Here is a 576,716-nt window from a genome sequence, read left to right on the forward strand (position 1 = left end):
GCCGCATGGCGACGTGCACCTCATCAATCACCACCTGTACCATGGGTATCCTGGCCACGGCAGCAAAGCCTGCTGTTCAGGCATCCTGGTGGGCGTGGTCCACAGGGAACTGGATGTCGCGCTCCGCGATGTCATAAAGGGCGTCCGTCACTGCACGGATGCACCTGTGCACCGAGCCCTGGGAGATGTCGGACATGCTCGGCGACTGGAACAACCCCGTCGCGTAGAAGTTCAGCACCAGTGTCACCTTGACGGCCACAGGGAGAGGGTGTCCTCCCCCAGTCCTATGCGGTGCCAGGTGTGCCATCAGGTGGCAGATATGGGCGACGGTGTCCCGGCTCATCCGGAGTCTCCTCCTGCATGCCCTGTCCGGGAGGTTATCGAAGGACATGCAGCCCCGGTACACGAGGCCTCATCAGGCGCCTACGGCGCTGTGGCACCACCTCCTCCCCCCCTCCCCCTCCTCCTCATCCTCATCGGTATCCTCATCCTGTGTCTCACCCTTATCGTGGTCCTCCTCCTCCTCCTGTGCCTGTCGGACGGGCGGCCCTCCAGCCTGTACGGCTGACATTTGCCCCTCTGCAGCCCGCCCCTCTGCTGCAGCCTCCGCCGCCTCTCTGAGCCGCCTGCACTGACGCAGCCACAGGTCTGGATGCAGGACAGTGGCCCCGCCACAGCGGCCACTCGCTGGCTGGTGCCCAAACATTACGATCTGTAGGGGTGGGGGGGGGGGTTAGACAACAAGTTAAATCATGGCGCATGGCCCCCTCCACAACCAGATGCCATGGACTACATGGCCTCCCTGGTTGGCAGCTTCCACCCCAGCTACGCATACCCCCCACCCCGCCCGCCGTTTCGGTGCCCCGGCTCCTGTTGCCCGTCCCTCCTGCTAGCGCCATCGTTGAATGGCACTGCCCTCATGGGGGGCTGCCGTGGGTGTGGCCCTGGAGCTACCCGTCGGTGGTTGCTGCCGGCTGGGAGGGCCACCCGCTGGGGCGTCCGGCTCCCATCTGCACGGCAGGGAGATTTGCACTCAGCCAGCGCCCGGGGTCGGTGCCCATCAGTCTGGCCGCCGTAATGGTGTCCGTGGCTTTGGCACTGCCCTGCCATGGTAGGCTATTCCCGGCCGGCGGGGCTGTCCTCTCCACGCCCCACCCGAACATGGAGGGCCTTCCCGCCTCGCCCGCCAGCCATGACCGTGCCCGTCCCGCCAGCCCGAGGTCCCCCCCCCCCTCTACCTCCTGCTGCCGCATCGTCAGCCAGCACGACTGGCTGACGTTTTATATAACCACATTAGAACCACGCCGTCAGGATTTCAGCCCATTCTGGCCGCAGTATTGCCGAGAGCCCGGAGAATCACTCATTGGACCACCTCAGGCGATTCTCCGGGCCGCGCAACGCCTTTCACGACCACGCTGTTTTCGCTTGTGTGAAGAATAGCGAAACGGCATAGGACCACGTCGCGCGGCTTTCCGTCGTGAACGGCGATTCTCCGGCGCGGGCTCAGAGAATCCCACTCAACATTCTCCATCCTCAGAGGCTTTCAAACTGACAACATCAGTGTGGCATGTGAAACCTCGGATGTGTTTGACAGCAGATCAGAAGAGGAAGACCCACAGCATCCAAAGCAGTGATGACGTCCAGTGGTGGGATCTGCACACACACAGGAGAGAGGGACACAGGAGGAACATTGAAGGGGATGAGGGGCAAAATTGACTGGGTGTTGGTGGAGTTGCGAAATGAATCGGTGGCACTGGGAGAGGTGGCATTCATTCCTCACTGTGATACAATAAGCCTCACTTATAGAAGCTGCTCCTCAGTTTTACAGAGATATGGTAGAATCCTTGCGGTAGCATCCATGGATGAGTCACCATCAATGGGAGATCAGCAACAAACAATCAAACAGATTAAAAAACAAGGTTGCACAGTGGTTAGCACAGCTGCCTCAGAGCGCCAGGGATCCGGATTCAATTCTGATCTCAGGTGATTGCCTGTGAGGAATTTGTGCGTTCCCCCCCTGTCTGCGTGTGTTCCTTCCAGGTGCTCTGGTTTCCTCTCACAGTCCAGAAATGTACAGATTAGGTGAATTAGAAACATAGAAAATAGGTGCAGGAGTGCCATTTGGTCCTTCGAGCCTGCACCACATTCAATTCGTCTACTGAGGTAGTATGGGCTGAGGTTAGAAACAGGAAAGGAGAGGTCACCCTGTTGGGAGTTTTCTATAGGCCTCCAAAAAGTTCCAGAGATGTAGAGGAAAGGATTGCAAAGATGATTCTGGATAGGAGCGAAAGTAACAGGGTAGTTGTTATAGGGGACTTTAACTTTCCGAATATTGACTGGAAACGCTATAGTTCGAGTACTTTAGATAGGTCAGTTTTGTCCAATATGTGCAGGAGGGTTTCCTGACACAGTATGTAGATAGGCCAACCAGAGGCAAGGCCACATTGGATTTGGTACTGGGTAATGAACCAGGCCAGGTGTTAGATTTGGAGGTAAGTGAGCACTTTGGTGATAGTGACCACAATTCAGTTACGTTTACTTTAGCGATGGAAAGGGATAGGTATATACCGCAGGGCAAGAGTTATAGCTGGAGGAAAGGCAATTATGATGCGATTAGGCAAGACTTAGGATGCAAGGGATGGAAAGAAACTGCAGGGGATGGGCACAATTGGAATGAAATGAAATGAAATGAAAATCGCTTATTGTCACAAGTAGGCTTCAATGAAGTTACTGTGAAAAGCCCCTAGTCGCCACATTCCGGCGCCTGTTCGGGGAGGCTGGTACGGGAATTGAACCGTGGTGCTGGCCTGCCTTGGTCTGCTTTCAAAGCCAGCTCTTTAGCCATGTGCTAAACCAGCCCCTGCTGGTTTATGGAGTTTGTGGTTTATGGAGTAATGGTTTATGGAGTTATGGTTTATGGAATGTGGAGCTTGTTCAAGGAACAGCTACTGCGTGTCCTTGATAAGTATGTACCTGTAAGGCAGGGAGGAGGTGGTCGAGCGAGGGAACTGTGGTTTACTAAAGTAGTTGAATCACTTGTCAAGAGGAAGAAGGAGGTTTATGTAAAGATAAGACGTGAAGGTTCAGTTAGGGCACTTGAGAGTTATAAGTTAGCCAGGAAGGGCCGAAAGAGAGAGCGAAGAAGAGCCAGGAGTGTACTTGGCAGGTAGGATCAAGGAAAACCCTAAAGTTTTCTATAGGTATGTCAGGAATAAAAGAATGACTTGGGTAAGAGTAGGGCCAGTCAAGGACAGTAGTGGGAAGTTGTGCTTGGAGTGCGAAGAGATAGGAGAGGCGCTAAATGAATATTTTTCATCAGTATTCACACAGGAAAAAGACAATGTTGTCGAGGAGAATTCTGAGATACAGACTACTAGACTAGACGGGTTTGAGCTTCATAAGGAGGAGGTGTTAGCAATTCTGGAAAGTGTGAAAATAGATAAGTCCTTTAGGCCGGATGGGGTTTATCCTAGGATTCTCTGGAAGCTAGGGAGGAGATTGCAGAGCCTTTGGCTTTGACCTTTATGTCGTCATTGTCTACAGGAATAGTCCCAGAAGACTGAAGGATAGCAAATGTTGTCCCCTTGTTCAAGAAGGGGAGTAGACAACCCTGGTAACTATAGATCAGTGAGCTTCTGTTGTGGGCAAAGTCTTGGAAAGGATTATAAGAGATAGGATTTATAATCATCTAGAAAGGAATAATTTGATTAGGGATAGTCAACACGGTTTTGTGAAGGGTAGGTCATACCTCACAAACCTTATTGAGTTATTTGAGAAGGTGACCAAACAGGTGGACGAGGGTAAAGCAGTTGATGTGGTGCATATGAATTTCAGTAAAGCGTTTGATAAGGTTCCCCACGGTAGGCTATTGCAGAAAATATGGAGGCATGGGATTGAGGGTGATTTAGCAGTTTGGATCAGAAATTGGCTAGCTGTAAGAAGACAGAGGGTGGTGGTTGATGGGAAATGTTCAGCCTGGAGTTCAGTTACTAGTGGTGTACCACAAGGATCTGTTTTGGGGCCACAGCTGTTTGTTATTTTTATAAATGACCTGGAGGAGGGCGTAGAAGGATGGGTGAGTAAATTTGCGGATGACACTAAAGTCGGAGAAGTTGTTGACAGTAAGAATGTTACTAGGATGTTGCAGGTTACAGAGGGACAAAGATAAGCTGCAGAGCTGGGCTGAGAAGTGGCAAATGGAGTTTAATGCAGAAAAGTGTGAGGTGATTCATTTTGGAAGGAGTAACAGGAATACAGAGTTCTGGGCTAATGGTAAGATTCTTGGTAGTGTGGATAAGCAGAGAGATCTCGGTGACCATATACATAGATCCCTGAAAGTTGCCTCCCAGGTTGATAGGGTTGTTAAGAAGGTGTGCTAGCTTTTATTGGTAGAGGGATTGAGTTTCGGCGCCATGAGGTCATGTTGCAGCTTTACAAAACTCTGGTGCGGCCGCATTTGGAGTATTGCATGCAGTTCAGGTCGCTGCATTATAGGAAGGATGTGGAAGCATTGGAAAGGTTGCAGAGGAAATTTACCAGGATGTTGCCTGGTATGGAGGGAAGATCTTATGAGGAAAGGCTGAGGGACTTAAGGCTGTTTTTGTTAGAGGGAAGAAGGTTAAGAGGTGACTTAATAGAGGCATACAGGATGATCAGAGGATTAGATAGGGTGGACAGTGAGAGCCTTTTTCCTCGGATGGTGAACGAGGGGACATAGTTTTAAATTGAGGGGAGATAGATCTCGGACAGATGTCAGAGGTAGGTTCTTTACTCAGAGAGTAGCAGGGGCGTGGAATGCCCTGTCTGCAACAGTAGTGGACTTGCCAACATTAAGGGCATTTAAATGGTCATTGGATAATCATATGGATGATAATGGACAGCACGGTAGCACAAGTGATTAGCACTGTGGCTTCACAGCGCCAGGGTCCCAGGTTCGATTCCCCGCTGGGTCACTGTCTGTGCGGAGTTTGCACGTTCTCCCCGTGTCCGCGTGGGTTTCCTCCGGGTGCTCCGGTTTCCTCCCACAGTCCAAAGATGTGCAGGTTAGGTGGATTGGCCATGCTGAAATTGCCCTTAGTGTCCATAAGGGTTGGGAGGGGTTATTGGGTTGCGGGGATAAGGTGGAAGTGAGGGATTAATGTGGGTCGGTGCAGACTCGATGGGCCGAATGGCCTCCTTCTGCACTGTATGTTCTATGTAATCTATGTAATGGAATAGTGTAGATGGGCTTTAGATTGGTTTCACAGGTCGGCACAACATCGAGGGCCGAAGGGCCTGTACTGTGCTGTAATGTTCTAATCTAATTAATTAAATATGACCATGGCTGATCACGCAACTTCAGTATCCCACTCCCACTTTCTCTCTATATCCCTTGACCCCTTCAGATGCAAGGGCTATGTCCAGGTCCCTCTTGAATATATCCAATGAAGTGGCCCCAACAGCTTTCTGTGGGAGAGAATTTCACAAGTTCACAACTCTCTGAGTCCTGAATGCTTTCCCTCTTATTCTTAGGCTGTGACCCCTAGTTCTGGGCTTCCCCAACATTGGGAACATTTCTCCTGCATCCAGCCTGTCCAGTCCCATCAGGACTTGTATTTGTTTCTGAGATCCCCTCTCATTCTTCTAAACTCCAGTGAGTACAAGCTCAGTCGATCCAGTCTTTCTTCATATGTCAGTCCTGCCATCCCGGGAATTGGTCTGGTGAACCTTTGCTGGACACCCTCAATATCAAGAATGTCCTTCCTCAAACTGGAGACCAAAATTGCACACAATACTCAAGGTGTGGCCTCACCAAGGCACTGTATAACTGCAGCAAGACATCCCTCTACTCAAATCTTTTCGCTATGAAGGCCAGCAAGTCATTAGCTTTCCTCACTGCTTGCTGTACCTGCATGCCAACCTTCAGCGACTGATCCACCATGACACCCAAATCTTGTTACACTTCCCCTTTTCCTAAACTGCCACCATTCAGATAAATCTGCCTTCCCGTTTTTGCCACCAAAGTGAATAACCTCACATTTATCAACATTATATTGCATTTGCCAAGTGTTTGCCCACTCAGCCAGCCTGTCCAAGTCACCCTGCAGTCTAAATTGCCCCTTAGTGTCCAAAGGTGAAGTGGGGTTACAAGGATAGGGCGGGGGAGTGGGCCTAGGTTAGGATGCTCTTTCGGAGAGTTGTTGCAGAATGGCCTCCTTCTGCACTGTAGGGATTCTATGAAACCCTGTGGCCCTGATGATATTCCAGCTGAGGGTTTCAAAGCTGCCTGGCTTCTGCTCACATCAACACTCCATGAACTCATTCTATGGATTTGAGAGGAAAATGAACTCTCCTGGACTTCAGGAATGTGACAATTGTAATTATCTTCAAGAAGGGAGATAAATCATGTTGTGGGAACTATTGAAGTATTTCTCTCTTGTCCAGGGCAGGGAAAATCCTGGCACACATTCTCCTAAATCACCTACTTCCTGAGCTGAGGAAATCCTCCCAGAGAGGCAGTGACAGCCCCTTCTAATATCTCCTTTTTTTGTCTCGGTGCTAATTTTTCTGATTACGTCTCTCGGGCGTTTGACGATATTAAATCGCTCCATAAATACAAGCTGTTGTCCTCTCACATTCCCTCCAATCCTCAAGGTCTGAAGTAGACTGGACATTGATTTGCCTCCAGAATGGCCATTCAGCATGTGTAGACCCAGACAGTGAATGTTGTGAGACTATGGAGATTGTCACAGCCGAGACACATCCTGTCCTCCCCCTCACCTCCTAGCTGGTTTACTGATAAGGAATGGGATTCCTGTCTGATTCTCCCCCACACATAGACCAGAGATGCTGAGGTGAATTGACGTCCCTCCATCATAGAACATACAACGATACAGCGCAGTACAGGCCCTTCGGCCCACGATGTTGCACCGAAACAAAAGCCATCTGACCTACACTATGCCATTATCATCCATATGTTTATCCAATAAACTTTTAAATGCCCTTAATGTTGGCGAGTTCACTACTGTAGCAGGTAGGGCATTCCACGGCCTCACTACTCTTTGCGTAAAGATTACTACCCCAGGATTGGCTTCTATCCTGGGGGGTTGTGCGGGTAGATCACAAGCTAAATCGTTCTAATCACTGATTGTCTGATTGCCTTCTTGACCTGATTAAGAGCCAGTGGGGATGTGTGTTTTGTTCTCATAATGATACAAGTCTTTCAGTGTATTTGCTCTATGCGACATCAGTCACCAATCATGCACAAGAGATTTATTCAGAGTTAGCTATATGAGAGCAATCTGACATAGTTGTATAGCTTGGAGACATTAGGAGCTGTGTTGTCTGTTCTGATGCTTACAGCTAAAATGAAAAAAACTGGAACACACAACTCTTCTAGTGATTATACAAACACATGTTCATCCTCTTAAAGGCATATAATAACATCCCCTTTCTCTTTTAAGTATACTTTACCCTCCTTCCAAAGATGTTTATTTACAATACATTTTCTAGTTTAGTTGTGTAGAAGGGACTTTAGTGTGCGGATTAGTTGCTTAAGGGTATTCATTTTAACCCGCTGCTTGACCATATTTCATGGAATTAGGCACTTGGCAAAGCAGCTGGTTAAAATGAACACCCTTAAGCAGGCAACTAATCCGTACACTAAAGTCCCTTCTCCAAGTTGCAATTACTTTTTAAAAAATATTTTTATTCGCCTCCTTTTTCACATTTTCTCCCAAATTTACACCCAACAATAAACAATAATCAGTAACGAATACAATGTCAATCCCCATATCAACAACAATCCTACCCTCCCCACCAAACCCCCAAACAGCAGCCCGCATGTTAACATAAACAAATAACAAAAAGGAATCAGGAATCACCCATAGTCACCATTAACACAGACAGTCCCCCTCCCCGCAACCCTCCCAACACCATCCCCCCGCAATGTTCGATGTAATCCAATTCTTGAAAGTGCATAATGAATATCGCCCATGAATTGTAGAACCCCTCCATCCTTCTCCTCAGTAAACTTAACTTTCTCAAGAGTCAAGAATTCCACGCCAGGGCACAGAGTGGAGGGGCTGATCTCCATCCCTAACAGGATCCGCCATCGGATGATCAACGAGACATGTCTCTGCACCCGTTTCCAAGACCGGCTGGTCCGACACACCAAATATGGCCTCCCGTGGGCCCAGGTCCAGTTTCACGTGCACCACTTTAGAAATTACCCTAAAAACCTCCTTCCAGTAATCCTCCAGCTTTGGACAGGACCAAAACATATGAACGTGATTTGCAGGACCCCCCCGCATCTTCTGCCCCCTCAAAGAGCCGGCTCATCCTCGCCCTTGTGAGGTGTGCTCTGTATATCACCGTCAGCTGTGTCAGCCCCAACCTCACGCACAAGGTGGAGGCATTCACTCTCCGGATCACCTCCCACCAGAACTGCTCCTCCATACCCTCTCCCAACTCTTCCTCCCACTTTGCCTTGATGTCTTCCAGCGGTGCCTTCTCCTCTTCCAAAATAGCCCCGTAAACCGTCGACACAACCCCTTCTCTAGTCCCCCTCTCATCAGGACCTCCACCAGCAATGTGGAGGTCGGCTCCACAGGGAAGCTCTGTATCTCCTTCCTGGCAAATTCTCAAACCTGCATGTATGTAAACATTTCCCCCTGCTCCATCCCATACTTCGCTCCCAGCTCCTTCAATCCTGCAAACCGACCCCCAAGAAACAAATCTTTTAGTGTCTTAATCCCCTTCTCCTCCCATCTCCAAAAATTTCTATCCCACTTCCTTGGCTCAAATCTGTGGTTTCCCAGAATCGGCATTTCCCTTGACCCTGCCCCCAACTCGAACTGTTGACGAATTGTCTCCAAATTCTCAATGAAGCTATTCTTACCGGACTCCCTGAGTATTTCCCTGGGGCCATCGGGGACAAACTCTCCTACACAAACTCTCCTCCACTCTGACCCACTAGGAATCAACACCTTTGACACAGCTCCGCATCTTCTCCACATTTGCCGCCCAGTAATAATACATCATGTTCGGAAAACCCTAACCCCCTGCCTGCCTTTCCCTCTGTAGCAGCACCTTTCTAACTCTGGCCACCTTCCTTCCGCATATGAACGAGGTAATCATTCCTTCAATCCCTCTAAGAAATGCCTTTGGCAGGAAAATCGACAGGCATTGGAAAATAAACAGAAATCGCGGCAACACGTTCATCTTAACCGCCTGTACCCAACCCGCCAATGACAGAGAGAGACCATCCCACCTTGCCAGATCAGCTTTCACCTTTCCTATCAAACTAGAAAACTATCCCTTTCCATACCCCTGAACTTCTTAACACGATGGCCAATGGCCCAATCGCGAGTGCAAACAGCAGGGGGGACATAAGAATCCCTGCCTAGTCCCACTGCGCAGAGAAATTTATCCCGAGCTGATTCTATTTGTGCGGACACTCGCCCTCGGCTCCTTATACAGTAGCTTTATCCAGTCCACAAATCTTGGTTAATCCCAAAACTCTCCAGGCCTGTCATCAAGTACCCCCATTCTACCCTCAAATGCTTTCTCGGCATCCAATGCCACAACCACCTCTGTTTCCTTCCCCTCCGCCGGTGCCATAACCATGTTCAATACCCTCCTAACGTTCGAAAAGAGCTGCCTCCCTCTCTGTGGTGGTACGTATTAGGGCTGACTCCCGATTAGAATGGTCAAACCCTGATCTAAAATGGCGAACGGAAGAGGCTGATGGGAAAATCAGCCAACAGGACTCAAACAGACAGCTGCAGGTAAAACAGTGTATTCGCCTCTGGGGAAGTCAGTCCAGACCGATACCTGCAGCCATCAACATCACACACCCCAGCCATCTGCATAGTAATCAGCCATCCCCGGGAACAATTGCTACAAATTAGCAACTCAAAGCAGACCCATACCTTTCGGCGCCAGCAGGAGCTGACACAAAGAAAGGTAAACGACCACCCCTCGATCAAGAAATCGCTCCAGTATTGGAGCATATCGAACCAAGTGATTGGGACCAAGTCCAATCACTTGGAACCAGGTACAAGGTCCGCCCTGAGAGGCGGGAAGCCCTTGGGGACTATAAGAATAGGGGCCAAGTTCAACTCGACCCTTCTTCTCCTCTCTGCACCCTTCGAGACCGTTGCTGTAAGAAGACCGTACGTTTTACTCCAACGATCGCTACCAGATAGACACTCCTGACTATCGACCTGTACCAGCTTTTGAATCCCGCAGGCTCAGAACCCATTCGAAAGGCCATTCATTTCCCTGACCTGGTGGGCCATTTCCAAAGTTAAGTATTGGCCTGTTAGTGGTAGGTAGTAGTTTAGAAGTATAATTATTGTATAAGTATTAATTGCTGTATATAATAAATGAGCGTTGATTTAACTCTTACTAAGCAGTGTGTTGCATTATTAATCATTCCTTGGACTTGAACCACGTGGCGGTATCAGAAAGATACCTGGTGACTCATGAGCAAAGGTGACAGAATTAGAGCAAATAAACTAAGGCTAAAACGAGCAACATTTTGGCGACCCAGATGGGACCCGATCTAGAAGTGGAAAACCACTCCGGGAGAACCCAAGAAATTTGAATTAGAAACCCAATTGGAAACAGAAAACCACAAGTGTTCAAGCGGTTCTGATTAATAGTCATAATTCGGAAGTGTGTGTATGCATGCGTAACTAACAGGGCTATAAGGTAAAACTGATAGATTTTTGTTGCGCCAAAACTGTCGGAAGTCTGTATTTTCGGAAAATAGCGAAAGCCGTACCCGCATCTACGACACCGCCTTAGCCCCCTGTTCCAAATTTAAACGAAGCAAGCGGATAGGAAAGATGGCCATGCAGGCAATGCAGTGCCTCATGAACCCTGAGGAATTTGCGGTCGCAGCGACCAGCAGCAGTAGAGTGGGACAGTGTCCCATTTGGGAAGAGGAAATCCGGAAATATCTCAAGGGCAAAGGATGGCCCCTGTGGAATGATTTCTGCGATATTGACGAATCAGGTCCCGGAAGTATAGGGCATACTTGGTGGGAGAACATGAGTGAGATACATAAAAAGAGCTTAGCGAAAGCTCGCAAGCTGATGGCAATCGTGTCCTGTTTGGCACAATTGCGAGGCACAGAGGAGGTCATCAAGACGCTCCGCAAAGATGTTGAGGGCATACATCGGGTGAGTAAAGTCGATGTAAGCGGGGTTGAGAAAGAGAATTTAGAGTTAAGGAGGGAATTGGCAGCAAAGGATGAAGAGGTGGCTGACGCCAAACGGGTCTTGTCTGGCACATTTAAGCAGTTTCCAATCACAGTACGAAAAGGCCTATCAGGACACGCAGCATGCAGTCCTGGTAAGGAGAGACAGAAAAGCAGGTGGAGACGCTACAGAAACAATGTAGTGATCTCAAGGCAGCCTTGCTCAAGGCTCCACGCTGCCACCACAGAACAAAGACAGAGCACAATAGATCATGCAAAGTGCCGGAAGCAGATTGCAGAGCTGCAGTCACTGCTTTCTGTTCAGAAAGGATTTCAGGAAACCTTTGGGGAAAAGTTAGACCAGGAAGATGGCCCAGATTGGGAAGAGTTACAAGAAACAGCGCAGAGATATGTTCAGGGAACATGTGCGCAGGGAAAGCCCCAAAGGAGAAAAGCACCCCAACCCCCCACACAGAAGGTAGTTCAGGCTCCAATGAACCCTGTAACCACCCACCGCACAGCCACATCGGACGATGCGGAATACTTATATTCCACCCCCTTACCAGTGACCCAATTACGGGACGCATGTGCAAAGATCACACCGTTCCTTCCCGCCGCAGACCCCCACCATTTCTTTGCCACAGTTAAACATCAGGCGAACATGTACGGCCTGGATGAGAGAGAGCATGTAAAGCTCATGGTTCTAAGTTTAGATCCATCTGTAGCAGCAGCCCTTCCCGACCCACAGAACGTAGGAGGAGGCGCCCTTGCAGAAATGCATACCGCGATCCTGGATGCGATCGGGTATAACCGGGGTGACCCCGTAGATGGCCTAAATAAATGTAGGCAGAAGAGATCTGAGCACCCCACAGCGTTCGCTGGACGCCTGTGGATTCATTTCGCAGCCGTTTTTGGAGACGTAGACTGTGCCCATTTGTCCCCAGATAATATGGCCAAATGGACCCGCACCCTTATCTCCCATGCCACAGATGCAGGACAGAATGCCTGTACTAGTTATGATCCCTCAGAAGAGGCCCATAACGAGAAGTGGGTAGTTAAAAGATTGTCCCGCGTTTGGGAGCAGTCTGTCCAGAGTAAACCCACAGCTAAAACCACCAAAGCAAAGCAAGACATGCAGGCAGTAAAAGCAACACATCACAACCCCGCCTGGGTAAATGAGGGAAAGAACAGCCCCCCACCCAAGTCACAAGAATGTTACAACTGTGGACAGTTGGGACATTTCGCGAAAGAGTGCAATGACCCCAAAAAGCCACAGAGAGCCCAACAGACAGGCACTCTGATTAAGAAAAAGACAGAGCCCATCCATAGCGTTAGTGCCCGTTCGGATCAGACGGACTTGACCGGAATGGACTGACGGTGTACGGGCTCCCCCAGTTGGGTCTGCGACACCCTTTGGGATATGTCAGGGCAACCCGTAGTCGCAGCGAAAATTCGGGGACAGCCTATCGAATTTCTTTGGGACACAGGAGGGTCCCGCACCACCATAAATTCCACCACCTTATTTCAAAAAGACACGTGGCCCACTACAGCCACTATCACCCTCAGCGGCTTTACAGGCCACTCACAGCAGGGACACATCACAGCCCCTGTACCCATTCAAATCGGAACCATCACCACCAAACACCCCGTAGTTTTAGTAGACCTGCCCCACACAGCAGAACATATTCTGGGAATTGACTTTATGAATTCCCACCACCTTTCATCCGATCCAGTCAACCAGTGTGTCTGGAAGATGGCAAAATCCGCTAGAGCACCCGCAACGCTCAACATAGGGGAATACATGAACAAAATTAGCGCCTTAGGCGAATTTTGGTTCAACCTGACCACGCTTAGCACGGACAAGCAGGTTAGGGCAGTCCTGCAAAAGAACAGGGCAGCATTCGCGACCCACAAGCACGACTGTGGACAGATGACTGGCTCTGTACAAGTAACAGGACCTGACCCTAGACCCCAGAAACAGTACGGATTTCCCCTAGAGGCAGAGGGAGAAATCCTAAAAGTTATAGAAAGCTTATTCGAGCAGGGCGTACTTAAATCAGTAGCCTCCACTAATAATGCCCTGATTTGGCCAGTGTGAAAGCCCGATGGATCATGGCGATTGACCATTGATTATCGGGAGCTCAACAAAGTCACCTCCGCAGCAGCCCCCACCGTAGCAACAAGTCCCGAGACCATGCTCAAGCAGGGACTCAATTCCCGCTACTTCACGGTTTTGGACATCAGTAATGAATTCTGGTCCATTCCATTGGCAAAGGCGTGCCAGTACAAATTTGCCTTCACCTTTAAAGCACAGCAGTACACGTGGACATGCCTGCCACAAGGATTCCACAACTCCCCTTCCATTTTCCACCGACAGCTGGCAAATGGATTAGCAAAATCTTCTCGCCCCGAATGTCTAGTACAGTATGTAGACGACCTACTACTTCAGACAGACATCAAGGAAGAGCACATTGAGCTTCTGTCCGAACTCCTGGAACTATTACATTCAATTGGTTGTAAAGTCAACCCCAAAAAGGCCCAGATTTTGGAAGAAAAAGTGGTATATTTGGGAACAATTATCACGCATGGTAAACGCGAGATCGAGCATAAAAGAATTGACTCGATCGCTAAATTGCCCCTTCCCCAGAACGTTTCAGCCCTCCGGTCGTTTTTAGGACTGGTTGGCTACTGCCGAAACCACATTGACGGTTTCGCCAGCAAGGCAGCGCATCTCTCAGATCTCCTAAAGAAGGGAGCACCCTGGGAATGGCTTCCGCAGCATACGGATGCTGTGGACTCTTTAAAACAGGCACTACAAGTTCCAGACCCGCTTTCCCCTTACGCCATAGAGGTAGCGACCACAGACCGCACCCTTTCAGCCGTGCTCCTGCAGGAACAGCACGGCCAGTTAAGACCCGTAGCTTACGCCTCCCGACTTTTAGATGCTGTGGAGCAGGGATTTTCAGCCTGTGAGAGGCACCGGCTCGCAGTTTTCTGGGCAGTCCAGTACTTTTCATATATTACCAGACTGAACCCCATCACCATTCTGACCGAACACACCCCCACCCAATTTTTACTGGACAGACGACTCAAGGATGGTACAGTAAGCCAAATAAAAGCCGCGAGATGGACCCTTCTCTTGCAGGGACGGGACATCACAGTAAAACGGACAAAGACACACACCTACTTAGCCGACAATTTACAGTACCCTGGTACCCCCCATGAATGTGAGATCATCTCTCCACACCATAACACAGGCCCCTTTATAGCTAAAACACCCCCCAGAAAGATAGGAAATTCATCTCAGAGCCCCCCGCACACGGACACGTGTGAATCCATAAAGATTTATGTGGATGGATCTTCCACAGCCTTGGATAGGTTGCGGGATTTATGTCGAGGACACGCAGGGACGCGCCCTCGAGGAAATAACGTTAAAACTACCCGGATACGTAGGCGCGCAGGCAGCAGAGCTTGCGGCCATTGCATTCATAGTTGAGCACCCAGATTCCTTCCCCAGCCCAGCAGGCATATACTCGGACAGCCTCTATGTCTGTAACAGCTTTACAGAATTTCTGCCCCTGTGGGAAGCAAGAGGATTTGTTTCTGCAAATGGGAAACCTCTCCCCTCAGCCCCATTACTCCGCCATATTTTAGTGAAAGCCCAGAACAGGACTTTTGGGATCATAAAAGTCCACAGCCACCATCTTTCCTCCCCCTCTGGAAATGTAAAAGCCGACTCACTGGCTAAAGCAGGTTCCAGACATGGGTATTTTTGGAAACCCCCCGAAAGCGCGCCAGTGAGTGCAGTTCAGGGCACACAGACTAGAATCGAGGATCTAGTAGAAGCCCAGAAGCAGGACAGCAATCTCTCTGAGATTGTGAAAGGAAAGTATCCCGCCTCCTACGAGAGGTTCAGAAATACACTGACCACACATGACGGTGTGGTGTTAAAGGACACCCTTTATGTAGTTCCTGAACAGGACAGGAACAATTAATTTGTTTGTTCCATGACGGTCATGGACATCAGGGAATCGATCCCACTACAGCCCATCTCAAACAGCTTTGTTGGTGGCCAAATCTGAAGGAAGATGTAAGCCATTACATTGAAAATTGCCTTATCTGTGCGCAGAATAACCCCAACAGATATGCCAAAAAGGCCCAACTCAGCCACACCCGACCCGTTAATGGCCCCTGGACTAACCTCCAGATTGATTTTGTAGGTCCATTGCCCCCTTGCAGGAATGGCTATAAATATATACTTGTGGTCATAGACACATTTACAAAATGGGCATTTCCAGCCCGCACAAACACTGCGAAAACCACAGCCAAGATCTTAACCCACCACATCTTTACAAGATGGGGACTCCCCTGCAGCATTGAATCGGACCAAGGTTCTCATTTTACGGGACGCGTCATGCAGAACGTCCTCACGATATTTGGCATCACCCAAAAATTCCACATTGCGTACCACCCACAGTCGAGTGGTATCGTGGGGCGCATGAATCGGACCCTAAAAACCATCCTCAGAAAAATGGTCCAGCAGAACAACACCACTTGGGACTCAGTCCTCCCTTTTGCCCTGATGTTTTTGCGTAACACTATTTCTACATCCACAGGTTACACCCCACACACTCTCATGACCGGACGCCCCATGAAAGGGACAGAATACTTGTTAGGTTTAGACCTGACCAGCCCTGAAGTAACGGCCCTCACCCACGAGAAAGCCATGGAGCAATTAGTTGCAAATGTAAAAATGGCAGAGTTAGCAGCCACAGTAAAATTGGGCACCAAAAAGAAACAGAGCAAGGCTTGTTTTGACAAGACAGTGCATGCAAAGGAGCACGATATCGGCCAGCAAGTGATGCTGTCTGTATATAACCCCAGCACATTCCTGTCACCTAAATACTCGGGTCCGTATTCTATTGTGGACAAAGTAAGCCCATCCGTTTACAAAATAAAGTACCCCAATGGTAAGACTGCGTGGTTTCAGATAAGCCAGTTGAAGGTTTATGGAACACAGTCGAACCACACACACCACGTCATGCTTGACACAGCAGACCACACCCCGCCCCCAGCCAACGTAACCCGACCTCCCCCACCACATCCAGCCCAGCCACGGACTCGACCTCGACTCCACCCCCGAAATATACACTCCGCCCCGGAATGCCCACAGACAGCAGCAGCAGAGACAGCGACTGTGACTCTGACGATAACCACAGCACGCCTCCCTAACCGGACCCACACCCAGCGACTCCGACTTTGATCCAAGTGATCCCCCCCTGATCACTTTTCTAAATAAACCCCACCACCGACCACCGAACCACACGGACGACCCCGACTTTGTCCCCACACAACTCGACACAAATTATTGGCACCGCGACAACTCCTACAGACTCGAGAGCAACCCCAACTCACACCACGCAGCCCTTTCAGCCCTAATCCACTCCAGAGTTTGGCACCCAGGAGAAGGTGACGACCTCGGGTCTGACTCCCAAACCGCCAACCCCTCTGCGACCCTGTTCGCAACCGAGAACTGAGGTGTCCACATGACATACAAAGTAGCAAAGATCAGTGGGAGACTAGAGGACTGGGAAATCTTTAGGGGGCAACAGAAAGCTACTAAAAAAGCTATAAAGAAGAGTAAGATAGATGATGAGAGTAGACTTGCTCAGAATATAAAAACAGATAGTAAAAGTTTCTATAAATACATAAAACAAAAAAGAGTGGCTAAGGTAAATATTGGTCCTTTAGAGGATGAGAAGGGAGATTTAATAATGGGAGATGAGGAAATGGCTGAGGAACTGAACAGGTTTTTTGGGTCGGTCTTCACAGTGGAAGACACAAATAACATGCCAGTGACTGATGGAAATGAGGCCATGACAGGTGAGGACCTTGAGAGGATTGTTATCACCAAGGAGGTAGTGATGAGCAAGCTAATGGGGCTAAAGGTAGACAAGTCTCCTGGACCTGATGGAATGCATCCCAGAGTGCTAAAAGAGATGGCTAGGGAAATTACAAATGCACTAGTGATAATTTACCAAAATTCACTAGACTCTGGGGTGGTCCCGGCGGATTGGAAATTAGCAAACGTGACACCACTGTTTAAAAAAGGAGGTAGGCAGAAAGCGGGTAATTATAGGCCAGTGAGCTTAACTTCGGTAGTAGGGAAGATGCTGGAATCTATCATCAAGGAAGAAATAGCGAGGCATCTGGATGGAAATTGTCCCATTGGACAGACGCAGCATGGGTTCATAAAGGGCAGGTCGTGCCTAACTAATTTAGTGGAATTTTTTGAGGACATTAACAGCGCGGTAGATAACGGGGAGCCAATGGATGTGGTGTATCTGGATTTCCAGAAAGCCTTTGACAAGGTGCCACACAAAAGGTTGTTGCATAAGATAAAGATGCATGGCATTAAGGGGAAAGTAATAGCATGGATAGAGGATTGGTTAATTAATAGAAAGCAAAGAGTGGGGATTACTGGGTGTTTTTCTGGTTGGCAATCAGTAGCTAGTGGTGTCCCTCAGGGATCAGTGTTGGGCCCACAACTGTTCACAATTTACATAGATGATTTGGAGTTGGGGACCAAGGGCAATGTGTCCAAGTTTGCAGACGACACTAAGATAAGTGGTAAAGCAAAAAGTGCAGAGGATACTGGAAGTCTGCAGAGGGATTTGGATAGGCTAGGGTCTGGCAGATGGAATACAATGTTGACAAATGTGAGGTTATCCATTTTGGTAAGAATAACAGCAAAAGAGATTATTATTTAAATGATAAAATATTAAAACATGCTGCTGTGCAGAGAGACCTGGGTGTGCGAGTGCATGAGTCGCAAAAAGTTGGTTTTCAGGTGCAACAGGTGATTAAGAAGGCAAATGGAATGTTGTCCTTCATTGCTAGAGGGATGGAGTTTAAGACTAGGGAGGTTCTGCTGCAATTGTATAAGGTGTTAGTGAGGCCACACCTGGAGTATTGTGTTCAGTTTTGGTCTCCTTATTTGAGAAAGGACGTACTGGCACTGGAGGGTGTGCAGAGGAGGTTCACTCGGTTAATCCCAGAGCTGAAGGGGTTGGATTACGAGGAGAGGTTGAGTAGACTGGGACTATACTTGTTGGAATTTAGAAGGATGAGGGGGGATCTTATAGAAACATATAAGATTATGAAGGGAATAGATAGGATAGATGCGGGCAGGTTGTTTCCACTGGCGGGTGAAAGCAGAACTAGGGGGCAAAGCCTCAAAATAAGGGGAAGTAGATTTAAGAGTGAGTTTAGGAGGAACTTCTTCACCCAAAGGGTTGTGAATCTATGGAATTCCTTGCCCAGTGAAGCAGTAGAGGCTCCTTCATTAAATGTTTTTAAGATAAAGATAGATAGTTTTTTGAAGAATAAAGGGATTAAGGATTATGGTGTTCGGGCCGGAAAGTGGAGCTGAGTCCACAAAAGATCAGCCATGATCTCATTGAATGGTGGAGCAGGCTCGAGGGGCCAGATGGCCTACTCCTGCTCCTAGTTCTTGTGTCCTAGTTCTTATGATGTTTTAAAGGAAACGCTTGGGAACAGTGTTGTCCTTCCTGATGGAACCTGCAGAATGTTTTATGTTGTTAGTAAGTTTGTTTAATGTTGTTTGTCCGACCGGAGAATTTTTTTTCTCACTGCCACTCACCCATTCAGCAGAAACCTCTGAGGACTTGCCCTCAGAGACCCACCGTTGCCAGACGCTTGTTCAGCGGAACTAGCTTATCTGCAGATACCTGGTCAACAGACCACACGCTTGTTCAGTGGAACTAGCTTTTCAGCTGATACTTGTTCGGGTACCAGATGCCCGATCGTAACTGCCCTTCTGGTTCGAAGGATAGAACCGCTATGGCAGCCCCACCACGATGACTACATTTTTGCCCATTCTTGTCGGTTGCTCAGGCAGTGGAGGAACGGCGTGAGACCCGCCCTGCCTGAGGACCCACCCCCCCCCCCCCCCCCCCCGCTGGTCAATCACGCTCGGGTAGGGGAGATACGGCATTGGTAGCCGTCCTACCCGGGGACTCCATCTAAATCTTACCCGTCGCGGCCCATACGCACCTCATTTGACATTTTTCATTTCAAAAAGTTTTTGGTTTGTTTAGGGAGCCTTTAGGTTGCCCGCCATCTGCTATTTACATCCTGGAACATTTGGATGGTAAATCAGCACTGGTCCGTCATTGGGAAGTGTGCCGTGTCCTAAAAAAAATTTTTTTTTTAAAAATGAGGGAGTCACACATAGTGACCAATTATAAGGGAATAATTGGCACCGAAGGACAGACACACTAGCATACCGGATATTAAACAAACATAGTTACAGATACTATGCTTGTTTCCACAGAACTACAGAAACTCCAGGACCGGAGAAAATAAAGAGAACACACAGAAAGAAAAGGAAAGAGGACAGCCATGAAGACTTCCTTCATCGTGTGATCAACATTTTAAATTTGGACATTTGGTTGCGCGTGAACGCGAACCCCATGACTTCAACCCTCCCAGCCATTAATGTTTCACTGCCCCGCAGTACCCAGAGCCCAGTCACCAGCGACACTGCATCTTCCTGGTGTGCCAGGTTCATAACCTGGTACTCCCTGTCCTACGTGATCGAAGCACTGTTAGCGTTGGCGATACTCTGCTGTGTAGTGCAGACTATGCGCCTACGTAAATGGAGAAGGAGAGCGCACCGCGCTCGAACCCCGGTATATAGGATCAGATTTCCTATATTCGGTTACGACCAGACCCCCGACCCCCGTGATCTATAATAAAACAATAAAGTGCATTCACTTGCATTTATTGTTGTAAATAAAGAGATGTACAAAAACTTTATCATGGGCAGGAAAAAAATTGTATGATCCTGAGCTTGACTGCCAAGCCAGGAAAGATTATATGAAATGTTGTGATTTTTGTTGTATGATTAGGGAAGATAGAATAATGGAATGTTTAGAGAGGGTAGGATATTAAGCATAAATTTGAGGTTCCATGTTTGTTATTTTGTAATGCATGTCCCTGTCTGACACAGCGCCCTTAGAATAGTTAAATTTTTTTGTGCATAGCTATGGTCAGAGCAGAGACCCCCCCGGGGGTGTCCCCCCCCGGTCAGGGAATGCAAAGTAACAAAATTATGTGATCCTTCACGCTTCGCGTTAGGATCACAAGGAGGGCGTGTAGCCATGTAAAATGGCTGACTCCCGATTAGAATGGTCAAACCCCGATCTAAAATGGTGAACGGAAGAGGCTGATGGGAAAATCAGTCAACAGGACTCAAACAGCTGCAGGTAAAACAGTGTATTCGCCTCTGGGGAAGTCAGTCCAGACCGATACCTGCAGCCATCAACATCACAACACCCCAGCCATCTGCATAGTAATCAGCCATCCCCGGGAACAATTGCTACAAATTAGCAACTCAAAGCCGACCCATACCTTTCGGCGCCAGCAGGGGCTAACACAAAGAAAGGTAAACGACCACCCCTCGATCAAGGAATCGCTCCAGTATTGGAGCATATCGAACCAAGTGATTGGGACCAAGTCCAATCACTTGGAACCAGGTACAAGGTCTGCCCCGAGAGGCGGGAAGCCCCTGGGGACTATAAGAATAGGGGCCAAGTTCAACTCGATCCTTCTTCTCCTCTCTGCACCCTTCGAGACCGTTGCTGCAAGAAGACCGTGTGTTTTACTCCAACGATCACTACCAGATAGACACTCCTGACTATCGACCTGTACCAGCTTCTGAATCCCGCAGGCTCAGAACCCATTCGAAAGGCCGTTCATTTCCCTGACCTGGTGGGCCATTTCCAGAGTTTTTTTTAAAATTCATTTTATTCAAGATTTTTTGGCCAAACATAGCAGTACGTAGTGTCTCTTTTACACAACAATAAAGCAATATAAATAACAGTGGCCAGTTTTAAACAAATAAATAAATAAATAATATATGAACAGAAACAAAAACAAAACTAAATGGCAACTGCCTTGTCAAAAACAAATACTCTCCAAAGATACAATCCAACAGTCCAATATACAATTACCTATAACAAATGCCTATACATATACAATAACATCCCTGAGAGTCCGTCCGATTCCTCCCCCCCCCTCCCCCCTGGGTTGCTGCTGTTGTCTTCTTCTTTTCCATTCCCTCTATCTTTCTGTGAGGTAGTCGACGAACGGTTGCCACCGCCTGGTGAACCCTTGAGCCGAACCCCTTAATACAAACTTAATCCGTTCTAACTTTATAAACCCTGCCATGTCGTTTATCCAGCTCTCCACACCCGGGGGTTTGGCTTCCTTCCACATTAACAATATCCTGCGCCGGGCTACTAGGGACGCAAAGGCCAAAACATCAGCCTCTCTCGCCTCCTGCACTCCCGGCTCTACTGCAACCCCAAATATGGCCAACCCCAAGCTTGGTTCGACCTGGACCCCCACCACCTTCGAAAGCACCTTTGCCACCCCCACCCAAAACCCCTGTAGTGCCGGGCATGACCAGAACATGTGGGTGTGATTCGCTGGGCTTCTCGAGCATCTCGCACACCTATCCTCTACCACCAAAAATTTACTGAGCCGTGCTCCAGTCATATGCGCCCTGTGTAACACCTTAAATTGTATCAGGCTTAGCCTGGCACACGAGGACGATGAGTTTATCCTACGTAGGGCATCAGCCCACAGCCCCTCCTCAATCTCCTCCCCCAGCTCTTCTTCCCATTTCCTTTTCAGCTCATCTACCATGATCTCCCCCTCGTCCCTCATTTCCCTATATATGTCCGACACCTTACCATCCCCCACCCATGTCTCTGAGATTACACTATCCTGCACCTCCTGCGTCGGGAGCTGCGGGAATTCCCTCACCTGTTGCCTCACACAAGCCCTCAGTTGCATATACCGAAATGCATTCCCTTGGGGCAAGCCATATTTTTCCGTCAGCGCTCCCAGACTCGCAAACGTCCCATCTATGAACAGATCTCTCAATTGTGCTACCCCTGCTCTTTGCCATGCTCCAAATCCCCCATCCATTCTCCCCGGAACAAACCTATGGTTATTTCTTATTGGGGACTGCACTGAGGCTCCCGTCTTTCCCCTATGCCGTCTCCACTGCCCCCAAATTTTCAATGTAGCCACCACCACCGGGCTTGGGGTGTATTTCTTCGGTGAGAACGGCAACGGTGCCGTCACCATTGCTTGTAGGCTAGTCCCCCTGCAGGACGCCCTCTCCAATCTCTTCCACGCCGCTCCCTCCCCTTCTCCCATCCACTTACACACCGTTGAAATATTGGCGGCCCAGTAGTACTCACTCAGGCTCGGTAGTGCCAGCCCCCCTCTGACCCTACTACGCTGCAAAAATCCCCTCCTCACTCTCGGGGTCTTCCCGGCCCATACAAAACTCATAATACTCTTCACTATTCTTTTGAAAAAAGCCTTCGTGACCACCACCGGGAGGCACTGAAACACAAAAAGGAATCTCGGGAGGACCACCATTTTAACCGCCTGCACCCTACCTGCCAGTGACAGGGACACCATGTCCCACCTCTTAAAGTCCTCCTCCATCTGTTCCACCAACTGCGTTAAATTAAGCCTATGTAATGTACCCCAATTCTTGGCTATCTGGATCCCCAAGTACCGGAAGTCCCTTGTTACCTTCCTCAACGGTAAATCCTCTATTTCTCTGCTCTGCTCCCCTGGATGCACCACAAACAACTCACTTTTCCCCATATTCAATTTATACCCTGAAAAATCCCCAAACTCCCCAAGTAGCCGCATTATCTCTGGCATCCCTTCCGCCGGGTCCGCCACATATAGCAACAAATCATCCGCATACAGAGATACTCGGTGCTCTTCTCCTCCCCTGAGTACTCCCCTCCACTTCCTGGAACTCCTCAATGCTATGGCCAGGGGTTCAATCGCCAGTGCAAACAATAACGGGGACAGAGGACATCCCTGCCTCGTCCCTCTATGGAGCCGAAAATAATCAGACCCCCGTCCATTCGTGACCACGCTCGCCATCGGGGCCCTATACAGCAACTGTACCCATCTGATATACCCATCTCCAAAGCCAAATCTCCTCAACACCTCCCACAAATAATCCCACTCCACTCTATCAAATGCTTTCTCGGCATCCATCGCTACCACTATCTCCGCTTCCCACTCTGGTGGGGGCATCATCATTACCCCTAGCAGTCTCCGTATATTTGTATTCAGCTGTCTCCCCTTCACAAACCCAGTTTGGTCCTCATGAACCACCCCCGGGACACAATCCTCTATCCTCGTTGCCATTACCTTGGCCAGAATCTTAGCGTCCACATTCAGGAGGGAAATGGGCCTATAGGACCCGCATTGCAGTGGGTCTTTTTCCTTCTTTAGGAGGAGCGATATCGTTGCCTCTGACATAGTCGGGGGCAGCTGCCCCCTTTCCCTCGCCTCATTGAAGGTTCTCATCAGTAGCGGGGCCAGCAAGTCGATATATTTCCTATAGAATTCAACTGGGAATCCGTCTGGTCCCGGGGCCTTCCCTGCCTGCATGCTCCCAATCCCTTTCACTACTTCCTCCGTCTCGATCTGTGCTCCCAGTCCCGCCCTCTCCTGCTCCTCCACCTTAGGAAATTCCAGCTGATCCAGAAAGCACATCATTCTCTCCTTCCCATCCGGGGGTTGAGCTTCATATAATCTTTCATAGAATGCCTTGAACACTCCATTCACTCTCTCCGCTCCCTGCTCCATCTCTCCCTCCTCCTCTCTCACCCCCCCCCCTATCTCCCTCGCTGCTCCCCTTTTCCTCAGTTGGTGGGCCAGCAACCTGCTCGCCTTCTCCCCATATTCGTACTGTACACCCTGTGCCTTCCTCCATTGTGCCTCTGCATTACCCGTAGTCAACAAGTCAAATTCTACATGTAGCCTTTGCCTTTCCCTGTACAGTCCCTCCTCCGGTGCCTCCGCATATTGTCTGTCCACCCTCAGAAGTTCTTTCAACAACCGCTCCCTTTCCCTACCCTCCTGCTTTCCTTTATGTGCCCTAATAGATGTCAGCTCCCCTCTAACCACTGCCTTCAGCGCCTCCCAGACCACTCCCACCTGAACCTCCCCATTATCATTGAGTTCCAAGTACCTTTCAATACACCCCCTCACCCTTAAACACACCCCCTCATCTGCCAATAATCCCATGTCCATTCTCCAGGGTGGATGCTGTTGTTTTTCCTCCCCTATCTCCAGGTCCACCCAATGTGGAGCGTGATCCGAAATAGCTATTGCCGTGTACTCCGTCCCCGTCACCTTCGGGATCAGTGCCCTTCCCAAAACAAAAAAGTCTATTCGTGAGTAAACTTTGTGGCCATAGGAGAAAAACGAAAACTCCTTACTCCTAGGTCCACTAAATCTCCAGGGGTCTACTCCTCCCATCTGCTCCATAAAGTCCTTAAGCACCTTAGCTGCAGCCGGCCTCCTTCCGGTCCTGGACCTCGATCTGTCCAGCCCTGGGTCCAGCACCGTATTAAAATCTCCACCCATTACCAACTTCCCCACCTCTAGGTCCGGGATACGTCCTAACATACACCTCATAAAGTTGGCATCATCCCAGTTCGGTGCATAAACATTCACTAAGACCACCGCCTCCCCTTGCAATTTGCCACTCACCATTACGTATCTGCCCCCACTATCCGCCACTATGGTCTTTGCCTCAAACATTACCCGCTTCTCCACTTGTATAGCCACCCCCCTGTTTTTTGCGTCTAGCCCCGAATGAAACACCTGCCCCACCCATCCTTTGCGTAGTCTAACCTGGTCTATCAGTTTCAGATGCGTCTCCTGGAGCATAACCAAATCTGCCTTAAGTTTCTTTAGGTGTGCGAGTACCCGTGCCCTCTTAATCGGCCCTCTCACATTCCACGTGATCAGCCGGGTTGGGGGGCTCTTTACCCGCCTCCCCCTGGTCGACTAGCCATCTCCTTTTTCAATCCAGCTCCTCACCCGGTTCCCACGTAGCCGTATCTCCCCCCAACGGCGCCCTCCTGCCCCGACCACCCCACCCCATACCAGCTCCCCCTTCTCCCCAGCAGCAGCAACCCAGTTAACCACCCCCCCGCTAGATCCCTCACTAGCGTAATTGCACCCCCCATGTTGCTCCCTCCCAGAAGTCAGCAAACTCTGGCCGACCTCGGCTTCCCCCCGTGAACTCGGCTCCCACTGTGCGAGGCCCCCTTCCTGCTTCCCTGTTCCCGCCATGATTACCATAGCGCAGGAACAAAGCCCGCGCTTCCCATTTGGCCCCGCCCCCAATGGCTGGCGCCCCCAGCTCCTCCTCCTCCCTCCCCCCCTCCCCCACGACGTGAGGAAGAGAGAAAAGTTACAGGGTCGCAGGATTAACAACTTGGGAAATCATCTCTTCCCCCTTTGCCCCCCCTTCACCCCACATATTCACCCCACCACTTTGTCCCAAACGTTCTTTTTCTTGTCCGCTTATTCCAGTTTCTCCTCGACAATAAATGTCCACGCCTCTTCTGCCGTTTCAAAGTAGTGGTGTTTCCCTTGATGTGTGACCCACAGTCTTGCCGGCTGCAGCATTCCAAATGTAACCTTCCTTTCGTGCAGCACCGCCTTGGCCCGATTAAAGCTTGCCTTCCTTCTCGCCACCTCCGCACTCCAATCTTGATATACGCGGATCACCGCGTTCTCCCACCTACTGCTCCGAGTTTTCTTTGCCCATCTGAGGACCATCTCTCTGTCCTTATATCGGCGAAATCTCACCACGATGGCTCGAGGAATTTCTCCAGCCCTCGGTCTTCGCGCCATAACTCGATAGGCTCCCTCCACCTCCAACGGGCCCATCGAGGCCTCCGATCCCATTAACGAGTGCAGCATCGTGCTCACATATGCCCCGACGTCTGCCCCTTCTGCACCTTCGGGAAGACCAAGAATCCTTAAATTCTTCCTCCTCGCATTATTCTCCAGCACCTCCAGCCTTTCCACACACCTTTTGTGTTGTGCCTCGTGCATCTCTGTCTTCACCACCAAGCCCTGTATGTCATCCTCATTCTCAGCAGCCTTTGCCTTCACGACCCGAAGCTCCTGCTCCTGGGTCTTTTGCTCCTCCTTTAGCCCTTCAATCGCCTGTAATATCGGGGCCAACAGCTCCTTCTTCATCTCCTTTTTAAGTTCTTCCACGCAACGCCGCAGGAACTCTTGTTGGTCAGGGCCCCATATTAAACTGCCTCCTTCCGACGCCATCTTGCTTTGTGCCTGCCTTCCTGGCCGCTGCTCTAGAGGATCCACCGCAATCCGGCCACTTTCCTCTCCTTTTTCCATCCGTGTCCAGGGGGGATTCCCTTCTGGTTTACCGCACAGTGTTTTTAGCCGTTAAAATTGCCGTTGGGGCTCCTATCAAGAGCCCAAAAGTCCTTTCCACCGGGAGCTGCCGAAACGTGCGACTTAGCTGGTCATCGCCGCACCCGGAAGTCCCGCCATTTCCAAAGTTAAGTATTGGCCTTTAGTGGTAGGTAGTAGTTTAGAATTATTGTATAACTATTAATTGCTGTATATAATAAATGAGCGTTGATTTAACTCTTACTAAGCGGTGTGTTGCATTATTGATCATTACTTGGACTTGAACCACGTGGCGGTATCAGAAAGATACCTGGCGACTGGGAAAAAGCAGTCAGTGCAGGGATCCCCTGCGGTCGTTCCCCTGAGAAACAAGTATACCGCTTTGGATACTTGTGGGGGGGGGGTACTTACCAGGGGTACGCCATGGGGTACGGGCCTCTGGCACGGAGTCTGTCCCTGTTGCTCAGAAGGGAAGGGGGGAGAGGAGCAGAGCATTAGTAATTGGGGACACTATAGTCAGGGGCACAGATAGGAGATTTTGTGGGAGCGTGAGAGACTCACGTTTGGTATGTTGCCTCCCAGGTGCAAGGGTACGTGATGTCTCGGATCGTGTTTTCCGGGTCCTTAGGGGGGAGGGGGAGCAGCCCCAAGTCGTGGTCCACATTGGCACGAACGACATAGGTAGGAAAGGGGACAAGGATGTCAGGCAGGCTTTCAGGGAGCTAGGATGGAAGCTCAGAACTAGAACAAACAGAGTTGTTATCTCTGGGTTGTTGCCCGTGCCACGTGATAGTGAGATGAGGAATAGGGAGAGAGAGCATTTAAACACGTGGCTACAGGGATGGTGCAGGCGGGAGGGATTCAGATTTCTGGATAACTGGGGCTCTTTCTGGGGAAGGTGGGACCTCTACAGACAGGATGGTCTACATCTGAACCTGAGGGGCACAAATATCCTGGGGGGGAGATTTGTTAGTGCTCTTTGGGGGGGTTTAAACTAATGCAGCAGGGGCATGGGAACCTGGATTGTAGTTTTAGGGTAAGGGAGAATGAGAGTAGAGAGGTCAGGAGCACAGATTTGACGTCGCAGGAGGGGGCCAGTGTTCAGGTAGGTGGTTTGAAGTGTGTCTACTTCAATGCCAGGAGTATACGAAACAAGGTAGGGGAACTGGCAGCATGGGTTGGTACCTGGGACTTCGATGTTGTGGCCATTTCGGAGACATGGATAGAGCAGGGACAGGAATGGATGTTGCAGGTTCCGGGGTTTAGGTGTTTTAGCAAGCTCAGAGAAGGAGGCAAAAGAGGGGGAGGTGTGGCGCTGCTAGTCAAGAGCAGTATTACGGTGGCGGAGAGGATGCTAGATGGGGACTCTTCTTCCGAGGTAGTATGGGCTGAAGTTAGAAACAGGAAAGGAGAGGTCACCCTGTTGGGAGTTTTTTATAGGCCTCCTAATAGTTCTAGGGATGTAGAGGAAAGGATGGCGAAGATGATTCTGGATAAGAGCGAAAGTAACAGGGTAGTTATTATGGGAGACTTTAACTTTCCAAATATTGACTGGAAAAGATATAGTTCGAGTAAATTAGATGGGTCATTTTTTGTACAGTGTGTGCAGGAGGGTTTCCTGAAACAATATGTTGACAGGCCAACAAGAGGCGAGGCCACGTTGGATTTGGTTTTGGGTAATGAACCAGGCCAGGTGTTGGATTTGGAGGTAGGAGAGCACTTTGGGGACAGTGACCACAATTCGGTGACGTTTACGTTAATGATGGAAAGGGATAAGTATACACCGCAGGGCAAGAGTTATAGCTGGGGGAAGGGCAATTATGATGCCATTATGACTTGGGGGGGATAAGGTGGAGAAGTAGGCTGCAAGTGTTGGGCACACTGGATAAGTGGGGCTTGTTCAAGGATCAGCTACTGCGTGTTCTTGATAAGTATGTACCGGTCAGGCAGGGAGGAAGGCGTTGAGCGAGGGAACCGTGGTTTACCAAGGAAGTGGAATCTCTTGTTAAGAGGAAGAAGGAGGCCTATGTGAAGATGAGGTGTGACGTTTCGGTTGGGGCGATGGAGAGTTACAAGGTAGCGAGGAAGGATCTAAAGAGAGAGCTAAGACGAGCAAGGAGGGGACATGAGAAGTATTTGGCAGGAAGGATCAAGGAAAACCCAAAAGCTTTCTATAGGTATGTCAGGAATAAGCGAATGACTAGGGAAAGAGTAGGACCAGTCAAGGACAGGGATGGGAAATTGTGTGTGGAGTCTGAAGAGATAGGCGAGATACTAAATGAATATTTTTCGTCAGTATTCACTCAGGAAAAAGATAATGTTGTGGAGGAGAATGCTGAGCCCCAGGCTAATAGAATAGATGGCATTGAGGTACGTAGGGAAGAGGTGTTGGCAATTCTGGACAGGCTGAAAATAGATAAGTCCCCGGTCCCTAATGGGATTTATCCTAGGATTCTCTGGGAGGCCAGGGAAGAGATTGCTGGACCTTTGGCTTTGATTTTTATGTCATCATTGGCTACAGGAATAGTGCCAGAGGACTGGAGGACAGCAAATGTGGTCCCTTTGTTCAAAAAGGGGAGCAGAGACAACCCCGGCAACGATAGACCGGTGAGCCTCACGTCTGTAGTGGGTAAAGTCTTGGAGGGGATTATAAGAGACAAGATTTATAATCATCTAGATAGGAATAATATGATCAGGGATAGTCAGCATGGCTTTGTGAAGGGTAGGTCATGCCTCACAAACCTTATTGAGTTCTTTGAGAAGGTGACTGAACAGGTAGATGAGGGTAGAGCAGTTGATGTGGTGTATATGGATTTCAGCAAAGCGTTTGATAAGGTTCCCCACGGTAGGCTATTGCAGAAAATACGGAGGCTGGGGATTGAGGGTGATTTAGAGATGTGGATCAGAAATTGGCTAGCTGAAAGAAGACAGATGGTGGTGGTTGGTGGGAAATGTTCAGAATGGAGTACAGTCACAAGTGGAGTACCACAAGGATCTGTTCTGGGGCCGTTGCTGTTTGTCATTTTTATCAATGACCTAGAGGAAGGCGCAGGAGGGTGGGTGAGTAAATTTGCAGACGATACTAAAGTCGGTGGTGTTGTCGATAGTGTGGAAGGATGTAGCAGGTTACAGAGGGATATAGATAAGCTGCAGAGCTGGGCTGAGAGGTGGCAAATGGAGTTTAATGTAGAGAAGTGTGAGGTGATTCACTTTGGAAGGAATAACAGGAATGCGGAATATTTGGCTAATGGTAAAGTTCTTGAAAGTGTGGATGAGCAGAGGGATCTAGGTGTCCATGTACATAGATCCCTGAAAGTTGCCACCCAGGTTGATAGGGTGGTGAAGAAGGCCTATGGAGTGTTGGCCTTTATTGGTAGAGGGATTGAGTTCCGGAGTCAGGAGGTCATGTTGCAGCTGTACAGAACTCTGGTACGGCCGCATTTGGAGTATTGCGTACAGTTCTGGTCACCGCATTACAGGAGGAATGTGGAGGCTTTGGAGCGGGTGCAGAGGAGATTTACCAGGATGTTGCCTGGTATGGAGGGAAAATCTTATGAGGAAAGGCTGATGGACTTGAGGTTGTTTTCGTTGGAGAGAAGAAGGTTAAGAGGAGACTTAATAGAGGCATACAAAATGATCAGGGGGTTGGATAGGGTGGACAGTGAGAGCCTTCTCCCGCGGATGGAAATGGCTGGCACGAGGGGACATAACTTTAAACTGAGGGGTAATAGATATAGGACAGAGGTCAGAGGTAGGTTCTTTACGCAAAGAGTAGTGAGGCCGTGGAATGCCCTACCTGCTACAGTAGTGAACTCGCCAACATTGAGGGCATTTAAAAGTTTAATGGATAAACATATGGATGATAATGGCATAGTGTAGGTTAGATGGCTTTTGTTTCGGTGCAACATCGTGGGCCGAAGGGCCTGTACTGCGCTGTATTGTTCTATGTTCTATGTTCTATGACTCATGAGCAAAGGTGACAGAATTAGAGCAAATAAACTAAGGCTAAAATGAGCAACAATGCCGAGAGGCTATTGGTAGACAGACACTGGATCCAGATTGGATCTGCCGCCTGCTGGCTCCACCCGTAAGGCGGAGTATAAGAACACGGGTTCTCCCAGCAGCCGCATTCTGTAACTGAGCTGCTGGGGAACAAGTCTGCTTAATAAAGCCTTTGATTGACTTCATCTCTTCTCGTCTCGTGAGTAATTGATTGTGCTACAATTTATTAAGCAAACTTAAAAGAGTGTCTGCGAATCAGCCCCCATGCAGCAAATTCAGCGGCCGTATTTAAACACTGGCTAGCGTGCTTTGAGAGATGCCTCCGAACGGCCCCCGGCCGGACCACAGAAGACCAGAAAATGCAGGTCCTGCATTCCAGGGTGAGCCCGGAGATCTACACGCTCATCGAAGACATGGAGGATTTCCCGACGGCGCTCACCATGCTGAGAGGGATCTACATTCGGCTCGTAAACCAAGTCTACGCACGCCACCAACTCGCGATGAGACGGCAATTCCCTGGAGAATCGCTGGACGAGTTCTACAGCGCGCTGCTAATCATAGAATTGGGAAGGAGCTGCAACTGCCCATCGGTGACCGCAAACGAACATACGGAGCTCCTAATCAGGGTTGCTTTGGTGGCAGGTATGACCTCATCCCAAATTCGCCAGCGACTGCTGGAGAGAGACTCACTAGGACTCACGGAGGCACAGGCCCTTGTGGCCTCCCTCGATGTGGCCTCACAAAATGCCTGCGCTTACGCCCCCGACCGCCCAGCAGCCCCTTGGGCTCCGTGGACCCCCGCTGCGACCGACTCCCCGGCACCCCCCCCCCCACCCCCCTGCACGGCAAGAGCACCAGACCAACCGGGGGGGCCCCGCTGCTATTTTTGCGGGCAGTCGAAACACCCCCGGCAGCGCTGCCCGGCCCGCTCGGCCATCTGTAAAAGTTGCGGCAAAAAGGGGCACTATTCAGCGGTGTGCCAGTCCCGGGGGATTGCTGCAATCTCCGGGGGAGAACGAAGACAGCAGACTCAACCCCCACAACGATCCATGTGCGGCCAACGGGCGCCGCCATTTTGGTTTCCGGACTCCACGCCCCTGCGGGGATGGGTGCCGCCATCTTTTAACCCTCCGGCCATGTGCGATCCATGGACGCGGCTATTTTGTCCACCCCCGACCGCGTGCGATCTGTGGACACCGCCATATTGGCTGATAGCCAAGGACCCCAGCATGGACGGCTCCACGGGGCCTGAAGAAAACGCCCCGATGCAGCAACCATGACTGGCTTCGGTGACCCTGGACCAATCGCGGCCCCGGACGCTCCAAACGGCAACAATGACGGTGCTGGTTAACGGGTACGAAACACCATGTCTGAGCGACTCTGGGAGCACGGAAAGTTTTATCCACCCGGATACAGTATGACGCTGTTTTCTTTCAATCCATCCGAGTACCCAAAAGATTTTCCTGGGCAGCGGGATCCCATTCCGTAGAAATCAAAGGGTTCTGCATTGCAAACCTAACAGTGCAGGGGAGAGTTTAAGAATTATCGGCTTTATGTCCTCCCCCATCTCTGCGCTCCTACTCTCCTCGGGTTAGATTTTCAATGTAACCTCCAGAGCTTGACGTTCCAATTCGGCGGCCCTATACCCCCACTCACTATCTACAGCCTCGCGACCCTCAAGGTTGAACCGCCTTGTTTGCGAACCTCACCCCGGATTGCAAACCCGTCGCCACTAGGAGCAGACGGTACAGCGCCCAGGACCGAACGTTTATCTGGTCTGAAGTCCAGCGGCTGCTGAAGGAAGCCATAATCCAAGCCAGCAATAGTCCCTGGAGAGCTCAGGTGGTAGTTGTAAAGACCGGGGAGAAGCAGAGGATGGTCGTAGACTATAGTCAAACCATCAATAGGTACACGCAGCTAGATGCGTACCCTCTCCCCCACATATCCGACATGGTCAATCGGACTGCACAATACAAGGTCTTTTCCACAGTGGACCTTCGGTCCGCATACCATCAGCTCCCAATCCGCCCGAGCGACCGCAAGTACACTGCCTTTGAGGCAGATGGGCGGCTCTACCACTTTTTAAGGGTCCCATTTGGCGTCACTAACAGAGTCTCGGTCTTCCAACCGAATGGTTGACCAGCACGGTTTGCGGGCCACGTTCCCATACCTCGACAATGTAACCATCTGCGGCCATGACCAGCAGGACCACGACGCCAACCTCCGCAAATTCCTCCAGACCGCTAACGCCCTGAACCTCACCTACAACAAGGAAAAATGCGTGTTTAGCACCGACCGTCTAGCCATCCTTGGCTACGTAGTGCATAATGGAGTGATAGGCCCCGACCCTGAATGCATGCGCCCCCTTATGGAGTTCCCCCTCCCCCACTGCTCCAAAGTCCTGAAACGCTGCCTGGGCTTCTTCTCTTATTACGCCCAGTGGGTCCCCCACTACGCGGGCAAGGCCCGCCCGCTAATTCAGTCCACTACCTTCCCCCTGTCGACAGAGGCCCGCCAGGCCTTCAGCCGCATCAAAGCGGATATCGCAAAGGCCACAATGCACGCAATCGACGAGTCCCTCCCCTTCCAAGCCGAGAGCGACGCATCCGATGTAGCTCTGGCGGCCACGCTCAACCAAGCGGGCAGACCCGTGGCCTTTTTCTCCCGGACCCTCCACGCTTCAGAAATCCGCCACTCCTCAGTGGAAAAGGAAGCCCAAGCCATAGTAGAAGCTGTGCGGCATTGGAGGCATTACCTGGCCGGCAAGAGATTCACTCTCCTCACTGACCAACGGTCGGTAGCCTTTATGTTCGATAATGCACAGCGGGGCAAAATCAAGAACGACAAGATCTTGAGGTGGAGGATCGAGCTCTCCATCTATAACTATGAGAACTTGTATCGTCCCGGAAAGCTGAACGAGCCGTCCGATGCCCTATCCCGCGGCACATGTGCCAACACACAGGTAGACCATCTCCAAGCCCTCCACGAGGACCTCTGCCACCCAGGGGGTCACTCGGTTCTACCACTTTGTGAAGGCCCGCAACCTCCCCTACTCTGTTGAGGAGGTCCGAACAGCCACCTGGAACTGCCAAATCTGCGCAGAGTGCAAGCCGCACTTTTTCAGGCCAGATAGAGCGCACCTGATAAAGGCTTCCCGACCCTTTTGAGCGCCTCAGTCTGGATTTCAAAGGCCCCCTCCCCTCCACCGATAGCAACACGTACTTCCTAAACATGGTGGACGAATACTCCCGTTTCCCTTTCGTCATCCCCTGCCCCGACATGACCGCGGCCACGATCATTAAAGCCCTCTACACCATCTTTACACTGTTCAGTTTCCCCGCATACATCCATAGCGATAGGGGGTCGTCCTTCATGAGCGACGAACTGTGTCAATTCCTGCTCAGCAAGGGCATTGCCTCGAGCAGGACGACCAGTTACAACCCCCGGGGAACGGTCAGGTAGAGAGGGAGAACGGTTCGGTCTGGAAGACCGTCCTACTGGCCCTACGGTCCAGACAAGAACCTGGGTTCCCCCAGCAGCCGCATTCTGTAACTGAGCTGCTGGGGAACAAGTCTGCTTAATAAAGCCTTTGATTGACTTCATCTCTTCTCGTCTCGTGTGTAATTGATTGTGCTACACTCTCACAAACCCAGTCTCATATTCACCTATCACCTTCAGGAGGCACTCCTCCAACCTACCTGCCAGTACCTTCATCAATATCTTTGCGTCCACGTTTAAAAGTGATATGGGCCTGTACGACCCACACTCCATCGGATCCTTACCTTTTTTAAGCAACAGGGAAATCAATGCCTGCCCCAAAGTTTGTGGTAATACCCCCTTCCCTATCGCCTCTTCAAACATCCCCACCATCAGCGGTGCAGCTTATCCTTGAATTTTTTCTAATATTCCACCGGAAACCCATCCGGCCCTGCCACCTTTCCCGATTGCATCTTCCCAATTGCATCTTTTATCTCCACTATCGCCCTTTCTAATGTTCACCTCCAGCCCATCTAGAAATTCTTGCATCTCCCAGACTCCCCAGGTGGTTCTGTCCTGTACAACCTCTCATAGAATTCCTCAAAGACCTTGTTAATCTCATCCGGAGCCACCACCAACTTCCCTACCCTGTCCCGCACCTGAACAATTTCCCGTGCCGCCGCTTCTCTCCGAAGCTGACCTGCTAACATACTCCCCACCTTCTCTCCATGCTCGTAAACTGCACCCTTGCTCGCCTCAATTGGCGCGCCGCCTTCCTGTCAGATAGTCGGTCAACGCTTGCCTGTAGTTCCTTCCTCTTTTCCAACTTCGCTGGGTCCCCATCTTCCGCATAACTCCTATCTACCTCCAGCATCTCATCTCCTCTGACGCAGCAACCTCTCCTTTTTGTCCACCCTAGCCTTAAACAAGATCACCTCACCCCTCACCACCGCCTTCGAGCCTCCCAGACAACAGCCTTTAACACCTCACCCATGCAGTTGAAACCTACATATTCTTCAATTACTTTTTCAATTTTGTCATTAAACCCTCGGACCCCCAACAGTCCCACATCTAATTTCCACCCCAGCCTCTGTACTACCCCCTTCTCCAGTACCATATCCACCCAATGTGGAGAATGATCTGATATTGCAATTGCTGAGTACACCGACCCCTTAACCCCAGCCAGCAGCCCCTTCCCCACCATGAAAAAGTCGATCCGCGACTATACCTTATGGACCGCCGAGAAAAACGAGTACTCTCGCTCCCTCGGGTGCGGAAACCTCCAAGGTCTACCCTTCCTATTTCCACCCTTAGCCCAGCCAATGGCATCGCCCCCCCCCCCCCTGACGGGACCAGTGAGCGCGGCCATGACCTGTCCAACCTTGTCTCCTGCACCAAGTTCCAGTCCGCCCCCACTATCAATTCATGTGAGTCCAAGTCGGGGATGGCCCCCCACATCTTCTTTGCGAATCCCGCATCGTCCCAATAGGGACCATATACACTTACCAGCACCACTAGCCTCCCGTCCAGCGCCCCTGTCACAATCACATATCTACCCCCTGATCTGCAACCACTTTCTCCATCTGAAACCGTAGCCTTTTGCTGACCATAACTGCTACCCCTCGAACCCTTCCGTCAAATCTCGAGTGAAACACCTGGCTAACCCAGCCCTTTTTAAGTCTCACTTGGTCCTTCACCCTCAATTGAGTCTCCTGCTGCATTGCTACATCGGCCTTCAATGTTTTAAGATGTGCAAGCACCCCTGACCTCTTGACTGGGCCTCCCAACCCCTTCACGTTCTACGTGACTATCCTAACTGGGGGTCTCTCACCCCCCCTTCTTATCCACCATCATCACACCACCATGAGCCTGACCCGCCTCTACCCATTATTAACATCGAACCCCCTCCCCCCTCCCAGAATCCACTTCCTCTCGAAAAAAACCTCACCCAGTATCGATCCCTTCCCACCCCACCCTTGCTCACCTTGGAGGCCCATCAAAATCTGCTAACCAGGCTCCAATGTCCGCAGCCCTCCTCTCACCTCACCTGTTCACTAGCCAACTTTAGTTAGCTAGCACGGGTGTCCGTCCCCCCCCCCCCCCCCACACCCCAAGGCATACCGTCCCCTCCCACCCAGTCACAGAAAAGAAAAACAGTCCAACCCATACAAATTCAATAAAATAACATATAACCGTCGCAACAAAGAACGTCAATCAAACAAAACAACAACTTAAACTCTATAACAATGTGAAGTCAATAAAGTTACAATACAGGTCAATGAAAAGAAAGTGAGAACATTTATACATTTTCCAGCTCCCCAATCAAGTCCACGATCTCTCTTCCAGCTCCACTCCTCACTCTGTCCCAAGCCTTCTGCCTTCACAAACGCCTCAGCCGCCTCCACCATTTCAGAATAAAAATCTTTGGTGTTGGATGTCACCTTCAGCTTCGCAGTGTAAACCATATGAAAAAAATATGAAAATCGCTTATTGTCACAAGTAGGCTTCAAATGAAATTACTGTGAAAAGCCCCTAGTTGCCACATTCCGGCGCCTGTTCGGGGAAGCTGGTACGGGAATTGAACCCGCGCTGCTGGCCTTGGTCTGCTTTACAAACCAGCTATTTAACCCACTGTGCTAAACCATACCAAATCACACCCCGTTGTTGTACAGTGTCGCCTTTACTCGGCCGAACGCCACTCGCCTCTTCGCCAACTCCAGCTGGTATATCCGAACTCTAGCACCAGCCCACTGCACCTCCCCAGCTTAACACCCTCTCCTTCACATGGTATATATGGAAGCAGATAATTACTGCTCCTGGTGGCTCATTTACTTTGGGTTTCAGCCATAATGACCGATGAGCTTGGTCCAGTTCATACCGTAGGGGTTCTCACCCTCCCCCATCAACTCCGCCAGCATCTTATTAAAGTACTCTGTTGGCCTCAAGCCCTCTGTCCCTTCGGGCAAGCCCACAATTCTCAGATTGTGCTGCCTTGAGCAGTTCTCCAAATCTTTGAGCTTTACTCGGAGCCCTCTGTTGACCTCCAACACCCTCCGCAGCTCGTCCCCCCCATCGAGGTGAGCTGGTCGCTGTGCTTCGACACGGTCTCCTCCAGTTCCTTCACCTTTTCACCTTGTTCTCTTACTTCAGCTGATGCCTTTGCCACAGCTACCCTCACCGGGGCGATTGCCTCCTCCATCAATGATTTAAGTGCGACCACCATCTCCTTTCCCAACGCCTCCACCCGCGTTTCCTCCCTTATTCACAGCTGCTCCTCGCGGCCCTTTTTGCATCCTTTAGTGACTTATTATTTTTATTTCTGCAATGCTTAAAAGAAATTTCCCCCCCCCCCGGGATCGGACTCCAAACTCCTTAAAAAAACATTTGAAGCAGGAGCCACCCAATGTGCATCTTCCCCTCTACATGCCCTGGATTCAGGCCTGCCCCCTCTACTGCCTCATGTTCGGCTCCGTCCCTGCCGCTCCAACTGCCACGCACTCCAGACTCCACGCCTCCTCTCCGGCTGCCCGACACTCCCATGGGGTTCTTCATCGGTTTTAACCTGGCTTGATTTGGTGCCCGTCCCTTAGGCCCTAAAGGCCGAAAAAAATCGGGGGGGGGGGGGGAAACAAAAGGGGAAAAAAAACGCTGAAAATTGCGTACACCGGCGGGAGCACCTTCTTGATGTGGCTGCTGCTCTTGTGAGCGCCACCGGAATCCGTTTAGTTGCAATTACATAGAACTAATATTTCTTTGAGTCTCTAAAGAGGTTGTACACCCAGATTTTGTGATGGTGAATCATAGAATTCATACAGTGCAGGAGGCCATTCAGCCCATCGAGTCTGCACCGATCCACTCCACCCTATCCCCGTAACCTATCTTACACATCTTTGGGTTGTGGGAGTGAGACCCACGCAGACAGAGGGAGAACGTACAAACTCCAGAGAGACAGTCACCCAAGGTCGGAATTGAACCTCGGTCTCTGGCGCTGTGAGGCAGCAGTGCTAACCATCATGCCATCCCGAAACCTTGTCTGGAGGTCTCTTTAGTTTCTCACACTGATCTCTAGGACAGTCATTTTTAGATGTTCCATCGGGTGGCATGGTAGCGCAGCGGTAAGCACTGAAGTCTCACGGCGCCGAGGACCCGGGGTGAATCCTGACCCCGGGTCACCATCTGTGTGGAATTTGCACATTTTCCCTGTGTCTGTGTGGGTCTCACCCCCACAACCCAAAGATGTGCAGGGTAGGTGGATTGGCCACGCTAAATTGCCTCTTAATTGGAAATGTTTTTGTAAATTCTTGGATGTTCCTGGTTGAATTTGGAATCTTGCCCTTGATTCAATAGAACTGGTTGAGGAACATAGAACATTACAGCGCAGTACAGGCCCTTCGGCCCTCGATGTTGCGCCGACCTGTGAAACCACTTTAAAGCCAATCTACCCTATAGAACATAGATGGAATGGATTTGATTTATCCTCAGTCTCAGCTCATTGTTGCACCTTTCCATGCAATTACTTCATAGGACCTTGGTTCTGAACAAATTCCTGTCACCTCGGCTGGTTGCCATATACCTTTTATGTAATCTCAGATGAAAATTTGTTTTCCCAAGAGTAAACTTGGCAACTCATGCCTGAATTTCTATTGTGTGCGTTGATCATCTCTTCAGGTTTAAAAGTTTCTTTCCAGTTTCCCAGAAAGTAGAATGGGTAAGAGTTGGTAAATCGGTGCACACTGGCCTGCCAAATATTAACTCTGTCGGTGATGGAATCATAGCACTTAAAAAGTTGTCATTCAAAGGTGTATCAGAGCTATGTGTAGATTTTGCTCGATATGTGTACATTTGAGAATTTAGAGATTTCACCTTGTGAATCGTTCATTCAGCTGGCCTGTTCATTCTCAGGTAATGAGGATAAATAGTAATGTGAATGATATTCCATTTCTCACACATTTCCTGAAATGGATCACCAATAAATTACTGACCTTTACCCAAAATGATCTCTCAAGGTACATCAAATAAACTGAAAATAGCACTTTGAGTGTGTGTGACAGTTGTACTTAACATTGTCGACATGCTCATCGAATTTACATTGCAGAAATTCAGCCCATCGAGTCTTCATCGGCCCTTGGAAAGAGCACCTACTTAAGCCCATGCCTCCACCTTATCCCCGTAACCCAGTAACCCCATCTGACTGATTGGACACGAAGGGACATAAACTGGAGCTCCCGGAGGAAACCCATGCAGACACTGGAGAAAGTGCAAACTCCACACAGTCACCCGAGGCTGGAATTGAACCCGGGACCCTGGAGCTGTGAAGCAGTAGTGCTAACCAGTGTGCCACCGTGCTGATAAATCTGCAATTGCTGGTCCATTAGTTTCTACAATGTGGAATATCTGTGACACACAGCAGTATCAATTGTACTTGCACTCCAGCACTATGAATCCTGTATATGGAATTAGTGAACTCCCTTTCATGACCGACCTAACCCGATGCTGGTCCCCTTGACACACTTTCTCACTCATGGAACTGACAAACTGTGTGTTGCAGTCTCTCCACAGGAGATCAGTCTGCTTCCCAGCTTCTTATCTGAGCAGTTGCTCGACAATGTGTCTCCAGAGATTTTCATCGCAGCCATGTCATGTTGATTTAATGTGGACGTCCTTGAACCTGTTGCTGTAGAAGACACAAGGCACCAATCACACATAAGCGATTGGTTAACACATTGTAGGTTCATTCATTAAGTACGAGAAACATGAGAACAGTCATAGATTTCACTCATTCAGCCCATCGAATCTGCACCGACCCTCCAAAAGAGCCCTCTAGCCAGGTCCACTCCCCGCCCTATCCCGTAACTTCACTTGTACATCCTTGAACTCTAAGGGACAATTTTAACATGGTCAATTTACCTAACCTGCACATCTTTGGACTGTGGAAGGAAACCGGAGCACCCGGAAGAAACCCAATCAGACAGGGGGAGAACATGCAGACTCCATGCAGTCATCCAAAGCTGGAATTGAACGGGCACTGTGAGACAGCAGTGCTAATCACTGTGCCACCATGCTGTCCATACAAAGTTATAATATTGGAGGCACTAGGAGCTGTGTTGTTTGCAGCAAAAATTAAACTAAAACTGGAGTACACAATGAGTACATCAATTCCCTTCGAGTGATGTATACGGACACATAGAGTGCACTGTACAAACTTGTACAAAATGCAGAATCAAGAGGATGCTAGGTTGATAGAGGAGCTTCCCTGTGTATTGCTGCCATCTTTTGGTGATGTTTGGCTATCTAGTAATAGATTAAATTGACTATCTTTAAACAATTTATCACAATAATCTTTATTGTCACAAGTAGGTTTACATTAACACTGCAATGAAGTTACTGTGAAAATCACCGAGTCGCCACATTCCAGCCTGTTCAGGTACACAGAGGGAGAATTCAGAACGTCCAAATTACCAAACAGCACATCTATCTGGACTTGTGGGAGGAAACCGGAGCACCCGGAGGAAACCCACGCAGACACAGGGGGAACGTGCAGACTCCGCACAGAGAGCAGCCCAATTGGACTTATTGAAGAGACTGAAAACATACATTGCTGAGACAGATAGTGCTTTCGAAGGACAGCTCCCCTGTGTGAGCACTGGAGGGTAAACAACACAGCCAACTCTCAGTGTAAGGGAAGCAGGTGAGTCAGCTCCAAGCCCATGTGGAGGTGTTGGTGTTTGGCGAGAGAGGAGTAGGTGAAATAATCCTGATACACTGGAAGGGTTTGTCTCCCGTGTGGGTTCATTGATGTTCCAGGAGGTCTAACTGTGTGAAGTCTTTAATACAGAATTCACACTGATAGGGTTTCTCCCCTGTGTGAGATATGTTGATGGACCTGGAGATACACTGTGTGAAAGCCTTGTCACACCCCTCACAGCCAACTGATTTCGCCCCAGTATGAATTCATCAATGGTTCAGGAGATCAGAGGAGTCGGTGAAAAATTCATCACAAACACGGCAGTGAAGGGTTTCTCCATGTGTGAATCTTCATGTGTTGCGGGAGGGTAAAAAATATCAAGAAGCTTCATCAATACCTCACAATTGAAGGGTTATTCCATTATGTGAATATTATAGTGCACGCAGAGGTTTGCTGATCCTGTGAAGGTTGTCACACGCCTCACACTTGAATAGTTTCCCTCCCGTGTGGCTCCTCCGATGGACAGAGTCTCAGTAGCTGTTTAAATGTATTAGTGTCAATGGAATGTTGTTAATTGTGTTTGTCACACATCTTGCATGAATGGTTTCTCTCCTGTATGGATGTGTTGGTGTACATGCAGGTTTCACAACTTGCAGAATTATTTGTGACACATCTCGCACATGAAAAGATTTTCAGGGACTTCCGGTGAACAGTCGCACATTTAGCAGCTCCTGCTCTTGGTGTTTTTTTGACGGCTTTTAAGCTGGATTTTCGCAGACATTTTTTCTAACATAAGTGGATAAAAGCGAGAGGAGGAAAATGGATTATGGGATTACGCTCGAAAAATAATCGCAAAAGGAATCAAAAGTTGGTTGGAAGTGAGGACCTGAGCTTGGTGGCTGCAATGGCAGAGAAGCGAGACCCGGCCCCGTCGGCCCAATGGTCGACAGATCAGTTGGTTGCATACCTGGATGAGAAGTTCGCCCGGCACCGTGAGGAGTGTGCGGAGGACCTGCCTCGATTAAGGAGGCTGTCAACCGGATGGAGGTGACAGTGACGGCCCAGGGACAGTCAATCCAAAAGCTGCAGGAGCAGGCGACGGAGCAAGAGCAGTCCACAGGGATGGCACTGCAAATTGGTATTTTACAAGATCGGCAAAAGCGGCTGCTGGAAAAGGTGGAGGACCTGGAGAATCGTTTCCGCAGGCAGAATGTTCGGAGCGTCGGTCTCCCAGAGGGAAAGGATCGGATGCCAGTGCGTATGTTGTGAGGATGTTCGAGAAAATGATGGGCAGAGGCGTTCAACGGGCCTTTGGAGGTGGACCGGGCTCACCGGTGATGTGGCTTCACCGATTCCTGGACAAGGAACGCATCATGAGATGGGCTAGGGAGACGGGACGGTTTGTATGGGAAGAAGCTGAGATCCGGGTCTACCAGGACTTGGGAGCAGAGCTTGAGGGCAGGTTTCAATAACGTTAAAACAGCGCTGTATGCGAAGGGAATAAAATATGGATTCTCTACCCGGCCCGTCTTTGGGTAACCTATGAGGAAAGGGAACGGTCTTATGGCTCGCCAGAAAAAGCGGGCTATATGAAAGACAACAACCTGGGGGACCCATAAGGACTTAATAAAAAGAGAAAACTGGTCGGTAGCGATTTACATCAAAACGTTCTGTGCTGCACTGTAACTTGAGTTGCGATGACCGGGAAGAGAAGTTGTTTTTTCTTTTTGAGTTACCTAACTTTGACCTTTCAGTGTATGTACTAAGGTACAGTTTCTTCCTTTTTGTTTGTGTTTGTAAAAAAAAAGGTAAAATAATAATAAAGGGGGGAAAAAAAGAATGGAGGGGGAGAAGAAGAGCTTTCAAATTAAGATGGTCCAGGAGGGAAAGACATCTGTTTGAGTTTTTACATATATAATTTTTTCTGTCTCACCATTTACCTTGTTTGTTTACACTTCTATTGTTTGGGGCTCTGTTTGAAGGTGATGGGATTGATAAGATGTTATAAAGGGGGAGGGGTGGGCCATTGAGTTTGAGCCTTAAGTGGAGAGTGTGTTTGCTTTTTGCACTCGGTGCTATTGTTCTGAAATAGCTGACGATTTGGGGACTTCCAGGAGGCTGGAGATGGAGACTAGATGGCGGTTGCTGCCAGTGGGCGGATCTGGGGAGGTGCGGGCCATGGGCTGGCCTAGGAAAGGTCATGGCTAATCAACTGGGGAGGGGGGGGCAAGAGCCCCCCTGACCAGACTGGTTACGTGGAATGTTCGTGGACTGAATGGGCCGGTCAAGAGGGCCCGTGTGTTTGCACACTTGAGACAGTTAATGGCGGACATGGCCATGTTACAGGAGACACACTGAAAGCTGGGGGATCAATTTAGACTGAAAAAGGGATGGGTCGGGCAGGTGTTTCATTCAGGATTGGACTTCAAAACAAGGGGGGTAGTCATCCTGATAAACAAAAGGGTGGCATTCGAGGTGGGGAAAATGTGACAGGCCCGGGAGGCAGATTTATCATGGTGAATGGGAAACTGGAGGGAATGGCAGCGGTGCTGGTGAATATATATGCCCCAAACTGGGACGACGTTGCGTTTGTTAGGAAGATGCTGGGAAAAATCCCGGACCTCGTCTCGTACCGGTTGATCATGTGGGGTGATTTTAATACGGTTTTAATACGGTGGCCAACTTATCGATGGTCAGGAAGTGGGTAGTGGGCAGGGGTTGGCCTGGGAGTGAGTGGAAGTGGCATCCTGTAAGGGTCAAGTTTGGAAGCTTTACCGTTTTCGCCGCCTCGGTACTCTACAAGCCCTGTGGTGGTGGCAGTCCTAAGGGTGTGGGGGCAATGGAGGCAGCACATGGGATTAGAGTGTGTCAGTGTGGTCTCCGATCTGTAACAATCACCGGTTTATCCCGGGGAGGCTGGATGGGGGCTTCAGGAGATGGCAGCAGGCAGGGATCGAGAGATTTGGGGACTTATTTATCCAGGAGGGCTTTCTGACCTTGGAGGCACTAGAGAAGGGGTTTGAGTTACCGGCTGGTAAAGGTTTTCGATATCTTCAGGTCCGGGACTTCATCCGGAGGCAGATTCCAAGCTTCTCTCGCCTCCCCCTGAGGGGACTACAGGACAAGGTGATGTCAAAAACTGGGGTTGGAGAGGGGAGGACTTCGGAGATATACAAGGAGTTGATGGAGTGGGATCAGGGAGGTGAAGCAGAAGTGGGAAGAGGAGCTGGGAAGAGAGCTGGAAATGGAAAAGTGGGAAAAAGCCTTGAAGAGAGTTAATTCATCTTCATCCTGAGCCAGACTTAGACTGCTCCAGTTCAAGGTGGTCCACAGGGCTCCCATGATGGTAGCCCGGATGAGCAGGTTCTTTGAGGAGGTGGAGGATAGATTTGTGGGGGTAGTCCGGCTAACCATGTTCTGGGCGTGTCCGAAGTTGAAGGGATTCTGGCAGGGATTTGCAGGCGTTTTGTCAGAAGTCCTGGAAGGGAGGGTAACCCCGAGTCCAGAACTGGCAATCTTTAGGGTATTGGATAATCCGGGGGCCAAGGTGGGGGGAGGGAGGCTGATGCCCTGGCCTTCTCCTCCCTGGTGGCCCGGAGACGGATTTTGCTGGGATGGAGGGACTCAGAGCCCCCAGTCAGGTGTGTGGGTCAACGATATGGCAGGCTTTCTCAGCCTGGAAAAAAATCAAGTTCGCCTTGAGAGGATCAACGCAGGAGTTCGCCCAAAGGTGACAACTGTTCATCGACTTCTTCAAAGAAAATTAAACGTCAGCAGTAAAGGTGGGGGGGGGGGGGGAAGAAAATAGGAGGCATGGCAGTTTTAAATAAGGACAGGGAACTCAGTATACCGATAGCTAGGAAATAGGGCGCGGGCAGTTGGGGACATTGTGTTTTTTTGGAGGGGTTCTTTTTTTTAATCTATATATATATATACACACGTGTCAGCCCACGCGACTGTTTTAAGAAATGTTAATATGTTAAACAGTGAAAATTTTAAATGCTTCAATAAAATATTTTCAAAAAAAAATTTTTTTTGGATGTGTTGGTGTTGACAGAGGGATGATGAGTTTAAGAATTATTTGTTGCACACCTCACATCTGATTGGTTTCTCCCAGTGTGTTTGTGTTGGTGCATGAGGAATTGTGATGAATTTGAGAATGATTTGTTGCATAACCCACATGGGAATGGTTTATCCCCGGTGTGAATGCGTTGGTGTACACGGAGGTTTGATGACTGTGAGAATGATTTGTTGCACACGTCACACATGAATGGTTTCTCCCCAGTGTGAATGCGTCGGTGCACACGGAGAGTCGTTAACTGCGAGAATGATTTGTCGCACTCGTCACACCCGAATGGTTTGTTCCCGCTGTGAATGCGTTGATGTTTACGGAGAGTTGAGGAGTCGGTGAATGGTTTGTTGCACACCTCGCAAACAAATGGTTTCTCTCCAGTGTGAATACGCTGGTGTACCCGTAGGGCTGATGAACATGAGAAAGATTTGTCACACACCTCACACACATAGGGTTTCTCCCCTGTGTGAATCCTCTGGTGACTCAGGAGTTGGGAGTCTTGGGTGAAAGTCATCTCACAAACCTTACATCTGAAAGGTTTCACCCCCGTGTGAATCCTTTGGTGTATCAGGAGGCTCGTAGATGTCATAAAACATTTATTACAAATGTCACACTTGAATCGTTTTCCATCCATATGGTTGCAGTTGGGTTTACAATGATTGTATCGTGTGTTCAGAGGTATTATGAGCCTATGCAACCGTGCAGACACCACGCGCTTGAAGAGACTTGCATCTGTAGAAATGAGTCGATGATTGAGCTCTCATCACACTTTGAGCCCGCTCACTTCTTCCCAGCCTCAACCAAACTGATGGCCCACAGCCGAACCTTCCGAAAGGTTAGTTCTAATGGAAAGTTCCACTCCACTGACCAGTTTCAGATCTAATGAGATGCCAAAGGTCCCTATACCTGACTGATTTCCAGATATTTTCACTGACCAACCTTCTGTGTTGAGCAATGCCGAGAGGGGACTGGATGTCTTCTCGCAGATGTCCAGTTGTTCCTTGGGTAATGGTCAGGATCTTTCTGTAGTGTCTATCCTCTCTATATTCTCTGGTGTAGTATGGTGCTGTCCTTCTGTAAATCAGAAAAAGGAAACATGATTTCCTCCAACTCCTCTTCCTCCTTTGCTGAAAGGGCTGACTCCTCAGTTAGAGACTGTTCTACAGTGAGTGCTAGTCTGTATTTATCCCTATGGGGAATCAGAAACAACTCCTTTATTTTTGCCCACTTAACTGTCACACACCCTGTTTCCAGCAAGGCCACTGGATAGCGACCAGGAGACTATTTGGCTACTTTCTTTCCTCTGTGCAGACTCCCATCTTCCCAGGCAGGACAATGGAAAAGACAGTTGGGCGGAGTGTGAAATGGGCTTTCAATTAATGTAGAGTTTGCATTGTGCTGGTAAAGACCATTTTTTACAGAATTTGATTAATCTCATCAGGAGAAATGTTACTCCGATGGAGATTTTGAAATTCCTTGTTTTCCAAAATTATTGAAAAAAAACACACTTGGTAGGAAGTGCTGGAAGCTGAGGAAAATATTGCTTCAGTGTCGCTGATTGAAGGGTTCTGGTTTATCCTGGGAAATCAGATACACTCAGACTGCACATCCCAAATTCAGCTCTCACACAGCACTGGGCAAAAGTATGAAATCCAAGCCCAGGCTTTTAGGAAAGACCGAGGCCTTCAGGTAAAATCTTTAAAGAAGACAATGAAAAACATCTGAATAAATATGTCTCTGCCCCTCCCAGATAATTACACCTCACCTTCTCATATTCAGTAATGACCCATCAACAAAACTCAGCTGTAAATCAGAAGGGAAATGCTTCCAATAAACACACTCAATATCCAACACAGCCAATCAACCAGCTCAGCTCCCTGATTGACGGCTCTGCAGCCAAACAGATACAAAGGGCGGGAAGCCCCTCTCACAATGGATGGCGATTTCACAGCCAATCACTTTGGAGGGCGGAGCCGTAACTGCCTCCGTGCTCCGCCTAATTCTGCGCAACCGCATTCCAGAGAGATTCTCACCCGGTCGAAACTACATGTCCCATGCTGCATGTGGCCCATGTCCCATGTCTGCTCAGTGAGGAGCGGCAATATGAAAAAAGTGGGAGAGCTGACGCGCGGCACTGATGGGAGCCCGCGCCGAGTTTTCCCGCGCGCAGCAGCGGTTGGCGCCGAGCGTCCGCGAGCGGCTGAGTGGATTTGAAAAGCAGAGATTGAGTTTGGGGAGGATTCATCATTGCAGCAGATTCTCTGCATACAACTGAAGAGGGAAAATGGCACAAATCATGGCAGACCCACTGATTGGACAATACAGGAGAGTTGCAAGAGGAGGATAGTGTGGCCGAGTATGTCAAAGGATGCAGAGAGGTTGCTTCTCTCCACACGTTTCCTGAGTTTAGCATTTTCTCAATCTCCTTTGCACATTTCCAGCATTCACACCACTTTGCCCCATTGGATTCCAAGAGCTGCATTTTAGGGAAGTGGAGACGATGGGTTGATGTGATTTAGTTTTGAAAATAGCAACAGTTTGTCTTCGTGACTTCATGTGTACAAATTATTTTAATTGGAGAAGTGAGGGAGGATCAAAGGTCATATTTTCAAATTGTTCAAGGACAGAACTAGATTCATCAATCATTAAAAGTAACAAGGCAGATCAACAAGGACATTTTATTTTTAAAAATCAAACAATAACAATGTCCATTTTTGGAGAAATCGAATTGAAAAGCAGAGAAGTGATGTTGAACTTGTCTAGAACCTTGTTTAGACCACACTTGGAGAGCTGTGTACAGTTCAGATCAACGTATTGAAAAAGGACAGAAAGGAACTGGAGAAGGTGCAAAAAAAATTGAACAGGATGATATTGAGAATGGAGAGATTGTAACTATCAGGAAAGACTGAACAGGCTGGCACTCTTTTCCCCATCAGAATGTGGAACCTGCTCCCACAGGAATGGTTCAGGCAAATAGTTTTGTTATATTTGATGGGAAGTCAGGGAAGTAGCTGAGGGTTAAAAGAGTAGAAGGATCTGCTGATCAGGTGAGATAAAATCGGTACACAGAAAGCTTATAAGCATTGGTAGAAAGCAGATGGTCCGAATGGCCCGTATCTGCTTTATAAAGTAGAATCAAAACTAGAAATTTTCAGCAGGTCACGTAGCGTCTGCGTAGAGAAACAGTGTTAACATTTCAACTCGAGATGACCATTGTTATGGGAGAGGCTTTTTCAGAACCCCAAAATGTATCATGGAGTTCAACCCCCCTTTAATGTATTGTTGCTTTTCCGAGCTCACGGCTTGTTCTCCAGGTGTGGGATTACAATTATGGACACGTGGGTTTTTAAACACAAAACAATGTTTGTTCCATGAACTCAACTTAATCTTTTCAATAAACATTGGATCTCTTAACACCCCTTACTTCAAAGATAACCCAGAAAATAATACAACACTATCCAATCCTGCAAACTGTTCTTTTAAACCTCCAAAAGACTTCAACCCTTCAAAGATAGGAGCACAACAGGTTACATTCAATATATTTATAGTCTTTGGATTTGCAGAAATCACCAGACCAGCTCTTTTCCTTTTTACAGCTCTCAGCAAACCAGCCAGGCACTTTTCAGCTGCTCTCTCAAACTGAAGCTACAAAATGGCTGAGCTAAAAGCCCAGCTCCACCCACACTCTGACATCACTGCATTTCTTAAAGGTACATTGCTTAAACGTCCATTTCTTAAAGGCACTCTCACGTGACACCTTTCATCAGAAACTAGGTTGGACGAGCAGCTACTTGTAGGAATAATTTAAAAAGGAAATAGAGTACAGGGCCAACATGTTCCCATGATAATGAAGGGTCGGAGCAATAAGTTCAGAGAACCCTGTATGCCAAGGGATATTAGGGTTGGATAAAGAAAAAAAGCGGCTTATGGCCAATACTGAGGGCTGAAAACAGCAGAAGCCCGAGAGGAATATAGAAAGTGCAGGGGACACTTCAGATAGACACGAGGAGAGCGAAGAGGGGCATGAAAAAGCACAGGCGGGTAAAATAGGAAAATCCAAATATGTTTCATAAGTATATTAAGGGCAGGAGATTGACCAGAATAAGAGTAGGGACCAAAGTGGCAATTTGTGTGTTAACTTGTCAGAGATTTGTGGCAATCTCTGACAAAAATTGCAGCGGATCTGACAAAAAATTTCAAATCTTCTCTGGCCACAGAAGAGGTGCCAGAAGACTGGAAGACAGCTAATGTGGTGTCATTATTCAAGAAGGGAAGTAGGGACAAATCAGGTAATGTCAGGCCAGTGATAGAAATTGACTTTTCTAATCAGCTATAACCATGAGAGTAAGGGGAAATGATAGAGATTTAATTGAGAACTCATTAAGAATAATTAACTATAATCATATTAGGCATTACTTTAGTGCAACAAATAGCTGGGTTAATCCAGATAACATTCTCTAATTTCTTTCTTAAGTTTCACATTTTGCAAGCCGATTGAGACTGCAAGGCCAGTGACGTCAAATAGATAAAAGGCCCCATTGTATGGTAAAAACTGGGCGGCTGTCCAGTACGAGTCGTCCAGTTTCTATAGTAGCAGCCAGTCTGGAACTGATAATTTCTCATCGATAACTGTGTTTTTCTAATTAATAATAGATGCAAGTGTAGATAATTTGGAAAATTGGCAAGCAATGGTATGAGAAAGTCACCAAGATATTTAAATACGTATATTTCTTAAAATTGATAGATAGACAGCTTGGCCAAATTGAGTGAATTATAAATTAGTTAAAGTCAATCAGAAGTAAAAAGAAGGCCAGACCTTAAGATAATAATCTCCTTAAAAATCACTTACCGGGATGGAAAAACTCATTCCGGAATCACTATCTATATTTCTGAAACCTATGTCTTTGCTGCTTGCTTTTGCTAATCGCCATCTTTCTTTTGTTTAAATCACTTAGTTATTTTATACTGTATTATGATTTAAAGAATTACCACGATCTGTAACCGAATGAAAACTCAACCACTGTATTCACTAAAGACAATCAATTTGACAATCTTGCTGTAGGGCTAGTCGGAACTTCCTATATGTTGTATTTAAAACAAGCTTACCAGTGGCACAGCTGACAAATAAAGTACAAGTAGACTTTGCCAAAAAGCACAGACTTGAACTCTGTTACTTGGGAACTGAGAAGGGATAATGGATATCCAGGGTTCCGAATAGACACAGAGATCATTCAACTGGCGCTGCGTGACAAACGGAAGGAGGAGTGGACCGAAGACCGTGCCGCTGATGAAATTAAATGAAAATCGCTTATTGTCACAAGTAGGCTTCAATGAAGTTACTGTGAAAAGCCCCTAGTCGCCACATTCCGGCGCCTGTTTGGGGAGGCTGGTATGGGAATCGAACCGTGCTGCTGGCCTGCCTTGGTCTACTTTAAAAGCAAAAAAGCCGAATCGTTAGCGAAAAGGCCCGAACACAGAATCGCTGACCGGAAGACCGAACTTTGACTTTGATCCGAAGATTGGCGGGACACGTAAGAAATCACCCTCACCTCATTAAAGTCTTAATCTGCAACGGCTCGTGAAACTTTGTGATGAATATCATGTTTGCCGCAGAATTTGGTTTGAAATAAGGCAACAGAAATTAATACAATCAGCATTTTAATTCAAAGTGTAATAAAACCACTTCAGCTAAAGGTCATGTAGAGGTTACCACCTGCTGGGAGAACCTCCGAGCTGGTTTCAAAGGATCATTAATACAAACAAATACAGGATAAGAAAGACCTTCCTTTGACACACCATAAATTCTTTGGGATCACTCCCCTGCACCTAAGTATTCAAATCATGAGGACAGGAAATTCTTCAGATAAATAAATACACAAATCCTTCCTTAACTATATAACTCTTGACACTTGGAATAACACCCTCAAAGAAGTGTCTGTTTTGATATCAAAGAAACATGACAACACTGAAAAAAGACAGATCTCTATACGAGTCCCTCTTTGCCAATATATCTTAAGACACCTGACATTCACGCAGGACTAAGATCATGAAAACATATGTTGATGATAATACACCCAATTAGCCATTTGGCTATAGGTAATTAACCAACAATAAGTAACAAGATAACAGATGCAGCCCTTGACCGATTAGAGAATTTTATGTATATAAAGAGGAGGCATTTTGCAAAAGTTACCCCTCTTTTCTTCAGTACTACTGAAAGGAGAAAAGTTCTGTTCAAACCAGCTTGCCTCGTCAGACAAAGACCTCAGGTTTTTGTAAGTATGTTTCTGTTTAACTTCTTAGAAATGTATTAGAAATTGATAGGAGATACTTTAGGATTTTCCATGTTTCAGATATCTCATTCTCTTAAGAGAAGTTAGTGTGTTAGCAGATAACATAGGACTGTTAACGGTTTTATATTATTAACAGATAACTAAAGACTTAGTCAACTTATATTTTTTAACTCTGCAATTCTGTATGTATCTATTGGGAGTATTTTTACAATAAAAATACTTTGATTAAAATTATACTGAGTAGACTTACTCTCAAAGTTTAAAATCCTAGATACTCATTTAGGAAGTCTTAAATGGCTAGGACCCATGACGATAGAGGTAACAATTTAGTTATGAGTGACGTATCTGAACTTTTCCCATACAAAGTAACTGAGATCCTGTTTAACTGTCTGAGACCTGGAAAAGCATTCTCCCTTCATGAGATCTATTTTGAATCTTAGCAGAGAAACAGATTTCCCTCTTTTGGTGGGTTAACCTAGAGCATAGGTCATTAATAAAGTATTATCAGGTCCGGAATAACCTAAATCCGTCACAACTTCCCCCTACCAACCTGAAAAGAAAAGACTGTGCAATTGGGTGAGGGTGAAAATCTATTGTCAGACCTCTTATATTGGTGTCATGTGGTATATGGTACGGCACTACAGGTATACGCATTACGACCTACAACTCAGAGTCCTCGATTTGCGGCCCGGGTCAGAAATCTATTCGGAAGAGTAATGGGGGACGAGGAGTTTTTCAATACCTCTCCAAAATGCAACCGGAGTACTTCTCCTAAATGTATCCATGCTAAATCAGATGCTTTCAAGGGTGGACTAGAGCTTCCCACAATCTCCAAGGACAGCCGAGCTCCACCAGACGTGTCGACTGATGATATGTTCAGAGATCTTAAATTTTGTATTAATCGGCAGTTTGAATTGTCTGACGCAAAGACAGAAATTCAATTAAAATACAACATCCCCAAGGGCCAATGGACCCTTGAAGATATAAAGAGAGTTTGGGGGAAAACTACCCGAATGAAGGAAAGGGAACATGTTAAATGGTCTCTTGTGGCAATGGGACAGCTCTGCAGGCAACAAGAAACAACCGCCAAAACAAATCACGATCGCAAACTTAAAACTGCCAAAGATCAACTCCAGGCAGTCTGTGAGCGATTGCGAAAATCAAAACCTAAGCTTGAACAATTAGAAACCCTATTGGGCGAACACGAGAAAACTAAAACTTCATTAATCGACTCGGACTCCAGAGTTCAACAATTACTGTCACAAATTGATGAATTGCATTCCCAAAATGCTGGGCTACAAAAGGAAAATAACCAGTTACTTGAAGAAAATCATACTCTGGAGACTGAAATGGACGGCATAATGTGTCATAACAGATTGCTGAGAGAAAATTTGGCGGCTTTGAAGCCAGCAAATCCGTTTTTAAACCCTCAGCTATTTCTCAATTCTCCAGCCCAAACAACATCACCACAGGTGGAGTCAGGATTAATTCTGACCCCGACTATACCTACACCTAGCCTGCCCATGCCGACCAAATTAAATTCGATGGCAATGCCACCATCATCAGTTCCGGCACTGCCGCCAGCCGCTGCTGCCATGGCGTCTATGAATCCTCTGAGACAGATGCCACAGGTGTGGACCGGCCAACAAAACCCCATGTCTGTGCCGGGTTCAATGGACCTTGTCCCCACAAACGCTCAACCTCAGCTAGTCCCCACACCTGTCTACAATGCGAATGTGGCCGGCCAAAACATCCAGCTAACCCCGATTCAAGGGCCTTCCGGGACAGCTTCAGCAGGCTCCGAGATTGTTATCACTACACGAGGCACTGAACAAAGGGAACCAGTTAGTTCGGACAATGACAGTGACGCAAAAACAAACCTAGTGGCAGGACTGGAACACTATGACTCGGCCCATTACACACCAAACGGGTTAAGGTTGAAGCGATTGAAACAACCAACAACAGTGTAACAAATATGTTATTCTCTAAGTCTGAATAAAGATTGTAGACTTCCAGTTAACACAAATACTTTATTCAGAGAGTTTGTTCTGTTTCCAGAGCTCAACTAGATGTAATACAGTCAAGAGGTATCACCAGTGAAACTAAGGTAAACTGCCTATGCTGATCTGTCTCTGTGTGCTGCTGCTCACTAGCCCTGTGCCTCTAAAAGAGGCGGATCCTCCCTTGGGTCAGACACTTTATACCCATCTCTGATGCTGCCCTCTAGTGATGCTGTGGCTGTTACATCTGTGCTGCAGTCCCTGGTGTATGTGCAGATGTACAGATCACTACATCCCCCTCCTTTTATTTGACATGTTTTCTAGACTGGCCTCAAGAAAACTGTACATAACAAATGATGAAAATATGGAAATCTGCACAATGTGAAAATGATAAAAGTAATACAGAAACAATTAACTGTCTTATCAGTCCATCGTGAGAAATGTCCATATTCGCCTTGTGCGTGTGTTGAAGTGTCATAGAATTTTTTTTACAGTTCAGAAGGAGGCCATTCGGCCCATCGAGTCTGCACCGGCTCTTGGAAAGAGCACCCTACCCAAGGTCAACACCTCCACCCAACACTAAGGGAATTTTGGACACTAAGGGCAATTTATCATGGCCAATCCACCTAACCTGCACATCTTTGGACTGTGGGAGGAAACCGGAGCACCCAGAGGAAACCCACGCACACACGGGGAGGGTTGAAACTAATGAGGCAGGGGGATGGGAACCGATGTAGGAAGTCAGTGGGGACGGAAACAAAAGGCAGGAAGGGAGAGTGTGTAAAGCATGACCAGAGAAAGCAGGGCAGAGAACAAGGAAAGTCTACATTAAACTGCATTTATTTCAATGCAAGGGGCCTGACGGGCAAAGCGGATGAACTCAGGGCATGGATGGGCACATGGGACTGGGATATTATAGCTATGACTGAAACATGGCTAAGGGAGGGGCAGGACTGGCAGCTCAATGTTCCGGGGTACAGATGCTATAGAAAGGATAGAACAGGAGGTAAGCGAGGAGGGGGAGTGGCGTTTTTGATTAGGGAGAACATTACGGCAGTACTTAGAGGGGATATATCCGAGTGTTCGCCCACTGAGTCTATATGGGTGGAACTGAAAAATAAGAAGGGAGCGATCACCTTGATAGGACTGTACTACAGGCCCCCAAATAGTCAGCAGGAAATTGAGGAGCAAATATGTAAGGAGATTACAGATAGCTGCAAAAAAAATAGGGTGGTAATAGTAGGGGACTTTAACTTTCCCAACATTGACTGGGACAGCCATAGCATTAGGGGCTTGGATGGAGGGAAATTTGTTGAGTGTATTCAGGAGGAATTTCTCATTCAGTATGTGGATGGACCGACTAGAGAGGGGGCAAAACTTGACCTCGTCTTGGGAAATAAGGAAGGGCAAGTGACAGAAGTGTTAGTGAGGGATCACTTTGGGACAAGTGACCATAACTCCATTAGTTTTAAGATAGCTATGGAGAATGATAGGTCTGGCCCAAGAGTTAAAATTCTTAATTGGGGCAAGGCAAATTTTGATGGTATCAGACAGGAACTTTCAGAGGTAGATTGGGGGAGACTGTTGGCAGGCAAAGGGACGGCTGGTAAATGGGAGGCTTTTAAAAATGTGTTAACCAGGGTGCAGGGTAAGCACATTCCCTTTAGAGGGAAGGGCAAGGCTGGTAGAAGTAGGGAACCCTGGATGACTCGAGATATTGAGACTCTGGTCAAAAAGAAGAAGGAGGCATATGACGTACATAAACAACTGGGATCAAGTGGATCCCTTGAAGAGTATAGAGATTGTCGAAATAGAGTTAAGAGGGAAATCAGGAGGGCAAAAAGGGGACATGAAATTGCTTTGGCAAATAATGCAAAGGAGAATCCAAAGAGATTCTACAGCTACATAAAGGGGAAAAGAGTAACCAGGGACAGAGTAGGGCCTCTTAAGGATCAACAAGGACATCTATGTGCAGAGCCACAAGAGTTGGGTGAGATCCTGAATGAATATTTCTCATCGGTATTCACGGTGGAGAAAGGCATGGATGTTAGGAAACTAAGGGAAATAAATAGTGATGTCTTGAGAAGTGTGCATATTACAGAGGAGGAGGTGCTAGAAGTCTTAAAGTGCATCAAGGTAGATCAATCCCCGGGACCTGATGAAATGTATCCCAGGATGTTGTGGGAGGCTAGGGAGGAAATTGTGGGTCCCCTAACAGAGATATTTGAATCATCGGCAGCCACAGGTGAGGTGCCTGAAGATTGGAGAGTGGCGAATGTTGTGCCCTTGTTTAAGAAGGGCAGCAGGGAAAAGCCTGGGAACTACAGACCGGTGAGCCTAACGTCTGTAGTAGGTAAGTTGCTAGAAGGTATTCTGAGAGACAGGATCTACAAGCATTTAGAGAGACAAGGACTGATTCGGGGCAGTCAGCATGGCTTTGTGCGTGGAAAATCATGTCTCACAAATTTGATTGAGTTTATTGAGGGGGTGACCAAGAAGGTAGATGAGGGCAGTGCAGTAGACGTTGTCTACATGGACTTTAGCAAAACCTTTGACAAGGTACCGCATGGTAGGTTGTTGCAGAAGGTTAAAGCTCACGGGATCCAGGGTGAGGTTGCCAATTGGATTCAAAATTGGCTGGACGACAGAAGACAGAGGGTGGTTGTAGAGGGGTGTTTTTCAAACTGGAGGCCTGTGACCAGTGGTGTGCCTCAGGGATCGGTGCTGGGTCCACTGTTATTTGTGATTTATATTAATGATTTGGATGAGAATTTAGGAGGCAGGGTTAGTAAGTTTGCAGATGACACCAAGATTGGTGGCACAGTGGATAGTGAAGAAGGTTATCTAGGATTGCAACGGGATCTTGATCAATTAGGCCAGTGGGCCGACGAATGGCAGATGGAGTTTAATTTAGATAAATGTGAGGTGATGCATTTTGGCAGATCGAATCAGGCCAGGACCTACTCAGTTAATGGTATGGCGTTGGGGAGAGTTATAGAACAAAAAGATCTAGGAGTACAGGTTCATAGCTCCTTGAAGGCGGAGTCGCAGGTGGACAGGGTGGTGAAGAAGGCATTCGGCATGCTTGGTTTCATTGGTCAGAACATTGAATACAGGAGTTGGGACGTCTTGTTGAAGTTGTACAAGACATTGGTACGGCCACACTTGGAATACTGTGTGCAGTTCTGGTCACCCTATTATAGAAAGGATATTATTAAGCTAGAAAGAGTGCAGAAAAGATTTACTAGGATGTTGCCGGGACTTGATGGTTTGAGTTATAAGGAGAGGCTGGATAGACTGGGACTTTTTTCCCTGGAGCGTAGGAGGCTTAGGGGTGATCTTATAGAGGTCTATAAAATAATGAGGGGCATAGATAAGGTAGATAGTCAACATCTTTTCCCAAAGGTAGGGGAGTCTAAAACTAGAGGGCATAGGTTTAAGGTGAGAGGGGAGAGTTTCAGAAGGGTCCAGAGGGGCAATTTCTTCACTCAGAGGGTAGTGAGTGTCTGGAATGGGCTGCCAGAGGTAGTAGTAGATGCGGGTGCAATTGTGTCTTTTAAAAAGCATTTAGATAGTTACATGGGTAAGATGGGTATAGAGGGTTATGGGCCAAGTGCGGGCAACTGGGACTAACTTAATGGTAAAAACTGGGCGGCATGGACTGGTTGGGCCGAAGGGCCTGTTTCCATGCTGTAAACTTCTATTCTATGTGCAGACTCCGCACAGACAGTGACCCAAGCCGGAATCGAACCTGGGACCCTGGAGTAGTGAAGCAATTGTGCTATCCACAATGCTACCGTGCTGCCGCGTCGTTACAAATCTAGCCGGTCGGGTGCCTTACGGCGTCTGCTGGAGCGTCTTAATGGTGGTTATTGGGATGATGGTTTGATGTCATCAAGAATACTGTCTGGCGTTGTGTGGTGAGGAACTTCCTGTGGACAAATGGACTCGGTCAAGTCCAGTGTGGGAAACACCGGCGTTGTAGGTCGAATCACTAACAGATCCTGGTGGTTACGGCAAAAAAGTACTCCCGCTGACGATTTGACAATGTAGGACCGCGGTGCCTCCTGCCTGATCATCGTGGCTGGCTCAGACCATCCGCCTTCTGGGTCCCTGATTCTGACGATGTTGCCTATTGTCAGTGGCTTGAGTGGGATCACATGTTGATCGTAGTATTGTTTTTGTTTGGACCATAGTGCCCGCATCTTGTCGATCACCAGAGCGTTGTCGGGGTCTCGGAATTGTATCGCCGGTAGGGTTGTCCGGATGTCTCTGCCGAAGAGTATCTGCGCTGGCGACAGTCCTGAGCTCAATGGGGTTGCTCGGTAGGATAACAGCGCTAGGTTGATGTCTGAGCGTGACTCTGTTGCCTTGCTAATGAGTCGTTTAACGATGTGGACACCTTTTTCCACTTTCCCATTTGACTGTGGGTAGCGTGGACTGGATGTTACATGCCGAAAGCTGTAGCTGTCTGAGAACTCTTTCCATACCCAGCTCGCGAAGCAGGGACCATTATCTGACATCACCACGCGCGGGATTCCATGTCGCGAGAATGTCTCCTGGCCTTGATGACAGACGAAGACGTGAGATCAGGGCGTTTCAGTACCTCCGGATAGTTTGAGTAATAGTCCATGATCAAGACTATTGATCGCCCTGCGGCATGAAATAGGTCAATGCCCACTTTTATCCACGGCACCATTGTGAGTTTGTGTTGCTGCAGTGGTTCTTTGCACTGTGCGGGTTGATGTTTTTGACAGGTGTCACATGTCATGACCATGTCCATTATGTCATGATTCATGCCGGGCCAGTACACAGCCTGTCGTGCTCGCCTTTTGCATTTCTCAATTCCTAGGTGGCCTTCATGAATCTTACGTAGCATCTCGGCGCGGAGAGTGGCCGGAATCACAATCTGCGCATTGTGTAGCAGGAGGCCATCAACTTCAATCAATTCTGACTTGACATTCTGAAATTGTGCATATTGTCCCCTCGTGCTGGAGTAGGTGCAGCACTCTCCGTAAGGTTGCGTCTTTCTGCGTCTCCTGTCGGATTAGGCGAAGCTTCTCATCCGAAGCAGGCAAATTCGCCATGTATAACTGTGTTTGGGCCTCAATTTCTCTGACGGGGGCTGGTGGTGCGCTGTCAGTGCCAATTGATCGGGACAGTGCGTCGGCGATGGAAAGGTCTCTTCCCGGGGTGTATATTAGTGTGAAATCATACCTTTGCAGCTTCATCATGATGCGCTGCAGACGAGGTGTCATGTCATTCAGATCCTTGTCTATGATATGGACCAACAGTCTGTGGTCTGTTTTCACTATGAATGTGGGCAGGCCGTACACGTAGTCGTGGAATTTCAGAATCCCAGTGAGGAGTCCGAGACATTCTTTCTCGATTTGTGCATATCTGCACTCAGTTGCGGTCATGGCCCTGATCGCGTATGCCACCGGGACCCAGTCAGACTAGCCATCCTGTTGGAGGAGGACAGCGCCAATCCCGTCCTGGCTGGCGTCAGTGGAGATCTTGGTAGGTCGGATTGCATCAAAAAAAGCAAGGGTCGGTGCCCTCGTCAGTTGCTGTTTGACATCCACCCATTCATTCTGGTCACGTTGTGTCCACTCAAACTCAGTGGTCTTTCGTAGGAGATTGTGTAAAGCTGCTGTCCGTGCGGACAGGTTTGGGATGAACCTGCCGAGGAAATTGACGAAGCCCAGAAATCGTAGCACCGCCTTCTTGTCATGTGGCAACTTCATGGTCCATATCGCAGCGATTTTCGCCTCATCAGGGCTGACACCGTGAGATGATATGGTATCACTCAAAAAGGTTACAAACTCCTGCGCAAATGTGCATTTTGCCTGGTTCAGTTTCAAACCGTATTTATGAATCCTCTGAAACACCTTCTTCAGACGAGAGGTGTTCTTCTTCAGTGGTGGACCATACGATGATGTCATTCACATAGACTCTGACACCCTCAATGCCCTCGGTCATTTGTTCCATTATCCTGTGGAAGATCTCTGACGCAGAGATAATGCCGAAGGGCATGCGATTGAAGCAGGAACGTACAAATGGCGTGTTGAACATACACAGTAATCTGCTTGAGTCATCGAGCTGTATCTGCCAAAACTCCTGCGAGGCGTCGAGTTTAGTGAAGATACGAGCATTCGCCATCTCAGATGTGATCTCTTCACGCTTGGGGGTGGAGTAGTGTTCCCGGCGAATGGTCTGGTTCAGGTCCTTCGGGTCTATACATATGCGAAGATCTCCAGAAGGTTTCTTAACACAGACAGAAAGTTAAGAGGAGGAATCTCCCACGCTAAGGTTGGGTGTTGAAGTGGGCACTGAGAGGCACAGGCACTCAGGGTGCAAGGCACGGACAGTGTAAATCGGGTAACAGCACAGATTCTGTAGGGGCGAACAACGCAGAGTCGACACAGTTACTAATTATAACAGAGGCTTTGATAACAGATACACATGTGTAAGTGTTGAGGAAAAGGGGACCCGATCCACCCTGACCAAGAGACACGACGATGGACAGTCCATTAGGGGCCCGGGCGGAGTTTGATAACCTTATTCGTCTGTAGGGAACACCACAATCCATAGCAGGGTACCAGGGAGCTGAGGCTCCCTCTTTGGGGTGACGGATCAGCCTTGCTAGTGGAGGTGGTGGCCAAGCGGGAGGCGTTGTACTTAAAAGGGCTGGGGACAGGGGGCAACAAACCCACTAAAGACCAGCACACATCCCAATAAGACAACACAAAATAGACCAAGCGTGAGGTGTCAGGAATAGTTGGGGGAGCCCAGGGGCCGAGACTCACTGGGGCCCCACTACGAGACCCTACAGCAATACAGACGGTGCTGGAGCAGTATCACTGATAAGGAGATAAGAGAGAGAGAGTTGGGGCGCTTTTACTGTTAGAACCAGCACACGGGGGTTGCAGGATGTGGTAGTATGTATTAGGGGTCATGTGGGACTGTGAAGCCGTGATGCTATTGGCTGACAGATCCCGGGTCCTGGTTGGCTGTTGACTCCTGGCTCCGCCCTGAAGGCGGAGTATAAGAACCCAAGCTTCTCCCCGTCGCTCCATTCTGTTGCTGAACTGCTGGGGACAAGTCTCGCTTAATAAAGCCTCATCGACTTCATCTCTACTCGTCTCTCTCGTAAGTCATTGTGCGCTACACAGGACTGCTAGACAGAAAAATGGCAGACCACATTACTAAGGGAGAAACTGCAGTAGCTCTCATTTTTAAGTATTTGTGAGCCAGAGAAGCGATAGTTGCAAAGATGAAACGGAAATGGTGGAACGCATCACAACCTTTGGAAGATCAAAGAAAATGGGTGGACGGAGTAAAACGGGACAAAACAAAAGTAATGGGAGTAATGTTGGTGACCCAGTTAGCTGGACTAATTGAGAGGGTAAATGCCTCCATGGAGGAGAGACACAAAGAGACAGAACAAATTAAGGTGTTGCAGGAGAGAGTGAGGGAATTAGAACGTAGAAACCACACTGCGGAGATAGCGCTGAGATCAAAGGAAATGGACCCTCTGCCCTCATACGAGTCAGTGCAGAGTGATGCAACCGCTCCAGTATAAGGGTGGGACATAAAAAATTACAATCTAGCGCCAGTCACCAGAGGAGGGACGGCAGCACAACCGAAAGCAACCTATAAGCTTTTCACCCCAGGAGAAAGTCAGCAGATTATGGCCTCACTGGGGAAGTTAAAACCCAGAAGCGCAAACCTGGAATTTTGGGGCGAATTAGATACACTCTGGGTATCACCAGTTGCATTTAAGGGACATACACCAGCTGGTCAGGGCAGCCTGTCCAGCGGATACATGGAGGCTAGTGGCAGGAGGACCAGCGACCCAAGCAGCACAGGACTATAATGGAGGAAGGTGGATACATGCCGTTCCTGTAACGGCTGAGATAGACGCCCAGCAGGCACCCTTCACTTTATTTAAGACAGAAATCCAACGGGTCTTAGGGAACTCCCCCACTAATTGGCGCAGGATCACAAATACTAAACAAGGACGGGGGGAAAGTGCATCGGAGTTTGGAGAGAGATTATTCCAGGTATATAAGGAGTGTTCAGGACAGGACAATATGGATAGGGGGAGAAGGGGGTTCATTACCACAGGAGTTACCCCCATTAAACATCAGCAGCGGATATGGGCACTTCTAGCAGCTAGTGAGCAGCCTAAAGAGGCTGCAATAATTAAAATAAAAGCCCACCAGCGGGAACCAGGAGGGAACACCCCGGGGTGGATTCATTTCAAAGGGAATCAAGCCGCAGACACAGCGGCACAGCAAGCCTTAGAAAACAGCAACATTAAAAGCCTGCCCCTTGCAGCGATAGTGGTAGAACAGGAAGTAATTGATATACAGAAATTACACAGGGACATTCCCCAACAAGAACGAGATAGATGGGAGGAGTTGGGCGCAGTTAAAGGGACAGATGAGGTGTGGAGAAAAGATAACCGGGTATTGGCACCAGGATGCATCCAGACCACATTACTGGAACTACATCACGGACTCCCCCATACAGGCAGGGATGCAATGATACATAGTCTGGGGAGGGAGTGGTGGTGGAAAGGATTGGGACGGGATGTGGCTACATACTGCTGCAGATGCACTGTATGTGCACAACACAACCCCGGGAAGCCCATAAAGGTAAAGATGGGACACCAACCTAGACCGAAGGGACCCTGGGAACAGATACAAATGGATTTTATAGGACCATTGCCTCCCTCTCACGGGAAAACATACTGCCTGGTAATAGTAGATCAATTCACCAGGTGGGTGGAAGCATTCCCCACAACCAATTGCACAGCCCCAACGGTAGCCAGGATCTTGACGGCAGAAGTCTTTCCCAGATGGGGGATGCCAATTCAGATTGATTCGGACCAGGGAACACACTTCACAGGAAAAGTTATGAAAAATATTTGCCAACTATGGGGAATAAAACAGAAATTCCATATCCCCTACCACCCACAAAGTTCCGGGCTGGTGGAGAGGCTGAATCGGACTCTAAAAATAACCATAGCGAAAGCAATGCAATCCTCAGGTAGGAATTGGACAGAAGTCCTACCTGCGACCACAAATCGAACTACCGGCTTGACTCCATACGAGCTGATGACCGGGCGAGCAATGCACTTACCCGAAAGCATTATTACAGGCGGGACAGATGTGGGCCCGATAAAGGATAGGATCCGTCAATATATCCGAGACCTTAGCACCCAATTAAAGGGGATGCGCCGGTCCATAATTTTAAATCAGGCACAGGTCGACACAAAGGAGGACTCAGAAATATTACCAAAGGTCCCAAAAGCCGGGAGCCGGGTCTTAACAAAAATGCTTCCTGCAAAACCAGGATTTGCCCCGAAATGGCACGGACCTTACGAGGTCATTATTAGCAGAGATACCTGAGCCTGTATAGATATAAGGGGACAGGGGATCTGGAAACACTGGACCCAATTGAAGCTGTATGAAGCCAAATGAATTAAAGATACTATTTTTCTTTTATATTTAAATTCCACAGGGACCAGGACCAGATCTACTCTCAAGACGTTGAAACAAACAACTTTTAATTTAATTACCGGTTTATTTTCTGTATATACTATAATTATAAAAAATACTGTTGTAAAAAAAAATGATATGGGAATAGGGACACATTTGATGACAGCTATGACCATTGTAAATATACTCCAACACATGAGGGTTAGGGGAGCAGCACCACCAATCGTGGAAGAAAACCTATTCCTGAAAACACACATTCAGATCTATGGGAATAGGACCGCTTGTTACCCTTCAGCACGATCAGTAAACTCCCTATTCATCGCGACACCAGGGTGGCTCCCACAAGAGTTATTCACTATCGACACATCAGGGGCGCCCTGCAAGGAACATAGTGGGTACTTTAAACAAGGGATGCAAGGGAGGTGTGTAGAGCTCACTGAGCCGGGAATTTCAGGGGGGGGTGGGACCCCAATGGGTAGACACACATGGGGACTACCCACAATGTTTTAAGGGAAAGGGATGGGGGTGCGTGCATGCCTTTGTCCCTAAAAACGATTTGTGCGCTGAGACATATTGTGCTCTCCAGAAGTGCCGGGTCCGGGAAGGACACTTCACCTGTGACTGCAAGCAACAAAAATGCATTGCAGCCACCATGGGTAAGCAGCTCATGTGTGGCAAGTGCAACGGCACCCACGTAAGCTCAGCCTCGTGCACATACCCATTCCTTTCTCACCAAGGGGTACAATCGAGTGGGCAGTCCCGGGGGAGGGAAGGTTCCACAACATGGAACCATGGGGTCAGGCGACCCAGGGGTAATGCATGTTATCAGGTTAAAGAGTGTTTTTATTTAAAAATATATACATGACGGCCACAGACAGGCCTCCAAGGTTCTTTGCCGTAGGGACAATCAGACCCCTCACGGTTCCATGCCCAAGCGAAGGGCATGTCCAGAAACGCATAGTGACGTCAGACTATACACACAGCAAACGAGATATGCAGTAGACTATCAGTTAGCCAGACAAGGAGGGGTATGCACAATCATCAAAGAAAAATACATTACATATGTACATGACGAAACATTAAACATAACAGCAGCCATGTCCAGGATACAAAAGCAATTGGGTAGCTTTAAACAGGGATTCGCATGAGTGGTTAGGGTGGTTGTTCAACACAGTTTGGGGAGCATACATCATGAAAGGATTAATTTTAGTAGTAGCCATCCTGTTCACACTCTGCCTGGGTCTAACTTGTATTAAAATGATATGTGCAAATATTGTATCGAGAACGCTACCCACTGCCAGTATCCAGATGCAAGAAGTTCACCACACCGTAGAGGAAGAGGAACAACAGCAAGGACGACATCTGCACAGGTCTCTAGACCTCTGAAGATCGTCCATGGGGGGGGGGGGGTCAGCCATGAATGGGACCCCCTGGACGAGAGGAGGGATTGAAGTAGGCCATTTTCCAAGACCATATTTTAATCTCATCTCATCAAACATTCTTCATTTATGAAACTGTTTAATTGGACTGATTGGCATTGTTTAACATTTATTGGACTGTTTTATTGGACTGATTGGCACCGTTTATAATATAATGTGCCCACAATGCAGAAGGGGACACCCGGATGGACATTCGTTTAAATCCCCTTCTGCACTGATGGAAGACACTTGTTCTGCCCAGCAATAGCACGAAACTGCATCTTAAAACGGCCCAATGGCCAGGAGATCGGGATATCTGCGAGTCAAGACCCTGGCAGTGGGATATATGGCACAACTGTATTGCAAAGACTTATGAAAGAATGAAATAATATATTAATAAAATGACCAAGGCAGGCAAAGAAACCAGAATAGAAGGGATAAAATAAATGTATAGATTAGATTAGCGTCCCCCACACACACAGCAGGACAAAGATGACATTAACACCTCATCTCGCAAACACAGAAACAAAAGCATAGCACAGCCACAGACATCGGAGGCCGGTTTAGTTAAGGAGACACATCAGGGAGATAATGGGAAACACATTAGAGAAGGGAAGGACACCGGAGCAAGCACAGATAATCTCATCAACACGAACACACTCCATACAGATGCAAATTGACAAGGGAGGGACACTGGAGCGAGCACAGATAATCTCATCAACACGGGGGGACACCATACAGATGCAAATTGACAAAGATGCATATTCTCTGTTTAAACCTGTCTGAGAGATCTAAATCAAAACTACCCTTTAACTATTATGTATGAGCAAATGTTCCCGCTCGAGTTTGGATTCCTATAAAAATCCAGAGCAAATGTGTAATTGTTGAGATCAACGTGGACCAAGCCACTGTTTCTGAGCTGGCTGCGTGGGTCTCCCTGAAGGCTTCAGTAATTGTACAACAAAGAACAACGCTTTGAACCTTGCCTTGAGACTCGGCCTCTTGACTGCACTGGTACAAGGGATTTTTCCCGACAACAATACGTAGCCGCGTGTATTAATGCACATAGAGATAAGTCTTGTGTTTAATAATAAACTGTCCTTTGAACTAACATACTGGTTGTGTGGTCATTTGGTCAATATAAGAAACGCACTCGCTGCTTGTGGTTTGTAAATAGAGATAGCAACACCTGTCAAGAAGGCTAATGGCACATGGCGCCTGACTATTGACTATAGAAGGGCCAATCAATGCATTGTCAGAAAAGGTTCTTTGGTAGCCGATCAATCCACCATCTTTAATGCCCTAACACCAGGCCTTCAATGGTTTTTAGTTATAGACATGACCAATGGCTTTTGGTCCGTACCACTGGCAGAGGAGGTGCAACCATGGTTTGCTTTCACCATCAGACAACGACAATACACATGGACCAGACTACCACAAGGGTTTCACAACAGCCCTACTGTTTTTCACATGGCTCTACAGGACATCTTGAGGGAACTGCCTGATATGCCGTCCACCATTATCCAGTAATGACGACATAACGTAGATGACATCTTGGTGGCCTCCATTGATGAAGAAGACCATGAAAGAGACTTACGTGTCCTTTTAGACCACCTTAGCTATGATGGACACAAAGCCAGCCTTGGGGAAGCACCTAATCTTTACTTCCACCGTGCAAACCCCGTAAATCCATCATCTTTGCTCCCGCTTCCCAAGGAGCAAAAGGGGGGAGAAGCAGAAGAGCATGACTGTGTGGAAGTAACAGAGGAAATGGAAGAGGCACGCCTGATAGAAGAAGAACCACTACAAAATCCAGATTTGGTTCTATTTACAGATGGTTCCTCCTTTATTGACAAGTTCTCTAGATGGGTAGAGGCTGCTCCAGCCAGGGGGGGCTACAGCCACCCATACAGCCAAAGTCCTATGCAAAGACTATATTCCCAGATGGGGTTGTAGCCATCTGAGATGGCCACTTCCACAATACAAAATGGATGTTTGCAAAGACTGTAGGGAACTATGGACAATGCTGACAAAGCAAGCAGGCACAGAGCCTGTATGCATATTGGAACCGCAGCTCCCAGGCGGGACTGAAACTGTAGGGCAATTAACATATTGATGGCCCATCTCCGGGAACAAAGGAAAGAGCACAATTGCTTCATAGCTCCAGGGTCCCAGGTTCGATTCCGGCTTGGGTCACTGTCTGTGCGGAGTCTGCACATCCTCCCCGTGTCTGCGTGGGTTTCCTCCGGGTGCTCCGGTTTCCTCCCACAGTCCAAAGATGTGCAGGTTATGTGGATTGGCCATGATAAATTGCCCTTAGTGACCAGAATTGCCCTTAGTGTTGGGTGGAGGTGTTGACTTTGGGTAGGGTGCTCTTTCCAAGAGCCGGTGCAGACTCAATGGGTCGAATGGCCTCCTTCTGCATTGTAAATTCAATGATAATCTATGATTAAGCTAGGACAAAGGTTCGGCACAACATCGTGGCCCGAAGGGCCTGTTCTGTGCTGTATTTTTCTATATTTTCTATGTTCTATGACACTCAAGCAACCGATCTAGCTCCAGACATCGCGGCGCCAATTCCCCAAACCGAAAGCGTAAACAAAGCAAGGCCAACGGCCACATAGGACCCGCCCAGCCATCAGGGCACCCACACCTTTATTGGTCAAGATCAATACGAGTGATCAAGATACGGTCCAATTAATTGGGGCCAAGTTCAAGGCCCGTCCAAAAGCACGCAAAATCTCTTCGGGTATAAGAAGAAGGCCCCGAGAGAGAATCGCTCTCTTGGAATCGGTTCTCAAAGTGGAGACCCTTCCACCAGCTACACCAGAAGCAAGTAAGTCCAAGGTCAACGCTCGCTACCAGACGGACGACCTTAGCTGTTCTCCTGTACCACTTCGAACCCAGCAGCCTCAGATCCAAAAACGGCCATTGTTCCTCTGACTGAGTGGGCACCCGAAGCTAAGTATAGGCGTTAGCGTTAGAGATAGTTTAGTTTGTAGTACTTTGTGCATGTGTAGCTCTTACTGTGTGTGTAAATAAATAGTATTGACTTTGAACTAACTAACTGGTGTATCGGCTCTTTGATCAGTATTCGGGTTTGAACCTTGTGGCGGTATCGAAAGATACCTGGCGACTCAAAAGCAAACGTAATTAGGATTAAGGAAGGCGACCATATTGACTGCCATATTTAGAACCAGAGAAACAGAGTAACATTTACTGGCAACTTTTACTGGCCTGGGAACTACAGACCGGTGAGCCTAACGTCTGTAGTAGGTAAGTTGCTAGAAGGTATTCTGAGAGACAGGATCTACAAGCATTTAGAGAGGCAAGGACTGATTCGGGGCAGTCAGCATGGCTTTGTGCGTGGAAAATCATGTCTCACAAATTTGATTGAGTTTTTTGAGGGGGTGACCAAGAAGGTAGATGAGGGCAGTGCAGTAGACGTTGTCTACATGGACTTTAGCAAAGCCTTTGACAAGGTACCGCATGGTAGGTTGTTGCAGAAGGTTAAAGCTCACAGCATCTGTGTGCTGTGGAAGCCATTCCCAAGGTGCCTGCTTCTTGAGAAGTTCGGATAGGGGCACTGCTTTTGTGGCGAAACCGTCAATATGGTTTCTACAGTAGCCAACCAGTCCTAGGAATGACCGGAGGGCTGTGATGTTATGTGGCAGGGGTAATTTGACAATTGAGTCGATTCTTTTCTGCTTGTTCTCGCGTTTGCCATGCGTGATTACTGTACCTAAGTAAATCACTTTTTCCTGTAAAATCTGGGCCTTCTTGGGGTTTATTTTACAGCCAATTTGTTGTAGGAGTCCTAATAGTTCGTCGAGAAGCAAAATGTGCTCTCCCTTTGTGTCCGTCTGTCGTAGCAGATCGCCTACATATTGGACCAGACAATCGGGTCGGGAAAATTTTGCTAATCCATTTGCCACCTGTCGGTGGAAAATGGAGGGAGAGTTGTGGAAGCCTTGTGGAAGGCACGTCCACGTATATTGCTGTCCCTGGAATGTGATTGCAAATTTGTGTTGGCACGCTTTATCCAATGGAATGGACCAAAAGCCATTGCTAATGTCCAAACCAAAATTTTTTTTTGACTGTAGTCCCTGTTTGAGCATGGTCCAGACCAATGTCCAAACCAATGTCCAAACCGAAATTTATTTTTGACTGTAGTAGATCCAGGGTGAGGTTGCCAATTGGATTCAAAATTGGCTGGACGACAGAAGACAGAGGGTGGTTGTAGAGGGGTGTTTTTCAAACTGGAGGCCTGTGACCAGTGGTGTGCCTCAGTGATCGGTGCTGGGTCCACTGTTATTTGTGATTTATATTAATGATTTGGATGAGAATTTAGGAGGCATGGTTAGTACGTTTGCAGATGACACCAAGATTGGTGGCACAGTGGATAGTGAAGAAGGTTATCTAGGATTGCAACGGGATCTTGATCAATTAGGCCAGTGGGCCGACGAATGGCAGATGGAGTTTAATTTAGATAAATGTGAGGTGATGCATTTTGGCAGATCGAATCAGGCCAGGACCTACTCAGTTAATGGTATGGCGTTGGGGAGAGTTATAGAACAAAGAGATCTAGGAGTACAGGTTCATAGCTCCTTGAAGGTGGAGTCGCAGGTGGACAGGGTGGTGAAGAAGGCATTCGGCATGCTTGGTTTCATTGGTCAGAACATTGAATACAGGAGTTGGGACGTCTTGTTGAAGTTGTACAAGACATTGGTACGGCCACACTTGGAATACTGTGTGCAGTTCTGGTCACCCTATTATAGAAAGGATATTATTAAACTGGAAAGAGTGCAGTAAAGATTTACTAGGATGTTGCCGGGACTTGATGGTTTGAGTTATAAGGAGAGGCTGGATAGACTGGGACTTTTTTCCCTGGAGCGTAGGAGGCTTAGGGGTGATCTTATAGAGGTCTATAAAATAATGAGGGGCATAGATAAGGTAGATAGTCAACATCTTTTCCCAAAGGTAGGGGAGTCTAAAACTAGAGGGCATAGGTTTAAGGTGAGAGGGGAGAGATTCAGAAGGGCCCAGAGGGGCAATTTCTTCACTCAGAGGGTAGTGAGTGTCTGGAATGGGCTGCCAGAGGTAGTAGTAGAGGCGGGTACAATTGTGTCTTTTAAAAAACATTTAGTTACATGGGTAAGATGGGTATAGAGGGTTATGGGCCAAGTGCGGGCAACTGGGACGAGCTTACTGGTAAAAACTGGGCGGCATGGACTGGTTGGGCCGAAGGGCCTGTTTCCATGCTGTAAACTTCTATGATTCTATGACTCCGCCGGGACTCGACCTAGAAGTGGCCTAGTCACTCCGAGAGAACCCAAATTTGAATTAGAATCCAATTGGAAACAGAAAAACCACATGTGTAAGAACGATACTGATCAAACCTCCAAGATTTGGAAGTGTGTTATTGCATGCTTACTAACAGGGATATAAGGTAAACCTGAGATATTTTGTTGCGTAAAACTGTCGGGAGTTTTGTAGGCCGGAAATTAGCGTAAGCCGTACCCGTGTTTACATCACCACTTTATCAACCCCTGTTCCAAATTCGGTAGAGACCCCAGAGATAGCGAGAAAAATGGCAATGAAGGCAATGGAACGCCTTATGAACCCCCAAGAATTCGAGGTCGCAGCGACCAGTGGAATAGGACAGTGTCCCGTATGGGAAGAGGAGATCAGAAAATATCTCAAAGGGAAAGGATGGCCCCTTTGGAGTGAATTCTGCGCCAATGATGAAACAGGTCCCGGAAGTATAGGGCATACTTGGTGGGAGAACTTGACAGAGATCCATAGGAAGAGCTCAGGGAAAGCTCGCAAGCCGATGGCAATCGTGTCCTGCTTGGCACAATTGCGAGGCACAGAGGAGGTTGTGAGGACGCTACGGAGAGAGATTGAGGAGAGAGACAAGAGTAGTGAAGGAGATATGAGTGGATATGAGAGAGAGAACAAGGAACTGAGAGCAGTTAGCGGCGAGGGACAAGGAGATGGCTGATGCCAAGTGGGCACACCAATCTTGTCTCGCCCATTTGAGCAGCTTTCAGTCCCAATATGACAAGGCCTACCAAGACACGCAACGCGCGGTGTTGGTAAGACAGGAAACAGAACAACAGGTTGAGCAGTTGCAGAAACAGTGTAACGACTTAAAAGCATCCCTACGAGCACTCCACACTTCCACAACGGAACAAAGGCAGAGCTCGGTAGATCACGCAAAGTGCCGGAAGCAAATTGCAGAATTGCAATCTCTGCTTTCTGTTCAGAATGGGTTTCAGAGCACATTTGGACCCTAATTAGACCAAGAAAACGGCCCTGATCCGCAGGAGTTAAACGAGACTGCCCATAGATATGTACATGGGACATGTACACAGGAAAAATCCTAGAAACGAAAAGCACCCCAACCCCCGACTGCACAGGCAGAACACACCTCTATGAACCCTGTAACCACACATCGCAGGGCCACAACAGAAGGAGACCCAGATTTCCTATACACCACCCCAATTACGGGACGCGTGTGATAAAATAACACCGTTCCTCCCCACATCGGACCCCCACCAGTTCTTTGCAAAGGTAATCGATGGGCCGAATGGCCTCCTTCTGCACTGTAAATTCTATGACTATGATAAAAACAACAGGCGACCATGTACGGCCTGGATGAAAACGAGCAAGTGAAGCTCACAGTTTTAAGCCTCGACCCTTCAGTCGTGGCAGCCCTTCCCGACCCACAAAATGTAGGAGGAGGCACACTCCAAGAAATGCACACAGCGATCCTAGATGCGATCGGCTATTACAAAGGAGACCCTGTAGAAGGCCTAAACAAGTGTAGGCAAAAGAAAACAGGGCACCCCACAGCGTTTGCAGGACGCTTGTGGATACATTTTACTGCAGTGTTTGGAGAGTTAGCCCGCGCCCATTTGTCCTAGATAATATGGCCAAATGGACCTGCACCCTAGTCTCTCATGCAACAGAGGCAGGACAGAGAGCTTGCGAAAATTACGACCCCTCAGACGAGGCCCACAACGAAAAATGGGTTTTGAAGAGATTGTCCCGCACTTGGGAACGGTCCATCCAAGGCAAACAGCGTTTGTTAAAGCAGAGGAAGAGCAGGCAGACATGCATCTAGTTAGGACGCACCAGAACTCCGCATGGGTTAATGAGGGAAGAAACAACTCACAGCAACCCAAATCCCAAGAGTGTTATAATTGTGGCCAATTAGGACACTATGCACAAGAGTGCAATGCGCCCCTAAAACAGCAGAGAAACCAGCAGACAGGCACCCTAAATAAGAATAGGGCAAAGCCAATCCACAGCATTAGCTCCCGTGCGGACAGCACAGATATGAACGGCACTGACTGACGGTGTTCGGGCTCCCCAACTTGGGTCTGCGACACCCTTTGGGACAAGTCCGGTAGACCGGTAGTGGCAGGCACAGTCCGGGGACACCCCGTAGAATTCCTTTGGGACACAGGAGGGTCCCCCACCACGCTAAATTCCTCAACGTTGTTTCAGCGAGACACGTGGCCCACTACAGACACCATTACACTCAGCGGTTTCACAGGGCATTTACAGCAGGGAGACATCACAGCCCCTGTAGCAATCCAGATAGGGAACATCAAAACAAAACACCCCGTAGTTCTGGTCGATCTATCCCAGACAGCCGAACACATTTTAGGCATTGACTTTATGAGCTCCCACAACCTCTCATTCGATCCGGTAAATAAATGTGTGTGGAGAATGGCAAAGGCAGCACGAGCCCCCGCCACGCTCACAGTTGGAGAGTATGAAAATAGGATAGCGCAGTAGGAGACTTCTGGTTCGACCCTCGAGCCATTAGTCAGGACAAACAAGTTAGGGAATTCCTGCAGCGACACAAAGCAGCATTTGCACAGCACAAACACGACTGTGGCAAGATCGCTGGCTTGGTGAATATTACAGGTCCCGACCCCAGACCCCAAAAGCAGTACGGTTTTTCCCAAGAAGCAAAGGGAGAAATCTCAAAAGTGATAGAGTTTGCTTGATCAAGGCATACTCCGATCAGTAGCCTCCACGAGTAATGCACCAATTTGGCCCGTCAGGAAACCCGATGGATCCTGGTGACTGACCATTGATTACCGGGAACTGAACAAAGTAACCCCAGTAGCAGCCCCCACCATAGCCACGAGACCATGCTCAAACAGGGACTACAGTCAAAAATAAATTTCGGTTTGGACATTGGTTTGGACATTGGTCTGGACCATGCTCAAACAGGGACTACAGTCAAAGATTTTTTTCGGTTTGGACATTAGCAATGGCTTTTGGTCCATTCCATTGGATAAAGCGTGCCAACACAAATTTGCAATCACATTCCAGGGACAGCAATATACGTGGACGTGCCTTCCACAAGGCTTCCACAACTCTCCCTCCATTTTCCACCGACAGGTGGCAAATGGATTAGCAAAATTTTCCCGACCCGATTGTCTGGTCCAATATGTAGGCGATCTGCTACGACAGACGGACACAAAGGGAGAGCACATTTTGCTTCTCGACGAACTATTAGGACTCCTACAACAAATTGGCTGTAAAATAAACCCCAAGAAGGCCCAGATTTTACAGGAAAAAGTGATTTACTTAGGTACAGTAATCACGCATGGCAAACGCGAGAACAAGCAGAAAAGAATCGACTCAATTGTCAAATTACCCCTGCCCCATAACATCACAGCCCTCCGGTCATTCCTAGGACTGGTTGGCTACTGTAGAAACCATATTGACGGTTTCGCCACAAAAGCAGTGCCCCTATCCGAACTTCTCAAGAAGCAGGCACCTTGGGAATGGCTTCCACAGCACACGGATGCTGTGGATGCTTTAAAAAGAGCCCTCAGCATTACAGGTCCCTGATCCACATTCCCCGTACGCAATTGAGGTTGCAAATACCGACCGAACCCTTTCGGCCGTGCTCCTCCAAGAACAACATGATCGTTTAGGCCCTGTGGCATATGCCTCACGCGTATTAGATCCAGTCGAGGACTTCCGGGTGCGGCTATGCAGAGCTAGGTCGCATATTCGGTAGCTCCCGCTTGGAACGGACTTTTGGGCTCTTTTACAGGGCCCCCATGGCATTTGTTTGACATTTCCCGGTGTGGCAAGAGGACTGCAACATTCCCCTGACAGTGTCCCCCAGGAATGTTATGTCTTTTCGCTACCAGACCCAGCAGAAATAGTAAAAGATTTGGCTGCAACAGGATAAACAGGGCCTCTTCCAGCATGCAGGCGGGGGAAGGGCAAGCTTAAAGCTGCAAACTGACCTGAGGGCCTTTATCAAAAGTGAATTCTAACAGCAGAGGGAACAACTGTGAAAAGATCTCACCAAGGCTACTGAAGAAGCGGGGACGAGGCTTCCGGTGGCGGCCATGGAGGAGTAGGTCACGCATTCGGCAGCTCCCGTCTGGAACGGACTCTTAGACCTTTTTCAGGAGTTTCCCCAGACATTTTGGGGCAGATTGGTGAAGCGAGCACTGCCAAAAGGATTCCCTCTCGAGAGTTTGGGCTCTTTTCAGGGCCCCCAAGAGCACTTTTTCGACGTTTCCCGGTGTGGGAAGGAGTTAATAATAGCTCCCCGTCAGTATATGGCTTTAATTAGGAGCGGGGTGACAAAAAAGGTGGTGGTGGACCAGAAGAAGGGAGGGAAGAAGGACAAAATGGCGGCGGGCGGAGACCAGGCAGCGTGGAGGCAGTGGGCGGAGGAGCAACAGGAGGGTAGCCAGCGCTGCCTCAGAGAGATTAAAAAGGACCCGCTAGAGCCGATGAAGGCTTCTATTGATAAGCTGCTGGAGACACAGACGGCCCAGGGGGTGGCGATCCGAGAGGCTCAACAAAAGATCTCTGACAATGAGGACGAGATCTTAGTCCTGGCGGTAAAGGTGGAGGCGCACGAAGCGCTCCACAAGAAATGGCAGGAGCGGTTCGAGGAGATGGAGAATCGGTCGAGGCGGAAGAATCTGCGGATTCTGGGCCTCCCGGAGGGGCCGGACATGGGGGCCTATGTGGTCACCATGTTAAACTCGCTGATGGGAGCGGGGTCCTTCCAGGGGCTCCTGGAGCTGGAAGGGGCCCATAGAGTGTTGGCGAGGAGGCCCAAGGCTAACGAGCCTCCGCGGGCGGTGCTGGTGCGGTTCCATCGGTTCGTCGATCGAGAGTGTGTGCTCAGGTGGGCCAAGAAGGAGAGGAGCAGCAGGTGGGAGACTGCGGAGGTTCGGATATATCAGGACTGGAGTGCGGAGGTGGCGAAGAGGAGGGCCGGGTACAATCGAGCGAAGGCACAGGAAGGGGGTGAAGTTTGGCATGTTGTAGCCGGCGCGATTGTGGGTTACCTACAAGGACCGGCACCATTATTTTGAGTCTCCGGAGGAGGCGTGGGCCTTTGTTCAGGCCGAGAAGCTGGACACAGACTGAGGGTCGGGATGGGAGATTGGGGACTGCGATGGATATGTTATGCCTATTTTTGGTTCGGGGGGTGGGGGGCCTTTGCATTGTTTTGGGTTTCTTTCTCTCTGTGTTTTTCTCTTCCGGGTTGGGGAGAGTGGATGGGGCGGGTTGGGCACTGTTTTGGTTGGTGGCGCGGCCTGGTAGGTGGAGTGCGCGGGATTTTTTTCCCGCGCCGAAGACTGGGGGGGACGGGACCGGGGCGGGGAAGCGAGGATTGTTTCTCACGCTGAGAACGGAGGGGGAGAGCCTGTGAATGGGGAGCGGGAGAGGAGGGTGTGCCACACAATGGGAGGAGTCGAAGGGGAGGCGGGAGTGGCCGGGGTCAGCAGGAGTCAGCTGACTTGCGGAAGTGCAATGGGGGGAGTAAACCAGCTAGGATGGGTCCTAGCCGGGAGGGGTGGGGGGGGGGGGGGAATCGAGTTGCTGCTGCTAAGATCAAGGAGGAGCTGGAGCGAGTGGGGTGGGTCGAGACGGGGGAATGCCGCTGTGGGAAACGGGCCGGGTGTGGGGTGCGGGTGCGTGGCTGGCCGAGGAGGGGTCATGGCTAGTCGGCGGGGGAGGGGGGCGGGTAGCCCCCTGATCCGGCTGATAACCTGGAATGTAAGGGGACTGAATGGGCCGGTTAAGCGGGCCCGCGTGTTCGCGCATCTGAAGGGGCTCAAGGCAGATGTGGTTATGCTCCAGGAGACACACCTGAAGGTGGCAGACCAGGTAAGACTGAGGAAAGGGTGGGTAGGTCAGGTGTTTCACTCGGGGCCAGATGCCAAAAATCGAGGGGTGGCGATCTTGGTGGGAAAGAAGGTGTTATTCGAGGCGTCGAGCATTGTGGCAGATAATGGCGGTAGGGACATAATGGTAAGTGGTAAGTTGCAGGGAGAGAGGGTGGTACTGGTCAATGTGTATGCTCCGAACTGGGATGATGCGGGTTTTATGCGGCGTATGTTGGGTCGGATCCCAGACTTGGAAGTGGGGGGCCTGATAATGGGAGGAGACTTTAACACGGTGTTGGATCCTGCACTGGATCGCTCCAGGTCTAGGACGGGTAGGAAGCCGGCGGCGGCTAGAGTGTTGAGGGGATTTATGGACCAAATGGGGGGGGTGGGCCCTTAGAGATTTGCAAGGCCGGGGGCGAGGGAATTTTCATTCTTCTCACATGTCCATAAGGCTTATTCTCGAATCGACTTTTTCATTTTGAGTAGGGCGCTGATAGCGAGAGTAGAGGGTACCGAGTATTCGGCAATAGCCATTTCGGACCACGCCCCGCATTGGGTGGACTTGGAGATGGGGGAGGAGAGGGATCAGCGCCCGCTGTGGCGCTTGGAGGTGGGGCTGTTGGCGGACGAGGAGGTGAGCGAGCGGGTCCGAGGAAGTATAGAGAGGTACTTGGAGACCAACGACAATGGGGAGGTCCGAGTGGGGATGGTATGGGAGGCACTGAAGGCGGTGGTGAGGGGAGAGCTGATCTCCAACAGGGCCCACAAGGAACGGAGGGAGGGGGGGAGAGGGAGAGGCTGGTGGGGGAGATGGTGAGGGTAGACAGGAGGTATGCAGAAGAACCTGAGGAAGGATTGTTGAGGAAGAGGCGCAGCCTCCATGCCAAATTCGACCTGGTGACCACCAGGAAGGCGGAGGTGCAGTGGAGGAAGGCCCAGGGGGCGGTCTACGAGTATGGGGAAAAGGCAAGCCGGATGCTGGCTCATTAGCTTCGGAAGCGGGACGCAGCTAGGGAGATCAGGGGAGTTAAGGACAGGGGAGGGAGCGTGGTGCGGAGTGGGGTTGGCATCAATGGGGTCTTCAGGGACTTCTACGAGGAATTGTACCGATCCGAGCCCCCACGGGAGGAGGGAGGGATGGGCCGTTTCCTGGACCAATTGAGGTTTCCAAAGGTGGAAGAGGGACTGGTGGCGGGACTGGGGGCCCCGATTGGGCTGGAGGAGCTGATCAAAGGGATAGGAAGCATGCAGGCAGGGAAGGCACCGGGGCCGGACGGTTCCCCGGTCGAGTTCTATGAAAAATATATGGACCTGTTGGGCCCGCTGTTAGTTAGGACCTTCAATGAGGCAAGGGAGGGGGGGGGCTTTACCCCCGACGATGTCCCGGGCACTGATCTCCTTGATCCTGAAGCGGGACAAGGATCCCCTGCAATGTGTGTCTTACAGACTGATTTCCTTGCTAAATGTAGATGCCAAGGTGCTGGCGAAGGTCTTAGCCACGAGGATTGAGGATTGTGTGCCGCAGATCATCCATGAAGACCAGACGGGGTTTGTGAAGGGGAGACAGTTGAACACGAATGTGCGGAGGCTTTTGAACGTTATCATGATGCCGGCGAGGGAGGGGGAGATAGTGGTAGCGATGGACGGTGAGAAAGCCTTCGATAGGGTAGAGTGGGGGTACCTGTGGGAGGTGGTGAAGAGGTTCGGGTTTGGGGAGAGGTTTGTCAGCTGTTGTATGAGGTCCCGATGGCGAGTGTGGCCACAAATAGGAGGAGGTCCGAGTACTTACGGTTGCACCGAGGGACGAGACAGGGGTGTCCCCTGTCCCCCCTGCTCTTCACACTGGGGATTGAACCCCTGGCTATGGCACTGAGAGAGTCGAGGAACTGGAGGGGGTTGGTGCGGGGTGGGGAGGAGCATAGGGTATCGCTTTATGCGGACGACCTGCTGCTGTATGTGGCGGACCCGGTGGGAGGAATGCCAGAGGTAATGAGGATGCTTAGGGAAATCGGGGACTTTTCGGGGTATAAGCTCAATATGGGGAAGAGCGAGCTGTTCGTAGTTCAGCTAGGGGACCAGGAGAGGGGGATTGGCGAGCTCCCACTAAAAAGGGCGGAGAGGAGTTTCAGATATTTGGGGGTCCAGGTGGCCAGGAGCTGGGGGGCCCTGCATAGGCTTAACTTTACAAGGCTGGTGGAGCAAATGGAGGAGGAGTTCAAGAGGTGGGACGCGTTGCCGCTGTCCCTGGCGGGTAGGGTGCAGTCAATCAAAATGACGGTGCTCCCAAGGTTTTTGTTCCTGTTCCAGTGCCTCCCCGTGTTTATCCCGAAGGCTTTTTTCAGGCGGGTTAACAGTATAATGGAGTTTGTGTGGGCGCGAGGGACTCCGAGGGTGAGAAGGGTGTTCCTGGAGCGGAGTAGAGATAGGGGGGGGCTGGCGCTGCCCAACCTCTGTGGGTACTACTGGGCCGCCAATGCGACAATGGTGCGCAAGTGGGTGATGGAGGGGGAGGGGGCTGCATGGAAGAGGCTGGAGACAGCGTCCTGTGTGGGTACGAGTCTGGGGGCGCTGGCAACTGCGCCGCTGCCGCTCCCTCCAAGGAGGTATACCACGAGCCCGGTGGTGGTGGCGGCCCTCAAAATTTGGGAGCAGTGGAGGCGGCATAGGGGGGAAGTTAGGGCCTCGGCGTGGACCCCATTACGGGGGAACCACTGGTTCGCCCCAGGAAGAACAGGTGGAGGGTTTTCGGGGTGGCACAGGGCAGGCATATGAAAGTTAGGGGACCTGTTTGTGGACGGGAAGTTCGCGAGCTTGGGCTTGGGTGAGCTGGAGGAGAAGTACGGGCTCCCCCCGGGGAACACCTTCAGGTACTTACAGGTCAGGGCGTTTGCCAGACGGCAGGTGGTGGAATTCCCACGGCTACTGCCATACACAGTACAGGACAGGGTGCTCTCGGGGGGGGGTGGGTGGGAGTGGGGAAGATCTCGGAAACTTACCAGGTGATGCAGGAGGACGAGGAGGCCTCGGTGGTGGAGTTGAAAGGTAAGTGGGAGGAGGAGTTGGGAGAGGAGATCGAAGAGGGGATGTGGGCAGATGCCCTAGGGAGGGTGAACTCTTCCTCTTCATGCGCGAGGCTCAGCCTCATTCAGTTTAAGGTGCTGCACAGGGCACACATGACCGGGACAAGGATGAGCAGGTTCTTTGGGGGTGAGGACAGGTGTGTTAGGTGCTCAGGGAGCCCAGCAAATCACACCCATATGTTCTGGGCATGCCCAGCGCTGGAGGAATTTTGGAAGGGCGTAGCGACGACAGTGTCGAGGGTGGTAGGATCCAGGGTCAAACCGGGCTGGGGGCTCGCAATATTTGGGGTGGCAGAGGAACCAGGAGTGCAGGAGGCGAAAGAGGCCGGAATTCTGGCCTTTGCGTTCCTGGTAGCCCGGCGAAGGATTCTCCTTCAGTGGAAAGATACGAGGCCCCCAAGCGTGGAATCCTGGATCAGCGATATGGCAGGGTTCATTAAATTGGAGAGGGTGAAATTCGCGTTGAGAGGGTTGGTACAAGGGTTCTTAGACTTTCTGGCAGAATGATAGACATTGGTCAATGGCAGCAGCAGCTCAGGGGGTGGGGGGGCGGGGGGGTTTACTTTATTTTAAATTATTTTTGTTTATGTTATTTACACTGTGAGGGTCTGAGGGGGTGTATACACCTGTTGTCTTAAGTCGGGGTGTTAATGTTAATTTATTATTTAGGTACAGGGGGGGGAGGGGTTTGGGGGGTTGCTTTTTTAGATTGTGTTTTGTACTTAACCCTGTTGGGTTCTTTTTTCTTTCTCATTTTGTTATTGATATTTTATGAAAACCTTTAATAAAAATTATTTTAAAAAAAAAATATCCAGTCGAGCAAGGATTTTCTGCCTGCGAACGCCACCTGCTCGCAGTTTTTTGGGCAGCACAATACTTTGCCTACATAACAGGACTCAACCCCATCACCATTCTCACTGAACACACCCCAACACAGCTCCTACTTGACGGTAGACTTAAGGATGGCACAGTCAGCCAAATCCGCGCAGCCCGTTGGACCCTTCTTTTACAGGGAAGGGACATAACAGTTAAGAGGACAAAGACCCACACTTTCCGAGCCGATAATTTACAATATGCAGGCACCCCACATGAGTGTGAAATTATCTCCATTAAGCACAATACAGAACCCTTTATACCAAAGTCAGCTCCCTCAAAAGCAGGTACTACACCCCAGAGACCCCAGCCCACAGACATAGGCGCACCACTTAGGATTTATGTGGATGACTCCCCCAGTTTTAAATGGAAAAAGGATTACCGGTTGCGGTATTTATGTAGACACGCTGGGACGCGCCCTAGAAGAGATTTCGTTAAAATTGCCAGGACACTTAGGCTCGCAGGCAGCAGAACTGGCAGCCATCGCGTACGTTGTTGAACACCCTGACTCTTTTCCGACCCCAGCCGACATATATTCTGACAGTTTATAGAACATAGAACATAGAACAATACAGCGCAGTACAGGCCCTTCGGCCCACGATGTTGCACCGAAACAAAAGCCATCTAACCTACACTATGCCATTATCATCCATATGTTTATCCAATAAACTTTTAAATGCCCTCAATGTTGGCGAGTTCACTACTGTAGCAGGTAGGGCATTCCACGGCCTCACTACTCTTTGCGTAAAGAACCTACCTCTGACCTCTGTCCTATATCTATTACCCCTCAGTTTAAAGTTATGTCCCCTCGTGCCAGCCATATCCATCCGCGGGAGAAGGCTCTCACTGTCCACCCTATCCAACCCCCTGATCATTTTGTATGCCTCTATTAAGTCTCCTCTTAACCTTCTTCTCTCCAACGAAAACAACCTCAAGTCCATCAGCCTTTCCTCATAAGATTTTCCCTCCATACCAGGCAACATCCTGGTAAATCTCCTCTGCACCCGCTCCAAAGCCTCCACGTCCTTCCTATAATGCGGTGACCAGAACTGTACGCAATACTCCAAATGCGGCCGTACCAGAGTTCTGTACAGCTGCAACATGACCTCCCGACTCCGGAACTCAATCCCTCTACCAATAAAGGCCAACACTCCATAGGCCTTCTTCACAACCCTATCAACCTGGGTGGCAACTTTCAGGGATCTATGTACATGGACACCTAGATCCCTCTGCTCATCCACACTTTCAAGAACTTTACCATTAGCCAAATATTCCGCATTCCTGTTATTCCTTCCAAAGTGAATCACCTCACACTTCTCTACATTAAACTCCATTTGCCACCTCTCAGCCCAGCTCTGCAGCTTATCTATATCCCTCTGTAACCTGCTACATCCTTCCACACTATCGACAACACCACCGACTTTAGTATCGTCTGCAAATTTACTCACCCACCCTTCTGCGCCTTCCTCTCGGTCATTGATAAAAATGACAAACAGCAACGGCCCCAGAACAGATCCTTGTGGTACTCCACTTGTGACTGTACTCCATTCTGAACATTTCCCATCAACCACCACCCTCTGTCTTCTTTCAGCTAGCCAATTTCTGATCCACATCTCTAAATCACCCTCAATCCCCAGCCTCCGTATTTTTTGCAATAGCCTACCGTGGGGAACCTTATCAAATGCTTTGCTGAAATCCATATACACCACATCAACTGCTCTACCCTCGTCGACCTGTTCAGTCACCTTCTCAAAGAACTCAATAAGGTTTGTGAGGCATGACCTACCCTTCACAAAGCCATGCTGACTATCCCTGATCATATTATTCCTATCTAGATGATTATAAATCTTGTCCCTTATAATCCCCTCCAAGACTTTACCCACTACAGACGTGAGGCTCACCGGTCTATAGTTGCCGGGGTTGTCTCTGCTCCCCTTTTTGAACAAAGGGACCACATTTGCTGTCCTCCAGTCCTCTGGCACTATTCCTGTAGCCAATGATGACATAAAAATCAAAGCCAAAGGTCCAGCAATCTCTTCCCTGGCCTCCCATAGAATCCTAGGATAAATCCCATCAGGTCCCGGGGACTTATCTATTTTCAGCCTGTCCAGAATTGCCAACACCTCTTCCCTACGTACCTCAATGCCATCTATTCTATTAGCCTGGGGCTCAGCATTCTCCTCCACAACATTATCTTTTTCCTGAGTGAATACTGACGAAAAATATTCATTTAGTATCTCGCCTATCTCTTCAGACTCCACACACAATTTCCCATCCCTGTCCTTGACTGGTCCTACTCTTTCCCTAGTCATTCGCTTATTCCTGACATACCTATAGAAAGCTTTTGGGTTTTCCTTGATCCTTCCTGCCAAATACTTCTCATGTCCCCTCCTTGCTCGTCTTAGCTCTCTCTTTAGATCCTTCCTCGCTACCTTGTAACTATCCATCGCCCCAACCGAAACTTCACACTTCATCTTCACATAGGCCTCCTTCTTCCTCTTAACAAGAGATTCCACTTCCTTGGTAAACCACGGTTCCCTCGCTCGACGCCTTCCTCCCTGTCTGACCGGTACATACTTATCAAGAACACGCAGTAGCTGATCCTTGAACAAGCCCCACTTATCCAGTGTGCCCAACACTTGCAGCCTACTTCTCCACCTTATCCCCCCCAAGTCACGTCTAATGGCATCATAATTGCCCTTCCCCCAGCTATAACTCTTGCCCTGCGGTGTATACTTATCCCTTTCCATCATTAACGTAAACGTCACCGAATTGTGGTCACTGTCCCCAAAGTGCTCTCCTACCTCCAAATCCAACACCTGGCCTGGTTCATTACCCAAAACCAAATCCAACGTGGCCTCGCCTCTTGTTGGCCTGTCAACATATTGTTCCAGGAAACCCTCCTGCACACACTGTACAAAAAACGACCCATCTATTGTACTCAAACTATATTTTTTCCAGTCAATATTTGGAAAGTTAAAGTCTCCCATAATAACTACCCTGTTACTTTCGCTCATATCCAGAATCATCTTCGCCATCCTTTCCTCTACATCCCTAGAACTATTAGGAGGCCCATAAAAAACTCCCAACAGGGTGACCTCTCCTTTCCTGTTTCTAACTTCAGCCAATACTACCTCGGAAGAAGAGTCCCCATCTAGCATCCTCTCCGCCACCGTAATACTGCTCTTGACTAGCAGCGCCACACCTCCCCCTCTTTTGCCTCCTTCTCTGAGCTTACTAAAACACCTAAACCCCGGAACCTGCAACATCCATTCCTGTCCCTGCTCTATCCATGTCTCCGAAATGGCCACAACATCGAAGTCCCAGGTACCAACCCACGCTGCCAGTTCCCCTACCTTGTTTCGTATACTCCTGGCATTGAAGTAGACACACTTCAAACCACCTACCTGAACGCTGGCCCCCTCCTGCGACGTCAAATCTGTGCTCCTGACCTCTATACTCTCATTCTCCCTTACCCTAAAACTACAATCCAGGTTCCCATGCCCCTGCTGCATTAGTTTAAACCCCCCCAAAGAGCACTAACAAATCTCCCCCCCAGGATATTTGTGCCCCTCAGGTTCAGATGTAGACCATCCTGTCTGTAGAGGTCCCACCTTCCCCAGAAAGAGCCCCAGTTATCCAAAAATCTGAAACCCTCCCGCCTGCACCATCCCTGCAGCCACGTGTTTAAATGCTCTCTCTCCCTATTCCTCATCTCACTATCACGTGGCACGGGCAACAACCCAGAGATAACAACTCTGTTTGTTCTAGTTCTGAGCTTCCATCCTAGCTCCCTGAAAGCCTGCCTGACATCCTTGTCCCCTTTCCTACCTATGTCGTTGGTGCCAATGTGGACCACGACTTGGGGCTGCTCCCCCTCCCCCCTAAGGACCCGGAAAACACGATCCGAGACATCACGTACCCTTGCACCTGGGAGGCAACATACCAAACGTGAGTCTCTCACGCTCCCACAAAATCTCCTATCTGTGCCCCTGACTATCGAGTCCCCAATTACTAATGCTCTGCTCCTCTCCCCCCTTCCCTTCTGAGCAACAGGGACAGACTCCGTGCCAGAGGCCCGTACCCCATGGCTTACCCCTGGTAAGTCGTCCCCCCCACAAGTATCCAAAGCGGTATACTTGTTTCTCAGGGGAACGACCGCAGGGGATCCCTGCACTGACTGTTTTTTCCCAGTCCCTCTTACAGTTACCCACCTATCTCCAATCTTTGGTGTAACTAATTCCCTGAAGCTGCTATCTATGACCCCTTCTGCCTCCCGAATGATCCGAAGTTCTTCCAACTCCAGCTCCAGTTCCCTAACTCGGTCTTGGAGGAGCTGGAGATGGCAGCACTTCCTGCAGGTAAAATCAGCAGGGACACTAACTGCATCCCTCACCTCAAACATCCTGCAGGAGGAACATTGCACTCCCTTCCCTGCCATTCCTCCAACTTTCTACCAAGATCTGGCTAACAACTAAATTAAATTTTTATAAAAAATAATAATAATATAATAAAATATGGTACTTACCTCAGACCAATGGGTTTTATTATTAGGTTAGAGGAGGAGGGCGGGTGGGAGACACTACACGTGTAGTGTCTCGGGTTTCCTCTCCACCAGAATTTATTGGTGAGGGTCTTCCCAGACGTCCGCGGGTCGACTTCCTGATCCCGCCTAAAAAACTAATTTAAAAAAAAAAAGAAAAATTCTCAGCTCCTGCTGAAATTGACTAACCAGCCAGCTGTTCTCACGCCGCCGAAATCGACTGGCCTGCCCCTGCAAAGACAAGTGCTTTTAAAGGTTGACTTACCTCCCAGCAACCTCCTTCCGCAGTGCTCCCGCTGAAACTGACTCACCAGCTGTTCTCCCGCCGAAATCGACTGGCCTGCCCCTGCAAAGACAAGTGCTTTTAAAGGTTGACTTACCTCCCAGCAACCTCCTTCCGCAATGCTCCCGCTGAAACTGACTCACCAGCTGTTCTCACGCCGCCGAAATCGACTGGCCTGCCCCTGCAAAGACAAGTGCTTTTAAAGGTTGACTTACCTCCCAGCAACCTCCTTCCGCAGTGCTCCCGCTGAAACTGACTCACCAGCTGTTCTCCCGCCGAAATCGACTGGCCTGCCCCTGCAAAGACAAGTGCTTTTAAAGGTTGACTTACCTCCCAGCAACCTCCTTCCGCAATGCTCCCGCTGAAACTGACTCACCAGCTGTTCTCACGCCGCCGAAATCGACTGGCCTGCCCCTGCAAAGACAAGTGCTTTTAAAGGTTGACTTACCTCCCAGCAACCTCCTTCCGCAGTGCTCCCGCTGAAACTGACTCACCAGCTGTTCTCCCGCCGCCGAAATCGACTGGCCTGCCCCTGCAAAGACAAGTGCTTTTAAAGGTTGACTTACCTCCCAGCAACCTCCTTCCGCAGTGCTCCCGCTGAAACTGACTCACCAGCTGTTCTCCCGCCGAAATCGACTGGCCTGCCCCTGCAAAGACAAGTGCTTTTAAAGATTGACTTACCTCCCAGCAACCTCCTTCCGCAATGCTCCCGCTGAAACTGACCCACCAGCTGTTCTCACGCCGCCGAAATCGACTGCAAAGTTTATATGTCTGCAACAGTTTAACCAAATTCCGACCCCTGTGGGAAGCTGGAGGATTTATTTCCGCAGACGGTAAGCCCCTACCCTCAGCCCCATTTCTCCGGCATATCCTATAGACAGCCAAAGACTGTAAATATGGAATCATCATATTCGTAGTCATCATCGTTCTTCCCCCCCTGGTAACGTTAAAGCAGACGCCCTAGCAAAAGCAGGTTCCAGACATGGTCACTTTTGGAACCCCCCCCCCCCGAAAGCGCCCCAGTACACGCGCTTCAGGTCTCACAGACCAACCTTCAAGATTTAACAAAGGCTCAAAAAGAAGATGAGAAGCTCAGGGAAGTTTTAAAAGGCAACTTCCCTGCCCCTTATGATAAGTTTAAAAATGCGTTAACCACACATGACGTTGTGATTTTAAAAGACGGAATTTATGTAGTCCCCAGCCAGGACAGGAATCAAATTCGTTGTCAGTTCCATGACAACCATGGACACCAAGGCATAGAAGCCACCTCAGCCCACCTCAGACCTCTCTGCTGGTGGCCTGATTTAAAAGCCAATGTTACACATTACATCGAGAATTGCTTGATCTGCGCCCAGAACAATCCGGACAGATATGCAAGAAAAGCTCAGCTAAGTCACACCCGCCCCGTTAATGGCCCCTGGACGAATTTGCAAATCGACTATATGGGACCCCTACCACCTTGCAGAAATGGTTTTAAGTATGTGTTGGTGGTCCATCCAGAACAAACACTGCCAAAACAACAGCTAAAATCCTCACTCAGCACATCTTAACAAGGTGGGGACTCCCACGCAGCAGAGAGTCTGATCAAGGCTCCCATTTTTACAGGACGAATTATGAAAAAGTTCTTACAATTTTCGGCATAAAACAAAAGTTTCATATTGCATACCACCCCCAGTCAAGCGGCAGAGTAGAGAGAATGAACAGAACTTTCAAGGCGACCCTCAGAAAAATGGTGCAACAACACAACAGCACCTGGGACACAGTTCTCCCAGTTGCATTAATGTTCATTCGAAACACAGTATCCACGTCCACAGGATACACCCCCCACACCTTCATGACCGGACGCCCCATGAAAGGGACAGAATATTTATTAGGACTGGATTTGGCCAGCCCCACAGTCACCGGCCTCACACATGAGAAAGCAGTACAACAGGTTATTGAAAATGTGAAAGCAGCCCAGCTTGCAGCAGCCGTCAGGCTTGGAACCCGCAAGAAGCAAAGCAAAGTTTGCTTTGATAAAACAGTACCGCCACCGAGTTTGTAGTAGGGCAGCAAGTTATGCTGTCCCTATCCAACCCCAGTTCATTCCTTTCCCACAAATTTGCCGGACCGTACTCCATCTCTGATAAAGTCAGCTCCTCTGTATATAAAATCACTTATCCGAATGGCAAGTCTGCATGGTTCCACATAAACCAGCTTAAGGCTTATGGCTCGCAGAACAACCATTCACACCACATCTCGCTTGCAGCAGCAGATGAGCACACCCCGCCCACAAATAACATATTCCTACCCTCCCCCAACCTGTCCAGCCCGTCTTCAGACACAACTACGACTCCACCCCCAGAGGCACGACTCCGCCTCCCCCTTCCTCCAACCAACAGCGATAGCGACAGCCCCAGCACACCACGCTATGATTACACCGCTGCACCAGGCTCCACTCCCAAACGACTCCGAACATGATTCCAGCGACCCCTTCGAGATAACGTACATTAAAGCCCCTGATCCAGACCCACCGCCCGCCGATTATGGATTAACCCCTAGCAGCTCCAACCTCGATACAAAATTCTGGCACCGAGACAATTCGTTCAGGCTCATGCGGAATGATGAGATGGACCCTAATTCGCCCCAAGCAGCTTTAGCGCACCTACTCCAGTCAAGAGTATGGCAGCCGGGAGAAGATGATGACATAGAGTCTGATTCCCACCAAACGAATCCCTTTGCGACTCTGTTCGCTTTAGAGCAATGAGGTGTCCAGATGATGGTTAAAAAGGAACCGATGGAGAATAATGGTGTCCTTTCTGATGGAACCTGCACCAAGTTTGTAATGTATGTTTGTTTGTTATTGTGAATGCTGAATGTTGTTTGTTGATTTAAAGATTTCATGGTCCCACGCCACATCTTGATGCAATCAAAACTACCCTTCTGACGCCAAATGGCTGTTAGAGGAACAAGTTTGTCCACAGACAAGCGATCATAGCTACTCTTCTGCTTTGAAGGTAGAAGTTAGCAACAAATGCAACCCCCACGACGACCACAAATTCTTACCGTTCTTGCCGGTCGCTCAGGCAGTGGAGAAACGGCACTGGTCCCCGCCCTGCCTTGGGACCCCCATCTGGTCAGCTACGCTCGGGTAGAGCACATACGGCACTGGTCACCGTCCTACCCGGGAATTACACCCATTCTTACCCGCCGCGGCCCATACGTACCCCATTTTGGCACTTTTAGTTCAAAACTCTTTGATTTGTTGATGGCGACCCTTAGGTTGCTTCCAAATGCTATTTACATCCTCAAACATTGGGATGGTAGATCGCACAGGCTGCGAGACGGCTCGCACTGTGTCAGTATTTTTTTTCTCGGATGTCTTGTCCCAAATATTTGGTTTAAAAATAAAATGAGGGAGTCACAGATGGTGACCAATTATAACGGGTAATTGGCAATAAAAGGACAGACAGACATACGAGATCTTAAACAAGATAATAACAGAAATTATGCTTGTGTTCATAGAACTCCAGTACCACAGAAGCCTCAAGAAGAAGAAAAGATGAAGACAACCAGTTGGATCTTAGCGGGATTCCTCCAGTTGCACACGGACGCTACCCCCCTGACCCCTACCACACAGGCCGTGAATGTTTCCCACCCCTGCCATACACTGTACCCTGGGATAGTTATCGATACACCGACGTGTTGTGACAAGTTCATAACCTGTCCTACGTTGTGGAAGCACTGTTAGTACTGGCGATACTCTGCAGTGTCGTTCAGACCCTTAGACTCAGGAAATGGCGGAGGAAAGCCTCCCGCACCCCGGTATACACCTTCAGATCCCCTATTTTCGGACTTCAACAAACCGCTCAACCCCTTTAAGTGAATTAAAGTACATCCTTTTTTTGTGTGTTTGTTTCGTCTAATAAAGAAATGTAAAACTCTGTGCTTGACTGCAAAGCCAGAGAAACCTGTGTTGCTGCTGTTGTACAGTTTAAAAGGTTGTAAATTCTTTTGATTGATTAAGGATAGTTTAGTTAAGGACAGTTAGAGGTTCCAGTTTTTTTATTATTTTGTAATGCATGCCTGAATGTCATAGCGCCCCGTAGAATTTATAATGATATATGTACATAAAAGTAATTTAGGTAAAGTTTGAATTCATAGGACAGAGTAGTGTAGGGCCTGTCCTTGCTTATGGGTGCCCGACTTAGGAGGAGAACGAAGAAGATGCAGTAATTTGATCCTTCACGCTTCGCATGTGAAGCGCGCGTACCAAAATCAGAGTCTGTAAAATGTTTCCCACAATATTGATTTTCAGCTACATGTTTGGCTGAACAGGCCTTACCCAGGAGTTCAATGTTTCCTTTACATGTCCTATGCCTATGCCAGAAACTCCAACGTCTCTAAGTGCTGGGTGTGTTCTTCTGTCCCCACCAATTCCCAAGTAGGTATCCCACTACAGCCTGTTCCTTTTAGTTTTTCCCAAAAGGCAGAATGGTACATTTTCCAAAATCATGACTCCACCCTTCCCTAATGTGGAGACACCAGAATCCAAAAAAATGATAAACGTTGAGGTTAAGAGATGGCGATCTGCAGGCCACCCATTAAACACTTTCAAGGGATGGTACCAACATATCTATGATCGGAGACAGGAACCACCCCAAGTAACCCTCCCAACTGGTCTTAATCATACTGGGACCATATCTTTAATCAGCTATGCATTTTGGGTAATGCATTGGGTAATGCATTTTGGAAGGTCTAATGCAGGTAGGGAATATACAGTGAATGGTAGAACCCTCAAGAGTATTGAAAGTCAAAGAGATCTAGGAGTACAGGTCCATAGGTCACTGAAAGGGGCAACACAGGTGGAGAAGGTAGTCAAGAAGGCATACGGCATGCTTGCCTTCATTGGCCGGGGCATTGAGTATAAGAATTGGCAAGTCATGTTGCAGCTGTATAGAACCTTAGTTAGGCCACACTTGGAGTATAGTGTTCAATTCTGGTCGCCACACTACCAGAAGGATGTGGAGGCTTTAGAGAGGGTGCAGAAGAGATTTACCAGAATGTTGCCTGGTATGGAGGGCATTAGCTATGAGGAGCGGTTGAATAAACTCGGTTTGTTCTCACTGGAACGAAGGAGGTTGAGGGCGACCTGATAGTGGTCTACAAAATTATGAGGGGCATAGACAGAGTGGATAGTCAGAGGGTTTTCCCCGGGGTAGAGGGGTCAATTACTAGGGGGCATAGGTTTAAGGTGAGAGGGGCATGGTTTAGAGTAGATGTACGAGGCATGTTTTTTACGCAGAGGGTAGTGGGTGCCTGGAACTCGCTACCGGAGGAGGTGGTGGAAGCAGGGACGATAGTGACATTTAAGGGGCATCTTGACAAATACATGAATAGGATGGGAATAGAGGGATACGGACCCAGGAAGTGTAGAAGATTGTAGTTTAGTCGGGCAGCATGGTCGGCACGGGCTTGGAGGGCCAAAGGGCCTGTTCCTGTGCTGTACATTTCTTTGTTCTTTTGTATAGTTATAGTGCATGGAATGCTGGATACAGTAAATGTAAATATTATTTGGATGTGAGTAACAATAAAATGTGCATTCATGACACAAGGAAGGTAGTGGTCCATGGACATGAAGGGTAAAAAGGACCTGCAAAGATGGAACACGCTCCCACTCTCCCTCGCGGGGAGAGTCCAGACGATCAAAATGAACGTGCTGCCCAGGTAACTCTTCCTATTCAGATCCATCCCAATCTACATCCCCAAGGCCTTTTTCAAAGCACTGGACAAACTAATAATGGCGTTCGTATGGAGGGGGAAGAATGCGAGGATCCCAAAGAAGGTCTTGCAAAAAACAAAATCCGGCAGGGGCTAGCCCTCCCAAACCTACAATTCTATCACTGGGCGGCGATGGACGAGCGAATAAGGGGATGGATCAAGGAGCCAGAAGCCGAGTGGGTACGCGTGGAGGAGGCCTCCTGCAAGGGGACCTCCCTCCGGGCCCTCGCCACGCCAGCACTCCCATCCCCACCCAAAAAACACTCCAGCAGCCCGGTGGTGACAGCCACCCTCCAGTCCTGGAACCAACTACGGCAGCAACTTGGCCTGACCGAAATGTTGGACAAAGCTCCCATCTGCAACAACCATAGGTTCACACCAGCACTGACTGACGCCACCTTCAAAAGGTGGGGACAGGACGGAAGGACATTGACAGTCAGGGACCTATACTCGGACAGCAGGATCGCAACAATGGACGAACTGACAGAGAAATTCCAGCTAGCCAGGGGGAACGAGCTAAGGTACCTGCAATTCAAAAACTTCCTACGAAAGGAGACAAGGACATACCCACAACTGCCACGACAGACATGAATGGTTATTGGACGCAAACATACCAGAGAAAGGAAACTGTAGCGACATGTATGACCAACTGGTAGAAGGGGCCGACACCGTACTGGACACAACAAGAATGAAATGGGAGGAGGACCTGGGGGTCGAAATAGGGTGGGGACTCTGGAGCGAAGCACTGCATAGGGTCAACTCCACCTCCATGTGCGCAAGGCTCAGCCTGACGCAATTAAAAGTGGTACATAGAGCCCACTTAACAAGAACCCGTATGAGTAGTTTATTCCCGGAGGTGGAGGATAGATGTGAAGGAGGCCCGGCCAACCACGCCCACATGTTCTGGTCTTCCCCCAGACTTGTGGAGTACTGGACAGCCTTCTTCGAGGCAATGTCCAAAGTGGTGGGGGTGAGGTGGAGCCACGCCCGAAAGTGGCGGAATCGACCAGCCAGATCTATTCCTGGGGAGGAGGGCAGACGCCCTTGCCTTTGCCTCCCTGATCATCCACCGTAGAATCCTATTCGGCTGGCGGTCAGCAGCACCGCCCAAAGCTGCAGACTGGCTGTCTGACCTCTCGGAATCTCTCCAAACGTTACAGCACAGGAGGCCATTCGGCCCATCTTGTCCATGCCAGTCTGAGGACACCCAAGTGTCCTTTCTGATCCCACCTTCCTGCGCCCGCTCCATACTCCTCTATCTTACAACATCAGATCATAGCATTTACAGTGCAGAAGGAGGCCATTCGGCCCATCGAGTCTGCACCGGCTCTTGGAAAGAGCACCCCACCCAAGGTCAACACTTCCACCCTATCCCCATAACCCAGTAACCCCACCCAACACTAAGGGCAATTTTGGACACTAAAGGCAATTTATCATGGCCAATCCACCTAACCTGCACATCTTTGGACTGTGGGAGGAAACCGGAGCACCCGGAGGAAACCCACGCATACACGGGGAGGATGTGCAGACTCCGCACAGACAGTGACCCAAGCCGGGAATCGAACCTGGGACCCTGGAGCTGTGAAGCAATTGTGCTAACCACTATGCTACCGTGCTGCCCGGTACTTTTTAAAAAGAGTACAGGTACTATTTTAAAGAGTTTAGGAGTCTCTGCCTCCGCCGCCAACTCAGGCAGTGAATTCCAGACTCCTAACACCCAATGTATAAAAATGTTCTTTCTCACGTGATAGTGAGATGAGGAATAGGGAGAGAGAGCAATTAAACACGTGGCTACAGGGATGGTGCAGGCGGGAGGGATTCAGATTTCTGGATAACTGGGGCTCTTTCTGGGGAAGGTGGGACCTCTACAAACAGGATGGTCTACATCTGAACCTGCGGGGCACAAATATCCTGGGGGGGGAGATTTGTTAGTGCTCTTTGGGGGGGTTTAAACTAATGCAGCAGGGGCATGGGAACCTGGATTGTAGTTTTAGGGTAAGGGAGAATGAGAGTATAGAGGTCAGGAGCTCAGATTTGACGTCGCAGGAGGGGGCCAGTGTTCAGGTAGGTGGTTTGAAGTGTGTCTACTTCAATGCCAGGAGTATATGAAATAAGGTAGGGGAACTGGCAGCATGGGTTGGTACCTGGGACTTCGATGTTGTGGCCATTTCGGAGACATGGATAGAGCAGGGGCAGGAATGGATGTTGCAGGTTCCGGGGTTTAGGTGTTTTAGTAAGCTCAGAGAAGGAGGCAAAAGAGGAGGAGGTGTGGTGCTGCTAGTCAAGAGCAGTATTACGGTGGCGGAGAGGATGCTAGATGGGGACTCATCTTCCGAGGTAGTATGGGCTGAGGTTAGAAACATGAAAGGAGAGGTCACACTGTTGGGAGTCTTCTATAGGCCTCCAAATAGTTCTAGGGATGTAGAGGAAAGGATGGCGAGGATGATCCTGGACAAGAGCAAAAGTAACAGGGTAGTTATTATGGGAGACTTTAACTTTCCAAATATTGACTGGAAAAGATATAGTTCGAGTACATTAGATGGGTCGTTTTTTGTACAGTATGTGCAGGAGGGTTTCCTGACACAGTTTGTTGACAGGCCAACAAGAGGCGAGGCCACATTGGATTTGGTTTTGGGTAATGAACCAGGCCAGGTGTTGGATTTGGAGGTAGGTGAGCACTTTGGGGACAGTGACCACAATTCGGTGACGTTTACGTTAAGGATGGAAAGGGATAAGTATACACCGCAGGGCAAGAGTTATAGCTGGGGGAAGGGAAATTATGATGCCATTAGACGTGACTTGGGGGGGATAAGGTGGAGAAGTAGGCTGCAAGTGTTGGACACACTGGATAAGTGGAGCTTGTTCAAGGATCAGGTACTGCGTGTTCTTGATAAGTAAGTCCCGGTCAGGCAGGGAGGAAGGTGCCGAGCGAGGGAACCGTGGTTTACCAAAGAAGTGGAATCTCTTGTTAAGAGGAAGAAGGAGGCCTATGTGAAGAGGAGGTGTGATGTTTCAGTTGGGGCGATTGATAGTTACAAGGTAGCGAGGAAGGATCTAAAGAGAGAGCTAAGACGAGCAAGGAGGGGACATGAGAAGTATTTGGCAGGAAGGATCAAGGAAAACCCAAAAGCTTTCTATAGGTATGTCAGGAATAAGCGAATGACTAGGGAAAGAGTAGGACCAGTCAAGGACAGGGATGGGAAGTTGTGTGTAGAGTCTGAAGAGATAGGCGAGATACTAAATGAATATTTTTCGTCAGTATTCACTCAGGAAAAAGATAATATTGTGGAGGAGAATGCTGAGCTCCAGGTAAATAGATTAGATGGCATTGAGGTACGTAGGGAAGAGGTGTTGGCAATTCTGGACAGGCTGAAAATAGATAAGTCCCCGGGACCTGATGGGATTTATCCTAGGATTCTCTGGGAGGCCAGGGAAGAGATTGCTGGACCTTTGGCTTTGATTTTTATGTCATCATTGGCTACAGGAATAGTGCCAGAGGACTGGAGGACAGCAAATGTGGTCCCTTTGTTCAAAAAGGGGAGCAGAGACAACCCCGGCAACTATAGACCGGTGAGCCTCACGTCTGTAGTGGGTAAAGTCTTGGAGGGGATTATAAGAGACAAGATTTATAATCATCTAGATAGGAATAATATGATCAGGGATAGTCAGCATGGCTTTGTGAAGGGTAGGTCATGCCTCACAAACCTTATCGAGTTCTTTGAGAAGGTGACTGAACAGGTAGACGAGGGTAGAGCAGTTGATGTGGTGTATATGGATTTCAGCAAAGCGTTTGATAAGGTTCCCCACGGTAGGCTATTGCAGAAAATACGGAGGCTGGGGATTGAGGGTGATTTAGAGATGTGGATCAGAAATTGGCTAGCTGAAAGAAGACAGAGGGTGGTGGTTGATGGGAAATGTTCAGAATGAAGTTCAGTCACAAGTGGAGTACCACAAGGATCTGTTCTGGGGCCGTTGCTGTTTGTCATTTTTATCAATGACCTAGAGAAAGGCGCAGAAGGGTGGGTGAGTAAATTGCAGACGATACTAAAGTCGGTGGTGTTGTCGATAGTGTGGAAGTAGCAGGTTACAGAGGGATATAGATAAGCTGCAGTGCTGGGCTGAGAGGTGGCAAATTGAGTTTAATGTAGAGAAGTGTGAGGTGATTCACTTTGGAAGGAATAACAGGAATGTGGAATATTTGGCTAATGGAAAAGTTCTTGAAAGTGTGGATGAGCAGAGGGATCTAGGTGTCCATGTACATAGATCCCTGAAAGTTGCCACCCAGGTTGATAGGGTGGTGAAGAAGGCCTATGGAGTGTTGGCCTTTATTGGTAGAGGGATTGAGTTCCGGAGTCAGGAGGTCATGTTGCAGCTGTACAGAACTCTGGTACGGCCGCATTTGGAGTATTGCGTACAGTTCTGGTCACCGCATTATAGGAAGGACGTGGAGGCTTTGGAGCGGGTGCAGAGGAGATTTACCAGGATGTTGCCTGGTATGGAGGGAAAATCTTATGAGGAAAGGCTGATGGAATTGAGGTTGTTTTCGTTAGAGAGAAGGTTAAGAGACTTCAATAGAGGCATACAAAATGATCAGGTTAGATAGGGTGGACAGTGAGAGCCTTCTCCCGCGGATGGAAATGGCTAGCACGAGGGGACATAGCCTTAAACTGAGGGGTAATAGATATAGGATAGAGGTCAGAGGTAGGTTCTTTACGCAAAGAGTAGTGAGGCCGTGGAATGCCCTACCTGCTACAGTAGTGAACTCGCCAACATTGAGGGCATTTAAAAGTTTATTGGATAAACATATGGATGATAATGGTATAGTGTAGGTTAGATGGTTTTTGTTTCGGTGCAACATCGTGGGCCGAAGGGCCTGTACTGCGCTGTATTGTTCTATGTTCATGTCCTCTCTACACCTTCTGCTATCTTGAATCATTTTCGAATGCTTTGTCATTGTGGTTGATTTAAATTTTGGTGTAAGCTAGATATTGTGTTGTTTGTCTGTTGTTTTATTCATATTCAGCATCGATTTGTAACTCACTCACAATAAATTCATGATTTTAAACTGAAACTAAAGTACCTGATTTGTCAGCATGATATGCCCCTATTCACTGAACCATTCAGGAGCATCCAGTAAGAGTCCTGTTTTACCAGGGAAGGAGCATGTTTTTTTAGAGGTGGCGTCTTGTAATATCCACATTCGTTCAGGAATGAATGTTCAGTGAATGATGGATTAAGATGCGTATTAATTGCATCCCATAATATCCACACTAATCTTGAGGCAGTCTGAATATCCTTTGGGGAATCAGATGTGGAAATGCCCCTTATGCTGTGTGAGAAGATCCAGCTGAGAAACCTGTTTACTCGGTGCTTTGTACTGAACGTTTGACTGGAGCAATCCCAACTAGGAGAAAGGGCCTGGAAGTTGGGATTTTCGTTCCAAGATGGTGGAGAACCCAGCCGTCAAGCTGGGTGACCCTGGAATGAATGAAGGGATGCTGGGTGAGGAGGTGGGCTGGATGGAAATCCAGTCTTGGAGGACCAGCACTGTATTGAAGTTTAAAAAACAAAGAAACATAAAACAGGAGTTACCCCTCACACATTCCCGACATCCCATCCATGCCAAATGGGGCAGCATGGTGACACAGTGGTTAGCACTGTTGCCTCACAACGCCAGGGACCTGGGTTCAATTCCGGCCTCGGGTGACTATGTGGAGTTTGTGCGTTCTTCCCGTATCTGCATGGGTTTCCTCCAGGTGCTCCGGTTATCTCCCACAATCCAAGGATGTGCAGGTGAGGTAGATTGGCTGTGCTTGGCATCCAACGGTTAGGTAGATTGGCAATCTAGTGTCCAAAGAAGTGCAGATTAGATGGAAGGCCATGCTAAATTGCCCCTTAGTGTCCAGGGATGTGCTGGTTCGGTGGGGTTACGGGAAAAGAACGAGGGTGTGGGCCTTGATGGATGCTCTTTTGGAGGATTGGTGCAGACCTGATGGGCCAAATGGCCTCCTTCGACACTAGAGATTCTATGGATTCTATTTCCCAGCCACTTGCCACCATGTCCCCTCATACACTCCATGCAAACCTCTGCCCCCATAGCCTCCATGCCAATTTAGTGTAAACTCACCTCATTCCCACCACTTGCTAATGGTAAAGTTCTTGAAAGTGTGGCTGAGCAGAGGGATCTAGGTGTCCATGTACATAGATCCCTGAAAGTTGCCACCCAGGTTGATAGGGTTGTGAAGAAGGCCTATGGAGTGTTGGCCTTTATTGGTAGAGGGATTGAGTTCCGGAGTCGGGAGGTCATGTTGCAGCTGTACAGAACTCTGGTCCGGCCGCATTTGGAGTATTGCGTACAGTTCTGGTCACCGCATTATAGGAAGGACGTGGAGGCTTTGGAGCGGGTGCAGAGGAGATTTACCAGGATGTTGCCTGGTATGGAGGGAAAATCTTATGAGGAAAGGCTGACGGACTTGAGGTTGTTTTCGTTGGAGAGAAGAAGGTTAAGAGGAGACTTAATAGAGGCATACAAAATGATCAGGGGGTTGGATAGGGTGGACAGTGAGAGCCTTCTCCCGCGGATGGATATGGCTGGCACGAGGGGACATAACTTTAAACTGAGGGGTAATAGATATAGGACAGAGGTCAGAGGTAGGTTCTTTACGCAAAGAGTAGTGAGGCCGTGGAATGCCCTACCTGCTACAGTAGTGAACTCGCCAACATTGAGGGCATTTAAAAGTTTATTGGATAAACATATGGATGATAATGGCATAGTGTAGGTTAGATGGCTTTTGTTTCGGTGCAACATCGTGGGCCGAAGGGCCTGTACTGCGCTGTATTGTTCTATGTTCTATGTTCTATGTACTTGTTGCCCTTCCACCACCCATACCAACTCCCTCACCATCCACAATGGGCAAATTTCAGGACCCATGCTCGGGTTAAATAAAATGAAGTTCCAAGTGTCTGTTGCAGACTTTATTTTTATAAAAGAACATTCATTCATTTTTAAAAATTACTACATTTAAATTATTTCAATTTCATTATGGGTGGCATGGTGCCTCACAGTGCCAGGACCCGGGTTCAATTCTGTCCTTGGGTGACTGTTTGGAGTTTGCACTTTCTCCCCCAGTCTGTTTGGGTTTCCTCCGGATGCTCAGGTTTCCTCCCACAGTCCAAAGATGTGCGGGTTAGGTAGATTGGCCATGCTAAATTGTCCCTGAGTATCCAAAGGTTAGGTGGGGTTATGGGGTTACAGGGATGAGGCAGGGGAGTGGGCCCAGGTAGGATACTCTTTCAGATGGTCAGTGCAGACTCTATGGGCCGAATGGCCTCATTCTGCACTGTAGGGATTCTATGATTATCCCTTCTGGAAACAAACATTTCATTGAATTGCCCCTATTAAAATCAAACAATGAAATTGGTAGTCCCACTCCATGCTGTCCATAACCACTTTTTAAAAACGTCATTCCTGGAATTGCCCTTGAAGCAGTTCAGAGTCAACCATGTTGCTGTGAATCTGGAGTGGGCCTGACCAGGTAAAGATGGCAGATTTCCTTCCATAAAGGACATCAGGGAATCAGATAGGTTTTTACAAACATGGATAATGGTCATCATCAGACTTAAATTGCAGATTTTTATTGAATTCAAATTTCACCATTTGCTGTGGTAGGATTTGAACTTGGATCTGCAGAGCATTTCCCTGGGTACCTCGATTACTAGTCCAGTAACAATACCACAAAGCCACTGTAGCAGTCAATCACACTGTGAAATGATAGGCACCTTACTTGTGACAATGGATGGTTGTGAAATCTGTCATGCACATTAATCCAGTCAATCCCTGAGGCTTGTGTAAACAGACAGAGTAAAAGGCAACATTTTTCAAACATAAGTAAGATAAAAGCAAATTACTGCAGATTCTGGAATCTGAAACAAAAACAGGAAATGCTAGACAGCAGGTCTGACAGCATCTGTGGAGATAGAACAGAGCTAATGTTTAGAAACTGCATTACTTAGTCAGAGCCGATACTCCAGACAGTTTTTTCCAAGTTAAAGACAGGCAGCGGGATTCTCCGTTGGTGGGATCCTCTGCTCTTCCAGCAGCGCAGCCACGCCCGCGGGTTTCCCGACGGCATGAGGTGGCCACAATGGGAAATCCCATTGGCCATCTGCGGGTACGGATAATCCTGCTTCTGACAGAGGCATGCCGCACCAGAAAATGGGCAACCCCATTGGCCGGCTGGTGGAACGAAGAATCCTGCCCAGGAGTTTTTAATGCTTATTTAATTTGACAGCTCCCTTGAGCTTGATAGTCTTCTTGACATTTTTGGCAATTGTTTTTGACAATTTCAATGGGCTCTCATTGTAATGGGTTTGCGCACTTACTATGCACATTCATGTCTAATCTTTATATATCTGAATTGATAGCTTCGTTTCCCAAAGTTAGCTTTGCTCCCCAAAGGTGTTGGGTGACCATATTCAAACGGGTACATTTCCACTTCACAAGGGTACCCAATCTATCCAAACAAATGAACAAAGTTCAGACCAACTCCTATCAGGTTTAATCTGCACACGTTGGGTTTCAGACACCTCTCACCCCAAAACCACACAAGTCAAGGCAGATGTTGATTTCTATGGACAGGTGTGAAATGTGCAGATCCCGACCTGGCCCATTCCTGGTCTCATGGAAATGAGAGGTGATCGAGAGGAGGGGTCTTCTGGATTTGGGTGTCTTCTGCCACTGTCCTCATGATAGCGAGGCTCGCTGCTGATGCAAAAATCCAGACTGAAAAGAGAAAAATATCCATAGAACCCCTACTGTGCAAAAGGAGGCCATATGGCCTATCGAGCTGCACTGAACTTCTGAAAGAGCACCCTAGCAACGTTCACTCCCCCTCCCATATCCCGTGAGCCCACCTAACTTGAATATAATAATAATCTTTATTGTCACAAAGTAGGCTTAAATTAACACTGCAATGAAGTTACTGTGAAAATCCCATAGTTGCCACATTCCGGCGCCTGTTCGGGTACACAGAATTCAGAATGTCCAATTCACCTAACAGCACGTCTTTCGGGACTTGTGGGAGGAAACCGGCGCACCCGGAGGAAAAAAAAGTGCAAACTCTACACAGTCCCCAAGGTCAGAATTGAACCCGGTGCCTGGTGCTGTGAGGCAGCTGTGTTAACCACTGCCACCGTGGCGCCCTCATGATAAAACAGAAAGGGAATAAGGGGTCGAGGAGGCAGTGTTGGAGGGGGTGACCCTAATTCCATCTATGCTTCCCTTGTCCCTGTGACGTGACCTCTCCTGTGTCAGAGCCATGTCCAGCAGCAGATGTCTCTGCACTGGGCTGCTGCTGGTCAGAAGGTGCAGGCGCTACGATCTGAGACAGAATCTGCCTCATTTCACTCAGAGTTTCATTGCTTCTTTGCATAAGCTGACAAACAACCTCATTCTGCTGTTGACAAATCTCATTGTTTCTTTGCAGATGCTGGTTTTGAATCTCATTCTGCTGTCTCAGAACCTCATTCTGCTGCTGAAGGATCTCATTCTTTCTTTTTAGATGATGCTGAAGAATCTCATTGTTTATTTGCAGATTCTGACTAACATCCATCTTAAATTCAGTCAAAGTCTGTTGAAGCAAGTTAAGAGTGGCCTGATAACTCTCTGTACTTTGAACCTGTTCCTGATGTAAGTCCTTCAGAGGTTTCAGATCATATTCACTTTCTTCACCAGCAGCGTGGGCCTGATGTTGTCCGTGTGATCGTAAAGACAGCGGAGCTTCTGCTCCCAAAGCCGCAGGTTCCTCACCCCCAGAAGGATCGGAGCTCCCTCCCTCCACTACAGCAGCCAGAGCATCACAGGCCTCCTCCTTCACACAGGTCACAATATTTAACTTGAACTCACCAACACTACCCTCCAAATCAGACACCTTACCCTCCAGACACTCCTCTCCCTCCTCCATTGCAGCTGCCATGCCACATTGCTGTGAGGTATTAACCTCTGTCCCTTCCTCATCAGCCCTTTCAGGAATCTTGGACACTGCTGATGTCTCCATGGACACCTGTGTATCTGTCAGAGGAAGAAAATCACAATGATTATTTTTTGTCATATAAATTAACTCTCCCAATGGTTTAAACACTCATCTGCTCACATCACCTTCACTCATCCCCATATCTGATCCGCCATTGGTTATCGTGGAGTTGGAGAGGTCAAACAGCTTTCTGGTGAACTCCTCCTGTTCCTTCAGCTCCTTGATGTACGGAACCCGCCCTCCAGTCAATGAGCGCTCCTGGGCATTATGGACCAGCTTTACCTAAAGAAAGAAATTAAAATGAAAAATAAATCAGGGTCCAGACTTCGTTGTGTTGGCTTGTGGCACATTTTCCGAGTGTTGGAGACAGTTTTCAGCCTTCACCCAGGGGATTTCTGATTGGAGATCAATATTATGACAAAGTCAGAGCAATCTCCAAGGCAACTGCATTTAAAACATCTCATAAATTTTGAAAATAAACAATGTGATCTTTTGGCATTTTCTACTCAAAATCTCAAGATTTGAAATTTCAATAATTAACCTATATATTTAATATTCAGATATTTCCCTCTTGTCCATCACAAGGAAACTTGTGCATAAGCAACAGCTTCTTTCCATATTGATCTCTTCTTTTGGTGACGTTTGACGATCTGGTAAAAGGTTAAATTGACCTTCTTGAAATGATTGGACTGATGGTGGGAGAGGTTGGAGAGTCACTACTGAGGCAGACACTCTGAGACAGACAGTGCTGAGACAGACAGTGCTGAGACAGACAGTGCTGAGACAGACACGGTTGAGACAGACAGTGCTTTGGAAGGACAGCTCCCCTGTGTGAGCACTGGAGCGCAAAGAGTAGTGAGGCCGTGGAATGCCCTACCTGCTACAGTAGTGAACTCGCCAACATTGAGGGCATTTAAAAGTTTATTGGATAAACATATGGATGATAATGGTATAGTGTAGGTTAGATGGCTTTTGTTTCGGTGCAACATCGTGGGCCGAAGGGCCTGTACTGCGCTGTATTGTTCTATGTTCTAAACAACACAGACAAGTCTCAGTGTAAGGGAAGCAGGTGAGCTGCAGTGTGAATGTGCTGGTGTCTGTGGAGGTCAGATTGCTGCGAGAATGATTTGTCTCACATCTCGCATTGAATGTGTTCTCGCCAGTGTGATTAGCTGGCTGATTAGTCCGAGAATGATTTGTTACATATCATACCAGTGAATGGTTTGTCTTCTATGTGAATGTGTTCACAGAGGGAAGGTGGCTCAGGGTATGATTTGTTACATACATGTACACATGTGAATATATCGGTGTGCGCAAGAAGGCAATGAGTCCGAGAATAATTTGTCACATACCTTGCATGGGAAGGGTTTCTCCTCCGTGTGAAGGCATTTGTGTTTGCGGAGGTACGATGACTCTGAGAATGATTTGTCACACATTTTGCATGTGAAGGGTTTCTTCCCTGTGTGAATGCGTTGGTGTTGGCGAAGACCTGTTGACCGTGTGAATGATTTGTCACACACTTCACACAAGAAGGGTTTCTCACCTGTGTGAAGATATTGGTGTTGACGAAGATCTGTTGTCCGTGTGAACGATTTATCACACACCTTGCATGCGAAAAGTTTCTCACCTTTGTGAAGACGTTGGTGTTTATGGAGGGACGATAACCACGAGAATGATTTGTCACATATTTTGCACGTGAAGGGTTTCTCCCCTGTGTGAATGCTTTGGTGTTGATGGAGAGATGATAACCACGAGAATGATTTGTCACACGTTTCGCACGTGAAGGGTTTCTCCCCTGTGTGAAGACGTTTGTGTTTATGGAGGCCTGTTGACCGTGTGAACGATTTGTCACATATCTCACACGTGAAGGGTTTCTCACCAGTGTGAAGACGTTGATGTTTACGGAGGTATGATGACTCTGAGAATGATTTGTCACATATCTTGCATGGGAAGGGCTTCTCCCCCGTGTGAATGCGTTGGTGTTGACGGAGGGTCGATGATTGTGAGAAAGACTTTTCACAAACGTCGCACCTGAATGGTTTTGCCCCTGTGTGAATCATCTGGTGCCTCAGGAGCCTCATAGAATTCAGAAAACATTTATCACAAACACCACACCGGAATCGTTTCCCTTCCATGTGGCTGGCCTTGTGGCAACAGTATTTGTAACAAATGTACTGCAGACGATCTTATGACCTGTGGAACCCTCCTCACACCCGCACAGCCTCTCACCTGCAGGAATGAGTCACTTGTTCATGAGGCTCGATGAATGATTGGAGCTCTCACCACACTTGGAGTCGACTCACACTTCTTCCCAGCCTCACCCTGACCAATCACCCAAATTCGAACCTTCAGAAAGGTTGGTTCTGATGGAAGGTTCCACACCATTGACCAGTTTCAGATCTGATGAGATGTCTAAGTGCCCCTGACCCGACCGATTTCCAGATGATGGTTTCACTGCCCAACTGTCTCTGTGTTGAGCAATGCTATGAAGGGACTGGATGTCTTCCCACAGTTGTGCAGTTGTTCCATGGGTGATGGTCAGGATTTATCTGCGGTGTCTATCCTCTGTATTCTCTGGTATAGTACGGTGCAATCCTACTGTGAAACAGGAAAAGAAACATGATTTCCTCCAACTTCCTCTCCTCCTTTGCTAAAGGGGCTGACCCCTCAGTGAGAGACTGTTCCACAGTGAGTGACTGTTCCACAGTGAGTGCCAAGTCTGCTATTCCCCTGTGTGGGGATCAGATAAAAGTCCTATTTTTGTCCTCACGACTGTCACACATCCCCTGTTTCCAGATACTGGGGCTACTTTCCTCCACCCTGTCCATCTATTCCCTTCGAAACATATAAAATTAAGAAGGGAATAGATAGAAGCAGGGAGGTTGTTTCCACTGGCGGGTGAAACTGGAACGAGGGAGACATAGCCTCAAAATAAGGGGGAGCAGATTTACGACTGAGTTGAAGAGGAACGTCTTCACCCAAAGGGTCTGATTCTGTGGAATTCACTGCCCAGTGGGAGGCTACCCCGTTAAATGCTTTTAAGGCAAAGGCACACAGATTTTTGAGCAGCAAAGGAATAAAAGATTACAGTGAGTGGGCGGATAAGTGGACCTGAGTCCACAAGATCAGCTATGATCTTATTGAATCCCATGCACCGTGCAGACAATGGAAAAGACATTCAGGCGGAGTGTACAACAGGCTTTTAAGTTACCGAGCCTGTGTTATGCTGACAAAGACCAATTTTACCCTTGGAGAATTTAAAAACACTCAGGAAAAATGTTAATTCAGTGGAGATTGTGAAATTTCTCCCCTTGTTTTCCCAAATTATTTGAAGAAAACACTCTGAGCAGGAAGGACTGGAAGCTGAGGAAAATATTGCTTCTTCAGTGAAGCTGATTTTCATCCTGGGAAATTAGATACACTGCCCTTACTCAGGCTGCACATCCCAAATTCAGCTCACAGCACTGGGCAAAAGTATCAAATCCAAGCCGAGGCGTTTGGGAAAGGCCGAGGCCTTCAGGTCAAATCTTTAAAGAAGATATTAAAAGACATTTGAATAAATATGTCTCTGCCCCTCCCAGATAATTACACCTCACCTTCTCATATTCAGTAATGACCCATCAACAAAACTCAGCCTGTAAATCAAAAGGGAAATGCTTCAAATAAACACACTCAATATCCAACGCAGCCAATCAAACAGTTCAGCTCCCTGATTGACGGTACAGCCACTCACAGACAGGGAACAGTAGTCGCGCCCATAAGGAAATGTAAATCAAACTGCTCAGCCAATGACATTGGAAGGGGCGGGACCTTATTACCCGTGCTCCACCCAGTTCTGCGCAGCCGCTTTCCAGACACACCCGGTCCGAGCAACATTATTCCCGCACCTGCGCAGTGAGGAGGGGCAGGGTGGAATCAGGAGTCAAGCCGCGTTGCCTGCTGAGCGTTGTAGTTCTGCGGCGCGCAGCGGCAGTTGGAATGTGAGGGAGCGCGAGCCCGAGCGGTTGAGTGGATTTGAACAGCAGAGATTGAGCTTGGGGAGGAAGCAGAGCAATGGGAAGATTCACCATTGCAGCAGATTCTCTGCATACAACTGAAGGGGAAAATGTCGAAGAAGTCATTATAGTCACACTGCACATCACAGAAGAGTTGCAGGAGGAGGACAGTCATAATCTTTATTATTGTCACAAGTCAGCTTACATTAACACTGCAATGAAGTTATTGTGAAAATCCGTGAGTCTCCACAGACAGTGACCCAAACGGGAATCGAACCCGGGACCCTGGCGCTGTGAAGCAACAGTGCTACAGGAGTTCTTCCAGTGAGCCAGAGAAGACACAGCCAGAGTGAGACACAGCGAAGAGTGAGTTTGGGAATTTGAAGCTGGGTGGGCAGGAGATGCTTTTTATCCTTGGTAAGTGACTGGTAAGTAATTTGTCTTTTCATTTGTATATTTATTTACTTTTTCTTTTTTTGGAATTGTATTTGGATAAGTTAATCTAAGATTTAAGACATGGCAGGAGATCCCAGACCCGTGTCATGCTCCTTGTGTGCGATGTGGGAGCTCAGGGACATGGACACTGTCCCTGACTCCTTCACATCCAAGAAATGTGTCCAGTCGCAGCTCCTGTTAGACCGCTTGACAGGCTCTGGAACTGCGGATGGACTCACTTTGGAGCATCTGCGATGCTGAGGATGTCGTGAATAGCATGTTTAGCGAGTTGGTCATACCACAGGTGAAAGTTAGTGAGGGAGATAGAAAATGGGTGACCAAAAGACAGAGCAGGAGTAGGAAGGCAGTGCAGGAGTAGGAAGGCAGTGCAGGTGTCCCCTGTGGTCATCACCCTGCAAAACAGATATACCGCTTTGGATACTGTTGAGGGAAATTGCTCACAGGGGAAGGCAGCAGCAGCCAGGTTCGTGGCTGGCTCTGCTGCGCAGCTGGGCAGGAAGAAGAATGGCAGGGCTATAGTGATAGGAGACTTAATCGTAAGGGGAATAGACAGGCAGTTCTGCAGACCCAATTGAGACTGCAGGATGGTATGTTGCCTCCCTGGTGCAAGGGTCAAGGATGTCTTGGAGCGGCTGCAGGACATTCTGGGGGGTGGGGGGAGGGTGAACAGCCAGCTGTCATGGTGCAAATAGGCACCGACGATATAGATAAAAAATGGGATGAGGTCCTACAAGCTGAATTCAGGTAATTAGGAGTTAAACTAAAAAGTAGTATCTCAAAGGTAGTAATCTCAGGATTGCTACCAGTGCCACAAGCTAGTCAGAGTAGGAATGTCAGGATAGATAGGATGAATCCGTGGCTTGAGAGATGGTGCAAGAGGGAGGGATTCAAATTCCTGGGGCATCGAACATAGAACATAGAGCACTACAGCACAGAACAGGCTCTTCGGTCCTCGATGTTGTGCCGAGCATTGTCCGAAACCAAGATCAAGCTATCCCACTCCCTGTCATTCTGGTGTGCTCCATGTGCCTATCCAATAACCGCTTGAAAGTTCTGAAAGTGTCCAACTCCACTATTACAGTAGGCATTCCATTCCGCACCCTAACCACTCTCTGAGTAAAGAACCTACCTCAGATATCCCTCCTATATCTCCCACCCTGAATCTTATAGTTATGCTCCCTTGTAACAGCTACATCCACCCGAGGAAATAGTCTTTGAACGTCCACTCTATCTATCCCCCTCATTATCTTATAAACCTCTATTAAGTCGCCTCTCATTCTCCTCCACTCCAAAGAGAAAAGCCCTAGCTCCCTCAACCTTTCCTCATAAGACATATCCTTCAAACCAGGCAGCATCCAGGTAAATCTCCTTTGCAACCTTTCCAATGCTTCCACATCCTTCCTATAATGAGGTGACCAGATCTGCACACAATACTCCAAATGTGGTCTCACCAGGGTCATGTATAGTTGCAGCATAACCCCGCGGATCTTAAACTCAAGCCCCCTGTTAATAAACGCTAACACACTATAAGCCTTCTTCACGGCTTTATCCACTTGAGTGGCAACCTTCAGAGATCTGTGGACATGAACCCCAAGATCTCTCTGTTCCTCCACATTCCTCAGAACCCTGCCGTTGACCCTGTAATCCACATTCAAATTTTTTCTACCAAAATGAATCACCTCGCACTTATCAGGGTTAAACTCCATCTGCCATTTTCTGGCCCAGCTCTGCATCCTATCAATGTCTCTTTGCAGCCTACAACAGCCCTCCACCTCATCCACTACTCCACCAATCTTGGTGTCATCAGCAAATTTACTGACCCACCCGTCAGCTCCCTCCTCCAAGTCATTGATAAAAATCACAAATAGCAGAGGACCCAGCACTGATCCCTGTGGTACACCGCTGGTAACTGGTCTCCAGTCTGAACATTTTCCATCCACCACCCACCCTCTGTCTTCTACGTGATAGCCAGTTACTTATCCAATTGGCCAAATTTCCCTCTATCCCACACCTCCTTACTTTCTTCATGAGCCGACCATGGGGAACTTTATCAAATGCCAAACGTCTATGTATACGACAGCAACTTCTCTACCTTCATCTACGCACTTAGTTACCTCCTCAAAGAATTCAATCAAATTTGTGAGGCAAGACCTACCCTTCACAAATCCATGTTGATTATCCCGGATTAAGCTGCATCTTTCCAAATGGTCATAAATCATATCCTTCAGGACCTTTTCCATTATCTTCACGACCACCGAAGTAAGACTAACTGGCCTTTAATTACCAGGGTCATTCCTATTCCCTTTCTTGAACAGAGGAGCAACATCTCAGACACTCAGAAGGTAAGAAGGTAAGTAAGTGATTTTTATTTTTACTTTTATACCTTTTTTCAAATTGTGTGTGTCGGGGGGAAACTGAAGTGACATCACAGAAAAGCTGTGACCTGAGTGGCTGGTTGGGATTCTAACCTAAATTAAAAAAAAAAAAAATTGAGTATTTGGGAACTAATTAAACATAATAACTTAATTATAATTTAGAGGATATCTAAGCCAGAGATCGGAGAATATTATAGTTAGCTATCGCATTTCTATTAGAAATCTAGTGCTAGGAAACAGATAGTTGACAGTAACTTTGCAATTTAAAAAAAAAGTATTAAAAAAAAAAAGACAAATTTTAATTTTAATTAATTGACGCAATGTCAGTTAGAGGGGTGCTGTGCTCTGACTGTGAGATGTGGCAGGTCCGGCTTCCAGCGTCTCGGATGGCTTCATCTGCAGAAAGTGCACCCAACTGCAGCTCCTCACAGACCGCATGGTTCGGTTGGAGCAGCAATTGGATGCACTTAGGAGCATGCAGGTGGCGGAAAGCGTCATAGATCGCAGTTATGTAAATGTGGTCACACCCAAGGTGCAGGCAGAGAAATGGGTGACCACCAGAAAGGGCAGGCAGTCAGTGCAGGAATCCCCTGTGGTTGTCCCCCTCTCGAACAGATATACCCCTTTGGATACTGTCGGGGGGGATAGCCTATCAGGGGAAAACAGCAGCAGCCAGAGCAGTGGCACCACGGCTGGCTCTGATGTTCAGAAGGGAGGGTCAAAGCGCAGAAGAGTAATAGTAATAGGGGACTCTATAGTCAGGGGCACAGATAGGCGCTTCTGTGGACGTGAAAGAGACTCCAGGATGGTATGTTGCCTCCCTGGTGCCAGGGTCCAGGATGTCTCCGAACGGGTAGAGGGAATCCTGAAGGGGGAGGGCAAACAGGCAGAGGTCGTTGTACATATTGGTACTAACGACATAGGCAGGAAGGGGCATGAAGTCCTGCAGCAGGAGTTCAGGGAGCTAGGCAGAAAGTTAAAAGACAGGACCTCGAGGGTTGTAATCTCGGGATTACTCCATGTGCCACGTGCCAGTGAGGCTAGAAATAGGAAGATAGAGCAGACAAACACGTGGCTAAACAGCTGGTGTAGGAGGGAGGGTTTCCGTTATCTGGACCACTGGGAGCTCTTCCGGGGCAGGTGTGACCTGTATAAGATGGACGGGTTGCATCTAAACCGGAGAGGCATAAATATCCTGGCCGCGAGGTTTGCTAGTGTCACACGGGAGGGTTTAAACTAGTATGGCAGGGGGGTGGGCACGGGAGCAATAGGTCAGAAGGTGAGAGCATTGAGGGAGAACTAGGGAATAGGGACAGTGTGGCTCTGAGGCAGAGCAGACGGGGAGAAGTTGCTGAACACAGCGGGTCTGGTGGCCTGAAGTGCATATGTTTTAATGCAAGGAGCATTACGGGTAAGGCAGATGAACTTAGAGCTTGGATTACTACTTGGAACTAGGATGTTGTTGCCATTACAGAGACCTGGTTGAGGGAAGGGCAGGATCGGCAGCTAAACGTTCCAGGATTTAGATGTTTCAGGCGGGATAGAGGGGGATGTAAAAGGGGAGGCGGAGTTGCGCTACTTGTTCGGGAGAATATCACAGCTATACTGCGAGAGGACACCTCCGAGGGCAGTGAGGCTATATGGGTAGAAATCAGGAATAAGAAGGGTGCAGTCACAATGTTGGGGGTATACTACAGGCCTCCCAACAGCCAGCGGGAGATGGAGGAGCAGATAGGTAGACAGATTTTGGAAAAGAGTAAAAACAACAGGGTTGTGGTGATGGGAGACTTCAACTTCCCCAATATTGACTGGGACTCACTTAGTGCCAGGGGCTTAGACGGGGCGGAGTTTGTAAGGAGCATCCAGGAGGGCTTCTTAAAACAATATGTAAACAGTCCAACTAGGGAAGGGGCGGTACTGGACCTGGTATTGGGGAATGAGCCCGGCCAGGTGGTAGATGTTTCAGTAGGGGAGCATTTCGGTAACAGTGACCACAATTCAGTACGTTTTAAAGTACTGGTGGACAAGGATAAGAGTGGTCCGAGGATGAATGTGCTAAATTGGGGGAAGGCTAATTATAACAATATTAGGCAGGAACTGAAGAACATAGATTGGGGGCGGATGTTTGAGGGCAAATCAACATCTGACACGTGGGAGGCTTTCAAGTGTCAGTTGAAAGGAATACAGGACAGGCATGTTCCTGTGAGGAAGAAAGATAAATACGGCAATTTTCGGGAACCTTGGATGACGAGTGATATTGTAGGCCTCGTCAAAAAGAAAAAGGAGGCATTTGTCAGGGCTAAAAGGCTGGGAACAGACGAAGCCTGTGTGGCATATAAGGAAAGTAGGAAGGAACTTAAGCAAGGAGTCAGGAGGGCTAGAAGGGGTCATGAAAAGTCATTGGCAAATAGGGTTAAGGAAAATCCCAAGGCTTTTTACACGTACATAAAAAGCAAGAGGGTAGCCAGGGAAAGGGTTGGCCCACTGAAGGATAGGCAAGGGAATCTATGTGTGGAGCCAGAGGAAATGGGCGAGGTACTAAATGAATACTTTGCATCAGTATTCACCAAAGAGAAGGAATTGGTAGATGTTGAGTCTGGAGAAGGGGGTGTAGATAGCCTGGGTCACATTGTGATCCAAAAAGACGAGGTGTTGGGTGTCTTAAAAAATATTAAGGTAGATAAGTCCCCAGGGCCGGATGGGATCTACCCCAGAATACTGAAGGAGGCTGGAGAGGAAATTGCTGAGGCCTTGACAGAAATCTTTGGATCCTCGCTGTCTTCAGGGGATGTCCCGGAGGACTGGAGAATAGCCAATGTTGTTCCTCTGTTTAAGAAGGGTAGCAAGGATAATCCCGGGAACTACAGGCCGGTGAGCCTTACTTCAGTGGTAGGGAAATTACTGGAGAGAATTCTTCGAGACAGGATCTACTCCCATTTGGAAGCAAATGGACGTATTAGTGAGAGGCAGCACGGTTTTGTGAAGGGAAGGTCGTGTCTCACTAACTTGATAGAGTTTTTCGAGGAGGTCACTAAGATGATTGATGCAGGTAGGGCAGTAGATGTTGTCTATATGGACTTCAGTAAGGCCTTTGACAAGGTCCCTCATGGTAGACTAGTACAAAAGGTGAAGTCACACGGGATCAGGGGTGAACTGGCAAGGTGGATACAGAACTGGCTAGGCCATAGAAGGCAGAGGGTAGCAATGGAGGGATGCTTTTCTCATTGGAGGGCTGTGACCAGTGGTGTTCCACAGGGATCAGTGCTGGGACCTTTGCTCTTTGTAGTATATATAAATGATTTGGAGGAAAATGTAACTGGTCTGATTAGTAAGTTTGCAGACGACACAAAGGTTGGTGGAATTGCGGATAGCGATGAGGACTGTCTGAGGATACAGCAGGATTTAGATTGTCTGGAGACTTGGGCGGAGAGATGGCAGATGGAGTTTAATCCGGACAAATGTGAGGTAATGCATTTTGGAAGGGCTAATGCAGGTAGGGAATATACAGTGAATGGTAGAACCCTCAAGAGTATTGAAAGTCAAAGAGATCTAGGAGTACAGGTCCACAGGTCATTGAAAGGGGCAACACAGGTGGAGAAGGTAGTCAAGAAGGCATACGGCATGCTTGCCTTCATTGGCCGGGGCATTGAGTATAAGAATTGGCAAGTCATGTTGCAGCTGTATAGAACCTTAGTTAGGCCACACTTGGAGTATAGTGTTCAATTCTGGTCGCCACACTACCAGAAGGATGTGGAGGCTTTAGAGAGGGTGCAGAAGAGATTTACCAGAATGTTGCCTGGTATGGAGGGCATAAGCTATGAGGAGCGATTGAATAAACTCGGTTTGTTCTCACTGGAACGAAGGAGGTTGAGGGGCGACCTGATAGAGGTATACAAAATTATGAGGGGCATAGACAGAGTGGATAGTCAGAGGCTTTTCCCCAGGGTAGAGGGGTCAATTACTAGGGGGCATAGGTTTAAGGTGAGAGGGGCAAAGTTTAGAGTAGATGTACGAGGCAAGTTTTTTATGCAGAGGGTAGTGGGTGCCTGGAACTCACTACCGGAGGAGGTAGTGGAAGCAGGGACGATAGGGACATTTAAGGGGCATTTTGACAAATATATGAATAGGATGGGAATAGAAGGATACGGACCCAGGAAGTGTAGAAGATTGTAGTTTAGTCGGGCAGTATGGTCGGCGCGGGCTTGGAGGGCCGAAGGGCCTGTTCCTGTGCTGTACATTTCTTTGTTCTTTGTATTCTCCACTCTCCAGTCCTCTGGCACTATCCCCATGGACAGCGAGGACGCAAAGATCAAAACCAAAGGCTCTGCAATCTCATCCCTTGCCTCCCAAAGAATCCTTGGGTATATCCCATCTGGCCCTGGGGACTTGTCGACCCTCAGATTTTCAAAATTGCTAATACACCCTTCCTCAGAACATCTACTTCCTCCAGCCTCCCCGCCTGAATCACACTCTCATCCTCAAAAACATGGCCCCTCTCCTTTGTGAACACTGAAGAAAAGTATTCATTCAACGCCTCTCCTATTTCTTCTGACTCCATGCACAAGTTCCCACTACTGTCCTTCACCGGCCCTACCCTCACCCTGGTCATTCTTTTATTTCTCACATAAGAGTAAAAAGCCTTGGGGTTTTCCTTGATCTGACCCGCCAAGGACTTCTCACGCCCCCTCCTAGCTCTCCTAAGCCCTTTTTTCAGCTCATTCCTTGCTACCTTGTAACCCTCAAGCGACCCTACTGAACCTTGTTTTCTCATCCTTACATACTCTTCCTTTCTCCTCTTGACAAGACATTCAACCTCTTTTGTGAACCATGGTTCCCTCACACGGCCATTTCCTCCCTGCCTGACAGGGACATGCCTATCAAGGACACGCCGTATTTGTTCCTTGACGAAGCTCCACTTTTCATTTGTACCTTTCCCTGACAGTTTCTGTTCCCATCTTATGCTCCCTAATTCTTGCCTAATCGCATCATAATTACCCCTCCCCCAATAATAAACCTTGCCCTGCCGCATGGCCCTATCCTTCTCCATTGCAATAGTGAAAGACACCGAATTGTGGTCACTATCTCCAAAGTGCTCTCCCACAAACAAATCTAACACTTGGCCCGGTTCATTACCCAGTACCAAATCCAATGTGGATCTCCCTCTTGTTGGCCTCTCCACATATTGTGTCAGGAAAAAGATAATGTTGTGGAGGAGAATGCTGAGCTCCAGGTAAATAGATTAGATGGCATTGAGGTACGTAGGGAAGAGGTGTTGGCAATTCTGGACAGGCTGAAAATAGATAACTCCCCGGGACCTGATGGGATTTATCCTAGGATTCTCCGGGAGGCCAGGGAAGAGATTGCTGGACCATTGGCTTTGATTTTTATGTCATCATTGGCTACAGGAATAGTGCCAGAGGACTGGAGGATAGCAAATGTGGTCCCTTTGTTCAAAAAGGGGAGCAGAGACAACCCCGGCAACTATAGACCGGTGAGCCTCACGCCTGTAGTGGGTAAAGTCTTGGAGGGGATTATAAGAGACAAGATTTATAATCATCTAGATAGGAATAATATGATCAGGGATAGTCAGCATGGCTTTGTGAAGGGTAGGTCATGCCTCACAAACCTTATCGAGTTCTTTGAGAAGGTGACTGAATAGGTAGACGAGGGTAGAGCAGTTGATGTGGTGTATATGGATTTCAGCAAAGCGTTTGATAAGGTTCCCCACGGTAGGCTATTGCAGAAAATACGGAGGCTGGAGATTGAGGGTGATTTAGAGATGTGGATCAGAAATTGGCTAGCTGAAAGAAGACAGAGGGTGGTGGTTGATGGGAAATGTTCAGAATGGAGTTCAGTCACAAGTGGAGTACCACAAGGATCTGTTCTGGGGCCGTTGCTGTTTGTCATTTTTATCAATGACCTAGAGGAAGGCGCAGAAGGGTGGGTGAGTAAATTTGCAGACGATACTAAAGTCGGTGGTGTTGTCGATAGTGTGGAAGGAAGTAGCAGGTTACAGAGGGATATAGATAAGCTGCAGAGCTGGGCTGAGAGGTGGCAAATGGAGTTTAATGTAGAGAAGTGTGAGGTGATTCACTTTGGAAGGAATAACAGGAATGTGGAATATTTGGCTAATGGAAAAGTTCTTGAAAGTGTGGATGAGCAGAGGGATCTAGGTGTCCATGTACATAGATCCCTGAAAGTTGCCACCCAGGTTGATAGGGTGGTGAAGAAGGCCTATGGAGTGTTGGCCTTTATTGGTAGAGGGATTGAGTTCCGGAGTCGGGAGGTCATGTTGCAGCTGTACAGAACTCTGGTACGGCCGCATTTGGAGTATTGCGTACAGTTCTGGTCACCGCATTATTGGAAGGACGTGGAGGCTTTGGAGCGGGTGCAGAGGAGATTTACCAGGATGTTGCCTGGTATGGAGGGAAAATCTTATGAGGAAAGGCTGATGGACTTGAGGTTGTTTTCGTTGGAGAGAAGAAGGTTAAGAGGAGACTTAATCGAGGCATACAAAATGATTAGGGGGTTGGATAGGGTGGACAGTGAGAGCCTTCTCCCGCGGATGGAAATGGCTGGCACGAGGGGACATAACTTTAAACTGAGGGGTAATAGATATAGGACAGAGGTCAGAGGTAGGTTCTTTACGCAAAGAGTAGTGAGGCCGTGGAATGCCCTACCTGCTACAGTAGTGAACTCGCCAACATTGAGGGCATTTAAAAGTTTATTGGATAAACATATGGATGATAATGGTATAGTGTAGGTTAGATGGCTTTTGTTTCGGTGCAACATCGTGGGCCGAAGGGCCTGTACTGCGCTGTATTGTTCTATGTTCTATGTTCTATGAAACCCTCCTGCCCACACTGTACAATAACTGCCCCATCTGAACTGTTCGACCTATAGAGGTTCCAATCAACATTTGGAAAGTTAAACTCACCCATGACAACTACTCTGAGACCTCCACACCTATCCTGTTTTGCAATTTCTTCCTCAACATCTCTATTACTATAGAAAACTCCTAACAATGTGACCGCTCCTTTCCTATTTCTAACTTCGGCCCATATTACCTCAGTGGGCAGATCCCCTTCAAACTGCCTTTCTGCAGCCATTAAACGATCCTTGATTAACAATGCTACTCCCCATCTCTTTTACCACCTTCCCTACTCTTACTGAAACATCTATATCCCGGAACTTCCAACACCCATTCCTGTCCCTGTTCTAATCATGTCTCCGTAATGGCCACAACAACGTAGTCCCAAGTACCAATCCACGCTCCAAGTTCACCTACCTTATTCCGGATGCTCCTTGCATTGAAGTATACACACTTCAACCCACCTTTCTGTCTGCTGGTACACGCCTGTGACCTTGATACCCTCCTCAGTACCTCACTACTCTCGGCATTGGCTTCTGGAACACAGCTCGTTTTCCCAGCCCCCTGACAAATTAGTTTAAAACCCCCGAAGAGCCGTAGATAATTTCCCTCCCTGGATATTGGTGCCCCTCTGGTTCAGGTGCAAACCGTCCTGTCTATACAGGTCCCACCTTCCCCAGAATGTGCTCCAATTATCAATGTACCTGAAACCCTCCCTCCTACATCATCCCTGCAGCCATGTGTTTATCTGCACTCTCTCCCCTGTTCCTCACCTCACTAGTACGTGGCACCAGCAACAAACCAGAGATGACAACATGGTTTGTCCTGGCCCTCAGCTTCCACCCTAGCTCCCTAAATCCTGTTATAAATCCCCGTCCTTTCTCTTACCTATGTCGTTGGTACCGATGTGTTCCACAACTTGTGACTGCTCCCCCTCCCCTTTAAGGATTCTGAAAACACGGTCCGAGACGTCACGGACCCTGGCACAAGGGAGGCAACATACCATCCGTGAGTCTCTTTCGCTGCCACAGAACCGTCTATCTGTCCCTCTAACTATCGAGTCCCCAATAATTATTCCTCTCCTCTCCCTCCTTCCCTTCTGAGCCACAGGGACGGACTCCGTGCTGGAGATCCGTTCACTGTGGCTTACCCCTGGTAGCTCGTCCCCCACAACAGTATCCAAAATGGTATACTTGTTACTGAGGGGAATGACCACAGAGGATCCCTGCACTGACTGCTTCCTCCCAACCCCACTCACCGTCACCCATCTACCTTGATTCTTCGGAGTAACTACATCCCTGAAGCTACTATCTATGACCACCTCTGCCTCCTGAATGATCCGAAGTTCATCCAGCTCCAGTTCCCTAACACGGTTTCTGAGGAGCTGGAGATGGGCGCACTTCCTACAGGTGAAATCAGCAGAGTCACTGACGGCGTCCCTCACGTTGGAACCGGCTCTGGGGAGGTGGGACCAGTACAAACCGGACGATCTGCACCTGGGCAGGACTGGAACCGATGTCCTGGGGGGTGTTTGCTAGAACTGTTGGGGAGGGTTTAAACTAATGTGGCAGGGGGATGGGATCCAATGTAGGAAGTCGGAGGGAAGAAAAACGGAGTAGAGTTGAAGAATCGCAAAGGTAAAAAGACCCTTTTTACCTTTGATGGGAGTAATGTACAGGACCCCTAGCAGTAGTCAGGATGTGGGCAGAAAATAAATCAGGAGATAAAAATGGCATGTAAAAAAGGCAATATTACAATAATCATGGGGGACTTCAATATGCAGGTGGACTGGGGAAATCAGGTTGGTAGTGGATCCCAAGAAATGGAATTTGTGGAATGTCGAAGATGGTTTTTTGGAGCAGCTTGTGACAGAGCCTACTAGGGAACAGGCAATTCTGGATTTGGTGATGTGTAATGAGGCAGACTTGATTAGAGAACTTAAGGTGAAGGAACCCTTCAGGAGCAGTGACCACAATATGATAGAATTTACCCTGCAGTTTGAGAGGGAGAAGCTGCAATCAGGTGTAACAGTATTACAATTAAATAAGGGTAACTACAAAGACATGAGGGAGGAGCTGATTGGAGAGTTGATTGGAGAAGGAGCCCAGCAGGGAAGACAGTGGAACAGCAATGGCAGGAGTTTTTGGGGGTTATCAGGGAGGCACAACAGAAATTCATCCCAAGGAGGAGGAAACATGCTAAGGGGAGGACAAGGCATCCGACAAGGCAGATGAGGGATGTTAAGGACAGCATAAAGGCTAAGGAAAAAGCATTTAAAGACGCAACATCGAGGGCCGAAGGGCCTGTACTGCGCTGTAATGTTCTATGTTCTATGTAAAGTGGCGACGATTAGTGGGAAACCAGAAGATTGGGAAGCCTTTAAAAGCGAACAGAGGACAACTAAAAAAGCAATAAGGGGGGAGAAGATGAAGTACGAGTGCAAGCTAGCTAGTAATATAAAGGAAGATAGGAAGAGATTTTTTCAATATATAAAAGGTAAGAGCGAGGCAAAAATAGACATTGGACCACTAGAAAATGTGGCTGGAGAAGTAATAATAGGAAACAAAGAAATGGCAGTCGAACTGAATAGTTACTTTGCATCAGTCTTCACGGTGGAAGACATCAGTGAGATGCCAGAGCTCCAGGAGAACCAGGGGGCAGAGGTGAGTGCAGTGGCCATTACTAAGGAGAAGATTCTGGGGAAACTGAAAGGTCTGAAGGTGGATAAATCACCTGGACCGGATGGACTACACCCCAGGGTCCTAAAAGCGATAGCTGAGGAAATTGTGGAGGCATTAGTGATGATCTTTCAGGAATCACTGGAGGCAGGCAGGGTCCCAGCGGACTGGAAGGTGGCTAATGTAACACCACTGTTTAAGAAGGGAGGGAGGCAGAAGATGGGAAATTATAGGCCGGTTAGCCTGACTTCGGTCATTGGTAAGATTTTAGAGTCCGTTATGAAAGGTCCACAGGTCACTGAAAGGGGCAACACAGGTGGAGAAGGTAGTCACGAAGGCATATGGCATGCTTGCCTTCATTGGCCGGGGCATGGAGTATAAGAATTGGCAAGTCATGTTGCAGCTGTATAGAACCTTAGTTAGGCCACACTTGGAGTATAGTGTTCAATTCTGGTCGCCACACTACCAGAAGGATGTGGATACTTTAGAGGAATTATAGGAATCTATAATTTATGGGATCTTAACCTGTCGAACTACGCCAGGTTTGGGGGAAGCTTAATTGATGAATCAAGTCCTGGCGCAATACGACAAGTTGTAAGATTTGTAATATTTCTGGACTTTGCCAAGTTGTTTGATTCCTTGTATTATTCGACTGTGTATAGTTGAAGGAATTTATATCATCTCTGCTATTCGGTTATCAGTAGCACTTTGCGAATACTGGAACTCAGCAGAAATTTGCAGTATAAACTTCTCAGGTGCCAAAAAGAATTGTTTTATTTGTAGTCGCTTGATTACAATTTGAAAGTCATTTAAAAGGCAATTCGTAGACAATTCGAAGCTTTCAGAGAAGTACAGACATTATCTTTCTTTGCTTAGGCAGACAGCTCGAAGTAACTTTTAAAAGGTCAAAGTCTGGCAATGAAACATGAAGAGAGAGAGAAAGCTAATCTTCAGCTAAACTCAAACTCAAAGTCAAAAGTGGACTAACATCACTGACACAGACTGGTAGACTGACAGAACCCCCAAAAGACATCTCTAAAATGGAGACTAGAATCAAAGGCAAAAAACACTAAACTAACAGAAAGACAACACAAAGACATCTCCTCAACACCCCCCCCCAAAGACAATACTAAAATGGCAGGCGGAAACTTTTCAGTTATACACTTTAATATCTGTCTTAAGTCATCTAATCACACCCCAATATAATCCTAATTGGTTTGGGTTAGACTCAAACACATTTGATTTGATGGCAAGCCGTCCATCTTCAATGTGCAACATCAGCTTTTCTGACCCAGCTGTTATCTGCATTGTGAACAATGGTGCCTTCATGTTGCTGTGTATTCAGTCCTTGTCCTTGACAATTAGCACAAACAGTGTCAAATTATCTTGCAACTGTGCTGTTTTAATGTCACACTGTCTTTGAAAATATGCATTTGCCAGAACAAAGGACTTCAGTAAAAGTGAATTATGCTGTATAAATGGGTATTTAAAACTGGGGCTCAACATTTATGCTTAAACAGCTATCTTTTACCTATACTAGTTATATTTGAAATACCTGGCTTCTACAGGGTGCAGAAGAGATTTACCAGAATGTTGCCTGGTATGGAGGGCATTAGCTACGAGGAGTGGTTGAATAAACTCGGTTTGTTCTCACTGGAACGACGGGGGTTGAGGGGCGACCTGATAGAGGTCTACAAAATTATGAGGGGCATAGACAGAGTGGATAGTCAGAGGCTTTTCCCCAGGGTAGAGGGGTCAATTACTAGGGGGCATAGGTTTAAGGTGCGAGGGGCAAGGTTTAGAGTAGATGTACGAGGCAAGTTTTTTACACCGAGGGTAGTGGGTGCCTGGAACTCGCTACCAGAAGAGGTGGTGGAAGCAGGGACGATAGTGACATTTTATGCGGCATTTTGACAAATACATGAATAGGATGGGAATAGAGGGATACGGACCCAGGAAGTGTAGAAGATTGTAGTTTAGTCAGGCAGCATGGTCGGCACAGACTTGGAGGGCCGAAGGGCCTGTTCCTGTGCTGTACTTTTCTTTGTCCTTTTGTTCTTTGAGATCGCGAAGCACTTGGAAGTGCATGTAAAATAGGACTGAGTCAGCACGGCTTTGTCAAAGGGAGGTCATGTCTGACAAATCTGTTAGAGTTCTTTGAGGAGGTAACAAGCAAGTTAGACAAAGGAGAATCAGTGGATGTGATTTATTTAGATTTCCAGAAGGCCTTTGACAAGGTGCCGCATAGGAGATTGTTAAATACGTGTTAAATACCCATGGGGTGTTAAGGGTAAGATCCTGGCATGGATAGACGATTAGCTGACTGGCAGAAGGCAAAGAGTGGGGATAAAGGGGTCTTTTTCATGATGGCAGCCAATGACTAGTGGTGTGCCTCAGGGGTCTGTGCTGAGACCACAACTTTTTACAATATACATTAATGATCTGGAGAATGTACTGAAGGCACTGTTGCTAAGTTTGCAAATGATACAAAGATCTGTAGAGGGACAGGTAGTATGGAGGAAGCAAGGGGGCTGCAGAAGGACTTGGACAAGCTAGGAGAGTGGGCAATGAAGTGGCAAATGAAATACAATGTGAAAAAGTGAGGTTATGCACTTTGGAAGGAGGAATCTAGGCATAGACTATTTTCTAAATGGGGAAATGCTTCGAAAAGCAGAAGCACAAAGGGACTTGGGAGTCCTTGTTCACGATTCCCTTAAGGTTAATGTGCAGGTTTAGTCGGCAGTTAAGAAGGCAAATGCAATGTGAGCATTCGTGTCAAGAGGGCTAGAATACAAGACCAGGGATGTACTTCTGAGGCTGTATAAGGCTCTGGTCAGACCCCATTTGGAGTATTATGAGCAATTTTGGGTCTTATATCTAAGGAAGGATGTTCTGGCCTTGGAAAGGGTCCAGAGGAGGTTCACAAGAATGATCCTTGGAATGAAGAGCTTGTCATATGAGGAACGTTTGAGGATTCTGGGTCTGTGCTCGTTGGAGTTTAGAAGAATGAGAGGGGATCTTATTGAAACGTACAAGATACTGCAAGGCCTGGATAGAGTGGATGTGGAGAGAATGTTTCCACTTGTTGGAAAAACTAGAACCAGAGGACACCATCTCAGACTAAAGGGACGATCCTTTAAATCAGAGATGAGGAGGAATTTTTTCAGCCAGAGGGTGGTGAATCTGTGGAACTCTTTGCCGCAGAAGGCTGTGGCGGCTCCTCATACACTCCCTGCCAACCTCTGACTACCACCCAGTCCACATGGACCTTTATAGCCTCTATGCCAACATTTTGCATACCAGCCAATGCCACCACCTACCCCAATCCATCGCTCATACACAACCCATACAAACTCACCAGTATGCTAAGGACACCAGACCAGACCCCAACAGTGGCTAAGATACTGGACCAGAACTGCAATGTTTTTTTTTATTTTTACGTCTGTGTGGAAAGATCCATTACATGAGAAATAGGGCTTGGTTATATTTAGAAACAAAACTTTATTATAACAAAAAAAAAACAATATTTAATCTTCAAACCTAACAAGAACAGCTTACATGTATCTCTTAACCCTAACATGATTTCCTATTAAACAGCTTGTAAAACGAACATACAGCTCTCAATTCCACTTACAGAGGCAGGCAAAAATGAAACTTGCAATACAGAACATATTCCTGCTCCTTCAAACCCAGTCCGAAAGCCTGACACTGCAGCAGTTTTATTCGTGGCCTCTGTCGATTGTTCTCCAAATTTGTCTACCGGCGCATCCCTCCCCCGTCCCACCTGAGCACCACCCAGCCCTTCAAAGATGGTTCTGTCCAGTCGCATCCAGACTTAATTAGTTACATAGAAAATAGGAGAAGGAGGAGGCCTTTTCATCACAATTATGGCTGATCATCCAACTCATAGAACATAGAAAATACAGCACAGAACAGGCCCTTCGGCCCACGCTGTTGCACCGAACCTTTGTCCTAGATTAATCATAGATTATCATTGAATTTACAGTGCAGAAGGAGGCCATTCGGCCCTTTGAGTCTGCACCGGCTCTTGGAAAGAGCACCCTACCCAAACTCAACACCTCCACCCAACACCAAGGGCAATTTGGACATTAAGGGCAATTTATCATTGGCCAATTCACCTAACCCGCACATCTTTGGACTGTGGGAGGAAACAGGAGCACCCGGAAGAAACCCACGCAGACACGGGGAGGACGTGCAGACTCCGCACAGACAGTGACCCAAGCCGGAATCGAACCTGGGACCCTGGAGCTGTGAAGCAATTGTGCTATCCACAATGCTACCGTGCTGCCCTTAAGAACAAATAAATCTACACTATATCATTTTACCGTAATCCATGTACCTATCCAATAGCTGCTTGAAGGTCCCTAATGTTTCCGACTCAACTACTTCCACAGGCAGTGCATTCCATGCCCCCACTACTCTCTGGGTAAAGAACCTACCTCTGATATCCCTCCTATATCTTCCACCTTTCACCTTAAATTTATGTCCCCTTGTAATGGTTTGTTCCACCCGGGGAAAAAGTCTCTGACTGTCTACTCTATCTATTCCCCTGATCATCTTATAAACCTCTATCAAGTTGCCCCTCATCCTTCTCCGTTCTAATGAGAAAAGGCCTAGCACCCTCAACCTTTCCTTGTAAGACCTACTCTCCATTCCAGGCAACATCCTGGTAAATCTTCTTTGCACCTTTTCCAAAGCTTCCACATCCTTCCTAAAATGAGGCGACCAGAACTGTACACAGTACTCCAAATGTGGCCTTACCAAAGTTTTGTACAGCTGCATCATCACCTCACGGCTCTTAAATTCAATCCCTCTGTTAATGAACGCGAGCACACCATAGGCCTTCTTCACAACTCTATCCACTTGAGTGGCAACTTTCAAAGATGTATGAACATAGACCCCAAGATCTCTCTGCTCCTCCACATTGCCAAGAACTCTACCGTTAACCCTGTATTCTGTATTCATATTTGTCCTTCCAAAATGGACAACCTCACACTTTTCAGGGTTAAACTCCATCTGCCACTTCTCAGCCCAGCTCTGCATCCTATCTATGTCTCTTTGCAGCCGACAACAGCCCTCCTTACTATCCACAACTCCACCAATCTTCGTATCGTCTGCAAATTTACTGACCCACCCTTCAACTCCCTCATCCAAGTCATTAATGAAAATCACAAACAGCAGAGGACCCAGAACTGATCCCTGCGGTACGCCACTGGTAACTGGGATCCAGGCTGAATATTTGCCATCCACCACCACTCTCTGACTTCTATCGGTTAGCCAGTTCGTTATCCAACTGGCCAAATTTCCCACTATCCCATGCCTCCTTACTTTCTCCATAAGCCTACCATGGGGAACTTTATCAAATGCCTTACTAAAATCCATGTACACTACATCCACTGCTTTACCTTCATCCACATGCTTGGTCACCTCCTCAAAGAATTCAATAAGACTTGTAAGGCAAGACCTACCCCTCACAAATCCGTGCTGCCTATCCCTAATCAAGCAGTGTCTTTCCAGATGCTCAGAAATCCTATCCTTCAGTACCCTTTCCATTACTTTGCCTACCACCGAAGTAAGACTAACTGGCCTATAATTCCCAGGGTTATCCCTAGTTCCTTTTTTGAACAGGGGCACGACATTCGCCACTCTCCAATCCCCTGGTACCACCCCTGTTGACAGTGAGGACGAAAAGATCATTGCCAATGGCTCTGCAATTTAATCTCTTGCTTCCCATAGAACCCTTGGATGTATCCCGTCAGGCCCGGGGGACTTGTCTATCCTCAAGTTTTTCAAAATGCCCAACACATCTTCCTTCCTAACAAGTATTTCCTCGAGCTTACCAATCTGTTTCGCACTGTCCTCTCCAACAATATCGTCCCTCTCATTTGTAAATACGGAAGAAAAGTACTCGTTCAAGACCTCTCCTATCTCTTCAGACTCAATACACAATCTCCCGCTACTGTCCTTGATCGGACCTACCCTCGCTCTAGTCATTCTCATATTTCTCACATATGTGTAAAAGGCCTTGGGGTTTTCCTTGATCCTACCCGCCAAAGATTGTTCATGCCCTCTCTTAGCTCTCCTAATCCCTTTCTTCAGTTCCCTCCTGGCTATCTTGTATCCCTCCAATGCCCTGTCTGAACCTTGTTTCCTCAGCCTTACATAAGTCACCTTTTTCCTCTTAACAAGACATTCAACCTCTCTTGTCAACCATGGTTCCCTCACTCGACCATCTCTTCCCTGCCTGACAGGGACATACATATCAAGGACACGTAGCATCTGTTCCTTGAACAAGTTCCACATTTCACTTGTGTCCTTCCCTGCCAGCCTATGTTCCCAACTTATGCACTTCAATTCTTGTCTGACAACATCGTATTTACCCTTCCCCCAATTGTAAAACTTGCCCTGTTGCACGTACCTATCCCTCTCCATTACCAAAGTGAAAGTCACAGAATTGTGGTCACTATCTCCAAAATGCTCCCCCACTAACAAATCTATCACTTGCCCTGGTTCATTACCAAGTACTAAATCCAATATTGCCCCTCCTCTGGTCGGACAATCTACATACTGCGTTAGAAAAGCTTCCTGGACACACTGCACAAACACCACCCCATCCAAACTATTTGATCTAAAGAGTTTCCACTCAATATTTGGGAAGTTAAAGTCGCCCATGACTACTACCCTATGACTTCTGCACCTTTCCAAAATCTGTTTCCCAATCTGTTCCTCCACATCTCTGCTACTATTGGGGGGCCGTTAGAAAACTCCTAACAAGGTGACTGCTCCTTTCCTATTTCTGACTTCAACCCATACTACCTCAATAGGGTGATACTCCTCGAACTGCCTTTCTGCAGCTGTTATACTATCTCTAATTAATAATGCCACCCCCCCACCTCTTTTACCACCCTCCCTAATCTTATTGAAACATCTATAACCAGGGACCTCCAACAACCATTTCTGCCCCTCTTCTATCCAAGTTTCCGTGATGGCCACCACATCGTAGTCCCAAGTACCGATCCATGCCTTAAGTTCACCCACCTTATTCCTGATGCTTCTTGCGTTGAAGTATACACACTTCAACCCATCTCCGTGCCTGCAAGTACTCTCCTTTGTCAGTGTTCCCTTCCCCACTGCCTCATTACACGCTTTGGCGTCCTGAATATCGGCTACCTTAGTTGCTGGACTACAAATCCGGTTCCCATTCCGCTGCCAAATTAGTTTAAACCCTCCCGAAGAGTACTAGAAAACCTCCCTCCCAGGATATTGGTGCCCCTCTGGTTCAGATGCAACCCGTCCTGCTTGTACAGGTCCCACCTTCCCCAGAATGCGCTCCAATTATCCAAATACCTGAAGCCCTCCCTCCTACACCATTCCTGCAGCCACGTGTTCAACTGCACTCTCTCCCTATTCCTAGCCTCGCTATCACGTGGCACCGGCAACAAACCAGAGATGACAACTCTGTCTGTCCTGGCTTTTAACTTCCAGCCTAACTCCCTAAACTTGTTTATTACCTCCACACCCCTTTTCCTACCTATGTCGTTGGTACCAATGTGCACCACGACTTCTGGCTGCTCCCCCTCCCCCTTAAGGATCCTGAAGACACGATCCGAGACATCCCTGGCCCTGGCACCCGGGAGGCAACATACCTTCCGGGAGTCTTGCTCGCGACCACAGAATCTCCTATCTATTCCCCTAACCATTGAATCTCCTACAACTATTGCTTTTCTATTCTCCCCCCTTCCCTTCTGAGCCCCAGAGCCAGACTCAGTGCCAGAGACCTAGCCGCTAGGGCCTTCCCCCGGTAGGTCATCCCCCCCAACAGCATCCAAAACGGTATACTTGTTTTGAAGGGGAACGGCCACGAGGGATCCCTGCACTGTCTGCCTGTTTGTTTTTTCCCCCTGACTGTAACCCAGCTATTCTTGTCCTGTGCCTTGGGTGTGGTTACCTCCCTGTAACTCTTCTCAATCACCCCCTCTGCCTCCCGGTTGATCCGAAGTTCATCCAGCATCAGCTCCAGTTCCCTAACACGGTCTTTGAGGAGCTGAAGTTGGGTGCACTTCCTGCAGGTATAGTCAGCGGGGACACCGGTGGTATCCCTCACCACCCACATCCTACAGGAGGAGCATGTAACTGGCCTAGCCTCCATCCCCTCTTACCTTACAGAATATAGCTGCTGTGTGGACTAACTAGATCTCCGCCCTCCGACTCTGCTCCCAGTCAGCTACACTTTCTGTAAACTCCTGGCTCTCTTCTCACTCTTTGCGGAAATGTCGGAAACAAAATGAAAGGAGCACCTTACTCCCTCCTCACCTAACTCCCTCGGTCACCAAACTCTCACTATCGCACTCAAATGCACCAAATTCAGCACTCCCTCGGTCACCAAACTCTCACTATCGCACTCAAATGCACCAAATTCAGCACTCCCTCGGTCACCAAACTCTCACTATCGCACTCAAATGCACCAAATTCAGCACTCCCTCGGTCACCAAACTCTCACTATCGCACTCAAATGCACCAAATTCAGCACTCCCTCGGTCACCAAACTCTCACTATCGCACTCAAATGCACCAAATTCAGCACTCCCTCGGTCACCAAACTCTCACTATCGCACTCAAATGCACCAAATTCAGCACTCAGTGCAAACAAAGTCTGCACTGTAGGGGATCACTTTTATACTGTGAATCTAGCCTCTGAAAAACTGGCCTAATCCAATTAACTAATTAACAAGCTCCAGCTGCAAGTGCCTACAAGTAGAAGCCTGTTTAAAGCTGATTGAAAATTCACCTTCTTCTAAACCAAACAGCAACTTTTAAGTTAATTAACTAAATAAAAGAAAGACTAAACTTTAGATAAAAATGAAGCCTTATACTCCCTCGGTCACCAAACTCTCACTATCGCACTCAAATGCACCAAATTCAGCACTCAGTGAAAACTCAATAGCCTAATGCTGCTTTTTCCCCATAGCCTTTGATCCCATTCTCCCCAAGTGCTACATCTAGCCGCCTCTTGAATATATTCAAGATTTTAGCATCAACTACTTCCTGTGGTAATGAATTCCACAGCTCCAGGGTCCCAGGTTCGATTCCCGGCTTGGGTCACTGTCTATGCGGAGTCTGCACGTTCACCCCATGTGCGCGTGTGTTTCCTCCGGGTGCTCCAGTTTCCTCCCACAGTCCAAAGATGTGCAGGTTAGGTGGATTGACCATGCTAAACTGCCCTTAGTATCCAAAATTGCCCTTAGTGTTGGGTAGGGTTACTGGGTGATGGGGATAGGGTGGATGTGTGGGCTTGGGTCGGGTGCTCTTTCCAAGAGCCGGTGCAGACTCAATGTAAATTCTATGAAGACTATTAAATACGTTAAGAGCCCATGGTGTTCAGGGTAAGATCCTGGCATGGATAGAGGATTTGCTGACTGGCAGAAGGCAGAGAGTGGGGATAAAAGGGCCTTTTTCAGGATGGCAGCCGGTGACTCGTGGTGTGTCCCAGGGGTCTGTGCTGGGACCACAACTTTTCACACTATACATTAATGATCTGGAAGAAGGAACTGAAGGCACTGCTGCTAAGTTTGCAGATGATACAAAGGTCAGTAAAGGGAGAGGTAGAATTGAGGAAGCAAGGGGGCTGCAGAAGGATTTGGACAGGCTAGGAGAGTGGGCAGTGAAGTGGCAAATGAAATACGATGTGAAAAAGTGTGAGGCTATGCACTTTGGAAGCAGGAATTTAGGCAGAGGCTATTTTCTAAATGGGGAAATGCTTAGTAAATCAGAAACACAAAGGGACTTGGGAGTCCTTGTTCACAATTCTCTTAAAGTTAACGTGCAGGTTCAGTCGGCAGTTAAGAAGGCAAATGCAATATTATCATTCATGTCAAGAGGACAAGAATACAAGACCAGGGATGTACTTCTGAGGCTGTACAAGGCTCTGGTCAGACCCCATTTGGAGTATTGTGAGCAGTTTTGGGCCCCGTATCTAAGGAAGGATATGCTGGCCTTGGAAAGGGTTCAGAGGAGGTTCACAAGAATGATCCCTGGAATGAAGAACTTATCGTATGAGGAACAGTTGAGGACACTATCTGTATTCATTGGAGTTTGGAAGGATGAGGGACGATCTTATTGAAACTTACAGGATACTGCGAGGCCTGGATAAAGTAGACGTGGAGAGGATGTTTCCACTTGTAAGAAAAACTAGAACCAGAAGACACCATCTCAGACTAAAGGGACGATCCTTTAAAACAGATGAGGAGGAATTTCTTCAGCCAGAGCGTGGTGAATCTGTCGAACTCTTTGCGGTAGAATGTTGTGGAGGCCAAATGACTGAGTGTCTTAAAGACCGAGATAGATAGGTTCTTGAATAATAAGGGGATCAGGGATTATGGGGAGAAGGCAGGAGAATGGGGATGAGAAAATATCAGCCACGATTGAATGGCGGAGCAGACACGATGGGCTGAGTAGCCTCATTCTGCTCCTATGTCTTATGGTCTTATAAATTTGAGGTAATGCATTTTGGTAGGTCTAACATAGAGGGGAAATATACAGTAAATGGCAAAACTCTTAAGAATATAGAAAGTCGAGAGATCTGTGCGTATGGTCCACAGATCTTTGAAAGTGGCAACACAAGTGGACAAGGTAGTGAAGAAAGCATATGGAATGCTTGCCTTCAATGGACGGGGCATCGAGTATAAAAATTCCCAAGTCATGCCACAGTTGTATAGAACCATCGTACGGCTGCACTGGGAATATTGCGCACAATTCTGGTTGCCACATGACCAGAGGGATGTAGAGGCTTCGGAGAGATGCAGAAGAGGTTTACCAGGATGATGCCTGGTCTGGAGGGTGTTAGTGATGTGGAGAGGCTGAATAGACTCTGACTGTTTTCATTTGAACAACAGAGGTTGAGGGGCGACCTGATAGAGAACTACAAGATTATGACGGGCATGGATAGAGTGGATGGGCAGGCATGCTTTCCCAGGGTGGAGGGGTCAGTCATTAGGGGGCATAGGTTTAAGATCCGTGGGGCAAAGTTTAGAGATGTGCGAGGCAGGTTTTTACACAGGATGGTGAGTGCCTGGAACCCGTTGCCAGGGGAGGTTGTGGAATCAGATACATTGACGATGTTTAGAAGGCATCTCGACAAATACGTGGATAGGATGGGTATAGAGAGATACGGCACTCGGAAGTGCTGAGGATTTTGTCCAAGGGTGGTACCATGACCGACGCAACCTTAAACAATTCTTCAGAAGCTGTTGCAGCTGGTTTATTCACCTTCCCAACCACACCTGTTGCTCTCTTTTGTGGCTATAAATATGGCAGTTAATAAGGTCGCGTTTCTTAATCTTAATTATGAATATGCTTTCAGAGTCGCCAGGTATCTCTTGATACCGCCACAAGGTTCAACCGAATACAGATCAAAGAGCCAATACACCAGTTAGTTAGTTCAAAGTCAGCGATACTTTATTTAAACACAGTATGATTCACTCATGCACAATAACACTAAACTATGTCTATCACTAACACCTATACTTAACTTTGGGTGCCCACTTAGGTCAGAGGAACAATGGCCGTTGTTCGGATCTGAGGCTGTTGGGTTCGAAGAGGTGGCAGGAGTACAGCTAAGGTCGTCCGTCTGTAGCGAGCGTTGAACTTGAACTTGCTTGCAGGTGGAAGTGTCTCTCCGGTTGAGAACCAATTCCAAGAGGCTGAACATATGGCGGGGGTTCCTTCTTATACTTGGGGGGGCTTTGCGCGCTTTTAGGCGGGCCTTAAACTTGGTCCCAATTAATTGGGCAGCTTTGCGATCACTGCCATCGATCTGAGCCAATAAAGGGGCGGGTGCCTTGATGGCTGGGCGTATCCTAAGTGGCCGTTGGCCTTGCTTTGTTTGTTTCTTCTTGCTGAGGTATTGGCGCCGGAATGTGTGGGACGGTATCGGCTACCTGAGCATTGGTCTTTGGTTCATCGGAGATGGGCCATCAGTGTGCAAATCGGCCAAGATTTTGGTTCTGTCTGCAGTCTGTTTTCTAAATACACATTCAGGCTCTGTGCCTGCCTGTTACTTTGCATTGTCCGTTTTTCCCTGTATGCTCTGTGAGAGTCCATTTTATATGCTGAAAGTGGCCATCCCAGGTGGCTACACAACCTCCTTATGATCCTCAACGCGAAGCGTGAAGGATCACATTACTGAATCTTCTTTGTTCTCTGCCTAAGTCGAGCACCCGCAATCAAGGACAGGTTCTATCCTACTCTGTCCTATGGATTCAAACCTTTACCTAATTGTTTTTATTTACATCATATCTTTCTAAAATCCTAAGGGGCACTGTAACACTCAAGCATGCATTACATTTCTTCTTTTAAACACGGGAACCTCTAACTATCTTTCTCTAAACTATCTTCAGGCTGTTTAGCCAATCAAAAGAATTTACAAAGTATAAACTATAGAGTAGCAGTGTTACATTTCTCTGTATCTCGGCGGGCAAGTACAGAAAATTCAAATCCTTTCTTTCTTCGAACAAATCAAAAAAATAATCGATGCACTTTATTTATTTAGAGAGAGGTTTGCTGGAGCCCAAAAATAGGGGGTCTAAGTGTGTATACCGGAGTGCGGGGAGGCTTTCCTTCGTCTCACTGTCTGGATGACACTGCAGAGTATTGCTATCACTAATAGGGCTTCTACGATGTATGAAAGGGAATACCATTTTATGAGGTTGTCGCACCAGGTTGGTGTGTCAGTGGCTGTTTCTGGGTGTAGTGTATGACAGTGATGGGATACATTCACGGCCTGTGGTAGGGGTTAGGGGGTCGCTTCCGCGCGCAACTGTAGTGATCCCACGATGATCCAAATGTAGGTCATTATGTCCGCCTTCATTTTTCTCTTGGTCTTCCTCTGTCTTCTGGTGTTTTGGATTTTCTGTGGACACAAGCATGTTATTGCCTTGTTTAAGATCTCGTATGTCTGTCTGTCTCTCCTTTTATCATCAATTGCCCATTAGAATTGTCACCATATGTGACTCCCTCATTTTTTTTTTAAACCAAATATTTTGGGGGACAAGACATCCGAAAAAGAAAATACTGTCACAGTGCGAGCAGTCTTGCAGCCTGTGTGGTCAATGCGCTGAGTGGGCGGACAATTTCTCCATCCAGCAGGAAATCGTTTCACCCAAGTGGTTGAACATGTAAATAGCATGTGAGGTAGTGACGTAAGGGTCGCCGGAAAGCAAACAAAACTTGTGGCAAAGAGCACTCTTTAAACCACATACTAAGAAACAGTAAAAGAGTTACATAGTTTCGAAATAAGAGCTCCGAATGGGGTGTGTATGGGCCGCGGCGGGGCCGAAGCTGTGTGAAAAGAGTCGGGTTACTGCCATCAACACAATCTGAGGCATCAAAATTGTGATGTTTTGAAGCAAAGTTGGGGAGTCACACAGTCAAAAGGCTAATGGAAGGAGAATAGCTGTAAAAATCAAGGGGCATACCTTTCATTCGACCCCAAAAGAGGTGAATGAAACTTCCAAGATTCTTGTGGTGTATAAAGAAATTGTTGGGGGGGGAAGTGGGGCGGGAGTAAAAAGCATAAGCATTCATAGCATAAGTAATGACAAATTACAGCGTTAAGTTCGTAAGGCTTGTTTGTTTCTTTTGTGAGCAATAAATTTTGTTTTTGACTAAAAATGTGAAACCTGTTGATTAATCATGGAGTATCTGTTAGCTGATGACCTCTGTTCCTGAAAGTCAATGTATAAATTCAAGACTTTCTTTCGTCGGGAAATGTTATGCTTCCTGTGAACTGGAAATTCTAAGCCCATTCATAGAGAAAGTACACCAGCCACAGTGACATTGACAATATATGTAATGGACTCTTACTGTAGGCTCCTGAGTGTTTCAATGAATCGGAACACACCATGCTGATAAGTCAGGTAGTTTGGGTTAAATTGAAAAAGTGAATTTATTCCCAGTTATAAATCTGTACAGAATTTTGATAAAACAACCAACAATGAGGATGAGGATAGAAGGATTGATGCCTCCGGGATGGATTATTGACTTGTCTATAGCAGGGAAAATCCTGACACACATTCTCCAGAGTCACCGACTTCTTGTTGCTGAAGAAACCCTTTCAGAGACGCAGTGACATCTGAGCATAAGTAGCAGCTTATAGACATGTTGATGATGTTTAGTGATCTTATCAAAGATTAATTTGCCCTATTTGAAATGATTGGATTGGTGGTGGGAGAGGTTGGAGACGGTCACTACTGAGGCAGACAGTGCTTTGGAAGGACAGCTCCCCTAAGTAAACACTGGATGGTAAACAGCACAGCCAACTCTCAGTGTATGGGACGTAGGTGAGCCGATTCCAAATCCATAATCATAGAATTTACAGTGCAGAAGGAGGCCATTCGGCCCATCGAGTCTGCACCGGCTCATGGAAAGAGCACCCTACCCAAGGTCAACACCGCCACCCTATCCCCATAACCCAGTAACCCCACCCAATGCTAAGGGCAATTTTAGGACATCAAGGGCAATTTAGCATGGCCAATCCACCGAACCTGCACATCTTTGGACTGTGGGAGGAAACCGGAGCACCCGGAGGAAACCCACGCACACACGGGGAGGATGTGCAGACTCCGCACAGACAGCGACCCAAGCCGGAATCGAACCTGTGACCCTGGAGCTGTGAAGCAATTGTGCTATCCACAAGGCTACCGTGCTGTAAGACATTGTAAGACATTACAAGACATTGTAAAGGCCCTTCTTGTTGATTCCTTTATTTACCATTTATTTTACTTTTACATATTAAATGGACATATTTAAGTCGAGCAGAGGAAGTGAGGAACCCAAAAGGTGCAATTTGGTACACTGAGCTATGGAGGTTTAGCTTTTGAATAGAAAAACTCCGACTTTCTGACACCAGATTGGTTGGCTGGTGGCCAAAGAATTGGGCCGTTACCCGAAGCCGATATCATGTTCGGGAGGAGAATCCCTTCCGATGCTTAAATCGGGGGTGGCGCTGGGTTGACGCCAGTTTCTTACTCTCCGCAGCCTCAGAAATCGTGTTGCGCGCCATTGGAACGGTATTGGTGCATCATCGGAAGTCCCTCCCCCGATGCTCCATCCAATGGGTCGAGTTCCAAACCACGCGGTTGACATGTTGTCTCAGTGGTTGGGAACCGGCTTGGTGGCTGTGGACTGTGTCCAGTGGCGCTACTGACGGCCGGGAGCCATGCTGGTGGCTGGCACGTCTACCGCGAGGGCTGGTGCGGGGTGGCTGGGGGGCATGTGGCATGTCGGGTCCGTGCACGGACGCTGCCATGTTATACGGCACGACCGCTGCAATTCGTCGAGTGCACATGCACGGTCCCGACCCAGCTGTTTTTGTTGTGGAGCCGGGAGTTTTACCCGGTGCTGCTGCTAACCCCTCACCATTCCCAGGATTGGTGAGGGTCCGCCGCCAAATTTGGCGTCGTAAAACATCACAGTTCCCATGCCGGCGTCGGCACTTAGTCGCCAAATTGCAGAATCCAGACCCATATTCTGACATGCGATGATTGGGTCTTAACAGGGTGGGATGATTTTTAAGCACCCAGGAAGGAACAGTCGGGTCCTGACTGCAACGAGGAGCTGTGAACTGCTGTCTCGCTCCTTCTCCGGAAATCCCCTCTGTGTTTGTCTGTCTTGTGTGTGTCGAGGGTGGGGCGGATTAAAGGGCTAGGAACTATATAATAGTCAACCAGTTGTATTTGCTGCATATTTAATTATAGTTCTTGTTATAAATAAATATTAGTTGTGTTAAATTTATAAACCCGGTGATTGTGGTTATTGGGCTGCCAGAGCCCAAAGACTTTGGGCATTTTCTGAGAATTCATTTGTTAAAAGTCAATTGTGTTGCAATTCCAGGTCAAGTGGGTCTGGAATTGACTGTGCATTAACGCAGGGCGTCATAACAACATAACAGCGGAAGTAGGCCATTCAGCCCATTGAGTCTGCACATGCATTCACTGAGATCATGATTGACCTGATAATCCTCAACTGCACCTTCCTATCATATCCCCATAACCATTAATTCTCTGAATAATTAAAAATATCTATCTTAGCCTTGAACATACTTAAGAACCACTTCCACAGATTTACTACCCTCTGAGAGAAGACAGCGATCCTTCATTCTGAAATTATGCCCTTGGTCCTAGACTTTCCCAGAAGAAGAAACAACCTCTCAACACCTACCCGGACCAGCCCAGCCCAGCCCCTTCAGACTCCTATATCATAGAATTTACAGTGCAGAAGGACGCCAGTCGGCCCACCGAGTCTGCAATGGCCCTTGGAAAGAGCATCCCTAGCCAAGCCCACGCCTCCACCCTATCCCCACACCTCCACCCTATCCCCGTAACCCCACCTAACCTTTTTTGGACACTAAGGGCAATTTAGCATAGCCAATCGACCTAACCGCACATCTTTGGACTGTTGGAGGAAACTGGAGCACCCGGAGGAACCCCACACAGACACGGGGAGAACATGCAGACTCCGCACAGACCTGGGACCCTGGAGCTGTGAAGTAACTGTGCTATCATGCTGCCCAGTATATGTCCTCAATAAGGTCACCTCTAATTCTTCTGAACTCCAATGAGTACAGGCCCAACCTACTCAATCTCTCCTCATAAGAAAATCTCCCAATACCGGGGATCAGCTCAGTGAACCTTCTCTGGACTGCCTTCAATGCCATTCTATCTTTCTTTAGATAAGGGGACCAAAACTATTCACAGTATTCCAGGTGTATCTTGTATAGTTTTAGCAGGACTTACCTTTTTTTATACTCCATTCCCTTTGAAATAAAGACCAATATTCCATTCGCTTTCCCAATTACCTGCTGAACTTGCATGCTAGCTTTTTGTGATTTATGCATGAGGACCCCCAAATACCTTTGTGTTACAGCTTTCTGCAGTCTTTCTTAATTTAAATAATATTCAGCTACTTTGTTCTTCCTATCAAAGTCCACAACTTTACATTTTCTCACATTTTTATCCCACCTGGCAAATTTTTGCCCACTCATATATCCCTCTGTAGACTTGCTGTGTCATCTTCACCACTTGTTTTCACACCTATTTTTGCATCATCCCTTGTCCAAATCATTCATATTAAATCTCTGTGGAGATGTTTGGCAAGAGCGAGGAGTAGGTGAAACAATCCTGACATATGTCACACTGCAAGCTCACTGATGCTCCATTAGGTTCAGCAATTGTTAAAGTATTATTACAGAACACACACAGATAGGGCTTCTGCCCTGTGTGTGTGTGTTGATGGAGCAGGACATACACCAGCACTGCCCGTCACACACCCACACCTGAATGGTTTGTATATAGGGATCTGCTGGTTCTTCAGATCAGAGGAGTGGGTGAAAGCCTTATCGCAAACTTCATACTTGATGGGTCACTTCCCTGATGGACCAGGTGGTTTGATCAGTTTGTCACTCACTTTGTGTGTGAACGATTTCTCAGTGTGAATTTGTCAATGTTTCATGAATGTCACAAAATCTCAGACACACTTGAATGGTTTCTCCACTGTGTGATTCTTCTGGTGTACCAGGATGTTGACCTTGTGAAGTCTTTGTTGAACACCTCACACTGAAACATCTTTTCCTCAATGTGGATGTGTCAGTGTTGCAGGAGTGTTGCTGACTAAGTGAAGAGATAGTCACACACCTCACTTCTCTTCCCCATTGTGTGACTATGATGGTGATCAAACTTGCTCCATAATTGTTCAAAGTCCGTATTACACAACTACAAGTGAATGTTTTCTTCTTCCCTATGAATTCGTCGGTGACTCACCAGGCCTGGTAATTGTGCAAAGCCCTTATTGCATACCTCACACTTGAACGGTTTCTCCCCAGTGTGAAGGCGTTGGTGTGTGCGGAGAGTCGATGACTGTGAGAATGATTTGTTACACACTTCACACATGAATGGTTTCTCGCCTGTGTGAATCCTCTGGTGCATCTGGAGATTGGATGCCTGGGTGAAAGCCATCTCACAAGTATCACACCTGAATGGCTTCTCCCCAGTGTGAATGCTCTGGTGTACCAGGAGCCTTGTAGATGTTACAAAAGCTTTATCACAAACCTCACACTTAAAGGGTTTCTCCCCAGTGTGGATTGTCTGATGGATCAGGAGGCTTGTTAACTGCGCAAAAGATCTGTCACACACTTTGCACGGAAATGGTTTCTCTCCTGTGTGAATGCGTTGGTGTGCGCGGAGGTGTGATGATTCGGAGAATGATTTGTCACACACCTCACACGTGAACGGTTTTTCCCCTGTGTGAATGCGTTGATGTCTGCGAAAGTGCGATGAACGCAAGAATGATGTGTTGCACACCTCACACTTGAACGGTTTCGCTTCCATGTGGCTGTCTTTGTGTTAACAGCTGTACCTTTTGCACCTTTTGTGTCAGGATATCTGAACAGCCTGTGGAGCCCACCTCACACTTGAACAGCCTCTCACCTGTAGGAATGAGTCAGTGGTTCATGAGGCTCGATGAATGATTGAAGCTCTCACCACACTTGGAGCCCACTCACACTTCTTCCCAGTCTCACCTTCACCGATCACCCACAGCCGAACCTTCAGAAAGTTGATTCTGATGGAATGTTCCACACCACTGACCAGTTTCAGATCTGATGAGATGTCAAAACTCCCCTGACCCAACCAATTTCCAGATGATGGTTTCACTGTCCAACCGTCTCTGTGTTCAGCAATGCTGTGAAGGGACTGGATGTCTTCCCACAGTCGCGCAGTTGTTCCTCGGGTGATGGTCAGGATGTACCTCTCTGTATACTCTGTGGAGTACGGTGCAATCCTTCTGTAAAACAGGAAAAGAGAACACGCATCATGTCCTCCCCGTAATAAACCAGATAAAGCTGCTCCTGATGGAGTATCAGGTAAAATACTGAAAGAATGGGTTCTTCAGTTTAAAGGGGTATTTTCACACTCATTTCAATTTTTATTGTGTTAGTGGTGTCCCAGATACTTGGAAAGCATCAGCCATCATAACTGTGCCGAAGAATCCAGGACCCAAAAATCCCGGACCTGGACTCGCATCAGCTGATCATGGGAGGGGGGACTTTAATACGGTTATAGATCCGAGGCTGTATCGGTTGAGTTCAAGGACAGGAAGGATGCCAGCCGCGGCAAAAGAGCTGAAGGGGTTTATGGAACAGATGGGATGGGTAGATCCGTGGAGGTTCGGACGACCGATATCGAAGGAGTTTTCTTTTTTTCTCCCATGTTCACAAAGTGTGCTCCCAGATTGATTTTTCTGTTTTGAACAGGGCGTTCCTGGCGGGGGTGGTGGATGGCGAGTATTTGGCGATTGTTATGTCCCACACTGGGTGGATTTACGGGTGAGTAAGGAGGGGAGCCAGCGCCCGCAATGGAGATTGGATGTCGGACTGTTAGCCGGTGAGGGTAGTGTATATGCGGGTGAGGGAGGCCATCCAGAATTATGTGGAGCTAAATGACACAGGGGAGGTGTGGGAGGCACTGAAACAGTAGTTAGGGGGGATCTAATTTCGGTATGGGCTCATAGAGAAGGTGGAGCGGGCAGAGATGGATAGGCTGGTTAGGGAGATTCTCCAGGTGGACAGGAGGTACTCGGAGGCCCCGGAGGCAGGGATGTTGAAGGAGCAGCAGAAGCTGCAGATGGTGTTTGGTCTGATATCCACATGGAAGGTGGGGCAGTTGAGGAAGGCGAGAGGGGCGGTGTATGAGTATAGGGATAAGACCAATAGGATGTTAGCACATCAGCTCAGGAAATGGGAGGCAGCCAGGGAGATAGGAAGAGTGAAGGATAAAGGGGAGAACATGATCTTGGACCAAGTGGGGGTGAACAGTGTGTTCAAGGAATTTTACAGTCGGCTATACAAGTTGGAGCCCCAGCGGGGGAAGGGGGGGATGAGGCAATTCTTGGAGGGTTTGGAGTTTCCGAAGGCGGAGGAAGGGTTCATGGAGGGGCTGGGAGCCCCGATAGGGCTTGTTGAAGTAGTAGAGGGATTGGAGGCCATGCAGTCGGGCAAGGCCCCGGGGCCGGACGGAACCCCAGTGGAATTCAATAAAACGTATTCTGGGGTGCTGTGTTCGTTGTTGGTGAGGGCATTAAATGAGGCCAGGGAGTGGGGTGTTCTTTCCCCAACAATGTCACAGGCTTTGATCTCATTGATTCTGAAGCGGGGGAAGGACCCAGAACAATGCGGCTCATATAAACCAACCTCCTTACTAAATGTAGGCGCCAAATTGCCGGCCAAGATCTTGGCCTCGAGGATAGAAGATTATGTCCCAGGGTGATAGGGGAGGACCAGTTGGGATTTGTCAAAGGAAGGCAAAGTTAGAAGGCTCTTGGGACTTCCGGTGGCGGCCATGGAGTGAAAGGTCGCACATTTGGCAGCTCATGGTGGTCTTTTTGTGGCCTTTACACCGGATTGTTGTAGGAATTTTGTGAAGTAAGGGTGTAGAAGCAAGAACAGAAGGAGGGGACTCCTAGTTTATGGAGCTGTGCCCCAGAAAAGATCGTAAAAGGAGGAATCAGAAGTTGGTGGCGAGTGAGGACCAGATTTTGAGTGTGGCAATGGTTTGGCCCCGCCAGCTCAGTGGTCGACGGATCAGTTGGTAGCTTCTTGAATGAGAAGTTCTCCCAACAACGTAAGGAGTGTGCGGAGGACCTGCCCGGGTGGTGGACTCGATTAGGGTGGTGGTTGACCGCGTGGAGGCGAGACTGACCACCCAGGGACAGGCGATCCAGAGGTTGGAGGAGCAGGAGGGGGAGCATGAGGAGCAGTCCACCTCTATGGCAGCAGAAATCGGGATGCTGCAGGACCAGCAGAAACGATTGTTGGAGAAGGTGGAGGGCCTGGAGAACCATTCTCAGAGGCAGAAGATCCGGATCGTGGGTCTGCCGGAAGGGAAAGAAGGATTGGATGCTGGTGCGTATGTGGGGAAGATGCTGGAGAAGCTGTTGGGGGAAGGTTCGTTCGACAAGCCGTTGGAGGTGGACCGGGCCCGTGGTACAACTGCATCAGTTCCTAGACAAGGAACGTATTATGAGATGGGCCAGGTAGACGAGGTGGTGTATGTGGGAAGATGCTGATATCCGGATGTACCAGGACTTGGGAGCAGAACTTGCAAAGAGGAGGGCGAGTTTCAACAAGGTCAAGTCGGCCCTGTATGCAAAAGGAATAAAGTTTGGACTGCTTTACCCGGCCCGTCTATGGGTGACCTATGAGGGTCAGAAATTGTACTTTGGCTCGCCGGAGGACGTGGTGTGCTTTATGAAAGACAATAAGCTGATGGGAGAATGAAGACCTTGAGTTTTGACTGTGGGGAACTGAGCTGTGAGCTATGTGTTGGTGTAAATTTTTTGCTTTGGTAACATACTTGGCTATATGAATTAATGATTGCTTTTTGCTCCATCAACTTTTCTGCTGAGACAGTGAACTTTGGACTAAGAGTGACTCTTAACAGATGTATCTTCCAAAGGCAATGGGTCAAGTAAGGACCGGTTCCCCATTTTCTTCAGGAACTGTTATTCTAAGCTGTTAAAACAGCTGCGACCACATCCAGGACTGGCAACTCATGACCTTAGGACTGGCAACCCATAACCTTATATAATCACGTGTGCAACATATGGATTTGATAAATGTAAGTTTCTGTCATGTATGGCATGACCTGAGATATTAAGATAATAAGGATTTATAACTAAAAATGGTATGAACGGCGAATCTAAGAGAATTGATTGGCTGTATGTAAATGAGAATGCAAACTAATTTTGCTTTGAAAGTGCATTTTAAGCCACAGCTCAGCGAGAAAGTGTCCTGGCAAGACTGCGGAGTCTAAGACCTTTCTCCCAGAGCTCTGCAACAATAAATTGCTTCCATTGCTCACGTTGTATATTTGTGAATATTTTTCACCCAACATATGTTTTGTAAAACTTTAAACTTTCAACGTTCAATTTGCGATGTTCGGAATTACGTTTGAGGCTTCGTATATATATTTTCCCTTTCCGTTTTTCATTCGCTTCTGTGTGGGGTTAGCTGAATAGATAATACTTTGTTAAGGGAGGAGAGGTGGGCCTTTGTGCTCTGACCTTGGGAGGGATTGTTTGTTTGTTCATGCTTCTTGCCAGTGTTTTGAGAGTTTGCAGTAAGAGCAGGGGGTAGGGGATAGATGCTAGGCACCAGGGGCGGGGGCTGCCAGGCTAGCTGGGAGGACTAGTAGATAATGAGCTGGTGGAAGGCTTGGGAGGCCCAATTGGGCTTGGGGAGGTGATAGACAGACTGGGGGCGATGCAATCGGGCAAGGCTCCGGGATCTGATGGATACCATGTTGAGTTTTATAAAAGGTTCTCCGGGTTGCTGCCCCCGCTCCTGGTAAAGGTTTTTTAATGAGTACAAGGAGCTGGGAGTGCTCCCCCCCAATGCTATCGCAGGCATCGATTTCCCTTATTTTAAAGTGGGATCAGGATCCAGAGAGCTGTGGATCATATAGACCGATCTCTCTTTTGAACGTAGATGCGAAGTTGCTGGCAAAGATATTGGCCACATGTATAGAGGACTGTGTCCTGGGGGTATTAGGGGAGGACCAGACGGGATTTGTGAAGGGACGGCAATTGACTGCTCCTAAATGTTATAATGGTGCCAGCGGAGGGTCGCGAGGTAGAGGTGGTAATAGCCATGGATGCAGAAAAGGCCTTTGATTGGGTGGAGTGGAAGTACTTGTGGGTTCGGGCAAGGATTGGTGGATTGGGTCTGGTTGCTATCACAGGCACCGGTGGCGAATGTAAGGACCAAACGGGTCCGGTCAGAATACTTTAGTTTGTGTAGGGGGACAAGACAGGGATGTCCACTTTCCCCACTACTGTTTGCCCTGGCCATAGAGCTCTTAGGTCATTGAATGTCTGGCGGGGGATAGTGAGAGGGGGGTGGATCATAGGGTCTCGCTCTAGCGGACAAATTGCTCCTTTACATGAAATGAAAATCAATTATTGTCACAAGTAGGCTTCAAATGAAGTTACTGTGAAAAGCCCCTAGTCACCACATTCCGGCACCTGTTCGCAGGTTCAATTCCTCACAGGAATTGAACCTGCGCTGCTGGCTTTGTTCTGCTTTACAAGCCAGCTATTTAGCCCACTGTGCTAAACCAGCCTCTACATGAAAGACCCGTTGGGAGGGATGCCTGGAATTATGGAGATATTGGAAGAATTTGGTTGGTTCTCAGGCTACAAGTTAAATATGGTAAGAGCGAGGTGTTCGCGATCCAGACACGGGGGCAGGACAGGAGACTGAGGAAGTTACCGTTTAAAGTGGTGGGGAAGAGTTTTAGGTACCTGGGGTTCCAGGTGGCTAGGGACTTGGGTCAGCTCCATTGGTTAAATCTGGGCAGGGTGGTCGAGCAAATGAAAGGAGACTTCCGTAGGTGGGACATGCTCCCCCTGTCATTGGCGGGGAGGGTACAGACTGTGAAGATGGCAGTCCTCCCGAGGTTGCTGTTTCTTTTTCAATGTCTTCCAATTTTTGTCCGGAAGGCTTTTTTCAGGAAAATGAACACGGCGGTCTCTGGTTTTGTATGGGCTGGTAAGACCCTGAGGGTAAAGAAGGTACTTTTGGAACGGGGGCACTGGCAGGGGGTCTTGGCCCTTCCGAATTTTATTAACTATTACTGGGCCGCCAACATATCGATGGTTAGGAAGTGGGTAGTGGGGGAGGGGTCAGTGTGGGAGCGAGTGGAGGCGACATCTTGTAAGGGTATGAGTTTGGAGGCTTTACTAAAGGCGCCCATGCCGTTCTCGCCGGCTAGGTACTCCACAAGCCCGGTGGTGGTGGCAGCCCTGAGGCTGGGGACAATGGAGACAGCACATGAGATTGGAGGGGGCATCAGTGTGGTCACTGATCTGTGATAATCACCGGTTTGTTCCACGAGGACTGGATGGGGGCTTTGGGAGGTGGCAGCGGGCAGGGATTGAGAGATTTGGGGATCTCTTCATTGAGGACTTTGTCCTGTTGCTGATTTTGCCTTGGTTCAATTGCTCTTTTATTACCTTTGCTCTCGAGTCGCCAGGTGGGCAGGATGATATTTCTTTCAGGAAACCTCAAAGCTTGCATTTTCTTCCACCTGCTGTGGAGTTTTATTGCCTCAGTATGTGTAGCTTTGCTCTGAAAGGTTTTCCACCCAGAAGTCAGCCTGATCCACAGTCAAGCTGGGAGTACTCCAGAGGACACCAGACCTTTATCTACTGCCCGGAGGTTAAAATCAACCAAGCATAAAACTGGAGATGTATCAAGGGTGGCCCACTTACCCCACTCCCCATCTGCCAACTCACATTCCCAACTAAAATTGTGGCTTGTTGCTGATTTTCTCCTTGGTTCAATTGCTCTGTTTTATTACCTTTGCTCTCGAGTCACCAGGTATCTTTATGATACCGCCACGAGGTTCAAGTCCGAGTAATGATCAATAACTCAATACACCGATTAGTAAGATTTAAATCAAAGCACATTTATTATACACCGTAATCGCTACTCATGCACAAAATCTACATCTAAGCTACTTCTACAACTAACAGGCCTATACTTAACTTTGGACTGGCCCACCAGGTCAGGGGAACAAATGGCCTTTCGTTCGGGTTCTGAGTCTGCGGGATTCGAAGTTGGTACGGATTGGTAGCCAGGAGCACCTATCTCGTAGCGAGCGTTGAATTAAGAGTCGATTTCGGCGGGAGAATCAGCTGGTGAGTCAGTTTCAGCGGGAGCAGTGCGGAAGTGGCTGCTGGGAGGTAAGTCTGTCCTTTAAAAGCATTTGTCTTTGCAGGGGCAGGCCAGTCGATTTCGGCGGGAGTGGAGCTGGCTGGTTAGTCAATTTCAGCAGGAGCTGAGAATTTAAAAAAAAAAATTAGTGTTTTAGGCGGGAACAGGAAGTCGACCCGCGGACGTCTGGGAAGACCCTCACCAATAAATTCTGGTGGAGAGGAAACCCGAGACACTACACGTGTAGTGTCTCCCACCCGCCCTCCTCCTCTAACCTAATAATAAAACCCATTGGTCTGAGGTAAGTACCATATTTTATTATATTATTATTTTTTATAAAAAATTTAATTTAGTTGTTAGCCAGATCTTGGTAGAAAGTTAGAGGAATGGCAGGGAAGGGAGTGCAATGTTCCTCCTGCAGGATGTTTGAGGTGAGGGATGCAGTTAGTGTCCCTGCTGATTTTACCTGCAGGAAGTGCTGCCATCTCCAGCTCCTCCAAGACCGAGTTAGGGAACTGGAGCTGGAGTTGGAAGAACTTCGGATCATTCGGGAGGCAGAAGGGGTCATAGATAGCAGCTTCAGGGAATTAGTTACACCAAAGATTGGAGATAGGTGGGTAACTGTAAGAGGGACTGGGAAAAAGCAGTCAGTGCAGGGATCCCCTGCGGTCGTTCCCCTGAGAAACAAGTATACCGCTTTGGATACTTGTGGGGGGGGGGGGACTTACCAGGGGTAAGCCATGGGGTACGGGCCTCTGGCACGGAGTCTGTCCCTGTTGCTCAGAAGGGAAGGGGGGAGAGGAGCAGAGCATTAGTAATTGGGGACTCTATAGTCGGGCACAGATAGGCGATTTTGTAGGAGCGTGAGAGACTCACGTTTGGTATGTTGCCTCCCAGGTGCAAGGGTACGTGATGTCTCGGATCGTGTTTTCCGGGTCCTTAGGGGGAGGGGGAGCAGCCCCAAGTCGTGGTCCACATTGGCACTAACGACATAGGTAGGAAAGGGGACAAGGATGTCAGGCAGGCTTTCAGGGAGCTAGGATGGAAGCTCAGAACTAGAACAAACAGAGTTGTTATCTCTGGGTTGTTGCCCGTGCCACGTGATAGTGAGATGAGGAATAGGGAGAGAGAGCATTTAAACACGTGGCTACAGGGATGGTGCAGGCGGGAGGGATTCAGATTTCTGGATAACTGGGGCTCTTTCTGGGGAAGGTGGGACCTCTACAGACAGGATGGTCTACATCTGAACCTGAGGGGCACAAATATCCTGGGGGGGAGATTTGTTAGTGCTCTTTGGGGGGGTTTAAACTAATGCAGCAGGGGCATGGGAACCTGGATTGTAGTTTTAGGGTAAGGGAGAATGAGAGTATAGAGGTCAGGAGCACAGATTTGACGTCGCAGGAGGGGGCCAGTGTTCAGGTAGGTGGTTTGAAGTGTGTCTACTTCAATGGCAGGAGTATACGAAACAAGGTAGGGGAACTGGCAGCATGGGTTGGTACCTGGGACTTCGATGTTGTGGCCATTTCGGAGACATGGATAGAGCAGGGACAGGAATGGATGTTGCAGGTTCCGGGGTTTAGGTGTTTTAGTAAGCTCAGAGAAGGAAGCAAAAGAGGGGGAGGTGTGGCGCTGCTAGTCAAGAGCAGTATTACGGTGGCGGAGAGGATGCTAGATGGGGACTCTTCTTCCAAGGTAGTATGGGCTGAAGTTAGAAACAGGAAAGGAGAGGTCACCCTGTTGGGAGTTTTTTATAGGCCTCCTCATAGTTCTAGGGATGTAGAGGAAAGGATGGCGAAGATGATTCTGGATAAGAGCGAAAGTAACAGGGTAGTTATTATGGGAGACTTTAACTTTCCAAATATTGACTGGAAAAGATATAGTTCGAGTACAATAGATGGGTCATTTTTTGTACAGTGTGTGCAGGAGGGTTTCCTGAAACAATATGTCGACAGGCCAACAAGAGGCGAGGCCACGTTGGATTTGGTTTTGGGTAATGAACCAGGCCAGGTGTTGGATTTGGAGGTAGGAGAGCACTTTGGGGACAGTGGCCACAATTCGGTGACGTTTACGTTAATGATGGAAAGGGATAAGTATACACCGCAGGGCAAGAGTTATAGCTGGGGGAAGGGCAATTATGATGCCATTATGACTTGGGGGGGATAAGGTGGAGAAGTAGGCTGCAAGTGTTGGGCACACTGGATAAGTGGGGCTTGTTCAAGGATCAGCTACTGCGTGTTCTTGATAAGTATGTACCGGTCAGGCAGGGAGGAAGGCGTCGAGCGAGGGAACCGTGGTTTACCAAGGAAGTGGAATCTCTTGTTAAGAGGAAGAAGGAGCCCTATGTGAAGATGAGGTGTGAAGTTTCAGTTGGGGCGATGGATAGTTAAAAGGTAGCGAGGAAGGATCTAAAGAGAGAGCTAAGACGAGCAAGGAGGGGACATGAGAAGTATTTGGCAGGAAGGATCAAGGAAAACCCAAAAGCTTTCTATAGGTATGTCAGGAATAAGCGAATGACTAGGGAAAGAGTAGGACCAGTCAAGGACAGGGATGGGAAATTGTGTGTGGAGTCTGAAGAGATAGGCGAGATACTAAATGAATATTTTTTGTCAGTATTCACTCAGGAAAAAGATAATGTTGTGGAGGAGAATGCTGAGCCGCAGGCTAATAGAATAGATGGCATTGAGGTACGTAGGGATGAGGTGTTGGCAATTCTGGACAGGCTGAAAATAGATAAGTCCCCGGGACCTGATGGGATTTATCCTAGGATTCTCTGGGAGGCCAGGGAAGAGATTGCTGGACCTTTGGCTTTGATTTTTATGTCATCATTGGCTACAGGAATAGTGCCAGAGGACTGGAGGACAGCAAATGTGGTCCCTTTGTTCAAAAAGGGGAGCAGAGACAACCCCGGCAACTATAGACCGGTGAGCCTCACGTCTGTAGTGGGTAAAGTCTTGGAGGGGATTATAAGAGACAAGATTTATAATCATCTAGATAGGAATAATATGATCAGGGATAGTCAGCATGGCTTTGTGAAGGGTAGGTCATGCCTCACAAACCTTATTGAGTTCTTTGAGAAGGTGACTGAACAGGTAGATGAGGGTAGAGCAGTTGATGTGGTGTATATGGATTTCAGCAAAGCATTTGATAAGGTTCCCCACAGTAGGCTATTGCAGAAAATACGGAGGCTGGGGATTGAGGGTGATTTAGAGATGTGGATCAGAAATTGGCTAGCTGAAAGAAGACAGAGGGTGGTGGTTGATGGGAAATGTTCAGAATGGAGTACAGTCACAAGTGGAGTACCACAAGGATCTGTTCTGGGGCCGTTGCTGTTTGTCATTTTTATCAATGACCTAGAGGAAGGCACAGAAGTGTGGGTGAGTAAATTTGCAGACGATACTAAAGTTGGTGGTGTTGTCGATAGTGTGGAAGGATGTAGCAGGTTACAGAGGGATATAGATAAGCTGCAGAGCTGGGCTGAGAGGTGGCAAATGGAGTTTAATGTAGAGAAGTGTGAGGTGATTCACTTTGGAAGGAATAACAGGAATGCGGAATATTTGGCTAATGGTAAAGTTCTTGAAAGTGTGGAAGAGCAGAGGGATCTAGGTGTCCATGTACATAGATCCCTGGAAGTTGCCACCCAGGTTGATAGGGTTGTGAAGAAGGCCTATGGAGTGTTGGCCTTTATTGGTAGAGGGATTGAGTTCCGGAGTCAGGAGGTCATGTTGCAGCTGTACAGAACTCTGGTTCGGCCGCATTTGGAGTATTGCGTACAGTTCTGGTCACCGCATTATAGGAAGGACGTGGAGGCTTTGGAGCGGGTGCAGAGGAGATTTACCAGGATGTTGCCTGGTATGGAGGGAAAATCTTATGAGGAAAGGCTGATGGACTTGAGGTTGTTTTCGTTGGAGAGAAGAAGGTTAAGAGGAGACTTAATAGAGGCATACAAAATGATCAGGGGGTTAGATAGGGTGGACAGTGAGAGCCTTCTCCCGCGGATGGAAATGGCCGGCACGAGGGGACATAACTTTAAACTGAGGGGTAATAGATATAGGACAGAGGTCAGAGGTAGGTTCTTTACGCAAAGAGTAGTGAGGCCGTGGAATGCCCTACCTGCTACAGTAGTGAACTCGCCAACATTGAGGGCATTTAAAAGTTTATTGGATAAACATATGGATGATAATGGCATAGTGTAGGTTAGATGGCTTTTGTTTCGGTGCAACATCGTGGGCCGAAGGGCCTGTACTGCGCTGTATTGTTCTATGTTCTATGTTCTAAGACTTACAATTTCGATCTTCACTGCTCTGGTGACGGTCAATGTTGGTTTGTTGTTGCTGGGTGACCCGGGCAGGAAGAAGAGCGTGAAGAGAGCGAAGAGGTGGAGAAGAAGAGAACGATTTGAACTTGGGGCTCAATTCTTATAGTCCCCAGGGGCTTCCCGCCTTTCGGGGCAGACCCTGTACCTGGTCCCAAGTGATTGAACTTTGCCCCAATCGCTTGGTTCGATTTTCTCCAATGCTGGAGCGGTTCCCTGATCGATGGGCGGTCTTGAGGTGCTCGTTCACCTCCTTTGTGTTGGCTCCTGCTGGCGCCGAGGAGTCTGGCTTTGCTTTGTGTGTCCAAAATGTTACTTATTGTTCCCGGGGATTGCTCATCAGTATGCAGATGGCTGCTACTTTGTTATGCTGATGGCCGCTGGTATCAATGTTGTCTGGCCTTTTCAGAGGTAAATATACAGCAAACCTGCAGCTGCTGGTTTCTGTCAATGTTGCCTGACTTTCCCATCAGCCTTTGCCATTCGCCATTTTAAACCGGGAGTTGGCCAATTTAAGTGGCTACACTCCCTCCTTGTGATCCAAACGCAATGCGTGAAGGATCACATAATTACGTTGCTTTCCATTCCCTGACCTGGGTAGCACTTCTTTCATGGCCTCTACACTGACCATAACTATGCAAAAATATTTTAACTGACAATTCTAAGGGGCGCTATGTCAAACAGGGACATGCATTACAAAACAATAAAAATGGGAACCTCTAACTATTCTTAATACACTACACTCACTTAAACATTTCATCACTCTAACTTCCTCAACCATACAAGCAAAATCATAGCGGTTTATACACATTTTTCCTGGCTTGGCTCTCAAGCTCAGGATTGTACAATTGCTCATGAACATTTCTTTACATCTCTTTATTTACAATAAAACCGCAAATGAATGCTCTTAATTATAGATCGCTGGGGTCGGGGGTCTGGTCGTATCCGAAAATAGAGGATCTGATCCTATATACCGGGGTGCGAGCGCGGTAGGCTCTCCTTCTCCATTTTCTTAGACTCATAGTCTGCACGATGCAGCAGAGTATCGCCAATACCAACAAGGATTCTATCACGTAGGACAGGGAATACCAGGTTATAAACCTGTCACACCAAGATGGTGCGGTGTCGCTGGTGACTGGGCTCTGGGTACTGTGGGGAAGTGAATCATTAACGGCTGGGGGGCTTGAAGTCATGGGGTTCGTGTTCACGCGCAACCAAATGTCCATTATCATGATGTACAATCCGAAAGATGTCCCCATGGGTGCGTCTTCTTTCACTTCACTTCTCTTAGAACATAGAACATAGAACATAGAACAATACAGCGCAGTACAGGCCCTTCGGCCCACGATGTTGCACCGAAACAAAAGCCATCCAACCTACACTATGCCATTGTCATCCATATGTTTATCCAATAAACTTTTAAATGCCCTCAATGTTGGCGAGTTCACCACTGTAGCAGGTAGGGCATTCCACGGCCTCACTACTCTTTGCGTAAAGAACCTACCTCTGACCTCTGTCCTATATCTATTACCCCTCAGTTTAAAGTTATGTCCCCTCGTGCCAGCCATATCCATCCGCGGGAGAAGGCTCTCACTGTCCACCCTATCCAACCCCCTGATCATTTTGTATGCCTCTATTAAGTCTCCTCTTAACCTTCTTCTCTCCAACGAAAACAACCTCAAGTCCATCAGCCTTTCCTCATAAGATTTTCCCTCCATACCAGGCAACATCCTGGTAAATCTCCTCTGCACCCGCTCCAAAGCCTCCACGTCCTTCCTATAATGCGGTGACCAGAACTGTGCGCAATATTCCAAATGCGGCCGTACCAGAGTTCTGTACAGCTGCAACATGACCTCCCGACTCCGGAACTCAATCCCTCTACCAATAAAGGCCAACACTCCATAGGCCTTCTTCACAACCCTATCAACCTGGGTGGCAACTTTCAGGGATCTATGTACATGGACACCTAGATCCCTCTGCTCATCCACACTTTCAAGAACTTTACCATTAGCCAAATATTCCACATTCCTGTTATTCCTTCCAAAGTGAATCACCTCACACTTCTCTACATTAAACTCCATTTGCCACCTCTCGGCCCAGCTCTGCAGCTTATCTATATCCCTCTGTAATCTGCTACATCCTTCCACACTATCGACAACACCACCGACTTTAGTATCGTCTGCAAATTTACTCACCCACCCTTCTGCGCCTTCCTCTCGGTCATTGATAAAAATGACAAACAGCAACGGCCCCAGAACAGATCCTTGTGGTACTCCACTTGTGACTGTACTCCATTCTGAACATTTCCCATCAACCACCACCCTCTGTCTTCTTTCAGCTAGCCAATTTCTGATCCACATCTCTAAATCACCCTCAATCCCCAGCCTCCGTATTTTTTGCAATAGCCTACCGTGGGGAACCTTATCAAACGCTTTGCTGAAATCCATATACACCACATCAACTGCTCTACCCTCGTCTACCTGTTCAGTCACCTTCTCAAAGAACTCAATAAGGTTTGTGAGGCATGACCTACCCTTCACAAAGCCATGCTGACTATCCCTGATCATATTATTCCTATCTAGATGATTATAAATCTTGTCTCTTATAATCCCCTCCAAGACTTTACCCACTACAGACGTGAGGCTCACCGGCCTATAGTTGCCGGGGTTCTCTCTGCTCCCCTTTTTGAACAAAGGGACCACATTTGCTGTCCTCCAGTCCTCTGGCACTATTCCTGTAGCCAATGATGACATAAAAATCAAAGCCAAAGGTCCAGCAATCTCTTCCCTGGCCTCCCATAGAATCCTAGGATAAATCCCATCAGGTCCCGGGGACTTATCTATTTTCAGCCTGTCCAGAATTGCCAACACCTCTTCCCTACGTACCTCAATGCCATCTATTCTATTAGCCTGGGGCTCAGCATTCTCCTCCACAACATTATCTTTTTCCTGAGTGAATACTGACGAAAAATATTCATTTAGTATCTCGCCGAGCTCTTCAGACTCCACACACAATTTCCCATCCCTGTCCTTGACTGGTCCTACTCTTTCCCTAGTCATTCGCTTATTCCTGACATACCTATAGAAAGCTTTTGGGTTTTCCTTGATCCTTCCTGCCAAATACTTCTCATGTCCCCTCCTTGCTCGTCTTAGCTCTCTCTTTAGATCCTTCCTCGCTACCTTGTAACTATCCATCGCCCCAACCGAAACTTCACACTTCATCTTCACATAGGCCTCCTTCTTCCTCTTAACAAGAGATTCCACTTCCTTGGTAAACCACGGTTCCCTCGCTCGACGCCTTCCTCCCTGTCTGACCGGTACATACTTATCAAGAACACGCAGTAGCTGATCCTTGAACAAGCTCCACTTATCCAGTGTGCCCAACACTTGCAGCCTACTTCTCCACCTTATCCCCCCCCAAGTCACGTCTAATGGCATCATAATTGCCCTTCCCCCAGCTATAACTCTTGCCCTGCGGTGTATACTTATCCCTTTCCATCATTAACGTAAACGTCACCGAATTGTGGTCACTGTCCCCAAAGTGCTCTCCTACCTCCAAATCCAACACCTGGCCTGGTTCATTACCCAAAACCAAATCCAACGTGGCCTCGCCTCTTGTTGGCCTGTCAACATATTGTTTCAGGAAACCCTCCTGCACACACTGTACAAACAACGACCCATCTATTGTACTCGAACTATATCTTTTCCAGTCAATATTTGGAAAGTTAAAATCTCCCATAATAACTACCCTGTTACTTTCGCTCATATCCAGAATCATCTTCGCCATCCTTTCCTCTACATCTCTAGAACTATTAGGAGGCCTATAAAAAACTCCCAACAGGGTGACCTCTCCTTTCCTGTTTCTAACTTCAGCCCATACTACCTCGGCAGAAGAGTCCCCATCTAGCATCCTCTCCGCCACCGTAATACTGCTCTTGACTAGCAGCGCCACACCTCCCCCTCTTTTGCCTCCTTCTCTGAGCTTACTAAAACACCTAAACCCCGGAACCTGCAACATCCATTCCTGTCCCTGCTCTATCCATGTCTCCGAAATGGCCACAACATCGAAGTCCCAGGTACCAACCCACGCTGCCAGTTCCCCTACCTTGTTTCGTATACTCCTGGCATTGAAGTAGACACACTTCAAACCACCTACCTGAACACTGGCCCCCTCCTGCGATGTCAAATCTGTGCTCCTGACCTCTATACTCTCATTCTCCCTTACCCTAAAACTACAATCCAGGTTCCCATGCCCCTGCTGCATTAGTTTAAACCCCCCCAAAGAGCACTAACAAATCTCCCCCCCAGGATATTTGTGCCCCTCAGGTTCAGATGTAGACCATCCTGTCTGTCGAGGTCCCACCTTCCCCAGAAAGAGCCCCAGTTATCCAAAAATCTGAAACCCTCCCGCCTGCACCATCCCTGTAGCCACGTGTTTAAATGCTCTCTCTCCCTATTCCTCATCTCACTATCACGTGGCACGGGCAACAACCCAGAGATAACAACTCTGTTTGTTCTAGTTCTGAGCTTCCATCCTAGCTCCCTGAAAGCCTGCCTGACATCCTTGTCCCCTTTCCTACCTATGTCGTTGGTGCCAATGTGGACCACGACTTGGGGCTGCTCCCCCTCCCCCCTAAGGACCCGGAAAACACGATCCGAGACATCACGTACCCTTGCACCTGGGAGGCAACATACCAAACGTGAGTCCCTCACGCTCCCACAAAATCTCCTATCTGTGCCCCTGACTATAGAGTCCCCAATTACTAATGCTCTGCTCCTCTCCCCCCTTCCCTTCTGAGCAACAGGGACAGACTCCGTGCCAGAGGCCCGTACCCCATGGCTTACCCCTGGTAAGTCGTCCCCCCCACAAGTATCCAAAGCGGTATACTTGTTTCTCAGGGGAACGACCGCAGGGGATCCCTGCACTGACTGTTTTTTCCCAGTCCCTCTTACAGTTACCCACCTATCTCCAATCTTTGGTGTAACTAATTCCCTGAAGCTGCTATCTATGACCCCTTCTGCCTCCCGAATGATCCGAAGTTCTTCCAACTCCAGCTCCAGTTCCCTAACTCGGTCTTGGAGGAGCTGGAGATGGCAGCACTTCCTGCAGGTAAAATCAGCAGGGACACTAACTGCATCCCTCACCTCAAACATCCTGCAGGAGGAACATTGCACTCCCTTCCCTGCCATTCCTCTAACCTTCTACCAAGATCTGGCTAACAACTAAATTAAATTTTTATAAAAAATAATAATAATATAATAAAAATATGGTACTTACCTCAGACCAAAGGGTTTTATTATTAGGTTAGAGGAGGAGGGCGGGTGGGAGACACTACACGTGTAGTGTCTCGGGTTTCCTCTCCACCAGAATTTATTGGTGAGGGTCTTCCCAGACGTCCGCGGGTCGACTTCCTGATCCCGCCTAAAAAAACTAATTTAAAAAAAAAGAAAAATTCTCAGCTCCTGCTGAAATTGACTAACCAGCTGCTCTCACGCCGCCGAAATCGACTGGCCTGCCCCTGCAAAGAGAAGTGCTTTTAAAGGTTGACTTACCTCCCAGCAACCTCCTTCCGCAATGCTCCCGCTGAAACTGACTAACCAGCTGCTCTCACGCCGCCGAAATCGACTGGCCTGCCCCTGCAAAGAGAAGTGCTTTTAAAGGTTGACTTACCTCCCAGCAACCTCCTTCCGCAATGCTCCCGCTGAAACTGACTAACCAGCTGCTCTCACGCCGCCGAAATCGACACTTCTCTTCTCTTCTCCGGTCCTGGAGCCTCTGGAGTTCGTGGAATCAAGCATAGTGTCTGTAACTATCTTGGTTGAACATCTCGTATGATCGTCTGACTGTCCTTTAGTGCCAATTACTCCCTTTATAATTGGTCACTATGTGTGACTCCCTCATTTTTTTTTCTCCAAAACCCGAATTTTAGAACAAGACACACTTTCAAATAATGAAGTGCGAGCCGTCTCGCAGACTGTGCGATTCACCATCCAAATGTTTCAGGATGTAAATAGCATGCGGTTGGCAACCTAAGGGTTACCTGAAACCAAACAAAACTTTTTGAACTAAAATTTCCAAAATGAGATGCGTATAGGCCGCGACGGGTAAGAGTTGGATGGAGTCCCCAGGTAGGACGGCTACCAATGCCGTGTCTCCCCTACCCGAGCGTAGCTGACCGGAGGGGGGTTCCCAGGCAGGGCGGGTCCCAAGCCGTTTCTCCACTGCCTGAGCAACCAACAAGAACGGGCAAGAAATGTAGTCATCGTGGGGGGCTGCCGTAGTGGTTCTACCTTCGAATCAGAAGGGCAGTTACGAACGGGTGTCTGGTATCTGTCGACAGACTAGTTCTGCTGAACTGGCGTCTGGGACCTTAACAAGTCTCTGTGGGTAAGTCCTCAGAGGTTTCTGCTGATGAGCATGCGGACAAGTTCTCCGAGGTTTCGGCCAAAAGGGCGTGGGGCCGTGGAAATGTTGTTTTCCTGTCTGACAAACAACATTTAACAAACTTACAAACAACGTAAAACATGCTGCAGGTTCCATCAGAAAGGACACCGTTTCTCCCAAGCGGTTCCTTTTAAAACATCATCTGGACACCTCAGTTGTCGGTTGCAAACAGGGTCGCCAAGGGGTTCTCGTTCTGGGAGTCAGACTCAAGATCGTCATCTTCTTCTGGGTGCCAAACTCTTGAATGTATTAAGGTTGATAGGGCTGCATGGTGTGATTTGGCGTCGCTCTCGTCGTTTCGGACGAGTCTGTATGAGTTGTCTCTGTGCCAATAGATGGTGTATAGTTGTGTGGGGACGGAATCGGGGTCGTCATGGTAGGTCGGTGGTGGGGTTTATTTAGGAAAGTGATCATGAAGGGATCACTCGGATCGTAGTCGGATTCGCTGGGTGTGGGTCCTGTTGCATGGGGATAGTAGGGAGGCATGCGGTGGCTATCGTCCGAGTCACAGTCGCTGTCTCTGCTGCTGCAGTCGGTGAGCGTTCCGGGGCGGAGTGCATATTTCGGGGGTGGAGTCGAGGTCGAGTCCGTGGCAAGGCTGGACATGTTGGGGGATGGTAGGGTTACGTTGGCTGTGGGCGGGGTGTGGTGTGCTGCGTCGAGCATGACATGGTGTGAGTGGTTAGACTGTGTTCCATATGCCTTCAGCTGGTTGATATGGAACCACGCAGTCTTACCGTTGGGATACTTTATCTTGTATACGGAAGAGCCTACTTTGTCCACAATGGAGTACGGACCCCAGTACTTTAGTGACAGGAATGTGCTGGGGTTGTATACGGAGAGCATGACTTGCTGTCCTACACTGTACTCAGTCGCATGCACTGTCTTGTCGAAACAAGCCTTGCTCTGTTTCTTCCTTGTGCCCAATTTCATTGCGGCTGCCAGCTGAGCCGTTTTAACATTATTCACTAATTGCTCTACTGCTTTCCTGTGTGTGAGGGCCGTCACCTCGGGGCTGGTCAAGTCTAAACCTAATAAACATTCTCTGCCTTTCATGGGGCGTCCGGTCATGAGGGTGTGTGGGGTGTAACCTGTGGAAGTTGAAATTGTATTACGCAGAAACATCAGCGCAAAAGGGAGGACTGAGTCCCAAGTGGTGTTGTTTTGCTGGACCATTTTTCTGAGGGTGGATTTTAGGGTCCGATTCATGCGCTCCACGATACCACTCGACTGTGGGTGGTATGCTATGTGGAATTTTTGGGTGATGCCAAATATCGTGAGGACGTTCTGCATGACACGTCCCGTAAAATGGGAACCTTGGTCGGATTCAATGCTGTGGGGGAGTCCCCATCTTGTAAAGATGTGGTGGGTCAAAACCTTGGCTGTGGTTTTTGCAGTGTTTGTTCTGGCTGGGAATGCTGCCACCCATTTCGTAAACATGTCTATCACCACAAGTACATATTTATAACCATTCCTGCAAGGGGGCAATGGTCCTATAAAACCAATCTGGAGGTTAGTCCAGGGGCCATTAACGGGTCGGGTGTGGCTGAGTTGAACCTTTTTGGCATATCTGTCCGGATTATTCTGAGCGCAGATAAGACAATTCTCGATGTAGTGATTAACATCGTCCTTTAAATTCGGCCGCCAACAAAGCTGCTTGAGGTGGGCTGTAGTGGGATCGATTCCCTGATGTCCATGACCGTCATGGAATAAACAAATCAGTTGATTCCAGTCCTGTTCAGGAACCACATAAAGGATGTCTTTTAACACCACACAGTCATGTGTGGTCAGAGCATTTTTAAATCTCTCGTAGGGTGCTGGATATTTTCCTTTTAAAATCCTCCTGAGACTGCTGTCCTGCTTCTGGGCCTCCACTAGATCCTCGATCCTAGTCTGTGAGACCTGAACTGCATTCACTGGTGCGCTTTCGGGGGGTGTCCAAAAATATCCGTATCTGGAACCTGCTTTAGCTAGTGCGTCGGCTTTCACATTTCCAGGGGGGGGAGGAACGATGGTGACTTTGAACTTTGACTATCCCAAAAGTCCTGTTCAGTGCTCTCTCCAAAATGTGACGGTGCAATGGGGCTGAGGGAAGGGATTTTCCGTCTGCGGAAACAAATCCTCTTGCTTTCCACAGGGGCAGGAATTCCATGAGGCTGTTGCAGACATAGAGGCTGTCCGAGTACATGTCTGCTGGGCTGGGGAAGGAATCTGGGTGTTCCACTATATATGCGATGGCCACAAGCTCTGCTGCCTGCGCGCCTAAGTGGCCTGGAAGTTTTAATGATATTTCCTCTAGGGCGCGTCCCTGCGCGTCCTCAACATAAATACCACAACCTGTTATGCACTTCCCATCCAAGACTGTGGAAGATCCATCCACATAGATCTTTATGGGCTCGCATGTGTCTGTGTGCTGGGGGCTCTGGGTTGAACTACCTATCTATCTGGAGGGTGTTTTAGCAATAAAGGGGCCTGTGTTGTGGTGTGGAGAGATAATTTCACATTCATGGGGGGTTCCGGGGTACTGTAGGTTGTCGGCTAAAAAGGTGTGCGCCTTTGTCCGTTTAACAGTGATGTCCCGTCCCTGCAAGAGAAGGGTCCATCTAGCTGCTCTAATCTGGCTTACTGTACCGCCCTTGAGTCGTCTGTCCAGTAAAAGTTGGGTGGGGGTGTGTTCGGTGAGAATTGCGATGGGGTTCAGTCTGGTCATATACGAAAAATACTGAACTGCCCAAAATACTGCGAGCAGGTACCTCTCTCAGGCTGAAAATCCCTGCTCCACAGCAACTAAAATTCTGGAGGTGTAAGCTACGGGCCTTAACTCGTCGTGCCGTTCCTGGAGGAGCACGGCCGAAAGGGTGCGGTCTGTGGTTGCTACCTCTATAGCGTAAGGGGAAAGTGGGTCTGGAACTTGTAGTGCTATGAGTGATTGCTTCAACGCATCCACAACATCCGTATGCTGCGCAAGCCATTCCCAGGGGGCTCCTTTCTTGAGGAGGTCTGAGAGGGGTGCTGCCTTGCTGACGAAACCGTCAATGCGGTTTCGGCAGTAGCCAACCAGTCCTAAAAACGACCGGAGGGCTGAAACGTTCTGGGGAAGGGGCAATTTAGCAATCGAGTCAATCGTTTCATGCTTGATCTCGCGTTTACCATGTGTAATAATTGTTCCCAAATATATCACCTTATCTTCCAAAATCTGGGCCTTTTTGGGGTTGACTTTACAACCGATTGAATGTAAGAGTTCCAGGAGTTCGGACAGAAGCTCAATGTGCTCTTCCTTGGTGTTTGTCTGCAGTAGTAGGTCATCTACATACTCAACCAGACATTCGGGGCGAGAGAATTTGGCTAAACCATTTGCCAGCTGTCGGTGGAAAATGGAGGGGGAGTTGTGGAATCCTTGTGGCAGGCATGTCCATGTGTACTGCTGATTTTTAAAGGTGAAGGCAAATTTGTACTGGCACGCCTTTGCCAATGGAATGGACCAGAATCCATTACTGACATCCAAAACTGTAAAGAATCGGGAATTGAGTCCCTGCTTGAGCATGGTCTCGGGACTTGTTGCTACTGTGGGGGCTGCTGTGGGGGTGATTTTGTTGAGTTCCCGGTAATCGATGGTCAGTCGCCATGATCCATCAGGCTTTCTCACTGGCCAAATCGAGGCATTATTAGTGGAGGCTACTGATCTAAGTACGCCCTGCTCTAATAAGCTTTCTGTTACCGTTGAGATTTCTCCCTCTGCCTCTTGGGGAAATCCATCTTGTTTTTGGGGTCGAGGGTCAGGTCCTGTTATTTGTACGGTGCCAGTCATCCGTCCACAGTCGTGCTTGTGGGTCGCGAATGCTGCCCTGTTCTTTTGCAGAACTGCCCTAACCTGCTTGTCCGTGCTGAGCTTGGTCGGGTTGAACCAAAACTCGCCTACTGCGCTAATTTTGTTTGCGTATTCTCCTATGTTGAGCGTTGCGGGGGCTCTTGCTGACTTTGCCATCTTCCAGACACACTGGTTGACTGGATCAAATGAAAGATTGTGGGAATTCATGAAATCGATTCCCAGAATGTGTTCTGTTTTGTGGGGCAGATCTACTAAAACTACGGGGTGTTTGGTGGTGATGTTGCCGATTTGAATGGGTACAGGGGCTGTGATGTGTCCCTGCTGTGAGTGGCGTGTAAAGCCGCTGAGGGTGATGGTGGCTGTAGTGGGCCACGTGACTTTTTGAAACAGGATGGAGGAATTTATTGTGGTGCGGGACCCTCCTGTGTCCCAGAGAAATTCGATGGGCTGTCCCCGAATTTTCGCTGCAACTACAGCTGGCAATTTTAGCCAAATTCTCTCGCTCCGAATGTCTGGTTGAGTATGTAGACGACCTACTACTGCAGACAGACACCAAGGAAGAGCACATTGAGCTTCTGTCCGAACTCCTGGAACTCTTACACTCAATCGGTTGTAAAGTCAACGCCAAAAAGGCCCAGATATCTGCGTCGGCCTGCTTTTCCTCGGAAATTTTGACTGCGGGTTTGCTTTGTATAGATTGCTCCCAAGCGCGGGACAATCTTTTCACTACCCACTCCTCGTTATGGGCCTCCTCTGAGGGATCATAACTCACGCAAGCTTTCTGTCCTGTTCCTGTGGCATAGGAGATAAGGGTGCGGGTCCATTTGGCCATGTTGTCTGGGGACAAATGGGCGCGGTCTAAGTCTCCAAAGACTGCTGCAAAGTGGATCCACACGAGGCCAGCAAACGCTGTGGGGTGCTCGGATTTCTTTTGCCTGCATTTGTTGAGGCCATCTACGGAGTCACCCCGGTTATACCCAATCGAATCCAGGATCACGGTATGCATTTCTGCAAGGGTGCCTCCTCCTACATTCTGTGGGTCAGGAAGGGCTGCTGCTACTGAAGGGTCTAAACTTAAAACTGTGAGCTTTACATGCTCTCGCTCATCCAGGCCGTACATGGTCGCCTGATGCTTTACTGTGGCAAAGAAATGGTGGGGGTCTGAGGTGGGGAGGAACGGTGTGATCTTCTCGCACGCGTCCGTAATTGGGTCACTGTTAAGGGGGTGGAGTATAGAAATTCCGCATCGTCTGATGTGGCTGTGGATGTGGATGTGGTTACTGGGTTCATTGGAGCCTGAAATATCTGCTCTCTGGGGGGTTGGGGATCTTTCCTCTTTTGTGGCTTTCCCTGCGCACATGTTCCCTGAACATATCTGTGCACTGTTTCATTCAATTCTTCCCAATCAGGGCTGTCTTCCTGATCTAATTTCGCGCCAAAGGTTTCCTGGAAGCCTTTCTGAACTGAAAGCAGCGATTGCAGCTCTGCAATCTGCCATCCAAAACCGTAAAGAATCAGGAATTGAGTCCCTGCTTGAGCATGGTCTCGGGACCTGTTGCTACTGTGGGGGCTGCTGTGGGGGTGATTTTGTTGAGTTCCCGGTAATCGATGGTCAGTCGCCATGATCCATCGGGCTTTCTCACTGGCCAAATCGAGGCATTATTAGTGGAGGCTACTGATCTAAGTACGCCCTGCTCTAATAAGCTTTCTATTACCCGAGATTTCTCCCTCTGCCTCTTGGGGAAATCCTTTTTGTTTTTGGGGTCGTGGGTCAGGTCCTGTTATTTGTACGGAGCCAGTCATCCGTCCACAGGACTGCACATTGCGTGTCCTGATAGGCCTTTTCATATTGAGACTGGAAGCTGCTTAAGCTGCAGACAAGACTGGTGAGCCCTTTTGGCATCCTCCACCTCTCCATCTTTTGCTGCCAACTTCCTTCTCAATTCTAAATTCTCTTGCTCTACCTCGCTTACATCGACCTTACTCATTCGATGTATGCCCTCTACTTCTTTCCGGAGCGTCCTAAAGACCTCCTCTGTGCCTCGCAATTGTGCCAAGCAGGACACGATTGCCATCGGCTTGCGAGCTTTTCCTAAACTCTTTTTGTGGATCTCGCTCAGGTTCTCCCACCAAGTATGTCCTATACTCCCGGGGCCTGATTCCTCGTTGTCACAGAATTCATTCCAAAGGGCCATCCTTTCCCTTTGAGATATTTCCTGATCTCTTCCTCCCAAATGGGACATTGTCCCACTCTACTGCTGCTGGTCGCTGCGACCGCAAATGCCTCTGGATTCATGAGGCGTTGCATTGCCATCTTTCCTATCCGAATGCTGCTCTTCAAATTTGGGACAGGGGTATTAAGGCGGTGCTGTAAATATGGGTACGGCTTTCGCTACTTTCCGAAATACAAACTCCCGACAGTTTTGTCGCAACAAAAAATCTATCAGTTTTACCTTATCGCCCTGTTAGTTACGCATGCATACACACACTTCCGAATTATGAGTATTGATCAGAACTGCTTGAACACTTGTGGTTTTCTGTTCCCAATTGGATCTCTAATTCATATTCTGGGTTCTCCCGGAGTGGTTATGCCACTTCTTGATCGGCTCCCGCCAGATGTCGCCAAATAATGTTGCTAACTTTCCATTGGTTCAATTGCTCTGTTTTTTTACCTTTGCTCTCGAGTCGCCAGGTATCTTTATGATACCGCCACGAGGTTCAAGTCCAAGTAATGATCAATAACCCAATACACCAATTAGTAAGATTCAAATCAAAGCACATTTATTATACACAGTAATCGCTACTCATGCACAAATTCTACGTCAAAGCTACTTCTACAACTAACAGGCCTATACTTAACTTCGGACTGGCCCACCAGGTCAGGGGAACAAATGGCCTTTCGTTCAGGTTCTGAGTCTGCGGGATTCAAAGTTGGTACGGATTTGTAGCTAGGAGCGCCTATCTCGTAGCGAGTGTTGAATTAAGACTTACTTTGTTCGGTGGTCACTGCGCCGGTCACGGTCAATGTTGGTTCGTGTTGCTGGGTGATCCGGGCAGGATGAAGAGGTGAAGAGAGCTGAAGAGAGAGCGATTTGAACTTGGGGCTTAACTCTTATAGTCCCCAGGGGCTTCCCGCCTTTCGGGGCGGACCATGTACCTGGTCCCAAGTGATTGGACTTTGTCCCAATCGCTTGGTTCGATTTCTCCAATACTGGAGCGGTTCCCTGATTGATGGGCAGTCTTGAGGTGCTCGTTCACCTCCTTTGTGTTGGCTCCTGCTGGCGCCGAGGAGTCTGGCTTTGCTTTGTGTGTCCAAAATGTTACTTATTGTTCCCGGGGATTGCTCATCAGTATGCAGATGGCTGCTACTATGTTATGCTGATGGTCGCTGGTATCGATGTTGTCTGGCCTTTTCAGAGGTAAATACACAGCAAACCTGCAGCTGCTGGTTTCTGTCTATGTTGGCTGACTTTCCCATCAGCCTTTGCCATTCGCCATTTTAAATCGGGAGTTGGCCAATTTAGGTGGCTACACCTAAGTAAAGATGGTTTAAAGCTTCAAATTCCTAGTTGTGCACATCACCAACAATCTGTCCTGATCCACCCACGTCAATGTTAAGACCAAGAAAGCACAACAGAGCCTATACTTTCTCGGGAAACTAAGGAAATTCAGCATGTCCACATTGTGATTCTTACCAACCTTTACTGATACACCATAGAAAGCATCCTATATGGCTGCATCACAGCCTGGTATGGCAACTGCTCGGCCCAAGACCGTAAGAGAGTCGCGAACACAGCCCAGTCCATCACACAAACCCACTTCCCATTCATTGACTCCATCTACCCTTCCCGCTGCCTGTGGAAAGCGGGCAGCATAATCAAAGACCCCTCCCACCTGACTTACTCACTCTTCCAACTTCTTCCATCGGGTAGGAGGAACAAAATTTTGAGAACACGCATGAACAGATTCAAAAACAGCTTCTTTCCTGCTGTTACCAGACTCCTGAATGATCCTCTTATGGACTGAACTGATCTCTTCACACATCTTCTCTACTGAGTAATACTACACTCCTGAATGCTTCACCCGATGCCTTTGTCTATGTATTTACATTGTGTATTTTATGTTTGTTTTATGTTTTCTCTTTTCATGTACGGAATGATCTGTCTGAACTGTACGCAGAACAGGGGGTTGTTTGCTAGCGCTGTTGGGGAGGGTTTAAACTAATATGCCAGGGGGAGGGGAACCTAGGTAAGGAGTCAGAGAAAGAGGGAGCAAGGACCTGTGCAAACTGGATGGGTTACACCTGGTACTGATGTCCTGGAGGGATTGTTCGCTCCAGCGGTTGGGGAGGGTTTAAACTAATATGCCAGTACGATGGGATATAAGGATGTAATGAGTCAGAGAAAGAGGGAGAAAGGACAGAAACCAAAGGTAGAAAAGTGAATAAGAAAACCAATAGGCGGAGAAACCAAGGGTAAAATTCAAACAGGATAAAAGAGAAAAATAAGAGCAAGACAAACAATGTGAAAAAGACAAACTTAAAGGCTCTGTGTTAATGCACGGAGCATTTGCAATAAATTAAATTAACTAATCGCACAGATGGATATAAATGGGTACGATATAATTGGGATTATGGCTGCAGGGTGACCAGGGATGGGAACTGAATGTCCCAGGGTATTTAGTATTTAGGAAGGACAGGCATGAAAGAAATGGTGGCGTGGCACTGCTGGTTAAAGAGGAAATTAACACAATAGTGAGAAAGGATATTAGGTCTGACAATGTGGAGTCTGTATGGGTAGAGTTGAGAAATACCAAGGGGCAAAAAAACATTAGTAGGTGTCATATATAGACCCCCAAACTGTAGTGGTAATGTTGGGAATGGCATTAAACACAAAATTAGAGATGCATGCAATAAGGGAATATCGGTGATCATGGGTGATTTTAATCTGCACAGAGATTGGGAAAATCAAATTAGCCACAGTGCCAGAGAGGAGGAATTCCTGGAGTGTATACGAGATGGTTTTCTTGACCAATATGTGGAGTAACCAACTAGAGAGCAGGCCATCTTAGACTGGGTACTGTGTAATGAGAACGGAATCATTGCCAATCTAGCTGTGCGAGGCCCCTTGGGGATGAGCGACCACAACATGATAGAATTTTTTATCAAGATGGAGAGTGAAGTAGTTGATTCGGAGACTAGGGTGCTGAATCTTAATAAAAGAAACTATGAAGATATGAGGTGTGAGTGGGCCTTGATATATTGGGGAAAGTTACTTCAAGGGATGACAGTGGCAAATATTTAAGAAATGCATGGGGAAACTACAGCAACTGGTCATTCCTGTCTGACACAGAAGCAAAGGGGGTAAGAGGGCCAATCCATGGCATACAAAGGAAATTAGAAATAGTATCTGATCCAAGGAAGAAGCATATACATAGGCCAAGAAAAATAATAGGTCTGAGGATTGGGAGCAGTTTAGAATTCAGCAAAGAAGGATGAAGGGATTGAGTAAGAAGGGGAAAGTACAGTACGAAAGGAAGCTTGCAGGGAACATAAAGACTGGCACTAAGAGTTTCTACAGATATGTGAAGAGAAAGAGATAGGTAAAGACAGATGTAGGCCTCCTACAGACAGAAACAGGGGAATGTATAATAAGGGACAAATAAATGGCTGAGCAATTGAATACATACTTTGGTTCTGTCTTCACAAAAGAGGACACAAATCGGATACCAGAATGTTGGGGAATGAAACGTTTGGTGAGTGGGAGGAACTGAGGGCAATCAATATTATCATAGAATTATCATAGAATTTACAGTGCAGAAGGAGGCCATTCGGCCCATCAAGTCTGCACCGGCTCTTGGAAAGAGCACCCTGCCCAAGGTCAACACCTCCACCCTATCCCTATAACCCAGTAATCCCACCCAACACTAAGGGCAATTTTGGACACTAAGGGCAATTTATCATGGGCAATCTACCTAACCTGCACATCTTTGGAATATTAGTAGAGAAATGGTGCTGGGAAAATTGATGGGATTGAAGGCGGATAAATCCCCAGGGCCTGAGAATCTGCTTAAGGAGGTGGCTCTAGAAATAGTGGATGCATTGGTGGTCATCTTCTGGGATTCTATAGACTCTGGAACTGTCCCTGCAGATTGGAGGGTAGCTCACGTCACTCTAATATACAAAAAGGGAAGTAGAGAGAAAGCAGGCAATTATATACCAGGAAGACTAACATCGGTAGTGGGGAAAATTCTTGAATACATTATCAAGGACTTTATAGCGGAACATTTAGAAAGCAGTGGCAGGATCAGTCAGAGTTAGCATGGATTTATGAATGGGAAATCATGCTTGACAAATCTGTTGGAATTCTTTAAAGATGTAACGAGTCCAAAGTCCAAAGAAGTGCAGGTGAGGTGGATTGGCCATGATAAATTGCCCTTAGTGACCAAAAAGGTTAGGAGGGGTTATTGGGTTGCGAGGATAGGTTGGAAGTGAGGCCTTAAGTGGGGCGGTGCATACCCAATGGGCCGAATGGCTCCTTCTGCACTGTATGTTCTCTGTACAGTTGACAAGGGGGAGCCAGTCGATGTGTATATTTGGACTTTCAGAAGGCGTTTGACAAAGACCCGCAAAAGAGATTGTGAAAGATTAAAGAGCATGTGTTTGAGGAAAGTGTGTTGAGGTGGGAAGAAAACTGGTTGGCAGAGAGGAAACAAAGAATAGGGATTAATGGATCCTTTTAAAATTGGAAGGCAGTAACGAGTGGGGTGCCACATTGATCAGTGCTGGGACTCCAGCTATTCACAATATATATTAATGATTTGGATGAGGGAACAAAATATAACATCTCAAAGTTTGCAGATGATACCAAGTTGGGTGGAGGGATGAACTGTGACAAGGATGCAGAGATCCTGCAGCATGTTCTGGACAGGTTGGGCAAGTGGACAAATCAATGGCAGATGCAGTAAAATTTGGTAAGAGTGAGGTTATTCACTTTGGAAGCAAAAACAGGAAGGCAGATTACTACCTGAATGGCTGTAAATTGGGAGAGGGGGGTGTGCAGCGGGACCTGGGTGCCCTTGTGCACCAGTCAATGAAGGTAAACATGTAGGTGCAGCAAGCGGTAAGGAACACGAATGGTATGTTGGCTTTCATTGCGAGGGGTTGCGAGTACATGAGCAGGAATATGTTGTTGCAATTATACAGGTCCTTGGTGAGGCCACACCTAGAATCTTTTTCTGAGGAAGGATGTTCTTGTTCTCGAGGGAGTGCAGCGAAGGTTTACCAGACTGATTCCAGGGATGGCGGGACTGTCATATGAGAAGAGATTGACTAGGTTCGGATTGTTCTCACTGGAGTTCAGAAGAATGAGGGGGGATCTCATAAAGGGACTTCTAAAATTCCAATAGGATTAGACAGGGTAGATCAGGGAAGATGTTCCCGATGGTGGGTGTGTCCAGAACCAGGGGTCACAGCCTGAGGATTCAGGGTAAACCACTTTGGACAGAGATGAGGAGACATTTCTTCACTCAAAGAGTAGTGAGCTTGTGGAATTCATTACCACAGGAAGTAGTTGATGCTAAAACGTTGAATACATTCAAGAGGCGGCTAGACATAGCACTTGGGGAGAATGGGATCAAAGGCTATGGGGAGAAAGCAGGATTATGCTATTGAGTTGGATGATCAGCCATGATCGTGATAAATTGTGGAGCAGGCTCGAAAGGCAAAAATGCCCCCTCCAGCTCCTATCAGGGGCAGCACGTAGCACAGTAGTTAGCACAGTTGCTTCACAGCTCCAGGGTCCCAGGTTCGATTCCTGGCTTGGGTCATTGTCTGCACGGAGTCTGCACGTTCGCCCCGTGTCTATGTGGGTTTCCTCCGGGTGCTCCGGTTTTCTCCCACGGTTCAAAGATGTGCAGGTTAGGTGGACTGGTCATGATAAATTGCCCTTAGCGCCCAAAAACGTTAGGTGGGGTTACGGGGATAGGGTGGAAGCATGTGCTTAAGTAGGGTGCTCTTTTCAAGAGCCTCCTTCTGCCCTGTAAATTCTAAGGTTCTATGATCTATGTATGTATGTAACAATACTTTTCACTGTACCTGGGTACACGTGACAAAAAACAAATCCAAAATCCAAACTGGATGTATGTTGTATATGCACAAATGTAAGAATGTAGGAATACATGAAATATTTACTATTTTAACAAAAATGTGCAGGTTAGATGGGTTGCCCATGCCAAATCACCCTTTAGATGTGGTTATGGGGATAGGATGGGGGCATGGACCTGGGTGGGTCTTTCAGAGCGCCGGTGCAGAATCAATGGGCCAAATGGCCTTCTGCACTGTAGTTTCTATGATTCTATAATGACTAATGATTATTCTCTGTAATGGCGGTGAAACCAAAGACAAATTTCTAACTACTCTCAGCCTCCCAACAGCCAGCGGGAGATCGAGGAACAGGTATGTGGGCAGATTTTATAAAGGTATAAAAGTAACAGGGTTGTTGTGGTGAGTGATTTTAACTTCCCCCTATATTGACTGGGACTCACTTGGTGCTAGGGACGTAGATGCGGCAGAGTTTGTAAGGAGCATTCAGGAGGACATCTTGAAACAGTATGTAGATGGTCCAACTTGGGAAGGGGCCGTACTGGACCTGGTATTGGGGAACGAGCCCACCCAGGTGGTCGACGTTTCAGTCGGGGAATAGTTCGGGAACAGTGACCACAATTCAGTAAGCTTTAAGGTAATGATAGAGAAAGATAAGTGTAGTCCTCAGGTGAAGGTGCTAAATTGTGGGACGGCTATTCACCACAATATTAGGCAGGAACTGAAGAATGCAGACTGAGGGCAGATGTTTGAGGGCAAGTCAACATCTGGCATGTGAGAGGCTTGCAAGTGTAAGTTGATAAGAATTCAGGGCCGGCGCGTCCCTGTAAGGATGAAGGATAAGTATGGCAAGTTTCGGGGACCTTGGATAGCGAGAGATATTGTGAGCCTAGTCAAAAAGAAAAAGGAAGGACTTGTCAAGGCTAGGAGGCTGGGAACACACAAATCAAGTGTGGAATACAAGGAAGGTAGAAAAACGAAAGCAAGGAGTCAATGGGCAGCATGGTAGCACAGTGGTTAGCGCTGTTGCTTCATAGCGCCAGGGTCAAGGTTCGATTCCCACTTGGGTCACTGTCTGTGCAGAGTCTGCACGTTCTCACCGTGTCTGCGTGGGTTTCCTTCGGGTGCTCTGGTTTCCTCCCACAAGTCCCGAAAGACGTGCTGTTAGGTGAATTGGACATTCTGAATTTTCCCACAGTGTACCCAAACAGGCGCCGGAATGTGGCGATTAGGGGCTTTTCACAGTAACTTCATTGCAGTATTAATGTAAGCCCACTTGTGACACAAATAAATATTAGGAGGGCTGAAAGGGGCCACGGAAAGCCATTTGCCAGTCGGATTATGGAAAATCCCAAGGCTCTTTATACATAAATAAAGAGCAAAAGGAAGATGGTGGCCAACTGAAGAGCAGAGGTGGGAATCTATGCATGGAGCCAGAGGAAATGGGTGAGGTATTAAATGAGTACTCTGCATCAGTATTCACCAAAGAGAAGGACTTGGTAGATGATGAGTCTGTGGAACGGTGTGGAGATAGTTTGGGTCATGTTGATATCAGAAAGGAGGAGGTATTGGTGGTCTTGAAAAACATTAAGATAGACAAGTCCCCAGGGCTTGATGGGATCTACCACAGAATACTGAGAGAGGCAAGGGAGAAACTTGCTGGGGCTTTGAGAGAAATCTTTGTACCTCACTGGCTACAGGGGAGGTCCCAGAGGATTGGAGGATAGTCAATATTGTTATTTTGCTTCAGAAGGGTAGCAAGGGATAATCCAGGTAATTACAGGCTGGTAAGCCTTACGTCAGTGGTAGGGAAATTATTGGAGAGGATTCTTCGGGACAGGATTTACTCCCACTTGGAAAAAGAGGACATATTAGCGAGAGGTTTTGTGAAGGGGAGGTCGTGTCTCACTAACTTGATCAAGCTTTTTTGAGGAAGTGACGAAGATGATTCGCGAGGGTAGGGCAGTGGATGTTGCCTACATGGACTTCAGTAAGGCCTTTGACAAGGTCCCTCATGGCCGACTAGTACAAAAGGTGAAGTCGCATAGGATCAGATGGCAAGATGGATAGAGAACTGGCTTGATCAGGAATTGAATTTATAAACTCCTCCAAAAGTATAATTTCTCTGAGAGCTTCATACGTTTGGTCTATTTCAAAGCCCTTATCCACCTATCAAAATTACTCTGTTTGATCCTTTCAAACTCCATGTATGTTTGACCAGGTTCTTTCCTTAAATTTCTAAACCTTTGTCTGTTGGCTTCAGGCACTAGTTCATATGCACCTAAGATGGATTTTTTCACCTCCTCTTACATCCCAGATACCTCCTCCGGTAGTGATGCCAACACTTCACTAGCCCTACCTACCAGCTTTGTTTGAATCAGTAATACCCACATGTCCTGTGGCCATTTCATTTGTTTAGCCACCTTCTCCAATTCCGTAAGTTTTAGAATACTCATGGACAAAGACGAGAATGGTCCTAATTTGGGGGAAGGCCAACTGTACCAAATTTCAGCAGGAGCTGGGGAATGTGGATTGGGGGCAGCTGTTTAAGGATAAATCCACATTTGAAATGTGGGAGTCTTTTAAGGAAAGGTTGATTAGAGTGCAGGACAGACATGTCCCTGTGAAAATGAGGGCTAGAAATGGCTAGATTAGGGAACCATGGATGACAGGTGAAATTGTGAGACTAGCTAAGAGGAAAAAGGAAGCATACATAAGGTCTAGGCGACCGAAGACAGACACAGCTTTGGAAGAATATCGGGAATGTAGGACCAATCTGAAACGAGGAATCAAGAGGGCTTAAAGGGTTCATGAAATATCTTTAGCAAACAGGAAAATCCCAAAGCCTTTTATTCAGATATAAGGAGCAAGAGGGTAACTAGAGAAAAGGTTGGCTCACTCAAGGACAAAGGAGGAAAGTTATGCGTGGAGTCAGAGAAAATGGGTAAGATTCTTAACAAGTACTTTGCATCGGTATTCACCGAGGAGAGGGACATGACGGATGTTGAGGTTAGGGATAGATGTTTGATTACTCTAGGTCAAGTCGGCATAAGGAGGGAGGATGTGTTGGGTATTCTAAAAGGCATTAAGGTGGACAAGTCCCCAGCTCCGGATGGGATCTATCCCTGGAGTAGGGCGTAGAAGGATGGGTGAGTAAATTTGCAGATGACACTAAAGTCGGTGGAGTTGTGGACAGTGTGGAAGGATGTTACAAGTTACAGAGGGACATAGATAAGCTGCAGCCCTGGGCTGAGAGGTGACAAATGGAGTTTAATGCAGAAAAGTGTGAGGTGATTCATTTTGGAAGGAATAACAGGAAGACTGAGTACTGGGCTAATGGTAAGATTATTGGCAGTGTGGATGAGCAGAGAGATCTCGGTGTCCATGTACATAGATCCCTGAAAGTTGCCACCCAGGTTGAGAGGGTTGTTAAGAAGGCGTACGGTGTGTTAGCTTTTATTGGTAGAGGGATTGAGTTTCGGAGCCATGAGGTCATGTTGCAGCTATACAACACTCTGGTGCGGCCGCATTTGGAGTATTGCGTGCAATTCTGATCGCCGCATTATAGGAAGGATGTGGAAGGGTATTCTAAAAGGCATATAGGAAAGGGTGCAGAGGAGATTTACCAGAATGTTGCCTGGTATGGAGGGAAGATCTTATGAGGAAAGGCTGAGGGACTTGAGGCTGTTTTCGTTAGAGAGAAGAAGGTTAAGAGGTGACTTAATTGAGGCATACAAGATGATCAGAAGATTGGATAGGGTGGACAGTGAGAGCCTTTTTCCTCGGATGGTGATGGCAACACGAGGGGACATAGCTTTAAATTGAGGAGAGATAGATATAAGACAGATGTCAGAGGTAGGTTCTTTACTCAGAGAATAGTAAGGGCGTGGAATGCCCTGCCTGCAACAGTAGTGGACTCGCCAACACTAAGGACATTCAAATGGTCATTGGATAGACATATGGACAATAAGGGAATAGTGTAGATGGGCTTTAGAGTGATTTCACAGGTCGGCGCAACATCGAGGGCCGAAGGGCCTGTACTGCGCTGTAATGTTCTAGGTTACTGAGGGAAGTGAGAGAGGAAATAGCTGGGGCCTTAACAGATATCTTTGCAGCATCCTTGAACACGGGTGAGGTACTGGAGGACTGGAGAATGGCTCATGTTGTCCCCTTTTTAAGAACGGTAGCAGGGATAATTCAGATAATTATAGACCGGTGAGCCTGACATAAGTGGTAGGCAAGCTGCTGGAAAAGATACTGAGGGATGGGATCAATTCCCATTTGGAAGAAAATGGGCTTATCAGTGATAGGCAATATGGTTTTGTGCAGGGATTGTCATGTCTTACCACTGAATAGAATTCTTTGAGAAAGTGACAAAGTTGATTGATGAGGGGAGGGCTGTACATGTCATATACATGGACTTCAGTAAAGCATTTGATAAGGTTCCCCATGGTAGGCTGATGGAGAAAGTGAAGGCTCATGGGGTCCAGGGTGTACTAGCTAGATGGATAAAGAACTGGCTGGGCAACAGGAGACAGAGTAGTAGTGGAAGAGAGTTTCTCAAAATGGAGAACTGTGACCAGTGGTGTTCCACAGGGATCCGTACTGGGACCACTGTTGTTTGTGATATACATAAATGATCTGGAGGAAGGTATAGGTGGTCTGATTAGCAAGTTTGCAGATGACACTAAGATTGGTAGAGTAGCAGATAGTGAAGGGGACTGTCGGAAAATACAGCAGAGTATAGATAAATTGGAGAGTTGGGCAGAGAAATGGCAGATAGAGTTCAATCCGGGCAAATGCGAGGTGATGCATTTTGGAAGATCCAATTCAAGAGCGAACTATATGGTAAATGAAAAAGCCCTGGGGAAAATTGAAGATCTCGGTGTTCAGGTCCATTGTACCCTAAAGGTGGCTGCGCAGGTCGATAGAGTGGTCAAGAAGGCATACGGCATGCTTTCCTTCATCTGAAGGGGTATTGAGTACAAGAGTTGGCAGGTCATGTTACAGTTGTATAAGACTTTGGTTCGGCCACATTTGGAATACTGCGTACAGTTCTGGTCGCCACATTACCAAAAGGATGTGGATGCTTTGGAGAAGGTGCAGAGGAGGTTCACCAGGATATTGCCTGGTATGGAGGGGGCTAGCTATGAAGAGAGGTTGAATAGATTAGGATTATTTTCATTAGAAAGACGGAGGTTGAGGGGGGACCTCATTGAGGTCTACAAAATCATGAGAGGTATAGACTGTGTGGACAGCAAGAAGCTTTTTCCCAGAGTGGGGGACTCAATTACTAGGGGTCACAAGTTCAAGGTGAGAGGGGAAAGGTTTAAGGGAGATATGCGTGGAAAGCTCTTTACGAAGAAGGTGGTGGATGCCTGGAACGCATTGCCGGCGGAGGTGGTAGAGGCAGGCACGATAGCGTCATTTAAGATGTATCTAGCCAGATACATGAATGGGCAGGGAGTAGAGGGATACAGATCCTTAGAAAATAGACGACAGTTTTAGATAGAGGATCTGGATCGGCGCAGGCTTGGAAGGCCAAATTTTTCTTTGTTCTCTTTCTTTGTTCTCAAATGAAATGAAGAAGGCTTCTACCTCCTTCTCATCAAACCTTGGCAATGCGTGGACATATTTAAATAGATCCCCACCAAGCCTTCGACTGTGACGCTCTTTCTCACTATCCTCATCACTATCATCCAACTGTGCATTTCCCTTTATGTCCGCCAATTTTAACTGACTGTCATGTTTCATGGCCATTTTCTGAAGTTCAAACTCTTTCCCTTTATCTTTTTCCCTGATCTATATCTCCCTTTCTCTTTCTTTTTGTTCTGCTGGGCTATTCTTTCTTTTTCTCTTTCTTCTCTCTCCTTTTCTTCTCTATCACTTTCACATTCAAGCTGCTTTAATTCTGTTTCATATGGAACTGAATTTTTGCCATTTCCAATGAGTCAGACTGTATCGCAGACAATTTGAAATGCTTAGCCACTGCCATAATTACCTCATCTTTTCGTATTTTGTCAGGTAATGTAAACTGCAATGTTTTTGCCAACTCTAAAAGCCTGTTTTTAGTCTCTGTCTGTAAGGTACTGCGTGTGATCGTCTCCACCCCCAAAAACTTCAGAGCCTCTGAAAGAGCCATTGTCCACAATACACTCCTACAACACACTCCCTACTTAAACTGAAATACCGCACCTGAAAAGCAACCACAATATGCTCACCCCTCACTGTCTTTAAATTCACAAAGCCAACCCAATAGATAGACTTTTATCCCCCTCGAGCCCCCAATTTGTTATGGGTCAGGGTTTAGAGAACCCCAAAGTGTATCACGGAGATCACTTGACCTACAACTTTTAATAGATTATGGTTATGGGGAACACACGGGCCTACTCTGCAGGTGTAATACAACAGAAATCTACAATACTTTTAAATTAAAACAATGTTTATTTATGAAACCAGTTAACACCTTATAAACCCACACCAATAAATCCCCAAAGAATACAGTACTCTATAGATAACCCTTAATAAATTCCCAAAAAACATCCGAAAGGCAAAAGATCCTTTTTAACACGGATCAAGTTTAAATTCTCTACTGAGAACAGCTATCACTTTGAAATCATCCAAACGAACACTCTTTAGCTTGTGGAGAGATCCATGCACTTCTGCTGGCTTTCACTGCAGCTCTTCTCTCTGAAAACGAAACTAAAATACACACTGTAGCAAACAGTCTAAAGTGAAAGTAAAGCAGACGGACAGCCCAGCTCCACCCACACTCTGACATCACTGATAAACACCCATTTCTTAAAGGTACTTTCACATGACAACTGTCACACATGCTCTGTTTCCAGTAGGGACACTTGGTGTTGACTAGGAGCAGACAACTTGGCTGCTTTCTTTCCTCAACCCAGACCCCATCTTCCCAGGCACTCTGTGGACAATGGAGAAGACAGTCGGGTGGTTAGCACTGCGATCCGGGTTCAATTCCGGCCTCAGGTGACTGTGGAGTTTGCATTTCTCCCCGTGTGTGTGTGGGTTTCTTCCGGTGCTCTGGTTTCCTCCCACAGTCCAAAGATGTGCAGGTTAAGTGGATTGGCCATGCTAAATTCCCCCTTAGTATCGAAAAGGTTTGTTGGGGTTACAGTAACAGGGTGGGCGCTTGGGGTGCTCTTCCCAAGGGTCAGTGCAGACTCAGGCCGAATGACCTCTTTCTGCGCTGTAGGGGTTCTGTGATTCATTGAGTGTAAAACAGGCTATCAATTCACTGTGAGCTCACACCACTGAATGGTACTGATCCAGAAACATCCACCGTCACCTTCCCTGGGAATGTCCCATCCCATTAGCATCCCATTGACTCTAGACTCATGGCTTCAGGTCAAACAAGTTCAAGGAAAACTACCACTCCTCTACCAACTGATGAATGAGTATTTCACCAGATTAATCATCAGTAGGGAAGGAGACTAAGAACAGATCCCAAAACTGGTATCCATGAGGTACAGTGAGCCATCAGCAGCAAGATTATATCCACAATATTGTGGTGAAAATACAGTTATGTTCTATGTTGTAAATACAGTTAATTCACCAGTTATGTTCTATGTTATTAACCCTGTGGGTTTTATCTGTGGGCCACTGTATGGCTTCACCCACAGGGGGAGATGTTGGAGGATGTTGGAGCATGTACGGGCCTTTGAAGGAGTATAAGAAGAGTATACTGTCCTCCGTATGTTCCAGTCGCAGGCAGGCAAAGTTGATAGTTAATTAAAACCACTGTTTTACTCTGACAAGATTCCTTGAGTGAATTGATGGTCGCATCAATTTAATTAACTATCTGAACAAAACGATTATGGAGTCAGCCCTCAAACCTGACAGATTGGAGCTCGATCCACAGGCCGCGGAGGCGAAGGAAATTTTTTCACACTGGCTGCGGTGTTTCAAGGCCTACCTTGCCGCGTAATCGACGCCATCCGTCACGGCCGAACAAAAATTGAGTCTCCTCCACGCACGGGTGAGTCACCGCATTTCTGTGGAACTCCAAGAGGCCACCTCATATACCGTCGCTCTCGCAATCCCCGAGCGCATCTACGTGCGGCCTGTGAATGAGGTCTATGCACGACATATTCTCGCTACTCAACGCCAGCGCCCCGGGGAGTCATTCGACGACTATCTGCGCGACCTCAAAGCCCTCGCGCGCAACTGCAACTATCAGGCCGTTGCGGCCACTCAGCACATGGAGCTCGCCGTCCGCATTGTGGGGGTCAGATCAAATTACGTGCGGCGGCGACTGCTCGAGAAGGGGGCCCAGGACCTGGACGAGACGGTGAAACTGGCGACTTCACTGGAGGTCGCTTTCCAGAGCCTCACTGCATTTCCGGCCGAACACTCGACCCCCTCGTGGGCTCCCGACCAGAGATTACCCGAGGCCTGTGCTGCGTGCCCACCTGCTCATCATGGGGGGTTGCCTTGTTATTTTTGCGACCAGCCTCAACCCGTCGACAGCACTGCCCGGCCCGCAACGCACACTGCAACAGTTGCGGCCGAAAAAGGCACTTTGCCAAGGTCTGCCTCGCCAAGCCTAAGCACGCGAACTCTCAGACCCGGACTACCGACTCTCAGGCCCACAGACCTCGCAATGTGGCAGCATGCCTGCCGACTCCAACTCCGCACAGCATGGGCCACTCACGGGGGCCGCCATTTTGGCCATCCCCCCCCCCCACGGGGCAGGCCACGTGCGATCCATGGGGCCGCCATCTTGGACGCCATCTTCCTCGACGCCCGCCACGCTTGATCAACGGGGGCCGCCATCTTGGACGCCATCTGCTACGCCGCTCAACGCGTACGACCTGCTCGGACAGTCACCGGGGGGCCACCCCAGCACAGCCGACCACGCCGCCGGTTACCCTCAAATCAGCGCAGTCACCTTGGACCAGTCGCGACCCAGGCACCTCAAGAGCTCAATGATGGCCGTCCGGGTTAACGGGTACAAGACACCTTGCCTGTTCGACTCCAGGAGCACCGAGAGTTTCATCCACCCAGATCTGGTAAGCAGCTGCTCGCTCCCGATATTCCCGACGCAACAAACAATTTCCCTCGCCTCCGGGTCGCACTTGGTATAAATCCGAGGGGGCACTCCGGTAACCTTAGTGGTACAGGGCGCTGAGTACACTAATTTCCAGCTGTATGTGCTCCCAGACCTCTGCGCCCCCCTCCTTTTAGGGCTCGATTTTCAATGCAATCTTAAGAGCCTGACGCTTAGTTTTGGCGGACCCTTGCCCCTACTCACTGTGTGCAGCCTAGCCACTCTGAAAGTCGACTCTCCTTCTCTCTTCGCAAATCTCACCACTGATTGCAAGCCAGTAGCCACTCGCAGCAGGCGATATAGCATGCAGGACAGAATATTTATTAGGTCTGAGGTCCTGCGTCTCTTGCGGGAAAGAGTCATAGAGGCCAGCAATAGCCCCTGGAGAGCTCAGGTGGTGGTCGTCAAGACCGGGGAGAAGCTCCGGATGGTAGTTGATTACAGCCAGACCATTAACCGGTTTACGCAACTTGATGCGTACCCCCTTTCCCGGATTGCAGACATGGTCAATCAGATCGCTCACAACCGCGTGTTCTCCACAGTGGATCTGAAGTCTGCATACCACCAACTCCCAATCTGTCCGGAGGTTCACCACTACACTGCGTTCGAGGCAGACGGCCGCCTTTTTCAATTCCTCCGGGTCCCTTTTGGCGTCACGAACAGGGTTTTGGTGTTCCAACGAGCAATGGACCGAATGGTGGACCAGTACGGGCTGCGGGCCACGTTTCCGTACTTGGACAAGGTCACCATCAACAGGACCACGACGCCAACCTCCACCAATTTCTCCAAACCGCCCAAAAACTCAACCTCACCTATAATAAGGAGAAATGCGTTTTCCGCACCACCAGGTGAGCCATCCTCGGCTACGTCGTGGAAAACGGAGTCCTAGGGCTCGACCCTGACCGTCTGCGCCCCCTCCTGCAACTCCCTCTCCTTCACTGTCCCAAGGCCCTCAAGAGGTGCCTTGGATTTATTTCCTACTACGCCCAGTGGGTCCCCCAGTATGCGGACAAAGCCCGCCCACTATTTACGGTCACCCTTTTCCCTCTGGCAGCCGAGGCCCGCCAGGCCTTAAACTGCAGCAAGGCGGACATCGCCAAAGCCGTGATGCGCGCGGTGGACGAGTCCGTCCCCTTCCAGGTGGAGAGCGACGCATCAGAGGTCGCTCTCGCCGCCGCTCTCAATCAAGCAGGCAGATCGGTTGCGTTTTTTTCACGCACCCTCACCGCCTCTGAACTTCGACACTCCTCAGTCGGAAAAGAGGCTCAAGCCATCGTGGAAGCCGTTCGGCACTGGAGGTGCTTCTCGCTGGTAGCAGGTTTACCCTCGTCACCGACCAGCGATCGGTAGCCTTCATGTTCGACAATACGCAGCGGGGCAAAATCAAGAACGATGAGATCTTGAGGTGGAGAATCAAACTCTCCACCTATAATTACGCTATAGTATATCGTCCTGGGAAGCTGAACGAGTCCCCAGATGCCCTGTACCACGGCACATGCGCCAGTGTGCAAGAGGACCGACTACGGGCTATCCACGAAGACCTCTGCCACCCGGGGGTCACCCGGCTCGCCCATTATATCAAGGCCCGCAACCTGCCCTACTCCACCGAGGAGGTCAAAGCTGTAACCAGGGACTGCCAAATCTGTGCGGAGTGTAAACTGCACTTCTATCAACCAGATAAGGCCCACCTGGTGAAGCCGTCCCAGCCCTTCGAACGCCTCAGTATCGATTTCAAAGGTCCTCTCCCCTCGAATAATCGCAATACCTACTTTCTCAATATTATTGATGAGTTCTCCCGTTTCCCGTTTGCCATCCCGTGCCCCAACATGACCACCCCCACTGTTATCAGAGACCTGCACAGTGTCTTCACCCTGTTTGGTTTCCGCAACTACGTCCACAGCAACAGGGGCTCGTCGTTCATGAGCGACGAACTGCGTCAGTACCTGCTCAGTAAAGGCATCGCCTCGAGCAGGACTACCAGTTACAACCCCCGGGGAAATGGACAGGTGGAAGACCGTCCTACTGACCCTACGGTCCCGGAATCTCACGGTTTCCCACTGGCAGAAAGCCCTCCCTGATGTGCTCCATGCTATTAGGTCCCTCCTTTGCACGGCCACAAACCAGACTCCTCATGACCGCTTGTTTATTTTCCCTAGGGGGACTACCTCCAGGGCCTCGCTCCCACCCTGGCTGATGACACCGGGTCCGGTTCTCCTCCGGAAACACGTTTGGACCCATAAGACCGATCCCCTGGTAGAGAGGGTCCAGCTCCTGCACTCAAACCCGCACTACGCATATGTTGAGCACCCCGATGGTCGACCGGATACCGTCTCCCTCAGAGACCTTGCGCCCGCAGGCTCCGCCACCACTACGTCCACAGTACTCCCCGCGATGTACCCCGCTCTTTCTCCCATGCCCAGCGCCCTCGCGCCCATTTGGCTCCTGCGCTCCCTTCCACCCGGCACATCAGTCCGCAGGAATGAAGCTCAGGAAGAGCCGCTCCCGGAGTCCACTCCTGGGGCTGCACCGGACCCACTTCCCCAGCCACCTGAAATGGCTGCAACACCAGTGCTTCGGCGGTCGCAGCGTACGATCCGGACGCCGGACCGGCTGAACTTGTGACCCATCACCCCCGCCAGACTTAATTTTTTTTACAGGGGGTGAATGTGGTGAATGTAAATACAGTTAATTCACCAGTTATGTTCTATGTTGTAAATACAGTTAATTCACCAGTTATGTTCTATGTTATTAACCCTGTGGGTTTTACCTGTGGGCCATTGTATGGCTTCACCCACAGGGGGAGATGTTGGAGCATGTACGGGCTCAGCCCATAGCTCCACCCCTTTGAAGGAGTATAAGAGTAGCTGGCTTGTGGGACTGTCCTCCGTATGTACCAGTCGCATGCAGGCAAAGTTGATAGTTAATTAAAACCACTGTTTTACTCCGACACGAGTCCTTGAGTGAATTGATGGTCACACAAAATATCCAATTCCCAAACAGAACTGACTCCGACAACACTCACACAATCGGAAATTAGTAAGAATCCTCTCTGCCCCTCCCAGATAATTTCACCTCACCTTCTCATATTCAGTAATGACCCATCAACAAATCTCAGCCTGTAAATTAGAAGGGAAATGCTTCCAATAAACACACTCAATATCCAACACAGCCACTCAAACAGCTCAGCACAAAGCAGCGAGTAAACAGGTCTCTCAGCTGCATCTTCTCACTCAGCATAAGGGGCATTTCCACACCTGATTTCCCACAGGATAGTCAGACTGCCTGAACATTAGTGTGGATATTGTGCAATGTAATTATTATAAATTCTGCTCCTTCACTCACCATCTCCTCACTTGGTTTTCAGTCCCTACAGGATGTGAAGCAGCTGTGAAAGAGGAAGAGGAAAGAATGGGCCGAGTGGGTGGACTCTCTCTGATTGTCGTCCCTCATAGCCAATCCAAATATTTCTGGAGTGACAGGAGTTTCCTGAAGCTTGGCAAACTGACCGGTGAAATGGAGGTGACTTTGATCAGCAGATCAGGTGGGGATTTAAACTTATCATTGTCCCATCTGAATAAAACCTCACTTATTGCAGCTTCTGTCTCAGTTCCCCCGGTAAACATTTGACAGAGATTCCTGGTGTGGAAATAACATTCTTCATCCTCGCAGACTTTCAAACTGACAACATCAGTGTGGCATGTGAAGCCTCGGATGTGTTTGACAGCAGATCAGAAGAGGAAGACCCAGCAGCATGGTGGCGCAGTTTCGATCCCAGCCTCTGGTCACTGTCAGTGTGGAGTTTGCACATCCTCCCCGTGTCTGCGTGGGTCTCAACCCCACAAACCAAAAAGATTAGAATCATAGAATCCACAGTGCAGATGAAGGCCATTCGGCCCATCGAGTCTGCACCAGCCCATGGAAAGAGCAGCCCACTTAAGCCCACATCTCCACCCTGTAACCCAGTAACCCCACCTAAGTTTTTTGGACACTGAGGACAATTTATCATGCCAATCCACCTGACCTGCACATCTTTGGACTGTGGGAGGAAACCGGAGCACCCGGAGGAAACCCACGCAGACACAGGGAGAACGTACAGACTCTGCACAGACAGTGACCTAAGCCGGGAATCGAACCCGGGACCCTGGAGCTGTGAAGCAACTGTGCTAACCACTGTGCTACCGTGCAGTTTAGGTGAATTGGCCATGCTAAATTTCCCCTTAATTGGGAAAAAAAAGTGGGTCCTCTAAAGTTATAAAAAGAAAAAGAAGAGTAAGACCACACCAGTGATGGCTTGCAGTGGTTGGATCAACCCATGTATAGGACTGAGGGATACAGGAGAGAGTGGAGGACAGGATGGACACAGGACCAGGAGATATACGGACATGAGAGCGGGGCAACCTAGCATGAGAAAAGGACATGTGGGAGGGAGTGTATAGACTGTCCAAGTGTTTGGAGAGCATCTCGCAGAGAGACACGGACATCAATAAACACCTCTTCTGCAGTGTGTGTGGTACCTGCAATGGCTACATCAGCCACGGAAGGAAGGGATGGACCTTGTCCCTAATCAGCTGACCATCAGGTCACTCCCCTTCCCCGAATATGGGTGTGATGTCCAAGTTCCTGACAATTAAAGCAATGTGGGAGGATCCAGTGTGAATGACATTCACATGGAGTATTCTCTTTCGGCCATTATACCCAACATGAAGGAGGGGGAGTGTTTTCTGTTCAGGGAGGTCTCCTCGGGTGACCTTCAATAACGTGTGAGTGTTATCAATCACTCCCAGGACTTCCGGTTGCGGCTATGCGGAGCTAAGCCGCACGATTCGGCAGCTCCCGCTATTACGGACTTTCGGGCTCGCTAGAGAAGCCCCAACGGAATTTTTTCGAAGACAACCCGTGGGGAAGGGAAGAGAGAGGTCCCCCTCCAACTTTTATGGACCGGACCAGAAGTGCAACGGCCAAAAAAGCGGCATTGGAGCAGCGGGAGAAGCGAGGGGAAAAAACAAAATGCGGTCGGGGACAAAGCGGAGTGCGGGCCGGAGCTGCAGGAGTTCATCAAGCGCTGCTTCGAGGCGCTGCGCAAGGAGATGCTGGCGCCTATGCTTACGGCAATTGAAGGACTAGGGATCACCCAGAAGGCCCACGAGGTAAAGATCCAGGAGATACAGAAAAGAGTTTGTGAGAATGAGGACGAGCTCTTGGACCTGGCGGTGAGAGTGGAGCAGCACGAGGCGCTACACAAGAGGTGGGCGGGAAGACTCGAAGACATGGAGAGCAGGTCGAGGAGAAAGAATCTGCGGATCCTGGGTCTCCCTGAAGGAGTGGATGGGGCCGATGCCGGGGCATACGCGAGCACAATGCTCGGGGCGATGATGGGCACGGAGGCCCCTGCGAGGTCGCTGGAGCTGGATGGGGCACACCGGATACTGGCGAGGAAGCCCAAGGCAAATGAGCCGCCAAGGGCGATGGTGGTGAGGTTTCACTGGTTCACGGACAGAGAGAGAGTCCTGAAATGGGCCAAGAAGGGGCGGAGCAGTAAGTGGGACAATGCAGAGATCCGAATATACCCGGACTGGAGCACGGAGGTTGCAAAGCAGAGAGCGGGTTTCAACCGGGCCAAAGCGGTGTTGCACCGGAAAGGAGTGAAATTCGGAATGCTGCAGCCAGCGCGACTGTGGGCCACATACAAGGACCAACACTATTACTTCAAAACGCCTGAAGAGGCATGGACCTTCATACAAACCGAAAAGTTGGACTCTAACTGAGGGTTTGTGAGGGTGGGGGGGATGTTTGAGGTTTGATGTGTGATGGTTGTTGTATATTGGGGGTCAATCACGCGCAAGAAATGTTACATGGGCTGGGGGAGAGAGCCAAGGCCGCGACAGGAGTTGCGCCAGAGGGGGCGGAGCGGGCTTTGGAAAGCGCGGGGTTTTTCCCGCGCGCGGGAAGAAAGGCGGGAAGGGGAACGAAGGAACGCATATTGATTGGGAGACTCCCACATGGGGAGGTCAGTGGGACGGCGGGGGAAGCCAGGGTCAGCAGGTGTCAGCTGACGTACGGGAGTGACATGGGGGGAGCAAAAAAGCTAGACAGGGGTCTAGCGGGGGGGAGGGGAGGGGGGAGAAAAAGGGTTGCTGCTGCACTGACCGAAAGGGAATGGGACACAAAAGAGGTGGTCGGGACGGGGGTCCCCTGTCTGGGGGACTGGAGGGTGAGGGAGGCGCGGACACGGGACTGGCCCAGAAAAGGAGATGGCTAGTGAGGGTGAGAGCCCCTCCAATCCGGCTGATAACATGGAACGTGAGGGGCCTGAATGGGCCAGTGAAGAGGGCTAGAGTGTTCGCGCACTTAAAGGGACTGAAGGCAGACGTGGTCATGCTCCAAGAGACACAGACACACCTGAAGGTGGCGGACCAGGTCAGGTTAAGAAAGGGATGGGTAGGACAGGTATTCCACTCGGGACTGGACGCGAAGAATAGAGGGGTGGCAATATTGGTGGGAAAGCGGGTGTCATTTGAGGCCAAGACTATCGTAGCGGACAATGGAGGGCGATATGTGATGGTGAGCGGTAGGTTGCAAGGGACTTGGGTGGTGTTGGTAAACATATACGCCCCGAACTGGGATGATGGAGGATTCATGAAGCGCATGTTGGGGCGCATTCCGGACCTGGAGATAGGAGGCCTGATAATGGGAGGGGACTTCAATACAGTGTTGGATCCAGCACTGGAACGCTCCAAATCAAGGACTGGAAAGAGGCTGGCGGCGGCCAAGGTGCTTAGGGGGTTTATGGATCAGATGGACCCATGGCGGTTTGCTAGGTCGCAGGCCAGGGAATTTTCTTTTTTCTCCCATGTGCACAAAGCATTCTCCCGGATAGATTTTTTTGTTCTGGGCAGGGCGCTCATCCTGAAGGTGGAGGGGACGGAGTAGCCATAGCCGTTTCGGACCACGCCCCGCACTGGGTGGAACTGGAGCTGGGAGAGGAGAGGGACCAACGCCCGCTGTGGTGGCTGGATGTGGGACTGCTGGCGGATGGGGTGGTGTGTGGGAAGGTGAGGGGGTGTATCGAAAGGTACTTGGAGGCCAACGACAACGGGGAGGTGGGGGTGGTGTGGGAGGCGATGAAGGCTAATCTCCATCAGGGCTCACAGGGAGAAGACGGAGGGCATGGAAAGGGAGAGATTAGTGGGGGAGATTTTGAGAGTGGACAGAAGATACGCAGAGGCCCCGGAGGAAAGATTTATGGGATTTATCCTAGGATTCTCTGGGAGGCCAGGGAAGAGATTGCTGGACCATTGGCTTTGATTTTTATGTCATCATTGGATATAGGAATAGTGCCAGAGGACTGGAGGATAGCAAATGTGGTCCCTTTGCTCAAAAAGGGGAGCAGAGACAACCCCGGCAACTATAGACCGGTGAGCCTCACGTCTGTAGTGGGTAAAGTCTTGGAGGGGATTATAAGAGACAAGATTTATAATCATCTAGATAGGAATAATATGATCAGGGATAGTCAGCATGGCTTTGTGAAGGGTAGGTCATGCCTCACAAACCTTATCGAGTTCTTTGAGAAGGTGACTGAACAGGTAGACGAGGGTAGAGCAGTTGATGTGGTGTATATGGATTTCAGCAAAGCGTTTGATAAGGTTCCCCACGGTAGGCTATTGCAGAAAATACGGAGGCTGGGGATTGAGGGTGATTTAGAGATGTGGATCAGAAATTGGCTAGCTGAAAGAAGACAGAGGGTGGTGGTTGATGGGAAATGTTCAGAATGGAGTTCTGTCACAAGTGGAGTACCACAAGGATCTGTTCTGGGGCCGTTGCTGTTTGTCATTTTTATCAATGACCTAGAGGAAGGCGCAGAAGGGTGGGTGAGTAAATTTGCAGACGATACTAAAGTCGGTGGTGTTGTCGATAGTGTGGAAGGAAGTAGCAGGTTACAGAGGGATATAGATAAGCTGCAGTGCTGGGCTGAGAGGTGGCAAATGGAGTTTAATGTAGAGAAGTGTGAGGTGATTCACTTTGGAAGGAAAAACAGGAATGTGGAATATGTGGCTAATGGAAAAGTTCTTGAAAGTGTGGATGAGCAGAGGGATCTAGGTGTCCATGTACATAGATCCCTGAAAGTTGCCACCCAGGTTGATAGGGTGGTGAAGAAGGCCTATGGAGTGTTGGCCTTTATTGGTAGAGGGATTGAGTTCCGGAGTCAGGAGGTCATGTTGCAGCTGTACAGAACTCTGGTACGGCCGCATTTGGAGTATTGCGTACAGTTCTGGTCACCGCATTATAGGAAGGACGTGGAGGCTTTGGAACGGGTGCAGAGGAGATTTACCAGGATGTTGCCTGGTATGGAGGGAAAATCTTATGAGGAAAGGCTGATGAACTTGAGGTTGTTTTCGTTAGAGAGAAGAAGGTTAAGAGGAGACTTAATAGAGGCATACAAAATGATCAGAGGGTTAGATAGGGTGGACAGTGAGAGCCTTCTCCCGCGGATGGAAATGGCTAGCACGAGGGGACATAGCCTTAAACTGAGGGGTAATAGATATAGGACAGAGGTCAGGGGTAGGTTCTTTCCGCAAAGAGTAGTGAGGCCGTGGAATGCCCTACCTGCTACAGTAGTGAACTCGCCAACATTAAGGGCATTTAAATGTTTATTGGATAAACATATGGATGATAATGGTATAGTGTAGGTTAGATGGCTTTTGTTTCGGTGCAACATCGTGGGCCGAAGGGCCTGTACTGCGCTGTATTGTTCTATGTTCTATTACTTGGGGAAAGACGACGGCTCCAGACGGAGTTTGACCTGTTGACAACAGGGAAGGCGGAGGCACAGTGGAGGAAGGCACAGGTGACATCCTATACCCCTCCTGACCTGGTCATACATCCTAATACGCCTCAACCCATCTGCTGAACACTTCCACAATGACCAAAACATATTTATAACATTGACATCTTTCCAACTCAATGTAATCCATTTGGAGTGTCTCAAAGGGACCACTGGGCAACGGGGTTCGCCCTCAAACACCGAGTGCTGATATTCTGAGCCAACCCCTGCATTTTAGGGTGCCACCAAGTGTCCAGCAACAAATCACTAGTCCCCCGAGCCCCACAATGAGTTGCAAAGTGTACACATTCAGTGACCCATAAAGCCAGTACATCAGACATACAAGTCTGATGTGCTGGCGTGGTCCATAAAGAGGAAACAGAATCATATGTACAACCTAACCGTTTCCACATTTGTTTAGAACATAGAACATAGAACAATACAGCGCAGTACAGGCCCTTCGGCCCACGATGTTGCACCGAAACAAAAGCCATCTAACCTACACTATGCCATTATCATCCATATGTTTATCCAATAAACTTTTAAATGCCCTCAATGTTGGCGAGTTCACTACTGTAGCAGGTAGGGCATTCCACGGCCTCACTACTCTTTGCGTAAAGAACCTACCTCTGACCTCTGTCCTATATCTATTACCCCTCAGTTTAAAGTTATGTCCCCTCGTGCCAGCCATATCCATCCGCGGGAGAAGGCTCTCACTGTCCACCCTATCCAACCCCCTGATCATTTTGTATGCCTCTATTAAGTCTCCTCTTAACCTTCTTCTCTCCAACGAAAACAACCTCAAGTCCGTCAGCCTTTCCTCATAAGATTTTCCCTCCATACCAGGCAACATCCTGGTAAATCTCCTCTGCACCCGCTCCAAAGCCTCCACGTCCTTCCTATAATGCGGTGACCAGAACTGTACGCAATACTCCAAATGCGGCCGGACCAGAGTTCTGTACAGCTGCAACATGACCTCCCGACTCCGGAACTCAATCCCTCTACCAATAAAGGCCAACACTCCATAGGCCTTCTTCACAACCCAATCAACCTGGGTGGCAACTTTCAGGGATCTATGTACATGGACACCTAGATCCCTCTGCTCAGCCACACTTTCAAGAACTTTACCATTAGCCAAATATTCCGCATTCCTGTTATTCCTTCCAAAGTGAATCACCTCACACTTCTCTACATTAAACTCCATTTGCCACCTCTCAGCCCAGCTCTGCAGCTTATCTATATCCCTCTGTAACCTGCTACATCCTTCCACACTATCGACAACACCACCGACTTTAGTATCATCTGCACGTCTTAGCTCTCTCTTTAGATCCTTCCTCGCTACCTTGTAACTATCCATCGCCCCAACCGAAACTTCACACTTCATCTTCACATAGGCCTCCTTCTTCCTCTTAACAAGAGATTCCACTTCCCTGGTAAACCACGGTTCCCTCGCTCGACGCCTTCCTCCCTGTCTGACCGGTACATACTTATCAAGAACACGCAGTAGCTGATCCTTGAACAAGCCCCACTTATCCAGTGTGCCCAACACTTGCAGCCTACTTCTCCACCTTATCCCCCCCAAGTCACGTCTAATGGCATCATAATTGCCCTTCCCCCAGCTATAACTCTTGCCCTGCGGTGTATACTTATCCCTTTCCATCATTAACGTAAACGTCACCGAATTGTGGTCACTGTCCCCAAAGTGCTCTCCTACCTCCAAATCCAACACCTGGCCTGGTTCATTACCCAAAACCAAATCCAACGTGGCCTCGCCTCTTGTTGGCCTGTCAACATATTGTTTCAGGAAACCCTCCTGCACACACTGTACAAAAAACGACCCATCTAGTGTACTCGAACTATATCTTTTCCAGTCAATATTTGGAAAGTTAAAGTCTCCCATAATAACTACCCTGTTACTTTCGCTCATATCCAGAATCATCTTCGCCATCCTTTCCTCTACATCCCTAGAACTATTAGGAGGCCTATAAAAAACTCCCAACAGGGTGACCTCTCCTTTCCTGTTTCTAACTTCAGCCAATACTACCTCGGAAGAAGAGTCCCCATCTAGCATCCTCTCCGCCACCGTAATACTGCTCTTGACTAGCAGCGCCACACCTCCCCCTCTTTTGCCTCCTTCTCTGAGCTTACTAAAACACCTAAACCCCGGAACCTGCAACATCCATTCCTGTCCCTGCTCTATCCATGTCTCCGAAATGGCCACAACATCGAAGTCCCAGGTACCAACCCACGCTGCCAGTTCCCCTACCTTGTTTCGTATACTCCTGGCATTGAAGTAGACACACTTCAAACCACCTACCTGAACGCTGGCCCCCTCCTGCGACGTCAAATCTGTGCTCCTGACCTCTATACTCTCATTCTCCCTTACCCTAAAACTACAATCCAGGTTCCCATGCCCCTGCTGCATTAGTTTAAACCCCCCCAAAGAGCACTAACAAATCTCCCCCCCAGGATATTTGTGCCCCTCAGGTTCAGATGTAGACCATCCTGTCTGTAGAGGTCCCACCTTCCCCAGAAAGAGCCCCAGTTATCCAAAAATCTGAAACCCTCCCGCCTGCACCATCCCTGTAGCCACGTGTTTAAATGCTCTCTCTCCCTATTCCTCATCTCACTATCACGTGGCACGGGCAACAACCCAGAGATAACAACTCTGTTTGTTCTAGTTCTGAGCTTCCATCCTAGCTCCCTGAAAGCCTGCCTGACATCCTTGTCCCCTTTCCTACCTATGTCGTTGGTGCCAATGTGGACCACGACTTGGGGCTGCTCCCCCTCCCCCCTAAGGACCCGGAAAACACGATCCAAGACATCACGTACCCTTGCACCTGGGAGGCAACATACCAAACGTGAGTCTCTCACGCTCCCACAAAATCTGTGGTCCTGACTATAGAGTCCCCAATTACTAATGCTCTGCTCCTCTCCCCCCTTCCCTTCTGAGCAACAGGGACAGACTCCGTGCCAGAGGCCCGTACCCCATGGCTTACCCCTGGTAAGTCGTCCCCCCCACAAGTATCCAAAGCGGTATACTTGTTTCTCAGGGGAACGACCGCAGGGGATCCCTGCACTGACTGTTTTTTCCCAGTCCCTCTTACAGTTACCCACCTATCTCCAATCTTTGGTGTAACTAATTCCCTGAAGCTGCTATCTATGACCCCTTCTGCCTCCCGAATGATCCGAAGTTCTTCCAACTCCAGCTCCAGTTCCCTAACTCGGTCTTGGAGGAGCTGGAGATGGCAGCACTTCCTGCAGGTAAAATCAGCAGGGACACTAACTGCATCCCTCACCTCAAACATCCTGCAGGAGGAACATTGTACTCCCTTCCCTGCCATTCCTCTAACTTTCTACCAAGATCTGGCTAACAACTAAATTAAATTTTTATAAAAAGTAATAATAATATAATAAAAATATGGTACTTACCTCAGACCAATGGGTTTTATTATTAGGTTAGAGGAGGAGGGCGGGTGGGAGACACTACACGTGTTGTGTCTCGGGTTTCCTCTCCACCAGAATTTATTGGTGAGGGTCTTCCCAGACGTCCGCGGGTCGACTTCCTGATCCCGCCTAAAAAACTAATTTAAAGAAAAGAGAAAAAGTCTCAGCTCCTGCTGAAACTGACTCACCACTCACCAGCTGTTCTCACGCCGCCGAAATCGACTGGCCTGCCCCTGCAAAGAGAAGTGCTTTTAAAGGTTGACTTACCTCCCAGCACCCTCCTTCCGCAATGCTCCCGCTGAAACTGACTAACCAGCTGCTCTCACGCCGCCGAAATCGACTGGCCTGCCCCTGCAAAGAGAAGTGCTTTTAAAGGTTGACTTACCTCCTAGCACCCTCCTTCCGCAATGCTCCCGCTGAAACTGACTCACCAGCTGCTCTCACGCCGCCGAAATCGACTGGCCTGCTCCTGCAAAGAGAAGTGCTTTTAAAGGTTGACTTACCTCCCAGCACCCTCCTTCCGCAATGCTCCCGCTGAAACTGACTAACCAGCTGCTCTCACGCCGCCGAAATCGACTGGCCTACCCCTGCAAAGAGAAGTGCTTTTAAAGGTTGACTTACCTCCCAGCACCCTCCTTCCGCAATGCTCCCGCTGAAACTGACTCACCAGCTGCTCTCACGCCGCCGAAATCGACTGGCCTGCCCCTGCAAAGAGAAGTGCTTTTAAAGGTTGACTTACCTCCCAGCACCCTCCTTCCGCAATGCTCCCGCTGAAACTGACTCACCAGCTGCTCTCACGCCGCCGAAATCGACTGGCCTGCCCCTGCAAAGAGAAGTGCTTTTAAAGGTTGACTTACCTCCCAGCACCCTCCTTCCGCAATGCTCCCGCTGAAACTGACTAACCAGCTGCTCTCACGCCGCCGAAATCGACTGGCCTGCCCCTGCAAAGAGAAGTGCTTTTAAAGGTTGACTTACCTCCCAGCACCCTCCTTCCGCAATGCTCCCGCTGAAACTGACTCACCAGCTGCTCTCACGCCGCCGAAATCGACTGGCCTGCCCCTGCAAAGAGAAGTGCTTTTAAAGGTTGACTTACCTCCCAGCACCCTCCTTCCGCAATGCTCCCGCTGAAACTGACTAACCAGCTGCTCTCACGCCGCCGAAATCGACTGGCCTGCCCCTGCAAAGAGAAGTGCTTTTAAAGGTTGACTTACCTCCCAGCAACCTCCTTCCGCAATGCTCCCGCTGAAACTGACTCACCAGCTGCTCTCACGCCGCCGAAATCGACTGGCCTGCGCCTGCAAAGAGAAGTGCTTTTAAAGGTTGACTTACCTCCCAGCACCCTCCTTCCGCAATGCTCCCGCTGAAACTGACTAACCAGCTGCTCTCACGCCGCCGAAATCGACTGGCCTGCCCCTGCAAAGAGAAGTGCTTTTAAAGGTTGACTTACCTCCCAGCACCCTCCTTCCGCAATGCTCCCGCTGAAACTGACTCACCAGCTGCTCTCACGCCGCCGAAATCGACTGGCCTGCCCCTGCAAAGAGAAGTGCTTTTAAAGGTTGACTTACCTCCCAGCACCCTCCTTCCGCAATGCTCCCGCTGAAACTGACTAACCAGCTGCTCTCACGCCGCCGAAATCGACTGGCCTGCCCCTGCAAAGAGAAGTGCTTTTAAAGGTTGACTTGCCTCCCAGCACCCTCCTTCCGCAATGCTCCCGCTGAAACTGACTCACCAGCTGCTCTCACGCCGCCGAAATCGACTGGCCTGCCCCTGCAAAGAGAAGTGCTTTTAAAGGTTGACTTACCTCCCAGCACCCTCCTTCCGCAATGCTCCCGCTGAAACTGACTCACCAGCTGCTCTCACGCCGCCGAAATCGACTGGCCTGCCCCTGCAAAGAGAAGTGCTTTTAAAGGTTGACTTACCTCCCAGCACCCTCCTTCCGCAATGCTCCCGCTGAAACTGACTAACCAGCTGCTCTCACGCCGCCGAAATCGACTGGCCTGCCCCTGCAAAGAGAAGTGCTTTTAAAGGTTGACTTACCTCCCAGCACCCTCCTTCCGCAATGCTCCCGCTGAAACTGACTCACCAGCTGCTCTCACGCCGCCGAAATCGACTGGCCTGCCCCTGCAAAGAGAAGTGCTTTTAAAGGTTGACTTACCTCCCAGCACCCTCCTTCCGCAATGCTCCCGCTGAAACTGACTAACCAGCTGCTCTCACGCCGCCGAAATCGACTGGCCTGCCCCTGCAAAGAGAAGTGCTTTTAAAGGTTGACTTACCTCCCAGCACCCTCCTTCCGCAATGCTCCCGCTGAAACTGACTCACCAGCTGCTCTCACGCCGCCGAAATCGACTGGCCTGCCCCTGCAAAGAGAAGTGCTTTTAAAGGTTGACTTACCTCCCAGCACCCTCCTTCCGCAATGCTCCCGCTGAAACTGACTAACCAGCTGCTCTCACGCCGCCGAAATCGACTGGCCTGCCCCTGCAAAGAGAAGTGCTTTTAAAGGTTGACTTACCTCCCAGCACCCTCCTTCCGCAATGCTCCCGCTGAAACTGACTCACCAGCTGCTCTCACGCCGCCGAAATCGACTGGCCTGCCCCTGCAAAGAGAAGTGCTTTTAAAGGTTGACTTACCTCCCAGCACCCTCCTTCCGCAATGCTCCCGCTGAAACTGACTCACCAGCTGCTCTCACGCCGCCGAAATCGACTGGCCTGCCCCTGCAAAGAGAAGTGCTTTTAAAGGTTGACTTACCTCCCAGCACCCTCCTTCCGCAATGCTCCCGCTGAAACTGACTAACCAGCTGCTCTCACGCCGCCGAAATCGACTGGCCTGCCCCTGCAAAGAGAAGTGCTTTTAAAGGTTGACTTACCTCCCAGCACCCTCCTTCCGCAATGCTCCCGCTGAAACTGACTCACCAGCTGCTCTCACGCCGCCGAAATCGACTGGCCTGCCCCTGCAAAGAGAAGTGCTTTTAAAGGTTGACTTACCTCCCAGCACCCTCCTTCCGCAATGCTCCCGCTGAAACTGACTAACCAGCTGCTCTCACGCCGCCGAAATCGACTCGTTTATCGCTCTCAGGAGCGTCCTCCTGTAACCTTATGACATCTTGGATGGTTGGCATTGGCTTGTCAGAGGCAGACCTATTTATTGCAGAACGTTTAGTCTGACTTAACATTTTAGGCACCATCACTTGCTGAATTTGCGCGGCTGTCCGCACTGCACAATCTGCTTGTTCATTACCAACGTCGACTGGGGTCTTACCGTTTGTGTGGGCAGCGCATTTAATGACGGAAATCTGCGTGGGCATAAGGAGGGCCTGTAGTAGGTCATTAACTAATCCCCAGTGGGATATTTGACCACACATAATCATGTCCGGTTGTTCTGACGAAATACCGCTCAAATCGTCCCTTATTGTGGTAGTTTCCTGAATCAAGGCTAAACAGTCGTGGCCAGGTGCGTCTTCATGGACAGAGGGACCACTAAGAAAACAGACTGGATTGATAGTGGTACAGTGTTTAAATGTCAGACGTGGATTGTTCAAAAGGTTTTTCTCATACCTATTCTGACGAGCTGCGGTAAGATGCTGAGTCTGCAGTTGCCTCAGTAGTGCGATGACCGAGTGGGAGCTATACACCGTAATATCCTGTTGGAGAGTGAGAGCATGTAACGGCTGTGCGATGGCATTGATTGAACATAAATCCTGTACTAATCAGTACTGGTCTGGCTTGGCTGGTTTAGGCACAGCAAGTATGGGGGTGTTACATTCTGATTGGCAAGGGACCAAAATACCCTGTTGCAACAGCTCTCGGATTAATTTGTCCATAGACGGGGCTGCAGTCGAGTGTTAATCGTTTCAGGGACCGCAAAATATTTTATGGCAGTGCCGTCTGGCGTGACTTGAAGTGCGTACTCTGTTGGATCTGAATGATCCACTGCCCTCCTTACCATAGGTCCCAGATCCCTGGCATGGTACTGGTCGTGGACCTGACGTGTAATATGAGGGCTTACTGAAGCTGACTGTTGCCATAAATGTGGTGGTATTGTAACAAAATCGGCTGTACCTTCTTTTCCCGTGACTGTGGCTGTAACTTTGACTGGCCATTCGGTCCCAATTAATGGCCGGTATTTGTCCTCCAACTCCCTGTTTTGTCCAGTTCTGTCATAGGCCAGGGTAACGTGATGCAGTGAATGTTCAATGTCTAACGTCCACCACTGGGGGGTGATAGAAATATAGCACTGTTGTCTCATCCTCCATGATTGAACCGTTACACCTTTGTCTCCGCACTCTAGCTGTAGCTGGAAGATACACAGTAAATCTCGGGCCAACAAGTTACAGTCCAATCCAGTAGTCACTACAAACTGATGATCTGCAGACTTAGTCTCGTAAGTGACTGTCACAGCTTCAGAAATAGGATACTCACACACCTGTCCTTGGAACCCCGACAAATGCTGGGTGTGGTCGGATAGTGGTAGGCGAAGTTCTGATTGCACAGAAGACATGGCTGCTCCAGTGTCGATTACAAATGAGTGATGTTGATCTCCTATCTGCAGAGAGATAATAGGTTCCCTGTCCGATTGGAGAGTCCTTATGACTAAATTAGCTAGTCAATCCTGTGTTAGGAAAGGGTTTGCCTGGGAGAAGTCCGTGTATCTCATCTGTCCTCCCCTTGGTGGGTACCCCCTCCTTTGGGTCGGGTAGTCTCCTTCTGCTGCCTGTCTTTTAAAGGGGCATTCCTGTTGCCAGTGATCTGCACGGCCGCAATTAAAACATGAATTGTTCCCTCTATCTCTGCCCCGTCCTCTTCTCCCAGTAGACCAATGGCTCCTCAGAGGGGGTGGTGGTTGTAAAGCTGTTGGTGCATACGGTGGGCCATAAAAAGGAGCTGAGGGTCCCTTTGGGTGGGTTTGATATCCTCCCCCTCGCTGATCCACCCACCCAAAGTCACAATATTGGGGTTCCAGCTGGTAAGCTACCGTTTCTGCCGCTTGTTGGGGTCTCAGATCATCCTTTTTCATTACATACTCAGTCTTAACCTTTGTAACTGAGCCTCCTTCCTGGCCTACACCCTCCTTCCAATAAAATCTGACTGCCCTTGCCATCTGGGAAGGGCCGTTCTCTGTCCAATTCATGTTATTACATTTCACAGCAGTAGCCACGGAAGGTGGTAGGCAATGCATTAACATAGCACAATATTGAGGGGAATTCTGACCATTTTAATATGGCAAGTCGCCTGACTGCCCACGGTAGATTTCATTAAAACGTTCCAGAAATTCCTCTGGCTCTTCAATCTTTTTAGGCTTGAGGTCTAAGATAGCAGAAATATTTATGGGCTTTTGAAATGTGCTATTCAACGCATTCAGGATTTGTGTCCGTCTATCGTCGTCCAACTCATGGGCTTGCTGAAGTGCGGCGTGACTAGCATAATTCAAGTGATTAAGATGATTGCGGTACTCTGCTGGGGTTAAAACCTGCTGGACTAGGGCCCAGAGGTCCCTAGAATCAGCTTGATAAATTGAGATGGTAGTTCTCAGGGAATCCACGAAAGCAGCAGGAGATTTTTTTCTATCTGTGATTGTAGCCATAATAGCCATCATCCATGGGTGTCTCTCGTGGGCTGGGCCCCGGCGGTCACTGCGTCAAGGTTTGGTATCTTCCTAATCGGCAACTGTCTCCGAGTCTCACCAGGAGGCACTCTAGCTATTTCCTCTGGTTCTTCCAAGACTTTGGCGTCCCTCCCTGTCACTAGAGGGAGCTCTTTCTCTTCAGAACCATCCCTTTCCTCCCCCTTTGTTCTCGAAGTTTGCTGTTTCCCCTTGGTCTGAAGGGATTTAGGTGGTATGCTTGATTGTTTCTGATTAGGATCAGGCCCTTCTCTCGCTGTCCGAGATCGGGTCCTAGAGCTAACTGGGCTTGTGGAACAGAGCTCCTCTTCCCTCTTAGGTCGTGAAGATGGTAAATTAGGACCCACGCTATCAACCAAAAGGGCTGGAGTGACTGGCATGAGGTGGTTCTGGAATTAGTGCAGACAATGCTACAGGTGCAGTCGAAATCCTAGCCGACCTGGTCAAATTGTCTTAATCTTCATCTTCTGCCTCTGTCAATGCAAGGCCAGCCATTGAACTACGTAGCCCATTGGTTTTTTTTCTTCACTAATTGGAATCCCCATTTTAAGGGCATTTTCTTGCCAACTTAATAACATGATCTTATCCCTCTCATGTTGACAATATTGTCTCCATAATCTAATTAACTCTTTAGCTTTCACACTTTGGCTCTTTCTTTTTTTTTTAGTATATATATATTATTTGCTTATTTATAACCAATGGCAATTTTTGCTCCTTGGCAAAATTATTAAAAAAGTTCTTTTAAAACTTAAAATGTTTGAAAATTCAAATTGAATTACAGCAACTTGCAAGCTTAGCTCTGATCTCAACTCAGAACTAAATTTACGATTTGCTTAACACAAACTTGTATAACAAGTTGTATTTCGAAATAGAGTTAAGAGGGAAATCAGGAGGGCAAAAAGGGGACACGAAATTGCTTTGGCAAATAATGCAAAGGAGAATCCAAAGAGCTTCTACAGATACATAAAGGGAAAAAGAGTAGCTAGGGACAGAGTAGGGCCTCTTAATGATCAACAAGGACATCTATGTGCAGAGCCACAAGAGTTGGGTGAGATCCTGAATGAATATTTCTCATCGGTATTCACGGTGGAGAAAGGCATGGATGTTAGGAAACTAAGGGAAATAAATAGTGATGTCTTGAGAAATGTGCATATTACAGAGGAGGAGGTGCTGGAAGTCTTAAAGCGCATCAAGGTAGATAAATCCCCGGGACCTGATGAAATGTATCCCAGGATGTTGAGGGAGGCTAGGGAGGCAATTGCGGGTCCCCTAACAGAGATATTTGAATCATCGGCAGCCACAGGTGAGGTGCCTGAAGATTGGAGAGTGGCGAATGTTGTGCCCTTGTTTAAGAAGGGCAGCAGGGAAAAGCCTGGGAACTACAGACCGGTGAGCCTAACGTCTGTAGTAGGTAAGTTTCTAGAAGGTATTCTGAGAGACAGGATCTACAAGCATTTAGAGAGGCAAGGACTGATTCGGGGCAGTCAGCATGGCTTTGTGCGTGGAAAATCATGTCTCACAAATTTGATTGAGTTTTTTGAGGGGGTGACCAAGAAGGTAGATGAGGGCAGTGCAGTAGACGTCTACATGGACTTTAGCAAAGCCTTTGACAAGGTACCGCATGGTAGGTTGTTGCAGAAGGTTAAAGCTCACGGGATCCAGGGTGAGGTTGCCAATTGGATTCAAAATTGGCTGGACGACAGAAGACAGAGGGTGGTTGTAGAGGGTTGTTTTTCAAACTGGAGGCCTGTGACCAGTGGTGTGCCTCAGGGATCGGTGCTGGGTCCACTGTTATTTGTGATTTATATTAATGATTTGGATGAGAATTTAGGAGGCATGGTTAGTAAGTTTGCAGATGACACCAAGATTGGTGGCACAGTGGATAGTGAAGAAGGTTATCTAGGATTGCAACGGGATCTTGATCAATTAGGCCAGTGGGCCGACGAATGGCAGATGGAGTTTAATTTAGATAAATGTGAGGTGATGCATTTTGGCAGATCGAATCAGGCCAGGACCTACTCAGTATGGCGTTGGGGAGAGCTATAGAACAAAGAGATCTAGGAGTACAGGTTCATAGCTCCTTGAAGGTGGAGTCGCAGGTGGACAGGGTGGTGAAGAAGGCATTCGGCATGCTTGGTTTCATTGGTCAGAACATTGAATACAGGAGTTGGGACGTCTTGTTGAAGTTGTACAAGACGTTGGTACGGCCACACTTGGAATACTGTGTGCAGTTCTGGTCACCCTATTATAGAAAGGATATTATTAAACTAGAAAGAGTGCAGAAAAGATTTACTAGGATGTTACCGGGACTTGATGGTTTGAGTTATAAGGAGAGGCTGGATAGACTGGGACTTTTTTCCCTGGAGCGTAGGAGGCTTAGGGGTGATCTTATCGAGGTCTATAAAATAATGAGGGGCATAGATAAGGTAGATAGTCAACATCTTTTCCCAAAGGTAGGGGAGTCTAAAACTAGAGGGCATAGGTTTAAGGTGAGAGGGGAGAGATTCAGAAGGGCCCAGAGGGGCAATTTCTTCACTCAGAGGGTAGTGAGTGCCTGGAATGTGCTGCCAGAGGTAGTAGTAGAGGCGGGTACAATTGTGTCTTTTAAAAAGCATTTAGATAGTTACATGGGTAAGATGGGTATAGAGGGTTATGGGCCAAGTGCGGGCAACTGGGACTAGCTTAATGGTAAAAACTGGGCGGCATGGACTGGTTGGGCCGAAGGGCCTGTTTCCATGCTGTAAACTTCTATGATTCTATGAACATTTACAACTTAATTAATTCTTTATTTAATTAATTGCTGCTATCAATGAGGGAGCAGTTAGCTGTGGTGATGTATACTGGAGCAAAGTCAACTGTCATCTCCAGATTTACACTTTTTAAAATGGTGTCAGTGAGTTTTTTTCAGTTTCTATTAATTCACAAATAAAATGTGATAAACATTATTTCAAGTAAGTAAAACTTAAGATTCTGGCAATTTCAATCAATTGCTTTCGAAAATAATAACTTTTATCAAAGAGGTGGAGAAACCCACTGGTTTCCTTTAATTAATTCAAAACATAACTTTTCTGGAGTTCACTGACTCAAAGGAAAGGTATCCGATTACACCACAGGCTGCTGCTGTTATCTCAAGGCCTGTGGGGGAAGCACTGTCTGTAGTCTTTAACTTTGGCTGCTGCTGTTAACCCTTTGAGAGACTTCTGCTTTAACTAACATGCAGCATCCAGTTCTATGGATGTTCTTTGTTTTGAAATTTATCCAAGCAATTCCCCATAATCTCAACTAGTCCTCAGAACTGCGTTTTTCGCCACTACAGTCCAAGGGTACAATTTTAGCTTAATCAACTATAGGTTTAAAACACTCACACATGGAATTGAATCATCTTCAGATTTAAAAACACTCATTGAACTGAACCCTCCTCCTGAAGTCCCATCAGTCCTTTAAAACACTCACATATGGAATTGAATCATCTGTTTTAGATGTTGCATCAACCCAAAACCTAACCCAAGCCGAATCAGAACTCGCACATGGAATTGAACCATCTTTGTTTAGATGTTGCATCAACCCATAACCTAACCCAAGCCGAATCAGAACTCACACATGGAATTGAACCACCTTTGTTTCGATGTTGCATCAACCCTTAACCTAACCCAAGCCGAATCAACAATATGAAATCCCATCAATTAAATTTCTAAAGCCCAGACTGACCTTTGATTTCGTCGAGACGATCTTTCTGTACCAACCGCGAGTGACCAGACTAATCAGACGATAGGAAGAGGGGAAAAAGCAATGCGCGGTCATTTTCCAGCTATACATTGTGGGCCCCCTTTTCCCACTCTCCCTGTTCATAATCAGTCTAATTCTGATTTCGCGGTTGGTCAGAACCGTCTTGAGAAATCCCGGGTTTCGGGCACCAAATGACAAATCAAAAGTTTTTTTACCCGTCAGTCTGGCCTCAATAAAAGTCGAGATGGATTTGCAGGTATTGCATTAGTTATTTTATTTGACTTGCAAGTCTGTCTCAACTCACAGTAGTACAGGACACATCCTGTCTTCTGCACTCCCGGAATCGAGTGAGTCTGTAGAACAAAGACGTCTCTACTGATACAATCAAATGGCATCAAGTTTCACATACTCGATTCCCATAGGTCATCCTATACCCCTCCTGACCTGGCCATACATCCTAATTGGCTCACTTCCAATCCCTTCCTCTGGCCCCCTATTACCCAGCATCCTTTTCCCCTCCGTAGCTGGTCACACCTCCTCCTTGCGTTGCCATGCGTTCTGAAATCCTTTGTCTGTGAACTCACCAAAATGAGACTGGCCTATCTCTACATGACAGTAACTAATATCTCCAAAACAATTATTTTATATCACATTCGTCACAGGGGGCGACCTACGAGTATGGGGAAAAGGCCAGTCGGATGCTGGCACACCAGCTCCATAAGAGGATTGCAGCGAGGGAAATAGGGGGAGTCAAGGATGGAAGGGGAGACACGGTTCGGAGTGCGACGAAAATAAACGAGGTATTTAAGGCCTTCTCTGAAGAGCTGTACAGATCCCAGCCCCCAGCGGGGGAAGAGGGGATGAGACGATTCCTAGACCAACTGAGATTCCCGAGGGTGGAGGAGCAAGAGGTAGCTGGTTTGGGGGCACCAATTGGGTTGGAGGAGCTGAGCAGGGGTTTGGGGAGTATGCAGGCGGGGAAGGCCCCGGGACCGGACGGGTTCCCGGTGGAGTTCTACAGGAAGTACGTAGACCTGTTGGCCCCGCTACTAGTGAGGACCTTTAATGAGGCAAGAGAGGAGGGGACCCTGCCCCCGACAATGTCGGAAGCGACAATTTCTTTGATCCTAAAGCGGGACAAGGACCCACTGCAATGTGGATCGTCCAGGCCGATCTCGCTCCTCAATGTGGATGCTAAGTTGCTGGCAAAAGTGCTGGCCATGAGGATCGAGGACTGTGTCCCGGGGGTGATCCACGAGGACCAGACGGGATTCGTAAAGGGCAGGCAATTAAACACTAACGTGCGGCGGCTCTTAAACGTGATGATGATGCCATCGGAGGAGGGGGAGGCGGAGATAGTGGCAGCTTTGGACGCGGAGAAGGCCTTTGACCGAGTAGAGTGGGAGTACCTTTGGGAGGTGCTGCGTAGGTTTGGGTTCGGGGGAGGGTTTATCAGTTGGGTTAAGCTCCTTTACAGAGCCCCGGTGGCGAGTGTAGTGACGAACCGGCGGAGGTCGGAGTACTTTAGACTGTACCGAGGGACGAGGCAGGGGTGCCCCCCTGTCCCCCCTGTTGTTTGGATTGGCGATCGAACCATTGGCCACGTCATTGAGGGAGTCTAATAAATGGAGGGAGGTGGTCCAAGGGGGAGAACAGCATCGGGTGTCGCTATATGCGGATGACCTTCTGCTGTACGTGGCGGATCCAATGGAGGGGATGGTGGAGGTCATGCAGACTCTAAGGGAGTTTGGGGAGTTTTCGGTCTATAAGCTCAATGTAGGGAAGAGTGAGCTCTTTGTATTACAGGCAGGGGACCAAGAAAGAGGGATAGGGGACCTACCGCTGAGGAGGGCGGGTTTTTTTTTTCGGTATCTGGGATCCAGATAGCCGGGAGTTGGGGGGCCCTACATAAACTGAATCTGACGAGGTTGGTGGAGCAAATGGAGGAGGACGTCAAAAGATGGGACATGTTACCGCTCTCGCTGGCGGGTAGAGTGCAGTCGGTCAAAATGGTGGTCCTTTCGAGGTTTCTGTTTGTGTTTCAGTGCCTTCCCATCATGATCACCAAGGCCTTTTTTAAGAGAGTAGGTAGGAGTATTATGGGGTTTGTGTGGGCGAATAAGACCCCGAGGGTAAGGAGTGGGTTCCTGGAACGCAGTAGGGACCGAGGAGGGTTGGCGCTGCCAAACCTAGGGAGCTACTACTGGGCAGCAAATGTGGCGATGATCCGCAAGTGGGTTATGGAGGGAGAGGGGGCGGCATGGAAGAGGATGGAGATGGCGTCCTGTAAAGGAACGAGCCTGGGGGCGTGGTGACGGCACCACTGCCGCACTCGCCGTCAAAGTATACCACGAGCCCGGTGGTGGCGGCAACGCTAAGGATCTGGGGCCAGTGGAGACGGCACAGGGGTGCAATGGGAGCATCGGTGTGGTCCCCGATCAGGGGTAACCACTGGTTTGTCCCGGGGAAGATGGGCGGGGGGTTCCAGAGCCAGCATCGGGCGGGGATTAGAAGAATGGGGGACCTGTTCATTGACGGGACGTTTGTGAGCCAAGGGGCACTGGAGGAGAAGTTTGAGTTACCCCCGGGGAATGCCTTTAGATGTATGCAGGTGAGGGCTTTTGTGAGGCGACGGGTCAGGGAATTCCCGTTGCTCCCGGCACAAGAAATTCAAGACAGGGTGATCTCGGGTGTATGGGTCGGGGAGGGCAAGGTGTCGGCAATACACCAGGAGATGAAAGAAGAGGGGGAAGTGCTGGTAGAAGAGTTGAAGGGTAAATGGGAGGAGGAGCTGGGGGGGGAGATCGAGGAAGGTCTGTGGGCTGATGCCCTAGGTAGGGTTAATTCCTCCTCCTCGTTTGCCAGGCTCAGCCTGATACAATTTAAGGTGGTTCACAGAGCTCACTTGACAGGGGCGAGGTTGAGCAGGTTCTTTGGGGTAGAGGACAGATGTGGAAGGTGCTCAGGGAGCTCGGCGAACCATGTCCATATGTTTTGGTCATGCCCGGCACTGGAGGGGTTCTGGAGAGGAGTGGTGGGAGCAATATCTCAGGTGGTGAAAGTCCGGGTCAAGTCAAGCTGGGGGCTAGCAATATTTGGAGTAGTGGACGAGTAGGGAGTGCAGGAGGCGAAAGAGGCCGGCATTCTGGCCTTTGCGTCCCTAGTAGCCCGGCGAAGGATCTTGCTAATGTGGAAGGAGGCGAAGCCCCCCAGCGTGGAGGCCTGGATAAACAACATGGCTGGGTTCATAAAGCTGGAGAGGATTAAGTTTGCCTTGAGAGGGTCTGCGCAGGGGTTCTACAGGCGGTGGCAACCGTTCCTGGACTACCTCGCGGAGCGTTAGAGGAAGGTCGGTCAGCAGCAGCAGCAAACCTGGGGGGGGGGGGCGTCCTGGGCAGGGGGGGACTGGGGGACTGCCTGGGAGGGTGGATGAGCAAGAGATAACATGAAGGGTTGGGAAAACTGGCACGTACGGGAGAGAGCCAGTGTAATATGTAAACGTATTATTTTGCCATGTATATATCTTGCTCTGCGATTTCTCGTTATTTTGTTATGGGTGGGGGGTTATTGTTTGTAAGGGAGAAAAATTGTGTTTCAAAACTTTAATAAATATATATATTTTTTAAGATCAATCACTCCCAGCACCTTGGGGAAGCAGCTATTTCATAAAACTCCAATGACCTCTGCTGCTGTCAGTTAAATGACTCTGGAATCATTTAGAACATCCAGTGCAGAAGGAGACCATTCGGCCCATCAAGTCTGCACCGACCCAGTTAAGCCATCACTTCCACCCTATCCCCGTAACCCAATAATCCCTCCTAACCTTTTTGGTCACTAAGGTTGGTTTCTCATGGCGAATCCACCTAACCTGCACGTCTTTGGACTGTGGGAGGAAACTGGAGCATCCAGAGGAAACCCACGCAGACATGGGGAGAACGTACAGACTCCGCACAGACAGTGTCCCAGCGGGGAATCTAACCTGGGACCCTGGCGCTGTGAAGCCACAGTGCTAGCCACTTGTGCCCTCCGACTTCACTCTTTCCATTCTGAACTCTGTACTTTTGTTCACATCCTCCATCCTACCCCTTTCTCCCTCCTCTTGTCTTTCCGGCTTCCCGCCTTCTCTATCTCTCCTCATAAAGATGAGATGGGTGGAGAGAAAATTTTCTCATTTTAAACTCTTATGATAAATGAAAAGAATACAAACTCCAGACAATATTATTGAGGTAAAGGGCAGCACGGTGCGCAGTGGTAGCACTGCAGTCTCACGGTGCCGAGGTCCCAGGTTCAATCCCGGCTCTTCGATTGAATTCAGGAAGCAATGTATCATACGGGGCCGAGGTGGTGACGTTTGACAGCTTCAAATTCCTAGATGTGCACATTACCAACAATCTGTCCTGTTCCACCCACGTCGACACTACCACCAAGAAAGCACAACAGTGTCTATACTTTCTCAGGAAACTAAGGAAATTCAGAATGTCCACATTAATTTTTACCAATATTTAGAAATTCGCCATAGAATAACCATGGTAGCACAGTGGTTAGCACAGTTGCTTCACAGCTCCAGGGTCCCAGGTTCGATTACCGGCTTGGGTCACTGTGTGGAGTCTGCACGTTCTCCCTGTGTCTGCGTGGGTACCCTCCGGGTGCTCCGGTTTCTTCCCACTGTTCAAAGATGTGCAGGCCCCCTCCACAGAAATCCCAAGAAATCCCCTTCAGCACACAACCCCCGCATCCAAGCCCCAAAGAACCATCATTGCAAATGAAAGTCCCATCTCTTCCCTTGTCCAAATATATACAGCGTCGACTCATTTAGTACATACACCAACACACAGTGACAAAATAAAGTTACATGAGGCTACATCAGTACACGACCATTTCTCAATTCTGCCACAATCCTTCTGCCTTCGCAAACTCCTCCGCTGCTTCCGCCGTCCCAAAATAAAAGTCCTTGGAAACGTAGCTGGATACACTATGCCGCACTGCACCTTGCTGATGTACAGTGCCTTCTTTACCCGGCTGAAGGCAGCCCGCCTCCTCGCCAGCTCCACCGTAAAGTCCTGGTATATGCATTTACCAGCTCCAGCCCACTGCACCATCCGTTTCTGCTTTGCCCAGCACAGGACTTTCTCCTTCACGCTATACCTACGGAAACACAGAGTTACTACCCTTGGCGGCTCACTCGCCTTTGGTATAGGCCTCCACGATCGATGAGCCCGATCCAGTTCACATCAGGAGGGATCGTCCCCCTCCCCCAATAGCTTCACCAACATCGTGGCAAAATACTCCATCGGCCTCAGGCCTTCCACCCCTTCGGGCAGACCCACAATCCTCAGATTCTGTCGCCTGGATCTGTTTTCCTGGTCTTCCATTTTGGCTCGCAGACCCTTGTTGGTCTCTATCACCCTCCGCAACTCCTTTCCCATTGAGGTGAATTGATCACTGTGCTGTGATAATGCCTCTTCCACTTCCTTCAGTGTCTCACCTTGCTCCCGCACCTCCACCGCTGCGCTTGATACCGCCGCCCTCACTGGGGCAATCGCCTCCTCCACCAGCACTTTCAATACCGTCTCCATCTCCTTCTTCATCACTTCCATGTGTTTTGTGAACTGTTTTTCAAGTTCCACAGCCATCACCTTGGTCATTTCTTCTGCTGTGAGCGATGTGGCCTCCCCTGGTGCTCCAGCCTCTGCTTTCCTGACAGTTCCTGCGCTGACTTTTTCACTCTGCGGCAGACTACCGTTAAGCCCCTTTTTCACAGTTTTTCTCCCAAACTTGGACATTTCTCTTCCCTGTGCCTTCTTACAGCCTTTTCAGCCTCCGTTGCCCCCGGGACCGGGCGTTAAAATTCTGAAATTCCTATTCCCGAGTGGGAGCCCTCCAGCTGCCTCCCGCCCGCCGTCACCGGAAGTCCAGATAGGGTGTTCTTTCTAAGGGCCGGTGCAGACTTGATGGGCCAAATGGCCTCCTTCTGCACTGTAAATTCTATGAAAGCATCCTATCTGGCTGCTCAGCCCAAGACTATAAGAAATTACAGAGAGTCGTTAACACAGCCCAGTCCATCATGTGAACCTGCCTCCTATCCATTGACTCTGTCTACACCTCCTAGGGAAAGCGGGCAGCATAATCAAAGACCCCTCCCACCCGGCTTATTCACTCTTTCAACTTCTTCCATCAGGCAGGAGATACAAAAGTCTGAAAACACACACTGACAGGTTCAAAGACAGGTTCTACCTGCTGTTACCAGACTCCTGAACGACTCTCTTATGGGCTGAACTGATCTCTTCACACATCTTCTCTACTGAGTCGTACTACACTCCATATGCTCACCTGATGCCTGTGTCTATGTATTTATATTGTGTATTTATGCATGCCCTATGTGTTTTCCATGCATGGAACGATCTGTCTGGACAATACTTTTCACTGTACCTCGGTACACGTGACAATAAATGAAATTCAATTCAAATATGGAGTTTAATGTAGATAAGTGTGAGGTTGTCCATTTTGGCAAAAGAAATAGAAGGGCAAATTATTATTGCAATGGAAAGGAGATCCAACATGCGTCTGGGCAGAGGGATTTGGGTGTCTTTGTTCATGAATTGCGGAAAGTCGGTATGCAAGTACAGCATGCAATTAAAAAGGCAAATGGGATGTTGGTGTTTATTGCAAAAAGGGCTGGAGTATATCGGTAGAGAAATGTTTTTGCGATTATATAGTATGTTGGTAAGACCACATCTGGGGCATTGTGTCCAGTTTTGGTCTCCTTATTTGAGAGGGATGTGGTGGCATTGGAGGCAAGTTAAGAGGAGATTTATTCTGAGGATGAAAGGATTGACGTATGCAGAGAGATGAAATAGTTTGGGCTTATACTCGCTGGAGTTTAGAAGGATGTGAGGGGATCTGATCAAGGTTCTAAAACACTAATAGGAATTGGGCAGCATGGTAGTACAGTAGTTAGCACTGTTGCTTCACAGCGCCAGGGTCCCAGATTCAATTCCCTGCTTGGGTCACGGTCTGTGCGGAGTCTGCACGTTCTCCCCGTGTCAGCGTGGGTTTCCTCTGGGTGCTCCGGTTTCCTCTCTCAAGTCCCGAAAGACGTGCTGTTAGGTAATTTGGACATTCTGAAATTCTCCCTCCGTGTACCCGAACATGCGCTGGAAAGTGGTGACTAGGGGCTTTTCACAGTAACTTAATTGCAATGTTAATGTAAGCCTATTTGTGACAATAAATATTATTAATGTGCCACTTTGAATGGCAATCTAGAACGAGAGGTCACAGTTGTAAGTTGAGATGTAGATTTCGAACTCAGACGGGCAGACTTCCGGTGGGGGCTTTGGAGGAGTAAGTCGCACATTTATGCATGCCCTATGTGTTTTCCATGCATGGAACGATCTGTCTGGACAATACTTTTCACTGTACCTCGGTACACGTGACAATAAATGAAATTCAATTTAAATATGGAGTTTAATGTAGATAAGTGTGAGGTTGTCCATTTTGGCTCCCGCTCTGGTCGGACATTTGGATCTTTCCCCCGGACTTTTTTCCGGTTTTAAACGGAAAATTTGTAGGCTGAGGCAATTGGGCACTGGTTCCTCACATCGGTTTATGGAGAAAAGGACCAGAAGTGCACGAAAGGGCAGAAACAAGAAGTTAGTAATGAGCTGTGTTGAAGCTGCAACGGGAGACAGTATGGCTGAGGGGCGGACCCCTAGGGTGGCAGCGCTGCGACCAATGGACCCAGTGATGCAGGCCATTCAGAATGGCTTCGCCAGGCAGAAGCGGGAATGCTTGGACCCGATCAAAGAATCAATTAATCGTCTAGAGAGCAGACTGGACGCCCAGGACCGGGCGATTCAGAAGGTGGAGAAGGCGCTGCTTGAACAAGAGGAGCATCAAGCAGCAGTGGAGCTGGAGGTGGGGATGCTTCAGGAACAGCAGAAAAGGCTCCTGGAGAAGGTGGAGGACCTTGAGAACCGGTCCCGCCGGCAGAACCTAAGAATTGTCGGGCTCCCGGAGGGAGCAGATGCTGGAGCATACGCGGCGGGTATGTTTGAAAAGCTGCTGGGGGAGGGGACATTTCCCCCGACCGTTGGAGATGGACAGGGCATACCGGGCGCTTGCTAGGGGGGCGGGGGACCCTCAGAGGGCAATGGTGGTGAGATTCCACAGGTTCCTGGACAAGGAATGCATTTTTCGGTGGGCCAAGTGCACGCAGAGTTGCAAGTGGGATAACAGCATCCTGCGGGTGTACCAGGACCTGAGTGTGGAGGTGGCGAGGAAGAGGGCAGGCTGCAACCAAGTCAATGCTATTTTCTTTAAGAAGTAGGTGAAGTTCGGTCTGCTGTATCCGGCGCGTCTTTGGGTTACGCATGAGGACCAACATCACTACTTTGAGTCGCCGGATGAGGCACTAGACTTTGCAAATGAAAAGGACTGGTGGGAGTTTGAGAACTTTAGGACTTGGTGACAATATGTTGGCCGAGATTGGGCCCTTTTTACTTGTCTGCTTTTCAGTGGGGTTTGTTTGTTTTTCTTTTCTCCCCCTTGGTTTTTGCTGGGGTTTGTTTTTTCTGTTGTTAAATAGGCTATGCCTTCTTGTATTGTTTTGTGTCAGTCGTTTTTGGAGCTCTGCTTAGGGGAAAAGAAGGGGGGGGGGGGAAGTCGATTTTCCGTTTTGTTTTTGGTTCTTTTTCTGGGTAGATGTTAGCAATGTTCCTTGTGTTTTATCTTGTGTGTTTTTATTGATGTGCACTTTTGTGGGATGGAGACGTACCAATCTGGGTTTCGGTGGGTAGTGCTTTTGTTTTCTGTGTTTTCTTGTTGGTGGGTGTTTGTTTCAGGATTGTTGGATGAGGTAATTTGTTTACAGGAGCGGGGGGAGGGGAGCGAAGCGAGGGAACAATAGGTGGGAGACTTCTTGGTGCTGGGGATGGGGGTTACCAAGCTAGCTGGGTGAGCTAGCTCATGGAAGCGCAGGGGGGGGGGGGGTTGTATATGCTTAGTTCATTAGATTGGTTGGGATTTAGAGTAGTGTTGTGGGGGGGGGGGGGGGGGGGGGGGGGGGGAGATGGATTCTGCTCACGTGGGAGGGACTTTGATGGAAGATCACTATGGGGGTCGGGGTGGGGGCCGCCGTGTGGCGGGCCGGAGGAGGTGCGGCGCATGGGCTGGAAGCGGGCCCAAGAAAGGGGATGGCTAACTGGCGGGTGGGGGGTCACTTTGCCCCCCAATTAGGCTGGTCACCTGGAATGTCCCGGGGCTAAATGGGCCGGTAAAGAGGGCACGTGTGTTTGCGCACCTGAGGAGACTGAAGGCGTACGTGGTAATGCTGCAGGAGACGCATCTTAAAGTAGTGCATCAGGTCAGGTTGAGGAAAGGTTGGATTAGTCAGGTTTTCCACTCGGGGCTGGATTGAAAGGCAAGAGGGGCTGCGATTCTGATTAACAAGCGGGTGGCATTTGACGTGGAGAGGATAGTCTCGGATGTGGGAGGTCGATATATCATGGTTAGTGGCAAGCTGCAGGGGATGAAGATAGTGCTGGACAATGTATACGCACCAAATTGGGACGATGGGGATTTTATAAAGAGGGTGCTAGGCAAGATTCCGGACCTGGATTCGCACAGGCTGATTATGGGTGGGGATTTTAATACGGATTTTAATACTGGACCGGTCATGCTCGAGAACGGGCAAGGTGCCAGCAATGGCAAAGGAGCTGAAAGGGTTCATAGAGCAGATTGGGGGGGGGGGGTGGATCCATGGAGATTTAGGCAGCCAAGGGCCAAGGAATTTTTATTTCTCCCACGTACACCAGGTGTACTCCCGGATAGATTTCTTTGTTGTGGGTAGGGCCCTGTTGGCGGGGGTGGTGGACACTGGGTATTCAGCGATTACGATCTCGGACCATGCTCCGCACTGGATGCACCTGCAGGTCAGTATGGATAGCAAGCAGCACCCGCAGTGGAGGTTGGATGTAGGGCTGTTGGCGGACGATGCGGTGTGCGAGAGGTTGAGGAAGTGCATGCTGAACTACCTGCAGGTAAACGATATGGGGGCGGTCTCAGCAGCGGTGGTCTGGGAATGTTCCTTGCTGAACATAGATGCCAAACTTCTGGCCAAAATCCTGTCCTCCAGGGTTGAGGACTGTGTACCGGACGTTTCCTGGGCAAAGGGGACAGAACCTCAAAATCATAGCCAGGCGATTCAGGAGAAAAGCTAGGAAAGGTTGCAAGCAAAGAATGGTAGCAGTATGAAACAGTCTAAGAGTTGATGCTAGCTCCATTAATCGATTTACACGTGGTAGATGGATTTGGTGAGCCAAGGGAATAAAAGGATATAGAGTCAAACATAGCCTTAAACTGAGGGGTAATAGATATAGGACACAGGTCAGAGGTAGGTTCTTTACGCAAAGAGTGGTGAGGCCGTGGAATGCCCTACCTGCAACAGTAGTGAACTCGCCAACATTGAGGGCATTTAAATGTTCATTCGATAAGCATATGGATGATAATGGCATAGTGTAGGTTAGATGGCTTTTGTTTTTTGACTTCCCATGTCAGTGCAACATCGTGGGCCGAAGGGCCTGTACTGCGCTGTATCGTTCTGTGTTCTATGTTGTAAGGGAGGATCAGACAGGGTTCGTTAAGGGCAGGCAGCTGGTGGCCAATGTAAGAAGGCTGTTAAACCTGATCATGATGCCCCCGGAAGGTAGGGAAGTTGAAGTGGTGGTCGCGATGGACGCGGAAAAAGCCTTTGACCAGGTCGAGTGGGATTACTTATGGGAGGTGCTGGAGCAGTTCGGGTTCGGCTTTGTTGACTGGGTTAGGTTGCTGTGCCGGTCTCCAGTTGCTAGTGTATGGACAAACTTCGGACTATTTCATGCTCCACCGATGTATGAGGCAGGGATGCCCCCTCTCCCCACTGCTGTTTGCGCTGGCGATAGAACCGCTGGCAATTGCTCTGAGAGCCTCAAGGGGCTGGAAGGGGTTGGTCCGGGGTGGGGGGGTGGAGCACAGAGTCTCGCTGTATTATGCAGATGACTTACTGTTGTGTGTCTCAGACCCAATGGTGGGGACAGAAGAAATTATGGGAATCTTAGGGGCATTCGGCCGGTTTTCGGGGTATAAGCTCAATATGGGGAAGAGCGAGTTGTTTGTGGTTCAGGCGAGAGGTCAGGAGAGGCGACTGGGGGAACTGCCGTTCAGAGTGGTAGGGGACAGTTTCAGGTACCTGGGTATCCAAGTGGCGAGGGATTGGGACAGGCTACATAAATTGAACTTGGCCCGGTTGGTGGACCAGGTGAAGGAGGATTTCCGGAGATGAGACGCGCTCCTGTAGTCTCTGGCGGGTAGAGTGCAGTCGGTAAAAATGACGGTCCTTCCGAGGTTCCTGTTCACCTTCCAATGCCTCCCCATCTACATCCTGCAGTCCTTTTTTAAGCGGATCAATAAGATTATCGTGGGCTTTGTGTGGGGGTGCAAGCCCCTGCAGGTGGAGAGGCATTGCTTGAGTGAAATCGGGGGGGATGGAGGGCTGGCGCTGCCAATTTTCAGCAATTATTACTGGGCGGCTAATATAGCCATGGTGAGGAGGTGTCTGGTGAGGGGTGAGCCGGCGTGGGTGCGCATGGAGGTGGCTTCTTGTAAGGGCACTAGTTTGCCGGCGTTGGTAACGGCACCCCTGCCGTTCCCTCCGGCGTGGTACTCCACCAGTCCAGTGGTGGTGGTGGCCCTGAGAGTCTGGGGGCAATGGTGTGGTCCCCAATCTGCGATAACCATCGGTTTGCCCCGAGGAGGATGGACGGGGGTTCCAAATTTGGTGGAAAGCGGGGATTGAGAGGATGGGGGACATGTTCTTAGAAGGAAGCTTCCCGAGTATGAGAGCGCTGGAGGAGAAGTTTGCATTGGGGGGGGGGGGGAAATGAATTCCGATGTTTACATGTACAGGACTTTCTGCGGAAGCAGGTACCAACCTTCCCACCCCTGCCGCTAAGGGGGATTCAGGATAGGGTGGTCTCTAGAGGCTGGATAGGAGAGGGGAGCGTCTCGGACATATATAAAGAACTTATGGGTTCGGAGGAGACGCAGACCGAGGAGCTGAAGCAAAAGTGGGAGGAGGAGCTGGGGGAGAGATAGAGGAGGGCATCTAGGCAGACGCGTTAGGAAGGGTCAATGCGACCGCAACATGTGCCAGGCTCAGCCTGATCCAATTTAAGGTTGTTCACCGGGCTAACATGACAGTGGCCCGGATGAGCGGATTCTTTGGGGTGGAGGATAGGTGTGCGAAGTGTGCGGGGGGGGGCCAGCAAACCATGTCCATATGTTCTGGGCATGTCCAAAGCTGAGAGGATTTTGGCAGGGGTTTGCTGACGCCATGTCCACAGTATTAAGTATGAGGGTGGCAATGAGTCCGGAGGTGGCGATTGTTGTGGTGTCGCAGGACCCGGGAATCCATGGGGAGAAAGAGGCGGACGTTCTGGCCTTTGCTTCCCTGGTAGTCCGGAGGCGCATACTGCTGGCATGGAGGGACTCAAAGCCCTCGAAATCGGAGACCTGGCTTTCAGACATGGCTGGCGTCCTCTGTCTGGAGAAAATTAAGTTTGCCATGAGAGGGTCTCTGTTGGGGTTTGCCTGGAGGTGTCAACCATTCGTCGACTTCTTCGTCGAGAATTGATTGTCAGCAGAAAGGGGGGGGGGAGGGGAAGGGGGTTAGGCTAGCGTAGGTTAGGGGGGTAAGTAATGTCAGGACCTGTGGGAGAGGGAGGTGGAATTTGCTCTATGTTTATATTTTTCTCGTTATGGGCTGGTTTAGCTCACTGGGCTAAATCGCTGGCTTTTAAAGCAGACCAAGGCAGGCCAGCAGCACGGTTCAATTCCCGTACCAGCCTCCCCGAACAGGCGCCGGAATGTGGCGACTAGGGGCTTTTCACAGTAACTTCATTGAAGCCTACTCGTGACAATAAGCGATTTTCATTTCATTTCATTTTCATGTATATTGTTGATTTTGTTGCTATTATAATACCAAAGAAATGCCTCAATAAAACGTGTATTTAAAAAAAAGAACTCCGATGAGCAAGAACTACTTCTCGCAGATCATAGTTGGATCATAGAATTTACAGTGTCGAAGGAGGCCATTCGGCCCATTGAGTCTGCACCGGCTCTTGGAAAGAGCACCCTACCCAAGGTCAACACCTCCACCCTGTCCCCATAACCCAGTAACCCCACCCAACACTAAGGGCAATTTTGGACACTAAGGGCAATTTATCATGGCCAATCCACCTAACCTGCACATCTTTGGACTGTGGGAGGAAACCGGAGCACCCGGAGGAAACCCACGCACACACGGGGAGGATGTGCAGACTCCGCACAGACAGTGACCCAAGCCGGAATCGAACCTGGGACCCTGGAGCTGTGAAGCAATTGTGCTATCCACAATATCCACACCACAGAGAGTGGTGGAATCAAGAACGAGAATGATATATTTCTGATAAAAAACGGGTTAAAGGGATATGGGGAACTGATAGAAACTAATCTTTTATTATAGGTAAAAAGGGTTAAAGGAGGAAATTATTTAAAGAAATCATATTAACTAACATTTTATACTTGTACATTAACCATAATAGTAAGAAATGGCTGACTGATCAGATAATCAGCATGTGAGGACTTGCAAGGCCAAACTGGCAGAAAGACTCTGTGTGAGAGAGCTGGGCTAACATCCAGTTCTGTGTCCATGGCAACAACAAGTCACCCCATTGTAAGAATCTTTGGTTGGAAAAGTTTTCTCCGGGTGGAAAATTACAGAAATCTTTTATCTCTTAATTTGACAGACAGGCATTTCAGCAGAATTAAATGAATTATAGAGTAGTTAAAACCAGTCACAGCTGTAAAAAGGACAACATTTTAAAAATAGATTACTCTTTAAAAGTTTAGGTATTGGGATGGGAAAGCCAATCAATTCAACCTGTCCTCTGAAACCTATTCTATCTACTTGCTTTGCAAAATCGCTATTTTCTATTTTAAACTGCGCAGTCCTTTTGTACTGTGTATCTTGATTTGAAGAAATTATTACGAGCTGTCATTGTATTTTGAATTCAACAATCTGTATTTGCGAAAGACAATCATTCTGATCAGCTTGCTGCAAGACTAGTTGGAACTTCCTAAATTTTGTACTTGAAAACTGAAGCTTACCAATAGACACAAGAAGCTGACAAAATAAAAGTGGCAAATTGCTTTTAACCCATGAAGCCAGTCTTGAATCTATTATTTGGTGTTTGGTACGGTGTTACAGGTATATGAATAAACAGAGGTCCTACAATTGGCGTAGTCGGCAAAGGGGGGAGAAGTTGGCGAGCCAGCCAGCCAATTACCTACAATTATCGTAGTCACCAAAAGGGGGGAGAAGTTGGCGAGCCAGCCAGCCAATTACCCACAATTGGCCGAGTCGGACGAACAGAGGGAGAAATCGGACCAAAGACCGTCCCGTAAAAGAGATAACAAATCGTTAACAGAGAGGCCTGAAGGAAGACTGGAAGACTTTGATCCGAACATCGGCTAGACTGAGGTAAGAAATCAATTTCACCTCATTAAAAATCTCAAGCTGCGACGGCTCGCGAAACGTCCCCCTACCAATAAAAGAATCTTAAAAGAAAAGACTGTACAATTGGATGTGCGGGTGTAAACCTATTTTCAGACGTCTTATATCGGTGTAATTTGGGGTATGGTACGGCGTTACAGGTGTACGAATTACGACCTCACAGAGCCTATCGGTCTGCGGCTCACATCAGAAACCTTTTCGGAAGAGTTCTGGGGGGCGATAGTCTTACAAAAGTCCCTGCTGCTTCCAAGGGTGCAGCAGAGCTTCCCACAACCTCAAAGGGCGGTCGAGCTCCACCAGACGAGTCGATTGACGATATGTTCGGGATCTTAAATCCACTATTAATTGGCATTTTGAATTATCCAAGGCAATTACAAAAATTGAATCAAAATACAACATTCCTAAGGGCCAATGGTCCATTGAAGATGTAAAGAGAGTTTGGGGAAAAACTACCCGATTGAGTAATAATGGTCTCTTGCAGTAATGGGACAGCTCCGTAAGCGACAAGAAGAGATTGCCTACACAAACCACAATTGCGAACTTAAATCTGCCAAAGATCAACTCCAGGCAATCATCGGGCAATTGCGCGAATCAAAATCTAAACTCGAAAAATTAGACCAAACTAAAACCCTAATAGCTGACGTGAAGTGCAGAGTTCAACAATTACTAATGCAAAGTGGTGAGCTCCAAAGGAAAAATACCGAATCGGCAATTAATATCACAAAATGATGAATTGAATTCCCAAAATACTGGGCTACAAACGGAGAACACCCAATTACTTATAGAAAAGTGTACTCTAGAGAATGAAATGTACAACATAAAAGGTCATTACAAATTGCTGACAGAAAGGTTAGCGGCTCAAGTCGACCAAAACACCCCGCTAATTCCGATTTAAAACTGTCCCGGAGCAACTCCCGCAGGCTCTTGAGATTGCTATCACTATACGAGGTGCTGAACAAAGGGAACTAGTTAGCTCGGACGAAGATAGTGACGCAAAAGACGAACCGAGTGGCAGAAATAGAGTATTACAACTCGCCCCATTACACACCAAACGGGTTAAGATTGAAGCGACAGAAACAACCGAAGGCGAGATAACAAGATCTCATTGTGCCTAACATTGGGTTCATGATCCGGCAGACCCCGATAAAATCGATAGATGGTCCAAAGAACTCCTGCACCCTAAAAAGGGGGGTTTAGCCACCTGGGATCTGCTACAGCGCTTACAGAATATTTACAGGCTCCATCCGTGTACAGGTTTTGTATGTGATGGTTAGTTCCCGCGATAGTAAAATACTCTCGACGGAGTTTCGGTTCGCTCTTGGCGACGATTTATAAAATCTGGAAGGGGGTGGCAGTCAATTAAAAATTGGCTATTGAAATTCAAACCAAAACTGATTGGGGAAAAATAACATCCTGTGTTCAAAAGAATTTGGAGGATCTACAGGACAATGAGGAAAGATTTAGAACAGTTTGGATGGAGCATTCCGGAATGGACCTCCAAGTAGGAGAGGAGAATTGGGATATGAGTACCTGAGGACCATTAAAAACTGCTTTTGTCACTGGTTTGAGACCTGAACTGCCTAAAGCTTTAAACATGGTCCTTCCTGACTGGGTGCTAGTTGGTACTACTTACAAGGCATTATTAGAACGATGTATTCAACTTGACCACGGCTTGGAAGTTAAAAACCATAACACTCAGCCTCAAGCAGCAGTCGCTGCAATTAGCGCAGGAACACCAACCCCGGCCCCTGTTCTTGCTCCGATAAAGGATTCCAGAAAACTGGAAAAATGTCATTTTTGTGGTAAAGACGGCCATTGGGCAAAAACATGTTGTTTCAGAATACAGGCGAATGGGCAAGGAAATGACTATTCACCCAGTGACTCATACTATCGAGACCCGCCTCGAGAACCGCCCCGTAACTCATACTATAGGGACCCGCCCTGTGACACATACTACAGGGAACCGCCCCGAGACACGTATCACCAAGAAAAGTACAGGGACCAACATAGGCCCCGCCCAATTTCACCACATAGAGACGTACTCGATGACGATGATGCTTTTGGCGACAGGTTCTACAAATTAACCCCACGACACGAGGGCCCTGCTCGACGCGGCAACAAATTAGAGGACCCTACTCTCAGTGAATCCATTCACACAGCATTACATGCTTTAATTGAGAACAAATCTGATGGACTATATACTTCATTGAGAGTGGGAGGTCAACAAATTGATTTTCTTTTTGATACTGGAGCAGAATTAACCTGTCTTCCTCAACATTATGCAAACTTGTTCCCCTTAAAGAGACAAGTGATTGAAGCCTATGCAGAAGGGCGTGATCCATTAACCCTTCATTCAAACAGAACCCATGTTGCTTGAATTTGGCCCACATCAACTAATACCCTCAATCTGGGTAGGCCCAATAATACAGGCCCTTCTGGGCATGGATATAATAGGCAAATTAAATTCTTCTCTTAATTTTGATAATGGAAAAGTCACTTGGTCCATCAGACTCCTCAAAAAGAACCAACTGGCGCAACACACAATTTGGGCCAAGGGCAAAAATGACTGTGGCCTATTAAAAATGGAACCAGCATCCTTCACTGGATCGGCTCCACCATGTACTAAACAGTACCCTATTAATCCCTCCTTAATTGAGGGAATACTACCTATAGTGAAGCAATTGGAAGGCAGAGGAGTATTAGTGCGAACTCATAGTTCATCAAACAGTCCAGTGTGGCCAGTCAAGAAGCTAATGGCACATGGGGCCTCACTATTTACTATAGAAGGGCCAACCAATTCATTGTCAGAAAGCCCCTTTGGTAGCCCATCCATCCACCATCTTTAATGCCTTAACACCAGACCTTCAATGGTTTTCATTTATAGACATGGCTAATGGCTTTTGTCAGTACCACTAGCTGAGGAAGTCCAACCATGGTTTGCTTTCACCATCAGACAACAACAGTATACATGGTCTAGACTACCACAAGGGTTTCACAACAGCCCTACTGTTTTTCACATGGCTCTACAGGACCACCTGAGGGAACTGCCTGATATGCCCTCCACCATTATCCAGTATGTAGATGATATTCTGTTGGCCTCCATTAATGAGGAAGATCATGAAAGAGACTTATGTTTCATTTTAGACTACCTTAGCTACAAGGGATACAACGCCGGCCTCGCCAAAGCACAAATTTCCCAAGGTGAAGTTGTCTACTTCGGTCAGAAAACATCCAAAGGCAAAAGAGAACTTACTCAGGACAGAATGGCTGCAATTAAAGCTGCCAACGAGCCTTCAACTGTCCAAGAGGTGAGATCTTTTTTGGGACTCTGTAACTTTAACAGAAATTGGATTGAATCATTTACTCAGGTGGCTCAACCATTAAATGATCTCTTAAAAGGCAACCGAAAATCAAAAGACACAGTTGACCTCACAACGGAACAGAAAGAGTCGTTCATTTGAACCGTGTTCAAATTATTCCTTTCCAGGTGATTATACATCCTATCTCTTCTAAACCTTTCCAATACTTTGCCCACAACAGAAGTAAGGCTCACTGGTCTAGTTACCGGGGTTGTCTCTACTCCCCTTCTTGAACAAGGGGACAACATTTGCTATCCTCCAGTCTTCTGGCACTATTCCTGTAGACAAAGATGACTTAAAGATCAAAGCCAAAGGTTCAGCAATCCCTAGCTTCCCAGAGAATCCTAGGATAAATCCCATCCGGCCCAGGGGACTTATCTATTTTCACACTTTCCAGAATTGCTAACACCTCCTCCTTATGAACCTCAAGCCCTTCTAGTCCAGTAGCCTGTATCTCAGTATTCTCCTCAACAACATTGTCCTTTTCCTGTGTGAATACTGACAAAACATATTCATTTAGCACCTCTCCTATCTCCTCGGACTCCACACACAACTACCCACTACTGTCCTTGACTGGCCCTACTCTTGCCCTAGTCATTCTTTTATTCCTGACATATCTATAGAAAGCTTTTGGGTTATCCTTGATCCTACCTGCCAAAGACATCTCATGTCCCCTCCTGGCTCTTCTTAGCTCTCTCTTTAGGTCCTTCCTAGCTAACTTGTAACTCTCGAGCGCCTTAACTGAACTTTCACGTCTCATCTTTACATAAGCCTCCTTCTTCCTCTTGACAAGTGTTTCAACTGCTTTAGTAAACCATGGTTCCCTCGCTCGACCACTTCCTCCCTGCCTGACAGGTACATACTTATCAAGGACACGCAGTAGCTGTTCCTTGAACAAGCTCCACATTTCCATTGTGCCCATCCCCTGCAGTTTTTCTCTCCATCCGATGCATCCTAGGTCTTGCCTCATCGCATCATCCCAGATATAACTCTTGCCCTGCGGTATATACCTATCCCTTTCCATCACTAAAGTAAATGTAATCGAAATGTGGTCACTATCACCAAAGTGCTCTCCTACCTCCAAATCTAACACCTGTCCTGGTTCATTACCCAGTACCAAATCCAATATGGCCTCGTCTCTCGTTGGCCTATCTACATACTGCGTCAGGAAACCCTCCTGCACACATTGGACAAAAACGGACCCATCTAAAGTACTCGAACTGTAGCATTTCCAGTTAATATTTGGAAAGTTAAAGTCCCCCATAACAACTACCCTGTTACTTTCGCTCCTATCCAGAATCATCTTTGCAATCCTTTCCACTACATCTCTGGAACTTTTCGGAGGCCTACAGAAAACCCCTAACAGGGTGACCTCACCTTTCCTGTTTCTAGCCTCAGTGGACGAGTCCTCATCAAGCGTTCTTTCTGCCACCATAATACTGTCCTTGACGAACAATACTACCCCTCCCCCTCTTTTACCACCTTCCCTGAGCTTACTGAAATATCTAAACCCCGACACCGGCAACAGCCATTCCTGTCCCTGCTCTATCAATGTCTCCTAGATGGCCACAACATCGAAGTCCCAGGTACCAACCCATGCCGCAAGTTCACCCACCTTATTCCGGATGCTCCTGGCATTGAAGTAGACACACTTTAAACCACCTTCCTGCCTGCCGGTACACTCCTGCAACTTTGAAACCTTACTCATGACCTCTCTACTCTCAACCTCCTGTATACTGGAGCTACAATTCAGGTTCCCAATCCCCTGCTGATCTAGTTTAAACCCTCCCGAAGAGCATTAGTAAATCCCCCCCCCCCCCCCCCCCGGATATTGGTACTCCTCTGGTCCAGGTGTAGACCATCCCGTTTGTAGAGGTCCCACCTACCCCAGAAGGAGCCCCAATTATCCAGGAATCTGAAACCCTCGCTCCTGCACCATCCCTGTAGCCACGTGTTCAACTGCTCTCTCTCCCTATTCCTCGTCTCGCTAGCACGTGGCATGGGTAACAACCCAGAGATAATAACTCTGTTTGTCCTAGATCTAAGTTTCCACCCTAGCTCCCTGAATTACTGCCTTACATCCCTATCCCTTTTCCTACTTATGTCGTTGTTACCTATGTGGACCACGACTTGGGGCTGCTCCCCCTCCCCGTCAAGGATCCCGAAAACACGATCCGAGACATCGCGGACCCTGGCACCTGGGAGGCAACACACCAACCGCGGGTATCTCTCGTTCCCACAGAATCTCCTATCTATCCCCCTAACTATGGAGTCTCCAATGACTAATGCTCTACTCCTCTCCCCCCTTCCCTTCTGAACAACAGGGACAGACTCTGTTCCAGAGACCTGTACCCCATGGCTTACCCCTGGTAAGTCCCCCCCCCAACAGTTTCCAAAGCGGTATACTTGTTACTAAGGGACGCGACCACAGGAGATCCCTGTCCTGACTGCTTCCTCCCAGCCCCTCTCACCGTCACCCATCTATCTTTATTCTTCAGAATTACTACATCCCTGTAGCTACTATCTATAACCACCTCTGCCTCCCGAATGATCCGAAGTTCATCCAGTTCCAGCTCCAGTTCCCTAACACGGTTTCTGAGGAGCTGGAGATGGGTGCATTTCCCACAGATGAAATCAGCAGGGACACTGGCGGCGTCCCACACCTCAAACATTCTGCAGGAGGAACATTGTACTGCCTTCCCTGCCATCCCCTCTAGATAAAACAAGAAAAAGAAAGGAAGAGCTTATCTGATAATCACTCAACCCCTTAGATTAGAGGAGGTGGAAGGGTGGGGGACACTATAAGTGTAGTGTCTCGGGTTTAGCAACCGCCCAACTTATATACAGGTACTAACAAATCTTCCCAGAAATCCCCACCGCCGACTTCCTGCAGCTGTAAAGGTAAGTTTTAAAAGTTATTCTTACCTTTCCGACAGGCCCCTGGACACTGCTCCCACCAAAAATCTGGAAGCTGCTTCTCCTGTAAGGGAAGTTTTTAAAGTTATTCTTACCTTCCCGACAGGCCCCTGGACACTGCTCCCGCCGAAAATCTGTCCTGTTAACAAAAGGACAGCTACATGGAAGAGAAACTATTCAAGTGTGAGGTATGTGATTGGGCCTTCGCACAGTCACCGACACTAGTGTCATTGACACTAGTGTATCACTGCCGCACTCACACTAGGGACAAACCATTTAAATGTGAGGTGCGTAACATGGGCAATTACACAATTATCAGGTCTGGTGAATCACCGGCCCACTCACACAAGGGAAAAATCATTCACATGTGAAATGTGCAATAAACCATTCTCACAATCATCGACCCTCCTTGTGCACAAACTGATTCACACAGGTGAGAAACCATTCCGGTGCAAAGTGTGTATCAAATCATTTTCGCATTCATCAACCCGCCGCAGACACCAATGCATTCACACAGGAGAGAAACCATTCAGATGTGAGGTGTGTGATTGGATTCATAAAATCAATTTACAGTGCAGAAGGAGACCATTTGGCCCATCGAGTCTGCACCAGCCCTGGAAAGAGCACTCTAGCCAAGCCTACACCTCCACCCTATCCCTGTAACCCAATAACCCCGACCAACCATTTGTTTGGACACTAAGGGCAATTTAGCATGACCAATTCACCTAACCGAAGCTCCCGCGAAAAACCCAAGCAGAAACACGGAGAAAGTGCGTACGCCGCACAGACAGTGACAAAAGCCGGGAATCGAACCTGGGAACCTAGAGCTGTGAATCAACAGTGCTAACCACTGTGCTACCGTGCTGCCCTGTGCTACCGTGATTGGATTGGATTTATTTATTGTCACGTGTACCGAGGTACAGTGAAAAGTATTGTTCTGCCAGTTAAAATGGCTAACTCCCGATTTAGAATGGCTAACTCCCGATTTAAAATGGCAAACGGCAAATGCTGATGGGAAAGTCAGCCAACAGGACACAAACGACCAGCTGCAGGTTGAGTGTGTATTTATTCTGGAAAGGCCAGACAAGATTGATACCAGCAACCATCAGCATAACAAGACACCAGCCATCTGCATATTAATGAGCAATCCCCAGGAACAATGAGCAACATTTAGACATATAAAGCCAAACCAGACTCTTTGGCGCCAGCAGAAGCTGACACAAAGGGAGGTGAACGACCACCTCAGGACCGCCCATCGATCAGGGAGCCGCTTCAGCATTGGAGAAAATCGAACCAAGTGATTGGGACACAGTCCAATCACTTGGAACCAGGTACAGGGTCCGCCCCGAAAGGCGGGAAGCCCCTGGGGACTATAAGAATCAAACCCAAGTTCAAATCGCCCTCTGCTTCTCTTCTCGACCGGGTCACTCAGCAACGCAAACCAACCCTTGACAGTGACCGGTCCAGCCGCCGCTGATATCCAGTAAGTCTTACTTCAACGCTCGCTACGAGATAGGCGCTCCTAGCTACCAATCTGTACCAACTTCGAATCCCGCAGGCTCAGAACCCGAACGAAAGGCCATTCGTTTCCCTGACCTGGTGGGCCAGTTCCAAGTTAAGTATTGGCCTGTTAGTCGTAGAAGTAGCTTAGACGTAGAATTTATAGTTGAGTAGTGATTACTGTGTATAATAAATGTGCTTTGATTTAAATCTTACTAAGCGGTGTATTCGATTATTGATCATTACCCGGACTTGAACCTCGTGGCGGTACCTGGCGACTCAAGAGCAAAGGTGATAAAACAGAGCAATTGAACTAAGGCAAAAGTTAGCAACACAGTTCAGACAGATCATTCCGTACATGAAAAGAAAATACATAGGGCATGTATAAAATACACAATGTAAATACATAGACAGGCATCGGATGAAGCATACAGGAGTGTAGTACTACTCAGTAGAGAATGTGTGAAGAGATGAGGTCAGTCCATATGAGGATCGTTTAGGAGTCTGGTAACAGCTGGAAAGAAGCTGTTCTTGAAACTTTTAGTGCGTGTTCTCAGACTTTTGTATCTCCTGCTTGATGGAAGAAGTTGGAAGAGTGAATAAGCCTGGTGGGAGGGGTCTTTTAAAAAAAAAAAATAGAATTTACAGTGCAGAAGGAGGCAATTCGGCCCATCGAGTCTGCACCGGCTCTTGGAAAGATCACCCTACCCAAGGTCCACACCTCCACCCTATCCCCATAACCCAGAAACCCCACCCAACACTAAGAGCAATTTTGGACACTAAGGGCAATTTAGCATGGCCAATCCACCTAACCTGCACATCTTTGGACTGTGGGAGGAAACCGGAGCACCCGGAGGAAACCCACGCACACACGGGGAGGACGTGCAGACTCCACACAGACAGTGACACAAGCCGGGAATCGAACCTGGGACCCTGGAGCTGTGAAGGAATTGTGTTAACCACAATGCTACCGTGCTGCCCTTTGATTATGCTGCCCGCTTTTCCAAGACAGCGGGAGGTGTTGTCAGAGTCAATGGATGGGAAGCGGGTTTGTGTGACAGACTGGGCTGTGTTCACGACTCTCTGTAGTTTCTTACGGTCTTGGGCCGAGCAGTTGCCATACCTGGCTGTGATGCAGCCAGATAGGATGCCTTCTATGGTGCATCTGAAAAGGTTGGTCAGAGTCAATGTGGACATGCCGAATTTCCTTAATTTCCTGAGGAAGTATAGATGCTGCTGTGCATTCTTGGTCGCAGCGTCAACGTTGGTGCACCAGGAGATTGTTGGTGATGCGCACACCTAGGAATTGAAGCTGCTAACCATCTCCACCTCAGCCCCGTTGATGCAGATAGAATTGTGTACGATACTTTGCTTCCTGAAGTCAATGACCCGCTCTTTAGTTTTGCTGACATTGATTGTTATTGTTACACCACTCCACTAGGTTCTCTATCTCTCTCCCTCCTGTACTATCACTCATCGTTGTTCGAGATCCGACCCACTATGATCCTGTCATCAGCAAACTTGTCGATGGAGTTGGAGCAAAATTTTGCCACAGTCATGTGTGTATAAGGTGTATAGTAGGGCGCTAAGTACACAGACCTTCAGGGCCCCTGTATTGAGGACCATCGTGGAAGAGGTGTTGTTGTTGTTTATCCTTACTGATTGTGGTATATGGATCAGAAAGTCGAGGATCCAGTTGCAGAATGTCTTAGATTTTAGAGCTTTGATATCAATTTAGCTGAGATTATGCTGTTGAAGGCGGAGCTATCGTCAATAAATAGGCGTCTAATGTAGGAGTCCTTGTTGTCGAGATACTCCAGGGATGAGTGTAGGGCCAGGGAGATGGCGTCTGCTGTGGACCGGTTGTGGCGCTATCGATGTCAAGGCCACCGGACGATAGACGATGCCTCATTCTTTGGCACCGGTATGATGGGGATCTTCTTGAAACAGATGGGGACCTCGCAATGGAGTAGGGAGAGGTTGAAGACGTCCTCAAACACAGCTGGTCTGCACAACTGAATGAACGACCAGGGATCCCGTCAGGATCCGTCGCCTTCCGAAGGTTCACTTTCAAGAAGGTCAATCTGACTTTGGAAGCTGTGATGTTGGGTATGGGTGTGTCTGGGGCTGCTGGGGCAGTTGATAGCAGTTTGATGGTTTCCTGCTCGAACCGAGCACAGACAAACTATTGGCATCATCATCAGATCTCCGCCTACACTAACGCATTCACACAGGAGAGAAACCGTTCATGTGTGAGGTGTGTGATAAATCATTCTCGTCATCATCTCTGTGTACATCAAGGTATTCACACCAGGGACAAACCATTTAAGTGCGATGTGTGTGAAAAATTATGCTCAGTGTCGGCGAGCCTCTGTGTACACCGCATTCACACGGGAGAAACCATTCACATGTGATGAATGCAACAAATCATTCTCCAGGTCATGTAACCTCCTGGTCCATGAGAAGTTCCATACAAGGAGCGTAACCCTTGAAGTGGGAGGTTTTTGTTGAAACTTTCATGATGACTGTGACCCTTCAGGACATCAAGAGGATTTACACAGGGGAGAAAGTGTGTTGTTTGAGACAAAGCTTTAACAAAGTCAGTGTAATTCTTAGTCCATCAACACACTCACAGGGGAGAAAGCATATCTCATTGTAATAAAGCCTTCACACAGTTGTTGGAACATCAGTGAATCCACATGGGAGACAAACACTTCCAGTGTGACATGTGACAGGATTGTTTCACCTATGCCTCTCTCGCCAAACACTAACATCTCCACACAGACTTCAAACTGGGTCACCTTCTCTCCAACTCTTTGAAGGAAATTGATGATGTGAGTACAGAGAAATTGTCCAGATTCAACAAGAAGCAACAGCACAATATGTTCTGGAACGATCAACTCAGCATTGAGATTGAATCTGACAGACAGTGGGCAGCACGGGGGTGCAGTGGTTAGCACTGTTGTCACATGGCGCCGAGTACCCAGGTTCAACCCGGCCTTGGGTCACTGTTCGTGTGGAGTTTGCACTTCTCCCCGTGTCTGTGTGGTCTCACCCTCATAACGCAAAAAGATATGCAGGGTAGGTCAATTGGCCACACTAAATTACTCTTTAATTGGAAATAAAGAGATTTGGGTACTCTAAATGTATTTTTTTTAAAAGAATCTGTCAGATAAGTATCTTGCTCAGATCAAGCACTACACAATGAGGTACAACTGTTCAAATGTTTCAGGAGGTTGTGGTGAAAGGATTTCCTGAAACCATCAAGGAAACAACTGTTGTTGTAAGTGTTATGAGCCAGGGTTTAGAAACTCCAAAGTATATTATGAAGTTCACCTGATCTATAACTTTTTGTTGAATTTGGCTAGGACGAGCACAAGAGCCTTCCCTTCAGGTGTGATTCATCAGTCTTCCCAGACACTTTAATCAAAACCAGCTTTATTCTAAGAACTTAATTAACATTTATATAAACACAGCAAGAATTTTTATCAATTACAAACATAAAGACACTCCCCATCTACAGTAATCTATGTATAACACTTAATGAATTCCCCCTTAACTGTTTCAATTCAAAAACAAAACCCCCCTTTTTAAGAGTGTGGCCCAGCATTCTGCTTTCAACACGGTTTTGTGAAGGGTAGGCTGTGCCTCACAAACCTTATTGAGTTCTTTGAGAAGGTGACCAAACAGGTGGATGAGGGTAAAGCAGTTCATGTGGTGTATATGGATTTCAGTAAAGCGTTTGATAAGGTTCCCCACGGTAGGCTAATGCAGAAAATACAGAGGCATGGGATTCAGGGTGATTTAACAGTTTGGATCAGAAATTGGCTAGCTGGAAGAAGACAAAGGGTGGTGGTTGATGGGAAATGTTCAGACTGGAGTCCAGTTACTAGTGGTGTACCACAAGGATCTGTTTTGGGCCACTGCTGTTTGTCATTTTTATAAATGACCTGGAGGAGGGCGTAGAAGGATGGGTGAGTAAATTTGCAGGTGACACAAAAGTCGGTGCAGTTGTGGACAGTGCAGAAGGATGTTACAGGTTATAGATAAGCTGCAGAGCTGGGCTGAGAGGTGGCAAATGGAGTTTAATGCAGAAAAATGTGAGGTGATTCATTTTGGAAGGAATAACAGGAAGACAGAGCGAGTGGGAGATTGACTCTGTGACTGGGAGATTGACCCTGTGACTGGGAGATTGACTGTGACTGGGAGACTGACTCTGTGACTGGGAGACTGACTCTGTGACTGGGAGACTGACTGTGACTGGGAGACTGACTCTGTGACTGGGAGATTAACTCTGTAACTGGCAGATTGACTCTATGATGGGGAGACTGACTCTGTGACTGGGAGATTGACTCTGTGACTGGGAGATTGACTCTGTGACTGCGAGATTGACCCTGTGACTGGGAGAGTGACCCTGTGGCTGGGAGACTGACTCTGTGACTGGGAGACTGACTCTGTGACCGGGGCACTGACTCTGTGACCGGGAGACTGACTCTGTGACCGGGATACTGACTCTGTGACTGGGAGATTGACTCTGTGACTGGGAGACTGACTCTGTGACCAGGAGACTGACTCTGTGACCGGGGCACTGACTCTGTGACCGGGAGACTGACTCTGTGACCGGGAGATTGACTCTGTGACTGGGAGATTGACTCTGTGACTGGGAGATTGACTCTGTGACTGGGAGATTGACTCTGTGACTGGGAGATTGACTCTGTGACCGGGAGACTGACTCTGTGACTGGGTGACTGACTCTGTGACTGGGAGACTGACTCTGTGACTGGGAGACTGACTCTGTGACTGGGAGACTGACTCTGTGACTGGGAGACTGACTCTGTGACTGGGAGACTGACTCTGTGACTGGGAGACTGACTCTGTGACTGGGAGACTGACTCTGTGACTGGGAGACTGACTCTGTGACCGGGAGACTGACACTGTGACCGGGAGATTGACTCTGTGACTGGGAGATTGACTGCGTGACTGGGAGAGTAACTCTGTGACTGGGAGACTGACTCTGTGACTGGGAGATTGACTCTGTGACTGGGAGATTGACTCTGTGACTGGGAGATTGACTCTGCGACTGGGAGATTGACTCTGTGACTGGGAGATTGACTCTGTGACCGGGAGACTGACTCTGTGACTGGGTGACTGACTCTGTGACTGGGAGACTGACTCTGTGACTGGGAGACTGACTCTGTGACTGGGAGACTGACTCTGTGACCGGGAGACTGTCTCTGTGACTGGGAGACTGACTCTGTGACTGGGAGACTGACTCTGTGACCGGGAGACTGACTCTGTGACTGGGAGATTGATTCTGTGACTGGGAGATTGACTGCGTGACTGGGAGACTGACTCTGTGACTGGGAGACTGACTCTGTGACTGGGAGACTGACTCTGTGACTGGGAGATTGACTCTGTAACTGGCAGATTGACTCTATGATGGGGAGACTGACTCTGTGACTGGGAGATTGACTCTGTGACTGGGAGATTGACTCTGTGACTGCGAGATTGACCCTGTGACTGGGAGAGTGACCCTGTGGCTTGGAGACTGACTCTGTGACTGGGAGACTGACTCTGTGACCGGGGCACTGACTCTGTGACCGGGAGACTGACTCTGTGACCGGGATACTGACTCTGTGACCGGGAGATTGACTCTGTGACTGGGAGACTGACTCTGTGACTGGGAGACTGACTCTGTGACCAGGAGACTGACTCTGTGACCGGGGCACTGACTCTGTGACCGGGAGACTGACTCTGTGACCGGGAGACTGTCTCTGTGACCGGGAGACTGTCTCTGTGACCGGGAGACTGACTCTGTGACTGGGAGACTGACTCTGTGACCAGGAGACTGACTCTGTGACCGGGGCACTGACTCTGTGACCGGGAGACTGACTCTGTGACCGGGATACTGACTCTGTGACCGGGATACTGACTCTGTGACCGGGAGACTGACTCTGTGACCGGGAGATTGACTGTGTGACTGGGAGACTGACTCTGTGACTGGGAGATTGACTGCGTGACTGGGAGAGTAACTCTGTGACTGGGAGACTGACTCTGTGACTGGGAGATTGACTCTGTGACTGGGAGACTGACTCTGTGACTGGGAGATTTCTCTGTGACTGGGAGACTGACTCTGTGACTGGGAGACTGACTCTGTGACCGGGAGGCTGACTCTGTGACCGGGAGACTGACTCTGTGACCGGGATACTGACTCTGTGACCGGGAGACTGACTCTGTGACCGGGAGATTGACTGTGTGACCGGGAGACTGACTCTGTGACTGGGAGATTGACTCTGTGACTGGGAGATTGACTCTGTGACTGGGAGATTGACTCTGTGACTGGGAGATTGACTCTGTGACTGGGAGACTGACTCTGTGACTGGGAGATTGACTCTGTGACTTGGAGAGTGACTCTGTGACTTGGAGAGTGACTCTGTGACTTGGAGAGTGACTCTGTGACTTGGAGAGTGACTCTGTGACTTGGAGAGTGACTCGGTGATGGGGAGACTGACTCTGTGACTGGGAGATTGACTCTGTGACTGGGAGATTGACTCTGTGACTGGGAGATTGACCCTGTGACTTGGAGATTGACTCTGTGACTTAGAGATTGACTCTGTGACTGGGAGATTGACTCTGTGACTGGGAGATTGACTCTGTGACTGGGAGATTGACTCTGTGACTGGGAGATTGACTCTGTGATTGGGAGATTGACTCTGTGACTGGGAGACTGACTCTGTGACTGGGAGATTGACTCTGTGACTGGCAGATTGACCCTGTGACTGGGAGGGTGACTGTGACTGGGAGATTGACTCTGTGACTGGGAGATTGACTCTGTGACTGCGAGATTGACCCTGTGACTGGGAGAGTGACCCTGTGGCTGGGAGACTGACTCTGTGACTGGGAGACTGACTCTGTGACCGGGGCACTGACTCTGTGACCGGGAGACTGACTCTGTGACCGGGATACTGACTCTGTGACTGGGAGATTGACTCTGTGACTGGGAGACTGACTCTGTGACCAGGAGACTGACTCTGTGACCGGGGCACTGACTCTGTGACCGGGAGACTGACTCTGTGACCGGGAGATTGACTCTGTGACTGGGAGATTGACTCTGTGACTGGGAGATTGACTCTGTGACTGGGAGATTGACTCTGTGACTGGGAGATTGACTCTGTGACCGGGAGACTGACTCTGTGACCGGGTGACTGACTCTGTGACTGGGAGACTGACTCTGTGACTGGGAGACTGACTCTGTGACTGGGAGACTGACTCTGTGACTGGGAGACTGACTCTGTGACTGGGAGACTGACTCTGTGACTGGGAGACTGACTCTGTGACTGGGAGACTGACTCTGTGACTGGGAGACTGACTCTGTGACCGGGAGACTGACACTGTGACCGGGAGATTGACTCTGTGACTGGGAGATTGACTGCGTGACTGGGAGAGTAACTCTGTGACTGGGAGACTGACTCTGTGACTGGGAGACTGACTCTGTGACTGGGAGATTGACTCTGTGACTGGGAGATTGACTCTGTGACTGGGAGATTGACTCTGTGACTGGGAGATTGACTCTGCGACTGGGAGATTGACTCTGTGACTGGGAGATTGACTCTGTGACCGGGAGACTGACTCTGTGACTGGGTGACTGACTCTGTGACTGGGAGACTGACTCTGTGACTGGGAGACTGACTCTGTGACTGGGAGACTGACTCTGTGACCGGGAGACTGTCTCTGTGACTGGGAGACTGACTCTGTGACTGGGAGACTGACTCTGTGACCGGGAGACTGACTCTGTGACTGGGAGATTGATTCTGTGACTGGGAGATTGACTGCGTGACTGGGAGACTGACTCTGTGACTGGGAGACTGACTCTGTGACTGGGAGACTGACTCTGTGACTGGGAGATTGACTCTGTGACTGGGAGATTGACACTGTGACTGGGAGATTGACTCTGTAACTGGCAGATTGACTCCGTGATGGGGAGACTGACTCAGTGACTGGGAGATTGACTCTGTGACTGGGAGATTGACTCTGTGACTGGGAGATTGACCCTGTGACTGGGAGGGTGACTGTGACTGGGAGATTGACTCTGTGACTTGGAGATTGACTCTGTGACTGGGAGATTGACTCTGTGACTGGGAGACTGACTCTGTGACTGGGAGACTGACTCTGTGACTGGGAGACTGACTCTGTGACTGGGAGATTGACTTTGTGACTGGGAGACTGACTCTGTGACTGGGAGACTGACTCTGTGACTGGGAGACTGACTCTGTGACTGGGAGATTGACTCTGTGACTGGGAGACTGACTCTGTGACTGGGAGATTGACTCTGTGACTGGGAGACTGACAATGTGACTGGGAGACTGACTCTGTGACTCGGCGATTGACTCTGTGACCGGGAGACTGTCTCTGTGACCGGGAGACTGTCTCTGTGACCGGGAGACTGACTCTGTGACTGGGAGACTGACTCTGTGACCAGGAGACTGACTCTGTGACCGGGGCACTGACTCTGTGACCGGGAGACTGACTCTGTGACCGGGATACTGACTCTGTGACCGGGATACTGACTCTGTGACCGGGAGACTGACTCTGTGACCGGGAGATTGACTGTGTGACTGGGAGACTGACTCTGTGACTGGGAGATTGACTGCGTGACTGGGAGAGTAACTCTGTGACTGGGAGACTGACTCTGTGACTGGGAGACTGACTCTGTGACTGGGTGACTGACTCTGTGACTGGGAGATTGACTTTGTGACTGGGAGACTGACTCTGTGACTGGGAGACTGACTCTGTGACTGGGAGATTGACTCTGTGACTGGGAGACTGACTCTGTGACTGGGAGACTTCTCTGTGACTGGGAGACTGACTCTGTGACTGGGAGACTGACTCTGTGACCGGGAGACTGACTCTGTGACTGGGAGATTGACTCTGTGACCGGGAGACTGACTCTGTGACTGGGAGACTGACTCTGTGACTGGGAGATTGACTTTGTGACTGGGAGACTGACTCTGTGACTGGGAGACTGACTCTGTGACTGGGAGATTGACTTTGTGACTGGGAGACTGACTCTGTGACTGGGAGACTGACTCTGTGACTGGGAGATTGACTCTGTGACTGGGAGACTGACTCTGTGACTGGGAGATTGACTCTGTGACTGGGAGACTGACAATGTGACGGGGAGACTGACTCTGTGACTCGGCGATTGACTCTGTGACCGGGAGACTGACTCTGTGACCGGGAGACTGTCTCTGTGACCGGGAGACTGTCTCTGTGACCGGGAGACTGACTCTGTGCCTGGGAGACTGACTCTGTGACCAGGAGACTGACTCTGTGACCGGGGCACTGACTCTGTGACCGGGAGACTGACTCTGTGACCGGGATACTGACTCTGTGACCGGGATACTGACTCTGTGACCGGGAGACTGACTCTGTGACCGGGAGATTGACTGTGTGACTGGGAGACTGACTCTGTGACTGGGAGATTGACTGCGTGACTGGGAGAGTAACTCTGTGACTGGGAGACTGACTCTGTGACTGGGAGATTGACTCTGTGACTGGGAGACTGACTCTGTGACTGGGAGATTTCTCTGTGACTGGGAGACTGACTCTGTGACTGGGAGACTGACTCTGTGACCGGGAGACTGACTCTGTGACCGGGAGACTGACTCTGTGACCGGGATACTGACTCTGTGACCGGGAGACTGACTCTGTGACCGGGAGATTGACTGTGTGACCGGGAGACTGACTCTGTGACTGGGAGATTGACTCTGTGACTGGGAGATTGACTCTGTGACTGGGAGATTGACTCTGTGACTGGGAGACTGACTCTGTGACTGGGAGATTGACTCTGTGACTTGGAGAGTGACTCTGTGACTTGGAGAGTGACTCTGTGACTTGGAGAGTGACTCTGTGACTTGGAGAGTGACTCGGTGATGGGGAGACTGACTCTGTGACTGGGAGATTGACTCTGTGACTGGGAGATTGACTCTGTGACTGGGAGATTGACCCTGTGACTTGGAGATTGACTCTGTGACTTAGAGATTGACTCTGTGACTGGGAGATTGACTCTGTGACTGGGAGATTGACTCTGTGACTGGGAGATTGACTCTGTGATTGGGAGATTGACTCTGTGACTGAGAGATTGACTCTGTGACTGGGAGATTGATTCTGTCACTGGCAGATTGACCCTGTGACTGGGAGGGTGACTGTGACTGGGAGATTGACTCTGTGACTGGGAGATTGACTCTGTGATTGGGAGATTGGCTCTGTGACTGGGAGAGTGACTCTGTGACTGGGAGATTGACTCTGTGACTGGGAGATTGACTCTGTGACTGGGAGACTGACTCTGTGACTGGGAGACTGACTCTGTGACTGGGAGATTGACTCTGTGACTGGGAGATTGACACTGTGACTGGGAGATTGACTCTGTAACTGGCAGATTGACTCGGTGATGGGGAGACTGACTCAGTGACTGGGAGATTGACTCTGTGACTGGGAGATTGACTCTGTGACTGGGAGATTGACCCTGTGACTGGGAGGGTGACTGTGACTGGGAGATTGACTCTGTGACTTGGAGATTGACTCTGTGACTGGGAGATTGACTCTGTCACTGGGAGACTGGCTCTGTGACTGGGAGACTGACTCTGTGACTGGGAGACTGACTCTGTGACTGGGAGACTGACTCTGTGACTGGGAGATTGACTTTGTGACTGGGAGACTGACTCTGTGACTCGGCGATTGACTCTGTGACCGGGAGACTGACTCTGTGACCGGGAGACTGTCTCTGTGACCGGGAGACTGTCTCTGTGACCGGGAGACTGACTCTGTGACTGGGAGACTGACTCTGTGACCAGGAGACTGACTCTGTGACCGGGGCACTGACTCTGTGACCGGGAGACTGACTCTGTGACCGGGATACTGACTCTGTGACCGGGATACTGACTCTGTGACCGGGATACTGACTCTGTGACCGGGAGACTGACTCTGTGACCGGGAGATTGACTGTGTGACTGGGAGACTGACTCTGTGACTGGGAGATTGACTGCGTGACTGGGAGAGTAACTCTGTGACTGGGAGACTGACTCTGTGACTGGGAGACTGACTCTGTGACTGGGTGACTGACTCTGTGACTGGGAGATTGACTTTGTGACTGGGAGACTGACTCTGTGACTGGGAGACTGACTCTGTGACTGGGAGATTGACTCTGTGACTGGGAGACTGACTCTGTGACTGGGAGATTTCTCTGTGACTGGGAGACTGACTCTGTGACTGGGAGACTGACTCTCTGACCGGGAGACTGACTCTGTGACCGGGAGACTGACTCTCTGACCGGGAGACTGACTCTGTGACCGGGAGACTGACTCTGTGACCGGGAGACTGACTCTGTGACCGGGATACTGACTCTGTGACCGGGAGACTGACTCTGTAACCGGGAGATTGACTGTGTGACCGGGAGACTGACTCTGTGACTGGGAGATTGACTCTGTGACTGGGAGATTGACTCTGTGACTGGGAGATTGACTCTGTGACTGGGAGATTGACTCTGTGACCGGGAGACTGACTCTGTGACTGGGAGACTGACTCTGACTGGGAGATTGACTTTGTGACTGGGAGACTGACTCTGTGACTGGGAGACTGACTCTGTGACTGGGAGATTGACTTTGTGACTGGGAGACTGACTCTGTGACTGGGAGACTGACTCTGTGACTGGGAGATTGACTCTGTGACTGGGAGACTGACTCTGTGACTGGGAGATTGACTCTGTGACTGGGAGACTGACAATGTGACTGGGAGACTGACTCTGTGACTCGGCGATTGACTCTGTGACCGGGAGACTGACTCTGTGACCGGGAGACTGTCTCTGTGACCGGGAGACTGTCTCTGTGACCGGGAGACTGACTCTGTGCCTGGGAGACTGACTCTGTGACCAGGAGACTGACTCTGTGACCGGGGCACTGACTCTGTGACCGGGAGACTGACTCTGTGACCGGGATACTGACTCTGTGACCGGGATACTGACTCTGTGACCGGGAGACTGACTCTGTGACCGGGAGATTGACTGTGTGACTGGGAGACTGACTCTGTGACTGGGAGATTGACAGCGTGACTGGGAGAGTAACTCTGTGACTGGGAGACTGACTCTGTGACTGGGAGATTGACTCTGTGACTGGGAGACTGACTCTGTGACTGGGAGATTTCTCTGTGACTGGGAGACTGACTCTGTGACTGGGAGACTGACTCTGTGACCGGGAGACTGACTCTGTGACCGGGAGACTGACTCTGTTACCGGGATACTGACTCTGTGACCGGGAGACTGACTCTGTGACCGGGAGATTGACTGTGTGACCGGGAGACTGACTCTGTGACTGGGAGATTGACTCTGTGACTGGGAGATTGACTCTGTGACTGGGAGATTGACTCTGTGACTGGGAGATTGACTCTGTGACTGGGAGACTGACTCTGTGACTGGGAGATTGACTCTGTGACTTGGAGAGTGACTCTGTGACTTGGAGAGTGACTCGGTGATGGGGAGACTGACTCTGTGACTGGGAGATTGACTCTGTGACTGGGAGATTGACTCTGTGACTGGGAGATTGACCCTGTGACTTGGAGATTGACTCTGTGACTTAGAGATTGACACTGTGACTGGGAGACTGACTCTGTGACCGGGATACTGACTCTGTGACCGGGAGACTGACTCTGTGACCGGGAGATTGACTGTGTGACCGGGAGACTGACTCTGTGACTGGGAGATTGACTCTGTGACTAGGAGATTGACTCTGTGACTGGGAGATTGACTCTGTGACTGGGAGATTGACTCTGTGACCGGGAGACTGACTCTGTGACTGGGTGACTGACTCTGTGACTGGGAGACTAACTCTGTGACTGGGAGACTGACTCTGTGACTGGGAGACTGACTCTGTGACTGGGAGACTGACTCTGTGACCGAGAGACTGACACTGTGACCGGGAGATTGACTCTGTGACTGGGAGATTGACTGCGTGACTGGGAGAGTAACTCTGTGACTGGGAGACTGACTCTGTCACTGGGAGACTGACTCTGTGCTGGGAGATTGACTCTGTGACTGGGAGACTGACTCTGTGACTGGGAGACTGACTCTGTGACTGGGAGACTGACTCTGTGACTGGGAGACTGACTCTGTGACTCGGAGATTGACTCTGTGACCGGGAGACTGACTCTGTGACTGGGAGACTGTCTCTGTGACTGGGAGACTGACTCTGTGACTGGGAGACTGACTCTGTGACCGGGAGACTGACTCTGTGACCGGGAGACTGACTCTGTGACCGGGAGACTGACTCTGTGACCGGGAGACTGACTCTGTGACTGGGAGATTGTATCTGTGACTGGGAGATTGACTGCGTGACTGGGAGACTGACTCTGTGACTGGGAGACTGAGTCTGTGATTGGGAGACAGACTCTGACTGGGAGATTGACTCTGTGACTGGGAGATTGACTCTGTGACTGGGAGATTGACCCTGTGACTGGGAGATTGACCCTGTGACTGGGAGATTGACTCTGTGATTGGGAGACTGACTCTGTGACTGGGAGACTGACTCTGTGACCATGAGATTGACTCTGTGACTGGGAGGTTGACTCTGTGACTGGGAGATTGACTCTGTGACTGGGAGATTGACTCTGTGACTGGGGTACTGACTCTGTGACTGGGAGATTGACTCTGTGACTTGGAGAGTGATTCTGTGACTTGGAGAGTTACTCGGTGATGGGGAGACTGACTCTGTGACTGGGAGATTGACTGTGACTGGGAGATTGACTCTGTGACTGGGAGATTGACTCTGTGACTGGGAGATTGATCCTGTGACTGGGAGGGTGACTGTGACTGGGGAGATTGACTCTGTGACTTGGAGATTGACTCTGTGACTGGGAGAGTGACTCTGTGACTGGGAGAGTGACTCTGTGACTGGGAGAGTGACTCTGTGACTTGGAGAGTGACTCTGTGACTGGGAGATTGACTCTGTGACTGGGAGACTGACTCTGTGACTGGGAGACTGACTCTGTGACTGGGAGATTGACTCTGTGACTGGGAGATTGACTCTGTGACTGGGAGATTGACTCTGTGACTGGGAGATTGACACTGTGACTGGGAGATTGACTCTGTAACTGGCAGATTGACGCGGTGATTAGGAGACTGACTCAGTGACTGGGAAATTGACTCTGTGACTGGGAGATTGACTCTGTGACTGGGAGATTGACCCTGTGACTGGGAGGGTGACTGTGACTGGGAGATTGACTCTGTGACTTGGAGATTGACTCTGTGACTGGGTGATTGACTCTGTGACTGGGAGATTGACTCTGTGACTGAGAGATTGACTCTGTGACTGGGAGATTGACGCTGTGCCCTGGAGATTGACTCTGTGACTGGGAGATTGACTCCGTGAGTGGGAGATTGACTCTCTGACTGGGGGATTGACTCTGTGACTGGGAGATTGACTCTTTGACTGGGAGATTGACTCTGTGACTGGGATATGAACACTGTGACTGGGAGATTGACTCTGTAACTGGCAGATTGACTCGGTGATGGGGAGACTGACTCTGTGACTGTGAGATTGACTCTGTGACTGGGAGACTGACTCTGTGACTGGGAGATTGACTCTGTGACTGGGAGACTGACTCTGTGACTGGGAGACTGACTCTGTGACTGGGAGACTGACTCTGTGACTCGGAGATTGACTCTGTGACCGGGAGACTGACTCTGTGACCGGGGGACTGTCTCTGTGACTGGGTGACGGACTCTGTGACTGGGAGACTGACTCTGTGACTGGGAGACTGACTCTGTGACCGGGAGACTGACTCTGTGACCGGGAGACTGACTCTGTGACCGGGAGACTGACTCTGTGACTGGGAGATTGATTCTGTGACTGGGAGATTGACTGCGTGACTGGGAGAATGACTCTGTGACTAGGAGACTGACTCTGTGATTGAGAGACAGACTCTGACTGGGAGATTGACTCTGTGACTGGGAGATTGACTCTGTGACTGGGAGATTGACTCTGTGACTGGGTGATTGACCCTGTGACTGGGAGGGTGACTGTGACTGGGAGATTGACTCTGTGACTTGGAGATTGACTCTGTGACTGGGTCATTGACTCTGTGACTGGGAGATTGACTCTGTGACTGGGAGATTGACTCTGTGACTGGCAGATTGACTCTGTGACTGGCAGATTGACTCTGTGACTGGGAGATTGACTCTGTGACTGGGAGATTGACTCTGTGACTGGGAGATTGACTCTGTGACCGGGAGATTGACTCTGTGACTGGGAGATTGACTCCGTGAGTGGGAGATTGACTCTCTGACTGGGGGATTGACTCTGTGACTGGGAGATTGACTCTGTGACTGGGAGATTGACTCTGTGACTGGAATATGAACACTGTGACTGGGAGATTGACTCTGTAACTGGCAGATTGACTCGTTGATGGGGAGACTGACTCTGTGACTGGGAGATTGACTCTGTGACTGGGAGACTGACTCTGTGACTGGGAGATTGACTCTGTGACTGGGAGACTGAGTCTGTGACCGGGAGATTGACTGTGTGACCGGGAGACTGACTCTGTGACTGGGAGATTGACTCTGTGACTGGGAGATTGACTCTGTGACTGGGAGATTGACTCTGTGACTGGGAGATTGACTCTGTGACTGGGAGACTGACTCTGTGACTGGGAGATTGACTCTGTGACTTGGAGAGTGACTCTGTGACTTGGAGAGTGACTCTGTGACTTGGAGAGTGACTCGGTGATGGGGAGACGGACTCTGTGACTGGGAGATTGACTCTGTGACTGGGAGATTGACTCTGTGACTGGGAGATTGACCCTGTGACTTGGAGATTGACTCTGTGACTTAGAGATTGACTCTGTGACTGGGAGATTGACTCTGTGACTGGGAGATTGACTCTGTGACTGGGAGATTGACTCTGTGACTGGGAGATTGACTCTGTGACTGGGAGATTGGCTCTGTGATTGGGAGATTGACTCTGTGACTGAGAGATTGACTCTGTGACTGGGAGATTGACTCTGTGACTGGCAGATTGACCCTGTGACTGGGAGGGTGACTGTGACTGGGAGATTGACTCTGTGACTGGGAGATTGACTCTGTGACTGGGAGATTGACTCTGTGACTGGGAGACTGACTCTGTGACTGGGAGACTGACTCTGTGACTGGGAGATTGACTCTGTGACTGGGAGATTGACTCTGTAACTGGGAGATTGACTCCGTGAGTGGGAGATTGACTCTCTGACTGGGGGATTGACTCTGTGACTGGGAGATTGACTCTGTGACTGGGAGATTGACTCTGTGACTGGAATATGAACACTGTGACTGGGAGATTGACTCTGTAACTGGCAGATTGACTCGGTGATGGGGAGACTGACTCTGTGACTGGGAGATTGACTCTGTGACTGGGAGACTGACTCTGTGACTGGGAGATTGACTCTGTGACTGGGAGACTGAGTCTGTGACCGGGAGATTGACTGTGTGACCGGGAGACTGACTCTGTGACTGGGAGATTGACTCTGTGACTGGGAGATTGACTCTGTGACTGGGAGATTGACTCTGTGACTGGGAGATTGACTCTGTGACTGGGAGACTGACTCTGTGACTGGGAGATTGACTCTGTGACTTGGAGAGTGACTCTGTGACTTGGAGAGTGACTCTGTGACTTGGAGAGTGACTCGGTGATGGGGAGGCGGACTCTGTGACTGGGAGATTGACTCTGTGACTGGGAGATTGACTCTGTGACTGGGAGATTGACTCTGTGACTGGGAGATTGACTCTGTGACTGGGAGATTGACTCTGTGACTGGGAGATTGACTCTGTGCTTGGGAGATTGACTCTGTGACTGAGAGATTGACTCTGTGACTGGGAGATTGACTCTGTGACTGGCAGATTGACCCTGTGACTGGGAGGGTGACTGTGACTGGGAGATTGACTCTGTGACTGGGAGATTGACTCTGTGATTGGGAGATTGGCTCTGTGACTGGGAGAGTGACTCTGTGACTGGGAGATTGACTCTGTGACTGGGAGATTGACTCTGTGACTGGGAGATTGACTCTGTGACTGGGAGACTGACTCTGTGACTGGGAGACTGACTCTGTGACTGGGAGATTGACTCTGTGACTGGGAGATTGACACTGTGACTGGGAGATTGACTCTGTAACTGGCAGATTGACTCGGTGATGGGGAGACTGACTCAGTGACTGGGAGATTGACTCTGTGACTGGGAGATTGACTCTGTGACTGGGAGATTGACCCTGTGACTGGGAGGGTGACTGTGACTGGGAGATTGACTCTGTGACTTGGAGATTGACTCTGTGACTGGGCGATTGACTCTGTGACTGGGAGACTGACTCTGTGACTGGGAGACTGACTCTGTGACTGGGAGACTGACTCTGTGACTGGGAGACTGACTCTGTGACTGGGAGATTGACTTTGTGACTGGGAGACTGACTCTGTGACTGGGAGACTGACTCTGTGACTGGGAGACTGACTCTGTGACTGGGAGACTGACTCTGTGACTGGGAGATTGACTCTGTGACTGGGAGACTGACTCTGTGACTGGGAGATTGACTCTGTGACTGGGAGACTGACAATGTGACTGGGAGATTGACTCTGTGACTTGGAGAGTGACTCTGTGACTTGGAGAGTGACTCTGTGACTTGGAGAGTGACTCGGTGATGGGGAGACGGACTCTGTGACTGGGAGATTGACTCTGTGACTGGGAGATTGACTCTGTGACTGGGAGATTGACCCTGTGACTTGGAGATTGACTCTGTGACTTAGAGATTGACTCTGTGACTTAGAGATTGACTCTGTGACTGGGAGATTGACTCTGTGACTGGGAGATTGACTCTGTGACTGGGAGATTGACTCTGTGACTGGGAGATTGACTCTGTGACTGGGAGATTGGCTCTGTGATTGGGAGATTGACTCTGTGACTGAGAGATTGACTCTGTGACTGGGAGATTGACTCTGTGACTGGCAGATTGACCCTGTGACTGGGAGGGTGACTGTGACTGGGAGATTGACTCTGTGACTGGGAGATTGACTCTGTGATTGGGAGATTGGCTCTGTGACTGGGAGAGTGACTCTGTGACTGGGAGATTGACTCTGTGACTGGGAGATTGACTCTGTGACTGGGAGACTGACTCTGTGACTGGGAGACTGACTCTGTGACTGGGAGATTGACTCTGTGACTGGGAGATTGACTCTGTAACTGGGAGATTGACTCCGTGAGTGGGAGATTGACTCTCTGACTGGGGGATTGACTCTGTGACTGGGAGATTGACTCTGTGACTGGGAGATTGACTCTGTGACTGGAATATGAACACTGTGACTGGGAGATTGACTCTGTAACTGGCAGATTGACTCGGTGATGGGGAGACTGACTCTGTGACTGGGAGATTGACTCTGTGACTGGGAGACTGACTCTGTGACTGGGAGATTGACTCTGTGACTGGGAGACTGAGTCTGTGACCGGGAGATTGACTGTGTGACCGGGAGACTGACTCTGTGACTGGGAGATTGACTCTGTGACTGGGAGATTGACTCTGTGACTGGGAGATTGACTCTGTGACTGGGAGACTGACTCTGTGACTGGGAGATTGACTCTGTGACTTGGAGAGTGACTCTGTGACTTGGAGAGTGACTCTGTGACTTGGAGAGTGACTCGGTGATGGGGAGGCGGACTCTGTGACTGGGAGATTGACTCTGTGACTGGGAGATTGACTCTGTGACTGGGAGATTGACCCTGTGACTTGGAGATTGACTCTGTGACTTAGAGATTGACTCTGTGACTGGGAGATTGACTCTGTGACTGGGAGATTGACTCTGTGTCTGGGAGATTGACTCTGTGACTGGGAGATTGACTCTGTGACTGGGAGATTGACTCTGTGCTTGGGAGATTGACTCTGTGACTGAGAGATTGACTCTGTGACTGGGAGATTGACTCTGTGACTGGCAGATTGACCCTGTGACTGGGAGGGTGACTGTGACTGGGAGATTGACTCTGTGACTGGGAGATTGACTCTGTGATTGGGAGATTGGCTCTGTGACTGGGAGAGTGACTCTGTGACTGGGAGATTGACTCTGTGACTGGGAGATTGACTCTGTGACTGGGAGATTGACTCTGTGACTGGGAGACTGACTCTGTGACTGGGAGACTGACTCTGTGACTGGGAGATTGACTCTGTGACTGGGAGATTGACACTGTGACTGGGAGATTGACTCTGTAACTGGCAGATTGACTCGGTGATGGGGAGACTGACTCAGTGACTGGGAGATTGACTCTGTGACTGGGAGATTGACTCTGTGACTGGGAGATTGACCCTGTGACTGGGAGGGTGACTGTGACTGGGAGATTGACTCTGTGACTTGGAGATTGACTCTGTGACTGGGAGATTGACTCTGTGACTGGGAGACTGACTCTGTGACTGGGAGACTGACTCTGTGACTGGGAGACTGACTCTGTGACTGGGAGACTGACTCTGTGACTGGGAGATTGACTTTGTGACTGGGAGACTGACTCTGTGACTGGGAGACTGACTCTGTGACTGGGAGACTGACTCTGTGACTGGGAGACTGACTCTGTGACTGGGAGATTGACTCTGTGACTGGGAGACTGACTCTGTGACTGGGAGATTGACTCTGTGACTGGGAGACTGACAATGTGACTGGGAGACTGACTCTGTGACCGGCGATTGACTCTGTGACCGGGAGACTGACTCTGTGACCGGGAGACTGTCTCTGTGACCGGGAGACTGTCTCTGTGACCGGGAGACTGACTCTGTGACTGGGAGACTGACTCTGTGACCAGGAGACTGACTCTGTGACCGGGGCACTGACTCTGTGACCGGGAGACTGACTCTGTGACCGGGATACTGACTCTGTGACCGGGATACTGACTCTGTGACCGGGAGACTGACTCTGTGACCGGGAGATTGACTGTGTGACTGGGAGACTGACTCTGTGACTGGGAGATTGACTGCGTGACTGGGAGAGTAACTCTGTGACTGGGAGATTGACTTTGTGACTGGGAGACTGACTCTGTGACTGGGAGACAGACTCTGTGACTGGGAGATTGACTCTGTGACTGGGAGACTGACTCTGTGACTGGGAGATTTCTCTGTGACTGGGAGACTGACTCTGTGACTGGGAGACTGACTCTGTGACCGGGAGACTGACTCTGTGACCGGGAGACTGACTCTCTGACCGGGAGACTGACTCTGTGACCGGGAGACTGACTCTGTGACCGGGAGACTGACTCTGTGACCGGGATACTGACTCTGTGACCGGGAGACTGACTCTGTGACCGGGAGACTGACTCTGTGACTGGGAGATTGACTTTGTGACTGGGAGACTGATTCTGTGACTGGGAGACTGACTCTGTGACTGGGAGATTGACTCTGTGACTGGGAGACTGACTCTGTGACTGGGAGATTGACTCTGTGACTGGGAGACTGACAATGTGACTGGGAGACTGACTCTGTGACTCGGCGATTGACTCTGTGACCGGGAGACTGACTCTGTGACCGGGAGACTGTCTCTGTGACCGGGAGACTGTCTCTGTGACCGGGAGACTGACTCTGTGACTGGGAGACTGACTCTGTGACCAGGAGACTGACTCTGTGACCGGGGCACTGACTCTGTGACCGGGAGACTGACTCTGTGACCGGGATACTGACTCTGTGACCGGGATACTGACTCTGTGACCGGGAGACTGACTCTGTGACCGGGAGACTGACTCTGTGACCGGGAGATTGACTGTGTGACTGGGAGACTGACTCTGTGACTGGGAGATTGACTGCGTGACTGGGAGAGTAACTCTGTGACTGGGAGACTGACTCTGTGACTGGGAGATTGACTCTGTGACTGGGAGACTGACTCTGTGACTGGGAGATTTCTCTGTGACTGGGAGACTGACTCTGTGACTGGGAGACTGACTCTGTGACCGGGAGACTGACTCTGTGACCGGGAGACTGACTCTGTGACCGGGATACTGACTCTGTGACCGGGAGACTGACTCTGTGACCGGGAGATTGACTGTGTGACCGGGAGACTGACTCTGTGACTGGGAGATTGACTCTGTGACTGGGAGATTGACTCTGTGACTGGGAGATTGACTCTGTGACTGGGAGATTGACTCTGTGACTGGGAGACTGACTCTGTGACTGGGAGATTGACTCTGTGACTTGGAGAGTGACTCTGTGACTTGGAGAGTGACTCTGTGACTTGGAGAGTGACTCTGTGACTTGGAGAGTGACTCTGTGACTTGGAGAGTGACTCGGTGATGGGGAGACTGACTCTGTGACTGGGAGATTGACTCGGTGACTGGGAGATTGACTCTGTGACTGGGAGATTGACCCTGTGACTTGGAGATTGACTCTGTGACTTAGAGATTGACTCTGTGACTGGGAGATTGACTCTGTGACTGGGAGATTGACTCTGTGACTGGGAGATTGACTCTGTGACTGGGAGATTGACTCTGTGACTGGGAGATTGACTCTGTGACTGGGAGATTGACTCTGTGACTGGGAGATTGACTCTGTGACTGGCAGATTGACCCTGTGACTGGGAGGGTGACTGTGACTGGGAGATTGACTCTGTGACTGGGAGATTGACTCTGTGATTGGGAGATTGGCTCTGTGACTGGGAGAGTGACTCTGTGACTGGGAGATTGACTCTGTGACTGGGAGATTGACTCTGTGACTGGGAGACTGACTCTGTGACTGGGAGACTGACTCTGTGACTGGGAGATTGACTCTGTGACTGGGAGATTGACACTGTGACTGGGAGATTGACTCTGTAACTGGCAGATTGACTCGGTGATGGGGAGACTGACTCAGTGACTGGGAGATTGACTCTGTGACTGGGAGATTGACTCTGTGACTGGGAGATTGACCCTGTGACTGGGAGGGTGACTGTGACTGGGAGATTGACTCTGTGACTTGGAGATTGACTCTGTGACTGGGAGATTGACTCTGTGACTGGGAGACTGACTCTGTGACTGGGAGACTGACTCTGTGACTGGGAGACTGACTCTGTGACTGGGAGACTGACTCTGTGACTGGGAGATTGACTTTGTGACTGGGAGACTGACTCTGTGACTGGGAGACTGACTCTGTGACTGGGAGACTGACTCTGTGACTGGGAGATTGACTCTGTGACTGGGAGACTGACTCTGTGACTGGGAGATTGACTCTGTGACTGGGAGACTGACAATGTGACTGGGAGACTGACTCTGTGACTCGGCGATTGACTCTGTGACCGGGAGACTGACTCTGTGACCGGGAGACTGTCTCTGTGACCGGGAGACTGTCTCTGTGACCGGGAGACTGTCTCTGTGACTGGGAGACTGACTCTGTGACTGGGAGACTGACTCTGTGACTGGGAGACTGACTCTGTGACCGAGAGACTGACACTGTGACCGGGAGATTGACTCTGTGACTGGGAGATTGACTGCGTGACTGGGAGAGTAACTCTGTGACTGGGAGACTGACTATGTCACTGGGAGACTGACTCTGTGACTGGGAGATTGACTCTGTGACTGGGAGACTGACTCTGTGACTGGGAGATTGACTCTGTGACTGGGAGACTGACTCTGTGACTGGGAGACTGACTCTGTGACTCGGAGATTGACTCTGTGACCGGGAGACTGACTCTGTGACTGGGAGACTGACTCTGTGACTGGGAGATTGACTCTGTGACTGGGAGACTGACAATGTGACTGGGAGACTGACTCTGTGACTCGGCGATTGACTCTGTGACCGGGAGACTGACTCTGTGACCGGGAGACTGTCTCTGTGACCGGGAGACTGTCTCTGTGACCGGGAGACTGACTCTGTGACTGGGAGACTGACTCTGTGACCAGGAGACTGACTCTGTGACCGGGGCACTGACTCTGTGACCGGGAGACTGACTCTGTGACCGGGATACTGACTCTGTGACCGGGATACTGACTCTGTGACCGGGAGACTGACTCTGTGACCGGGAGACTGACTCTGTGACCGGGAGATTGACTGTGTGACTGGGAGACTGACTCTGTGACTGGGAGATTGACTGCGTGACTGGGAGAGTAACTCTGTGACTGGGAGACTGACTCTGTGACTGGGAGATTGACTCTGTGACTGGGAGACTGACTCTGTGACTGGGAGATTTCTCTGTGACTGGGAGACTGACTCTGTGACTGGGAGACTGACTCTGTGACCGGGAGACTGACTCTGTGACCGGGAGACTGACTCTGTGACCGGGATACTGACTCTGTGACCGGGAGACTGACTCTGTGACCGGGAGATTGACTGTGTGACCGGGAGACTGACTCTGTGACTGGGAGATTGACTCTGTGACTGGGAGATTGACTCTGTGACTGGGAGATTGACTCTGTGACTGGGAGATTGACTCTGTGACTGGGAGATTGACTCTGTGACTGGGAGACTGACTCTGTGACTGGGAGATTGACTCTGTGACTTGGAGAGTGACTCGGTGATGGGGAGACTGACTCTGTGACTGGGAGATTGACTCGGTGACTGGGAGATTGACTCTGTGACTGGGAGATTGACCCTGTGACTTGGAGATTGACTCTGTGACTTAGAGATTGACTCTGTGACTGGGAGATTGACTCTGTGACTGGGAGATTGACTCTGTGACTGGGAGATTGACTCTGTGACTGGGAGATTGACTCTGTGACTGGGAGATTGACTCTGTGACTGGGAGATTGACTCTGTGACTGGGAGATTGACTCTGTGACTGGCAGATTGACCCTGTGACTGGGAGGGTGACTGTGACTGGGAGATTGACTCTGTGACTGGGAGATTGACTCTGTGATTGGGAGATTGGCTCTGTGACTGGGAGAGTGACTCTGTGACTGGGAGATTGACTCTGTGACTGGGAGATTGACTCTGTGACTGGGAGACTGACTCTGTGACTGGGAGATTGACTCTGTGACTGGGAGATTGACACTGTGACTGGGAGATTGACTCTGTAACTGGCAGATTGACTCGGTGATGGGGAGACTGACTCAGTGACTGGGAGATTGACTCTGTGACTGGGAGATTGACTCTGTGACTGGGAGATTGACCCTGTGACTGGGAGGGTGACTGTGACTGGGAGATTGACTCTGTGACTTGGAGATTGACTCTGTGACTGGGAGATTGACTCTGTGACTGGGAGACTGACTCTGTGACTGGGAGACTGACTCTGTGACTGGGAGACTGACTCTGTGACTGGGAGACTGACTCTGTGACTGGGAGATTGACTTTGTGACTGGGAGACTGACTCTGTGACTGGGAGACTGACTCTGTGACTGGGAGACTGACTCTGTGACTGGGAGATTGACTCTGTGACTGGGAGACTGACTCTGTGACTGGGAGATTGACTCTGTGACTGGGAGACTGACAATGTGACTGGGAGACTGACTCTGTGACTCGGCGATTGACTCTGTGACCGGGAGACTGACTCTGTGACCGGGAGACTGTCTCTGTGACCGGGAGACTGTCTCTGTGACTGGGAGACTGACTCTGTGACTGGGAGACTGACTCTGTGACTGGGAGACTGACTCTGTGACCGAGAGACTGACACTGTGACCGGGAGATTGACTCTGTGACTGGGAGATTGACTGCGTGACTGGGAGAGTAACTCTGTGACTGGGAGACTGACTATGTCACTGGGAGACTGACTCTGTGACTGGGAGATTGACTCTGTGACTGGGAGACTGACTCTGTGACTGGGAGATTGACTCTGTGACTGGGAGACTGACTCTGTGACTGGGAGACTGACTCTGTGACTCGGAGATTGACTCTGTGACCGGGAGACTGACTCTGTGACTGGGAGACTGTCTCTGTGACTGGGAGACTGACTCTGTGACTGGGAGACTGACTCTGTGACCGGGAGACTGACTCTGTGACCGGGAGACTGACTCTGTGACCGGGAGACTGACTCTGTGACTGGGAGATTGATTCTGTGACTGGGAGATTGACTGCGTGACTGGGAGACTGACTCTGTGACTGGGAGACTGACTCTGTGATTGGGAGACAGACTCTGACTGGGAGATTGACTCTGTGACTGGGAGATTGACTCTGTGACTGGGAGATTGACCCTGTGACTGGGAGATTGACCCTGTGACTGGGAGATTGACTCTGTGATTGGGAGACTGACTCTGTGACTGGGAGACTGACTCTGTGACCATGAGATTGACTCTGTGACTGGGAGGTTGACTCTGTGACTGGGAGATTGACTCTGTGACTGGGAGATTGACTCTGTGACTGGGAGACTGACTCTGTGACTGGGGGACTGACTCTGTGACTGGGAGATTGACTCTGTGACTGGGAGACTGACTCTGTGACTGGGAGATTGACTGTGTGACTTGGAGAGTGACTCTGTGACTTGGAGAGTGACTCTGTGACTTGGAGAGTGATTCTGTGACTTGGAGAGTTACTCGGTGATGGGGAGACTGACTCTGTGACTGGGAGATTGACTGTGACTGGGAGATTGACTCTGTGACTGGGAGATTGACTCTGTGACTGGGAGATTGATCCTGTGACTGGGAGGGTGACTGTGACTGGGGAGATTGACTCTGTGACTTGGAGATTGACTCTGTGACTGGGAGATTGACTCTGTGACTGGGAGAGTGACTCTGTGACTGGGAGAGTGACTCTGTGACTTGGAGAGTGACTCTGTGACTGGGAGATTGACTCTGTGACTGGGAGACTGACTCTGTGACTGGGAGACTGACTCTGTGACTGGGACATTGACTCTGTGACTGGGAGATTGACTCTGTGACTGGGAGATTGACTCTGTGACTGGGAGATTGACACTGTGACTGGGAGATTGACTCTGTAACTGGCAGATTGACGCGGTGATTAGGAGACTGACTCAGTGACTGGGAAATTGACTCTGTGACTGGGAGATTGACTCTGTGACTGGGAGATTGACCCTGTGACTGGGAGGGTGACTGTGACTGGGAGATTGACTCTGTGACTTGGAGATTGACTCTGTGACTGGGTGATTGACTCTGTGACTGGGAGATTGACTCTGTGACTGAGAGATTGACTCTGTGACTGGGAGATTGACGCTGTGACCGGGAGATTGACTCTGTGACTGGGAGATTGACTCCGTGAGTGGGAGATTGACTCTCTGACTGGGGGATTGACTCTGTGACTGGGAGATTGACTCTTTGACTGGGAGATTGACTCTGTGACTGGGATATGAACACTGTGACTGGGAGATTGACTCTGTAACTGGCAGATTGACTCGGTGATGGGGAGACTGACTCTGTGACTGTGAGATTGACTCTGTGACTGGGAGACTGACTCTGTGACTGGGAGACTGACTCTGTGACCAGGAGACTGACTCTGTGACCGGGGCACTGACTCTGTGACCGGGAGACTGACTCTGTGACCGGGATACTGACTCTGTGACCGGGATACTGACTCTGTGACCGGGAGACTGACTCTGTGACCGGGAGATTGACTGTGTGACTGGGAGACTGACTCTGTGACTGGGAGATTGACTGCGTGACTGGGAGAGTAACTCTGTGACTGGGAGACTGACTCTGTGACTGGGAGATTGACTCTGTGACTGGGAGACTGACTCTGTGACTGGGAGATTTCTCTGTGACTGGGAGACTGACTCTGTGACTGGGAGACTGACTCTGTGACCGGGAGACTGACTCTGTGACCGGGAGACTGACTCTGTGACCGGGATACTGACTCTGTGACCGGGAGACTGACTCTGTGACCGGGAGATTGACTGTGTGACCGGGAGACTGACTCTGTGACTGGGAGATTGACTCTGTGACTGGGAGATTGACTCTGTGACTGGGAGATTGACTCTGTGACTGGGAGATTGACTCTGTGACTGGGAGACTGACTCTGTGACTTGGAGAGTGACTCTGTGACTTGGAGAGTGACTCTGTGACTTGGAGAGTGACTCTGTGACTTGGAGAGTGACTCGGTGATGGGGAGACTGACTCTGTGACTGGGAGATTGACCCTGTGACTTGGAGATTGACTCTGTGACTTAGAGATTGACTCTGTGACTGGGAGATTGACTCTGTGACTGGGAGATTGACTCTGTGACTGGGAGATTGACTCTGTGACTGGGAGATTGACTCTGTGATTGGGAGATTGACTCTGTGACTGGGAGATTGACTCTGTGACTGGGAGATTGACTCTGTGACTGGCAGATTGACCCTGTGACTGGGAGGGTGACTGTGACTGGGAGATTGACTCTGTGACTGGGAGATTGACTCTGTGATTGGGAGATTGGCTCTGTGACTGGGAGAGTGACTCTGTGACTGGGAGATTGACTCTGTGACTGGGAGATTGACTCTGTGACTGGGAGACTGACTCTGTGACTGGGAGACTGACTCTGTGACTGGGAGATTGACTCTGTGACTGGGAGATTGACACTGTGACTGGGAGATTGACTCTGTAACTGGCAGATTGACTCGGTGATGGGGAGACTGACTCAGTGACTGGGAGATTGACTCTGTGACTGGGAGATTGACTCTGTGACTGGGAGATTGACCCTGTGACTGGGAGGGTGACTGTGACTGGGAGATTGACTCTGTGACTTGGAGATTGACTCTGTGACTGGGAGATTGACTCTGTGACTGGGAGACTGACTCTGTGACTGGGAGACTGACTCTGTGACTGGGAGACTGACTCTGTGACTGGGAGACTGACTCTGTGACTGGGAGATTGACTTTGTGACTGGGAGACTGACTCTGTGACTGGGAGACTGACTCTGTGACTGGGAGACTGACTCTGTGACTGGGAGATTGACTCTGTGACTGGGAGACTGACTCTGTGACTGAGAGATTGACTCTGTGACTGGGAGACTGACAATGTGACTGGGAGACTGACTCTGTGACTCGGCGATTGACTCTGTGACCGGGAGACTGACTCTGTGACCGGGAGACTGTCTCTGTGACCGGGAGACTGTCTCTGTGACTGGGAGACTGACTCTGTGACTGGGAGACTGACTCTGTGACTGGGAGACTGACTCTGTGACCGAGAGACTGACACTGTGACCGGGAGATTGACTCTGTGACTGGGAGATTGACTGCGTGACTGGGAGAGTAACTCTGTGACTGGGAGACTGACTATGTCACTGGGAGACTGACTCTGTGACTGGGAGATTGACTCTGTGACTGGGAGACTGACTCTGTGACTGGGAGATTGACTCTGTGACTGGGAGACTGACTCTGTGACTGGGAGACTGACTCTGTGACTCGGAGATTGACTCTGTGACCGGGAGACTGACTCTGTGACTGGGAGACTGTCTCTGTGACTGGGAGACTGACTCTGTGACTGGGAGACTGACTCTGTGACCGGGAGACTGACTCTGTGACCGGGAGACTGACTCTGTGACCGGGAGACTGACTCTGTGACTGGGAGATTGATTCTGTGACTGGGAGATTGACTGCGTGACTGGGAGACTGACTCTGTGACTGGGAGACTGACTCTGTGATTGGGAGACAGACTCTGACTGGGAGATTGACTCTGTGACTGGGAGATCGACTCTGTGACTGGGAGATTGACCCTGTGACTGGGAGATTGACCCTGTGACTGGGAGATTGACTCTGTGATTGGGAGACTGACTCTGTGACTGGGAGACTGACTCTGTGACCATGAGATTGACTCTGTGACTGGGAGGTTGACTCTGTGACTGGGAGATTGACTCTGTGACTGGGAGATTGACTCTGTGACTGGGAGATTGACTCTGTGACTGGGAGACTGACTCTGTGACTGGGGGACTGACTCTGTGACTGGGAGATTGACTCTGTGACTGGGAGACTGACTCTGTGACTGGGAGATTGACTGTGTGACTTGGAGAGTGACTCTGTGACTTGGAGAGTGACTCTGTGACTTGGAGAGTGATTCTGTGACTTGTAGAGTTACTCGGTGATGGGGAGACTGACTCTGTGACTGGGAGATTGACTGTGACTGGGAGATTGACTCTGTGACTGGGAGATTGACTCTGTGACTGGGAGATTGATCCTGTGACTGGGAGGGTGACTGTGACTGGGGAGATTGACTCTGTGACTTGGAGATTGACTCTGTGACTGGGAGATTGACTCTGTGACTGGGAGAGTGACTCTGTGACTGGGAGAGTGACTCTGTGACTTGGAGAGTGACTCTGTGACTGGGAGATTGACTCTGTGACTGGGAGACTGACTCTGTGACTGGGAGACTGACTCTGTGACTGGGAGATTGACTCTGTGACTGGGAGATTGACTCTGTGACTGGGAGATTGACTCTGTGACTGGGAGATTGACACTGTGACTGGGAGATTGACTCTGTAACTGGCAGATTGACGCGGTGATTAGGAGACTGACTCAGTGACTGGGAAATTGACTCTGTGACTGGGAGATTGACTCTGTGACTGGGAGATTGACCCTGTGACTGGGAGGGTGACTGTGACTGGGAGATTGACTCTGTGACTTGGAGATTGACTCTGTGACTGGGTGATTGACTCTGTGACTGGGAGATTGACTCTGTGACTGAGAGATTGACTCTGTGACTGGGAGATTGACGCTGTGACCGGGAGATTGACTCTGTGACTGGGAGATTGACTCCGTGAGTGGGAGATTGACTCTCTGACTGGGGGATTGACTCTGTGACTGGGAGATTGACTCTTTGACTGGGAGATTGACTCTGTGACTGGGATATGAACACTGTGACTGGGAGATTGACTCTGTGACTGGGAGACTGACTCTGTGACTGGGAGATTGACTGTGTGACTTGGAGAGTGACTCTGTGACTTGGAGAGTGACTCTGTGACTTGGAGAGTGATTCTGTGACTTGGAGAGTTACTCGGTGATGGGGAGACTGACTCTGTGACTGGGAGATTGACTGTGACTGGGAGATTGACTCTGTGACTGGGAGATTGACTCTGTGACTGGGAGATTGATCCTGTGACTGGGAGGGTGACTGTGACTGGGGAGATTGACTCTGTGACTTGGAGATTGACTCTGTGACTGGGAGATTGACTCTGTGACTGGGAGAGTGACTCTGTGACTGGGAGAGTGACTCTGTGACTTGGAGAGTGACTCTGTGACTGGGAGATTGACTCTGTGACTGGGAGACTGACTCTGTGACTGGGAGACTGACTCTGTGACTGGGACATTGACTCTGTGACTGGGAGATTGACTCTGTGACTGGGAGATTGACTCTGTGACTGGGAGATTGACACTGTGACTGGGAGATTGACTCTGTAACTGGCAGATTGACGCGGTGATTAGGAGACTGACTCAGTGACTGGGAAATTGACTCTGTGACTGGGAGATTGACTCTGTGACTGGGAGATTGACCCTGTGACTGGGAGGGTGACTGTGACTGGGAGATTGACTCTGTGACTTGGAGATTGACTCTGTGACTGGGTGATTGACTCTGTGACTGGGAGATTGACTCTGTGACTGAGAGATTGACTCTGTGACTGGGAGATTGACGCTGTGACCGGGAGATTGACTCTGTGACTGGGAGATTGACTCCGTGAGTGGGAGATTGACTCTCTGACTGGGGGATTGACTCTGTGACTGGGAGATTGACTCTTTGACTGGGAGATTGACTCTGTGACTGGGATATGAACACTGTGACTGGGAGATTGACTCTGTAACTGGCAGATTGACTCGGTGATGGGGAGACTGACTCTGTGACTGTGAGATTGACTCTGTGACTGGGAGACTGACTCTGTGACTGGGAGACTGACTCTGTGACCAGGAGACTGACTCTGTGACCGGGGCACTGACTCTGTGACCGGGAGACTGACTCTGTGACCGGGATACTGACTCTGTGACCGGGATACTGACTCTGTGACCGGGAGACTGACTCTGTGACCGGGAGATTGACTGTGTGACTGGGAGACTGACTCTGTGACTGGGAGATTGACTGCGTGACTGGGAGAGTAACTCTGTGACTGGGAGACTGACTCTGTGACTGGGAGATTGACTCTGTGACTGGGAGACTGACTCTGTGACTGGGAGATTTCTCTGTGACTGGGAGACTGACTCTGTGACTGGGAGACTGACTCTGTGACCGGGAGACTGACTCTGTGACCGGGAGACTGACTCTGTGACCGGGATACTGACTCTGTGACCGGGAGACTGACTCTGTGACCGGGAGATTGACTGTGTGACCGGGAGACTGACTCTGTGACTGGGAGATTGACTCTGTGACTGGGAGATTGACTCTGTGACTGGGAGATTGACTCTGTGACTGGGAGATTGACTCTGTGACTGGGAGACTGACTCTGTGACTGGGAGATTGACTCTGTGACTTGGAGAGTGACTCTGTGACTTGGAGAGTGACTCTGTGACTTGGAGAGTGACTCTGTGACTTGGAGAGTGACTCGGTGATGGGGAGACTGACTCTGTGACTGGGAGATTGACCCTGTGACTTGGAGATTGACTCTGTGACTTAGAGATTGACTCTGTGACTGGGAGATTGACTCTGTGACTGGGAGATTGACTCTGTGACTGGGAGATTGACTCTGTGACTGGGAGATTGACTCTGTGATTGGGAGATTGACTCTGTGACTGGGAGATTGACTCTGTGACTGGGAGATTGACTCTGTGACTGGCAGATTGACCCTGTGACTGGGAGGGTGACTGTGACTGGGAGATTGACTCTGTGACTGGGAGATTGACTCTGTGATTGGGAGATTGGCTCTGTGACTGGGAGAGTGACTCTGTGACTGGGAGATTGACTCTGTGACTGGGAGATTGACTCTGTGACTGGGAGACTGACTCTGTGACTGGGAGACTGACTCTGTGACTGGGAGATTGACTCTGTGACTGGGAGATTGACACTGTGACTGGGAGATTGACTCTGTAACTGGCAGATTGACTCGGTGATGGGGAGACTGACTCAGTGACTGGGAGATTGACTCTGTGACTGGGAGATTGACTCTGTGACTGGGAGATTGACCCTGTGACTGGGAGGGTGACTGTGACTGGGAGATTGACTCTGTGACTTGGAGATTGACTCTGTGACTGGGAGATTGACTCTGTGACTGGGAGACTGACTCTGTGACTGGGAGACTGACTCTGTGACTGGGAGACTGACTCTGTGACTGGGAGACTGACTCTGTGACTGGGAGACTGACTCTGTGACTGGGAGATTGACTTTGTGACTGGGAGACTGACTCTGTGACTGGGAGACTGACTCTGTGACTGGGAGACTGACTCTGTGACTGGGAGATTGACTCTGTGACTGGGAGACTGACTCTGTGACTGGGAGATTGACTCTGTGACTGGGAGACTGACAATGTGACTGGGAGACTGACTCTGTGACTCGGCGATTGACTCTGTGACCGGGAGACTGACTCTGTGACCGGGAGACTGTCTCTGTGACCGGGAGACTGTCTCTGTGACTGGGAGACTGACTCTGTGACTGGGAGACTGACTCTGTGACTGGGAGACTGACTCTGTGACCGAGAGACTGACACTGTGACCGGGAGATTGACTCTGTGACTGGGAGATTGACTGCGTGACTGGGAGAGTAACTCTGTGACTGGGAGACTGACTATGTCACTGGGAGACTGACTCTGTGACTGGGAGATTGACTCTGTGACTGGGAGACTGACTCTGTGACTGGGAGATTGACTCTGTGACTGGGAGATTGACTCTGTGACTGGGAGACTGACTCTGTGACTGGGAGACTGACTCTGTGACTCGGAGATTGACTCTGTGACCGGGAGACTGACTCTGTGACTGGGAGACTGTCTCTGTGACTGGGAGACTGACTCTGTGACTGGGAGACTGACTCTGTGACCGGGAGACTGACTCTGTGACCGGGAGACTGACTCTGTGACCGGGAGACTGACTCTGTGACTGGGAGATTGATTCTGTGACTGGGAGATTGACTGCGTGACTGGGAGACTGACTCTGTGACTGGGAGACTGACTCTGTGATTGGGAGACAGACTCTGACTGGGAGATTGACTCTGTGACTGGGAGATCGACTCTGTGACTGGGAGATTGACCCTGTGACTGGGAGATTGACCCTGTGACTGGGAGATTGACTCTGTGATTGGGAGACTGACTCTGTGACTGGGAGACTGACTCTGTGACCATGAGATTGACTCTGTGACTGGGAGGTTGACTCTGTGACTGGGAGATTGACTCTGTGACTGGGAGATTGACTCTGTGACTGGGAGATTGACTCTGTGACTGGGAGACTGACTCTGTGACTGGGGGACTGACTCTGTGACTGGGAGATTGACTCTGTGACTGGGAGACTGACTCTGTGACTGGGAGATTGACTGTGTGACTTGGAGAGTGACTCTGTGACTTGGAGAGTGACTCTGTGACTTGGAGAGTGATTCTGTGACTTGGAGAGTTACTCGGTGATGGGGAGACTGACTCTGTGACTGGGAGATTGACTGTGACTGGGAGATTGACTCTGTGACTGGGAGATTGACTCTGTGACTGGGAGATTGATCCTGTGACTGGGAGGGTGACTGTGACTGGGGAGATTGACTCTGTGACTTGGAGATTGACTCTGTGACTGGGAGATTGACTCTGTGACTGGGAGAGTGACTCTGTGACTGGGAGAGTGACTCTGTGACTTGGAGAGTGACTCTGTGACTGGGAGATTGACTCTGTGACTGGGAGACTGACTCTGTGACTGGGAGACTGACTCTGTGACTGGGAGATTGACTCTGTGACTGGGAGATTGACTCTGTGACTGGGAGATTGACTCTGTGACTGGGAGATTGACACTGTGACTGGGAGATTGACTCTGTAACTGGCAGATTGACGCGGTGATTAGGAGACTGACTCAGTGACTGGGAAATTGACTCTGTGACTGGGAGATTGACTCTGTGACTGGGAGATTGACCCTGTGACTGGGAGGGTGACTGTGACTGGGAGATTGACTCTGTGACTTGGAGATTGACTCTGTGACTGGGTGATTGACTCTGTGACTGGGAGATTGACTCTGTGACTGAGAGATTGACTCTGTGACTGGGAGATTGACGCTGTGACCGGGAGATTGACTCTGTGACTGGGAGATTGACTCTGTGACTGGGAGACTGACTCTGTGACTGGGAGATTGACTGTGTGACTTGGAGAGTGACTCTGTGACTTGGAGAGTGACTCTGTGACTTGGAGAGTGATTCTGTGACTTGGAGAGTTACTCGGTGATGGGGAGACTGACTCTGTGACTGGGAGATTGACTGTGACTGGGAGATTGACTGTGACTGGGAGATTGACTCTGTGACTGGGAGATTGACTCTGTGACTGGGAGATTGATCCTGTGACTGGGAGGGTGACTGTGACTGGGGAGATTGACTCTGTGACTTGGAGATTGACTCTGTGACTGGGAGATTGACTCTGTGACTGGGAGAGTGACTCTGTGACTGGGAGAGTGACTCTGTGACTTGGAGAGTGACTCTGTGACTGGGAGATTGACTCTGTGACTGGGAGACTGACTCTGTGACTGGGAGACTGACTCTGTGACTGGGAGATTGACTCTGTGACTGGGAGATTGACTCTGTGACTGGGAGATTGACTCTGTGACTGGGAGATTGACACTGTGACTGGGAGATTGACTCTGTAACTGGCAGATTGACGCGGTGATTAGGAGACTGACTCAGTGACTGGGAAATTGACTCTGTGACTGGGAGATTGACTCTGTGACTGGGAGATTGACCCTGTGACTGGGAGGGTGACTGTGACTGGGAGATTGACTCTGTGACTTGGAGATTGACTCTGTGACTGGGTGATTGACTCTGTGACTGGGAGATTGACTCTGTGACTGAGAGATTGACTCTGTGACTGGGAGATTGACGCTGTGACCGGGAGATTGACTCTGTGACTGGGAGATTGACTCCGTGAGTGGGAGATTGACTCTCTGACTGGGGGATTGACTCTGTGACTGGGAGATTGACTCTTTGACTGGGAGATTGACTCTGTGACTGGGATATGAACACTGTGACTGGGAGATTGACTCTGTAACTGGCAGATTGACTCGGTGATGGGGAGACTGACTCTGTGACTGTGAGATTGACTCTGTGACTGGGAGACTGACTCTGTGACTGGGAGATTGACTCTGTGACTGGGAGACTGACTCTGTGACTGGGAGACTGACTCTGTGACTGGGAGACTGACTCTGTGACTCGGAGATTGACTCTGTGACCGGGAGACTGACTCTGTGACCGGGGGACTGTCTCTGTGACTGGGTGACGGACTCTGTGACTGGGAGACTGACTCTGTGACTGGGAGACTGACTCTGTGACCGGGAGACTGACTCTGTGACCGGGAGACTGACTCTGTGACCGGGAGACTGACTCTGTGACTGGGAGATTGATTCTGTGACTGGGAGATTGACTGCGTGACTGGGAGAATGACTCTGTGACTAGGAGACTGACTCTGTGATTGGGAGACAGACTCTGACTGGGAGATTGACTCTGTGACTGGGAGATTGACTCTGTGACTGGGAGATTGACTCTGTGACTGGGTGATTGACCCTGTGAATGGGAGGGTGACTGTGACTGGGAGATTGACTCTGTGACTTGGAGATTGACTCTGTGACTGGGTCATTGACTCTGTGACTGGGAGATTGACTCTGTGACTGGGAGATTGACTCTGTGACTGGCAGATTGACTCTGTGACTGGCAGATTGACTCTGTGACTGGGAGATTGACTCTGTGACTGGGAGATTGACTCTGTGACTGGGAGATTGACTCTGTGACCGGGAGATTGACTCTGTGACTGGGAGATTGACTCCGTGAGTGGGAGATTGACTCTCTGACTGGGGGATTGACTCTGTGACTGGGAGTTTGACTCTGTGACTGGGAGATTGACTCTGTGACTGGAATATGAACACTGTGACTGGGAGATTGACTCTGTAACTGGCAGATTGACTCGGTGATGGGGAGACTGACTCTGTGACTGGGAGATTGACTCTGTGACTGGGTCATTGACTCTGTGACTGGGAGATTGACTCTGTGACTGGGAGATTGACTCTGTGACTGGGAGACTGACTCTGTGACTGGGAGATTGACTCTGTGACTGGGAGACTGAGTCTGTGACCGGGAGATTGACTGTGTGACCGGGAGACTGACTCTGTGACTGGGAGATTGACTCTGTGACTGGCAGATTGACGCGGTGATTAGGAGACTGACTCAGTGACTGGGAAATTGACTCTGTGACTGGGAGATTGACTCTGTGACTGGGAGATTGACCCTGTGACTGGGAGGGTGACTGTGACTGGGAGATTGACTCTGTGACTTGGAGATTGACTCTGTGACTGGGTGATTGACTCTGTGACTGGGAGATTGACTCTGTGACTGAGAGATTGACTCTGTGACTGGGAGATTGACGCTGTGACCGGGAGATTGACTCTGTGACTGGGAGATTGACTCCGTGAGTGGGAGATTGACTCTCTGACTGGGGGATTGACTCTGTGACTGGGAGATTGACTCTTTGACTGGGAGATTGACTCTGTGACTGGGATATGAACACTGTGACTGGGAGGTTGACTCTGTAACTGGCAGATTGACTCGGTGATGGGGAGACTGACTCTGTGACTGTGAGATTGACTCTGTGACTGGGAGACTGACTCTGTGACTGGGAGATTGACTCTGTGACTGGGAGACTGACTCTGTGACTGGGAGAGTGACTCTGTGACTGGGAGACTGACTCTGTGACTCGGAGATTGACTCTGTGACCGGGAGACTGACTCTGTGACCGGGGGACTGTCTCTGTGACTGGGTGACGGACTCTGTGACTGGGAGACTGACTCTGTGACTGGGAGACTGACTCTGTGACCGGGAGACTGACTCTGTGACCGGGAGACTGACTCTGTGACCGGGAGACTGACTCTGTGACTGGGAGATTGATTCTGTGACTGGGAGATTGACTGCGTGACTGGGAGAATGACTCTGTGACTAGGAGACTGACTCTGTGATTGGGAGACAGACTCTGACTGGGAGATTGACTCTGTGACTGGGAGATTGACTCTGTGACTGGGAGATTGACTCTGTGACTGGGTGATTGACCCTGTGACTGGGAGGGTGACTGTGACTGGGAGATTGACTCTGTGACTTGGAGATTGACTCTGTGACTGGGTCATTGACTCTGTGACTGGGAGATTGACTCTGTGACTGGGAGATTGACTCTGTGACTGGCAGATTGACTCTGTGACTGGCAGATTGACTCTGTGACTGGGAGATTGACTCTGTGACTGGGAGATTGACTCTGTGACAGGGAGATTGACTCTGTGACCGGGAGATTGACTCTGTGACTGGGAGATTGACTCCGTGAGTGGGAGATTGACTCTCTGACTGGGGGATTGACTCTGTGACTGGGAGATTGACTCTGTGACTGGGAGATTGACTCTGTGACTGGAATATGAACACTGTGACTGGGAGATTGACTCTGTAACTGGCAGATTGACTCGGTGATGGGGAGACTGACTCTGTGACTGGGAGATTGACTCTGTGACTGGGTCATTGACTCTGTGACTGGGAGATTGACTCTGTGACTGGGAGACTGACTCTGTGACTGGGAGATTGACTCTGTGACTGGGAGACTGAGTCTGTGACCGGGAGATTGACTGTGTGACCGGGAGACTGACTCTGTGACTGGGAGATTGACTCTGTGACTCGGAGATTGACTCTGTGACTGGGAGATTGACTCTGTGACTGGGAGATTGACTCTGTGACTGGGAGACTGACTCTGTGACTGGGAGATTGACTCTGTGACTTGGAGAGTGACTCTGTGACTTGGAGGGTGACTCTGTGACTTGGAGAGTGACTCTGTGACTTGGAGAGTGACTCGGTGATGGGGAGACTGACTCTGTGACTGGGAGATTGACTCTGTGACTGGGAGATTGACTCTGTGACTGGGAGATTGACCCTGTGACTTGGAGATTGACTCTGTGACTTAGAGATTGACTCTGTGACTGGGAGATTGACTCTGTGACTGGGAGATTGACTCTGTGACTGGGAGATTGACTCTGTGACTGGGAGATTGACTCTGTGACTGGGAGATTGACTCTGTGATTGGGAGATTGACTCTGTGACTGAGAGATTGACTCTGTGACTGGGAGATTGACTCTGTGACTGGCAGATTGACCCTGTGACTGGGAGGGTGACTGTGACTGGGAGATTGACTCTGTGACTGGGAGATTGACTCTGTGACTGGGAGATTGACTCTGTGATTGGGAGATTGGCTCTGTGACTGGGAGAGTGACTCTGTGACTGGGAGATTGACTCTGTGACTGGGAGATTGACTCTGTGACTGGGAGACTGACTCTGTGACTGGGAGACTGACTCTGTGACTGGGATATTGACTCTGTGACTGGGAGATTGACACTGTGACTGGGAGATTGACTCTGTAACTGGCAGATTGACTCGGTGATGGGGAGACTGACTCAGTGACTGGGAGATTGACTCTGTGACTGGGAGATTGACTCTGTGACTGGGAGATTGACCCTGTGACTGGGAGGGTGACTGTGACTGGGAGATTGACTCTGTGACTTGGAGATTGACTCTGTGACTGGGAGATTGACTCTGTGACTGGGAGACTGACTCTGTGACTGGGAGACTGACTCTGTGACTGGGAGACTGACTCTGTGACTGGGAGACTGACTCTGTGACTGGGAGACTGACTCTGTGACTGGGAGATTGACTTTGTGACTGGGAGATTGACTCTGTGACTGGGAGATTGACCCTGTGACTTGGAGATTGACTCTGTGACTTAGAGATTGACTCTGTGACTGGGAGATTGACTCTGTGACTGGGAGATTGACTCTGTGACTGGGAGATTGACTCTGTGACTGGGAGATTGACTCTGTGATTGGGAGATTGACTCTGTGACTGAGAGATTGACTCTGTGACTGGGAGATTGACTCTGTGACTGGCAGATTGACCCTGTGACTGGGAGGGTGACTGTGACTGGGAGATTGACTCTGTGACTGGGAGATTGACTCTGTGATTGGGAGATTGGCTCTGTGACTGGGAGAGTGACTCTGTGACTGGGAGATTGACTCTGTGACTGGGAGATTGACTGTGACTGGGAGACTGACTCTGTGACTGGGAGACTGACTCTGTGACTGGGAGATTGACTCTGTGACTGGGAGATTGACACTGTGACTGGGAGATTGACTCTGTAACTGGCAGATTGACTCGGTGATGGGGAGACTGACTCAGTGACTGGGAGATTGACTCTGTGACTGGGAGATTGACTCTGTGACTGGGAGATTGACCCTGTGACTGGGAGGGTGACTGTGACTGGGAGATTGACTCTGTGACTGGGAGATTGACTGCGTGACTGGGAGAGTAACTCTGTGACTGGGAGACTGACTCTGTGACTGGGAGACTGACTCTGTGACTGGGTGACTGACTCTGTGACTGGGAGATTGACTTTGTGACTGGGAGACTGACTCTGTGACTGGGAGACTGACTCTGTGACTGGGAGATTGACTCTGTGACTGGGAGACTGACTCTGTCACTGGGAGATTTCTCTGTGACTGGGAGACTGACTCTGTGACTGGGAGACTGACTCTGTGACCGGGAGACTGACTCTGTGACCGGGAGACTGACTCTGTGACCGGGAGACTGACTCTCTGACCGGGAGACTGACTCTGTGACCGGGAGACTGACTCTGTGACCGGGAGACTGACTCTGTGACCGGGATACTGACTCTGTGACCGGGAGACTGACTCTGTGACCGGGAGATTGACTGTGTGACCGGGAGACTGACTCTGTGACTGGGAGATTGACTCTGTGACTGGGAGATTGACTCTGTGACTGGGAGATTGACTCTGTGACCGGGAGACTGACTCTGTGACTGGGAGACTGACTCTGTGACTGGGAGATTGACTTTGTGACTGGGAGACTGACTCTGTGACTGGGAGACTGACTCTGTGACTGGGAGATTGACTTTGTGACTGGGAGACTGACTCTGTGACTGGGAGACTGACTCTGTGACTGGGAGATTGACTCTGTGACTGGGAGACTGACTCTGTGACTGGGAGATTGACTCTGTGACTGGGAGACTGACAATGTGACTGGGAGACTGACTCTGTGACCATGCGATTGACTCTGTGACCGGGAGACTGACTCTGTGACCGGGAGACTGTCTCTGTGACCGGGAGACTGTCTCTGTGACCGGGAGACTGACTCTGTGACTGGGAGACTGACTCTGTGACCAGGAGACTGACTCTGTGACCGGGGCACTGACTCTGTGACCGGGAGACTGACTCTGTGACCGGGATACTGACTCTGTGACCGGGATACTGACTCTGTGACCGGGAGACTGACTCTGTGACCGGGAGATTGACTGTGTGACTGGGAGACTGACTCTGTGACTGGGAGATTGACTGCGTGACTGGGAGAGTAACTCTGTGACTGGGAGACTGACTCTGTGACTGGGAGATTGACTCTGTGACTGGGAGACTGACTCTGTGACTGGGAGATTTCTCTGTGACTGGGAGACTGACTCTGTGACCGGGAGACTGACTCTGTGACCGGGAGACTGACTCTGTGACCGGGAGACTGACTCTGTGACCGGGAGACTGACTCTGTGACCGGGATACTGACTCTGTGACCGGGAGACTGACTCTGTGACCGGGAGATTGACTGTGTGACCGGGAGACTGACTCTGTGACTGGGAGATTGACTCTGTGACTGGGAGATTGACTCTGTGACTGGGAGATTGACTCTGTGACTGGGAGATTGACTCTGTGACTGGGAGACTGACTCTGTGACTGGGAGATTGACTCTGTGACTTGGAGAGTGACTCTGTGACTTGGAGATTGACTCTGTGACTGGGAGATTGACTCTGTGACTGGAATATGAACACTGTGACTGGGAGATTGACTCTGTAACTGGCAGATTGACTCGGTGATGGGGAGACTGACTCTGTGACTGGGAGATTGACTCTGTGACTGGGAGACTGACTCTGTGACTGGGAGATTGACTCTGTGACTGGGAGACTGAGTCTGTGACCGGGAGATTAACTGTGTGACCGGGAGACTGACTCTGTGACTGGGAGATTGACTTTGTGACTGGGAGATTGACTCTGTGACTGGGAGATTGACTCTGTGACTGGGAGATTGACTCTGTGACTGGGAGACTGACTCTGTGACTGGGAGATTGACTCTGTGACTTGGAGAGTGACTCTGTGACTTGGAGGGAGACTCTGTGACTTGGAGAGTGACTCTGTGACTTGGAGAGTGACTCGGTGATGGGGAGACTGACTCTGTGACTGGGAGATTGACTCTGTGACTGGGAGATTGACTCTGTGACTGGGAGATTGACCCTGTGACTTGGAGATTGACTCTGTGACTTAGAGATTGACTCTGTGACTGGGAGATTGACTCTGTGACTGGGAGATTGACTCTGTGACTGGGAGATTGACTCTGTGACTGGGAGATTGACTCTGTGACTGGGAGATTGACTCTGTGATTGGGAGATTGACTCTGTGACTGAGAGATTGACTCTGTGACTGGGAGATTGACTCTGTGACTGGCAGATTGACCCTGTGACTGGGAGGGTGACTGTGACTGGGAGATTGACTCTGTGACTGGGAGATTGACTCTGTGATTGGGAGATTGACTCTGTGACTGGGAGATTGACTCTGTGACTGGGAGACTGACTCTGTGACTGGGAGACTGACTCTGTGACTGGGAGACTGACTCTGTGACTGGGAGATTGACTCTGTGACTGGGAGATTGACACTGTGACTGGGAGATTGACTCTGTAACTGGCAGATTGACTCGGTGATGGGGAGACTGACTCAGTGACTGGGAGATTGACTCTGTGACTGGGAGATTGACTCTGTGACTGGGAGATTGACCCTGTGACTGGGAGGGTGACTGTGACTGGGAGATTGACTCTGTGACTTGGAGATTGACTCTGTGACTGGGAGATTGACTCTGTGACTGGGAGACTGACTCTGTGAATGGGAGACTGACTCTGTGACTGGGAGACTGACTCTGTGACTGGGAGACTGACTCTGTGACTGGGAGATTGACTTTGTGACTGGGAGACTGACTCTGTGACTGGGAGACTGACTCTGTGACTGGGAGACTGACTCTGTGACTGGGAGACTGACTCTGTGACTGGGAGACTGACTCTGTGACTGGGAGACTGACTCTGTGACTGGGAGATTGACTCTGTGACTGGGAGACTGACAATGTGACCGGGAGACTGACTCTGTGACCGGGATACTGACTCTGTGACCGGGATACTGACTCTGTGACCGGGAGACTGACTCTGTGACCGGGAGATTGACTGTGTGACTGGGAGACTGACTCTGTGACTGGGAGATTGACTGCGTGACTGGGAGAGTAACTCTGTGACTGGGAGACTGACTCTGTGACTGGGAGATTGACTCTGTGACTGGGAGACTGACTCTGTGACTGGGAGATTTCTCTGTGACTGGGAGACTGACTCTGTGACTGGGAGACTGACTCTGTGACCGGGATACTGACTCTGTGACCGGGAGACTGACTCTGTGACCGGGAGATTGACTGTGTGACCGGGAGACTGACTCTGTGACTGGGAGATTGACTCTGTGACTGGGAGATTGACTCTGTGACTGGGAGATTGACTCTGTGACTGGGAGATTGACTCTGTGACTGGGAGACTGACTCTGTGACTGGGAGATTGACTCTGTGACTTGGAGAGTGACTCTGTGACTTGGAGATTGACTCTGTGACTGGGAGATTGACTCTGTGACTGGAATATGAACACTGTGACTGGGAGATTTCTCTGTGACTGGGAGATTGACTCTGTGACTGGGAGACTGACTCTGTGACTGGGAGATTGACTCTGTGACTGGGAGACTGAGTCTGTGACCGGGAGATTAACTGTGTGACCGGGAGACTGACTCTGTGACTGGGAGATTGACTTTGTGACTGGGAGATTGACTCTGTGACTGGGAGATTGACTCTGTGACTGGGAGATTGACTCTGTGACTGGGAGACTGACTCTGTGACTGGGAGATTGACTCTGTGACTTGGAGAGTGACTCTGTGACTTGGAGGGAGACTCTGTGACTTGGAGAGTGACTCTGTGACTTGGAGAGTGACTCGGTGATGGGGAGACTGACTCTGTGACTGGGAGATTGACTCTGTGACTGGGAGATTGACTCTGTGACTGGGAGATTGACCCTGTGACTTGGAGATTGACTCTGTGACTTAGAGATTGACTCTGTGACTGGGAGATTGACTCTGTGACTGGGAGATTGACTCTGTGACTGGGAGATTGACTCTGTGACTGGGAGATTGACTCTGTGATTGGGAGATTGACTCTGTGACTGAGAGATTGACTCTGTGACTGGGAGATTGACTCTGTGACTGGCAGATTGACCCTGTGACTGGGAGGGTGACTGTGACTGGGAGATTGACTCTGTGACTGGGAGATTGACTCTGTGATTGGGAGATTGGCTCTGTGACTGGGAGAGTGACTCTGTGACTGGGAGATTGACTCTGTGACTGGGAGATTGACTCTGTGACTGGGAGACTGACTCTGTGACTGGGAGACTGACTCTGTGACTGGGAGATTGACTCTGTGACTGGGAGATTGACACTGTGACTGGGAGATTGACTCTGTAACTGGCAGATTGACTCGGTGATGGGGAGACTGACTCAGTGACTGGGAGATTGACTCTGTGACTGGGAGATTGACTCTGTGACTGGGAGATTGACCCTGTGACTGGGAGGGTGACTGTGACTGGGAGATTGACTCTGTGACTTGGAGATTGACTCTGTGACTGGGAGATTGACTCTGTGACTGGGAGACTGACTCTGTGACTGGGAGACTGACTCTGTGACTGGGAGACTGACTCTGTGACTGGGAGACTGACTCTGTGACTGGGAGACTGACTCTGTGACTGGGAGATTGACTTTGTGACTGGGAGACTGACTCTGTGACTGGGAGACTGACTCTGTGACTGGGAGACTGACTCTGTGACTGGGAGACTGACTCTGTGACTGGGAGACTGACTCTGTGACTGGGAGATTGACTCTGTGACTGGGAGACTGACAATGTGACTGGGAGACTGACTCTGTGACTCGGCGATTGACTCTGTGACCGGGAGACTGACTCTGTGACCGGGAGACTGTCTCTGTGACCGGGAGACTGTCTCTGTGACCGGGAGACTGACTCTGTGACTGGGAGACTGACTCTGTGACCAGGAGACTGACTCTGTGACCGGGGCACTGACTCTGTGACCGGGGCACTGACTCTGTGACCGGGAGACTGACTCTGTGACCGGGATACTGACTCTGTGACCGGGAGACTGACTCTGTGACCGGGAGATTGACTGTGTGACCGGGAGACTGACTCTGTGACTGGGAGATTGACTGCGTGACTGGGAGAGTAACTCTGTGACTGGGAGACTGACTCTGTGACTGGGAGACTGACTCTGTGACTGGGTGACTGACTCTGTGACTGGGAGATTGACTTTGTGACTGGGAGACTGACTCTGTGACTGGGAGACTGACTCTGTGACTGGGAGATTGACTCTGTGACTGGGAGACTGACTCTGTGACTGGGAGATTTCTCTGTGACTGGGAGACTGACTCTGTGACTGGGAGACTGACTCTGTGACCGGGAGACTGACTCTGTGACCGGGAGACTGACTCTCTGACCGGGAGACTGACTCTGTGACCGGGAGACTGACTCTGTGACCGGGATACTGACTCTGTGACCGGGAGATTGACTGTGTGACCGGGAGACTGACTCTGTGACTGGGAGATTGACTCTGTGACTGGGAGACTGAGTCTGTGACCGGGAGATTGACTGTGTGACCGGGAGACTGACTCTGTGACTGGGAGATTGACTCTGTGACTGGGAGATTGACTCTGTGACTGGGAGATTGACTCTGTGACTGGGAGATTGACTCTGTGACTGGGAGACTGACTCTGTGACTGGGAGATTGACTCTGTGACTTGGAGAGTGACTCTGTGACTTGGAGGGTGACTCTGTGACTTGGAGAGTGACTCTGTGACTTGGAGAGTGACTCGGTGATGGGGAGACTGACTCTGTGACTGGGAGATTGACTCTGTGACTTGGAGAGTGACTCTGTGACTTGGAGATTGACTCTGTGACTGGGAGATTGACTCTGTGACTGGAATATGAACACTGTGACTGGGAGATTGACTCTGTAACTGGCAGATTGACTCGGTGATGGGGAGACTGACTCTGTGACTGGGAGATTGACTCTGTGACTGGGAGACTGACTCTGTGACTGGGAGATTGACTCTGTGACTGGGAGACTGAGTCTGTGACCGGGAGATTAACTGTGTGACCGGGAGACTGACTCTGTGACTGGGAGATTGACTTTGTGACTGGGAGATTGACTCTGTGACTGGGAGATTGACTCTGTGACTGGGAGATTGACTCTGTGACTGGGAGACTGACTCTGTGACTGGGAGATTGACTCTGTGACTTGGAGAGTGACTCTGTGACTTGGAGGGAGACTCTGTGACTTGGAGAGTGACTCTGTGACTTGGAGAGTGACTCGGTGATGGGGAGACTGACTCTGTGACTGGGAGATTGACTCTGTGACTGGGAGATTGACTCTGTGACTGGGAGATTGACCCTGTGACTTGGAGATTGACTCTGTGACTTAGAGATTGACTCTGTGACTGGGAGATTGACTCTGTGACTGGGAGATTGACTCTGTGACTGGGAGATTGACTCTGTGACTGGGAGATTGACTCTGTGATTGGGAGATTGACTCTGTGACTGAGAGATTGACTCTGTGACTGGGAGATTGACTCTGTGACTGGCAGATTGACCCTGTGACTGGGAGGGTGACTGTGACTGGGAGATTGACTCTGTGACTGGGAGATTGACTCTGTGATTGGGAGATTGGCTCTGTGACTGGGAGAGTGACTCTGTGACTGGGAGATTGACTCTGTGACTGGGAGATTGACTCTGTGACTGGGAGACTGACTCTGTGACTGGGAGATTGACTCTGTGACTGGGAGATTGACTCTGTGACTGGGAGATTGACCCTGTGACTGGGAGGGTGACTGTGACTGGGAGATTGACTCTGTGACTTGGAGATTGACTCTGTGACTGGGAGATTGACTCTGTGACTGGGAGACTGACTCTGTGACTGGGAGACTGACTCTGTGACTGGGAGACTGACTCTGTGACTGGGAGACTGACTCTGTGACTGGGAGACTGACTCTGTGACTGGGAGATTGACTTTGTGACTGGGAGACTGACTCTGTGACTGGGAGACTGACTCTGTGACTGGGAGACTGACTCTGTGACTGGGAGACTGACTCTGTGACTGGGAGACTGACTCTGTGACTGGGAGATTGACTCTGTGACTGGGAGACTGACAATGTGACTGGGAGACTGACTCTGTGACTCGGCGATTGACTCTGTGACCGGGAGACTGACTCTGTGACCGGGAGACTGTCTCTGTGACCGGGAGACTGTCTCTGTGACCGGGAGACTGACTCTGTGACTGGGAGACTGACTCTGTGACCAGGAGACTGACTCTGTGACCGGGGCACTGACTCTGTGACCGGGGCACTGACTCTGTGACCGGGAGACTGACTCTGTGACTGGGAGATTGACCCTGTGACTGGGAGGGTGACTGTGACTGGGAGATTGACTCTGTGACTGGGAGATTGACTGCGTGACTGGGAGAGTAACTCTGTGACTGGGAGACTGACTCTGTGACTGGGAGACTGACTCTGTGACTGGGTGACTGACTCTGTGACTGGGAGATTGACTTTGTGACTGGGAGACTGACTCTGTGACTGGGAGACTGACTCTGTGACTGGGAGATTGACTCTGTGACTGGGAGACTGACTCTGTCACTGGGAGATTTCTCTGTGACTGGGAGACTGACTCTGTGACTGGGAGACTGACTCTGTGACCGGGAGACTGACTCTGTGACCGGGAGACTGACTCTGTGACCGGGAGACTGACTCTCTGACCGGGAGACTGACTCTGTGACCGGGAGACTGACTCTGTGACCGGGAGACTGACTCTGTGACCGGGATACTGACTCTGTGACCGGGAGACTGACTCTGTGACCGGGAGATTGACTGTGTGACCGGGAGACTGACTCTGTGAGTGGGAGATTGACTCTGTGACTGGGAGATTGACTCTGTGACTGGGAGATTGACTCTGTGACCGGGAGACTGACTCTGTGACTGGGAGACTGACTCTGTGACTGGGAGATTGACTTTGTGACTGGGAGACTGACTCTGTGACTGGGAGACTGACTCTGTGACTGGGAGATTGACTTTGTGACTGGGAGACTGACTCTGTGACTGGGAGACTGACTCTGTGACTGGGAGATTGACTCTGTGACTGGGAGACTGACTCTGTGACTGGGAGATTGACTCTGTGACTGGGAGACTGACAATGTGACTGGGAGACTGACTCTGTGACCATGCGATTGACTCTGTGACCGGGAGACTGACTCTGTGACCGGAAGACTGTCTCTGTGACCGGGAGACTGTCTCTGTGACCGGGAGACTGACTCTGTGACTGGGAGACTGACTCTGTGACCAGGAGACTGACTCTGTGACCGGGAGACTGACTCTGTGACCGGGAGACTGACTCTGTGACCGGGATACTGACTCTGTGACCGGGAGACTGACTCTGTGACCGGGAGATTGACTGTGTGACTGGGAGACTGACTCTGTGACTGGGAGATTGACTGCGTGACTGGGAGAGTAACTCTGTGACTGGGAGACTGACTCTGTGACTGGGAGATTGACTCTGTGACTGGGAGACTGACTCTGTGACTGGGAGATTTCTCTGTGACTGGGAGACTGACTCTGTGACTGGGAGACTGACTCTGTGACCGGGAGACTGACTCTGTGACCGGGAGACTGACTCTGTGACCGGGAGACTGACTCTGTGACCGGGATACTGACTCTGTGACCGGGAGACTGACTCTGTGACCGGGAGATTGACTGTGTGACCGGGAGACTGACTCTGTGACTGGGAGATTGACTCTGTGACTGGGAGATTGACTCTGTGACTGGGAGATTGACTCTGTGACTGGGAGATTGACTCTGTGACTGGGAGATTGACCCTGTGACTTGGAGATTGACTCTGTGACTTAGAGATTGACTCTGTGACTGGGAGATTGACTCTGTGACTGGGAGATTGACTCTGTGACTGGGAGACTGACTCTGTGACTGGGAGATTGACTCTGTGACTGGGAGACTGAGTCTGTGACCGGGAGATTAACTGTGTGACCGGGAGACTGACTCTGTGACTGGGAGATTGACTTTGTGACTGGGAGATTGACTCTGTGACTGGGAGATTGACTCTGTGACTGGGAGATTGACTCTGTGACTGGGAGACTGACTCTGTGACTGGGAGATTGACTCTGTGACTTGGAGAGTGACTCTGTGACTTGGAGGGAGACTCTGTGACTTGGAGAGTGACTCTGTGACTTGGAGAGTGACTCGGTGATGGGGAGACTGACTCTGTGACTGGGAGATTGACTCTGTGACTGGGAGATTGACTCTGTGACTGGGAGATTGACCCTGTGACTTGGAGATTGACTCTGTGACTTAGAGATTGACTCTGTGACTGGGAGATTGACTCTGTGACTGGGAGATTGACTCTGTGACTGGGAGATTGACTCTGTGACTGGGAGATTGACTCTGTGATTGGGAGATTGACTCTGTGACTGAGAGATTGACTCTGTGACTGGGAGATTGACTCTGTGACTGGCAGATTGACCCTGTGACTGGGAGGGTGACTGTGACTGGGAGATTGACTCTGTGACTGGGAGATTGACTCTGTGATTGGGAGATTGGCTCTGTGACTGGGAGAGTGACTCTGTGACTGGGAGATTGACTCTGTGACTGGGAGATTGACTCTGTGACTGGGAGACTGACTCTGTGACTGGGAGACTGACTCTGTGACTGGGAGACTGACTCTGTGACTGGGAGATTGACTCTGTGACTGGGAGATTGACACTGTGACTGGGAGATTGACTCTGTAACTGGCAGATTGACTCGGTGATGGGGAGACTGACTCAGTGACTGGGAGATTGACTCTGTGACTGGGAGATTGACTCTGTGACTGGGAGATTGACCCTGTGACTGGGAGGGTGACTGTGACTGGGAGATTGACTCTGTGACTTGGAGATTGACTCTGTGACTGGGAGATTGACTCTGTGACTGGGAGACTGACTCTGTGAATGGGAGACTGACTCTGTGACTGGGAGACTGACTCTGTGACTGGGAGACTGACTCTGTGACTGGGAGATTGACTTTGTGACTGGGAGATTGACTTTGTGACTGGGAGACTGACTCTGTGACTGGGAGACTGACTCTGTGACTGGGAGACTGACTCTGTGACTGGGAGACTGACTCTGTGACTGGGAGACTGACTCTGTGACTGGGAGACTGACTCTGTGACTGGGAGATTGACTCTGTGACTGGGAGACTGACAATGTGACCGGGAGACTGACTCTGTGACCGGGATACTGACTCTGTGACCGGGATACTGACTCTGTGACCGGGAGACTGACTCTGTGACCGGGAGATTGACTGTGTGACTGGGAGACTGACTCTGTGACTGGGAGATTGACTGCGTGACTGGGAGAGTAACTCTGTGACTGGGAGACTGACTCTGTGACTGGGAGATTGACTCTGTGACTGGGAGACTGACTCTGTGACTGGGAGATTTCTCTGTGACTGGGAGACTGACTCTGTGACTGGGAGACTGACTCTGTGACCGGGAGACTGACTCTGTGACCGGGAGACTGACTCTGTGACCGGGAGACTGACTCTGTGACCGGGATACTGACTCTGTGACCGGGAGACTGACTCTGTGACCGGGAGATTGACTGTGTGACCGGGAGACTGACTCTGTGACTGGGAGATTGACTCTGTGACTGGGAGATTGACTCTGTGACTGGGAGATTGACTCTGTGACTGGGAGATTGACTCTGTGACTGGGAGACTGACTCTGTGACTGGGAGATTGACTCTGTGACTTGGAGAGTGACTCTGTGACTTGGAGATTGACTCTGTGACTGGGAGATTGACTCTGTGACTGGAATATGAACACTGTGACTGGGAGATTGACTCTGTAACTGGCAGATTGACTCGGTGATGGGGAGACTGACTCTGTGACTGGGAGATTGACTCTGTGACTGGGAGACTGACTCTGTGACTGGGAGATTGACTCTGTGACTGGGAGACTGAGTCTGTGACCGGGAGATTAACTGTGTGACCGGGAGACTGACTCTGTGACTGGGAGATTGACTTTGTGACTGGGAGATTGACTCTGTGACTGGGAGATTGACTCTGTGACTGGGAGATTGACTCTGTGACTGGGAGACTGACTCTGTGACTGGGAGATTGACTCTGTGACTTGGAGAGTGACTCTGTGACTTGGAGGGAGACTCTGTGACTTGGAGAGTGACTCTGTGACTTGGAGAGTGACTCGGTGATGGGGAGACTGACTCTGTGACTGGGAGATTGACTCTGTGACTGGGAGATTGACTCTGTGACTGGGAGATTGACCCTGTGACTTGGAGATTGACTCTGTGACTTAGAGATTGACTCTGTGACTGGGAGATTGACTCTGTGACTGGGAGATTGACTCTGTGACTGGGAGATTGACTCTGTGACTGGGAGATTGACTCTGTGACTGGGAGATTGACTCTGTGACTGGGGGATTGACTCTGTGACTGGGGGATTGACTCTGTGACTGGGAGATTGACTCTGTGACTGAGAGATTGACTCTGTGACTGGGAGATTGACTCTGTGACTGGGAGACTGACTCTGTGACTGGGAGACTGACTCTGTGACTGGGAGACTGACTCTGTGACTGGGAGATTGACTCTGTGACTGGGAGACTGACAATGTGACCGGGAGACTGACTCTGTGACCGGGATACTGACTCTGTGACCGGGATACTGACTCTGTGACCGGGAGACTGACTCTGTGACCGGGAGATTGACTGTGTGACTGGGAGACTGACTCTGTGACTGGGAGATTGACTGCGTGACTGGGAGAGTAACTCTGTGACTGGGAGACTGACTCTGTGACTGGGAGATTGACTCTGTGACTGGGAGACTGACTCTGTGACTGGGAGATTTCTCTGTGACTGGGAGACTGACTCTGTGACTGGGAGACTGACTCTGTGACCGGGAGACTGACTCTGTGACCGGGAGACTGACTCTGTGACCGGGAGACTGACTCTGTGACCGGGATACTGACTCTGTGACCGGGAGACTGACTCTGTGACCGGGAGATTGACTGTGTGACCGGGAGACTGACTCTGTGACTGGGAGATTGACTCTGTGACTGGGAGATTGACTCTGTGACTGGGAGATTGACTCTGTGACTGGGAGATTGACTCTGTGACTGGGAGACTGACTCTGTGACTGGGAGATTGACTCTGTGACTTGGAGAGTGACTCTGTGACTTGGAGATTGACTCTGTGACTGGGAGATTGACTCTGTGACTGGAATATGAACACTGTGACTGGGAGATTGACTCTGTAACTGGCAGATTGACTCGGTGATGGGGAGACTGACTCTGTGACTGGCAGATTGACTCTGTGACTGGGAGACTGACTCTGTGACTGGGAGATTGACTCTGTGACTGGGAGACTGAGTCTGTGACCGGGAGATTAACTGTGTGACCGGGAGACTGACTCTGTGACTGGGAGATTGACTTTGTGACTGGGAGATTGACTCTGTGACTGGGAGATTGACTCTGTGACTGGGAGATTGACTCTGTGACTGGGAGACTGACTCTGTGACTGGGAGATTGACTCTGTGACTTGGAGAGTGACTCTGTGACTTGGAGGGAGACTCTGTGACTTGGAGAGTGACTCTGTGACTTGGAGAGTGACTCGGTGATGGGGAGACTGACTCTGTGACTGGGAGATTGACTCTGTGACTGGGAGATTGACTCTGTGACTGGGAGATTGACCCTGTGACTTGGAGATTGACTCTGTGACTTAGAGATTGACTCTGTGACTGGGAGATTGACTCTGTGACTGGGAGATTGACTCTGTGACTGGGAGATTGACTCTGTGACTGGGAGATTGACTCTGTGATTGGGAGATTGACTCTGTGACTGAGAGATTGACTCTGTGACTGGGAGATTGACTCTGTGACTGGCAGATTGACCCTGTGACTGGGAGGGTGACTGTGACTGGGAGATTGACTCTGTGACTGGGAGATTGACTCTGTGATTGGGAGATTGGCTCTGTGACTGGGAGAGTGACTCTGTGACTGGGAGATTGACTCTGTGACTGGGAGATTGACTCTGTCACTGGGAGACTGACTCTGTGACTGGGAGACTGACTCTGTGACTGGGAGATTGACTCTGTGACTGGGAGATTGACACTGTGACTGGGAGATTGACTCTGTAACTGGCAGATTGACTCGGTGATGGGGAGACTGACTCAGTGACTGGGAGATTGACTCTGTGACTGGGAGATTGACTCTGTGACTGGGAGATTGACCCTGTGACTGGGAGGGTGACTGTGACTGGGAGATTGACTCTGTGACTTGGAGATTGACTCTGTGACTGGGAGATTGACTCTGTGACTGGGAGACTGACTCTGTGACTGGGAGACTGACTCTGTGACTGGGAGACTGACTCTGTGACTGGGAGACTGACTCTGTGACTGGGAGATTGACTTTGTGACTGGGAGACTGACTCTGTGACTGGGAGACTGACTCTGTGACTGGGAGACTGACTCTGTGACTGGGAGACTGACTCTGTGACTGGGAGACTGACTCTGTGACTGGGAGATTGACTCTGTGACTGGGAGACTGACAATGTGACTGGGAGACTGACTCTGTGACTCGGCGATTGACTCTGTGACCGGGAGACTGACTCTGTGACCGGGAGACTGTCTCTGTGACCGGGAGACTGTCTCTGTGACCGGGAGACTGACTCTGTGACTGGGAGACTGACTCTGTGACCAGGAGACTGACTCTGTGACCGGGGCACTGACTCTGTGACCGGGGCACTGACTCTGTGACCGGGAGACTGACTCTGTGACCGGGATACTGACTCTGTGACCGGGAGACTGACTCTGTGACCGGGAGATTGACTGTGTGACCGGGAGACTGACTCTGTGACTGGGAGATTGACTGCGTGACTGGGAGAGTAACTCTGTGACTGGGAGACTGACTTTGTGACTGGGAGACTGACTCTGTGACTGGGTGACTGACTCTGTGACTGGGAGATTGACTTTGTGACTGGGAGACTGACTCTGTGACTGGGAGACTGACTCTGTGACTGGGAGATTGACTCTGTGACTGGGAGACTGACTCTGTGACTGGGAGATTTCTCTGTGACTGGGAGACTGACTCTGTGACTGGGAGACTGACTCTGTGACCGGGAGACTGACTCTGTGACCGGGAGACTGACTCTCTGACCGGGAGACTGACTCTGTGACCGGGAGACTGACTCTGTGACCGGGAGACTGACTCTGTGACCGGGATACTGACTCTGTGACCGGGATACTGACTCTGTGACCGGGAGACTGACTCTGTGACCGGGAGATTGACTGTGTGACCGGGAGACTGACTGTGTGACTGGGAGATTGACTCTGTGACTGGGAGATTGACTCTGTAACTGGCAGATAGACTCGGTGATGGGGAGACTGACTCAGTGACTGGGAGATTGACTCTGTGACTGGGAGATTGACTCTGTGACTGGGAGATTGACCCTGTGACTGGGAGGGTGACTGTGACTGGGAGATTGACTCTGTGACTTGGAGATTGACTCTGTGACTGGGAGATTGACTCTGTGACTGGGAGACTGACTCTGTGACTGGGAGACTGACTCTGTGACTGGGAGACTGACTCTGTGACTGGGAGACTGACTCTGTGACTGGGAGACTGACTTTGTGACTGGGAGACTGACTCTGTGACTGGGAGACTGACTCTGTGACTGGGAGACTGACTCTGTGACTGGGAGACTGACTCTGTGACTGGGAGACTGACTCTGTGACTGGGAGACTGACTCTGTGACTGGGAGATTGACTCTGTGACTGGGAGACTGACAATGTGACTGGGAGACTGACTCTGTGACTCGGCGATTGACTCTGTGACTGGCAGACTGACTCTGTAACCGAGAGACTGACACTGTGACCGGGAGATTGACTCTGTGACTGGGAGATTGACTGCGTGACTGGGAGAGTAACTCTGTGACTGGGAGACTGACTCTGTCACTGGGAGACTGACTCTGTGACTGGGAGATTGACTCTGTGACTGGGAGATTGACTCTGTAACTTGGAGAGTGACTCTGTGACTTGGAGAGTGACTCTGTGACTTAAAGAGTGACTCTGTGACTTGCAGAGTGACTCGGTGATGGGGAGACTGACTCTGTGACTGGGAGATTGACTCTGTGACTGGGAGATTGACTCTGTGACTGGGAGATTGACCCTGTGACTTGGAGATTGACTCTGTGACTTAGAGATTGACTCTGTGACTGGGAGATTGACTCTGTGACTGGCAGATTGACCCTGTGACTGGGAGGGTGACTGTGACTGGGAGATTGACTCTGTGACTGGGAGATTGACTCTGTGATTGGGAGATTGGCTCTGTGACTGGGAGAGTGACTCTGTGACTGGGAGATTGACTCTGTGACTGGGAGATTGACTCTGTGACTGGGAGACTGACTCTGTGACTGGGAGACTGACTCTGTGACTGGGAGATTGACTCTGTGACTGGGAGATTGACACTGTGACTGGGAGATTGACTCTGTAACTGGCAGATTGACTCGGTGATGGGGAGACTGACTCAGTGACTGGGAGATTGACTCTGTGACTGGGAGATTGACTCTGTGACTGGGAGATTGACCCTGTGACTGGGAGGGTGACTGTGACTGGGAGATTGACTCTGTGACTTGGAGATTGACTCTGTGACTGGGAGATTGACTCTGTGACTGGGAGACTGACTCTGTGACTGGGAGACTGACTCTGTGACTGGGAGACTGACTCTGTGACTGGGAGACTGACTCTGTGACTGGGAGATTGACTTTGTGACTGGGAGACTGACTCTGTGACTGGGAGACTGACTCTGTGACTGGGAGACTGACTCTGTGACTGGGAGACTGACTCTGTGACTGGGAGATTGACTCTGTGACTGGGAGACTGACAATGTGACTGGGAGACTGACTCTGTGACTCGGCGATTGACTCTGTGACCGGGAGACTGACTCTGTGACCGGGAGACTGTCTCTGTGACCGGGAGACTGTCTCTGTGACCGGGAGACTGACTCTGTGACTGGGAGACTGACTCTGTGACCAGGAGACTGACTCTGTGACCGGGGCACTGACTCTGTGACCGGGAGACTGACTCTGTGACCGGGATACTGACTCTGTGACGGGGATACTGACTCTGAGACCGGGAGACTGACTCTGTGACCGGGAGATTGACTGTGTGACTGGGAGACTGACTCTGTGACTGGGAGATTGACTGCGTGACTGGGAGAGTAACTCTGTGACTGGGAGACTGACTCTGTGACTGGGAGACTGACTCTGTGACTGGGTGACTGACTCTGTGACTGGGAGATTGACTTTGTGACTGGGAGACTGACTCTGTGACTGGGAGACTGACTCTGTGACTGGGAGATTGACTCTGTGACTGGGAGACTGACTCTGTGACTGGGAGATTTCTCTGTGACTGGGAGACTGACTCTGTGACTGGGAGACTGACTCTGTGACCGGGAGACTGACTCTGTGACCGGGAGACTGACTCTCTGACCGGGAGACTGACTCTGTGACCGGGAGACTGACTCTGTGACCGGGAGACTGACTCTGTGACCGGGATACTGACTCTGTGACCGGGAGACTGACTCTGTGACCGGGAGATTGACTGTGTGACCGGGAGACTGACTCTGTGACTGGGAGATTGACTCTGTGACTGGGAGATTGACTCTGTGACTGGGAGATTGACTCTGTGACTGGGAGATTGACACTGTGACCGGGAGACTGACTCTGTGACTGGGTGACTGACTCTGTGACTGGGAGACTGAGTCTGTGACTGGGAGACTGAGTCTGTGACTGGGAGACTGACTCTGTGACTGGGAGACTGACTCTGTGACTGGGAGACTGACTCTGTGACCGAGAGACTGACACTGTGACCGGGAGATTGACTCTGTGACTGGGAGATTGACTGCGTGACTGGGAGAGTAACTCTGTGACTGGGAGACTGACTCTGTCACTGGGAGACTGACTCTGTGACTGGGAGATTGACTCTGTGACTGGGAGACTGACTCTGTGACTGGGAGATTGACTCTGTGACTGGGAGACTGACTCTGTGACTGGGAGACTGACTCTGTGACTGGGAGATTGACTCTGTGACTGGGAGACTGACTCTGTGACTGGGAGACTGACTCTGTGACTCGGAGATTGACTCTGTGACCGGGAGACTGACTCTGTGACTGGGAGACTGTCTCTGTGACTGGGAGACTGACTCTGTGACTGGGAGACTGACTCTGTGACCGGGAGACTGACTCTGTGACCGGGAGACTGACTCTGTGACCGGGAGACTGACTCTGTGACCGGGAGATTGATTCTGTGACTGGGAGATTGACTGCGTGACTGGGAGACTGACTCTGTGACTGGGAGACTGACTCTGTGATTGGGAGACAGACTCTGACTGGGAGATTGACTCTGTGACTGGGAGATTGACTCTGTGACTGGGAGATTGACCCTGTGACTGGGAGATTGACCCTGCGACTGGGAGATTGACTCTGTGATTGGGAGACTGACTCTGTGACTGGGAGACTGACTCTGTGACCATGAGATTGACTCTGTGACTGGGAGGTTGACTCTGTGACTGGGAGATTGACTCTGTGACTGGGAGATTGACTCTGTGACTGGAAGACTGACTCTGTGACTGGGGGACTGACTCTGTGACTGGGAGATTGACTCTGTGACTGGGAGACTGACTCTGTGACTGGGAGATTGACTGTGTGACTTGGAGAGTGACTCTGTGACTTGGAGAGTGACTCTGTGACTTGGAGACTGATTCTGTGACTTGGAGAGTTACTCGGTGATGGGGAGACTGACTCTGTGACTGGGAGATTGACTGTGACTGGGAGATTGACTCTGTGACTGGGAGATTGACTCTGTGACTGGGAGATTGACTGCGTGACTGGGAGACTGACTCTGTGACTGGGAGACTGACTCTGTGATTGGGAGACAGACTCTGACTGGGAGATTGACTCTGTGACTGGGAGATTGACTCTGTGACTGGGAGATTGACCCTGTGACTGGGAGATTGACCCTGCGACTGGGAGATTGACTCTGTGATTGGGAGACTGACTCTGTGACTGGGAGACTGACTGTGACCATGAGATTGACTCTGTGACTGGGAGGTTGACTCTGTGACTGGGAGATTGACTCTGTGACTGGGAGATTGACTCTGTGACTGGGAGACTGACTCTGTGACTGGGGGACTGACTCTGTGACTGGGAGATTGACTCTGTGACTGGGAGACTGACTCTGTGACTGGGAGATTGACTGTGTGACTTGGAGAGTGACTCTGTGACTTGGAGAGTGACTCTGTGACTTGGAGAGTGATTCTGTGACTTGGAGAGTTACTCGGTGATGGGGAGACTGACTCTGTGACTGGGAGATTGACTGTGACTGGGAGATTGACTCTGTGACTGGGAGATTGACTCTGTGACTGGGAGATTGATCCTGTGACTGGTAGCCTGACTGTGACTGGGGAGATTGACAGGAAGTGTAGAAGATTGTAGTTTAGTCGGGCAGTATGGTCGGCACGGGCTTGGAGGGCCGAAGGGCCTGTTCCTGTGCTGTACATTTCTTTGTTCTTTGTTCTTTGTTTTGAGACTGACTCTGTGACTGGGAGATTGACTCTGTGACTGGGAGACTGACTCTGTGACTGGGGGACTGACTCTGTGACTGGGAGATTGACTCTGTGACTTGGAGAGTGACTCTGTGACTTGGAGAGTGACTCTGTGACCGGGAGATTGACTCTGTGACTTGGAGATTGACCTTGTGACTGGGAGATTGACTCTGTGACTGGGAGATTGATTCTGTGACTGGGAGATTGACTCTGTGACTTGGAGATTGACCTTGTGACTGGGAGATTGACTCTGTGACTGGGAGATTGACTCTGTGACTGGGAGATTGACCCTGTGACTGGGAGATTGACTCTGTGATTGGGAGACTGACTCTGTGACTGGGAGACTGACTCTGTGACCATGAGATTGACTCTGTGACTGGGAGATTGACTCTGTGACTGGGAGATTGACTCTGTGACTGAGAGACTGACTCTGTGACTGGGGGACTGACTCTGTAACTGGGAGATTGACTCTGTGACTGGGAGACTAACTCTGTGACTGGGAGATTGACTCTGTGACTTGGAGAGTGACTCTGTGACTTGGAGAGTGACTCTGTGACTGGGAGATTGACACTGTGACTGGGATATTGACTCTGTAACTGGGCGATTGTCTCTGTGACTGGGAGATTGACCCTGTGACTGGGAGGGTGACTGTGACTGGGAGATTGACTCTGTGATTTGGAGAGTGACTCTGTGACTGGAAGATTGACTCTGTGACTGGGAGATTGACTCTGTGACTGGGAGATTGACTCAGTGACTGGCAGATTGACTCTGTGACTGGGAGATTGACTCTGTGACTGGGAGATTGACTCTGTGACTGGCAGATTGACTCTGTGACTGGGAGATTGACTCTGTGACTGGGAGATTGACTCTGTGACTGGGAGATTGACTCTCTGACTGGGAGATTGACTCTCTGACTGGGAGGTTGACTCCGTGAGTGGGAGATTGACTCTCTGACTGGGGGATTGACTCTGTGACTGGGAGATTGACTCTCTGACTGGGAGATTGACTCTGTGACTGGGAGATTGACACTGTGACTGGGAGATTGACTCTGTAACTGGGAGATTGACTCTGTAACTGGCAGATTGACTTGGTGATGGGGAGACTGACTCTGTGACTGGGAGATTGACTCTGTGACTGGGAGATTGACTCTGTGGCTGGGAGATTGACCCTGTGACTGGGAGGGTGACTGTGACTGGGAGATTGACTCTGTGACTTGGAGATTGACCTTGTGACTGGGAGGTTGACTCTGTGACTGGGAGATTGACTCTGTGACTGGGAGATTGATTCTGTGACTGGGAGATTGACTCTGTGACTTGGAGATTGACCTTGTGACTGGGAGATTGACTCTGTGACTGGGAGATTCACTCTGTGACTGGGAGGTTGACTCTGTGACTGGGAGACTGACTCTGTGACTGGGGGACTGACTCTGTGACTGGGAGATTGACTCTGTGACTGGGAGATTGACTCTGTGACTGGGAGACTGACTCTGTGACTGGGAGACTGACTCTGTGACTGGGAGATTGACTCTGTGACTTGGAGAGTGACTCTGTGACTTGGAGAGTGACTCTGTGACTGGGAGATTGACACTGTGACTGGGAGGTTGACTCTGTGACTGGCAAATTGTCTCGGTGATGGGGAGACTGACTCTGTGACTGGGAGATTGACTCTGTGACTGGCAGATTGACTCTGTGACTGGGAGATTGACTCTGTGACTGGGAGATTGACTCTGTGACTGGGAGATTGACCCTGTGACTGGGAGGGTGACTGTGACTGGGAGATTGACTCTGTGACTTGGAGAGTGACTCTGTGACTGGGAGATTGACTCTGTGACTGGGAGATTGACTCTGTGACTGGCAGATTGACTCTGTGACTGGGAGATTGACTCTGTGACTGGGAGATTGACTCTGTGACTGGGCGATTGACTCTGTGACTGGGAGGTTGACTCTGTGACTGGGAGATTGACTCTGTGACTGGGAGATTGACTCTGTGACTGGGAGATTGACTCTGTGACTTGGAGATTGACCTTGTGACTGGGAGATTGACTCTGTGACTGGGAGATTGACTCTGTGACTGGGAGATTGACCCTGTGACTGGGAGATTGACTCTGTGATTGGGAGACTGAATCTGTGACTGGGAGACTGACTCTGTGACCATGAGATTGACTCTGTGACTGGGAGATTGACTCTGTGACTGGGAGATTGACTCTGTGACTGGGAGACTGACTCTGTGACTGGGGGACTGACTCTGTAACTGGGAGATTGACTCTGTGACTGGGAGACTGACTCTGTGACTGGGAGATTGACTCTGTGACTTGGAGAGTGACTCTGACTTGGAGTGTGACTCTGTGACTTGGAGAGTGACTCTGTGACTGGGAGATTGACACTGTGACTTCGAGATTGACTCTGTAACTGGCAAATTGACTCGGTGATGGGGAGACTGACTCTGTGACTGGGAGATTGACTCTGTGACTGGGAGATTGACTCTGTGACTGGGAGATTGACCCTGTGACTGGGAGGGTGACTGTGACTGGGAGATTGACTCTGTGATTTGGAGAGTGACTCTGTGACTGGGAGATTGACTCTGTGACTGGGAGATTGACTCTGTGACTGGCAGATTGACTCTGTGACTGGCAGATTGACTCTGTGACTGGGAGATTGACTCTGTGACTGGGAGATTGACTCTGTGACTGGGAGATTGACTCTGTGACTGGGAGATTTACTCTGTGACTGGGAGATTGACTCTCTGACTGGGAGATTGACTCTCTGACTGGGAGTTTGACTCCGTGAGTGGGAGATTGACTCTCTGACTGGGGGATTGACTCTGTGACTGGGTGATTGACTCTCTGACTGGGAGATTGACTCTGTGACTGGGAGATTGACACTGTGACTGGGAGATTGACTCTGTAACTGGGAGATTGACTCTGTAACTGGCAGATTGACTTGGTGATGGGGAGACTGACTCTGTGACTGGGAGATTGACTCTGTGACTGGGAGATTGACTCTGTGACTGGGAGATTGACCCTGTGACTGGGAGATTGACTCTGTGACTTGGAGATTGACCTTGTGACTGGGAGATTGACTCTGTGACTTGGAGATTGACCTTGTGACTGGGAGGTTGACTCTGTGACTGGGAGATTGACTCTGTGACTGGGAGATTGATTCTGTGACTGGGAGATTGACTCTGTGACTTGGAGATTGACCTTGTGACTGGGAGATTGACTCTGTGACTGGGAGATTGACTCTGTGACTGGGAGATTGAACCTGTGACTGGGAGATTGACTCTGTGATTGGGAGACTGACTCTGTGACTGGGAGACTGACTCTGTGACTGGGAGACTGACTCTGTGACCATGAGATTGACTCTGTGACCGGGAGATTGACTCTGTGACTGGGAGACTGACTCTGTGACTGGGAGACTGACTCTGTGACTGGGGGACTGACTCTGTGATTGGGAGATTGACTCTGTGACTGGGAGATTGAGTCTGTGACTGGGAGATTGACTCTGTGACTGGGAGATTGACTCTGTGACTTGGAGAGTGACTCTGTGACTTGGAGAGTGACTCTGTGACTGGGAGATTGACACTGTGACTGGGAGGTTGACTCTGTAACTGGCAAATTGTCTCGGTGATGGGGAGACTGACTCTGTGACTGGGAGATTGACTCTGTGACTGGGAGATTGACTCTGTGACTGGGAGATTGACCCTGTGACTGGGAGGGTGACTGTGACTGGGAGATTGACTCTGTGACTTGGAGAGTGACTCTGTGACTGGGAGATTGACTCTGTGACTGGGAGATTGACTCTGTGACTGGCAGATTGACTCTGTGACTGGGAGATTGACTCTGTGACTGGGCGATTGACTCTGTGACTGGGAGATTGACTCTGTGACTGGGAGATTGACTCTGTGACTGGGAGATTGACTCTGTGACTGGGAGATTGACTCTGTTACTGGGAGATTGACTCTGTTACTGGGAGATTGACTCCGTGAGTGGGAGATTGACTCTGTGACTGGGAGATTGACTCTGTGACTGGGAGATTGAGTCTGTGACTGGGAGATTGACCCTGTGACTGGGAGGGTGTCTGTGACTGGCAGATTGAATCGGTGATGGGGAGACTGACTCTGTGACTGGGAGAGTGACTCTGTGACTGGGAGATTGACTCTGTGACTGGGAGATTGACTCTATGACTGGGAGATTGACCCTGTGACTGGGAGGGTGACTGTGACTGGGAGATTGACTCTGTGACTTGGAGATCGACTCTGTGACTGGGAGATCGACTCTGTGACTGGCAGATTGACTCTGTGACTGGGAGATTGACTCTGTGACTGGGAGATTGACTCTGTGACCGGGAGATTGACTCTGTGACCGGGAGATTGACTCTCTGACCGGGAGATTGACTCTGTGACTGGGAGATTGACTCTGTGACTGGGAGATTGACTCTGTGACTGGGAGATTGACACTGTGACTGGGAGATTGACTCTGTAACTGGCAGATTGACTCGGTGATGGGGAGACTGACTCTGTGACTGGGAGATTGACTCTGTGACTGGGAGATTGACTCTGTGACTGGGCGATTGAGTCTGTGACTGGGAGATTGAGTCTGTGACTGGGAGATTGAGTCTGTGACTGGGAGATTGACCCTGTGACTGGGAGATTGACCCTGTGACTGGGAGATTGACTCTGTGACTTGGAGATTGACCTTGTGACTGGGAGATTAACTCTGTGACTGGGAGATTGACTCTGTGACTGGGAGATTGACTCTGTGATTGGGAGACTGACTCTGTGACTGGGAGACTGACTCTGTGACCATGAGATTGACTCTGTGACTGGGAGATTGACTCTGTAACTGGCAGATTGACTCGGTGATGGGGAGACTGACTCTGTGACTGGGAGATTGACTCTGTGACTGGGAGATTGACTCTGTGACTGGGAGATTGACTCTGTGACTGGGAGATTGACTCTGTGACTGGGAGATTGACTCTGTGACTAAGAGACTGACTCTATGACTGGGAGATTGACTCTGTGACTTGGAGAGTGACTCTGTGACTTGGAGAGTGACTCTGTGACTGGGAGATTGACACTGTGACTGGGAGGTTAACTCTGTAACTGGCAAATTGACTCGGTGATGGGGAGACTGACTCTGTGACTGGGAGATTGACTCTGTGACTGGCGGATTGACTCTGTGACTGTGAGATTGACTCTGTGACTGGGAGATTGACCCTGTGACTGGGAGGGTGACTGTGACTGGGAGATGACTCTGTGACTTGGAGAGTGACTCTGTGACTGGGAGATTGACTCTGTGACTGGGAGATTGACTCTGTGACTGGCAGATTGACTCTGTGACTGGGAGATTGACTCTGTGACTGGGCGATTGACTCTGTGACTGGGAGATTGACTCTGTGACTGGGAGATTGACTCTGTGACTGGGAGATTGACTCTGTGACTGGGAGATTGACTCTGTGACTGGGAGATTGACTCTCTGACTGGGATATTGACTCCGTGAATGGGAGATTGACTCTCTGACTGGGGGATTGACTCTGTGACTGGGAGATTGACTCTGTGACTGGGAGATTGACTCTGTGACTGGGAGATTGACTCTCTGACTGGGATATTGACTCCGTGAATGGGAGATTGACTCTCTGACTGGGGGATTGACTCTGTGACTGGGAGATTGACTCTCTGACTGGGAGATTGACTCTCTGACTGGGAGACTGACTCTGTGACTGGGAGATTGACTCTGTGACTTGGAGAGTGACTCTGACTTGGAGTGTGACTCTGTGACTTGGAGAGTGACTCTGTGACTGGGAGATTGACACTGTGACTTCGAGATTGACTCTGTAACTGGCAAATTGACTCGGTGATGGGGAGACTGACTCTGTGACTGGGAGATTGACTCTGTGACTGGGAGATTGACTCTGTGACTGGGAGATTGACCCTGTGACTGGGAGGGTGACTGTGACTGGGAGATTGACTCTGTGATTTGGAGAGTGACTCTGTGACTGGGAGATTGACTCTGTGACTGGGAGATTGACTCTGTGACTGGCAGATTGACTCTGTGACTGGGAGATTGACTCTGTGACTGGGAGATTGACTCTGTGACTGGGAGATTGACTCTGTGACTGGGAGATTGACTCTGTGACTGGGAGATTGACTCTGTGACTGGGAGATTGACTCTGTGACTGGGAGATTGACTCTCTGACTGGGAGTTTGACTCCGTGAGTGGGAGATTGACTCTCTGACTGGGGGATTGACTCTGTGACTGGGTGATTGACTCTCTGACTGGGAGATTGACTCTGTGACTGGGAGATTGACACTGTGACTGGGAGATTGACTCTGTAACTGGGAGATTGACTCTGTAACTGGCAGATTGACTTGGTGATGGGGAGACTGACTCTGTGACTGGGAGATTGACTCTGTGACTGGGAGATTGACTCTGTGACTGGGAGATTGACCCTGTGACTGGGAGATTGACTCTGTGACTTGGAGATTGACCTTGTGACTGGGAGATTGACTCTGTGACTTGGAGATTGACCTTGTGACTGGGAGGTTGACTCTGTGACTGGGAGATTGACTCTGTGACTGGGAGATTGATTCTGTGACTGGGAGATTGACTCTGTGACTTGGAGATTGACCTTGTGACTGGGAGATTGACTCTGTGACTGGTAGATTGACTCTGTGACTGGGAGATTGAACCTGTGACTGGGAGATTGACTCTGTGATTGGGAGACTGACTCTGTGACTGGGAGACTGACTCTGTGACCATGAGATTGACTCTGTGACCGGGAGATTGACTCTGTGACTGGGAGACTGACTCTGTGACTGGGAGACTGACTCTGTGACTGGGGGACTGACTCTGTGATTGGGAGATTGACTCTGTGACTGGGAGATTGAGTCTGTGACTGGGAGACTGACTCTGTGACTGGGAGATTGACTCTGTGACTTGGAGAGTGACTCTGTGACTTGGAGAGTGACTCTGTGACTGGGAGATTGACACTGTGACTGGGAGGTTGACTCTGTAACTGGCAAATTGTCTCGGTGATGGGGAGACTGACTCTGTGACTGGGAGATTGACTCTGTGACTGGGAGATTGACTCTGTGACTGGGAGATTGACCCTGTGACTGGGAGGGTGACTGTGACTGGGAGATTGACTCTGTGACTTGGAGAGTGACTCTGTGACTGGGAGATTGACTCTGTGACTGGGAGATTGACTCTGTGACTGGCAGATTGACTCTGTGACTGGGAGATTGACTCTGTGACTGGGCGATTGACTCTGTGACTGGGAGATTGACTCTGTGACTGGGAGATTGACTCTGTGACTGGGAGATTGACTCTGTGACTGGGAGATTGACTCTGTTACTGGGAGATTGACTCTGTTACTGGGAGATTGACTCCGTGAGTGGGAGATTGACTCTGTGACTGGGAGATTGACTCTGTGACTGGGAGATTGACTCTGTGACTGGGAGATTGAGTCTGTGACTGGGAGATTGACCCTGTGACTGGGAGGGTGTCTGTGACTGGCAGATTGAATCGGTGATGGGGAGACTGACTCTGTGACTGGGAGAGTGACTCTGTGACTGGGAGATTGACTCTGTGACTGGGAGATTGACTCTATGACTGGGAGATTGACCCTGTGACTGGGAGGGTGACTGTGACTGGGAGATTGACTCTGTGACTTGGAGATCGACTCTGTGACTGGGAGATCGACTCTGTGACTGGCAGATTGACTCTGTGACTGGGAGATTGACTCTGTGACTGGGAGATTGACTCTGTGACTGGGAGATTGACTCTGTGACCGGGAGATTGACTCTGTGACCGGGAGATTGACTCTCTGACCGGGAGATTGACTCTGTGACTGGGAGATTGACTCTGTGACTGGGAGATTGACTCTGTGACTGGGAGATTGACACTGTGACTGGGAGATTGACTCTGTAACTGGCAGATTGACTCGGTGATGGGGAGACTGACTCTGTGACTGGGAGATTGACTCTGTGACTGGGAGATTGACTCTGTGACTGGGCGATTGAGTCTGTGACTGGGAGATTGAGTCTGTGACTGGGAGATTGAGTCTGTGACTGGGAGATTGACCCTGTGACTGGGAGATTGACCCTGTGACTGGGAGATTGACCCTGTGACTGGGAGATTGACTCTGTGACTTGGAGATTGACCTTGTGACTGGGAGATTAACTCTGTGACTGGGAGATTGACTCTGTGACTGGGAGATTGACTCTGTGATTGGGAGACTGACTCTGTGACTGGGAGACTGACTCTGTGACCATGAGATTGACTCTGTGACTGGGAGATTGACTCTGTAACTGGCAGATTGACTCGGTGATGGGGAGACTGACTCTGTGACTGGGAGACTGACTCTGTGACCATGAGATTGACTCTGTGACTGGGAGATTGACTCTGTAACTGGCAGATTGACTCGGTGATGGGGAGACTGACTCTGTGACTGGGAGATTGACTCTGTGACTGGGAGATTGACTCTGTGACTGGGAGATTGACTCTGTGACTGGGAGATTGACTCTGTGACTGGGAGATTGACTCTGTGACTGGGAGATTGACTCTGTGACTGGGAGATTGACTCTGTGACTGAGAGACTGACTCTATGACTGGGAGATTGACTCTGTGACTTGGAGAGTGACTCTGTGACTTGGAGAGTGACTCTGTGACTGGGAGATTGACACTGTGACTGGGAGGTTAACTCTGTAACTGGCAAATTGACTCGGTGATGGGGAGACTGACTCTGTGACTGGGAGATTGACTCTGTGACTGGCAGATTGACTCTGTGACTGTGAGATTGACTCTGTGACTGGGAGATTGACCCTGTGACTGGGAGGGTGACTGTGACTGGGAGATGACTCTGTGACTTGGAGAGTGACTCTGTGACTGGGAGATTGACTCTGTGACTGGGAGATTGACTCTGTGACTGGCAGATTGACTCTGTGACTGGGAGATTGACTCTGTGACTGGGCGATTGACTCTGTGACTGGGAGATTGACTCTGTGACTGGGAGATTGACTCTGTGACTGGGAGATTGACTCTGTGACTGGGAGATTGACTCTGTGACTGGGAGATTGACTCTCTGACTGGGATATTGACTCCGTGAATGGGAGATTGACTCTCTGACTGGGGGATTGACTCTCTGACTGGGAGATTGACTCTCTGACTGGGAGATTGACTCTGTGACTGGGAGATTGACACTGTGACTGGGAGAATGACTCTGTAACTGGCAGATTGACTTGGTGATGGGGAGACTGACACTGTGACTGGGAGATTGACTCTGTTACTGGGAGATTGACTCCGTGAGTGGGAGATTGACTCTGTGACTGGGAGATTGACTCTGTGACTGGGAGATTGACTCTGTGACTGGGAGATTGAGTCTGTGACTGGGAGATTGACCCTGTGACTGGGAGGGTGTCTGTGACTGGCAGATTGAATCGGTGATGGGGAGACTGACTCTGTGACTGGGAGAGTGACTCTGTGACTGGGAGATTGACTCTGTGACTGGGAGATTGACTCTATGACTGGGAGATTGACCCTGTGACTGGGAGGGTGACTGTGACTGGGAGATTGACTCTGTGACTTGGAGATCGACTCTGTGACTGGGAGATCGACTCTGTGACTGGCAGATTGACTCTGTGACTGGGAGATTGACTCTGTGACTGGGAGATTGACTCTGTGACTGGGAGATTGACTCTGTGACGGGGAGATTGACTCTGTGACCGGGAGATTGACTCTCTGACCGGGAGATTGACTCTGTGACTGGGAGATTGACTCTGTGACTGGGAGATTGACTCTGTGACTGGGAGATTGACACTGTGACTGGGAGATTGACTCTGTAACTGGCAGATTGACTCGGTGATGGGGAGACTGACTCTGTGACTGGGAGATTGACTCTGTGACTGGGAGATTGACTCTGTGACTGGGCGATTGAGTCTGTGACTGGGAGATTGAGTCTGTGACTGGGAGATTGAGTCTGTGACTGGGAGATTGACCCTGTGACTGGGAGATTGACCCTGTGACTGGGAGATTGACTCTGTGACTTGGAGATTGACCTTGTGACTGGGAGATTGAGTCTGTGACTGGGAGATTGAGTCTGTGACTGGGAGATTGACCCTGTGACTGGGAGATTGACCCTGTGACTGGGAGATTGACCCTGTGACTGGGAGATTGACTCTGTGACTTGGAGATTGACCTTGTGACTGGGAGATTAACTCTGTGACTGGGAGATTGACTCTGTGACTGGGAGATTGACTCTGTGATTGGGAGACTGACTCTGTGACTGGGAGACTGACTCTGTGACCATGAGATTGACTCTGTGACTGGGAGATTGACTCTGTAACTGGCAGATTGACTCGGTGATGGGGAGACTGACTCTGTGACTGGGAGACTGACTCTGTGACCATGAGATTGACTCTGTGACTGGGAGATTGACTCTGTAACTGGCAGATTGACTCGGTGATGGGGAGACTGACTCTGTGACTGGGAGATTGACTCTGTGACTGGGAGATTGACTCTGTGACTGGGAGATTGACTCTGTGACTGGGAGATTGACTCTGTGACTGGGAGATTGACTCTGTGACTGGGAGATTGACTCTGTGACTGAGAGACTGACTCTATGACTGGGAGATTGACTCTGTGACTTGGAGAGTGACTCTGTGACTTGGAGAGTGACTCTGTGACTGGGAGATTGACACTGTGACTGGGAGGTTAACTCTGTAACTGGCAAATTGACTCGGTGATGGGGAGACTGACTCTGTGACTGGGAGATTGACTCTGTGACTGGCAGATTGACTCTGTGACTGTGAGATTGACTCTGTGACTGGGAGATTGACCCTGTGACTGGGAGGGTGACTGTGACTGGGAGATGACTCTGTGACTTGGAGAGTGACTCTGTGACTGGGAGATTGACTCTGTGACTGGGAGATTGACTCTGTGACTGGCAGATTGACTCTGTGACTGGGAGATTGACTCTGTGACTGGGCGATTGACTCTGTGACTGGGAGATTGACTCTGTGACTGGGAGATTGACTCTGTGACTGGGAGATTGACTCTGTGACTGGGAGATTGACTCTGTGACTGGGAGATTGACTCTCTGACTGGGATATTGACTCCGTGAATGGGAGATTGACTCTCTGACTGGGGGATTGACTCTCTGACTGGGAGATTGACTCTCTGACTGGGAGATTGACTCTGTGACTGGGAGATTGACACTGTGACTGGGAGAATGACTCTGTAACTGGCAGATTGACTTGGTGATGGGGAGACTGACACTGTGACTGGGAGATTGACTCTGTTACTGGGAGATTGACTCCGTGAGTGGGAGATTGACTCTGTGACTGGGAGATTGACTCTGTGACTGGGAGATTGACTCTGTGACTGGGAGATTGAGTCTGTGACTGGGAGATTGACCCTGTGACTGGGAGGGTGTCTGTGACTGGCAGATTGAATCGGTGATGGGGAGACTGACTCTGTGACTGGGAGAGTGACTCTGTGACTGGGAGATTGACTCTGTGACTGGGAGATTGACTCTATGACTGGGAGATTGACCCTGTGACTGGGAGGGTGACTGTGACTGGGAGATTGACTCTGTGACTTGGAGATCGACTCTGTGACTGGGAGATCGACTCTGTGACTGGCAGATTGACTCTGTGACTGGGAGATTGACTCTGTGACTGGGAGATTGACTCTGTGACTGGGAGATTGACTCTGTGACGGGGAGATTGACTCTGTGACCGGGAGATTGACTCTCTGACCGGGAGATTGACTCTGTGACTGGGAGATTGACTCTGTGACTGGGAGATTGACTCTGTGACTGGGAGATTGACACTGTGACTGGGAGATTGACTCGGTGATGGGGAGACTGACTCTGTGACTGGGAGATTGACTCTGTGACTGGGAGATTGACTCTGTGACTGGGCGATTGAGTCTGTGACTGGGAGATTGAGTCTGTGACTGGGAGATTGAGTCTGTGACTGGGAGATTGACCCTGTGACTGGGAGATTGACCCTGTGACTGGGAGATTGACTCTGTGACTTGGAGATTGACCTTGTGACTGGGAGATTAACTCTGTGACTGGGAGATTGACTCTGTGACTGGGAGATTGACTCTGTGATTGGGAGACTGACTCTGTGACTGGGAGACTGACTCTGTGACCATGAGATTGACTCTGTGACTGGGAGATTGACTCTGTAACTGGCAGATTGACTCGGTGATGGGGAGACTGACTCTGTGACTGGGAGACTGACTCTGTGACCATGAGATTGACTGTGTGACTGGGAGATTGACTCTGTAACTGGCAGATTGACTCGGTGATGGGGAGACTGACTCTGTGACTGGGAGATTGACTCTGTGACTGGGAGATTGACTCTGTGACTGGGAGATTGACTCTGTGACTGGGAGATTGACTCTGTGACTGGGAGATTGACTCTGTGACTGGGAGATTGACTCTGTGACTGAGAGACTGACTCTATGACTGGGAGATTGACTCTGTGACTTGGAGAGTGACTCAGTGACTTGGAGAGTGACTCTGTGACTGGGAGATTGACACTGTGACTGGGAGGTTAACTCTGTAACTGGCAAATTGACTCAGTGATGGGGAGACTGACTCTGTGACTGGGAGATTGACTCTGTGACTGGCAGATTGACTCTGTGACTGTGAGATTGACTCTGTGACTGGGAGATTGACCCTGTGACTGGGAGGGTGACTGTGACTGGGAGATGACTCTGTGACTTGGAGAGTGACTCTGTGACTGGGAGATTGACTCTGTGACTGGGAGATTGACTCTGTGACTGGCAGATTGACTCTGTGACTGGGAGATTGACTCTGTGACTGGGCGATTGACTCTGTGACTGGGAGATTGACTCTGTGACTGGGAGATTGACTCTGTGACTGGGAGATTGACTCTGTGACTGGGAGATTGACTCTGTGACTGGGAGATTGACTCTGTGACTGGGAGATTGACTCTCTGACTGGGATATTGACTCCGTGAATGGGAGATTGACTCTCTGACTGGGGGATTGACTCTGTGACTGGGAGATTGACTCTCTGACTGGGAGATTGACTCTCTGACTGGGAGATTGACTCTGTGACTGGGAGATTGACACTGTGACTGGGAGATTGACTCTGTGACTGGGAGATTGACTCTGTGACTGGGAGATTGACGCTGTGACTGGCAGATTGACTCTGTGACTTGGAGGTTGACTCTGTAACTGGCAGATTGAATCGGTGATGGGGAGACTGACTCTGTGACTGGGAGATTGACTCTGTGACTGGGAGATTGACTCTCTGACTGGGAGATTGACTCTGTGACTGGGAGATTGACACTGTGACTGGGAGATTGACTCTGTAACTGGCAGATTGACTTGGTGATGGGGAGACTGACACTGTGACTGGGAGATTGACTCTGTTACTGGGAGATTGACTCCGTGAGTGGGAGATTGACTCTGTGACTGGGAGATTGACTCTGTGACTGGGAGATTGACTCTGTGACTGGGAGATTGAGTCTGTGACTGGGAGATTGACCCTGTGACTGGGAGGGTGTCTGTGACTGGCAGATTGAATCGGTGATGGGGAGACTGACTCTGTGACTGGGAGAGTGACTCTGTGACTGGGAGATTGACTCTGTGACTGGGAGATTGACTCTATGACTGGGAGATTGACCCTGTGACTGGGAGGGTGACTGTGACTGGGAGATTGACTCTGTGACTTGGAGATCGACTCTGTGACTGGGAGATCGACTCTGTGACTGGCAGATTGACTCTGTGACTGGGAGATTGACTCTGTGACTGGGAGATTGACTCTGTGACTGGGAGATTGACTCTGTGACCGGGAGATTGACTCTGTGACCGGGAGATTGACTCTCTGACCGGGAGATTGACTCTGTGACTGGGAGATTGACTCTGTGACTGGGAGATTGACTCTGTGACTGGGAGATTGACACTGTGACTGGGAGATTGACTCTGTAACTGGCAGATTGACTCGGTGATGGGGAGACTGACTCTGTGACTGGGAGATTGACTCTGTGACTGGGAGATTGACTCTGTGACTGGGCGATTGAGTCTGTGACTGGGAGATTGAGTCTGTGACTGGGAGATTGAGTCTGTGACTGGGAGATTGACCCTGTGACTGGGAGATTGACCCTGTGACTGGGAGATTGACTCTGTGACTTGGAGATTGACCTTGTGACTGGGAGATTAACTCTGTGACTGGGAGATTGACTCTGTGACTGGGAGATTGACTCTGTGATTGGGAGACTGACTCTGTGACTGGGAGACTGACTCTGTGACCATGAGATTGACTCTGTGACTGGGAGATTGACTCTGTAACTGGCAGATTGACTCGGTGATGGGGAGACTGACTCTGTGACTGGGAGACTGACTCTGTGACCATGAGATTGACTCCGTGACTGGGAGATTGACTCTGTAACTGGCAGATTGACTCGGTGATGGGGAGACTGACTCTGTGACTGGGAGATTGACTCTGTGACTGGGAGATTGACTCTGTGACTGGGAGATTGACTCTGTGACTGGGAGATTGACTCTGTGACTGGGAGATTGACTCTGTGACTGGGAGATTGACTCTGTGACTGGGAGATTGACTCTGTGACTGAGAGACTGACTCTATGACTGGGAGATTGACTCTGTGACTTGGAGAGTGACTCAGTGACTTGGAGAGTGACTCTGTGACTGGGAGATTGACACTGTGACTGGGAGGTTAACTCTGTAACTGGCAAATTGACTCAGTGATGGGGAGACTGACTCTGTGACTGGGAGATTGACTCTGTGACTGGCAGATTGACTCTGTGACTGTGAGATTGACTCTGTGACTGGGAGATTGACCCTGTGACTGGGAGGGTGACTGTGACTGGGAGATGACTCTGTGACTTGGAGAGTGACTCTGTGACTGGGAGATTGACTCTGTGACTGGGAGATTGACTCTGTGACTGGCAGATTGACTCTGTGACTGGGAGATTGACTCTGTGACTGGGCGATTGACTCTGTGACTGGGAGATTGACTCTGTGACTGGGAGATTGACTCTGTGACTGGGAGATTGACTCTGTGACTGGGAGATTGACTCTGTGACTGGGAGATTGACTCTGTGACTGGGAGATTGACTCTCTGACTGGGATATTGACTCCGTGAATGGGAGATTGACTCTCTGACTGGGGGATTGACTCTGTGACTGGGAGATTGACTCTCTGACTGGGAGATTGACTCTCTGACTGGGAGATTGACTCTGTGACTGGGAGATTGACACTGTGACTGGGAGATTGACTCTGTAACTGGCAGATTGACTTGGTGATGGGGAGACTGACACTGTGACTGGGAGATTGACTCTGTGACTGGGAGATTGACTCTGTGACTGGGAGATTGACGCTGTGACTGGCAGATTGACTCTGTGACTTGGAGGTTGACTCTGTAACTGGCAGATTGAATCGGTGATGGGGAGACTGACTCTGTGACTGGGAGATTGACTCTGTGACTGGGAGATTGACTCTGTGACTGGGAGATTGACTCTATGACTGGGAGATTGACCCTGTGACTGGGAGGGTGACTGTGACTGGGAGATTGACTCTGTGACTTGGAGATCGACTCTGTGACTGGCAGATTGACTCTGTGACTGGGAGATTGACTCTGTGACTGGGAGATTGAGTCTGTGACTGGGAGATTGACCCTGTGACTGGGAGATTGACCCTGTGACTGGGAGATTGAATCTGTGACTTGGAGATTGACCTTGTGACTGGGAGATTGACTCTGTGACTGGGAGATTGACTCTGTGACTGGGAGATTGACTCTGTGACTGTGAGATTGACTCTGTGATTGGGAGACTGACTCTGTGACTGGGAGACTGACTCTGTGACCATGAGATTGACTCTGTGACTGGGAGATTGACTCTGTAACTGGCAGATTGACTCGGTGATGGGGAGACTGACTCTGTGACTGGGAGATTGACTCTGTGACTGGGAGATTGACTCTGTGACTGGGAGATTGACTCTGTGACTGGGAGATTGACTCTGTGACTGGGAGATTGACTCTGTGACTGGGAGACTGACTCTGTGACTGGGAGATTGACTCTGTGACTTGGAGAGTGACTCTGTGACTTGGAGAGTGACTCTGTGACTGGAAGATTGACACTGTGACTGGGAGGTTGACTCTGTAACTGGCAAATTGACTCGGTGATGGGGAGACTGACTCTGTGACTGGGAGATTGACTCTGTGACTGGCAGATTGACTCTGTGACTGTGAGATTGACTCTGTGACTGGGAGATTGACCCTGTGACTGGGAGGGTGACTGTGACTGGGAGATTGACTCTGTGACTTGGAGAGTGACTCTGTGACTGGGAGATTGACTCTGTGACTGGGAGATTGACTCTGTGACTGGCAGATTGACTCTGTGACTGGGAGATTGACTCTGTGACTGGGCGATTGACTCTGTGACTGGGAGATTGACTCTGTGACTGGGAGATTGACTCTGTGACTGGAAGATTGACTCTGTGACTGGGAGATTGACTCTGTGACTGGGAGATTGACCCTGTGACTGGGAGGGTGTCTGTGACTGGCAGATTGAATCGGTGATGGGGAGACTGACTCTGTGACTGGGAGAGTGACTCTGTGACTTGGAGATTGACTCTGTGACTGGGAGATTGACTCTATGACTGGGAGATTGATCCTGTGACTGGGAGGGTGACTGTGACTGGGAGATTGACTCTGTGACTTGGAGATCGACTCTGTGACTGGGAGATCGACTCTGTGACTGGCAGATTGACTCTGTGACTGGCAGATTGACTCTGTGACTGGGAGATTGACTCTGTGACTGGGAGATTGACTCTGTGACTGGGAGATTGACTCTGTGACCGGGAGATTGAATCTGTGACCGGGAGATTGACTCTCTGACTGGGAGATTGACTCTGTGACTGGGAGATTGACTCTGTGACTGGGAGATTGACACTGTGACTGGGAGATTGACTCTGTAACTGGCAGATTGACTCGGTGATGGGGAGACTGACTCTGTGACTGGGAGATTGACTCTGTGACTGGGAGATTGAGTCTGTGACTGGGAGATTGAGTCTGTGACTGGGAGATTGAATCTGTGACTGGGAGATTGACCCTGTGACTGGGAGATTGACCCTGTGACTGGGAGATTGACTCTGTGACTTGGAGATTGACCTTGTGACTGGGAGATTGACTCTGTGACTGGGAGATTGACTCTGTGACTGGGAGATTGACTCTGTGATTGGGAGACTGACTCTGTGACTGGGAGACTGACTCTGTGACCATGAGATTGACTCTGTGACTGGGAGATTGACTCTGTAACTGGCAGATTGACTCGGTGATGGGGAGACTGACTCTGTGACTGGGAGACTGACTCTGTGACCATGAGATTGACTCTGTGACTGGGAGATTGACTCTGTAACTGGCAGATTGACTCGGTGATGGGGAGACTGACTCTGTGACTGGGAGATTGACTCTGTGACTGGGAGATTGACTCTGTGACTGGGAGATTGACTCTGTGACTGGGAGATTGACTCTGTGACTGGGAGACTGACTCTATGACTGGGAGGTTGACTCTGTGACTTGGAGAGTGACTCTGTGACTTGGAGAGTGACTCTGTGACTGGGAGATTGACACTGTGACTGGGAGGTTAACTCTGTAACTGGCAAATTGACTCGGTGATGGGGAGACTGACTCTGTGACTGGGAGATTGACTCTGTGACTGGCAGATTGACTCTGTGACTGTGAGATTGACTCTGTGACTGGGAGATTGACCCTGTGACCGGGAGACTGACTCTGTGACCGGGGGACTGTCTCTGTGACTGGGAGACTGACTCTGTGACTGGGAGACTGACTCTGTGACTGGGAGACTGACTCTGTGACCGGGAGACTGACTCTGTGACCGGGAGACTGACTCTGTGACTGGGAGATTGATTCTGTGACTGGGAGATTGACTGCGTGACTGGAAGACTGACTCTGTGGCTGGGAGACTGACTCTGTCACTGGGAGACTGACTCTGTGATTGGGAGACAGACTCTGACTGGGAGATTGACTCTGTGACTGGGAGATTGACTCTGTGACTGGGAGATTGACTCTGTGACTGGGAGATTGACCCTGTGACTGGGAGGGTGACTGTGACTGGGAGATTGACTCTGTGACTTGGAGATTGACTCTGTGACTGGGTCATTGACTCTGTGACTGGGAGATTGACTCTGTGACTTGGAGAGTGACTCTGTGACTGGGAGATTGACTCTGTGACTGGGAGATTGACACTGTGACTGGGAGATTGACTCTGTAACTGGCAGATTGACTCGGTGATGGGGAGACTGACTCAGTGACTGGGAGATTGACTCTGTGACTGGGAGATTGACTCTGTGACTGGGAGATTGACCCTGTGACTGGGAGGGTGACTGTGACTGGGAGATTGACTCTGTGACTTGGAGATTGACTCTGTGACTGGGAGATTGACTCTGTGACTGGGAGACTGACTCTGTGACTGGGAGACTGACTCTGTGACTGGGAGACTGACTCTGTGACTGGGAGACTGACTCTGTGACTGGGAGATTGACTTTGTGACTGGGAGACTGACTCTGTGACTGGGAGACTGACTCTGTGACTGGGAGACTGACTCTGTGACTGGGAGATTGACTCTGTGACTGGGAGACTGACTCTGTGACTGGGAGATTGACTCTGTGACTGGGAGACTGACAATGTGACTGGGAGACTGACTCTGTGACTCGGCGATTGACTCTGTGACCGGGAGACTGACTCTGTGACCGGGAGACTGTCTCTGTGACCGGGAGACTGTCTCTGTGACTGGGAGACTGACTCTGTGACTGGGAGACTGACTCTGTGACTGGGAGACTGACTCTGTGACCGAGAGACTGACACTGTGACCGGGAGATTGACTCTGTGACTGGGAGATTGACTGCGTGACTGGGAGAGTAACTCTGTGACTGGGAGACTGACTATGTCACTGGGAGACTGACTCTGTGACTGGGAGATTGACTCTGTGACTGGGAGACTGACTCTGTGACTGGGAGATTGACTCTGTGACTGGGAGATTGACTCTGTGACTGGGAGACTGACTCTGTGACTGGGAGACTGACTCTGTGACTCGGAGATTGACTCTGTGACCGGGAGACTGACTCTGTGACTGGGAGACTGTCTCTGTGACTGGGAGACTGACTCTGTGACTGGGAGACTGACTCTGTGACCGGGAGACTGACTCTGTGACCGGGAGACTGACTCTGTGACCGGGAGACTGACTCTGTGACTGGGAGATTGATTCTGTGACTGGGAGATTGACTGCGTGACTGGGAGACTGACTCTGTGACTGGGAGACTGACTCTGTGATTGGGAGACAGACTCTGACTGGGAGATTGACTCTGTGACTGGGAGATCGACTCTGTGACTGGGAGATTGACCCTGTGACTGGGAGATTGACCCTGTGACTGGGAGATTGACTCTGTGATTGGGAGACTGACTCTGTGACTGGGAGACTGACTCTGTGACCATGAGATTGACTCTGTGACTGGGAGGTTGACTCTGTGACTGGGAGATTGACTCTGTGACTGGGAGATTGACTCTGTGACTGGGAGATTGACTCTGTGACTGGGAGACTGACTCTGTGACTGGGGGACTGACTCTGTGACTGGGAGATTGACTCTGTGACTGGGAGACTGACTCTGTGACTGGGAGATTGACTGTGTGACTTGGAGAGTGACTCTGTGACTTGGAGAGTGACTCTGTGACTTGGAGAGTGATTCTGTGACTTGGAGAGTTACTCGGTGATGGGGAGACTGACTCTGTGACTGGGAGATTGACTGTGACTGGGAGATTGACTCTGTGACTGGGAGATTGACTCTGTGACTGGGAGATTGATCCTGTGACTGGGAGGGTGACTGTGACTGGGGAGATTGACTCTGTGACTTGGAGATTGACTCTGTGACTGGGAGATTGACTCTGTGACTGGGAGAGTGACTCTGTGACTGGGAGAGTGACTCTGTGACTTGGAGAGTGACTCTGTGACTGGGAGATTGACACTGTGACTGGGAGACTGACTCTGTGACTGGGAGACTGACTCTGTGACTGGGAGATTGACTCTGTGACTGGGAGATTGACTCTGTGACTGGGAGATTGACTCTGTGACTGGGAGATTGACCCTGTGACTGGGAGGGTGACTGTGACTGGGAGATTGACTCTGTGACTTGGAGATTGACTCTGTGACTGGGTGATTGACTCTGTGACTGGGAGATTGACTCTGTGACTGAGAGATTGACTCTGTGACTGGGAGATTGACGCTGTGACCGGGAGATTGACTCTGTGACTGGGAGATTGACTCCGTGAGTGGGAGATTGACTCTCTGACTGGGGGATTGACTCTGTGACTGGGAGATTGACTCTTTGACTGGGAGATTGACTCTGTGACTGGGATATGAACACTGTGACTGGGAGATTGACTCTGTAACTGGCAGATTGACTCGGTGATGGGGAGACTGACTCTGTGACTGTGAGATTGACTCTGTGACTGGGAGACTGACTCTGTGACTGGGAGATTGACTCTGTGACTGGGAGACTGACTCTGTGACTGGGAGACTGACTCTGTGACTGGGAGACTGACTCTGTGACTCGGAGATTGACTCTGTGACCGGGAGACTGACTCTGTGACCGGGGGACTGTCTCTGTGACTGGGTGACGGACTCTGTGACTGGGAGACTGACTCTGTGACTGGGAGACTGACTCTGTGACCGGGAGACTGACTCTGTGACCGGGAGACTGACTCTGTGACCGGGAGACTGACTCTGTGACTGGGAGATTGATTCTGTGACTGGGAGATTGACTGCGTGACTGGGAGAATGACTCTGTGACTAGGAGACTGACTCTGTGATTGGGAGACAGACTCTGACTGGGAGATTGACTCTGTGACTGGGAGATTGACTCTGTGACTGGGAGATTGACTCTGTGACTGGGTGATTGACCCTGTGAATGGGAGGGTGACTGTGACTGGGAGATTGACTCTGTGACTTGGAGATTGACTCTGTGACTGGGTCATTGACTCTGTGACTGGGAGATTGACTCTGTGACTGGGAGATTGACTCTGTGACTGGCAGATTGACTCTGTGACTGGCAGATTGACTCTGTGACTGGGAGATTGACTCTGTGACTGGGAGATTGACTCTGTGACTGGGAGATTGACTCTGTGACCGGGAGATTGACTCTGTGACTGGGAGATTGACTCCGTGAGTGGGAGATTGACTCTCTGACTGGGGGATTGACTCTGTGACTGGGAGTTTGACTCTGTGACTGGGAGATTGACTCTGTGACTGGAATATGAACACTGTGACTGGGAGATTGACTCTGTAACTGGCAGATTGACTCGGTGATGGGGAGACTGACTCTGTGACTGGGAGATTGACTCTGTGACTGGGTCATTGACTCTGTGACTGGGAGATTGACTCTGTGACTGGGAGATTGACTCTGTGACTGGGAGACTGACTCTGTGACTGGGAGATTGACTCTGTGACTGGGAGACTGAGTCTGTGACCGGGAGATTGACTGTGTGACCGGGAGACTGACTCTGTGACTGGGAGATTGACTCTGTGACTGGCAGATTGACGCGGTGATTAGGAGACTGACTCAGTGACTGGGAAATTGACTCTGTGACTGGGAGATTGACTCTGTGACTGGGAGATTGACCCTGTGACTGGGAGGGTGACTGTGACTGGGAGATTGACTCTGTGACTTGGAGATTGACTCTGTGACTGGGTGATTGACTCTGTGACTGGGAGATTGACTCTGTGACTGAGAGATTGACTCTGTGACTGGGAGATTGACGCTGTGACCGGGAGATTGACTCTGTGACTGGGAGATTGACTCCGTGAGTGGGAGATTGACTCTCTGACTGGGGGATTGACTCTGTGACTGGGAGATTGACTCTTTGACTGGGAGATTGACTCTGTGACTGGGATATGAACACTGTGACTGGGAGGTTGACTCTGTAACTGGCAGATTGACTCGGTGATGGGGAGACTGACTCTGTGACTGTGAGATTGACTCTGTGACTGGGAGACTGACTCTGTGACTGGGAGATTGACTCTGTGACTGGGAGACTGACTCTGTGACTGGGAGACTGACTCTGTGACTGGGAGACTGACTCTGTGACTCGGAGATTGACTCTGTGACCGGGAGACTGACTCTGTGACCGGGGGACTGTCTCTGTGACTGGGTGACGGACTCTGTGACTGGGAGACTGACTCTGTGACTGGGAGACTGACTCTGTGACCGGGAGACTGACTCTGTGACCGGGAGACTGACTCTGTGACCGGGAGACTGACTCTGTGACTGGGAGATTGATTCTGTGACTGGGAGATTGACTGCGTGACTGGGAGAATGACTCTGTGACTAGGAGACTGACTCTGTGATTGGGAGACAGACTGTGTGACCGGGAGACTGACTCTGTGACTGGGAGATTGACTCTGTGACTGGGAGATTGACTCTGTGACTGGGAGATTGACTCTGTGACTGGGAGATTGACTCTGTGACTGGGAGACTGACTCTGTGACTGGGAGATTGACTCTGTGACTTGGAGAGTGACTCTGTGACTTGGAGGGTGACTCTGTGACTTGGAGAGTGACTCTGTGACTTGGAGAGTGACTCGGTGATGGGGAGACTGACTCTGTGACTGGGAGATTGACTCTGTGACTGGGAGATTGACTCTGTGACTGGGAGATTGACCCTGTGACTTGGAGATTGACTCTGTGACTTAGAGATTGACTCTGTGACTGGGAGATTGACTCTGTGACTGGGAGATTGACTCTGTGACTGGGAGATTGACTCTGTGACTGGGAGATTGACTCTGTGACTGGGAGATTGACTCTGTGATTGGGAGATTGACTCTGTGACTGAGAGATTGACTCTGTGACTGGGAGATTGACTCTGTGACTGGCAGATTGACCCTGTGACTGGGAGGGTGACTGTGACTGGGAGATTGACTCTGTGACTGGGAGATTGACTCTGTGACTGGGAGATTGACTCTGTGATTGGGAGATTGGCTCTGTGACTGGGAGAGTGACTCTGTGACTGGGAGATTGACTCTGTGACTGGGAGATTGACTCTGTGACTGGGAGACTGACTCTGTGACTGGGAGACTGACTCTGTGACTGGGATATTGACTCTGTGACTGGGAGATTGACACTGTGACTGGGAGATTGACTCTGTAACTGGCAGATTGACTCGGTGATGGGGAGACTGACTCAGTGACTGGGAGATTGACTCTGTGACTGGGAGATTGACTCTGTGACTGGGAGATTGACCCTGTGACTGGGAGGGTGACTGTGACTGGGAGATTGACTCTGTGACTTGGAGATTGACTCTGTGACTGGGAGATTGACTCTGTGACTGGGAGACTGACTCTGTGACTGGGAGACTGACTCTGTGACTGGGAGACTGACTCTGTGACTGGGAGACTGACTCTGTGACTGGGAGACTGACTCTGTGACTGGGAGATTGACTTTGTGACTGGGAGATTGACTCTGTGACTGGGAGATTGACCCTGTGACTTGGAGATTGACTCTGTGACTTAGAGATTGACTCTGTGACTGGGAGATTGACTCTGTGACTGGGAGATTGACTCTGTGACTGGGAGATTGACTCTGTGACTGGGAGATTGACTCTGTGATTGGGAGATTGACTCTGTGACTGAGAGATTGACTCTGTGACTGGGAGATTGACTCTGTGACTGGCAGATTGACCCTGTGACTGGGAGGGTGACTGTGACTGGGAGATTGACTCTGTGACTGGGAGATTGACTCTGTGATTGGGAGATTGGCTCTGTGACTGGGAGAGTGACTCTGTGACTGGGAGATTGACTCTGTGACTGGGAGATTGACTGTGACTGGGAGACTGACTCTGTGACTGGGAGACTGACTCTGTGACTGGGAGATTGACTCTGTGACTGGGAGATTGACACTGTGACTGGGAGATTGACTCTGTAACTGGCAGATTGACTCGGTGATGGGGAGACTGACTCAGTGACTGGGAGATTGACTCTGTGACTGGGAGATTGACTCTGTGACTGGGAGATTGACCCTGTGACTGGGAGGGTGACTGTGACTGGGAGATTGACTCTGTGACTGGGAGATTGACTGCGTGACTGGGAGAGTAACTCTGTGACTGGGAGACTGACTCTGTGACTGGGAGACTGACTCTGTGACTGGGTGACTGACTCTGTGACTGGGAGATTGACTTTGTGACTGGGAGACTGACTCTGTGACTGGGAGACTGACTCTGTGACTGGGAGATTGACTCTGTGACTGGGAGACTGACTCTGTCACTGGGAGATTTCTCTGTGACTGGGAGACTGACTCTGTGACTGGGAGACTGACTCTGTGACCGGGAGACTGACTCTGTGACCGGGAGACTGACTCTGTGACCGGGAGACTGACTCTCTGACCGGGAGACTGACTCTGTGACCGGGAGACTGACTCTGTGACCGGGAGACTGACTCTGTGACCGGGATACTGACTCTGTGACCGGGAGACTGACTCTGTGACCGGGAGATTGACTGTGTGACCGGGAGACTGACTCTGTGACTGGGAGATTGACTCTGTGACTGGGAGATTGACTCTGTGACTGGGAGATTGACTCTGTGACCGGGAGACTGACTCTGTGACTGGGAGACTGACTCTGTGACTGGGAGATTGACTTTGTGACTGGGAGACTGACTCTGTGACTGGGAGACTGACTCTGTGACTGGGAGATTGACTTTGTGACTGGGAGACTGACTCTGTGACTGGGAGACTGACTCTGTGACTGGGAGATTGACTCTGTGACTGGGAGACTGACTCTGTGACTGGGAGATTGACTCTGTGACTGGGAGACTGACAATGTGACTGGGAGACTGACTCTGTGACCATGCGATTGACTCTGTGACCGGGAGACTGACTCTGTGACCGGGAGACTGTCTCTGTGACCGGGAGACTGTCTCTGTGACCGGGAGACTGACTCTGTGACTGGGAGACTGACTCTGTGACCAGGAGACTGACTCTGTGACCGGGGCACTGACTCTGTGACCGGGAGACTGACTCTGTGACCGGGATACTGACTCTGTGACCGGGATACTGACTCTGTGACCGGGAGACTGACTCTGTGACCGGGAGATTGACTGTGTGACTGGGAGACTGACTCTGTGACTGGGAGATTGACTGCGTGACTGGGAGAGTAACTCTGTGACTGGGAGACTGACTCTGTGACTGGGAGATTGACTCTGTGACTGGGAGACTGACTCTGTGACTGGGAGATTTCTCTGTGACTGGGAGACTGACTCTGTGACCGGGAGACTGACTCTGTGACCGGGAGACTGACTCTGTGACCGGGAGACTGACTCTGTGACCGGGAGACTGACTCTGTGACCGGGATACTGACTCTGTGACCGGGAGACTGACTCTGTGACCGGGAGATTGACTGTGTGACCGGGAGACTGACTCTGTGACTGGGAGATTGACTCTGTGACTGGGAGATTGACTCTGTGACTGGGAGATTGACTCTGTGACTGGGAGATTGACTCTGTGACTGGGAGACTGACTCTGTGACTGGGAGATTGACTCTGTGACTTGGAGAGTGACTCTGTGACTTGGAGATTGACTCTGTGACTGGGAGATTGACTCTGTGACTGGAATATGAACACTGTGACTGGGAGATTGACTCTGTAACTGGCAGATTGACTCGGTGATGGGGAGACTGACTCTGTGACTGGGAGATTGACTCTGTGACTGGGAGACTGACTCTGTGACTGGGAGATTGACTCTGTGACTGGGAGACTGAGTCTGTGACCGGGAGATTAACTGTGTGACCGGGAGACTGACTCTGTGACTGGGAGATTGACTTTGTGACTGGGAGATTGACTCTGTGACTGGGAGATTGACTCTGTGACTGGGAGATTGACTCTGTGACTGGGAGACTGACTCTGTGACTGGGAGATTGACTCTGTGACTTGGAGAGTGACTCTGTGACTTGGAGGGAGACTCTGTGACTTGGAGAGTGACTCTGTGACTTGGAGAGTGACTCGGTGATGGGGAGACTGACTCTGTGACTGGGAGATTGACTCTGTGACTGGGAGATTGACTCTGTGACTGGGAGATTGACCCTGTGACTTGGAGATTGACTCTGTGACTTAGAGATTGACTCTGTGACTGGGAGATTGACTCTGTGACTGGGAGATTGACTCTGTGACTGGGAGATTGACTCTGTGACTGGGAGATTGACTCTGTGACTGGGAGATTGACTCTGTGATTGGGAGATTGACTCTGTGACTGAGAGATTGACTCTGTGACTGGGAGATTGACTCTGTGACTGGCAGATTGACCCTGTGACTGGGAGGGTGACTGTGACTGGGAGATTGACTCTGTGACTGGGAGATTGACTCTGTGATTGGGAGATTGGCTCTGTGACTGGGAGAGTGACTCTGTGACTGGGAGATTGACTCTGTGACTGGGAGATTGACTCTGTGACTGGGAGACTGACTCTGTGACTGGGAGACTGACTCTGTGACTGGGAGATTGACTCTGTGACTGGGAGATTGACACTGTGACTGGGAGATTGACTCTGTAACTGGCAGATTGACTCGGTGATGGGGAGACTGACTCAGTGACTGGGAGATTGACTCTGTGACTGGGAGATTGACTCTGTGACTGGGAGATTGACCCTGTGACTGGGAGGGTGACTGTGACTGGGAGATTGACTCTGTGACTTGGAGATTGACTCTGTGACTGGGAGATTGACTCTGTGACTGGGAGACTGACTCTGTGAATGGGAGACTGACTCTGTGACTGGGAGACTGACTCTGTGACTGGGAGACTGACTCTGTGACTGGGAGATTGACTTTGTGACTGGGAGACTGACTCTGTGACTGGGAGACTGACTCTGTGACTGGGAGACTGACTCTGTGACTGGGAGACTGACTCTGTGACTGGGAGACTGACTCTGTGACTGGGAGACTGACTCTGTGACTGGGAGATTGACTCTGTGACTGGGAGACTGACAATGTGACCGGGAGACTGACTCTGTGACCGGGAGACTGACTCTGTGACCGGGATACTGACTCTGTGACCGGGATACTGACTCTGTGACCGGGAGACTGACTCTGTGACCGGGAGATTGACTGTGTGACTGGGAGACTGACTCTGTGACTGGGAGATTGACTGCGTGACTGGGAGAGTAACTCTGTGACTGGGAGACTGACTCTGTGACTGGGAGATTGACTCTGTGACTGGGAGACTGACTCTGTGACTGGGAGATTTCTCTGTGACTGGGAGACTGACTCTGTGACTGGGAGACTGACTCTGTGACCGGGAGACTGACTCTGTGACCGGGAGACTGACTCTGTGACCGGGAGACTGACTCTGTGACCGGGATACTGACTCTGTGACCGGGAGACTGACTCTGTGACCGGGAGATTGACTGTGTGACCGGGAGACTGACTCTGTGACTGGGAGATTGACTCTGTGACTGGGAGATTGACTCTGTGACTGGGAGATTGACTCTGTGACTGGGAGATTGACTCTGTGACTGGGAGACTGACTCTGTGACTGGGAGATTGACTCTGTGACTTGGAGAGTGACTCTGTGACTTGGAGATTGACTCTGTGACTGGGAGATTGACTCTGTGACTGGAATATGAACACTGTGACTGGGAGATTTCTCTGTGACTGGGAGATTGACTCTGTGACTGGGAGACTGACTCTGTGACTGGGAGATTGACTCTGTGACTTGGAGAGTGACTCTGTGACTTGGAGGGAGACTCTGTGACTTGGAGAGTGACTCTGTGACTTGGAGAGTGACTCGGTGATGGGGAGACTGACTCTGTGACTGGGAGATTGACTCTGTGACTGGGAGATTGACACTGTGACTGGGAGATTGACTCTGTAACTGGCAGATTGACTCGGTGATGGGGAGACTGACTCAGTGACTGGGAGATTGACTCTGTGACTGGGAGATTGACTCTGTGACTGGGAGATTGACCCTGTGACTGGGAGGGTGACTGTGACTGGGAGATTGACTCTGTGACTTGGAGATTGACTCTGTGACTGGGAGATTGACTCTGTGACTGGGAGACTGACTCTGTGAATGGGAGACTGACTCTGTGACTGGGAGACTGACTCTGTGACTGGGAGACTGACTCTGTGACTGGGAGATTGACTTTGTGACTGGGAGACTGACTCTGTGACTGGGAGACTGACTCTGTGACTGGGAGACTGACTCTGTGACTGGGAGACTGACTCTGTGACTGGGAGACTGACTCTGTGACTGGGAGACTGACTCTGTGACTGGGAGATTGACTCTGTGACTGGGAGACTGACAATGTGACCGGGAGACTGACTCTGTGACCGGGAGACTGACTCTGTGACCGGGATACTGACTCTGTGACCGGGATACTGACTCTGTGACCGGGAGACTGACTCTGTGACCGGGAGATTGACTGTGTGACTGGGAGACTGACTCTGTGACTGGGAGATTGACTGCGTGACTGGGAGAGTAACTCTGTGACTGGGAGACTGACTCTGTGACTGGGAGATTGACTCTGTGACTGGGAGACTGACTCTGTGACTGGGAGATTTCTCTGTGACTGGGAGACTGACTCTGTGACTGGGAGACTGACTCTGTGACCGGGAGACTGACTCTGTGACCGGGAGACTGACTCTGTGACCGGGAGACTGACTCTGTGACCGGGATACTGACTCTGTGACCGGGAGACTGACTCTGTGACCGGGAGATTGACTGTGTGACCGGGAGACTGACTCTGTGACTGGGAGATTGACTCTGTGACTGGGAGATTGACTCTGTGACTGGGAGATTGACTCTGTGACTGGGAGATTGACTCTGTGACTGGGAGACTGACTCTGTGACTGGGAGATTGACTCTGTGACTTGGAGAGTGACTCTGTGACTTGGAGATTGACTCTGTGACTGGGAGATTGACTCTGTGACTGGAATATGAACACTGTGACTGGGAGATTTCTCTGTGACTGGGAGATTGACTCTGTGACTGGGAGACTGACTCTGTGACTGGGAGATTGACTCTGTGACTTGGAGAGTGACTCTGTGACTTGGAGGGAGACTCTGTGACTTGGAGAGTGACTCTGTGACTTGGAGAGTGACTCGGTGATGGGGAGACTGACTCTGTGACTGGGAGATTGACTCTGTGACTGGGAGATTGACTCTGTGACTGGGAGATTGACCCTGTGACTTGGAGATTGACTCTGTGACTTAGAGATTGACTCTGTGACTGGGAGATTGACTCTGTGACTGGGAGATTGACTCTGTGACTGGGAGATTGACTCTGTGATTGGGAGATTGACTCTGTGACTGAGAGATTGACTCTGTGACTGGGAGATTGACTCTGTGACTGGCAGATTGACCCTGTGACTGGGAGGGTGACTGTGACTGGGAGATTGACTCTGTGACTGGGAGATTGACTCTGTGATTGGGAGATTGGCTCTGTGACTGGGAGAGTGACTCTGTGACTGGGAGATTGACTCTGTGACTGGGAGATTGACTCTGTGACTGGGAGACTGACTCTGTGACTGGGAGACTGACTCTGTGACTGGGAGATTGACTCTGTGACTGGGAGATTGACACTGTGACTGGGAGATTGACTCTGTAACTGGCAGATTGACTCGGTGATGGGGAGACTGACTCAGTGACTGGGAGATTGACTCTGTGACTGGGAGATTGACTCTGTGACTGGGAGATTGACCCTGTGACTGGGAGGGTGACTGTGACTGGGAGATTGACTCTGTGACTTGGAGATTGACTCTGTGACTGGGAGATTGACTCTGTGACTGGGAGACTGACTCTGTGACTGGGAGACTGACTCTGTGACTGGGAGACTGACTCTGTGACTGGGAGACTGACTCTGTGACTGGGAGACTGACTCTGTGACTGGGAGATTGACTTTGTGACTGGGAGACTGACTCTGTGACTGGGAGACTGACTCTGTGACTGGGAGACTGACTCTGTGACTGGGAGACTGACTCTGTGACTGGGAGACTGACTCTGTGACTGGGAGATTGACTCTGTGACTGGGAGACTGACAATGTGACTGGGAGACTGACTCTGTGACTCGGCGATTGACTCTGTGACCGGGAGACTGACTCTGTGACCGGGAGACTGTCTCTGTGACCGGGAGACTGTCTCTGTGACCGGGAGACTGACTCTGTGACTGGGAGACTGACTCTGTGACCAGGAGACTGACTCTGTGACCGGGGCACTGACTCTGTGACCGGGGCACTGACTCTGTGACCGGGAGACTGACTCTGTGACCGGGATACTGACTCTGTGACCGGGAGACTGACTCTGTGACCGGGAGATTGACTGTGTGACCGGGAGACTGACTCTGTGACTGGGAGATTGACTGCGTGACTGGGAGAGTAACTCTGTGACTGGGAGACTGACTCTGTGACTGGGAGACTGACTCTGTGACTGGGTGACTGACTCTGTGACTGGGAGATTGACTTTGTGACTGGGAGACTGACTCTGTGACTGGGAGACTGACTCTGTGACTGGGAGATTGACTCTGTGACTGGGAGACTGACTCTGTGACTGGGAGATTTCTCTGTGACTGGGAGACTGACTCTGTGACTGGGAGACTGACTCTGTGACCGGGAGACTGACTCTGTGACCGGGAGACTGACTCTCTGACCGGGAGACTGACTCTGTGACCGGGAGACTGACTCTGTGACCGGGAGACTGACTCTGTGACCGGGATACTGACTCTGTGACCGGGAGATTGACTGTGTGACCGGGAGACTGACTCTGTGACTGGGAGATTGACTCTGTGACTGGGAGACTGAGTCTGTGACCGGGAGATTGACTGTGTGACCGGGAGACTGACTCTGTGACTGGGAGATTGACTCTGTGACTGGGAGATTGACTCTGTGACTGGGAGATTGACTCTGTGACTGGGAGATTGACTCTGTGACTGGGAGACTGACTCTGTGACTGGGAGATTGACTCTGTGACTTGGAGAGTGACTCTGTGACTTGGAGGGTGACTCTGTGACTTGGAGAGTGACTCTGTGACTTGGAGAGTGACTCGGTGATGGGGAGACTGACTCTGTGACTGGGAGATTGACTCTGTGACTTGGAGAGTGACTCTGTGACTTGGAGATTGACTCTGTGACTGGGAGATTGACTCTGTGACTGGAATATGAACACTGTGACTGGGAGATTGACTCTGTAACTGGCAGATTGACTCGGTGATGGGGAGACTGACTCTGTGACTGGGAGATTGACTCTGTGACTGGGAGACTGACTCTGTGACTGGGAGATTGACTCTGTGACTGGGAGACTGAGTCTGTGACCGGGAGATTAACTGTGTGACCGGGAGACTGACTCTGTGACTGGGAGATTGACTTTGTGACTGGGAGATTGACTCTGTGACTGGGAGATTGACTCTGTGACTGGGAGATTGACTCTGTGACTGGGAGACTGACTCTGTGACTGGGAGATTGACTCTGTGACTTGGAGGGTGACTCTGTGACTTGGAGGGAGACTCTGTGACTTGGAGAGTGACTCTGTGACTTGGAGAGTGACTCGGTGATGGGGAGACTGACTCTGTGACTGGGAGATTGACTCTGTGACTGGGAGATTGACTCTGTGACTGGGAGATTGACCCTGTGACTTGGAGATTGACTCTGTGACTTAGAGATTGACTCTGTGACTGGGAGATTGACTCTGTGACTGGGAGATTGACTCTGTGACTGGGAGATTGACTCTGTGACTGGGAGATTGACTCTGTGATTGGGAGATTGACTCTGTGACTGAGAGATTGACTCTGTGACTGGGAGATTGACTCTGTGACTGGCAGATTGACCCTGTGACTGGGAGGGTGACTGTGACTGGGAGATTGACTCTGTGACTGGGAGATTGACTCTGTGATTGGGAGATTGGCTCTGTGACTGGGAGAGTGACTCTGTGACTGGGAGATTGACTCTGTGACTGGGAGATTGACTCTGTGACTGGGAGACTGACTCTGTGACTGGGAGACTGACTCTGTGACTGGGAGATTGACTCTGTGACTGGGAGATTGACACTGTGACTGGGAGATTGACTCTGTAACTGGCAGATTGACTCGGTGATGGGGAGACTGACTCAGTGACTGGGAGATTGACTCTGTGACTGGGAGATTGACTCTGTGACTGGGAGATTGACCCTGTGACTGGGAGGGTGACTGTGACTGGGAGATTGACTCTGTGACTTGGAGATTGACTCTGTGACTGGGAGATTGACTCTGTGACTGGGAGACTGACTCTGTGACTGGGAGACTGACTCTGTGACTGGGAGACTGACTCTGTGACTGGGAGACTGACTCTGTGACTGGGAGACTGACTCTGTGACTGGGAGATTGACTTTGTGACTGGGAGACTGACTCTGTGACTGGGAGACTGACTCTGTGACTGGGAGACTGACTCTGTGACTGGGAGACTGACTCTGTGACTGGGAGACTGACTCTGTGACTGGGAGATTGACTCTGTGACTGGGAGACTGACAATGTGACTGGGAGACTGACTCTGTGACTCGGCGATTGACTCTGTGACCGGGAGACTGACTCTGTGACCGGGAGACTGTCTCTGTGACCGGGAGACTGTCTCTGTGACCGGGAGACTGACTCTGTGACTGGGAGACTGACTCTGTGACCAGGAGACTGACTCTGTGACCGGGGCACTGACTCTGTGACCGGGGCACTGACTCTGTGACCGGGAGACTGACTCTGTGACCGGGATACTGACTCTGTGACCGGGAGACTGACTCTGTGACCGGGAGATTGACTGTGTGACCGGGAGACTGACTCTGTGACTGGGAGATTGACTGCGTGACTGGGAGAGTAACTCTGTGACTGGGAGACTGACTCTGTGACTGGGAGACTGACTCTGTGACTGGGTGACTGACTCTGTGACTGGGAGATTGACTTTGTGACTGGGAGACTGACTCTGTGACTGGGAGACTGACTCTGTGACTGGGAGATTGACTCTGTGACTGGGAGACTGACTCTGTGACTGGGAGATTTCTCTGTGACTGGGAGACTGACTCTGTGACTGGGAGACTGACTCTGTGACCGGGAGACTGACTCTGTGACCGGGAGACTGACTCTCTGACCGGGAGACTGACTCTGTGACCGGGAGACTGACTCTGTGACCGGGAGACTGACTCTGTGACCGGGATACTGACTCTGTGACCGGGAGATTGACTGTGTGACCGGGAGACTGACTCTGTGACTGGGAGATTGACTCTGTGACTGGGAGACTGAGTCTGTGACCGGGAGATTGACTGTGTGACCGGGAGACTGACTCTGTGACTGGGAGATTGACTCTGTGACTGGGAGATTGACTCTGTGACTGGGAGATTGACTCTGTGACTGGGAGATTGACTCTGTGACTGGGAGACTGACTCTGTGACTGGGAGATTGACTCTGTGACTTGGAGAGTGACTCTGTGACTTGGAGGGTGACTCTGTGACTTGGAGAGTGACTCTGTGACTTGGAGAGTGACTCGGTGATGGGGAGACTGACTCTGTGACTGGGAGATTGACTCTGTGATTGGGAGATTGACTCTGTGACTGAGAGATTGACTCTGTGACTGGGAGATTGACTCTGTGACTGGCAGATTGACCCTGTGACTGGGAGGGTGACTGTGACTGGGAGATTGACTCTGTGACTGGGAGATTGACTCTGTGATTGGGAGATTGGCTCTGTGACTGGGAGAGTGACTCTGTGACTGGGAGATTGACTCTGTGACTGGGAGATTGACTCTGTGACTGGGAGACTGACTCTGTGACTGGGAGACTGACTCTGTGACTGGGATATTGACTCTGTGACTGGGAGATTGACACTGTGACTGGGAGATTGACTCTGTAACTGGCAGATTGACTCGGTGATGGGGAGACTGACTCAGTGACTGGGAGATTGACTCTGTGACTGGGAGATTGACTCTGTGACTGGGAGATTGACCCTGTGACTGGGAGGGTGACTGTGACTGGGAGATTGACTCTGTGACTTGGAGATTGACTCTGTGACTGGGAGATTGACTCTGTGACTGGGAGACTGACTCTGTGACTGGGAGACTGACTCTGTGACTGGGAGACTGACTCTGTGACTGGGAGACTGACTCTGTGACTGGGAGACTGACTCTGTGACTGGGAGATTGACTTTGTGACTGGGAGATTGACTCTGTGACTGGGAGATTGACCCTGTGACTTGGAGATTGACTCTGTGACTTAGAGATTGACTCTGTGACTGGGAGATTGACTCTGTGACTGGGAGATTGACTCTGTGACTGGGAGATTGACTCTGTGACTGGGAGATTGACTCTGTGATTGGGAGATTGACCCTGTGACTGGGAGGGTGACTGTGACTGGGAGATTGACTCTGTGACTGGGAGATTGACTCTGTGATTGGGAGATTGGCTCTGTGACTGGGAGAGTGACTCTGTGACTGGGAGATTGACTCTGTGACTGGGAGATTGACTCTGTGACTGGGAGACTGACTCTGTGACTGGGAGATTGACTCTGTGACTGGGAGATTGACACTGTGACTGGGAGATTGACTCTGTAACTGGCAGATTGACTCGGTGATGGGGAGACTGACTCAGTGACTGGGAGATTGACTCTGTGACTGGGAGATTGACTCTGTGACTGGGAGATTGACCCTGTGACTGGGAGGGTGACTGTGACTGGGAGATTGACTCTGTGACTGGGAGATTGACTGCGTGACTGGGAGAGTAACTCTGTGACTGGGAGACTGACTCTGTGACTGGGAGACTGACTCTGTGACTGGGTGACTGACTCTGTGACTGGGAGATTGACTTTGTGACTGGGAGACTGACTCTGTGACTGGGAGACTGACTCTGTGACTGGGAGATTGACTCTGTGACTGGGAGACTGACTCTGTCACTGGGAGATTTCTCTGTGACTGGGAGACTGACTCTGTGACTGGGAGACTGACTCTGTGACCGGGAGACTGACTCTGTGACCGGGAGACTGACTCTGTGACCGGGAGACTGACTCTCTGACCGGGAGACTGACTCTGTGACCGGGAGACTGACTCTGTGACCGGGAGACTGACTCTGTGACCGGGATACTGACTCTGTGACCGGGAGACTGACTCTGTGACCGGGAGATTGACTGTGTGACCGGGAGACTGACTCTGTGAGTGGGAGATTGACTCTGTGACTGGGAGATTGACTCTGTGACTGGGAGATTGACTCTGTGACCGGGAGACTGACTCTGTGACTGGGAGACTGACTCTGTGACTGGGAGATTGACTTTGTGACTGGGAGACTGACTCTGTGACTGGGAGACTGACTCTGTGACTGGGAGATTGACTTTGTGACTGGGAGACTGACTCTGTGACTGGGAGACTGACTCTGTGACTGGGAGATTGACTCTGTGACTGGGAGACTGACTCTGTGACTGGGAGATTGACTCTGTGACTGGGAGACTGACAATGTGACTGGGAGACTGACTCTGTGACCATGCGATTGACTCTGTGACCGGGAGACTGACTCTGTGACCGGAAGACTGTCTCTGTGACCGGGAGACTGTCTCTGTGACCGGGAGACTGACTCTGTGACTGGGAGACTGACTCTGTGACCAGGAGACTGACTCTGTGACCGGGAGACTGACTCTGTGACCGGGAGACTGACTCTGTGACCGGGATACTGACTCTGTGACCGGGAGACTGACTCTGTGACCGGGAGATTGACTGTGTGACTGGGAGACTGACTCTGTGACTGGGAGATTGACTGCGTGACTGGGAGAGTAACTCTGTGACTGGGAGACTGACTCTGTGACTGGGAGATTGACTCTGTGACTGGGAGACTGACTCTGTGACTGGGAGATTTCTCTGTGACTGGGAGACTGACTCTGTGACTGGGAGACTGACTCTGTGACCGGGAGACTGACTCTGTGACCGGGAGACTGACTCTGTGACCGGGAGACTGACTCTGTGACCGGGATACTGACTCTGTGACCGGGAGACTGACTCTGTGACCGGGAGATTGACTGTGTGACCGGGAGACTGACTCTGTGACTGGGAGATTGACTCTGTGACTGGGAGATTGACTCTGTGACTGGGAGATTGACTCTGTGACTGGGAGATTGACCCTGTGACTTGGAGATTGACTCTGTGACTTAGAGATTGACTCTGTGACTGGGAGATTGACTCTGTGACTGGGAGATTGACTCTGTGACTGGGAGACTGACTCTGTGACTGGGAGATTGACTCTGTGACTGGGAGACTGAGTCTGTGACCGGGAGATTAACTGTGTGACCGGGAGACTGACTCTGTGACTGGGAGATTGACTTTGTGACTGGGAGATTGACTCTGTGACTGGGAGATTGACTCTGTGACTGGGAGATTGACTCTGTGACTGGGAGACTGACTCTGTGACTGGGAGATTGACTCTGTGACTTGGAGAGTGACTCTGTGACTTGGAGGGAGACTCTGTGACTTGGAGAGTGACTCTGTGACTTGGAGAGTGACTCGGTGATGGGGAGACTGACTCTGTGACTGGGAGATTGACTCTGTGACTGGGAGATTGACTCTGTGACTGGGAGATTGACCCTGTGACTTGGAGATTGACTCTGTGACTTAGAGATTGACTCTGTGACTGGGAGATTGACTCTGTGACTGGGAGATTGACTCTGTGACTGGGAGATTGACTCTGTGACTGGGAGATTGACTCTGTGATTGGGAGATTGACTCTGTGACTGAGAGATTGACTCTGTGACTGGGAGATTGACTCTGTGACTGGCAGATTGACCCTGTGACTGGGAGGGTGACTGTGACTGGGAGATTGACTCTGTGACTGGGAGATTGACTCTGTGATTGGGAGATTGGCTCTGTGACTGGGAGAGTGACTCTGTGACTGGGAGATTGACTCTGTGACTGGGAGATTGACTCTGTGACTGGGAGACTGACTCTGTGACTGGGAGACTGACTCTGTGACTGGGAGATTGACTCTGTGACTGGGAGATTGACACTGTGACTGGGAGATTGACTCTGTAACTGGCAGATTGACTCGGTGATGGGGAGACTGACTCAGTGACTGGGAGATTGACTCTGTGACTGGGAGATTGACTCTGTGACTGGGAGATTGACCCTGTGACTGGGAGGGTGACTGTGACTGGGAGATTGACTCTGTGACTTGGAGATTGACTCTGTGACTGGGAGATTGACTCTGTGACTGGGAGACTGACTCTGTGAATGGGAGACTGACTCTGTGACTGGGAGACTGACTCTGTGACTGGGAGACTGACTCTGTGACTGGGAGATTGACTTTGTGACTGGGAGATTGACTTTGTGACTGGGAGACTGACTCTGTGACTGGGAGACTGACTCTGTGACTGGGAGACTGACTCTGTGACTGGGAGACTGACTCTGTGACTGGGAGACTGACTCTGTGACTGGGAGACTGACTCTGTGACTGGGAGATTGACTCTGTGACTGGGAGACTGACAATGTGACCGGGAGACTGACTCTGTGACCGGGATACTGACTCTGTGACCGGGATACTGACTCTGTGACCGGGAGACTGACTCTGTGACCGGGAGACTGACTCTGTGACCGGGAGATTGACTGTGTGACTGGGAGACTGACTCTGTGACTGGGAGACTGACTCTGTGACTGGGAGATTGACTGCGTGACTGGGAGAGTAACTCTGTGACTGGGAGACTGACTCTGTGACTGGGAGATTGACTCTGTGACTGGGAGACTGACTCTGTGACTGGGAGATTTCTCTGTGACTGGGAGACTGACTCTGTGACTGGGAGACTGACTCTGTGACCGGGAGACTGACTCTGTGACCGGGAGACTGACTCTGTGACCGGGAGACTGACTCTGTGACCGGGATACTGACTCTGTGACCGGGAGACTGACTCTGTGACCGGGAGATTGACTGTGTGACCGGGAGACTGACTCTGTGACTGGGAGATTGACTCTGTGACTGGGAGATTGACTCTGTGACTGGGAGATTGACTCTGTGACTGGGAGATTGACTCTGTGACTGGGAGACTGACTCTGTGACTGGGAGATTGACTCTGTGACTTGGAGAGTGACTCTGTGACTTGGAGATTGACTCTGTGACTGGGAGATTGACTCTGTGACTGGAATATGAACACTGTGACTGGGAGATTGACTCTGTAACTGGCAGATTGACTCGGTGATGGGGAGACTGACTCTGTGACTGGGAGATTGACTCTGTGACTGGGAGACTGACTCTGTGACTGGGAGATTGACTCTGTGACTGGGAGACTGAGTCTGTGACCGGGAGATTAACTGTGTGACCGGGAGACTGACTCTGTGACTGGGAGATTGACTTTGTGACTGGGAGATTGACTCTGTGACTGGGAGATTGACTCTGTGACTGGGAGATTGACTCTGTGACTGGGAGACTGACTCTGTGACTGGGAGATTGACTCTGTGACTTGGAGAGTGACTCTGTGACTTGGAGGGAGACTCTGTGACTTGGAGAGTGACTCTGTGACTTGGAGAGTGACTCGGTGATGGGGAGACTGACTCTGTGACTGGGAGATTGACTCTGTGACTGGGAGATTGACTCTGTGACTGGGAGATTGACCCTGTGACTTGGAGATTGACTCTGTGACTTAGAGATTGACTCTGTGACTGGGAGATTGACTCTGTGACTGGGAGATTGACTCTGTGACTGGGAGATTGACTCTGTGACTGGGAGATTGACTCTGTGACTGGGAGATTGACTCTGTGATTGGGAGATTGACTCTGTGACTGAGAGATTGACTCTGTGACTGGGAGATTGACTCTGTGACTGGGAGACTGACTCTGTGACTGGGAGACTGACTCTGTGACTGGGAGACTGACTCTGTGACTGGGAGATTGACTCTGTGACTGGGAGACTGACAATGTGACCGGGAGACTGACTCTGTGACCGGGATACTGACTCTGTGACCGGGATACTGACTCTGTGACCGGGAGACTGACTCTGTGACCGGGAGATTGACTGTGTGACTGGGAGACTGACTCTGTGACTGGGAGATTGACTGCGTGACTGGGAGAGTAACTCTGTGACTGGGAGACTGACTCTGTGACTGGGAGATTGACTCTGTGACTGGGAGACTGACTCTGTGACTGGGAGATTTCTCTGTGACTGGGAGACTGACTCTGTGACTGGGAGACTGACTCTGTGACCGGGAGACTGACTCTGTGACCGGGAGACTGACTCTGTGACCGGGAGACTGACTCTGTGACCGGGATACTGACTCTGTGACCGGGAGACTGACTCTGTGACCGGGAGATTGACTCTGTGACTGGGAGATTGACTCTGTGATTGGGAGATTGGCTCTGTGACTGGGAGAGTGACTCTGTGACTGGGAGATTGACTCTGTGACTGGGAGATTGACTCTGTCACTGGGAGACTGACTCTGTGACTGGGAGACTGACTCTGTGACTGGGAGATTGACTCTGTGACTGGGAGATTGACACTGTGACTGGGAGATTGACTCTGTAACTGGCAGATTGACTCGGTGATGGGGAGACTGACTCAGTGACTGGGAGATTGACTCTGTGACTGGGAGATTGACTCTGTGACTGGGAGATTGACCCTGTGACTGGGAGGGTGACTGTGACTGGGAGATTGACTCTGTGACTTGGAGATTGACTCTGTGACTGGGAGATTGACTCTGTGACTGGGAGACTGACTCTGTGACTGGGAGACTGACTCTGTGACTGGGAGACTGACTCTGTAACTGGGAGACTGACTCTGTGACTGGGAGATTGACTCTGTGACTGGGAGACTGACTCTGTGACTGGGAGACTGACTCTGTGACTGGGAGACTGACTCTGTGACTGGGAGACTGACTCTGTGACTGGGAGATTGACTCTGTGACTGGGAGACTGACAATGTGACTGGGAGACTGACTCTGTGACTCGGCGATTGACTCTGTGACCGGGAGACTGACTCTGTGACCGGGAGACTGTCTCTGTGACCGGGAGACTGTCTCTGTGACCGGGAGACTGACTCTGTGACTGGGAGACTGACTCTGTGACCAGGAGACTGACTCTGTGACCGGGGCACTGACTCTGTGACCGGGGCACTGACTCTGTGACCGGGAGACTGACTCTGTGACCGGGATACTGACTCTGTGACCGGGAGACTGACTCTGTGACCGGGAGATTGACTGTGTGACCGGGAGACTGACTCTGTGACTGGGAGATTGACTGCGTGACTGGGAGAGTAACTCTGTGACTGGGAGACTGACTTTGTGACTGGGAGACTGACTCTGTGACTGGGTGACTGACTCTGTGACTGGGAGATTGACTTTGTGACTGGGAGACTGACTCTGTGACTGGGAGACTGACTCTGTGACTGGGAGATTGACTCTGTGACTGGGAGACTGACTCTGTGACTGGGAGATTTCTCTGTGACTGGGAGACTGACTCTGTGACTGGGAGACTGACTCTGTGACCGGGAGACTGACTCTGTGACCGGGAGACTGACTCTCTGACCGGGAGACTGACTCTGTGACCGGGAGACTGACTCTGTGACCGGGAGACTGACTCTGTGACCGGGATACTGACTCTGTGACCGGGAGACTGACTCTGTGACCGGGAGATTGACTGTGTGACCGGGAGACTGACTCTGTGACTGGGAGATTGACTCTGTGACTGGGAGATTGACTCTGTAACTGGCAGATTGACTCGGTGATGGGGAGACTGACTCAGTGACTGGGAGATTGACTCTGTGACTGGGAGATTGACTCTGTGACTGGGAGATTGACCCTGTGACTGGGAGGGTGACTGTGACTGGGAGATTGACTCTGTGACTTGGAGATTGACTCTGTGACTGGGAGATTGACTCTGTGACTGGGAGACTGACTCTGTGACTGGGAGACTGACTCTGTGACTGGGAGACTGACTCTGTGACTGGGAGACTGACTCTGTGACTGGGAGACTGACTTTGTGACTGGGAGACTGACTCTGTGACTGGGAGACTGACTCTGTGACTGGGAGACTGACTCTGTGACTGGGAGACTGACTCTGTGACTGGGAGACTGACTCTGTGACTGGGAGATTGACTCTGTGACTGGGAGACTGACAATGTGACTGGGAGACTGACTCTGTGACTCGGCGATTGACTCTGTGACTGGCAGACTGACTCTGTAACCGAGAGACTGACACTGTGACCGGGAGATTGACTCTGTGACTGGGAGATTGACTGCGTGACTGGGAGAGTAACTCTGTGACTGGGAGACTGACTCTGTCACTGGGAGACTGACTCTGTGACTGGGAGATTGACTCTGTGACTGGGAGATTGACTCTGTAACTTGGAGAGTGACTCTGTGACTTGGAGAGTGACTCTGTGACTTAAAGAGTGACTCTGTGACTTGCAGAGTGACTCGGTGATGGGGAGACTGACTCTGTGACTGGGAGATTGACTCTGTGACTGGGAGATTGACTCTGTGACTGGGAGATTGACCCTGTGACTTGGAGATTGACTCTGTGACTTAGAGATTGACTCTGTGACTGGGAGATTGACTCTGTGACTGGCAGATTGACCCTGTGACTGGGAGGGTGACTGTGACTGGGAGATTGACTCTGTGACTGGGAGATTGACTCTGTGATTGGGAGATTGGCTCTGTGACTGGGAGAGTGACTCTGTGACTGGGAGATTGACTCTGTGACTGGGAGATTGACTCTGTGACTGGGAGACTGACTCTGTGACTGGGAGACTGACTCTGTGACTGGGAGATTGACTCTGTGACTGGGAGATTGACACTGTGACTGGGAGATTGACTCTGTAACTGGCAGATTGACTCGGTGATGGGGAGACTGACTCAGTGACTGGGAGATTGACTCTGTGACTGGGAGATTGACTCTGTGACTGGGAGATTGACCCTGTGACTGGGAGGGTGACTGTGACTGGGAGATTGACTCTGTGACTTGGAGATTGACTCTGTGACTGGGAGATTGACTCTGTGACTGGGAGACTGACTCTGTGACTGGGAGACTGACTCTGTGACTGGGAGACTGACTCTGTGACTGGGAGACTGACTCTGTGACTGGGAGATTGACTTTGTGACTGGGAGACTGACTCTGTGACTGGGAGACTGACTCTGTGACTGGGAGACTGACTCTGTGACTGGGAGACTGACTCTGTGACTGGGAGACTGACTCTGTGACTGGGAGATTGACTCTGTGACTGGGAGACTGACAATGTGACTGGGAGACTGACTCTGTGACTCGGCGATTGACTCTGTGACCGGGAGACTGACTCTGTGACCGGGAGACTGTCTCTGTGACCGGGAGACTGTCTCTGTGACCGGGAGACTGACTCTGTGACTGGGAGACTGACTCTGTGACCAGGAGACTGACTCTGTGACCGGGGCACTGACTCTGTGACCGGGAGACTGACTCTGTGACCGGGATACTGACTCTGTGACGGGGATACTGACTCTGAGACCGGGAGACTGACTCTGTGACCGGGAGATTGACTGTGTGACTGGGAGACTGACTCTGTGACTGGGAGATTGACTGCGTGACTGGGAGAGTAACTCTGTGACTGGGAGACTGACTCTGTGACTGGGAGACTGACTCTGTGACTGGGTGACTGACTCTGTGACTGGGAGATTGACTTTGTGACTGGGAGACTGACTCTGTGACTGGGAGACTGACTCTGTGACTGGGAGATTGACTCTGTGACTGGGAGACTGACTCTGTGACTGGGAGATTTCTCTGTGACTGGGAGACTGACTCTGTGACTGGGAGACTGACTCTGTGACCGGGAGACTGACTCTGTGACCGGGAGACTGACTCTCTGACCGGGAGACTGACTCTGTGACCGGGAGACTGACTCTGTGACCGGGAGACTGACTCTGTGACCGGGATACTGACTCTGTGACCGGGAGATTGACTGTGTGACCGGGAGACTGACTCTGTGACTGGGAGATTGACTCTGTGACTGGGAGATTGACTCTGTGACTGGGAGATTGACTCTGTGACTGGGAGATTGACACTGTGACCGGGAGACTGACTCTGTGACTGGGTGACTGACTCTGTGACTGGGAGACTGAGTCTGTGACTGGGAGACTGAGTCTGTGACTGGGAGACTGACTCTGTGACTGGGAGACTGACTCTGTGACTGGGAGACTGACTCTGTGACCGAGAGACTGACACTGTGACCGGGAGATTGACTCTGTGACTGGGAGATTGACTGCGTGACTGGGAGAGTAACTCTGTGACTGGGAGACTGACTCTGTCACTGGGAGACTGACTCTGTGACTGGGAGATTGACTCTGTGACTGGGAGACTGACTCTGTGACTGGGAGATTGACTCTGTGACTGGGAGACTGACTCTGTGACTGGGAGACTGACTCTGTGACTGGGAGATTGACTCTGTGACTGGGAGACTGACTCTGTGACTGGGAGACTGACTCTGTGACTCGGAGATTGACTCTGTGACCGGGAGACTGACTCTGTGACTGGGAGACTGTCTCTGTGACTGGGAGACTGACTCTGTGACTGGGAGACTGACTCTGTGACCGGGAGACTGACTCTGTGACCGGGAGACTGACTCTGTGACCGGGAGACTGACTCTGTGACCGGGAGATTGATTCTGTGACTGGGAGATTGACTGCGTGACTGGGAGACTGACTCTGTGACTGGGAGACTGACTCTGTGATTGGGAGACAGACTCTGACTGGGAGATTGACTCTGTGACTGGGAGATTGACTCTGTGACTGGGAGATTGACCCTGTGACTGGGAGATTGACCCTGCGACTGGGAGATTGACTCTGTGATTGGGAGACTGACTCTGTGACTGGGAGACTGACTCTGTGACCATGAGATTGACTCTGTGACTGGGAGGTTGACTCTGTGACTGGGAGATTGACTCTGTGACTGGGAGATTGACTCTGTGACTGGAAGACTGACTCTGTGACTGGGGGACTGACTCTGTGACTGGGAGATTGACTCTGTGACTGGGAGACTGACTCTGTGACTGGGAGATTGACTGTGTGACTTGGAGAGTGACTCTGTGACTTGGAGAGTGACTCTGTGACTTGGAGACTGATTCTGTGACTTGGAGAGTTACTCGGTGATGGGGAGACTGACTCTGTGACTGGGAGATTGACTGTGACTGGGAGATTGACTCTGTGACTGGGAGATTGACTCTGTGACTGGGAGATTGACTGCGTGACTGGGAGACTGACTCTGTGACTGGGAGACTGACTCTGTGATTGGGAGACAGACTCTGACTGGGAGATTGACTCTGTGACTGGGAGATTGACCCTGTGACTGGGAGATTGACCCTGTGACTGGGAGATTGACCCTGCGACTGGGAGATTGACTCTGTGATTGGGAGACTGACTCTGTGACTGGGAGACTGACTGTGACCATGAGATTGACTCTGTGACTGGGAGGTTGACTCTGTGACTGGGAGATTGACTCTGTGACTGGGAGATTGACTCTGTGACTGGGAGACTGACTCTGTGACTGGGGGACTGACTCTGTGACTGGGAGATTGACTCTGTGACTGGGAGACTGACTCTGTGACTGGGAGATTGACTGTGTGACTTGGAGAGTGACTCTGTGACTTGGAGAGTGACTCTGTGACTTGGAGAGTGATTCTGTGACTTGGAGAGTTACTCGGTGATGGGGAGACTGACTCTGTGACTGGGAGATTGACTGTGACTGGGAGATTGACTCTGTGACTGGGAGATTGACTCTGTGACTGGGAGATTGATCCTGTGACTGGGAGCCTGACTGTGACTGGGGAGATTGACAGGAAGTGTAGAAGATTGTAGTTTAGTCGGGCAGTATGGTCGGCACGGGCTTGGAGGGCCGAAGGGCCTGTTCCTGTGCTGTACATTTCTTTGTTCTTTGTTCTTTGTTTTGAGACTGACTCTGTGACTGGGAGATTGACTCTGTGACTGGGAGACTGACTCTGTGACTGGGGGACTGACTCTGTGACTGGGAGATTGACTCTGTGACTTGGAGAGTGACTCTGTGACTTGGAGAGTGACTCTGTGACCGGGAGATTGACTCTGTGACTTGGAGATTGACCTTGTGACTGGGAGATTGACTCTGTGACTGGGAGATTGATTCTGTGACTGGGAGATTGACTCTGTGACTTGGAGATTGACCTTGTGACTGGGAGATTGACTCTGTGACTGGGAGATTGACTCTGTGACTGGGAGATTGACCCTGTGACTGGGAGATTGACTCTGTGATTGGGAGACTGACTCTGTGACTGGGAGACTGACTCTGTGACCATGAGATTGACTCTGTGACTGGGAGATTGACTCTGTGACTGGGAGATTGACTCTGTGACTGAGAGACTGACTCTGTGACTGGGGGACTGACTCTGTAACTGGGAGATTGACTCTGTGACTGGGAGACTAACTCTGTGACTGGGAGATTGACTCTGTGACTTGGAGAGTGACTCTGTGACTTGGAGAGTGACTCTGTGACTGGGAGATTGACACTGTGACTGGGATATTGACTCTGTAACTGGGCGATTGACTCTGTGACTGGGAGATTGACCCTGTGACTGGGAGGGTGACTGTGACTGGGAGATTGACTCTGTGATTTGGAGAGTGACTCTGTGACTGGAAGATTGACTCTGTGACTGGGAGATTGACTCTGTGACTGGGAGATTGACTCAGTGACTGGCAGATTGACTCTGTGACTGGGAGATTGACTCTGTGACTGGGAGATTGACTCTGTGACTGGCAGATTGACTCTGTGACTGGGAGATTGACTCTGTGACTGGGAGATTGACTCTGTGACTGGGAGATTGACTCTCTGACTGGGAGATTGACTCTCTGACTGGGAGGTTGACTCCGTGAGTGGGAGATTGACTCTCTGACTGGGGGATTGACTCTGTGACTGGGAGATTGACTCTCTGACTGGGAGATTGACTCTGTGACTGGGAGATTGACACTGTGACTGGGAGATTGACTCTGTAACTGGGAGATTGACTCTGTAACTGGCAGATTGACTTGGTGATGGGGAGACTGACTCTGTGACTGGGAGATTGACTCTGTGACTGGGAGATTGACTCTGTGGCTGGGAGATTGACCCTGTGACTGGGAGGGTGACTGTGACTGGGAGATTGACTCTGTGACTTGGAGATTGACCTTGTGACTGGGAGGTTGACTCTGTGACTGGGAGATTGACTCTGTGACTGGGAGATTGATTCTGTGACTGGGAGATTGACTCTGTGACTTGGAGATTGACCTTGTGACTGGGAGATTGACTCTGTGACTGGGAGATTCACTCTGTGACTGGGAGGTTGACTCTGTGACTGGGAGACTGACTCTGTGACTGGGGGACTGACTCTGTGACTGGGAGATTGACTCTGTGACTGGGAGATTGACTCTGTGACTGGGAGACTGACTCTGTGACTGGGAGACTGACTCTGTGACTGGGAGATTGACTCTGTGACTTGGAGAGTGACTCTGTGACTTGGAGAGTGACTCTGTGACTGGGAGATTGACACTGTGACTGGGAGGTTGACTCTGTGACTGGCAAATTGTCTCGGTGATGGGGAGACTGACTCTGTGACTGGGAGATTGACTCTGTGACTGGCAGATTGACTCTGTGACTGGGAGATTGACTCTGTGACTGGGAGATTGACTCTGTGACTGGGAGATTGACCCTGTGACTGGGAGGGTGACTGTGACTGGGAGATTGACTCTGTGACTTGGAGAGTGACTCTGTGACTGGGAGATTGACTCTGTGACTGGGAGATTGACTCTGTGACTGGCAGATTGACTCTGTGACTGGGAGATTGACTCTGTGACTGGGAGATTGACTCTGTGACTGGGCGATTGACTCTGTGACTGGGAGGTTGACTCTGTGACTGGGAGATTGACTCTGTGACTGGGAGATTGACTCTGTGACTGGGAGATTGACTCTGTGACTTGGAGATTGACCTTGTGACTGGGAGATTGACTCTGTGACTGGGAGATTGACTCTGTGACTGGGAGATTGACCCTGTGACTGGGAGATTGACTCTGTGATTGGGAGACTGAATCTGTGACTGGGAGACTGACTCTGTGACCATGAGATTGACTCTGTGACTGGGAGATTGACTCTGTGACTGGCAGATTGACTCTGTGACTGGGAGACTGACTCTGTGACTGGGGGACTGACTCTGTAACTGGGAGATTGACTCTGTGACTGGGAGACTGACTCTGTGACTGGGAGATTGACTCTGTGACTTGGAGAGTGACTCTGACTTGGAGTGTGACTCTGTGACTTGGAGAGTGACTCTGTGACTGGGAGATTGACACTGTGACTTCGAGATTGACTCTGTAACTGGCAAATTGACTCGGTGATGGGGAGACTGACTCTGTGACTGGGAGATTGACTCTGTGACTGGGAGATTGACTCTGTGACTGGGAGATTGACCCTGTGACTGGGAGGGTGACTGTGACTGGGAGATTGACTCTGTGATTTGGAGAGTGACTCTGTGACTGGGAGATTGACTCTGTGACTGGGAGATTGACTCTGTGACTGGGAGATTGACTCTGTGACTGGCAGATTGACTCTGTGACTGGCAGATTGACTCTGTGACTGGGAGATTGACTCTGTGACTGGGAGATTGACTCTGTGACTGGGAGATTGACTCTGTGACTGGGAGATTGACTCTGTGACTGGGAGATTGACTCTGTGACTGGGAGATTGACTCTCTGACTGGGAGATTGACTCTCTGACTGGGAGTTTGACTCCGTGAGTGGGAGATTGACTCTCTTACTGGGGGATTGACTCTGTGACTGGGTGATTGACTCTCTGACTGGGAGATTGACTCTGTGACTGGGAGATTGACACTGTGACTGGGAGATTGACTCTGTAACTGGGAGATTGACTCTGTAACTGGCAGATTGACTTGGTGATGGGGAGACTGACTCTGTGACTGGGAGATTGACTCTGTGACTGGGAGATTGACTCTGTGACTGGGAGATTGACCCTGTGACTGGGAGATTGACTCTGTGACTTGGAGATTGACCTTGTGACTGGGAGATTGACTCTGTGACTTGGAGATTGACCTTGTGACTGGGAGGTTGACTCTGTGACTGGGAGATTGACTCTGTGACTGGGAGATTGATTCTGTGACTGGGAGATTGACTCTGTGACTTGGAGATTGACCTTGTGACTGGGAGATTGACTCTGTGACTGGGAGATTGACTCTGTGACTGGGAGATTGAACCTGTGACTGGGAGATTGACTCTGTGATTGGGAGACTGACTCTGTGACTGGGAGACTGACTCTGTGACTGGGAGACTGACTCTGTGACCATGAGATTGACTCTGTGACCGGGAGATTGACTCTGTGACTGGGAGACTGACTCTGTGACTGGGAGACTGACTCTGTGACTGGGGGACTGACTCTGTGATTGGGAGATTGACTCTGTGACTGGGAGATTGAGTCTGTGACTGGGAGACTGACTCTGTGACTGGGAGATTGACTCTGTGACTGGGAGATTGACTCTGTGACTTGGAGAGTGACTCTGTGACTTGGAGAGTGACTCTGTGACTGGGAGATTGACACTGTGACTGGGAGGTTGACTCTGTAACTGGCAAATTGTCTCGGTGATGGGGAGACTGACTCTGTGACTGGGAGATTGACTCTGTGACTGGGAGATTGACTCTGTGACTGGGAGATTGACCCTGTGACTGGGAGGGTGACTGTGACTGGGAGATTGACTCTGTGACTTGGAGAGTGACTCTGTGACTGGGAGATTGACTCTGTGACTGGGAGATTGACTCTGTGACTGGCAGATTGACTCTGTGACTGGGAGATTGACTCTGTGACTGGGCGATTGACTCTGTGACTGGGAGATTGACTCTGTGACTGGGAGATTGACTCTGTGACTGGGAGATTGACTCTGTGACTGGGAGATTGACTCTGTTACTGGGAGATTGACTCTGTTACTGGGAGATTGACTCCGTGAGTGGGAGATTGACTCTGTGACTGGGAGATTGACTCTGTGACTGGGAGATTGACTCTGTGACTGGGAGATTGAGTCTGTGACTGGGAGATTGACCCTGTGACTGGGAGGGTGTCTGTGACTGGCAGATTGAATCGGTGATGGGGAGACTGACTCTGTGACTGGGAGAGTGACTCTGTGACTGGGAGATTGACTCTGTGACTGGGAGATTGACTCTATGACTGGGAGATTGACCCTGTGACTGGGAGGGTGACTGTGACTGGGAGATTGACTCTGTGACTTGGAGATCGACTCTGTGACTGGGAGATCGACTCTGTGACTGGCAGATTGACTCTGTGACTGGGAGATTGACTCTGTGACTGGGAGATTGACTCTGTGACCGGGAGATTGACTCTGTGACCGGGAGATTGACTCTCTGACCGGGAGATTGACTCTGTGACTGGGAGATTGACTCTGTGACTGGGAGATTGACTCTGTGACTGGGAGATTGACACTGTGACTGGGAGATTGACTCTGTAACTGGCAGATTGACTCGGTGATGGGGAGACTGACTCTGTGACTGGGAGATTGACTCTGTGACTGGGAGATTGACTCTGTGACTGGGCGATTGAGTCTGTGACTGGGAGATTGAGTCTGTGACTGGGAGATTGAGTCTGTGACTGGGAGATTGACCCTGTGACTGGGAGATTGACCCTGTGACTGGGAGATTGACTCTGTGACTTGGAGATTGACCTTGTGACTGGGAGATTAACTCTGTGACTGGGAGATTGACTCTGTGACTGGGAGATTGACTCTGTGATTGGGAGACTGACTCTGTGACTGGGAGACTGACTCTGTGACCATGAGATTGACTCTGTGACTGGGAGATTGACTCTGTAACTGGCAGATTGACTCGGTGATGGGGAGACTGACTCTGTGACTGGGAGATTGACTCTGTGACTGGGAGATTGACTCTGTGACTGGGAGATTGACTCTGTGACTGGGAGATTGACTCTGTGACTGGGAGATTGACTCTGTGACTGGGAGATTGACTCTGTGACTAAGAGACTGACTCTATGACTGGGAGATTGACTCTGTGACTTGGAGAGTGACTCTGTGACTTGGAGAGTGACTCTGTGACTTGGAGAGTGACTCTGTGACTGGGAGATTGACACTGTGACTGGGAGGTTAACTCTGTAACTGGCAAATTGACTCGGTGATGGGGAGACTGACTCTGTGACTGGGAGATTGACTCTGTGACTGGGAGATTGACTCTGTGACTGGGAGATTGACTCTGTGACTGGGAGATTGACTCTGTGACTGGGAGATTGACTCTGTGACTGGGAGATTGACTCTCTGACTGGGATATTGACTCCGTGAATGGGAGATTGACTCTCTGACTGGGGGATTGACTCTGTGACTGGGAGATTGACTCTGTGACTGGGAGATTGACTCTGTGACTGGGAGATTGACTCTCTGACTGGGATATTGACTCCGTGAATGGGAGATTGACTCTCTGACTGGGGGATTGACTCTGTGACTGGGAGATTGACTCTCTGACTGGGAGATTGACTCTCTGACTGGGAGACTGACTCTGTGACTGGGAGATTGACTCTGTGACTTGGAGAGTGACTCTGACTTGGAGTGTGACTCTGTGACTTGGAGAGTGACTCTGTGACTGGGAGATTGACACTGTGACTTCGAGATTGACTCTGTAACTGGCAAATTGACTCGGTGATGGGGAGACTGACTCTGTGACTGGGAGATTGACTCTGTGACTGGGAGATTGACTCTGTGACTGGGAGATTGACCCTGTGACTGGGAGGGTGACTGTGACTGGGAGATTGACTCTGTGATTTGGAGAGTGACTCTGTGACTGGGAGATTGACTCTGTGACTGGGAGATTGACTCTGTGACTGGCAGATTGACTCTGTGACTGGGAGATTGACTCTGTGACTGGGAGATTGACTCTGTGACTGGGAGATTGACTCTGTGACTGGGAGATTGACTCTGTGACTGGGAGATTGACTCTGTGACTGGGAGATTGACTCTCTGACTGGGAGTTTGACTCCGTGAGTGGGAGATTGACTCTCTGACTGGGGGATTGACTCTGTGACTGGGTGATTGACTCTCTGACTGGGAGATTGACTCTGTGACTGGGAGATTGACACTGTGACTGGGAGATTGACTCTGTAACTGGGAGATTGACTCTGTAACTGGCAGATTGACTTGGTGATGGGGAGACTGACTCTGTGACTGGGAGATTGACTCTGTGACTGGGAGATTGACTCTGTGACTGGGAGATTGACCCTGTGACTGGGAGATTGACTCTGTGACTTGGAGATTGACCTTGTGACTGGGAGATTGACTCTGTGACTTGGAGATTGACCTTGTGACTGGGAGGTTGACTCTGTGACTGGGAGATTGACTCTGTGACTGGGAGATTGATTCTGTGACTGGGAGATTGACTCTGTGACTTGGAGATTGACCTTGTGACTGGGAGATTGACTCTGTGACTGGGAGATTGACTCTGTGACTGGGAGATTGAACCTGTGACTGGGAGATTGACTCTGTGATTGGGAGACTGACTCTGTGACTGGGAGACTGACTCTGTGACCATGAGATTGACTCTGTGACCGGGAGATTGACTCTGTGACTGGGAGACTGACTCTGTGACTGGGAGACTGACTCTGTGACTGGGGGACTGACTCTGTGATTGGGAGATTGACTCTGTGACTGGGAGATTGAGTCTGTGACTGGGAGACTGACTCTGTGACTGGGAGATTGACTCTGTGACTTGGAGAGTGACTCTGTGACTTGGAGAGTGACTCTGTGACTGGGAGATTGACACTGTGACTGGGAGGTTGACTCTGTAACTGGCAAATTGTCTCGGTGATGGGGAGACTGACTCTGTGACTGGGAGATTGACTCTGTGACTGGGAGATTGACCCTGTGACTGGGAGGGTGACTGTGACTGGGAGATTGACTCTGTGACTTGGAGAGTGACTCTGTGACTGGGAGATTGACTCTGTGACTGGGAGATTGACTCTGTGACTGGCAGATTGACTCTGTGACTGGGAGATTGACTCTGTGACTGGGCGATTGACTCTGTGACTGGGAGATTGACTCTGTGACTGGGAGATTGACTCTGTGACTGGGAGATTGACTCTGTGACTGGGAGATTGACTCTGTTACTGGGAGATTGACTCTGTTACTGGGAGATTGACTCCGTGAGTGGGAGATTGACTCTGTGACTGGGAGATTGACTCTGTGACTGGGAGATTGACTCTGTGACTGGGAGATTGAGTCTGTGACTGGGAGATTGACCCTGTGACTGGGAGGGTGTCTGTGACTGGCAGATTGAATCGGTGATGGGGAGACTGACTCTGTGACTGGGAGAGTGACTCTGTGACTGGGAGATTGACTCTGTGACTGGGAGATTGACTCTATGACTGGGAGATTGACCCTGTGACTGGGAGGGTGACTGTGACTGGGAGATTGACTCTGTGACTTGGAGATCGACTCTGTGACTGGGAGATCGACTCTGTGACTGGCAGATTGACTCTGTGACTGGGAGATTGACTCTGTGACTGGGAGATTGACTCTGTGACTGGGAGATTGACTCTGTGACCGGGAGATTGACTCTGTGACCGGGAGATTGACTCTCTGACCGGGAGATTGACTCTGTGACTGGGAGATTGACTCTGTGACTGGGAGATTGACTCTGTGACTGGGAGATTGACACTGTGACTGGGAGATTGACTCTGTAACTGGCAGATTGACTCGGTGATGGGGAGACTGACTCTGTGACTGGGAGATTGACTCTGTGACTGGGAGATTGACTCTGTGACTGGGCGATTGAGTCTGTGACTGGGAGATTGAGTCTGTGACTGGGAGATTGAGTCTGTGACTGGGAGATTGACCCTGTGACTGGGAGATTGACCCTGTGACTGGGAGATTGACCCTGTGACTGGGAGATTGACTCTGTGACTTGGAGATTGACCTTGTGACTGGGAGATTAACTCTGTGACTGGGAGATTGACTCTGTGACTGGGAGATTGACTCTGTGATTGGGAGACTGACTCTGTGACTGGGAGACTGACTCTGTGACCATGAGATTGACTCTGTGACTGGGAGATTGACTCTGTAACTGGCAGATTGACTCGGTGATGGGGAGACTGACTCTGTGACTGGGAGACTGACTCTGTGACCATGAGATTGACTCTGTGACTGGGAGATTGACTCTGTAACTGGCAGATTGACTCGGTGATGGGGAGACTGACTCTGTGACTGGGAGATTGACTCTGTGACTGGGAGATTGACTCTGTGACTGGGAGATTGACTCTGTGACTGGGAGATTGACTCTGTGACTGGGAGATTGACTCTGTGACTGGGAGATTGACTCTGTGACTGAGAGACTGACTCTATGACTGGGAGATTGACTCTGTGACTTGGAGAGTGACTCTGTGACTTGGAGAGTGACTCTGTGACTGGGAGATTGACCCTGTGACTGGGAGGGTGACTGTGACTGGGAGATGACTCTGTGACTTGGAGAGTGACTCTGTGACTGGGAGATTGACTCTGTGACTGGGAGATTGACTCTGTGACTGGCAGATTGACTCTGTGACTGGGAGATTGACTCTGTGACTGGGCGATTGACTCTGTGACTGGGAGATTGACTCTGTGACTGGGAGATTGACTCTGTGACTGGGAGATTGACTCTGTGACTGGGAGATTGACTCTGTGACTGGGAGATTGACTCTCTGACTGGGATATTGACTCCGTGAATGGGAGATTGACTCTCTGACTGGGGGATTGACTCTCTGACTGGGAGATTGACTCTCTGACTGGGAGATTGACTCTGTGACTGGGAGATTGACACTGTGACTGGGAGAATGACTCTGTAACTGGCAGATTGACTTGGTGATGGGGAGACTGACACTGTGACTGGGAGATTGACTCTGTTACTGGGAGATTGACTCCGTGAGTGGGAGATAGACTCTGTGACTGGGAGATTGACTCTGTGACTGGGAGATTGACTCTGTGACTGGGAGATTGAGTCTGTGACTGGGAGATTGACCCTGTGACTGGGAGGGTGTCTGTGACTGGCAGATTGAATCGGTGATGGGGAGACTGACTCTGTGACTGGGAGAGTGACTCTGTGACTGGGAGATTGACTCTGTGACTGGGAGATTGACTCTATGACTGGGAGATTGACCCTGTGACTGGGAGGGTGACTGTGACTGGGAGATTGACTCTGTGACTTGGAGATCGACTCTGTGACTGGGAGATCGACTCTGTGACTGGCAGATTGACTCTGTGACTGGGAGATTGACTCTGTGACTGGGAGATTGACTCTGTGACTGGGAGATTGACTCTGTGACGGGGAGATTGACTCTGTGACCGGGAGATTGACTCTCTGACCGGGAGATTGACTCTGTGACTGGGAGATTGACTCTGTGACTGGGAGATTGACTCTGTGACTGGGAGATTGACACTGTGACTGGGAGATTGACTCTGTAACTGGCAGATTGACTCGGTGATGGGGAGACTGACTCTGTGACTGGGAGATTGACTCTGTGACTGGGAGATTGACTCTGTGACTGGGCGATTGAGTCTGTGACTGGGAGATTGAGTCTGTGACTGGGAGATTGAGTCTGTGACTGGGAGATTGACCCTGTGACTGGGAGATTGACCCTGTGACTGGGAGATTGACTCTGTGACTTGGAGATTGACCTTGTGACTGGGAGATTAACTCTGTGACTGGGAGATTGACTCTGTGACTGGGAGATTGACTCTGTGATTGGGAGACTGACTCTGTGACTGGGAGACTGACTCTGTGACCATGAGATTGACTCTGTGACTGGGAGATTGACTCTGTAACTGGCAGATTGACTCGGTGATGGGGAGACTGACTCTGTGACTGGGAGACTGACTCTGTGACCATGAGATTGACTGTGTGACTGGGAGATTGACTCTGTAACTGGCAGATTGACTCGGTGATGGGGAGACTGACTCTGTGACTGGGAGATTGACTCTGTGACTGGGAGATTGACTCTGTGACTGGGAGATTGACTCTGTGACTGGGAGATTGACTCTGTGACTGGGAGATTGACTCTGTGACTGGGAGATTGACTCTGTGACTGGGAGATTGACTCTGTGACTGAGAGACTGACTCTATGACTGGGAGATTGACTCTGTGACTTGGAGAGTGACTCAGTGACTTGGAGAGTGACTCTGTGACTGGGAGATTGACACTGTGACTGGGAGGTTAACTCTGTAACTGGCAAATTGACTCAGTGATGGGGAGACTGACTCTGTGACTGGGAGATTGACTCTGTGACTGGCAGATTGACTCTGTGACTGTGAGATTGACTCTGTGACTGGGAGATTGACCCTGTGACTGGGAGGGTGACTGTGACTGGGAGATGACTCTGTGACTTGGAGAGTGACTCTGTGACTGGGAGATTGACTCTGTGACTGGGAGATTGACTCTGTGACTGGCAGATTGACTCTGTGACTGGGAGATTGACTCTGTGACTGGGCGATTGACTCTGTGACTGGGAGATTGACTCTGTGACTGGGAGATTGACTCTGTGACTGGGAGATTGACTCTGTGACTGGGAGATTGACTCTGTGACTGGGAGATTGACTCTGTGACTGGGAGATTGACTCTCTGACTGGGATATTGACTCCGTGAATGGGAGATTGACTCTCTGACTGGGGGATTGACTCTGTGACTGGGAGATTGACTCTCTGACTGGGAGATTGACTCTCTGACTGGGAGATTGACTCTGTGACTGGGAGATTGACACTGTGACTGGGAGATTGACTCTGTAACTGGCAGATTGACTTGGTGATGGGGAGACTGACACTGTGACTGGGAGATTGACTCTGTGACTGGGAGATTGACTCTGTGACTGGGAGATTGACGCTGTGACTGGCAGATTGACTCTGTGACTTGGAGGTTGACTCTGTAACTGGCAGATTGAATCGGTGATGGGGAGACTGACTCTGTGACTGGGAGATTGACTCTGTGACTGGGAGATTGACTCTCTGACTGGGAGATTGACTCTGTGACTGGGAGATTGACACTGTGACTGGGAGATTGACTCTGTAACTGGCAGATTGACTTGGTGATGGGGAGACTGACACTGTGACTGGGAGATTGACTCTGTTACTGGGAGATTGACTCCGTGAGTGGGAGATTGACTCTGTGACTGGGAGATTGACTCTGTGACTGGGAGATTGACTCTGTGACTGGGAGATTGAGTCTGTGACTGGGAGATTGACCCTGTGACTGGGAGGGTGTCTGTGACTGGCAGATTGAATCGGTGATGGGGAGACTGACTCTGTGACTGGGAGAGTGACTCTGTGACTGGGAGATTGACTCTGTGACTGGGAGATTGACTCTATGACTGGGAGATTGACCCTGTGACTGGGAGGGTGACTGTGACTGGGAGATTGACTCTGTGACTTGGAGATCGACTCTGTGACTGGGAGATCGACTCTGTGACTGGCAGATTGACTCTGTGACTGGGAGATTGACTCTGTGACTGGGAGATTGACTCTGTGACTGGGAGATTGACTCTGTGACCGGGAGATTGACTCTGTGACCGGGAGATTGACTCTCTGACCGGGAGATTGACTCTCTGACCGGGAGATTGACTCTGTGACTGGGAGATTGACTCTGTGACTGGGAGATTGACTCTGTGACTGGGAGATTGACACTGTGACTGGGAGATTGACTCTGTAACTGGCAGATTGACTCGGTGATGGGGAGACTGACTCTGTGACTGGGAGATTGACTCTGTGACTGGGAGATTGACTCTGTGACTGGGCGATTGAGTCTGTGACTGGGAGATTGAGTCTGTGACTGGGAGATTGAGTCTGTGACTGGGAGATTGACCCTGTGACTGGGAGATTGACCCTGTGACTGGGAGATTGACTCTGTGACTTGGAGATTGACCTTGTGACTGGGAGATTAACTCTGTGACTGGGAGATTGACTCTGTGACTGGGAGATTGACTCTGTGATTGGGAGACTGACTCTGTGACTGGGAGACTGACTCTGTGACCATGAGATTGACTCTGTGACTGGGAGATTGACTCTGTAACTGGCAGATTGACTCGGTGATGGGGAGACTGACTCTGTGACTGGGAGACTGACTCTGTGACCATGAGATTGACTCCGTGACTGGGAGATTGACTCTGTAACTGGCAGATTGACTCGGTGATGGGGAGACTGACTCTGTGACTGGGAGATTGACTCTGTGACTGGGAGATTGACTCTGTGACTGGGAGATTGACTCTGTGACTGGGAGATTGACTCTGTGACTGGGAGATTGACTCTGTGACTGGGAGATTGACTCTGTGACTGGGAGATTGACTCTGTGACTGAGAGACTGACTCTATGACTGGGAGATTGACTCTGTGACTTGGAGAGTGACTCAGTGACTTGGAGAGTGACTCTGTGACTGGGAGATTGACACTGTGACTGGGAGGTTAACTCTGTAACTGGCAAATTGACTCAGTGATGGGGAGACTGACTCTGTGACTGGGAGATTGACTCTGTGACTGGCAGATTGACTCTGTGACTGTGAGATTGACTCTGTGACTGGGAGATTGACCCTGTGACTGGGAGGGTGACTGTGACTGGGAGATGACTCTGTGACTTGGAGAGTGACTCTGTGACTGGGAGATTGACTCTGTGACTGGGAGATTGACTCTGTGACTGGCAGATTGACTCTGTGACTGGGAGATTGACTCTGTGACTGGGCGATTGACTCTGTGACTGGGAGATTGACTCTGTGACTGGGAGATTGACTCTGTGACTGGGAGATTGACTCTGTGACTGGGAGATTGACTCTGTGACTGGGAGATTGACTCTGTGACTGGGAGATTGACTCTCTGACTGGGATATTGACTCCGTGAATGGGAGATTGACTCTCTGACTGGGGGATTGACTCTGTGACTGGGAGATTGACTCTCTGACTGGGAGATTGACTCTCTGACTGGGAGATTGACTCTGTGACTGGGAGATTGACACTGTGACTGGGAGATTGACTCTGTAACTGGCAGATTGACTTGGTGATGGGGAGACTGACACTGTGACTGGGAGATTGACTCTGTGACTGGGAGATTGACTCTGTGACTGGGAGATTGACGCTGTGACTGGCAGATTGACTCTGTGACTTGGAGGTTGACTCTGTAACTGGCAGATTGAATCGGTGATGGGGAGACTGACTCTGTGACTGGGAGATTGACTCTGTGACTGGGAGATTGACTCTGTGACTGGGAGATTGACTCTATGACTGGGAGATTGACCCTGTGACTGGGAGGGTGACTGTGACTGGGAGATTGACTCTGTGACTTGGAGATCGACTCTGTGACTGGCAGATTGACTCTGTGACTGGGAGATTGACTCTGTGACTGGGAGATTGAGTCTGTGACTGGGAGATTGACCCTGTGACTGGGAGATTGACCCTGTGACTGGGAGATTGAATCTGTGACTTGGAGATTGACCTTGTGACTGGGAGATTGACTCTGTGACTGGGAGATTGACTCTGTGACTGGGAGATTGACTCTGTGACTGTGAGATTGACTCTGTGATTGGGAGACTGACTCTGTGACTGGGAGACTGACTCTGTGACCATGAGATTGACTCTGTGACTGGGAGATTGACTCTGTAACTGGCAGATTGACTCGGTGATGGGGAGACTGACTCTGTGACTGGGAGATTGACTCTGTGACTGGGAGATTGACTCTGTGACTGGGAGATTGACTCTGTGACTGGGAGATTGACTCTGTGACTGGGAGATTGACTCTGTGACTGGGAGACTGACTCTGTGACTGGGAGATTGACTCTGTGACTTGGAGAGTGACTCTGTGACTTGGAGAGTGACTCTGTGACTGGAAGATTGACACTGTGACTGGGAGGTTGACTCTGTAACTGGCAAATTGACTCGGTGATGGGGAGACTGACTCTGTGACTGGGAGATTGACTCTGTGACTGGCAGATTGACTCTGTGACTGTGAGATTGACTCTGTGACTGGGAGATTGACCCTGTGACTGGGAGGGTGACTGTGACTGGGAGATTGACTCTGTGACTTGGAGAGTGACTCTGTGACTGGGAGATTGACTCTGTGACTGGGAGATTGACTCTGTGACTGGCAGATTGACTCTGTGACTGGGAGATTGACTCTGTGACTGGGCGATTGACTCTGTGACTGGGAGATTGACTCTGTGACTGGGAGATTGACTCTGTGACTGGAAGATTGACTCTGTGACTGGGAGATTGACTCTGTGACTGGGAGATTGACCCTGTGACTGGGAGGGTGTCTGTGACTGGCAGATTGAATCGGTGATGGGGAGACTGACTCTGTGACTGGGAGAGTGACTCTGTGACTTGGAGATTGACTCTGTGACTGGGAGATTGACTCTATGACTGGGAGATTGATCCTGTGACTGGGAGGGTGACTGTGACTGGGAGATTGACTCTGTGACTTGGAGATCGACTCTGTGACTGGGAGATCGACTCTGTGACTGGCAGATTGACTCTGTGACTGGCAGATTGACTCTGTGACTGGGAGATTGACTCTGTGACTGGGAGATTGACTCTGTGACTGGGAGATTGACTCTGTGACCGGGAGATTGAATCTGTGACCGGGAGATTGACTCTCTGACTGGGAGATTGACTCTGTGACTGGGAGATTGACTCTGTGACTGGGAGATTGACACTGTGACTGGGAGATTGACTCTGTAACTGGCAGATTGACTCGGTGATGGGGAGACTGACTCTGTGACTGGGAGATTGACTCTGTGACTGGGAGATTGACTCTGTGACTGGGAGATTGAGTCTGTGACTGGGAGATTGAGTCTGTGACTGGGAGATTGAATCTGTGACTGGGAGATTGACCCTGTGACTGGGAGATTGACCCTGTGACTGGGAGATTGACTCTGTGACTTGGAGATTGACCTTGTGACTGGGAGATTGACTCTGTGACTGGGAGATTGACTCTGTGACTGGGAGATTGACTCTGTGATTGGGAGACTGACTCTGTGACTGGGAGACTGACTCTGTGACCATGAGATTGACTCTGTGACTGGGAGATTGACTCTGTAACTGGCAGATTGACTCGGTGATGGGGAGACTGACTCTGTGACTGGGAGACTGACTCTGTGACCATGAGATTGACTCTGTGACTGGGAGATTGACTCTGTAACTGGCAGATTGACTCGGTGATGGGGAGACTGACTCTGTGACTGGGAGATTGACTCTGTGGCTGGGAGATTGACTCTGTGACTGGGAGATTGACTCTGTGACTGGGAGATTGACTCTGTGACTGGGAGACTGACTCTATGACTGGGAGGTTGACTCTGTGACTTGGAGAGTGACTCTGTGACTTGGAGAGTGACTCTGTGACTGGGAGATTGACACTGTGACTGGGAGGTTAACTCTGTAACTGGCAAATTGACTCGGTGATGGGGAGACTGACTCTGTGACTGGGAGATTGACTCTGTGACTGGCAGATTGACTCTGTGACTGTGAGATTGACTCTGTGACTGGGAGATTGACCCTGTGACCGGGAGACTGACTCTGTGACCGGGGGACTGTCTCTGTGACTGGGAGACTGACTCTGTGACTGGGAGACTGACTCTGTGACTGGGAGACTGACTCTGTGACCGGGAGACTGACTCTGTGACCGGGAGACTGACTCTGTGACTGGGAGATTGATTCTGTGACTGGGAGATTGACTGCGTGACTGGAAGACTGACTCTGTGGCTGGGAGACTGACTCTGTCACTGGGAGACTGACTCTGTGATTGGGAGACAGACTCTGACTGGGAGATTGACTCTGTGACTGGGAGATTGACTCTGTGACTGGGAGATTGACTCTGTGACTGGGAGATTGACCCTGTGACTGGGAGGGTGACTGTGACTGGGAGATTGACTCTGTGACTTGGAGATTGACTCTGTGACTGGGTCATTGACTCTGTGACTGGGAGATTGACTCTGTGACTGGGTGATTGACTCTGTGACTGGGAGATTGACTCTGTGCCTGGGAGATTGACTCTGTGACTGGCAGATTGACGCTGTAACTGGCAGATTGACTCTGTGACTGGGAGATTGACTCTGTGACTGGGAGATTGACTCTATGACTGGGAGATTGACTCTGTGACTGGGAGATTGACTCTGTGACTGGGAGATTGACTCTGTGACTGGGATATGAACACTGTGACTGGGAGATTGACTCTGTAACTGGCTGATTGACTCGGTGATGGGGAGACTGACTCTGTGACTGGGAGATTGACTCTGTGACTGGGAGACTGACTCTGTGACTGGGAGATTGACTCTGTGACTGGGAGACTGACTCTGTGACTGGGAGATTGACTCTGTAACTGGCAGATTGACTCGGTGATGGGGAGACTGACTCTGTGACTGGGAGATTGACTCTGTGACTGGGAGATTGACTCTGTGACTGGGAGATTGAGTCTGTGACTGGGAGATTGAGTCTGTGACTGGGAGATTGAATCTGTGACTGGGAGATTGACCCTGTGACTGGGAGATTGACCCTGTGACTGGGAGATTGACTCTGTGACTTGGAGATTGACCTTGTGACTGGGAGATTGACTCTGTGACTGGGAGATTGACTCTGTGACTGGGAGATTGACTCTGTGATTGGGAGACTGACTCTGTGACTGGGAGACTGACTCTGTGACCATGAGATTGACTCTGTGACTGGGAGATTGACTCTGTAACTGGCAGATTGACTCGGTGATGGGGAGACTGACTCTGTGACTGGGAGACTGACTCTGTGACCATGAGATTGACTCTGTGACTGGGAGATTGACTCTGTAACTGGCAGATTGACTCGGTGATGGGGAGACTGACTCTGTGACTGGGAGATTGACTCTGTGACTGGGAGATTGACTCTGTGACTGGGAGATTGACTCTGTGACTGGGAGATTGACTCTGTGACTGGGAGATTGACTCTGTGACTGGGAGACTGATTCTATGACTGGGAGGTTGACTCTGTGACTTGGAGAGTGACTCTGTGACTTGGAGAGTGACTCTGTGACTGGGAGATTGACACTGTGACTGGGAGGTTAACTCTGTAACTGGCAAATTGACTCGGTGATGGGGAGACTGACTCTGTGACTGGGAGATTGACTCTGTGACTGGCAGATTGACTCTGTGACTGTGAGATTGACTCTGTGACTGGGAGATTGACCCTGTGACCGGGAGACTGACTCTGTGACCGGGGGACTGTCTCTGTGACTGGGAGACTGACTCTGTGACTGGGAGACTGACTCTGTGACTGGGAGACTGACTCTGTGACCGGGAGACTGACTCTGTGACCGGGAGACTGACTCTGTGACTGGGAGATTGATTCTGTGACTGGGAGATTGACTGCGTGACTGGAAGACTGACTCTGTGGCTGGGAGACTGACTCTGTCACTGGGAGACTGACTCTGTGATTGGGAGACAGACTCTGACTGGGAGATTGACTCTGTGACTGGGAGATTGACTCTGTGACTGGGAGATTGACTCTGTGACTGGGAGATTGACCCTGTGACTGGGAGGGTGACTGTGACTGGGAGATTGACTCTGTGACTTGGAGATTGACTCTGTGACTGGGTCATTGACTCTGTGACTGGGAGATTGACTCTGTGACTGGGTGATTGACTCTGTGACTGGGAGATTGACTCTGTGCCTGGGAGATTGACTCTGTGACTGGCAGATTGACGCTGTGACTGGCAGATTGACTCTGTGACTGGCAGATTGACGCTGTGACTGGCAGATTGACTCTGTGACTGGGAGATTGACTCTGTGACTGGGAGATTGACTCTATGACTGGGAGATTGACTCTGTGACTGGGAGATTGACTCTGTGACTGGGAGATTGACTCTGTGACTGGGATATAAACACTGTGACTGGGAGATTGACTCTGTAACTGGCTGATTGACTCGGTGATGGGGAGACTGACTCTGTGACTGGGAGATTGACTCTGTGACTGGGAGACTGACTCTGTGACTGGGAGATTGACTCTGTGACTGGGAGACTGACTCTGTGACTGGGAGACTGACTCTGTGACTGGGAGACTGACTCTGTGACTCGGAGATTGACTCTGTGACCGGGAGACTGACTCTGTGACCGGGGGACTGTCTCTGTGACTGGGAGACTGACTCTGTGACTGGGTGACTGACTCTGTGACTGGGTGACTGACTCTGTGACTGGGAGACCGACTCTGTGACTGGGAGACTGACTCTGTGACCGGGAGACTGACTCTGTGACTGGGAGATTGATTCTGTGACTGGGAGATTGACTGCGTGACTGGGAGACTGACTCTGTGACTGGGAGACTGACTCTGTGACTGGGAGACTGACTCTGTGATTGGGAGACAGACTCTGACTGGGAGATTGACTCTGTGACTGGGAGATTGACTCTGTGACTGGGAGATTGACCCTGTGACTGGGAGATTGACCCTGTGACTGGGAGATTGAATCTGTGATTGGGAGACTGACTCTGTGACTGGGAGACTTACTCTGTGACCATGAGATTGACTCTGTGACTGGGAGATTGACTCTGTGAGTGGGAGATTGACTCTGTGACTGGGAGACTGACTCTGTGACTGGGCGACTGACTCTGTGACTGGGAGATTGACTCTGTGACTGGGAGACTGACTCTGTGACTGGGAGATTGACTCTGTGACTTGGAGAGTGACTCTGTGACTTGGAGAGTGACTCTGTGACTTGGAGAGTGACTCTGTGACCGGGAGATTGACTTTGTGACCGGGAGATTGACTCTGTGACTGGGAGATTGACTCTCTGACTGGGAGATTGACTCCGTGAGTGGGAGATTGACTCTCTGACTGGGGGATTGACTCTGTGACTGGGAGATTGACTCTCTGACTGGGAGATTGACTCTCTGACTGGGAGATTGACTCTGTGACTGGGAGATTGACTCTGTGACTGGGAGATTGACACTGTGACTGGGAGATTGACTCTGTAACTGGCAGATTGACTTGGTGATGGGGAGACTGACTCTGTGACTGGGAGATTGACTCTGTGACTGGGAGATTGACTCTGTGACTGGGAGATTGACCCTGTGACTGGGAGGGTGACTGTGACTGGGAGATTGACTCTGTGACTTGGAGATTGACCTTGTGACTGGGAGATTGACTCTGTGACTGGGAGATTGATTCTGTGACTGGGAGATTGACTCTGTGACTTGGAGATTGACCTTGTGACTGGGAGATTGACTCTGTGACTGGGAGATTGATTCTGTGACTGGGAGATTGACCCTGTGACTGGGAGATTGACTCTGTGATTGGGAGACTGACTCTGTGACTGGGAGACTGACTCTGTGACCATGAGATTGACTCTGTGACTGGGAGATTGACTCTGTGACTGGGAGATTGACTCTGTGACTGGGAGACTGACTCTGTGACTGGGGGACTGACTCTGTGACTGGGAGATTGACTCTGTGACTGGGATACTAACTCTGTGACTGGGAGATTGACTCTGTGACTTGGAGAGTGACTCTGTGACTTGGAGAGTGACTCTGTGACTGGGAGATTGACACTGTGACTGGGAGATTGACACTGTGACTGGGATATTGACTCTGTAACTGGCAAATTGACTCGGTGATGGGGAGATTGACTCTGTGACTGGGAGATTGACTCTGTGACTGGGCGATTGACTCTGTGACTGGGAGATTGACCCTGTGACTGGGAGGGTGACTGTGACTGGGAGATTGACTCTGTGATTTGGAGAGTGACTCTGTGACTGGAAGATTGACTCTGTGACTGGGAGATTGACTCTGTGACTGGGAGATTGACTCTGTGACTGGGAGATTGACTCAGTGACTGGCAGATTGACTCTGTGACTGGGAGATTGACTCTGTGACTGGGAGATTGACTCTGTGACTGGCAGATTGACTCTGTGACTGGGAGACTGACTCTGTGACTGGGAGATTGACTCTGTGACTGGGAGATTGACTCTGTGACTGGGAGATTGACTCTGTGACTGGGAGATTGACTCTCTGACTGGGAGGTTGACTCTCTGACTGGGAGGTTGACTCCGTGAGTGGGAGATTGACTCTCTGACTGGGGGATTGACTCTGTGACTGGGAGATTGGCTCTCTGACTGGGAGATTGACTCTGTGACTGGGAGATTGACACTGTGACTGGGAGATTGACTCTGTAACTGGGAGATTGACTCTGTAACTGGCAGATTGACTTGGTGATGGGGAGACTGACTCTGTGACTGGGAGATTGACTCTGTGACTGGGAGATTGACTCTGTGACTGGGAGATTGACCCTGTGACTGGGAGGGTGACTGTGACTGGGAGATTGACTCTGTGACTTGGAGATTGACCTTGTGACTGGGAGGTTGACTCTGTGACTGGGAGATTGACTCTGTGACTGGGAGATTGATTCTGTGACTGGGAGATTGACTCTGTGACTTGGAGATTGACCTTGTGACTGGGAGATTGACTCTGTGACTGGGAGGTTGACTCTGTGACTGGGAGACTGACTCTGTGACTGGGGGACTGACTCTGTGACTGGGGGACTGACTCTGTGACTGGGAGATTGACTCTGTGACTGGGAGATTGTCTCTGTGACTGGGAGACTGACTCTGTGACTGGGAGACTGACTCTGTGACTGGGAGACTGACTCTGTGACTGGGAGACTGACTCTGTGACTGGGAGATTGACTGTGACTTGGAGAGTGACTCTGTGACTTGGAGGTTGACTCTGTGACTGGCAAATTGTCTCGGTGATGGGGAGACTGACTCTGTGACTGGGAGATTGACTCTGTGACTGGCAGATTGACTCTGTGACTGGGAGATTGACTCTGTGACTGGGAGATTGACCCTGTGACTGGGAGGGTGACTGTGACTGGAAGATTGACTCTGTGACTTGTAGAGTGACTCTGTGACTGGGAGATTGACTCTGTGACTGGGAGATTGACTCTGTGACTGGCAGATTGACTCTGTGACTGGGAGATTGACTCTGTGACTGGGAGATTGACTCTGTGACTGGGCGATTGACTCTGTGACTGGGAGGTTGACTCTGTGACTGGGAGATTGACTCTGTGACTGGGAGATTGACTCTGTGACTGGGAGATTGACTCTGTGACTTGGAGATTGACCTTGTGACTGGGAGATTGACTCTGTGACTGGGAGATTGACTCTGTGACTGGGAGATTGACCCTGTGACTGGGAGATTGACTCTGTGATTGGGAGACTGAATCTGTGACTGGGAGACTGACTCTGTGACCATGAGATTGACTCTGTGACTGGGAGATTGACTCTGTGACTTGGAGATTGACTCTGTGACTGGGAGACTGACTCTGTGACTGGGGGACTGACTCTGTAACTGGGAGATTGACTCTGTGACTGGGAGACTGACTCTGTGACTGGGAGATTGACTCTGTGACTTGGAGAGTGACTCTGACTTGGAGAGTGACTCTGTGACTTGGAGAGTGACTCTGTGACTGGGAGATTGACACTGTGACTGGGAGATTGACTCTGTAACTGGCAAATTGACTCGGTGATGGGGAGACTGACTCTGTGACTGGGAGATTGACTCTGTGACTGGGAGATTGACTCTGTGACTGGGAGATTGACCCTGTGACTGGGAGGGTGACTGTGACTGGGAGATTGACTCTGTGATTTGGAGAGTGACTCTGTGACTGGGAGATTGACTCTGTGACTGGGAGATTGACTCTGTGACTGGCAGATTGACTCTGTGACTGGGAGATTGACTCTGTGACTGGGAGATTGACTCTGTGACTGGGAGATTGACTCTGTGACTGGGAGATTGACTCTGTGACTGGGAGATTGACTCTCTGACTGGGAGATTGACTCTGTGACTGGGAGATTGACACTGTGACTGGGAGATTGACTCTGTAACTGGCAGATTGACTTGGTGATGGGGAGACTGACTCTGTGACTGGGAGATTGACTCTGTGACTGGGAGATTGACTCTGTGACTGGGAGATTGACCCTGTGACTGGGAGGGTGACTGTGACTGGGAGATTGACTCTGTGACTTGGAGATTGACCTTGTGACTGGGAGATTGACTCTGTGACTGGGAGATTGATTCTGTGACTGGGAGATTGACTCTGTGACTTGGAGATTGACCTTGTGACTGGGAGATTGACTCTGTGACTGGGAGATTGATTCTGTGACTGGGAGATTGACCCTGTGACTGGGAGATTGACTCTGTGATTGGGAGACTGACTCTGTGACTGGGAGACTGACTCTGTGACCATGAGATTGACTCTGTGACTGGGAGATTGACTCTGTGACTGGGAGATTGACTCTGTGACTGGGAGACTGACTCTGTGACTGGGGGACTGACTCTGTGACTGGGAGATTGACTCTGTGACTGGGATACTAACTCTGTGACTGGGAGATTGACTCTGTGACTTGGAGAGTGACTCTGTGACTTGGAGAGTGACTCTGTGACTGGGAGATTGACACTGTGACTGGGAGATTGACACTGTGACTGGGATATTGACTCTGTAACTGGCAAATTGACTCGGTGATGGGGAGATTGACTCTGTGACTGGGAGATTGACTCTGTGACTGGGCGATTGACTCTGTGACTGGGAGATTGACCCTGTGACTGGGAGGGTGACTGTGACTGGGAGATTGACTCTGTGATTTGGAGAGTGACTCTGTGACTGGAAGATTGACTCTGTGACTGGGAGATTGACTCTGTGACTGGGAGATTGACTCTGTGACTGGGAGATTGACTCAGTGACTGGCAGATTGACTCTGTGACTGGGAGATTGACTCTGTGACTGGGAGATTGACTCTGTGACTGGCAGATTGACTCTGTGACTGGGAGACTGACTCTGTGACTGGGAGATTGACTCTGTGACTGGGAGATTGACTCTGTGACTGGGAGATTGACTCTGTGACTGGGAGATTGACTCTCTGACTGGGAGGTTGACTCTCTGACTGGGAGGTTGACTCCGTGAGTGGGAGATTGACTCTCTGACTGGGGGATTGACTCTGTGACTGGGAGATTGGCTCTCTGACTGGGAGATTGACTCTGTGACTGGGAGATTGACACTGTGACTGGGAGATTGACTCTGTAACTGGGAGATTGACTCTGTAACTGGCAGATTGACTTGGTGATGGGGAGACTGACTCTGTGACTGGGAGATTGACTCTGTGACTGGGAGATTGACTCTGTGACTGGGAGATTGACCCTGTGACTGGGAGGGTGACTGTGACTGGGAGATTGACTCTGTGACTTGGAGATTGACCTTGTGACTGGGAGGTTGACTCTGTGACTGGGAGATTGACTCTGTGACTGGGAGATTGATTCTGTGACTGGGAGATTGACTCTGTGACTTGGAGATTGACCTTGTGACTGGGAGATTGACTCTGTGACTGGGAGGTTGACTCTGTGACTGGGAGACTGACTCTGTGACTGGGGGACTGACTCTGTGACTGGGGGACTGACTCTGTGACTGGGAGATTGACTCTGTGACTGGGAGATTGTCTCTGTGACTGGGAGACTGACTCTGTGACTGGGAGACTGACTCTGTGACTGGGAGACTGACTCTGTGACTGGGAGATTGACTGTGACTTGGAGAGTGACTCTGTGACTTGGAGGTTGACTCTGTGACTGGCAAATTGTCTCGGTGATGGGGAGACTGACTCTGTGACTGGGAGATTGACTCTGTGACTGGCAGATTGACTCTGTGACTGGGAGATTGACTCTGTGACTGGGAGATTGACCCTGTGACTGGGAGGGTGACTGTGACTGGAAGATTGACTCTGTGACTTGTAGAGTGACTCTGTGACTGGGAGATTGACTCTGTGACTGGGAGATTGACTCTGTGACTGGCAGATTGACTCTGTGACTGGGAGATTGACTCTGTGACTGGGAGATTGACTCTGTGACTGGGCGATTGACTCTGTGACTGGGAGGTTGACTCTGTGACTGGGAGATTGACTCTGTGACTGGGAGATTGACTCTGTGACTGGGAGATTGACTCTGTGACTTGGAGATTGACCTTGTGACTGGGAGATTGACTCTGTGACTGGGAGATTGACTCTGTGACTGGGAGATTGACCCTGTGACTGGGAGATTGACTCTGTGATTGGGAGACTGAATCTGTGACTGGGAGACTGACTCTGTGACCATGAGATTGACTCTGTGACTGGGAGATTGACTCTGTGACTTGGAGATTGACTCTGTGACTGGGAGACTGACTCTGTGACTGGGGGACTGACTCTGTAACTGGGAGATTGACTCTGTGACTGGGAGACTGACTCTGTGACTGGGAGATTGACTCTGTGACTTGGAGAGTGACTCTGACTTGGAGAGTGACTCTGTGACTTGGAGAGTGACTCTGTGACTGGGAGATTGACACTGTGACTGGGAGATTGACTCTGTAACTGGCAAATTGACTCGGTGATGGGGAGACTGACTCTGTGACTGGGAGATTGACTCTGTGACTGGGAGATTGACTCTGTGACTGGGAGATTGACCCTGTGACTGGGAGGGTGACTGTGACTGGGAGATTGACTCTGTGATTTGGAGAGTGACTCTGTGACTGGGAGATTGACTCTGTGACTGGGAGATTGACTCTGTGACTGGGAGATTGACTCTGTGACTGGGAGATTGACTCTGTGACTGGGAGATTGACTCTGTGACTGGGAGATTGACTCTCTGACTGGGAGATTGACTCTCTGACTGGGAGATTGACTCTCTGACTGGGAGATTGACTCCGTGAGTGGGAGATTGACTCTCTGACTGGGGGATTGACTCTGTGACTGGGTGATTGACTCTCTGACTGGGAGATTGACTCTGTGACTGGGAGATTGACACTGTGACTGGGAGATTGACTCTGTAACTGGGAGATTGACTCTGTAACTGGCAGATTGACTTGGTGATGGGGAGACTGACTCTGTGACTGGGAGATTGACTCTGTGACTGGGAGATTGACTCTGTGACTGGGAGATTGACCCTGTGACTGGGAGGGTGACTGTGACTGGGAGATTGACTCTGTGACTGGGAGATTGACCCTGTGACTGGGAGGGTGACTGTGACTGGGAGGTTGACTCTGCGACTGGGAGACTGACTCTGTGACTGGGAGACTGACTCTGTGACTGGGGGACTGACTCTGTGATTGGGAGATTGACTCTGTGACTGGGAGATTGACTCTGTGACTGGGAGACTGACTCTGTGACTGGGAGATTGACTCTGTGACTTGGAGAGTGACTCTGTGACTTGGAGAGTGACTCTGTGACTGGGAGATTGACACTGTGACTGGGAGGTTGACTCTGTAACTGGCAAATTGTCTCGGTGATGGGGAGACTGACTCTGTGACTGGGAGATTGACTCTGTGACTGGGAGATTGACTCTGTGACTGGGAGATTGACCCTGTGACTGGGAGGGTGACTGTGACTGGGAGATTGACTCTGTGACTTGGAGAGTGACTCTGTGACTGGGAGATTGACTCTGTGACTGGGAGATTGACTCTGTGACTGGCAGATTGACTCTGTGACTGGGAGATTGACTCTGTGACTGGGCGATTGACTCTGTGACTGGGAGATTGACTCTGTGACTGGGAGATTGACTCTGTGACTGGGAGATTGACTCTGTGACTGGGAGATTGACTCTGTTACTGGGAGATTGACTCTGTTACTGGGAGATTGACTCCGTGAGTGGGAGATTGACTCTGTGACTGGGAGATTGACCCTGTGACTGGGAGACTGACTCTGTGATTGGGAGACTGACTCTGTGACTGGGAGACTGACTCTGTGACCATGAGATTGACTCTGTGACTGGGAGATTGACTCTGTGACTGGGAGACTGACTCTGTGACTGGGAGACTGACTCTGTGACTGGGAGACTGACTCTGTGACTGGGAGATTGACTCTGTGACTGGGAGATTGACTCTGTGACTGGGAGACTGACTCTGTGACTGGGAGATTGACTCTGTGACTTGGAGAGTGACTCTGTGACTTGGAGAGTGACTCTGTGACTGGGAGATTGACACTGTGACTGGGAGGTTGACTCTGTAACTGGCAAATTGTCTCGGTGATGGGGAGACTGACTCTGTGACTGGGAGATTGACTCTGTGACTGGGAGATTGACTATGTGACTGGGAGATTGACCCTGTGACTGGGAGGGTGACTGTGACTGGGAGATTGACTCTGTGACTTGGAGAGTGACTCTGTGACTGGGAGATTGACTCTGTGACTGGGAGATTGACTCTGTGACTGGCAGATTGACTCTGTGACTGGGAGATTGACTCTGTGACTGGGCGATTGACTCTGTGACTGGGAGATTGACTCTGTGACTGGGAGATTGACTCTGTGACTGGGAGATTGACTCTGTGACTGGGAGATTGACTCTGTTACTGGGAGATTGACTCTGTTACTGGGAGATTGACTCCGTGAGTGGGAGATTGACTCTGTGACTGGGAGATTGACTCTGTGACTGGGAGATTGACTCTGTGACTGGGAGATTGAGTCTGTGACTGGGAGATTGACCCTGTGACTGGGAGGGTGTCTGTGACTGGCAGATTGAATCGGTGATGGGGAGACTGACTCTGTGACTGGGAGAGTGACTCTGTGACTGGGAGATTGACTCTATGACTGGGAGATTGACCCTGTGACTGGGAGGGTGACTGTGACTGGGAGATTGACTCTGTGACTTGGAGATCGACTCTGTGACTGGGAGATCGACTCTGTGACTGGCAGATTGACTCTGTGACTGGGAGATTGACTCTGTGACTGGGAGATTGACTCTGTGACTGGGAGATTGACTCTGTGACTGGGAGATTGACTCTGTGACCGGGAGATTGACTCTGTGACCGGGAGATTGACTCTGTGACCGGGAGATTGACTCTCTGACCGGGAGATTGACTCTGTGACTGGGAGATTGACTCTGTGACTGGGAGATTGACTCTGTGACTGGGAGATTGACACTGTGACTGGGAGATTGATCTGTAACTGGCAGATTGACTCGGTGATGGGGAGACTGACTCTGTGACTGGGAGATTGACTCTGTGACTGGGAGATTGACTCTGTGACTGGGAGATTGAGTCTGTGACTGGGAGATTGAGTCTGTGACTGGGAGATTGAGTCTGTGATTGGGAGATTGACCCTGTGACTGGGAGATTGACCCTGTGACTGGGAGATTGACTCTGTGACTTGGAGATTGACCTTGTGACTGGGAGATTAACTCTGTGACTGGGAGATTGACTCTGTGACTGGGAGATTGACTCTGTGATTGGGAGACTGACTCTGTGACTGGGAGACTGACTCTGTGACCATGAGATTGACTCTGTGACTGGGAGATTGACTCTGTAACTGGCAGATTGACTCGGTGATGGGGAGACTGACTCTGTGACTGGGAGACTGACTCTGTGACCATGAGATTGACTCTGTGACTGGGAGATTGACTCTGTAACTGGCAGATTGACTCGGTGATGGGGAGACTGACTCTGTGACTGGGAGATTGACTCTGTGACTGGGAGATTGACTCTGTGACTGGGAGATTGACTCTGTGACTGGGAGATTGACTCTGTGACTGGGAGATTGACTCTGTGACTGGGAGATTGACTCTGTGACTGAGAGACTGACTCTATGACTGGGAGATTGACTCTGTGACTTGGAGAGTGACTCTGTGACTTGGAGAGTGACTCTGTGACTGGGAGATTGACACTGTGACTGGGAGGTTAACTCTGTAACTGGCAAATTGACTCGGTGATGGGGAGACTGACTCTGTGACTGGGAGATTGACTCTGTGACTGGCAGATTGACTCTGTGACTGTGAGATTGACTCTGTGACTGGGAGATTGACCCTGTGACTGGGAGGGTGACTGTGACTGGGAGATGACTCTGTGACTTGGAGAGTGACTCTGTGACTGGGAGATTGACTCTGTGACTGGGAGATTGACTCTGTGACTGGGAGATTGACTCTGTGACTGGCAGATTGACTCTGTGACTGGGAGATTGACTCTGTGACTGGGCGATTGACTCTGTGACTGGGAGATTGACTCTGTGACTGGGAGATTGACTCTGTGACTGGGAGATTGACTCTGTGACTGGGAGATTGACTCTGTGACTGGGAGATTGACTCTCTGACTGGGAGATTGACTCCGTGAATGGGAGATTGACTCTCTGACTGGGGGATTGACTCTGTGACTGGGAGATTGACCCTGTGACTGGGAGGGTGACTGTGACTGGGAGGTTGACTCTGTGACTGGGAGATTGACTCTGTGACTGGGAGATTGATTCTGTGACTGGGAGATTGACTCTGTGACTTGGAGATTGACCTTGTGACTGGGAGATTGACTCTGTGACTGGGAGATTGACTCTGTGACTGGGAGATTGACCCTGTGACTGGGAGATTGACTCTGTGATTGGGAGACTGACTCTGTGACTGGGAGACTGACTCTGTGACCATGAGATTGACTCTGTGACTGGGAGATTGACTCTGTGACTGGGAGACTGACTCTGTGACTGGGAGACTGACTCTGTGACTGGGGGACTGACTCTGTGATTGGGAGATTGACTCTGTGACTGGGAGATTGACTCTGTGACTGGGAGACTGACTCTGTGACTGGGAGACTGACTCTGTGACTGGGAGACTGACTCTGTGACTGGGAGATTGACTCTGTGACTTGGAGAGTGACTCTGTGACTTGGAGAGTGACTCTGTGACTGGGAGATTGACACTGTGACTGGGAGGTTGACTCTGTAACTGGCAAATTGTCTCGGTGATGGGGAGACTGACTCTGTGACTGGGAGATTGACTCTGTGACTGGGAGATTGACTCTGTGACTGGGAGATTGACCCTGTGACTGGGAGGGTGACTGTGACTGGGAGATTGACTCTGTGACTTGGAGAGTGACTCTGTGACTGGGAGATTGACTCTGTGACTGGGAGATTGACTCTGTGACTGGCAGATTGACTCTGTGACTGGGCGATTGACTCTGTGACTGGGAGATTGACTCTGTGACTGGGAGATTGACTCTGTGACTGGGAGATTGACTCTGTGACTGGGAGATTGACTCTGTTACTGGGAGATTGACTCCGTGAGTGGGAGATTGACTCTGTGACTGGGAGATTGACTCTGTGACTGGGAGATTGACTCTGTGACTGGGAGATTGAGTCTGTGACTGGGAGATTGAGTCTGTGACTGGGAGATTGACCCTGTGACTGGGAGGGTGTCTGTGACTGGCAGATTGAATCGGTGATGGGGAGACTGACTCTGTGACTGGGAGAGTGACTCTGTGACTGGGAGATTGACTCTGTGACTGGGAGATTGACTCTATGACTGGGAGATTGACCCTGTGACTGGGAGGGTGACTGTGACTGGGAGATTGACTCTGTGACTTGGAGATCGACTCTGTGACTGGGAGATCGACTCTGTGACTGGCAGATTGACTCTGTGACTGGGAGATTGACTCTGTGACTGGGAGATTGACTCTGTGACTGGGAGATTGACTCTGTGACTGGGAGATTGACTCTGTGACCGGGAGATTGACTCTGTGACCGGGAGATTGACTCTCTGACCGGGAGATTGACTCTGTGACTGGGAGATTGACTCTGTGACTGGGAGATTGACTCTGTGACTGGGAGATTGACACTGTGACTGGGAGATTGACTCTGTAACTGGCAGATTGACTCGGTGATGGGGAGACTGACTCTGTGACTGGGAGATTGACTCTGTGACTGGGAGATTGACTCTGTGACTGGGAGATTGAGTCTGTGACTGGGAGATTGAGTCTGTGACTGGGAGATTGAGTCTGTGACTGGGAGATTGACCCTGTGACTGGGAGATTGACCCTGTGACTGGGAGATTGACTCTGTGACTTGGAGATTGACCTTGTGACTGGGAGATTAACTCTGTGACTGGGAGATTGACTCTGTGACTGGGAGATTGACTCTGTGATTGGGAGACTGACTCTGTGACTGGGAGACTGACTCTGTGACCATGAGATTGACTCTGTGACTGGGAGATTGACTCTGTAACTGGCAGATTGACTCGGTGATGGGGAGACTGACTCTGTGACTGGGAGACTGACTCTGTGACCATGAGATTGACTCTGTGACTGGGAGATTGACTCTGTAACTGGCAGATTGACTCGGTGATGGGGAGACTGACTCTGTGACTGGGAGATTGACTCTGTGACTGGGAGATTGACTCTGTGACTGGGAGATTGACTCTGTGACTGGGAGATTGACTCTGTGACTGGGAGATTGACTCTGTGACTGGGAGATTGACTCTGTGACTGGGAGATTGACTCTGTGACTGAGAGACTGACTCTATGACTGGGAGATTGACTCTGTGACTTGGAGAGTGACTCTGTGACTTGGAGAGTGACTCTGGAACTGGGAGATTGACACTGTGACTGGGAGGTTAACTCTGTAACTGGCAAATTGACTCGGTGATGGGGAGACTGACTCTGTGACTGGGAGATTGACTCTGTGACTGGCAGATTGACTCTGTGACTGTGAGATTGACTCTGTGACTGGGAGATTGACCCTGTGACTGGGAGGGTGACTGTGACTGGGAGATGACTCTGTGACTTGGAGAGTGACTCTGTGACTGGGAGATTGACTCTGTGACTGGGAGATTGACTCTGTGACTGGCAGATTGACTCTGTGACTGGGAGATTGACTCTGTGACTGGGCGATTGACTCTGTGACTGGGAGATTGACTCTGTGACTGGGAGATTGACTCTGTGACTGGGAGATTGACTCTGTGACTGGGAGATTGACTCTGTGACTGTGAGATTGACTCTGTGACTGGGAGATTGACTCTGTGACTGGGAGATTGACTCTCTGACTGGGAGATTGACTCCGTGAATGGGAGATTGACTCTCTGACTGGGGGATTGACTCTGTGACTGGGAGATTGACTCTCTGACTGGGAGATTGACTCTCTGACTGGGAGATTGACTCTGTGACTGGGAGATTGACACTGTGACTGGGAGATTGACGCTGTAACTGGCAGATTGACTTGGTGATGGGGAGACTGACACTGTGACTGGGAGATTGACTCTGTGACTGGGAGATTGACTCTGTGACTGGGAGATTGACGCTGTGACTGGCAGATTGACTCTGTGACTTGGAGGTTGACTCTGTAACTGGCAGATTGAATCGGTGATGGGGAGACTGACTCTGTGACTGGGAGATTGACTCTGTGACTGGGAGATTGACTCTGTGACTGGGAGATTGACTCTATGACTGGGAGATTGACCCTGTGACTGGGAGGGTGACTGTGACTGGGAGATTGACTCTGTGACTTGGAGATCGACTCTGTGACTGGCAGATTGACTCTGTGACTGGCAGATTGACTCTGTGACTGGCAGATTGACTCTGTGACTGGGAGATTGACTCTGTGACTGGGAGATTGACTCTGTGACTGGGAGATTGACTCTGTGACTGGGAGATTGACTCTGTGACTGGGAGATTGAGTCTGTGATTGGGAGATTGACCCTGTGACTGGGAGATTGACCCTGTGACTGGGAGATTGACTCTGTGACTTGGAGATTGACCTTGTGACTGGGAGATTAACTCTGTGACTGGGAGATTGACTCTGTGACTGGGAGATTGACTCTGTGATAGGGAGACTGACTCTGTGACTGGGAGACTGACTCTGTGACCATGAGATTGACTCTGTGACTGGGAGATTGACTCTGTAACTGGCAGATTGACTCGGTGATGGGGAGACTGACTCTGTGACTGGGAGACTGACTCTGTGACCATGAGATTGACTCTGTGACTGGGAGATTGACTCTGTAACTGGCAGATTGACTCGGTGATGGGGAGACTGACTCTGTGACTGGGAGATTGACTCTGTGACTGGGAGATTGACTCTGTGACTGGGAGATTGACTCTGTGACTGAGAGACTGACTCTATGACTGGGAGATTGACTCTGTGACTTGGAGAGTGACTCTGTGACTTGGAGAGTGACTCTGTGACTGGGAGATTGACACTGTGACTGGGAGGTTAACTCTGTAACTGGCAAATTGACTCGGTGATGGGGAGACTGACTCTGTGACTGGGAGATTGACTCTGTGACTGGCAGATTGACTCTGTGACTGTGAGATTGACTCTGTGACTGGGAGATTGACCCTGTGACTGGGAGGGTGACTGTGACTGGGAGATGACTCTGTGACTTGGAGAGTGACTCTGTGACTGGGAGATTGACTCTGTGACTGGCAGATTGACTCTGTGACTGGGAGATTGACTCTGTGACTGGGCGATTGACTCTGTGACTGGGAGATTGACTCTGTGACTGGGAGATTGACTCTGTGACTGGGAGATTGACTCTGTGACTGGGAGATTGACTCTGTGACTGGGAGATTGACTCTCTGACTGGGAGATTGACTCCGTGAATGGGAGATTGACTCTCTGACTGGGGGATTGACTCTGTGACTGGGAGATTGACCCTGTGACTGGGAGGGTGACTGTGACTGGGAGGTTGACTCTGTGACTGGGAGATTGACTCTGTGACTGGGAGATTGATTCTGTGACTGGGAGATTGACTCTGTGACTTGGAGATTGACCTTGTGACTGGGAGATTGACTCTGTGACTGGGAGATTGACTCTGTGACTGGGAGATTGACCCTGTGACTGGGAGATTGACTCTGTGATTGGGAGACTGACTCTGTGACTGGGAGACTGACTCTGTGACCATGAGATTGACTCTGTGACTGGGAGATTGACTCTGTGACTGGGAGACTGACTCTGTGACTGGGAGACTGACTCTGTGACTGGGGGACTGACTCTGTGATTGGGAGATTGACTCTGTGACTGGGAGATTGACTCTGTAACTGGGAGACTGACTCTGTGACTGGGAGATTGACTCTGTGACTTGGAGAGTGACTCTGTGACTTGGAGAGTGACTCTGTGACTGGGAGATTGACACTGTGACTGGGAGGTTGACTCTGTAACTGGCAAATTGTCTCGGTGATGGGGAGACTGACTCTGTGACTGGGAGATTGACTCTGTGACTGGGAGATTGACTCTGTGACTGGGAGATTGACCCTGTGACTGGGAGGGTGACTGTGACTGGGAGATTGACTCTGTGACTTGGAGAGTGACTCTGTGACTGGGAGATTGACTCTGTGACTGGGAGATTGACTCTGTGACTGGCAGAGTGACTCTGTGACTGGGCGATTGACTCTGTGACTGGGAGATTGACTCTGTGACTGGGAGATTGACTCTGTGACTGGGAGATTGACTCTGTGACTGGGAGATTGACTCTGTTACTGGGAGATTGACTCTGTTACTGGGAGATTGACTCCGTGAGTGGGAGATTGACTCTGTGACTGGGAGATTGACTCTGTGACTGGGAGATTGACTCTGTGACTGGGAGATTGAGTCTGTGACTGGGAGATTGAGTCTGTGACTGGGAGATTGACCCTGTGACTGGGAGGGTGTCTGTGACTGGCAGATTGAATCGGTGATGGGGAGACTGACTCTGTGACTGGGAGAGTGACTCTGTGACTGGGAGATTGACTCTGTGACTGGGAGATTGACTCTATGACTGGGAGATTGACCCTGTGACTGGGAGGGTGACTGTGACTGGGAGATTGACTCTGTGACTTGGAGATCGACTCTGTGACTGGGAGATCGACTCTGTGACTGGCAGATTGACTCTGTGACTGGGAGATTGACTCTGTGACTGGGAGATTGACTCTGTGACTGGGAGATTGACTCTGTGACTGGGAGATTGACTCTGTGACCGGGAGATTGACTCTGTGACCGGGAGATTGACTCTCTGACCGGGAGATTGACTCTGTGACTGGGAGATTGACTCTGTGACTGGGAGATTGACTCTGTGACTGGGAGATTGACACTGTGACTGGGAGATTGACTCTGTAACTGGCAGATTGACTCGGTGATGGGGAGACTGACTCTGTGACTGGGAGATTGACTCTGTGACTGGGAGATTGACTCTGTGACTGGGAGATTGAGTCTGTGACTGGGAGATTGAGTCTGTGACTGGGAGATTGAGTCTGTGACTGGGAGATTGACCCTGTGACTGGGAGATTGACCCTGTGACTGGGAGATTGACCCTGTGACTGGGAGATTGACTCTGTGACTTGGAGATTGACCTTGTGACTGGGAGATTAACTCTGTGACTGGGAGATTGACTCTGTGACTGGGAGATTGACTCTGTGATTGGGAGACTGACTCTGTGACTGGGAGACTGACTCTGTGACCATGAGATTGACTCTGTGACTGGGAGATTGACTCTGTAACTGGCAGATTGACTCGGTGATGGGGAGACTGACTCTGTGACTGGGAGACTGACTCTGTGACCATGAGATTGACTCTGTGACTGGGAGATTGACTCTGTAACTGGCAGATTGACTCGGTGATGGGGAGACTGACTCTGTGACTGGGAGATTGACTCTGTGACTGGGAGATTGACTCTGTGACTGGGAGATTGACTCTGTGACTGGGAGATTGACTCTGTGACTGGGAGATTGACTCTGTGACTGGAAGATTGACTCTGTGACTGAGAGACTGACTCTATGACTGGGAGATTGACTCTGTGACTTGGAGAGTGACTCTGTGACTTGGAGAGTGACTCTGTGACTGGGAGATTGACACTGTGACTGGGAGGTTAACTCTGTAACTGGCAAATTGACTCGGTGATGGGGAGACTGACTCTGTGACTGGGAGATTGACTCTGTGACTGGCAGATTGACTCTGTGACTGTGAGATTGACTCTGTGACTGGGAGATTGACCCTGTGACTGGGAGGGTGACTGTGACTGGGAGATGACTCTGTGACTTGGAGAGTGACTCTGTGACTGGGAGATTGACTCTGTGACTGGGAGATTGACTCTGTGACTGGCAGATTGACTCTGTGACTGGGAGATTGACTCTGTGACTGGGCGATTGACTCTGTGACTGGGAGATTGACTCTGTGACTGGGAGATTGACTCTGTGACTGGGAGATTGACTCTGTGACTGTGAGATTGACTCTGTGACTGGGAGATTGACTCTGTGACTGGGAGATTGACTCTCTGACTGGGAGATTGACTCCGTGAATGGGAGATTGACTCTCTGACTGGGGGATTGACTCTGTGACTGGGAGATTGACTCTCTGACTGGGAGATTGACTCTCTGACTGGGAGATTGACTCTGTGACTGGGAGATTGACACTGTGACTGGGAGATTGACTCTGTAACTGGCAGATTGACTTGGTGATGGGGAGACTGACACTGTGACTGGGAGATTGACTCTGTGACTGGGAGATTGACTCTGTGACTGGGAGATTGACGCTGTGACTGGCAGATTGACTCTGTGACTTGGAGGTTGACTCTGTAACTGGCAGATTGAATCGGTGATGGGGAAACTGACTCTGTGACTGGGAGATTGACTCTGTGACTGGGAGATTGACTCTGTGACTGGGAGATTGACTCTATGACTGGGAGATTGACCCTGTGACTGGGAGGGTGACTGTGACTGGGAGATTGACTCTGTGACTTGGAGATCGACTCTGTGACTGGCAGATTGACACTGTGACTGGGAGGTTGACTCTGTAACTGGCAAATTGACTCGGTGATGGGGAGACTGACTCTGTGACTGGGAGATTGACTCTGTGACTGGCAGATTGACTCTGTGACTGTGAGATTGACTCTGTGACTTGGAGAGTGACTCTGTGACTGGGAGATTGACTCTGTGACTGGGAGATTGACTCTGTGACTGGCAGATTGACTCTGTGACTGGGAGATTGACTCTGTGACTGGGGGATTGACTCTGTGACTGGGAGATTGACTCTGTGACTGGGAGATTGACTCTGTGACTGGAAGATTGACTCTGTGACTGGGAGATTGACTCTGTGACTGGGAGATTGACCCTGTGACTGGGAGGGTGTCTGTGACTGGCAGATTGAATCGGTGATGGGGAGACTGACTCTGTGACTGGGAGAGTGACTCTGTGACTGGGAGATTGACTCTGTGACTGGGAGATTGACTCTATGACTGGGAGATTGACCCTGTGACTGGGAGGGTGACTGTGACTGGGAGATTGACTCTGTGACTTGGAGATCGACTCTGTGACTGGGAGATTGACTCTGTAACTGGCAGATTGACTCGGTGATGGGGAGACTGACTCTGTGACTGGGAGATTGACTCTGTGACTGGGAGATTGACTCTGTGACTGGGAGATTGACTCTGTGACTGGGAGATTGAGTCTGTGACTGGGAGATTGAGTCTGTGACTTGGAGAGTGACTCTGTGACTTGGAGAGTGACTCTGTGACTGGGAGATTGACACTGTGACTGGGAGGTTGACTCTGTAACTGGCAAATTGTCTCGGTGATGGGGAGACTGACTCTGTGACTGGGAGATTGACTCTGTGACTGGGAGATTGACTCTGTGACTGGGAGATTGACCCTGTGACTGGGAGGGTGACTGTGACTGGGAGATTGACTCTGTGACTTGGAGAGTGACTCTGTGACTGGGAGATTGACTCTGTGACTGGGAGATTGACTCTGTGACTGGCAGAGTGACTCTGTGACTGGGCGATTGACTCTGTGACTGGGAGATTGACTCTGTGACTGGGAGATTGACTCTGTGACTGGGAGATTGACTCTGTGACTGGGAGATTGACTCTGTTACTGGGAGATTGACTCTGTTACTGGGAGATTGACTCCGTGAGTGGGAGATTGACTCTGTGACTGGGAGATTGACTCTGTGACTGGGAGATTGACTCTGTGACTGGGAGATTGAGTCTGTGACTGGGAGATTGAGTCTGTGACTGGGAGATTGACCCTGTGACTGGGAGGGTGTCTGTGACTGGCAGATTGAATCGGTGATGGGGAGACTGACTCTGTGACTGGGAGAGTGACTCTGTGACTGGGAGATTGACTCTGTGACTGGGAGATTGACTCTATGACTGGGAGATTGACCCTGTGACTGGGAGGGTGACTGTGACTGGGAGATTGACTCTGTGACTTGGAGATCGACTCTGTGACTGGGAGATCGACTCTGTGACTGGCAGATTGACTCTGTGACTGGGAGATTGACTCTGTGACTGGGAGATTGACTCTGTGACTGGGAGATTGACTCTGTGACTGGGAGATTGACTCTGTGACCGGGAGATTGACTCTGTGACCGGGAGATTGACTCTGTGACCGGGAGATTGACTCTCTGACCGGGAGATTGACTCTGTGACTGGGAGATTGACTCTGTGACTGGGAGATTGACTCTGTGACTGGGAGATTGACACTGTGACTGGGAGATTGACTCTGTAACTGGCAGATTGACTCGGTGATGGGGAGACTGACTCTGTGACTGGGAGATTGACTCTGTGACTGGGAGATTGACTCTGTGACTGGGAGATTGAGTCTGTGACTGGGAGATTGAGTCTGTGACTGGGAGATTGAGTCTGTGACTGGGAGATTGACCCTGTGACTGGGAGATTGACCCTGTGACTGGGAGATTGACCCTGTGACTGGGAGATTGACTCTGTGACTTGGAGATTGACCTTGTGACTGGGAGATTAACTCTGTGACTGGGAGATTGACTCTGTGACTGGGAGATTGACTCTGTGATTGGGAGACTGACTCTGTGACTGGGAGACTGACTCTGTGACCATGAGATTGACTCTGTGACTGGGAGATTGACTCTGTAACTGGCAGATTGACTCGGTGATGGGGAGACTGACTCTGTGACTGGGAGACTGACTCTGTGACCATGAGATTGACTCTGTGACTGGGAGATTGACTCTGTAACTGGCAGATTGACTCGGTGATGGGGAGACTGACTCTGTGACTGGGAGATTGACTCTGTGACTGGGAGATTGACTCTGTGACTGGGAGATTGACTCTGTGACTGGGAGATTGACTCTGTGACTGGGAGATTGACTCTGTGACTGGAAGATTGACTCTGTGACTGAGAGACTGACTCTATGACTGGGAGATTGACTCTGTGACTTGGAGAGTGACTCTGTGACTTGGAGAGTGACTCTGTGACTGGGAGATTGACACTGTGACTGGGAGGTTAACTCTGTAACTGGCAAATTGACTCGGTGATGGGGAGACTGACTCTGTGACTGGGAGATTGACTCTGTGACTGGCAGATTGACTCTGTGACTGTGAGATTGACTCTGTGACTGGGAGATTGACCCTGTGACTGGGAGGGTGACTGTGACTGGGAGATGACTCTGTGACTTGGAGAGTGACTCTGTGACTGGGAGATTGACTCTGTGACTGGGAGATTGACTCTGTGACTGGCAGATTGACTCTGTGACTGGGAGATTGACTCTGTGACTGGGCGATTGACTCTGTGACTGGGAGATTGACTCTGTGACTGGGAGATTGACTCTGTGACTGGGAGATTGACTCTGTGACTGGGAGATTGACTCTGTGACTGGGAGATTGACTCTGTGACTGGGAGATTGACTCTCTGACTGGGAGATTGACTCTCTGACTGGGAGATTGACTCCGTGAATGGGAGATTGACTCTCTGACTGGGGGATTGACTCTGTGACTGGGAGATTGACTCTCTGACTGGGAGATTGACTCTCTGACTGGGAGATTGACTCTGTGACTGGGAGATTGACACTGTGACTGGGAGATTGACTCTGTAACTGGCAGATTGACTTGGTGATGGGGAGACTGACACTGTGACTGGGAGATTGACTCTGTGACTGGGAGATTGACTCTGTGACTGGGAGATTGACGCTGTGACTGGCAGATTGACTCTGTGACTTGGAGGTTGACTCTGTAACTGGCAGATTGAATCGGTGATGGGGAAACTGACTCTGTGACTGGGAGATTGACTCTGTGACTGGGAGATTGACTCTGTGACTGGGAGATTGACTCTATGACTGGGAGATTGACCCTGTGACTGGGAGGGTGACTGTGACTGGGAGATTGACTCTGTGACTTGGAGATCGACTCTGTGACTGGCAGATTGACACTGTGACTGGGAGGTTGACTCTGTAACTGGCAAATTGACTCGGTGATGGGGAGACTGACTCTGTGACTGGGAGATTGACTCTGTGACTGGCAGATTGACTCTGTGACTGTGAGATTGACTCTGTGACTTGGAGAGTGACTCTGTGACTGGGAGATTGACTCTGTGACTGGGAGATTGACTCTGTGACTGGCAGATTGACTCTGTGACTGGGAGATTGACTCTGTGACTGGGGGATTGACTCTGTGACTGGGAGATTGACTCTGTGACTGGGAGATTGACTCTGTGACTGGAAGATTGACTCTGTGACTGGGAGATTGACTCTGTGACTGGGAGATTGACCCTGTGACTGGGAGGGTGTCTGTGACTGGCAGATTGAATCGGTGATGGGGAGACTGACTCTGTGACTGGGAGAGTGACTCTGTGACTGGGAGATTGACTCTGTGACTGGGAGATTGACTCTATGACTGGGAGATTGACCCTGTGACTGGGAGGGTGACTGTGACTGGGAGATTGACTCTGTGACTTGGAGATCGACTCTGTGACTGGGAGATTGACTCTGTAACTGGCAGATTGACTCGGTGATGGGGAGACTGACTCTGTGACTGGGAGATTGACTCTGTGACTGGGAGATTGACTCTGTGACTGGGAGATTGACTCTGTGACTGGGAGATTGAGTCTGTGACTGGGAGATTGAATCTGTGACTGGGAGATTGACCCTGTGACTGGGAGATTGACCCTGTGACTGGGAGATTGACTCTGTGACTTGGAGATTGACCTTGTGACTGGGAGATTGACTCTGTGACTGGGAGATTGACTCTGTGACTGGGAGATTGACTCTGTGATTGGGAGACTGACTCTGTGACTGGGAGACTGACTCTGTGACCATGAGATTGACTCTGTGACTGGGAGATTGACTCTGTAACTGGCAGATTGACTCGGTGATGGGGAGACTGACTCTGTGACTGGGAGACTGACTCTGTGACCATGAGATTGACTCTGTGACTGGGAGATTGACTCTGTAACTGGCAGATTGACTCGGTGATGGGGAGACTGACTCTGTGACTGGGAGATTGACTCTGTGACTGGGAGATTGACTCTGTGACTGGGAGATTGACTCTGTGACTGGGAGATTGACTCTGTGACTGGGAGATTGACTCTGTGACTGGGAGACTGACTCTATGACTGGGAGATTGACTCTGTGACTTGGAGAGTGACTCTGTGACTTGGAGAGTGACTCTGTGACTGGGAGATTGACACTGTGACTGGGAGGTTAACTCTGTAACTGGCAAATTGACTCGGTGATGGGGAGACTGACTCTGTGACTGGGAGATTGACTCTGTGACTGGCAGATTGACTCTGTGACTGTGAGATTGACTCTGTGACTGGGAGATTGACCCTGTGACTGGGAGGGTGACTGTGACTGGGAGATTGACTCTGTGACTTGGAGAGTGACTCTGTGACTGGGAGATTGACTCTGTGACTGGGAGATTGACTCTGTGACTGGCAGATTGACTCTGTGACTGGGAGATTGACTCTGTGACTGGGCGATTGACTCTGTGACTGGGAGATTGACTCTGTGACTGGGAGATTGACTCTGTGACTGGGAGATTGACTCTGTGACTGGGAGATTGACTCTCTGACTGGGAGATTGACTCCGTGAATGGGAGATTGACTCTCTGACTGGGGGATTGACTCTGTGACTGGGAGATTGACTCTCTGACTGGGAGATTGACTCTGTGACTGGGAGATTGACACTGTGACTGGGAGATTGACTCTGTAACTGGCAGATTGACTTGGTGATGGGGAGACTGACACTGTGACTGGGAGATTGACTCTGTGACTGGCAGATTGACTCTGTGACTGTGAGATTGACTCTGTGACTTGGAGAGTGACTCTGTGACTGGGAGATTGACTCTGTGACTGGGAGATTGACTCTGTGACTGGCAGATTGACTCTGTGACTGGGAGATTGACTCTGTGACTGGGGGATTGACTCTGTGACTGGGAGATTGACTCTGTGACTGGGAGATTGACTCTGTGACTGGAAGATTGACTCTGTGACTGGAAGATTGACTCTGTGACTGGGAGATTGACTCTGTGACTGGGAGATTGACCCTGTGACTGGGAGGGTGTCTGTGACTGGCAGATTGAATCGGTGATGGGGAGACTGACTCTGTGACTGGGAGAGTGACTCTGTGACTGGGAGATTGACTCTGTGACTGGGAGATTGACTCTATGACTGGGAGATTGACCCTGTGACTGGGAGGGTGACTGTGACTGGGAGATTGACTCTGTGACTTGGAGATCGACTCTGTGACTGGGAGATTGACTCTGTAACTGGCAGATTGACTCGGTGATGGGGAGACTGACTCTGTGACTGGGAGATTGACTCTGTGACTGGGAGATTGACTCTGTGACTGGGAGATTGACTCTGTGACTGGGAGATTGAGTCTGTGACTGGGAGATTGAGTCTGTGACTGGGAGATTGAATCTGTGACTGGGAGATTGACCCTGTGACTGGGAGATTGACCCTGTGACTGGGAGATTGACTCTGTGACTTGGAGATTGACCTTGTGACTGGGAGATTGACTCTGTGACTGGGAGATTGACTCTGTGACTGGGAGATTGACTCTGTGATTGGGAGACTGACTCTGTGACTGGGAGACTGACTCTGTGACCATGAGATTGACTCTGTGACTGGGAGATTGACTCTGTAACTGGCAGATTGACTCGGTGATGGGGAGACTGACTCTGTGACTGGGAGACTGACTCTGTGACCATGAGATTGACTCTGTGACTGGGAGATTGACTCTGTAACTGGCAGATTGACTCGGTGATGGGGAGACTGACTCTGTGACTGGGAGATTGACTCTGTGACTGGGAGATTGACTCTGTGACTGGGAGATTGACTCTGTGACTGGGAGATTGACTCTGTGACTGGGAGATTGACTCTGTGACTGGGAGATTGACTCTGTGACTGGGAGACTGACTCTATGACTGGGAGAGTGACTCTGTGACTTGGAGAGTGACTCTGTGACTTGGAGAGTGACTCTGTGACTGGGAGATTGACACTGTGACTGGGAGGTTAACTCTGTAACTGGCAAATTGACTCGGTGATGGGGAGACTGACTCTGTGACTGGGAGATTGACTCTGTGACTGGCAGATTGACTCTGTGACTGTGAGATTGACTCTGTGACTGGGAGATTGACCCTGTGACTGGGAGGGTGACTGTGACTGGGAGATTGACTCTGTGACTTGGAGAGTGACTCTGTGACTGGGTGATTGACTCTGTGACTGGGAGATTGACTCTGTGACTGGCAGATTGACTCTGTGACTGGGAGATTGACTCTGTGACTGGGCGATTGACTCTGTGACTGGGAGATTGACTCTGTGACTGGGAGATTGACTCTGTGACTGGGAGATTGACTCTGTGACTGGGAGATTGACTCTCTGACTGGGAGATTGACTCCGTGAATGGGAGATTGACTCTCTGACTGGGGGATTGACTCTGTGACTGGGAGATTGACTCTCTGACTGGGAGATTGACTCTGTGACTGGGAGATTGACACTGTGACTGGGAGATTGACTCTGTAACTGGCAGATTGACTTGGTGATGGGGAGACTGACACTGTGACTGGGAGATTGACTCTGTGACTGGGAGATTGACTCTGTGACTGGGAGATTCACGCTGTGACTGGCAGATTGACTCTGTGACTTGGAGGTTGACTCTGTAACTGGCAGATTGAATCGGTGATAGGGAGACTGACTCTGTGACTGGGAGATTGACTCTGTGACTTGGAGATTGACTCTGTGACTGGGAGATTGACTCTATGACTGGGAGATTGACCCTGTGACTGGGAGGGTGACTGTGACTGGGAGATTGACTCTGTGACTTGGAGATCGACTCTGTGACTGGGAGATTGACTCTGTGACTGGCAGATTGACTCTGTGACTGGCAGATTGACTCTGTGACTGGGAGATTGACTCTGTGACTGGGAGATTAAGTCTGTGACTGGGAGATTGAGTCTGTGACTGGGAGATTGACCCTGTGACTGGGAGATTGACCCTGTGACTGGGAGATTGAATCTGTGACTTGGAGATTGACCTTGTGACTGGGAGATTGACTCTGTGACTGGGAGATTGACTCTGTGACTGGGAGATTGACTCTGTGATTGGGAGACTGACTCTGTGACTGGGAGACTGACTCTGTGACCATGAGATTGACTCTGTGACTGGGAGATTGACTCTGTAACTGGCAGATTGACTCGGTGATGGGGAGACTGACTCTGTGACTGGGAGATTGACTCTGTGACTGGGAGATTGACTCTGTGACTGGGAGATTGACTCTGTGACTGGGAGATTGACTCTGTGACTGGGAGATTGACTCTGTGACTGGGAGACTGACTCTGTGACTGGGAGATTGACTCTGTGACTTGGAGAGTGACTCTGTGACTGGAAGATTGACACTGTGACTGGGAGGTTGACTCTGTAACTGGCAAATTGACTCGGTGATGGGGAGACTGACTCTGTGACTGGGAGATTGACTCTGTGACTGGCAGATTGACTCTGTGACTGTGAGATTGACTCTGTGACTGGGAGATTGACCCTGTGACTGGGAGGGTGACTGTGACTGGGAGATTGACTCTGTGACTTGGAGAGTGACTCTGTGACTGGGAGATTGACTCTGTGACTGGGAGATTGACTCTGTGACTGGCAGATTGACTCTGTGACTGGCAGATTGACTCTGTGACTGGGCGATTGACTCTGTGACTGGGAGATTGACTCTGTGACTGGGAGATTGACTCTGTGACTGGGAGATTGACTCTGTGACTGGGAGATTGACTCTGTGACTGGGAGAATGACTCTCTGACTGGGAGATTGACTCCGTGAATGGGAGATTGACTCTCTGACTGGGGGATTGACTCTGTGACTGGGAGATTGACTCTCTGACTGGGAGATTGACTCTCTGACTGGGAGATTGACTCCGTGAATGGGAGATTGACTCTCTGACTGGGGGATTGACTCTGTGACTGGGAGATTGACTCTCTGACTGGGAGATTGACTCTGTGACTGGGAGATTGACTCTGTAACTGGCAGATTGACTTGGTGATGGGGAGACTGACACTGTGACTGGGAGATTGACTCTGTGACTGGGAGATTGACTCTGTGACTGGGAGATTCACGCTGTGACTGGCAGATTGACTCTGTGACTTGGAGGTTGACTCTGTAACTGGCAGATTGAATCGGTGATAGGGAGACTGACTCTGTGACTGGGAGATTGACTCTGTGACTGGGAGATTGACTCTATGACTGGGAGATTGACCCTGTGACTGGGAGGGTGACTGTGACTGGGAGATTGACTCTGTGACTTGGAGATTGACTCTGTGACTGGCAGATTGACTCTGTGACTGGCAGATTGACTCTGTGACTGGGAGATTGACTCTGTGACTGGGAGATTGACTCTGTGACTGGGAGATTAAGTCTGTGACTGGGAGATTGAGTCTGTGACTGGGAGATTGACCCTGTGACTGGGAGATTGACCTTGTGACTGGGAGATTGACTCTGTGACTGGGAGATTGACTCTGTGACTGGGAGATTGACTCTGTGATTGGGAGACTGACTCTGTGACTGGGAGACTGACTCTGTGACCATGAGATTGACTCTGTGACTCGGAGATTGACTCTGTAACTGGCAGATTGACTCGGTGATGGGGAGACTGACTCTGTGACTGGAAGATTGACTCTGTGACTGGGAGATTGACTCTGTGACTGGGAGATTGACTCTGTGACTGGGAGATTGACTCTGTGACTGGGAGATTGACTCTGTGACTGGGAGACTGACTCTGTGACTGGGAGATTGACTCTGTGACTTGGAGAGTGACTCTGTGACTGGAAGATTGACACTGTGACTGGGAGGTTGACTCTGTAACTGGAAAATTGACTCGGTGATGGGGAGACTGACTCTGTGACTGGGAGATTGACTCTGTGACTGGCAGATTGACTCTGTGACTGTGAGATTGAGTCTGTGACTGGGAGATTGACCCTGTGACTGGGAGGGTGACTCTGTGACTGGGAGATTGACGCTGTGACTGGGAGATTGACGCTGTGACTGGCAGATTGACTCTGTGACTTGGAGGTTGACTCTGTAACTGGCAGATTGAATCGGTGATGGGGAGACAGACTCTGTGACTGGGAGATTGACTCTGTGACTGGGAGATTGACTCTGTGACTGGGAGATTGACTCTATGACTGGGAGATTGACCCTGTGACTGGGAGGGTGACTGTGACTGGGAGATTGACTCTGTGACTTGGAGATCGACTCTGTGACTGGGAGATTGACTCTGTGACTGGCAGATTGACTCTGTGACTGGCAGATTGACTCTGTGACTGGGAGATTGACTCTGTGACTGGGCGATTGACTCTGTGACTGGGAGATTGACTCTGTGACTGGGAGATTGACTCTGTGACTGGGAGATTGACTCTGTGACTGGGAGATTGACTCTGTGACTGGGAGATTGACTCTGTGACTGGGAGATTGACTCTGTGACTGGGAGATTGACTCTCTGACTGGGAGATTGACTCCGTGAATGGGAGATTGACTCTCTGACTGGGGGATTGACTCTGTGACTGGGAGATTGACTCTCTGACTGGGAGATTGACTCTGTGACTGGGAGATTGACTCTGTAACTGGCAGATTAACTTGGTGATGGGGAGACTGACACTGTGACTGGGAGATTGACTCTGTGACTGGGAGATTGACTCTGTGACTGGGAGATTCACGCTGTGACTGGCAGATTGACTCTGTGACTTGGAGGTTGACTCTGTAACTGGCAGATTGAATCGGTGATAGGGAGACTGACTCTGTGACTGGGAGATTGACTCTGTGACTGGGAGATTGACTCTATGACTGGGAGATTGACCCTGTGACTGGGAGGGTGACTGTGACTGGGAGATTGACTCTGTGACTTGGAGATCGACTCTGTGACTGGGAGATTGACTCTGTGACTGGCAGATTGACTCTGTGACTGGCAGATTGACTCTGTGACTGGGAGATTGACTCTGTGACTGGGAGATTAAGTCTGTGACTGGGAGATTGAGTCTGTGACTGGGAGATTGACCCTGTGACTGGGAGATTGACCCTGTGACTGGGAGATTGAATCTGTGACTTGGAGATTGACCTTGTGACTGGGAGATTGACTCTGTGACTGGGAGATTGACTCTGTGACTGGGAGATTGACTCTGTGATTGGGAGACTGACTCTGTGACTGGGAGACTGACTCTGTGACCATGAGATTGACTCTGTGACTGGGAGATTGACTCTGTAACTGGCAGATTGACTCGGTGATGGGGAGACTGACTCTGTGACTGGGAGATTGACTCTGTGACTGGGAGATTGACTCTGTGACTGGGAGATTGACTCTGTGACTGGGAGATTGACTCTGTGACTGGGAGATTGACTCTGTGACTGGGAGACTGACTCTGTGACTGGGAGATTGACTCTGTGACTTGGAGAGTGACTCTGTGACTGGAAGATTGACACTGTGACTGGGAGGTTGACTCTGTAACTGGAAAATTGACTCGGTGATGGGGAGACTGACTCTGTGACTGGGAGATTGACTCTGTGACTGGCAGATTGACTCTGTGACTGTGAGATTGACTCTGTGACTGGGAGATTGACCCTGTGACTGGGAGGGTGACAGTGACTGGGAGATTGACTCTGTGACTTGGAGAGTGACTCTGTGACTGGGAGATTGACTCTGTGACTGGGAGATTGACTCTGTGACTGGCAGATTGACTCTGTGACTGGCAGATTGACTCTGTGACTGGCAGATTGACTCTGTGACTGGGCGATTGACTCTGTGACTGGGAGATTGACTCTGTGACTGGGAGATTGACACTGTGACTGGGAGATTGACTCTGTGACTGGGAGATTGACTCTGTGACTGGGAGATTGACTCTCTGACTGGGAGATTGACTCTGTGACTGGGAGATTAAGTCTGTGACTGGGAGATTGAGTCTGTGACTGGGAGATTGACCCTGTGACTGGGAGATTGACCCTGTGACTGGGAGATTGAATCTGTGACTTGGAGATTGACCTTGTGACTGGGAGATTGACTCTGTGACTGGGAGATTGACTCTGTGACTGGGAGATTGACTCTGTGATTGGGAGACTGACTCTGTGACTGGGAGACTGACTCTGTGACCATGAGATTGACTCTGTGACTGGGAGATTGACTCTGTAACTGGCAGATTGACTCGGTGATGGGGAGACTGACTCTGTGACTGGGAGATTGACTCTGTGACTGGGAGATTGACTCTGTGACTGGGAGATTGACTCTGTGACTGGGAGATTGACTCTGTGACTGGGAGATTGACTCTGTGACTGGGAGACTGACTCTGTGACTGGGAGATTGACTCTGTGACTTGGAGAGTGACTCTGTGACTGGAAGATTGACACTGTGACTGGGAGGTTGACTCTGTAACTGGCAAATTGACTCGGTGATGGGGAGACTGACTCTGTGACTGGGAGATTGACTCTGTGACTGGCAGATTGACTCTGTGACTGTGAGATTGACTCTGACTGGGAGATTGACCCTGTGACTGGGAGGGTGACTGTGACTGGGAGATTGACTCTGTGACTTGGAGAGTGACTCTGTGACTGGGAGATTGACTCTGTGACTGGGAGATTGACTCTGTGACTGGCAGATTGACTCTGTGACTGGCAGATTGACTCTGTGACTGGCAGATTGACTCTGTGACTGGGCGATTGACTCTATGACTGGGAGATTGACTCTGTGACTGGGAGATTGACTCTGTGACTGGGAGATTGACTCTGTGAGTGGGAGATTGACTCTGTGACTGGGAGATTGACTCTCTGACTGGGAGATTGACTCCGTGAATGGGAGATTGACACTCTGACTGGGGGATTGACTCTGTGACTGGGAGATTGACTCTCTGACTGGGAGATTGACACTGTGACTGGGAGATTGACTCTGTAACTGGCAGATTGACTTGGTGATGGGGAGACTGACTCTGTGACTGGGAGATTGACTCTGGGACTGGGAGATTGACTCTGTGACTGGGAGATTGACGCTGTGACTGGCAGATTGACTCTGTGACTTGGAGATTGACTCTGTAACTGGCAGATTGAATCGGTGATGGGGAGACTGACTCTGTGACTGGGAGATTGACTCTGTGACTGGGAGATTGACTCTGTGACTGGGAGATTGACTCTATGACTGGGAGATTGACTCTATGACTGGGAGATTGACTCTGTGACTGGGAGACTGACTCTGTGACTGGGAGATTGACTCTGTGACTTGGAGAGTGACTCTGTGACTGGAAGATTGACACTGTGACTGGGAGGTTGACTCTGTAACTGGAAAATTGACTCGGTGATGGGGAGACTGACTCTGTGACTGGGAGATTGACTCTGTGACTGGCAGATTGACTCTGTGACTGTGAGATTGACTCTGTGACTGGGAGATTGACCCTGTGACTGGGAGGGTGACTCTGTGACTGGGAGATTGACGCTGTGACTGGGAGATTGACGCTGTGACTGGCAGATTGACTCTGTGACTTGGAGGTTGACTCTGTAACTGGCAGATTGAATCGGTGATGGGGAGACAGACTCTGTGACTGGGAGATTGACTCTGTGACTGGGAGATTGACTCTATGACTGGGAGATTGACCCTGTGACTGGGAGGGTGACTGTGACTGGGAGATTGACTCTGTGACTTGGAGATCGACTCTGTGACTGGGAGATTGACTCTGTGACTGGCAGATTGACTCTGTGACTGGCAGATTGACTCTGTGACTGGGAGATTGACTCTGTGACTGGGCGATTGACTCTGTGACTGGGAGATTGACTCTGTGACTGGGAGATTGACTCTGTGACTGGGAGATTGACTCTGTGACTGGGAGATTGACTCTGTGACTGGGAGATTGACTCTGTGACTGGGAGATTGACTCTGTGACTGGGAGATTGACTCTCTGACTGGGAGATTGACTCCGTGAATGGGAGATTGACTCTCTGACTGGGGGATTGACTCTGTGACTGGGAGATTGACTCTCTGACTGGGAGATTGACTCTGTGACTGGGAGATTGACTCTGTAACTGGCAGATTGACTTGGTGATGGGGAGACTGACACTGTGACTGGGAGATTGACTCTGTGACTGGGAGATTGACTCTGTGACTGGGAGATTCACGCTGTGACTGGCAGATTGACTCTGTGACTTGGAGGTTGACTCTGTAACTGGCAGATTGAATCGGTGATAGGGAGACTGACTCTGTGACTGGGAGATTGACTCTGTGACTGGGAGATTGACTCTATGACTGGGAGATTGACCCTGTGACTGGGAGGGTGACTGTGACTGGGAGATTGACTCTGTGACTTGGAGATCGACTCTGTGACTGGGAGATTGACTCTGTGACTGGCAGATTGACTCTGTGACTGGCAGATTGACTCTGTGACTGGGAGATTGACTCTGTGACTGGGAGATTAAGTCTGTGACTGGGAGATTGAGTCTGTGACTGGGAGATTGACCCTGTGACTGGGAGATTGACCCTGTGACTGGGAGATTGAATCTGTGACTTGGAGATTGACCTTGTGACTGGGAGATTGACCTTGTGACTGGGAGATTGACTCTGTGACTGGGAGATTGACTCTGTGACTGGGAGATTGACTCTGTGATTGGGAGACTGACTCTGTGACTGGGAGACTGACTCTGTGACCATGAGATTGACTCTGTGACTGGGAGATTGACTCTGTAACTGGCAGATTGACTCGGTGATGGGGAGACTGACTCTGTGACTGGGAGATTGACTCTGTGACTGGGAGATTGACTCTGTGACTGGGAGATTGACTCTGTGACTGGGAGATTGACTCTGTGACTGGGAGACTGACTCTGTGACTGGGAGATTGACTCTGTGACTTGGAGAGTGACTCTGTGACTGGAAGATTGACACTGTGACTGGGAGGTTGACTCTGTAACTGGAAAATTGACTCGGTGATGGGGAGACTGACTCTGTGACTGGGAGATTGACTCTGTGACTGGCAGATTGACTCTGTGACTGTGAGATTGACTCTGTGACTGGGAGATTGACCCTGTGACTGGGAGGGTGACAGTGACTGGGAGATTGACTCTGTGACTTGGAGAGTGACTCTGTGACTGGGAGATTGACTCTGTGACTGGGAGATTGACTCTGTGACTGGCAGATTGACTCTGTGACTGGCAGATTGACTCTGTGACTGGCAGATTGACTCTGTGACTGGGCGATTGACTCTGTGACTGGGAGATTGACTCTGTGACTGGGAGATTGACACTGTGACTGGGAGATTGACTCTGTGACTGGGAGATTGACTCTGTGACTGGGAGATTGACTCTCTGACTGGGAGATTGACTCTGTGACTGGGAGATTAAGTCTGTGACTGGGAGATTGAGTCTGTGACTGGGAGATTGACCCTGTGACTGGGAGATTGACCCTGTGACTGGGAGATTGAATCTGTGACTTGGAGATTGACCTTGTGACTGGGAGATTGACTCTGTGACTGGGAGATTGACTCTGTGACTGGGAGATTGACTCTGTGATTGGGAGACTGACTCTGTGACTGGGAGACTGACTCTGTGACCATGAGATTGACTCTGTGACTGGGAGATTGACTCTGTAACTGGCAGATTGACTCGGTGATGGGGAGACTGACTCTGTGACTGGGAGATTGACTCTGTGACTGGGAGATTGACTCTGTGACTGGGAGATTGACTCTGTGACTGGGAGATTGACTCTGTGACTGGGAGATTGACTCTGTGACTGGGAGATTGACTCTGTGACTGGGAGACTGACTCTGTGACTGGGAGATTGACTCTGTGACTTGGAGAGTGACTCTGTGACTGGAAGATTGACACTGTGACTGGGAGGTTGACTCTGTAACTGGCAAATTGACTCGGTGATGGGGAGACTGACTCTGTGACTGGGAGATTGACTCTGTGACTGGCAGATTGACTCTGTGACTGTGAGATTGACTCTGACTGGGAGATTGACCCTGTGACTGGGAGGGTGACTGTGACTGGGAGATTGACTCTGTGACTTGGAGAGTGACTCTGTGACTGGGAGATTGACTCTGTGACTGGGAGATTGACTCTGTGACTGGCAGATTGACTCTGTGACTGGCAGATTGACTCTGTGACTGGCAGATTGACTCTGTGACTGGGCGATTGACTCTGTGACTGGGAGATTGACTCTGTGACTGGGAGATTGACTCTGTGACTGGGAGATTGACTCTGTGAGTGGGAGATTGACTCTGTGACTGGGAGATTGACTCTCTGACTGGGAGATTGACTCCGTGAATGGGAGATTGACACTCTGACTGGGGGATTGACTCTGTGACTGGGAGATTGACTCTCTGACTGGGAGATTGACACTGTGACTGGGAGATTGACTCTGTAACTGGCAGATTGACTTGGTGATGGGGAGACTGACTCTGTGACTGGGAGATTGACTCTGGGACTGGGAGATTGACTCTGTGACTGGGAGATTGACGCTGTGACTGGCAGATTGACTCTGTGACTTGGAGATTGACTCTGTAACTGGCAGATTGAATCGGTGATGGGGAGACTGACTCTGTGACTGGGAGATTGACTCTGTGACTGGGAGATTGACTCTGTGACTGGGAGATTGACTCTATGACTGGGAGATTGACACTGTAACTGGGAGGGTGACTGTGACTGGGAGATTGACTCTGTGACTTGGAGATCGACTCTGTGACTGGGAGATTGACTCTGTGACTGGGAGATTGACTCTGTGACTGGGAGATTGACTCGGTGATGGGGAGACTGACTCTGTGACTGGGAGATTGACTCTGTGACTGGGAGATTGACTCTGTGACTGGGAGATTGACTCTATGACTGGGAGATTGACCCTGTGACTGGGAGGGTGACTGTGACTGGGAGATTGACTCTGTGACTTGGAGATCGACTCTGTGACTGGGAGATTGACTCTGTGACTGGCAGATTGACTCTGTGACTGGCAGATTGACTCTGTGACTGGGAGATTGACTCTGTGACTGGGAGATTGACTCTGTGACTGGGAGATTGAGTCTGTGACTGGGAGATTGACCCTGTGACTGGGAGATTGACCCTGTGACTGGGAGATTGAATCTGTGACTTGGAGATTGACCTTGTGACTGGGAGATTGACTCTGTGACTGGGAGATTGACTCTGTAACTGGGAGATTGACTCTGTGACTGTGAGATTGACTCTGTGATTGGGAGACTGACTCTGTGACTGGGAGACTGACTCTGTGACCATGAGATTGACTCTGTGACTGGGAGATTGACTCTGTAACTGGCAGATTGACTCGGTGATGGGGAGACTGACTCTGTGACTGGGAGATTGACTCTGTGACTGGGAGATTGACTCTGTGACTGGGAGATTGACTCTGTGACTGGGAGATTGACTCTGTGACTGGGAGACTGACTCTGTGACTGGGAGATTGACTCTGTGACTTGGAGAGTGACTCTGTGACTTGGAGAGTGACTCTGTGACTGGAAGATTGACACTGTGACTGGGAGGTTGACTCTGTAACTGGCAAATTGACTCGGTGATGGGGAGACTGACTCTGTGACTGGGAGATTGACTCTGTGACTGGCAGATTGACTCTGTGACTGTGAGATTGACTCTGTGACTGGGAGATTGACCCTGTGACTGGGAGATTGACTCTGTGACTGGGAGATTGACTCTGTGACTTGGAGAGTGACTCTGTGACTGGGAGATTGACTCTGTGACTGGGAGATTGACTCTGTGACTGGCAGATTGACTCTGTGACTGGGAGATTCACTCTGTGACTGGGCGATTGACTCTGTGACTTGGAGATTGGCTCTGTGACTGGGAGATTGACTCTGTGACTGGGAGATTGACTCTCTGACTGGGAGATTGACTCCGTGAATGGGAGATTGACTCTCTGACTGGGGGATTGACTCTGTGACTGGGAGATTGACACTGTGACTGGGAGATTGACTCTGTAACTGGCAGATTGACTTGGTGATGGGGAGATGACTCTGTGACTGGGAGATTGACTCTGTGACTGGGAGATTGACTCTATGACTGGGAGATTGACCCTGTGACTGGGAGGGTGACTGTGACTGGGAAATTGACTCTGTGACTTGGAGATCGACTCTGTGACTGGGAGATTGACTCTGTGACTGGGAGATTGACTCTGTGACTGGGAGATTGACTCTGTGACTGGGAGATTGACTCGGTGATGGGGAGACTGACTCTGTGACTGGGAGATTGACTCTGTGACTGGGAGATTGACTCTGTGACTGGGAGATTGACTCTGTGACTGGCAGATTGACTCTGTGACTGGGAGATTCACTCTGTGACTGGGCGATTGACTCTGTGACTGGGAGATTGACTCTGTGACTGGGAGATTGACTCTGTGACTGGGAGATTGACTCTGTGACTGGGAGATTGACTCTGTGACTGGGAGATTGACTCTCTGACTGGGAGATTGACTCCGTGAATGGGAGATTGACTCTCTGACTGGGGGATTGACTCTGTGACTGGGAGATTGACACTGTGACTGGGAGATTGACTCTGTAACTGGCAGATTGACTTGGTGATGGGGAGACTGACTCTGTGACTGGGAGATTGACTCTGTGACTGGGAGATTGACTCTATGACTGGGTGATTGACCCTGTGACTGGGAGGGTGACTGTGACTGGGAGATTGACTCTGTGACTTGGAGATCGACTCTGTGACTGGGAGATTGACTCTGTGACTGGGAGATTGACTCTGTGACTGGGAGATTGACTCTGTGACTGGGAGATTGACTCGGTGATGGGGAGACTGACTCTGTGACTGGGAGATTGACTCTGTGACTGGGAGATTGACTCTGTGACTGGGAGATTGACTCTGTGACTGGGAGATTGACTCTGTGACTGGCAGATTGACTCTGTGACTGGCAGATTGACTCTGTGACTGGGAGATTGACTCTGTGACTGGGAGATTGACTCGGTGATGGGGAGACTGACTCTGTGACTGGGAGATTGACTCTGTGACTGGGAGATTGACTCTGTGACTGGGAGATTGAGTCTGTGACTGGGAGATTGAGTCTGTGACTGGGAGATTGACCCTGTGACTGGGAGATTGACCCTGTGACTTGGAGATTGACCCTGTGACTGGGAGATTGACTCTGTGACTTGGAAATTGACCTTGTGACTGGGAGATTGACTCTGTGACTGGGAGATTGACTCTGTGACTGGGAGATTGACTCTGTGACTGTGAGATTGACTATGTGATTGGGAGACTGACTCTGTGACTGGGAGACTGACTCTGTGACCATGAGATTGACTCTGTGACTGGGAGATTGACTCTGTAACTGGCAGATTGACTCGGTGATGGGGAGACTGACTCTGTGACTGGGAGATTGACTCTGTGACTGGGAGATTGACTCTGTGACTGGGAGATTGACTCTGTGACTGGGAGATTGACTCTGTGACTGGGAGATTGACTCTGTGACTGGGAGATTGACTCTGTGACTGGGAGATTGACTCTGTGACTGGGAGATTGACTCTGTGACTGGGAGACTGACTCTGTGACTGGGAGATTGACTCTGTGACTTGGAGAGTGACTCTGTGACTTGGAGAGTGACTCTGTGACTGGGAGATTGACCCTGAGACTGGGAGGTTGACTCTGTAACTGGCAAATTGACTCGGTGATGGGGAGACTGACTCTGTGACTGGGAGATTGACTCTGTGACTGGCAGATTGACTCTGTGACTGGGAGATTGACTCTGTGACTGGGCGATTGACTCTGTGACTGGGAGATTGACTCGGTGATGGGGAGACTGACTCTGTGACTGGGAGATTGACTCTGTGACTGGGAGATTGACTCTGTGACTGGGAGATTGAGTCTGTGACTGGGAGATTGAGTCTGTGACTGGGAGATTGAGTCTGTGACTGGGAGATTGACCCTGTGACTGGGAGATTGACCCTGTGACTTGGAGATTGACCCTGTGACTGGGAGATTGACTCTGTGACTTGGAAATTGACCTTGTGACTGGGAGATTGACTCTGTGACTGGGAGATTGACTCTGTGACTGGGAGATTGACTCTGTGACTGTGAGATTGACTATGTGATTGGGAGACTGACTCTGTGACTGGGAGACTGACTCTGTGACCATGAGATTGACTCTGTGACTGGGAGATTGACTCTGTAACTGGCAGATTGACTCGGTGATGGGGAGACTGACTCTGTGACTGGGAGATTGACTCTGTGACTGGGAGATTGACTCTGTGACTGGGAGATTGACTCTGTGACTGGGAGATTGACTCTGTGACTGGGAGATTGACTCTGTGACTGGGAGATTGACTCTGTGACTGGGAGATTGACTCTGTGACTGGGAGACTGACTCTGTGACTGGGAGATTGACTCTGTGACTTGGAGAGTGACTCTGTGACTTGGAGAGTGACTCTGTGACTGGGAGATTGACCCTGAGACTGGGAGGTTGACTCTGTAACTGGCAAATTGACTCGGTGATGGGGAGACTGACTCTGTGACTGGGAGATTGACTCTGTGACTGGCAGATTGACTCTGTGACTGGGAGATTGACTCTGTGACTGGGCGATTGACTCTGTGACTGGGAGATTGACTCTGTGACTGGGAGATTGACTCTGTGACTGGGAGATTGACTCTGTGACTGGGAGATTGACTCTCTGACTGGGAGATTGACTCCGTGAATGGGAGATTGACTCTCTGACTGGGGGATTGACTCTGTGACTGGGAGATTGACTCTCTGACTGGGAGATTGACTCTGTGACTGGGAGATTGACACTGTGACTGGGAGATTGACTCTGTAACTGGCAGATTGACTTGGTGATGGGGAGACTGACTCTGTGACTGGGAGATTGACTCTGTGACTGGGAGATTGACTCTGTGACTGGGAGATTGACGCTGTGACTGGGAGATTGACGCTGTGACTGGCAGATTGACTCTGTGACTTGGAGGTTGACTCTGTAACTGGCAGATTGAATCGGTGATGGGGAGACAGACTCTGTGACTGGGAGATTGACTCTGTGACTGGGAGATTGACTCTATGACTGGGAGATTGACCCTGTGACTGGGAGGGTGACTGTGACTGGGAGATTGACTCTGTGACTTGGAGATCGACTCTGTGACTGGGAGATTGACTCTGTGACTGGCAGATTGACTCTGTGACTGGCAGATTGACTCTGTGACTGGGAGATTGACTCTGTGACTGGGAGATTGACTCTGTGACTGGGAGATTGACTCTGTGACTGGGAGATTGACTCATTGACCGGGAGATTGACTCTGTGACCGGGAGATTGACTCTGTGACTGGGCTATTGACTCTGTGACTGGGAGATTGACTCTCTCACTGGGAGATTGACTCTGTGACTGGGAGATTGACACTGTGACTGGGAGATTGACTCTGTAACTGGCAGATTGACTCGGTGATGGGGAGACTGACTCTGTGACTGGGAGATTGACTCTGTGACTGGGAGATTGACTCTGTGACTGGGAGATTGACTCTGTGACTGGGAGATTGACTCTGTGACTGGGAGATTGAGTCTGTGACTGGGAGATTGAGTCTGTGACTGGGAGATTGACCCTGTGACTGGGAGATTGACCCTGTGACTGGGAGATTGACTCTGTGACTTGGAGATTGACCTTGTGACTGGGAGATTGACTATGTGACTGGGAGATTGACTCTGTGACTGGGAGATTGACTCTGTGACTGGGAGATTGACACTGTGACTGGGAGATTGACTCTGTAACTGGCAGATTGAATCGGTGATGGGGAGACTGACTCTGTGACTGGGAGATTGACTCTGTGACTGGGAGATTGACTCTGTGACTGGGAGATTGACTCTATGACTGGGAGATTGACCGTGTGACTGGGAGGGTGACTGTGACTGGGAGATTGACTCTGTGACTTGGAGATCGACTCTGTGACTGGGAGATTGACTCTGTGACTGGGAGATTGACTCTGTGACTGGCAGATTGACTCTGTGACTGGGAGATTGACTCTGTGACTGGGAGATTGACTCTGTGACTGGGAGATTGACTCTGTGACTGGGAGATTGACTCTGTGACTGGGAGATTGACTCTGTGACCGGGAGATTGACTCTGTGACCGGGAGATTGACTCTGTGACCGGGAGATTGACTCTGTGACCGGGAGATTGACTCTGTGACCGGGAGATTGACTCTGTGACCGGGAGATTGACTCTCTGACTGGGAGATTGACTCTCTGACTGGGAGATTGACTCCGTGAGTGGGAGATTGACTCTCTGACTGGGGGATTGACTCTGTGACTGGGAGATTGACTCTGTAACTGGCAGATTGACTCGGTGATGGGGAGACTGGCTCTGTGACTGGGAGATTGACTCTGTGACTGGGAGATTGACTCTGTGACTGGGAGATTGAGTCTGTGACTGGGAGATTGACCCTGTGACTGGGAGGGTGACTGTGACTGGGAGATTGACTGTGACTTGGAGATTGACCTTGTGACTGGGAGATTGACCTTGTGACTGGGAGATTGACTCTGTGACTGGGAGATTGACTCTGTGACTGGGAGATTGACTCTGTGACCGGGAGATTGACTCTGTGACTGGGAGATTGACTCTGCGACTGGGAGATTGACACTGTGACTGGGAGATTGACTCTGTGACTGGGAGATTGTCTCTGTGACTGGGAGAATGACTCTGTGACTGGGAGATTGACTCTGTGACTGGGGGCAGTGAGTGTGACTCGGTATATAAGTGTTGTGACGTGGAGATTGACTCTGTAACTCAGGGAGTGACTGTGACTTGGAGATTGGTTCTGTGACTCGGAGGTTAACACTGTGACTCGGAGTTGCCGGTGATGGTGATGTGCTGCGCGAATGCACATCAGATGGCTCCCCACCCAACTAGAACCAAAAAATTAAACTGTAGAGAAATTTGGCCTGAAAAGTCAACAGAAAGAACTCCCAAAGAGAAAGATGTGCAGTGGTGAAGAGGATGCCGGCAAACGGTTGCTCGAGGAGCAGACGAGAGGGCAGAAGTGGCTGAAAAGGACATGACCAACGGGTGGACGAGCCGCTGGACCCACAAGGAGAGGTGGAAATCCCAGCAGCACAAGAGCGGGGAAGGCCGGCGTCCCGAGCACTGGTGCGATGCAAACAAAAGCCTCCCCCTCCCCACCAAGAGACAGGTGGAGAAGCTGCCGGGAAAAGGAACTGGCCGCCATGAAGGAGGCAATAAAAACGGAGATCCATGATTGGTGATGGTCGTGGTGACCGAGGCGATGGCCTCCCTCCAGCACATGATCGACGGCCTGGGGAAGATAGTTGAGGTGCAGGAAAAAAACAATCCTGGACCTCGAAAAAGCTTTGACAGACCAGAGCAACAGGATTGTGGCTCTGGAAGCAGAAGTGAAAGGTTGGTGGCGGCCCAGGGGAATTTGAAGGGGAAGGTCGAGGACCAGGAGAGTAGGTCCCAGCGACAGAACATTCGGATTGTGGGCCTGCCGGAAGGCATCGAGGACAGGGACCCAACAGACTATATTGCCCAAATGCTGGGCAACCTAGTCGACAGAGACAGTTTCCCCAACCTCCCAGAACACGACAGGGCACACAGGTCTCTCCGGCCAAAGCCCAAACCAGGGGAGCAGCCGAGAGTGATCATAGCAAAGCTGCACCGATACCAGGACCGGGAAAGGATCATGAAGTGGGCCAGGCAGATGAAGGCGAGCTCGCGGGAAGGACATAGAATCCGGGTCTACCAGGACATTGGAACAGACCTGTCAAAGAAAAGGGCAAAATTGGCACTGTACAGGAGTCGGGTACAGCTGGGCATGTTGTTCCCAGCCAAACTCTGGGTTACGTACTAGGGTAAAGAACTCTATTTTAACACCCCGGCAGAGACAAACGACTTTGTACGAACCAACGGCCTGGACAGAGACCAAGCCTGACAACAATGTCGGGGGAGGACTGCAGAGGGAAAAAAGAGATGAAACCAGAGATTATAGTTTGGACTATGTGTTTGCGCGGGACTGTACTGCCCCGTTATGAACAAAGAGTCCGAATATGACGCAGCAACGCGGCAACGCAGGTTGATAGAGTGGTTAAGAAGGCATACAACATGCCTTCATCGGACGGGGTATTGAGTACAAGAGTCGGCAGGTCATGTTAGTTGTGTAGGACTTTGGTTAGGCCACATTTGGAATACTGCATGCAGTTCTGGTCCCAACATTACCAGAAGGATGTGGATGCTTTAGAGCGGGTGCAGAGGGGGTTCACCAGGATGTTGCCTGGTATGGGGGGTGCTAGCTATGAAGAAAGGTTGAGTATTAGGATTTTTTCGTTGGAAAGACGGAAGTTCAGGGGGGACCTGATTGAGGTCTACAAAATTATGAGAGGTATGGACAGAGTGGATAGCAACAAGCTTTTTCCAAGGGTGGGGGTGTCAATTACAAGGGGTCACGATTTCAAGGTGAGAGGTGGAAAGTTTAAGGGAGATGTGCGTGGAAAGTTTTTTACGCAGAGGGTGGTGGGTGCCTGGAACGCTTTGCCAGTGGAGGTGGTAGAGGCGGGCATGATAGTATCGTTCAAGATGCATCTAGACAGACATATGAACGGGCGGGGAACAGAGGGAAGTAGATCCTTGGAAAATAGGCAACTGGTTTAGATAAAGGATCTGGATCGGAGCAGGCTGTGAGGGCCGAAGGGCCTGTTCCTGTGCTGTAATTTTCTTTATTTGTTTGTTCTACAGAGAGAAGGAAGCGGGGACAGGGAAAGCAGGTGAGGGAGCGGGGAAGGCAATGCAGGCAGTCAAACGGCACAGGGCTGAACAAGCTCTGAGGAGAGCCACTGTATTAGCAGGGAGGTCTAGCATTGGAAGACAGGTAGTAAGGGGGCCGTGGTGCACCTCTCAGGGGAGAAGGAGTGTCTGGTCAAGGGGGGTGGGGGGGGGAAGACACAGCGGTAGGGAGGGAGAACACATGGAGGGGAAGACAGGGAGAGAGAGAGGGGGGCGGGGGGGGGGGGGGGGAAACACAGAACAGCCAGGGGACAAAAGAACAACAAAGAACAAAGAAAGGTACAGCACAGGAACAGGCCCTTCGGCCCTCCAGGCCCGTGCCGACCATGCTGCCCGACTAAACTACAATCTTCTACCTGGGTCCGTATCCCTCTATTCCCATCCTATTCATGTATTTGTCAAGATGCCCCTTAAATGTCACTATCGTCCCTTCTTCCACCACCTCCTCCGGTAGCGAGTTCCAGGCACCCACTACCCTCTGTGTAAAAACCTTGCCTCGTACATCTACTCTAAACCTTGCCCCTCTCACCTTAAACCTATGCCCCCTAGTAATTGACCCCTTTACCCTGGGGAAAAGCCTCTGACTATCCACTCTGTCTATGCCCCTCAATTTTGTAGACCTCTATCAGGTCGCCCCTCAACCTCCGTCGTTCCAGTGAGAACAAACCGAGTTTATTCAACCGCTCCTCATAGCTAATGCCCTCCATACCAGGCAACATTCTGGTAAATCTCTTCTGCACCCTCTCTAAAGCCTCCACATCCTTCTGGTAGTGTGGCGACCAGAATTGAACACTATACTCCAAGTGTGGCCTAACTTGCCAATTCTTATACTCAATGCCCCGGCCAATGAAGGCAAGCATGCCGTATGCCTTCTTGACTACCTTCTCCACCTGTGTTGCCCCTTTCAGTGACCTGTGGACCTGTACACCTAGATCTCTCTGGCTTTCAATACTCTTGAGGGTTCTACCATTCACTGTATATTCCCTACCTGCATTAGACCTTCCAAAATGCATTACCTCACATTTGTCCGGATTAAACTCCATCTGCCATCTCTCCGCCCAAGTCTCCAAACAATCTAAATCCTGCTGTATCCTCTGACAGTCCTCATCGCTATCCGCAATTCCACCAACCTTTCTGCAAACTTACGAATCAGACCAGTTACATTTTCCTCCAAATCATTTATATATACTACAAACAGTAAAGGTCAAACAGCACTGATCCCTGCGGAACACCACTGGTCACAGCCCTCCAATCGGAAAAGCAGATCAGGGGAGAAGAGTTGGCAACAAGATTGGCTTTGGCAGGCAGGGAACAGGCGGAGAAATCAAGATGGAGCCACAAGCAGCCACTTTGGAGGGTCCTAAACAAAGAGAAATCCCGGAGTGCAGGGACGCACCCATGTGGCGTACCCAGTTGGCGGCGATGTTGGGTGCCCCCTGGACAAAGAGAAACCTGGCAGCACAGGGGGCCGACCTCATGGTGAGAGCAGCGATCGTGGCCATTTTGGACGGCCCCTAACAAAGGGAAACCCCAAAGTCGAAGGGCGCGTCCACCAGGTAAGTATGGTCGATCCCACAGGAATAGTCACCTGGAATGTAAGGGGTCTTAACGCCCACTTAAGAAGCCTGCCGATATAATCTACCTGCAGGAGACACACCTGAGGGAGCAGGGTGGACTGCTGGTGAGGAAAGGCTGGGTGGGACAGATGTACCATTAATGTTCCGGGACGAGGGCTGGGGGAGTGCCCATACTGATCAGTAAGAGGACGAGATTTACGGAGACCAGGACAGCTACGGACCAAGGGGGAATGTATGCCATGGTAAGCGGTGTCCTAGTCAGGGCACCGGTGGTGCTGGTAAATGTGTACGCTCCCAACTGGGACAACACAGATTTTATAAAAGAGACCATGACGGAAATCCCGACATCGACACACACCAACTGACAATGGGGGCGACTTTAACTGCGTACAGGACCCGCTGACCGACTGATCAAAAGGACAGACATGGCTAGGGAACTGGGAACATTTATGGAACAGATGGGGGCGGTGGATCCATGGAGGTTCCTGCACTCCGGTGAAAGGGAATTCCTGTTCTTCTCGCCGGTACATAAGGTATACACCTGAATCAACTTTGTTACAGTGGGGAAATCGGTGCTTCCAGGAATAGTAGGAGCGGAATACTCAGCGATAGTCATCTCCGACCACGCTCCGCACTACGTGGATGTGAGGTTGGAGACGGGCCGTGCCCAGCGCCCCACATGGAGGTTGGACACGGACCTCCTGGCCGATACGGCCTTCTGACAGACATCACAGGCCATAGGCGACTACGTGACTAATAACTGAAACGGGGAAGTCTCACCTTCCAAGTTCTGGGAGGCACTACAGGCTGTGATCAGAGGGGAAATTATAGCCCACAAGGCGTGCAGAAATAGGGAAGAGAGGGAGGCCAGGCAACAGCTGATAGGCTCCATCTTGGAGATCAACAGAAAGTACTCCGAGGCCCCAACCCTATGGTTGGCAGAGAGGAAAAAGCTACAAACGGACTTTAACTTGCTATCCACGAGAAAAGCAGTGTACCAACTGGACCTTCTTCGAACACGGGGAAAAGGCTGGCTGCCTACTGGCTCACCAGCTGAGAACGCAGGCAGCCATGGGGGAAATAGCACAGGTAAAAGATAGCAAGAGGGAGACAGGTAACTGAACCAAAAGAGGTCAATTGAGCATTTGTGACTTTTACCGAGAGCTGCACACCTCCGAGCCCCCCAACGGGGATGTGGGGATGAAATTGTTCCTCCGGGCTGGATATGCCAGTTGTGCGGGAGGACAGACGGGGGGGAGCTGGAAGCACCAGTAGGTCTGGGAGAATTCATGGCGAGCATCAGCTCCATGCAGGCGCCGGGACCCAACGGGTTCCCAGCGGACTTCTATAAAGATTCGCACCGGCCCTGGTCCCACACCTAAGGGACATGTCCACAGACTCGCTGGTAATGGGCACCTTGCCTCCTACACTAGCACAGGCCACAATCTCATTGATACCCAAAAAAGACAAAGACCCGACGGAACGAGGATCATATAGACCCATTTCACTGCTAAATGTGGATGCGAAAATGCTCGCGAAAGTCTTGGCCAAAAGACTGGAGCATACCAGAAGTGGTCGCGGAACACCCAACGGGTTGTGTCAAGGGTAGGCAATACCGCCCCCCCCCCCCCCCCCCCCCCCCCCAGGGAGAGAAAACCTGAGGTGATTGTCTCCCTGGATGCAGAAAAGGCCTTTGACAAAGTCGAATGGATGTACCGCCTCGGGGTACAGGTGCGATTTGGGCTAGGAGCACGATCCACCTCCTGGGTGAAAATCCTGTACAACGCCCCCAAGGTGAGTGTTCGACCAATACCAGCAGCTCTGAATACGTCCAGCAGCAAAGAGACACAAGGCAGGGATGGCCACTGTTCCCACTCCTGTTTGCCCAAGCAATCGAACCCCTGGCGATGGCTCAGTGAGACTCGAACAGCTGGCAGGACATCCAAAGGGGGGGAAGGAAGAGAGAGCACAGTGTCTCACTTTATGCGGATTACCTGCTCCTATATGTCTCAAAGGCACAGGGAGAACTGAAAGCAATTATGCAAATCCTGAAAGAGTTTGGAACTTTCTCGGGTTACAAACTTAACCTGGGCATTCCCGGTGAAACCAAACGAGGTGGAGGGGACAGATCTGGAGGGACTCTCATTCAAACTAGCCCAAAACAAATTCGGCTACCTGGGACCAAATAGCCAGGAACTCGACACAGATTCACAAGTGGAATCTGACCAGCCTGGTGGAGGAAGTCAAAGGTGGGACGTACTCCCGCTTTCCTTGGCGGGGAGTCTGCTGACGATCAAAATGAACGTACTGCCGAGGTTCCTCTTCATTTCAGATCAATACCAATCTACATCCCTAATCTTCATCATCAATACCATCTTCTTCCAAGTACGAAGTCTTACAACACCAGGTTAAAGTCCAACAGGTTTGTTTCGATGTCACTAGCTTTCGGAGCGCTGCTCCTTCCTCAGGTGAATGAAGAGGTCTGTTCCAGAAACACATATATATATAGACAAATTCAAAGATGCCAAACAATGCTAGGAATGCGAGCATTAGCAGGTGATTAAATCTTTACAGATCCAGAGATGGGGTAACCCCAGGTTAAAGAGGTGTGAATCATAATTTTGTAGGCCTCTGTCAGGTCGCCCCTCAGCAGATGACATTCACCAGCGAGGTATACGCCGATTGATTTGACATATCAGCTCCATGATGACTTGCCGGAGCCAAAGAGACACAATCTCTTGGAAGATGGTATGATAGTGGTAGGGCAGCACGGTAGCATAAGACATAGGAGCGGAAGTAAGGCCATTCGGCCCATCGAGTCCACTCCACCATTCTATCATGGCTGATTTCAACTCCATTTACCCGCTCTCTCTCCAGAGCCCTTAATTCCTCGAGAAATCAAGAATTTATCAACTTCTGTCTTAAAGACACTCAACGTCCCGGCCTCCAACGCCCTCTGTGGCAATGAATTCCATAGACCCACCACTCTCTGGCTGAAGAAATTTCTCCTCATCTCTGTTCTAAAGTGACTCCCTTTTATTCTAAGGCTGTGCACCCGGGTCCTAGTCTCCCCTGCTAATGGAAACAACTTCCCTACGTCCACCCTATCTAAGCCATTCATTATCTTGTAAGTTTCTATTAGATCTCCCCTCAACCTCCTAAACTCCAATGAATATAATCGTTTGGTATGTTGCCTCCCAGGTGCAAGGGTACGTGATGTCTCGGATCGTGTTTTCCGGGTCCTTAGGGGGGAGGGGGAGCAGCCCCAAGTCATGGTCCGCATTGGCACTAACGACATAGGTAGGAAAGGGGACAAGGATGTCAGGCAGGCTTTCAGGGAGCTAGGATGGAAGCTCAGAACTAGAACAAACAGAGTTGTTATCTCTGGGTTGTTGCCCGTGCCACGTGATAGTGAGATGAGGAATAGGGAGAGAGAGCAATTAAACACGTGGCTACAGGGATGGTGCAGGCGGGAAGGATTCAGATTTCTGGATAACTGGGGCTCTTTCTGGGGAAGGTGGGACCTCTACAGACAGGATGGTCTACATCTGAACCTGAGGGGCACAAATATCCTGGGGGGGAGATTTGTTAGTGCTCTTTGGGGGGGTTTAAACTAATGCAGCAGGGGCATGGGAACCTGGATTGTAGTTTTAGGGTAAGGGAGAATGAGAGTATAGAGGTCAGGAGCACAGATTTGACGTCGCAGGAGGGGGCCAGTGTTCAGGTAGGTGGTTTGAAGTGTGTCTACTTCAATGCCAGGAGTATACGAAATAAGGTAGGGGAACTGGCAGCATGGGTTGGTACCTGGGACTTCGATGTTGTGGCCATTTCGGAGACATGGATAGAGCAGGGACAGGAATGGATGTTGCAGGTTCCGGGGTTTAGGTGTTTCAGTAAGCTCAGAGAAGGAGGCAAAAGAGGGGGAGGTGTGGCGCTGCTAGTCAAGAGCAGTATTACGGTGGCGGAGAGGATGCTAGATGGGGACTCATCTTCCGCGGTAGTATGGGCTGAGGTTAGAAACATGAAAGGAGAGCTCACCCTGTTGGGAGTCTTCTATAGGCCTCCAAATAGTTCTAGGGATGTAGAGGAAAGGATGGCGAGGATGATCCTGGATAAGAGCGAAAGTAACAGGGTAGTTATTATGGGAGACTTTAACTTTCCAAATATTGACTGGAAAAGATATAGTTCGAGTACATTAGATGGGTCGTTTTTTGTACAGTGTGTGCAGGAGGGTTTCCTGACACAATATGTTGACAGGCCAACAAGAGGCGAGGCCACGTTGGATTTGGTTTTGGGTAATGAACCAGGCCAGGTGTTGGATTTGGAGGTAGGAGAGCACTTTGGGGACAGTGACCACAATTCGGTGACGTTTACGTTAATGATGGAAAGGGATAAGTATACACCGCAGGGCAAGAGTTATAGCTGGGGGAAGGGCAATTATGATGCCATTAGACGTGACTTGGGGGGGATAAGGTGGAGAAGTAGGCTGCAAGTGTTGGGCACACTGGATAAGTGGAGCTTGTTCAAGGATCAGCTACTGCGTGTTCTTGATAAGTATGTACCGGTCAGGCAGGGAGGAAGGCGTCGAGCGAGGGAACCGTGGTTTACCAAAGAAGTGGAATCTCTTGTTAAGAGGAAGAAGGAGGCCTATGTGAAGATGAGGTGTGAAGTTTCAGTTGGGGCGATTGATAGTTACAAGGTAGCGAGGAAGGATCTAAAGAGAGAGCTAAGACGAGCAAGGAGGGGACATGAGAAGTATTTGGCAGGTAGGATCAAGGAAAACCCAAAGGCTTTCTATAGGTATGTCAGGAATAAGCGAATGACTAGGGAAAGAGTAGGACCAGTCAAGGACAGGGATGGGAAGTTGTGTGTGGAGTCTGAAGAGATAGGCGAGATACTAAATGAATATTTTTCGTCAGTATTTACTCAGGAAAAAGATAATGTTGTGGAGGAGAATGCTGAGACCCAGGCTAATAGAATAGATGGCATTGAGGTACGTAGGGAAGAGGTGTTGGCAATTCTGGACAGGCTGAAAATAGATAAGTCCCCGGGTCCTGATGGGATTTATCCTAGGATTCTCTGGGAGGCCAGGGAAGAGATTGCTGGACCTTTGGCTTTGATTTCTACGTCATTAAAGGCTACAGGAATAGTGCCAGAGGACTGGAGGATAGCAAATGTGGTCCCTTTGTTCAAAAAGGGGAGCAGAGACAACCCCGGCAACTATAGACCGGTGAGCCTCACGTCTGTAGTGGGTAAAGTCTTGGAGGGGATTATAAGAGACAAGATTTATAATCATCTAGATAGGAATAATATGATCAGGGATAGTCAGCATGGCTTTGTAAAGGGTAGGTCATGCCTCACAAACCTTATTGAGCTCTTTGAGAAGGTGACTGAACAGGTAGACGAGGGTAGAGCAGTTGATGTGTATATGGATTTCAGCAAAGCGTTTGATAAGGTTCCCCACGGTTAGCTATTGCAGAAAATACGGAGGCTGGGGATTGAGGGTGATTTAGAGATGTGGATCAGAAATTGGCTAGCTGAAAGAAGACAGAGGGTGGTGGTTGATGGGAAATGTTCAGAATGGAGTTCAGTTACAAGTGGAGTACCACAAGGATCTGTTCTGGGGCCGTTGCTGTTTGTCATTTTTATCTAGAGGAATGACCTAGAGGAAGGCGCAGAAGGGTGGGTGAGTAAATTTGCAGACGATACTAAAGTCGGTGGTGTTGTCGATAGTGTGGAAGGATGTAGCAGGTTACAGAGGGATATAGATAAGCTGCAGAGCTGGGCTGAGAGGTGGCAAATGGAGTTTAATGTAGAGAAGTGTGAGGTGATTCACTTTGGAAGGAATAACAGGAATGTGGAATATTTGGCTAATGGTAAAGTTCTTGGAAGTGTGGATGAGCAGAGGGATCTAGGTGTCCATGTACATAGATCCCTGAAAGTTGCCACCCAGGTTGATAGGGTTGTGAAGAAGGCCGATGGAGTGTTGGCCTTTATTGGTAGAGGGATTGAGTTCCGGAGTCAGGAGGGCATGTTGCAGCTGTACAGAACTCTGGTACGGCCGCATTTGGAGTATTGGAGTATTCTGGTCACCGCATTATAGGAAGGACGTGGAGGCTTTGGAGCGGGTGCAGAGGAGATTTACCAGGATGTTGCCTGGTATGGAGGGAAAATCTTATGAGGAAAGGCTGATGGACTTGAGGTTGTTTTCGTTGGAGAGAAGAAGGTTAAGAGGTGACTTAATAGAGGCATACAAAATGATCAGGGGGTTAGATAGGGTGGACAGTGAGAGCCTTCTCCCGCGGATGGAAATGGCTGGCACGAGGGGACATAGCTTTAAACTGAGGGGTGATAGATATAGGACAGAGGTCAGAGGTAGGTTCTTTAAGCAAAGAGTAGTGAGGCCGTGGAATGCCCTACCTGCTACAGTAGTGAACTCGCCAACATTGAGGGCATTTAAAAGTTTATTGGATAGACACATGGATGATAATGGCATAGTGTAGGTTAGATGGCTTTTGTTTCGGTGCAACATCGTGGGCCGAAGGGCCTGTACTGCGCTGTATCGTTCTATGTTCTAATCCCAGGATCCTCAGACGTTCATCGTATGTTAGGCCTACCATTCCTGGGATCATTCGTGTGAATCTCCGCTGGACCCGCTCCAGTGCCAGTATGTCCTTCCTGAGGTGTGGGGCCCAAAATTGCTCACAGTATTCTAAATGGGGCCTAACTAATGCTTCAGAAGTACATCCCTGCTTTTATATTCCAAGCCTCTTGAGATAAATAACAACATTGCATTTGCTTTCTTAATTACGGACTCAACCTGCAAGTTTACCTTGAGAGAATCCTGGACTAGGACTCCCAAGTCCCTTTGCACTTCAGCATTATGAATTTTGTCCAAAGTGCAAGACCTCGCACTTGCCCACATTGAATTTCATCAGCCATTTCTTGGACCACTCTCCTAAACAGTCTAAATATTTCTGCAGCCTCCCAGCATGGTGGTTAGCACAATTGCTTCACAGCTCCAGGGTCCCAGGTTCGATTCCCTGCTTGGATCACTGTCTGTGAGGAGTCTGCACGTTCTCCCCGTGTGTGTGTGGCTTTCCTCCGGGAGCTCCGGTTTCCTCCCACAGTCCAAAGATGTGCAGGTTAGGTGGATTGGCCATGATAAATTGCCCTCAGTGTCCCAAATTGCCCTTAGTGTTGGGTGGGGTTGCTGGGTTATGGGGATAGGGTAGAGGTGCGGGCTTGGGTGGGGTGCTCTTTCGGAGAGCCGGTGCAGACTCGATGAGCCGGGTGGCCTCCTTCTGCACTGTAAATTCTATGATTCTAGTGACATTTAAGGGGAGCCTTGATAAATAGGTTAGATGGGCAGATTGGTCGGTGCAGGCTTGGAGGGCCGAATGGCTTGTTTCGGTGTTATATCTTTCTTTGTTCTTGTTCCATGGAATCAAATGAGGCAACATTTCGGTCTGATCAAGATGTCCCCCATGGGCCCCATCTGCGGAAACCACAAGTTCCCACCAGCCATGCTAGACACCACTTTCAAGACATGGAGACATTGACAGTCAGGGACCTTCATATGGGGGACAGATTAGTGACACTGAGAAAATTGACGGAGGAGCTGGAACTGCCGACAGAACAGGAACTTAGACACCTACAAGGAAAACACTTCCTCCGCAAAGAGACAGTAGGATATCCCAGGGCACTGGAGACTACACTATTAGTGGACCTCATAGATACATAGAAGATAGTAGCAGCAAGTCTTTTGGCCCTTCGAGTCTGCTCCGCCATTCATCACGATCATGGCTGATCATCCAACTCAATAGCCTAATCCTGCTTTCTCCCCATAGCCTTTGATCCCATTCTCCCCAAGTGCGATATCCAGCCGCCTCTAAATATATTCAATGTTTTAGCATCAACTATTTCCTGTAGTAATGAATTCCACAGGCTCACCACTCTTTCTGTGAAGAAATGTCTCCTTATCTCTGTCCGAAATGGTTTACCCTGAATCCTCGGACTGTGACCCCTGGTTCTGGACATACCCAACATTGGTAACATCTTCCCTGCATCTACCCTGTCTAGTCCCGTTAAAATTTTATAAGTCTCTATGAGATTCCCCCCTCATTCGGCTGAACTCCAGCGAGACCAATCCCAACCTCTCAAAATCTCCTCATATGACAGCCCTGCCATCTCTGGAATCAGTCTGGTAAACCTTCGCTGCACTCCCTTGAGAGAAGAACATCCTTCCTCAGAGAAGGAGACCAAAACTGCACACAATACTCCAAGTGTGGCCTCACCAAGGCCCTGTACAATTGCAGCAACACATCCCTGCTTCTGTACTCGAAACCTCTCGCAATGAAGGCCAACATACCATTAGCCTTCTTTACCACCTGCATGCTTACCTTCAGCAACTGGTACAAAAGGACACCCAGGTCCCACTGCACACTCCCCACTCCCAATTTACAACCATTCAGGTAGTAATCTGCCTTCCTGTTTTTGCTTCCAAAGTGAATAACCTCACACTTATCCAAATTATACTGCATTTGCCATTGATGTGCCCACTCACCCAACCTGCCCAATCATGCTATAGGATTGGGGCAGCACGGTAGCATTGTGGATAGCACAATTGCTTCACAGCTCCAGGGTCCCAGGTTCGAGTCCGACTTGGGTCACTGTCTGTGCGGAGTCTGCACATCCTCCCCGTGTGTGCGTGGGTTTCCTCCGGGTGCTCCGGTTTCCTCCCACAGTCCAAAGATGTGCGGGTTAGGTGGATTGGCCATGATAAATTGCCCTTAGTGTCCAAAATTGCCCTTAGTGTTGGGTGGGGTTACTGGGTTATGGGGATAGGGTGGAGGTGTAGGCTTGGGTGGGGTGCTCTTTCCAAGAGCCGGTGCAGACTCGATGGGCCAAATGGCCTCCTTCTGCACTGTAAATTCTATGATATGATAATCCCTGCATCCTTGTCACAATTCACCCTCCCATCTAACATGGTATCATCTGCAAACTTTGAGATGTTACATTTTGTTCCCTCATCCAAATCATTAATATATATTGTGAATAGCTGGGGTCCCAGCACCGCTACCTGTGATACCCCACTAATTACTGCCTGCCAATTTGAAAAGGACCCATTCATCCGTCCTCTTTGTTTCCTCTCTGCCAACCAGTTTTCTATCCATCTCAATACATTTCCCCCAATCCCATGCACTTTAGTTTTGCACAGTAAAATTAAACGCGGGACTTTGTCAAACGTCTTCTGAAAATCCAAATATACCACATCGACTGGCTCCCCCTTGTCGACTGTACTGGTTACCTCTTCAAAGAATTCCAACAGATTTGTCAAGCATGATTTTCCCTTCATAAATCCATGCTGATTCTGCCACTGCTTTCTAAATGTTCCGCTATAAAGTCGTTGATAATGGATTCAAGAATTTTCCCCACTACCGATGTTAGGCTTACTGGTCTATAATTCCCTGCTTTCTCTCTACCTCCCTTTTTGAATATCGGAGTGACGTGAGCTACCCTCCAATCTGCAGGGACAGTTCCAGAGTCTATAGGATCCCGGAAGATGACCACCAATGCATCCACTATCTCCAGAACTCTGGGATGCAGATTCTCAGGCCCTGGGGATTTATCTGCCTTCAATCCCATAAATTTTCCCAGCACCATTTCTCTACTAATGTTGAATCCCTCAGATCTTCCCTCTCACTGAATCTTTCATTCTCCAACATTTTTGGTATCTGATTTGTGTCCTCTCTTGTGAAGACAGAACCAATGTATTCAATTGCTTAGCCATTTCTTTGTCCCGGATTATGCATTCCCCTGTTTCTGTACATTCTCTTAACCAATCTCATTCTCTTCACATATCTATAGAAACTCTTAGTGTTCTCTTTACGTTCCCTGCAAGCTTCCTTTCGTGCTGTACTTTCCCCTTCTTAATCAATCCCTTCGTCCTTCTTTGCTGAATCCTAAACTGCTCCCAATCCTCAGACCTATTATTTTTCTTGGCCAATCTATATGCTTCTTCCTTGGATCGGATACTATTCTAATTTCCTTTGTAAGGAAATTGGCCCTCTTACCCCCTTTGCTTTTGTGCCACAGAGGAATGAACAGTTGCTGCAGTTTCCATATGTGTTCCTTGAATGTTTGCCATTGTCTATCCACTGTCATCCCTTTGCGAACACTGTTGGGGAGGTTTTAAACTAATGTGTCAGGGGGATGGGAACCAGATTAGGAAGTTAGAGGTCAGTAAAGAGGCAGCAACTAAAGCCAATAAGGTACTAGACAATAAACTCAATGTGACTAAGGGGAAGAGTGTACAGGGAAGAGATGATGAACGCAAAGGGACAGTTGGTCTGAGGTACATTTGTTTTAATGTGAGAAGTGTAGCAGGTAAGGCAGATGAATTTAGGGCTTGGATTAGTACCTGGGAATATGATGTTATTGATATTACTGAGACTTGGTTGAGGGAAGGGCAAGGCTGGCAACTAAATATCCCAGGGTATAGATGCTTCAGGAGGGATAGAGAGGGAGGTAAAAGGGGTGGAGGAGTTGCAATACTGTTCAGAGATGATATCACAGCTGTGATTAAGGAGGGCACGATGGAGGATTCGAGCACTGAGGCAATATGGGTAGAGCTAAGAAATAGGAAGGGTGCAGTAACATTGTTGGGACTTTACTACAGGCCTCCCAAAAGCGAGCGTGAAGTAGAGGTACAAATATGTAGACAGATTATAGAAAAATATAGGAGCAATAGGGTGGTCGTGATGGGAGATTTTAACTTCCCCAACATTGAATGGGACTCGTGTAGTGTTGGAGGCGTAGATGGAGCAGAATTTGTAAGGAGCATCCAGGAGAGTTTTTTAGAGCAGTATGTAAATAGTCCAACTCGGGAAGGGGCTATACTGGACCTGGTACTGGGAATGATCCCGGCCAGGTGGTTGAAGTTTTAGTCGGTGATTACTTTGGGAATAGTGATCACAATTCCGTACGTTTTAGAATACTCATGGACAAAGACGAGAGGGGTCCTAAAGGAATAGTGCTGAATTGGGGAAAGGCCAAGTATAACAAAATTCGGCAGGAGCGAGGGAATGTGGATTGGGAGCAGCTGTTTAAGGATAAATCCACATTTGAAATGTGGGAGTCTTTTAAGGAAAGGTTGATTAGAGTGCAGGACAGACATGTCCCTGTGAAAATGAGGGATAGAAATGGCAAGATTAGGGAACCATGGATGACGGGTGGAATTGTGAGACTAGCTAAGATGAAAAAGTAAGCATACATAAGATCTAGGCGACTTAAAACTGATGAAGCTTTGAAGGAATATCGGGAAAGTAGGACAAATCTCAAACGCGCAATAAAGAGGGCTAAAAGGGGTCATGAAATATCTTTGGCTAACAGGATTAAGGAAAATCCTTTTATTCATATATAAGGAGCAAGAGGGTAACTAGAGAATGGATTGGCCCACTCAAAGACGAAAGAGGGAATTTATGCGTGGAGTCAGAGGAAATGGGTGAGATTCTTAATGAGTACTTTGCATCGGTATTCACCAAGGAGAGGGACATGATGGATGTTGAGGCTAGGGGTGGATGTTTAAATACTCTAGGTCAATTCGGCATAAGGAAGGGGGAGGTTTTGGGTATTCCAAAAGGCATTAAGGTGGACAAGTCCCCAGGTCGGGATGGGATCTATACCAGATTACTGAGGGAAGCGAGGGATGAAATAGCTGGGGCCTTAACAGATATCTTTGCAACATCCTTGAGCACGGATGAGGTACTGGAGGGCTGGAGAATTGCTAATGTTGTCCATTTGTTTAAGAAGGGTAGCAGGGAAAATCCAGGGAATTACAGACCTGTGAGCTTGACGTCAGTGGTAGGCAAACTGTTGGAGAAGATACTGAGGGATAGGATCTATTCACATTTGGAAGAAAATAGACTTAGTGATAGGCAGCATGGTTTTGTGCAGGGAAGGTCATATCTTACAAACCTAAGAGAATTCTTTGAGGAAGTGACAAAGTTAATTGATGAGGGAAGGGCTGTAGATGTCATACACATGGACTTCAGTAAGGCGTTTGATAAAGTTTCCCATGGCAGGTTGATGGAAAAAGTGAAGTCGTCTGGGATTCAGGGTGTACTAGCTAGATGGATAAAGAACTGGCTGGGCAACAGGAGACAGAGGGTAGTGATGGAAGGGAGTGTCTCAAAATGGAGAAAGGTGACTAGTGGTGTTCCACAGGGATTCATGCTCGAACCAGTATTGATTGTGATATACATAAATGATCTGGATGAAGGTATAGGTGGTCTGATTAGCAAGTTTGCAGATGATACTAAGATTGGTGGAGTTGCAAATAGCGAAGAGGACTGTCAGAGAATACAGCAAAATATAGATAGATTGGAGAGTTGGGCAGACAAATGGCAGATGGAGTTCAATCCAGGCGAGGTGATGCATTTTGGAAGATCGAATTCAAGAGCGGACTATACGGTCAATGGAAGAGTCCTGAGGAAAATTGATCTACAGAGAGATCTGGGGGTTCCCTGAAGGTGGCAACGCAGGTCAATAGAGTGGTCAAGAAGGCATACAGCATGCTTGCCTTCATCGGATGGGGTATTGAGTACAAGAGTCGGCAGGTCATGATTCAGTTGTATTGGACTTTGGTTAGGCCACATTTGGAATATTGCGTGCAGTTCTGGTCGCCACATTACCAGAAGGATGCGGAGAGAGTGCAGAGGAGGTTCACCAGGATGTTGCCTGGTATGGAGGGTGCTAGCTATGAAGAAAGGTTGAGTAGATTAGGATTGTTTTCGTTGGAAAGACGGAGGCTGAAGGGGGATCTGATTGAGGTCTACAAAATTATGAGAGGTATGGACAGGGTGGATAGCAACAAGCTTTTTCCAAGAGTGGGGGTGTCAATTACAAGGGGTCACAATTTCAAGGTGAGAGGGGGAAAGTTTAAGGGAGATGTGCGTGGAAAGCTTTTTACGCAGAGGGTGGTGGGTGCCTGGAACGCTTTGCCAGCGGAGGTGGTAGAGGCGGGCACAATAGAATCATTTGAGATGCATCTAGACAGATATATGAACGGGCGGGGAACAGAGGGAAGTAGATCCTTGGAAAATAGGCAACAGGTTTAGATAAAGGATCTGGACCGGCGCAGGCTGGGAGGGCCGAAGGGCCTGTTCCTGTGCTGTAATTTTCTTTGTTCTTTAAGTAACTCTCCCCAATTTATCAAGGCCAACTCACGCCTCATATCTTCATAGTTCCCTTTATTAAGATTCAGCACCTTAGTCTCCAAATCAACTACTTCACTCTCCTTCTTGATGTTATGGTCGCTCATCCCCAAGGGGTCTTGTCCAGCCAGATTGACAATGATTCCCTTTTCATTACACAGTACCCAGTCTAAGATGACCTGCTGTGTAGTTGGTTGCTCCACATATTGGTCCAGAAAACCATCCCATATACACTCCGGGAATTCCTCTACGGCATTGTGGCTAATTTGATTTGCCCAATCTCTGTGAAGATTAAAATCACCCATGATCACCGATATTCCCTTATTACATGCATCTCTAATTTTGCATTTAATGCCCAACCTCATCACTGCAGTTTGACACCTACTAAAGTTTTTTATGGACAGTAAGGAAGGGGGAAACTGTGAGAAAATGTACGGACAACTACTGGACAAGGCGAGATTGCCTCTGAACGAAGCCAGACGGAAATGAGGAGACGAACTGGGGACACAAGTGGGCTGGGGACTCTGGAGCGAAACACTGAGCAGGGCCAACTTCACCTCCTCCTGCGCAAGGCTCAGCCTCATGCAGTTCAAAGTGGTGCACAGAGCGCACCCAAATGAACAGGTTCTTCCTAGAGGTGGAGGATAAATGTGAACGGTGCCAGAGGGGCCCGGCCAACCACACCTACATGTTCTGGGCCTGCCCCAGACTTGTCGGTTCTGGACAGCCTTCTTCGAGGCGATGTCCAAGGTTGTGGGGGTGAGGGTGGAACTGTGCAGAAAAGTGACAATCTTTGGGTTTCAGAGCAGCCAGAGCTACACTTGGGGAAGACACCCTAGCTTTCGCTTTCCTAATCGCATCCCGGAGAATCCTGTTCGGCTGGCTATCAGCATCACCACCCACAGCTGCAGACTGGCTCGCAGACCTGATGAATTTCTCCACTTGGAGAAGATCAAATACACCATCCGAGGGTCAGACGAAGGTTTCCTCAAAGCATAGGCACAATTCGTCGGCCTGTTCCAAGATCTGTTCAAAGCCAAGTGACTAGAGGGAAAAAAATAAGAGATGGGAGAAGACAGACAAGAATACACAACTCTGTGGAGGGGGGAGGAAGAGAGGAGGGAACCCGAGGGAAACATCGCAGAGGGAGGGGGAGAGGGCAGAAGACCTCCCCCACCAAACCTAAAAGGCCGACACAACAGAAAGCACAAAGAAAAGGGGAGGAAAGGGGGGAGCAGAAGCCAGGGGATTACACACCCTGAATGAATAGGGAGGATACCAAGGGGGGGGGGGGGGGTAGAAGAGGAAGGTGGGGAGAAAGTGCACCAAAACAGAAGATAACAAGATGTATACACAAGACCCTCACACACTGTACATACTAAAAATAAAATGCAAATAGGTGCAAAATTCAAAAATTCCAATAAAAAACTTCCATGACAGCTAATCTTGCACCACACCTGGACTGATTCAGCGACTGTTAAGAGGCTAGCACGGTGCCACGTGTAACACAATCGATTCCAATGAGAAACTGTGTGGGATTCGCAATTGATACTCAGGAGGCTGACAAGCTGCAGCCGCATATACCCACTTCACTCTCCACACACACCATCCCAGCCAACAAGGTACCAGCAAGACGCATGGACTCACGATTTACGGACACCGAGCTGGAGACCTGGCTGGATGCGGTGGAGGAGAGGCGGGCCACCCTGTAACCTGGCCCAGGAAGGAGGCTGCCAGTTGTCGTCGTTTGCAGAGGTGGTCAGAGCCACGAGCAAAACCATCCGGACCGGCCAACAGTACGGTAAAAAACTGCACAACCTCTTCAGTATGAGTAGGCAGCACTGTGCCCCCGGCACCAACCCCTGTGGCCCTCCCCCACCCAGGATAGCGGCTAAATCCCCGCCGTGCAGCACGTGCCATGGCTGGGTGCCCTGTCCACTGAAGCCACCAGCTACCCACCTTTGGGGTGCATATGCATACTGTCTAATGCTGTTGTTTTCTGTCCCGTCCCCCAGGGGAACTGCACCCACAACTGCTGGGAGCAGGAGAAGACTGGAGGGGACCGCCGGACTTGCAGCCTCTCACCGTAGTTTGAGCAGAGATATCCTGAGTATGGTGAGGGAATGGGGCTGAGTCTACAGAACCGAGTTCCCTCATCGTTGTAACGATGCGATATGTTCACCTTACACTCTTCCAAGATTCATTTCATGGTCTGGGAATGATCTTAAGTTATTAGTTATTTTGTTTGATTCTAAGTTTGGTGTAAGCTAAATATTGTGTTATTGTATGTCTGCTGTTTTCTCAATCCTCTATAATTTATAACTCACAAAAGATTCACATTTTTGCTGATTTATGGTGTGTTCCTATCCACTGAAATACCCAGGAGCCTACAATAAGAGTCCTATAAATAATATATTGGTCAATGTCACTGAGGGTTGGTACACTTTCTCCGTTTATTCCACAGGAAACATAACATTTTCCTAAGAGAGAAAGACTAGCATTTATATATCAACTTCAGTGAAAACTGGGCATTTGACAGCTGAAGTGTTATCACTTTTGTGATGTCATACCATCCCCCTCCTTCATGTTGTGTAAAATGGCCGAAAGAGAATACTCCATGTGAATGTCACTCACACTGGATCCTCCCACAATGTTTTCATTGTCTGGAACTCGGACATTACACCCATATTCGGGGAAGATTAGGGACAAGGTTCATCCTTTCCTTCCGTGGCTGATGTCACCATTTCATGTACCACATACTCCAAAGATGTGCAGGTTAGATGGATTGGCCATATCTTTTTATTAGAACAGTAAAAAATATATACAAGGCCAAACGGTACAAACACTAATTTTGCCTTGGAGAAACAGGGTACCCTCCCCTCAGTACCAATGTATGGGGAGGGGGGGTTGGATACTCTGATTATTAAAACAGTTCACAACACATTTCTACAAAAAACAAATGGTACAGGCACTAAACTTTGGGCTGGAGAGACCTGATACCCTTGCCTCTGTACCAACAGAAGGGAAAGGAAGTGGGGAGAGAGGGAAAGGAGGGTGGTGGGAAGGGAGGGAGTTGGGGTGTTGATGGAGGGGGGCCCCAATAGGGCACTGCCTGAACTATCTACGGAGGCAGAAAAATAACAGAGCCTTTATGCTAAATTGCCCCTTAGTGCCCAAAAGGTTAGGTGGGGTTACGGGGTGGAAGATTGGCTTAAGTAGGGTGCTCTTTCCAAGGGCTGGTGCAGACTCAATGGGCCGAATAGCTTCCTTCCGCATTGTTAATTATATAATTCTCACACTGAGCGGGTGTTTATTGAGTGTAATTTATAATTTAGTAAATGGGATGTCACAGCTTTCAGGGCTCACTGAATGCTTTTCAACTCATTCAGCTTCAATTCCCAAAACAACCTCTCTGGAATGCAGGGATCAGCTCTCCAGCTAATAAGCCCACCTGCTACTTTATATTGCTCTCTGTTCTGCCCTTTTTAAACCCTTACCGTAAAAGATATATTTCCACAACTAAAACTTAATGGACCCATTAACTAAATATTCACAAAATCTCCCACCAGAAGAAAATGGAAATGTGTCACCAAGTGATATACTTTCATTTAAATAGCCTAGAATATTACAACTTACAATATGTTATAGATCTTAACAATGATCTTATCGCTTGCAATACACACAATAATCATCCTCCCCATGTCCAATCAACTTCACAAGTTCATCAGCACTCTGTTGAATTCCCTGTCCAGTTCAAGATGTAAATTATGACTTTTTGTGATGTTTTAGAGAGTTTTCTTCTTACAATATTTATAGTGCAAAGTTCTGTCTACAAAAGAAAATTATTCATTCTTATTCACAGGTGAATTTTGAAGCTCACTCTTTTAAACAGCTGGTCCTGATTTCAGCTTTTGAACCTCATTGGTTTCCATGTCTGTAGCTTTCTCAACTTTAAACTCTACAAAGAATGTCTCCGTTAAATCCAGAGTTACATTCTCTCTTTCTTCTTTAGCACAGCCTCATTTCTTTTTTTTTTTAAATTTAAAAAAAAAATTCCAATTAAGGGGCAATTTAGCGTGGCCAATCCACTTACTCTGCACATCTTTGGTTTGTGGGGGTGAGACCCACACAGACACAGGGAGAATGTGCAAACCCCACACGGACAGTGACCTGGGGCTGGGATCGAACCCTCGGCGCTGCAAGGCAGCAGTGCTAACCAGTGCCACCGTGCTGCCCCGGCATAGCCTCATTTCTAAGTTCATTTTCCAATCTCGAACATTTTAACTTATTTTTTTGAGATAACTTCAGAATGGCTTTTTTTTGTGCCAACACTTGTTCCTTCTTTGATCAAAATCCTCTCTGGCTATTACAAGAACGTAATTTCTTCTTTGATCTGATGGCATACGTGTGTGCAAAGTGGTTCAACTTCTTGTAGTTTCCCCACTGCTTTCCCCACACTAAGCTCACAATTGAATTCTCACTCCCCTGTGTGGTTCCTCTGATGGAACAGGAGGTCCGAGGACCTCAAGTAGGATTTAACACACACCTCACCTGGGAAAGGTTTCTTCCCTGCGTGAATGTGTTGGTGTGCACAGAGGGATGATGAGTTCAGGACTGACTGGTCACACACGTCATGAGTGAATGGCTTTTCCCCTGGGTGAATCCGTCGATGTTTGAGAAGGTCCCAGGATTCCGCAAAGGTCTTGTCACACACCTCACACTTGAACGGTTTCTCCCCAGTGTGAATGTGTTGATGTGCGCAGAGGGACGATGAGTATGAAAATGATTTATCACACACTTCGCACTTGAATGGTTTCTCCCCAGTGTGCATGCGTTGGTGCCTATGGAGATGAGATGATTGTGAGAACGATTTTTCACACACTTCACACTTGAACGGCTTCTCCCTGGTGTGACTACGTCGGTGTTTTACCAGCGTTGATGACTGTGTGAAGGCTTCATTGCACAGCTCACACTTGAAGGGTTTCTCCCCTGTGTGCACTCTCTGGTGCCTCAAGAGATGATAGTTTTGGGAGAAAGCCATCTGACAAAATTGACACTTGAAGGGTTTCTCCCCCGTGTGAATCCTCTGGTGTATCAGGAGGGTTGAAGATCTCGCGAAAGCTTTATCGCAAAACTCACAATTGAAGTGCTTCTCTCCTGTGTGAATTGTCTGATGTAACTGGAGGCTCCTTAAATTTGTGAAGACTTTATCACAAACATCACATTTTACCTCTTCCGCCCCTGTGTGAATGCGCTGGTGTTCACGGAGGTTAGTTAACGATGAGTATGATTTATCGCACACCTCGCACTTGAATGGCTTTTCCCCAGTGTGAATGCGTTGGTGTGTACGATAGGCTGATGACTGCCTGAATGATGTGTTACAAATCTCACATTTGAATGGTTTCTCCCCAGTGTGAAGCCGTTGGTGTTCACGGAGAGAGGATGGCTGTGTGAATGATTTGTCACACACCTCACAGGTGAATGGTTTCTCCCCAGTGTGAATGCGTAGATGTACACGGAGACTCCAGGACTGCGTGAATGCTTTACCACAAACCTTGCATGAAAACAGATTATCACGTTTTTTAATGCATTTGTGCACGCGGAGATTTGATGACCAAGCAAAGGATTTGTCACACACCTCGCACGTGAATGGCTTCTCCCCTGTGTGAGTGTGTCGATGTTGCACAAGTGTTGATAACTTTGGGAAGGCTCGATCGCACACCTCACACTTGAATGATTTCTCTTCCATGAAGTTGTCCTTTTGTTAACAGTTGGTGTTAGATGGATCTTGTATGTTGGGAGATCCAATGAGCCTGTGGAACCCTCTTCACACCCGAACAGCCTCTTGCTTGTCGAAATGAGTCAGTGGTTCATGAGGCTCGATGAATGATTGAAGCTCTCACCACAGGTGGAGCCCATTCACACTTCTTCCCAGCCTCACGCTGGCCAATCACCCACAGCCGGACCTTCTGAAAGGTTGGTTTTGATGGAATGTTCCACACCATTGACCAGTTTCAGATCTGATAATATGTCAATGTTTCCCTGACGCAATCGATTTAAGATGATGGTTTCACTGTCCAACCGTCTCTGTGTTGAGCTTAAGTAGTGTGACTCATCTTGTTTAGCTGAGTTCTGTATGAAAGACAGATACAAAGCGCACTCAGTAAGCTTTGCGCAGGTGAAGGAGACACATCCTGCTTTGTGCACATGAAATCGAGACAGCCTGAGTGAGTGAGACACAGCCAGAGTGGGAATTGGAACTTGGTAATTTGGGTAGTGTGGTAATTTGGCATGGAGTGGGAGGAGGTGCTGTTTCCCTTTTTGTTCTGTTTCCTTCGTTTGGCTTTGTAACTGGTAATCTGCAGGGAGAGATCCAGAATGCATTCCTGGAAGCAGAGAGAAAACCAGGGAGCATCCTGGGAAGGTAGGTGATATAAAACTTTCCCCCAGGTTCCAGCGGCCTTCATTTTCGGGAGTGGGAGAGGGTGAGAGCGAGCCGGGGAGCAGCTTGGCAACAGGTAAGTGATATAAAAACTTACCCCCAGGTTCCAGCGGCATTCATTTCCGGGAGCGGGAGAGAGAGAGAGCCGGGGATATTCTGCTCTTCTGAGTGATCTGATTGGGGGGGGGGACTGAAAAGTGATATCGCAGGAAAGTTGTGACCTGATTGGCTGGTAGGGAATCTGCACTAAATTTAAAAATTAAACACTGTTAAACTAATTAAACATAATTGATTAATTATTTAATCATAATTTAGAGGGGTATCTAAGCCAGAGACCAGAGAGTACTGTATTTAGCATTCACATTTATAGTAGAAATCTAGTGCTAGGAAACATATACTTAACAGTAACATTAAAAAAAATGTATTTTAAAATTTAATTTACTTATTAATTAACACAATTTCAATTAGAGGGGTGCAGTGCTCTGACTGTGAGATGCAGCAGGTCTGGGAGGCTCCCAGCGTCCCGGAAGGCTTCATCTGCAGAAAGTGCACCCAACTGAGGCTCCTCACAGACCACGTGGTTCGGTTGGAGCAGCAGTAGGATGCACTTAGGAGCATGAAGGTCGTGGAAAGCGTCATAGATAGCAGTTGTATAGATGTGGTCACACCCAAGGGGCAGGCAGTCAGTGCAGGAATCCCCTGTGGTTGTCCCCTCTCGAACAGGTATACCCCTTTGGATACTGTCGGGGGACTAGCCTATCAGGGAAAAACAGCAGCAGCCAGAGCAGTGGCACCACGGCTGGCACTGATGTTCAGTAGGGAGGGTCAAATTGCAGAAGAGCAATAGTCGTAGGGGACTCTAGTCAGGGGCACAGATAGGCTCTTCTGTGGACCTGAAAGCGACTCCAGGATGGTATGTTGCCTCCCTGGTGCCAGGGTCCAGGATGTCTCAGAACGGGTAGCGGGCACCCTGAAGGGGAAGGGCAAACAGGCAGAGGTTGTAGTACATATTGGTACTAACGACATAGGCAGGAAGGGGGATGAGGTCCTGCAGCAGGAGTTCAGGGAGCTAGACAGAAAGTTAAAAGGGTTGTATCTCGGGATTACTGCCTGTGCCGTGTGCCAGTGAGGCTAGAAATAGGAGGATAAAGCGGCTAAACAGCTGGTGTAGGAGGGAGGGTTTCAGTTATCTGGACCACTGGGAGTTCTTCCGGGGCAGGTGTGACCTGAAGAAGAAGGACGGGTTGCATCTAAACTGGAGAGGCGTGAATATCCTGGCTGCGAGGTTTGCTAGTGTCACACGGGGGGGTTTAAACTAGTATGGCAGGGGGTGGGTACCGGAGCAATAGGTCAGAAGGTGAAAAAAGTGAGGGAGAACTGAGAAATAGGGCCACTGGCTCTGAGGAAGAGCAGACAGGGAAATGTTGCTGAAAACAGCGGGACTGGTGGCCTGAAGTGCATATGTTTTACTGCAAGAAGTATAACAGATTAACTTAGAGCTTCGATTAGTACTTGGAACTATGATGTTGTTGCCATTACAGAGACCTGGTTGAGGGAAGGGATGGATTGGCAGCTAAACGTTCCAGGATTTAGATGTTTCAGGTGGGATAGAGGGGGATGTAAAAGGCTGGTGGAGTTGCGCTACTGGTTAGGGAGAATATCACAGCTGTGCTGCGGGAGGACACCTCAGAGGGCAGCGAGGCTATATGGGTAGAGATCAGGAGAAGAAGGGTGCAGTCACAATGTTGGGGGTTTACTATGGGCCTCCCAACATCCAGCAGGAGATAGAGGAGCAGATATGCAGACAGATTTTGGAAAGGAGTAAAAGCAACAGGGTTGTTGTGATGGGAGACTTTAACTTCCCCAATATTGACTGGGACTCACAAAGTGCTAGGGGCTTTGACGGGACAGAGTTAGTAAGGAGCATCCAGGGGGGCTTCTTAAAACAATATATACATCGTCCAACTAAGGAAGGGGCTGTACTGGACCTGGTATTGGGGAATGAGCCCGGCCAGGTGGTAGAAGTTTCAGTAGCGGAGCATTTCGGGAACAGTGTCCACAATTCGGTAAATTTTAAAGTGCTGGTGGACAAGGATACGAGTGGTCCTAGGGTGAATGTGCTAAATTGGGGGAAGGCTAATTATAACAATATTAGGCGGGAACTGAAGAACATCGATTGGGGGAGGATGTTTGAGGGTACATCAAAATCAGACATGTGTGAGGCTTTCAAATGTCAGTTGAAAGGAATTCAGGACCGGAATGTTCCTGTGCGTAAGAAGGATAAATATGGCAAATTTCGGGAACCTTGGATAACGAGAGATATTGTAGGCCTCGTCAAAAAGAAACAGGAGGCATTTGTCAGGGCTAGAAGGCTGGGAACGGACAAAGCCTGAAGTGCATATGTTTTAATGCAAGAAGTGTAACAGGTAAGGCGGATGGACTTAGAACTTGGATTAGTACTTGGAACTATAATGTTGTTGCCATTACAGAGACCTGGTTGAGGGAAGGACAGGATTGGCAGCTAAACATTCCAGGATTTAGATGTTTCAGGTGGGATAGAGGGGGAGGTAAAAGTGGCGGAGGCGTTGCGCTGCTGGTTAGGAAGAATATCACAACTGTACCGCGTGAGGACACCTCAGAGGGCAGCGAGGCTATATGGGTAGAGATCAGGAATAAGAAGGGTGCAGTCACAATGTTGGGGGTTTACTCCAGGCCACCCAACAGCCAGCGGGAGATAGAGGAGCAGATAGATAGACAGATTTTGGAAAGGAGTTAAAGCAACAGGGTGTTGTGATGGGAGACTTTAACTTCCCCAATATTGATTGGGACACACTTAGTGCTAGGGGCTTGGACAGGGCAGAGTTTGTAAGGAGCATCCAGGAGGGCTTAAAACAATATGTAGATTGTCCAACTAGGAAAGGGGCTGTACTGGACCTGATATTGGGGAATGAGCCCGGCCAGGTGGTAGATGTTTCAGTAGGGCAGCATTTCGGGAACAGTGATCACCATTCAGTAAGTTTTAAAGTGCTGGTGGACAAGGATAAGAGTGGTCCTCGGGTGAACGTGCAAAATTGGGGAAGGCGAATTATAACAATATCAGGCGGGAATTGAAGAACATAGATTGGGGGTGGATGTTTGAGGGTAAATCAACATCTGACATGGGGGAGGCTTTCAAATGTCAGTCGAAAGGAATTCAGGACCGGCATGTTCCTGTGAGGAAGAAGGATAAATATGGCAAATTTTGTGATCCTTGGATAACGAGGGTTATTGTAGGACTCATCAAAAAGAAAAAGGGGGCATTTGTCAGGGCTAGAAGGCTGGGAACAGACAAAGTCTGTGTGGAATATAAGGAAAGTAGGAAGAAACTTAAGTAAGGAGTCAGGAGAGCTAAAAGGGGTCACGAAAAGTAATTGGCAAATAGGGTTAAGGAAAATCCCAAGGCTTTTTACACGTACATAAAAAGCAAGAGGGTAACCAAGGAAAGGGTTGGCCCACTGAAGGACAGGGGAGGGAATCTATGTGTGGAGCCAGATGAAATGGGCGAGGTACTAAATGAATACATTGCATCAGTATTCACCAAAGAGAAGGAATTAGTGGATGTTGAGTCTGGAGAAGGGTGTGTAGATAGCCTGGGTCACTTTGAGATCCAAAAAGACGAGGTGTTGGGAGTCATAAAAAATATTAAGGTGGATAAGTCCCCAGGGCCCAATGAGCTCTACCCCAAAATACTGAAGGAGGCAAGAGAGGAAATTGCTGAGGCCTTGACAGAAATCTTTGGATCCTCACTGTCTTCAGGTGATGCCCTGGAGGACTGGAGAATAGCCAATGTTGTTCCTTTGTTTAAGAAGGGTAGCAAGGATAATCCAGGGAACTACAGGCCGGTGAGCCTTACGTCAGTGGTAGGGAAATTACTGGAGAGAATTCTTCGAGACAGGATCTACTCTCATTTGGAAGTAAGGGGTCGTATTAGCGAGAGGCAGCATGGTTTTGTGAAGGGGAGGTCATGTCTTACTGACTTGATCAGAGTTTTTCAAGGAGGTCACAAATATGACTGATGCAGGTAAGGTAGTGGATGTTGTCCATATGGACTTCAGTAAGGCCTTTGACAAGGTCCCTCATGGCAGACCGGTACAAAAGGTGAAGTCACACGGGATCAGAGGTGAGCTGGCAAGATGGATACAGAACTGGCTCAGTCATAGAAGGCAGAGAGTAGCAATGGAAGGGTGCTTTTCTGATTGGAGGGCTGTGACTAGTGGTGTTCTGCAGGGATCCGTGCTGGGACCTTTGTTGTTCGTAGTGTATATAAATGATTTGGAGGAAAATGTAACTGGTCTGAATAGTACATTTGCGGACGTCACAAAGGTTGGTGGAATTGCGGATAGCGATGAGGACTGTCAGAGGATACAGCAGGATTTAGATCGTTTGGAGACTTGGGCGGCGAGATGGCAGATGGGGTTTAATTCGGACAAATGTGAGGTAATGCATTTTGGAAGGGCTAATGCAGGTAGGGAATATACAGTGAATGGTAGAACCCTCAAGAGTATTGAAAGTCAAAGAGATCTAGGAGTACAGGTCCACAGATCACTGAAAGGGGCTACACAGGTGGAGAAGGTAGTCAAGAAGGCATACGGCATGCTTGCCTTCATTGGCCGGGGCATTGAGTATAAGAATTGGCAAGTCATGTTGCAGCTGTATAGAACCTTAGTTAGGCCACACTTGGAGTATAGTGTTCAATTCTGGTCGCCACACTACCAGAAGGATGTGGAGGCTTTAGAGAGGGTGCAGAAGAGATTTACCAGAATGTTGCCTGGTATGGAGGGCATAAGCTATGAGGAGCGATTGAATAAACTCGGTTTGTTCTCACTGGAACGAAGGAGGTTGAGGGGCGACCTGATAGAGGTCTACAAAATTATGAGGGGCATAGAACAGAGTGGATAGTCAGAGACGTTTTCCCAGGGTCGAGGGGTCAATTACTAGGGGGATAGGTTTCAGGTGCGAGGGGCAAGGTTTAGAGGAGATGTGTGTGGTAGGCTTTATTAGGGGTATCTTTGTACCTTATACTGTAGTATGAGTGGTAGAACCTGCCTGCTGGTTCCGCCCAGCAGGCGGAGCATAAGAGTCTGTGTTTCACCCACAGCAGTCATTGTGTACCGGAGCTACTAGGGTAACTACTTGTTCATTAAAGCCTTCAATCTCACTTTAGTAGTGATTGATCGTGCATCAATGTGCGAGGCAAGTTTTTTACACAGAGGGTAGTGGGTGCCTAGAAGTCGCTGCCGGAGCAGGTGGTGGAAGCAGGGACGATAGTGACATTTAAAGGGTATCTTGACAAATACATGAATAGGATGAGAATAGAGGGATACGGACCCCGGAAGTGCAGAAGAATTTACTTGAGACGGGCAGCATGGTCGACACAGGCTTGGAGTGCCGAAGGGCCTGTTCTTGTGCTGTACTTTTCTTTGTTCTTTGGAATAGAAGGAAAGTGGGAAGGAAATTAAGCAAGGAGTCTGGAGGGCTAAAAGGGGTCACAAAAAGTAATTGGCAAATAGGTTAAGGAAAATCCCAAGACTTTTTACAAGTGCATTAAAAGCAAGAGGGTAGCCAGGGAAAAGGTTGGCCCACTGAAGGATAGGGGAGGGAATCTATGTGTGGAGCCAGAGGAAATCAGCGATGTACTAAATGAATACTTTGCATCAGTATTCACCAAAGAGAAGGAATTGGGAAGGGTGTGTAGATAGCCTGGGTCACATTGAGATCCAAAAAGACGAGGTGCTGGACATCTTGAAAAATATTAAGGTGGATAAGTTCCCAGGGCCTGATGGGATCTACCCCAGAATACTGAAGGAGGCAAGAGAGGAAATTGCTGAGGCCTTGACAGAAATCTTTCGATCCTCACTGTCTTCAGGTGATGTCCCGGAGGACTGGAGAATAGCCAATGTTGTTCCTTTGTTTAAGAAGGGTAGCAAGGATAATCCAGGGAACTACATTGACGCAAGGCTTACGTCAATGCGAGGGAAATTACTGGAGGGAATTTGTCCAGACAGGATCTATTCCAATTTGGAAGCAAGTGGTCGTGTTAGTGAGAGACAGCACTGTTTTGTGAAGGGGAGGTCGTGTCTCACTAACTTGATAACAGTTTTTCAAGGAGGTCACAAAGATGATTGATGCAGGCAGGGCAGTGGATGTTGCCTGTATGAACTTCAGTAAGGCCTTTGACAAGGTCCCTCATGGCAGACTGGTAGCATTGTGGATAGCACAATTGCTTCACAGCTCCAGGGTCCCAGGTTCGATTACGGCTTGGGTCACTGTCTGTGTGGAGTCTGCACATCTTCCCCGTGTGTGCGTGGGTTTCCTCCGGGTGCTCCTGTTTCCTCCCACAGTCCAAAGATGTGCAGGTTAGGTGGATTGGCCATGATAAATTGCCCTTAGTGTCCAAAATTGCCCTTAGTGTTGGGTGGGATTACTGGGTTGTGGCGATAGGTTGAACAAAGAACAAAGAAATGTACAGCACAGGAACAGGCCCTTCGGCCCTCCAAGCCCGTGCCGACCATACTGCCCGACTAAACTATAATCTTCTACACTTCCTGGGTCCGTATCCTTCTATTCCCATCCTATTCATATATTTGTCAAGATGCCCCTTAAATGTCCCTATCGTCCCTGCCTCCACTACCTCCTCCGGTAGTGAGTTCCAGGCACCCACTACCCTCTGCGTAAAAAACTTGCCTCGTACATCTACTCTAAACTTTGCCCCTCTCACCTTAAACCTATGCCCCCTAGTAATTGACCCCTCTACCCTGGGGAAAAGCCTCTGACTATCCACTCTGTCTATGCCCCTCATAATTTTGTATACCTCTATCAGGTCGCCCCTCAACCTCCTTCGTTCCAGTGAGAACAAACCGAGTTTATTCAATCGCTCCTCATAGCTTATGCCCTCCATACCAGGCAACATTCTGGTAAATCTCTTCTGCACCCTCTCTGAAGCCTCCACATCCTTCTGGTAGTGTGGCGACCAGAATTGAACACTATACTCCAAGTGTGGCCTAACTAAGGTTCTATACAGCTGCAACATGACTTGCCAATTCTTATACTCAATGCCCCGGCCAATGAAGGCAAGCATGCCGTATGCCTTCTTGACTACCTTCTCCACCTGTGTAGCCCCTTTCAGTGATCTGTGGACCTGTACTCCTAGATCTCTTTGACTTTCAATACTCTTGAGGGTTCTACCATTCACTGTATATTCCCTACCTGCATTAGCCCTTCCAAAATGCATTACCTCACATTTGTCCGGATTAAACTCCATCTGCCATCTCTCCGCCCAAGTCTCCAGACAATCTAAATCCTGCTGTATCCTCAGACAGTCCTCATCGCTATCCGCAATTCCACCAACCTTTGTGTCGTCTGCAAACTTACTAATCAGACCAGTTACATTTTCCTCCAAATCATTTATATATACTACAAAGAGCAAAGGTCCCAGCACTGATCCCTGTGGAACACCACTGGTCACAGCCCTCCAATTAGAAAAGCATCCCTCCATTGCTACCCTCTGCCTTCTATGGCCTAGCCAGTTCTGTATCCACCTTGCCAGTTCACCCCTGATCCCGTGTGACTTCACCTTTTGTACTAGTCTACCATGAGGGACCTTGTCAAAGGAGGTGTTGACCTTGGGTAGGGTGCTCTTTCCAAGAGCCGGTGCAGACTCGATGGGCCAAATGGCCTCCTTCTGCACTGTAAATTCTATGAAAAGGTGAAGTCACATGGGATCAGAGGTGAGGTGGCAAGATGGATACAAAACTGGCTAGGTCACAGAAGGCAGAGAGTAACAACGGAAAGGTGCCTTTCTGATTGGAGGGCTGTGACTAGTGGTGTTCCACAGGGATCAATTCTGGGACCTTTGCTGTTCGTAGTATATGTAAATGATTTGGAGGAAAATGTAACTGGTCTGATTAGTACGTTTGCGGACGATACAAAGATTGGTGAAATTGCGGATAGCGATGAGGACTGTCAGAGGATACAGCAGGATTTAGATTGTTTGCCAACTTGGGCGGCGAGATGGCAAATGGAGTTTAATCCGGACAAATGTGAGGTAATGCATTTTGGAAGGTCTAATGCAGGTAGGGAATATACAGTGAATGGTAGAACCCTCAAGAGTATTGACAGTCAGAGAGATCTATGCGTACAGGTCCACAGGTCACTGAAAGGGGCATCACAGGTGGAGAAGGTAGTCAAGAATGCATACGGCATGCTTGCCTTCATTGGCCGGGGCATTGAGTATAAAAATTGGCAAGTTATGTTGCAGCTGTATAGAACCTTAGTTAGGCCACACTTGGAGTATAGTGTTCAATTCTATACAGGGTAGAGGGGTCAATTACTAGGGGACATAGGTTTAAGATGCGAGGGGCAAGGTTTGGAGGAGATGTACGAGGTATGTTTTTTACACAAAGAGTAGTGGGTGCCTGGAACTCGCTGCCGGAGGAGGTGGTGGAAGCAGGGACGATAATGACGTTTAAGGGGCATCTTGACAAATACATGAATAGGATGGGAATAGAGGGATACGGACCCCGGAAGTGTAGCAGATTTTAGTTTAGACGGGCAGCATGGTTGGCGCAGGCTTGGAGGGCCTAAGGGCCAGTTCCTGTGCTGTACTTTTCTTTGTTTTTTGTTTGTTCAATGCTGTGAAGAGACTTTTATGTCTTCCCACAGTTGTGCAGTAGTTCCTTGGGTGATGGTCAGGATCTATCTGTGGAGTCTATCCTCTCTGTATTTCCTGTTGTAGTACGGTGCAATCTTCTGTAAAACAGGAAAAGGAAGCATGACAGCCTATGGCTATGACAGACTGGGAAACATTACTGAAAGGACAGATAGTGGACAGGTATTCAAGGAACAAAGAACAAAGAAAATTACAGCACAGGAACAGGCCCTTCGGCCCTCCAAGCCCGTGCTGACCATGCTGCCCAACTGAAATAAAATGCCTTATCCTTCCGGGGATCATAACCCTCTGTTCCCAACCTATTCATTTATTTGTCAAGACACATCTTAAAAGTCACTATCGTATCCCCTTCCACTACCTCCCCCGGCAACGAGTACCAGGCTCCCATCACACTCTGTGTAAAAAATAGTTGCCTCGTACATCTCCTTTAAACATTGCTCCTCGCACCTTAAAGCATCCACCCTAGGAAATAGCTTCCGACTATCCACTCTGTCCATCCCCCTCATAATCTTGTTGATTATGAGAGCATGGATAGAGTGGATGGGCAGGTACTCTTTCCTGGGGTGGGGGGTCAGTCACGAGGGGGCATAGGTTTAAGGTCCGTGGGGCAAAGTTTAGAGGAGATGTGTCGCCATTTTTTTTGTACAAGGTGGTGAGTGCCTGGAACGCGGTGCCAGGAGAGGTTGTGGAAGCAGATACATTAACGGCGTTCAAAATGCATCTCGACAAATACATAGTTAGGATGGGTATAGAGGGATACGGCACGAGGAAGTACTGAGGGTTTTGGTCAAGGGTGGTATCATCACCGGTACATGCTTGGAGGGCAGAAGGGCCTGTTCCAGTGCTGTATTGTTCTTTATATCCCATCAGGCCCTGGGGACTAGTCTACCTTAATGTTTTTCAAAACCCCCAATATCTCCTTTTTGATCTCAACAGGACCCAAACTATCTACACACCACTCCCCAGACTCATCACCCACCAAGTCCTTCTCTTTGGTGAATACTGATGCAGAATATTCTTTAATACCATTTATTTAATGCCCATTTCCTCTGGCTCCACGCATTGATTCCCTCACCTATCCTTGAGTGGACCAACCCTCTCCCTGGCTACCCTCATGCTCTTTATATACGTATTAAAAAGCCTTGGGATTTTCCTTAATCCTGCTGGCCAATGACTTTTCGTCACCCCTTTTAGCCCTCCTGACTCCTTTCTACTTTCCTTGCTTTCCTTGTATTCCACACTTGTTTTGTGTGGTCCCAGCCTCCTAGCATTGACAAATGCTTCCTTTTTCTTCTTGACTAGGCTCACAATATCTCGTTAACCAAGTTCCTGAAACTTGCCACACCTATCCTTCATCCTTACAGGAACGTGCTGGTCCTGAATTCCGATTAACTTACGCTTGAAAGTGTCCCTGTGGAACACCACTGGTCACAGCCCTCCAATTAGAAAAGCATCCTTCCATTGCTACTCTCTGCCTTCTATGACCTAGCCAGTTCTGTATCCACCTTGCCAGCTCACCCCTGATCCTGTGTGACTTCACCTTTTGTACTAGTCTACCATGAGGGACCTTGTCAAAGGCCTTACTGAAGTCCATATAGACAACATCCACTGCCCTACCTGCATCAATCATCTTAGTGACCTCCTCGAAAAACTCTATCAAGTTAGTGAGACACGACCTCCCCTTCACAAAACCATGCTGCCTCTCACTAATACATCCATTTGCTTCCAAATGGGAGTAGATCCTGTCTCGAAGAATTCTCTCCAGTAATTTCCCTACCACTGAAGTAAGGCTCACCGGCCTGTAGTTCCCGGGATTATCCTTGCTACCCTTCTTAAACAGAGGAACAACATTGGCTATTCTCCAGTCCTCCGGGACATCCCCTGAAGACAGTGAGGATCCAAAGATTTCTGTCAAGGCCTCAGCAATTTCCTCTCCAGCCTCCTTCAGTATTCTGGGGTAGATCCCATCAGGCCCTGGGGACTTATCTACCTTAATATTTTCTAAGACACCCAACACCTCGTCTTTTTGGATCTCAATGTGACCCATGCTATCTACACACCCTTCTCCAGACTCAACATCTACCAATTTCTTCTCTTTGGTGAATACTGATGCAAAGTATTCATTTAGTACCTCACCCATTTCCTCTGGCTCCACACATAGATTCCCTTGCCTTTCCTTCAGTGGGTCAACCCTTTCCCTGGCTACCCTCTTGCTTTTTATGTACGTGTAAAAAGCCTTGGGATTTTCCTTAACCCTATTTGCCAATGACTTTTCGTGACCCCCTTCTAGCCCTCCTGACTCCTTGTTTAAGTTCCTTCCTACTTTCCTTATATTCCACACAGGCTTCGTCTGTTCCCAGCCTTTTAGCCCTGACAAATGCCTCCTTTTTCTTTTTGACGAGGCCTACAATATCTCTCGTTATCCAAGGTTCCCGAAAATTGCCGTATTTATCCTTCTTCCTCCCTGGAACATGCCGGTCCTGAATTGCTTTCAACTGACACTTGAAAGCCTCCCACATGTCAGATGTTGATTTGCCCTCAAACATCCGCCCCCAATCTATGTTCTTCAGTTCCCGCCTAATATTGTTATAATTAGCCTTCCCCCAATTTAGCACATTCATCCTCGGACCACTCTTATCCTTGTCCACCAGTACTTTAAAACTTACTGAATTGTGGTCACTGTTACCGAAATGCTCCCCTACTGAAACATCTACCACCTGGCCGGGCTCATTCCCCAATACCAGGTCCAGTACCGCCCCTTCCCTAGTTGGACTGTCTACATATTGTTTTAAGAAGCCCTCCTGGATGCTCCTTACACACTCCGCCCCGTCTAAGCCCCTGGCACTAAGTGAGTCCCAGTCAATATTGGGGAAGTTGAAGTCTCCCATCACCACAACCCTGTTGTTTTTACTCTTTTCCAAAATCTGTCTACCTATCTGCTCCTCTATCTCCCGCTGGCTGTTGGGAGGCCTGTAGTAAACCCCCAACATTGTGACTGCACCCTTCTTATTCCTGATCTCTACCCATATAGCCTCACTGCCCTCTGAGGTGTCCTCCCGCAGTACAGCTGTGATATTCTCCCGAACCAGTAGCGCAACTCCGCCTCCCCTTTTACATCCCCCTCTATCCCGCCTGAAACATCTAAATCCTGGAACATTTAGCTGCCAATCCTGCCCTTCCCTCAACCAGGTCTCTGTAATGGCAACAACATCATAGTTCCAAGTACTAATCCAAGCTCTAAGTTCATCTGCCTTACCCGTAATACTTCTTGCATTAAAACATATGCACTTCAGGCCACCAGACCCGCTGTGTTCAGCAACTTCTCCCTGTCTGCTCTGCCTCAGAGCCCCACTGTCCCTATTCCCTAGTTCTCCCTCAATGCTCTCACCTTCTGACCTATTGCTCCCGTGCCCACCCCCCTGCCATACTAGTTTAAACCCTCCCGTGTGACACTAGCAAACCTCGTGGCCAGGATATTTATGCCTCTCCGGTTTAGATGCAACCCGTCCTTCTCATATAGGTCACACCTGCCCCGGAAGAGCTCCCAGTGGTCCAGATAACGGAAACCCTCCCTCCTACACCAGCTGTTTAGCCACGTGTTTAGCTGCTCTATCTTCCTATTTCTAGCCTCACTGGCACGTGGCACAGGGAGTAATCCCGAGATTACAACCCTCGAGGTCCTGTCTTTTAACTTTCTGCCTAGCTCCCTGAACTCCTGCTGCAGGACCTCATGCCCCATCCTGCCTATGTCGTTAGTACCAATATGTACAACGACCTCTGCCTGTTTGCCCTCCCCCTTCAGGATGCCCTCTACCCGTTCGGAGACATCCTGGACCCTGGCACCAGGGAGGCAACATACCATCCTGAAGTCTCTTTCACGTCCACAGAAGCGCCTATCTGCCCCTGACTATAGAGTCCCCTATTACTATTACTCTTCTGCGCTTTGACCCTCCCTTCTGAACATCAGAGCCAGCCGTGGTGCCACTGCTCTGGCTGCTGCTGTTTTCCCCTGATAGGCTATCCCCCCCGACAGTATCCAAAGGGGTATACCTGTTCGAGAGGGGGACAACCACAAGGGATTCCTGCACTGACTGCCTGCCTTTTCTGGTGGTCACCCATTTCTCTGCCTGCACCTTGGGTGTGACCACATTTACATAACTGCGATCTATGACGCTTTCCGCCACCTGCATGCTCCTAAGTGCATCCAATTGCTGCTCCAACCGAACCATGCGGTCTGTGAGGAGCTCCAGTTGGGTGCACTTTCTGCAGATGAAGCCACCCGGGACGCTGGAAGCCTCCCGGACCTGCCACATCTCACAGTCAGAGCACTGCACCCCTCTAACTGACATTGCGTCAATTAATTAAAATTAAAATTAAAAAAAAAATGTTTTTAAATATATTTTTAAATTTTTTTCAAAGTTACTGTTAACTATCTGTTTCCTAGCACTAGATTTCTAATAGAAATGCGAAAGCTAAATATAGTACTCTCCGATCTCTGGCTTAGATACCCCTCTCAATTATAATTAAGTAATTATGTTTAATTAGTTACCAATGCTTAATTTTTTTATTTAAAAATTTTTTTAGTGTAGATTCCCAACCAGCCTCTCAGGTCACAGCTTTTCTGTGAGGTCACTTCAGTTTCCCCCCGACACACACAATTTGAAAAAGGTATAAAAGTAAAAATGAGTAAAAATCACATACTTACCTTCTTACCTTCTGAGTGTCTTAGATGTTCTCAGGTTCTCTCCCTGACAGAGACTGCTCCTCCTCCTCCGAACGGCTCCCGAAACTTTTTAAATCTCCGCTCCGACTCGCAGCTCCCGCGCTTTTTAAATCTCCCGCGCTGTTTTCAAAGTCCCGGCTCACTCAGCTCCCACACTGTTTTCAAAGTCCCGGCTCACTCACTCCCGCGCTGTTTTCAAAGTCCCGGCTCACTCAGCTCCCGCGCTGTTTTCAAAGTCCCGGCTCACTCAGCTCCCCGCGCTGTTTTCAAAGTCCCGGCTCACTCAGCTCCCGCGCTGTTTTCACTGTCCCGGCTCACTCAGCTCCCGCGCTGTTTTCAAAGTCCCGGCTCACTCAGCTCCCCCGCTGTTTTCAAAGTCCCGGCTCACTCAGCTCCCGCGCTGTTTTCAAAGTCCCGGCTCACTCAGCTCCCACGCTGTTTTCAAAGTCCCGGCTCACTCAGCTCCCGCGCTGTTTTCACTGTTAGGCTCACTCAGCTCCCGCGCTGTTTTCAGAGTCCTGGCTCACTCAGCTCCCGCGCTGTTTTCAAAGTCCTGGCTCACTCAGCTCCCGCGCTGTTTTCAAAGTCCCGGCTCACTCAGCTCCCGCTCTGTTTTCAAAGTCCCGGCTCACTCAGCTCCCGCGCTGTTTTCACTGTCCCGGCTCACTCAGCTCCCGCGCTGTTTTCAAAGTCCCGGCTCACTCAGCTCCCCCGCTGTTTTCAAAGTCCCGGCTCACTCAGCTCCCGCGCTGTTTTCACTGTCCTGGCTCACTCAGCTCCCGCGCTGTTTTCAAAGTCCTGGCTCACTCACCTCTCGCGCTGTTTTCAAAGTCCCCACCTGACAAATAGGTTAGACCAAGGAGAGCCAATGGATGTCATCTATCTTGACTTCCAAAAGGCCTTTGATAATGTGCCTCACGGAGACTGCTGAGTAAAATAAGGGCCCATGGTATTCGAGGCAAGGTACTAACATGGATTGACGATTGGCTGTCTGGCAGAAGGCAGTGAGTTGGGATAAAAGGTTCTTTTTCGGAACGGCAACCGGTGACGAGTGGTGTCCTGCAGGGTTCAGTGTTGGGGCCACAGCTGTTCTCTTTAGATAGTAATGATCTAGATGACGGGACTGGGGGCATTCTGGCTAAGTTTGCCGATGATACAAAGATAGGTGAAGGGGCAGGTAGTATTGAGGAGGTGGGGAGGCTGCAGAAAGATTTAGACAGTTTAGGAGCGTGGTCCAAGAAATGGCTGATGAAATTCAACGTGGGCAAGTGCGAGGTCTTGCACTTTGGAAAAAAGAATAGAGGCACGGACTATCTTCTAAACGGTGACAAAATTCATAATGCTGAAGTGCAAAGGGACTTGGGAGTCCTAGTCCAGGATTCTCTAAAGGTAAACTTGCAGGTTGAGTCCGTAATTAAGAAAGCAAATGCGATGTTGTCATTTATCTCAAGAGGCTTGGAATATAAAAGCAGGGATGTACTTCTGAAGCATTAGTTAGGCCCCATTTAGAATACTGTGAACAATTTTGGGCCCCACACCTCAGGAAGGACATACTGGCACTGGAGCGGGTCCAGCGGAGATTCACACGGATGATCCCAGGAATGGTAGGCCTAACATACGATGAACGTCTGAGGATCCTGGGATTATATTCACTGGAGTTTAGGAGGTTGAGGGGAGATCTAATAGAAACTTACAAGGGTGGACGTAGGGAAGTTGTTTCCATTAGCAGGGGAGACTAGGCCTTAGAATAACAGGGAGTCACTTTAGAACAGAGATGAGGAGAAATTTCTTCAGCCAGAGAGTGGTGGGTCTGGGGAATTCATTGCCACAGAGGGCGGTGGAGACCGGGCCGTTGAGTATCTTTAAGACAGAAGTTGATAAATTCTTGATTTCTCGAGGAATTAAGGGCTATGGAGAGAGAGCGGGTAAATGGAGTTGAAATCAGCCATGACTGAATGGTGGAGTGGACCCGATGGGCCGAATGGCCTTACTTCCGCTCCTATGTCTTATGGTCTTATGGAAACCGGAGCACCCGGAGGAAACCCACGCAGACATAGGGAGAACATGCAGACTCTGCAGACAGTACCCAAGTTGGGAATCGAACCTGGGACCCTGGCGCTGTGAAGCAACAGTGCTAACCACTGTGCTACCATGTCGCCACCAGAGAGTGTGCACGACAGCTACATCCTGGAGCAGTCAGACATCCCCTGGCCTCTACGAGGATGAGTGGCTGGCTCTTGGGGGATAAGCGGTACCCGCTGAGGACCTGGCTAATGACGCCAGTACAGAGGCCAGAGACTTGATACAACGAGGCCCGTGTGGCCACCCTGGCTGTCATTGCATGGTGCAACGGACTCGCTTCGACTGCACTGGCGGTGCCCTGTACACCGCCCGGAGGGCTGACTGCTTTGTGGTGGTCTGTGTGTCCTCCACAACCTGGCACAGCACAGAGGCGATGTGCTGGAGATTGGGGATGAGGAACATGTGCTCATCAAGAAGGAGTACGAGGATGATGAGGAACCGTCGGACCAGCAGGGGCTAGAGGATGATCCCAGGAATGACCCGGAGGACCAGTCGGAGGCTGCAGGACAGGCGGCAGTGGTGAGGGTCCAGCAAGCCCGGAGGACCAGGGTGGCCCTCACACTCACCCACTTCACAAAGGACATGGCTTGTCCATCACCCAAACCTTACCCACCACTCACCCCGCCCCCCCCCCCCCCCAGGGTCTGTGTCACATCACTCCAGGGTGCTGGGACTGTGTCGGCACTGTCAGCGGGTCACTGTCGATGGCAGGGTGTGATGATAACCCGCATAGAGCTAAGCGCCGGTCCTCCTCAATCTATGGCGGTCTGACCCCTGCCTGTCTGCTGAGAACTCATTCACATCCGTCACCTGCACATGGTGTGCCGGGGAGGGGGAGGTGCCTGGAGAGATGTGCCAAGGGTTCGGAGGTCAGCCCTCATTGCGAACGAAAGTGACAGAGGTGTCATACTGCTTGTGGCCAAGAGTATTTAATGTGTCACAGGTGTCCAATAATGTCCCGCTCTCCCGATGGTGCAGCTCCACTCTCCCCACCACAACCTCACCCCCCCACCTCCTACCCCCCCCCCCCCCCCCCCCCCCACCCTCTTCCCCCTCACCCGGTGCACTAAGCGATCCTCAATGTGCTTAACTACCCTTGATCTACCACTACAAGATGTGCACATCGCCCCTTGTGCTGTGCCAGGTTATGGAGGACCCACAGACCACCACAAAGCTGACAGCCCTCCGGGCGGTGTACAGCAGGGCACCGCCAGAGCAGTCAAAGCATTGGAATTGCATTTTGAGCAGTCCGATGCACCATGCAATGACAGCCCGGGTGGCCACACGGGCCTCGTTGTATCAGGTCTCCGGCCTCCGTACTGGCGTCATTAGCCAGGACCTCAGACGTCCAAAGATGTGCAGGTTAGGTGGATTGGCCGTGCTAAATTGCTCCTTAGTGTCCAAAAGGTTAGGTGGTGTTACTGGGTTACGGAGATAGGGTGGAGGCATGGGCATAAGTAGGGTGCTCTTTCCAAGGGCTGGTGCAGACTCGATGGGCCGAATGGCCTCCTTCTGCACTGTAAATTCTATGATACATCTTGGATGCACATCTGAAATGGAGGTAGCCAGCTGCTTACCACATTCCATGGCCTTCGATGTCCTAGTGGGCATCCCTGGGGGCTCTGGGGCCAGAGGGGCCTGGCGCACTTGTCGCCGGCACATGCACTGCCGTGATGCCCTGCCCGTGTGCTGACTTTGAGACGCAGCCTGGTCAGAGGGGTGGGACTCGGGGGAGCTGGCGGCCACCAGCCCCACCCCATGGGACTGGTCCGGGTTGCACGCAGCACCCTCTCCTCACAGCTGGTGCCCATAGGGCCTCGGGGTTCACCTCGGGACGGAGGGGCAGCTAGTTCGAGCCCCGGCTGCCCCGCATCATCTGGCTCTGCAAACCTTGACGGTTCCCCAGGGTCTGCACCATGATGTCGCGCCCTCGGCGATGCTCCTCAGTGACTGGGGCATGCTCTGCAGCACCTATGCAACGCCCACCTGCAACTGGGACAAGCTGCGTAGCACCTTGGCTATTCTCATCTGAGAGCAGGCCATGTCCCGCAGCATCTCATCAACGTCAGCCTTGGACTAGGTCACATCCCCCAGCGAGTCGGACATTCTGCCAAGGCCCTCAGCTATGGCTGTCAGTCTGCGCCACGACTTGAACACTTCCACTAACGGTGCCAATGTCATGCACCAGGCTCTCCACTGCAGTCGCCACACGAGCAGTGTTGGTCTCGGTGCCACACATTGCCGGTGACATCTTCTGCACTTTTAGCATCTGGGACTCCTCCAATCAGCTATGGACCTGCTGGAGTGTTGCTGACATCTCCCTCTGAATGCCCCGGCCGTTCCCTATTGTCTATAACAGCTCCGGGTAAACCCATTCCCTCGGCTCAGCATCTGTCTGGGATCCAGCTGTTTCCTGGGATCCAGCAGACCTCCGACTACTGTCTCGCCTGCGCATTCATGCCTCCACTGATGTACATCAGCAATTGTGTGGTGCTCACCAGATTGTGCTCCAGAAGCCTGTCCACTAACGTTTCCCACCGAGGTTTGTTTATCTGTGCTGGTGGAGGGTGGGGATGACAGCTGTGATGCGTCGAACATGGTATCCTCTGAGTTCCTCTCCGCAAGGTGGTCTCATGGGAGGCAGGGAACGGGCCACCCCGAATGGGCGGTGCTGTCAGCTGGAGGACCTGTGGTCAGTGGCAGGGATGGGTCAGTCAGTATGGCAATAACGACTCACGTTTGCCAGGTCCTCTGGGTGGGGCCCAGTGGATCCTCACCTCGGCGGAGTGTGCCAACCTCAGCCTTGGTAACCGCTCTGTCCTCTGCCACCCTAGTCACCTCCAGGATCTGTTCCTCGAAGGTGGTGAGATTTTGTATGTCCGGCATGCCTCTGCCAGTCTGGGCCCTCTCCCAGCGATTGTGGGAGAGCTTCTCCTGCAGAGACGCAGAGAGGGGATGCATTGGTGGTTCACAATAGTGAGGGGGGGGGGGGGGAGTGAGAAGGGAGGGTGGGAGGGGGGGTTGGTGCGTGGGAGTGGAAGGTCTTAGGGGCGCGGTGGTGTCAACTCACCCGTGCTGCCTGGTGTCGGTCATTGACCTTCTTGCAACACTGGAGGCCAGTCCTCCTGGTCACACTCCCAGAGTTCACGGCTGCCACCCCTTCATCCCAGGAAGCATTGGCTGCCCTGTGCCTTATTCTCCGTGACCCTCAGGGGAACAGGGCATCCATCCTGGCCTCCACCGCATCAAGGAACCTCCCAAAGTCTGCATCCCCAAATCGTGGGGTCAGTCGACTCGATGCCATGGCTGTGAGCTGAGTGCAGTTAGGTATTTAAATGCTCCTTGACCTTGCCAGCGGGCAGCTGGCGAGGGCAGTCCGGCAAATTGACTGGCGAGCCTTCATTTGTGGCGAGAAGCCACAAGGGGCCTTAACAAGGGGCCTTGTTAAGTGGACTAATTAATGTTGAATAGCGTTGCCTGCCTCACCAGGCTGAGCACCGACCGGGAAGCTCACAGCACTTCCCGCTCGCTACCACACTTAGAAATCTTTCTGGAGAATCGTATCCAATGTGTTTAATATAAAAAACACTCAGCAGGAATGTTAATTCAGTGGAAATTTTGAATTTTTCCCCCTTATTCTCCCAAATTATTTGAAGAAAACACACTGATTAGGGGCTGGTTTAGCACAGGACTAAATCGCTGACTTTGAAAGCAGGCCAAGGCAGGCCAGCAGCACAGTTCAATTCCTGACCAGCCTCCCCGAACAGGCTCCGAGAATGTGGCAACTAGGGGCTTTTCACAGTAACTTCATTTGAAGCCTACTTGTGACAATAAGTGATTTTCATTTTCATTTCAAGTGCTGGAAGCTGAGGTAAACATTACTCGAGTGAAGCTGATTGAAGGGTTCTGGTTTATCCTGGGAAATTAGATACACTGCACTCACTCCCCACTGCACATCCCAAATTCAGCTCACAGCACTGGGCAAAAGTATCAAATCCAAGCCCAGGCTTTCGGGAGAGGCCGAGGCCTTCAGATAAAATCTTTAAAGAATTTGAATAAATGTGTCTCTACCCCTCCCAGATAATTACACCTCACCTTCTCATATTCAGTAATGACCCATCAAAAAATCTCAGCCTGTAAATCAGAAGGGAAATGCTTCCAATTAACACACTCAATATCCAACACAGTCAATCAGTCAGCTCAGCACAAAGCAGCGAGTAAACAGGTCTCTCAGCTGCATCTTCTCACACAGCATAAGGGGCATTTCCACACCTGATCCCCCACAGGATAGTCAGACTGCCTGAACATTAGTGTGGATATTGTGCAATGTAATTATTATAAATTCTGCTCCTTCACTCACCATCTCCTCACTTGGTTTTCAGTCCCTACAGGATGTGAAGCAGCTGTGAAAGAGGAAGAGGAGAGAATGGGCCGAGTGGGTGGACTCTCTCTGATTGTCGTCTCTCACAGCCAATCCAAATATTTCAAATGTGAGGGAGCGCGAGTCCGAGTGGCTGAGTGGATTTGAAAAACAGATTGGGCTTGGGGAGGAACATAGAACATAACAGCGCAGTACATGCCTTTCGGCCCTCGATGTTGCGCCGACCTGTGAAACCACTCGAAAGCACTATTCTCTTATCGTCTCTATGTCTATCCAATGACCATTTGAATGCCCAAAATTTTGGCGAGTCCACTACTGTTGCAGGCAGGGCATTCCACACCCTTACTACTCTCTGTGGGTGGTATGCTATGTGGAATTTTTGGGTGATGCCAAATATCGTGAGGACGTTCTGCATGACACGTCCCGTAAAGTGGAAGCCTTGGTCGGATTCAATGCTGCGGGGGAGTCCCCATCTTGTAAAGATGTGGTGGGTCAAAATCTTGGCTGTGGTTTTTGCAGTGTTTGTGCGGGCTGGGAATGCTTCCACCCATTTCGTAAATGTGTCAATTACCACAAGTACATATTTATAGCCATTCCTGCAAGGGGGCAATGGTCCTATAAAATCAATCTGGAGGTTAGTCCAGGGGCCATTAACGGGTCGAGTGCGGCTGAGTTGAGCCTTTTTGCCATATCTGTCCGGGTTATTCTGGGCACAGATAAGACAATTCTTGATGTAATGGTTTACATCTTCCTTTAAATTCGGCCACCAACAAAGCTGCTTGAGATGGGCTGCAGTGGGATCGATTCCCTGATGTCCATGGAACAAACAAATCAGTTGATACCTGTCCTGTTCAGGAACCACATAAAGGGTGTCTTTTAACACCGCACCGTCATGTGTGGTCAGTGCATTTTGGAACCTGTCATAGGGAGCTGGATATTTTCCTTTTACAGTCTCCCTGAGATTGCTGTCCTGCTTCTGGGCCTCTACTAGATCCTCGATCTTTGTCTGTGAGACCTGAACTGCATTTACTGGTGCGCTTTCGGGGGGTGTCCAAAAGTATCCGTGCCTGGAACCTGCCTTAGCCAGTGCGTCGGCTTTCATATTTCCAGGGGGGGAGGAACGATGGTGACTGCGGACATTGATTATCCCAAAAGTCCTGTTCTGGGCTCTCTGTAAAATATGACGGAGGAATGGGGCTGAGGGGAGAGGTTTTCCGTCTGCGGAAACAAATCCTCTTGCTTTCCACAGGGGCAGAAATTCCGTGAGGCTGTTGCAGACATAGAGGCTGTCCGAGTATATGTCTGCTGGGCTGGGGAAGGAATCTGGGTGTTCCACTATATACGCGATGGCCGCGAGCTCTGCTGCCTGCGCGCCTAAGTGGCCTGGAAGTTTTAACGATATTTCCTCAAGATCGCGTCCCTGCGTGTCCTCGACATATATACCGCAACCTATTATGCGCTTCCCATCCAAGACTGTGGAAGATCCATCCACATAGATCTTTATGGGATCACACGTGTCCGTCTGCTGGGGGCTCTGGGTTGAACTACCTATCTTTCTGGGGGGTGTTTTAGCGATAAACCTGTGTTGTGGTGTGGAGAGATAATTTCACATTCATGGGGGGTTCCGGGGTACTGTAAGTTGTCGGCTAAATAGGTGTGCGTCCCATTTCGTAAAGGGACATCCTTTTAACAGTGATGTCCCGTCCCTGCAAGAGAAGGGTCTGATCTGGCTTACTGTACCGTCCTTGAGTCGTCCGTCCAGTAAAAGTTGGGTGGGGGTGTGTTCGGTGAGAATTGTGATGGGGTTCAGTCCGGTAATATATGAAAAATACTGCACTGCCCAAAATACTGCGAGCAGGTGCCTCTCACAGGTTGAAAATTCCTGCTCTACAGCATCTAGAAGTCGGGAGGCGTAAGCTATGGGTCTTAACTGGTCGTGCCGTTCCTGGAGGAGCATGGCCGAAAGGGTGCGGTCTGTGGTCGCTACCTCTATGGTGTAAGGGGAAAGTGGGTCTGGAACTTGTAATAGCCAACCAGTCCTAAAAACGACCAGAGGGCTGAAACGTTCTGGGGAAGGGGCAATTTAGCGATCGAGTCAATTCTTTTATGCTCGATCTCGCGTTTACCATGTGTGATAATTGTTCCCAAATATATCACTTTATCTTCCAAAATCTGGGCCTTTTTGGGGTTGACTTTACAACCGATTGAGTGTAATAGTTCAAGGAGTTCGGACAGAAGCTCAATGTGCTCTTCCTTGGCGTCTGTCTGCAGTAGTAGGTCGTCTACATACTGTACCAGACATTTGGGGCGAGAGAATTTGGCTAAACCATTTGCCAGCTGTCGGTGGAAAATGGAGGGGGAGTTGTGGAATCCTTGTGGCAGGCATGTCCATGTGTACTGCTGTGCTTTAAAGGTGAAGGCAAATTTGTACTGGCACGCCTTTGCCAATGGAATGGACCAGAATCCATTACTGACATCCAAAACCATAAAGAATCAGGAATTGAGTCCCTGCTTGAGCATGGTCTCGGGACTTGTTGCTACTGTGGGGGCTGCTACGGGGGCGATTTTGTTGAGTTCCCGGTAATCGATGGTCAGTTGCCATGGTCCATCGGGCTTTCTCACTGGCCAAATTGGGGCATTGTTAGTGGAGGCTACTGCTCTAAGTACGCCCTGCTCTAATAAACACTAATAAACCTTGGAGATTTCTGCCTCTGCTTCTTGGGAAAATCCATACTGTTTTTGGGGTCTAGGGTCAGGTCCTGTTATCTGTACGGAGCCAATCATCCGTCCACAGTCTTGCTTCTGGGTCGCGAATGCTGCCCTGTTCTTTTGCAGAACTGCCCTAACCTGCTTGTCCGTACTAAGCGTGGTCGGGTTGAACCAAAATTCACCTACTGCGCTAATTTTGTTCGTGTACTGTTCTATGTTGAGCGTTGCGGGTGCTCTTGCGGATTTTGCCATCTTCCAGACACACTGGTTGACTGGATCGAATTAAACATTATGGGAATTCATGAAATCGATTCCCAGAATGTGTTCTGCTGTGTGGGGCAGGTCAACTAAAACTACGGGGTGCTTGGTGGTAATGTTACCGATTTGAATGGGTACAGGGGCTGTGATGTGTCCTTGCTGTGAGTGGCCTGTAAAGCCGCTGAGGGTGATAGTGGCTGTAGTGGGCCACGAGTCTTTTTGAAACAGGGTGGAGGAATTTATCGTGGTGCGGGACCCTCCTGTGTCCCAGAGAAATTCGATAGGCTGTCCCCGAATTTTTGCTGCAACTACCGGTCGTCCGGACCTATCCCAAAGGGTGTCGCAGACCCAACTGGGGGAGCCCGTACACCGTCAGTCCGCTCCGGTCAGGTCCGTCTGATCTGAACGGGCGCTAACATTGTGAATGGGCTCTGTCTTCTTCTTACTCAGAGTGCCCGTCTGCTGGGCTCTCTGTGTTTTTTTAGGGGCATTGCACTCTCTTGCGAAGTGTCCCAACTGTCTGCAGTTGTAACATTCCTGTGACTTGGGTGGGGGGCTGTTCTTTCCCTCATTCACCCATACGGGGTTCTGGTGTGTTGTCTTTACTGCCTGCATATCTGCGCCGGCCTGCTTTTCCTCGGTATTCTTAACAGTGGGTTTACTTTGAACAGATTGCTCCCAAGCGCGGGACAATCTTTTCACTACCCACTTCTCGTTATGGGCCTCCTCTGAGGGATCATAACTCGTGCAAGCTTTCTGTCCTGTTTCTGTGGCATGGGAGATAAGGATGCGGGTCCATTTGGCCATGTTGTCTGGGGACAAATGGGCACGGTCTCAGTCTCCAAAGACTGCTGCAAAGTGAATCCACAGGCATCCAGCAAACGCTGTGGGGTGCTCGGATTTCTTTTGCCTACATTTGTTGAGGCCATCTACGGAGTCACCCCGGTTATACCCGATCGCATCCACAATCGCGGTATGCATTTCTGCAAGGGTGCCTCCTCCTACATTCTGTGGGTCGGGAACGGCTGCTGCTAGTGAATGGTCTAAACTTAAAACTGTGAGCTTTCATGCTCTCGCTCATCCAGGCCGTACATGGTCGCCTGATGCTTAACTGTGGCAAAGAAACGGTGGGGGTCTGAGGTGGGGAAGAACGGTGTGATCTTATCGCACGCGTCCCGTAATTGTGACCCCTGTTAAGGGGGTGGAATATAGAAATTCCGCATCGTCCGATGTGGCTGTGCGGTGGGTGGTGACTGGGTTCATTGGAGCTTGAACTATCTGCTGTGTGGGGGGTTGGGGTGCTTTTCTCTTTTGTGGCTTTCCCTGCGCATATGTTCCCTGAACATATCTCTGCGCTGTTTCTTGTAACTCTTCCCAATCAGGGCCATCTTCCTGATCTAATTTGTCTCCAAAAGTTTCCTGAAAACCTTTCTGAACAGAAAGCAGCGATTGCAGCTCTGCAATCTGCTTCCGGCGCTTTGCGTGATCTAGCGTGCTTTGTCTTTGTTCTGTGGTGGCAGCATGGAGTGCTCTTAATGCTGCCTTGAGATCACTACACTGTTTCTGTAATGTCTCTACCTGTTTTTCTGTCTCCTCTCGTACCAGGACTGCACGTTGCGTGTCCTGATAGGCCTTTTAGTATTGAGACTGGAAGCTGCTTAAGTGTGCCAGACAAGACTGGTGTGCCCTTTTGGCATCCTCCACCTCTACATCTTTTGCTGCCAACTTCCTTCTCAATTCCAAATTCTCCTTTTCTACCTCGCTTACGTCGACCTTACTCATTCGATGTATGCCCTCTACTTTTTTCCGGAGAGTCCTAACGACCTCCTCTGTGCCTCGCAATTGTGCCAAGCAGGACACGATTGCCATTGGCTTGCGAGCTTTCCCTAAGCTCTTTTTGTGGATCTCGCTCAGGTTCTCCCACCAAGTATGTCCTATACTCCTGGGACCTGATTCCTCGTTGTCACAGAATTCATTCCAAAGGGGCCATCCTTTCCCTTTGAGATATTTCCTGATCGCTTCCTCCCAAATGGGACATTGTCCCACTCTACTGCTGCTGGTCGCTGCGACCGCAAATTCCTCGGGGTTCATTAGGCATTGCCTGCATTGCCATCTTTCCTATCCGAATGCTGCTCTTCAAATTTGGGACAGGGGTATTAATCCAAATGCTGCTCTTCAAATTTGGGACAGGGGTATTAAGGCGGTGCTGTAAATATGGGTACGGCTTTCGCTACTTTCCGATATATAAACTTCCGACAGTTTTGTCGCAACAGAAAATCTATCAGTTTTACCTTATCGCCCTGTTAGTTACGCATGCATACACACACTTCCGAATTATGAGTATTGATCAGAACTGCTTGAACACTTGTGGTTTTCTGCTTCCAATTGAATCTCTAATTCAAATTCTGGGTTCTCCCGGAGTGGTTTTCCACTTCTCGATCGGGTCCCGTCAGGATGTCGCCAAAAAATGTTGCTAACTTTGCCTTAGTTTAATTGCTCTGTTTTATCACCTTTGCTCTCGAGTCGCCAGGTATCTTTATGATACTGCCACGTTGTTCAAGTCCGAGTAATGATCAATAATCCAATACACCGCTTGGTAAGATTTAAATCAAAGCACATTTATTATACACAGTAATCACTACTCATGTACAAATTCTATGTCTAAGCTACTTCTGCAGCTAACAGGCCAATACCTAACTTGGAACTGGCCCACCAAGTCAGGGAAACGAATGGCCTTTCGTTCGGGTTCTGAGCCTGTGGGATTCGAAGTTGGTACAGATTGGTAGCTAAGAGCGCCTGTCTCGTAGCGAGCATTGAAGTAAGACTTACAGTTTTGAGTGGCTGTTGAAGAGTGAAGAGCGAGTGAAGAGAGGAAGCGGTTGAAGAGAGCGCCTTGAACTTGGGGCTCAATTTTTATAGTCCCCAGGGGCTTCCCGCCTTTCGGGGCGGACCTTGTACCTGGTCCCAAGTGATTGGACTTTGTCCCAATCGCTTGGTTCGATTTTCTCCAATGCTGGAGCGGTTCCCTGATCGATGGGCGGTCCTGAGGTGGTCGTTCACCTCCCTTTGTGTAGGCTTCTGCTGGCGCCAAAGAGTCTGTTTTTGCTTTCTGTGTCTAAATGTTGCTCATTGTTCCCGGGGATTGCTCATCAGTATGCAGATAGCTGGTGTTTTGTTATGCTGATGGTTGCTGGTATCGATCTTGTCTGGCCTTTCCAGAGGTAAATACACAGCCAACCTGCAGCTGCTCGTTTTGTCCTCTTGGCTGACTTTCCCATCAGCCTTTGCCGTTTGCCACTTTAAATCGGGAGTTGGCCATTTTAAGTGGCTCCAGGGCTGAGGTGGAGATGGTTGACAGCTCAGAATTTCTAGGGGTACACATCACCAAAAATCTGTCCTGCTCCACCCACGTCGACGCTACGACCAAGAAAGCACAACAGCGCCTATACTTTCTCAGGAAACTAATTAAATTCGGCATGTCCACATTAACTCTTACCAACTTTTACAGATGCACCATAGAAAGCATCCTATCTGCTGCATCACAGCCTGGTATGGCAACTGCTCGGCCCAGGACCGCAAGAAACTTCAGAGAGTCGTGAACACCGCCCAGTCCATCACACACACCCGCCTCCCATCCATTGACTATGTCGACAGCTGCTGCTGCATGTGCGTGTGATGTACGGGCCCTCTTGAGCAATACATGCACATATCTTCTGTCCCTTCAAAAGAAGCATCTCTCCTTGCTTGAGTGAGGGTTAGGTGAGCATGGAAAAACTACCTTTAACTGAATGAGCCTCGCGCAAGACGATGTCGCATTCACCCTCCTCATTGCCTCGCTCCACACCCCTTCCTCTAGTATCGGCCCAACTCCTCCAACCATTTTGTCTTTGTCCCTTCAACCGACCCCAAATCCTCCCCCGCTATACCCTGGTACGTCCCGGACTTACTACCCACCCTAGATGGGACTTACTACCCCCCGCTTGTATCTCCCTCTGAAGCGCCCTCCTTCGAATCCTCAGGATCTTGCCCACCCAGATAAATCCTACAAGTCGGTTTACCTCTTGAAAAATCGATTTGAGCAGCAATACTGGAAGACACTAGAATAGGAACCTAGGCAGGATATTCATTTGAACTCAACCCACCAGCAATAGTGGGGACTGTCCCACCAAGGGTGGAGGTGTGGGCTTAAGTAGGGTGCTCTTTCCAAGGACCGGCAGCATATAATGGTACCCCGTATGTTTGGATGGCCGAGCGGTCTAAGCCACTCCGTTTAGGTCATAGTCTGCTCTGGAGGCGTGGGTTCATATCCCTGACACTTTTATGGGTGGCACGGTAGCACAGTGGTTAGCACTGTTGCCTTACAGCTTAGGGTCCCAGGTTCGATTCCTGCTTGGGTCACTGTCTGTGCGGAGTCTGCACGTTCTCCCAGTGTCTGCGTGGGTTTCCTCCCACAAGTCCTGAAAGACATGCTGTTAGGTCATTTGGACGTTCTGAATTCTCCCTCTGTGTACCCGAGCAGGCGCTGGAATGTGACGACAAGGGGATTTTCACAGTAACTTCATTGCAGTGTTAATGTGAGCCTAGTTGTGACAATAATAAAGATTATTATTATACCCTGTGCTCCACACCCATCCCCCATCTCGAACTATCCCATTCCGTTCCTTCGAGGCCCTCAATGCCATGGCCAATGGCTCAATTGCCATTACAAACAGCAAAGGAAACAACGGGCATCTCTGCCTCGTGCCCTGATGTAACTGAAAGGACTCAGCGGTCATATTATTAGTGCAAATGGTGCCACATACAATAGCCGCACCCATGACACAACTCCCGGATCCAGCCCAAATTTCTCCAATACTGTAAAGAGGTACCCTCACTTCACCCGGTCAAACACCTTCTCTGCGTCCAGAGATGCAATAATCTCCAGTACCGGACTGGTCACAGGGAAAACCCCACATTAAGCAATCGCCACACATTCACCAACAGCCTCCGCCCTTTCACGAACCCCGTCTGATATTCCCCTGTCAACTCGGTGGGCCGTCTCCAGTCTTCTTTTTTAATGTATTTTGTTACCAACATGTATCAAAACAGGTTACAACTCATAAACCATCCCAGGAAACATAATTCCCAGCAATCAACTATGCAGTCTGTACAAATCTTTCCCTTTTTTCACCCTCGTAGGCTTCCCCCTCTCCACCCGCCGCAACGAGCAGCTCCTCGAGCACGGTCATAATCACCCTCACCTTTTCTCAAATCCCTCTGCAGAGCCCCTTAACTCATATTTTATCTTCACCAACCGTAGGAAGTCGTACAGGTCACCCAGCCAAGCCGCTACCCCCAGAGGCGATGCCGACCGCCCCTCCAGCAAAATCCGCCACTGTGCAATAAGAGAGACAAAGGCCACAACATCGGCCTTCCCCTTTTCCATGAGTTCTGTTTTCTCTGAAACCCCAAATATCGCCACCAACCACTTCCTCCACTATTCTGGCTACCCAATTTTTTGCAACCCCGAAACATGTGCGCACGATTCCTTGGCCCCGGCCCACACCTCTCACTCATCTGCTATTCCGTGAAAGAACCCACTCATTCTTGCCCGAGTCATGTACACCCTGTGCACCACCTTAAACTGTATCAGGCTCATCCTTGCACAAGAGGAGGTCTCGTTTACCCTCCGCAGACTCCCCAATTGATCTTCCCTTCCCATTTCTCCTTGATCTTCACCACCTGCTTGCCCCCCCCCCCCCGGCTACTTGTATATGTCCCCAATTCTTCCCTCCCTTTCCACATCCGGAAGCAGCAGTCATTGCAGCAGGATGTATGCCGGCAACCGAGGGAACCCCCTCACCCCCTCCAGACCTTTTGCGCAAAGACCCATACCTGCAGATACCTGACCTCACTCCCTCTCAACAGCTCCCTTCACTCCTCCAGACTGCTGAACCCTTCCGGCCATCTCCAGTCTTAAAGCCAACACCTTGGCCAGCAATTTGGCGTCTACATTCAACAGGGAAATTAAGATTTATTGTCATGTGTACTGAGGTACAGAGAAAAGCATTGTTCTGTGTGCAGTCCAGGCAGATCGCTCCATCTCTGAAAAACAAAAGGGGTGGAATGCTCCGCACTCCAGCTGCAATTTTCCTGCATGGCGCGCCGTTCCCGCAGCCGGCCAATTAGGTTTCCAATTGTGGGCCACCCCATACCATCAGAAAATGTGTGGGCGTGGGTGTGCGCCCGGTGGGAAGGAGGACCCAACCGACGGAGAATCCCGCAGAGGACACACTATAAATACACAATGTAAATACTTAGACATAGACATCGGGTGAAGCATGCGCAGCGCAGTGCTACAACTGAAGAGAGATACAAAGGGAGATCATTTCAGTCTATAAGTGAACAATTCAGGAGTCTGATGACAGCAGGGATGAAGTTGAGTGGGATTCTCCATCAGCCGACACTGGAATCGGGAAATGCGATTGGGCGGAGAATAGGTTCCAATGCCGAAATCGTGACAGGCGCCGACTTCACGCCAAATTGCAATTCTCCATCGCCTCGTCAGCGACGGCCATGTGTTCCGGAATGCACATACAGTCGACACCGTTTGCATATCATTAGCGGGCCTGACCCAGTATTCTCCAGGGCCTCCCCGATGCTCCTTTTCCGATGGGCCAAGTTCCCGATAGCGCAGTTCACTTGTGCTTTTAAAAATTGTGAAACCGGTGTCATGGCTGCTAAGGGAGAGAGGGGGGGGTATGGAAAATGCCCAACATAGCCATAGTTTGCTGACAGTCATGCCACTGGCCCAGGGGCTTCTACCAGGGCTGGGTGAGGGGACGTGGCGGTTGGTGGTGTCCAGGAGGTGGGCTGTGGGGTCGAGGTGGACGGACAAAGAATATCATTGCCGCAGCTGGAAAGGCAGCTGTGCATGCTGCTGACAATTCACTTAGGGCCACGGGTTATATAGATTTCCCACCAGCACATCTCCCTAGGTGCCCTCTGGCCCCAGCCGACCCATGTATGGGCACACTCCAGCGCAACCAGTGCCATCTTGTTGGCTGGGATGAGTGTGTGTGGGGAGTGTATATGCGGCTGCAGCTTGTCAGCCTCCCGAGAGTCAATCACGGACCCAGCAAATCCTGCCCCGTTTCTCATTGGAATCGATTGTGCTCAACGTGGTGCTGGTGCCAGACCCTCTACAGTTGCTGAATCGATCCAGGTTCGGCGCCAGTTTTGCTGTCATGGAAGTACACAAATTCTGCGTCAGCATCAACACTTAGTCTCAGAAAGAAGAATCCCGCACCGCTGTTTTTGAATCTGTTAGTGCATGTTCTCAGACGTTTGTATCTTCTGCCCGATGGAAGAGGTTGGAAGAGAGAATAGCCTGGGTGGGAGGGGCCTTTGATTATGCTGCCCACTTTCCCAAGGCAGCGGGAGGTGTAGATGGAGTCAATGGATGGAGTCGGGTTTGCATGATGGACAACTCTCTATTGTTACTTACGGTCTGGGCCAAGTAGCTGCCATACCAGGCTGTGATGGACTCAGATAGGATGCGTTCTATGGTGCATCTATAAAAGTTGGTAAGAGTCAAGTGGAAATGCCAAATTTCCTGAGGAAGAATAGGCGCTGTTGTGATTTCCTGGTTGTAGCGTCAATATGGGTGGATCAGGACAGAATGTTGGTGATGTGCACACTTAGGAATTTGAGGCTGTCAACCATCTCCATCACGGTATCATTGATGCAGACAAGGGTGTGTACAATACTTCGCTTCCTGAAGTCGATCACCAGCTCCTTTGTTTTGCTGACATTGAGGGTCCCAAAGAAGGTCCTACAAAAAGCAAAATCCGGGGGGGGGGGGGGGGGGGGTGGGGCTAGCCCTCCCAAACCTACAATTCTACCACTGGGCGGCGACGGCCGAGCGAATAAGGGGATGGATCAAGGAGCCAGAAGCCGAGTGGGTGCGCGCGGAAGAGGCCTCCTGCAAAGGGACCTCCCTCCAGGCCCTCGCCACGGTGGCACTCCCATCTCCACCCAAAAATCACTTCAGCAGCCCGGTGGTGATAGCCACCCTCCAGTCCTGGAACCAACTACGGCAGCAATTTGGCCTGACCAAAATGTCGGACAAAATGTCCGCAACAAACATAGGTTCGCACCAGCGCTGACTGACGCCACCTTTAAAAAGTGGGGACAGGACGGAGGGACCCTGACAGTCAGGGACCTATACATGGACGGCAGGGTCGCAACAATGTACAAACTGACAGAGAAATTTCAGCTAGCCAGGGGGAATGAGCTAAGGTACCTGCAACTCAAAAACTTCCTACGAAAGGAGACAAGGACGGATCCACAACTGCCACGACAAACATTACTGGAAGAATTACTGGACGCAAGCATCCTAGATAAAGGGAACTGTAGCGACATGTATGACCGACTGGTAGAAAGGGCCGACACCGTACTGGACGCAACAAAAAAGAAATGGGAGGAGGATCTGGGGATTGAAGTAGGGTGGGGACTCTGGAGCGAAGCACTGCATAGGGTCAACTCCACCTCCACGTGTGCAAGGCTCAGCCTGACGCAACTAAAAGTGGTACATAGAGCCCACTTAACAAGAACTCGTATGAGTAGGTTCTTCCTGGAGATGGAAGGTAGATGTGAACGGTGCCACGGAGGCCTGGCCAACCACACCCACATATTCTGGTCTTGCCCCAGACTTGCGGGGTACTGGACAGCATTCTTCGAGGCAATGTCCAAGGTGGTGGGTGTGAGGGTGGAACCAGGCCCGAAAGTGGCGGTCTTCGGGGTATCAGACCAGCCAGATCTATTCCTGGAGAGGCGGATGGACGCCCTTGCCTTTGCCTCCCTGATCGCCCGCCATAGAATCCTGTTCGGTTGGAGATCAGCAGCACCCATAGCTGCAGACTGGCTGTCCGACCTCTCAGAATCTCTCCAGATCGAGAAAATCAAATTCGCCATCCGAGGGTCAGACGACAACTTCCACAGAACGTGGGAGCCACTCACCCAATTGTTCCGGGACCTGTTTGTGGCCAGCGAACAAGCAGAAGAATAGCCAGGTAGCCAAGAACCAGGGGAAAGTAGCCGAGGCTGGGGGGAGGGAGGGATAGACCCCGGGGGGGGGGGGGGGGGGTGGCAGCTAAACCTAAGAGAAAAGAAAGGCGGACCACAGGAGACGGGGAGGTGGTGGAAGAGGGAGGAGACAGCGAAAAAAAGAGGGGACCCAGTGAGGTGGGGGGGAGGCAAGGGAATGACAACCGGAAGGAGGGCACGGGAAACAATAACAAACTTGGCATCTACAGGAGCAGAGAACAAGGAAAATCCGGGCGAAAGACGGGACGAACGGCTGAAGCGGAGGTGATCGTGAGATGACAATCCGGGATGACAAACCATCCGGGAGAAGCAAGCGACAACACCAACACCTGATCCATTCGCGTATTGCCCTCTGTAATTGTTCTGCATTTGTTTCCCCAGCACCCAAATTAAATGTACCCCCCCCCCACAAATAGATGCCTACTTATGTGCTAAAAACAATACTGCCAATTGTACAGAGCTGCTGTTGTTGAGCTAGCACATAATACCCTTCCAGTTATTTTATTCTAACTTTTTTTTTGTTGTTGTTTGTTTTGTTTTTTGTTCCCTTCTCTTCTATGTATATATCTACATATAAATATATACGTATTCTATTTTATGTACATAACGGTAATTATACTTTATTCAAAAACCCAATAAAAAACATTTATAAAGAAAAAAGCAACGGGGAGAGTGGACATTCCTGCCTCGTCCCCCAGTACAGCCTAAAATACTCCAACCTCACCAAATTCGTCCGCACGTTTACCACCGGTGCCTGATAAAGCAACATCCTACCCCCCACTGATTCCCCTCCCCCTTCTCAAATATTAATGCAAACAATCAATAGGAACAGAAAGTAGAAACTATCAAAGAACAAAAAAAACAGAACTGAAGCCCAAAAAAAAAAAAGAGGGAAAAAAAAATGGCTCCCAACAAGGTTTTTACAGCAGCATCACAACTCCTCCGCCAGAGATCAAGGTCCAACTTCTCCTGCCAGTCCATTGTCTCTCATAAACTCCGCTGCCTCCTCCGAAGATCCAAAGTACAGCTCCCGGCCCCCATAGGCGCACTGGGTACAATAGTCCGAAATTCTCCCCTTCTTTTAGAGGGTAACCTTGATCTTATTGAAACTTGCCCTCCTCTTGGCCAGCTCTGCACCCAGGTCCTGGTACACACGAATCTCACTGCCCTCCCAGGCGCAGTGCCTCTTCATGATTCGCTCCTTATCAAGGAACCAGTGCATCCGCACCTCCATCGCCCTCGGCGGCTCATTCCCCTGGGGCTTCCTCATCAACAATAGTGCGCTCAATCCACCTCCAACGGCCAGTCAAACTCACCTTCATCCAGCAGCTTCTCGAGTATCTTCCCCACATATGCGCCAACATCGGCTCCTTCACACCCGTCTGGCACACCCACAATCCGAATATTATTCTTGCGTATTCGATTCTCCAGGTCCCCCACCTTCTCCCGCAACCGCTTCTACTGGTCCCGCATAAGCTCCATCTCCGCTGCCGTCGAGGTGAACTGCTCTTCATGCTCTCCCGCCAGCTTCTCCAACTTCTGAATTGCCACACCCTGAGCTTCCAACCTCATCTCCACGTGGTCAAACATCGCCTTGATCAAGTCCACCGCCTGGGCCAGGTCCTCCAGACACTCCTTTTGTTGCTGGGTGAACTTCTCATTCAAGAAGCTCCCCAGTTGGTCCGTCGACCATTGAGCCGGCAGGGTCACTCCCTACCCCTCCGCCATCTCCACGTGCGTTGCCAGCTTCACACCCGCTTCGACTGACTTATTCCATCTTTTTTGGGCCTCAGCTCCAGAAACCAAAGGGTCAATCTCCTACATCTTTTTCTGTCTCACTTCCACCTTCAAACACTGGAAAAGGCCCAAAAAAGACCACCATCAGCGGGAGCTACCAAATGTGCGACCACTCACGCCATGGCCGCCACATGTACCATCCCCACCATGTACCATCCCCACCATGTACAAGTTTATGGAGTCGGGAACATAGTTAGCAGATGAAGTTCAATGCAGAGAAGTGTGAGGTGATGAATTTGGTAGTAAGAACATGGACAGACAGTATAAAATAAAGAGTATAATTCTGTTGTTGAAATTATAATAAAGACAAATTCCTCGAGGTTCGATTTAAGGTAACTTATTTACACAAATATATTTGCGGAGAGAGAGTGTTCTAGCTGTAAAGCCAGGGCACTGCACTCTGAGATTCGATTTGAAGGAAGCATATATTTTAGAGACTGAAATAACAGCTTGAAGTAAGCCGGCATGTTTATATTAAATAGACATTGGAAAGTACGTACAATGAAATACTTAGTACGTATGTTCTTGCCCTTTGCTAAAAACAACTCGAGTACACATTTTGTTATCTTTCGGAGGATAATGTGTTTTCATAATAAGGCCGAGACCAGAATATTAAGCAGTATTTAATTTATGTTACCTGACCTAATTACTTTCATTCAAAAGCAGTGTTGAACTATAGTCAAGCATTTCCCAGCATGCTTCTAAGTTGGCAACTCATTAATTTCCCTTCATCAATTCCCTCCCTGTTGATCTTTTGATCTACACCTTTTAGTAAATTATCGTGTAGGGTGGGTTATAATGTAAGGGGAACGGATGTATGACAGCTCCCTGTGTGTTAGAACCTGGTAGCAAGGAGGCAAGGTTGTTCCCATGTTCGTACAATAAAAATATGTTGTGCAACATAGTAACCAGACGAACAATCAAGATTTCAGCGGGAGCGGTGCGCAAGTGATTTCTGGGAGACCTTCACAGGAGCAGGCTAGTCAATTTCAGCGGGAGCAGTGCGCAAGTGATTTCTGGGAGGTAAGTTTCTCCTTTAAAAACACTTACCTTCGCAGGAGCAGGCCAGTCGATTTCAGCGGGAGCAGTGCGCAAGTGATATCTGGGAGACCTTCACAGGAGCAGGACAGTCGATTTCAGCGGGAGCAGTGCGCAAGTGATTTCTGGGAGACCTTCACAGGAGCAGGCTAGTCAATTTCAGCGGGAGCAGTGCGCAAGTGATTTCTGGGAGATAAGTTTCTCCTTTAAAAACACTTACCTTCGCAGGAGCAGGCCAGTCGATTTCAGCGGGAGCGGTGCGCAAGTGATTTCTGGGAGACCTTCACAGGAGCAGGCTAGTCAATTTCAGCGGGAGCAGTGCGCAAGTGATTTCTGGGAGGTAAGTTTCTCCTTTAAAAACACTTACCTTCGCAGGAGCAGGCCAGTCGATTTCAGCGGGAGCGGTGCGCAAGTGATTTCTGGGAGACCTTCACAGGAGCAGGCTAGTCAATTTCAGCGGGAGCAGTGCGCAAGTGATTTCTGGGAGGTAAGTTTCTCCTTTAAAAACACTTACCTTCGCAGGAGCAGGCCAGTCGATTTCAGCGGGAGCGGTGCGCAAGTGATTTCTGGGAGACCTTCACAGGAGCAGGCCAGTCGATTTCAGCGGGAGCAGTGCGCAAGTGATTTCTGGGAGACCTTCACAGGAGCAGGCTAGTCAATTTCAGCGGGAGCAGTGCGCAAGTGATTTCTGGGAGGTAAGTTTCTCCTTTAAAAACACTTAGCTTCGCAGGAGCAGGCCAGTCGATTTCAGCGGGAGCGGTGCGCAAGTGATTTCTGGGAGGTAAGTTTCTCCTTTAAAAACACTTCGCTTCGCAGGAGCAGGCCAGTCGATTTCAGCGGGAGCGGTGCGCAAGTGATTTCTGGGAGCCCTTCGCAGGAGCAAGCTAGTCAATTTCAGTGGGAGCAGTGCGCAAGTGATTTCATAGATTATCATAGAATTTACAGTGCAGAAGGAGGCCATTCGGCCCATCGAGTCTGCACCGGCTCTTGGAAAGAGCACCCTACCCAAGGTCAACACCTCCACCCTGTCCCCATAACCCATAAACCCCTACCCAACACTAAAGGCAATTTTGGACACTAAGGGCAATTTATCATGGCCAATCCACCTAACCCGCACATCTTTGGACTGTGGGGGGAAACCGGAGCACCCGGAGGAAACCCACGCACACACGGGGAGGATGTGCAGACTCCGCACAGACAGTGACCCAAGCTGGAATCGAACCTGGGACCCTGGAGCTGTGAAGCAATTGTGCTATCCACAAGGTTACCGTGCTGCCCGAAGGAGGTAAGTTTCTCCTTTAAAAACACTTACTTTCACAGGAGCAGGCCAGTCGATTTCAGCGGGAGCGGTGCGCAAGTGATTTCTGGGAGGGAAGTTTATACTTTAAAAACACTTACCTTCGCAGGAGCAGGCCAGTCGATTTCAGCGGGAGCAGTGCGCAAGTGATTTCTGGGAGACCTTCACAGGAGCAGGCCAGTCGATTTCAGAGGGAGCAGTGCGCAAGTGATTTCTGGGAGACCTTCACAGGAGCAGGCTAGTCAATTTCAGCGGGAGCAGTGCTCAAGTGATTTCTGGGAGGTAAGTTTCTCCTTTAAAAACACTTACCTTCGCAGGAGCAGGCCAGTCGATTTCAGCGGGAGCGGTGCGCAAGTGATTTCTGCGAGACCTTCACAGGAGCAGGCTAGTCAATTTCAGCGGGAGCAGTGCGCAAGTGATTTCTGGTAGGTAAGTTTCTCCTTTAAATACACTTAGCTTCGCAGGAGCAGGCCAGTCGATTTCAGCGGGAGCGGTGCGCAAGTGATTTCTGGGAGACCTTCACAAGAGCAGGCCAGTCGATTTCAGCGGGAGCAGTGCGCAAGTGATTTCTGTGAGACCTTCACAGGAGCAGGCTAGTCAATTTCAGCGGGAGTAGTGCGCAAGTGATTTCTGGGAGGTAAGTTTCTCCTTTAAAAACACTTACCTTCGCAGGAGCAAGCCAGTCGATTTCAGCGGGAGCAGTGCGCAAGTGATTTCTGGGAGGTAAGTTTCTCCTTTAAAAACACTTACCTTCGCAGGAGCAGGCCAGTCGATTTCAGCGGGAGCGGTGCTCAAGTGATTTCTGGGAGGGAAGTTTCTCCTTTAAAAACAGTTACCTTCGCAGGAGCAGGCCAGTCGATTTCAGCGGGAACAGTGCGCAAGTGATTTCTGGGAGACCTTCACAGGAGCAGGCCAGTCGATTTCAGAGGGAGCAGTGCGCAAGTGATTTCTGGGAGAACTTCACAGGAGCAGGCTAGTCAATTTCAGCGGGAGCAGTGCGCAACTGATTTCTGGGAGGTAAGTTTCTCCTTTAAAAACACGTACCTTCGCAGGAGCAGGCCAGTCGATTTCAGCGGGAGCGGTGCGCAAGTGATTTCTGGGAGACCTTCACAGGAGCAGACTAGTCAATTTCAGCGGGAGCAGTGCGCAAGTGATTTCTGGGAGGTAAGTTTCTCTATTTTAAAAACACTTACCTTCGCAGGAGCAGGCCAGTCGATTTCAGTGGGAGCGGTGCGCAAGTGATTTCTGGGAGACCTTCACAGGAGCAGGCTAGTCAATTTCAGCGGGAGCAGTGCGCAAGTGATTTCTGGGAGGGAAGTTTCTCCTTTAAAAACACTTACCTTCACAGGAGCAGGCCAGTCGATTTCAGCTGGAGCGGTGCGCAAGTGATTTCTGGGAGGTAAGTTTCTCCTTTAAAAACACTTACCTTCGCAGGAGCAGGCCAGTCGATTTCAGCGGGAGCGGTGCTCAAGTGATTTCTGGGAGGGAAGTTTCTCCTTTAAAAACAGTTACCTTCGCAGGAGCAGGCCAGTCGATTTCAGCGGGAACAGTGCGCAAGTGATTTCTGGGAGACCTTCACAGGAGCAGGCCAGTCGATTTCAGAGGGAGCAGTGCGCAAGTGATTTCTGGGAGAACTTCACAGGAGCAGGCTAGTCAATTTCAGCGGGAGCAGTGCGCAACTGATTTCTGGGAGGTAAGTTTCTCCTTTAAAAACACGTACCTTCGCAGGAGCAGGCCAGTCGATTTCAGCGGGAGCGGTGCGCAAGTGATTTCTGGGAGACCTTCACAGGAGCAAACTAGTCAATTTCAGCGGGAGCAGTGCGCAAGTGATTTCTGGGAGGTAAGTCTCTCTATTTTAAAAACACTTATCTTCGCAGGAGCAGACCAGTCGATTTCAGTGGGAGCGGTGCGCAAGTGATTTCTGGGAGACCTTCACAGGAGCAGGCTAGTCAATTTCAGCGGGAGCAGTGCGCAAGTGATTTCTGGGAGGTAAGTTTCTCCTTTAAAAACACTTACCTTCGCAGGAGCAGGCCAGTCGATTTCAGCGGGAGCGGTGCGCAAGTGATTTCTGGGAGACCTTCACAGGAGCAGGCCAGTCGATTTCAGCGGGAGCAGTGCGCAAGTGATTTCTGGGAGACCTTCACAGGAGCAGGCTAGTCAATTTCAGCGGGAGCAGTGCGCAAGTGATTTCTGGGAGGTAAGTTTCTCCTTTAAAAACACTTAGCTTCGCAGGAGCAGGCCAGTCGATTTCAGCGGGAGCGGTGCGCAAGTGATTTCTGGGAGGTAAGTTTCTCCTTTAAAAACACTTCGCTTCGCAGGAGCAGGCCAGTCGATTTCAGCGGGAGCGGTGCGCAAGTGATTTCTGGGAGCCCTTCGCAGGAGCAAGCTAGTCAATTTCAGTGGGAGCAGTGCGCAAGTGATTTCATAGATTATCATAGAATTTACAATGCAGAAGGAGGCCATTCGGCCCATCGAGTCTGCACCGGCTCTTGGAAAGAGCACCCTACCCAAGGTCAACACCTCCACCCTGTCCCCATAACCCATAAACCCCTACCCAACACTAAAGGCAATTTTGGACACTAAGGGCAATTTATCATGGCCAATCCACCTAACCCGCACATCTTTGGACTGTGGGGGGAAACCGGAGCACCCGGAGGAAACCCACGCACACACGGGGAGGATGTGCAGACTCCGCACAGACAGTGACCCAAGCTGGAATCGAACCTGGGACCCTGGAGCTGTGAAGCAATTGTGCTATCCACAAGGTTACCGTGCTGCCCGAAGGAGGTAAGTTTCTCCTTTAAAAACACTTACTTTCACAGGAGCAGGCCAGTCGATTTCAGCGGGAGCGGTGCGCAAGTGATTTCTGGGAGGGAAGTTTATACTTTAAAAACACTTACCTTCGCAGGAGCAGGCCAGTCGATTTCAGCGGGAGCAGTGCGCAAGTGATTTCTGGGAGACCTTCACAGGAGCAGGCCAGTCGATTTCAGAGGGAGCAGTGCGCAAGTGATTTCTGGGAGACCTTCACAGGAGCAGGCTAGTCAATTTCAGCGGGAGCAGTGCTCAAGTGATTTCTGGGAGGTAAGTTTCTCCTTTAAAAACACTTACCTTCGCAGGAGCAGGCCAGTCGATTTCAGCGGGAGCGGTGCGCAAGTGATTTCTGCGAGACCTTCACAGGAGCAGGCTAGTCAATTTCAGCGGGAGCAGTGCGCAAGTGATTTCTGGTAGGTAAGTTTCTCCTTTAAATACACTTAGCTTCGCAGGAGCAGGCCAGTCGATTTCAGCGGGAGCGGTGCGCAAGTGATTTCTGGGAGACCTTCACAAGAGCAGGCCAGTCGATTTCAGCGGGAGCAGTGCGCAAGTGATTTCTGTGAGACCTTCACAGGAGCAGGCTAGTCAATTTCAGCGGGAGTAGTGCGCAAGTGATTTCTGGGAGGTAAGTTTCTCCTTTAAAAACACTTACCTTCGCAGGAGCAAGCCAGTCGATTTCAGCGGGAGCAGTGCGCAAGTGATTTCTGGGAGGTAAGTTTCTCCTTTAAAAACACTTACCTTCGCAGGAGCAGGCCAGTCGATTTCAGCGGGAGCGGTGCTCAAGTGATTTCTGGGAGGGAAGTTTCTCCTTTAAAAACAGTTACCTTCGCAGGAGCAGGCCAGTCGATTTCAGCGGGAACAGTGCGCAAGTGATTTCTGGGAGACCTTCACAGGAGCAGGCCAGTCGATTTCAGAGGGAGCAGTGCGCAAGTGATTTCTGGGAGAACTTCACAGGAGCAGGCTAGTCAATTTCAGCGGGAGCAGTGCGCAACTGATTTCTGGGAGGTAAGTTTCTCCTTTAAAAACACGTACCTTCGCAGGAGCAGGCCAGTCGATTTCAGCGGGAGCGGTGCGCAAGTGATTTCTGGGAGACCTTCACAGGAGCAGACTAGTCAATTTCAGAGGGAGCAGTGCGCAAGTGATTTCTGGGAGAACTTCACAGGAGCAGGCTAGTCAATTTCAGCGGGAGCAGTGCGCAAGTGATTTCTGGGAGGTAAGTTTCTCCTTTAAAAACACGTACCTTCGCAGGAGCAGGCCAGTCGATTTCAGCGGGAGCGGTGCGCAAGTGATTTCTGGGAGACCTTCACAGGAGCAGGCTAGACAATTTCAGTGAGAGCAGTGCGCAAGTGATTTCTGGGAGGAAAGTTTCTCCTTTAAAAACACTTACTTTCACAGGAGCAGGCCAGTCGATTTCACCGGGAGCGGTGCGCAAGTGATTTCTGGGAGGGAAGTTTCTCCTTTAAAAACACTAACCTTCGCAGGAGCAGGCCAGTCGATTTCAGCGGGAGCACTGCGCAAGTGATTTCTGGGAGACCTACACAGGAGCAGGCTAGTCAATTTCAGCGGGAGCAGTGCGCAAGTGATTTCTGGGAGACCTTCACAGGAGCAGGCCAGTCGATTTGAGAGGGAGCAGTGCGCAAGTGATTTCTGGGAGACCTTCACAGGAGCAGGCTAGTCAATTTCAGCGGGAGCAGTGCTCAAGTGATTTCTGGGAGGTAAGTTTCTCCTTTAAAAACACTTACCTTCGCAGGAGCAGGCCAGTCGATTTCAGCGGGAGCGGTGCGCAAGTGATTTCTGCGAGACCTTCACACGAGCAGGCTAGTCAATTTCAGCGGGAGCAGTGCGCAAGTGATTTCTGGTAGGTAAGTTTCTCCTTTAAAAACACTTAGCTTCGCAGGAGCAGGCCAGTCGATTTCAGTGGGAGCGGTGCGCAAGTGATTTCTGGGAGACCTTCACAAGAGCAGGCCAGTCGATTTCAGCGGAAGCAGTGCGCAAGTGATTTCTGTGAGACCTTCACAGGAGCAGGCTAGTCAATTTCAGCGGGAGTAGTGCGCAAGTGATTTCTGGGAGGTAAGTTTCTCCTTTAAAAACACTTACCTTCGCAGGAGCAGGCCAGTCGATTTCAGCGGGAGCAGTGCGCAAGTGATTTCTGGGAGGTAAGTTTCTCCTTTAAAAACACTTACCTTCGCAGGAGCAGGCCAGTCGATTTCAGCGGGAGCGGTGCTCAAGTGATTTCTGGGAGGGAAGTTTCTCCTTTAAAAACAGTTACCTTCGCAGGAGCAGGCCAGTCGATTTCAGCGGGAACAGTGCGCAAGTGATTTCTGGGAGACCTTCACAGGAGCAGGCCAGTCGATTTCAGAGGGAGCAGTGCGCAAGTGATTTCTGGGAGAACTTCACAGGAGCAGGCTAGTCAATTTCAGCGGGAGCAGTGCGCAACTGATTTCTGGGAGGTAAGTTTCTCCTTTAAAAACACGTACCTTCGCAGGAGCAGGCCAGTCGATTTCAGCGGGAGCGGTGCGCAAGTGATTTCTGGGAGACCTTCACAGGAGCAGACTAGTCAATTTCAGCGGGAGCAGTGGGCAAGTGATTTCTGGGAGGTAAGTTTCTCTATTTTAAAAACACTTACCTTCGCAGGAGCAGGCCAGTCGATTTCAGTGGGAGCGGTGCGCAAGTGATTTCTGGGAGACCTTCACAGGAGCAGGCTAGTCAATTTCAGCGGGAGCAGTGCGCAAGTGATTTCTGGGAGGGAAGTTTCTCCTTTAAAAACACTTACCTTCACAGGAGCAGGCCAGTCGATTTCAGCTGGAGCGGTGCGCAAGTGATTTCTGGGAGGTATGTTTCTCCTTTAAAAACACTTCGCTTCGCAGGAGCAGGCCAGTCGATTTCAGCGGGAGCAGTGCGCAAGTGATTTCTGGGAGACCTTCACAGGAGCAGGCCAGTCGATTTCAGCGGGAGCAGTGCGCAAGTGATTTCTGGGAGACCTTCACAGGGGCAGGCTAGTCAATTTCAGCGGGAGCAGTGCGCAAGTGATTTCTGGGAGGTAAGTTTCTCCTTTAAAAACACTTACCTTCGCAGGAGCAGGCCAGTCGATTTCAGCGGGAGCGGTGCGCAAGTGATTTCTGGGAGACCTTCACAGGAGCAGGCTAGTCAATTTCAGAGGGAGCAGTGCGCAAGTGATTTCTGGTAGGTAAGTTTCTCCTTTAAAAACACTTAGCTTCGCAGGAGCAGGCCAGTCGATTTCAGCGGGAGCGGTGCGCAAGTGATTTCTGGGAGACTTTCACAGGAGCAGGCCAGTCGATTTCAGCGTGAGCAGTGCGCAAGTGATTTCTGGGAGTACTTCACAGGAGCAGGCTAGTCAATTTCAGCGGGAGCAGTGCGCAAGTGATTTCTGGGAGGTAAGTTTGTCCTTTAAAAACAGTTACCTTCGCAGGAGCAGGCCAGTCGATTTCAGTGGGAGCGGTGCACAAGTGATTTCTGGGAGACCTTCACAGGAGCAGGCTAGTCGATTTCAGCGGGAGCAGTGCGCAAGTGATTTCTGGGAGGTAAGTTTCTCCTTTAAAAACACTTACCTTCGCAGGAGCAGGCCAGTCGATTTCAGCGGGAGCGGTGCTCAAGTGATTTCTGGGAGGGAAGTTTCTCCTTTAAAAACACTTACCTTCGCAGGAGCAGGCCAGTCGATTTCAGCGGGAACAGTGCGCAAGTGATTTCTGGGAGACCTTCACAGGAGCAGGCCAGTCGATTTCAGAGGGAGCAGTGCGCAAGTGATTTCTGGGAGAACTTCACAGGAGCAGGCTAGTCAATTTCAGCGGGAGCAGTGCGCAAGTGATTTCTGGGAGGTAAGTTTCTCCTTTAAAAACACGTACCTTCGCAGGAGCAGGCCAGTCGATTTCAGCGGGAGCGGTGCGCAAGTGATTTCTGGGAGACCTTCACAGGAGCAGGCTAGTCAATTTCAGTGAGAGCAGTGCGCAAGTGATTTCTGGGAGGTAAGTTTCTCCTTTAAAAACACTTACTTTCACAGGAGCAGGCCAGTCGATTTCACCGGGAGCGGTGCGCAAGTGATTTCTGGGAGGGAAGTTTCTCCTTTAAAAACACTAACCTTCGCAGGAGCAGGCCAGTCGATTTCAGCGGGAACACTGCGCAAGTGATTTCTGGGAGACCTACACAGGAGCAGGCTAGTCAATTTCAGCGGGAGCAGTGCGCAAGTGATTTCTGGGAGACCTTCACAGGAGCAGGCCAGTCGATTTGAGAGGGAGCAGTGCGCAAGTGATTTCTGGGAGACCTTCACAGGAGCAGGCTAGTCAATTTCAGCGGGAGCAGTGCTCAAGTGATTTCTGGGAGGTAAGTTTCTCCTTTAAAAACACTTACCTTCGCAGGAGCAGGCCAGTCGATTTCAGCGGGAGCGGTGCGCAAGTGATTTCTGCGAGACCTTCACACGAGCAGGCTAGTCAATTTCAGCGGGAGCAGTGCGCAAGTGATTTCTGGTAGGTAAGTTTCTCCTTTAAAAACACTTAGCTTCGCAGGAGCAGGCCAGTCGATTTCAGCGGGAGCGGTGCGCAAGTGATTTCTGGGAGACCTTCACAAGAGCAGGCCAGTCGATTTCAGCGGAAGCAGTGCGCAAGTGATTTCTGTGAGACCTTCACAGGAGCAGGCTAGTCAATTTCAGCGGGAGTAGTGCGCAAGTGATTTCTGGGAGGTAAGTTTCTCCTTTAAAAACACTTACCTTCGCAGGAGCAGGCCAGTCGATTTCAGCGGGAGCAGTGCGCAAGTGATTTCTGGGAGGTAAGTTTCTCCTTTAAAAACACTTACCTTCGCAGGAGCAGGCCAGTCGATTTCAGCGGGAGGGGTGCTCAAGTGATTTCTGGGAGGGAAGTTTCTCCTTTAAAAACACTTACCTTCGCAGGAGCAGGCCAGTCGATTTCAGCGGGAACAGTGCGCAAGTGATTTCTGGGAGACCTTCACAGGAGCAGGCCAGTCGATTTCAGAGGGAGCAGTGCGCAAGTGATTTCTGGGAGAACTTCACAGGAGCAGGCTAGTCAATTTCAGCGGGAGCAGTGCGCAAGTGATTTCTGGGAGGTAAGTTTCTCCTTTAAAAACACGTACCTTCGCAGGAGCAGGCCAGTCGATTTCAGCGGGAGCGGTGCGCAAGTGATTTCTGGGAGACCTTCACAGGAGCAGACTAGTCAATTTCAGCGGGAGCAGTGCGCAAGTGATTTCTGGGAGGTAAGTTTCTCTATTTTAAAAACACTTACCTTCGCAGGAGCAGGCCAGTCGATTTCAGTGGGAGCGGTGCGCAAGTGATTTCTGGGAGACCTTCACAGGAGCAGGCTAGTCAATTTCAGCGGGAGCAGTGCGCAAGTGATTTCTGGTAGGGATGTTTCTCCTTTAAAAACACTTACCTTCACAGGAGCAGGCCAGTCGATTTCAGCTGGAGCGGTGCGCAAGTGATTTCTGGGAGGTATGTTTCTCCTTTAAAAACACTTTGCTTCGCAGGAGCAGGCCAGTCGATTTCAGCGGGAGCAGTGCGCAAGTGATTTCTGGGAGACCTTCACAGGAGCAGGCCAGTCGATTTCAGCGGGAGCAGTGCGCAAGTGATTTCTGGGAGACCTTCACAGGGGCAGGCTAGTCAATATCAGCGGGAGCAGTGCGCAAGTGATTTCTGGGAGGTAAGTTTCTCCTTTAAAAACACTTACCTTCGCAGGAGCAGGCCAGTCGATTTCAGCGGGAGCGGTGCGCAAGTGATTTCTGGCAGACCTTCACAGGAGCAGGCTAGTCAATTTCAGCGGGAGCAGTGCGCAAGTGATTTCTGGTAGGTAAGTTTCTCCTTTAAAAACACTTAGCTTCGCAGGAGCAGGCCAGTCGATTTCAGCGGGAGCGGTGCGCAAGTGATTTCTGGGAGACTTTCACAGGAGCAGGCCAGTCGATTTCAGCGGGAGCAGTGCGCAAGTGATTTCTGGGAGTACTTCACAGGAGCAGGCTAGTCAATTTCAGCGGGAGCAGTGCGCAAGTGATTTCTGGGAGGTAAGTTTGTCCTTTAAAAACAGTTACCTTCGCAGGAGCAGGCCAGTCGATTTCAGTGGGAGCGGTGCACAAGTGATTTCTGGGAGACCTTCACAGGAGCAGGCTAGTCAATTTCAGCGGGAGCAGTGCGCAAGTGATTTCTGGTAGGTAAGTTTCTCCTTTAAAAACACTTACCTTCACAGGAGCAGGTCAGTCGATTTCAGCGGGAGCGGTGCGCAAGTGATTTCTGGGAGGGATGTTTCTCCTTTAAAAACACTTAGCTTTGCAGGAGCAGGCCAGTCGATTTCAGCGGGAGCGGTGCGCAAGTTATTTCTGGGAGACCTTCACAAGAGCAGGCCAGTCGATTTCAGCGGGAGCAGTGCGCAAGTGATTTCTGTGAGACCTTCACAGGAGCAGGCTAGTCAATTTCAGCGGGAGTAGTGCGCAAGTGATTTCTGGGAGGTAAGTTTCTCCTTTAAAAACACTTACCTTCGCAGGAGCAGGCCAGTCGATTTCAGCCGGAGCAGTGCGCAAGTGATTTCTGGGAGGTAAGTTTCTCCTTTAAAAACACTTACCTTCACAGGAGCAGGCCAGTCGATTTCAGCTGGACCGGTGCGCAAGTGATTTCTGGGAGGTATGTTTCTCCTTTAAAAACACTTACCTTCGCAGGAGCAGGCCAGTCGATTTCAGCGGGAGCGGTGCGCAAGTGATTTCTGGGAGACCTTCACAGGGGCAGGCTAGTCAATATCAGCGGGAGCAGTGCGCAAGTGATTTCTGGGAGGTAAGTTTCTCCTTTAAAAACACTTACCTTCGCAGGAGCAGGCCAGTCGATTTCAGCGGGAGCGGTGCGCAAGTGATTTCTGGGAGACCTTCACAGGAGCAGGCTAGTCAATTTCAGCGGGAGCAGTGCGCAAGTGATTTCTGGTAGGTAAGTTTCTCCTTTAAAAACACTTAGCTTCGCAGGAGCAGGCCAGTCGATTTCAGCGGGAGCGGTGCGCAAGTGATTTCTGGGAGACTTTCACAGGAGCAGGCCAGTCGATTTCAGCGGGAGCAGTGCGCAAGTGATTTCTGGGAGGTAAGTTTGTCCTTTAAAAACAGTTACCTTCGCAGGAGCAGGCCAGTCGATTTCAGTGGGAGCGGTGCACAAGTGATTTCTGGGAGACCTTCACAGGAGCAGGCTAGTCAATTTCAGCGGGAGCAGTGCGCAAGTGATTTCTGGTAGGTAAGTTTCTCCTTTAAAAACACTTACCTTCACAGGAGCAGGTCAGTCGATTTCAGCGGGAGCGGTGCGCAAGTGATTTCTGGGAGGGATGTATCTCCTTTAAAAACACTTAGCTTCGCAGGAGCAGGCCAGTCGATTTCAGCGGGAGCGGTGCGCAAGTGATTTCTGGGAGACCTTCACAAGAGCAGGCCAGTCGATTTCAGCGGGAGCAGTGCGCAAGTGATTTCTGTGAGACCTTCACAGGAGCAGGCTAGTCAATTTCAGCGGGAGTAGTGCGCAAGTGATTTCTGGGAGGTAAGTTTCTCCTTTAAAAACACTTACCTTCGCAGGAGCAGGCCAGTCGATTTCAGCGGGAGCAGTGCGCAAGTGATTTCTGGGAGGTAAGTTTCTCCTTTAAAAACACTTAACTTCGCAGGAGCAGGCCAGTCGATTTCAGCGGGAGCGGTGCTCAAGTGATTTCTGGGAGGGAAGTTTCTCCTTTAAAAACACTTACCTTCGCAGGAGCAGGCCAGTCGATTTCAGCGGGAACAGTGCGCAAGTGATTTCTGGGAGACCTTCACAGGAGCAGGCCAGTCGATTTCAGAGGGAGCAGTGCGCAAGTGATTTCTGGGAGAACTTCACAGGAGCAGGCTAGTCAATTTCAGCGGGAGCAGTGCGCAAGTGATTTCTGGGAGGTAAGTTTCTCCTTTAAAAACACGTACCTTCGCAGGAGCAGGCCAGTCGATTTCAGCGGGAGCGGTGCGTAAGTGATTTCTGGGAGACCTTCACAGGAGCAGGCTAGTTAATTTCAGTGGGAGCAGTGCGCAAGTGATTTCTGGGAGGTAAGTTTCTCCTTTAAAAACACTTACTTTCACAGGAGCAGGCCAGTCGATTTCAGCGGGAGCGGTGCGCAAGTGATTTCTGGGAGGGAAGTTTCTCCTTTAAAAACACTTACCTTCGCAGGAGCAGGCCAGTCGATTTCAGCGGGAGCACTGCGCAAGTGATTTCTGGGAGACCTTCACAGGAGCAGGCTAGTCAATTTCAGCGGGAGCAGTGCGCAAGTGATTTCTGGGAGACCTTCACAGGAGCAGGCTAGTCAATTTCAGCGGGAGCAGTGCGCAAGTGATTTCTGGGAGACCTTCACAGGAGCAGGCTAGTCAATTTCAGCGGGAGCGGTGCGCAAGTGATTTCTGGAAGACCTTCACAGGAGCAGGCTCGTCAATTTCAGCGGGAGTAGTGCGCAAGTGATTTCTGGGAGGTAAGTTTCTCCTTTAAAAACACTTACCTTCGCAGGAGCAGGCCAGTCGATTTCAGCGGGAGCAGTGCGCAAGTGATTTCTGGGAGGTAAGTTTCTCCTTTAAAAACACTTAACTTCGCAGGAGCAGGCCAGTCGATTTCAGCGGGAGCGGTGCTCAATTGATTTCTGGGAGGGAAGTTTCTCCTTTAAAAACACTTACCTTCGCAGGAGCAGGCCAGTCGATTTCAGAGGGAGCAGTGCGCAAGTGATTTCTGGGAGAACTTCACAGGAGCAGGCTAGTCAATTTCAGCGGGAGCAGTGCGCAAGTGATTTCTGGGAGGTAAGTTTCTCCTTTAAAAACACGTACCTTCGCAGGAGCAGGCCAGTCGATTTCAGCGGGAGCGGTGCGTAAGTGATTTCTGGGAGACCTTCACAGGAGCAGGCTAGTTAATTTGAGTGGGAGCAGTGCGCAAGTAATTTCTGGGAGGTAAGTTTCTCCTTTAAAAACACTTACTTTCACAGGAGCAGGCCAGTCGATTTCAGCGGGAGCGGTGCGCAAGTGATTTCTGGGAGGGAAGTTTCGCCTTTAAAAACACTTACCTTCGCAGGAGCAGGCCAGTCGATTTCAGCGGGAGCACTGCGCAAGTGATTTCTGGGAGACCTTCACAGGAGCAGGCTAGTCATTTCAGCGGGAGCAGTGCGCAAGTGATTTCTGGGAGGTAAGTTTCTCCTTTAAAAAGACTTACCTTCGCAGGAGCAGGCCAGTCGATTTCAGCGGGAGCGGTGCGCAAGTGATTTCTGCGAGACCTTCACAAGAGCAGGCCAGTCAATTTCAGCGGAAGCAGTGCGCAAGTGATTTCTGTGAGACCTTCACAGGAGCAGGCTAGTCAATTTCAGCGGGAGTAGTGCGCAAGTGATTTCTGGGAGGTAAGTTTCTCCTTTAAAAACACTTACCGTCGCAGGAGCAGGCCAGTCGATTTCAGCGGGAACAGTGCGCAAGTGATTTCTGGGAGCCCTTCACAGGAGCAGGCCAGTCAATTTCAGCGGGAGAAGTGCGCAAGTGATTTCTGGGAGGTAAGTTTCTCCTTTAAAAACACGTACCTTCGCAGGAGCAGGCCAGTCGATTTCAGCGGGAGCGGTGCGCAAGTGATTTCTGGGAAACCTTCACAGGAGCAGGCTAGTCAATTTCAGCGGGAGCAGTGCGCAAGTGATTTCTGGGAGGTAAGTTTGTCCTTTAAAAACAGTTACCTTCGCAGGAGCAGGCCAGTCGATTTCAGTGGGAGCGGTGCACAAGTGATTTCTGGGAGACCTTCACAGGAGCAGGCTAGTCAATTTCAGCGGGAGCAGTGCGCAAATGATTTCTGGGAGGTATGTTTCTCCTTTAAAAACACTTCGCTTCGCAGGAGCAGGCCAGTCGATTTCAGCGGGAGCAGTGCGCAAGTGATTTCTGGGAGACCTTCACAGGAGCAGGCCAGTCGATTTCAGCGGGAGCAGTGCGCAAGTGATTTCTGAGAGACCTTCACAGGGGCAGGCTAGTCAATTTCAGCGGGAGCAGTGCGCAAGTGATTTCTGGGAGGTAAGTTTCTCCTTTAAAAACACTTACCTTCGCAGGAGCAGGCCAGACGATTTCAGCGGGAGTGGTGTGCAAGTGATTTCTGGGAGACCTTCACAGGAGCAGGCTAGTCAATTTCAGCGGGAGCAGTGCGCAAGTGATTTCTGGTAGGTAAGTTTCTCCTTTAAAAACACTTACCTTCACAGGAGCAGGCCAGTCGATTTCAGCTGGAGCGGTGCGCAAGTGATTTCTGGTAGGTATGTTTCTCCTTTAAAAACACTTACCTTCACAGGAGCAGGCCAGTCGATTTCAGCGGGAGCGGTGCGCAAATGATTTCTGGGAGGGATGTTTCTCCTTTAAAAACACTTAGCTTCGCAGGAGCAGGCCAGTCGATTTCAGCGGGAGCGGTGCGCAAGTGATTTCTGGGAGACCTTCACAAGAGCAGGCCAGTCGATTTCAGCGGGAGCAGTGCGCAAGTGATTTCTGTGAGACCTTCACAGGAGCAGGCTAGTCAATTTCAGCGGGAGTAGTGCGCAAGTGATTTCTGGGAGGTAAGTTTCTCCTTTAAAAACACTAACCTTCGCAGGAGCAGGCCAGTCGATTTCAGCGGGAGCAGTGCGCAAGAGATTTCTGGGAGGTAAGTTTCTCCTTTAAAAACACTTACCTTCGCAGGAGCAGGCCAGTCGATTTCAGCGGGAGCGGTGCTCAAGTGATTTCTGGGAGGGAAGTTTCTCCTTTAAAAACACTTACCTCCGCAGGAGCAGGCCAGTCGATTTCAGCGGGAACAGTGCGCAAGTGATTTCTGGGAGACCTTCACAGGAGCAGGCCAGTCGATTTCAGAGGGAGCAGTGCGCAAGTGATTTCTGGGAGAACTTCACAGGAGCAGGCTAGTCAATTTCAGCGGGAGCAGTGCGCAAGTGATTTCTGGGAGGTAAGTTTCTCCTTTAAAAATACGTACCTTCGCAGGAGCAGGCCAGTCGATTTCAGCGAGAGCGGTGCGCAAGTGATTTCTGGAAGACCTTCACAGGAGCAGGCTAGTCAATTTCAGTGGGAGCAGTGCGCAAGTGATTTCTGGGAGGTAAGTTTCTCCTTTAAAAACACTTACTTTCACAGGAGCAGGCCAGTCGATTTCACCGGGAGCGGTGCGCAAGTGATTTCTGGGAGGGAAGTTTCTCCTTTAAAAACACTTACCTTCGCAGGAGCAGGCCAGTCGATTTCAGCGGGAGCACTGCGCAAGTGATTTCTGGGAGACCTACACAGGAGCAGGCTAGTGAATTTCAGCGGGAGCAGTGCGCAAGTGATTTCTGGGAGGTAAGTTTCTCCTTTAAAAACACTTACCTTCGCAGGAGCAGGCCAGTCAATTTCAGCGGGAGCGGTGCTCAAGTGATTTCTGGGAGGGAAGTTTCTCCTTTAAAAACACTTACCTTCGCAGGAGCAGGCCAGTCGATTTCAGCGGGAACAGTGCGCAAGTGATTTCTGGGAGACCTTCACAGGAGCAGGCCAGTCGATTTCAGAGGGAGCAGTGCGCAAGTGATTTCTGGGAGAACTTCACAGGAGCAGGCGAGTCAATTTCAGCGGGAGAAGTGCGCAAGTGATTTCTGGGAGGTAAGTTTCTCCTTTAAAAACACGTACCTTCGCAGGAGCAGGCCAGTCGATTACAGCGGGAGCGGTGCGCAAGTGATTTCTGGGAGACCTTCACAGGAGCAGGCTAGTCAATTTCAGCGGGAGCAGTGCGCAAGTGATTTCTGGTAGGTAAATTTCTCCTTTAAAAACACTTAGCTTCGCAGGAGCAGGCCAGTCGATTTCAGCGGGAGCGGTGCGCAAGTGATTTCTGGGAGACTTTCACAGGAGCAGGCCAGTCGATTTCAGCGGGAGCAGTGCGCAAGTGATTTCTGGGAGTACTTCACAGGAGCAGGCTAGTCAATTTCAGCGGGAGCAGTGCGCAAGTGATTTCTGGGAGGTACGTTTGTGCTTTAAAAACAGTTACCTTCGCAGGAGCAGGCCAGTCGATTTCAGTGGGAGCGGTGCACAAGTGATTTCTGGGAGGGATGTTTCTCCTTTAAAAACACTTAGCTTCGCAGGAGCAGGCCAGTCGATTTCAGCGGGAGCGGTGCGCAAGTGATTTCTGGTAGACCTTCACAAGAGCAGGCCAGTCGATTTTAGCGGGAGCAGTGCGCAAGTGATTTCTGTGAGACCTTCACAGGAGCAGGCTAGTCAATTTCAGCGGGAGTAGTGCGCAAGTGATTTCTGGGAGGTATGTTTCTCCTTTAAAAACACTTACCTTCGCAGGAGCAGGCCAGTCGATTTCAGCGGGAGCAGTGCGCAACTGATTTCTGTGAGGTAAGTTTCTACTTTAAAAACACGTACCTTCGCAGGAGCAGGCCAGTCGATTTCAGCGGGAGCGGTGCGCAAGTAATTTCTGGGAGACCTTCACAGGAGCAGACTAGTCAATTTCAGCGGGAGCAGTGCGCAAGTGATTTCTGGGAGGTAAGTTTCTCTATTTTAAAAACACTTACCTTCGCAGGAGCAGGCCAGTCGATTTCAGTGGGAGCGGTGCGCAAGTGATTTCTGGGAGACCTTCACAGGAGCAGGCTAGTCAATTTCAGCGGGAGCAGTGCGCAAGTGATTTCTGGTAGGGAAGTTTCTCCTTTAAAAACACTTACCTTCACAGGAGCAGGCCAGTCGATTTCAGCTGGAGCGGTGCGCAAGTGATTTCTGGGAGGTATGTTTCTCCTTTAAAAACACTTCGCTTCGCAGGAGCAGGCCAGTCGATTTCAGCGGGAGCGGTGCGCAAGTGATTTCTGGGAGACCTTCACAGGAGCAGGCTAGTCAATTTCAGCGGGAGCAGTGCGCAAGTGATTTCTGGTAGGTAAGTTTCTCCTTTAAAAACACTTACCTTCACAGGAGCAGGCCAGTCAATTTCAGCGGGAGCAGTGCGCAAGTGATTTCTGGTAGGTAAGTTTCTCCTTTAAAAACACTTAGCTTCGCAGGAGCAGGCCAGTCGATTTCAGCGGGAGCGGTGCGCAAGTGATTTCTGGGAGACTTTCACAGGAGCAGGCCAGTCGATTTCAGCGGGAGCAGTGCGCAAGTGATTTCTGGGAGTACTTCACAGGAGCAGGCTCGTAAATTTCAGCGGGAGCAGTGCGCAAGTGATTTCTGGGAGGTAAGTTTGTCCTTTAAAAACAGTTACCTTCGCAGGAGCAGGCCAGTCGATTTCAGTGGGAGTGGTGCACAAGTGATTTCTGGGAGACCTTCACAGGAGCAGGCTGGTCAATTTCAGCGGGAGCAGTGCGCAAGTGATTTCTGGGAGGTAAGTTTCTCCTTTAAAAACACTTACCTTCACAGGAGCAGGCCAGTCGATTTCAGCGGGAGCGGTGCGCAAGTGATTTCTGGGAGACCTTCACAAGAGCAGGCCAGTCGATTTCAGCGGGAGCAGTGCGCAAGTGATTTCTGTGAGACCTTCAAAGGAGCAGGCTAGTCAATTTCAGCGGGAGTAGTGCGCAAGTGATTTCTGGGAGGTAAGTTTCTCCTTTAAAAACACTTACCTTCGCAGGAGCAGGCCAGTCGATTTCAGCGGGAGCAGTGCGCAAGTGATTTCTGGGAGGTAAGTTTCTCCTTTAAAAACACTTACCTTCGCAGGAGCAGGCCAGTCGATTTCAGCGGGAGCGGTGCTCAAGTGATTTCTGGGAGGGAAGTTTCTCCTTTAAAAACACTTACCTTCGCAGGAGCAGGCCAGTCGATTTCAGCGGGAACAGTGCGCAAGTGATTTCTGGGAGACCTTCACAGGAACAGGCCAGTCGATTTCAGAGGGAGCAGTGCGCAAGTGATTTCTGGGAGGTAAGTTTCTCCTTTAAAAACACTTACCTTCGCAGGAGCAGGCCAGTCAATTTCAGCGGGAACAGTGCGCAAGTGATTTCTGGGAGACCTTCACAGGAGCAGGCTAGTCAATTTCAGTGGGAGCAGTGCGCAAGTGATTTCTGGGAGGTAAGTTTCTCCTTTAAAAACACTTACTTTCACAGGAGCAGGCCAGTCGATTTCAGCGGGAGCGGTGCGCAAGGGATTTCTGGGAGGGAAGTTTCTCCTTTAAAAACACTTACCTTCGCAGGAGCAGGCCAGTCGATTTCAGCGGGAGCACTGCGCAAGCGATTTCTGGGAGACCTTCACAGGAGCAGGCTAGTCAATTTCAGCGGGAGCAGTGCGCAAGTGATTTCTGGGAGACCTTCACAGGAGCAGGCCAGTCGATTTGAGAGGGAGCAGTGCGCAAGTGATTTCTGGGAGACCTTCACAGGAGCAGGCTAGTCAATTTCAGCGGGAGCAGTGCGCAAGTGATTTCTGGTAGGTAAGTTTCTCCTTTAAAAACACTTCGCTTCGCAGGAGCAGGCCAGTCGATTTCAGCGGGAGCGGTGCGCAAGTGATTTCTGGGAGACCTTCACAGGAGCAGGCTAGTCAATTTCAGCGGGAGTAGTGCGCAAGTGATTTCTGGGAGGTAAGTTTCTCCTTTAAAAACACTTACCTTCGCAGGAGCAGGCCAGTCGATTTCAGCGGGAGCAGTGCGCAAGTGATTTCTGGGAGGTAAGTTTCTCCTTTAAAAACACTTACCTTCACAGGAGCAGGCCAGTCGATTTCAGCTGGAGCGGTGCGCAAGTGATTTCTGGGAGGTATGTTTCTCCTTTAAAAACACTTTGCTTCGCAGGAGCAGGCCAGTCGATTTTAGCGGGAGCAGTGCGCAAGTGATTTCTGGGAGACCTTCACAGGAGCAGGCCAGTCGATTTCAGCGGGAGCAGTGCGCAAGTGATTTCTGGGAGACCTTCACAGGGGCAGGCTAGTCAATATCAGCGGGAGCAGTGCGCAAGTGATTTCTGGGAGGTAAGTTTCTCCTTTAAAAACACTTACCTTCGCAGGAGCAGGCCAGTCGATTTCAGCGGGAGCGGTGCGCAAGTGATTTCTGGGAGACCTTCACAGGAGCAGGCTAGTCAATTTCAGCGGGAGCAGTGCGCAAGTGATTTCTGGTAGGTAAGTTTCTCCTTTAAAAACACTTAGCTTCGCAGGAGCAGGCCAGTCGATTTCAGCGGGAGCGGTGCGCAAGTGATTTCTGGGAGACTTTCACAGGAGCAGGCCAGTCGATTTCAGCGGGAGCAGTGCGCAAGTGATTTCTGGGAGTACTTCACAGGAGCAGGCTAGTCAATTTCAGCGGGAGCAGTGCGCAAGTGATTTCTGGGAGGTAAGTTTGTCTTTTAAAAACAGTTACCTTCGCAGGAGCAGGCCAGTCGATTTCAGTGGGAGCGGTGCACAAGTGATTTCTGGGAGACCTTCACAGGAGCAGGCTAGTCAATTTCAGCGGGAGCAGTGCGCAAGTGATTTCTGGTAGGTAAGTTTCTCCTTTAAAAACACTTACCTTCACAGGAGCAGGTCAGACGATTTCAGCGGGAGCGGTGCGCAAGTGATTTCTGGGAGGGATGTTTCTCCTTTAAAAACACTTAGCTTCGCAGGAGCAGGCCAGTCGATTTCAGCGGGAGCGGTGCGCAAGTGATTTCTGGGAGACCTTCACAAGAGCAGGCCAGTCGATTTCAGCGGGAGCAGTGCGCAAGTGATTTCTGTGAGACCTTCACAGGAGCAGGCCAGTCGATTTGAGAGGGAGCAGTGCGCAAGTGATTTCTGGGAGACCTTCACAGGAGCAGGCTAGTCAATTTCAGCGGGAGTAGTGCGCAAGTGATTTCTGGGAGGTAAGTTTCTCCTTTAAAAACACTTACCTTCGCAGGAGCAGGCCAGTCGATTTCAGCGGGAGCAGTGCGCAAGTGATTTCTGGGAGGTAAGTTTCTCCTTTAAAAACACTTACCTTCGCAGGAGCAGGCCAGTCGATTTCAGCGGGAGCGGTGCTCAAGTGATTTCTGGGAGGGAAGTTTCTCCTTTAAAAACACTTACCTTCGCAGGAGCAGGCCAGTCGATTTCAGCGGGAACAGTGCGCAAGTGATTTCTGGGAGACCTTCACAGGAGCAGGCCAGTCAATTTCAGAGGGAGTAGTGCGCAAGTGATTTCTGGGAGAACTTCACAGGAGCAGGCTAGTCAATTTCAGCGGGAGCAGTGCGCAAGTGATTTCTGGGAGGTAAGTTTCTCCTTTAAAAACACTTACCTTCGCAGGAGCAGGCCAGTCGATTTCAGCGGGAGCGGTGCGCAAGTGATTTCTGGGAGGGATGTTTCGCCTTTAAAAACACTTAGCTTCGCAGGAGCAGGCCAGTCGATTTCAGCGGGAGCGGTGCGCAAGTGATTTCTGGGAGACCTTCACAAGAGCAGGCCAGTCGATTTCAGCGGGAGCAGTGCGCAAGTGATTTCTGTGAGATCTTCACAGGAGCAGGCTAGTCAATTTCAGCGGGAGTAGTGCGCAAGTGATTTCTGGGAGGTATGTTTCTCCTTTAAAAACACTTACCTTCGCAGGAGCAGGCCAGTCGATTTCAGCGGGAGCAGTGCGCAACTGATTTCTGGGAGGTAAGTTTCTACTTTAAAAACACGTACCTTCGCAGGAGCAGGCCAGTCGATTTCAGCGGGAGCGGTGCGCAAGTGATTTCTGGGAGACCTTCACAGGAGCAGACTAGTCAATTTCAGCGGGAGCAGTGCGCAAGTGATTTCTGGGAGGTAAGTTTCTCTATTTTAAAAACACTTACCTTCGCAGGAGCAGGCCAGTCGATTTCAGTGGGAGCGGTGCGCAAGTGATTTCTGGGAGACCTTCACAGGAGCAGGCTAGTCAATTTCAGCGGGAGCAGTGCGCAAGTGATTTCTGGTAGGGAAGTTTCTCCTTTAAAAACACTTACCTTCACAGGAGCAGGCCAGTCGATTTCAGCTGGAGCGGTGCGCAAGTGATTTCTGGGAGGTATGTTTCTCCTTTAAAAACACTTCGCTTCGCAGGAGCAGGCCAGTCGATTTCAGCGGGAGCAGTGCGCAAGTGATTTCTGGGAGACCTTCACAGGAGCAGGCCAGTCGATTTCAGCGGGAGCAGTGCGCAAGTGATTTCTGGGAGACCTTCACAGGGGCAGGCTAGTCAATTTCAGCGGGAGCAGTGCGCAAGTGATTTCTGGGAGGTAAGTTTCTCCTTTAAAAACACTTACCTTCGCAGGAGCAGGCCAGTCGATTTCAGCGGGAGCGGTGCGCAAGTGATTTCTGGGAGACCTTCACAGGAGCAGGCTAGTCAATTTCAGCGGGAGCAGTGCACAAGTGATTTCTGGTAGGTAAGTTTCTCCTTTAAAAACACTTAGCTTCGCAGGAGCAGGCCAGTCGATTTCAGCGGGAGCGGTGCGCAAGTGATTTCTGGGAGACTTTCACAGGAGCAGGCCAGTCGATTTCAGCGGGAGCAGTGCGCAAGTGATTTCTGGGAGTACTTCACAGGAGCAGGCTCGTCAATTTCAGCGGGAGCAGTGCGCAAGTGATTTCTGGGAGGTAAGTTTGTCCTTTAAAAACAGTTACCTTCGCAGGAGCAGGCCAGTCGATTTCAGTGGGAGCGGTGCACTAGTGATTTCTGGGAGACCTTCACAGGAGCAGGCTAGTCAATTTCAGCGGGAGCAGTGCGCAAGTGATTTCTGGTAGGTAAGTTTCTCCTTTAAAAACACTTACCTTCACAGGAGCAGGCCAGTCGATTTCAGCGGGAGCGGTGCGCAAGTGATTTCTGGGAGACCTTCACAAGAGCAGGCCAGTCGATTTCAGCGGGAGCAGTGCGCAAGTGATTTCTGTGAGACCTTCAAAGGAGCAGGCTAGTCAATTTCAGCGGGAGTAGTGCGCAAGTGATTTCTGGGAGGTAAGGTTCTCCTTTAAAAACACTTACCTTCGCAGGAGCAGGCCAGTCGATTTCAGCGGGAGCAGTGCGCAAGTGATTTCTGGGAGGTAAGTTTCTCCTTTAAAAACACTTACCTTCGCAGGAGCAGGCCAGTCGATTTCAGCGGGAGCGGTGCTCAAGTGATTTCTGGGAGGGAAGTTTCTCCTTTAAAAACACTTACCTTCACAGGAGCAGGCCAGTCGATTTCAGAGGGAGCAGTGCGCAAGTGATTTCTGGGAGAACTTCACAGGAGCAGGCTAGTCAATTTCAGCGGGAGCAGTGCGCAAGTGATTTCTGGGAGGTAAGTTTCTCCTTTAAAAACACGTACCTTCGCAGGAGCAGGCCAGTCGATTTCAGCGGGAGCGGTGCGCAAGTGATTTCTGGGAGACCTTCACAGGAGCAGGCTAGTCAATTTCAGTGGGAGCAGTGCGCAAGTGATTTCTGGGAGGTAAGTTTCTCCTTTAAAAACACTTACTTTCACAGGAGCAGGCCAGTCGATTTCAGCGGGAGCGGTGCGCAAGTGATTTCTGGGAGGGAAGTTTCTCCTTTAAAAACACTTACCTTCGCAGGAGCAGGCCAGTCGATTTGAGCGGGAGCACTGCGCAAGTGATTTCTGGGAGACCTTCACAGGAGCAGGCTAGTCAATTTCAGCGGGAGCAGTGCTCAAGTGATTTCTGGGAGACCTTCACAGGAGCAGGCCAGTCGATTTGAGAGGGAGCAGTGCGCAAGTGATTTCTGGGAGACCTTCACAGGAGCAGGCTAGTCAATTTCAGCGGGAGCAGTGCTCAAGTGATTTCTGGGAGGTAAGTTTCTCCTTTAAGAACACTTACCTTCGCAGGAGCAGGCCAGTCGATTTCAGCGGGAGCGGTGCGCAAGTGATTTCTGCGAGACCTTCACAGGAGCAGGCTAGTCAATTTCAGCGGGAGTAGTGCGCAAGTGATTTCTGGTAGGTAAGTTTCTCCTTTAAAAACACTTCGCTTCGCAGGAGCAGGCCAGTCGATTTCAGCGGGAGCAGTGCGCAAGTGATTTCTGGTAGGTAAGTTTCTCCTTTAAAAACACTTACCTTCACAGGAGCAGGCCAGTCGATTTCAGCGGGAGCGGTGCGCTAGTGATTTCTGGGAGACCTTCACAAGAGCAGGCCAGTCGATTTCAGCGGGAGCAGTGCGCAAGTGATTTCTGTGAGACCTTCAAAGGAGCAGGCTAGTCAATTTCAGCGGGAGTAGTGCGCAAGTGATTTCTGGGAGGTAAGTTTCTCCTTTAAAAACACTTACCTTCGCAGGAGCAGGCCAGTCGATTTCAGCGGGAGCAGTGCGCAAGTGATTTCTGGGAGGTAAGTTTCTCCTTTAAAAACAGTTACCTTCGCAGGAGCAGGCCAGTCGATTTCAGCGGGAGCGGTGCTCAAGTGATTTCTGGGAGGGAAGTTTCTCCTTTAAAAACACTTACCTTCGCAGGAGCAGGCCAGTCGATTTCAGCGGGAACAGTGCGCAAGTGATTTCTGGGAGACCTTCACAGGAGCAGGCCAGTCGATTTCAGAGGGAGCAGTGCGCAAGTGATTTCTGGGAGAACTTCACAGGAGCAGGCTAGTCAATTTCAGCGGGAGCAGTGCGCAAGTGATTTCTGGGAGGTACGTTTCTCCTTTAAAAACACGTACCTTCGCAGGAGCAGGCCAGTCGATTTCAGTGGGAGCGGTGCGCAAGTGATTTCTGGGAGACCTTCACAGGAGCAGGCTAGTCAATTTCAGCGGGAGCAGTGCGCAAGTGATTTCTGGTAGGGAAGTTTCTCCTTTAAAAACACTTACCTTCACAGGAGCAGGCCAGTCGATTTCAGCGGGAGCGGTGCGCAAGTGATTTCTGGGAGGTATGTTTCTCCTTTAAAAACACTTCGCTTCGCAGGAGCAGGCCAGTCGATTTCAGCGGGAGCAGTGCGCAAGTGATTACTGGGAGACGTTCACAGGAGCAGGCCAGTCGATTTCAGCGGGAGCACTGCGCTAGTGATTTCTGGGAGACCTTCACAGGGGCAGGCTAGTCAATTTCAGCGGGAGCAGTGCGCAAGTGATTTCTGGGAGGTAAGTTTCTCCTTTAAAAACACTTACCTTCACAGGAGCAGGCTAGTCAATTTCAGCGGGAGCAGTGCGCAAGTGATTTCTGGTAGGTAAGTTTCTCCTTTAAAAACACTTAGCTTCGCTGGAGCAGGCCAGTCGATTTCAGCGGGAGCAGTGCGCAAGTGATTTCTGGGAGTACTTCACAGGAGCAGGCTAGTCAATTTCAGCGGGAGCAGTGCGCAAGTGATTTCTGGGAGGTAAGTTTGTCCTTTAAAAACAGTTACCTTCGCAGGAGCAGGCCAGTCGATTTCAGCGGGAGCGGTGCGCAAGTGATTTCTGGGAGACCTTCACAAGAGCAGGCCAGTCGATTTCAGCGGGAGCAGTGCGCAAGTGATTTCTGTGAGACCTTCACAGGAGCAGGCTAGTCAATTTCAGCGGGAGTAGTGCGCAAGTGATTTCTGGGAGGTAAGTTTCTCCTTTAAAAACACTTACCTTCGCAGGAGCAGGCCAGTCGATCTCAGCGGGAGCAGTGCGCAAGTGATTTCTGGGAGGTAAGTTTCTCCTTTAAAAACACTTACCTTCGCAGGAGCAGGCCAGTCGATTTCAGCGGGAGCAGTGCGCAAGTGATTTCTGGGAGGTAAGTTTCTCCTTTAAAAACACTTACCTTCGCAGGAGCAGGCCAGTCGATTTCAGCGGGAACAGTGCGGAAGTGATTTCTGGGAGACCTTCACAGGAGCAGGCCAGTCGATTTCAGAGGGAGCAGTGCGCAAGTGATTTCTGGGAGAACTTCACAGGAGCAGGCTAGTCAATTTCAGCGGGAGCAGTGCGCAAGTGATTTCTGGGAGGTAAGTTTGTCCTTTAAAAACAGTTACCTTCGCAGGAGCAGGCCAGTCGATTCCAGCGGGAGCGGTGCGCAAGTGATTTCTGGGAGACCAACACAGGAGCAGGCTAGTCAATTTCAGCGGGAGCAAGGTGCAAGTGATTTCTGGGAGGTAAGTTTCTCTATTTTAAAAACACTTACCTTCGCAGGAGCAGGCCAGTCGATTTCAGCGGGAGCGGTGCGCAAGTGATTTCTGGGAGGTAAGTTTCTCCTTTAAAAACACTTCGCTTCGCAGGAGCAGGCCAGTCGATTTCAGCGGGAGCAGTGCGCAAGTGATTTCTGGGAGACCATCACAGGAGCAGGCGAGTCAATTTCAGCGGGAGCAGTGCGCAAGTGATTTCTGGTAGGTAAGTTTCTCCTTTAAAAACACTTACCTTCACAGGAGCAGGCCAGTCGATTTCAGCGGGAGCGGTGCGCAAGTTATTTCTGGCAGGTAAGTTTCTCCTTTAAAAACACTTCGCTTCGCAGGAGCAGGCCAGTCGATTTCAGCGGGTGCAGTGCGCAAGTAATTTCTGGGAGACCTTCACAGGAGCAGGCCAGTCGATTTCAGCGGGAGCAGTGCGCAAGTGATTTCTGGGAGGTGAGTTTCTCCTTTAAACACACTTACCTTCGCAGGAGCAGGCCAGTCGGTTTCAGCGGGAGCGGTGCGCAAGTGATTTCTGGGAGACCTTCACAGGAGCAGGCTAGTCAATTTCAGCGGGAGCAGTGCGCAAGTGATTTCTGGGAGGTAAGTTTCTCTATTTTAAAAACACTTGCCTTCGCAGGAGCAGGCCAGTCGATTTCAGTGGGAGCGGTGCGCAAGTGATTTCTGGGAGACCTTCACAGGAGCAGGCTAGTCAATTTCAGCGGGAGCAGTGCGCAAGTGATTTCTGTGAGACCTTCAAAGGAGCAGGCTAGTCAATTTCAGCGGGAGCAGTGCGCAAGTGATTTCTGGTAGGTAAGTTTCTCCTTTAAAAACACTTAGCTTCGCAGGAGCAGGCCAGTCGATTTCAGCGGGAGCGGTGCGCAAGTGATTTCTGGGAGACTTTCACAGGAGCAGGCCAGTCGATTTCAGCGGGAGCAGTGCGCAAGTGATTTCTGGGAGTACTTCACAGGAGCAGGCTAGTCAATTTCAGCGGGAGCAGTGCGCAAGTGATTTCTGGGAGGTAAGTTTGTCTTTTAAAAACAGTTACCTTCGCAGGAGCAGGCCAGTCGATTTCAGTGGGAGCGGTGCACAAGTGATTTCTGGGAGACCTTCACAGGAGCAGGCTAGTCAATTTCAGCGGGAGCAGTGCGCAAGTGATTTCTGGTAGGTAAGTTTCTCCTTTAAAAACACTTACCTTCACAGGAGCAGGTCAGACGATTTCAGCGGGAGCGGTGCGCAAGTGATTTCTGGGAGGGATGTTTCTCCTTTAAAAACACTTAGCTTCGCAGGAGCAGGCCAGTCGATTTCAGCGGGAGCGGTGCGCAAGTGATTTCTGGGAGACCTTCACAAGAGCAGGCCAGTCGATTTCAGCGGGAGCAGTGCGCAAGTGATTTCTGTGAGACCTTCACAGGAGCAGGCCAGTCGATTTGAGAGGGAGCAGTGCGCAAGTGATTTCTGGGAGACCTTCACAGGAGCAGGCTAGTCAATTTCAGCGGGAGTAGTGCGCAAGTGATTTCTGGGAGGTAAGTTTCTCCTTTAAAAACACTTACCTTCGCAGGAGCAGGCCAGTCGATTTCAGCGGGAGCAGTGCGCAAGTGATTTCTGGGAGGTAAGTTTCTCCTTTAAAAACACTTACCTTCGCAGGAGCAGGCCAGTCGATTTCAGCGGGAGCGGTGCTCAAGTGATTTCTGGGAGGGAAGTTTCTCCTTTAAAAACACTTACCTTCGCAGGAGCAGGCCAGTCGATTTCAGCGGGAACAGTGCGCAAGTGATTTCTGGGAGACCTTCACAGGAGCAGGCCAGTCAATTTCAGAGGGAGTAGTGCGCAAGTGATTTCTGGGAGAACTTCACAGGAGCAGGCTAGTCAATTTCAGCGGGAGCAGTGCGCAAGTGATTTCTGGGAGGTAAGTTTCTCCTTTAAAAACACTTACCTTCGCAGGAGCAGGCCAGTCGATTTCAGCGGGAGCGGTGCGCAAGTGATTTCTGGGAGGGATGTTTCGCCTTTAAAAACACTTAGCTTCGCAGGAGCAGGCCAGTCGATTTCAGCGGGAGCGGTGCGCAAGTGATTTCTGGGAGACCTTCACAAGAGCAGGCCAGTCGATTTCAGCGGGAGCAGTGCGCAAGTGATTTCTGTGAGATCTTCACAGGAGCAGGCTAGTCAATTTCAGCGGGAGTAGTGCGCAAGTGATTTCTGGGAGGTATGTTTCTCCTTTAAAAACACTTACCTTCGCAGGAGCAGGCCAGTCGATTTCAGCGGGAGCAGTGCGCAACTGATTTCTGGGAGGTAAGTTTCTACTTTAAAAACACGTACCTTCGCAGGAGCAGGCCAGTCGATTTCAGCGGGAGCGGTGCGCAAGTGATTTCTGGGAGACCTTCACAGGAGCAGACTAGTCAATTTCAGCGGGAGCAGTGCGCAAGTGATTTCTGGGAGGTAAGTTTCTCTATTTTAAAAACACTTACCTTCGCAGGAGCAGGCCAGTCGATTTCAGTGGGAGCGGTGCGCAAGTGATTTCTGGGAGACCTTCACAGGAGCAGGCTAGTCAATTTCAGCGGGAGCAGTGCGCAAGTGATTTCTGGTAGGGAAGTTTCTCCTTTAAAAACACTTACCTTCACAGGAGCAGGCCAGTCGATTTCAGCTGGAGCGGTGCGCAAGTGATTTCTGGGAGGTATGTTTCTCCTTTAAAAACACTTCGCTTCGCAGGAGCAGGCCAGTCGATTTCAGCGGGAGCAGTGCGCAAGTGATTTCTGGGAGACCTTCACAGGAGCAGGCCAGTCGATTTCAGCGGGAGCAGTGCGCAAGTGATTTCTGGGAGACCTTCACAGGGGCAGGCTAGTCAATTTCAGCGGGAGCAGTGCGCAAGTGATTTCTGGGAGGTAAGTTTCTCCTTTAAAAACACTTACCTTCGCAGGAGCAGGCCAGTCGATTTCAGCGGGAGCGGTGCGCAAGTGATTTCTGGGAGACCTTCACAGGAGCAGGCTAGTCAATTTCAGCGGGAGCAGTGCACAAGTGATTTCTGGTAGGTAAGTTTCTCCTTTAAAAACACTTAGCTTCGCAGGAGCAGGCCAGTCGATTTCAGCGGGAGCGGTGCGCAAGTGATTTCTGGGAGACTTTCACAGGAGCAGGCCAGTCGATTTCAGCGGGAGCAGTGCGCAAGTGATTTCTGGGAGTACTTCACAGGAGCAGGCTCGTCAATTTCAGCGGGAGCAGTGCGCAAGTGATTTCTGGGAGGTAAGTTTGTCCTTTAAAAACAGTTACCTTCGCAGGAGCAGGCCAGTCGATTTCAGTGGGAGCGGTGCACTAGTGATTTCTGGGAGACCTTCACAGGAGCAGGCTAGTCAATTTCAGCGGGAGCAGTGCGCAAGTGATTTCTGGTAGGTAAGTTTCTCCTTTAAAAACACTTACCTTCACAGGAGCAGGCCAGTCGATTTCAGCGGGAGCGGTGCGCAAGTGATTTCTGGGAGACCTTCACAAGAGCAGGCCAGTCGATTTCAGCGGGAGCAGTGCGCAAGTGATTTCTGTGAGACCTTCAAAGGAGCAGGCTAGTCAATTTCAGCGGGAGTAGTGCGCAAGTGATTTCTGGGAGGTAAGGTTCTCCTTTAAAAACACTTACCTTCGCAGGAGCAGGCCAGTCGATTTCAGCGGGAGCAGTGCGCAAGTGATTTCTGGGAGGTAAGTTTCTCCTTTAAAAACACTTACCTTCGCAGGAGCAGGCCAGTCGATTTCAGCGGGAGCGGTGCTCAAGTGATTTCTGGGAGGGAAGTTTCTCCTTTAAAAACACTTACCTTCACAGGAGCAGGCCAGTCGATTTCAGAGGGAGCAGTGCGCAAGTGATTTCTGGGAGAACTTCACAGGAGCAGGCTAGTCAATTTCAGCGGGAGCAGTGCGCAAGTGATTTCTGGGAGGTAAGTTTCTCCTTTAAAAACACGTACCTTCGCAGGAGCAGGCCAGTCGATTTCAGCGGGAGCGGTGCGCAAGTGATTTCTGGGAGACCTTCACAGGAGCAGGCTAGTCAATTTCAGTGGGAGCAGTGCGCAAGTGATTTCTGGGAGGTAAGTTTCTCCTTTAAAAACACTTACTTTCACAGGAGCAGGCCAGTCGATTTCAGCGGGAGCGGTGCGCAAGTGATTTCTGGGAGGGAAGTTTCTCCTTTAAAAACACTTACCTTCGCAGGAGCAGGCCAGTCGATTTCAGCGGGAGCACTGCGCAAGTGATTTCTGGGAGACCTTCACAGGAGCAGGCTAGTCAATTTCAGCGGGAGCAGTGCTCAAGTGATTTCTGGGAGACCTTCACAGGAGCAGGCCAGTCGATTTGAGAGGGAGCAGTGCGCAAGTGATTTCTGGGAGACCTTCACAGGAGCAGGCTAGTCAATTTCAGCGGGAGCAGTGCTCAAGTGATTTCTGGGAGGTAAGTTTCTCCTTTAAGAACACTTACCTTCGCAGGAGCAGGCCAGTCGATTTCAGCGGGAGCGGTGCGCAAGTGATTTCTGCGAGACCTTCACAGGAGCAGGCTAGTCAATTTCAGCGGGAGTAGTGCGCAAGTGATTTCTGGTAGGTAAGTTTCTCCTTTAAAAACACTTCGCTTCGCAGGAGCAGGCCAGTCGATTTCAGCGGGAGCAGTGCGCAAGTGATTTCTGTGAGACCTTCAAAGGAGCAGGCTAGTCAATTTCAGCGGGAGTAGTGCGCAAGTGATTTCTGGGAGGTAAGTTTCTCCTTTAAAAACACTTACCTTCGCAGGAGCAGGCCAGTCGATTTCAGCGGGAGCAGTGCGCAAGTGATTTCTGGGAGGTAAGTTTCTCCTTTAAAAACAGTTACCTTCGCAGGAGCAGGCCAGTCGATTTCAGCGGGAGCGGTGCTCAAGTGATTTCTGGGAGGGAAGTTTCTCCTTTAAAAACACTTACCTTCGCAGGAGCAGGCCAGTCGATTTCAGCGGGAACAGTGCGCAAGTGATTTCTGGGAGACCTTCACAGGAGCAGGCCAGTCGATTTCAGAGGGAGCAGTGCGCAAGTGATTTCTGGGAGAACTTCACAGGAGCAGGCTAGTCAATTTCAGCGGGAGCAGTGCGCAAGTGATTTCTGGGAGGTAAGTTTCTCCTTTAAAAACACGTACCTTCGCAGGAGCAGGCCAGTCGATTTCAGTGGGAGCGGTGCGCAAGTGATTTCTGGGAGACCTTCACAGGAGCAGGCTAGTCAATTTCAGCGGGAGCAGTGCGCAAGTGATTTCTGGTAGGGAAGTTTCTCCTTTAAAAACACTTACCTTCACAGGAGCAGGCCAGTCGATTTCAGCGGGAGCGGTGCGCAAGTGATTTCTGGGAGGTATGTTTCTCCTTTAAAAACACTTCGCTTCGCAGGAGCAGGCCAGTCGATTTCAGCGGGAGCAGTGCGCAAGTGATTACTGGGAGACGTTCACAGGAGCAGGCCAGTCGATTTCAGCGGGAGCACTGCGCTAGTGATTTCTGGGAGACCTTCACAGGGGCAGGCTAGTCAATTTCAGCGGGAGCAGTGCGCAAGTGATTTCTGGGAGGTAAGTTTCTCCTTTAAAAACACTTACCTTCACAGGAGCAGGCTAGTCAATTTCAGCGGGAGCAGTGCGCAAGTGATTTCTGGTAGGTAAGTTTCTCCTTTAAAAACACTTAGCTTCGCTGGAGCAGGCCAGTCGATTTCAGCGGGAGCAGTGCGCAAGTGATTTCTGGGAGTACTTCACAGGAGCAGGCTAGTCAATTTCAGCGGGAGCAGTGCGCAAGTGATTTCTGGGAGGTAAGTTTGTCCTTTAAAAACAGTTACCTTCGCAGGAGCAGGCCAGTCGATTTCAGCGGGAGCGGTGCGCAAGTGATTTCTGGGAGACCTTCACAAGAGCAGGCCAGTCGATTTCAGCGGGAGCAGTGCGCAAGTGATTTCTGTGAGACCTTCACAGGAGCAGGCTAGTCAATTTCAGCGGGAGTAGTGCGCAAGTGATTTCTGGGAGGTAAGTTTCTCCTTTAAAAACACTTACCTTCGCAGGAGCAGGCCAGTCGATCTCAGCGGGAGCAGTGCGCAAGTGATTTCTGGGAGGTAAGTTTCTCCTTTAAAAACACTTACCTTCGCAGGAGCAGGCCAGTCGATTTCAGCGGGAGCAGTGCGCAAGTGATTTCTGGGAGGTAAGTTTCTCCTTTAAAAACACTTACCTTCGCAGGAGCAGGCCAGTCGATTTCAGCGGGAACAGTGCGGAAGTGATTTCTGGGAGACCTTCACAGGAGCAGGCCAGTCGATTTCAGAGGGAGCAGTGCGCAAGTGATTTCTGGGAGAACTTCACAGGAGCAGGCTAGTCAATTTCAGCGGGAGCAGTGCGCAAGTGATTTCTGGGAGGTAAGTTTGTCCTTTAAAAACAGTTACCTTCGCAGGAGCAGGCCAGTCGATTCCAGCGGGAGCGGTGCGCAAGTGATTTCTGGGAGACCAACACAGGAGCAGGCTAGTCAATTTCAGCGGGAGCAAGGTGCAAGTGATTTCTGGGAGGTAAGTTTCTCTATTTTAAAAACACTTACCTTCGCAGGAGCAGGCCAGTCGATTTCAGCGGGAGCGGTGCGCAAGTGATTTCTGGGAGGTAAGTTTCTCCTTTAAAAACACTTCGCTTCGCAGGAGCAGGCCAGTCGATTTCAGCGGGAGCAGTGCGCAAGTGATTTCTGGGAGACCATCACAGGAGCAGGCGAGTCAATTTCAGCGGGAGCAGTGCGCAAGTGATTTCTGGTAGGTAAGTTTCTCCTTTAAAAACACTTACCTTCACAGGAGCAGGCCAGTCGATTTCAGCGGGAGCGGTGCGCAAGTTATTTCTGGCAGGTAAGTTTCTCCTTTAAAAACACTTCGCTTCGCAGGAGCAGGCCAGTCGATTTCAGCGGGTGCAGTGCGCAAGTAATTTCTGGGAGACCTTCACAGGAGCAGGCCAGTCGATTTCAGCGGGAGCAGTGCGCAAGTGATTTCTGGGAGGTGAGTTTCTCCTTTAAACACACTTACCTTCGCAGGAGCAGGCCAGTCGGTTTCAGCGGGAGCGGTGCGCAAGTGATTTCTGGGAGACCTTCACAGGAGCAGGCTAGTCAATTTCAGCGGGAGCAGTGCGCAAGTGATTTCTGGGAGGTAAGTTTCTCTATTTTAAAAACACTTGCCTTCGCAGGAGCAGGCCAGTCGATTTCAGTGGGAGCGGTGCGCAAGTGATTTCTGGGAGACCTTCACAGGAGCAGGCTAGTCAATTTCAGCGGGAGCAGTGCGCAAGTGATTTCTGTGAGACCTTCAAAGGAGCAGGCTAGTCAATTTCAGCGGGAGTAGTGCGCAAGTGATTTCTGGGAGGTAAGTTTCTCCTTTAAAAACACTTACCTTCGCAGGAGCAGGCCAGTCGATTTCAGCGGGAGCAGTGCGCAAGTGATTTCTGGGAGGTAAGTTTCTCCTTTAAAAACACTTACCTTCGCAGGAGCAGGCCAGTCGATTTCAGCGGGAGCGGTGCTCAAGTGATTTCTGGGAGGGAAGTTTCTCCTTTAAAAACACTTACCTTCGCAGGAGCAGGCCAGTCGATTTCAGCGGGAACAGTGCGCAAGTGATTTCTGGGAGACCTTCACAGGAGCAGGCCAGTCGATTTCAGAGGGAGCAGTGCGCAAGTGATTTCTGGGAGAACTTCACAGGAGCAGGCTAGTCAATTTCAGCGGGAGCAGTGCGCAAGTGATTTCTGGGAGGTAAGTTTCTCCTTTAAAAACACGTACCTTCGCAGGAGCAGGCCAGTCGATTTCAGCGGGAGCGGTGCGCAAGTGATTTCTGGGAGACCTTCACAGGAGCAGGCTAGTCAATTTCAGTGGGAGCAGTGCGCAAGTGATTTCTGGGAGGTAAGTTTCTCCTTTAAAAACACTTACTTTCACAGGAGCAGGCCAGTCGATTTCAGCGGGAGCGGTGCGCAAGTGATTTCTGGGAGGGAAGTTTCTCCTTTAAAAACACTTACCTTCGCAGGAGCAGGCCAGTCGATTTCAGCGGGAGCACTGCGCAAGTGATTTCTGGGAGACCTTCACAGGAGCAGGCTAGTCAATTTCAGCGGGAGCAGTGCGCAAGTGATTCCTGGGAGACCTTCACAGGAGCAGGCCAGTCGATTTGAGAGGGAGCAGTGCGCAAGTGATTTCTGGGAGACCTTCACAGGAGCAGGCTAGTCAATTTCAGCGGGAGCAGTGCTCAAGTGATTTCTGGGAGGTAAGTTTCTCCTTTAAGAACACTTACCTTCGCAGGAGCAGGCCAGTCGATTTCAGCGGGAGCGGTGCGCAAGTGATTTCTGCGAGACCTTCACAGGAGCAGGCTAGTCAATTTCAGCGGGAGCAGTGCGCAAGTCATTTCTGGTAGGTAAGTTTCTCCTTTAAATACACTTCGCTTCGCAGGAGCAGGCCAGTCGATTTCAGCGGGAGCGGTGCGCAAGTGATTTCTGGGAGACCTTCACAAGAGCAGGCCAGTCGATTTCAGCGGAAGCAGTGCGCAAGTGATTTCTGTGAGACCTTCACAGGAGCAGGCTAGTCAATTTCAGCGGGAGTAGTGCGCAAGTGATTTCTGGGAGGTAAGTTTCTCCTTTAAAAACACTTACCTTCGCAGGAGCAGGCCAGTCGATTTCAGCGGGAGCAGTGCGCAAGTGATTTCTGGGAGGTAAGTTTCTCCTTTAAAAACACTTACCTTCGCAGGAGCAGGCCAGTCGATTTCAGCGGGAGCGGTGCTCAAGTGATTTCTGGGAGGGAAGTTTCTCCTTTAAAAACACTTACCTTCGCAGGAGCAGGCCAGTCGATTTCAGCGGGAATAGTGCGCAAGTGATTTCTGGGAGACCTTCACAGGAGCAGGCCAGTCAATTTCAGAGGGAGCAGTGCGCAAGTGATTTCTGCAGAACTTCACAGGAGCAGGCTAGTCAATTTCAGCGGGAGCAGTGCGCAAGTGATTTCTGGGAGGTAAGTTTCTCCTTTAAAAACACGTACCTTCGCAGGAGCAGGCCAGTCGATTTCAGTGGGAGCGGTGCGCAAGTGATTTCTGGGAGACCTTCACAGGAGCAGGCTAGTCAATTTCAGCGGGAGCAGTGCGCAAGTGATTTCTGGTAGGGAAGTTTCTCCTTTAAAAACACTTACCTTCACAGGAGCAGGCCAGTCGATTTCAGCGGGAGCGGTGCGCAAGTGATTTCTGGGAGGTATGTTTCTCCTTTAAAAACACTTCGCTTCGCAGGAGCAGGCCAGTCGATTTCAGCGGGAGCAGTGCGCAAGTGATTACTGGGAGACGTTCACAGGAGCAGGCCAGTCGATTTCAGCGGGAGCACTGCGCTAGTGATTTCTGGGAGACCTTCACAGGGGCAGGCTAGTCAATTTCAGCGGGAGCAGTGCGCAAGTGATTTCTGGGAGGTAAGTTTCTCCTTTAAAAACACTTACCTTCACAGGAGCAGGCTAGTCAATTTCAGCGGGAGCAGTGCGCAAGTGATTTCTGGTAGGTAAGTTTATCCTTTAAAAACACTTAGCTTCGCTGGAGCAGGCCAGACGATTTCAGCGGGAGCAGTGCGCAAGTGATTTCTGGGAGTACTTCACAGGAGCAGGCTAGTCAATTTCAGCGGGAGCAGTGCGCAAGTGATTTCTGGGAGGTAAGTTTGTCCTTTAAAAACAGTTACCTTCGCAGGAGCAGGCCAGTCGATTTCAGCGGGAGCGGTGCGCAAGTGATTTCTGGGAGACCTTCACAAGAGCAGGCCAGTCGATTTCAGCGGGAGCAGTGCGCAAGTGATTTCTGTGAGACCTTCACAGGAGCAGGCTAGTCAATTTCAGCGGGAGTAGTGCGCAAGTGATTTCTGGGAGGTAAGTTTCTCCTTTAAAAACACTTACCTTCGCAGGAGCAGGCCAGTCGATCTCAGCGGGAGCAGTGCGCAAGTTTTTTCTGGGAGGTAAGTTTCTCCTTTAAAAACACTTACCTTCGCAGGAGCAGGCCAGTCGATTTCAGCGGGAGCAGTGCGCAAGTGATTTCTGGGAGGTAAGTTTCTCCTTTAAAAACACTTACCTTCGCAGGAGCAGGCCAGTCGATTTCAGCGGGAACAGTGCGGAAGTGATTTCTGGGAGACCTTCACAGGAGCAGGCCAGTCGATTTCAGAGGGAGCAGTGCGCAAGTGATTTCTGGGAGAACTTCACAGGAGCAGGCTAGTCAATTTCAGCGGGAGCAGTGCGCAAGTGATTTCTGGGAGGTAAGTTTCTCCTTTAAAAACACGTACCTTCGCAGGAGCAGGCCAGGCGATTTCAGCGGGAGCGGTGCGCAAGTGATTTCATGGGAGACCTTCACAGGAGCAGGCTAGTCAATTTCAGCGGGAGCAGTGCGCAAGTGATTTCTGGGAGGTAAGTTTGTCCTTTAAAAACAGTTACCTTCGCAGGAGCAGGCCAGTCGATTCCAGCGGGAGCGGTGCGCAAGTGATTTCTGGGAGACCAACACAGGAGCAGGCTAGTCAATTTCAGCGGGAGCAAGGTGCAAGTGATTTCTGGGAGGTAAGTTTCTCTATTTTAAAAACACTTACCTTCGCAGGAGCAGGCCAGTCGATTTCAGCGGGAGCGGTGCGCAAGTGATTTCTGGGAGGTAAGTTTCTCCTTTAAAAACACTTCGCTTCGCAGGAGCAGGCCAGTCGATTTCAGCGGGAGCAGTGCGCAAGTGATTTCTGGGAGACCATCACAGGAGCAGGCGAGTCAATTTCAGCGGGAGCAGTGCGCAAGTGATTTCTGGTAGGTAAGTTTCTCCTTTAAAAACACTTACCTTCACAGGAGCAGGCCAGTCGATTTCAGCGGGAGCGGTGCGCAAGTTATTTCTGGCAGGTAAGTTTCTCCTTTAAAAACACTTCGCTTCGCAGGAGCAGGCCAGTCGATTTCAGCGGGTGCAGTGCGCAAGTAATTTCTGGGAGACCTTCACAGGAGCAGGCCAGTCGATTTCAGCGGGAGCAGTGCGCAAGTGATTTCTGGGAGGTGAGTTTCTCCTTTAAACACACTTACCTTCGCAGGAGCAGGCCAGTCGGTTTCAGCGGGAGCGGTGCGCAAGTGATTTCTGGGAGACCTTCACAGGAGCAGGCTAGTCAATTTCAGCGGGAGCAGTGCGCAAGTGATTTCTGGGAGGTAAGTTTCTCTATTTTAAAAACACTTGCCTTCGCAGGAGCAGGCCAGTCGATTTCAGTGGGAGCGGTGCGCAAGTGATTTCTGGGAGACCTTCACAGGAGCAGGCTAGTCAATTTCAGCGGGAGCAGTGCGCAAGTGATTTCTGTGAGACCTTCAAAGGAGCAGGCTAGTCAATTTCAGCGGGAGTAGTGCGCAAGTGATTTCTGGGAGGTAAGTTTCTCCTTTAAAAACACTTACCTTCGCAGGAGCAGGCCAGTCGATTTCAGCGGGAGCAGTGCGCAAGTGATTTCTGGGAGGTAAGTTTCTCCTTTAAAAACACTTACCTTCGCAGGAGCAGGCCAGTCGATTTCAGCGGGAGCGGTGCTCAAGTGATTTCTGGGAGGGAAGTTTCTCCTTTAAAAACACTTACCTTCGCAGGAGCAGGCCAGTCGATTTCAGCGGGAACAGTGCGCAAGTGATTTCTGGGAGACCTTCACAGGAGCAGGCCAGTCGATTTCAGAGGGAGCAGTGCGCAAGTGATTTCTGGGAGAACTTCACAGGAGCAGGCTAGTCAATTTCAGCGGGAGCAGTGCGCAAGTGATTTCTGGGAGGTAAGTTTCTCCTTTAAAAACACGTACCTTCGCAGGAGCAGGCCAGTCGATTTCAGCGGGAGCGGTGCGCAATTGATTTCTGGGAGACCTTCACAGGAGCAGGCTAGTCAATTTCAGTGGGAGCAGTGCGCAAGTGATTTCTGGGAGGTAAGTTTCTCCTTTAAAAACACTTACTTTCACAGGAGCAGGCCAGTCGATTTCAGCGGGAGCGGTGCGCAAGTGATTTCTGGGAGGGAAGTTTCTCCTTTAAAAACACTTACCTTCGCAGGAGCAGGCCAGTCGATTTCAGCGGGAGCACTGCGCAAGTGATTTCTGGGAGACCTTCACAGGAGCAGGCTAGTCAATTTCAGCGGGAGCAGTGCGCAAGTGATTTCTGGGAGACCTTCACAGGAGCAGGCCAGTCGATTTGAGAGGGAGCAGTGCGCAAGTGATTTCTGGGAGACCTTCACAGGAGCAGGCTAGTCAATTTCAGCGGGAGCAGTGCTCAAGTGATTTCTGGGAGGTAAGTTTCTCCTTTAAGAACACTTACCTTCGCAGGAGCAGGCCAGTCGATTTCAGCGGGAGCGGTGCGCAAGTGATTTCTGCGAGACCTTCACAGGAGCAGGCTAGTCAATTTCAGCGGGAGCAGTGCGCAAGTCATTTCTGGTAGGTAAGTTTCTCCTTTAAAAACACTTCGCTTCGCAGGAGCAGGCCAGTCGATTTCAGCGGGAGCGGTGCGCAAGTGATTTCTGGGAGACCTTCACAAGAGCAGGCCAGTCGATTTCAGCGGAAGCAGTGCGCAAGTGATTTCTGTGAGACCTTCACAGGAGCAGGCTAGTCAATTTCAGCGGGAGTAGTGCGCAAGTGATTTCTGGGAGGTAAGTTTCTCCTTTAAAAACACTTACCTTCGCAGGAGCAGGCCAGTCGATTTCAGCGGGAGCAGTGCGCAAGTGATTTCTGGGAGGTAAGTTTCTCCTTTAAAAACACTTACCTTCGCAGGAGCAGGCCAGTCGATTTCAGCGGGAGCGGTGCTCAAGGGATTTCTGGGAGGGAAGTTTCTCCTTTAAAAACACTTACCTTCGCAGGAGCAGGCCAGTCGATTTCAGCGGGAATAGTGCGCAAGTGATTTCTGGGAGACCTTCACAGGAGCAGGCCAGTCAATTTCAGAGGGAGCAGTGCGCAAGTGATTTCTGGGAGAACTTCACAGGAGCAGGCTAGTCAATTTCAGCGGGAGCAGTGCGCAAGTGATTTCTGGGAGGTAAGTTTCTCCTTTAAAAACACGTACCTTCGCAGGAGCAGGCCAGTCGATTTCAGTGGGAGCGGTGCGCAAGTGATTTCTGGGAGACCTTCACAGGAGCAGGCTAGTCAATTTCAGCGGGAGCAGTGCGCAAGTGATTTCTGGTAGGGAAGTTTCTCCTTTAAAAACACTTACCTTCACAGGAGCAGGCCAGTCGATTTCAGCGGGAGCGGTGCGCAAGTGATTTCTGGGAGGTATGTTTCTCCTTTAAAAACACTTCGCTTCGCAGGAGCAGGCCAGTCGATTTCAGCGGGAGCAGTGCGCAAGTGATTACTGGGAGACGTTCACAGGAGCAGGCCAGTCGATTTCAGCGGGAGCACTGCGCTAGTGATTTCTGGGAGACCTTCACAGGGGCAGGCTAGTCAATTTCAGCGGGAGCAGTGCGCAAGTGATTTCTGTGAGGTAAGTTTCTCCTTTAAAAACACTTACCTTCGCAGGAGCAGGCCAGTCGATTTCAGCGGGAGCGGTGCGCAAGTGATTTCTGGGAGACCTTCACAGGAGCAGGCTAGTCAATTTCAGCGGGAGCAGTGCGCAAGTGATTTCTGGTAGGTAAGTTTCTCCTTTAAAAACACTTAGCTTCGCTGGAGCAGGCCAGTCGATTTCAGCGGGAGCAGTGCGCAAGTGATTTCTGGGAGTACTTCACAGGAGCAGGCTAGTCAATTTCAGCGGGAGCAGTGCGCAAGTGATTTCTGGGAGGTAAGTTTGTCCTTTAAAAACAGTTACCTTCGCAGGAGCAGGCCAGTCGATTTCAGCGGGAGCGGTGCGCAAGTGATTTCTGGGAGACCTTCACAAGAGCAGGCCAGTCGATTTCAGCGGGAGCAGTGCGCAAGTGATTTCTGTGAGACCTTCACAGGAGCAGGCTAGTCGATTTCAGCGGGACCGGTGCGCAAGTGATTTCTGGGAGGTATGTTTCTCCTTTAAAAACACTTCGCTTCGCAGGAGCAGGCCAGTCGATTTCAGCGGGAGCAGTGCGCAAGTGATTTCTGGGAGGTAAGTTTCTCCTTTAAAAACACTTACCTTCGCAGGAGCAGGCCAGTCGATTTCAGCGGGAGCGGTGCGCAAGTGATTTCTGGGAGACCTTCACAGGAGCAGTCTAGTCAATTTCAGCGGGAGCAGTGCGCAAGTGATTTCTGGTAGGTAAGTTTGTCCTTTAAAAACAGTTACCTTCGCAGGAGCAGGCCAGTCGATTTCAGTGGGAGCGGTGCACAAGTGATTTCTGGGAGACCTTCACAGGAGCAGGCTAGTCAATTTCAGCGGGAGTAGTGCGCAAGTGATTTCTGGGAGGTAAGTTTCTCCTTTAAAAACACTTACCTTCGCAGGAGCAGGCCAGTCGATTTCAGCGGGAGCAGTGCGCAAGTGATTTCTGGGATGTAAGTTTCTCCTTTAAAAACACTTACCTTCGCAGGAGCAGGCCAGTCGATTTCAGCGGGAGCGGTGCTCAAGTGATTTCTGGGAGGGAAGTTTCTCCTTTAAAAACACTTACCTTCGCAGGAGCAGGCCAGTCGATTTCAGCGGGAACAGTGCGCAAGTGATTTCTGGGAGACCTTCAGAGGAGCAGGCCAGTCGATTTCAGAGGGAGCAGTGCGCAAGTGATTTCTGGGAGAACTTCACAGGAGCAGGCTAGTCAATTTCAGCGGGAGCAGTGCGCAAGTGATTTCTGGGAGGTAAGTTTCTCCTTTAAAAACACGTACCTTCGCAGGAGCAGGCCAGTCGATTTCAGCGGGAGTGGTGCGCAAGTGATTTCTGGGAGACCTTCACAGGAGCAGGCTAGTCAATTTCAGAGAGAGCAGTGTGCAAGTGATTTCTGATAGGTAAGTTTCTCCTTTAAAAACACTTAGCTTCGCAGGAGAAGGCCAGTCGATTTCAGCGGGAGCTGGTGCGCAAGTGATTTCTGGGAGACTTTCACAGGAGCAGGCCAGTCGATTTCAGCGGGAGCAGTGCGCAAGTGATTTCTGGGAGTACTTCACAGGAGTAGGCTAGTCAATTTCAGCGGGAGCAGTGCGCAAGTGATTTCTGGGAGGTAAGTTTGTCCTTTAAAAACAGTTACCTTCGCAGGAGCAGGCCAGTCGATTCCAGCGGGAGCGGTGCGCAAGTGATTTCTGGGAGACCAACACAGGAGCAGGCTAGTCAATTTCAGCGGGAGCAAGGTGCAAGTGATTTCTGGGAGGTAAGTTTCTCTATTTTAAAAACACTTACCTTCGCAGGAGCAGGCCAGTCGATTTCAGTGGGAGCGGTGCGCAAGTGATTTCTGGGAGACCTTCACAGGAGCAGGCTAGTCAATTTCAGCGGGAGCAGTGCGCAAGTGATTTCTGGGAGGTAAGTTTCTCCTTTAAAAACACTTACCTTCGCAGGAGCAGGCCAGTCGATTTCAGTGGGAGCGGTGCGCAAGTGATTTCTGGGAGACCTTCACAGGAGCAGGCTAGTCAATTTCAGCGGGAGCAGAGCGCAAGTGATTTCTGGTAGGTAAGTTTCTCCTTTAAAAACACTTACCTTCACAGGAGCAGGCCAGTCGATTTCAGCGGGAGCGGTGCGCAAGTGATTTCTGGGAGGTAAGTTTCTCCTATAAAAACACTTCGCTTCGCAGGAGCAGGCCAGTCGATTTCAGCGGGAGCAGTGCGCAAGTGATTTCTGGGAGTACTTCACAGGAGCAGGCTAGTCAATTTCAGCAGGAGCAGTGCGCAAGTGATTTCTGGGAGGTAAGTTTGTCCTTCAAAAACAGTTACCTTCGCAGGAGCAGGCCAGTCGATTTCAGCGGGAGCGGTGCGCAAGTGATTTCTGGGAGACCTTCACAAGAGCAGGCCAGTCGATTTCAGCGGGAGCAGTGCGCAAGTGATTTCTGTGAGACCTTCACAGGAGCAGGCTAGTCAATTTCAGCGGGAGTAGTGCGCAAGTGATTTCTGGGAGGTAGGTTTCTCCTTTAAAAACACTTACCTTCGCAGGAGCAGGCCAGTCGATTTCAGCGGGAGCAGTGCGCAAGTGATTTCTGGGAGGTAAGTTTCTCCTTTAAAAACACTTACCTTCGCAGGAGCAGGCCAGTCGATTTCAGCGGGAGCAGTGCGCAAGTGATTTCTGGGAGGTAAGTTTCTCCTTTAAAAACACTTACCTTCGCAGGAGCAGGCCAGTCGATTTCAGCGGGAACAGTGCGCAAGTGATTTCTGGGAGACCTTCACAGGAGCAGGCCAGTCGATTTCAGAGGGAGCAGTGCGCAAGTGATTTCTGGGAGAACTTCACAGGAGCAGGCTAGTCAATTTCAGCGGGAGCAAGGTGCAAGTGATTTCTGGGAGGTAAGTTTCTCTATTTTAAAAACACTTACCTTCGCAGGAGCAGGCCAGTCGATTTCAGCGGGAGCGGTGCGCAAGTGATTTCTGGGAGGTAAGTTTCTCCTTTAAAAACACTTCGCTTCGCAGGAGCAGGCCAGTCGATTTCAGCGGGAGCAGTGCGCAAGTGATTTCTGGGAGACCTTCACAGGAGCAGGCTAGTCAATTTCAGCGGGAGCAGTGCGCAAGTGATTTCTGGTAGGTAAGTTTCTCCTTTAAAAACACTTACCTTCACAGGAGCAGGCCAGTCGATTTCAGCGGGAGCGGTGCGCAAGTGATTTCTGGGAGACCTTCACAGGAGCAGGCTAGTCAATTTCAGCGGGAGCAGTGCGCAAGTGATTTCTGGGAGGTAAGTTTCTCTATTTTAAAAACACTTGCCTTCGCAGGAGCAGGCCAGTCGATTTCAGTGGGAGCGGTGCGCAAGTGATTTCTGGGAGACCTTCACAGGAGCAGGCTAGTCAATTTCAGCGGGAGCAGTGCGCAAGTGATTTCTGGGAGGTAAGTTTCTCCTTTAAAAATACTTACCTTCGCAGGAGCAGGCCAGTCGATTTCAGCGGGACCGGTGCGCAAATGATTTCTGGGAGGTATGTTTCTCCTTTAAAAACACTTCGCTTCGCAGGAGCAGGCCAGTCGATTTCAGCGGGAGCAGTGCGCAAGTGATTTCTGGGAGGTAAGTTTCTCCTTTGAAAACACTTACCTTCGCAGGAGCAGGCCGGTCGATTTCAGCGGGAGCGGTGCGCAAGTGATTTCTGGGAGACCTTCACAGGAGCAGGCTAGTCAATTTCAGCGGGAGCAGTGCGCAAGTGATTTCTGGTAGGTAAGTTTGTCCTTTAAAAACAGTTACCTTCGCAGGAGCAGGCCAGTCGATTTCAGTGGGAGCGGTGCACAAGTGATTTCTGGGAGACCTTCACAGGAGCAGGCTAGTCAATTTCAGCGGGAGTAGTGCGCAAGTGATTTCTGGGAGGTAAGTTTCTCCTTTAAAAACACTTACCTTCGCAGGAGCAGGCCAGTCGATTTCAGCGGGAGCAGTGCGCAAGTGATTTCTGGGAGGTAAGTTTCTCCTTTAAAAACACTTCGCTTCGCAGGAGCAGGCCAGTCGATTTCAGCGGGAGCAGTGCGCAAGTGATTTCTGGGAGACTTTCACAGGAGCAGGCCAGTCGATTTCAGCGGGAGCAGTGCGCAAGTGATTTCTGGGAGTACTTCACAGGAGCAGGCTAGTCAATTTCAGCGGGAGCAGTGCGCAAGTGATTTCTGGGAGGTAAGTTTGTCCTTTAAAAACAGTTACCTTCGCAGGAGCAGGCCAGTCGATTTCAGCGGGAGCGGTGCGCAAGTGATTTCTGGGAGACCTTCACAAGAGCAGGCCAGTCGATTTCAGCGGGAGCAGTGCGCAAGTGATTTCTGTGAGACCTTCACAGGAGCAGGCTAGTCAATTTCAGCGGGAGTAGTGCGCAAGTGATTTCTGGGAGGTAGGTTTCTCCTTTAAAAACACTTACCTTCGCAGGAGCAGGCCAGTCGATTTCAGCGGGAGCAGTGCGCAAGTGATTTCTGGGAGGTAAGTTTCTCCTTTAAAAACACTTACCTTCGCAGGAGCAGGCCAGTCGATTTCAGCGGGAGCAGTGCGCAAGTGATTTCTGGGAGGTAAGTTTCTCCTTTAAAAACACTTACCTTCGCAGGAGCAGGCCAGTCGATTTCAGCGGGAACAGTGCGCAAGTGATTTCTGGGAGACCTTCACAGGAGCAGGCCAGTCGATTTCAGAGGGAGCAGTGCGCAAGTGATTTCTGGGAGAACTTCACAGGAGCAGGCTAGTCAATTTCAGCGGGAGCAGTGCGCAAGTGATTTCTGGGAGGTAAGTTTCTCCTTTAAAAACACGTACCTTCGCAGGAGCAGGCCAGGCGATTTCAGCGGGAGCGGTGCGCAAGTGATTTCATGGGAGACCTTCACAGGAGCAGGCTAGTCAATTTCAGCGGGAGCAGTGCGCAAGTGATTTCTGGGAGGTAATTTTGTCCTTTAAAAACAGTTACCTTCGCAGGAGCAGGCCAGTCGATTCCAGCGGGAGCGGTGCGCAAGTGATTTCTGGGAGACCAACACAGGAGCAGGCTAGTCAATTTCAGCGGGAGCAAGGTGCAAGTGATTTCTGGGAGGTAAGTTTCTCTATTTTAAAAACACTTACCTTCGCAGGAGCAGGCCAGTCGATTTCAGCGGGAGCGGTGCGCAAGTGATTTCTGGGAGGTAAGTTTCTCCTTTAAAAACACTTCGCTTCGCAGGAGCAGGCCAGTCGATTTCAGCGGGAGCAGTGCGCAAGTGATTTCTGGGAGTACTTCACAGGAGCAGGCTAGTCAATTTCAGCGGGAGCAGTGCGCAAGTGATTTCTGGGAGGTAAGTTTGTCCTTTAAAAACAGTTACCTTCGCAGGAGCAGGCCAGTCGATTTCAGCGGGAGCGGTGCGCAAGTGATTTCTGGGAGACCTTCACAAGAGCAGGCCAGTCGATTTCAGCGGGAGCAGTGCGCAAGTGATTTCTGTGAGACCTTCACAGGAGCAGGCTAGTCAATTTCAGCGGGAGTAGTGCGCAAGTGATTTCTGGGAGGTAGGTTTCTTCTTTAAAAACACTTACCTTCGCAGGAGCAGGCCAGTCGATTTCAGCGGGAGCAGTGCGCAAGTGATTTCTGGGAGGTAAGTTTCTCCTTTAAAAACACTTACCTTCGCAGGAGCAGGCCAGTCGATTTCAGCGGGAGCAGTGCGCAAGTGATTTCTGGGAGGTAAGTTTCTCCTTTAAAAACACTTACCTTCGCAGGAGCAGGCCAGTCGATTTCAGCGGGAACAGTGCGCAAGTGATTTCTGGGAGACCTTCACAGGAGCAGGCCAGTCGATTTCAGAGGGAGCAGTGCGCAAGTGATTTCTGGGAGAACTTCACAGGAGCAGGCTAGTCAATTTCAGCGGGAGCAGTGCGCAAGTGATTTCTGGGAGGTAAGTTTCTCCTTTAAAAACACGTACCTTCGCAGGAGCAGGCCAGGCGATTTCAGCGGGAGCGGTGCGCAAGTGATTTCATGGGAGACCTTCACAGGAGCAGGCTAGTCAATTTCAGCGGGAGCAGTGCGCAAGTGATTTCTGGGAGGTAATTTTGTCCTTTAAAAACAGTTACCTTCGCAGGAGCAGGCCAGTCGATTCCAGCGGGAGCGGTGCGCAAGTGATTTCTGGGAGACCAACACAGGAGCAGGCTAGTCAATTTCAGCGGGAGCAAGGTGCAAGTGATTTCTGGGAGGTAAGTTTCTCTATTTTAAAAACACTTACCTTCGCAGGAGCAGGCCAGTCGATTTCAGCGGGAGCGGTGCGCAAGTGATTTCTGGGAGGTAAGTTTCTCCTTTAAAAACACTTCGCTTCGCAGGAGCAGGCCAGTCGATTTCAGCGGGAGCAGTGCGCAAGTGATTTCTGGGAGACCTTCACAGGAGCAGGCTAGTCAATTTCAGCGGGAGCAGTGCGCAAGTGATTTCTGGTAGGTAAGTTTCTCCTTTAAAAACACTTACCTTCACAGGAGCAGGCCAGTCGATTTCAGCGGGAGCGGTGCGCAAGTTATTTCTGGCAGGTAAGTTTCTCCTTTAAAAACACTTCGCTTCGCAGGAGCAGGCCAGTCGATTTCAGCGGGTGCAGTGCGCAAGTGATTTCTGGGAGACCTTCACAGGAGCAGGCCAGTCGATTTCAGCGGGAGCAGTGCGCAAGTGATTTCTGGGAGGTGAGTTTCTCCTTTAAACACACTTACCTTCGCAGGAGCAGGCCAGTCGGTTTCAGCGGGAGCGGTGCGCAAGTGATTTCTGGGAGACCTTCACAGGAGCAGGCTAGTCAATTTCAGCGGGAGCAGTGCGCAAGTGATTTCTGGGAGGTAAGTTTCTCTATTTTAAAAACACTTGCCTTCGCAGGAGCAGGCCAGTCGATTTCAGTGGGAGCGGTGCGCAAGTGATTTCTGGGAGACCTTCACAGGAGCAGGCTAGTCAATTTCAGCGGGAGCAGTGCGCAAGTGATTTCTGGGAGGTAAGTTTCTCCTTTAAAAACACTTACCTTCGCAGGAGCAGGCCAGTCGATTTCAGCGGGACCGGTGCGCAAGTGATTTCTGGGAGGTATGTTTCTCCTTTAAAAACACTTCGCTTCGCAGGAGCAGGCCAGTCGATTTCAGCGGGAGCAGTGCGCAAGTGATTTCTGGGAGGTAAGTTTCTCCTTTAAAAACACTTACCTTCGCAGGAGCAGGCCAGTCGATTTCAGCGGGAGCGGTGCGCAAGTGATTTCTGGGAGACCTTCACAGGAGCAGGCTAGTCAATTTCAGCGGGAGCAGTGCGCAAGTGATTTCTGGTAGGTAAGTTTGTCCTTTAAAAACAGTTACCTTCGCAGGAGCAGGCCAGTCGATTTCAGTGGGAGCGGTGCACAAGTGATTTCTGGGAGACCTTCACAGGAGCAGGCTAGTCAATTTCAGCGGGAGTAGTGCGCAAGTGATTTCTGGGAGGTAAGTTTCTCCTTTAAAAACACTTACCTTCGCAGGAGCAGGCCAGTCGATTTCAGCGGGAGCAGTGCGCAAGTGATTTCTGGGAGGTAAGTTTCTCCTTTAAAAACACTTACCTTCGCAGGAGCAGGCCAGTCGATTTCAGCGGGAGCGGTGCTCAAGTGATTTCTGGGAGGGAAGTTTCTCCTTTAAAAACACTTACCTTCGCAGGAGCAGGCCAGTCGATTTCAGCGGGAACAGTGCGCAAGTGATTTCTGGGAGACCTTCACAGGAGCAGGCCAGTCGATTTCAGAGGGAGCAGTGCGCAAGTGATTTCTGGGAGACCTTCACAGGAGCAGGCTAGTCAATTTCAGTGGGAGCAGTGCGCAAGTGATTTCTGGGAGGTAAGTTTCTCCTTTAAAAACACTTACCTTCGCAGGAGCAGGCCAGTCGATTTCAGCGGGAGCGGTGCGCAAGTGATTTCTGGGAGACCTTCACAGGAGCAGGCTAGTCAATTTCAGCGAGAGCAGTGCGCAAGTGATTTCTGATAGGTAAGTTTCTCCTTTAAAAACACTTAGCTTCGCAGGAGAAGGCCAGTCGATTTCAGCGGGAGCTGGTGCGCAAGCGATTTCTGGGAGTACTTCACAGGAGTAGGCTAGTCAATTTCAGCGGGAGCAGTGCGCAAGTGATTTCTGGGAGGTAAGTTTGTCCTTTAAAAACAGTTACCTTCGCAGGAGCAGGCCAGTCGATTCCAGCGGGAGCGGTGCGCAAGTGATTTCTGGGAGACCAACACAGGAGCAGGCTAGTCAATTTCAGCGGGAGCAAGGTGCAAGTGATTTCTGGGAGGTAAGTTTCTCTATTTTAAAAACACTTACCTTCGCAGGAGCAGGCCAGTCGATTTCAGTGGGAGCGGTGCGCAAGTGATTTCTGGGAGACCTTCACAGGAGCAGGCTAGTCAATTTCAGTGGGAGCAGTGCGCAAGTGAATTCTGGGAGGTAAGTTTCTCCTTTAAAAACACTTACCTTCACAGGAGCAGGCCAGTCGATTTCAGCGGGAGCGGTGCGCAAGTGATTTCTGGGAGGGATGTTTCTCCTTAAAAAACACTTACCTTCGCAGGAGCAGGCCAGTCGATTTCAGCGGGAACAGTGCGCAAGTGATTTCTGGGAGACCTTCACAGGAGCAGGCCAGTCGCTTTCGGAGGGAGCAGTGCGCAAGTGATTTCTGGGAGACCTTCACAGGAGCAGGCTAGTCAATTTCAGCGGGAGTAGTGCGCAAGTGATTTCTGGGAGGTAGGTTTCTCCTTTAAAAACACTTACCTTCGCAGGAGCAGGCCAGTCGATTTCAGCGGGAGCAGTGCGCAAGTGATTTCTGGGAGGTAAGTTTCTCCTTTAAAAACACTTACCTTCGCAGGAGCAGGCCAGTCGATTTCAGCGGGAGCAGTGCGCAAGTGATTTCTGGGAGGTAAGTTTCTCCTTTAAAAACACTTACCTTCGCAGGAGCAGGCCAGTCGATTTCAGCGGGAACAGTGCGCAAGTGATTTCTGGGAGACCTTCACAGGAGCAGGCCAGTCGATTTCAGAGGGAGCAGTGCGCAAGTGATTTCTGGGAGAACTTCACAGGAGCAGGCTAGTCAATTTCAGCGGGAGCAGTGCGCAAGTGATTTCTGGGAGGTAAGTTTCTCCTTTAAAAACACGTACCTTCGCAGGAGCAGGCCAGGCGATTTCAGCGGGAGCGGTGCGCAAGTGATTTCATGGGAGACCTTCACAGGAGCAGGCTAGTCAATTTCAGCGGGAGCAGTGCGCAAGTGATTTCTGGGAGGTAATTTTGTCCTTTAAAAACAGTTACCTTCGCAGGAGCAGGCCAGTCGATTCCAGCGGGAGCGGTGCGCAAGTGATTTCTGGGAGACCAACACAGGAGCAGGCTAGTCAATTTCAGCGGGAGCAAGGTGCAAGTGATTTCTGGGAGGTAAGTTTCTCTATTTTAAAAACACTTACCTTCGCAGGAGCAGGCCAGTCGATTTCAGCGGGAGCGGTGCGCAAGTGATTTCTGGGAGGTAAGTTTCTCCTTTAAAAACACTTCGCTTCGCAGGAGCAGGCCAGTCGATTTCAGCGGGAGCAGTGCGCAAGTGATTTCTGGGAGACCTTCACAGGAGCAGGCTAGTCAATTTCAGCGGGAGCAGTGCGCAAGTGATTTCTGGTAGGTAAGTTTCTCCTTTAAAAACACTTACCTTCACAGGAGCAGGCCAGTCGATTTCAGCGGGAGCGGTGCGCAAGTTATTTCTGGCAGGTAAGTTTCTCCTTTAAAAACACTTACCTTCGCAGGAGCAGGCCAGTCGATTTCAGCGGGAACAGTGCGCAAGTGATTTCTGGGAGACCTTCACAGGAGCAGGCCAGTCGATTTCGGAGGGAGCAGTGCGCAAGTGATTTCTGGGAGACCTTCACAGGAGCAGGCGAGTCAATTTCAGCGGGAGAAGTGTGCAAGTGATTTCTGGGAGGTAAGTTTCTCCTTTAAAAGCAGTTACCTTCGCAGGAGCAGGCCAGTCGATTCCAGCGGGAGCGGTGCGCAAGTGATTTCTGGGAGACCAACACAGGAGCAGGCTAGTCAATTTCAGCGGGAGCAAGGTGCAAGTGATTTCTGGGAGGTAAGTTTCTCTATTTTAAAAACACTTACCTTCGCAGGAGCAGGCCAGTCGATTTCAGCGGGAGCGGTGCGCAAGTGATTTCTGGGAGACCTTCACAGGAGCAGGCTAGTCAATTTCAGCGGGACCGGTGCGCAAGTGATTTCTGGGAGATATGTTTCTCCTTTAAAAACACTTCGCTTCGCAGGAGCAGGCCAGTCGATTTCAGCGGGAGCAGTGCGCAAGTGATTTCTGGGAGGTAAGTTTCTCCTTTAAAAACACTTACCTTCGCAGGAGCAGGCCAGTCGATTTCAGCGGGAGCGGTGCGCAAGTGATTTCTGGGAGACCTTCACAGGAGCAGGCTAGTCAATTTCAGCGGGAGCAGTGCGCAAGTGATTTCTGGTAGGTACGTTTGTCCTTTAAAAACAGTTACCTTCGCAGGAGCAGGCCAGTCGATTTCAGTGGGAGCGGTGCGCAAGTGATTTCTGGGAGACCTTCACAGGAGCAGGCTAGTCAATTTCAGCGGGAGCAGTGCGCAAGTGATTTCTGGGAGGTAAGTTTCTCCTTTAAAAACACTTACCTTCGCAGGAGCAGGCCAGTCGATTTCAGTGGGAGCGGTGCGCAAGTGATTTCTGGGAGAACTTCACAGGAGCAGGCTAGTCAATTTCAGCGGGAGCAGAGCGCAAGTGATTTCTGGTAGGTAAGGTTCTCCTTTAAAAACACTTACCTTCACAGGAGCAGGCCAGTCGATTTCAGCGGGAGCGGTGCGCAAGTGATTTCTGGGAGGTAAGTTTCTCCTTTAAAAACACTTCGCTTCGCAGGAGCAGGCCAGTCGATTTCAGCGGGAGCAGTGCGCAAGTGATTTCTGGGAGTACTTCACAGGAGCAGGCTAGTCAATTTCAGCAGGAGCAGTGCGCAAGTGATTTCTGGGAGGTAAGTTTGTCCTTTAAAAACAGTTACCTTCGCAGGAGCAGGCCAGTCGATTTCAGCGGGAGCGGTGCGCAAGTGATTTCTGGGAGACCTTCACAAGAGCAGGCCAGTCGATTTCAGCGGGAGCAGTGCGCAAGTGATTTCTGTGAGACCTTCACAGGAGCAGGCTAGTCAATTTCAGCGGGAGTAGTGCGCAAGTGATTTCTGGGAGGTAGGTTTCTCCTTTAAAAACACTTACCTTCGCAGGAGCAGGCCAGTCGATTTCAGCGGGAGCAGTGCGCAAGTGATTTCTGGGAGGTAAGTTTCTCCTTTAAAAACACTTACCTTCGCAGGAGCAGGCCAGTCGATTTCAGCGGGAGCAGTGCGCAAGTGATTTCTGGGAGGTAAGTTTCTCCTTTAAAAACACTTACCTTCGCAGGAGCAGGCCAGTCGATTTCAGCGGGAACAGTGCGCAAGTGATTTCTGGGAGACCTTCACAGGAGCAGGCCAGTCGATTTCAGAGGGAGCAGTGCGCAAGTGATTTCTGGGAGAACTTCACAGGAGCAGGCTAGTCAATTTCAGCGGGAGCAAGGTGCAAGTGATTTCTGGGAGGTAAGTTTCTCTATTTTAAAAACACTTACCTTCGCAGGAGCAGGCCAGTCGATTTCAGCGGGAGCGGTGCGCAAGTGATTTCTGGGAGGTAAGTTTCTCCTTTAAAAACACTTCGCTTCGCAGGAGCAGGCCAGTCGATTTCAGCGGGAGCAGTGCGCAAGTGATTTCTGGGAGACCTTCACAGGAGCAGGCTAGTCAATTTCAGCGGGAGCAGTGCGCAAGTGATTTCTGGTAGGTAAGTTTCTCCTTTAAAAACACTTACCTTCACAGGAGCAGGCCAGTCGATTTCAGCGGGAGCGGTGCGCAAGTGATTTCTGGGAGACCTTCACAGGAGCAGGCTAGTCAATTTCAGCGGGAGCAGTGCGCAAGTGATTTCTGGGAGGTAAGTTTCTCTATTTTAAAAACACTTGCCTTCGCAGGAGCAGGCCAGTCGATTTCAGTGGGAGCGGTGCGCAAGTGATTTCTGGGAGACCTTCACAGGAGCAGGCTAGTCAATTTCAGCGGGAGCAGTGCGCAAGTGATTTCTGGGAGGTAAGTTTCTCCTTTAAAAATACTTACCTTCGCAGGAGCAGGCCAGTCGATTTCAGCGGGACCGGTGCGCAAGTGATTTCTGGGAGGTATGTTTCTCCTTTAAAAACACTTCGCTTCGCAGGAGCAGGCCAGTCGATTTCAGCGGGAGCAGTGCGCAAGTGATTTCTGGGAGGTAGGTTTCTCCTTTGAAAACACTTACCTTCGCAGGAGCAGGCCGGTCGATTTCAGCGGGAGCGGTGCGCAAGTGATTTCTGGGAGACCTTCACAGGAGCAGGCTAGTCAATTTCAGCGGGAGCAGTGCGCAAGTGATTTCTGGTAGGTAAGTTTGTCCTTTAAAAACAGTTACCTTCGCAGGAGCAGGCCAGTCGATTTCAGTGGGAGCGGTGCACAAGTGATTTCTGGGAGACCTTCACAGGAGCAGGCTAGTCAATTTCAGCGGGAGTAGTGCGCAAGTGATTTCTGGGAGGTAAGTTTCTCCTTTAAAAACACTTACCTTCGCAGGAGCAGGCCAGTCGATTTCAGCGGGAGCAGTGCGCAAGTGATTTCTGGGAGGTAAGTTTCTCCTTTAAAAACACTTCGCTTCGCAGGAGCAGGCCAGTCGATTTCAGCGGGAGCAGTGCGCAAGTGATTTCTGGGAGACTTTCACAGGAGCAGGCCAGTCGATTTCAGCGGGAGCAGTGCGCAAGTGATTTCTGGGAGTACTTCACAGGAGCAGGCTAGTCAATTTCAGCGGGAGCAGTGCGCAAGTGATTTCTGGGAGGTAAGTTTGTCCTTTAAAAACAGTTACCTTCGCAGGAGCAGGCCAGTCGATTTCAGCGGGAGCGGTGCGCAAGTGATTTCTGGGAGACCTTCACAAGAGCAGGCCAGTCGATTTCAGCGGGAGCAGTGCGCAAGTGATTTCTGTGAGACCTTCACAGGAGCAGGCTAGTCAATTTCAGCGGGAGTAGTGCGCAAGTGATTTCTGGGAGGTAGGTTTCTCCTTTAAAAACACTTACCTTCGCAGGAGCAGGCCAGTCGATTTCAGCGGGAGCAGTGCGCAAGTGATTTCTGGGAGGTAAGTTTCTCCTTTAAAAACACTTACCTTCGCAGGAGCAGGCCAGTCGATTTCAGCGGGAGCAGTGCGCAAGTGATTTCTGGGAGGTAAGTTTCTCCTTTAAAAACACTTACCTTCGCAGGAGCAGGCCAGTCGATTTCAGCGGGAACAGTGCGCAAGTGATTTCTGGGAGACCTTCACAGGAGCAGGCCAGTCGATTTCAGAGGGAGCAGTGCGCAAGTGATTTCTGGGAGAACTTCACAGGAGCAGGCTAGTCAATTTCAGCGGGAGCAGTGCGCAAGTGATTTCTGGGAGGTAAGTTTCTCCTTTAAAAACACGTACCTTCGCAGGAGCAGGCCAGGCGATTTCAGCGGGAGCGGTGCGCAAGTGATTTCATGGGAGACCTTCACAGGAGCAGGCTAGTCAATTTCAGCGGGAGCAGTGCGCAAGTGATTTCTGGGAGGTAAGTTTGTCCTTTAAAAACAGTTACCTTCGCAGGAGCAGGCCAGTCGATTCCAGCGGGAGCGGTGCGCAAGTGATTTCTGGGAGACCAACACAGGAGCAGGCTAGTCAATTTCAGCGGGAGCAAGGTGCAAGTGATTTCTGGGAGGTAAGTTTCTCTATTTTAAAAACACTTACCTTCGCAGGAGCAGGCCAGTCGATTTCAGCGGGAGCGGTGCGCAAGTGATTTCTGGGAGGTAAGTTTCTCCTTTAAAAACACTTCGCTTCGCAGGAGCAGGCCAGTCGATTTCAGCGGGAGCAGTGCGCAAGTGATTTCTGGGAGACCTTCACAGGAGCAGGCTAGTCAATTTCAGCGGGAGCAGTGCGCAAGTGATTTCTGGCAGGTAAGTTTCTCCTTTAAAAACACTTACCTTCACAGGAGCAGGCCAGTCGATTGCAGCGGGAGCGGTGCGCAAGTTATTTCTGGCAGGTAAGTTTCTCCTTTAAAAACACTTCGCTTCGCAGGAGCAGGCCAGTCGATTTCAGCGGGTGCAGTGCGCAAGTGATTTCTGGGAGACCTTCACAGGAGCAGGCCAGTCGATTTCAGCGGGAGCAGTGCGCAAGTGATTTCTGGGAGGTGAGTTTCTCCTTTAAACACAATTACCTTCGCAGGAGCAGGTCAGTCGGTTTCAGCGGGAGCGGTGCGCAAGTGATTTCTGGGAGACCTTCACAGGAGCAGGCTAGTCAATTTCAGCGGGAGCAGTGCGCAAGTGATTTCTGGGAGGTAAGTTTCTCTATTTTAAAAACACTTGCCTTCGCAGGAGCAGGCCAGTCGATTTCAGTGGGAGCGGTGCGCAAGTGATTTCTGGGAGACCTTCACAGGAGCAGGCTAGTCAATTTCAGCGGGAGCAGTGCGCAAGTGATTTCTGGGAGGTAAGTTTCTCCTTTAAAAACACTTACCTTCGCAGGAGCAGGCCAGTCGATTTCAGCGGGACCGGTGCGCAAGTGATTTCTGGGAGGTATGTTTCTCCTTTAAAAACACTTCGCTTCGCAGGAGCAGGCCAGTCGATTTCAGCGGGAGCAGTGCGCAAGTGATTTCTGGGAGGTAAGTTTCTCCTTTGAAAACACTTACCTTCGCAGGAGCAGGCCAGTCGATTTCAGCGGGAGCAGTGCGCAAGTGATTTCTGGGAGACTTTCACAGGAGCAGGCCAGTCGATTTCAGCGGGAGCAGTGCGCAAGTGATTTCTGGGAGTACTTCACAGGAGCAGGCTAGTCAATTTCAGCGGGAGCAGTGCGCAAGTGATTTCTGGGAGGTAAGTTTGTCCTTTAAAAACAGTTACCTTCGCAGGAGCAGGCCAGTCGATTCCAGCGGGAGCGGTGCGCAAGTGATTTCTGGGAGACCAACACAGGAGCAGGCTAGTCAATTTCAGCGGGAGCAAGGTGCAAGTGATTTCTGGGAGGTAAGTTTCTCTATTTTAAAAACACTTACCTTCGCAGGAGCAGGCCAGTCGATTTCAGTGGGAGCGGTGCGCAAGTGATTTCTGGGAGACCTTCACAGGAGCAGGCTAGTCAATTTCAGTGGGAGCAGTGCGCAAGTGAATTCTGGGAGGTAAGTTTCTCCTTTAAAAACACTTACCTTCACAGGAGCAGGCCAGTCGATTTCAGCGGGAGCGGTGCGCAAGTGATTTCTGGGAGGGATGTTTCTCCTTAAAAAACACTTACCTTCGCAGGAGCAGGCCAGTCGATTTCAGCGGGAACAGTGCGCAAGTGATTTCTGGGAGACCTTCACAGGAGCAGGCCAGTCGATTTCGGAGGGAGCAGTGCGCAAGTGATTTCTGGGAGACCTTCATAGAACATAGAACATAGAACAATACAGCGCAGTACAGGCCCTTCGGCCCACGATGTTGCACCGAAACAAAAGCCATCTAACCTACACTATACCATTATCATCCATATGTTTATCCAATAAACTTTTAAATGCCCTTAATGTTGGCGAGTTCACTACTGTAGCAGGTAGGGCATTCCACGGCCTCACTACTCTTTGCGTAAAGAACCTACCCCTGACCTCTGTCCTATATCTATTACCCCTCAGTTTAAGGCTATGTCCCCTCGTGCTAGCCATTTCCATCCGCGGGAGAAGGCTCTCACTGTCCACCCTATCTAACCCTCTGATCATTTTGTATGCCTCTATTAAGTCTCCTCTTAACCTTCTTCTCTCTAACGAAAACAACCTCAAGTCCATCAGCCTTTCCTCATAAGATTTTCCCTCCATACCAGGCAACATCCTGGTAAATCTCCTCTGCACCCGTTCCAAAGCCTCCACGTCCTTCCTATAATGCGGTGACCAGAACTGTACGCAATACTCCAAATGCGGCCGTACCAGAGTTCTGTACAGCTGCAACATGACCTCCTGACTCCGGAACTCAATCCCTCTACCAATAAAGGCCAACACTCCATAGGCCTTCTTCACCACCCTATCAACCTGGGTGGCAACTTTCAGGGATCTATGTACATGGACACCTAGATCCCTCTGCTCATCCACACTTTCAAGAACTTTTCCATTAGCCACATATTCCACATTCCTGTTTTTCCTTCCAAAGTGAATCACCTCACACTTCTCTACATTAAACTCCATTTGCCACCTCTCAGCCCAGCACTGCAGCTTATCTATATCCCTCTGTAACCTGCTACTTCCTTCCTCACTATCGACAACACCACCGACTTTAGTATCGTCTGCAAATTTACTCACCCACCCTTCTGCGCCTTCCTCTAGGTCATTGATAAAAATGACAAACAGCAACGGCCCCAGAACAGATCCTTGTGGTACTCCACTTGTGACAGAACTCCATTCTGAACATTTCCCATCAACCACCACCCTCTGTCTTCTTTCAGCTAGCCAATTTCTGATCCACGTCTCTAAATCGCCCTCAATCCCCAGCCTCCGTATTTTCTGCAATAGCCTACCGTGGGGAACCTTATCAAACGCTTTGCTGAAATCCATATACACCACATCAACTGCTCTACCCTCGTCTACCTGTTCAGTCACCTTCTCAAAGAACTCGATAAGGTTTGTGAGGCATGACCTACCCTTCACAAAGCCATGCTGACTATCCCTGATCATATTATTCCTATCTAGATGATTATAAATCTTGTCTCTTATAATGCCCTCCAAGACTTTACCCACTACAGACGTGAGGCTCACCGGTCTATAGTTGCCGGGGTTGTCTCTGCTCCCCTTTTTGAACAAAGGGACCACATTTGCTATCCTCCAGTCCTCTGGCACTATTCCTGTATCCAATGATGACATAAAAATCAAAGCCAATGGTCCAGCAATCTCTTCCCTGGCCTCCCAGAGAATCCTAGGATAAATCCCATCAGGCCCCGGGGACTTATCTATTTTCAGCCTGTCCAGAATTGCCAACACCTCTTCCCTACTTACCTCAATGCCATCTAATCTATTTACCTGGAGCTCAGCATTCTCCTCCACAACATTATCTTTTTCCTGAGTGAATACTGACGAAAAATATTCATTTAGTATCTCGCCTATCTCTTCAGACTCTACACACAACTTCCCATCCCTGTCCTTGACTGGTCCTACTCTGTCCCTAGTCATTCGCTTATTCCTGACATACCTATAGAAAGCTTTTGGGTTTTCCTTGATCCTTCCTGCCAAATACTTCTCATGTCCCCTCCTTGCTCGTCTTAGCTCTCTCTTTAGATCCTTCCTCGCTACCTTGTAACTATCCATCGCCCCAACTGAAACTTCACACCTCATCTTCACATAGGCCTCCTTCTTCCTCTTAACAAGAGATTCCACTTCTTTGGTAAACCACGGTTCCCTCGCTCGGCACCTTCCTCCCTGCCTGACCGGTACATACTTATCAAGAACACGCAATATCTGATCCTTGAACAAGCTCCACTTATCCAGTGTGTCCAAAACTTGCAGCCTACTTATCCACCTTATCCCCCCCAAGTCACGTCTAATGGCATCATAATTTCCCTTCCCCCAGCTATAACTCTTGCCCTGCGGTGTATACTTATCCCTTTCCATCCTTAACGTAAACGTCACCGAATTGTGGTCACTGTCCCCAAAGTGCTCACCTACCTCCAAATCCAACACCTGGCCTGGTTCATTACCCAAAACCAAATCCAATGTGGCCTCACCTCTTGTTGGCCTGTCAACAAACTGTGTCAGGAAACCCTCCTGCACACACTGAACAAAAAACGACCCATCTAATGTACTCGAACTATATCTTTTCCAGTCAATATTTGGAAAGTTAAAGTCTCCCATAATAACTACCCTGTTACTTTCGCTCATATCCAGGATCATCTTCGCCATCCTTTCCTCTACATCCCTAGAACTATTTGGAGGCCTATAGAAAACTCCCAACAGGGTGACCTCTCCCTTCCTGTTTCTAACCTCAGCCCATACTACCTCGGAAGATGAGTCCCCATCTAGCATCCTCTCCGCCACCGTAATACTGCTCTTGACTAGCAGCGCCACACCTCCCCCTCTTTTGCCTCCTTCCCTGAGCTTACTAAAACACCTAAACCCCGGAACCTGCAACATCCATTCCTGTCCCTGCTCTATCCACGTCTCCGAAATGGCCACAACATCGAAGTCCCAGGTACCAACCCATGCTGCCAGTTCCCCTACCTTATTTCGTATACTCCTGGCATTGAAGTAGACACACTTCAAACCACCTACCTGAACACTGGCCCCCTCCTCCGACGTCAAATCTGAGCTCCTGACCTCTATACTCTCATTCTCCCTTACCCTAAAACTACAATCCAGGTTCCCATGCCCCTGCTGCATTAGTTTAAACCCCCCCAAAGAGCACTAACAAATCTCCCCCCCAGGATATTTGTGCCCCGCAGGTTCAGATGTAGACCATCTTGTCTGTAGAGGTCCCACCTTCCCCAGAAAGCGCCCCAGTTATCCAGAAATCTGAATCCCTCCCGCCTGCACCATCCCTGTAGCCACGTGTTTAATTGCTCTCTCGCCCTATTCCTCATCTCACTATCACGTGGCACGGGCAACAACCCAGAGATAACAACTCTGTTTGTTCTAGTTCTGAGCTTCCATCCTAGCTCCCTGAAAGCCTGCCTGACATCCTTATCCCCTTTCCTACCTATGTCGTTAGTGCCAATGTGGACCACGACTTGGGGCTGCTCCCCCTCCCCCTTAAGGACCCGGAAAACACGATCCGAGACATCACGTACCCTTGCACCTGGGAGGCAACATACCAAACGTGAGTCTCTCACGCTCCCACAAAATCTCCTATCTGTGCCCCTGACTATAGAGTCCCCAATTACGAATGCTCTGCTCCTCTCCCCCCTTCCCTTCTGAGCAACAGGGACAGACTCTGTGCCAGAGGTCTGTACCCCATGGCTTACCCCTGGTAAGTCGTCCCCCCCACAAGTATCCAAAGCGGTATACTTGTTTCTCAGGGGAACGACCGCAGGGGATCCCTGCACTGACTGTTTTTTCCCCGTCCCTCTTACAGTTACCCATCTATCTCCAATCTTTGGTGTAACTAATTCCCTGAAGCTGCTATCTATGACCCCCTCTGCCTCCCGAATGATCCGAAGTTCTTCCAACTCCAGCTCCAGTTCCCTAACTCGGTCTTGGAGGAGCTGGAGATGGCAGCACTTCCTGCAGGTAAAATCAGCAGGGACACTAACGGCATCCCTCACCTCAAACATCCTGCAGGAGGAACATTGCACTCCCTTCCCTGCCATTCCTCTAACTTTCTACCAAGATCTGGCTAACAACTAAATTTTAAAAAAAAATTTATATATAAAAAAAAATAAAGAATAAAAATTATTAATAACAATAATAAAATATGGTACTTACCTCACACCAAAGGGTTTTATTATTAGGTTAGAGGAGGAGGGCGGGTGGGAGACACTACACGTGTAGTGTCTCGGGTTTCCTCTCCACCAGAATTTATTGGTGAGGGTCTTCCCAGACGTCCGCGGGTTGACTTCCTGTTCCCACCTTAAACACTAGAATTTTTAAAAAAAAATTTATTTAAAGGAGAAACCTACCTCCCAGAAATCACTTCCGCACTGCCCCTGCAGAAATGGACTAACCTGCTCCGCTCCTGCTGAAATCGACTTGGCCTGCAAGGTAAGCAAGTTGTTAATCTCGCAGCCCCCGCGCTTTTCAAAATTCCCGCGCTGATTCTAAGGTCCCAGCTCTCACTCCCGAACTCAACAGCTGACCTGCAAGGCAAGTAAGTTAATCTGTACTCACCTCACCACAGACAGCAACCTTTTAAATGGTCCCCTCTGTCTCGCAGCCCCCGCGCTTTTCAAAAATTCCCGCGCTGATTCTAAGGTCCCAGCTCTCACTCCCGAACTCAACAGCTGACCTGCAAGGCAAGTAAATTAATCTGTACTCACCTCACCACAGACAGCAACCTTTTAAATGGTCCCCTCTGTCTCGCAGCCCCCGCGCTTTTCAAAATTCCCGCGCTGATTCTAAGGTCCCAGCTCTCACTCCCGAACTCAACAGCTGACCTGCAAGGCAAGTAAGTTAATCTGTACTCACCTCACCACAGACAGCAACCTTTTAAATGGTCCCCTCTGTCTCGCAGCCCCCGCGCTTTTCAAAAATTCCCGCGCTGATTCTAAGGTCCCAGCTCTCACTCCCGAACTCAACAGCTGACCTGCAAGGCAAGTAAATTAATCTGTACTCACCTCACCACACACAGCAACCTTTTAAATGGTCCCCTCAGTCTCGCAGCCCCCGCGCTTTTCAAAATTCCCGCGCTGATTCTAAGGTCCCAGCTCTCACTCCCGAACTCAACAGCTGACCTGCAAGGCAAGTAAGTTAATCTGTACTCACCTCACCACAGACAGCAACCTTTTAAATGGTCCCCTCTGTCTCGCAGCCCCCGCGCTTTTCAAAAATTCCCGCGCTGATTCTAAGGTCCCAGCTCTCACTCCCGAACTCAACAGCTGACCTGCAAGGCAAGTAAGTTAATCTGTACTCACCTCACCACAGACAGCAACCTTTTAAATGGTCCCCTCTGTCTCGCAGCCCCCGCGCTTTTCAAAATTCCCGCGCTGATTCTAAGGTCCCAGCTCTCACTCCCGAACTCAACAGCTGACCTGCAAGGCAAGTAAGTTAATCTGTACTCACCTCACCACAGACAGCAACCTTTTAAATGGTCCCCTCTGTCTCGCAGCCCCCGCGCTTTTCAAAAATTCCCGCGCTGATTCTAAGGTCCCAGCTCTCACTCCCGAACTCAACAGCTGACCTGCAAGGCAAGTAAATTAATCTGTACTCACCTCACCACAGACAGCAACCTTTTAAATGGTCCCCTCTGTCTCGCAGCCCCCGCGCTTTTCAAAATTCCCGCGCTGATTCTAAGGTCCCAGCTCTCACTCCCGAACTCAACAGCTGACCTGCAAGGCAAGTAAATTAATCTGTACTCACCTCACCACAGACAGCAACCTTTTAAATGGTCCCCTCTGTCTCGCAGCCCCCGCGCTTTTCAAAATTCCCGCGCTGATTCTAAGGTCCCAGCTCTCACTCCCGAACTCAACAGCTGACCTGCAAGGCAAGTAAGTTAATCTGTACTCACCTCACCACAGACAGCAACCTTTTAAATGGTCCCCTCTGTCTCGCAGCCCCCGCGCTTTTCAAAAATTCCCGCGCTGATTCTAAGGTCCCAGCTCTCACTCCCGAACTCAACAGCTGACCTGCAAGGCAAGTAAGTTAATCTGTACTCACCTCACCACAGACAGCAACCTTTTAAATGGTCCCCTCTGTCTCGCAGCCCCCGCGCTTTTCAAAAATTCCCGCGCTGATTCTAAGGTCCCAGCTCTCACTCCCGAACTCAACAGCTGACCTGCAAGGCAAGTAAGTTAATCTGTACTCACCTCACCACAGACAGCAACCTTTTAAATGGTCCCCTCTGTCTCGCAGCCCCCGCGCTTTTCAAAATTCCCGCGCTGATTCTAAGGTCCCAGCTCTCACTCCCGAACTCAACAGCTGACCTGCAAGGCAAGTAAGTTAATCTTCACAGGAGCAGGCGAGTCAATTTCAGCGGGAGAAGTGTGCAAGTGATTTCTGGGAGGTAAGTTTCTCCTTTAAAAGCAGTTACCTTCGCAGGAGCAGGCCAGTCGATTCCAGCGGGAGCGGTGCGCAAGTGATTTCTGGGAGACCAACACAGGAGCAGGCTAGTCAATTTCAGCGGGAGCAAGGTGCAAGTGATTTCTGGGAGGTAAGTTTCTCTATTTTAAAAACACTTACCTTCGCAGGAGCAGGCCAGTCGATTTCAGCGGGAGCGGTGCGCAAGTGATTTCTGGGAGACCTTCACAGGAGCAGGCTAGTCAATTTCAGCGGGACCGGTGCGCAAGTGATTTCTGGGAGGTATGTTTCTCCTTTAAAAACACTTCGCTTCGCAGGAGCAGGCCAGTCGATTTCAGCGGGAGCAGTGCGCAAGTGATTTCTGGGAGGTAAGTTTCTCCTTTAAAAACACTTACCTTCGCAGGAGCAGGCCAGTCGATTTCAGCGGGAGCGGTGCGCAAGTGATTTCTGGGAGACCTTCACAGGAGCAGGCTAGTCAATTTCAGCGGGAGCAGTGCGCAAGTGATTTCTGGTAGGTACGTTTGTCCTTTAAAAACAGTTACCTTCGCAGGAGCAGGCCAGTCGATTTCAGTGGGAGCGGTGCGCAAGTGATTTCTGGGAGACCTTCACAGGAGCAGGCTAGTCAATTTCAGCGGGAGCAGTGCGCAAGTGATTTCTGGGAGGTAAGTTTCTCCTTTAAAAACACTTACCTTCGCAGGAGCAGGCCAGTCGATTTCAGTGGGAGCGGTGCGCAAGTGATTTCTGGGAGACCTTCACAGGAGCAGGCTAGTCAATTTCAGCGGGAGCAGAGCGCAAGTGATTTCTGGTAGGTAAGTTTCTCCTTTAAAAACACTTACCTTCACAGGAGCAGGCCAGTCGATTTCAGCGGGAGCGGTGCGCAAGTGATTTCTGGGAGGTAAGTTTCTCCTTTAAAAACACTTCGCTTCGCAGGAGCAGGCCAGTCGATTTCAGCGGGAGCAGTGCGCAAGTGATTTCTGGGAGTACTTCACAGGAGCAGGCTAGTCAATTTCAGCAGGAGCAGTGCGCAAGTGATTTCTGGGAGGTAAGTTTGTCCTTTAAAAACAGTTACCTTCGCAGGAGCAGGCCAGTCGATTTCAGCGGGAGCGGTGCGCAAGTGATTTCTGGGAGACCTTCACAAGAGCAGGCCAGTCGATTTCAGCGGGAGCAGTGCGCAAGTGATTTCTGTGAGACCTTCACAGGAGCAGGCTAGTCAATTTCAGCGGGAGTAGTGCGCAAGTGATTTCTGGGAGGTAGGTTTCTCCTTTAAAAACACTTACCTTCGCAGGAGCAGGCCAGTCGATTTCAGCGGGAGCAGTGCGCAAGTGATTTCTGGGAGGTAAGTTTCTCCTTTAAAAACACTTACCTTCGCAGGAGCAGGCCAGTCGATTTCAGCGGGAGCAGTGCGCAAGTGATTTCTGGGAGGTAAGTTTCTCCTTTAAAAACACTTACCTTCGCAGGAGCAGGCCAGTCGATTTCAGCGGGAGCAGTGCGCAAGTGATTTCTGGGAGGTAAGTTTCTCCTTTAAAAACACTTACCTTCGCAGGAGCAGGCCAGTCGATTTCAGCGGGAACAGTGCGCAAGTGATTTCTGGGAGACCTTCACAGGAGCAGGCCAGTCGATTTCAGAGGGAACAGTGCGCAAGTGATTTCTGGGAGAACTTCACAGGAGCAGGCTAGTCAATTTCAGCGGGAGCAAGGTGCAAGTGATTTCTGGGAGGTAAGTTTCTCTATTTTAAAAACACTTACCTTCGCAGGAGCAGGCCAGTCGATTTCAGCGGGAGCGGTGCGCAAGTGATTTCTGGGAGGTAAGTTTCTCCTTTAAAAACACTTCGCTTCGCAGGAGCAGGCCAGTCGATTTCAGCGGGAGCAGTGCGCAAGTGATTTCTGGGAGACCTTCACAGGAGCAGGCTAGTCAATTTCAGCGGGAGCAGTGCGCAAGTGATTTCTGGTAGGTAAGTTTCTCCTTTAAAAACACTTACCTTCACAGGAGCAGGCCAGTCGATTTCAGCGGGAGCGGTGCGCAAGTGATTTCTGGGAGACCTTCACAGGAGCAGGCTAGTCAATTTCAGCGGGAGCAGTGCGCAAGTGATTTCTGGGAGGTAAGTTTCTCTATTTTAAAAACACTTGCCTTCGCAGGAGCAGGCCAGTCGATTTCAGTGGGAGCGGTGCGCAAGTGATTTCTGGGAGACCTTCACAGGAGCAGGCTAGTCAATTTCAGCGGGAGCAGTGCGCAAGTGATTTCTGGGAGGTAAGTTTCTCCTTTAAAAATACTTACCTTCGCAGGAGCAGGCCAGTCGATTTCAGCGGGACCGGTGCGCAAGTGATTTCTGGGAGGTATGTTTCTCCTTTAAAAACACTTCGCTTCGCAGGAGCAGGCCAGTCGATTTCAGCGGGAGCAGTGCGCAAGTGATTTCTGGGAGGTAAGTTTCTCCTTTGAAAACACTTACCTTCGCAGGAGCAGGCCGGTCGATTTCAGCGGGAGCGGTGCGCAAGTGATTTCTGGGAGACCTTCACAGGAGCAGGCTAGTCAATTTCAGCGGGAGCAGTGCGCAAGTGATTTCTGGTAGGTAAGTTTGTCCTTTAAAAACAGTTAACTTCGCAGGAGCAGGCCAGTCGATTTCAGTGGGAGCGGTGCACAAGTGATTTCTGGGAGACCTTCACAGGAGCAGGCTAGTCAATTTCAGCGGGAGTAGTGCGCAAGTGATTTCTGGGAGGTAAGTTTCTCCTTTAAAAACACTTACCTTCGCAGGAGCAGGCCAGTCGATTTCAGCGGGAGCAGTGCGCAAGTGATTTCTGGGAGGTAAGTTTCTCCTTTAAAAACACTTCGCTTCGCAGGAGCAGGCCAGTCGATTTCAGCGGGAGCAGTGCGCAAGTGATTTCTGGGAGACTTTCACAGGAGCAGGCCAGTCGATTTCAGCGGGAGCAGTGCGCAAGTGATTTCTGGGAGTACTTCACAGGAGCAGGCTAGTCAATTTCAGCGGGAGCAGTGCGCAAGTGATTTCTGGGAGGTAAGTTTGTCCTTTAAAAACAGTTACCTTCGCAGGAGCAGGCCAGTCGATTTCAGCGGGAGCGGTGCGCAAGTGATTTCTGGGAGACCTTCACAAGAGCAGGCCAGTCGATTTCAGCGGGAGCAGTGCGCAAGTGATTTCTGTGAGACCTTCACAGGAGCAGGCTAGTCAATTTCAGCGGGAGTAGTGCGCAAGTGATTTCTGGGAGGTAGGTTTCTCCTTTAAAAACACTTACCTTCGCAGGAGCAGGCCAGTCGATTTCAGCGGGAGCAGTGCGCAAGTGATTTCTGGGAGGTAAGTTTCTCCTTTAAAAACACTTACCTTCGCAGGAGCAGGCCAGTCGATTTCAGCGGGAGCAGTGCGCAAGTGATTTCTGGGAGGTAAGTTTCTCCTTTAAAAACACTTACCTTCGCAGGAGCAGGCCAGTCGATTTCAGCGGGAACAGTGCGCAAGTGATTTCTGGGAGACCTTCACAGGAGCAGGCCAGTCGATTTCAGAGGGAGCAGTGCGCAAGTGATTTCTGGGAGAACTTCACAGGAGCAGGCTAGTCAATTTCAGCGGGAGCAGTGCGCAAGTGATTTCTGGGAGGTAAGTTTCTCCTTTAAAAACACGTACCTTCGCAGGAGCAGGCCAGGCGATTTCAGCGGGAGCGGTGCGCAAGTGATTTCATGGGAGACCTTCACAGGAGCAGGCTAGTCAATTTCAGCGGGAGCAGTGCGCAAGTGATTTCTGGGAGGTAAGTTTGTCCTTTAAAAACAGTTACCTTCGCAGGAGCAGGCCAGTCGATTCCAGCGGGAGCGGTGCGCAAGTGATTTCTGGGAGACCAACACAGGAGCAGGCTAGTCAATTTCAGCGGGAGCAAGGTGCAAGTGATTTCTGGGAGGTAAGTTTCTCTATTTTAAAAACACTTAACATCGCAGGAGCAGGCCAGTCGATTTCAGCGGGAGCGGTGCGCAAGTGATTTCTGGGAGGTAAGTTTCTCCTTTAAAAACACTTCGCTTCGCAGGAGCAGGCCAGTCGATTTCAGCGGGAGCAGTGCGCAAGTGATTTCTGGGAGACCTTCACAGGAGCAGGCTAGTCAATTTCAGCGGGAGCAGTGCGCAAGTGATTTCTGGCAGGTAAGTTTCTCCTTTAAAAACACTTACCTTCACAGGAGCAGGCCAGTCGATTTCAGCGGGAGCGGTGCGCAAGTTATTTCTGGCAGGTAAGTTTCTCCTTTAAAAACACTTCGCTTCGCAGGAGCAGGCCAGTCGATTTCAGCGGGTGCAGTGCGCAAGTGATTTCTGGGAGACCTTCACAGGAGCAGGCCAGTCGATTTCAGCGGGAGCAGTGCGCAAGTGATTTCTGGGAGGTGAGTTTCTCCTTTAAACACAATTACCTTCGCAGGAGCAGGTCAGTCGGTTTCAGCGGGAGCGGTGCGCAAGTGATTTCTGGGAGACCTTCACAGGAGCAGGCTAGTCAATTTCAGCGGGAGCAGTGCGCAAGTGATTTCTGGGAGGTAAGTTTCTCTATTTTAAAAACACTTGCCTTCGCAGGAGCAGGCCAGTCGATTTCAGTGGGAGCGGTGCGCAAGTGATTTCTGGGAGACCTTCACAGGAGCAGGCTAGTCAATTTCAGCGGGAGCAGTGCGCAAGTGATTTCTGGGAGGTAAGTTTCTCCTTTAAAAACACTTACCTTCGCAGGAGCAGGCCAGTCGATTTCAGCGGGACCGGTGCGCAAGTGATTTCTGGGAGGTATGTTTCTCCTTTAAAAACACTTCGCTTCGCAGGAGCAGGCCAGTCGATTTCAGCGGGAGCAGTGCGCAAGTGATTTCTGGGAGGTAAGTTTCTCCTTTGAAAACACTTACCTTCGCAGGAGCAGGCCAGTCGATTTCAGCGGGAGCAGTGCGCAAGTGATTTCTGGGAGACTTTCACAGGAGCAGGCCAGTCGATTTCAGCGGGAGCAGTGCGCAAGTGATTTCTGGGAGTACTTCACAGGAGCAGGCTAGTCAATTTCAGCGGGAGCAGTGCGCAAGTGATTTCTGGGAGGTAAGTTTGTCCTTTAAAAACAGTTACCTTCGCAGGAGCAGGCCAGTCGATTTCAGCGGGAGCGGTGCGCAAGTGATTTCTGGGAGACCTTCACAAGAGCAGGCCAGTCGATTTCAGCGGGAGCAGTGCGCAAGTGATTTCTGTGAGACCTTCACAGGAGCAGGCTAGTCAATTTCAGCGGGAGTAGTGCGCAAGTGATTTCTGGGAGGTAGGTTTCTCCTTTAAAAACACTTACCTTCGCAGGAGCAGGCCAGTCGATTTCAGCGGGAGCAGTGCGCAAGTGATTTCTGGGAGGTAAGTTTCTCCTTTAAAAACACTTACCTTCGCAGGAGCAGGCCAGTCGATTTCAGCGGGAGCAGTGCGCAAGTGATTTCTGGGAGGTAAGTTTCTCCTTTAAAAACACTTACCTTCGCAGGAGCAGGCCAGTCGATTTCAGCGGGTACAGTGCGCAAGTGATTTCTGGGAGACCTTCACAGGAGCAGGCCAGTCGATTTCAGAGGGAGCAGTGCGCAAGTGATTTCTGGGAGAACTTCACAGGAGCAGGCTAGTCAATTTCAGCGGGAGCAGTGCGCAAGTGATTTCTGGGAGGTAAGTTTCTCCTTTAAAAACACGTACCTTCGCAGGAGCAGGCCAGGCGATTTCAGCGGGAGCGGTGCGCAAGTGATTTCATGGGAGACCTTCACAGGAGCAGGCTAGTCAATTTCAGCGGGAGCAGTGCGCAAGTGATTTCTGGGAGGTAATTTTGTCCTTTAAAAACAGTTACCTTCGCAGGAGCAGGCCAGTCGATTCCAGCGGGAGCGGTGCGCAAGTGATTTCTGGGAGACCAACACAGGAGCAGGCTAGTCAATTTCAGCGGGAGCAAGGTGCAAGTGATTTCTGGGAGGTAAGTTTCTCTATTTTAAAAACACTTACCTTCGCAGGAGCAGGCCAGTCGATTTCAGCGGGAGCGGTGCGCAAGTGATTTCTGGGAGGTAAGTTTCTCCTTTAAAAACACTTCGCTTCGCAGGAGCAGGCCAGTCGATTTCAGCGGGAGCAGTGCGCAAGTGATTTCTGGGAGACCTTCACAGGAGCAGGCTAGTCAATTTCAGCGGGAGCAGTGCGCAAGTGATTTCTGGTAGGTAAGTTTCTCCTTTAAAAACACTTACCTTCACAGGAGCAGGCCAGTCGATTTCAGCGGGAGCGGTGCGCAAGTTATTTCTGGCAGGTAAGTTTCTCCTTTAAAAACACTTCGCTTCGCAGGAGCAGGCCAGTCGATTTCAGCGGGTGCAGTGCGCAAGTGATTTCTGGGAGACCTTCACAGGAGCAGGCCAGTCGATTTCAGCGGGAGCAGTGCACAAGTGATTTCTGGGAGGTGAGTTTCTCCTTTAAACACACTTACCTTCGCAGGAGCAGGCCAGTCGGTTTCAGCGGGAGCGGTGCGCAAGTGATTTCTGGGAGACCTTCACAGGAGCAGGCTAGTCAATTTCAGCGGGAGCAGTGCGCAAGTGATTTCTGGGAGGTAAGTTTCTCTATTTTAAAAACACTTGCCTTCGCAGGAGCAGGCCAGTCGATTTCAGTGGGAGCGGTGCGCAAGTGATTTCTGGGAGACCTTCACAGGAGCAGGCTAGTCAATTTCAGCAGGAGCAGTGCGCAAGTGATTTCTGGGAGGTAAGTTTGTCCTTTAAAAACAGTTACCTTCGCAGGAGCAGGCCAGTCGATTTCAGCGGGAGCGGTGCGCAAGTGATTTCTGGGAGACCTTCACAAGAGCAGGCCAGTCGATTTCAGCGGGAGCAGTGCGCAAGTGATTTCTGTGAGACCTTCACAGGAGCAGGCTAGTCAATTTCAGCGGGAGTAGTGCGCAAGTGATTTCTGGGAGGTAGGTTTCTCCTTTAAAAGCACTTACCTTCGCAGGAGCAGGCCAGTCGATTTCAGCGGGAGCAGTGCGCAAGTGATTTCTGGGAGGTAAGTTTCTCCTTTAAAAACACTTACCTTCGCAGGAGCAGGCCAGTCGATTTCAGCGGGAGCAGTGCGCAAGTGATTTCTGGGAGGTAAGTTTCTCCTTTAAAAACACTTACCTTCGCAGGAGCAGGCCAGTCGATTTCAGCGGGAACAGTGCGCAAGTGATTTCTGGGAGACCTTCACAGGAGCAGGCCAGTCGATTTCAGAGGGAACAGTGCGCAAGTGATTTCTGGGAGAACTTCACAGGAGCAGGCTAGTCAATTTCAGCGGGAGCAAGGTGCAAGTGATTTCTGGGAGGTAAGTTTCTCTATTTTAAAAACACTTACCTTCGCAGGAGCAGGCCAGTCGATTTCAGCGGGAGCGGTGCGCAAGTGATTTCTGGGAGGTAAGTTTCTCCTTTAAAAACACTTCGCTTCGCAGGAGCAGGCCAGTCGATTTCAGCGGGAGCAGTGCGCAAGTGATTTCTGGGAGACCTTCACAGGAGCAGGCTAGTCAATTTCAGCGGGAGCAGTGCGCAAGTGATTTCTGGTAGGTAAGTTTCTCCTTTAAAAACACTTACCTTCACAGGAGCAGGCCAGTCGATTTCAGCGGGAGCGGTGCGCAAGTGATTTCTGGGAGACCTTCACAGGAGCAGGCTAGTCAATTTCAGCGGGAGCAGTGCGCAAGTGATTTCTGGGAGGTAAGTTTCTCTATTTTAAAAACACTTGCCTTCGCAGGAGCAGGCCAGTCGATTTCAGTGGGAGCGGTGCGCAAGTGATTTCTGGGAGACCTTCACAGGAGCAGGCTAGTCAATTTCAGCGGGAGCAGTGCGCAAGTGATTTCTGGGAGGTAAGTTTCTCCTTTAAAAATACTTACCTTCGCAGGAGCAGGCCAGTCGATTTCAGCGGGACCGGTGCGCAAGTGATTTCTGGGAGGTATGTTTCTCCTTTAAAAACACTTCGCTTCGCAGGAGCAGGCCAGTCGATTTCAGCGGGAGCAGTGCGCAAGTGATTTCTGGGAGGTAAGTTTCTCCTTTGAAAACACTTACCTTCGCAGGAGCAGGCCGGTCGATTTCAGCGGGAGCGGTGCGCAAGTGATTTCTGGGAGACCTTCACAGGAGCAGGCTAGTCAATTTCAGCGGGAGCAGTGCGCAAGTGATTTCTGGTAGGTAAGTTTGTCCTTTAAAAACAGTTACCTTCGCAGGAGCAGGCCAGTCGATTTCAGTGGGAGCGGTGCACAAGTGATTTCTGGGAGACCTTCACAGGAGCAGGCTAGTCAATTTCAGCGGGAGTAGTGCGCAAGTGATTTCTGGGAGGTAAGTTTCTCCTTTAAAAACACTTACCTTCGCAGGAGCAGGCCAGTCGATTTCAGCGGGAGCAGTGCGCAAGTGATTTCTGGGAGGTAAGTTTCTCCTTTAAAAACACTTCGCTTCGCAGGAGCAGGCCAGTCGATTTCAGCGGGAGCAGTGCGCAAGTGATTTCTGGGAGACTTTCACAGGAGCAGGCCAGTCGATTTCAGCGGGAGCAGTGCGCAAGTGATTTCTGGGAGTACTTCACAGGAGCAGGCTAGTCAATTTCAGCGGGAGCAGTGCGCAAGTGATTTCTGGGAGGTAAGTTTGTCCTTTAAAAACAGTTACCTTCGCAGGAGCAGGCCAGTCGATTTCAGCGGGAGCGGTGCGCAAGTGATTTCTGGGAGACCTTCACAAGAGCAGGCCAGTCGATTTCAGCGGGAGCAGTGCGCAAGTGATTTCTGTGAGACCTTCACAGGAGCAGGCTAGTCAATTTAAGCGGGAGTAGTGCGCAAGTGATTTCTGGGAGGTAGGTTTCTCCTTTAAAAACACTTACCTTCGCAGGAGCAGGCCAGTCGATTTCAGCGGGAGCAGTGCGCAAGTGATTTCTGGGAGGTAAGTTTCTCCTTTAAAAACACTTACCTTCGCAGGAGCAGGCCAGTCGATTTCAGCGGGAGCAGTGCGCAAGTGATTTCTGGGAGGTAAGTTTCTCCTTTAAAAACACTTACCTTCGCAGGAGCAGGCCAGTCGATTTCAGCGGGAACAGTGCGCAAGTGATTTCTGGGAGACCTTCACAGGAGCAGGCCAGTCGATTTCAGAGGGAGCAGTGCGCAAGTGATTTCTGGGAGAACTTCACAGGAGCAGGCTAGTCAATTTCAGCGGGAGCAGTGCGCAAGTGATTTCTGGGAGGTAAGTTTCTCCTTTAAAAACACGTACCTTCGCAGGAGCAGGCCAGGCGATTTCAGCGGGAGCGGTGCGCAAGTGATTTCATGGGAGACCTTCACAGGAGCAGGCTAGTCAATTTCAGCGGGAGCAGTGCGCAAGTGATTTCTGGGAGGTAAGTTTGTCCTTTAAAAACAGTTACCTTCGCAGGAGCAGGCCAGTCGATTCCAGCGGGAGCGGTGCGCAAGTGATTTCTGGGAGACCAACACAGGAGCAGGCTAGTCAATTTCAGCGGGAGCAAGGTGCAAGTGATTTCTGGGAGGTAAGTTTCTCTATTTTAAAAACACTTACCTTCGCAGGAGCAGGCCAGTCGATTTCAGCGGGAGCGGTGCGCAAGTGATTTCTGGGAGGTAAGTTTCTCCTTTAAAAACACTTCGCTTCGCAGGAGCAGGCCAGTCGATTTCAGCGGGAGCAGTGCGCAAGTGATTTCTGGGAGACCTTCACAGGAGCAGGCTAGTCAATTTCAGCGGGAGCAGTGCGCAAGTGATTTCTGGCAGGTAAGTTTCTCCTTTAAAAACACTTACCTTCACAGGAGCAGGCCAGTCGATTTCAGCGGGAGCGGTGCGCAAGTTATTTCTGGCAGGTAAGTTTCTCCTTTAAAAACACTTCGCTTCGCAGGAGCAGGCCAGTCGATTTCAGCGGGTGCAGTGCGCAAGTGATTTCTGGGAGACCTTCACAGGAGCAGGCCAGTCGATTTCAGCGGGAGCAGTGCGCAAGTGATTTCTGGGAGGTGAGTTTCTCCTTTAAACACAATTACCTTCGCAGGAGCAGGTCAGTCGGTTTCAGCGGGAGCGGTGCGCAAGTGATTTCTGGGAGACCTTCACAGGAGCAGGCTAGTCAATTTCAGCGGGAGCAGTGCGCAAGTGATTTCTGGGAGGTAAGTTTCTCTATTTTAAAAACACTTGCCTTCGCAGGAGCAGGCCAGTCGATTTCAGTGGGAGCGGTGCGCAAGTGATTTCTGGGAGACCTTCACAGGAGCAGGCTAGTCAATTTCAGCGGGAGCAGTGCGCAAGTGATTTCTGGGAGGTAAGTTTCTCCTTTAAAAACACTTACCTTCGCAGGAGCAGGCCAGTCGATTTCAGCGGGACCGGTGCGCAAGTGATTTCTGGGAGGTATGTTTCTCCTTTAAAAACACTTCGCTTCGCAGGAGCAGGCCAGTCGATTTCAGCGGGAGCAGTGCGCAAGTGATTTCTGGGAGGTAAGTTTCTCCTTTGAAAACACTTACCTTCGCAGGAGCAGGCCAGTCGATTTCAGCGGGAGCAGTGCGCAAGTGATTTCTGGGAGACTTTCACAGGAGCAGGCCAGTCGATTTCAGCGGGAGCAGTGCGCAAGTGATTTCTGGGAGTACTTCACAGGAGCAGGCTAGTCAATTTCAGCGGGAGCAGTGCGCAAGTGATTTCTGGGAGGTAAGTTTGTCCTTTAAAAACAGTTACCTTCGCAGGAGCAGGCCAGTCGATTTCAGCGGGAGCGGTGCGCAAGTGATTTCTGGGAGACCTTCACAAGAGCAGGCCAGTCGATTTCAGCGGGAGCAGTGCGCAAGTGATTTCTGTGAGACCTTCACAGGAGCAGGCTAGTCAATTTCAGCGGGAGTAGTGCGCAAGTGATTTCTGGGAGGTAGGTTTCTCCTTTAAAAACACTTACCTTCGCAGGAGCAGGCCAGTCGATTTCAGCGGGAGCAGTGCGCAAGTGATTTCTGGGAGGTAAGTTTCTCCTTTAAAAACACTTACCTTCGCAGGAGCAGGCCAGTCGATTTCAGCGGGAGCAGTGCGCAAGTGATTTCTGGGAGGTAAGTTTCTCCTTTAAAAACACTTACCTTCGCAGGAGCAGGCCAGTCGATTTCAGCGGGTACAGTGCGCAAGTGATTTCTGGGAGACCTTCACAGGAGCAGGCCAGTCGATTTCAGAGGGAGCAGTGCGCAAGTGATTTCTGGGAGAACTTCACAGGAGCAGGCTAGTCAATTTCAGCGGGAGCAGTGCGCAAGTGATTTCTGGGAGGTAAGTTTCTCCTTTAAAAACACGTACCTTCGCAGGAGCAGGCCAGGCGATTTCAGCGGGAGCGGTGCGCAAGTGATTTCATGGGAGACCTTCACAGGAGCAGGCTAGTCAATTTCAGCGGGAGCAGTGCGCAAGTGATTTCTGGGAGGTAATTTTGTCCTTTAAAAACAGTTACCTTCGCAGGAGCAGGCCAGTCGATTCCAGCGGGAGCGGTGCGCAAGTGATTTCTGGGAGACCAACACAGGAGCAGGCTAGTCAATTTCAGCGGGAGCAAGGTGCAAGTGATTTCTGGGAGGTAAGTTTCTCTATTTTAAAAACACTTACCTTCGCAGGAGCAGGCCAGTCGATTTCAGCGGGAGCGGTGCGCAAGTGATTTCTGGGAGGTAAGTTTCTCCTTTAAAAACACTTCGCTTCGCAGGAGCAGGCCAGTCGATTTCAGCGGGAGCAGTGCGCAAGTGATTTCTGGGAGACCTTCACAGGAGCAGGCTAGTCAATTTCAGCGGGAGCAGTGCGCAAGTGATTTCTGGTAGGTAAGTTTCTCCTTTAAAAACACTTACCTTCACAGGAGCAGGCCAGTCGATTTCAGCGGGAGCGGTGCGCAAGTTATTTCTGGCAGGTAAGTTTCTCCTTTAAAAACACTTCGCTTCGCAGGAGCAGGCCAGTCGATTTCAGCGGGTGCAGTGCGCAAGTGATTTCTGGGAGACCTTCACAGGAGCAGGCCAGTCGATTTCAGCGGGAGCAGTGCGCAAGTGATTTCTGGGAGGTGAGTTTCTCCTTTAAACACACTTACCTTCGCAGGAGCAGGCCAGTCGGTTTCAGCGGGAACGGTGCGCAAGTGATTTCTGGGAGACCTTCACAGGAGCAGGCTAGTCAATTTCAGCGGGAGCAGTGCGCAAGTGATTTCTGGGAGGTAAGTTTCTCTATTTTAAAAACACTTGCCTTCGCAGGAGCAGGCCAGTCGATTTCAGTGGGAGCGGTGCGCAAGTGATTTCTGGGAGACCTTCACAGGAGCAGGCTAGTCAATTTCAGCGGGAGCAGTGCGCAAGTGATTTCTGGGAGGTAAGTTTCTCCTTTAAAAACACTTACCTTCGCAGGAGCAGGCCAGTCGATTTCAGCGGGACCGGTGCGCAAGTGATTTCTGGGAGGTATGTTTCTCCTTTAAAAACACTTCGCTTCGCAGGAGCAGGCCAGTCGATTTCAGCGGGAGCAGTGCGCAAGTGATTTCTGGGAGGTAAGTTTCTCCTTTAAAAACACTTACCTTCGCAGGAGCAGGCCAGTCGATTTCAGCGGGAGCGGTGCGCAAGTGATTTCTGGGAGACCTTCACAGGAGCAGGCTAGTCAATTTCAGCGGGAGCAGTGCGCAAGTGATTTCTGGTAGGTAAGTTTGTCCTTTAAAAACAGTTACCTTCGCAGGAGCAGGCCAGTCGATTTCAGTGGGAGCGGTGCACAAGTGATTTCTGGGAGACCTTCACAGGAGCAGGCTAGTCAATTTCAGCGGGAGTAGTGCGCAAGTGATTTCTGGGAGGTAAGTTTCTCCTTTAAAAACACTTACCTTCGCAGGAGCAGGCCAGTCGATTTCAGCGGGAGCAGTGCGCAAGTGATTTCTGGGAGGTAAGTTTCTCCTTTAAAAACACTTACCTTCGCAGGAGCAGGCCAGTCGATTTCAGCGGGAGCGGTGCTCAAGCGATTTCTGGGAGGGAAGTTTCTCCTTTAAAAACACTTACCTTCGCAGGAGCAGGCCAGTCGATTTCAGCGGGAACAGTGCGCAAGTGATTTCTGGGAGACCTTCACAGGAGCAGGCCAGTCGATTTCAGCGGGAGCGGTGCGCAAGTGATTTCTGGGAGACCTTCACAGGAGCAGGCTAGTCAATTTCAGTGGGAGCAGTGCGCAAGTGATTTCTGGGAGGTAAGTTTCTCCTTTAAAAACACTTACCTTCGCAGGAGCAGGCCAGTCGATTTCAGCGGGAGCGGTGCGCAAGTGATTTCTGGGAGACCTTCACAGGAGCAGGCTAGTCAATTTCAGCGAGAGCAGTGCGCAAGTGATTTCTGATAGGTAAGTTTCTCCTTTAAAAACACTTAGCTTCGCAGGAGAAGGCCAGTCGATTTCAGCGGGAGCTGGTGCGCAAGCGATTTCTGGGAGTACTTCACAGGAGTAGGCTAGTCAATTTCAGCGGGAGCAGTGCGCAAGTGATTTCTGGGAGGTAAGTTTGTCCTTTAAAAACAGTTACCTTCGCAGGAGCAGGCCAGTCGATTCCAGCGGGAGCGGTGCGCAAGTGATTTCTGGGAGACCAACACAGGAGCAGGCTAGTCAATTTCAGCGGGAGCAAGGTGCAAGTGATTTCTGGGAGGTAAGTTTCTCTATTTTAAAAACACTTACCTTCGCAGGAGCAGGCCAGTCGATTTCAGTGGGAGCGGTGCGCAAGTGATTTCTGGGAGACCTTCACAGGAGCAGGCTAGTCAATTTCAGTGGGAGCAGTGCGCAAGTGAATTCTGGGAGGTAAGTTTCTCCTTTAAAAACACTTACCTTCACAGGAGCAGGCCAGTCGATTTCAGCGGGAGCGGTGCGCAAGTGATTTCTGGGAGGGATGTTTCTCCTTAAAAAACACTTACCTTCGCAGGAGCAGGCCAGTCGATTTCAGCGGGAACAGTGCGCAAGTGATTTCTGGGAGACCTTCACAGGAGCAGGCCAGTCGATTTCGGAGGGAGCAGTGCGCAAGTGATTTCTGGGAGACCTTCACAGGAGCAGGCGAGTCAATTTCAGCGGGAGAAGTGTGCAAGTGATTTCTGGGAGGTAAGTTTCTCCGTTAAAAGCAGTTACCTTCGCAGGAGCAGGCCAGTCGATTCCAGCGGGAGCGGTGCGCAAGTGATTTCTGGGAGACCAACACAGGAGCAGGCTAGTCAATTTCAGCGGGAGCAAGGTGCAAGTGATTTCTGGGAGGTAAGTTTCTCTATTTTAAAAACACTTACCTTCGCAGGAGCAGGCCAGTCGATTTCAGCGGGAGCAGTGCGCAAGTGATTTCTGGGAGGTAAGTTTCTCCTTTAAAAACACTTACCTTCGCAGGAGCAGGCCAGTCGATTTCAGCGGGAGCGGTGCGCAAGTGATTTCTGGGAGACCTTCACAGGAGCAGGCTAGTCAATTTCAGCGGGAGCAGTGCGCAAGTGATTTCTGGTAGGTACGTTTGTCCTTTAAAAACAGTTACCTTCGCAGGAGCAGGCCAGTCGATTTCAGTGGGAGCGGTGCACAAGTGATTTCTGGGAGACCTTCACAGGAGCAGGCTAGTCAATTTCAGCGGGAGTAGTGCGCAAGTGATTTCTGGGAGGTAAGTTTCTCCTTTAAAAACACTTACCTTCGCAGGAGCAGGCCAGTCGATTTCAGCGGGAGCAGTGCGCAAGTGATTTCTGGGAGGTAAGTTTCTCCTTTAAAAACACTTACCTTCGCAGGAGCAGGCCAGTCGATTTCAGCGGGAACAGTGCGCAAGTGATTTCTGGGAGACCTTCACAGGAGCAGGCCAGTCGATTTCAGAGGGAGCAGTGCGCAAGTGATTTCTGGGAGAACTTCACAGGAGCAGGCTAGTCAATTTCAGCGGGAGCAGTGCGCAAGTGATTTCTGGGAGGTAAGTTTCTCCTTTAAAAACACGTACCTTCGCAGGAGCAGGCCAGTCGATTTCAGCGGGAGCGGTGCGCAAGTGATTTCTGGGAGACCTTCACAGGAGCAGGCTGGTCAATTTCAGTGGGAGCAGTGCGCAAGTGATTTCTGGGAGGTAAGTTTCTCCTTTAAAAACACTTACCTTCGCAGGAGCAGGCCAGTCGATTTCAGCGGGAGCGGTGCGCAAGTGATTTCTGGGAGACCTTCACAGGAGCAGGCCAGTCAATTTCAGAGAGAGCAGTGCGCAAGTGATTTCTGATAGGTAAGTTTCTCCTTTAAAAACACTTAGCTTCGCAGGAGCAGGCCAGTCGATTTCAGCGGGAGCAGTGCGCAAGTGATTTCTGGGAGTACTTCACAGGAGTAGGCTCGTCAATTTCAGCGGGAGCAGTGCGCAAGTGATTTCTGGGAGGTAAGTTTGTCCTTTAAAAACAGTTACCTTCGCAGGAGCAGGCCAGTCGATTCCAGCGGGAGCGGTGCGCAAGTGATTTCTGGGAGACCAACACAGGAGCAGGCTAGTCAATTTCAGCGGGAGCAAGGTGCAAGTGATTTCTGGGAGGTAAGTTTCTCTATTTTAAAAACACTTACCTTCGCAGGAGCAGGCCAGTCGATTTCAGTGGGAGCGGTACGCAAGTGATTTCTGGGAGACCTTCACAGGAGCAGGCTAGTCAATTTCAGTGGGAGCAGTGCGCAAGTGAATTCTGGGAGGTAAGTTTCTCCTTTAAAAACACTTACCTTCACAGGAGCAGGCCAGTCGATTTCAGCGGGAGCGGTGCGCAAGTGATTTCTGGGAGGGATGTTTCTCCTTAAAAAACACTTACCTTCGCAGGAGCAGGCCAGTCGATTTCAGCGGGAACAGTGCGCAAGTGATTTCTGGGAGACCTTCACAGGAGCAGGCCAGTCGATTTCGGAGGGAGCAGTGCGCAAGTGATTTCTGGGAGACCTTCACAGGAGCAGGCGAGTCAATTTCAGCGGGAGAAGTGTGCAAGTGATTTCTGGGAGGTAAGTTTCTCCTTTAAAAGCACTTACCTTCGCAGGAGCAGGCCAGTCGATTCCAGCGGGAGCGGTGCGCAAGTGATTTCTGGGAGACCAACACAGGAGCAGGCTAGTCAATTTCAGCGGGAGCAAGGTGCAAGTGATTTCTGGGAGGTAAGTTTCTCTATTTTAAAAACACTTACCTTCGCAGGAGCAGGCCAGTCGATTTCAGCGGGAGCAGTGCGCAAGTGATTTCTGGGAGGTAAGTTTCTCCTTTAAAAACACTTACCTTCGCAGGAGCAGGCCAGTCGATTTCAGCGGGAGCGGTGCTCAAGTGATTTCTGGGAGGGAAGTTTCTCCTTTAAAAACACTTACCTTCGCAGGAGCAGGCCAGTCGATTTCAGCGGGAACAGTGCGCAAGTGATTTCTGGGAGACCTTCACAGGAGCAGGCCAGTCGATTTCAGAGGGAGCAGTGCGCAAGTGATTTCTGGGAGAACTTCACAGGAGCAGGCTAGTCAATTTCAGCGGGAGCAGTGCGCAAGTGATTTCTGGGAGGTAAGTTTCTCCTTTAAAAACACGTACCTTCGCAGGAGCAGGCCAGTCGATTTCAGCGAGAGCGGTGCGCAAGTGATTTCTGGGAGACCTTCACAGGAGCAGGCTAGTCAATTTCAGTGGGAGCAGTGCGCAAGTGATTTCTGGGAGGTAAGTTTCTCCTTTAAAAACACTTACCTTCGCAGGAGCAGGCTAGTCAATTTCAGAGAGAGCAGTGCGCAAGTGATTTCTGATAGGTAAGTTTCTCCTTTAAAAACACTTAGCTTCGCAGGAGAAGGCCAGTCGATTTCAGCGGGAGCTGGTGCGCAAGTGATTTCTGGGAGACTTTCACAGGAGCAGGCCAGTCGATTTCAGCGGGAGCAGTGCGCAAGTGATTTCTGGGAGTACTTCACAGGAGTAGGCTAGTCAATTTCAGCGGGAACAGTGCGCAAGTGATTTCTGGGAGGTAAGTTTGTCCTTTAAAAACAGTTACCTTCGCAGGAGCAGGCCAGTCGATTCCAGCGGGAGCGGTGCGCAAGTGATTTCTGGGAGACCAACACAGGAACAAGCTAGTCAATTTCAGCGGGAGCAAGGTGCAAGTGATTTCTGGGAGGTAAGTTTCTCTATTTTAAAAACACTTACCTTCGCAGGAGCAGGCCAGTCGATTTCAGTGGGAGCGGTGCGCAAGTGATTTCTGGGAGACCTTCACAGGAGCAGGCTAGTCAATTTCAGTGGGAGCAGTGCGCAAGTGAATTCTGGGAGGTAAGTTTCTCCTTTAAAAACACTTACCTTCACAGGAGCAGGCCAGTCGATTTCAGCGGGAGCGGTGCGCAAGTGATTTCTGGGAGGGATGTTTCTCCTTAAAAAACACTTACCTTCGCAGGAGCAGGCCAGTCGATTTCAGCGGGAACAGTGCGCAAGTGATTTCTGGGAGACCTTCACAGGAGCAGGCCAGTCGATTTCGGAGGGAGCAGTGCGCAAGTGATTTCTGGGAGACCTTCACAGGAGCAGGCGAGTCAATTTCAGCGGGAGAAGTGTGCAAGTGATTTCTGGGAGGTAAGTTTCTCCTTTAAAAGCACTTACCTTCGCAGGAGCAGGCCAGTCGATTCCAGCGGGAGCGGTGCGCAAGTGATTTCTGGGAGACCAACACAGGAGCAGGCTAGTCAATTTCAGCGGGAGCAAGGTGCAAGTGATTTCTGGGAGGTAAGTTTCTCTATTTTAAAAACACTTACCTTCGCAGGAGCAGGCCAGTCGATTTCAGTGGGAGCGGTGCGCAAGTGATTTCTGGGAGACCTTCACAGGAGCAGGCTAGTCAATTTCAGCGGGAGCAGTGCGCAAGTGATTTCTGGGAGGTAAGTTTCTCCTTTAAAAACACTTACCTTCGCAGGAGCAGGCCAGTCGATTTCAGCGGGAGCGGTGCGCAAGTGATTTCTGGGAGACCTTCACAGGAGCAGGCTAGTCAATTTCAGCGGGAGCAGAGCGCAAGTGATTTCTGGTAGGTAAGTTTCTCCTTTAAAAACACTTACCTTCACAGGAGCAGGCCAGTCGATTTCAGCGGGAGCGGTGCGCAAGTGATTTCTGGGAGGTAAGTTTCTCCTTTAAAAACACTTCGCTTCGCAGGAGCAGGCCAGTCGATTTCAGCGGGAGCAGTGCGCAAGTGATTTCTGGGAGACTTTCACAGGAGCAGGCCAGTCGATTTCAGCGGGAGCAGTGCGCAAGTGATTTCTGGGAGTACTTCACAGGAGCAGGCTAGTCAATTTCAGCGGGAGCAGTGCGCAAGTGATTTCTGGGAGGTAAGTTTGTCCTTTAAAAACAGTTACCTTCGCAGGAGCAGGCCAGTCGATTTCAGCGGGAGCGGTGCGCAAGTGATTTCTGGGAGACCTTCACAAGAGCAGGCCAGTCGATTTCAGCGGGAGCAGTGCGCAAGTGATTTCTGTGAGACCTTCACAGGAGCAGGCTAGTCAATTTCAGCGGGAGTAGTGCGCAAGTGATTTCTGGGAAGTAAGTTTCTCCTTTAAAAACACTTACCTTCGCAGGAGCAGGCCAGTCGATTCCAGCGGGAGCAGTGCGCAAGTGATTTCTGGGAGGTAAGTTTCTCCTTTAAAAACACTTACCTTCGCAGGAGCAGGCCAGTCGATTTCAGCGGGAGCAGTGCGCAAGTGATTTCTGGGAGGTAAGTTTCTCCTTTAAAAACACTTACCTTCGCAGGAGCAGGCCAGTCGATTTCAGCGGGAACAGTGCTCAAGTGATTTCTGGGAGACCTTCACAGGAGCAGGCCAGTCGATTTCAGAGGGAGCAGTGCGCAAGTGATTTCTGGGAGAACTTCACAGGAGCAGGCTAGTCAATTTCAGCGGGAGCAGTGCGCAAGTGATTTCTGGGAGGTAAGTTTCTCCTTTAAAAACACGTAACTTCGCAGGAGCAGGCCAGGCGATTTCAGCGGGAGCGGTGCGCAAGTGATTTCATGGGAGACCTTCACAGGAGCAGGCTAGTCAATTTCAGCGGGAGCAGTGCGCAAGTGATTTCTGGGAGGTAAGTTTGTCCTTTAAAAACAGTTACCTTCGCAGGAGCAGGCCAGTCGATTCCAGCGGGAGCGGTGCGCAAGTGATTTCTGGGAGACCAACACGGGAGCAGGCTAGTCAATTTCAGCGGGAGCAAGGTGCAAGTGATTTCTGGGAGGTAAGTTTCTCTATTTTAAAAACACTTACCTTCGCAGGAGCAGGCCAGTCGATTTCAGCGGGAGCGGTGCGCAAGTGATTTCTGGGAGGTAAGTTTCTCCTTTAAAAACACTTCGCTTCGCAGGAGCAGGCCAGTCGATTTCAGCGGGAGCAGTGCGCAAGTGATTTCTGGGAGACCTTCACAGGAGCAGGCTAGTCAATTTCAGCGGGAGCAGTGCGCAAGTGATTTCTGGTAGGTAAGTTTCTCCTTTAAAAACACTTACCTTCACAGGAGCAGGCCAGTCGATTTCAGCGGGAGCGGTGCGCAAGTTATTTCTGGCAGGTAAGTTTCTCCTTTAAAAACACTTCGCTTCGCAGGAGCAGGCCAGTCGATTTCAGCGGGTGCAGTGCGCAAGTGATTTCTGGGAGACCTTCACATGAGCAGGCCAGTCGATTTCAGCGGGAGCAGTGCGCAAGTGATTTCTGGGAGGTGAGTTTCTCCTTTAAACACACTTACCTTCGCAGGAGCAGGCCAGTCGGTTTCAGCGGGAGCGGTGCGCAAGTGATTTCTGGGAGACCTTCACAGGAGCAGGCTAGTCAATTTCAGCGGGAGCAGTGCGCAAGTGATTTCTGGGAGGTAAGTTTCTCTATTTTAAAAACACTTGCCTTCGCAGGAGCAGGCCAGTCGATTTCATTGGGAGCGGTGCGCAAGTGATTTCTGGGAGACCTTCACAGGAGCAGGCTAGTCAATTTCAGCGGGAGCAGTGCGCAAGTGATTTCTGGGAGGTAAGTTTCTCCTTTAAAAACACTTACCTTCGCAGGAGCAGGCCAGTCGATTTCCGCGGGACTGGTGCGCAAGTGATTTCTGGGAGGTATGTTTCTCCTTTAATAACACTTCGCTTCGCAGGAGCAGGCCAGTCGATTTCAGCGGGAGCAGTGCGCAAGTGATTTCTGGGAGGTAAGTTTCTCCTTTAAAAACACTTACCTTCGCAGGAGCAGGCCAGTCGATTTCAGCGGGAGCGGTGCGCAAGTGATTTCTGGGAGACCTTCACAGGAGCAGGCTAGTCAATTTCAGCGGGAGCAGTGCGCAAGTGATTTCTGGTAGGTAAGTTTGTCCTTTAAAAACAGTTACCTTCGCAGGAGCAGGCCAGTCGATTTCAGTGGGAGCGGTGCACAAGTGATTTCTGGGAGACCTTCACAGGAGCAGGCTAGTCAATTTCAGCGGGAGTAGTGCGCAAGTGATTTCTGGGAGGTAAGTTTCTCCTTTAAAAACACTTACCTTCGCAGGAGCAGGCCAGTCGATTTCAGCGGGAGCAGTGCGCAAGTGATTTCTGGGAGGTAAGTTTCTCCTTTAAAAACACTTCGCTTCGCAGGAGCTGGCCAGTCGATTTCAGCGGGAGCAGTGCGCAAGTGATTTCTGGGAGACTTTCACAGGAGCAGGCCAGTCGATTTCAGCGGGAGCAGTGCGCAAGTGATTTCTGGGAGTACTTCACAGGAGCAGGCTAGTCAATTTCAGCGGGAGCAGTGCGCAAGTGATTTCTGGGAGGTAAGTTTGTCCTTTAAGAACAGTTACCTTCGCAGGAGCAGGCCAGTCGATTTCAGCGGGAGCGGTGCGCAAGTGTTTTCTGGGAGACCTTCACAAGAGCAGGCCAGTCGATTTCAGCGGGAGCAGTGCGCAAGTGATTTCTGTGAGACCTTCACAGGAGCAGGCTAGTCAATTTCAGCGGGAGTAGTGCGCAAGTGATTTCTGGGAGGTAAGTTTCTCCTTTAAAAACACTTACCTTCGCAGGAGCAGGCCAGTCGATTTCAACGGGAGCAGTGCGCAAGTGATTTCTGGGAGGTAAGTTTCTCCTTTAAAAACACTTACCTTCGCAGGAGCAGGCCAGTCGATTTCAGCGGGAGCAGTGCGCAAGTGATTTCTGGGAGGTAAGTTTCTCCTTTAAAAACACTTACCTTCGCAGGAGCAGGCCAGTCGATTTCAGCGGGAACAGTGCGCAAGTGATTTCTGGGAGACCTTCACAGGAGCAGGCCAGTCGATTTCAGAGGGAGCCGTGCGCAAGTGATTTCTGGGAGAACTTCACAGGAGCAGGCTAGTCAATTTCAGCGGGAGCAGTGCGCAAGTGATTTCTGGGAGGTAAGTTTCTCCTTTAAAAACACGTACCTTCGCAGGAGCAGGCCAGGCGATTTCAGCGGGAGCGGTGCGCAAGTGATTTCATGGGAGACCTTCACAGGAGCAGGCAAGTCAATTTCAGCGGGAGCAGTGCGCAAGTGATTTCTGGGAGGTAAGTTTGTCCTTTAAAAACAGTTACCTTCGCAGGAGCAGGCCAGTCGATTCCAGCGGGAGCGGTGCGCAAGTGATTTCTGGGAGACCAACACAGGAGCAGGCTAGTCAATTTCAGCGGGAGCAAGGTGCAAGTGATTTCTGGGAGGTAAGTTTCTCTATTTTAAAAACACTTACCTTCGCAGGAGCAGGCCAGTCGATTTCAGCGGGAGCGGTGCGCAAGTGATTTCTTGGAGGTAAGTTTCTCCTTTAAAAACACTTCGCTTCGCAGGAGCAGGCCAGTCGATTTCAGCGGAAGCAGTGCGCAAGTGATTTCTGGGAGACCTTCACAGGAGCAGGCTAGTCAATTTCAGCGGGAGCAGTGCGCAAGTGATTTCTGGTAGGTAAGTTTCTCCTTTAAAAACACTTACCTTTACAGGAGCAGGCCAGTCGATTTCAGCGGGAGCGGTGCGCAAGTTATTTCTGGCAGGTAAGTTTCTCCTTTAAAAACACTTCGCTTCGCAGGAGCAGGCCAGTCGATTTCAGCGGGTGCAGTGCGCAAGTGATTTCTGGGAGACCTTCACAGGAGCAGGCCAGTCGATTTCAGCGGGAGCAGTGCGCAAGTGATTTCTGGGAGGTGAGTTTCTCCTTTAAACACACTTACCTTCGCAGGAGCAGGCCAGTCGGTTTCAGCGGGAGCGGTGCGCAAGTGATTTCTGGGAGACCTTCACAGGAGCAGGCTAGTCAATTTCAGCGGGAGCAGTGCGCAAGTGATTTCTGGGAGGTAAGTTTCTCTATTTTAAAAACACTTGCCTTCGCAGGAGCAGGCCAGTCGATTTCAGTGGGAGCGGTGCGCAAGTGATTTCTGGGAGACCTTCACAGGAGCAGGCTAGTCAATTTCAGCGGGAGCAGTGCGCAAGTGATTTCTGGGAGGTATGTTTCTCCTTTAAAAACACTTACCTTCGCAGGAGCAGGCCAGTCGATTTCAGCGGGACCGGTGCGCAAGTGATTTCTGGGAGGTATGTTTCTCCTTTAAAAACACTTCGCTTCGCAGGAGCAGGCCAGTCGATTTCAGCGGGAGCAGTGCGCAAGTGATTTCTGGGAGGTAAGTTTCTCCTTTAAAAACACTTACCTTCGCAGGAGCAGGCCAGTCGATTTCAGCGGGAGCGGTGCGCAAGTGATTTCTGGTAGGTAAGTTTGTCCTTTAAAAACAGTTACCTTCGCAGGAGCAGGCCAGTCGATTTCAGTGGGAGCGGTGCACAAGTGATTTCTGGGAGACCTTCACAGGAGCAGGCTAGTCAATTTCAGCGGGAGCAGTGCGCAAGTGATTTCTGGTAGGTAAGTTTGTCCTTTAAAAACAGTTACCTTCGCAGGAGCAGGCCAGTCGATTTCAGTGGGAGCGGTGCACAAGTGATTTCTGGGAGACCTTCACAGGAGCAGGCTAGTCAATTTCAGCGGGAGTAGTGCGCAAGTGATTTCTGGGAGGTAAGTTTCTCCTTTAAAAACACTTACCTTCGCAGGAGCAGGCCAGTCGATTTCAGCGGGAGCAGTGCGCAAGTGATTTCTGGGAGGTAAGTTTCTCCTTTAAAAACACTTACCTTCGCAGGAGCAGGCCAGTCGATTTCAGCGGGAACAGTGCGCAAGTGATTTCTGGGAGACCTTCACAGGAGCAGGCCAGTCGATTTCAGAGGGAGCAGTGCGCAAGTGATTTCTGGGAGAACTTCACAGGAGTAGGCTAGTCAATTTCAGCGGGAGCAGTGCGCAAGTGATTTCTGGGAGGTAAGTTTCTCCTTTAAAAACACGTACCTTCGCAGGAGCAGGCCAGTCGATTTCAGCGGGAGCGGTGCGCAAGTGATTTCTGGGAGACCTTCACAGGAGCAGGCTAGTCAATTTCAGTGGGAGCAGTGCGCAAGTGATTTCTGGGAGGTAAGTTTCTCCTTTAAAAACACTTACCTTCGCAGGAGCAGGCCAGTCGATTTCAGCGGGAGCGGTGCGCAAGTGATTTCTGGGAGACCTTCACAGGAGCAGGCTGGTCAATTTCAGCGAGAGCAGTGCGCAAGTGATTTCTGATAGGTAAGTTTCTCCTTTAAAAACACTTAGCTTCGCAGGAGAAGGCCAGTCGATTTCAGCGGGAGCTGGTGCGCAAGTGATTTCTGGGAGACTTTCACAGGAGCAGGCCAGTCGATTTCAGCGGGAGCAGTGCGCAAGTGATTTCTGGGAGTACTTCACAGGAGTAGGCTAGTCAATTTCAGCGGGAGCAGTGCGCAAGTGATTTCTGGGAGGTAAGTTTGTCCTTTAAAAACAGTTACCTTCGCAGGAGCAGGCCAGTCGATTCCAGCGGGAGCGGTGCGCAAGTGATTTCTGGGAGACCAACACAGGAGCAGGCTAGTCAATTTCAGCGGGAGCAAGGTCCAAGTGATTTCTGGGAGGTAAGTTTCTCTATTTTAAAAACACTTACCTTCGCAGGAGCAGGCTAGTCGATTTCAGTGGGAGCGGTGCGCAAGTGATTTCTGGGAGACCTTCACAGGAGCAGGCTAGTCAATTTCAGTGGGAGCAGTGCGCAAGTGAATTCTGGGAGGTAAGTTTCTCCTTTAAAAACACTTACCTTCACAGGAGCAGGCCAGTCGATTTCAGCGGGAGCGGTGCGCAAGTGATTTCTGGGAGGGATGTTTCTCCTTAAAAAACACTTACCTTCGCAGGAGCAGGCCAGTCGATTTCAGCGGGAACAGTGCGCAAGTGATTTCTGGGAGACCTTCACAGGAGCAGGCCAGTCGATTTCGGAGGGAGCAGTGCGCAAGTGATTTCTGGGAGACCTTCACAGGAGCAGGCGAGTCAATTTCAGCGGGAGAAGTGTGCAAGTGATTTCTGGGAGGTAAGTTTCTCCTTTAAAAACACTTACCTTCGCAGGAGCAGGCCAGTCGATTTCAGCGGGAGCGGTGCGCAAGTGATTTCTGGGAGACCTTCACAGGAGCAGGCTAGTCAATTTCAGCGGGAGCAGAGTGCAAGTGATTTCTGGTAGGTAAGTTTCTCCTTTAAAAACACTTACCTTCACAGGAGCAGGCCAGTCGATTTCAGCGGGAGCGGTGCGCAAGTGATTTCTGGGAGGTAAGTTTCTCCTTTAAAAACACTTCGCTTCGCAGGAGCAGGCCAGTCGATTTCAGCGGGAGCAGTGCGCAAGTGATTTCTGGGAGACCTTCACAGGAGCAGGCTAGTCAATTTCAGCGGGAGCAGTGCACAAGTGATTTCTGGTAGGTAAGTTTCTCCTTTAAAAACACTTACCTTCACAGGAGCAGGCCAGTCGATTTCAGCGGGAGCGGTGCGCAAGTTATTTCTGGCAGGTAAGTTTCTCCTTTAAAAACACTTCGCTTCGCAGGAGCAGGCCAGTCGATTTCAGCGGGTGCAGTGCGCAAGTGATTTCTGGGAGACCTTCACAGGAGCAGGCCAGTCGATTTCAGCGGGAGCAGTGCGCAAGTGATTTCTGGGAGGTAAGTTTCTCCTTTAAAAACACTTACCTTCGCAGGAGCAGGCCAGTCGATTTCAGCGGGAGCGGTGCGCAAGTGATTTCTGGGAGACCTTCACAGGAGCAGGCTAGTCAATTTCAGCGGGAGCAGTGCGCAAGTGATTTCTGGTAGGTAAGTTTCTCCTTTAAAAACACTTACCTTTACAGGAGCAGGCCAGTCGATTTCAGCGGGAGCGGTGCGCAAGTTATTTCTGGCAGGTAAGTTTCTCCTTTAAAAACACTTCGCTTCGCAGGAGCAGGCCAGTCGATTTCAGCGGGTGCAGTGCGCAAGTGATTTCTGGGAGACCTTCACAGGAGCAGGCCAGTCGATTTCAGCGGGAGCAGTGCGCAAGTGATTTCTGGGAGGTGAGTTTCTCCTTTAAACACACTTACCTTCGCAGGAGCAGGCCAGTCGGTTTCAGCGGGAGCGGTGCGCAAGTGATTTCTGGGAGACCTTCACAGGAGCAGGCTAGTCAATTTCAGCGGGAGCAGTGCGCAAGTGATTTCTGGGAGGTAAGTTTCTCTATTTTAAAAACACTTGCCTTCGCAGGAGCAGGCCAGTCGATTTCAGTGGGAGCGGTGCGCAAGTGATTTCTGGGAGACCTTCACAGGAGCAGGCTAGTCAATTTCAGCGGGAGCAGTGCGCAAGTGATTTCTGGGAGGTATGTTTCTCCTTTAAAAACACTTCGCTTCGCAGGAGCAGGCCAGTCGATTTCAGCGGGAGCAGTGCGCAAGTGATTTCTGGGAGGTAAGTTTCTCCTTTAAAAACACTTACCTTCGCAGGAGCAGGCCAGTCGATTTCAGCGGGAGCGGTGCGCAAGTGATTTCTGGTAGGTAAGTTTGTCCTTTAAAAACAGTTACCTTCGCAGGAGCAGGCCAGTCGATTTCAGTGGGAGCGGTGCACAAGTGATTTCTGGGAGACCTTCACAGGAGCAGGCTAGTCAATTTCAGCGGGAGCAGTGCGCAAGTGATTTCTGGTAGGTAAGTTTGTCCTTTAAAAACAGTTACCTTCGCAGGAGCAGGCCAGTCGATTTCAGTGGGAGCGGTGCACAAGTGATTTCTGGGAGACCTTCACAGGAGCAGGCTAGTCAATTTCAGCGGGAGTAGTGCGCAAGTGATTTCTGGGAGGTAAGTTTCTCCTTTAAAAACACTTACCTTCGCAGGAGCAGGCCAGTCGATTTCAGCGGGAGCAGTGCGCAAGTGATTTCTGGGAGGTAAGTTTCTCCTTTAAAAACACTTACCTTCGCAGGAGCAGGCCAGTCGATTTCAGCGGGAACAGTGCGCAAGTGATTTCTGGGAGACCTTCACAGGAGCAGGCCAGTCGATTTCAGAGGGAGCAGTGCGCAAGTGATTTCTGGGAGAACTTCACAGGAGTAGGCTAGTCAATTTCAGCGGGAGCAGTGCGCAAGTGATTTCTGGGAGGTAAGTTTCTCCTTTAAAAACACGTACCTTCGCAGGAGCAGGCCAGTCGATTTCAGCGGGAGCGGTGCGCAAGTGATTTCTGGGAGACCTTCACAGGAGCAGGCTAGTCAATTTCAGTGGGAGCAGTGCGCAAGTGATTTCTGGGAGGTAAGTTTCTCCTTTAAAAACACTTACCTTCGCAGGAGCAGGCCAGTCGATTTCAGCGGGAGCGGTGCGCAAGTGATTTCTGGGAGACCTTCACAGGAGCAGGCTGGTCAATTTCAGCGAGAGCAGTGCGCAAGTGATTTCTGATAGGTAAGTTTCTCCTTTAAAAACACTTAGCTTCGCAGGAGAAGGCCAGTCGATTTCAGCGGGAGCTGGTGCGCAAGTGATTTCTGGGAGACTTTCACAGGAGCAGGCCAGTCGATTTCAGCGGGAGCAGTGCGCAAGTGATTTCTGGGAGTACTTCACAGGAGTAGGCTAGTCAATTTCAGCGGGAGCAGTGCGCAAGTGATTTCTGGGAGGTAAGTTTGTCCTTTAAAAACAGTTACCTTCGCAGGAGCAGGCCAGTCGATTCCAGCGGGAGCGGTGCGCAAGTGATTTCTGGGAGACCAACACAGGAGCAGGCTAGTCAATTTCAGCGGGAGCAAGGTCCAAGTGATTTCTGGGAGGTAAGTTTCTCTATTTTAAAAACACTTACCTTCGCAGGAGCAGGCTAGTCGATTTCAGTGGGAGCGGTGCGCAAGTGATTTCTGGGAGACCTTCACAGGAGCAGGCTAGTCAATTTCAGTGGGAGCAGTGCGCAAGTGAATTCTGGGAGGTAAGTTTCTCCTTTAAAAACACTTACCTTCACAGGAGCAGGCCAGTCGATTTCAGCGGGAGCGGTGCGCAAGTGATTTCTGGGAGGGATGTTTCTCCTTAAAAAACACTTACCTTCTCAGGAGCAGGCCAGTCGATTTCAGCGGGAACAGTGCGCAAGTGATTTCTGGGAGACCTTCACAGGAGCAGGCCAGTCGATTTCGGAGGGAGCAGTGCGCAAGTGATTTCTGGGAGACCTTCACAGGAGCAGGCGAGTCAATTTCAGCGGGAGAAGTGTGCAAGTGATTTCTGGGAGGTAAGTTTCTCCTTTAAAAACACTTACCTTCGCAGGAGCAGGCCAGTCGATTTCAGCGGGAGCGGTGCGCAAGTGATTTCTGGGAGACCTTCACAGGAGCAGGCTAGTCAATTTCAGCGGGAGCAGAGTGCAAGTGATTTCTGGTAGGTAAGTTTCTCCTTTAAAAACACTTACCTTCACAGGAGCAGGCCAGTCGATTTCAGCGGGAGCGGTGCGCAAGTGATTTCTGGGAGGTAAGTTTCTCCTTTAAAAACACTTCGCTTCGCAGGAGCAGGCCAGTCGATTTCAGCGGGAGCAGTGCGCAAGTGATTTCTGGGAGACCTTCACAGGAGCAGGCTAGTCAATTTCAGCGGGAGCAGTGCACAAGTGATTTCTGGTAGGTAAGTTTCTCCTTTAAAAACACTTACCTTCACAGGAGCAGGCCAGTCGATTTCAGCGGGAGCGGTGCGCAAGTTATTTCTGGCAGGTAAGTTTCTCCTTTAAAAACACTTCGCTTCGCAGGAGCAGGCCAGTCGATTTCAGCGGGTGCAGTGCGCAAGTGATTTCTGGGAGACCTTCACAGGAGCAGGCCAGTCGATTTCAGCGGGAGCAGTGCGCAAGTGATTTCTGGGAGGTAAGTTTCTCCTTTAAAAACACTTACCTTCGCAGGAGCAGGCCAGTCGATTTCAGCGGGAGCGGTGCGCAAGTGATTTCTGGGAGACCTTCACAGGAGCAGGCTAGTCAATTTCAGCGGGAGCAGTGCGCAAGTGATTTCTGGTAGGTAAGTTTCTCCTTTAAAAACACTTAGCTTCGCAGGAGCAGGCCAGTCGATTTGAGCGGGAGCGGTGCGCAAGTGATTTCTGGGAGACTTTCACAGGAGCAGGCCAGTCGATTTCAGCGGGAGCAGTGCGCAAGTGATTTCTGGGAGTACTTCACAGGAGCAGGCTAGTCAATTTCAGCGTGAGCAGTGCGCAAGTGATTTCTGGGAGGTAAGTTTGTCCTTTAAAAACAGTTACCTTCGCAGGAGCAGGCCAGTCGATTTCAGTGGGAGCGGTGCACAAGTGATTTCTGGGAGACCTTCACAGGAGCAGGCTAGTCAATTTCAGCGGGAGCAGTGCGCAAGTGATTTCTGGTAAGTAAGTTTCTCCTTTAAAAACACTTACCTTCACAGGAGCAGGCCAGTCGATTTCAGCGGGAGCGGTGCGCAAGTGATTTCTGGGACACCTTCACAAGAGCAGGCCAGTCGATTTCAGCGGGAGCAGTGTGCAAGTGATTTCTGTGAGACCTTCACAGGAGCAGGCTAGTCAATTTCAGCGGGAGTAGTGCGCAAGTGATTTCTGGGAGGTAAGTTTCTCCTTTAAAAACACTTACCTTCGCAGGAGCAGGCCAGTCGATTTCAGCGGGAGCAGTGCGCAAGTGATTTCTGGGAGGTAAGTTTCTCCTTTAAAAACACTTACCTTCGCAGGAGCAGGCCAGTCGATTTCAGCGGGAGCGCTGCGCAAGTGATTTCTGGGAGGTAAGTTTCTCCTTTAAAAACACTTCGCTTCGCAGGAGCAGGCCAGTCGATTTCAGCGGGAGCACTGCGCAAGTGATTTCTGGGAGACCTTCACAGGAGCAGGCTAGTCAATTTCAGCGGGAGCAGTGCGCAAGTGATTTCTGGGAGACCTTCACAGGAGCAGGCCAGGCGATTTGAGAGGGCGCAGTGTGCAAGTGATTTCTGGGAGACCTTCACAGGAGCAGGCTAGTCAATTTCAGCGGGAGCAGTGCTCAAGTGATTTCTGGGAGGTAAGTTTCTCCTTTAAAAACACTTACCTTCGCAGGAGCAGGCCAGTCGATTTCAGCGGGAGCAGTGCGCAAGTGATTTCTGGGAGACCTTCACAGGAGCAGGCCAGTCGATTTCAGCGGGAGCACTGCGCAAGTGATTTCTGGGAGACCTTCACAGGGTCAGGCTAGTCAATTTCAGCGGGAGCAGTGCGCAAGTGATTTCTGGGAGGTAAGTTTCTCCTTTGAAATCACTTACCTTCGCAGGAGCAGGCCAGTCGATTTCAGCGGGAGCGGTGCGCAAGTGATTTCTGGGAGACCTTCACAGGAGCAGGCTAGTCAATTTCAGCGGGAGCAGTGCGCAAGTGATTTCTGGTAGGTAAGTTTCTCCTTTAAAAACACTTAGCTTCGCAGGAGCAGGCCAGTCGATTTCAGCGGGAGCGGTGCGCAAGTGATTTCTGGGAGACTTTCACAGGAGCAGGCCAGTCGATTTCAGCGGGAGCAGTGCGCAAGTGATTTCTGGGAGTACTTCACAGGAGCAGGCTAGTCAATTTCAGTGGGAGCAGTGCGCAAGTGATTTCTGGGAGGTAAGTTTGTCCTTTAAAAACAGTTACCTTCGCAGGATCAGGCCAGTCGATTTCAGTGGGAGCGGTGCACAAGTGATTTCTGGGAGACCTTCACAGGAGCAGGCTAGTCAATTTCAGCGGGAGCAGTGCGCAAGTGATTTCTGGTAGGTAAGTTTCTCCTTTAAAAACACTTACCTTCACAGGAGCAGGCCAGTCGATTTCAGCGGGAGCGGTGCGCAAGTGATTTCTGGGAGGGATGTTTCTCCTTTAAAAACACTTAGCTTCGCAGGAGCAGGCCAGTCGATTTCAGCGGGAGCGGTGCGCAAGTGATTTCTGGGAGACCTTCACAAGAGCAGGCCAGTCGATTTCAGCGGGAGCAGTGCGCAAGTGATTTCTGTGAGACCTTCACAGGAGCAGGCTAGTCAATTTCAGCGGGAGTAGTGCGCAAGTGATTTCTGGGAGGTAAGTTTCTCCTTTAAAAACACTTACCTTCGCAGGAGCAGGCCAGTCGATTTCAGCGGGAGCGGTGCGCAAGTGATTTCTGCGAGACCTTCACAGGAGCAGGCTAGTCAATTTCAGCGGGAGCAGTGCGCAAGTGATTTCTGGTAGGTAAGTTTCTCCTTTAAAAACACTTCGCTTCGCAGGAGCAGGCCAGTCGATTTCAGCGGGAGCGGTGCGCAAGTGATTTCTGGGAGACCTTCACAAGAGCAGGCCAGTCGATTTCAGCGGAAGCAGTGCGCAAGTGATTTCTGTGAGACCTTCACAGGAGCAGGCTAGTCAATTTCAGCGGGAGTAGTGCGCAAGTGATTTCTGGGAGGTAAATTTCTCCTTTAAAACACTTACCTTCGCAGGAGCAGGCCAGTCGATTTCAGCGGGAGCAGTGCGCAAGTGATTTCTGGGAGGTAAGTTTCTCCTTTAAAAACACTTACCTTCGCAGGAGCAGGCCAGTCGATTTCAGCGGGAGCGGTGCTCAAGTGATTTCTGGGAGGGAAGTTTCTCCTTTAAAAACACTTAACTTCGCAGGAGCAGGCCAGTCGATTTCAGCGGGACCACTGCGCAAGTGATTTCTGGGAGACCTTCACAGGAGCAGGCCAGGCGATTTGAGAGGGCGCAGTGCGCAAGTGATTTCTGGGAGACCTTCACAGGAGCAGGCTAGTCAATTTCAGCGGGAGCAGTGCTCAAGTGATTTCTGGGAGGTAAGTTTCTCCTTTAAAAACACTTACCTTCGCAGGAGCAGGCCAGTCGATTTCAGCGGGAGCAGTGCGCAAGTGATTTCTGGGATACCTTCACAGGAGCAGGCCAGTCGATTTCAGCGCGAGCAGTGCGCAAGTGATTTCTGGGAGTACTTCACAGGAGCAGGCTAGTCAATTTCAGCGGGAGCAGTGCGCAAGTGATTTCTGGGAGGTAAGTTTGTCCTTTAAAAACAGTTACCTTCGCAGGATCAGGCCAGTCGATTTCAGTGGGAGCGGTGCACAAGTGATTTCTGGGAGACCTTCACAGGAGCAGGCTAGTCAATTTCAGCGGGAGCAGTGCGCAAGTGATTTCTGGTAGGTAAGTTTCTCCTTTAAAAACACTTACCTTCACAGGAGCAGGCCAGTCGATTTCAGCGGGAGCGGTGCGCAAGTGATTTCTGGGAGGGATGTTTCTCCTTTAAAAACACTTAGCTTCGCAGGAGCAGGCCAGTCGATTTCAGCGGGAGCGGTGCGCAAGTGATTTCTGGGAGACCTTCACAAGAGCAGGCCAGTCGATTTCAGCGGGAGCAGTGCGCAAGTGATTTCTGTGAGACCTTCACAGGAGCAGGCTAGTCAATTTCAGCGGGAGTAGTGCGCAAGTGATTTCTGGGAGGTAAGTTTCTCCTTTAAAAACACTTACCTTCGCAGGAGCAGGCCAGTCGATTTCAGCGGGAGCACTGCGCAAGTGATTTCTGGGAGACCTTCACAGGAGCAGGCTAGTCAATTTCAGCGGGAGCAGTGCGCAAGTGATTTCTGGGAGACCTTCACAGGAGCAGGCCAGGCGATTTGAGAGGGCGCAGTGCGCAAGTGATTTCTGGGAGACCTTCACAGGAGCAGGCTAGTCAATTTCAGCGGGAGCAGTGCTCAAGTGATTTCTGGGAGTTAAGTTTCTCCTTTAAAAACACTTACCTTCGCAGGAGCAGGCCAGTCGATTTCAGCGGGAGCGGTGCGCAAGTGATTTCTGCGAGACCTTCACAGGAGCAGGCTAGTCAATTTCAGCGGGAGCAGTGCGCAAGTGATTTCTGGTAGGTAAGTTTCTCCTTTAAAAACACTTCGCTTCGCAGGAGCAGGCCAGTCGATTTCAGCGGGAGCGGTGCGCAAGTGATTTCTGGGAGACCTTCACAACAGCAGGCCAGTCGATTTCAGCGGAAGCAGTGCGCAAGTGATTTCTGTGAGACCTTCACAGGAGCAGGCTAGTCAATTTCAGCGGGAGTAGTGCGCAAGTGATTTCTGGGAGGTAAATTTCTCCTTTAAAACACTTACCTTCGCAGGAGCAGGCCAGTCGATTTCAGCGGGAGCAGTGCGCAAGTGATTTCTGGGAGGTAAGTTTCTCCTTTAAAAACACTTACCTTCGCAGGAGCAGGCCAGTCGATTTCAGCGGGAGCGGTGCTCAAGTGATTTCTGGGAGGGAAGTTTCTCCTTTAAAAACACTTACCTTCGCAGGAGCAGGCCAGTCGATTTCAGAGGGAGCAGTGCGCAAGTGATTTCTGGGAGAACTTCACAGGAGCAGGCTAGTCAATTTCAGCGGGAGCAGTGCGCAAGTGATTTCTGGGAGGTAAGTTTCTCCTTTAAAAACACGTACCTTCGCAGGAGCAGGCCAGTCGATTTCAGTGGGAGCGGTGCACAAGTGATTTCTGGGAGACCTTCACAGGAGCAGGCTAGTCAATTTCAGCGGGAGCAGTGCGCAAGTGATTTCTGGTAGGTTAGTTTCTCCTTTAAAAACACTTACCTTCACAGGAGCAGGCCAGTCGATTTCAGCGGGAGCGGTGCGCAAGTGATTTCTGGGAGGGATGTTTCTCCTTTAAAAACACTTAGCTTCGCAGGAGCAGGCCAGTCGATTTCAGCGGGAGCGGTGCGCAAGTGATTTCTGGGAGACCTTCACAAGAGCAGGCCAGTCGATTTCAGCGGGAGCAGTGCGCAAGTGATTTCTGTGAGACCTTCACAGGAGCAGGCTGGTCAATTTCAGCGGGAGTAGTGCGCAAGTGATTTCTGGGAGGTAAGTTTCTCCTTTAAAAACACTTACCTTCGCAGGAGCAGGCCAGTCGATTTCAGCGGGAGCAGTGCGCAAGTGATTTCTGGGAGACCTTCACAGGAGCAGGCCAGTCGATTTCAGAGGGAGCAGTGCGCAAGTGATTTCTGGGAGAACTTCACAGGAGCAGGCTAGTCAATTTCAGCGGGAGCAGTGCGCAAGTGATTTCTGGGAGGTAAGTTTCTCCTTTAAAAACACGTACCTTCGCAGGAGCAGGCCAGTCGATTTCAGCGGGAGCGGTGCGCAAGTGATTTCATGGGAGACCTTCACAGGAGCAGGCTAGTCAATTTCAGCGGGAGCGGTGCGCAAGTGATTTCTAGGAAACCTTCACAAGAGCAGGCCAGTCGATTTCAGCGGGAGCAGTGCGCAAGTGATTTCTGTGAGACCTTCACAGGAGCAGGCTAGTCAATTTCAGCGGGAGTAGTGCGCAAGTGATTTCTGGGAGGTAAGTTTCTCCTTTAAAAACACTTACCTTCGCAGGAGCAGGCCAGTCGATTTCAGCGGGAGCAGTGCGCAAGTGATTTCTGGGAGACCTTCACAGGAGCAGGCCAGTCGATTTCAGAGGGAGCAGTGCGCAAGTGATTTCTGGGAGAACTTCACAGGAGCAGGCTAGTCAATTTCAGCGGGAGCAGTGCGCAAGTGATTTCTGGGAGGTAAGTTTCTCCTTTAAAAACACGTACCTTCGCAGCAGCAGGCCAGTCGATTTCAGCGGGAGCGGTGCGCAAGTGATTTCATGGGAGACCTTCACAGGAGCAGGCTAGTCAATTTCAGCGGGAGCAGTGCGCAAGTGATTTCTGGGAGGTAAGTTTCTCTATTTTAAAAACACTTCGCTTCGCAGGAGCAGGCCAGTCGATTTCAGCGGGAGCAGTGCGCAAGTGATTTCTGGGAGTACTTCACAGGAGCAGGCTAGTCAATTTCAGCGGGAGCAGTGCGCAAGTGATTTCTGGGAGGTAAGTTTGTCCTTTAAAAACAGTTACCTTCGCAGGAGCAGGCCAGTCGATTTCAGTGGGAGCGGTGCACAAGTGATTTCTGGGAGACCTTCACAGGAGCAGGCTAGTCAATTTCAGTGGGAGCAGTGCGCAAGTGATTCTGGGAGGTAAGTTTCTCCTTTAAAAACACTTACCTTCACAGGAGCAGACCAGTCGATTTCAGCGGGAGCGGTGCGCAAGTGATTTCTGGGAGGGATGTTTCTCCTTTAAAAACACTTACCTTCGCAGGAGCAGGCCAGTCGATTTCAGCGGGAACAGTGCGCAAGTGATTTCTGGGAGACCTTCACAGGAGCAGGCCAGTCGATTTCGAAGGGAGCAGTGCGCAAGTGATTTCTGGGAGACCTTCACAGGAGCAGGCGAGTCAATTTCAGCGGGAGAAGTGCGCAAGTGATTTCTGGGAGACCAACACAGGAGCAGGCTAGTCAATTTCAGCGGGAGCAAGGTGCAAGTGATTTCTGGGAGGTAAGTTTCTCCTTTAAAAGCACTTACCTTCGCAGGAGCAGGCCAGTCGATTCCAGCGGGAGCGGTGCGCAAGTGATTTCTGGGAGACCAACACAGGAGCAGGCTAGTCAATTTCAGCGGGAGCAAGGTGCAAGTGATTTCTGGGAGGTAAGTTTCTCTATTTTAAAAACAACTACCTTCGCAGGAGCAGGCCAGTCGATTTCAGTGGGAGCGGTGCGCAAGTGATTTCTGGGAGACCTTCACAGGAGCAGGCTAGTCAATTTCAGCGGGAGCAGTGCGCAAGTGACTTCTGGGAGGTACGTTTCTCCTTTAAAAACACTTACCTTCGCAGGAGCAGGCCAGTCGATTTCAGCGGGAGCGGTGCGCAAGTGATTTCTGGGAGACCTTCACAGGAGCAGGCTAGTCAATTTCAGCGGGAGCAGAGCGCAAGTGATTTCTGGTAGGTAAGTTTCTCCTTTAAAAACACTTACCTTCACAGGAGCAGGCCAGTCGATTTCAGCGGGAGCGGTGCGCAAGTGATTTCTGGGAGGTAAGTTTCTCCTTTAAAAACACTTCGCTTCGCAGGAGCAGGCCAGTCGATTTCAGCGGGAGCAGTGCGCAAGTGATTTCTGGGAGACCTTCACAGGAGCAGGCTAGTCAATTTCAGCGGGAGCAGTGCGCAAGTGATTTCTGGTAGGTAAGTTTCTCCTTTAAAAACACTTACCTTCACAGGAGCAGGCCAGTCGATTTCAGCGGGAGCAGTGCGCAAGTGATTTCTGGTAGGCAAGTTTCTCCTTTAAAAGCACTTAGCTTTGCAGGAGCAGGCCAGTCGATTTCAGCGGGAGCGGTGCGCAAGTGATTTCTGGGAGATTTTCACAGGTGCAGGCCAGTCGATTTCAGCGGGAGCAGTGCGCAAGTGATTTCTGGGAGACCTTCATAGGAGCAGGCTAGTCAAATTCAGCGGGAGCAGTGCGCAAGTGATTTCTGGGAGGTAAGTTTCTCCTTTAAAAACACTTACCTTCGCATGAGCAGGCCAGTCGATTTCAGCGGGAGCGGTGCGCAAGTGATTTCTGGGAGTACTTCACAGGAGCAGGCTAGTCAATTTCAGCGGGAGCAGTGCGCAAGTGATTTCTGGGAGGTAAGTTTGTCCTTTAAAAACAGTTACCTTCGCAAGAGCAGGCCAGTCGATTTCAGTGGGAGCGGTGCACAAGTGATTTCTGGGAGACCTTCACAGGAGCAGGCTAGTCAATTTCAGCGGGAGCAGTGCGCAGGTGATTTCTGGGAGGTAAGTTTCTCCTTTAAAAACACTTACCATCACAGGAGCAGGTCAGTCGATTTCAGCGGGAGCGGTGCGCAAGTGATTTCTGGGAGGGATGTTTCTCCTTTAAAAACACTTACCTTCGCAGGAGCAGGCCAGTCGATTTCAGCGGGAACAGTGCGCAAGTGATTTCTGGGAGACCTTCACAGGAGCAGGCCAGTCGATTTCAGAGGGAGCAGTGCGCAAATGATTTCTAGGAGGTAAGTTTCTCCTTTAAAAACACTTACCTTCGCAGGAGCAGGCCAGTCGATTTCAGCGGGAGCGGTGCGCAAGTGATTTCTGGGAGACCTTCACAGGAGCAGGCCAGTCAATTTCAGCGGGAGCAATGCGCAAGTGATTTCTGGGAGGTAAGTTTGTCTATTTTAAAAACACTTACCTTCGCAGGAGCAGGCCAGTCGATTTCAGTGGGAGCGGTGCGCAAGTGATTTCTGGTAAACCTTCACAGGAGCAGGATAGTCAATTTCAGCGGGAGCAGTGCGCAAGTGATTTCTGGGAGACCTTCACAGGAGCAGGCTTGTCAATTTCAGCGGGAGCAGTGCGCAAGTGATTTCTGGTAGGTAAGTTTCTCCTTTAATAACACTTACCTGCACAGGAGCAGGCCAGTCGATTTCAGCGGTAGTGGTGCGCAAGTGATTTCTGGGAGGTAAGTTTCTCCTTTAAAAACACTTCGCTTCGCAGGAGCAGGCCAGTCGATTTCAGCGGGAGCAGTGCGCAAGTGATTTCTGGGGGACCTTCACAGGAGCAGGCTAGTCAATTTCAGCGGGAGCAGTGCGCAAGTGATTTCTGGGAGGTAAGTTTCTCCTTTAAAAACACTTACCATCGCAGGAGCAGGCCAGTCGATTTCAGCGGGAGCGGTGCGCAAGTGATTTCTGGGAGACCTTCACAGGAGCAGGCTAGTCAATTTCAGCGGGAGCAGTGCGCAAGTGATTTCTGGTAGGTAAGTTTCTCCTTTAAAAACACTTAGCTTCGCAGGAGCAGGCCAGTCGATTTCAACGGGAGAGGTGCGCAAGTGATTTCTGGGAGGTCAGTTTCTCCTTTAAAAACACTTAGCTTCGCAGGAGCTGGCCAGTCGATTTCAGCGGGAATAGTGCGCAAGTGATTTCTGGGAGACCTTCACAGGAGCAGGCCAGTCGATTTCAGAGGGAACAGTGCGCAAGTGATTTCTGGGAGACCTTCACAGGAGCAGTCTAGTCAATTTCAGCGGGAGCAGTGTGCAAGTGATTTCTGGGAGGTAAGTTTCTCCTTTAAAAACACTTACCTTCGCAGGAGCAGGCCAGTCGGTTTCAGCGGGAGCGGTGCGCAAGTTATTTCTGGGAGACCTTCACAGGAGCAGGCTAGTCAATTTCAGCGGGAGCAGTGCGCAAGTGATTTCTGGGAGGTAGATTCTCCTTTAAAAACACTTAACTTCACAGGAGCAGGCCAGTCGATTTCAGCGGTAGCGGTGCGCAAGTGATTTCTGGGAGGTGAGTTTCTCCTTTAAAAACACTTCGCTTCGCAGGAGCGGACCATTCGATTTCAGCGGGAGCAGTGCGCAAGTGATTTCTGGGAGACCTTCACAGGAGCAGGCTAGTCAATTTCAGCGGGAGCAGTGCGCAAGTGATTTCTGGGGGACCTTCACAGGAGCAGGCTAGTCAATTTCAGCGGGAGCAGTGCGCAAGTGATTTGTGGGAGACCTTCACAAGAGCAGGCCAGTCGATTTCAGCGGGAGCAGTGCGCAAGTGATTTCTGGGAGGTAAGTTTCTCCTTTAAAAACACTTACATTCGCAGGAGCAGGCCAGTCAGTTTCAGCGGGAGCGGTGCGCAAGTGATTTCTGGGAGACCTTCACAGGAGCAGGCTAGTCAATTTCAGCGGGAGCAGTGCGCAAGTGATTTCTGGTAGGTAAGTTTCTCCTTTAAAAACACTTAGCTTCGCAGGAGCAGGCCAGTCGATTTCAGCGGGAGCAGTGCGCAAGTGAATTCTGGGAGGTAAGTTTCTCCTTTAAAAACACTTACCTTCGCAGGAGCAGGCCAGTCGATTTCAGTGGGAGCGGTGCGCAATTGATTTCTGGGAGACCCTCACAGGAGCAGGCTAGTCAATTTCAGCGGGAGCAGTGCGCAAGTGATTTCTGGGAGGTAAGTTTCTCCTTTAAAAACACTTACCTTCACAGGAACAGGCCAGTCGATTTCAGCGGGAGCGGTGCGCAAGTGATTTCTGGGAGGGATGTTTCTCCTTTAAAAACACTTACCTTCGCAGGAGCAGGCCAGTCGATTTCAGCGGGAGCAGTGCACAAGTGATTTATGGGAGACCTTCACAGGAACAGGCTAGTCAATTTCAGCGGGAGCACTGCGCAAGTGATTTCTGGTAGGTAAGTTTCTCCTTTAAAAACACTTACCTTCACAGGAGCAGGCCAGTCGATTTCAGCGGGAGCGGTGCGCAAGTGATTTCTGGGAGGTAAGTTTCTCCTTTAAAAACACTTCGCTTCGCAGGAGCAGGCCAGTCGATTTCAGCGGGAGCAGTGCGCAAGTGATTTCTGGGAGACCTTCACAGGAGCAGGCTAGTCAATTTCAGCGGGAGCAGTGCGCAAGTGATTTCTGGTAGGTAAGTTTCTCCTTTAAAAACACTTACCTTCACAGGAGCAGGCCAGTCGATTTCAGCGGGAGCAGTGCGCAAGTGATTTCTGGTAGGCAAGTTTCTCCTTTAAAAGCACTTAGCTTTGCAGGAGCAGGCCAGTCGATTTCAGCGGGAGCGGTGCGCAAGTGATTTCTGGGAGATTTTCACAGGTGCAGGCCAGTCGATTTCAGCGGGAGCAGTGCGCAAGTGATTTCTGGGAGACCTTCATAGGAGCAGGCTAGTCAAATTCAGCGGGAGCAGTGCGCAAGTGATTTCTGGGAGGTAAGTTTCTCCTTTAAAAACACTTACCTTCGCATGAGCAGGCCAGTCGATTTCAGCGGGAGCGGTGCGCAAGTGATTTCTGGGAGGTAAGTTTGTCCTTTAAAAACAGTTACCTTCGCAAGAGCAGGCCAGTCGATTTCAGTGGGAGCGGTGCACAAGTGATTTCTGGGAGACCTTCACAGGAGCAGGCTAGTCAATTTCAGCGGGAGCAGTGCGCAGGTGATTTCTGGGAGGTAAGTTTCTCCTTTAAAAACACTTACCATCACAGGAGCAGGTCAGTCGATTTCAGCGGGAGCGGTGCGCAAGTGATTTCTGGGAGGGATGTTTCTCCTTTAAAAACACGTACCTTCGCAGGAGCAGGCCAGTCGATTTCAGCGGGAACAGTGCGCAAGTGATTTCTGGGAGACCTTCACAGGAGCAGGCCAGTCGATTTCAGAGGGAGCAGTGCGCAAATGATTTCTAGGAGGTAAGTTTCTCCTTTAAAAACACTTACCTTCGCAGGAGCAGGCCAGTCGATTTCAGCGGGAGCGGTGCGCAAGTGATTTCTGGGAGACCTTCACAGGAGCAGGCCAGTCAATTTCAGCGGGAGCAATGCGCAAGTGATTTCTGGGAGGTAAGTTTGTCTATTTTAAAAACACTTACCTTCGCAGGAGCAGGCCAGTCGATTTCAGTGGGAGCGGTGCGCAAGTGATTTCTGGTAAACCTTCACAGGAGCAGGATAGTCAATTTCAGCGGGAGCAGTGCGCAAGTGATTTCTGGGAGACCTTCACAGGAGCAGGCTTGTCAATTTCAGCGGGAGCAGTGCGCAAGTGATTTCTGGTAGGTAAGTTTCTCCTTTAATAACACTTACCTGCACAGGAGCAGGCCAGTCGATTTCAGCGGTAGCGGTGCGCAAGTGATTTCTGGGAGGTAAGTTTCTCCTTTAAAAACACTTCGCTTCGCAGGAGCAGGCCAGTCGATTTCAGCGGGAGCAGTGCGCAAGTGATTTCTGGGGGACCTTCACAGGAGCAGGCTAGTCAATTTCAGCGGGAGCAGTGCGCAAGTGATTTCTGGGAGGTAAGTTTCTCCTTTAAAAACACTTACCATCGCAGGAGCAGGCCAGTCGATTTCAGCGGGAGCGGTGCGCAAGTGATTTCTGGGAGACCTTCACAGGAGCAGGCTAGTCAATTTCAGCGGGAGCAGTGCGCAAGTGATTTCTGGTAGGTAAGTTTCTCCTTTAAAAACACTTAGCTTCGCAGGAGCAGGCCAGTCGATTTCAACGGGAGAGGTGCGCAAGTGATTTCTGGGAGGTCAGTTTCTCCTTTAAAAACACTTAGCTTCGCAGGAGCTGGCCAGTCGATTTCAGCGGGAATAGTGCGCAAGTGATTTCTGGGAGACCTTCACAGGAGCAGGCCAGTCGATTTCAGAGGGAACAGTGCGCAAGTGATTTCTGGGAGACCTTCACAGGAGCAGTCTAGTCAATTTCAGCGGGAGCAGTGTGCAAGTGATTTCTGGGAGGTAAGTTTCTCCTTTAAAAACACTTACCTTCGCAGGAGCAGGCCAGTCGGTTTCAGCGGGAGCGGTGCGCAAGTTATTTCTGGTAGACCTTCACAGGAGCAGGCTAGTCAATTTCAGCGGGAGCAGTGCGCAAGTGATTTCTGGGAGGTAGATTCTCCTTTAAAAACACTTAACTTCACAGGAGCAGGCCAGTCGATTTCAGCGGTAGCGGTGCGCAAGTGATTTCTGGGAGGTGAGTTTCTCCTTTAAAAACACTTCGCTTCGCAGGAGCGGACCATTCGATTTCAGCGGGAGCAGTGCGCAAGTGATTTCTGGGAGACCTTCACAGGAGCAGGCTAGTCAATTTCAGCGGGAGCAGTGCGCAAGTGATTTCTGGGGGACCTTCACAGGAGCAGGCTAGTCAATTTCAGCGGGAGCAGTGCGCAAGTGATTTGTGGGAGACCTTCACAAGAGCAGGCCAGTCGATTTCAGCGGGAGCAGTGCGCAAGTGATTTCTGGGAGGTAAGTTTCTCCTTTAAAAACACTTACATTCGCAGGAGCAGGCCAGTCAGTTTCAGCGGGAGCGGTGCGCAAGTGATTTCTGGGAGACCTTCACAGGAGCAGGCTAGTCAATTTCAGCGGGAGCAGTGCGCAAGTGATTTCTGGTAGGTAAGTTTCTCCTTTAAAAACACTTAGCTTCGCAGGAGCAGGCCAGTCGATTTCAGCGGGAGCAGTGCGCAAGTGAATTCTGGGAGGTAAGTTTCTCCTTTAAAAACACTTACCTTCGCAGGAGCAGGCCAGTCGATTTCAGTGGGAGCGGTGCGCAATTGATTTCTGGGAGACCCTCACAGGAGCAGGCTAGTCAATTTCAGCGGGAGCAGTGCGCAAGTGATTTCTGGGAGGTAAGTTTCTCCTTTAAAAACACTTACCTTCACAGGAACAGGCCAGTCGATTTCAGCGGGAGCGGTGCGCAAGTGATTTCTGGGAGGGATGTTTCTCCTTTAAAAACACTTACCTTCGCAGGAGCAGGCCAGTCGATTTCAGCGGGAGCAGTGCACAAGTGATTTATGGGAGACCTTCACAGGAACAGGCTAGTCAATTTCAGCGGGAGCACTGCGCAAGTGATTTCTGGGAGGTAAGTTTCTCCTTTAAAAACACTTACCTTCGCAGGACCAGGCCAGTCGATTTCAGCGGGAGCAGTGCACAAGTGATTTCTGGGAGACCTTCACACGAGCAGGCTAGTCAATTTCAGCGGGAGCAGTGCGCAAGTGATTTCTGGGAGTTAAGTTTCTCCTTTAAAAATACTTACCTTCGCAGGAGCAGGCCAGTCGATTTCAGCGGGAGCGGTGCGCAAGTGATTTCTGGGAGACCTTCACAGGAGCAGGCTAGTCAATTTCAGCGGGAGCAGTGCGCAAGTGATTTCTGGTAGGTAAGTTTCTCCTTTAAAAACACTTACCTTCACAGGAGCAGGCCAGTCGATTTCAGCGGGAGCGGTGCGCAAGTGATTTCTGGGAGGTAAGTTTCTCCTTTAAAAACAATTCGCTTCGCAGGAGCAGGCCAGTCGATTTCAGCGGGAGCGGTGCACAAGTGATTTCTGGGAGACCTTCACAGGAGCAGGCCAGTCGATTTCAGCGGGAGCAGTGCGCAAGTGATTTCTGGGAGACCTTCACAGGAGCAGGCTAGTCAATTTCAGCGGGAGCAGTGCGCAAGTGATTTCTGGGAGGTAAGTTTCTCCTTTAAAAACACTTACCTTCGCAGGAGCAGGCCAGTCGATTTCAGCGGGAGCGGTGCGCAAGTGATTTCTGGGAGACCTTCACAGGAGCAGGCCAGTCGATTTCAGCGGGAGCAGTGCGCAAGTGATTTCTGGGAGACCTTCACAGGAGCAGGCTAGTCAATTTCAGCGGGAGCGGTGCGCAAGTGATTTCTGGGAGGTAAGTTTCTCCTTTAAAAACAATTCGCTTCGCAGGAGCAGGCCAGTCGATTTCAGCGGGAGCGGTGCACAAGTGATTTCTGGGAGACCTTCACAGGAGCAGGCCAGTCGATTTCAGCGGGAGCAGTGCGCAAGTGATTTGTGGGAGACCTTCACAAGAGCAGGCCAGTCGATTTCAGCGGGAGCAGTGCGCAAGTGATTTCTGGGAGGTAAGTTTCTCCTTTAAAAACACTTACCTTCGCAGGAGCAGGCCAGTCGGTTTCAGCGGGAGCGGTGCGCAAGTGATTTCTGGGAGACCTTAACAGGAGCAGGCTAGTCAATTTCAGCGGGAGCAGTGCGCAAGTGATTTCTGGTAGGTAAGTTTCTCCTTTAAAAACACTTAGCTTCGCAGGAGCAGGCCAGTCGATTTCAGTGGGAGCAGTGCGCAAGTGAATTCTGGGAGGTAAGTTTCTCCTTTAAAAACACTTACCTTCGCAGGAGCAGGCCAGTCGATTTCAGTGGGAGCGGTGCGCAATTGATTTCTGGGAGACCCTCACAGGAGCAGGCTAGTCAATTTCAGCGGGAGCAGTGCGCAAGTGATTTCTGGGAGGTAAGTTTCTCCTTTAAAAACAATTACCTTCACAGGAACAGGCCAGTCGATTTCAGCGGGAGCGGTGCGCAAGTGATTTCTGGGAGGGATGTTTCTCCTTTAAAAACACTTACCTTCGCAGGAGCAGGCCAGTCGATTTCAGCGGGAGCAGTGCACAAGTGATTTATGGGAGACCTTCACAGGAACAGGCTAGTCAATTTCAGCGGGAGCAGTGCGCAAGTGATTTCTGGGAGGTAAGTTTCTCCTTTAAAAACACTTACCTTCGCAGGAGCAGGCCAGTCGATTTCAGCGGGAGCAGTGCACAAGTGATTTCTGGGAGACCTTCACACGAGCAGGCTAGTCAATTTCAGCGGGAGCAGTGCGCAAGTGATTTCTGGGAGTTAAGTTTCTCCTTTAAAAATACTTACCTTCGCAGGAGCAGGCCAGTCGATTTCAGCGGGAGCGGTGCGCAAGTGATTTCTGAGAGACCTTCACAGGAGCAGGCTAGTCAATTTCAGCGGGAGCAGTGCGCAAGTGATTTCTGGTAGGTAAGTTTCTCCTTTAAAAACACTTACCTTCACAGGAGCAGGCCAGTCGATTTCAGCGGGAGCGGTGCGCAAGTGATTTCTGGGAGGTAAGTTTCTCCTTTAAAAACAATTCGCTTCGCAGGAGCAGGCCAGTCGATTTCAGCGGGAGCGGTGCACAAGTGATTTCTGGGAGACCTTCACAGGAGCAGGCCAGTCGATTTCAGCGGGAGCAGTGCGCAAGTGATTTCTGGGAGGTAAGTTTCTCCTTTAAAAACACTTACCTTCGCAGGAGCAGGCCAGTCGATTTCAGCGGGAGCGGTGCGCAAGTGATTTCTGGGAGACCTTCACAGGAGCAGGCCAGTCGATTTCAGCGGGAGCAGTGCGCAAGTGATTTCTGGGAGACCTTCACAGGAGCAGGCTAGTCAATTTCAGCGGGAGCAGTGCGCAAGTGATTTCTGGGAGGTAAGTTTCTCCTTTAAAAACACTTACCATCGCAGGAGCAGGCCAGTCGATTTCAGCGGGAGCGGCGCTCAAGTGTTTTCTGGGAGACCTTCACAGGAGCAGGCTAGTCAATTTCAGCGGGAGAAGTGCGCAAGTGACTTCTGTGAGGTAAGTTTCTCCCTTAAAAACACTTACCTTCGCAGGAGCAGGCCAGTCGATTTCAGCGGGAGCGGTGCGCAAGTGATTTCTGGGAGACCTTCACAGGAGCAGGCTAGTCAATTTCAGCGGGAGCAGTGCGCAAGTGATTTCTGGGAGGTAAGTTTCTCCTTTAAAAACACTTACCTTCGCTGGAGCAGTCCAGTCGATTTCAGCGGGAGCGGTGCGCAAGTGATTTCTGGGAGACCTTCACAGGAGCAGGCCAGTCGATTTCAGCGGGAGCAGTGCGCAAGTGATTTCTGGGAGACCTTCACAGGAGCAGGCTAGTCAATTTCAGCGGGAGCAGTGCGCAAGTGATTTCTGGGAGGTAAGTTTCTCCTTTAAAAACACTTACCTTCGCAGGAGCAGGCCAGTCGATTTCAGCGGGAGCGGTGCACAAGTGATTTCTGGGAGACCTTCACAGGAGCAGGCTAGTCAATTTCAGCGGGAGCAGTGCGCAAGTGATTTCTCGGAGACCTTCACAGGAGCAGGCTAGTCAATTTCAGCGGGAGCAGTGCGCAAGTGATTTCTGGGAGGGAAGTTTCTCCTTGAAAAACACTTACCTTCGCAGGAGCAGGCCAGTCGATTTCAGCGGGAGCGGTGCGAAAGTGACTTCTGGGAGACCTTCACAGGAGCAGGCCAGTCGATTTCAGCGGGAGCGGTGCACAAGTGATTTCTGGGAGGGAAGTTTCTCCTTTAAAAACACTTACCTTCGCTGGAGCAGGACAGTCGATTTCAGCGGGAGCAGTGCGCAAGTGATTTCTGGGGACCTTCACAGGAGCAGGCCAGTCGATTTCAGCGGGAACAGTGCGCAAGTCATTTCTGGGAGACCTTCACAGGAGCAGGCCAGTCAATTTCAGCTGGAGCAGTGCGCAAGTGATTTCTGGGAGGTAAGATTCTCATTTTAAAACACTTACCTTCGCAGGAGCAGGCTAGTGAATTTCAGCGGGAGCAGTGCGCAAGTGATTTCTGGGAGGTAGGTTTCTCTATTTTAAAAACACTTACCTTCGCAGGTGCCGGCCAGTCGATTTCAGTGGGAGCGGTGCGCAAGTGACTTCTGGGAGACCTTCACAGGACCAGGTAAGTCAATTTCAGCGGGAGCAGTGCGCAAGTGATTTCTGGGAGGTAAGTTTGTCCTTAAAAACACTTACCTTCACAGTAGCAGGCCAGTCGATTTCAGTGGGAGCAGTGCGCAAGTGATTTCTGGTAGGTAAGTTTCTCCTTTAAAAACACTTACCTTCACAGGAGCAGGCCACTCGATTTCAGCGGGAGCGGTGCGCAAGTGATTTCTGGGAGGTAAGTTTCTCCTTTAAAAACACTTACCTTCGCAGGAGCTGGCCAGTCGATTTCAGCGGGAGCGGTGCGCAAGTGATTTCTGGGAGACCTTCACAGGACCAGGTAAGTCAATTTCAGCGGGAGCAGTGCGCAAGTGATTTCTGGGAGGTAAGTTTGTCCTTAAAAACAGTTACCTTCACAGTAGCATGCCAGTCGATTTCAGCGGGAGCGGTGCGCATGTGATTTCTGGGAGGGAAGTTTCTCCTTTAAAAACACTTACCTTCGCTGGAGCAGGCCAGTCGATTTCAGCGGGAGCAGTGCGCAAGTGATTTCTGGGAGACCTTCACAGGAGCAGGCCAGTCGATTTCAGCGGGAGCATTGCGCAAGTGATTTCTGGGAGACCTTCACAGGAGCAGGCTAGTCAATTTCAGCGGGAGCAGTGCGCAAGTGATTTCTGGGAGTTAAGTTTCTCCTTTAAAAATACTTACCTTCGCAGGAGCAGGCCAGTCGATTTCAGCGGGAGCGGTGCGCAAGTGATTTCTGGGAGACCTTCACAGGAGCAGGCTAGTCAATTTCAGCGGGAGCAGTGCGCAAGTGATTTCTGGTAGGTAAGTTTCTCCTTTAAAAACACTTAGCTTCGCAGGAGCAGGCCAGTCGATTTCAGCGGGAGCGGTGCGCAAGTGATTTCTGGGAGATCTTCACAGGAGCAGGCAGTCGATTTCAGCGGGAGCAGTGCGCAAGTGATTTCTGGGAGACCTTCACAGGAGCAGGCTAGTCAATTTCAGTGGGAGCAGTGCGAAAGTGATTTCTGGGAGGTAAGTTTCTCCTTTAAAAACTCTTAGCTTCGCAGGAGCAGGCCAGTCGATTTCAGCGGGAGCGGTGCGCAAGTGATTTCTGGGAGACCTTCACAGGAGCAGGCCAGTCAATTTCAGCGGGAGCAGTGCGCAAGTGATTTCTGGGAGACCTTCACAGGAGCAGGCTAGTCAATTTCAGCGGGAGCAGTGCGCAAGTGATTTCTGGGAGGTAAGTTTCTCCTTTAAAAACACTTACCTTCGCAGGAGCAGGCCAGTCGATTTCAGCGGGAGCGGTGCGCAAGTGATTTATGGGAGACCTTCACAGGAGCAGGCTAGTCAATTTCAGCGGGAGCAGTGCGCAAGTGATTTCTGGGAGGTACGTTTCTCTTTAAAAACACTTACCTTCGCAGGAGCAGGCCAGTTGATTTCAGTGGGAGAGGTGCGCAAGTGATTTCTGGGAGACCTTCACGGGAGCAGGCTAGTCAATTTCAGCGGGAGGAGTGCGCAAGTGATTTCTGGGAGGTACGTTTCTCCTTTAAAAACACTTACCTTCACAGGAGCAGGCCAGTCGATTTCAGCGGGAGCGGTGCGTAAGTGATTACTGGGAGGTATGTTTCTTCTTTAAAAACACTTACCTTCGCATGAGCAGGCCAATCGCTTTCAGCGGGAGCGGTGCGCAAGTGATTTCTGGGAGACCTTCACAGGAGCAGGCTAGTCAATTTCAGCGGGAGCAGTGCGCAAGTGATTTCTGGGAGGTAGATTCTCCTTTAAAAACACTTAACTTCACAGGAGCAGGCCAGTCGATTTCAGCGGTAGCGGTGCGCAAGTGATTTCTGGGAGGTGAGTTTCTCCTTTAAAAACACTTCGCTTCGCAGGAGCGGACCATTCGATTTCAGCGGGAGCAGTGCGCAAGTGATTTCTGGGAGACCTTCACAGGAGCAGGCTAGTCAATTTCAGCGGGAGCAGTGCGCAAGTGATTTCTGGGGGACCTTCACAGGAGCAGGCTAGTCAATTTCAGCGGGAGCAGTGCGCAAGTGATTTGTGGGAGACCTTCACAAGAGCAGGCCAGTCGATTTCAGCGGGAGCAGTGCGCAAGTGAATTCTGGGAGGTAAGTTTCTCCTTTAAAAACACTTACCTTCGCAGGAGCAGGCCAGTCGATTTCAGTGGGAGCGGTGCGCAATTGATTTCTGGGAGACCCTCACAGGAGCAGGCTAGTCAATTTCAGCGGGAGCAGTGCGCAAGTGATTTCTGGGAGGTAAGTTTCTCCTTTAAAAACACTTACCTTCACAGGAACAGGCCAGTCGATTTCAGCGGGAGCGGTGCGCAAGTGATTTCTGGGAGGGATGTTTCTCCTTTAAAAACACTTACCTTCGCAGGAGCAGGCCAGTCGATTTCAGCGGGAGCAGTGCACAAGTGATTTATGGGAGACCTTCACAGGAACAGGCTAGTCAATTTCAGCGGGAGCAGTGCGCAAGTGATTTCTGGGAGGTAAGTTTCTCCTTTAAAAACACTTACCTTCGCAGGAGCAGGCCAGTCGATTTCAGCGGGAGCAGTGCACAAGTGATTTCTGGGAGACCTTCACACGAGCAGGCTAGTCAATTTCAGCGGGAGCAGTGCGCAAGTGATTTCTGTGAGTTAAGTTTCTCCTTTAAAAATACTTACCTTCGCAGGAGCAGGCCAGTCGATTTTAGCGGGAGCGGTGCGCAAGTGATTTCTGGGAGACCTTCACAGGAGCAGGCTAGTCAATTTCAGCGGGAGCAGTGCGCAAGTGATTTCTGGTAGGTAAGTTTCTCCTTTAAAAACACTTACCTTCACAGGAGCAGGCCAGTCGATTTCAGCGGGAGCGGTGCGCAAGTGATTTCTGGGAGGTAAGTTTCTCCTTTAAAAACAATTCGCTTCGCAGGAGCAGGCCAGTCGATTTCAGCGGGAGCGGTGCACAAGTGATTTCTGGGAGATCTTCACAGGAGCAGGCCAGTCGATTTCAGCGGGAGCAGTGCGCAAGTGATTTCTGGGAGACCTTCACAGGAGCAGGCTAGTCAATTTCAGCGAGAGCAGTGCGCAAGTGATTTCTGGGAGGTAAGTTTCTCCTTTAAAAACACTTACCTTCGCAGGAGCAGGCCAGTCGATTTCAGCGGGAGCGGTGCGCAAGTGATTTCTGGGAGACCTTCACAGGAGCAGGCCAGTCGATTTCAGCGGGAGCAGTGCGCAAGTGATTTCTGGGAGACCTTCACAGGAGCAGGCTAGTCAATTTCAGCGGGAGCAGTGCGCAAGTGATTTCTGGGAGGTAAGTTTCTCCTTTAAAAACACTTACCATCGCAGGAGCAGGCCAGTCGATTTCAGCGGGAGCGGCGCTCAAGTGTTTTCTGGGAGACCTTCACAGGAGCAGGCTAGTCAATTTCAGCGGGAGAAGTGCGCAAGTGACTTCTGTGAGGTAAGTTTCTCCCTTAAAAACACTTACCTTCGCAGGAGCAGGCCAGTCGATTTCAGCGGGAGCGGTGCGCAAGTGATTTCTGGGAGACCTTCACAGGAGCAGGCTAGTCAATTTCAGCGGGAGCAGTGCGCAAGTGATTTCTGGGAGGTAAGTTTCTCCTTTAAAAACACTTACCTTCGCTGGAGCAGTCCAGTCGATTTCAGCGGGAGCGGTGCGCAAGTGATTTCTGGGAGACCTTCACAGGAGCAGGCCAGTCGATTTCAGCGGGAGCAGTGCGCAAGTGATTTCTCGGAGACCTTCACAGGAGCAGGCTAGTCAATTTCAGCGGGAGCAGTGCGCAAGTGATTTCTGGGAGGGAAGTTTCTCCTTGAAAAACACTTACCTTCGCAGGAGCAGGCCAGTCGATTTCAGCGGGAGCGGTGCGAAAGTGACTTCTGGGAGACCTTCACAGGAGCAGGCCAGTCGATTTCAGCGGGAGCGGTGCACAAGTGATTTCTGGGAGGGAAGTTTCTCCTTTAAAAACACTTACCTTCGCTGGAGCAGGCCAGTCGATTTCAGCGGGAGCAGTGCGCAAGTGATTTCTGGGGACCTTCACAGGAGCAGGCCAGTCGATTTCAGCGGGAACAGTGCGCAAGTCATTTCTGGGAGACCTTCACAGGAGCAGGCCAGTCAATTTCAGCTGGAGCAGTGCGCAAGTGATTTCTGGGAGGTAAGATTCTCATTTTAAAACACTTACCTTCGCAGGAGCAGGCTAGTGAATTTCAGCGGGAGCAGTGCGCAAGTGATTTCTGGGAGGTAGGTTTCTCTATTTTAAAAACACTTACCTTCGCAGGTGCCGGCCAGTCGATTTCAGTGGGAGCGGTGCGCAAGTGACTTCTGGGAGACCTTCACAGGACCAGGTAAGTCAATTTCAGCGGGAGCAGTGCGCAAGTGATTTCTGGGAGGTAAGTTTGTCCTTAAAAACACTTACCTTCACAGTAGCAGGCCAGTCGATTTCAGTGGGAGCAGTGCGCAAGTGATTTCTGGTAGGTAAGTTTCTCCTTTAAAAACACTTACCTTCACAGGAGCAGGCCACTCGATTTCAGCGGGAGCGGTGCGCAAGTGATTTCTGGGAGGTAAGTTTCTCCTTTAAAAACACTTACCTTCGCAGGAGCTGGCCAGTCGATTTCAGCGGGAGCGGTGCGCAAGTGATTTCTGGGAGACCTTCACAGGACCAGGTAAGTCAATTTCAGCGGGAGCAGTGCGCAAGTGATTTCTGGGAGGTAAGTTTGTCCTTAAAAACACTTACCTTCACAGTAGCATGCCAGTCGATTTCAGCGGGAGCGGTGCGCATGTGATTTCTGGGAGGGAAGTTTCTCCTTTAAAAACACTTACCTTCGCTGGAGCAGGCCAGTCGATTTCAGCGGGAGCAGTGCGCAAGTGATTTCTGGGAGACCTTCACAGGAGCAGGCCAGTCAATTTCAGCGGGAGCAGTGCGCAAGTGATTTCTGGGAGACCTTCACAGGAGCAGGCTAGTCAATTTCAGCGGGAGCAGTGCGCAAGTGATTTCTGGGAGGTAAGTTTCTCCTTTAAAAATATTTACCTTCGCAGGAGCAGGCCAGTCGATTTCAGCGGGAGCGGTGCGCAAGTGATTTCTGGGAGACCTTCACAGGAGCAGGCTAGTCAATTTCAGCGGGAGCAGTGCGCAAGTGATTTCTGGGAGGTACGTTTCTCTTTAAAAACACTTACCTTCGCAGGAGCAGGCCAGTTGATTTCAGTGGGAGAGGTGCGCAAGTGATTTCTGGGAGACCTTCACGGGAGCAGGCTAGTCAATTTCAGCGGGAGGAGTGCGCAAGTGATTTCTGGGAGGTAAGTTTCTCCTTTAAAAACACTTACCTTCACAGGAGCAGGCCAGTCGATTTCAGCGGGAGCGGTGCGTAAGTGATTTCTGGGAGGTATGTTTCTCCTTTAAAAACACTTACCTTTGCATGAGCAGGCCAATCGATTTCAGCGGGAGCGGTGCGCAAGTGATTTCTGGGAGACCTTCACAGGAGCAGGCTAGTCAATTTCAGCGGGAGCAGTGCACAAGTGATTTCTGGGAGGTAGATTCTCCTTTAAAAACACTTAACTTCACAGGAGCAGGCCAGTCGATTTCAGCGGTAGCGGTGCGCAAGTGATTTCTGGGAGGTGAGTTTCTCCTTTAAAAACACTTCGCTTCGCAGGAGCGGACCATTCGATTTCAGCGGGAGCAGTGCGCAAGTGATTTCTGGGAGACCTTCACAGGAGCAGGCTAGTCAATTTCAGCGGGAGCAGTGCGCAAGTGATTTCTGGGGGACCTTCACAGGAGCAGGCTAGTCAATTTCAGCGGGAGCAGTGCGCAAGTGATTTGTGGGAGACCTTCACAAGAGCAGGCCAGTCGATTTCAGCGGGAGCAGTGCGCAAGTGATTTCTGGGAGGTAAGTTTCTCCTTTAAAAACACTTACCTTCGCAGGAGCAGGCCAGTCGGTTTCAGCGGGAGCGGTGCGCAAGTGATTTCTGGGAGACCTTCACAGGAGCAGGCTAGTCAATTTCAGCGGGAGCAGTGCGCAAGTGATTTCTGGTAGGTAAGTTTCTCCTTTAAAAACACTTAGCTTCGCAGGAGCAGGCCAGTCGATTTCAGCGGGAGCAGTGCGCAAGTGAATTCTGGGAGGTAAGTTTCTCCTTTAAAAACACTTACCTTCGCAGGAGCAGGCCAGTCGATTTCAGTGGGAGCGGTGCGCAATTGATTTCTGGGAGACCCTCACAGGAGCAGGCTAGTCAATTTCAGCGGGAGCAGTGCGCAAGTGATTTCTGGGAGGTAAGTTTCTCCTTTAAAAACACTTACCTTCACAGGAACAGGCCAGTCGATTTCAGCGGGAGCGGTGCGCAAGTGATTTCTGGGAGGGATGTTTCTCCTTTAAAAACACTTACCTTCGCAGGAGCAGGCCAGTCGATTTCAGCGGGAGCAGTGCACAAGTGATTTATGGGAGAACTTCACAGGAACTGGCTAGTCAATTTCAGCGGGAGCAGTGCGCAAGTGATTTCTGGGAGGTAAGTTTCTCCTTTAAAAACACTTACCTTCGCAGGAGCAGGCCAGTCGATTTCAGCGGGAGCAGTGCACAAGTGATTTCTGGGAGACCTTCACACGAGCAGGCTAGTCAATTTCAGCGGGAGCAGTGCGCAAGTGATTTCTGGGAGGGAAGTTTCTCCTTTAAAAACACTTACCTTCGCTGGAGCAGGCCAGTCGATTTCAGCGGGAGCAGTGCGCAAGTGATTTCTGGGAGACCTTCACAGGAGCAGGCCAGTCGATTTCAGCGGGAGCAGTGCGCAAGTGATTTCTGGGGACCTTCACAGGAGCAGGCCAGTCGATTTCAGCGGGAACAGTGCGCAAGTCATTTCTGGGAGACCTTCACAGGAGCAGGCCAGTCAATTTCAGCTGGAGCAGTGCGCAAGTGATTTCTGGGAGGTAAGATTCTCATTTTAAAACACTTACCTTCGCAGGAGCAGGCTAGTGAATTTCAGCGGGAGCAGTGCGCAAGTGATTTCTGGGAGGTAGGTTTCTCTATTTTAAAAACACTTACCTTCGCAGGTGCCGGCCAGTCGATTTCAGTGGGAGCGGTGCGCAAGTGACTTCTGGGAGACCTTCACAGGACCAGGTAAGTCAATTTCAGCGGGAGCAGTGCGCAAGTGATTTCTGGGAGGTAAGTTTGTCCTTAAAAACACTTACCTTCACAGTAGCAGGCCAGTCGATTTCAGTGGGAGCAGTGCGCAAGTGATTTCTGGTAGGTAAGTTTCTCCTTTAAAAACACTTACCTTCACAGGAGCAGGCCACTCGATTTCAGCGGGAGCGGTGCGCAAGTGATTTCTGGGAGGTAAGTTTCTCCTTTAAAAACACTTACCTTCACAGGAGCAGGCCACTCGATTTCAGCGGGAGCAGTGCGCAAGTGATTTCTGGGAGACCTTCACAGGAGCAGGCCAGTCAATTTCAGCGGGAGCAGTGCGCAAGTGATTTCTGGGAGACCTTCACAGGAGCAGGCTAGTCAATTTCAGCGGGAGCAGTGCGCAAGTGATTTCTGGGAGGTAAGTTTCTCCTTTAAAAATATTTACCTTCGCAGGAGCAGGCCAGTCGATTTCAGCGGGAGCGGTGCGCAAGTGATTTCTGAGAGACCTTCACAGGAGCAGGCTAGTCAATTTCAGCGGGAGCAGTGCGCAAGTGATTTCTGGGAGGTACGTTTCTCTTTAAAAACACTTACCTTCGCAGGAGCAGGCCAGTTGATTTCAGTGGGAGAGGTGCGCAAGTGATTTCTGGGAGACCTTCACGGGAGCAGGCTAGTCAATTTCAGCGGGAGGAGTGCGCAAGTGATTTCTGGGAGGTAAGTTTCTCCTTTAAAAACACTTAACTTCACAGGAGCTGGCCAGTCGATTTCAGCGGTAGCGGTGCGCAAGTGATTTCTGGGAGGTGAGTTTCTCCTTTAAAAACACTTCGCTTCGCAGGAGCGGACCATTCGATTTCAGCGGGAGCAGTGCGCAAGTGATTTCTGGGAGACCTTCACAGGAGCAGGCTAGTCAATTTCAGCGGGAGCAGTGCGCAAGTGATTTCTGGGGGACCTTCACAGGAGCAGGCTAGTCAATTTCAGCGGGAGCAGTGCGCAAGTGATTTGTGGGAGACCTTCACAAGAGCAGGCCAGTCGATTTCAGCGGGAGCAGTGCGCAAGTGATTTCTGGGAGGTAAGTTTCTCCTTTAAAAACACTTACCTTCGCAGGAGCAGGCCAGTCGGTTTCAGCGGGAGCGGTGCGCAAGTGATTTCTGGGAGACCTTCACAGGAGCAGGCTAGTCAATTTCAGCGGGAGCAGTGCGCAAGTGATTTCTGGTAGGTAAGTTTCTCCTTTAAAAACACTGAGCTTCGCAGGAGCAGGCCAGTCGATTTCAGCGGGAGCGGTGCGCAAGTGATTTCTGGGAGGGATGTTTCTCCTTTAAAAACACTTACCTTCACACGAGCAGGCTAGTCAATTTCAGCGGGAGCAGTGCGCAAGTGATTTCTGTGAGTTAAGTTTCTCCTTTAAAAATACTTACCTTCGCAGGAGCAGGCCAGTCGATTTCAGCGGGAGCGGTGCGCAAGTGATTTCTGGGAGACCTTCACAGGAGCAGGCTAGTCAATTTCAGCGGGAGCAGTGCGCAAGTGATTTCTGGTAGGTAAGTTTCTCCTTTAAAAACACTTACCTTCACAGGAGCAGGCCAGTCGATTTCAGCGGGAGCGGTGCGCAAGTGATTTCTGGGAGGTAAGTTTCTCCTTTAAAAACAATTCGCTTCGCAGGAGCAGGCCAGTCGATTTCAGCGGGAGCGGTGCACAAGTGATTTCTGGGAGATCTTCACAGGAGCAGGCCAGTCGATTTCAGCGGGAGCAGTGCGCAAGTGATTTCTGGGAGACCTTCACAGGAGCAGGCTAGTCAATTTCAGCGGGAGCAGTGCGCAAGTGATTTCTGGGAGGTAAGTTTCTCCCTTAAAAACACTTACCTTCGCAGGAGCAGGCCAGTCGATTTCAGCGGGAGCGGTGCGCAAGTGATTTCTGGGAGACCTTCACAGGAGCAGGCTAGTCAATTTCAGCGGGAGCAGTGCGCAAGTGATTTCTGGGAGGTAAGTTTCTCCTTTAAAAACACTTACCTTCGCTGGAGCAGTCCAGTCGATTTCAGCGGGAGCGGTGCGCAAGTGATTTCTGGGAGACCTTCACAGGAGCAGGCCAGTCGATTTCAGCGGGAGCAGTGCGCAAGTGATTTCTCGGAGACCTTCACAGGAGCAGGCTAGTCAATTTCAGCGGGAGCAGTGCGCAAGTGATTTCTGGGAGGGAAGTTTCTCCTTGAAAAACACTTAACTTCGCAGGAGCAGGCCAGTCGATTTCAGCGGGAGCGGTGCGAAAGTGACTTCTGGGAGACCTTCACAGGAGCAGGCCAGTCTATTTCAGCGGGAGCGGTGCACAAGTGATTTCTGGGAGGGAAGTTTCTCCTTTAAAAACACTTACCTTCGCTGGAGCAGGCCAGTCGATTTCAGCGGGAGCAGTGCGCAAGTGATTTCTGGGGACCTTCACAGGACCAGGCCAGTCGATTTCAGCGGGAACAGTGCGCAAGTCATTTCTGGGAGACCTTCACAGGAGCAGGCCAGTCAATTTCAGCTGGAGCAGTGCGCAAGTGATTTCTGGGAGGTAAGATTCTCATTTTAAAACACTTACCTTCGCAGGAGCAGGCTAGTGAATTTCAGCGGGAGCAGTGCGCAAGTGATTTCTGGGAGGTAGGTTTCTCTATTTTAAAAACACTTACCTTCGCAGGTGCCGGCCAGTCGATTTCAGTGGGAGCGGTGCGCAAGTGACTTCTGGGAGACCTTCACAGGACCAGGTAAGTCAATTTCAGCGGGAGCAGTGCGCAAGTGATTTCTGGGAGGTAAGTTTGTCCTTAAAAACACTTTCCTTCACAGTAGCAGGCCAGTCGATTTCAGTGGGAGCAGTGCGCAAGTGATTTCTGGTAGGTAAGTTTCTCCTTTAAAAACACTTACCTTCACAGGAGCAGGCCACTCGATTTCAGCGGGAGCGGTGCGCAAGTGATTTCTGGGAGGTAAGTTTCTCCTTTAAAAACACTTATCTTCGCAGGAGCTGGCCAGTCGATTTCAGCGGGAGCGGTGCGCAAGTGATTTCTGGGAGACCTTCACAGGACCAGGTAAGTCAATTTCAGCGGGAGCAGTGCGCAAGTGATTTCTGGGAGGTAAGTTTGTCCTTAAAAACACTTACCTTCACAGTAGCATGCCAGTCGATTTCAGCGGGAGCGGTGCGCATGTGATTTCTGGGAGGGAAGTTTCTCCTTTAAAAACACTTACCTTCGCTGGAGCAGGCCAGTCGATTTCAGCGGGAGCAGTGCGCAAGTGATTTCTGGGAGACCTTCACAGGAGCAGGCCAGTCGATTTCAGCGGGAGCAGTGCGCAAGTGATTTCTGGGAGACCTTCACAGGAGCAGGCTAGTCAATTTCAGCGGGAGCAGTGCGCAAGTGATTTCTGGGAGTTAAGTTTCTCCTTTAAAAATACTTACCTTCGCAGGAGCAGGCCAGTCGATTTCTGCGGGATCGGTGCGCAAGTGATTTCTGGGAGACCTTCACAGGAGCAGGCTAGTCAATTTCAGCGGGAGCAGTGCGCAAGTGATTTCTGGTAGGTAAGTTTCTCCTTTAAAAACACTTAGCTTCGCAGGAGCAGGCCAGTCGATTTCAGCGGGAGCGGTGCGCAAGTGATTTCTGGGAGATCTTCACAGGAGCAGGCCAGTCGATTTCAGCGGGAGCAGTGCGCAAGTGATTTCTGGGAGACCTTCACAGGAGCAGGCTAGTCAATTTCAGTGGGAGCAGTGCGCAAGTGATTTCTGGGAGGTAAGTTTCTCCTTTAAAAACTCTTAGCTTCGCAGGAGCAGGCCAGTCGATTTCAGCGGGAGCGGTGCGCAAGTGATTTCTGGGAGACCTTCACAGGAGCAGGCCAGTCAATTTCAGCGGGAGCAGTGCGCAAGTGATTTCTGGGAGACCTTCACAGGAGCAGGCTAGTCAATTTCAGCGGGAGCAGTGCGCAAGTGATTTCTGGGAGGTAAGTTTCTCCTTTAAAAACACTTACCTTCGCAGGAGCAGGCCAGTCGATTTCAGCGGGAGCGGTGCGCAAGTGATTTCTGGGAGACCTTCACAGGAGCAGGCTAGTCAATTTCAGCGGGAGCAGTGCGCAAGTGATTTCTGGGAGGTACGTTTCTCTTTAAAAACACTTACCTTCGCAGGAGCAGGCCAGTTGATTTCAGTGGGAGAGGTGCGCAAGTGATTTCTGGGAGACCTTCACGGGAGCAGGCTAGTCAATTTCAGCGGGAGGAGTGCGCAAGTGATTTCTGGGAGGTAAGTTTCTCCTTTAAAAACACTTACCTTCACAGGAGCAGCCCAGTCGATTTCAGCGGGAGCGGTGCGTAAGTGATTTCTGGGAGGTATGTTTCTCCTTTAAAAACACTTACCTTCGCATGAGCAGGCCAATCGATTTCAGCGGGAGCGGTGCGCAAGTGATTTCTGGGAGACCTTCACAGGAGCAGGCTAGTCAATTTCAGCGGGAGCAGTGCGCAAGTGATTTCTGGGAGGTAGATTCTCCTTTAAAAACACTTAACTTCACAGGAGCAGGCCAGTCGATTTCAGCGGTAGCGGTGCGCAAGTGATTTCTGGGAGGTGAGTTTCTCCTTTAAAAACACTTCGCTTCGCAGGAGCGGACCATTCGATTTCAGCGGGAGCAGTGCGCAAGTGATTTCTGGGAGACCTTCACAGGAGCAGGCTAGTCAATTTCAGCGGGAGCAGTGCGCAACTGATTTCTGGGGGACCTTCACAGGAGCAGGCTAGTCAATTTCAGCGGGAGCAGTGCGCAAGTGATTTGTGGGAGACCTTCACAAGAGCAGGCCAGTCGATTTCAGCGGGAGCAGTGCGCAAGTGATTTCTGGGAGGTAAGTTTCTCCTTTAAAAACACTTACCTTCGCAGGAGCAGGCCAGTCGGTTTCAGCGGGAGCGGTGCGCAAGTGATTTCTGGGAGACCTTCACAGGAGCAGGCTAGTCAATTTCAGCGGGAGCAGTGCGCAAGTGATTTCTGGTAGGTAAGTTTCTCCTTTAAAAACACTTAGCTTCGCAGGAGCAGGCCAGTCGATTTCAGCGGGAGCAGTGCGCAAGTGAATTCTGGGAGGTAAGTTTCTCCTTTAAAAACACTTACCTTCGCAGGAGCAGGCCAGTCGATTTCAGTGGGAGCGGTGCGCAATTGATTTCTGGGAGACCCTCACAGGAGCAGGCTAGTCAATTTCAGCGGGAGCAGTGCGCAAGTGATTTCTGGGAGGTAAGTTTCTCCTTTAAAAACACTTACCTTCACAGGAACAGGCCAGTCGATTTCAGCGGGTGCGGTGCGCAAGTGATTTCTGGGAGGGATGTTTCTCCTTTAAAAACACTTACCTTCGCAGGAGCAGGCCAGTCGATTTCAGCGGGAGCAGTGCACAAGTGATTTATGGGAGACCTTCACAGGAACAGGCTAGTCAATTTCAGCGGGAGCAGTGCGCAAGTGATTTCTGGGAGGTAAGTTTCTCCTTTAAAAACACTTACCTTCGCAGGAGCAGGCCAGTCGATTTCAGCGGGAGCAGTGCACAAGTGATTTCTGGGAGACCTTCACACGAGCAGGCTAGTCAATTTCAGCGGGAGCAGTGCGCAAGTGATTTCTGGGAGTTAAGTTTCTCCTTTAAAAATAATTACCTTCGCAGGAGCAGGCCAGTCGATTTCAGCGGGAGCGGTGCGCAAGTGATTTCTGGGAGACCTTCACAGGAGCAGGCTAGTCAATTTCAGCGGGAGCAGTGCGCAAGTGATTTCTGGTAGGTAAGTTTCTCCTTTAAAAACACTTACCTTCACAGGAGCAGGCCAGTCGATTTCAGCGGGAGCGGTGCGCAAGTGATTTCTGGGAGGTAAGTTTCTCCTTTAAAAACAATTCGCTTCGCAGGAGCAGGCCAGTCGATTTCAGCGGGAGCGGTGCACAAGTGATTTCTGGGAGATCTTCACAGGAGCAGGCCAGTCGATTTCAGCGGGAGCAGTGCGCAAGTGATTTCTGGGAGACCTTCACAGGAGCAGGCTAGTCAATTTCAGCGGGAGCAGTGCGCAAGTGATTTCTGGGAGGTAAGTTTCTCCTTTAAAAACACTTACCTTCGCAGGAGCAGGCCAGTCGATTTCAGCGGGAGCGGTGCGCAAGTGATTTCTGGGAGACCTTCACAGGAGCAGGCTAGTCAATTTCAGCGGGAGCAGTGCGCAAGTGATTTCTGGGAGGTAAGTTTCTCCTTTAAAAACACTTACCTTCGCTGGAGCAGTCCAGTCGATTTCAGCGGGAGCGGTGCGCAAGTGATTTCTGGGAGACCTTCACAGGAGCAGGCCAGTCGATTTCAGCGGGAGCAGTGCGCAAGTGATTTCTGGGAGACCTTCACAGGAGCAGGCTAGTCAATTTCAGCGGGAGCAGTGCGCAAGTGATTTCTGGGAGGTAAGTTTCTCCTTTAAAAACACTTACCTTCGCAGGAGCAGGCCAGTCGATTTCAGCGGGAGCGGTGCACAAGTGATTTCTGGGAGACCTTCACAGGAGCAGGCTAGTCAATTTCAGCGGGAGCAGTGCGCAAGTGATTTCTCGGAGACCTTCACAGGAGCAGGCTAGTCAATTTCAGCGGGAGCAGTGCGCAAGTGATTTCTGGGAGGGAAGTTTCTCCTTGAAAAACACTTACCTTCGCAGGAGCAGGCCAGTCGATTTCAGCGGGAGCGGTGCGAAAGTGACTTCTGGGAGACCTTCACAGGAGCAGGCCAGTCGATTTCAGCGGGAGCGGTGCACAAGTGATTTCTGGGAGGGAAGTTTCTCCTTTAAAAACACTTACCTTCGCTGGAGCAGGCCAGTCGATTTCAGCGGGAGCAGTGCGCAAGTGATTTCTGGGGACCTTCACAGGAGCAGGCCAGTCGATTTCAGCGGGAACAGTGCGCAAGTCATTTCTGGGAGACCTTCACAGGAGCAGGCTAGTGAATTTCAGCGGGAGCAGTGCGCAAGTGATTTCTGGGAGGTAGGTTTCTCTATTTTAAAAACACTTACCTTCGCAGGTGCCGGCCAGTCGATTTCAGTGGGAGCGGTGCGCAAGAGACTTCTGGGAGACCTTCACAGGACCAGGTAAGTCAATTTCAGCGGGAGCAGTGCGCAAGTGATTTCTGGGAGGTAAGTTTGTCCTTAAAAACACTTACCTTCACAGTAGCAGGCCAGTCGATTTCAGTGGGAGCAGTGCGCAAGTGATTTCTGGTAGGTAAGTTTCTCCTTTAAAAACACTTACCTTCACAGGAGCAGGCCACTCGATTTCAGCGGGAGCGGTGCGCAAGTGATTTCTGGGAGGTAAGTTTCTCCTTTAAAAACACTTACCTTCGCAGGAGCTGGCCAGTCGATTTCAGCGGGAGCGGTGCGCAAGTGATTTCTGGGAGACCTTCACAGGACCAGGTAAGTCAATTTCAGCGGGAGCAGTGCGCAAGTGATTTCTGGGAGGTAAGTTTGTCCTTAAAAACACTTACCTTCACAGTAGCATGCCAGTCGATTTCAGCGGGAGCGGTGCGCATGTGATTTCTGGGAGGGAAGTTTCTCCTTTAAAAACACTTACCTTCGCTGGAGCAGGCCAGTCGATTTCAGCGGGAGCAGTGCGCAAATGATTTCTGGGAGACCTTCACAGGAGCAGGCCAGTCGATTTCAGCGGGAGCAGTGCGCAAGTGATTTATGGGAGACCTTCACAGGAGCAGGCTAGTCAATTTCAGCGGGAGCAGTGCGCAAGTGATTTCTGGGAGTTAAGTTTCTCCTTTAAAAATACTTACCTTCGCAGGAGCAGGCCAGTCGATTTCTGCGGGATCGGTGCGCAAGTGATTTCTGGGAGACCTTCACAGGAGCAGGCTAGTCAATTTCAGCGGGAGCAGTGCGCAAGTGATTTCTGGTAGGTAAGTTTCTCCTTTAAAAACACTTAGCTTCGCAGGAGCAGGCCAGTCGATTTCAGCGGGAGCGGTGCGCAAGTGATTTCTGGGAGATCTTCACAGGAGCAGGCCAGTCGATTTCAGCGGGAGCAGTGCGCAAGTGATTTCTGGGAGACCTTCACAGGAGCAGGCTAGTCAATTTCAGTGGGAGCAGTGCGCAAGTGATTTCTGGGAGGTAAGTTTCTCCTTTAAAAACTCTTAGCTTCGCAGGAGCAGGCCAGTCGATTTCAGCGGGAGCGGTGCGCAAGTGATTTCTGGGAGACCTTCACAGGAGCAGGCCAGTCAATTTCAGCGGGAGCAGTGCGCAAGTGATTTCTGGGAGACCTTCACAGGAGCAGGCTAGTCAATTTCAGCGGGAGCAGTGCGCAAGTGATTTCTGGGAGGTAAGTTTCTCCTTTAAAAACACTTACCTTCGCAGGAGCAGGCCAGTCGATTTCAGCGGGAGCGGTGCGCAAGTGATTTCTGGGAGACCTTCACAGGAGCAGGCTAGTCAATTTCAGCGGGAGCAGTGCGCAAGTGATTTCTGGGAGGTACGTTTCTCTTTAAAAACACTTACCTTCGCAGGAGCAGGCCAGTTGATTTCAGTGGGAGAGGTGCGCAAGTGATTTCTGGGAGACCTTCACGGGAGCAGGCTAGTCAATTTCAGCGGGAGGAGTGCGCAAGTGATTTCTGGGAGGTAAGTTTCTCCTTTAAAAACACTTACCTTCACAGGAGCAGCCCAGTCGATTTCAGCGGGAGCGGTGCGTAAGTGATTTCTGGGAGGTATGTTTCTCCTTTAAAAACACTTACCTTCGCATGAGCAGGCCAATCGATTTCAGCGGGAGCGGTGCGCAAGTGATTTCTGGGAGACCTTCACAGGAGCAGGCTAGTCAATTTCAGCGGGAGCAGTGCGCAAGTGATTTCTGGGAGGTAGATTCTCCTTTAAAAACACTTAACTTCACAGGAGCAGGCCAGTCGATTTCAGCGGTAGCGGTGCGCAAGTGATTTCTGGGAGGTGAGTTTCTCCTTTAAAAACACTTCGCTTCGCAGGAGCGGACCATTCGATTTCAGCGGGAGCAGTGCGCAAGTGATTTCTGGGAGACCTTCACAGGAGCAGGCTAGTCAATTTCAGCGGGAGCAGTGCGCAACTGATTTCTGGGGGACCTTCACAGGAGCAGGCTAGTCAATTTCAGCGGGAGCAGTGCGCAAGTGATTTGTGGGAGACCTTCACAAGAGCAGGCCAGTCGATTTCAGCGGGAGCAGTGCGCAAGTGATTTCTGGGAGGTAAGTTTCTCCTTTAAAAACACTTACCTTCGCAGGAGCAGGCCAGTCGGTTTCAGCGGGAGCGGTGCGCAAGTGATTTCTGGGAGACCTTCACAGGAGCAGGCTAGTCAATTTCAGCGGGAGCAGTGCGCAAGTGATTTCTGGTAGGTAAGTTTCTCCTTTAAAAACACTTAGCTTCGCAGGAGCAGGCCAGTCGATTTCAGCGGGAGCAGTGCGCAAGTGAATTCTGGGAGGTAAGTTTCTCCTTTAAAAACACTTACCTTCGCAGGAGCAGGCCAGTCGATTTCAGTGGGAGCGGTGCGCAATTGATTTCTGGGAGACCCTCACAGGAGCAGGCTAGTCAATTTCAGCGGGAGCAGTGCGCAAGTGATTTCTGGGAGGTAAGTTTCTCCTTTAAAAACACTTACCTTCACAGGAACAGGCCAGTCGATTTCAGCGGGTGCGGTGCGCAAGTGATTTCTGGGAGGGATGTTTCTCCTTTAAAAACACTTACCTTCGCAGGAGCAGGCCAGTCGATTTCAGCGGGAGCAGTGCACAAGTGATTTATGGGAGACCTTCACAGGAACAGGCTAGTCAATTTCAGCGGGAGCAGTGCGCAAGTGATTTCTGGGAGGTAAGTTTCTCCTTTAAAAACACTTACCTTCGCAGGAGCAGGCCAGTCGATTTCAGCGGGAGCAGTGCACAAGTGATTTCTGGGAGACCTTCACACGAGCAGGCTAGTCAATTTCAGCGGGAGCAGTGCGCAAGTGATTTCTGGGAGTTAAGTTTCTCCTTTAAAAATAATTACCTTCGCAGGAGCAGGCCAGTCGATTTCAGCGGGAGCGGTGCGCAAGTGATTTCTGGGAGACCTTCACAGGAGCAGGCTAGTCAATTTCAGCGGGAGCAGTGCGCAAGTGATTTCTGGTAGGTAAGTTTCTCCTTTAAAAACACTTACCTTCACAGGAGCAGGCCAGTCGATTTCAGCGGGAGCGGTGCGCAAGTGATTTCTGGGAGGTAAGTTTCTCCTTTAAAAACAATTCGCTTCGCAGGAGCAGGCCAGTCGATTTCAGCGGGAGCGGTGCACAAGTGATTTCTGGGAGATCTTCACAGGAGCAGGCCAGTCGATTTCAGCGGGAGCAGTGCGCAAGTGATTTCTGGGAGACCTTCACAGGAGCAGGCTAGTCAATTTCAGCGGGAGCAGTGCGCAAGTGATTTCTGGGAGGTAAGTTTCTCCTTTAAAAACACTTACCTTCGCAGGAGCAGGCCAGTCGATTTCAGCGGGAGCGGTGCGCAAGTGATTTCTGGGAGACCTTCACAGGAGCAGGCTAGTCAATTTCAGCGGGAGCAGTGCGCAAGTGATTTCTGGGAGGTAAGTTTCTCCTTTAAAAACACTTACCTTCGCTGGAGCAGTCCAGTCGATTTCAGCGGGAGCGGTGCGCAAGTGATTTCTGGGAGACCTTCACAGGAGCAGGCCAGTCGATTTCAGCGGGAGCAGTGCGCAAGTGATTTCTGGGAGACCTTCACAGGAGCAGGCTAGTCAATTTCAGCGGGAGCAGTGCGCAAGTGATTTCTGGGAGGTAAGTTTCTCCTTTAAAAACACTTACCTTCGCAGGAGCAGGCCAGTCGATTTCAGCGGGAGCGGTGCACAAGTGATTTCTGGGAGACCTTCACAGGAGCAGGCTAGTCAATTTCAGCGGGAGCAGTGCGCAAGTGATTTCTCGGAGACCTTCACAGGAGCAGGCTAGTCAATTTCAGCGGGAGCAGTGCGCAAGTGATTTCTGGGAGGGAAGTTTCTCCTTGAAAAACACTTACCTTCGCAGGAGCAGGCCAGTCGATTTCAGCGGGAGCGGTGCGAAAGTGACTTCTGGGAGACCTTCACAGGAGCAGGCCAGTCGATTTCAGCGGGAGCGGTGCACAAGTGATTTCTGGGAGGGAAGTTTCTCCTTTAAAAACACTTACCTTCGCTGGAGCAGGCCAGTCGATTTCAGCGGGAGCAGTGCGCAAGTGATTTCTGGGGACCTTCACAGGAGCAGGCCAGTCGATTTCAGCGGGAACAGTGCGCAAGTCATTTCTGGGAGACCTTCACAGGAGCAGGCTAGTGAATTTCAGCGGGAGCAGTGCGCAAGTGATTTCTGGGAGGTAGGTTTCTCTATTTTAAAAACACTTACCTTCGCAGGTGCCGGCCAGTCGATTTCAGTGGGAGCGGTGCGCAAGAGACTTCTGGGAGACCTTCACAGGACCAGGTAAGTCACTTTCAGCTGGAGCAGTGCGCAAGTGATTTCTGGGAGGTAAGTTTGTCCTTAAAAACACTTACCTTCACAGTAGCAGGCCAGTCGATTTCAGTGGGAGCAGTGCGCAAGTGATTTCTGGTAGGTAAGTTTCTCCTTTAAAAACACTTACCTTCACAGGAGCAGGCCACTCGATTTCAGCGGGAGCGGTGCGCAAGTGATTTCTGGGAGGTAAGTTTCTCCTTTAAAAACACTTACCTTCGCAGGAGCTGGCCAGTCGATTTCAGCGGGAGCGGTGCGCAAGTGATTTCTGGGAGACCTTCACAGGACCAGGTAAGTCAATTTCAGCGGGAGCAGTGCGCAAGTGATTTCTGGGAGGTAAGTTTGTCCTTAAAAACACTTACCTTCACAGTAGCATGCCAGTCGATTTCAGCGGGAGCGGTGCGCATGTGATTTCTGGGAGGGAAGTTTCTCCTTTAAAAACACTTACCTTCGCTGGAGCAGGCCAGTCGATTTCAGCGGGAGCAGTGCGCAAATGATTTCTGGGAGACCTTCACAGGAGCAGGCCAGTCGATTTCAGCGGGAGCAGTGCGCAAGTGATTTATGGGAGACCTTCACAGGAGCAGGCTAGTCAATTTCAGCGGGAGCAGTGCGCAAGTGATTTCTGGGAGTTAAGTTTCTCCTTTAAAAATACTTACCTTCGCAGGAGCAGGCCAGTCGATTTCAGCGGGAGCGGTGCGCAAGTGATTTCTGGGAGACCTTCACAGGAGCAGGCTAGTCAATTTCAGCGGGAGCAGTGCGCAAGTGATTTCTGGTAGTTAAGTTTCTCCTTTAAAAACACTTAGCTTCGCAGGAGCAGGCCAGTCGATTTCAGCGGGAGCGGTGCGCAAGTGATTTCTGGGAGATCTTCACAGGAGCAGGCCAGTCGATTTCAGCAGGAGCAGTGCGCAAGTGATTTCTGGGAGACCTTCACAGGAGCAGGCTAGTCAATTTCAGTGGGAGCAGTGCGCAAGTGATTTCTGGGAGGTAAGTTTCTCCTTTAAAAACTCTTAGCTTCGCAGGAGCAGGCCAGTCGATTTCAGCGGGAGCGGTGCGCAAGTGATTTCTGGGAGACCTTCACAGGAGCAGGCCAGTCAATTTCAGCGGGAGCAGTGCGCAAGTGATTTCTGGGAGACCTTCACAGGAGCAGGCTAGTCAATTTCAGCGGGAGCAGTGCGCAAGTGATTTCTGGGAGGTAAGTTTCTCCTTTAAAAACACTTACCTTCGCAGGAGCAGGCCAGTCGATTTCAGCGGGAGCGGTGCGCAAGTGATTTCTGGGAGACCTTCACAGGAGCAGGCTAGTCAATTTCAGCGGGAGCAGTGCGCAAGTGATTTCTGGGAGGTACGTTTCTCTTTAAAAACACTTACCTTCGCAGGAGCAGGCCAGTTGATTTCAGTGGGAGAGGTGCGCAAGTGATTTCTGGGAGACCTTCACGGGAGCAGGCTAGTCAATTTCAGCGGGAGGAGTGCGCAAGTGATTTCTGGGAGGTAAGTTTCTCCTTTAAAAACACTTACCTTCACAGGAGCAGGCCAGTCGATTTCAGCGGGAGCGGTGCGTAAGTGATTTCTGGGAGGTATGTTTCTCCTTTAAAAACACTTACCTTCGCATGAGCAGGCCAGTCGATTTCAGCGGGAGCGGTGCACAAGTGATTTCTGGGAGACCTTCACAGGAGCAGGCCAGTCGATTTCAGCGGGAGCAGTGCGCAAGTGATTTCTGGGAGACCTTCACAGGAGCAGGCTAGTCAATTTCAGCGGGAGCAGTGCGCAAGTGATTTCTGGGAGGTAAGTTTCTCCTTTAAAAACACTTACCTTCGCAGGAGCAGGCCAGTCGATTTCAGCGGGAGCGGTGCGCAAGTGATTTCTGGGAGACCTTCACAGGAGCAGGCCAGTCGATTTCAGCGGGAGCAGTGAGCAAGTGATTTCTGGGACACCTTCACAGGAGCAGGCTAGTCAATTTCAGCGGGAGCAGTGCGCAAGTGATTTCTGGGAGGTAAGTTTCTCCTTTAAAAACACTTACCATCGCAGGAGCAGGCCAGTCGATTTCAGCGGGAGCGGCGCTCAAGTGTTTTCTGGGAGACCTTCACAGGAGCAGGCTAGTCAATTTCAGCGGGAGCAGTGCGCAAGTGATTTCTGTGAGGTAAGTTTCTCCTTTAAAAACACTTACCTTCGCAGGAGCAGGCCAGTCGATTTCAGCGGGAGCGGTGCGCAAGTGATTTCTGGGAGACCTTCACAGGAGCAGGCCAGTCGATTTCAGCGGGAGCAGTGCGCAAGTGATTTCTGGGAGACCTTCACAGGAGCAGGCTAGTCAATTTCAGCAGGAGCAGTGCGCAAGTGATTTCTGGGAGGTAAGTTTCTCCTTTAAAAACACTTACCTTCGCAGGAGCAGGCCAGTCGATTTCAGCGGGAGCGGTGCACAAGTGATTTCTGGGAGACCTTCACAGGAGCAGGCTAGTCAATTTCAGCGGGAGCAGTGCGCAAGTGATTTCTCGGAGACCTTCACAGGAGCAGGCTAGTCAATTTCAGCGGGAGCAGTGCGCAAGTGATTTCTGGGAGGGAAGTTTCTCCTTGAAAAACACTTACCTTCGCAGGAGCAGGCCAGTCGATTTCAGCGGGGCGGTGCGAAAGTGACTTCTGGGAGACCTTCACAGGAGCAGGCCAGTCGATTTCAGCGGGAGCGGTGCGCAAGTGATTTCTGGGAGGGAAGGTTCTCCTTTAAAAACACTTACCTTCGCTGGAGCAGGCCAGTCGATTTCAGCGGGAGCAGTGCGCAAGTGATTTCTGGGGACCTTCACAGGAGCAGGCCAGTCGATTTCAGCGGGAACAGTGCGCAAGTCATTTCTGGGAGACCTTCACAGGAGCAGGCTAGTCAATATCAGCTGGAGCAGTGCGCAAGTGATTTCTGGGAGGTAAGATTCTGATTTTAAAACACTTACCTTCGCAGGAGCAGGCTAGTGAATTTCAGCGGGAGCAGTGCGCAAGTGATTTCTGGGAGGTAAGTTTCTCTATTTTAAAAACACTTACCTTCGCAGGTGCCGGCCAGTCGATTTCAGTGGGAGCGGTGCGCAAGTGACTTCTGGGAGACCTTCACAGGAGCAGGCTAGTCAATTTCAGCGGGAGCAGTGCGCAAGTGATTTCTGGGAGGTAAGTTTCTCCTTTAAAAACACTTACCTTCGCAGGAGCTGGCCAGTCGATTTCAGCGGGAGCGGAGCGCAAGTGATTTCTGGGAGACCTTCACAGGACCAGGTAAGTCAATTTCAGCGGGAGCAGTGCGCAAGTGATTTCTGGGAGGTAAGTTTGTCCTTAAAAACACTTACCTTCACAGTAGCAGGCCAGTCGATTTCAGTGGGAGCAGTGCGCAAGTGATTTCTGGTAGGTAAGTTTCTCCTTTAAAAACACTTACCTTCACAGGAGCAGGCCACTCGATTTCAGCGGGAGCGGTGCGCAAGTGATTTCTGGGAGGTAAGTTTCTCCTTTAAAAACACTTACCTTCGCAGGAGCTGGCCAGTCGATTTCAGCGGGAGCGGTGCGCAAGTGATTTCTGGGAGACCTTCACAGGACCAGGTAAGTCAATTTCAGCGGGAGCAGTGCGCAAGTGATTTCTGGGAGGTAAGTTTGTCCTTAAAAACACTTACCTTCACAGTAGCAGGCCAGTCGATTTCAGCGGGAGCGGTGCGCATGTGATTTCTGGGAGGGAAGTTTCTCCTTTAAAAACACTTACCTTCGCTGGAGCAGGCCAGTCGATTTCAGCGGGAGCAGTGCGCAAGTGATTTCTGGGAGACCTTCACAGGAGCAGGCCAGTCGATTTCAGCGGGAGCAGTGCGCAAGTGATTTCTGGGAGACCTTCACAGGAGCAGGCTAGTCAATTTCAGCGGGAGCAGAACGCAACTGATTTCTGGGAGGTAAGTTTCTCCTTTAAAAACATTTACCGTCGCAGGAGCAGGCCAGTCGATTTCAGCGGGAGCGGTGCGCAAGTGATTTCTGGGAGACCTTCACAGGAGCAGGCTAGTCAATTTCAGCGGGAGCAGTGCGCAAGTGATTTCTGGTAGGTACGTTTCTCCTTTAAAAACACTTAGCTTCGCAGGAGCAGGCCAGTCGATTACAGCGGGAGCGGTGCGCAAGTGATTTCTGGGAGACCTTCACAGCAGCAGGCCAGTCGATTTCAGCGGGAGCAGCGCAAGTGATTTCTGGGAGACCTTCACTGGAGCAGGCTAGTCAATTTCAGCGGGAGCAGTGCGCAAGTGATTTCTGGGAGGTAAGTTTCTCCTTTAAAAACACTTACCTTCGCAGGAGCAGGCCAGTCGATTTCAGCGGGAGCGGTGCGCAAGTGATTTCTGGGAGACCTTCACAGGAGCAGGCTAGTCAATTTCAGCGGGAGCAGTGCGCAAGTGATTTCTGTGAGGTAAGTTTCTCCTTTAAAAACACTTACCTTCGCAGGAGCAGGCCAGTCGATTTCAGCGGGAGCGGTGCGCAAGTGATTTCTGGGAGACCTTCACAGGAGCAGGCTAGTCAATTTCAGCGGGAGCAGTGCGCAAGTGATTTCTGGGAGGTAAGTTTCTCCTTTAAAAACACTTACCTTCGCAGGAGCAGGCCAGTCGATTTCAGCGGGAGCGGTGCGCAAGTGATTTCTGGGAGACCTTCACAGGAGCAGGCTAGTCAATTTCAGCGGGAGCAGTGCGCAAGTGATTTCTGGTAGGTAAGTTTCTCCTTTAAAAACACTGAGCTTCGCAGGAGCAGGCCAGTCGATTTCAGCGGGAGCGGTGCGCAAGTGATTTCTGGGAGGGAAGATTCTCCTTTAAAAACAGTTACCTTCGCAGGAGCAGGCCAGTCGATTTCAGCTGGAGCAGTGCGCAAGTGATTTCTGGGAGACCTTCACAGGAGCAGGCTAGTCAATTTTAGCGGGAGCAGTGCGCGACTGATTTCTGGGAGGTAAGTTTCTCCTTTAAAAACACTTACCTTCGCAAGAGCAGGCCAGTCGATTTCAGCGGGAGCGGTGCGCAAGTAATTTCTGGGAGACCTTCACAGGAGCAGGCTAGTCAATTTATGCGGGAGCAGTGCGCAAGTGATTTCTGGTAGGTAAGTTTCTCCTTTAAAAACACTTACCTTCACAGGAGCAGGCCAGTCGATTTCAGCGGGAGCGGTGCGCAAGTGATTTCTGGGATGTAAGTTTCTCCTTTAAAAACACTTCGCTTCGCAGGAGCAGGCCAATCGATTTCAGAGGGAGCAGTGCGCAAGTGATTTCTGGGAGACCTTCACAGGAGCAGGCTAGTCAGTTTCAGCGGGAGCAGTGCGCAAGTGATTTCTGGTAGGTAAGTTTCTTCTTTAAAAACACTTACCTTCACAGGAGCAGGCCAGTCGATTTCAGCGGGAGCGGTGCGCAAGTGATTTCTGGGAGGTAAGTTTCTCCTTTAAAAACTCTTCGCTTCGCAGGAGCAGGCCAGTCGATTTCAGCGGGAGCAGTGCGCAAGTGATTTCTGGGAGACCTTCACAGGAGCAGGCCAGTCGATTTCAGCGGGAGCAGTGCGCAAATGATTTATGGGAGACCTTCACAGGAGCAGGCTAGTGAATTTCAGCGGGAGCAGTGCGTAAGTGATTTCTGGGAGTTAAGTTTCTCCTTTAAAAATACTTACCTTCGCAGGAGCAGGCCAGTCGATTTCAGCGGGAGCGGTGCGCAAGTGATTTCTGGGAGACCTTCACAGGAGCAGGCTAGTCAATTTCAGCGGGAGCAGTGCGCAAGTGATTTCTGGTAGGTAAGTTTCTCCTTTAAAAACACTTAGCTTCGCAGGAGCAGGCCAGTCGATTTCAGCGGGAGCGGTGCGCAAGTGATTTCTGGGAGATCTTCACAGGAGCAGGCCAGTCGATTTCAGCGGGAGCAGTGCGCAAGTGATTTCTGGGAGACCTTCACAGGAGCAGGGTAGTCAATTTCAGCGGGAGCAGTGCGCAAGTGATTTCTGGGAGGTAAGTTTCTCCTTTAAAAACACTTAGCTTCGCAGGAACAGGCCAGTCGATTTCAGCGGGAACAGTGCGCAAGTGATTTCTGGGAGATCTTCACAGGAGCAGGCAAGTCGATTTCAGAGGGAGTAGTGCGCAAGTGATTTCTGGGAGACCTTCACAGGAGCAGGCTAGTCAATTTCAGCGGGAGTAGTGCGCAAGTGATTTCTGGGAGGTAAGTTTCTCCTTTAAAAACACTTCGCTTCGCAGGAGCAGGCCAGTCGATTTCAGCGGGAGCAGTGCGCAAGTGATTTCTGGGAGACCTTCACAGGAGCAGGCCAGTCGATTTCAGCGGGAGCAGTGCGCAACTGATTTCTGGGAGGTAAGTTTCTGCTTTAAAAACACTTACCTTCGCAGGAGCAGGCCAGTCGATTTCAGCGGGAGCGGTGCACAAGTGATTTCTGGGAGACCTTCACAGGACCAGGCCAGTCGATTTCAGCGGGAGCAGTGCGCAAGTGATTTCTGGGAGACCTTCACAGGAGCAGGCTAGTCAATTTCAGCGGGAGCAGTGCGCAAGTGATTTCTGGGAGGTAAGTTTCTCCTTTAAAAACACTTCCCAACGCAGGAGCAGGCCAGTCGATTTCAGCGGGAGCGGTGCGCAAGTGATTTCTGGGAGACGTTCACAGGAGCAGGCTAGTCAATTTCAGCGGGAGCAGTGCGCAAGTGATTTCTGGGAGGTAAGTTTCTCCTTTAAAAACACTTACCTTCACAGGAGCAGGCCAGTCGATTTCAGCGGGAGCGGTGCGCAAGTAATTTCTGGGAGGGAAGTTTCTCCTTTAAAAACACTTACCTTCGCAGGAGCAGGCCAGTCGATTTCAGCGGGAGCGGTTCACAAGTGATTTCTGGGAGACCTTCACAGGAGCAGGCTAGTCAATTTCAGCGGGAGCGGTGCGCAAGTGATTTCTCGGAGACCTTCACAGGAGCAGGCTAGTCAATTTCAGCGGGAGCAGTGCGCAAGTGATTTCTGGGAGGGAAGTTTCTCCTTTAAAAACACTTACCTTCGCAGGAGCAGGCCAGTCGATTTCAGCGGGAGCGGTGCGCAAGTGACTTCTGGGAGACCTTCACAGGAGCAGGCTGGTCAATTTCAGAGGGAGCAGTGCGCAAGTGATTTCTGGGAGGTAAGTTTCTCCTTTAAAAACACTTACCTTCACAGGAGCAGGCCAGTCGATTTCAGCGGGAGCGGTGCGCAAGTGATTTCTGGGAGGGAAGTTTCTCCTTTAAAAACACTTACCTTCGCTGGAGCAGGCCAGTCGATTTCAGCGGGAGCAGTGCACAAGTGATTTCTGGGGACCTTCACAGGAGCAGGCCAGTCGATTTCAGCGCGAACAGTGCGCAAGTGATTTCTGGGAGACCTTCACAGGAGCAGGCTGGTCAATTTCAGCTGGAGCAGTGCGCAAGTGATTTCTGGGAGGTAAGATTCTCATTTAAAAACACTTACCTTCGCAGGAGCAGGCCAGTCGATTTCAGCGGGAGCGGTGCGCAAGTGATTTCTGGGAGACCTTCACAGGAGCAGGCTAGTCAATTTCAGCGGGAGCAGTGCGCAAGTGATTTCTGGTAGGTAAGTTTCTCCTTTAAAAACACTTAGCTTCGCAGGAGCAGGCCAGTCGATTTCAGCGGGAGCGGTGCGCAAGTTATTTCTGGGAGATCTTCACAGGAGCAGGCCTGTCGATTTCAGCGGGAGCAGTGCGCAAGTGATTTCTGGGAGGTAAGTTTCTCCTTTAAAAACACTTACCTTCACAGGAGCAGGCCAGTCGATTTCAGCGGGAGCGGTGCGCAAGTGATTTCTGGGAGGGAAGTTTCTCCTTTAAAAACACTTAGCTTCGCAGGAGCAGGCCAGTCGATTTCAGCGGGAACAGTGCGCAAGTGATTTCTGGGAGATCTTCACAGGAGCAGGCCAGTCGATTTCAGAGGGAGTAGTGCGCAAGTGATTTCTGGGAGACCTTCCCAGGAGCAGGCTAGTCAATTTCAGCGGGAGCAGTGCGCAAGTGATTTCTGGGAGGTAAGTTTCTCCTTTAAAAACACTTCGCTTCGCAGGAGCAGGCCAGTCGATTTCAGCGAGAGCAGTGCGCAAGTGATTTCTGGGAGACCTTCTCAGGAGCAGGCCAGTCGATTTCAGCGGGAGCAGTGCGCAAGTGATTTCTGGGAGGTAAGTTTCTGCTTTAAAAACACTTACCTTCGCAGGAGCAGGCCAGTCGATTTCAGCGGGAGCGGTGCACAAGTGATTTCTGGGAGACCTTCACAGGAGCAGGCTAGTCAATTTCAGTGGGAGCAGTGCGCAAGTGATTTCTGGAAGACCTTCACAGGAGCAGGCTAGTCAATTTCAGCGGGAGCAGTGCGCAAGTGATTTCTGGGAGGTAAGTTTCTCCTTTACAAACACTTACCTTCGCAGGAGCAGGCCAGTCGATTTCAGCGGGAGCGGTGCGCAAGTGATTTCTGGGAGACCTTCACAGGAGCAGGCCAGTCGATTTCAGCGGGAGCAGTGCGCAAGTGATTTCTGGGAGACCTTCACAGGAGCCGGCTAGTCAATTTCAGCGGGAGCAGTGCGCAAGTGATTTCTGGGAGGTAAGTTTCTCCTTTAAAAACACTTACCAACGCAGGAGCAGGCCAGTCGATTTCAGCGGGAGCGGTGCGCAAGTGATTTCTGGGAGACCTTCACAGGAGCAGGCTAGTCAATTTCAGCGGGAGCAGTGCGCAAGTGATTTCTGTGAGGTAAGTTTCTCCTTTAAAAACACTTCCCTTCGCAGGAGCAGGCCAGTCGATTTCAGCGGGAGCGGTGCGCAAGTGATTTCTGGGAGACGTTCACAGGAGCAGGCCAGTCGATTTCAGCGGGAGCGGTGCGCAAGTAATTTCTGGGAGGGAAGTTTCTCCTTTAAAAACACTTACCTTCGCTGGAGCAGGCCAGTCGATTTCAGCGGGAGCGGTGCGCAAGTGATTTCTCGGAGACCTTCACAAGAGCAGGCTAGTCAATTTCAGCGGGAGCAGTGCGCAAGTGATTTCTGGGAGGTAAGTTTCTCCTTTTATAACACTTACCTTCGCAGGAGCAGGCCAGTCGATTTCAGCGGGAGCGGTGCGCAAGTGATTTCTGGGAGCCCTTCACAGGAGCAGGCAAGTCAATTTCAGTGGGAGCAGTGCGCAAGTGATTTCTGGTAGGTAAGTTTCTCCTTTTAAAACACTTACCTTCACAGGAGCAGGCCAGTCGATTTCAGCGGGAGCGGTGCGCAAGTGAATTCTGGGAGGTAAGTTTCTCCTTTAAAAACACTTACCTTCGCAGGAGCTGGCCAGTCGATTTCAGATGGAGTGGTGCGCAAGTGATTTCTGGGAGACCTTCACAGGACCAGGTAAGTCAATTTCAGCGGGAGCAGTGCGCAAGTGATTTCTGGGAGGTAAGTTTGTCCTTTAAAAACACTTACCTTAACAGTAGCAGGCCAGTCGATTTCCACGGGAGCGGTGCGCAAGTGATTTCTGGGAGGGAAGTTTCTCCTTTAAAAACACTTACCTTCGCTGGAGCAGGCCAGTCGATTTCAGCAGGAGCAGTGCGCAAGTGATTTCTGGGAGACCTTCACAGGAGCAGGCCAGTCGATTTCAGCGGGAGCAGGGCGCAACTGATTTCTGGGAGACCTTCACAGGAGCAGGCTAGTCAATTTCAGCGGGAGCAGAACGCAACTGATTTCTGGGAGGTAAGTTTCTCCTTTAAAAACATTTACCTTCGCAGGAGCAGGCCAGTCTATTTCAGCGGGAGCGGTGCGCAAGTGATTTCTGGGAGACCTTCACAGGAGCAGGCTAGTCAATTTCAGCGGGAGCAGTGCGCAAGTGATTTCTGGTAGGTAAGTTTCTCCTTTAAAAACACTTAGCTTCGCAGGAGCAGGCCAGTCGATTACAGCGGGAGCGGTGCGCAAGTGATTTCTGGGAGACCTTCACAGCAGCAGGCCAGTCGATTTCAGCGGTAGCAGTGCGCAAGTGATTTCTGGGAGACCTTCACAGGAGCAGGCAAGTCAGCTTCAGCGGGAGCAGTGCGCAAGTGATTTATGGGAGACCTTCACAGGAGCAGGCTAGTCAATTTCAGCGGGAGCAGTGCGCAAGTGATTTCTGGGAGGTAAGTTTCTCCTTTAAAAGCACTTACCTTCGGAGGAGCAGGCCAGTCGATTTCTGCGGGAGCGGTGCGCAAGTGATTTCTGGGAGACCTTCACAGGAGCAGGCTAGTCAATTTCAGCGGGAGCAGTGCACAAGTGATTTCTGGGAGGTACGTTTCTCTATTTTAAATACACTTACCTTCGCAGGAGCAGGCCAGTCGCTTTCAGTGGGAGCGGTGCGCAAGTGATTTCTGGGAGACATTCACAGGAGCAGGCTGGTCAATTTCTGCGGGAGCAGTGCGCAAGTGATTTCTGGGAGGTAAGTTTCTCCTTTAAAAACACTTACCTTCGCAGGAGCAGGCCAGTCGATTTCAGCGGGAGCGGTGCGCAAGTGATTTCTGGGAGACCTTCACAGGAGCAGGCTAGTCAATTTCAGCGGGAGCAGTGCGCAAGTGATTTCTGGGAGGTAAGTTTCTCCTTTAAAAACACTTACCTTCGCAAGAGCAGGCCAGTCGATTTCAGCGGGAGCGGTGCGCAAGTAATTTCTGGGAGACCTTCACAGGAGCAGGCTAGTCAATTTCAGCGGGAGCAGTGCGCAAGTGATTTCTGGTAGGTAAGTTTCTCCTTTAAAAACACTTACCTTCACAGGAGCAGGCCAGTCGATTTCAGCGGGAGCGGTGCGCAAGTGATTTCTGGGAGGTAAGTTTCTCCTTTAAAAACACTTCGCTTCGCAGGAGCAGGCCAGTTGATTTCAACGGGAGCAGTGCGCAAGTGATTTCTGGGAGACCTTCACAGGAGCAGGCTAGTCAGTTTCAGCAGGAGCAGTGCGCAAGTGATTTCTGGTAGGTAAGTTTCTCCTTTAAAAACACTGAGCTTCGCAGGAGCAGGCCAGTCGATTTCAGCGGGAGCGGTGCGCAAGTGATTTCTGGGAGACCTTCACAGGAGCAGGCCAGTCGATTTCAGCGGGAACAGTGCGCAAGTGATTTCTGGGAGGTAAGTTTCTCCTTTAAAAACACTTCGCTTCGCAGGAGCAGGCCAGTCGATTTCAGCGGGAGCAGTGCGCAAGTGATTTCTGGGAGACCTGCACAGGAGCAGGCGAGTCAATTTCAGCGGGAGCAGTGCGCAAGTGATTTCTGGGAGTTAAGTTTCTCCTTTAAAAATACTTACCTTCGCAGGAGCAGGCCAGTCGATTTCAGCGGGAGCGGTGCGCAAGTGATTTCTGGGAGACCTTCACAGGAGCAGGCTAGTCAATTTCAGCGGGAGCAGTGCGCAAGTGATTTCTGGTAGGTAAGTTTCTCCTTTAAAAACACTTAGCTTCGCAGGAGCAGGCCAGTCGATTTCAGCGGGAGCGGTGCGCAAGTGATTTCTGGGAGATCTTCACAGGAGCAGGCCAGTCGATTTCAGCGGCAGCAGTGCGCAAGTGATTTCTGGGAGACCTTCACAGGGGCAGGCGAGTCAATTTCAGCGGGAGCAGTGCGCAAGTGATTTCTGGGAGGTAAGTTTCTCCTTTAAAAACACTTAGCTTCGCAGGAGCAGGCCAGTCGATTTCAGAGGGAACAGTGCGCAAGTGATTTCTGGGAGATCTTCACAGGAGCAGGCCAGTCGATTTCACAGGGAGTTGTGCGCAAGTGATTTCTGGGAGACCTTCCCAGGAGCAGGCTAGTCAATTTCAGCGGGAGCAGTGCGCAAGTGATTTCTGGGAGGTAAGTTTCTCCTTTAAAAACACTTCGCTTCGCAGGAGCAGGCCAGTCGATCTCAGCGGGAGCAGTGCGCAAGTGATTTCTGGGAGTCCTTCACAGGAGCAGGCCAGTCGATTTCAGCGGGAGCAGTGCGCAAGTGATTTCTGGGAGGTAAGTTTCTCTATTTTAAAAACACTTACCTTCGCAGGAGCAGGCCAGTCGATTTCAGCGGGAGCGGTGCGCAAGTGATTTCTGGGAGACCTTCACAGGAGCAGGCTAGTCAATTTCAGCGGGAGCAGTGCGCAAGTGATTTCTGGGAGGTACGTTTCTCCTTTAAAAACACTTACCTTTGCAGGAGCAGGCCAGTCGATTTTAGCGGGAGCGGTGCGCAAGTGATTTCTGGGAGACCTTCACAGGAGCAGGCTAGTCAATTTCAGCGGGAGCAGTGCGCAAGTGATTTCCGGGAGGTAAGTTTCTCCTTTAAAAACACTTCGCTTCGCAGGAGCAGGCCAGTCGATTTCAGCGGGAGCAGCGCGCAAGTGATTTCTGGCAGACCTTCACAGGAGCAGGCTAGTCAATTTCAGCGGGAGCAGTGCGCAAATGATTTCTGGGAGGTAAGTTTCTCCTTTAAAAACACTTACCTTCACAGGAGCAGGCCAGTCGATTTCAGCGGGAGCGGTGCGCAAGTGATTTCTGGGAGGTAAGTTTCTCCTTTAAAAACACTTTGCTTCGCGGGAGCAGGCCAGTCGATTTCAGCGGAAGCAGTGCGCAAGTGATTTCTGGGAGACCTTCACAGGAGCAGGCCAGTCGATTTCAGCGGGAGCAGTGCGCAAGTGATTTCTGAGAGACCTTCACAGGAGCAGGCTAGTCAACTTCAGCGGGAGCAGTGCGCAAGTGATTTCTGGGAGGTAAGTCTCTCCTTTAAAAACACTTACCTTCGCAGGAGCAGGCCAGTCGATTTCAGCGGGAGCGGTGCGCAAATGATTTCTGGGAGACCTTCACAGGAGCAGGCTAGTCAATTTCAGCGGGAGCAGTGCGCAAGTGATTTCTGGTAGGTAACTTTCTCCTTTAAAAACACTGAGCTTCGCAGGAGCAGGCCAGTCGATTTCAGCGGGAGCGGTGCGCAAGTGATTTCTGGGAGACCTTCACAGGAGCAGGCCAGTCGATTTCAGCGGGAGCAGTGCGCAAGTGATTTCTGGGAGGTAAGTTTCTCCTTTAAAGACACTTCGCTTCGCAGGAGCAGGCCAGTCGATTTCAGCGGGAGCAGTGCGCAAGTGATTTCTGGGAGACCTGCACAGGAGCAGGCTAGTCAATTTCAGCGGGAGCAGTGCGCAAGTGATTTCTGGGAGTTAAGTTTCTCCTTTAAAAATACTTACCTTCGCAGGAGCAGGCCAGTCGATTTCAGCGGGAGCGGAGCACAAGTGATTTCTGGGAGACCTTCACAGGAGCAGGCTAGTCAATTTCAGCGGGAGCAGTGCGCAAGTGATTTCTGGTAGGTAAGTTTCTCCTTTAAAAACACTTAGCTTCGCAGGAGCAGGCCAGTCGATTTCAGCGGGAGCGGTGCGCAAGTGATTTCTGGGAGATCTTCACAGGAGCAGGCCAGTCGATTTCAGCGGGACCAGTGCGCAAGTGATTTCTGGGAGACCTTCACAGGAGCAGGCTAGTCAATTTCAGCGGGAGCAGTGCGCAAGTGATTTCTGGGAGGTAAGTTTCTCCTTTAAAAACACTTAGCTTCGCAGGAGCAAACCAGTCGATTTCAGCGGGAACAGTGCGCAAGTGATTTCTGGGAGATCTTCACAGGAGCAGGCCAGTCGATTTCAGAGGGAGTTGTGCGCAAGTGATTTCTGGGAGACCTTCCCAGGAGCAGGCTAGTCAATTTCAGCGGGAGCAGTGCGCAAGTGATTTCTGGGAGGTAAGTTTCTCCTTTAAAAACACTTCGCTTCGCAGGAGCAGGCCTGTCGATTTCAGCGGGAGCAGTGCGCAAGTGATTTCTGGGAGACCTTCACAGGAGCAGGCTAGTCAATTTCAGCGGGAGCAGTGCGCAAGTGATTTCTGGGAGGTACGTTTCTCCTTTAAAAACACTTACCTTTGCAGGAGCAGGCCAGTCGATTTTAGCGGGAGCGGTGCGCAAGTGATTTCTGGGAGACCTTCACAGGAGCAGGCTAGTCAATTTCAGCCGGAGAAGTGCGCAAGTGATTTCTGGGAGGTAAGTTTCTCCTTTAAAAACACGTCGCTTCGCAGGAGCAGGCCAGTCGATTTCAGCGGGAGCAGCGCGCAAGTGATTTCTGGGAGACCTTCACAGGAGCAGGCTAGTCAATTTCAGCGGGAGCAGTGCGCAAGTGATTTCTGGGAGGTAAGTTTCTCCTTTAAAAACTCTTACCTTCACAGGAGCAGGCCAGTCGATTTCAGCGGGAGCGGTGCGCAAGTGATTTCTGGGAGGTAAGTTTCTCCTTTAAAAACACTTTGCTTCGCAGGAGCAGGCCAGTCGATTTCAGCGGGAGCAGTGCGCAAGTGATTTCTGGGAGACCTTCACAGGAGCAGGCCAGTCGATTTCAGCGGGAGCAGTGCGCAAGTGATTTCTGGGAGACCTTCACAGGAGCAGGCTTGTCAATTTCAGCGGGAGCAGTGCGCAAGTGATTTCTGGGAGGGAAGTTTCTCCTTTAAAAACACTTACCTTTGCAGGAGCAGGCCAGTCGATTTTAGCGGGAGCGGTGCGCAAGTGATTTCTGGGAGACCTTCACAGGAGCAGGCTAGTCAATTTCAACGGGAGCAGTGCGCAAGTGATTTCTGGTAGGTAAGTTTCTCCTTTAAAAACACTTACCTTCACAGGAGCAGGCCAGTCGATTTCAGCGGGAGCGGTGCGCAAGTGATTTCTGGGAGGTAAGTTTCTCCTTTAAAAACACTTCGCTTCGCAGGAGCAGGCCAGTCGATTTTATCGGGAGCGGTGCGAAAGCGATTTCTGGGAGACCTTCACAGGAGCAGGCTGGTCAATTTCAGCTGGAGCAATGCGCACGTGATTTCTGGGAGGTAAGTTTCTCTATTTCAAAAACACTTACCTTCGCAGGAGCAGGCCCGTCGATTTCAGTGGGAGCGGTGCGCAAGTGATTTCTGGGAGACCTTCACAGGAGCAGGCTATTCAATTTCATCGGGAGCAGTGCGCAAGTGATTTCTGGGAGGTAAGTTTCTCCTTTAAAAACACTTACCTTCACAGGAGCAGGCCAGTCGATTTCAGTGGGAGCGGTGCGCAAGTGATTTCTGGGAGGTAAGTTTCTCCTTTAAAAACACTTCGCTTCGCAGGAGCAGGCCAGTCGATTTCAGCGGGAGCAGTGCGCAAGTGATTTCTGGGAGACCTTCACAGGAGCAGGCCAGTCGATTTCACCGGGAGCAGTGCGCAAGTGATTTCTGGGAGACCTTCACAGGAGCAGGCTAGTCAACTTCAGCGGGTGCAGTGCGCAAGTGATTTCTGGGAGGTAAGTCTCTCCTTTAAAAACACTTACCTTCGCAGGAGCAGGCCAGTCGATTTCAGCGGGAGCGGTGCGCAAGTGATTTCTGGGAGACCTTCACAAGAGCAGGCTAGTCAATTTCAGCGGGAGCAGTGCGCAAGTGATTTCTGGGAGGTAAGTTTCTCCTTTAAAAACACTTACCTTCGCAGGAGCAGGCCAGTCGATTTCAGCGGGAGCGGTGCGCAAGTGATTTCTGGGAGACCTTCACAGGAGCAGGCTAGTCAATTTCAGCGGGAGCAGTGCGCAAGTGATTTCTGGTAGGTAAGTTTCTCCTTTAAAAACACTGAGCTTCGCAGGAGCAGGCCAGTCGATTTCAGCGGGAGCGGTGCGCAAGTGATTTCTGGGAGACCTTCACAGGAGCAGGACAGTCGATTTCAGCGGGAGCAGTGCACAAGTGATTTCTGGGAGACCTTCACAGGAGCAGGCTAGTCAATTTCAGCGGGAGCAGTGCGCAAGTGATTTCTGGGAGATACGTTTCTCCTTTAAAAACACTTACCTTCGCAGGAGCAGGCCAGTCGATTTCAGCGGGAGCGGTGCGCAAGTGATTTCTGGGAGACCTTCACAGGAGCAGCCTAGTCAATTTCAGCGGGAGCAGTGCGCAAGTGATTTCTGGGAGGTAAGTTTCTCCTTTAAAAACACTTAGCTTCGCAGGAGCAGGCCAGTCGATTTCAGCGGGAGCGGTGCGCAAGTTATTTCTGGGAGATCTTCACAGGAGCAGGCCTGTCGATTTCAGCGGGAGCAGTGCGCAAGTGATTTCTGGGAGGTAAGTTTCTCCTTTAAAAACACTTACCTTCACAGGAGCAGGCCAGTCGATTTCAGCGGGAGCGGTGCGCAAGTGATTTCTGGGAGGGAAGTTTCTCCTTTAAAAACACTTAGCTTCGCAGGAGCAGGCCAGTCGATTTCAGCGGGAACAGTGCGCAAGTGATTTCTGGGAGATCTTCACAGGAGCAGGCCAGTCGATTTCAGAGGGAGTAGTGCGCAAGTGATTTCTGGGAGACATTCCCAGGAGCAGGCTAGTCAATTTCAGCGGGAGCAGTGCGCAAGTGATTTCTGGGAGGTAAGTTTCTCCTTTAAAAACACTTCGCTTCGCAGGAGCAGGCCAGTCGATTTCAGCGGGAGCAGTGCGCAAGTGATTTCTGGGAGACCTTCTCAGGAGCAGGCCAGTCGATTTCAGCGGGAGCAGTGCGCAAGTGATTTCTGGGAGGTAAGTTTCTGCTTTAAAAACACTTACCTTCGCAGGAGCAGGCCAGTCGATTTCAGCGGGAGCGGTGCACAAGTGATTTCTGGGAGACCTTCACAGGAGCAGGCTAGTCAATTTCAGTGGGAGCAGTGCGCAAGTGATTTCTGGAAGACCTTCACAGGAGCAGGCTAGTCAATTTCAGCGGGAGCAGTGCGCAAGTGATTTCTGGGAGGTAAGTTTCTCCTTTACAAACACTTACCTTCGCAGGAGCAGGCCAGTCGATTTCAGCGGGAGCGGTGCGCAAGTGATTTCTGGGAGACCTTCACAGGAGCAGGCCAGTCGATTTCAGCGGGAGCAGTGCGCAAGTGATTTCTGGGAGACCTTCACAGGAGCAGGCTAGTCAATTTCAGCGGGAGCAGTGCGCAAGTGATTTCTGGGAGGTAAGTTTCTCCTTTAAAAACACTTACCAACGCAGGAGCAGGCCAGTCGATTTCAGCGGGAGCGGTGCGCAAGTGATTTCTGGGAGACCTTCACAGGAGCAGGCTAGTCAATTTCAGCGGGAGCAGTGCGCAAGTGATTTCTGTGAGGTAAGTTTCTCCTTTAAAAACACTTCCCTTCGCAGGAGCAGGCCAGTCGATTTCAGCGGGAGCGGTGCGCAAGTGATTTCTGGGAGACGTTCACAGGAGCAGGCCAGTCGATTTCAGCGGGAGCGGTGCGCAAGTAATTTCTGGGAGGGAAGTTTCTCCTTTAAAAACACTTACCTTCGCTGGAGCAGGCCAGTCGATTTCAGCGGGAGCGGTGCGCAAGTGATTTCTCGGAGACCTTCACAAGAGCAGGCTAGTCAATTTCAGCGGGAGCAGTGCGCAAGTGATTTCTGGGAGGTAAGTTTCTCCTTTTATAACACTTACCTTCGCAGGAGCAGGCCAGTCGATTTCAGCGGGAGCGGTGCGCAAGTGATTTCTGGGAGACCTTCACAGGAGCAGGCAAGTCAATTTCAGTGGGAGCAGTGCGCAAGTGATTTCTGGTAGGTAAGTTTCTCCTTTTAAAACACTTACCTTCACAGGAGCAGGCCAGTCGATTTCAGCGGGAGCGGTGCGCAAGTGAATTCTGGGAGGTAAGTTTCTCCTTTAAAAACACTTACCTTCGCAGGAGCTGGCCAGTCGATTTCAGATGGAGTGGTGCGCAAGTGATTTCTGGGAGACCTTCACAGGACCAGGTAAGTCAATTTCAGCGGGAGCAGTGCGCAAGTGATTTCTGGGAGGTAAGTTTGTCCTTTAAAAACACTTACCTTAACAGTAGCAGGCCAGTCGATTTCCACGGGAGCGGTGCGCAAGTGATTTCTGGGAGGGAAGTTTCTCCTTTAAAAACACTTACCTTCGCTGGAGCAGGCCAGTCGATTTCAGCAGGAGCAGTGCGCAAGTGATTTCTGGGAGACCTTCACAGGAGCAGGCCAGTCGATTTCAGCGGGAGCAGGGCGCAACTGATTTCTGGGAGACCTTCACAGGAGCAGGCTAGTCAATTTCAGCGGGAGCAGAACGCAACTGATTTCTGGGAGGTAAGTTTCTCCTTTAAAAACATTTACCTTCGCAGGAGCAGGCCAGTCTATTTCAGCGGGAGCGGTGCGCAAGTGATTTCTGGGAGACCTTCACAGGAGCAGGCTAGTCAATTTCAGCGGGAGCAGTGCGCAAGTGATTTCTGGTAGGTAAGTTTCTCCTTTAAAAACACTTAGCTTCGCAGGAGCAGGCCAGTCGATTACAGCGGGAGCGGTGCGCAAGTGATTTCTGGGAGACCTTCACAGCAGCAGGCCAGTCGATTTCAGCGGTAGCAGTGCGCAAGTGATTTCTGGGAGACCTTCACAGGAGCAGGCAAGTCAGCTTCAGCGGGAGCAGTGCGCAAGTGATTTATGGGAGGGAAGTTTCTCCTTTAAGAACTCTTCGCTTCGCAGGAGCAGGCCTGTCGATTTCAGCGGGAGCAGTGCGCAAGTGATTTCTGGGAGACCTTCACAGGAGCAGGCCAGTCGATTTCAGCGGGAGCAGTGCGCAAGTGATTTATGGGAGACCTTCACAG

At 50.2% G+C, this 576,716-nt stretch overlaps 2 protein-coding genes and 1 long non-coding RNA gene across 7 annotated transcripts; 1 reads left to right on the forward strand and 2 right to left on the reverse strand.

Annotated features, from left to right (window-relative positions):
- Positions 1 to 40,295: 40,295 nt before the first annotated feature.
- On the reverse strand, positions 40,296 to 141,054 carry LOC140430245 (uncharacterized). The gene is made up of 7 exons (XM_072517673.1): positions 140,697 to 141,054; positions 133,871 to 134,935; positions 102,306 to 102,436; positions 101,059 to 101,891; positions 99,832 to 99,988; positions 98,941 to 99,744; positions 40,296 to 45,495 (listed from the first exon to the last, which is right to left on the reverse strand). The coding sequence occupies exons 2-7, from the start codon at positions 134,479 to 134,481 to the stop codon at positions 44,735 to 44,737; spliced, it is 3,297 nt and encodes a 1,098-aa protein (XP_072373774.1). The 5' UTR covers positions 134,482 to 134,935; positions 140,697 to 141,054; the 3' UTR covers positions 40,296 to 44,734.
- Positions 141,055 to 175,916: 34,862 nt separating this feature from the next.
- LOC140430911 (uncharacterized) lies at positions 175,917 to 432,958 on the forward strand. Its single transcript, XR_011949578.1, has 5 exons — positions 175,917 to 176,164; positions 208,515 to 208,787; positions 211,965 to 212,128; positions 212,220 to 212,307; positions 432,542 to 432,958. It is a non-coding gene; the product is annotated as an uncharacterized lncRNA (long non-coding RNA).
- LOC140430904 (uncharacterized) lies at positions 396,714 to 420,292 on the reverse strand. 5 transcript variants are annotated; one of them, XM_072518692.1, is made up of 3 exons: positions 420,258 to 420,292; positions 408,943 to 409,172; positions 396,714 to 400,075 (listed from the first exon to the last, which is right to left on the reverse strand). In XM_072518692.1, exon 3 carries the CDS (start codon positions 399,690 to 399,692, stop codon positions 398,421 to 398,423), a length of 1,272 nt encoding a protein of 423 aa, XP_072374793.1. In that variant the 5' UTR covers positions 399,693 to 400,075; positions 408,943 to 409,172; positions 420,258 to 420,292; the 3' UTR covers positions 396,714 to 398,420. The 5 variants fall into 5 exon arrangements, with proteins under 5 accessions (XP_072374793.1, XP_072374796.1, XP_072374795.1 ...); XM_072518695.1 differs by lacking the exon at positions 408,943 to 409,172 and having other exon boundaries at positions 420,258 to 420,291; XM_072518694.1 differs by lacking the exons at positions 408,943 to 409,172; positions 420,258 to 420,292 and adding an exon at positions 406,512 to 407,018.
- Positions 432,959 to 576,716: the final 143,758 nt, after the last annotated feature.

The sequence above is a fragment of the Scyliorhinus torazame genome, chromosome 10 (genome assembly GCF_047496885.1).
Source record: "Scyliorhinus torazame isolate Kashiwa2021f chromosome 10, sScyTor2.1, whole genome shotgun sequence".
In the NCBI taxonomy this organism is placed as follows: Eukaryota; Metazoa; Chordata; class Chondrichthyes; order Carcharhiniformes; family Scyliorhinidae; genus Scyliorhinus; species Scyliorhinus torazame.

What these genes read in the sequence shown, in the direction of transcription:
- LOC140430245 (XM_072517673.1), bottom strand. Translation starts at nt 134,481, where the DNA reads ATGGAAGCGAAACCGTTCAAGTGTGAGGTGTGCAACACATCATTCTTG. An exon ending in GAAGAAGAAAACATTCACTT is followed by an intron (nt 102,437 to 133,870) that starts GTAGTTGTGTAA and finishes ATCCCCACACAG; the next exon opens with GGGAATAGCAGACTTGGCAC. An exon ending in ACAAGGGAAGCATAGATGGA is followed by an intron (nt 45,496 to 98,940) that starts ATTAGGGTCACC and finishes AAGTGTGATGAG; the next exon opens with AGCTCAATCATCGACTCATT.
- LOC140430904 (XM_072518692.1), bottom strand. Translation starts at nt 399,692, where the DNA reads ATGGAAGAGAAATCATTCAAGTGTGAGGTGTGCGATCGAGCCTTCCCA.